This window comes from Lynx canadensis, chromosome C1 (assembly GCF_007474595.2).
Source record: "Lynx canadensis isolate LIC74 chromosome C1, mLynCan4.pri.v2, whole genome shotgun sequence".
Lineage (NCBI taxonomy): Eukaryota > Metazoa > Chordata > Mammalia > Carnivora > Felidae > Lynx > Lynx canadensis.
The window spans coordinates 54,020,736-54,597,451 of record NC_044310.1 but is presented as its reverse complement, the minus strand read 5'-3'; the positions used below and the strand labels follow the sequence as shown (position 1 = coordinate 54,597,451).

The following is a 576,716-nucleotide window of genomic DNA, read 5'->3' as shown; positions in this document are numbered from 1 at the left end:
AACACTGTCACTGAAATTGAGACACAGCTATAAACTAGTACCTTTTAACCCAAATCACCACCAACTCACTTTTATAAACAGAACTTTGGGGTACTACAAGCCATATATTCCTCTCGGCTACCTATAAATACCTAACTGTAGGGTGGGGAAATTACTTATGGTAATTAAAAAATGCAACTCAATAAAACTAACACCTGTACAGAAGACACATACACATTTCCTAGCAGCGGGTTATATATTTTAAAAAAAATTTTTTTTAACATTTATTTACTTTTGAGACAGAGAGAGACAGAGCATGAACGGGGGAGGGTCAGAGAGAGGGAGACACAGAATCCGAAACAGGCTCCAGGCTCTGAGCTATCAGCACAGAGCCCGACGTGGGGCTCAAACTCACGGACCGCGAGATCATGACCTGAGCCGAAGTCGGCCACTTAACTGACTGAGCCACCCAGGCGCCCCTACAGTGGGTTATATTTTTATAGTATAAGCTGGCCCTTGCTATAAAATGAAGGAATTATAGGTGTCATATTAAAATGATATTTTCTCTTAAAGTTTAAAGATATAATGTATATCAGATGAAGGAAATTTCCTTTGTTTCCTAGTTTACAAAGAAGAATTATTATGAACGGGTGCTGAATTTTATTGAATGTACTTCCTATGTCTCTTGAGATTTTCATACCATTTTTACTTCTTTTATAAAGAACATAATGTGTCCAGTTATGTTAACTGGTTTTCTTTTTTTTTTTTTTAAAGGAAGGTTTTCTTTAATGTTTATTTGTTTTTGAGAGACAGAGAGACAGAATGCAAATGGGAGAAGGGCAGAGAGAGGAGACACAGAATTCGAAGCAGGCTCCAGGCTCTGAGCTATCCGTCCAGAGCCTAACCTGGGACTCAAACTCACAAACTGCAAGATCATGACCTGAGACAAGATTGGATGCTTAATCAACTGAGCCACCCAGATGCCCCTATTAATTGGTTTTCTAACATTTTAAACTCTGAATAGCTGGGATAAATATAATACAGATATCACATATTCATTTTGTTATATATTACTGGATGTGGTTTGTTGAATCTGTCTATTGTATCCTCGTTGTTTATTTAATCTGTTGCTCTCTTGCTTTAGAATCTCTTTGATTCTACTTTCTCAGGGCTTATTCTCTTCTAGTAATTCTAATTTCTTAAGTACAATGCTTGGCTTAGGGAATGTTAAGCCTTCCCTCTTTTTCTTTTCTTTTTTTTTTTTTAATTTTCTTTTAATGTTTATTTTTGAGAGAGACAGAGCAGGAATGGTGGGGGGGTTTGGAGGGCAGAGAGAGAGGGAGACACAGAATCCAAAGCAGGCTCCACGCTCTGAGCTGTCAGCACACAGCCTGATCCAGCGCTTGAACTCACCAACTACAAGATCATGACCTAAGCTGTAGTCAGACGCTTAGCCAACTGAGCCACCCAGGGGCCCCTGTCTTTTTATTTTCTAATATTACCATTTATGGTATAAAATTCCTTCAAACACTGCTTTAGCTGGACATCCCAAGTTTCATTATCTCTTATTTTTTACATGCAGTTTAATATATTTTCTATTTTCCATAATAAACTCTCTTTTGATCCATGAGTTATTTACAAACGTTCAAAATCAATAGCAAAAAGATGACTAAAAATGAACTCATCTTCTGTGATGTAATCTATGAAATTTCTTCTAAATCTTCTAAATTTCTTCTAAAATCTCTAAATATCTTTAGTTCTGTCTTAATCTTCTATTCAGCTGATGTATTGAGTTCTCATTTCAATTATTATATTTTTCACTTCTAAAAGTTTTGTTTTCTTTTCCACATCTTTCTGGTCTAACTTTGATACTCTTATTGGTTCTTTAAGTATATTAAGCCTGCTTTTAAAATATCTATTTGTTAATTTTTATATGTAAATCTTACTGGGTCTAGGATGCCTAAGTGGTTCAGGCAGTTAAGTGTCCCACTTTTGGTCTCAGCTCAGGTCTTGATCTCAGAGTTGTGAGTTCAAGCCCTGCATTGGGGTCCACACTGGGCTTTTTTTTTTTTAAAGAATCATTTAATTTTGTATTTTTTTTTTTAAATCTCGGGGGACTCAGTCGGTTAAGCTTCCGACTTCGGCTCAGGTCATGATCTCAGTCTGTGAGTTTGAGCCCTGCGTCGGGTTCTGTGCTGACAGCTTGGAGCCTGGAGCCTGCTTCAGATTCTGTGTCTCCCTCTCTCTGCTCCTCCCCTGTTGCTCTTTCTCTCTCTCTCAAAAATAAATAAACATTTAAAAAAATTTAAAAAATCTTACTGGTTCTAATTCTACCCGTTGTTTCTGTTGCATTTTGCTTCACACGTTTTTGGTTTCTGACTGTGAACTCATGTGACTGAAAATATAATATATATATGTATATGTATTATTTATATATATATATTTTTTAATTTTTTTATGTTTATTTATTTCTGAGACAGAGAGAGACAGAGCACGAGAGGGGGAGGGGCAGAGAGAGAGGGAGACACAGAATCGGAAGCAGGCTCCAGGCTCTGAGCTGACAGCACAGAGCCCGACGCGGGGCTAGAACTCACAAACCATGAGATCATGACCTGAGCCAAAATCTGTCACTCAACCGACTGAGCCATCCAGGTGCCCCTATTTTTTTTTTAAGACTGAATTTAATGTGATCTCCCCTAAAAGAAGATCCACTTATGCTCTGTCAGGTATCTGTCAGACATTACCAACATAGCATTACTTTCAACTAAATTTTAAATCGAGTTTAAATTTTATTTCAAGTTGTCAGGCTTTGTCAAGTTGTCACTTCACAAAGAAGTGTGTTTCGTGCCCAAAGGTACGGCGACTGTGGGCCTGTGTTGAGAATTCTCTGGGGAGATTTATTTTCTTTTTACCTTTTCACTCACAGTCAATGCTGAGAAGGCAAGTATTTTCACTGTCTCCCTTTACAGGGTATTTCACCCTCCTCACCTAATCATCCCGGAAAGATATCAGTTTCTAGGCCCCTGCTTGAAAACATGATTCTGGACCACCTTCCCGTTTACTCAGCTCCCGGGAATGGTCTTTGTGGCCCAGTTGAAGCATTAATGCCCAAACTCTTGGCCACCAGAATCAAATACTTTCAAGACACTGCTACTCCAGAGGTACCTGACCTTGCTGATTTCCCTCTTCCTTATCATTTCTGGGCTGCAGTTTCTAGACCTTATTTTGCTCTAGCGCAACGACACCTATAAAATACTTCCATCAAGTGCTTTTTTGATGTGATATACCAGAAACTTTTCTCCAGACTGCTTAACAATTTGTCAGAAGTGGAAATCTGGGAATCAGCTTTAATAGGGAGGAAACTCTGGCAAGGACACAAACTACTTCATTTATGCATGTACCTTTGTGGTGTTAATAAAGAAACCTCAGTGTAATAATTGGCGAAGGAAACAAAGAGCATTGGTCAGTGAAGTCAACAACTGAGGATAGATTGTCCAGGACAGTCCCTCTTTATACTTCATGGTCCAGGTTTATTATTTCTCCATTTACTTTAATTGAATACGTCTCCATTTCACTGTCAAAAGAGTTCCTGTTTGGATGACAAGCTGTGGTCATCCTTACTAAGGAAAAGTTTTTTTGTGGTCTTTCATGTGAGAGATTTATCTGTTGCATTTTCTTGTCATTCAGTGTAAAGAGAGACAGTCTTTCAGTCAAATTTTTCTACAACATAGTCAACCTTTACCGTTTGAATTGTAAGCGTCTACATTTTTATGGAAGTTGTCCCTCTGAGAAAAAAATAAAAGTAATTATGGGAAATGATATAGCTAGAGAAGGAGATAATTATTGCTAATAAAGTGACTTGTTTTTTTAATAATTTGGATGTAACAGAAATTACAGTGAAATTGCTGTTTTATTTACTGTATTATAAAGTATTTAAGATATATAGAAAGTATAAATTTAAGATATATAAAAGATCTAAATCTAGTACAAAAAGCTTAATTTTATTTATTTATTATTACTCAAAGCGTTGGGATTTCTGTGTTACCTATCCGCCAAGCCATACTCAGAAATACTGTTCCAAATTTCATCTTGATAATTCTGATTTCTTTAAAAAAAATTTTTTTTTAACCTCACATGTGTGTTACCATTAGCAATCGTTTTCATTTTAATTTGATATCAGGGGCATCTCATTACATTTTTTTTTTGCAACCTAATTTTTTAATCTAATTTTTGTGGTTGTAAGAAGAATCATGTTTACTTGTAGTGCTTTAATTCATTTATTGTCACTAGTAAATAGAATCCACTGTGGTTAAATCATGTAATCATTTTCCTGGAGGTGGATATTTGGGCTTTTTTCAATTATTTATTATTACAAAAAAGTGCTTCTCTGAACATTCTTCTACATGTTTCTGTGTGCCCATTAAAATGCATTCAAGGTATATACAACAAAGAGTTGAAATACTGGATTATGGGGTATGCTTCTTTTCTTCTTCTTCTTTTTTTTAACTTTTAAGTTTATGTATTTATTTTGAGAGAGAGAGGGAGAATCCCAGCACAGAGCCTGACGCGGGTTCGATCTCACGAACCGTGAGATCATGACCTGAGCCAAATCAAAAGTCAAATGCCTAACAGACGGAGCCACCCAGGCACCCCGGGGTATGCTTACTTTCAACTTTACCCTAATAACATCAATTTTTACTTAATTACCCTTTAAAAGCCCTGTCTTCACATACAGTCATAATCTGAGGTACTGGGGGTTAAGACTTCACTACATGAATTCTGAGGAGACATGAGCCTGTAACATCAAATTCCGTGGAAAACCTTTTAGGATTTTATGTTTTATTTCTTCATAGAACAATTTGTATATGTGCTGCCGAAGCGAGCAATTCATAGAACAATTTGGAGGAGAATTGACATCTTAAAAGTTTTCCAATTCAGGAGCATTTATTTCTGTCTTTAGAGTCTTTCAATAAAATTTTATAATTTTCTGCATAAAAATCTTACATGTATTTGTTAAATTCATGTAGTGTTCTCATATTTTTACTGGCTATTATGAAATATGCCTTTTAAAAATGTTTATTTCCTGGTTTTTTTCTGGTCTTCAAATTGTGTGTGCATCTGTGTGTGTGTGTGTGTGTGTGTGTGTGTGTGTGTGTGTGTGTTTATATTCTTTCCCCACCTAGATCTAAGCTCCTTCTGAAAGGGCGGGCCTACGCCAGCTGACTCCATCTTGTTCTGTGTCCTTCACCTAGACCACGCCTCCTCCCCTTGAGTAACCTCCCGCTCACCCTTTCAAACTTCCTGATCAAAACACGCCCAGCGACCTGCCAGCGACCTGCCAGCAACCTGCGTAACAGGACTCCGACCCTTCCCCAGCCAATCAGCTGAGGCCACAGCCATTACCTCACCAACTGCCCCTAGACCCCTATAAAACCTTTGTGCTTTTGAAACTCGCTTTCCCCGGTATCTCTCACCGCTGCGTCGGTGCAGGTAGGGGATTGAGCTCGAGCTAGCTCGAATAAAGGCTCTTTTGCTTTTGCATCGGACTCGGCTCCCTGGTGGTCTTTGGGGATCACGAATTCTGGGCATAACATTTGGGGGCTCGGCCCGGGATCCCCAAGACCCCCGAGGGACCCCCGACCTGGAGAGCCTGACTGGCCATGGTTAGTGTCTGTCTGTTCTGTCTTTTCTGTGTGAGCTCATTTCTGGAATTCTGGTAGTGCCCGACGCAGTCTAAGTGGACGCACTGGAGGACCACGGGCCGGGAGTTTCGGAAGACGTTCCGATTCTCCCTTCTGGAGGGACGTGGCATCCCCTCATCTGTTTTGGAGGGACGTGGAATCCCCTCAAAGGTCTGAGACGAGGCGGGTCGCTCCCGCTGGTCAGCGTGAGGCCGTCGTCTAGCTTTCGGTTTTGGAGGGACGTGGAATCCCCTCATCAGTTTTGGAGGGACGTGGAATCCCCTCAAAGGTCTAAGCTAGCTTTCAGTTTTGCTTCCATGGAGTTGGAAGACTTTCTAGGGACCCTCTGTTTGTGTTTTTGTGTTTTTCTGTTTTGTTCTGTGGACTTACTGGACGGACGTTATGGGACAGACTCAGACTACTCCTCTAAGTATTATGATTGATCACTTTAAGGATGTGAGGGGAAGAGCTAACAACCTCAGTGTGGAAGTCCGAAAGGGTCGGTGGCAGTTTTTTTGTTCTAGCGAGTGGCCAACTTTCAATGTCGGATGGCCACCAGAGGGGACCTTCGACCTCCCTACCATCCACCGAGTCAGGAGTATCATCTCTTGGCCTAAGACGGGCCATCTCGATCAGCTCCCTTACATCATCACTTGGCAGGACCTTGTAGAAGACCCACCGTCTTGGCTTAAGTCCTTCCTAGCCCCGCTCCCTCCAGAGCCAAAACCCATCCTTGCTTTGCAGGGGACAAAGAAGAAGAAAAGTCTTACCCAGCCTTCAGCACCCCTCTACCCTGTCTTACAGGGGGGGTACTGAAGAAGAATTAATTTTTCCTCCCCTGTATAACCCCTCTAGGATGCCGGAAGAACACCATCCTCCCCCTCCGCGGGAGGCAGACGCTGTTCCGAGAGCGGGAGGTGGAAACACTCCAGTGGGAAGCCCGCCCTTTACCAGACAAAGGGCTCAGAGGGAGCCTCTGCTGCCGACTCCACTATTCTGCCCCTGCGAGCCACCGGACCCCCAGACGCGGAGGGGAATCAGCCCCATCACTATTGGCCTTTGCCACTAGTGACCTCTACAATTGGAAAGCTCAGAATCCTAAGTTTTCCGAGAAACCGGCAGGGCTTATTGATTTATTAGACTCTGTTCTTTTTATCCATCAGCCCACGTGGGACGATTGCCAGCAGCTTTTGCAGGTCCTGTTCACGACTGAAGAAAGAGAAAGAATCCTCAATGGGGCCCGAAAACTAGTTCCGGGCGCAGATGGGAATCCCACCACCAACCAGGCTCAGATAGATGCCTTCAACATGGCAGAAGGTAAGGAGAGGCTCCAGGTCTACCGCCAGACTCTAATGGGGGGTCTCCGAATGGCTGCTAGGAAGCCAACCAATTTGGCCAAGGTAGGAAATGTACAACAGGGAAAAGATGAATCTCTGGCTGCCTTTTTAGAACGGATCATGGAGGCATTCCGTACCTATACCCCCATGGATCCAGAGGCTCCGGAAAGCAAGGCAGCTGTTATCATGGCCTTTGTAAACCAATCAGCCATAGACATTAGGAGAAAATTACAGAAAATAGATAGACTAGGAGAAAAAAGTCTGCAGGACTTACTGGTGGTAGCCGAAAAGGTATATAATAACGGGGAGCCTCCTGAGGACAAGCAGGCTCGCGCCATGGCGGCTGCCAGCAGTAAGCAGACTCGAGACCTGGCCAGAATACTACTAGCTACCACTGCTGACTTCCCCGAGGAACAAGACCGCCGTCTCCGGCAGCTGGCAGACGACGCAAGAAAAGGTAAAGGAACCACCAAGGGGGAAAGCAGAGGCTGCAGAAGGATCAGTGCGCATACTGCAAGGAGATAGGGCATTGGGCCCGAGATTGTCCAAAAAAGGCCGGCGGGAAGGTAAGCAAGACTGATTGAGTAAAAGTCCTAGAGCTAGATGAACTAAGTGATTAGGGGAGTCGGGGTTCGGACCCTCTCCCCGAACCCAGGGTAACTCTTAAAGTGGAGGGGACCCCTGTTGACTTCCTTGTCGACACCGGAGCACAACATTCGGTCCTCCGCACCCCACAAGGAAAGCTAGCCAGGAAGAAGTCCTGGGTACAAGGGGCAACTGGTATGAGCCAGTATTCATGGACTACCCGAAGAACAGTAGATTTGGGAACCGGCCGGGTATCCCACTCCTTTATGGTAATACCAGAATGCCCCTACCCGCTGTTAGGACGGGACTTACTGACCAAGATTGGAGCTCAGATAACTTTCAGACAAGGGGGGCCTCAGGTCACCGATGGCAAGGGCCACCCCATCCAGGTCCTGACCATGAAACTGGAGGATGAATACCTCCACCACCAGGAGGCGCTCCTGAGAGAGAATAATATAGACAGATGGCTACAAGAATTCCCCTCGGTTTGGGCAGAGATGGGGGGGGGGATGGGACTAGCCGCTCACAGAACCCCAGTCCTGGTAGAGCTCAAGCCAGGAGAGAGTCCGGTAAGGATCAAACAATACCCCATGTCTCAGGAGGCCCGGAAGGGGATCCAGCCACACATCCGGAGACTACGAAGCCTAGGGGTACTAGTTCCTTGCCAGTCTGCCTGGAACACCCCCCTACTGCCGGTCAAAAAGCCTCACACAAATGACTACCGACCGGTACAAGACCTCCGGGAAGTAAATAAGAGGGTCGCGGACATATACCCAACTGTTCCCACCCATATACTCTCTTGAGCTCCTTGGCGCCCTCCAGGGTCTGGTATACTGTACTAGATTTAAAGGATGCCTTCTTCAGTCTGCCGCTGGCACCCCAGAGCCAACCCTTGTTCGCCTTCGAGTGGCATGATCCGGAGGAGGGCTACAGTGGGCAACTCACCTGGACACGGCTACCTCAGGGATTCAAAAATTCACCCACCATCTTCGACGAGGCACTACATGAGGACCTGGGTGAGTAGAGAAGGGAGCACCCTGGCCTCACCCTTCTACAGTACGTAGATGACATCCTGATTGCTGCCGACACGGCCAAAGACTGTGAGCGAGGGACCCAGGACCTGCTGGCTACCGTGGGGGCCTTAGGGTACCGGGCATCCTCGAAGAAGGCTCAGATATGCAGGGAGAGGGTAAGTTACCTGGGATATATCCTGGAGGGCGGACAGTGGCGGTTATCAGATGCCAGAAAAGAAACTGTCCTAAAGATCCCTACTCCCACCTCCCGAAGAGAAGTGAGGGAATTCCTAGGATCAGCCGGCTACTGCCGCCTCTGGGTTCCAGGTTTTGCTGAGATCACCAGGCCCCCATATGAAGCTACCAAAGAGGGGAAAACATTTAAATGGGCTGAAAAAGAAGAAACTGCCTTTAATCAGTTAAAAAAGGCCCTCCTAAGTGCCCCAGCCCTGGGCCTACCAGACATTGCGAAGCCCTTCCACCTCTTTGTAGACGAACATAAGGGAATAGCAAAAGGGGTCCTAACTCAAGCCTTAGGCCCCTGGAACCGCCCAGTGGCTTACCTGTCTAAGAAACTAGACCCAGTGGCTGCTGGCTGGCCGCCATGCCTAAGAATTATTGCAGCGACAGCACTCCTAGTCAAGGATGCAGACAAACTGACCCTGGGACAGGAGATCTGGATCATGACCCCACACGCCATTGAAGGGGTCCTGAAACAGCCTCCGGATAGATGGATGAGCAATACACCTATGACTCATTACCAGAACCTCCTACTCAACCCTCCACGAGTGCGGTTCCACCCCAGTGCAGCCCTCAATCCTACAACCCTGCTGCCCAACCCTGACCTAGGTGCTTCACTACATGACTGTGCAGGAATCCTGGAACAAGTACATGGATTCCGGACGGACCTGACCGACCGGCCCCTCCCCGATGCCGAGGCTACCTGGTTCACTGATGGCAGCAGCTTTGTGTGAGACGGACACAGGTATGCGGGTGCAGTGGTGGTCACTGAAACAGACACCGTATGGGCGGAGGCTCTACCCTCCGGAACGTCAGCCCAGCGAGCAGAGCTCATAGCCCTCACCAAGGTGCTGATGCTGGGAGCTGGAAAACGGCTTAACATCTATACAGACAGCCGTTATGCATTTGCCACAGCTCATATTCATGGGGCAATTTATCAGGAGAGGGGGTTACTGACGGCAGAAGGACGGACTATAAAAAATAAGCAGGAGATACTTAACCTGCCTACGGCCTTATGGCTTCCTGCCAAGCTAGCCATCATCCACTGCCAAGGGCACCAAAAAGCTGATAACCCAGTAGCTAGAGGTAATCTAAAGGCTGACCAGACAGCCAAGGCAGTAGCCCTTACTCCAGTCCCCACCATGACCATACAACTACCAGACCCAGGAGACCCAGTTTTACCAGCCCAGCCCAAGTACTCCCAGGAGGAGTTACAGCGGATCAAGAAACTCCCCATGGCCCAGGAGATAAAGGGATGGTGGTATACACCTAACAAGGAGCTCGTGCTGCCAGACCAGCTCGGAGTCTCTATATTAGAGCACATGCATCGGTCTACTCACATGGGGGCCCGAAAATTAAAAGACTTAATCCAACATGCCGGAATCAAGATTCACCAACAGGACACCAAAATAGAGCAAGTTGTATCTGCCTGCAAGACCTGCCAACTCACCAACGTGAGAGCCACATCAAATAAAAAAGGAACCAGGCTCAGAGGCACCAGACCGGGAGCCCAATGGGAAGTCGACTTCACTGAAGTCAAACCAGGAAAGTATGGTTCTAAATATCTTTTAGTATTTAGACACCTTCTCTGGCTGGGTGGAGGCATACCCAACCAAGCATGAAACGGCTCAGACGGTGGCTAAGAAGCTACTAGAAGACATCTTACCCAGGTATGGTTTTCCTGCCATGGTAGGATCAGACAACGGACCAGCTTTTATCTCGCAGGTAACACAGGCAGTAGCCAAGGCGGTGGGGGCAAATTGCAAATTACATTGTGCTTATACGCCCCAGCTCAGGACAGGTAGAAAGAAGGAATAGAACCCTAAAAGAGACCCTTACCAAATTAACCATGGAGACTGGTGGGGACTGGGTGACTCTCCTACCATACGCCCTTTACCGGGTTAGAAACACTCCTTACACTCTGGGTTTTACTCCCTACGAGATCATATTTGGTAGGCCACCCCCTGTTATTCCCAGCCTTCGAGCTGAACTTATTGCTGAGTTTAAAGATCAAGAACTTTTTCTTTCCTTGAGAGGGCTCCAGAGGGCGCACGAGGACATTTGGCCGCGCCTCCGTGCCATCTACGAGGCTGGCCCGACCCCGACACCTCATCACTACAGGCCGGGAGACTGGGTCTACGTCAAGAGGCACCACCGAGAGACCCTCAAGCCGTGCTGGAAGGGACCCTACATCATGGTGTTGACAACCCCCACCGCTCTCAAAGTAGACGACATCGCGACCTGGGTCCATCACACCCATGTTCGGCCAGCAGACCCCTCCTCGATCCGGAAGGACTTCTTCACGCGATGGGCCATCAGTCGGGACCAACACAACCCGCTCAAGCTCAAGCTACAGCGCATTTGACCCACCTAATATTGGTAACTCTGTTAACTCTGCTTGTCATTGCTCATGCTGCCGGGAGTCCCCACGCCCCCCAAAACATCACCTGGCAGATCATAGACACCAGCTCGGGGACAATACTTAATCAGACCTCCCAGAGCCACCCCAGGGACACTTGCTTCCCAGAACTTTGCGAAACCTCCAAACTCTGTTCCCCTTGTCACTATAAATGCAGCCGGTCCCATGATTGGGTCCCTAAGCTACATGACAAGGGGGGAATGAAAGGGCGGGCCTACGCCGGCCAACTCCATCTTGTTCTGTGTCCATCACCTAGACCACGCCTCCTCCCCTTGAGTAACCTCCCGCTCACCCTTTCAAACTTCCTGATCAAAACACGCCCAGCAACCTGCCAGCGACCTGTGTAACAGGACTCCGACCCTTCCCCAGCCAATCAGCTGAGGCCACAGCCATTACCTCACCAACTACCCCTAGACCCCTATAAAACCTTTGTGCTTTTGAAACTCGCTCTCTCTCCCCGGTATCTCACCGCTGCATCGGTGCAGGTAGGGGATTGAGCTCGAGCTAGCTCAAATAAAGGCTCTTTGCTTTTGCATCGCACTCAGCTCCCTGGTGGTCTTTGGGGATCACAAATTCTGGGCATAACACTTCTGTGAAATTATAAAAATCTCACAGTGATTTCTGGTAGTTGATCCAATGATCAAATGATCTAAGTCATGAATAATCTGTGAGTGCTATGGCACTATTTTGATGGTAAATGTTGACATTTAGTGAGTGTTTAATATATTCTAGATATTGTTTTAAGTATTTGCACACATTATTTCTAATACCCGCAAACAGTCCTATGAAAGAGGTACAATTACTATTTATCCCCATTTTGCAGATGAAGAAACTGAGGCCTACAAATATTTTTTTTTATATATATAAGATATATATATGTATATCTTAGGAAAAAGGTGAAGGTTGCATTAATAAGTTAATTTGTCCTGAATTGCCTAATATTTCCTCTACTCTCACTTTACCCCATTATATAATGGGTGTGATTTTATAAGAAGGAACTGAAATGTGAAGACTGTGTTATTCTGTGCTGTGAACAGGACGTTCGGTAAAATCTGATTAAAAGAATATTTTCCTTGACTAGGCTTGGGCTGCTGTATTGCTCTTTCTTTGGTGATCAACCAGATTAGTCTTTTGCATATTTTTAATTATTCCTGCATCTTAAAAGATTATAAACTCTACAAGAGCAAAGGGCTGTTAATGAAGTACCACACAAAGAGCAATGTTTCTTGCTACAAAGTAGCTACCCCTATAGCTCATAGGCACAGACCCGAATCCAGGCTCTCTCTTCAGGTTTCCTCCTGGGTCCAGGCCTGCTTCCTTCTGGCAGGAGGCACTTTCCTCTGCAAACTTGACTGCTACTGGGCAACCCCTAATTATCCTCAACACTTACATGTCTCAGAGTACACACAGTTACCAACCAGAGATAAGATCTCCACCAGAAAGAGACAGATGTTTTTCAAACAATTTAAAAGGTGACCATTTGAACGCTACTGAAATTGACATCTTTCTAAGATAGTTAACCAGGGGAATAATTGTTCCATCTGTGTGAAACTCTACTCTTCTACATAAATGTGGTTCTGTTCAGAATTCTATCTTAATTACTTTTATTCATGAAAACAGTTCATTGATCACTTCATGTTTCCTTAAAAGAAAAATATTTTAACACTTCAAAAATTTTCCGTAACCATAGATCTTTATTATATTTCTTCTTGATCAAGTTATCATTATACTTGTTAGCATAAGAACAATTTCTTAACCCCTTACCTCAAATCCTGAAATTCAAAAAATAATTTGAAACTTGGAAAAGTGAAAACACTTTTCTAAATTAGTAACAAACTGGGGCACCTGGGTGGCTCAGTCAGTTAAGCGTCCAACTCCGGCTCAGGTCATGATCTCGCGGTTTGTGAGTTCAAGCCCCGCGTCGGGCTCTGTGCTGACAGCTCAGAGCCTAGAGCCTGTTTCAGATTCTGTGTCTCCCTCTCTCTCTCTGACCCTCCCCCGTTCATGCTCTGTCTCTCTCTGTCTCAAAAATAAATAAACGTTAAAAAAATTAAAAAAAATAAATTAGTAACAAACATATTTGGCTAGTAAAACTGTCTAAAATTGATATAGTACAGGTATAGCCTGACAAACATCCAAAAATGTATTATACGTTTTGATAAGTATGAAACATTAGAATTCCATTGGCACTGAATTTCTTAGTAAGAAGGATAGTGACTTTTTAAAAAGTTAGCTTTAAAAATCCATGAGTAAATATTAATTTTTGCTAGAATGAGTCAAGGGTAAGCATCAACTCTATTGCATTTGCGGTTGTTTTTAAACACTCAGGTTCTAAGTCTTTCATATAAATTTAAGTAGGTGGAAGTGGAAGATGTTTTGTTACAGAAATGTTACCAAGTTCATGGAATTTTTTATGTGCCTATGTTAGTAGTCAGCTTACAATTTAAGTTCTCTTTCAATGTCTTTTACTAGCTGTGCAAACAAGGAATATGGGACCCATCAAACTTGCAATAGAGTTTTTCTACCCACTCATGAGAGATATTCACATTCTGCATATTTCAAATTGCACTAATATTTCAAATATTTCACTAATATTTCAAATTGTTCCCTTTTGTGGTACCTTGAAGTTGTTTACAACCTAAGGAATTTCCCATAGCAATTTAGAATGAGTGTGATGTTTGGCTATTTTCTGGAAAGTAGAGAAAGGGATTTTCTAGCCAAAGGTGCTTTTTCAGGGACATCAACTTTAGGAGAGAATATGAATGGAAGTTAGGTATCTGGAAATGGATTCTCTAAAAACTATGCTTGGCATGTTTTGATTATCCACAGGAGTACATAAACCCTGCAGAACATTGCTACAAGCAACAAGGAACCACCGATTACACTGATCAGAGTAGTATTATGTTCAGGTTTGAGTTTTCGAAAGATCACTCTGGCTTTGGAGAAGAGAGATCAATAGGCAGGTGGTGAAATGCAGTGGCTAAAGGAGTAAAGCTGAGGCCACTCAGACCATGCCAGCCACAGAAGGAAATGGGAGTTAGGGAACGTGCTGTCAAATTCTACAAGGGGTGGCTCAGAACTACAGACTGGTATTATTGACTCATGATTTCCTTGATGTGTTATATTTACCCACACCCTGGGAACTGTGTAAGAACTCCAGGGAACAATGGAACAAATTTCATATATATTTGAAATTACCTTGAGAGTTTGGTTTTTTTTAGAGTAGAGTTTTCAGTAATCTCAATTTAAAAACAAAATACCAAGAAATGATGAATCATTTCCTGGAGTTGTGTATGTTTTAGAAACTAGTAAACCAGATCAACTACTACTCCTGTAAAGAAATTATTTTGGATAAACTGGCCTAGGCAATATGCTTTGAACTTATTCTACCGAAATACTTTGCATTCTTTAAAGATGATCTCATATCTGATCTGATTTCTGAAAATTTCTCAAATGGAGCCAACTTAAAGCAATTTCCATTTTGTACTGAATTGTTTACAATTAATTTCTAATACCCTATGTTTGCCCATTTTTCCCCATATTGTCTTGAGACCGCTGTTCGGAGGTTATAATAAATTATTGTTAATTATAGACACTAAGTAGTCAGTTCTACCAAGTTTATATCTTGTACAACCCATGAGATTTTAAGTTAGAAGTAATATGAGCTTCTGGAGATGGGACCTGAGTCTAAAGCTTCTCTGAGCCTTCCAGAGGGTCCAATGCAATGTTATACAGAGCAGCCTCAGTAAATACTTGTCACCTGATGAAATTATTCCTCTTGGGTAGTAGCATCCTTCTCTTCGTGACCATTTAGAGAGGCTATCTTCTTACTCCAAGTTTTTTTTTTTTTTAAATCATTAGTTTCCGTGTTTCAGTAAAATAGTTGAGCGATCAAGTAAACAAGAAGAGAAATGAAGGTGACAGCAAGGTCATCTTTACTTATAAGGCTCATTTTTTAGGCACTTCCCTTCAATCCCATTATTACAGGGTTTCAGTACCATGTCAACTTTACTCTTTGGTTTAAGATTGATCTGAGACTTAAATGTCCAGGGATGAAAAGAGATACAGGAAGAGAGTATGTATTTAACTCCTATTATGCAAGAGATGACTTATATGTGCTGTCCTATCACACCAGTAATCTCTTGGGCAAGGTTGGAGGGACAAAAAGCTAAGAATAAGGTATCCGCTCTCAGCACTCCTTGAAGGTCCTTCCTACTCCTCAGGGATTTTCAAATCCCAGATACCTTCAAGGAACCCAGGCCATGGACACTCATCTAAGCTTCCATATGGAGATGTTTTATAAAAACATCCAGAATCAGATCGAGGGAGTGAACAACTTGCCCTGCTTTCCTGTAGATCACTCAAACTATCAAATTCTTTCCAGTATCAGAGAGAAGGAAACAGCAATAATAGGAGCACTGAAAACATCCAGCTCACATCTTCGGTTAGTTGAGATCTCAGGCCTGCTTCACAGAAAAAAAACTACAGTAACATCCCAGTCTCTGGGGCCAGGGGGAATGGCTTCCCATATAGGTAGACTCCAATAATGAATTGCAAAATAAGTGTGGGCCTGTATCTAGAGAAAGATTGTGTAAGGCCGAGGCAATCTAGCTTTGGGAACTGATGATCTCTGTGCGTCCACTTGAGTCATGGCTTCTTGAAATCTAGGTGAGCATAGTTTTAGACCAAGATCTATACTGCTAGAGAAGCATGAGGAAGGGGGAAGAATACTACTAGACATTTTTGAAAGGTCAAATTTGAATCTTGATTTTGTGACATTCACTTTGATCTAGGCACTTAAGCTCTCTGGAGCTAAACATCCTTTTCTGCAAAAGAAAAAAAAAAGGAATAATGATACCCACCCTGATTACACCACAGAACCATCATGAGGATCAAATTTATTCCATCAATTTTAAGCAAATATTTACCACATACTTTCTATGTGTCAGGCACTCTGCTACATGCTGGGATAAACTGGTGAGCACAGATGTGTTTCGTGGCCTTGTGTAGCTTCAGTCTAACACAAGGTTCTTCAACCTCAACACCATTGATCTTTTGTACTGAATAATGTTTTGTTTTGGGAGGCTATCCTGCACATATCCTGTAGCAGTATCTCTACCCTCTAGATGCTGGTAATGTCGCTGCTCCCTCTCATGACAACCAAAAAATGTTTCCAGACATTGCCAAATCTCCCTGGGGAGGCATAATTATCCTCAGTTGAGGACCACTGATCTGATGGAAAACAGGTGGCTTCTGAGAAAGGGAAAACAGTTTTATTTTCCTTCTCCTACTGGATGTTAATTGGGAAGCATCTCCTGGTGGCAGCCATCTTATGACCAAAAGGAGAACAGACTGATGCTTTAAGCGGCAGAATGGAAGGATGGGAATAGCTTGGCACCCTGGAAACATAGTATAGACTTAATCCCTGGAGTTGGCCCTAGCTCTGATCCTCTGGACTTGCTGTTAAGTGAGACAGCGCATTTCCAAATCATTTAAGCAACGGTTTCTGTTGCTTATAGCTAAAAGAATCCTAGCTCGTATGACCTTACTTCATCTCTTCTCATGTATCATATATAAAATCAGTATCCTTATTCATTCTTTGTTTTGTAATAAGGATAAAAAGCTCATATAATATCTTGCCCATTGTTGGACATACTGAGTGTATTTAATCAAGTCACCAGTATCATTACAATGCTTATCACTGGCCGCCTAAGACACTCAGCGCCATTTATGTATGTTTCTGTTTCATGCTGCTCCTTAATATGTGCTTCAAATGCTAATTTTTATCAGAGATTTCCTTGGAGAATGTTCCTTTAAACATACTTTGCAACTTGCCAGTCACTATTATATGTTAACCCAATAACCATGTGTCTGTATATTTAAACCTATAGCATTTTTGGTAACCTCGCTATTCTCACCTCTCTCCATGTCTCACTTCTCTTCAGATTGCATGCCTCGCCTATAGCGGAAGGGAGGATTATTGTGCTCCTCTCCCTGTGGTGCAAAGAGTTACATGCTAGGAGAGACATGAGATTAAAACTGGATCTCCAGTTAGGAAGGAACATGAACGTTATGACCCTCCCAGTGATGCAGTGTTAAATGTCCTTCTTACCTACACTGTAGTATCCAGTCAGGAGGTTTGTGGTCCCTACACAAACGAACTGGTGCCCACCTCATCCAGCTTTCCTTTCCTTCCTGATCACAAAGGAACACACTCTGTGCCCTTCCAGTCAGGGGGAGCCATGTGACTAATCTGGACAGTTGTCTGAACAAAAGTGACATGGGTTGTTCCTGCACAGCAACATCTGAGAGTGGGCATGAGCTCTGCAAGTTCTCTCTTTTGTAACTTTGGAAGCTATTTTTTCCAGATGGTGTAGCCACAAAATGGAAGGAGTCTGGACCCTGTTTGGAAGGGAACAGCCACAGAGAGCTGTCTGATCTGAAGGAGACTTTGTGAGTGACAACAAACTAGTATGTGTAAGACCACTAGGGTCTGGGCTTATTTGTTACCAAAACATAGCCAATCCTATTCAAATACGAGGTATTCCTAATTGTCTGTTTCTTGTCACATGTCCTGTGGTTATACTAAATCACTTTTTATTTCAGATAAAAATCTCTTTTATCTCGAATCATCTGGGAAGGAGGTGTTCCACATTAGTAAATTTTCCAAATACCCAAGTGGAACCAGTATGTTGACCAAACTACTTGTGATCATCTTCCCCCCTTGCCTGAATGAAAATTGGGAAGGTCTCACACATATTTTTTGTTCAATCTTAGAAAACACACAGTGTTACAGTTATTTTAAGTTTCAAGCACATTTTCAATTCAGTATTTGGGATGCTTTGTGTATGATTTTAATCAAAAATTTAAACCCACATTTTGTTCTATCCCCCAGTTGGGTCTGCTTTGAACTGGAGCTCACAGCAGGAATGGGACATTTGGATTTCTCCTTCTCCTGTCCCTTCCCATCTGGTCTTCACATGCTACCTTCCCATGTGGCAAAGGGTGGTGAGGCGAGATAAAGTGATGAGAAAGTTTTTACTTGGCTATAGAGCTTTATGTGCTAATGACCCTGGAAGACGATTAAATTGGTAGCTCGGGATGGGCCTAAAAGATAATTAAGGGTGACTTTCTCTTAAAGTGTTTTTGTGAGCTCTATGAAGGTGCTATGCTAATTCTACTCTTTTCCACTACTTTTGACCTAGGCAGATGCATCATTATTCTCAAAGGCAAGACTTGTGATTACTTTCTCGGTTCCCAGGTATCTTCTTGCTCATCTGGGTCACTCTACTGAATAGGAACCAAGAAGCCTCCACACTGATATGGTCTGTGTGACTCACACATGGTCCACAGGAAACATGCCTATATTGTTTGCCCTGTCAGACTCTGGAATAAAGGCTGATCTCCCTGTGACCGCGACCCTGGCTCTGGGTCCCTAAACTAATCAGTCAACCTCTTCCTCGCTTTCTACATAGCCTACAGTCTGCTTCTGCTTTCTTAGACACCAGTCTTCTCCCTGGTACCTCCCAACTGCAGACGACACACAGAATCTCTCCAAGTGGTCCTCTTGAAGCTCACTTCACTAGGACAGGAGTTGAGAAGATTTTAACTTCACTTCTCCAAAGCGGGTCAAGTAGACACACACAGCAAAGCAAATGCACTCCTCAAAGGCATCTTCTTTCCCTTTTTTTTTTCTTAATCCAGCCCCACTTTTATTTTTGATCTGACTGAGGAGTTTAAGAGACGTGGACTATTTTCTCAGGGTTATTTTCTTTATAAATCTGATTTGTGAGAATATGAACAAGGGGAGGAGTTATGTCTCTGGCTCATTTTGATATCCCGATGGGTACAGTATGAGCGCCTCAACTGATACTAAGACAACACCTTGTCACGTGAAACTTAACTTTTTAAAACAATGGATTCCTTTTTATTCTAATGATTTCTCAGTGACATATATTTTAAATGTGCTACATACTTTGCCTGTAGGCTTAATTATTTGTAGATAACTGAAGAGTTGTATTATGTATATTAGTTATTATATTCATGCCTAAAAATCCATGCTTTTGGGGTATACTGCTGTATATAAATGTGCTTATTTCTGTATCAAATGGTCCCAAATGACTATGCTTTAATAGTAATGTCATATGAAGAAGTTAAAGGAATTGGAGTATTTAGATTGAAGAAAATAAGACATATGAGATATATGAAATTATTCTTTAAACATGTGAAGGGCTATCTTGTGAATGAGGGATTTTAATTATTTTATATTGTCGGGGGAAGAACTAGAAACAATCTATGTGGAATTTTGGCTCAAGATGAGAATGAACTTTCTGATGAATAAAACTGTGGCTTCCAAGGGCTAGTCATTTACAAAACCCTATTTCTCCTTGTCCTGGGCACAAAGTTAGATGCATTTCCCAAGCTTGTTTGCAGTTAGTATGTCCAGGTGATTGAATTCTGACCAATGGAATATGACATTTGCTGCTTTCAGGCCTGCTCCATAAATAACTTCCTTGCACAACCCTCCATGCTCTTTCTCCTTCCACTGGTTTTATGTGGATGCTACTGGAAGCCTCAGAAGCTACATGCCAGAGATGAAAGGAGATGGTGCCCTGAACCAGTGCCTGGAGGGAGCCTGCTACCAATCAGGTAACCTGTTTTGGACTTGACTTGGCTAGATTTGTTTGACTTGATTATCTGTTACAGATACTAGCCCTGCCCTAACTAGTATAAGAACCATTCTGGAAATGGAAAGGACTCCATTGGGAAGCACCTCATTCTTTGTAACTAAGGTATTTCCTTCTGCAAAGATGCCTTAGAAGGAATTAACATTTGCACAACAGTTGAATTACATATTCTCCGAGTTTCTCTCTAATCCTGAGCTTTTCATTATTTTATTTGCTCAAAGATTTTTCTAACTTACTACACTCTCAGACATTCATTTGAGAGTTGAAAGCATATTTTCCTTTAACAGTCCCTGAATGTCTCTTCTAATTTGCTGTTTTGAAAATGCTCTATTTTAGACAACCAAACTTGGTAGCTCTGGGCTTAAAATAATGATCACTATTAAAAAAACAGGGTATGAATTGTATAGAGAGAATGATTTTCATTTTTCAATATATTCCTGTTCATATGCAAGGAAAAAAAAGATTAGAATGAAATACACAAAATAGCAAAAGTGGTTATTTTGTGTGTTGGCATTGCTGTTGGTGTTTAATTTCTTATTTAAATTTTTCTGTATTCTATTTTATTTAAGCCAGAGAGAGAGAGAGAGAGAGAGAGAGAAGAAAAAAGAGAAAGAAAGACAAAGAGAACAATTTTCCCTTGAGTAATCTAAAAAAACCAAATAACTATTAAGGTTACTTTAAAAATTAAAAATAAGCACATCTTAAACTAGGACCTGTGAGGTTGATGTATGCCATAGGAATGGGACTTTGGTTTGCACATTTTGTCATACCCATGATCTCCAGACAATCAGACTCTGTCATCAGCAGTTCAGGTGACTGACCACATGCCCTCCAGCTAAGTGATGCTGCTTTACTGTGCATACATTTCGATTTTATTTATACCCATCATCCAGCCTCCATTTCTCATTGCTCTATAAAAAGGAAAAGCAAGAAAGAAACTGCATTTATAGTTAATATTAGAGATGTTTACCTCATTCTTTATGGCTCATTTCATTAACTGATTGTTTATACAGTTTATATGCCACTATTGTGACTCCGTGGAAATCTTTGATTGGAGAAATTATTCACAATTGCAGGCCTTAAATGAATGCCTTTTGTGATAAAGAACTGGATAGGGTATTATTTCATATTCCCCACAGAATTATAATTGGATAATTCTCATTATAGCTGTCCTGCGTTTTATTACTCTCTGAGTCCCAGTTTACCTTTCAATTACTCTTCAATTTGTTTTCCCCCTGAAATCTTCAACTATCATTTCGCAAAGTTATAAGAGAAGGATGTTTCTCTGATGTATTTTATTTCTTGCCTTAAGAAATTTTTTCTTGCCTTAAGAAATTTCTTGCCTCACAAACTACCTTGTTTTCTCGTAATTGGAGTTGACCACTATGAGATAATAGAAAATATATATATACTGGTCTCTGCCCCCAGTTCCTGCACAGGGCTCCCAAAACCCTTATAAATTCCTAAGTGATAAGAGCACAAGGAACAACTTTTGTTCTAATGAGGCGGCTCTGGGTGGGCTCCTGGATGGCCCCCAGGTGGGGACTGGTCACCAGAAAGACCAAGCCAGGATTGGAAGCTTAGAACTTTCAGTCCCACATCTCCTCCAGAGAAGGGAGAGGGGTTGGGGATGGAATTAATAATTGATCCTGCCTTCGTAATTGAGCCTCCATAAAATCCCCATAGTATGGGGTTTGGAGAGCTTCCAGGCTGGTGAAAATATCCACACTGGGAGGGTGATGGTCCCCAGTTCCATGGGACAAACATTCCTGTGCTCAGGACACTCCCAGACTTCATGCCATGTATCTCTTCATCTGGCTGTTCATCTGTGTCCTTTATCATGCCCTTTGACAACCGGTTAAAGGTAAGTAAGTGTTGCCCTGAGTTCTGTGAGCCACTCTGGCAAATTAATCAAAAATGAGGACGGGGTTGAAGGAACCTCTGATTCATAGCTAGTGGGTGATAATGTGGGCTTGGGACTGGCATCTGAAGTGTATGTGGAGAGAGGGGCAATCTTAGTCTTATGAGACAGAACCCTTAACTTGTGTGATTTGACATTCTCCCCAGAAGATAGTGTCAGAATTAGGTTACATTGTAAGATACCCAGGTGGTGTCACAGAGAATTGCTTGGTGTGGGGGAAAAGCCTCTACCCATTTCGTGTCAGAAGGGAAGTGTCCTGGGTGAGAAGTAAAGGAGACACAGGGATACAGACCCACAGGAGGATGGGACTGGGTTTTTCCCTCTACAGAAGGTAGAAAAGTGAGGTTTTTCCTTTTCAACCTCTGATCTAGGTGGAGATGATAAGTGACTTGATTGTATGACTCAGATCTTCCAAGCTGCTTTGAGAAATAGTTTTTAAAAATGGCTTTTATGTGAGAGGAAGGGCAGAACTGTACAGCCAGAATCAAGAGGCTAGAAGGGGAACAGAGTAAAACCTAGAAGCTGGTTTTGAAGGGTTGGTGTAAGAATAAAGCAATAGAGAAGCATAGCAGAAGGAAAAGGGTTTAAAAATGTATTCTGCTCTTGAAGTATAAACTTGCATTTTTTGTCCTTTAATAGAAATTATTTTATTGACATTTGGGTTTTAATGTGAATATTAAAACAGTAATGTGAATTTTACATTCTACCACAGGAAACTATTGATAATCTCTGGAAAAATCTTTAACCTTTCATTTCAGATATTAATTTTGGTCACTTCTATTTACCTCTTATCAGAAGCCATTTATGAAATGCTCTAATTATCTCTGTCCCCTTTCATTTCTTTATTGTTTCCTGTCTGGTTGAATTTTAGTTTCTACTCTAACCCTCTGAGTAAGTATCTTAAAAAACCCACATAGTTGTTTCCACTTTAAAATATTTAATTTTTACATAGCATTTCTCTTACTTATATTTTTTAAAATTGTAAGTATTTTCTTATTTGGTCCTCATATTTTCTACAAAATGGAATTGCTATTACCATTCTCATTACAAAAAGAAAAGAACTGAGTTCAGAGAAGTTAAGTTAACTTGACCATGGTCACATAGGTAGTAGGTGGTATACTAGGGTTATGACAAGGTCTGTGGGACCCTAGCTCTCATTGAGAAAGGAATCCCAGAAAAGATTGCGTTCAGGGATAGATACTCATGCAAGACAGATATTGTTTTTTCTCATTCTTTCTAAAGACTTTATAAATGTCAGATTGAAGTGGAGAGAACCAGGGAAGTGGAATGTAATGAATCAGCCCTAGCTTCTGCCTTCAAAGGACTACCCATAGTTTAGTTGAAAGACAATCTACTTTAATAGTTGGGTTTTAGGTTGGATGTGTTATGAGGAGGGAGAAGGTAAGAATGCCCATCTTCTTGGAGGAAGTGATGTCTGATCTCTGTCATGAAAAATGAGCAGAAGTGGTAATGGGACAGCTGGGGAGAGGAAGCCACCAGCCCCAAAGGCACAGAGTCATGGGAAGGCTGGATCTAATAGAAGAAGAGCTGTCCAGGGAGAGAAACTGGGATTGTGAAGGCAATAATTTGGAGCCAGTTCAGGAAGGGTCCTGGAGATAAGGGACGGGGAGTTTGGGTTTTGCCCTGGGGACAATTAGAAGTCCTCAGAAGTTTTAAAGCTGGTGCCTTCAAGTGACTAACTGAGCTACTGCATATCTAGGAAAGACACAGCTTTATCATAATTGACACACTTTGTTAAGAAACAGTTATGATGTGTCTTTATTCATGTCTTTTTTTTGGATTATTCTCTTCTGGTTAGTCTACCAGAAGATAGTTATCAATCCTGGCAGGTGCTTTCAAGTTGATTCATCCATCTGACAGCCAAAGTTGCCCCCAGAGTACCTCCAACTTATCTGAGTTCTGGGTCCTTCTCAGATTTTGGCCCACTTAGAAATTTGGGCATCCTTATCTCTGATCTTGAGCTCTTCTGAGACTGTTGGTCTCTAAATGTGGCAGGGGAATTGGAGAGAAAAGCTGAGCAGCAAGGTCCATAAATGCCACCTGAACCAAAGTCACCAAGTGAGTGAATCCTGGCCTCAGCTCCATTCATGTGGCCATTAGAGTGTCCATGTTTAGAAATCAGAAAAGACTTGAGACGTGATGTTTTTTTATTGCAATTGTTACCTCATTTTGTCTTCATATTATCTGCGAAATATAATTGTTACTATTCTCACAATAAAAATGAAAAAACTGAGATTCAGAGAAGGCCCCTGGTGACCAGCTCAGCTCATATATGGCCAAGTCGGCTCTGTTAGCTTGTTTCCTTGTTGTGCCTGCTCCAGATTCCTGAGAATCCTGAAGAACAAACATAGTCTGAATGACATTTCACTGCTCTGATCTTTCTCTTCCTCTTCTCACTGTGGTGCAGTAGTTAATGGGATTCAGGCCAAAAGGAAGTGGGAGGAAAGGAAGGAGTCACAATGGGATCCACGCCTAAGCGTTAACTGTGGTATTCTGAGAGCAAAACAGAGGGTATGTTGAAAACCTTAGACTATGAGCCTAATTCTTATGGGAATTTTGATGTCTCCAAATATATTAGTGATTCATCACTGAAATATTACAAAAGAGAACAGAAATGTCCCTTGTGACTACGAAGTTTGAGATGCCCTCATCTCTGCTTCCCTAAAGTCAAGTATTTCATAAGCATGATCTAAGTCAATCAGCACAATTTTATTCATTCTACCTTGAAGAGGAAAAAAAAAATCAAAAACTCAAAAAAGCTGCAAAATCAGGTCAAGTTCATATTAGAGCAAGACTAAGGTGGAGGCAGACATAATTTAGTTAAGTTTCAATTCACCTGGGCATAAACTCTTATACAATAGTATTCCCTGTGTTGTTTCCCCCTCCCACCTATCCTTCCTAACTCCCTGCAGCATAAACCTCTATGTCTAAAGAATTTTTAAAAATGCATTTTAGCCAGGTATTCCATGTTTTGCCCCTAATTTAGCTTTTCAACTCTTATTAAATACTTACTTTTATTCCACACTGCACCAGTCAAATTGATTACTTTCTGAGCCCTGGACATCATGGACATCATCTCCACACCTTTCCAAGCAATTTTCCTTCCCCCCTTGAAGCCCTTTCCAGGCTCCTCCAGTTTCCAAAGGCCCTTTGATTCAACAACTCACCTCTATGCCCAGCCACTTGAGAAGCATTCCCCCATCTCTGCTTCTCCCACTCCATAACATTTGTTTTCTGTTTTAGGTCCTTTGCTACCATTGTGGAGGCTATCTTTTGTTTTGTCCGTCCAGGATGCCTATCCTGAGACTGGCTGCACCCACTTCTTGGTTCCTTCTCCAACACCTACTCTGTTTCTTTTTCTGTGGCAATTCCTATGTTCCTGGTCATAGTTGGCTGGTTCTAGATAGAGCTCCTATTTCCAGCTGAAGTTTAAAATTAGAGTTTTGCTTAAGAATTTTTCAACTATAATTGAGAAAAAAAGAAAACTAAGCTTTCTCTTTCAGTGGCCAAAATTGTAAGGTATCACTGTTGGTGGGCTATGGCTTATGTCCATAGAGAACAGGACTACCTAAGTTGATGAGTGAGAAACACAGGTTTGAGAAGAGAGAGTAGGTCCAGACAGCATCCATGTCCTGGTTCCTGTGGTTTCTGAGTTAAACATTCCTTGCATTCCATGACCAATTTGCCAGTTATTTACCTGTTGTCTCTCAGCTCCATCCTGCCTTTCTGTATTCCGCAAACTGCATTTCCCATAACCCTTTCCCAGCTGGCTTCTTTTTCACTTACAGACAACAATAGAGGGAGAGAAGGAGACCCAAAGAGAAGGGCAGGGGGTTCCTTTCTGTTTTCTGGCTGTTATTATCAGTGTCTTCCCAGCAGTGGCAGTTGGCTATCAGTTGCCGACTCATCACCACCGCTCAGAGGAACCAATAATAGCTTGGGTGCAAACAGCTCCTTCCTCAAAAGTCTGAGCATTAGGTTCACAGAGCCACTTCTCTGAGATCCACGGTTCTGGAAGCTTACCCCTTTTGTTTTGTGCCCCAGCCAAGGGAGGTCTCCTTCCTGCAGTTAGCATCTATGTGTTAGCTCAGGGTTCCTTTTTTGTCCTTTCAGCCTTCCAGCATCCATGAAACTATTTCCTATAGATGATTCTCTCTGATAACTCATTGGGATATCTGGTTTTTTTCTGGATGATACATTAAAAAACTCCTTTTTTGTCTAAGGTAGTTTAACTGTTTATTTTGAGACAGAGAGAGAGAAAGAAGGGGGGTGGCAATAAGAGAGGGGTATGGAGGATCTGAAGCAAAAGATCATGACCTGAGCCAAAGTCACACGCTTGACTGACTGAGCCACCCAGGTGCCCCTATCTAAGGTAGTTCAACCTGGGGTTCTGTTTCTTGCTATCAGGTTACTCCTGACCCATGCAAGCATGCTTCATGGTTATTAATTAGAAGAGCAGCCACCATGTACTGAATGTTTACTGTATGCAAGGTGCTGTGTCACTACTTTATATGGATACTTTTATTTAATACATTCATCATTATCAAATAAGCATATTGACAAGAAGCATGTTTCAGTGTTCATCTCTTACCCCTAACTACTCCCTGCACACACACACACACACACACACACACACACACATGCCTACATGCTGTGTCCCCAAGGCCCCCACAGGCGTATAAGCCCTTTTTTCTCTTCCTGTATCAGCACCAGATAGGCAGACTTCATGCCGGTTGTCAAGGAGCTAGTTTATTCCTGATACCGAAGGGAAAAGGGCCTCTGCATGCCTGCCAGAATAAAGTCCATCTGATACATGAGTGATGTTGCCAAAAGTGCAGGACCAGCCATGCAAGTACTCTCTGTGGTCCCTCCAATAGCCTGGGAACTGTGGAAGGCAAATTTGGCACAAGGGGCATTGGACTTTGAATATATTGAGTTCATTGTTTTCCAGAAACTTATTTTTAAAGCCAAGCCTTACAAAGAAACTTAAGTCAGGGACAGCAGCCTTGACCTCATCTAACATGTTAAAGGCCCCACTCTTTCATCTGGAGAACTTCTTAGAGACAGGAGACAACTAGAGTCCAGGAATGACAACAGAATAGGTCCAGCATGGGATCATCCTCTGGGCACCAGAACATTCTGCCTTCATTCCTGATTCTAATAAAGTGAACTCACTGTGTTATTTCCTTATTATTCAATTAAGTGAAGCTTAGCTAGGGGAAGGGTGTGATTTAACGATAAGTTTGGAGATAATATGGCAGGGACCAATAATAATATGATGAAGGGCCAAGTCAATAGGTTTCGTTGCACATCTGGGGAAATTGTAGCAGAGTTAAGATTGGTTAATTTATTTAAGACTACACAATTAAGAACTGAGCTTTGAAATTATTTCACTCAAACCTCATACTTTCAACCATAATATCTTACTGTCTTGTCTCTTTCAGAATATGAACAATACAGAGAGAGAGAGGGAGAGAGATAGAATCCCAAGCAGCCTCCACACTGTCGGTGTAGAGCCTGATGCAGGGTTCAAACCCATGAACCATGATATGACATGAGCTGAAACCACGAGTTGGGCACTTAACTGATTGAGCCACCCAAGTGCCCCTCTATACTCCATTTTTGGCAAGAAACTTTAAAAGAAATTAACTAAATAGATGCATTCAAAGATGGTCCCATTGGAGCACCTGGGTAGCTCAGTAAGTTGAGCATCTGACTCTTGATTTTGGCTTGGGTCATGATCCCAAAGTCATGGGATCAAGCCCTGTGTTGGGGTGCATGCTAAGTGTGGAGCCTGCTTAAGATTCTCTCTCTCTCTCTCTCTCTCTCTCTCTCTCTCTCTCCCTCTCTCTCTCTCTCTCTGTCTCTCTGTCTCTCTCTGTCTGCCTCTCACCCTTGCTCACATGTTTTCTCTCTCTAAAAAATAAAAATAAAATAAAGAAACAAAGATAGACCCCTTGACAGTTGAGATGCAGTTTGCACCTCTGAATTCCTCAGTTTCCTTGACTTGCTCAACTAGATCTCATGCCACCACTGTTAGGCAAGTTTGCCTAGTTCCTGTCAGTCCTGATTAGGGCCACAGGCATGTTAACAATTTTTGCTCCCATCCATAAAAATTAATTAAAATAATATATTGACCATTTGTTGACTACATGCCACATATTGAACTATGAACTAAAATAGTATTTCCTGTAATCTTCTTGATAAGGTCCGCAAGTTAGGCATTATCTCATTATACAAATGGGGAAACTGAGGTTCAAATAGGTGAATTAATTTATGTCCCAAAGCCCCATAGCTGGGCAGCTGCAAAGCCAGGATTTAGAGATAATGCTTTTAATCTCCAAATCACTGTCCTTATCTAGTGCACCAAAGGTAGATGGACTTTGGTGCCACAGACTCAGCCTTGGTGCACTGAATAAACACTGAGTGCCTGATATATTCCAAGTATTTCCCTTCAACACTCCTGCGGCTGCCCCAGTCCATAGAACTCCAAGTTTCGTTGCTTTGCTTCTCTGCGTAGCCCTCTCGTTATATCCAGGGACAGCTTACTAGCTAGGTCCAATATGCAACTCCGATTTGGCATGTTCCCCGATAGCAACTCCCAGGGACATACTCAATCCCTCTGATGAGAATTCTGATTCTCGTACTTGTCAAAATTACATCCAAACTTGCTCAGTCTGTTAACATTGCGCATGATAACCTTCTCCAGGCTCCATAGATGACCTGGTTTTCCCTCGTCCTGTCCTAATGACCATGCCTGCCATCTTTTCTACAAAGGTTTTATCATGTGGTGTGGTCTAATTCCCTTGAAAATTGATAACATTTTTCCAGAGTTTAGCTCAAAAGCTGCTTTGGCAGAAGTTGCCTACATCATTATTTTCACTTCTCTCTTCCAGTGTTATGATTGAACTTTTTTGTTAACAATTGTTCATGTAAGAACTTAGCAAAGTAGCCATTTCTGACTGCAGTGCACTTGGAGATATAGCTTTGTGTGATGGTGCAATATCTGATTCCAGGTGGATAATCTAATAGAGGTCAGTTGGCTACCTGAAAGAATTGGAAAGCTTCTAAGCAGACATTCTAGGTAAATAAACTACCTCACTTCCCTTATCTCCATTTCTTCTGCACATTCTCATGCTCCACTCAGGCAAATTTACTCAACATTCCCTTTGTATCATCATCTTAATCAGCCTTGAAGACTTCTTCCATCACACTCTTGGCCCAGAACAATTCAATTCATTCATTTCTTATGTGATAATCTCCTGAATGTGATTGTCTCCTGAATTATCCACAAAACTCCATCAGACAAATTGAAAGCGAAGTTACAATTATCTCTGAACTCTATCATTTTCTAAACCAGCAACTACCTTTTCTCTCTCCTGTCTTACTACCTTACAAACACTTTTATCAGCAAACAGCAGCTATCAAGATTTCTTTAACACATCGGGTTACATCTTCAGTTACAAACTAATAAGAAGTTAAAAAAGATAATGTGCATTTTAATAAAAATATCACAAGCAGAATTAATTTGATTTATAATCTCTTTTAGATTTCAGTGATTACGGCCCACAGGGACCTTAAGAATTAAGCAGTTGGTAATTAACATTAAGCTGAGTGACCAAAGAACTGGATTGGATATCAAAAGGACTGAGTTTCAGTTCTGTCTCTTCCACTAGTCCTCTATAATGGCTGACAATTCTTTTCATATTTTTGGATTCCCTGAAAATGCAGAAATTTGGACCACATGGTATTCTAGGTTCTGAAATCTTTCATGGTTACAGCATTTACAAACCCACTTTAATATTTTATTAGGAAACAAATGTTAACTTATTTAGGTTAGATGAATCACTGGGACAGATTTGGGCTGATTTACCAGCCACCCTTCACCACTGAAAGATTCTCCTTCTGGTTCCAACCTGGAAGACTATGGGTTTTATTTTTACTAAAAAAGGAAACTTTTCATTTATGTATTTGACCTTCATTCATTTAAATAGAGTACTACATGCTAGGCATCAGGGTAGGAACCAGAGATGCAAGAGGGAGTAGTACAGAGAAGCTCAGAATATAGAAACAAGCATTAGCCAAATAGTCAAACAATAAATACAATTACACAATGCAGTAAGTGCTATCGTAGCTCTGGTGTAACAGGTTCCCTCACCCACCTACTTTATCTGCTGTGATGCTCCTTACTCTACTATGTGGTAGAGGACAAATGTGTCTGTGCGTGCGTGCATGTGTGTGTGTGTGTGTGTGTGTGTGTGTGTGTGTGTGTGTGAAGGGGCCCCAGTCTTTATCTTAGCTAATATCTTTGCCTGGACATGAAAGGGTTTTCGTAGCCCGGGTTTTGATATCTTACATAAAATGGCAAGGTACAAGTTGTCACTCTGTGAGTGAGATGGATTGCATTTTCTGCTTTCAAATTACTCTCTATATCAATACATTACAAATTACCTAAGAGCAAGCACTCCTCATCAAAGTAAATATTTTCTTCTAAGATAACTGATATCCTTATGAGTTATGAGAATAACACATTTATCCCATTAACATAACTTTTTACCTTACTCCTTACAAAATAATAATTCTGTCAGGATACTGTCAAAACGTCTGACCTCTTCCTAAACCAATTTATACAATAAGGCCAATTTTATTAGCTTGGAAAGTCTGTGTCTGGACCAGATGGGCCTGATATAAAATATTCTTTTTGATCATATCATCTCTCCCAAGCTAGAAGAATAAAACCAGATGTGTGGAGAAGTTCAGTTCAGTCATTCATTCAATTAAACTATGAAAGAATATAAAACTGAGGTATCCAACTTTATCCAGAGGCCCTGATTATGGGCATTACTAATAAGGAATGACATCAAAAATCTAAAGGCCATCTCACTGAAAGAGGATCTAAAGGCCCCACCAGGAAACACTCAAACCTAATGATTCAAGTCAATGTAGACCATTAGTTGATTTGATTCTATTGGTTCCTTCAGTTATTCGTGCAAATGTACACAGCTTTATTTACCATGTATACAATACGATGCCAAAGGCAGAAATGCTCTTTATCTAATTTATAATCTAGTTGAGCCTTTTATCTACCACAAGCATACAAACAATATTTATTAGCTACGATAGCCAAAAGGTATATTTTTCTTCTTATAACCTAATGCTTCTGCACTAACAGTGTAAAAGATTTGTGTTATTCGGTGTTGGTTGAACATTTCTTTGACTACCCCTTTTCCTTCTTGATTATTGAGAACATAGAGAAAAATGATTTTCTAGGTTGTTGCTGTCTCTCTCTTGTGTGGGAGAAAAGGATTCAACAGGTACCCTGGGAACCCATTAAAGTAAAAAGCATTCTTGAAAAGTGCAGTCAGAGGAATAAATTAAATATCTTAGCATGTGATGACCCATTCTGGAATTTGTGGTTCTATTATTCTTATGGCCTGGTTTCAATAACTGGGGTGTTCATGGAAATGGCATCAGATGAAGGCCACTGTACATCTCAGCACAGATGCTGGCAAAATTTCTACCAAGCATAACTCAGCTCTATAACTAATTGAACAAAAGTAACACAGGGTTGAGTAGCTTGTAATTTCCTGTAGAAGTCTGTAATGTTGGGACTTGAGATCTAACTCAGTGGCATTTGACTTCGTGTTAATAGTGTTTCCTTTTAATGGGATAAATCTTAAGTGTTGTTTGCTTAGTTTTTGAGGGTTTCTTGAGTGTTCTCAAGCCTTGCAGAGTGGTGCTCAGAAAATCTGTCCTTAGTGTCCTGGGATCCTGATGAAAAGCTAATAAACTTCGACTACATTCATTGAAACTTAATACCTTCTGTATCAAGTTGAAAACAGACTACAAGTGGAGTATTGGGTCCTGTTCTGAGTGCTGCACTACAACAGTGACACTGGCAACTATAAAATATAAGGCGCAAGAAGTGCCACCTGGGAAGTAGCCCAGGAGGAAAGTTTTACAAGGACTAGTTAAAAAGAATACTGGATGTTTTCTCTGAAGAAATGAAGACTCACGGTTGGGGAAGATAGGGAAAAGTTAAGGAATTAGCTTGTTTAGCTTTGTTCCAAAAGACCCCATAAAGACTCGGTGGAAATTTCTGGTAGGCAAATTGGCAGGTCAAAAATTAGGAAGAAAATACAGAGCTATTCACATATAGAAAGAGCTATGTCTCAAAACAGAATCCACCCCAGACGATGGTATTCCAGATGACTATAGGGACCTGACTCCCTGGAGTGTGTAAGGGAGAATCCTGTGATTGAAGGAAGTAAATCTGATTTAGGTACAAAAGGCTAAGGTCTTGGAGTTGGGCACACCTGTGTTTGTAGATCAGCTCCATAATTTCTTGGCTATAAATTTGAGTAAAGAATTACCTTATCTGAACCCAAATCCTGCCATCTTAAAAACAGAGGTTAACACCTTCCTCAACATTATTTGTTTTGTTTTGAATAAATAAGACTCTGTTTGTCAATGGCCTATTGAAATGCTTGACACATAGGAGGCAGTTCTCTGAGTAACTTGTAGGGGTTCCTTCTAGTTTTCAGAATCCCAAATTCTAAGAATGATTCTGGGAGTGTATCACATTTTTTGCTAGTTACCTTGTCCTGTGCTAACTCTATCTTTTCTGACACATTTGTGATCCTGCCTAAATATGTTATTTATTGCCTTGGGGTAAGTACCCTGTGGTCAAACCCGTGACCAGAGGTTCTGAAATGAATGTGAGATTACTCAGGTGATAGTATTTTTATCATAAAATCATGAGTTAGGTGAATTTGAGATGGTATGTTTTACACTGCCTTTAGAACTTGGGGAAAAAATTCACCACACTTTACTGTGTATTGGAATATCAATCAGGGTTTGTGCTTTGGCTTTAGTATACAGTAGCTCTATACACTCTGTTGACCTCAGACTCCTACTCATTGAAAAAAGGATATTGATTAGATAATCTTTAAAGAACCCCCTTATCTATAGAAATCACAGGATTTTACTATCTAGGCAGCTCTGTCAATATTTTTCTAGAATGGGAAGTGAGGATAACACCTTAGAGAATGCAATTTGAATTTCAAACAACTCTATTATGGCAAAGAAGTAGGAAGAAAGCAGTGGGAAAATGTTCATTGCAAACTAATATGGAGGAAAGTAAACGGTACTAATTCAAGGTAAGAAAAATACCAAATTTAGATTATACAAGAGGCCTCAAGTATACATGAGTCAGGAAGTTAATAAAGATTAATGAAAAGAGATACACAAGGTATCATGGAAGATCCAAATCTTGTAAGAGACAGTCAAGAAAGCTTTTCAAGATCTCTTCTTAATAGAGGAGGAGTTTGTCAGGCTGGGAGAGAAGGAGTTAGGGCTCAGGCCCAAGTGAGTGTGGGGGGACACTTGGTACTTGGGGAGCAGCAAGTGGGTCCAGTATACCAAGAGTTCCAGGCATGTATTAAAGAGTAGCAAGCTGGGGCGCCTTGGGTGGCTCAGTGGATTGAACGTCTGACTTCGGGTCAGGTCATGATCTTGCAGTCCATGAGTTCGAGCCCCACATGGTGCTCTGTGCTGACAGCTCAGAGCCTGGAGCCTACTTCAGATTCTGTGTCTCCCTCTCTCTGCCCCTCCCCCACTCATGCTCTGTCTTTCTCTCTCTCTGTCAAAAATAAATAAACTTTAAAAAAAAAAGAGTAGTAAGATATGAAGACATGAAGTCAAAGAAAGTGAGCATTTCTGAGCTAGTGTTGTGAATAGGAGCTTGAGCATATCACCTTTATCGCCCTCATTTTCTCAAAAAAAATGTTCATGGGTGTGTAATTATGTAGGCGGCATACTACAGCACAAGAAGAACTAACTAGATCCCGTATTTGTTTCCTACCATACTTCCACGAACATTTATTGTGCATTTGCATCAGGGTAGCCCTTGCAGGACATGCAACAGATGTTCAGGTCCTCGCTCTAGACAGCAGAACATCTCTTGTCTATGCAACTCCATGATTTGAGAAACCCAAACTTTGTTCCATTTCCCCATTCTCCCAGGCCTCCCCCTGCTCGGGCTCCCTGATTCAGCAGGCAGCCCAGGTTATGTCCAAAAACCTTTGTTGGTGCCATCCACAGGGATCTCGGGTATCTGCAGGGCAGGCTGCTTCACTCTGGTACCTTTCTCAGCCCTGCTATATTCCAGTTCTCCATTCCTCTGTGTTCATGGTGATAAAGGGACAGATTCATAAACTGCCAGCCAAGCAGATTTCTAAATGGGGATTAAATTCAGGTCTCCCCTCATTGCAGGCACCCCTAATCTTTAGGAACTTAGTTTACCAAGGTCTCCTGAGCTCTGAAGCAACTGGCCACGCCTCCTCCACAGGCAACAGTGAGGAAGGAAACAGGCACTCTTTGCAAACTGTACTTTCCAAAAGGTTCACTCCCTCCTCCCCTTCTTGGTTCTTCTTGTAACAACTAGAGTTTGGGTAGTTTTGGTGCCTCCCACTGAGTCCCTCACATAAACTTCTGAAGGCTCATTGTTTTTAAAATGTGTCATACTTTATAGTGTCTTGTCCTAAAGTTTGGACCTTAAGTGCCCACTTCTTACATTGTTTAAAAAATGACCTAGTGCCCAGAACTGTGGTTTACCTTTTAGGCACTGAAGTTTAGAAAATTAGGACACAGGTCAGAGGATTCCCGTCTAAAACCTTAATTGTTTAATGAAAGACCTAAGTACCAAAGACATGAAGGGGTTGGTCCAAGATCACATATTTGCTACTAGATACTAAAACTGTATGAGTTAAGATGCTTCTGGTGACAAGAGGGGCGCCTGGTTGAGCGTCCAGCTTTGGCTCAGGTCATGATCTCGCAGTTTGTGGGTTGGAGCCCCGCGTCGGGCTCTGTGCTGACAGCTCAGAGCCTGGAGCCTGCTTTGGATTCTGTGTCTCCTTCTCTCTGTTCCTCTCCTGCTCATGCTCTGTCTATCTCTCTCTCAAAAATAAATAAAGATTTAAAATAATAATAATAAAAAAAGATGCTTCTGGTTAGAAAAAACTCTGACTCTGAGTTGTGTTAAACAATAACAGGATGCGTTATATTATATATTATATCACAAAAAGTCCAGAAGTGGAACAGCCTGAAAGCAGAGCAGAGTCAAGAGCTCTTGACTCTTACTCTGCTCCTCTCTCTGCTTTGCCCTTGTCCCAGGTGTCAGCCTTGGGTTGGGCTTGCATCCCATGTGCTCCCAACATGTAACTGTGGCAAAAAGAATTCTTTGTTCTTGTCTAACCAGCAAAAGAGATTCTTTCCTCCAAATGTAAAATGGACATTCTTCTCTGTAATCTGACTGAGCCAAATTGATCATATGCTCAATCCTGTACCAATATAGTCACAAAGAAATGCCTGTGCACTGATTTGCTTAAACCTGGGTCCCTGAATAAACCACTGGTTCGGGGTAGAATTACTATGCTTGGTTTAGTTATTAGGATCCATTTATGGAGTGCGGTAAGTTAAGCTATTTCTCTCTCTTTCTCTCTCTCTTTCTCTCGGGGCTGGATCCCACAACCTTGGAATCATGACCTGAACTGAAATCAAGAGTTGGATGCTCAACCCACTGAGCCACCCAGGTGCCCCAAGTTAAACTATTTTAAAGTCACAAATATGACTGTCAGGGAGTGGTGAGGGGTGGTTATCTAAACAAAATTAGGAAGGAGGAAGGAAGGAATGGATACTGCCTAAGCAGCAAACAGTATAAACTGCAGGAACCTAGGGACCCCCTTATGTTCCAGTCCTGCTTTGATTGACTGACATAGAGGAAGAAAGATAAAGAACTCTAGAACAATCTAATACTTAAAAGAGTACCACATTCAGAATAGACATCGTGTAATCCTTCCTATGAATAATGATGCTGAGATAGTCCAAACAGAAAAAAATAGCTAAGGAGAGGGCAACAATTTTATTCTGCCAAGACAAGGCCATCTGCTATGACATCACAGGTAGACATAGCAGCACATTTTATCTTGTGAGGTTGCCAAGGCAACATAGTCTGTGACAGCAGGTTAAGGTGGCAGCACAGAAACTGACATTTTCTAAGATTTATTTTTTATTGTGAAAAACAATTTAGACTAAAACACAACATACTGTTGGAGAATATTTTAGATTCTCGGGGGTACGTTAGCCAGACAAAAGGTAATTAATTGCTGTTGATCGATATATTTTGGATATTCTTTGATGACTTAAAATGATCAATAAATCCCAATGGTTGGAGTCTGAGAAGGCTCATAGATGATGGGTCTCATTGCTTTGTTTAACTGCTTCTTTTTCTAATTCTTTTTGAATGTTTAAGTATTTTTATCAATAAGGTACGTTTGTGCAGATAAGACTTTTTTCCCTCTTAATTTATTTCTCAACCAACTTTTGTTCTATTGCAGCTATCTGATGAGACTCTTTTCAATACTTTTTTGCACCTGCATTCCACAGTGTCTATCACAAAGCTAAACAAATAGATGGCATTGAATCATACCTATTGGTGAACTACTCTTTCTTCATGCTTAGTTTCCTTTAAACTTTGTATTCCGCCACCAATTTTCTAAGTTAATTTCCCTTATTTGCTTCTTTTTGGTTGAGATTTGTCCAAAATGAATAATGGGTTGAAAATGAAGTTTATAGGGGCGCCTGGGTGGCTCAGTCAGTTAAGCATCCGACTTCGGCTCAGGTTATGATCTCACGGTTCACAGGTTCGAACCCTGCACCGAGCTCTGTGCTGACCGCTCAGAGCCTGGAACCTGCTCTGGATTCTGTGTCGCCCTCTCTCTCTGCCCCTCCTCAGCTCGTACTCTGTCTCTCTCTCTCTCAAAAATAAATAAGACATTAAAAAAATAAAATGAAGTTTACAAAACAGCATGAATCTCATTAAAGAAACACAACTACATTATCTGTTGACCAGCCTGAGATATAATTTGTATACCTCTTTTATCTTTTCAATTAATGACTGAAACTCTCAAATACTCTTACAAGTGGCAGAGTCCAGTGTCTCCTTGAGGCTTCAAAATTGATGGTGCAAGAAACACGGACTTTCTCATTAATTAATTAATTAATTAATTCATAGAAAAAAAATGTTATGGAGTGACCATTATATGCCAGGTACAGGTGCTAGAGACACAACAGTGGATGAATTCTATTTTCAGATACTCTTAGAGAGAACTAGGAAATTTACATCCACAAGAATTGATGCTCTGATCATTTCCATATGGTTTACTGCTGAACATTCATTCCATACCATTGGATTGAAACTTGTCCACCATGAAGTGATACTTTCTCATGTCCAGATTCTCAGTGTTGAATTAGCACCTTACCCTGAAGTTCAGAGTTATTATACCTTAGTTCAAATTTATAGCCATTTTCTCCAAAGCTTATAATTGAGGCAGGAGAAAATAAGTCTTGAATGAGTTGTTTTTGTGTGAAATGATTTCTTTCTTTCTTTATTTTTTTTTAATTTTTTTTCAATGTTTTTTATTTATTTTTGGGACAGAGAGAGACAGAGCATGAACGGGGGAGGGGCAGAGAGAGAGGGAGACACAGAATCGGAAACAGGCTCCAGGCTCTGAGCCATCAGCCCAGAGCCTGACGCGGGGCTCGAACTCACGGACCACGAGATCGTGACCTGGCTGAAGTCGTATGCTTAACCGACTGCGCCACCCAGGCGCCCCTCTTTATTTTTTTTAAGTGGTCAAACTTTTTATACGTTGCTCTTACACTGCACAACAGAAGATTCCAGGAAACCCAACAAAATACTAACTTTTCTTGCCTTTTCTTTTTTTTTTAAGTTTATTTTTTATTTTGAGAAGAGAGCACAAGTGGGGTAGGGATGGAGAGAGAGAATCCCAAATGGGCTCTGTGCTGTCACCGCAGAGCCTGATGGGGGGCTAGAACCCACAAACCATGAGCTCATGACCGAAGCTGAGATCAAGAGTTGGACGTTTAACCAACTGAGCCACCCAGGTGCCCCAATCCTAACTTTTCTTGAGAGCCTGAACAGGGGAGAAGGCACTACTATGGAAAAAAGCACAAAATTCCTTCCTGACCCTTCTCCTTTATCCTTAAAGTATTTAAGCTGTCAGCGGAAGTGCAGCAAACCCTCTTGCCTCTCCCCACCCCAGGGCATAGGTTAAGTTTCATTTCAGCTGGGAAAAAGGAAAAAGAAAAAAGAAAAAGCCATATGACTAGACGAGAGTCAGAAAACTGTATGAGACCATTTGAGGTCTCCTACTTTGGTGGAAGGGCAAGATCACCAAGCAAGCTCCAACTGAGACCCTTGGATGTAGGGCCTGCCTAAGAATGAAGCAAAAGAAGGGTAAAAAAGAGTATCCCTATTACCCCGCTACCACTACCATGCCAGCAACCAACAAGGAACAAGTAATGGCAGTCTACTGCTGAGTGAAAGGCACGAGTATTAGAGAGACAACTTCTCTGATATGTAGGTACACAGCGAAGGCCTAAAGCTGAGGGTAGAGCAGCAGCGTTGATAAAACTATCTGGTAAGCCAACTCTTACCATAAGCACAAGGTAATATCAGAAGGATTAAACTGGTGAGGCCCTGAAGCAAGAACAAAATTGAAACCAGCTGGATTTCTGACCTTATTTACTTAAACACCAGCAGAAGATGCAGTATTCCTGTTTGCAGGCATAAAAAATATTGACCTCACTCTCTACTATTCTACATACCACATCGAGCATGCAAAAAAAATACAACTACTGTCAGGAGAGAAAGCAATTAATAGAACCAGACCCAGAGACTGCCCAGTTATTGAAATTATTAGACATCAATTTAACAATCTATGAAAAAAGAAAAGATGGACAACATACACAAACAGTTGAGGAATATCACCAACCCAGAGAATTGAAACTGAAAAGGGATGCCAAATAGAAATGCTTGAAAAAAAAATGGGTAACAGAGATGAAAAACAGCTTTAGTGGACCCATCAAGAGAATCAGGACAGCTGAGGAAAGAATCAGTAAACAAAAGCCAAGAGAATTCTTTTTAGCAGACTTGTACCATAAGAAATGCTAAAGACAACTCTTCAGGCAAAAGGAAGATGCTATCCGGGAGAAACTTTGATGCACACAGGAATGAAGATCTTTGGGAATGGTGAAAATAAACACAAATATAAAAGTTTTCTTTTTATTTCTAATCACTCTAAAAAATAATTGGCTGCCCAAAGTAAAATTAATAGTGATGCCTCACGGCACATGTAAAAGGAAAATGTATGGCAGCAACAGTATCAAATATGGGAGGGAAGAATAGAGCATGTGCCATGAGGTTCTTAAATAATATTGAAGTAGTATAATAATATTCTTTTAGGGAAACATGCCTTATTAATGATAAATATTGTAAATCTTGGAACAACCACCCAAAATAAAATTGTTTAAAAAGATTTGTGAATAATGGGCCACATGTGGAGATAATATTTAGTATTGAAATATACTCAATCCAAAACAAGTGGGAAAAATAGGAGCAAAGAATGCATGGAACAAGTTGAAATCAATAAATAAAATCGTAGGTTTTAACCAAACACATATCAATAGTCTAAACATATCAGCTAAAAGAGATGATCAGATTGGATAAGAGAGCAACTCGACTGTATGCTATCTATAAAAAACTAATTTTAAATACAGGTTAAAAGTAAAAAAATGAAAAATAGATTTACTATAGAAACACTAATCAAAAGAAAGCTAGAGAAGATAAATAGCAGATAAAGTGAACTTTAGAACAAGAAATATTACCAGGGATGATGACAGACATTATTACATAATGATAAAGAGGTCAATTTATCAAGAAGACATAGCAATCCTAAATGCATACGATCGTAACAATGGGGCTTTCAAAATGCCTGAAGCAAAAACTCATAACAAATGAAGAAATTGACAAATCCACAATTGCAGTTGGTGACTTCAATATTTCTATCCCAGTAATTGATGAAACAAATAGACTTTAAATATCAGTGAGGATAGAGAAGATACAAACAACACTATCAACAAGGCTGACCTAACTGACATTAACAGAACTCTCCTTCCAACAAGAGTAGAATGCACATTATTTTCAAGGGCATTTGGAAGTGTACCACAATAGAGCACTTTCTATAAAATTGTGTATCCTTAAAACAAACTTGAATTTTAATGAACTTAAAATAATTGAAATCATGCAAAACATGTTATCATTTAGAAATTGAACTAGTAATGAACAGAAAAATACCTAGAAAATCTTGAAAAATTTGGAAATTAAACAACACAGTTCTAAGTAACCCATGGCTCAAAGATCAAGACCCAGTGGAAATTAGAAAATATTTTTTAGGGGCGCCTGGGTGGCTAAGGTGGTTAAGCATCTGACATATGAGTTGGCTCAGGTCATGATCTCAAGGTTCATGAGTTCGAGCCCCACATCAGGCTCTGCACTAACAGTGTGGAGCCTGCTTGGGATGCTCTCTCTCTTTGCCCCTCCCCTGCTCTCTCTCTCTCTCTCTCAAGATAAATAAATAAGCTTTAAAAAATGTTTTTAAAAAAGAAAATATTTTTAAACAAATGAAAATAAAACACAATGTATACAATGTGTTCAATGTAGCTAAGCAGTACTTGAAAGGAAACTGCTAGAAATAAATGTTTAGTAGACAAGAATTATCTCTAATCAACAAGCTAAGTTCTATCTTAAGAAACTAGAAAAAGAGCATATTAAACCAAAAAGGAAAGAAGGAATTAATCATGACTTGTATAAATGGAATATAAAATAGAATAACAGCAGAGAAAAATTAATAAAATCAAAAGCTGTTTGTCTAAAAATCAGTAAAATTGATGCATATCCAGTAAATCTGATCAGAAAGGGAAGTCATAAGTTACCAGTATTGGAAGTGAGAACAGTGATGTCACTACACATCCTACAGATTGTGTAGATATTGAAAATTATCAATTTTAGATACAGATACTGAAAATTATTAAGGGAATAAGTGAGTAACTTTATGTCAATAAAGTAGTTGCCATGGGCTGAGTATTTTAGGGGAGAGTTTGGCTGGGTGTTTTCAGGGCCTGACTATGAAATGGTGGGATGAAGAAATTCTTGTGATCGATGGAGCCCTTCTATACCTTGGTTGCTGTGGTTGAGCAACTGGATGTGTTTGTCAAAACTCACAGGGCTGTACATTACAAGAGTTCGCTTTTATTCAGTGTAAAGTCATTAGTTTCTTCAGTTTAAATTACTTCATCATCATGAGGCGCCTGGGTGACTCAACTGATTAAGCATCCAACTCTTGATCCCAGTTCAGGTCTTGATCTCAGGGTCATGAGTTCAAGCCCCGCACTGGACTCTATACTGAGCTCTGTGCTGGACATGAAGTCTACTTAAAAAAAAAAAAAAAAAGACAGATTCATCATCATTTTTTCTCAATCATTCTCTACATGTGTAATAGCTGTATCTAACTTTTGGGCTTCTTATCCTCTTGTTTTTAATTCGCATAGATTAGAAAACTTATTAGATGTCGAAACTTTTAGTTATTAAAAATTCTTGCCATGGAGATTGGAGAGGACTATATAGAAATGACAACTATGTGCAGTGTATAACCTTGAATTGGATCTGGAACAGAAAAGGACATCATTGGGAACTGGTAAAAATTACAAAATGGAAAAATAGTCTCAAACATAGGATTTTTCATTTAAATATGTTTCTTAAACTAACAAATATATGTAATCCAAATGAGAACAAGATGAAAAATAAAAAAATAAAAAGGCTTTGCATCGATGCAGCTGAAGAAAATCCCAGCAACACCCACCATTGGCCATCTCCCAAGTGGACTTGTTTATTGAAGCAAAGGACGTAAGACAGGAGCAATGTGCTGCTCGTGAGTGTTTGCAGCTGCCCTTGTCTCTCCCAGCTTTTGACTCTGGGGTGTGTGAAATTTACTGTTCAATAAGAGGGGAAGCTCAGATCTACTCCATGCAATGATAGAAGATGACAGGCCCATGCCTCATCTAAACCTTATCACAGACATCTTTTTTAAAAATGTTTATTGGTTTTGAGAGAGAGAGAGGAAGCATGAGCTGGGCAGAGAGGGAGAGAGAGTATCCTAAGCAGGCTCCACGCTGTCATCACAGAGCCCAACAGGGGACTCAATCCCTGAAATATGACCTGAGCTGAAATCGAGAGTCAGACACCTAACTGACAGAGCCACCCAGGCACCCCCAACTTTGTCACAGACATCTTAATGAAGCCTTTTGTGCGCCAATGGCAAAGAATCCAAAATTAAGAAATCCATGATTTATAACATTTTACTTTTAAGTTTTGTTTATGATAACTCTTTATTGTGAATGAAATGTTTTCTCTCTTTCTTTTATTAATTTATTGTTTAATTTACATCCAAGCTAGTTAGCATATGGTGCAACAATGATTTCAGGTGAAATGTTTTCTCATGACATAACTGTCGGTGACTTCCTGGGCATGTCCAGACTTGCTCATGAATTTCTAGGATTAACTCCCACATTCCATTTGCAATCCTCTTGTGTTCATCACACAATTTGGCATTCACCTCCTTTTTTACATACAACATTTGAGGCTTCTTTTTGGAGATTATCGCACAAAATTTTCTCGAATCTCTTTGTCTCTGTGTTCTTGGTGTCCCTCAATCTTCTGCTGGAATTTCTATATAGTTAGGAGGAGTTCATACTTTTTTGTTGTCGTTGTTTTTAAGGAAAACAAGCTTCCCCGAGTGTTTCTTTAGTATGTCAATTAATCCACGGTGGAAAGAAGTAGCTGGCATCCCCTCCCCTCCTAATGAATACAATAAAAAGTACGTGTATCACTGAATTGCAAAAATTTAATCTAGAATTCTTCATTTGGAAACAAAGTGAACGTTCAAAAGAACCTAATATTGTTCTTTTATGATTTTGATAAATTCTTTGTCTATATTCCTGTAAGAAAGTGACTACAAAATAAAGGAAACTCCTTGGTAGTTGAAGAAATTTTTCTTCACATTGTGGGTTTAGAGGACACTACTCCCCACTCATAATTCGTCCAAATTAATGGCTTTTCTAAGGCTATGTGCATATATCAGGTAAGAATTTTCAAGTCATATCCTTAGAACTGTCCTTTTTCCCCTTAGAACTAAACATGGTTTCTTTCTTCAGAACAACTACTCCATCAGTAATGAAATACAATGTTGCCAATTCAGAGTAAAATTTGACATCTTAGATGTTCTTAGGGGAAATGCTATCCCTTTAAAATTTTTCCTCAATCTTTTTTACTCTAACATGGCATCTAGGTTTCCAGGGGCCCTCAGAGCCTGTTGACCATACATAATAGGGGAATTGTCCTGGTCCCCAGGTACTCCGAGCTTGTCTATCTTCCAGTGACACATCCACAATCCTCTTGGCTATACCAGAAACATCTTTTGCTCTCAGTGCTCCATTGGTGAGTGAAGGAGCTGAGTTCCCCTCTGGGAACTCTGGCCCATCAGCCTGGGTGCCTCACACACCATGACCATGGTGTTGTGACAACTCCACATGTGCTCCCTATCTCCCAGGGCAGAGGGGAAACAGAGCACACACTTCCCCTCGTCAAAAACCTTCTGATTTCTCTGAGTGCACTATCATCCCCTACATCCGTCATCTTGAAGTTAAAGGGAGAAGGGGTATCAGTGCTACTTTTCAAATCTCCTCACCGGTTTGTCTCTTGAATTCCTTAGAACACTCTCTTCTCAACTTGGAGGTATTTGGTATCTCCTCAGGCTCTGTGCTTACTTATTTTGTGTATGTGACAGGAGATGGGGAACACAATAAGGACGAGAAAAATGACTAGAAAAATATTTGCAGAAATCTGTAGTTTCTTCCAGGACCTCAGCTTTTCTTAAAAAAAAAAAAATCTTAATTTTTAGAAGAGTTTTAGGTTCACAGCTGAATTAAGCAAAAGGTACGCGGGTTACCCATAGACAGCATGGGTATGCCTCCCCATTATCATCACCCAACAGAGGGCACATTTTTTATGATTGATGAACCTCCATTGACTATAAGTATTTAAATAAATTGAACTGAAGTCCATACCTCACATTAGGGCTCATTGTTGGTGTACTTTCCATGGGTTGACCTAATGCACATGTACCCAGCATTATAGTACCACACAGAGTGGTTTCACTGTCCTAAAGGTCCTTTGTGCTCCTCCTTTTTATCTCTTTTTTTTTCCCAACCCCTGGCAACCCCTGATCTTTTTACCATCTCCATAGTCTCACCTTGTAGTTGGAATCATACAGCATATAACCTTTTATGACTTTTTTACTTAGTAACAAACACTATTCTAAAAGATTCACCTACATTTCACTGATGCTAAGATGCTTTGTTTATAAAACACATTATTATTTTATGAGCCACTATGAAAAAGTATGCTAATTAAATATGAACATGGCTTTCTTTCACTTTGAGTTTTCATTTTATACTTAGCAAAGATGGCACTTATGTTAATGCATTTAAAAAATCAGAGATCACAAACATTCACATATGAAAAGGAAACTATAAGAAAAAGAAGTTATTTAACATATTTCTAAAACTTATTTACATTTGGAGACTGTCTATTCTCAATAAGTTTTGGGAGTGCTTCACTTTAGGATTCTAGTTCCAAGCTTTTCTTTCAAGCCACTGACACCCATTCTCCAGTTTTGGTACTGGAGTTTCTTGGAATCTGACTATAAAGTGCCACCTGGAACGTTTTCCAATAGGTAGGATTCAGGTTGCATCCTAAAATGGTCCTTAATGGGGGTGCCTGGGTGGCTCGGTCGATTAGGCATCCGACTTCAGCTCTGCTCATGATCCCATCATGGTACTTGTGTTCAAGACCCATGTCAGGCTCTGTGCTGACAGTTCAGAGCCTGGAGCCTGCTTTGGATTCTGTGTATCCCTCTCTTTCTGCCTTCCCCTGCTCACACTTTGTCTCTCTCTCTCAAAAATTAACATTAAAAAAAATTTTTTTAAATCGTCTTTAATGACTTGTGTCCTGAAACATGGAGCAATTGCAAGTATCCTGTTGTGTCACCTGGAACAGTGATAGTCCTAACTGGGGAGCAATTACTTTATCAGGACTGCTGTGTGGACATCGGCAGGGGGAAGCCCCATTCTTCGTAAGAACATCCTGATTCTGAGATGCTAAACTGCGAAAAAGAAGGTCTTAGAATCAGTGACATACAGGTAAACCACTTAATCCTCGTGACACTCTGAGGCAACTACTGTTAGTATCTCTGTTTCACGGATAAAGGAACCTATCTCAGTCAGCTCAGGATGCTATGACAGATTACTAAAGACTGGGTGGCCAATGAACAAGTTGACTCCTTATAGTTCTGGAGGCTGAAAATCTGAGTTTGGGGGTCAGCAGGGTAAGGTTCTTATGAGAACCCTCCTCCAAGTTGCAGACTGCCAACATCTCCTTGTATCATCACATGGTGGTAAAACAGCTAGAAAGCTGCCTGTGATCTCCTTTTTTTTTTTCTTTCTAATGTTTATTTATTTTTGAGAGAGGGAGAGACAGTATGTGAGCGGAGAGGGGCAGAGAGAGAGGGAGACACAGAATCCATAGCAGGCTCCAGGCTCTGAGCTGTCAGCACAGAGCCCAGTGCGGGTGGAACTCACAAACCCTGAGATCACAACCTGAGCTGAAGTCAAAGCTCAACTGACTGAGCCACCCAAGCACCTCCCTGTGGTCTCCTTTATAAGAACACTAATCCCATGTAGGAGGCCTTCACCCTTATGACCTAATTACCTCTCAAAGCTTTTATCTCCTAATACCATCATACTGATGGTAAGGATTCCAACATAGGAATTTTGGATGGACACAAACATTCAGTCCATATGAAAATCCAAGATACAAAAATTTCCAGAAACGTTTTCAAGGTCACACAGTACCAAGCAGTCTGGCTCTGTTGTGCCTCACTACATGGTTCCCCTCCTTACTTCCTCATGTCTGTGATCCAGGGTCTCTGCCCCAGAGAGGTCTTTCCTGACCACCTGAACTAAAGTAAATCAGCCTTCCTCATCATCTTGTGTGTTCTCAGTCTACTTTCTCCCCAGCACATACCGTGACCAGACATTACAGTAGATGGTCCTCAGCTTGTTTATCGCCAACCTTCCTGTCGAGATTGTAAATTCCATCTGAGCAGGAAACCTGATGGTTGTATCCCAAGCATCTATAACAGTGCCTGGCACATAGTAGACATTTAGTAATTATGTGTTGAATAAATTGAAAATGTAGATGCAAAGATGTCAACCATGCATCTTTCTTTTCTATGAGACACAGTGGGACCTTTTCAACGTTGGAATATGTGTCATTGTAAACAGGACTTCGTTTCATGATCGGTGGTGTCCCCTCTGATGACTCATCATGTAGAGGTAGTGTAAATGAAGTGGCAAAGACTAGAGATTGTAACAGCCTCCTGCCTGGACTTGAATCCTGGCTCTAGTCCTTACTAGCTATGTGATCTTGAGCAAGTTCCTGAATGCCTTTATACTTCAATTTCATAGCCTTTAACTTGGCAATAAAAACAGTAAGGATTAAGCGAGTTAACACATTTAAAATACTTTTAACAAAAAAATAAATAAAAATTAAAACACAAATAAAACGCTTTTAACAGTGTCTAGCACATGTTAAATGTGATGTAGATGTTACCTATTATTACTATTACCACTTAGCCACGCAGTGCTCTTATAAGAGAACATTAGACTAGGTTTTTAAAGTTCTTTTAAAATATTTTAGTGTCGGTAATTATTTATTCATATATTTCTTTGGTGAGTGATTTGTCCTCTAAGAGCCAAAGTATCCCATTGTCTATTTCTACATATTTTAGAGGAAGGACAGGACTGGTAACAGTGCCCAGGGCAGATATAGACTCAGATGACCCTCACATGGGGATTTACATTATTTGTTGTTATCATTATGCTAATGATTCACTTTGTAAAAACAAAAAGAAAAACAATAGCCTAGCCCTTCTAGGGAAAATCAGGCCATTCAAAATGCACTTAATTTTACAGTGGATTTGAGACAGAGTTCTTGGATATGACTCCAAAAGCACAGGTCATAAAAAAGAATAGATAAATTGCTCTCTGTTAAAATTCAAAACTATTGTGTGTCAAAAGATACCATTAACAGTGAAGGCAACATACAGAATTGTGAGAAAACACTTGTAAGTCATATATTTGATAAAGGGTTTCTGTCCAGAATATAGAAGGAACTCCTACAGCTCGGTGACAACAAAAACAAACAGCCCGATTAAAAAATGGGCAAAAGACTTGAACAGACATCTCTCCAAAGAAGATATGCAAATAGCCAATAGACACATAAAAAAGATGCCTAGCATCGTTAATCACTAGGGAAATGCAAATTATAACTGCAATGAAACACCACTTCACACCCCTTAGGATGGCTATTCTGAAAACAAAACAATAATAAACAAAAACAGAACATAACCAAGGTTGGAAAGAATGTGGAGAAATTGAATTGAAACCTTCTGCGCATTGGCATTGCTGGTGGGAATGTAAAATGGTGCAGCTGCTACAGAAGATGGTGTGGTGGTTCCTCAAAAAAATCAAACCTAGAATCGTGGTATGATCCAGCAATGCCACTTGTAGGTTTATGCTCAAAAGGACTGAAAGCAGGGCCTCAAGCAGATATTTGCACAGTAATATTCAGAGCAACATGATTCACAGTAGCCAAAACATAGAAATAACCTTTAGAGGAAAACTATTTTTCTTCTCTACTTTAAAAACCTCTGACACCAGATGGATGGGAGGATGGGCAGATTTTCCCACATCAAAGATTTCTCCAATACTCAGAAGACACCGACTGGGTGTCCTACAAATGTGATGAGGGAGCATAAGGCAAGTTTAGGGCAAAGCACCAGCTAACAACAGTCCCCCACCCACAGGTGGGGTATGTGTGACCTTCCTTAGACACTCCTGGCTGCCCAAGAACAAAGGAAAGGGAAAAACAAATGGTTAACTGATAGAGATCACAGCCATGCAGGACCTGAGTCTCCATCAGTTTACAAATGTCTAAGTAAATTACAAGAAAAAGGCAATCTTATCAACAGCTTAATCTCCAGAAACCTATAGACTCAGTTTCCTGGAGCCCCAACATTACCCTCCCCTCCATAGTGATGTGGGAAACAAAGACAAGAAGGAAATGGTAGGTATAGTTAAATTTCTTTATAATCTGCAGCCTATTTATGATAGGAAACGATAGGATTCAGTAGGCAGAGAGGGAAATATTAGGACCCGAGTTCCCTGGGTGGGGAAAAACACATATTTTGGAACAATGCTGGGAGTGTCTGACCACAGCAAACCCCCTCAGGCGTAAGGTCCCTCTTAAGAATGTAATAGACACCACCTACTCCCCTTCAGGTTTCCCTCAGGAATTTGACAAAAGATCTAACTAAAAATAAGTAGTAGACCATAAAACGTATGACCCACAAGGATGATATGGCCATAGATCACCCCTCATATGATGGAATCTAGCCAATCAGGAATGGACAACCCAGCACCCAGAGTATCCAGCCAGTAAGGGTAGAGTCTGAGAAGGAAGGAGGGGGAAAGGAAGGGAGGGCTGACCAGAACCTTATAAAACAAGGACGCTTGCCTATTGTTGCGGTCATTCACTTTTGAATGCTCCCACTCTGTAAAGAGAGCTTTCCTACTATTCTTCCTTTCTAATCTTTAAAAAAAAATTTTTTAAACATTTATTTATTTTTGAGAGACAGAGAGAGATAGAGCACAAGCAGGGGAGGAGCAGAGAGAGAGGGAGACACAGAAGCCAAAGCAGGCTCCAGACTGCGCTGTGAGCACAGAGCTCGACGCGGGGCCCAAACTCATGGACCACGAGAGCATGACCTGAGCCAAAGTCAGCCGCTTAAACAACTGTGCCAGCCAGGCACCCCCCCTTCTAATCTTATACTCTAATAAACTTCTGCCTGCTGCTCATTTTGTGCCCACCTCTTCATTCTTCGAAGCGGTGAGATAATGAATCCCGGTTATTGAGGTAAAAAAAAATCCTGCAACACGTTGACAAATACTTGTGGCAAATACAAAGTATAACAGTTCTCCAGGAACTCCTTCCCTAGAGGGAAGACAACCTTAGCTTGACTACAATAAGGCCTCCAGTGTCTGATGAGTCCTCTATAGCATATGAAAGTCCTTCTGGAGGACTCCCTTTTGCCTTTACCTTCCCCAACTCCAACTCCAACTCTGTGGCATAGAATCAGTCAGTGCAGCTCTTTCTGCCCACAGGTCCTATCCCCCTGCTTTAATAAAATAACTTTTTTGCACCAAAGACGTCTCAAGGATTCTTTCTTGTCAGTTCCGTCCCCTACCCCCCCGCCCCCCACGCCCAAACCCCAGCAAATGCAACTTAGCTCTGACACTATCTACCTGAAGACAGCATCAGATCCCACAGTTTAAGGGCTCAGTCCCATAAGACAACCCTTACTTCAGACATCAGTCACAAGCCTAGGCTGTCATCTGCATATCTGACCTACCAGCTCTAAATTGGGGTTCCCATCACGCCCTCCTTGGGTTCAGTAATTTGGTAGAATGGCTCACGGAACTTAGGGGAACATTTACTTACGTTTGCTGACCTACTAAAAAGGCGTACAACCCAGAAACGGCCAGATGGAGGAGATGCATAGGACGAATATAGAGCGAGGGGTGCAGGGCTTCTATGCCCTCTCTGGGCTCACCCCTCAACCCAGCACCTTGATGTATTCACTAACCTAGCAGCTCTTCAAATCTCAATGTTCAAGAGTTACTCTAGGGTTTTAACCTCCACGCCGCTTTACCTGCGGTGGACAGGTGGGGCTGAAAGTTTCAATCTTCTAATCACCTGTTTTTCTGGTCACCGGGCCCATCCTGATGCTCTCTAGGGTCTCCACCTGAAATCATCTTATTAGCATCAACTTGCTGGGACTTTGGAGTGGTGGTGGTTTGGAGCTGACAGCTTGAGACATCTTTGGTGCAAAAAGCTGATTTTATTAAAGCACGGATGGGGGGGCAGGGACCTGTGGGCTGAAAGAGCTGTGGTGGGGTTGGGAAGACTGATTATATACTATGGAGTTGGGGGAGGTAAAGGAAAAAAGGAGGCCTCCAAAAGGACTTTGAGTCTCTGCTAAAGAGAACTCATAAGATGCCTGGGGCCTTGCTATTGTCAAGCTAAGGTTGTTTTCCTCTAGTAAGGTATTAACATTAAGACAGTGGGGAGTTCCCTGAGAAATGTTATACTTTGTATTTGCCTCAAGTATTTGTCAATGGTCTGCAGGGTATAAAGAAATTTAACTATACCTAACATTTCCTTTTTGTCTTTGTTCCCCACATCACTATGGATGGACGGTGATGTTGGAGCTCCAGGTAACTGAATCTGTAGGTTTCTGGAGATTAAGCTGTTGATAAGATTGCCTTTTTCTTGTAATTTACTAAGACATTTGTAACCTGATGGAGACTCAGGTCCTACATGGCTGTGATCTCTATCAGTTAACCATTTGTTTTCTTTCCTTTCCTTTGTTCTTGGGCAGCTAGGAGTGCCTGAGGAATATCACACTTACCCCACCTGGAGGGGTGGGGGTTGTTAGCTGGTTGGTGCTTTGCCCTAAACTTGCCTTATGCTCCCTCATCAGTATCTTCAGTTCTGTTCCCCTTAGCCACTGAGATGTGTGTGTCTACTTGAAATCTACAAATTTTATTTAGTTCTTTCAAAAACTTGCCTTATTATTTTTTTATATCCTTGTTTTCTTTTCCTATTTTTATTTCCTCTGTTATTTCCTTTAACCTTTACATGTGACTATCGTACATTTCAATCAGCTCTTGCCAATATATGAAGTCTTTGGGTAGGGAGTCTAAGTCTTTCATTATTGTTTCTGCTGTCTGTTGCTTTTTTCTTGTGCGTTTTGTGGACTTTTTAAACTTGTGGACTCTATTTCCTTCAATGACATCTGGGAGAATCCCAGACACCTATGATGGGCACGTTGATTGCAACAACGTGAATATTGACTTCCAGGCAACCTCATTTATAGCTCCTTCCTCTGCTCATTTACTTCCTACTCCTTGCTCAGGCTTTAGTTGTTACTATTACTATTTAATTCTTAGACCCTCAGAAAATTCCTCACTCTAGTAAGTGCAATAATGCATTAAAACTGTGTCTACTGTGTTGGTCTGACTCACCATCTAATTATATTTTATACGGAGGGCCCTTTAGAGTAACTAGTGGGCCCTACTGGCAGAAATTAAAATCCAAGTCTTTCTTTGGTTAGTGAACTTTTTGGGTTTTTAAGAGTTTGGGTTGTCTGAAGCTCTAAAATATTTTTCATACATCCTCCAGCAGGGTAACACAACTGATTACCCACGTCCAATCATTCCAGACTTTATTTTTCTACTGAAAGAAATGGAGGTCAGAGGAAGCAAATGCCTTGTCCAAGCTACTTCTGCAACTGAGAGACAAACAAAAAAAAAGGTTTAATACTGATCACTGGAACCAAAAAACTTTTCAGCTTTACCCAATGGTCTGTGGATGAGACTCAGAAAAAACCGAAACTGGCAAAGTAAGAGCTCAGCTAGCAACAGACTGCTTGGCCTGTATACAAGTAATCCAGGATGTCCAGCAAAGACGCCTTCCCTCATTGGAAGTATAAACCATAGTTACTTCCAACTGGGGTCTGATCAGCACTCACAAGGTGGAGTCATGCGGAACCGGAAGGAAGAAAATTTTGCCGATTGATCAGATCCTTTTTGAGTCCTAGTCATGTTATAGTCTGTGGGGAGGAAGTCATGGAGATTTTTCAAGATTTCATGGGAATGACCCAAATCTAAATGCCTTACTCAAGACTCAAGAAAGTATATACATTTGCATTCCCGGATTAACAACAACTGGGTAGTAGTATTCTAGGGGAGACTTTGCAAAAGTCTTGCTTCCCCCAAAATGCCCACATCAGGAGCTTGGGGTTCAAAAGATCTGTGTTTTCTAGGCTCTGAGCCAGCTGACATCACTTTGGACCCTAGACTAAGAAGTAAGGAAGATCTATCCTAAACTCCTGTCCTAGACGCCTGACTCACCTTTTTGGTGGTGAAGACAGCAAATTAGGGATACCTATAAGAGCAACATGTACAAATCCTTCTGAAATCAGTGTATAGATTTTTGTAAATAACAGTTGCTATGTTCCCAGTGTCTAGTATAAAGCTTGACATATCAGAGGCTCTCAAATTAAAACTTGTTGACTTTTTTTTTTTTAAATGATTGGACCCTGTTTTTGAGTTTTAGTGGCAATATTGCTTTGTGCCACTGGATGGTGCTATTAAACCACTCTCACATGCACACTCTCAAACCGATTTTGATGTTTTCCAGCCTTCACGCAGAAAGTATCTTTCATTTCTCCGCTTTCAAACCATCTCAGTTTGGACATCATGTGGCCTTTTTCCCTCTTGAAAAGAGCTGGAAACATTTCTGACTCATTCTTTTTTTTAAAGACTTTATTTTTTAGAGCAGCTTTAGCTTCACAGCAAAATTAAGAGGAAGATACAGATTTCCCATATACTGCCTGCTGTCATACATGCACATCCTCCCACCCCATTATCAACATCACCCACCAGAATGGCATGTTTGTTAGATGAATCCGCACATCCTTATCATGCAAAGTCCACAGTTTACACGAGGATTCATTCTTGGTATTGTGCATTCTATGGGTTTGGTCAAAGGTACAGTGATATGTATCCATTCTTAGAGTATCATACACAGTATGTTCACTGCCCCCAAATCCTCTGCATTCTGCCTATTCATCTCTCCCTCTGATTCTTTCTTGAAAACAGTGATTGTTCCAGCAGCACTTCTACTAAAATTGGATCCCACAGCTCAGACATCCAGGAGACAGACACATCTGTGGAACATTTTGTTGTTTTTGTCAGGAGTGGCATTGTCGACTAGTTAATAGAAAGAAAGGAAACCAGGAATTCAAGTACCCACTGTCCTCTTGTTTATCAGTGACCTAAGGATTCTTCAGAGATGCCTCCAGCTGCAAAGAAGGGGTGTGTGTGTGTGTGTGTGTGTGTGCGCGCCTATGCGCTTGTGCACATATTTGGTGGTTGGAGGATGTGCAAAAGAGGTATGAGAGCAGGACTATCTCTTCCCACATTATTGACCAGACTAGCTCCATGTCGGGGATAGAGGTAGGAAATATATGCTTTTGTTTTGTTTTGTTTTGTTTTGTTTTGTTTTGTTTGTTTCTAAGAATATTACCCTCTGTTAAAAGAAGACTCAATTATCTCAATGGCCCTTCTAGTCCTAACATGCTATGTTCTAAGTTCTTCAGTTTTCTTGATTGAATATTTCACCTTGGTCTATCCAAGAAGACCAAGAGGATGTGGAGGATTAGCTTGAAGCGGTGCCATGCAGGTCTGAATTTATCCTTAGAGACCTCCTTTCATTGCTACCTCCTTACTGTCACCTGAGCTCTGGCTGCCTGGCTCAAACAAGCCACAACCAGGATGTGTTTGGAAAAGGTGTGGAGAGGCACAGAGCTTTTCCCAACTTCTTATAGTGAGCTTGAGGAAGTACATAGGTAGAAACTGAAGGCCAACGCTCTCAAACAAGAACACATCAACCCATGGCAGACTGAGCAAGAGGTGGGAACAAAGTGTGCAGAAAGAAGAGGGTCACAGAGGTGGGCAGGTGAGATGGCAATGTGAACCAGTTCCACAAGTGAGTTTTGAGTGTCTACTCTGTGCTGGGCTCTAAGGATACAGAAATGAATGCAAGGAGATGTCAGGAGATCGGAGGCAGATACATAAATGTAGAGCTATCAGGCCATATTTAAGTGCTTTGAGAGTGGATGGAACAGGGGACTAGGGCAATTCAGAGAAAGAACAAATCTAGAGGAGTTGATGCCCAAACTGAATCTCCATTGCCCCAGGCATCATTGCTACAATTATTCTTGATTAAAAGGTTTTCATTGGAGGTTGTTTTTTTTAAATCAGACTTCTGTATATCTTTGATGGTTGACTTGATACAAGTATATAGTATTAATAGCTACTCTTCATTAAGTTCTTTTTCTTTTTTTTTTTTTTTTTTTAAATTTTTTTTTTCAACGTTTATTTATTTTTGGGACAGAGAGAGACAGAGCATGAATGGGGGAGGGGCAGAGAGAGAGGGAGACACAGAATCGGAAACAGGCTCCAGGCTCTGAGCCATCAGCCCAGAGCCCGACGCGGGGCTCGAACTCACGGACCGCGAGATCGTGACCTGGCTGAAGTCGGACGCTTAACCGACTGCGCCACCCAGGCGCCCCTTCATTAAGTTCTAAGCATAGTTCTAAAGCCCTTTACGTATAATTCCACATTTAATCTTCACAGCAATCCTGTAAGATAGGCAGGTATTAAGACCCTTATGGTGAAAAGTTTTTGTGGAAAATTTCAAGCCCATAGAAAAGTTTTCTGACATCAGGAGTATACTGAAGCAAATTTCAGATATCATGTCATTTCTGAACATAGTTCAGTATCTTAATCTAGAAGATAAGGATACTTCAAAAAACGTAACCACAAGTCTGCTTCTAGTTAAGATGGAGGAACAGGAACTCGATTTACCCTCCTGCCTGACATAACATGAAGGAAGGAAGGAAGGAAGGAAGGAAGGAAGGAAGGAAGGAAGGAAGGGAGAAAAAGACAAAATATACAAAATGATATTTTTCAAGACATGGACATCAGGCAGTGAAGGACAATCAGATGATTTGCCCCTTCCTCTCCCCTCCTCTCCCCTTCCCTCAGCATATTGCCTCCAGAGAGAGTTCAGGTGAAGCACAGAGAAGGAGGAACACAAAGAAACACTGAGCAGACTTTTTGCAGAAGTAATTTGACTGTAAAGTTCAAATGGAAATGCAAATGACTTAGAACAGTCAAAACAACTTTGAAAAAGAAGAGCTAGTTTGAAGGAGCAGTACCATGTGATTTCAACACTTATGACAAAGTAACAGTAATGAAAAAAGTATCATATTGGCATCAGGATATGCAAATAGATCATTGGATCGGAATGGAGGGTCCAGAAACAGACCACATGTTTATGACAACTGTTTTCTGATGAAGGTACAAATGAAATCAACAGAGACAGGACAAACTTTTCAACAAATAGCACTGGAACAATTAAATATCTATATGCAAAAAAATGAAGTTGTACAATATACAAAAAATAACTCAAAATGGATCGCAGATCTAAATTTAAAATCTAAAACTACACTACTCCTAAACCTCTAAAATGTAGGAAACTTATAAGACCTCGAATTAGCCAAAAATTTCATAGACGTGACATCAAAAACACAATCCACAAAATTAAAAATGGACAATTTGGACTTCATCAAATTTTAAAACGTGCACTCTTTTAAAATTTCTGTTAAGAGTCAATAAATTTCATATATATAAAAAAAAATAAATAAATAAAATTTCTGTTAAGAAAGTGAAAAGACAAACTGCAGCCTAACAGAAAATGCTTGCAGATCATATATCTGATAGATGTGAGTTTATTTATACGTAATGATTGATTATATATATACACACACTTATACGTATTTGAGACACTTGACTGTATGTATGTATGTATGTATGGAAGATAATAACCATTAGGTAATGCAAATTAAAACCACAGTGTGTTTGGGCGGCTGGGTGGCTCAGTTGGCTGAGTGGCCGACTCTTGATCTTGACTCAGGTTATGGTCTCCTGCTTTGTGAGTTTGAATCTTGCATGGGACTTTGCACTGATGGTGTGGAGCCTGCTTGGGATTCTCTCCCTCTCTGCCCCTCCTGCATGTATTATCTCTCTCTCTTTCAAAGTAAATAAACTTAAGAAAGAAATAAAACCACAGTGTGATATCACTTCCAATATTTATGTATTTATTTAGAGAGTGAGAAAGAGAATCTTAAGTAGGCTCCACACCCAGCACAGAGCCTGACATGGGGCTCCATCACTCGACCTGACTATGAGATCATGACCTGAGCCGAAATCAAGAGTTGGAGGCTTATGCTTAACCGACTGAGCCACCCAGGTGCCCCTACCTCTTCCAATCCATTATACTGGCTAAAAGTAGAAAAACTAGACAACGCTAAATGTTGGTGATGATATATAGCTTTAACTAGTGTGAAACCAGGAGGCAGTTCTCTAAACACATTTCCAATTGCCTTGCTTTGCCAGTACTACCCAAGCATTTTGGCTAAAGACACGTACTTAATTAAGGAAACAAAGTCTGAGGCAAATGCAATAAAATGAGGCCTAAGAATGTAGTCATTTGCCTTCTGAGTTGAGGACATTGAACACTTAGGGACCTTAAAAGATTTGAGAGCCTTGAGGATCATAATGCACACTGAGGTCCAGTGGTCTCCAAAATACGGACAACGAATTAGGGGTTTACTAATTAAGTCACCCTGAGATGCCTCATGAAAGAAGGTAGAAAGGGAGGTCTCTAAACTGGAATATGCATCAGTAGGACACATTTTCTTTGCTGGACTGACAGTCTCCCATCTTGAGTTGAAGTATGTTGTTGCAACTCAACTATCTACTGAGAATAGGAGGGAAATTACAGTAGGAGTGTTAGTTGTTGCATTGTGGTGAAATATGTTGTCCATCTAGTGAGCATGACCTAGCAGTGTGAGAAAAAAACTCAAGCAGTTTTTCTAAACAAGCAGGACAATAAGTGAAGTATTAAAAAAAATAACAACCAAAAAACACATTAAATTATGCTCCTGCTTTTGATCGATAACATAACACTACAAACTAGGGTGGTAAACAATGAGTATTTTAAGTTGCAATTTTAAGTCAGAGAAACAAATATTTGAGATTCAAATTATGGCACAGAGAATGGGAAATTTTTAATCATTTTGGACCTAGCCCCTGTGCCCTGGTGCCCTTCCGCTTCCTCCTTGGTCAAAACTGTGGGGTTGTCTTTAACAGTCTCTTTAGCCATCTGGTGCCTTAATTTTCTCATCTGCAAAATAAAGACAAATATTATTGTACTCAAAGAGCATAATAGGGGCCTAATATATGTTCCTTAAGTGAATGAAAGGATTGGTTTCTCCAACTCTTAAGTGCTATCATGGGTCACACCAGTGACCTTAATCTTCCAGGGACTCTAAACCCTAGAGAAGGATGTAAACTATTTCCTGACTCCAACTGTAAAAACCAACTTCCTCATTTCGGTAGAAATGACACCCTTAGCAACAAGCCAATACCATAAAGTGTGCATGTCCTAATACCAATATATTTTTCAAAATTTCAGTGCTTTTTCTTTTGTTTTAAGGTGGAAAGAATCTCAGCAGCCTTTGGGCTGCTACCGCTCTTTTACGTATAAGCTCAGTGAAGCCCCAGAGAACGGAATGACTTACTTACATTTACCTAGCAGAGACAGTGGGCCTGTTGAGCTTTCTTCCAGCCAAGAGCAAGAATTAATACGATTGCCCACATTCAATTAAATCCCAGTATAAATAAAAGAATCTAATGCTACACTAAATCTACTCTTGGTACCAGGTGGCAGATGTGAATGTGTTGTAAAAATTGACTGAACGGGTGGCAGGGGCCGTTTTGATCAAGAAGTATGACTGTCCTGACAGTTTTAATCCTTCATCTCTTGAATCATCCTAAAGTGCTAAAAATTCAACAGGGAGGGTGCATCAAAGAGGGAAGATGTGGAAGGTTTTAGTCCTGGAGGTAGGGCATTCGTAATAAAACACAGGATGACTTCAACTTCCAAAGAAATTATAAGTGGGAGCAATGAGGATTGGGGTGGCGTAAAAAACTGCTCAGTGCAAACCTCTGCCTATCAGAAGACCCATCCCAACAGAGCCAGTCCCAGGGAGGCCTAGAGTAGGGAGGGGAGAGTTGCTGACAAATAAGATAGGTCATAGTCCAGTGGAACAAAAAAGTTGATTTCAGAATATGGAACTTGAAAACAAGTAAAGAGGGAAAGAAAGGAAGATACTCACCTAGGGGTGCTGATGTTGTCATAGAAGTAATACACCTACTGCTTGGAAATATATACCATCTCAAGCAACTATCCGGAGCTTGATTTCCTGTAAGCATACAGGAAGTCTTGCCCCACATTTTACCTGCCTACTGGGTCTACTATTATATTAAACTGATAAGAACAGATACTACACTTGATCTTAGCCAAAAGGCCAAGAAGCGATGGGTCTACTATTATAAATGTGCTTAGGAGGTTAGAGCTGGCCATTCCTAGCCATACCCAATATTGCCACATACTATCCTCAAGAACAGTCATAATTCAGACTCACAGAACTTTAGAGTGAGAGGGACCCTAGAATAGGACTTCTATCCTTGGCACTATTGACATGTTGGGTCCAATAACGCTATGGGGGACTATCCTGTGCGCTAGAGGATGTTTTAGCGGCTTCCTCAGCTGCTATTCGCTAGTTGCCGGTAAGCAGCTCCCCAGTGGCGAGAAACAAACATGTTCGCCAGACATTGTCAGATGTTCCCTGGGTGGCAGAATCACCTCAGCTGAGAATTACTACCCTAGACAACTGTATCCAGCTTTCTCACATCTCACACCCATAGAAAATGAAAATATTTGAGTAGGACAATGAGTAAATGAGATGGAATCTGGAAATAGCTAAATAAACCTTGGTGAAAAAATGTATTATGCTTTATAAATTTACAGGAAACATAAAATACAAAATATTTAGGGAATGTTAAATATTAAATGTATAGAAGATTCTGAATAAAATCCAAAAATTTAAACGAGCAATTTGAACATACTTTTACTGACATAGCTTTTTACCAACAAATTATGCTCAATGTGGCTATTATATGCAGCTCTGTTCAAGCCATTTTAATGATGACCACTTCAAATCCTTGGCAACCTCTATCGGTAAGAAACTTCCTTTGTGCAAGTAGATGATAAAAATGTTAAAACCATTGTTTATCGTCACTTGAAGATTTGTAGTTTCTGGAATTAAAGACACCTACTAGCCTTTTTTCTTTTCTTATGCTGACAAATCAGTGTTTAAATCTCTTTATGATAAAGCAAAAATATTTCAAATTCACACTTCTAGATATCTTGTGTTTCAAAATAGTAATGAGAGGCTAATTAAAGGCATTGCACATGTACTGGAAGAGTGGTTGTCCTGCAACTAACACGGAAACCCCTAAATGGGCTTCTTGTCTGTCAGCAACAGAAGGACAAGAGAATCTGATGAATGTAAAGACAGAGATTCTGGGCTATCATTTATTGCTGGGCAGACCAGAAAGCCCCACCGTATACTCCCCACCAATCCGTCCCCAACTGGCTGCATCTTGGGCTGGGCGGGCTCCAATCCCTGGGCACTTGGCAATAAACTCCTTAGTGGTCCTCAGATTCTATCTAGGATGGTTAGTGGTTTGCTCTGAAGCTGGCTGCTGAGATGCCCAGGCCATCAAACACTTTTTTGGCCGCACACAGGGCATCATAGAACAACACATGGTAAATTTGGCTCACTGTGTCTCCTCTGGGAACCATGGGGGTGGCCTTTGAAGTCTTGCTCAGATTACTCCCCCAAGGAACCTGTGATAGACTTCTCTTGGTTAGAGGCACCTGGTCCCAGAACCTCAGTAACTCCAAATCCCACAGAGCATTCCGAGTGTTGAGAGACTCCATAATTTAGAGCATACTTAGAACCCATTGGTGGCACACTGTTGTAATACGGCACATAGGTTGGAAAACTCTGCCTTAGAGAATTCTTCCTTGTCCTAGTTTGAGGACGTGGTGGCCCAGAGAGCGGTATGACTCGTCCCACATCCCACACTAAGTTAATAACAGAGCTGGAACCGGAACTTAATTCTACTGGCTCCTGGCACCACAACCACGCAGATCCTTCATTGCTTTTCCTTATTTTTTCTCCCCCTCTCTTCCTTCCTCCCACTGACTCATTCACCACAAATTCTTCATGTGCCTAGCCTACCAGTCATAAACATTGGCTTGTACCATAGGGAAGGCAGCATTTCTTAAACTTTGGTCTAAGGATTTAAGAGTTTCTTAAACTTTGCTGTGCATAAGAATAAAATTGTAACAATAAGTGTATTTTGCTACTGTATCTTTGTGAAGAAAGTTGCAGCCAGGAGAGGAAAGGGTGAAGATTTGCAGTAGGAAGCATGAGGCGGTATTTCCACTATACTTCATCTAATTTCTTTGGCCGAGTCTAATGCTGAACACTAGAGCTTGGTGACTTCTAAGAAGACATAGTGACCCAAAGGCTACAAATATTTATGAGTTAAAACTAACAGATTAGTTTATCTGATGAAAGTCCAAATATCTGCTGAGGCTTCCCTTGTTTTGGGCAACCTGATTAGACGTACTTGTGTTAGATCCCCTACCCTCTGTCCCCAGAAAAAATGAGGTGGGTAGTGGACAAACAAGACAGAGAGAATGTGGTAATGGCCGCCTTTCTGAATGTAGGGTGTGGAGGGGTTGGAACACCTCTTAACAGTTATGGCCCTAGGAAGCCTATGAGGGAGTACATAATGCCAGCCCAGAAATGGGCTCATAAACATATTTTCACCCTGAATTAATCCTTTTCTTCTCAAAATCCTTTTACATAATTCTTATGCGTGTATGTGTGTGTCATTTTACATTGTTATACACCTGTTGTATGTACGGTGGATGGGAATGATGGCTACCATTTTACTACATGAAAAGAGTAGATGAAGAATCCCTGGTACCCACAACAAATACTGTGATATAAATATAAATATAAATACTTAATTATTTAATAAATACTTAATTATTTAATTATTTGTAATAATTTATATAAATATAAATACATATATACACACATATATATTTGAGCTTCATAAAAGCATTAATAGAAAGGTACAGTTGATATTTTTTTAATATTTATTTGTTTTTTTGATTTGAGTATAGCTGATACACAATGTTACATTAATTTTAGGTGTGCAATGTAGTGATTTAACAAGTTTATGCTGTATGCTATTTTTGCCACAAATGTAGCTGCCGTCTGTCTTGATACATCATCATTACAATATCATTGACCATATTTCCTATGCTATGCGTTTTATTCTGTGACTTATTCAATCCATAACTGGAAACCTGTATCTCCCACTCCTGTTCATCCATTTTGCCCATCCCTGCAAGCACCCCTCTCCTCTTTGGAAACCATTAGTTTGTTCTCTGTCTTTATAGGTCTAATTCTGCTTTTTGTTTTTTTTTTTTATATTCCACTTCGGAGTGGAATAATACAGTATTTGTCTTTCTCAGTCTTACTTATTTCACTTAGCATAATATTCTCTAAACCCATCCATGTTGTCTCAAATGGTGGGAGCCCATCCTTTTTTATGGCTGCATAATATTCCTGTGTGTGTGTGTGTGTGTGTGCACATACATACCACATCTTCCTTATCCATTCATCTTTAGATGGACATTTTGAGGAAATGAATATGCTGTGTAGCTTTGAACGGATTATTTTTCTCTCTGAGTTTCTGGGTTTAACAATTTTTTTTTAATGTTTATTTATTTACTTTTGAGAGAGAACCAGTTGGGGAGAGACACAGAGAGAGAGGGAGACACAGAATCTGAAGCAGGCTCCAGGCTCTGGGCCGTCAGCACCAAGCCTGGCACAGGGATTGAACTCATCAACCGTGAGATCTAACCTGAGCCGAAGACACATGCCTAACCGACTGAGCCACCCAGGTGACCCTCTGGGTTTTTTTTTAACCTATAAAATAGGGGGATTGGCATAGTCAATCTCATGATAACAATATATCATAATTGGCCCAAATTCTACAGCTAGCAAAGGACTTTAACCCAGATCTTCTTTCTCCAAATTCAGTGTAAGTCTTCCAAATCACATGTCTTATCAAAGAAGCTGACACTCAGAACAGCTAAGTAAAGTCCTCCCAGTCTTGCTCTATCTAGGGTAATAAGTCAAGAAACACTCACTGCACTGCTGTCCCTCCGAGAGCCAGGATCAGCTGTGTGGATGAACATCCCCCATCTGTGTGTTAGGGCTGCTCTGAGAAGGTCATCTGGCCCTGGCTATTCCCATGAACCTGCATGCTCAGAGTCTGAGAGTCAGGCCCTGGTGAGAGCACGGACAGCAGCAGTAGCCTGCCTGCAGGATGGCCCTCTGGGCCACAGCAGGCAAGCATCAGCTTGCTGGAACTTTAAGCCAATCACATCTGCATCCATTAGATTTTAGTTCCAGTTTTTTCTGCCTCGCTGCTTTGAAAGTGAGGAAGCAGTGCCTTCCTTGCAACGCCCAGCCGTCAGATATCAATCTTGGGTGGCATGGCGGAACAAGTCAAGCCTGTGAGTTAGGAGCCCTCATCCTAGTTCCAGATAGCTGTGTAGCCTTAGGGAAGTTATGTGACCTCTTTGAACCCCAGTTTCCCCCTCTTGAAAGCAAATACAGTTGGTCAAATAATCTCTAAGGCAACTTAGAGTTCTCAAACTTGCAACAGGCATGAAGAATCACTTGAGAAGCTTATTGAAATGCATAATGGTAGTGCTCCTGATCCCAGTGATTCTGATTCAGCAAGTTGAAATAGGACCCAGGGATCTGAATTATGTCTTAGAGAGAGAGAGAGAGAAAGAGAGAGAGAGAGAGAGCTTGAGTGGGGGAGAGAGGCAGAGGAAGAGAGAGAGAGAGAGAGAGAGAGAGAATCTTAAGCAGGCTCCGTGCTCAGGGCAGAGCCCAGTGTAGGGCTCCATCCCACAACCTTGGCATCATGACCTGAGCTGAAATCAAGAGTGGGACACTCAACCAACTGAGCCACCCAAGTGCCCCAGGAATCCAAATTTTTAATAACCTAAGTGATTCTGCTAGAGGTAGTCTGTCAGCACTTTCAGAAATAATGCAGGGCTGAGGGAACTTCCAACTCATGCTGTGTGGATTATCCGTCTCCCACCATAGTTAGCGAATAACTAAGTGCTGGTAATTACTCAGGCAAAATGTCTGCTTCATTCACCTCTTCCTTTCAATCCCACCACAATGCCAATTTTATGTCAGGATGATGGCAATGACTTCTGATTTGAATTCTTGCCTCCATTATTCTACCCTTTATTGTCTCCCATTACAATCTGCTTATATGCCTAAAATCTTCTCCTCAGAGCCCTGCAGTAGCTGCTAGGTGTCTATAGAATGAAAAATCCAAAATCCTTGATCTAGCAATGATCTCCAAATTCTTATCTTCTATGCATCCTTCATAAGAACTTCCTGCAGGCAGAGTTTGGCTGTTTGAGGTCTCCTGAATGAGCATGTGTCTTTACCACCATGCCCTTTGTTCGTATCTGGTCTGCTTTATGACACTCTCCCTGTGACATGTCTGTACCCATTGCCTAAATTCTATTCATATTTTGAAGCTGAGCTTTAATTATTTTTTAACATTTATTTATTATTGAGAGACAGAGAGAGACAGAGCATGAGCATGGGAGGGGCAGAGAGAGGGGGAGACACAGAATCCGAAGCAGGCTCCAGGTTCTGAGCCGTCAGCACAGGGCTTGACACAGGGCTTGAACCCACAAACCGCAAGATCATGACCTGCGCGGAAATCAGGCACTCAACCTACTGAGCCACCCAGGTGCCCTGAAGCCGAGCTTTATTTTATTTTTTTTTTAACGTTTATTTATTTTTGAGACAGAGAGAGACAGAGCATGAACGGGGGAGGGTCAGAGAGAGGGAGACACAGAATCTGAAACAGGCTCCAGGCTCTGAGCTGTCAGCACAGAGCCCGACGCGGGGCTCGAACTCACGGACCGTGAGATCATGACCTGAGCCGAAGTCGGCCGCTTAACTGACTGAGCCACCCAGGCGCCCCCTGAAGCCGAGCTTTAAAGTTTACCTTCTTTATGATGTCTTTTCTGACCAGCCCTCTTTGACTGTGAGCTCTTCCTTATTCTTGTAACTCTAGCCCAATACCACAAAATGACCACTCTAACTTTTCTGTCAACACTGTGTGTTTATCTCAGTATCTTCACCTCGAGCACAGTGGCGTCTGTTAGTGGTTATGCATTTCTGTGTTCTCCGAAAGCTTTGCACAGAGAAGTATCAGATTTACTGCACAATCTTTTCTCACAGAAAGCCTTAACTAGTTAAGCAACAAAACTAGTATGTACTTGAATGAGGTAATCAGCTTCTGACATTTTTCTCTGTTTGCAAAATAGAAGAACCAAAACAGGATACTCCTCATCCCAGGATGTTACAAGAAACCGTTTTTAAAAATGAAAAATTGTTGACTAAAAAGCTGAATGAATAGGTGCACCTGCCTGCTTAGATTAAGAATACTTCCTCTAAGTAATAAGCCTTTTTCCCTCTGTGAAGGATTTCCTGACATCCCCAGACATGCTTGCTGTTGTTGATAATAATGGCACGTATTGAAGGTTGCAAAGAATCAGACACTCTTAAGTACTTCTTATGTGATTTTATGTGAATTTCACAACCACTCTATTAGTGATTATTGGCTATTTTATAGGCGAGGCAATTGAAGCATAAGAGATTAAATAATTTAGCAAAATTCACCAGCTAATGTCAGAACCGGAACTTGCACCTAGGTCAGTCTCATCCCCAAGCTTAGGCATGTAGTCATTACATTATCCTGCCAACCTAACATCCCGCTGACCTTGCATCACAAAGCCTGTCAGTTGTTGCTTATAGGCTAGTCAGCTGGGGAGACTGTAAATTCCTTGAAGGGAGCTGCGTCCTTAATATCTGACACATAATAGGTGCTCAGTGAAAGCTGAATGAATGCAGACTTGAAGAGAATTTAAGAATGAGAGCCTACAATATGTCCCAGGCAAGGTGATCATGGCAAGTGTTAGTAAGCAGCATCGACAGTGCGAGAGGCAGAAGAGACCCTCTAGCTGCTGTCGGGAAAGGCTGTGTGGAGAGGGTTACCTTTGAGATAATAATGGTCCCTTACCTGAGGGCCCCTTCCTTGATACCTTTGACCCGGACAAGACCTTGATCAATAATCAATATGGTATACACAACATAGGGTCCTAAGCCACTTAATAATTCAGATGATCTGTGTGTCACTTGGGTCCTTCGTTGCAAACACAGAGCTTACCTTAACCAGTTTAAGCAGAAGAGAAATTTACTAAGGACATTAAGGAACTCAGAGAATCTCCGGGAGAGCCAGAGACTCAGGGTTAGGGGCTATTCAACTAGAAACAGCACCTCAAACCTCTTGTGGACAAAGTGTTCACACCACTGCCACTAATGGAAGCAACTACCTTGGCTTACAGTACCCCAGACTGAGAATGTCTGAATCTCAGCCAGTGCTGTAGCCCAGAGCTGGAGGCTCCAGCCACTCTTTTTGTTAATAAGATGGTGTTCATCGGATGCCTGAATCAGCACATTGGTCTCTTCCCAATCAAAGAGAATGAAGTTGCTGGTGAAGCACAGTTCTAAGGACTGACATCTGGGCTTCGCGAAAGGCTGGGAAAGAAGGCTTCGGGCTTCTAACTTGGCACAGTGGAATTCAAAATGTAAGCCATTCTAAATGTAGTAAGCTAGTTCAAAAGATGCTGAGGGGTTCCATGAAGTAGAACAGGTGTTAATATATTATAACAGCAATGGTAGCGGAAACTTACTGAGCATTTACTAGGTGCCAGACATTTTACGTACATCCTGTTTCTTCCCTGCAAAAGTTGCACAACTGATGATACTCAGACTGAGGATACTTTTCCACACAGGTGGCTACTTGGCCCAGGAGAGGTTACCTTTTAAGGCCATACATGAAAGGTGTTGAATTCTATACCAGATTAGATTAGTGGCACCTGCTACTCCTCTGAACTTCCTCTATCATAAAACTCTTTTTGTTTTATTGTTCTTAAATATTCAATGCCTGCCTTTCTGGCTAAGTGCCACGAGTGTAACAGGACTGCCTGTCTTGTTCACTGTTGTATCCCCCGCACCTGTTATATTTATTCATTTAGTTAGCAGGCATTCAAGGTCCACTGTGTGTCGGGCACGTTCAAATGTTCACTCAACAAAAATGTTTTGAAAAAAAGAATTAATGTTTATTGTTTTTTTGAGAGACAGAGAGACAGAATGAGAGCAGGGGAGGAGAAGAGACAGAGGGAGATGCAGAATCTGAAGCAGGCTCCAGGCTCTGAGCTGTGAGCACAAAGCCTGAGATGGGGCTTGAACCCATGAACCGTGAGATCATGACCTCAGCCAAAGTTGGACGCTTAACCGACTGAACTACCCAGGCAACCCTCAACAACAATGTTTTGAATTTGTCTAATGTGCCAAGCACTGTTCACTAGGTGCTGGGAGTGTTGTGAGAACAAGGCAGGCAAGACCCTGTCTCAGGGAATTTATATTCGGCCTGAGGGAGATAGACAATCAAAAAATAAACAAGTATATAAAACAACTCAACATAATAAATGCTATGAGGGAAAATAAAGCAAAAGAGGGGATAAAGAGTAATGGGACGGGATGATGAGGAAAAGGCATTTGATACTCCAGAGTGAAGGAGAGAATGACCCTCGTGAAGATCTGTAGAACCATGCTCAGGTGGTGGGAATAGAGAGTGCAGAGGCCCTAGGCGGTAATGAACTTGGCCTGTTCTGGGAACAAGGTTCTATATAGTAAGGCTCTACAGAGCACAATGAATAAAGGGGAGAGTCAATGATGAGTTCGGATAGTCAGGGCCAGGTCGCATACAGCCTTGCAGGCACTCCCTGATAGGAAATTTTGGTTTTATTCAATACAAGAGCAGCATTGGAGGGTTACGAGCAAGAAAGTACCGTGATCTGACTTGGTTTTAACTAGATTACTGCAGAGAATGTGTGGGAATCAGCCTGGGAGTGGGGCTAGATTCAAAACAGGGAGCTTGGGAGAAAAACCCAGACTTCATGGTACTTTGGATTTGGACACTGAAAGGCTTATCAGACATCTGAGTGGGAATGGATATTCAGAGGCATTGGATATATAAGTTGGGATTCCGGGGGAGAGGTCAGAAAAAGATGCACAAGCTTGGAAGATGTGAGTCTACTGGCGATGTTTCTTTTCTTTTTTTTTCTTTAATTTTTTTTTAATGTTTATTTATTTTTGAGAGAGAGAGAGAAGGAGAGAGAGAGAATGAGTAGGGCAGGGGCAGAGAGAGAGGGAGACACAGAATCCAAAGCAGGCTCCAGGCTCTGAGCTGTCAGCACACAGCCCGATGCGTTGCTCAAACCTGCAAACTCAAAACCCTCATGACCTGAGCCTAAGTTGGAAGCTTAACCCACTGAGTCACCCAGGAGCCCCACAGATGATGTTTCAAGTCTTGAGACTAGATAGGATTACCTAAATTAAAGCTCAAGAAACACTTGCTAAGTATTAAATCGATATTTAGGGATAGAGATCAGGCAGAAACATAGGTCTAACTCAAAGCCCTTGGGCAATGCTTTTTCTGAAGTTCAGGACAGGGGAGGGGAAACAACTTTACTGAAGGAGAGAGAGAGAGGAGAGGGAGAGGGAGGGAGACGGATAGAGGGATAGAGACACTGAGGGAAAAGGAGTAGAAAGAGCAGTGCCAGATGGAGCAAAACACGTAGAAGGGAGAGGCCGGCAGGGGAGTGGGGAAAAGAGGGCAAGAGCCTACAGTTCTGCCTGGGACTCCTTTAATCTTCCATTTCTGCACTTACAATCACCCTCTCTGCTCATTGAATGCTTTCTTTAGTCTTGTTGACTACATTTTCTAAAATTATTCATGGCACTCACTTTATAAATACTCTTGGGAGCAATTTATTTTTATTTGGTATCAGAAATAGCTATCTTTTCTTGAGAAATTTAAAACAAATCTTGAGAAATCTAGGAACCCCATAACTAACTGGGCTTCTTTTCATGTGTTGATACTGGGAAGCTCAGAGCCTCGTGAGTGGTATTTTTGTATGACCCTCATTCCAGCTCTATTTTGTGCCCCAATCATGTCTGTCTTTCTTATTTATATGTTCTTCTTGTCTAAATTTCTTTGCTGTCTTTAAATATCCCTGACAGCTATACGAACTGCTATATGGAGCAAGGCAAGAAATAACGGACACATTCGGCATCTTAACCTTCGTTTCAAATCGTCTGTTCCATTGCCATGATAGTGAGTTCACCTGTCAGACATGTGGCTCAACTTCTGGTAGAGAAATTATGTCGCTCAGATCCATCAAGAGACTGTGCCCCAAGTTTCTACTTTGTTTTCCTTCTTCCAGAGAAGGGAGAAAATGAACTCGTTTTTCCCTCCAAGCACCCTATGAATGAGGAGTAGTAACTATTTATACCTGAAACAAAAGAAACCCAGATGTTGCCAACACACTTATCACCTCCTCAGCCAGATCTAGGCTAATTCAACTTTATCTGGAAAAAAGCCAATGCAGTTGCTTGCTTTTAGCTTTGCAACAGGGATCCCAGCTTGATAGTTTAAGCTGTACTTGTCCTAGGATACAGTTCCAAACACACATGGAGGGCAGGTGTTTGGGGCCTCCAGTGGTCTGTTCACATGAAGGAATACTGCCTGAGCCAGAGTCGGCTCCAATCTGGAATGGAGAGGTCACCATGCTCCAGAAGCAAAGTGATATCATGGAGTCTTTGGCACCGGTCATGACAGAAGACATCACTGCTACAAGGATGGAAAACAGGACAATGGCGACGCCTGAGTGGCACAGTCGGTTAAGCATCGGACTCTTCATTTCGGCTCAGGTCATGATCTCATGGTTTGTGAGATTGAGCCCTGCTTTGGGCCCTGTGCTGAGTGTGGAGCCTGCTTGGGATTCTCTCTCCCTCTCTCTCTCTCTCTCCCCAACTCACTCTCTTTCTCTCGCTCTCAAAATAAATGTAAAAACATTTTAAAAAATCTTTTTTTTTTTTTTTTTTAAGGAGGACAATGGCAGCCAAGAGTGCTACATAAGATCGCCACTTCCTGGGGTCTCCCAGAATGAGCAGAGAGGAGTATGAGATGGCCAGAATTACTGCAACAGCAGGTAGGAGAAGAGCCCAAGAAATACCGTTTTGATACAGGATTACTGAGACGCAAGCTGATTTGGCCCAGAGAAATTCTAGTTAAAGGCTATTTTTAGAAAGGGTTGAACTATTAATGGCTTAGAGAATGTTTATCTAAATCTACTTGTGTTAGCTTCCATAAACACTAAAGTAAATTTCCTTATAATGCAAAGGAAGACTTTATGAACTCATTGTTGGGAACGATTAAGTGTATATGGGAGAAGGGAGATGTATTTCCAGTCATTGGTCAATCATCTGTGAACACTTATCAAGAACTGATTACCAACTTCCTCTGTGCTTGGGGTAGATTTACTTACAGAGAAAAAGGCCGTTGTCACAGAAACTGCAGGCAGCTACAATCCCCTTTGAACACAAATGAAGAGTGAAAGCCCTGTGACCAAACTGTTGTCCCTAGACAAGAAGCCTAGAGGCTTCAAGACTATTCTAATACTAGGATTTGGTTTTGTGCATGACTCTCCCACTCTAGTTCTGAAATGTGCTGTGAAATCAAGGCCCTTCTGATAAAGGAGAAGATAATGGCTCAGGCAGGTGACACACCCTTCAAGGTCTACTGCCTTTTTGGAGCATACAAATCTGCTCTTGTCTTACATTTGCCTTGGCCTGATGTCTATAATAGAGAGAGCAAAGGCATAAGGGGAGAGGACATCTGATACATCAGAGGGACCAGGGTGAGTTGATTGCATAATACTTCTCTGTTTGGTTTGCACTCATAATATAAGCAGGTCCAGAATCTTAAAGATGGGTGGCAGAGACTAAGGACAACAGGCTTGCCTTTCCCTTAAAGTACCTGCCCTCTCAAATTCCAGGGCCACTATTTACTGATTCTTTGACATTAGACAAATCCCTCAAGACTTCAGAGCCTCAGACGCCTCCTGTGTTAAATGGGGATATCAGTTATTAGATCACACAGTTATTTGAAGAACAAATGAGAAACTACATGTGAAAAGTTTTTGTTTTTGTTTTTCTTTCAAATGTTAGGAATTCATTGTACCTTTATGTAGTTTCATGGCAAGAGGTTAGTGTCCAATTCAGGGCTATACTGCATTTATTGAGCTCCGTGGGCTCAGATTCTGGCATAGCGCCTGGTTTACTGTAGGGTTTAGTAAATGTTTGCTGTTGAAGAAATGAGACAAGGTTGCAATTGCTTTGCCTGGAATCTCTTTGATATTTGATTCCAAGAATTGGAAAGGAAGTCTTGAGGTCACCTGGTCTACGCCTCTGTCTCTGGTCACACAAGAGAGGCAGTTTGGTATAGAATGAAAGCTGTTCCAAGGACATGAGTGTCCGTGCACCATACAGATGTTTAATGGGGTTTGTGGTAGAAGCTCCAATAGGATACAAATTTGGCCCACCTATAGATAAGGCAGGCTTTAAAAAATTTTTTTTAATGTTTATTTAGTTTTGAGAGAGAGAGACAGAGCATGAGTGGGGGAGGGGCAGGGAGCGAGGGAGACACAGAATCCGAAGCAAGTTCCAGGCTCTGAGAGGTCAGCCCACGAACCATGAGATCATGACCTCAATGAAACTGGACGCTTAACCGACTGAGCCACCCAGGCACCCCCAAAGCAGGCTTTTTAAAATTGCACAAACACCGTAATGTCCATCTTGATGGAGTTTGAAGTCGGGTTTGTGAGCAAACGGTTAAGAAATAATTCTTGGCTGTGGTGCAAAAAAGGTGATTTTATGAAAGCACGGGGACAGGACCCCAGGGGCAGAAAGAGCTACACTGGGGTTGTGTGGAGCAACTGATTATATACTTTTAAGTTTGTGGAGGTATAGATGGTGTAGGTCTCCAAGGAATTTCTGGATGCTGAAAGCAGGGTCTCACAGGACCCTGAAGATTTAGCTATTGTCAAGATAAGGTTGCTTTTAGTTTTTAAGGAAGTGTAAACATTAAGGCATTAAGGGAGCCATAAACGTCTTGGGGAGTGTTATACACTGCAGGTCCCTGACATCTGTCATTGGGCTACAGGCTGTAAGGGAATTGAATTTAAATTACATTTTTCTTGCCTTTGTTTCCCTCACCGCATGTCCTCTAAAATAATTCCACTATCCTTATCTTACTGTTGGTTTATGGGACAATGTCTCTAGAAGACTTCTACTGAAAATACAAATATACTTTCAAAGAATGGTAGCTTACAAAATTATGCATAAATTCTTAAACAGACAGCAGAGACTTTCAGGACAAGAGTCTTTCGGGTGGGAGGGAGTGGGATTGAGGGTGGAGTAGATTTGGGGTTATTTCTCTTGGAGCATGAATCAGCTGGCGTGCTTTGGTGAGTCCCACACAAACTGAGGGCAGTGCAAAAGCACTGGGGAGAGGAGGACTCAGAAAGTGAAGGGTGGGGAAAGGGCAAAACAGATAAAGGGAATTAAGAGATCCAAGTTTCCAGTTATAAAATGAATAAAGTCAGGGAGATGAAAAGTACAGCATAAAGAATATGGTCAATGATATTGTAAGAACATTGTATGGTGACAGATGGTGACTATACTTATCATAGTGAGCACTGAATAATGCATAGAATTGTCAAAACTAAACGTTGTAAACCGAAAACTAATATAATATCATATGTTAACTGTACTTCAATTTAAAAAAAAGATCAAAAGGAGGTGTAGGATGGGCACCTGTAAGGCACATGTGGCAAATACCTCCATTCTGATTGATTTTTAAGGTAATTAAAAATTTCAAAGCACGGTTACCCTAAATTTCTTATGTAGCTCTCATGATAACTGAAGTGGTCAGAGAGCATCATCACCATCATTTCACAGTTTCAGGTGAGGACAGTGAGGCCCAGGGAGGTCAGCTGGTCCCTTTAACATCACTCAGATACTGCGTACAAAGAGCAGTGCTGGAGTTTATTTCCTTTCACTCCTGATTGGGTATTCTTTTTTATTATTTATTTATTTATTTATTTTCTATTTTTTTTTCCAACGTTTATTTATTTTTGGGACAGAGAGAGACAGAGCATGAACGGGGGAGGGGCAGAGAGAGAGGGAGACACAGAATCGGAAACAGGCTCCAGGCTCTAAGCCATCAGCTCAGAGCCTGACGCGGGGCTCGAACCCACGGACCGCGAGATCGTGTCCTGGCTGAAGTCGGACGCTCAACCGACTGCACCACCCAGGTGCCCCGGGTATTCTTTTTTAAATTCTGCTGCCTCTGAAATGAAGATAAGACTAGCAGTCCTCTCGCATGACGGTGTCACTGTGTAGTAACAGAATTGTTACAATAACGCCGTGGCATTATGCTAAATAACAGAAATATTTTGTCCTTTATTATTCCTGGTACCTTACAGATGTGGGACCGGGGAGGTGGCGGTGGAGGGCGCAAGTAATGTGCCGGCCCTCCTGCAGCCTCATGGGAGATGGAACATGGACTCCATCGGTCTGGGTGTGCTCAGAACTCTTTCACTAAAGACTCTCTGGGTTGGAAGGATCTTAAAGGTAGTTTGGCATAACCATCCATTTAATCCTTCACTGTCCCCCTAAATGGTTCTCTATGGGTTTGCCTTACAGAAAAATCAGTCTCCGTATCTCTATGGGCAGTCTCCTCCATATTAGGGCAGTTCTCATGGTTGTAGTACCAAAGGGAGAGATTTTATTCTTTCAGCAGCAGCAGATATAAGAACATTTCATAGGAAAACACTTTGCTAGCCTCAACTGAGGCCACTCTAAGCCTCTCAAGTTGTGGGAGTTGGCTGGTGCCACTTTAGTGAAAAGGACCGGGGGATTGCATAAGAGAGGATGAGTTGTTACTCTCTGCTTGGAGAATGAGAATGATAATAGGGGGGAAAGGAGGGAGGAAAATTGAGTAAAATGGTGGCATGCTGTGTGCTTCTTTGAGTATCTCCTCTTTATCCCCTCCCCCCCCCACACACACAAATTCTGCAAAGCCGATAAAACCCTAAAATATGTGTTTGGATTTTTATGGAAATCTTTAAAAAAGGTTGCCCTGGGGATACTCCCAAAGGAATAGAGACAGTTCTCCTATTCAGGGGAGCTGCCCATATGACCCCAATGCCCAGAGAACTGGTAAATGACTCTGGGAGTAAGGCTCTCCTAGATGACCAATGGGAGGTTGTGCAAGCTCTCGTTAGCTCTCAAAATCCAGGAAGGCCTCAGCTGATGCTTGTGTCACAGTTAGAAGGAGACTTTCTCCAAATCCTTGCACCCATGATTTTCCTTTCAGCTGGATTATTCCAAGTAGAGGAGAGGCACATTAGTTCAGTTGACTCCTGACATGCAAAGGAGATACTTGTTGAGACTTTCTCAAGTCCTCACTTTCATGAATATTACCACAGCTCATGATCTCCTATACAATGATCTGTAAAATGAGCATAATAATATCTCAACAGGGCTCTTTATGAGGATTATGTGAAATCATGTATTAAATGGAGATAAAACTCCATAGAGAATCTGATGTCTTGCTTTTCACAGTGTTATCCAAATTTGTGACCAGTGAAATTTAAATATGGTGGCATAACATGGTCTTTGGAGGGTAGCTTCAAAATAACTGAACCGTCACATATAAACATCTCCAGTACCAAGATTCATGTATGTCAAGCAATGTATTCAAAGTATCTTCCATATTCCCTGGGTTTTAAACCCTCAGGTCTTGGCATGTCAGCCATCAGTTTCACACTTAAAAAGATGAATGATCCAGGGGCATCTGCGTGGCTCAGTTGGTTCAGCATCCAACTTCAGCTCAGGTTATGATCTCACGGTTCATGAGTTCGAGCCCCACATCGGGCTATGTGCTGACAGTGTGGAGACTGGAGCCTGCTTCAGATTCTGTGTCTACCTCTCTCTCTGCCCCTCCCCAGTCATGTTCTGTCTCTGTCTCTGTCTCTGTCTCTCTCTCTCTCAAATAAATAAACATTAAAAAAATTTAAAAACAACAGGATGAATGATTCAGAATAATGGTGCCACTTTTTTTTTTTTCTGCCAGCTTTTTCTTCCAGCTAATAATGACCTCATCTCTGAAGTCTAATTCCCCCTTCCTACTAATTACTATTCAGGAGCAGGTGGTAACCACAATTACATCCCCACACCTTGCGTCTGATGTCATCTGCAGAGCTAAAATGGAATGTCTAACGGTAGCTGCAGTCATGTTAAGGAGCAAGGGAAGGGCTGGGATAAGAGATCAGAGCTTGGCTGGATGCCAGGTGTGTGAGCAAAGATCATCTTGTTTTTGTCTTCTGGGAGATTTGTGAGAGGTAAGAACTTCTTTGATTAGAGAACATGAATTTTAACAGTAGAGAGAATGAGTGAGATTGGGATCACAAATAATTTGGGGACTGACAGGATGGTCACAATCACATTGTAAGCATCCATGGGTGAGCCAGAACTTTGTGTCTGCACGTTTATACCATCTACGTGAGCCCCTGACCTCCCAGCAAGGGATGATTGACTCTCCTTGGAAAGTGACCAGCTTGGGACCCCCAGCCTGTGAAGATAAGACAGGGGAAGTGGTGACAAGAGGGGAGAGGCTGACAAATTGCATTCCCAGGATGATCAGAGAGGATTACGGCTCAGGAATGTTATTTCTTGCAGGAAAGACGTGGCATTATCTCAGAACCATCTGGTGGCAGCGGGAACAAGAAGGGGGAAGGAGGCTATGAGCAGTCGTCACGTAGCCATGTCTTACTGTTTGCAGACGCCCACGATCAAGCTACTTCCTGACAGAAGTGGGTCAACTAACAGCCTTGGCTCAGGAAAGAATAGAGCTTCAAGGAATAAGAGAGCGGCCCTGCAGAGGCTGTGGGATTCCTCCAGCAGGACAACTTAGAGACACTACCCAAAGCTTCCTGTAGTGTGGGCAAAGTCTCCAGGCCCAGGGAGAGAGGGCAGGGTGCCCTTGGTCTTCCAGGGTGAGACTGATCTGAACTCAGGTGGGCTGATCCTCTAGGAACCTCAGTGTAAGGTGACATTTGTGGTCACCCAGGTGACCCAGGTTGTGGTCAACCAGGTTTCAGTCCGGCCTGCATATGCCTTTTGTTTGCCCCACGTTCGTGATTACAAAATGGTTGGATTAGTTCCCGACTCTAAAGTAACAAGGTATTTCATATAAAATGCAGGTTTCTGGCTGCTCTTGGAGAATGAGAAATCTGGCAGCCCAGGCCCCAAGTTTTCACATAGCAACATTTGGCTGGAGTTGAGTAGCCGCTGGCCACAGAAGCCAGGGAGTAACTCCCCACTCCGGCATGTTCCCCACCCATTCACTTCATTCCAAACCCCTGCAGGCGTTTGTATTTGTGACTCCTGCTCTAAAATGCAACATCAGTGAAGGCAAGGGATGGGAGCATTCGTCCCTAATGGAGCTTTGTCCCCAGCACGCGTCTGCACAGTGCTGGGCAATGCACAGGTATTTGATGTGTATTTATGTAATAACAGATAGTGAATTAAGACATCCTGTTAAAATAAGCAGATCTGCATTTAAATCCAGGCTATGTGGTCTTGGGTGAGAAACTGAACTTTCTAAGCCTCTGTTTTCCTCATTTATAAATTAGGGACATAAATACCGACCTCCTTGGCCAGTCCAAGAAAAAATGTGAAATGCTTAGCGTGAGGCTATCACATGGTCAGCACCCAATAAATATTTGCTAAATGGCTGAAACAATGTTTAGTCACATGACTTGACCCATGGGCCTCCTTCGTTGGATAACGTAGAAATTCGTTTCATTAAGAATGCATGGGAATTTCAATGGCCAAGAATCTCAAATGATGACCAAAATAGCAGTTCCTGTGAGGGTGAGGGATTGCTGGGCAGGAAAGATAACTTGTCCCTCAATTTCATTGTTGATGATTACATCAGCAACACGATTTGCAGCAAAAGGGGGGAAGCTGCTGGGTGAATTACAGGGGTGGGGTGGGGGTTGCGAACACAGGCTTCGAATATCGACAGGTCTGTCACACACGCCAGGAGCTTTGCTAGGCAACTATATACGTGCGAGACCTTGGTTTCCTCCATTAGAAAACGAAGGCAATAATACCCATTATATAGGGTTTCACCTGATTAGTTCACGTAAGAATCCATGTAACATGCTAAACACATCGGCTGGCACATGGGAGATGCTCAGCAAATGATTTATTTATTGGTATGAAAGAGAGACACTGTGACATTTACAGTCCTGAGCGCTGTATTTATTCCACCACCTTGCTGTGTGACCCAGGGTCATCTACCTCCCTTCCCTTGGACTCTGTTTCCTGTAGTGTGAGAGAGTTAGCTTGTGTGCTGGATGCTGTGGAGTGCCACCCAAACCCCCCTCCAGAACAAAGGCACTCAGTAACCCCAGTGGCAGGGAGTATTGGCCACAGACAGCTCATGGCTGACTTCCTTTTGGAGAATTACTCTCAGCCAAAGGTAACTGCCTTATCCAAGGTTACACACTCTCTCCCGGGGGCGGGCAGGGTTGCTCAAAGGTACAAAATACAGAGAGGCTAATTTAGGACATCTCTGAAAGGCTTTCCAGCTTCAGAGTGCCCACGTGGGATCAGCTGAAGCCTCTGTTCCACTGTGAATCCACCTCTCCCTCTGTCCAGTCCTGTTTCCCTCATTCCCTTAAAGAGGCTGTTCCCAGAACACTCTCCAAGAAACATCTGGGTACAAATCTGCCTCACAGAGCCTGTTTCCAGGTAACCTGACCAATGGCCGTTTGAGTGATTTCACTTAGTTTCTCTGAGCTCAACATTTTTTGGCTTGCTCTGTCTGAATTAGGTTACAAGAGACTGGGATATGTTGCAGAAGATCAAGGTTATATCTGCCTATGAAACCCTCAACATAGAGTCTAGAGAATTCCTTATGAGGTTCTTAAGAATAATGTGGGAGTAAGGCAAATATTTCCCGGAAGGGCATGAGGTTTCAAGTAAGTGGCTGACCTCATCTTGTGCAGCCCATGTGGGGTTTTGGAGCTGAAGGCACACCTAGTGCATCTCTGTCAGAGAGATCAGATAGACCTCTCAAGGGTCCGCAGAGAAACATGAAAGGAAATTCCTGCTTCAAGCCTAGAGGATTGATCATGGTTTCTTCCACAAAATGCCACGTGTAGGTTCTTCTAGGACTGCACCAGACGGGTCTTGCTGGCAGGAGGTACAGATTTTGGTGGATGCCGCCTCCCTTCCAGAGAGAGGAGGTTGTGAAAATCAGCTGGGATGGGAGAGCCAGGACAGTCCAGCAGGACTACCAGTCGCTGTCAGTTGTCTCCCTAACGGCAGGCATTTCTATGCCAGGAGTGGTGAAGGGAGCCTGTTATTTTTTCTGCAGAAGAGCAGGCACCTTGGCCAATGCAGGATGACCCCAGCTGTCCTTTCAGTACCCAAAACAGGAGAGTGTGCTCAGCCCCTCCAAGAAAAGTGTATGCAAAAGGAGCCCCAGCTGCATCTGGTGTTTGCACATAGTGTCCCTAGAGACCCAGTGCTCAGCGTCACATGAGTCCTCTGTGTGCTTCGGAAGCAAAGGTGCGGAGCCAGGATGCTAAATTTGTCCTTCGCAAAGTCTCCCACAAGAAGGAAAACTCCCTGAGTCAAGTCCTGGGAGGCCAGGGGATGGGGATGGTTTTAGGGTCAGAGCAAATGAGTGGAGGAGAAGGAGGCTGTTCCTGTAAGGCCGGATACAGAATATCTGCCAGAGATTCCTGGGGTGTCGAAAGGAGTTAAGGACATGTCATTGCATCAGAAAACGGACTCTTCCTTGGGCATGCTCTGTAACTCCTTGGAACGTTTATTTCCCCTTCTGTAAAACAGGGAAGATAGTAAGAGTTTTGGCTTCACGGGTTGCTGTGTAGTCTCAGCAAGGTCACATATCTAGAGGACTTAGCTCGGGCCCTGACCCTCAGCATGCACTCACTCCCTAAGCAACTGCAGTCTTTAACCCCTATTCTCTAAGGTGGCTAGAGCTCAGAGGGGCAGGTAGAGGAGTCTGGGCTCTGAGTACTTATATGTCAAGTGTCCACCAGGAGTCAGCTAAGGAGACCCTGTAACTCAGACGTGGGATTGCTTTGGCATCCTGACTGGGTCATCCTCTTGCATTTAAAATCTGAATTACTATCATCAATAGAAATGTGTTATCTTTCCCTTTCAATATTCCAATTTCTACTGGCTCCTCTTGATTCCTGTAGGCATCTAGTTTAAGTGGGCAGAAGGAACCAGAAGCATTGCTTTTCTCCATTGTTGATACTATTATTACAAGTAACTTGATTTGTTGAGTGCCTACTACGTATCATCTCATTTTTTGTGTCTTTTTTTTAAAAAAATGTTTTTAGCATTTATCTTTGAGAGAGAGAGACAGAGTGTGAGTGGAGGAGGGGAAGGGAGAGAGGGAGACACACAGTCCAAAGCAGATTCCAGGCTCTGAGCTGTCAGCACAGAGCTCAACGTGGGGCTCGAACCCACACACTGTGAGATCATGACCTGAGCCCAAGTCGGATGCTTAATTGACTGAGCCACCCAGGTGCCCCTGTGTGTCTTTTTAAAAAAGTGAGCTCTATGCCCAATGTGGGGCTTGACTCATGACCCTGAGATCAAGAGTCATGCTCTACTGACCAAGCCAGCCAGATGCTCCTCATCTCACTTTTTAATTACAATCTTGATATATTCCTAAAATGCTGTAACATATACTTCTTATCATAATACACTCATTTTATGGGTAAGAAGTGAAGGGGGAAAAAAGAAACAACACCACAAACTCTTAGGTCATTACTGTGTGAGGTGGTGTTCCATCTCATTTGATCCCCAGGCTCACTAGTGAGTGAGGCAACTTCCTCACACGGATTGAAATTCCCATGGAAAGGGGATGCTGGAACAGAAGAAGAAAAATGGGGTAGAAACATTGGGGGAGCAAATAAAACTTGTTCATGAGTACACGTGGGACCCTATCTGGGGATTCCCAATCACTGGAGCACACTCTCCAGGACCTAGAGGTATTTTATTGACAAGTGGAGGCAAGAGCTAGTCATGACATATATTAGAGAGTCCTTCTGAATTGTCTTCTTGTCAAAGGTTTTGTGTTTTGTTATAAAACACCTTCAATGTCCTTCTCCATATCTCTGGGCCAGGATTTTCCTATGCCAATCCAAACAAACTTCCATTCCTATCACTTAACGATATCCTTGACGTAGGAGCTCACCTCTTTAATTAAATCTTTCAGTCCACGTACAGGGCTGTGAAAGGAAATCTGATCCTTAGTGTGATCTCAGGGATGACTGCAGGTAATCCAGCATTGCCTGTGAGAATCCAGAAGGACCTCTTTGTGAACATTTCTCAGTTGCATCCTTGGGGCTTTCCAGAGCCAGAACTCCCTACTAATGCGTTCCATTTCTGTGGGATAAGCCAGGACCTTCTCAGATTTCTCTTGCTCTGGGGAGGGCCCTACATACAGGAATTACCTGCCTGCCTGTCATTTCCTTTTTTCCTTTCTCCCTCCCTCTCCTCCCCTTCCTCTTCCTCCCCCTCCCCTTCTCCTTCTTTTTCCCCTCCTTCTCTCCCTCCCCCCTCCTCCTCCTCTCCTCCTCCTCCTTCTCCTCTTCCTTCTTCTCCTTCTCCTTCTACTAACAAACTTATCTCCAAGTCCTGCCTTTACCACTTTCTAAGTGCCCTCGGGCAAATTAACCTCTCTTAACCTCAGTTTCTAAAATGCGTGGAGTGATTTCTAGCACCACTTGAAATTTAACACTAATACCTAGGGTAGTAACTAAGAGCTTGAGCACTGGAGTTAGTAAGACTGGGTTTGAATCTCCTTTGCCACTTACTTCATGGCCTTGAGCTAGAAAGGTGCACTTTCCTTGGGGCTCAGTTTTTCCAACATGGAGATAGTATTGAACTCATAGGGGAAGAGGATTGCATGTGCTAACTGCACTGAGCACACATACCTTGTGCTGATTCTGCTCCAAGCTCTTCATGTCTGTGAACTCACTGAACTCACATAATATCTCCGTAACAAGACTTTTTTTTTTGTCTGCTCATTTTTCTGACTTACTGAAGGTTTTGATTTGCTTATTTTAAACTTAATTCTGTCACTTCCTATTTTTGATTTATCAACAACTGCAATGCAGGCAGTTTCTCTATGTTCATTCAATATATGCCTCAAAAATATATTGTAAAGGCTATGATCAAAAACAGAACAGTAAGAAAATAGTGCTAAATCTTTGTACATTAGAACACGAGGAGGCCTCTGAAATATACAAATGACTGATGTCCACAACAGACAAATGAAACCTGAATCTCTGAGGGTAGGGCCAGATACTCATGTGTTTTAAAAGTTCCCCTGTTTATTCTAACAGTTGGCCAACACTGAGAACCACAGCCCTACGTCATGAGTTTAAGGATACTTGTATAGACTGATAAGCCCTGAATGACTGTGGGTAAGGAGGTTATCAACCACGACTCTGTCTTATCATTGTACCCACCCTTCTGCAATTAACCTAGATGTCAAATTTCCCTCTGAATTTGGAAAACATTTTTAGCATGTTCCTGATCAGGCTGCTCCAATAACCCTATCAGACAAGTGCTGGTTGCCATTGAGAACGATTTTCATGCCTAAATGTTTAGAAAAAAGTGCTCTGGGGCTTTCCCCAAATTATCAGCATGGGTTTATCTTTTCTGAAATTCAGCTTTTTGAAAATGAGGAAGTTTTGCCTGCTGTCAGTTTCCTCGAACTTTACTCATCCTTGTCAGAGATTATTTTTAAAAAAGCAGCTCCCTCGTCATACCTGTGAGCTTTCTCAACCCTGTGGGTTATAGTTAACAATGTATTTGGAGACTCGAGGTTCATTAAAAAATCTTTATGCTCCTTTTCTAGTCCTCATCTATTTTAGGTTCTATTCATGTGTCAGAAGTTATTCATCCCATAGATGCTTGTTGAATATCAATTCTGTGCCTGGCACTGTGCCAGAAGCACTATCACATGTACGAACCCCGAGAGGTTCGTGAAGCTGGCACCCGAGAGGTGCTAGAAGCTCGCTCAGACCCTCTCTTCATGTTCAACATCCCAACCCTCTGACCCTCTCAGTGTATTTGAGTCACCCCATGAGTTCCATCCTGCCTTTTTGCAGGCCTCCTGGGGGGACAGTCTCAAAATTCACTGCAGTGTCTAATGTCTGGTCCATCTTGGTGCCTCAGCTTACGTCCTCTTACACTATTGAGGTGAACGGGCTGGGAGCCCATGTATCAAGCCTGGTGAATGAATGCTGAACACAAACCAGCCCACTTGGCCATTTCCATAAACGTCTACTGCACAGTTTTCATTCCGAAAGCCATTGTGTCTTCTCCAGAACCTTGTTCTGTGCCCTGGAAGCATGATTCAACATAGCCTGCATCTGGGCCGCCACGTAGGGCCCACGTGGGGGCCTCCCTGGGCTAAGTTTTAACAGTATACAAAAAACAGGTCACAAATCTGTTGTGAAAAAGTGAAGGAAATTGGCCTATTTTTTCCTTTGTATTCACTCTAAGGTCATTGCAGTTTTTATTATTCCACGACTATACTTCCAAATTCCCTTTACATACAAAGACAGTTTATTATCATGGAGTCCATACTTTACCATTTTAATTCCTAGAATGCTCACAAACCCCTTGAAGGCAGATACTGTTAGGTCTGTTGTACAACCTAGGAAGCTGAGATTCTGAGTTATTAAATAAACTGCCTCAGTTCCAACAGAAAGCAAGTTGTGATCCAAACCCGGGTGAATCTGGTGCCTGAGCCAGTGTGTTTCATGCGGTCTCAGTGAGAACAGCCAGCTCCAGCCCATCCCAGGCCTACATCACTAATGGATAATGGTACTTATTCCCACTGGATCTAGATACACCCACAAAGTCCTCAGCACATTATTCCCATGGCCACTAATTACCCTTCAGAATTGGCAGGCAAGTCGCAGACTATTTGTCATCCCCTCATGATATGATGGATACTGTTGTATTAAGCCATATCTTAATTTTTACAGCATTTATCAAAAATCTTACTTTTTCAACTAAATCCCTTTCCGTTCTCTTAGAACAAAGACAGATTCTCTATACTCACCAGTGTTCTATAGACTCTGGTTCCTTCCTATTTTAAAACTTCAATTTGAATCTCGTTCTCCCCTCTTTTTCTGTCCCCTAGACACAGTGGGAACCTTTTTGTTCCTTAGATAGTTGATGCTCTCTTCTCCCTGAGGGCCTTTGCACATGATGTTTCTTCTCTCTGTAATATTTATCCTCTCCTTCCTTACCTGGGTAACTTCTCTTCTTCCTTTATACCTTTGCATGTTGTGTCTTGAGCTCCAGTTAGATCACATCAGACGCCCATCATTACCTTTTGACATTATAGAACTTTCTTTCATGGAACTTATCATGGTTTGTGAATGTGCATTCTTGTGTCAACATTGAATCAATTCTATCAGTTCTCCCTTTATCTTCATAACCCTAGTGACTGGCACAAAGTGGACAGACAAAAACCAACCAAATAAATACAGACCAATGTCTTGAAATTTCAAACCAGTACAGAAGTCCCCTGAATTGCCAGTTTCCTTTGTGCTTTGTGTATTTAAAATAAGCAATCCTAATAAATGTGCAGAGGACCTATCAGGAAATACTGCGTTTGTAAAATGAGGCAACACCAGTCTGGTGGCAACTCCCATTCCCTGACTGGCCCCAGGTCTCATGCATGCACCCACATGCTCCTCACTGGGTTGCTCTGTCTCCACCCTGAGGCAGTGGGCAGAGTGATCAAGGAGAAAGTGGAAGTGCTGGAGTCAGGCCGGGATTGAGTCCCAGCTCCAATAATCTGTAGCTGTGCAACCTCTGTCATGTGGCTTAACTTCTCTGTTCCTCAATGTTCACATCTGTAAAATCCCTCACTCACAGGATTGCTGTGTAGTTATAAATGGATAAATGAATCAGAAGCACCTACCTAGCAAGGAGACTGGCTTATTGTAGAGGAATTCTTCTTTCCCCCAGGGTACAGTACATACCTGGTAAAAAAAACAACAGTGTATTTCTTCGATTAAATTATGTGATTAGTGTAGCTGGCATTATGTCATGGCACATGGTTCTAAACATCCTGCCCCCTGACTTAACCCATTTAAACTCACAAGAGCCCTTAAAAGCAAGTACTGGTGTTATTAACCTCATTTTTTTTTTTTAATTTTTTTTTCAACATTTTTATTTATTTTTGGGACAGAGAGAGACAGAGCATGAACGGGGGAGGGGCAGAGAGAGAGGGAGACACAGAATCGGAAACAGGCTCCAGGCTCCGAGCCATCCGCCCAGAGCCTGATGCGGGGCTCGAACTCCCGGACCGCGAGATCGTGACCTGGCTGAAGTCGGACGCTTAACCGACTGCGCCACCCAGGCGCCCCAACCTCATTTTTTATATGAGGAAACTGAGGTTCCAAGAGATCAAGTAACTTTCCAAGGTCACACAGCTAATCATTATTAGGCCGGGATTTAAACCCAAACAGTTGGTTCAGGATACCAACTCTTGGCTGGAGAATTAATGAGAAATCATAGGCAGTGGAAAGATCTTTGGCTTTGGAAAGAAAAAAATCGCCCAGTTTCACTATTTGCTGGACAAGTCAGTTCTTTCTTTTCTGAAATGGGGATAACTCCCCCTGCCTCCAGGGTGAGAGCCAAAACAGATAACAAATGTAAAACCCCTGTACATTCTGAGCATAAGACAAATGTTGGCTCTTTCCTCTCATGACAGGCTGGGCAATTTCTCTTTCTTTTATAAAAGTGAAACCTTTGAGTTATCTTGCCAATAACCTGGGCACAGTCAAGAGAACTTTGGCACTGGAGTTCTAGAGTTTCTCGGATAAAACTTGTTGACAATGAACCCACACAAAGCTGGAAACTCCCAGAGGGATAACTGCACAGGTTCTGACCAGGCACAGATTTCCCCTGAATTCTACAGCGTTTCAACACAGCTGAGGCTCTTCTAGAGCAAAGCTCAAGGTTCCGGAAAAGCAGAGCCCAGCATGGGGGAGGAGAACTCTTCCTTTGAATGGGAAGGAGTCTTGGTGATTGAGTTAGCAAATTGGGCTCCAGCCACGCTACCCCTGCCCTTCCAAAGAACCATCATGAATGTCTCTCTAGGAACCTCCTCCATACAGCATCAGCCAGAATGGTGGTTTTCAAAAGAAAAAACAATTTCTGACATTGGTCCTTTGATTGTCAGAGATGCCTTGCTCTGTAAAGGCAAAGGATCTGCCCAAGGTGGCCTCAGGACAGACGCTGAGCACTCTGAGCCCTACTGAAGGGGTTTGAGTCTGCAGAGTGCCTCAGTCTCATCCATGAAAGAAAGAAAATAATGGCTTGATCTCCGGTGGAATGTTGCAGTGGAATAATAAATGTTCAGAGCTCAGGAAGGGACCCAGTCCTTTGTAAGCACTTAGTAAATGTGAGTTGTAGTTGTGATATTACAGCAGTTAAAGCATTTCCCCTAGATCATTCAGCAAAATAAGTAAATAAACTGGAATTGGAACTAAAATCTCAGAGAATCAATCACAAGCCCAGCCCTTTCTATCATATCTGGCTTGTCTGAGCCTCAGTTTCCTACTTTGTATAGGAAAAAGGTTGAGGGGCGCCTGGGTGGCTCAGTCGGTTAAGCATCTGACTTCGGCTCAGGTCATATCTCACGGTTCTGGAGTTCGAGCCCTGCCTCAGGCTCTGTGCTGACAGCTCCGAGCCTGGAGCCTCCTTCAGATTCTGGGTCTCCTTCTTGTTCTGCCCCTCCCCTTCTCATGCTCTCTCTCTCTCTCTCTCTCTCTCGCAGAAATAAACATCAAAACAATTTTAATAATAATAAAAAAAGGTTGAGCCATTTCAGAGTGTTGTAGGATTGTAGTCTGAAAAAGACTCTCCCAACTCCACCCCACCACCCACTCTGTGATCTGACCTCATTAAAATTGTCCCCAGCCCTTCATCCCCTTGGGCTCTTTGTACCCTGACAAGCTTCCTCCAGCCCCAGAAAATCCCCATGGGATAGACACACACACACACACACACACACACACGCGTGCTTTTCTAAAAATCAGTGTTTTCCCCTGAGTTCCCATGTCTTGCCGGGCAGCGGGCAGTGGACTCTGGGAGAGGTGTCTGTCTAAAGGGTGCCCGTGACCCGCAGCAGCCCTGATTCCAGGGATGGCACATCTGGCCGTGTGTGTCCTGGCCTGGGTCAGCACGGCCAGTCAAATGAGGGCCGTGTTCCAGGTCTGCGTGACTGAGGGGAGAAGAGCCCCGTTTCCATGGCAGCAGGTGTGTAGGGGCGGGCCGCAAGAGGCTTGCGCCGATTTGGGTTGGGGAAGACCGCACAGGCTGGTGGGACAGACAGGAATTCTGGAGGTAAACAGAATTCTTTTTCTGCAAGTCAGTTTAGCATCTTACACAAGCGGCATAACTTCTCTGAGTTACAACTTATCTGCCGGTGAGAGATCTTAATGCCCTCCTGGGGGCCCTGGGGAAGACTAAGAGGGTGATTAGAGTAAAGCATGAAGCAGAGACTCAATAAGTAGCTGTTTACTTACCCTTTTCCTCACTCTTTTAATATAAATGCAAATAATGGATTTGGGTTCCAGGTAGATGAAAAGAGGAAGAAAAGTTAACAGTGATACTTCAGTGGTATTTATGCTGTATGCAATATATCAGTTTTTCTTCTTATAATCCTGTGAGGTAGGGACTGCTATTATCCCCATTTTACAGGTGAGAAAACAGAGTCTTGGCAAGGCTAAGGACCTTGCCCATCACCACTAGGAAGTGGTGGAGTGGGATGTGGATGAGTGGGCTCATCTCCTAAACTCAGCTACCGCCACCCACGAACTGAGCTGGTGGTTCTCGGTCCAGCAGCTGGGGACCAGGCCTCCTTTCATCGTTTCTGGGAGCTTTTTGGTCACAACTGAAGTCTCTTCTCAGCAACGTTCTGCCACTTCCTTTCTGGGGTTAGCTTCAGTTCAGCCTCAGCCTCACCCTTTCTTCTGAAACCGTAGATCTCCTGTCAGCAGTCCACTCTCAGTCACATGAGAGGAAATGTGCAGTGAGGGCAGGAAGTGTGGTCCCGGCGATCCAGATGCTCCTACTGAAGTCTGGGCCTGGGCCTGGGGACATCTGAGGAATCTGGCTATCGTTCCATTGAGGGCACACTTCCAATTCTCTGCTGGGCCGGTTTGCCCCCATCTTGTCAGTCATTGCTCATCCTCTGTCAGGGTCTGGGCCTTGCTTTGCTCATTTCCTACTCCTTCTTTTCCATGGCCCACCCTGCTCTTGACTTCCCACAACCCTCCTCCACACAGCCTTCAAGGCTTTTCGCAGTCCAGCCACATTGGATGCCATCGCTTCCGGCCCCCAGGCATCCCATGCTGCTAAACTTCTCGTCATGCACGTCAAAGCTTTAGGCCTTCCTCCATGCACTTCTCTGTTTGTTAAGCCTTCACATTTCTGCCCTCTGTAGGCAAACTCCACGTCCATCAAGACCACAGCCACCACACGGTATGACTCTGCCATGCATATTGTAGTTTACGGAAATGACACCACCACCTCTGCTCACAACATAAACTTTTGTATGAAAGGCACCTATATTAGGGCAGGAGTGGAGGGCTGTGGTATATTTGGATGTGAGATGGGTAGAATTCCCAGGTTCCTTTAGTCCCTTCAATCCTTAAATATGTATGGAGCCTTCCAGGTTCTGGGCAGAGGAATTCAGAATCTGCTCAAGGACCTGGGCAGCTGAGGGTTGCTGACTTGGGCAGCATATCCTCCATTCTCTGGTCTTAAGCAGAAATGGCCAGAGCTTAAGACGAGTGGGAGAGTTGCCACTGGCTCTCCATGTCCCCAAGAGTACCGCGGGCTGGTAGCACCTTTTGCATGACAGCAGAGGGATCCTCTGAAATAGTCCGGGGTTTGGAGACACATCTATTGTGTGTCTAATTTACTACTTACAAATTAACACTTGGCCTTTCTAATCAGCTAGCTTTCCGGGTCCTTGGTTTCTTTTTCTGAAACACAAAGGAATTGGCTCAGTTTCTTGCTAGTGCTCTTTCAAATGTTGACATCCTATGAGCTGGGGATCACATCTCTTAAGCATATTCTTTTTTTTTCTTTTTACTGATTAAAAAATCATGTATTCTAATGGTGGAATACATGGGAAAGTGTAATACAGAAGCCAGTCAAAAGTGTTTATGCCTCAGAAAAACCTCATATTAATGTTTTGGTGTTACTCTTTTTTTTTTTATAGTGTGCGTTTGTGTGTTTATGTGTTTGTTTGTTTTTAGATATTTATTACATAGTTTTCAATAAATATAAATATACAAAATATAGTAGCATACATAATTAAATATTATTCAAAAACATTATTTTAATGGCACCATAAAATCCCACCATTTGTTTTTATGTTATTGGACGTTGAGACTGTTTTAAGCTTTTTTGCCAATCTAAATAGTATTATAATGAATATCCTATCTATAAATCTATGCAAATAGTTAAATCATTTCCTTCCTCAATTTCACTTAACTATAAGGTTACTAAATTAAAGAATTATGGGCACCTGGGTGGCTCAGTTGCTTGAGCGTCTGACTCTTGATTTCTGCTCAGGTCATGATCTCACAGTCTTGGGATGGAGGGTTGCATCAGGCTCTGCACTGAGTGTAGAACCTGCTTAGGATTCTCTCTTCCTCTCTCTCTCTCTCTCTCTCTGCCCCTCCCCTGATCATGCTCTTTTTCTCAAAATAAAAAAAAAATAAAATGAAAAGAATTGGAATTATGGTTAGGCTGTTGCTACATAGTACCCAAATCCCTTTCAGAAGTGCTGTATTCGCTGGTGCTTCTCCCAGAAGGGAGTATGAGACAATGCGACTATGAATTTCACTGGAGACTCAGTATTAGGTCGGATCATTTATTTATTTATTATTTTTTTTAAAGTTTATTTATTTTGAGAGAGAGAGACAGAGAGAGTGAGCAGGGAGGGCAGAGAAAGAGAGGGAGAGAATCTCAAGGAGGCTCCCCACTGCTAGTGGGAACTCAATCCCATGAACCATGAGACCATGACCTGAGCCAAAATCGAGAGTCAGGTGCTTAACCAACTGAGCCACCCAGGAGTCCCTAGGTTTGACCTTTGAAAATAATTTTGTCAACTTAAGAAATGGTGTCTCTATGTTAATTTTATCTGCACATCTTTCATTACTTGTAAGGCTAATATTTTTCACATAATGATTGGCCATTTTGATTTCTTTTCAGAATAAGTTCTCTATTACGAGCTTCACTCATTGTTTTGGAGTATCTGTCTCCTCTTTCTCATACTGATTTTTGAGGATGCTTTATTTATTTGTAGAATCAAAATCAACCCTTATTGATCTTTGGGAAGCCTATCATTATATTCTTTGCTTTTCATATATGTGGCATATATTTTCTACATTTATTGTTTCCTTTACCTTGGTTTATGGTGAGCTTTAACACGTGTTTTAATATTTACAAAGAAAAATGGATCAATCTTTTCTTTGAAGTTTTTCTTTGTTTTATGCTTAGAAAACTTATCTCCACCTAGAGATAAGATAGTCTCCCATAATTTTTTATAATTCATTTCTACCTTTAACTCTATAACCAAGTTACATTTAATTCATATATAATAAAAATGGGAATCTATTTTTGTCTAATAACAAATACCTCTAGGTTTGAACAATATTAGTTAAGACTGCTTTTTAATAACTATTTGATATGATATATATGATACATACATTAAAGATCTTTATATAGGGAGTTCAGTTTCTAGGCTTTCTGTTATATCTGTCCATCTTCCTAACCTGTAACACTGTCCTATGTCTTATAGTTTTACAATAATTTTAATTACCTGGAAGTTCACATTATCCATAATTTGTTCTTTAGCTTTGACTGTTTTTAGATGAATTTTACAATCAGTTTGTTAAATTCCCCCACAAAACTACCATTAATTCATTTTTGAAATTACATTAAGTTCATATGTGAATTCAAGGTTAATTTATATTATTATGATACTGAGTCTTTCCACCCAGGAATACAGCATGTATTGCCACCTCATAAAGTCTACCTCTATGCCCTTGACTCCTTTTTTCTTACAGTTCTTGCCTATTTTTGCTTGTTTGTTTCTATGTAATTAAAATATTTTTGCTACGTATTTTAAATTATTTTGTGATGTGATCATATTTCTCATTACACTTTCTCACCAGTTATTATTTCATGCTATTTAGCGTTAAATAATCAGTTAATACTATTGATTTAGTGTTTGGTGATAGCATACAAATCAAATGTATGTAGCATTTCTTTCTTTAGTGGTGCTAGCAGGAAGGAAATACGCTTTCATTCTTGTTCCGAAGCTCCATCCACCCACCATGCAGGACATCTTCATTCCTACACTTACTGAGTACCTCCATTCGCTCCATGCTGTGCTTGGCAGTGGGGCCCAGCAACTTTCACCTCATACTCACCTTCCAGAGTTTGTCCTTCCCAGTCCTCTGCCCCCCTTCAGCCACAGTGAGAGGTTGGTGCGTGTATTAATAACACTTTCTGGCAGCCTCATGATGCTTACTTGGAGGCTTCCCAGAACTGGCAGCATGGGCTTCCATTTTAATTAGCTTCTCAGGAGGTGTTTGCACAATTCATAAGACAAATAAACCTGCTTTGGAAGCGGGAAGCCTAGTGCATAGAGGGCCTGGTCTCCTGAGTAAAGCTCCCTGGAGCAATGTTTCTGGGAAGGGTGATTGAAATTGTGACAGGGAATATGGTGGTTTGGCTCAATTCATCCTTACTATGGATCAGAGGCTAGGGCTATTGCTGGAAATGAGTGGCATGCTAAGTCATATTGGAGACCTAAAAGGAAACAAAATTAAGAGTACTGATCTTGCTTTTATTTAAAAAGTATTTTTAAAGTATTCGCTTTAAAGTGTTTTTAAAGTATTCGCTTCCTGCATTAATTTTGACTTTTTGAAATATTTCATTAACATATTACTTACTTTTATTATTTATTTAGTATCATCAATTCATTATTTATTTACATGACTGGGTTTTTTTTTGTGTTTTTTTTTTTTTACATCCCCTTAAACTTTGCACCTGAGCCGATTGCCTAATTCTCCTCACCCTAGTCCTGACCCTGTTGCAAATGCCTCTGTCATGAGTTGAATTGTGGCCCCAAAAAGATAGGCCTACCTTCTAGCACTCAGAATCTGTGAGTGTGACCTTACATGAATAAAGCGTTCTTGCAGATATAATTAAGGATCTCGAGATGAGAGTTTATCAGGGTGGGCTCGAAATCAACTGACAGATGTCCTTGGAAAAGGAGACAACACAGACACACAGAAGAGACGGTCGTGTGAAAACGGAGGCAGAGACACAACCAGCAGCCAAGTAATGACCAGAAGCTGGAGGAACCACCAGAAAGCAAGGAGGAATCTTCCTTAGAGCCTTTGGGAGGAGCACAGCCTTGCCCAACACTTGACTTCAGAACTGACATCCAGAAGGTTAAAGAATCAGTTTCTGTTGTTACAAGCCACCTCGTTTGTGATCCTTGCTCTGGCAGCCCTTGGACACTATTAAGCCTCAAAGGCACGTGTGTTGGTAAGAAGTTTGTAAGCCAGACTGAAGACAGACCTCAACCCCCAGGTCCCGGCTGGAGAAGCTGCAGGTGTTCCAAAGTGTGTAGAGAGAAATACAGGCACAACATAAAAAGCTAAAGACAGTTGCTGGTGGGTTAAATGTATACCTGTGTGTGTGTGTGTGTAAATTTTTATTGATTTATCAAATATTTGAGTACTTTCTATTTGCCAACCCCAGTGTGTGGTTCGCAAACACACGGGCCCATGCTTGCCAAGCACAGACGTGATGATTTAAATTAAATCTTACAAGACAGAACTACATTGTGAAGCAACTGTAGAATTCGAATCAGCTTTTCCCAGAATACTTGCCATGTTTCGCCCATCTCTCAAGGAAACCTAGCAAGAGCTCTCTGTGATTTCATAACACCCTCTGTTTTCTGCTAGCGTGGGACTTTCCGCACTGTGCAGTAATGGCGCATTCTTACCTGCCTCCCCCGCCATTAACTGTGGGCTCCATAAAGTCAAAGATTGTCTTTTCAAATCTCTATTTCTCTCTCTCTCTCTCTTTCTATTTACCTGCTTTTTAGAATAGACCATGAATGAGATTTTGAGGAAAACAATCAAGGCACCCATTATTGGATATGTCCAGTAAGACCACAAAAATTTTAACTTAGAAGATTTTTTAAAAAGTTGATACAATATCAACTTAATTTTTTTTTATTTTGGCGAGAAGGGGCAGAGAGAGAGAGAGAGAGAATTTCAAGCAGGTTTGCACGCTCAGCACAGAGCCTGACATGGGGCTAGATCCCACAACCCTGGGATCACGACCTGAGCAGAAATCAAGAGTCAGATGTTCAACCAACTGAGCCACCCAGGCACCCCACTTAGAAGACTGTAACAATCAGAAGTACCCAGAAAACAACAACAACAACGAAGCCAAATAAACAAAAAAGGGAGGGTAGTGTGTGTAGTGGCTACGTTTTCAGACACTAGGTTGAACTCCTGGGTGTGTTTCCCATCTCTATTCTGTATTAGCTTGTCCACTAGTTCTTCTAGAATATCAGACTCATAAAAGTATCTGCCTCAATGGGCTATAGTATGGCTTCATGGATTATTTTATGTAAAGCTTCAATACATTTTAGTTATTATTATTATTATTACTATTAATTGAATATAAAACTTTAAGCAGGGTAGTATCTTTATGCATTCTCCGAAATACATTGGTAACAAAAATGTACTTCTGAAGAAAGGAAGGAGTTGTTGATATAAAAGGAATTGTTACTTTTAAGCTGAATAAGTGTTAAAGGTTTGCTGCCCAAAATGATGACATAGGTTTTATACTGATTCATCTGAAGATGTTCTTTTTTATACACATGTATGACAAAAGGTCTTCTAATAACATGCTTCTATTTCTTCACTTTCAATATTCAACAATTTCTATAGTTGTCATTCATTTTACTTTCTCATGTCCTATAAGCTCCATGCTACATTATTTTCATTTTTGCTTAAAGAGTCAGTTATCTTTTAAAGAGATTTTTTAATAAGAAAAAAGTATACATTTAATGGTATAGTTACCATTTCTTGGGTTCTTTATTTCTTGGAATAGATCCAAGTTTCCTTTTGGTTTCCTTTCTCTTTTGCTGGAGGGTTTCCTTTTACATTTCTTGTAATGGGAGGCCATTGGCCATGCATTCTGTCACTTTTTGTATGTTCAGAAAAACCCTTGTTTCTCCATTTTTGAAAGGTATTTTCATTTGGTATACAATTCTTGGTTAACAGTTTTTTCTTTTAGTATTTTAAAGATGTTGTTCCATTGCCTTCTTGCTTCCATTATTTCTGACAAGAAATCTGTTGCCATATTTAATCTTTATTCTTCTGTACATTACCTGATTCCCTGCTTCACCCTCACCACTCCCTTGGCTGCTTTTAAGATTATTTATTTATTTATTTATTTTATTTGAGAGAGAGTGAGGAGGGAGAGGGGCAGAGGGAGAGAGAGAGAATCTCAAGCAGGCTCCATGCTCAGCACGGAGCCCAACATGGGGCTCAATACCACAACCCTGGTATCATGACCCAAGCTAAAATCAAGAGTCAGCCACTCAACTGGCTGAAGCACCCAGGAGACTCTTAAGATTTTTTTTTTTTTATCACTGGCTTTAAGCAATTTGATTATGATGTCCTTTGTATAGTTTTCTTCAGGTTTCTTGTTCTTGGACTTCATTGAGCTTCTTAAAATTTAGAAGGTTTTTTGGAGAGTTTACGGCTATCATCAAATTTGAGAATTTCCCAGCATTTATCTTTAAAAATATTTTAATAAACCCCTCTCCCTCCCTCAAGGGCTCTAATTACACATTATTAGCTCCCTTGAGTTTGCTCCAAAAGACAACGATGACTGGTTCATTTTTTCTTGTTTTTTTAAATTGTTCGTTTTTTCCTGTGTTTTTTTTTTTTTAATTTTTTTTTTAATTTTTTTTTCAACGTTTATTTATTTTTGGGACAGAGAGAGACAGAGCATGAACGGGGGAGGGGCAGAGAGAGAGAGGGAGACACAGAATCGGAAACAGGCTCCAGGCTCTGAGCCATCAGCCCAGAGCCTGACGCGGGGCTCGAACTCACGGACCGCGAGATCGTGACCTGGCTGAAGTCGGACGTCTAACCGACTGCGCCACCCAGGCGCCCCATTTTCCTGTGTTTTTTTATTCTTCTTTCTTTATGTTTCATTTTGAATACTTTCCATCACTATATCTTTAAGTTCACTAATATTTTCTTTTGTAATGTCTAATCTGTTATTAATCCCACTTACTGTATTTTTATATCTTTCTTATTTTTATTTAACAGTTCAAACATTTAGGATACAGCTCCAACTGTATTCCTACCTCCTAATTCCAACATTTCTATCAGTTTGGAGTCAGTTTTGTTCGACTGATTTTTCTCTTAATTATGGGTCATATTCTCTTATTTCCATGCCTGGTAAATTAGATGTCATACATTTTGAATCTTGCCTTGTTTGGTGCTAAATGAAATGTACTCCTAGAAATATTCCCAAGATTTATTCTGTGATGTACTTGAGTTACTTGGAAACAGTTCAATCCGTTTGGTCTTGCTTTTAAGATTTATTAGGTGAGGCTATAGCAGTGCTTAGTCTGGGCTAATGATTCCTTACCTAAGGCAGTGTTTCCTGAGTTCTCTAATACCCCATGAATCATAAGGGTGGTAGATACAGGCACTTTTTCTAGATCTATAAGAGCACAAGACACTGTTATCTCATCTGTTCTAGTAATTATTACCCTTGTCTTGGGTTGTTTTCTCATAGGTATGGGCTGATCAGTACTCTGCCACATCCTTGAGGGGTGCTTTCTGCACGCTCTGGAGTTTTCTCTCTGTGCTGCTCTCTGTTTTCTGGAGCTCCACCCTGAGGACTTTGGCCACCTTGTTCCCCTCTGACACTCAGGTCTTTCTCTTCAACTCAGGGAGTCAGTCGAGCTCTGCTTGGGTTACTGTTCTCTATGCCATAGCTTGGAAATTCTCTCAAGAAAGTTTGTTGGGCTCACCTTATTTGTTTCCTGTTTCTCAGAGATCACTTTCCTTTGTTGACTAATGTTTAGTGTCTTGAAAACCATCATATCCTATTTTGTCAGGTTTTATTTTTTCTTTTGGTTATTTTAGACAGGATGGTAAACCCAGTTCCTATTACTTCTTATTAACTGGAAGTCTGAGACTGTCTTTTCAATTTTCATATGTCCCAGCCCCTGCTAAAATCTGATTCAGAATCTGTATTTTAGAAAAGCAAGGTATTCTGATGGATACTCCCAGTTATAAATCAGAGGACTACATCTTTGTTACTCAAAGTATAGTCCATATACTAGCAGCATCAACACCAACTGCTTGCTAAAACTGCAGAATTTCAGGTTTCACTTAAGACCTACTAATTCGAAGCTACATTTTAATAAACTCACCTCTTGATTTGCATGTACATTAAAGTTTGAGAAGTGCCCAACTGGCTAATTTTATTTATTTATTTATTTATTTTCATGTTTATTTATTTTTGAGAGAGAGAGAGAGAGGCAGAGAGAGAGGGAGGTAGAGGATCCCAAGTGAATAGAGGATCCTGCTGTGCTGACAGCAGTGAGCCCAATGTGGGGCTTGAACTCATGAACCATGAGATCTGATTATGATCTCTCTATATGGTTTATATATATATATATATATATATATATATATATATATTTTTTTTAACAATCTATACTAAGAGCCTAGACAGTGCTTGGCATATGTCAAGCACTCAGTAAATAGCTTTTGATTGACTAACAGACTGAAAAGTTAGATGCACTGTCAAAGCAGGTATTTATATGTCTCCGAGAAGGACAATTTAGACACAGAGAGCTCAAAAGGGGAAGAATAATTTGACTCAGATGAGATGGCTCAGACTACCTAAGAAACATTAGTATTCACAAGAATTTGATAAAGGGGGGGGGGGGTCTCAGAGAGTTGTCTCAAGTGAACATTATTTATAATTGAGGAAGCCACTAAGGGAACTGCAATTCCATGTAATTACAACCAAAGAGGAAGAACATGTTGAGGAAACAACAGGTGATTTTGGAGAAAGTGATCATGCCAAACCCAAATTTAAAACTGCTGAGGAAACAAGTCTTAGGGCAGAGGCTTTACATATAAAAAGCATTTAACAGGGGTGTGCAGACCTCAGTTTGAGTCTCTGGTTCTCTGCTGTGGAATGACTCAAGGCAATTTTCTAGTCTTCTCTGGACCTCTATATTTAATTTTTTAATGTTTATTTATTTATTTTGAGGAAGAGAGAGAAAGAGAGGAGAGGGAAGAGAGAGAGGGAGAGAGAGAGAGAATCCCAAGCAGGCTCCATGATCAGCATGGAGCCTGACATGGGGCTCAATCTCACGACCACGAGATCATGACCTAAGCTGAAATCCAGAGCTGGATGCCTAACCCACTGAGCCACCCAGGCGCCCCTAGAACTCTATCTTTAACATAGAATTGGTAGAGATGATTATGATGGTGATTATGGGCAATGGTGTTGCTGTTGGAGCTGGTGGCACCTAATTTGCATCCCGAGGAGTCTTTGTGGTAATCAAATGCAGTGATGCCTTTGAATGGATACATAACGTCTATAAAGTCCTACACAAATGACCATTAGTCCTGGATCTTAGGGAGGAAATGAGAAAAACTTGTCTGGCTGCACAAAGATATGCTCTGAAGAGCTCAGGTTGTAAAATAATAGGTGTAAAAACAGTAGGAAGAGGAATGACTTTTCCAGAAAGAATACAAAAGTTTGTGACCATAAGAAAAGAGTCAGGAAGGCCACTTGATGCATGTGAGTATATGCTTAGTAAAAAAAAAAACAATAAAAATAAGCTAGGTGAAAAATTGCTGAGGACAATAGAGGGAGTATTCAAAGCTCTGATGAAAATCAAGCCAAACAAAACACACACACACACACACACACACGAAGAAAAAAAGAAAAAAAAAATCAAGGAAGTACAGGACAGTCTTCTGGCCGATAGTGTAGAGCCAATAGTGTAGAAATAACAATTTACAGGGAAAGTGTAGCCTGATAATTGTCACTTCCTATAATCTCTTTCTTTCCTATCTTCCCATCTTTCTATCTTCTCAGGGAGAATAAATTTCAGGCCAAGGAGAAGAGAGGGAGGACAAATAGCTTTCACATTATAAAAGGGAGAAAAACAGTCAAATAGAAACTCCCAACAGCCAGCCTCCCATCTCATGCTTGAATTTCGCCCTTGGCATCAAGCCCCAACAAGTAAAAGTTTTAAGCAACCAACTCTACTATCTGAGGATTTACTGTATCTTTAATCAGATTATTTAATCTTTGCACAAGAACAGTTAGGAAATCTAGTTTGTCTAAATGTTGAATCCAAGCAAATCTTCCCATACCTTCCATTTCCTTGGGCCCCACCCTTAGTTTAATTAAGAACAAACTAATTTTCTTTTCACATAAAAATCATTTACACATTCAAAGATTGCTACCATTTCCCTTCTCCAAGTTGAGTTCTCACTTCTTCAGGCTTAGCACTCTTATTTTCCTATAACAGTTGAATGGTTGAATTTCTTTAGTATCATCTGAAAGTGTTTTAACTTAATTTTAACCAAATGTTCTTTCTGGTTAAAAGAAATGGTGAGCGAGAAAGGGCCAGTGTTGTTTTGTTAAAAGAAAATCAGAGAGATCAGGAGAAATTCTTTGAACTTCCCTTTACTGAACTCACAAATCCACTTAGACCTGTTCCTCCCCTTTTCTGGTATATTGGAGAATGTGACCTTCCTTAACACTAATTCCCCCTGTCGGTTCTGTGGACCACACCACTTCTGCCTTCCCAGGAAGACATTATCAGTGATCCCCCAATCTTGCTTCCCTCAGTTTCTCTCAACTTTCCTCTTCATAACTGAGCTTCTTTTCTGCTCTTACTGCCTCCATTTTTCACCTCCCCTTTATTCACTGAGAATAGGCTATTGGGCCATCACTTCACTGGAAATGATCTCAGTTCACCAGTAATATCCATATTTCTAACTAAAATAAATATTTTTCACTTTTAATTTTACTTCTCTCAGCAGGATTCAATGTCATGGAACACTTCTTTCTTAAAACATTTTCCACCTTTAGCCCTCTTAGACACCTGATTCTCTTGGTACACTCCTAGTTCCTTCAGTTGTCTTTCTCAATCTCCTTTATAGGCCTATCCTTTCTATATTCTTTCATTAGATAACAGAGACCCTCAAGGGTTAATCCTACCCCCAACCCTCTTTTCTCACTACATAGTGTCTGCTTAGGACATCCCTTGGCTTTAAGTACCGTGCATATGATCTATGGATACCTCCCAGTCCAGGTTTCTTTGCATTCGAGACTGTCATATTCAACCATCTGCTTCACATCTGCTTGAATGTCACAAAGACATCTAAAAATCAATGTACTCCAAATTGGAATCGTGTCCCCCCCCCCCCCCGACCAGATAGTACTTCCCTGGTGTCCCTTTTTTTTTTTCTCCAAAAATTGACTTCACTACTTTCCACTTATATAAGCCAAACACTTGGGATTTATTCTTTAGTCTTTTTTCCTTCTCTAAATCATCCATCACCAAGATCTATAAATGTAACACCTAAATAACTCCACGTTCCATGCATTTCTCTCCATCTTCACAGTCCCATCTTAGTTCTTATCATTTTGGCCGGACTATTGCAACCACCTGCTAACCTGTCTTCCACATTTTTATCATCCTCTCAAGATCTGCCCTCCACACCATAATTAGAATCATCTTTCCAAATTCCAAGTCTGAACATACCACTTTCCTGCTTAAAATGTTTTGTGGATTCTCATTGTGTAAGAGCAAAATCCTTAAAATTCCCGGTGAGATATGGCCTGTGCCTGCCTCAGCAGCTTTGTTTCTTATTACTTCACTATATCCAGCCAAACCGGCCTCCTTTCAGAAGCCCCCTAGACTCTCTGCCCCCTCCTGCTGCAGGACTTGGGCATAAGTTGTTTTTGTAGTCATAAAATGCTTCCCTCTCTCTATCCTCATAAATTGTCGGAAGCAATTTATTCTAATTATTCTCATGTAACTCTATTTACATCCTTTGGAAAACTTCTATCAGTTCCTAAGAAAACATTCGCTTTTTAAAAGCTGAATTAACATCTGTCTCTAGCTGCAATTTTATTTAAAGAGTAGGGCTTTTCTCTGTTTGCCTATCTCTGTATCCCCAATGTCTAGTAGAGTACCTGGCCCACAGTATGTACTCAGTAAATGCTTGTGGAATACATGAATAAATGGATGGGCTTCAATAATGCCCTTTCATAGCTCTATGTGTTCTTTTTGCGTGTTCTTCCTTCCTCCTGGAATATAGCCGTCCCTACTTTTCCTCCCCTGATCCTTTTGGTCTGTTGACTGCTCTTATATCCTTGAAGACTCAACCTTGAATACTCATCCTTGTCTCTCTAAGAGAAATGGCCCCTATTATTCTCCTCCAAAAAAGAGTTGGCTGCTCCCATTTTTGTGTTCTTCATGCATATCTCTACTTTAGCACTTCTTACAATGTTTGAATATTTTATTGCACATCTGTTTTCCTATATCCTCCAGTACATAAGGAGCAAGAACAGTGTCTGAAAAATATTAGGGAATCAATGCGTGTTTGCTGAATTAATCAGTGGTAGGTGCTGATGAACCATTATTTGAAATAGTAGATAATTTCCCCTGTCCTCCTTAACTGTTCTATTGACTTCCTTTCTGAAACTGTAAATTTGGTAGAAGAGGACAGTTTTCTTCAGCTAGAATGAGATGAGCCCTTACCCAAGAGTACACAAGTACCATGTTCTTCTGCCAGACTTGCCAAACAAAGCAAAGAGGTGTTAGGAGAGCATCTCTGTTCTTTAAGTGGCTTCATGTTTCCAGGTGCATTGTATTGAAAGGACATACCAGTGTGTTTTTGACTCATAATTGGTGATCTTTGGGAAATCAGAAAGAACATAAAATATGTTATAAATCTGGGGGTGTGTGATAGACAAATATTATCCCAATCATTAGAAATAATGATAGAATCCAGTAGTACAGATGGTCAAGCATGACATCAATTGCACAAGAAATTCTAGAACAGATTATTAAGGTATGGTTTATAGGTCATTTGAAAGAGAAATTCTCCAAGATCTAGTCATGCTATATAGTTTCTGTCAGTTAGGGTTAGTAGATCCTACCAAAGAAGCAAGTGCTGTATACTTGAAATGTCTCAATTTCAGAAAAGCTTTTGATCACATTTTCTTAATATGTTTGCACATGTAGGTGAATTTATAGTTTGTGAGCAAAGGTGAATTTTTACTTGACTCACTGCCATTGCCCATGGAAAACTGACAATTGGATTAATGCTGATCTGGAAGGCTGCTGGTGACTGAATGCATTTCTATTTCTTATCTTGTCCTATTTAATATTTTGCTGACAATGTAAGTGAAAATATAGAATACATGATAAAGATTTTGATCACAAATCCTGAGAGTGTCAAAGCTAATGAATTATCAGAATCGTAATTTAAAATTGTTTTTCGGCTAAAAACAATGTTAGTTTTAGAATTGAAATGAACAGTATAAAGATTTTTTCTCACACATATATTATCTCATTTTATCATTATATATAGTAGGATGTTAATATTACTCTCTTATTGCATGCCTGAATGTACCAGACTCTTTGCATAAGTTATGTCACTTAGTCTTTCTAAATAATCAGTTGATATGGGTATCATTCCTCCATTTTACAGAAGAGAAAACTAAAAAGCCGACAAGTATCTTCTCTAAGGTCTTAAAGGTAGTGTTGCAGCTGAGATTTACACACAGATCAGTCTGACACCCAAACTAAAAATGTTCTTCCCTATACTCCACTGTTTTTTCAGATGAAATGTATTAGTAAAGTGTAAATGCTGCACTTAGTTGAAGAAACTCAATTCTATAAGCACAGAATGGGGGAGAAGTGGTTTCACAGTGGCTTGTGTGAAAAGGTGTGAAGGGTTTGTTTGCCTGTAAGCACCTTATGAATCATCAGGGTGAGTCACTGACTTCTCCCCAAATGAACACAATCTTGGGCTATGGAACAGTGCTCAGAACAAAGAAAGGCCAGAGTCATACTGTGCTCTACCATGACTGAAATATGGTTCTTGCTTCTGAAACACTCATCCTAAGAAAACACTGTCAATGTGAGTGAGCTCAGAATAATTTGACAAGAATGATTAATTTAAGTCATATGAAATATGGTTGAAGGAACCACAATGTAGAAAGCATGCTACCTCTAGCTGTATAGAGTTAATATCTGTTCATAAGTGCTGCAGGCCAGACACTAATCTGAAAGTTTTCAGCCACAATTCATTTAATCCTCACAAGAAGTGTTGACATAGGTATTGTTATTATCACTTCTGTTGTACAGATAAGGAAATGGAGGCACAGAGGTTATATTATCTTTCCCAGGGTGATGTAGTCACAAACTCTGAGTGTTTGGCTCTTATTTTCAATTGAAACAAGAAATTAGAAGAGGAATTATATACAAAAGTACACCAGAAAGACTGCTCTAGAAGACACAATTGGATACCGTCTCACAAACCTAACAGTTTACAACATCTCAAAAGAATATGCTGAGCTCTCTATCAGTAGAAGCTTTCAGTCACACATATTTTTGAAGAATCTGCTGCATTGAAGGAGGATGGGCTATTATGACTTAACATGTTTCCTTCCATTTCCATGAGCACATCAGTGTCAGCATGACCCCATATTGGGGTGGAGTGAGAGCCTTTATCCCCTGAAATCTTGAGGTGCATGTAAAAAATCTAGATTAATTGGAACTTAATTTACAGAACCCTAAATTAATCAAAAGGCATTGCTGCATTATGCTTTTCAAAGACAGAAGGTGACTTTTAAAATTTATTTATTTATTTATTTATTTTGAGAGAGAGAAAGCTAGGGAGAAAGAGTGTGCATGTGAGTTGGGGAGGGGGAGAGAGAGAGAGAGAGAGAGAGAGAGAGAGAAAAGAATCCCAAGCAGGCTTTGTGCTCTCAGTACAGAGCCCAGTGTGGGACTGGATCTCAAGAACCATGAGATCATGACCTGAACCAACATTAAGATCCAGGTACTGAACTGACTGAGCCACCCAGGCACCCCAGAAGGGACTTTATAGAAGTATTTTAACTTTCAATTATTCTTCCGTCCATAAGAACATACATGCTGACAATAAAGATTTACAGAGTACCTACTATATGTAATGCTATATCTGATTCCAACTTTAGCTGTCTATTGCTCATTCCATCTAATTATGACAAAATTTAGACTCAAAAAATTTAAGCGACTTGCCCAAATTCCCACAATTAGGCAGGGGCAGAACAAGGTCTATAACACAAAATTATCAACTCTTGCTTTCCCCAGCATACTCTGTTCCTTTCCCAAGAGAATGAAGTAGACAGATACAGTTCACAAGTAATTTCAATAACAAGGTTTTCTTTCTTGTTTCTTAGGTCATTTCATCACTGGACACTCCTTTCACCTAGGGCAAGCACAGTGCTGTTGGTGTTGAGGAACACAAAGATTAAAAAAGAAACAAAATGGGGTGCTTGGGTGCCTCAGTCAGTTAAGCTTCCGACTTAGGCTCAGGTCGCGATCTCACAGCTTGTGAGTTTGAGCCCCGCGTTAGGCTCTGTGCTGACAGCTCAGAGCCTGGAGCCTCCTTCAGATTCTGTGTCTCCCTCTTTCTCTGCTCCTTCCCCACTTACACTCTGTCTGTGTCTCTCTTGAAATAAATAAGCATTAAAAAAAAAAAAAGAAGAAGAAGAAGAAAAGAAAAGAAACAAAATGAAAAACATTGTCCTAGCTTGGAGGGGCTCAGTGTTGAGTAGGGAGACAGATCTGGAAACAGTGAGAATGGATCTGGAATCCAGTGAGAGAAACTAAGAGTCAGCTTTCCTGGAATGTACATTTTTCTCATCTTCTTCTTATTAACTGGGGTCTTGGTGTAATCAATATCTAGATTTATTCAACAGATCTTTGAGCGTCAACTCTGTGCCAGGCCTGGTGCTAGGCACTGTGGAAACAGAGAACAAAGCACTGACATGGCCCCTGCCCTCACATCGGTTACAGTTGCTTAGTCTTGGGCACTCTGGCCTGGTTCTTCTTGAGATCTACATGTAAGAAGCTAGAGACATGTGGAACCACATCTTACTTGGGAGTTAGGTTAAAAGTCAATGGAAAAGATAAAAATGGAATATAAACAAAATTACTATTGAAAATAGCTATACCGGACATGACACACTGTATCTCAAAGCACCCAGAAAGGACACTTTTGTTCTTCCCCCTGTGTTGTAATAGACCACTTTTTATTTACTTTTATTTGTGGTTTCCACTCATACTCATTCCAGAGCCTGCATTCAGGACACTGAACTACAAAGACGTGTGAGAGCTGCTTAGGGTAAAGCAGGAGATGCAAAGAGCACTCTGAGGCAACAAAAGGGCCTGGTAGAATTGTCCTACCAAAGACATGAGAGGAGTTCATAAAGAGATGGGGTAAAATTTGAGGGAAGGAAAGAAAGCAGGACTTAAGATCACTACCCAAGAGCCCAAGTCCTAGCCACTCACTTGAGCCAGAGAGCAATGCTCAAGCATCAGTGCAAATCAGGCGCAAGGACAAGGTTGGGGCCATAAAGAAACACCTGAGCTTTGCTTTATCCTCACTTACTCTCAGAAAGTTTGTGAGACCTACCATTTTGGGGGGTGAAGAGATATGAGATGGAGAAAGATTCTTACATCTGAATTTCTCTTGGGAGAGCAATGTATATAATGCACAAAGAACATATTGAGAAGCTCTTTGGTTTTGAAGGGAGATTCCTCCAAATCATGCCCCATCAACAAAAGATGAATGCTAACAGTGGTGCAACAGCCAGGAAAAATAACTGCTTTTGCTCCTGAGAGGGAGTTTCAGTGGGTTAAAGGACAGAGTGGAAGGAGAAGAGGGAATGAGGCAGCTGGACAGTCCAGAAAGCAGTGTGTTGTTGAGCGTGCCCTCCCCAGACCCAACTGCTGTTTCTATAAAATTCTGTAAAATCACAAAATTCTTGGTATGGGCATACTTCTCGAGGAACCTTGTGAAGTGGCCATATTTTGGGTCAGGATTGATTTGGGGTGAAACAGTCCACATGGATAAGTTAAATAGGGAGCCTATTCACTGATAACTTTAGGACTTTAATGACCTCTTCCTTGAACTTCAGACTCATACACCTAATTGCCTCCACAGCATCTCCACATGGATAACCAAAAAGCACCTCCAACCCACCAAAATCTTTTCCCCTTCTAATGTTCCCATTGCAGGAAATGTTCCCACCATTAACTGGATTGCCCAGGCTACACCTTTGGGATCTTTCTCACTCCTTTTCCTGGACTTCCATTTTCAAATCCATCAGCAAGTCCTGTTGGCTCTGCCTTGAAAATATATCCTTCTTCCAAGTCTCAACCACTCCTACCACGGCTAATCTTATCAAGTTCCTGACACTTCAGAGGATGATAGCAGTAGTCCTCTAATGGGTCTCAGTAAGTTTTTAGAAATACAGATCTGATCCTATCAATCCCATGCTCAAAACCTTCGAGGACTTTGAGAGGTCCTTATAAGAGCCTAACACTTCTCTGTGACCTGGCTGCCAATTTTATTTCCTACTCTTCTCCCTTTCCTGGCCTTCTTGCTGTTCTTTGAAGTTGACAGGCACACTTTGTATTTGCTGTACCCTGGTCTGTGCCATTAACAAGGCGTGAGGCTGGGATTCCAACCTGGGCTGTGGAATTCCAGAGCCATTGTTCTCAAACCACTGTCACTTACCCACCCTGTGGCAACATATCACACAACCTGATACTGTAGTATTTCTCTTCTTGTTTCTTTGGGTTTTCCTGCCTCACTAAAAAATACAAACTTTCTAAGGGCAGGGATTTTGTGTATTTTGCTCATCACACAGTATCTGGCACATAATTTTCACTTTATCAATATTTGTGGAAAAAATGAAGCCTTAACTGATATCTGAGTATAATGGCTGACACTGCTTTATGCATCGTTCACTAGTCTTTACAGAAACCTCACAAAAGGGTTATTATTATTTTCCTCATTTTAATGAGGAAGGAACTATGGCTTAAAGAGGTTAAGTGTTTGTCCCAGGTTACACAGCTAGGAAGGGGAAGAGCAGGGATTTGAACTGGGATCTGTTCACCTTCAGAGCCTAAGCTTTTAACCCCTGGGCTACGTTTTTCCTACTACCCCAAGGTCCTGCTTTCTCTTCTCCATGTGGCATCTAGCTACACCAAGGAAATAATTGATAATTAAGTAATTCATATGTTTGAAGAACTCAAAAAGACCTTAAGAAAATAAAAATTCCTTGGTATAAAGCATTAAACAGTTTTTTTAGCATTAAACTTTTTATAGCTAGGTAGTACCTGTTCAGACATGTAGTCTCTTCCTCTGATTTTAGAGAGAAGTTTGAGGTGCAGAGAAGTTGAATGGGTGTCTAAGGCTCCCAAACCCCATGATGTTGCCAAAAGACAACTAACAAATTAGGGAAACTGGTGAGTGACTGTGTGTTATGAGTTGAATTATATCCCCCCTCAGATTTACTTGTTGGAGTCCTAACCCCCAGTACCTCAGAATGTGACTTTATTTGGAAACAGGGTCGTTCTAGATATAATGAGTTAAAATGAAGTCATATCAGAGTAGGGTGGGCCCTTAACCCATTATGACTGGTGTCCTTATAAAAAGGGGGAATTTGGGTGCAGGCACATAAACACAGAGAACGCCATGTAAACATGAAGGCTGAGATTAGGGTGCAGCATCTACAAGCCAAGAATGTCAGATTCCCCCAGTTACTAGAAGTGAGGGGAGAGGCATACACAGATTGTCTTTCATAGCTCTCAGAATGAATTGACCCTGACACCACCATAACCTTGGACTTCTAGCCTGCAGAACTGTGAGACAACAAATTTCCATTGTTTAAGACCCCTGGTTTGCAGTACTTGTTTACTGAGGCTCTACAACATTAATACACTGATCTCAGGTGGGTCACTGGCCATCTCTAAGCCTCAGTTTATTTATAAAAGTAAAAGGGTAGACCAGATGATCTCTGAGGAAATTATATGGCTTTATCATTCCAGGAGTCAGAGACCAACACCTTATTTTCTGGTTTGAAAAGCATGAGGTTGCATTTTACCCTTGCATAAAACCATTTGATTCAGTACAGTTTGACAAAAGCATATTTGTTTCAGATATTGGATTGGACGCTGGAAATTTAACAGGGAATAAGCTCCAGCCTTTGACTTCATTGAGTTACAGTCTTTTGGAAAAGAGAAAATCTTGACTTTAGTAGCGTTAGGTTTTCATAATTATAATATTTCAGATTTTTATGTATATCAACTCATGTAATTCTTGCATAACCCACTATAATCTAGATATTATTCTTATCTTTATTTTATAGATGATAAAGCTAAGGCACGGGAGGGTTAAGTGACTTGCTCAAGGTTACACAGCTAATTACACAGGTAAAGCACAGGATGTTCTAGGAGCTTCTGCATCCCAAGAGTCCTTATTCCAACCTTAGGGATCAAAGAAGCTTCCTGTAGGAGGGTACCTGATGTGAATCTTGAAGAATGTGGGAGATAACCAGCTTGATGAATCCTTTTTAAGGGGTACAGGATGCATTAATGTTGGGTTTAGAAAGGGAATTTGCCAGCCTTCCTGCCTTACCTTGATTTCACAGGTTTTAAGGCTCATGATCATTGATTTGATCAATAACTAAGACATGCACTCAGAGAAGTAGCAATGGAATGGTGGGAAAGTCCTGGAATTATTACCCACCACCTGACAAATGAATAATCCCCATTTTACTGAAACCCAGAGAGTAGGTGACTTGTCTAAGATTGTGTGGCTAGTAAATGGAGGAGTTAGGATTTAAACCCAGGCCACTTGGCTCCAGAATCCATGAAATAAACCACCCTTTTTCACTTGAACTCCATTAGGCTTCCTTCAGTGGACTGAGAATTTCCATGACTTCCAACACATGTCACAATAAGCCTGTGGGAAAATACCAAGGGAAGGCCATGCTGTGGAACTCTGACAGTTCCTGACTCTATAAATTGGCCTACACATTTTGGTAAGTACTAAGGTATCACCCTCAGCCTTGGCAAAGATGCCATAGTAATTTCTGCTTCGCAGTTGCTCCCTGCAATCAGGAACACTGATATGCCATCATAGATAAGAGAATGGTTACATTTATTATCTATGTTCTAGAACCAGATGATTAACTTTCTTTTAGATTTATCTTCATTGTGGTTTTCCTGAGAACATAATTATGATTTTGTGTTCCGCACGGCAGATGGTGAGCAACATAGCCGACTGCAAGCTCCTGGAATGTAGAGCTCTGTGTTACTCATCTCTGATGCCTGGTCTCATCTATGTACCTGACCTGGCATCTGGCCATGGTGGATGCACAGTATCTGAAGATAGTTGCAGTCAAAGAAAGTTGCTATGGCCTGGACGTTTGTGTCTGCCCCTCCCCCCAAATTTATCTGTTGAAATCCTAACTCCCAAAGATGATGGTATTAGGAGGTGAGGACTTTGGGAGGTGCTTAAGTCATGAGGGTGGGACCCATGGATGGGATTAGTGCCCTTATGATAATAAAAGGGTCCAGAGAGATCTGTAGCCCTCTCTATCAAGTGAGGACACAGCAAGAAGGTAACGGCTATGATGCAGGAAGGGGGCCCTTCCCAGAACCTAACTATGCTGGCACCTTAATCTTGGACCAGCCTCCAGAACTGTGAGAAATAAACTTCTGTTGTTCATTCACCCAGTCTGTGGTGCTTTATTATAGCACCTTGAACAGACTCACAAAAAGCTTTAGCCACAAGCATGGCCCTCTCTTCAGGAGCAGTGGCTCTCTACTTAGATTGCATATTATGATTACCTGGGAAAATCAGAAAAATCTGGTGCCCAGGCTGTACTCAAGACCAGTTCAAACAGAATCTGGGAGTGTGGGTGATGTCCAAACATTAATAGTAAAAAAAAAAAAAAAAAAAAAAAAAAGTATTCCCCAAGTGATTCTCATTTACAGCAAGGATTAAAACCCATTTCTCTGTAGAAAACATGCCTGTGCGTATTTATAAATATTTATAGCTATAAACATTATAAAAGTCACACCTGTGACTATGCTAACCGATTCACTTTGTCACTTAATCTGTAAAAGCTCAGAGATGATGGCGATGGAATCAGAAATCAGGGATGGTAGCTAAATGCTATGCACATTAGCTCTGCAACCTGGCAGACTGGTTCTGCAATGTTGGCGTGTCTTGTCTTTGTAAAGAAATTCCCTAATTTCAGGTTATTGAGTGGAATGCTTCTAGACAGATCCATTTACTTGTTCACAAGACAGTTCCCTGTGGTTAAAATATTATGCGTTATCCACTGATTCCTATTTGTGGCCTTCCTTACCACACACACACACACACACACACTTCTTAGGATAAATTTTTTTAATGTTTATTTATTTTTGAAAGACGGGTGGGGGCATGACAAGGGGAGGGGCAGAGAGAGAAGGAGACACAGAATCCGAAGCAGGCTCCAGGCTCTGAGCTGTTAGCACAGAGCTGGACACAGGGCTTAACCCACAAGCCATGAGATCATGACCTAAGCCGAAGTCAGACGCTTAACTAACTGAGCCACCCAGGCATCCCAGGGTAAAATTTTTTTAAAGCTGATTTTAAAATTTCAACAAAGTGTTTATGTATTTTTGCCTATGCTATTTATATAGGTCTTTCCATAAAGAAAAACATAACCATATGATCAATAGGAGACTACATGAATGGTCGAAAAGACCACTGAGAGTCAACCAGTACTCTGTCAATGGTGCTTGAAGATGACTCTTTGGACCTCGGATTCTTCGTCAAATGAATCAGTGGGACCATCTGATGACATGAAGCTAATGTTCTCTGGTTCCATGATTCATTTTTCTGGAGGACCCAGCCAAGCTGGAGAGTCCCTTTATTCATCTAGTGGATTAAACTCTTCAGATTCTTAAAGTGGTTTTGTTTGTTTTCTTTACCACCTCCCTTCCCGAATCATTGAGCTGCATGGATATTTGCTAAGAAAACGTGAAACGTTCCAAGCTAGGGGACTTTTTGGACACAGATTCTGAAACTTCAGTTGCGGGGTTGGCCAGGCAAAGTAGTTGGTTTTCTTCGTGAGGTATGGTAGGAGAGAAGAGAAAAAAAGATCTGTTTTTAATAGGTCAGAACTAACCACAAAATAATTGGGCCTATAGTCTAATCTAATCATGCTTTTGTTTATTCACTTTCATATAAAAGTCTCTTACGAATGCATTTGAGCACAATATATAATAATAATAATACTATTATAACATACATTGTGAGAAACTTTTGAAAACAATAAAATGTCCACCTGAAATAATGCAGTGTTCATAGACATACAAACCCATCGGTCATGCACGTTTGTGCCATTTCTTTAACTAGTGAGTTACAATGCTGAACTGAAAGCATGAAATATATTTTACACACGGAGACTGAAGTCAGTATGAGGCCTAACAAGTGTTATCGGAAGCTTCACATTTGCATAATTTACTACATCAGTTCACATTTTATTATAAAATTCACATTGTTTTATTGTGTTTTTTTGTAATTAATGGGAACATGACATTCCTGCTTAATGGCAGGCAAGAGGCTTTCAAAGTCAGTAGTTTGGGAACACTCAGAAGAACCACCTGCGAGCAAATGTAGTGTTACTGTTTAAACCAAAGCCACAATTATAGTAGAACCCAGTTATAACCCAATTCATGCATACACAGATTTGGATAGAACATGGGTGAAAACTACATCCCATTGCCCCCTACCCCTATCAAACTATACAAAAGTAAAAGCTCAGTATAAACCATTTGGTATCTAATGTGAGAATCCTGTTTCCAAAACTGGTTCACAAAGGGGTTGTGCAGTATTAGCAACTCAGATGGGGAAGAGGGCAGACCTTCTGAATAAAAGCCCACGAATGTCCTCACTGGGGAAGGGGTCGTATGTCTCTCTTAAGCGATGTCCAGGTTATATAATACACAATACAAAAACGTGACAAGAAAAGTCGCAACTCTTAGGCAGAGTTTTCTACACAAATGTAACACCACCATTGGCAGGCAATGTTAGATATATAAATTAATAACTTACAAAACATTACATTATATACATTAAGTAATAAATATACTGTTATAAACAGAAATGGAGGTGTTAGCGCAGAAGGCAGTGCAAGAGAAAGACGGCAGCATCCAATTGAAAACAGGGTAACTGGGTGGAGACTGATGGGGGGAGGGGATAGGATGGGGACCGTGCAGCACCCAGAGGCCCAGGGGTTCAGGACACAACATGGTGCGCTGCCTAATGGAGCTGAATTTTACACAGACTGTTACTGTGAACAACACAATTACCCTTTCCTACCTCTTAGTTTGCTCACTTTATTCTGTTTGCAGCACAAGAAGTGAAGTTCTAAGAGGAGGAAAAAAATACTGCTGTAAGCAGGCAAACAGAGATAAGTTATACGGGCAACCGTCAAGCTGGATGGGACAATGAGGGAAGGAAGTAGAATGTGGTTAGAAGCGTGTCCTTTCTATTTGCAAAAGTAACTGTAGGAAAGTGAAAGATATTGCCCAAGAAAGAAGGAAGACCATTTGCTTTCCTTTTTTTTTTTTTTTTTCCCAGAAAGAGTCAAAAAAGTTTATGTCCACTTTGAACGCTTATCTGTGTAGAAGTTGATACTAAACCCTAGGTATTCAACAGGCATTTTAAAGACGTGAAAATGTTTTACAAAAAAGGCACACAGGTTGGCAGACAAGGGGACAGGTGAGCAGATTTATAAATGAAGTTATTAATCAGTCAGTTCAGTCACTAGAGGGGACAGATTCCCAAAACTTAGTGCAGAAAAATCTCTCAGTTTTGTGTCTTCTATTTTCAAGCCATTTACTCAGGATCTGATCTTGGCCTCCAGTACCAGATAAAGCTTCAGCTCTCCACTAAGCTTGCAGGCAAGGCAAGTCAGCCGTGGAATTTTCTGAACTGCTATCTGCTTCATGGTCTCGCATTCTGGCTCCAAACTCAAGTAACTGGGAAGGCCACATGGCCCTTGTCCCGTGCAGGCCCAGGCCCCCGTGATGGGCTGGCCCTACCATACAGCTGGCATGCTTGTCAAAGGTGGAATGTTCATCTCCACACGGAGAAGGCAATTATGTGTCGATAGGGGACTTGTCTTCTGTCACAATGTCTACATCAGTCCCTCCTAGTGAATCCCTATGTTCAGGATCAATCACGCAAAGTGTCTTTGTGCTGCTGAAATAGTCGTGACCCTCTCCCTCTTTTTCAGGGCCTTCGGAATCCTCCTCTTCAAGGGTCAGTTCAAATTGAAACTTCTCCATCAGACCCTGACAGTCTCTGTTCTGCTCGTCCAGTGGTGGGGAGGGACTCTGCGGTATCATGCTCTGATACCAGTTTCTATTATCTTCTAACGTGTCCAGAATGTCCTGGGCATCAGGCTGCACCAGATCTGCCCAGGTCTCCCAGAGTGGATGGACAATGTAGTCAATGAAACCAACCTGGAAGAAAATAAAGTTACACCCCAGTTATTGGGATGGACTCTTGAAAACCTAACAAACTATCCTGGTTTCTAGGTAAAGAAAGAGCCACAACAACCCAAGGGGGATCAATAATAATGGATTCTGTATTTCAGTATATACTACATGATACACCCTCCCCTGGATCTAATATCCAAGTTATCGCTCTTAAGTCCACAGAGGAAGTACTGTTACCCGCAGTTTACAAAGGAGGAAACTAGCACTCATTGAGATGAAATATCTTGTCAGAGATCACAGAGCCTGGAGGAGCTGGAACTTAGCTTAAGCAGTGGAGCTGGAACTTAGGCCCAGTTTTGTCTGATCCCAGAGCCTGTGTTCGTCTCACTATAACTGACTACTTTTCCTTTCATGTGTGCCAGATAAGAAGTCTGGATGTAACCCTGACTGGGAATGACTTTGTCACTACTTGGATTCTGTGAGTCATTCCACAAAGAAGGAAGCTCCAGGTCTAATGAGTTCTGACTCGACATTCTTTTCCTGATAAATTTAAAATATGCCGTTATTCCAAAAGGAAGGGGAGACAGCCCCTGACTACTCTGAAATTTCTCAGAGTGGAAGGCTCTTGTTTGTAGACGAGTATGGTAAAACATCTGAAGATAGTTCAAGACCCTAAACAAACAAAGATCCCCTCTGTGGACATGTCTGCAATTGTCTTAGATCCCACAGGGTATAGTCACTTCCATCAGGAGAAAGGAGGGAAAATAAAAACAATTAAGCAGTTCCTTTGCTAGTGTTCCTGTGAATAAATATGAGGCTATGGCTCTGTTATGGTTTACACAGGGGCTATGCATCCTGCATGAGCTGGCTCAGTGGCCTTATGCTGACCTCTCCATTGTCGGACAAACAGGAAACACTGGGGGTGGGGGCAGGTTGTGAGAAAGAATAGGCACAAGTTGAATGAGGGAATGGAATTCCCCTGTCCTGGTCTGGGGAACTGGAGAGATGCTGGCTCCAGATTCCGAGGTAAATGAGCAAGAGCAACTTCTACGTGCCCATGGGACATGATATAGCTATCTTTCCACACTACTGGAAACCTTTCCTTTAACAGCATTCTGTTTTTTGGTAAATCATCTCATAGATCAAAGTTCCTATGTGACTCTTTTGTATCTATATGTACCTATTATTTATATCTATCAACTTTTATCTATCTATCTAACTACCTATCTATCATTATCTATCATCTATCTATCGACCTATCTATCTCCTCCTTCTCCCTGGTGCTTCCCTAATCTTAACATAACTCACACCAAAGTTGGGACATCTCTGATCTGCATTAGTTACGTGAACTTGTGTGCAGATGATTCAGTTATTTCTCTTGCTTCCACTCACTCCCTTTTCCTCCCTTTTACTTCATTATTTGTATTTAATGAATTTTAGAGACTATTTTCAAGGTGTTTTCCAGGGACCTGAAAAAATAAGCTCAAGGCAATGGAGAAAATGGAATCAGCTAAATGCAGTGCGGTCATTTCCTTTCTTCATTTGTTTTGCTTCTGCTAAATGATTGGCACTTTTTTTGAAAGCTAGCTTCTAGCCACTTATTTCCTAGGCCCTGGGTCAGAGAGAGCTCTACAAATCCTAAGAGCACCTAGTCGAGGGCTTTATTGCCAGACTACTCAGACAATGCTTGCTAGAGCTCATCTGCGGGAAACACCAGAGTGGGCCTTGATGTCATGGCAACAGGGAGACTTGTCTACAGTGATGGAGAGTAAAGAGCTCTGGGTGGAGGGTAGCTGGGTCACTAAAGAGCTGGTGAAATGAGCCAGGGGATAGCTTCTCCACCTGATACACTGGGAAAATAGCTGCTCTATCTCACAAAGCTGTTTGGAGGTTCAAATAGGACCACGTAGGGGGAAATGTGTAGAAAATCACATAGAACACCATAAAAATATAAAACACCACTGTTGATAATAAACAGGCATTATTCTAGTTAATTAATTCATTATTCTAATTAAGGCTTTAGGGGATTTGAATTGGCCCTGATAAGTTAATATTACCGTGCATTTTTAGAGTATATTAGCCTTTTAGAGCACGTTCACAGATATTAAACTCATTTGACTGGGTTTCTTTAAGAAACAGCAAAATAATAATTACAAGGGAACTCTGCATCGATATTACAAGTATGTGTAAATTGGGGGGTGGCAGATAGTGGAGAAAGAGGATACACACTAACAAAAAGCCCTCCTAATGTTTTTGTGATAAAGACCTTGAATAGCCTATAGACCTATTCTCAATCATGACTACCCTGCTCAGGTCATTGTTGCTCTGAAAAACACAACATTTCAGCAGGTCCTGAAGCCTTTGTGGGGATATCGATACTTCTAGTGCTATATACTCTGCAGCGAGAGGTATCTGAGGCATTTCTGCATCCTCTAGACTCCAGCATATTGTCCCTAGTCCTCAGCACATAGGGAATCTGTAGCTCTAGACATGATCAGAAGATGTCAACATGTTCTCAGATGTGGAGAAGCAACCTTGGAAGGGGACACAGGACAGGGCGTCGACTGTGAGGTGGAAGAGGTGTGTGGAATGAAATCCACACTTGGCAGTGCACTTGATTATGGAGGGCCAGCAGACCCAGGGTGGGGGAAGCAAGGATAAAGGGTAGAGCTCTTGGATAAGGATAGCGGTAAGAGAAATCTGGAGAGATGGGTGTGGGGAGGTAGTAGCTCTGAGTAGCTCTGAGTTCAGGTCATAGACAACTCCCTAAACTGCTTGAGGATACACAGACCACACTTTGACAGGTTTCTGAGGACTGCTTTGTTTCCACCCTGTGAAACTGAGTATAATGGAGAAGGCAAATGAGTCACGAGTAAAATGGAACTAAATGGGTAGTTGCTTCCTTATAGCTTCAGGAATTTGATAGAACCTTCCAGTTCTACAATCTGCAGAGCTCACAGAAACTTCGAAAATTGCATATTAGTTACCTGGGATTTTTCCACAGAAGCTGTGTGCTTATCACACATTGGGCTAATCTCCATTCCCCTCTCCCGCTCTTTGTCTCCCTGCTGGAAGAACTCCTCCATGATGCGGTCTGTCCACTGCCGATATAATTCCAAGGACTTGGTGGGGTTGCTTAGGTCTGCACAGTGTACCATGTTGCGAAGGACCTGAAATCATCAAGTTTTAGAAATCCCGGAAAATCAGGTGTAAATACTACCAGAACATCTCGTTCCTCTTGTACTAGTACACTTGGTACCCAACCCAAGAACACTGTAGTTGCCTTATAATTGTGGTGAGTACACCAAAAAAGCAGTCCTACAATGGTGCTGGCCAGACTTGGTTATTTACCATCACAGGAGTCCCGAAAGGGAAAATGTGTGTCTTCTCAGACTGATAGTCATTGAATGTAAAAACTGGAAGGGACATTAGAGGTCAAATGCTGCCATCATTTCCCTTCCCCAGTTTGGAAAAAATGCGAAGAATTACTCAAAAGTAGATGTCTTCATATTTTCCACTTGTGGAAAGAGACCAGCTGATGGCAGTTTGTATAATCAAAACAGACCTAACAATCTTCAAGTCAATGGGATTTATATCCAAACACGAGCTTTTGGGCCCAGCAGTCACGTATCCCCTATTACAAATGAATTTTGCCATTTATTTTTAGAACTAAGAAATTCAATAAATAGCGTTATGTTTTTCTTCATAATTAGAGGATACGCTTGAATGTCCATTTTCCTTGTTCTTAAAGTAAGTCCAAGTTGCAATAATAACCAGATATGCGACTAACTGAACTAATGTTTGGTTTCATTTTTTAATTGTTTAATTTAGTTTGGTTTGGCTTTGTGTTAAATCAAAGGCTTTCATCAAATACCTGTATACGATCCGTGTAGTTGTCCAGGAGAAGAACACCTGAACTTGTAACTTTCTTTGTTTCCACCATTGTTTTCAGGTCTGCCAGCAGGCTCATATGTTTGGACATATCAGTTGCTAACACCTAGGGTAGAAACAAAATGAAACTCTCAATAAACTCAGTTCATTGAAGAGAATGGAGTTTCTTGTCCTTGGCAGGGAAAAGTAAGTGAGGGATGTAGAAAGGAAGTCTTACCATGTCGATAACCATTTTCCTGAGTGTCTGGCGTTGCTTCTTGGTGAGATTCTGGAAGATATCACAGTGTTCTTCTTGCAGCAGTTTGAAACCCACGGCAAGGTGATGGTTTTCCAACACAGATTCATCATTATACATCAAAGCAAGTTCTGAATCTAATAAACAAGGAAAAAGGATGACTTAAGAACAAAGGGGTATAATTCCAATGTTGGCATTACTTCAGTGTGAAATCAGATTTAGTTCTCTCCAAATGTTAGGAACCAAGATTCACATGTCATTTCTCATCAGAGACACAGTTTCCTCCTCCAAAAGGTAGTAGCCCGTTCCCAAGCAAATCATGCTTGTCATAGATACTGGTGCGTAAGCTTTCTCTTTGACTAAAATTCATGGTATTTTAAAATTCTTTTTCTCCTTCTTCACTCCAGATGAAGAATTCAACATTAGGTAAGGGCATATTTTTATCTCAGTTTGTAGTTTCCTTTATGTCTTCACACACTTTTTTGCTTTGGAAAAGAATAAACTGAAAATGCTACTAAACTTTATCAAATGCATTAGGATTTTCAAACTATCTCACTTTCTTGTAGGTTCCCCAGTTCTGTCAATTGTGAGTTTTTGATTTTCAAAGATGTTAATAGTGTGAGTGTGGAATTTTGTTTTATCCAAATAATTTAGCCTTTTTGGAACTTTCTACAAACATGGTAACAAAACATTAATAATTTTTAAGAACAATTTTGATGTCAGATTTTCTGTCCTCTGGCCCTATATCTCAGAAATGGCAAGATCTGCATACCTAAACTATAGCTTCCAGCCTGCCTTTCATGCAGAAGAGTCATAGACATCTTTCATTAGGCAGAGACCTGGTCTGCACTGGAGAATATGGTGAACAAATTCTGAAAGGAACATTTTCTCTTAATAAAGAATAATAGCCAAGTGATGGCAATAGGTTCCTAATTGCAGATGTGGTCACTCATATACCATTGCTTTAACTGTGTGCTTTGCCTTACAGTCTCAGAATGGACGGTAGGATATATGAGGTCATTTTAGCATTTCTGCCCTGTTCACCCTGTGATCAATCCCAGATCTGCAAACTGGCTTTGTGGGCTCTAGTGTTGTAGGTGGCTGTAACAGAAAGACCACTTTTCTGTGTGAAGCTAACTGGCCTGTATATGGTTTGATTTGTGACACCACATTATGCCAGCTGATACAATCCAGCAGCCAAGTAGTTGCCCAGAGTTTATATTCTTTCAGTAGAAGAACAAGGTTAAATAAGGAATCTACCCTACACCTAGATTATCCAGATATTCTGATAAAGTAGGACAGAGATTCTTACATAGTAAGTAGCTCAAACATTCCTATAAAACCATCAACACTTGATGTTAATTATGACCACAACTAGATAACCAATATTCTCAGAAGAAAAAGTACTTGCATTTTTAGCATTTAGAAACAGTGCACTAGCTGAGAAAATTCATGGATTTTATTTTATTTTTTAGGATTTATTTATTTTGAGAGAGGGTTCAAGCATGAGCAGGGGAGGGGCAGAGAGAGAGGGAGAGAGAATCCCAAGCAGGCACTGCACTGTCAGCACAGAGCCCTACGTGGGGCTCGATCTCATGAACTGTGAGATCATGACCTGAGCTGAAATCAAGAGTTGGACACTTAACCGACCAATCCACCCAAGTGCCCCAAATTCATGGATTTTCACTGCCATGGATACTAAGTATTTTCAGCATGACAAAAGCACTGAGTACAGCTTGAGGTTCTAAGGCTGGACCAGCCTTAAAGGCACTGGGGTCATCTTCACTACTACAAACCAAGCATTCCAGTGCTTCCTTTTAGTTTTATTTCTGTTTAGAGGTTCCCATGCTCAGACACAATATTTGGGCCTGCTTCCTCAGTAGAGAGGGACGCTAGTGGGTCACCATATTCTATGTGAGAGCGCTGCATAACACTGAAAATCATTATCACATTATCCCCAAGCCTTTCCTTGTCCTTACTGAATAATTCCACATCTGTTACTCTTTCCTCACGTATTGTATTTTCCAAATGTTGAGTACTTTTTATGGCTCCCCTCTGACCCTTTCCAAGTTCTCCACGCAGCTCAAAAATTGTGTTGCCGGACTGGACACAGTACCCAGGAAAGGTCTGACTGGCTTGAGTGGAATGGAGGATTACCTCATTATTACCCTTATTGTCATCCATAATGAAAACATTAGGGGGAAAAATGAAGCCATGAATCATACAATCATCTCAAGTGACTGTTCTAGTAGTGAACTCACTTGTGTTGATGAGAAACTGGTTGGAGACTCCAGGGTGATCAACATCATGGATAGCAGCTGCAAAAATGGCGGCCAGAATTTCCAAATCTGTGAAGACAGCCTGCAGAGCGAAACGAGCACATTTAACTCCGTATCCCATTGGCCTGTATCCTGCTTATTCAGCTTCATATTAAAGTATGCATTTCACTCTTGCTGGGAGAAGGACTGTCTGCTGACTTATGTAATGTCTCAATACATTAAATAAACGTAGATTCTATCCATCATCATGTGAAAGGAAAAATGGTTGAAGCCCATACCCACATCAAGCCTGTAGGAAGGCCTTAGCACCATGCTTCAGATGGGGTCTGATGTTTGTTTCTTGGCTAAGTGGTAGGGCAGAATGGTGCTTATGTAACACAAGCACACAGAAGTCAAAGAAGCAAGTCAGACTGGCTCTGCTCTGACATATAACAACCTTCATGTTTTCAGGCTCAGTAACTTACAGAAGAAAGGCTAAATTCTAAACTCATAAGATTGGCAATAAGTTATTTCCCAAAGCTAAATTTGTAGTGAGATCAGAAGCTTTCATATATTCACTCATTCTTCCATCCGTTCCTTCAATTCTTATCCAGTAATTGTTTACTACGGACAAGATCTGAGAACATTTTAAGAAGTAAAACTGAATGCCCCACTGCTCTACTCCTTCATGCCATGTTTTGAAGCCTCCTCCACCCTGACTTGTACACAATAATTTAAACCTACTATTTGTGCAGGTATATGTTCCTTCTGACTAAATGGTCTTGCTCTGGCTGAAATATCTTTCCTCATCCTCTGTGATTACTTAAATCTTCTGATCCTGCAAATGCCAGCTCAGCTTCCACCTCTTCCATGAAGACTAATTGCTCAAAGACCCACTGAGCTCTTCCTTCTCGAAACATGTGTGGTCCCTGTGGTCAATTTCTGGCTACACAATAGGTATCCTATCAATAACAGTGGGTAGTTGATAAACCGTGTTGGCCCACTCTATAATCCTATAATTTATATAGAACATAAAAATAATACTGTTTCTCTCCTTTAGGGGATAAAACAATCTTAGCTCTATGTCACTTCCTCAAGTTTTCTTGGATTTCTTTTCTCAGGAAATATGGAACCCAAGCAATAGACTTGTAGTCAGTTTAATCTTTCTTCACCTTCCAAACCAAATCTGTCAAGGTAGGTAGGGCTGGACAGGGGTTGGCAAGTCCCCTCCTGCATTGAGCCTGCACAGTTTAGAGGTATCTGACTACCACTGCTGTTTGTCAAGGAAGATCATGGCCTGCTGGGCACATTGCTGCTAATGTTGGGGTATGAAAATGCATTGATCTACAAAGAAAGGAGCCACAGCCACTGTCTAGCAAGATGTCTAGCAAAAGGGAACACTGGTACTCTTTGCTTCAGCATTATTAAATCCTTACTTCTAGATATTCAGTTACTTTTTCTTCAAAAAGCTCATAGAATTGCCTTTATGAATTCTTAGGAGGATATGTCTGTGGATGCTTATACCTAACAGGAACAATGTAGGACATTTTATATTATATTTCTGTGTTATCTCTCACGGTGCTTGGGATGGTGTGGGCAATTCAGATCAGTACATGCATATTGGGGATATACTACATACTAGATGATGAACTGGACACTTATCAGATACTGGAGATACAATAAAAAATAAAGCACCCTGTTAATTGCTTAACAATTAAATAATTTTTCAGTTGTGAGAGATGTAAAGAGAGGGTTACGCTGATATTGGGAAGCAGAGTAGAAATGCCTTTCGTTGTTATTAGTAACCCAATTAATAGATGTTATACATAATAAAGAACCAGTTCAAGCAGGTGCAATTATTTCTGTAAATATATTACATGTTGGATAGCTTGTATTTTAAAGAGGATGGGCAGTTATGCAAAACAGATCACAACTACTCACATCTAATGCTGGCGTAGAAAGAAGAACATGGGTTGACTGGGCTACATCAGCAGCATGTAGGCTGTTATGATACGCCACATCAGAATGGTAATGGTCTTCTAAAGTCATCATGTAGGTTACAAATGTATCAGATGAGATTTTGAATGTCTTTAGGAGGTCTCTTTCCTATGTAGTAAAATGGATTAGAAAATAAATAAGTGGATGTCCAAAAATGAAGAAAAGTCAAAGTAAACTGGGATGGAAAAAAAATCATTAAGAGCCATCTAATTGAATAAGCAATACTCTCTCCTTTTTACTTACCTGGAATATGGCATACATGATGCATGTGAGGGGCCTATTGTGTGAATATCCAGCCACATTGAAGATGTTAAGGCCCCATTTGTTCAGATCTTCCAGCTCCTATAATCAAAATTAGAGGAATTTAGGAATAAGTACAGTTTTATCAGCATATGTCATTATTTTTATTTAGTTTTTGGACAATGGTTGGCTAAGTCTTTAGAGTGTCTATTTAGAGTATTCTTGTTGCATGAAGATTTGAAGATGGAATGGCCTAGGAGGTTGGGTGCCCTCTACATTTTAGTTACATGTTTCTGTATATTTTTTCAGAAAAAGGACAGTGTGTGTCTAATTTACAGATTTAGTTGTTGACCTGTATTTGCCACATCAGTCCTCAACCAAGCTGTATTCAGAGGTAGCTGCAAGTGGCTAGAAGTCCCTCTGGCCCCATTTCCCTGTCTCTCCTCTTCACTGATCACTGGCCCATTAGTAACAGCTAAAAAACGATCTCAGGGGAACTGCTTTGCCCTTTGGTTATTATCACAAAGGGCCAGGTACAGGAGAGTCAGCTGCTAGAATGTGCAGAAGTTAACCCGGCTTTAATGTAAAAGGTCACGAAAAACGCCAACCGCGGATTATTCCATTTTAGAGCTCTTGGGCTACACATAGACCTGGGAGAAACATTATTCAGTCCTGTGTTGTGGGATTATTCCAAGATTATGATTAAAGGAGTAATTTATTCCATTCTGAATTCTTGCCCGGAATAAGGGATCCAGGCTCTCCCCAGGGGCTTGCCCCAATGTGAGATCAATAATGGTATCTCTCAGAAAGTCTCACTGAATGTCTGCTCACAGCAAGGTCATCGCCTAGTGTCACAAGGCCAAGATGAGCTTGGGGTCACCTTAGGCGCCCCACTGGGGGACGGGTGAATTCTTTCTGTGCCTTCCTCCACAGTGGGGTTTGGGCTCTGAGTCAGTGCTATCAATCTTTCTCATTTCTTCTCTGGCTCTACCAATCAGTGCAGATACTTCAACTAGTCCTTGGCATATAGTCCTGGATCTGTCCTCTGGGACAATTCAATCCTGTCTGTGGCCTCCCTATGGATTCTCCCTGTGTGTCTTAGGTAGGATTCTCATTCATGAGGAACTTCCATTTACAAATCCAGCTCAGAATTAAAAAAATAAAAGGTCCTTTGTTGTAGAAAAAGGGTCTTGAATTAGGTGCCCAGCAATGGGCAAAGAGGCCACACCAGCCTTCTTATCATCCAATTTAATAACAAAGCCAACATGATCACTGCTATTTTCTAGTAGATAGTTTTGGGCGGCCGCCTGCTGGAGAGCAGAGAACTGCATACACCCCCAGGTCATGCATACCTTGGCCAGATGATCTTCATTTTCTGTGTTGACTCCAAAGCGTGAGATGCTTGTATTGTTTAAGCTTGAACTGTGCATCAGTTTTTTCACTCCGCTTATCTGCGTCATGAGCTGTTGCTTTTTCTTTTTCTCTCTGTCCTTCTGGGTCGGTGATGGAATCTCCACATCATTCTGCTTGTCTGCAACAAAGGGAAACAGTTTTCAGCCCACGTGTGCCAATGAGAACCCACTGCAATATGCAAAATAACTTCTAATGTCCTGTAATGGATTTTACATCTTATAAAGGACTGCCATATATTTATTATCTCACTTGATCTCCAGGACAATCCGTCAGGTGGATGGGGGAAAATAGGAGAATTTTTTGCTCCATTTTATTGCTAAGAAAACTGAGGCCTAGAGGAGCTAAATAAATTGAGCAGTGGCGGAGGCAGGACTCAATCCCATACCTTCTATTTGTAGTGTAATTTAGAATTATACTTCTATATTTTCAAGGGAGGTCATCAATATTTATGTCAATTTTTTAAGTAAATAACTTACATGTTTGTATAATAGAAAAGGTTCATGCAGCCAAACTCAGGTGCATAAAAACTTTATGTTCTGCTCATTTGATTATATTTGTATTAATTTTTTTTAATTTAAAAAACCCACACAACTTGAACTGGATATGACATCATTTCAGCATAGATGAGCAGTATATAAGTGAGGTAAACAAATGGTTTATAATCTTCAAATAAATACGTTAAACATTGGCTTATTACACCACCATTTGAGGTTTAGAGGAAAACTATATCAGTTTTACTTCATGCTTTATTTGTATTCATTCTACTAATTAATAATAAACAATGCCTCTCGTTTATAACAGACATTAGATTTATTAAAATATTTATGCTTGTTAAATATTTATGCTGACCTCATTTAATCATTAAAAAAAATTCTGCTACAACAAGGTAATAGCAGAGGAAGGATTAGCGACGCAAACATCTACCTTCCTATAGAGGTTCTTTCCTCTATTTCATGCTATTAAAAGTATCAGCAACTGAATATTCCATTTCACTTCACAGGGGCCTTTATCCTGAGTACTCCCAAAAAATGCACAAATTCTTTCAGGCCACAGGGATGCTTGTGTGTGCACTGAGGCAGTAATTTATTAAATTGCTTCAACAGCTACTTCATTGAACTAAATGACACCCTGTGGCTGAAAGAGTTAATGCAGCTTTCCCAAGGTCCTGCATCCATCTCTGCTTGTTACAGTAAAAATGAGGACAAAGACAACTTCTCTATTTGAAAATGACATGGTTCCAGATGGCATGCTGGGACCCAGACTATTTGCTTTCAACTCTTGCAAGATGATGGCATAGTCACATGTTTTCCCCAGAGACCTCTGCCTGCTTCCAGGGCCCCGTGGACAACTCATCAAAGCAAAGCAAGCACAGGGAGACAGAAGCAGTGCCATGGACGCATCAACACCAGGAGCAGAGGTATTCTCTGTCCCTAGTGTCCCCTTATTATCTTCAGGTGCCAGAAGCTCCTAGACTCATCTGTCTATGACTTTTGCCTAGGCAAGAATTTTAGTGGTCATTTCAGTTGGTTTAGGGGTTTCCAACCTGGTTCAGCATCAGAAGCACCCAGGGAACTTTAGAAAAATATGAGCCCCACCCAGTCCTACTGAATTAGTATTTTTAAAAAGGCTTCCTAAGTGACACTGACGATCAGAGCCAGGTTTGGGAACCAATAATAATCCCACACCCTCACTTTTCAGATGAAGTCAGCAATCTGCCCAAGCTCAAAGGGCAATTTATTCAACAGATATTTATTTTGCAATTACTCAGTTCCAGACACAGTGACTTAATAGCATACATGGAACCCAGGCCCTGGGGTTCCTGTTACAAATTTCTTTCTGGTCTCACAATCTCTGGCAAAAAACCCACTGTATATCATATTATTCTTGACATTACTTTTCTCTCCGTCACTTCACTCCTAATAGTTACTACTTCTTGCTAGAATGAAAGGCCACAATAGCCCGTGCCTTTCCCGACGACAGTGCTTTGCCATTCCTCATGTCTGATTAAAGAGACTGTTAGATTCCCCTATGCTGCTGCAGATGTAAAAAGCTCTAGTGGGACCAGCAGCTTTCCCCTGTGTTAACTAAAGATTCCTTGCAGCAGCCAGTAATTGAGCTGAACCACTACTGTGTCTGGAACATTACAATAAAGAAGAAAGTCATTATTCACAGATAGCACCAACTTGACACTAATGGGTGTTTCCCTGTACAGGCACTGGGACAACTGACAGGCTTCCCTATTCCTATTCTGAATTCCTCTGTTAAAAGCTTAGCCAGTGTAATGTAGAAATAACCTGAAATACAGACTTAAAGAATCGCCATAAACACAGTGAATTTACACTTACAGAACAGTTAGAATACAGTGGAGAAATAGCGGATAAGCATAAAACAAATAAAAAAAAAACAACATGCAAAAAATGGTCATGTCAAAACTCTGCTAATGGCATAACTGGAGGTGTTTTTCTTATTAGAGCACAGCATTTAATCATGCAAAATTTCTAAATTCTTTTCCTTGCATCGTTGAAATTCCATGTTCTACTCTTTGAGACACAGTAGGGGATTTAAAAGAATGACTTTTCTCTGTTTGTAAAAATATTTACTAAATTATAATATCATATCTAGATATCTTGCTTTACCTATGCTTCCTCCCTGTAGGTCCTGCTTCACTTCCTCTCACTTCTCCAAGCAACCTGGAGCTCATGATTCTATAAGCATCAGTAAGTGCCTGGTTGGTAAATGGACTTTTGCTGCCTTCCAACTCCTCCATCTAGACACCATCCTTTAGATGGAAACAGCACAAGTTTCACAGATCACTGGAGTAAGGGATCCCCTCCTTCCCAGATGATGCATTTTAACATTCAATGACTCTTACTGTAATAATGCTCTTTAATTTTAACTTAAAGCACTAAGGTCTTCTCATATTTTCCTAAGATGGTTGCCGTGCTCTGATAAGACCCTCTTATATTACTGGGAACTGTTAATAAACATATTTTATTTTTTAGGTCCAACAATCTTGATTCCTACAGACTTTTCTCCAAAAGAATATACTTATTATGTAAATGCCCTTAAACGTGATGGTCTGAGTTCCTAACAGCCTTCTTTCCTAGTTAAAGAAGTGACAGGGTATTTAGGTCTGGTAGTCAAGAGGGCAAAGCCTTAGCTCTGGCTCAGGAACAGAATAGCCAGGTAATCTTGACTAGGTTCCTTTGTCCTTCTGAGCCCGCTTTCTCTCTAGTAAAATGGGGGAATTGGACGACAAGGCCATGAGGGTCCTTTGCGGATCTGACAGTTTACAAAGAAAGATGCATTCATGCTTCTTCTCCAGGGACATTCACCCACAAGACAGGATTCAGAGTTCCATGTCTTGCATTTGCAGTTTGGAAGCAAGTCTGGTTTGTTTGTTTGCTTTTCGGGATTGTCAAATTGCAAGCCTACAGTCTATTACAGAGAATCCAGACTGCCAGGTATGTCTTAACAAAACTGAAAGACTCAGTCTGTAGCACAGTCCTGGAATGGTAGAGTTGGAAGGGATCTGGATGCCATCTCTTCCAGTGCTCCCATTGTAAGATGAGGCAAATAATGTATCCTTGTTTATATGACTGATTTTTTTCTCCCTATATTTTCCCAAGAATATTTAAAATTTTAATCTGTCTGGTGTGTTTGATCAGGTCTACTTTGCACACACATACACACACACACACACACACACACACACACACACACACACCTTCCTAAGGCTGAGTCTATAAGAATTGAGATTCTAACACCTTCCCCAACAACTTGTTCTTGAAAATTTAATTTTTTGGACTAATGAGAAGCCAAAAATTGGTTTTCCTCAACAGATGTGCCAAATGGCAAATGAAATATTCAAGAGAGAGTTGACCTTTGCCTGTTCTTGAGACACACAATGTTGATCCTGAGAGCTCATCTTCAATATCTTATCAGCTTTCTCACTTAATAGCCTACGATAAGAAAGATTAGTATGCTAAACAATTCTTGCCTTCCTTGGCAAGCTGATGGTGAAAGGGACTACAAGTGTAAGACAGCTGCTTCTGCACAGTCTCGGATGACAAAGGGCTCATGCCGCCGTATTCCAGTCCTGAGAGTCTCTTCTGAGAAGATAGATAAGCCCTGGCATTCTATTTTTTTTTTAAGTTTTTTAATGTTTATTTATTTTTGAGAGAGAGGGAGACAGAGACAGAGCGTGAGCGGGGGAGGGACAGAGAGAGAGGGAGACACACAGAATCCAAAGCAGGCTGCAGCCTCTGAGCTGTCAGCACAGAGACAGACCGACACAGGGCTCGAACTCACAAATCATGAGATCATGACTTGAGCCGAAGTCGGATGCTTAACCAACAGAGCCACCCAGGCACCCCAGCTTTGGCATTTTAAAATGCAATGTTTATGAGCACAAAAATGAGTTCTTACACTAATCAAGATTTTCTTCTTCTCTCCCATAGTCATTAACCTGGAGAATTGGTTTTCCTCAATGTACAGTCCCTGTACGACTGTAATTGGGTGTTGCACAGAGCAGAGCACATTTGAAATGGACAGTGGAGGATGACTGTCTTCAAAGGAATGAAGGGGGTTAATGCATAAGAAAAGGATCAGTATATAGCACTTTGTGTTCAGTTAGATGCTAGGTCTCCTTGGAGCTAGGATATATGAAAATTCTTCTCCTTTGTTCCTTGACCAAAGTGCTGTAACCGCAGCTGGAGAGAACCAGGTGCCGAAGGCACCCACATACTGGAAACAGTTGGAAAAGCACTTGTTAATTGTGCCTCTGCCCGTCCGCTGCAGAGCACTGCCTTGAGCTCTGCACTGGGCTGATCAGAGATTGATTGGCTGACAGCAGAAACTGCTCTGGCATTAGAGAAACAGGACTGGGTTGGTTTTTTTTTTTTTTTTTTTGGTGTTTTTTTTTTAAATAAAACCAGAAGAGGTGTGTGTTTCCATAAGGCCCCAAAGCAAATGTTCATGGATTTAATGATGTGTAGCTATGCCAAAAAGAAGGGAGGTGTGATGTTCAGCTGTAAGAATGGGTCATTTCCCTGCATAGTGGAGTTCGGTAAAGGAGCATAATTCAGCAGTATTTGAAAGTCAACAGAATCAGAATCTAGATGCTACCCATTTACCTTGAAGGACAGATTCACCTATCCCACATATCTTTATTAAAGAAAAAAATAATCCAAATACGGTCACTGTATCACTATACAATAGAATGGCTTTAAACATGAGCTCAGAAATCCCTAGTATCACACAGGATGCCTGACAGTAGTTGAGGATCTTTGATGCAAATCTTTTCTGTCAGTGTCATGAGTTAAATACCAGCAATGTGACAACAGAGCACAATAGATCAAAACATCAGATTGGGAAGATAAGGATGCAGCTTGCAGAAAGCCAAATCTTTCAGAGATGTGAACATTCTTTTCTTCCCATTTATCTTTATGAAATAACTCAGCAAAGCAACAGTCAAATTATTTCCAAAGCTTATTCCTCTGGGCCAAATCACCACACAGTGATTCTCCAACCACATCTCTTACAAACCACCTAAGAGGAAATCTTTTGCTCAAAGCCCACTTATAGGCAGAATTTAAAGAATACCATGTCAAAAGAGCCAATAGGGTGGCCCCTCAGATTTAGATGACTGAACACCCGCCCCCACCCCACCTTTCAGATGTCTTGGCCATGATGGAAGGGGGTGGGTGGATAAGGGGTGACCTGAGGTTCACAGAAATACAATTAGCCTATAATAACCTTCTGTCTTTGATGGGTATTTTCAATCTTTTCTTCTCTTTGTAACATCTTTCTGCTAGTTTTTTTTAACCTTAAATGTTGTCCTTAGTTCTTACTGAAAATGGCTTTTTCTGTAACTTCACCCCATTCCAGACTCACACAGGGATGTCACTGATGGGTTGCAGAGATTAATACTGAAAAATCTCAATTACGAAACAGGTTTCCCAGTTAATATCTTACCTAAGAAAGTATTTGAAATGTATTCAGAAACCTGGTTCCCTGATCGGCTCATCTCTGAGAGGTGTGTCAGCTCCCGGTTCAGCATTCTCTTGAACTGTGTGTGAAGAAGAAAAATGTGTTAACCACCTAAAAAAATAGCAAATGATCACTTCAGATATTTTCAACTTTACTAAGAACCAAGAGATTGGAGGAGCAGGTATTATTAAATAAATGATACTGTTTCTGCAAAGTACAAAGCCTACTTAATGTGAAATCATTTCAACGTCACCTTAGGGAAAAGAGGTTTTCTTAAGATTTGTTAGAATTAACATCTGATTTCTTTTGAAGACGCAAACGTAGGAAAAGGGATTTTAATAGAAGTCATGATAATTTCACTTGAAAATGTAACAACTTTTAAAATATATTTATTGGAAATTAACTCGAAAATACCATGTGAGAGGAGATATATGTAAAAAGTTTAGGAGAAAACTGAGGAAAAAAAGATGCATCCTTTACAAATAGAGCTGCATAAAGAGAATAGAATTAAAATACAGCACAGTCTATTTACATACAATGTAATATAACATGCTGTTATTTTACACTAAGCAGCCTCAGTGGGCTCAGTGACAACACAAATGAAATCATTACAGATGTTTGCTACTTCACAGAAAGCGTACAGATGTAAATGTTTCACATTCTATCAAAGACACATAACAGAATCAAATTAACCCACCTTGATGTAACCCCAAGATACAGATAACAAATAGTTTGCCTCAGGCATTTTGGAAAGCTCTCCTCGCCACAATCCACAAATCCCTTGGAAAGAATTCACTGTTCTGAGAGAGCAGTCCCGAGAAAGGATGGGGAAAGCCTTGCAGGTTCAGTGGTAAAATAATCAAAGCTTATAAAAGACAAAGTCTCCAAAATTTAGGGCATTTCCTAATCCAAACAAAGCCCATCTTCACACTCCATTCTTACAAGAAGCCTACGCTCGCTGCTTCTTTCCTGGCAGAGAGAGTAATGAAATCAGGAATTGCACGAAGGAGCAAGAGCCTGTCTAAATGTATTCAGCTGGCTGGTTTGCAGCCCTTATGAATTATGAATAGTCCTGGTGGCCGAAGGGGTTTCCACTCTAGATTAGTCCTGCTCAGCTGAACTCTGCAAGGAAGGAGCAATTCTTCTTTCCTGTGGGGTTGCCAGACTGGGAAACACAGCCATCTTTTAAAAAGGAGAAGATTAAAATGGAGGAAGCCCCATGAATATTTAAGTAAATCCGAAGTCCCTACCCTCCCCCATTTCAACTAGGTGTTCTTAACCCTCTCTCCACTGCAGAGACCGCCCTCTGCACTCAGCCACTCTAACGTTTTCAAAGTGGTGGTGCATTGGACTCATTTACTTCCTAAACATTTTTTAAAAACTGAGAACAGGTTAGAACTGTGGCTGTCTTCAGACTAGGCTTTCAGAACACAAGTACTTTTTTAAAAGCTAGCTTTTTGGAGGATTTTTTGCACACTAACAGTGTGTGCAGATGCATTCAGCCTTCTTTCACAATCAAACAGGAATAGAATTAACGCACTTCATTTAAAAAATCATTTGCAGAATGCCATTTTCTCCACTGCATCAGCTCACTAATATGCATATTAGATTGCATTCGACAAATGAATTAAACACATTTCACCTTTTCAATCTAGGATCTGGAATGTGTTAGGAAACGTAAGCTATCATTTGCTGCAGGCATGGTGAATTTTTTTGGGTTATGAATGACTATGCTGTTTTGGTATTTTAGTGTTAAACATCTTCAAATTCATGTTAGAAATATCTAGGAGTTAAATTAATTTTCATTTCATTCTAGCAATCTAGGACATGTTGAGAAAGTCATTCCCTTCCTGTAGACTCTCTCAATCTCTCTCTCTCCCTCCCTCCCTCCCTTCCTCCTCCGCCCCCTTTCCCGTGTCAGCATTAGACAGCACAGGCTAGAGGAAAGTCTAAGACCAGAGCCCTAATGCAGTGAGCTTCCCAGGCCCATCCCACCCCCCTTCTTCTCCCTCCTCTCTGTTACCCCACCCTTGGACTCCCAGAAGTTCAAGTACAGCATGTTAAAGCAATAGCAAAGCACCATGGCAACAGCCCCCACACGCAATTGGCTCTCTTTCCTGTGAGGCATTCTCCTTTCAAATGAGCATCCTGCACCAACAATGGCTTCACTTCAAGCATCCAAGCCCCTGTCATGCCACTGCCTGTGCCCAGGAGACCCAGCCTTTCTAGCTGAAGGCAACGCAGCGTAGCATTGTTGCCTCCCGGCCCACCGCACTCCGCTTTGTCCTCAAAGAAATTCTGGGGAGCCCTGCTTGCGTATGTGTGTTTTCCCACGATACAATATGTTAGTAACAATAACCAGGGATCCCTGGGTCAATGGTCTCAGCCAGTGCATTTTAGCTACTGAACCTCTATGCAGTTTTGAACGACAGGTGAATTGTGTAAGTTCTAAGCTATTTATTTTTTTAAGTAGCTGCTTGGTCATCATGGCCTCTCATTTTTACTTCTCAAAAGTCAGGCACTTACACTAAAGACTTAGAAGCTGGAAAAGGCAGGATTCTATGCTCTGATTAAGCAGCTAAGTTCTGGCAAAGGAGGAAACTTAACTTGAAGCACTGTAAAAATATCTTGAAAAAAAAAGCACATAGACAGATGATTCCTTTAACTATATCTCTGCATAAGACTTAGCCAAATGTAACATTCAAACACCCCATCCCCAGTTTGGTTCCTTTGGCCTGTGAAATACTTAGGAAGATTTTAGAGTCAATCACATTTGTACTAGATCAAACAAAACCATTTTATCATGTATTAGATAAATATTTATTGAACATCTAAAACATACCAGGCAAAGCATTAAAGATAAAGCAGTAAAAAAAAAAAAAAAAAAAAAAAAAAAAAAAAAGGGAGGGGGAAACCCCTTTTAATGCTTTTAATGAACTTCTATCCTAGTAGAAATAGTCAGATGAAGTAAGGCATGTGAGTTAACCACAACAGTTAACAGTCTGGACAGAGAGGGGCTGGTTCTTTATTAGTCATATTGGCTCCTTAGCTCAGAATATAGAAGCAGGTAGAAATTCAATAATAAAAGTCTCAGAAGGGAAAAACTTTTCTCCTTCCTCTCTTTCTTTGACCTTCCATTGCCACAAAATCCTGTTGGGATATACTGTCATTCAGGTTCAGTGTGAGGGCAGGGAAGTGCCTCTCAGCTACAGGGCTGAGAATAAGCCAAACTCCTCACCTTTCCTGTATTGCTTAGGGAAGGAGTAAGCTACAGAAGAAGCGAGGGATGAATATCACCTCCCTCCTTCTCATGCTTACAGATGGCCAATGCCACCAAAAACAAAGTCGTCCTGAGGTAACCATAAAACACATTAACTCGATGAAGTACGCAAATGGAGGTCACACTGGGTCAGAAGCTGACCCAGTCCTAAAATGTTGCTTAGCAACAACCTGCGGTTTTCCTCCTCCATAAGGGAGGGCCCAACCACACTGACTAAGGCGATCATCGCTCTCATCAAAAAGCATTTATGACGAGCCCACTTATGTTGGGCTCTGTATAAACTAAGAAAGGCAGACCTGGCCTTCAAGGAGCAGACAGGGCTATCCTTTACATTCTAATAAGGTAGAGGACAATTATAATGGTTTGTGCTGGCCTGTATGATGAAACACACCGAGGAGTGGAGCGGGATATGAACTGTGCTTGAGATACGCAGGCCGAGGAGACAGTTGGAGAATTTGGCTTAGTTGGGTTTTCAGGGTCAGACTCCCATATGAAGGCTATTTCTGTTGAGCCAGAGACAGCCACAATGTAGTACACAAATCCTTTCATTCTTAGCTCTCTTAACAGTCCTGTGAAGTCACTTCACCTCTCATACATAAAATGAAAATGATGCATGGTTTTCGGCCCTCAACCTTTCAATCTGAACCTGTCATGATTCTACGATAAGTTCTGTGGCAGCCTCCCACAGTCTGGACACGATACTTACCAGCAACTGATATTTCCCAGAAAATAAAACTCTCTCAACACTACTGAGAAAAACAACCCAAATTGGAAATGCTTCAGTCTGTAAGAATAAGTCACCAGCAACAGAAAAGAAGCATTTCTCATGCCTCCAGAGTTTGATACTCTAAGACTCTTGGAATCTCCCTGTCTACTTAGCAAGTTGTGTGTTCCGCCCAGAGAGGAAGGTAAAACAGCTATACTGAGTGAAACTGTGTCCCAAGCAGTTACAGGATTGAAAGGGAATGGACATTATTTACTTTGTCAAATGCAGTAGAGAAATCCACAAACAGGAGTGCACTATGTCAAAGATAAATGTGTCTTTACTACCTAATGTACACAGATCCTATTTTTCTGTTAAGAATCTGCCTTCACAAGAAAACCCTGTTAAAGCCTACCTAGAAATAATGTCCCCAGAGGAAATGGCCAGAGCCCCTTTTGAGCACAGACAAGCAGTTTGTGAATGGACCCTTAGTAACACAAATTCCTCCAAAGCCTCCTAAAGCTTACGCCCAACACTAGATTTGCGAACACCGCTAGAAATTGCAATTATTTTTTGAAAATGGAAAAAGATATTATTCTCTGTAAATGATTTAATCTTGCTTGCCTAGGATATATCTTCTTTATAAAATCATAGGTGAATGTTTTCAAATAGGCTACCTTTCAGAGTGGGAAGTTATTTAAAATACATAATAGCAAAGGCTGAAATTCAATTACACTTGATAGGAACATTTTGTTTTATGAGTTTAATTTTTGATTTCACTTCAATGCTATATACAGAGGTTATTTTCCTCTGAGCCATTTTTTTTTTTTTTTTTTTTTTTTGTGGAATGATGGAACACTTGATCACTTTTCTATATTTTTCACGAGTGTTCTGGTTTGAGCTTTGTGCAGAGATCCACAGGCAACCTAGGAGCTCTCTTGGTAAAGAGTTTTTAGTTACACTAATTGCACAGGAGGCTTAATGTAGAAGGATCTCAGAGATTCACCCCAGTTCTAAAACTTGGTGGTTTTATGTTTGTAAGACTAAAGCAATTCAGAAGAGTAAGAACACCAGGGGTGAGTATCAAGCACATGGAAGAGCTACTTTTAAGACTAATCTGGGCTTGCGAGGGGGGTGGGGGTGACCTGAGTTTCACTGAGGAGTGAATCTTTAGTGATCCAATCAATCTATCTTCAGCCTATCAAAAACTAGGTAAACAGGCACCTTCCTCTTATTGATAACCTCACGCTGAAGTCTGAAGGTGAAAACTGTGTGGATTAAAAAAAAAAAAAGAAAAAAAGAAAAAAAAAAGAGCCAAAGAGAGGAAGACTGCTCCAGCAGTTCCCCTGTGGGTGGCCGTCTACGCAGGAGCCCATCTGTGAGACAGGCGCCTTATTGTGTGGGACCTTCCTGTTTTTGCAGTATGAAACAACTACCAAAGTCATTAAAGTCACAATGACTTTATTAGGGACTAAATTTTGACTCACATTTTACACTCTGTTAGTCACAACTTAATCAGAATTCCCGGGCATCAGGAAAGCAAGGGGGCTGAAAATTCCTCCTCAGAATGCTAGCGGTGGTAGAGGAAGTTGCAACCGCAGCACACAGTTCAGTGAAATGTGCAAGTAAGGAGAGCTCCAGTCTCTGTGCAAGATAAACTGAGTTTTGGGGGGGCTCAGGTTGTTTTCAGTGATGGACACAGTTTCTTTAGTTATAAAATGGCTACCTTCTAGGAGCCATTTTATTTCAACATTGCTTTTTTCATACCCCTAATTTTACATGCAAAGAAGACCCAAAGAAGTGAAGAATTCTAATTTCTAAGCACCTATACTTTCCTTTACCAAATCTCATGTAAACAAAAGGCAGGGATATAGCATACTTTCTGTGGAACCCTTTATCAAACTCACAATTTCCACAGTTCTTAACATTTCAGATTATCTGACAGTAAGCATCTCATCTCCTGTCTCCTTTTTTATCTTTCCCTCTCTATCATCCGTTTGAAACGTGATGTCACAGTTTCTTTAATGACCTGTCTGTCTTATTTGAGAGGCAAATGGAATTGAACTGAATGAATAGGTAATAGGGTTCAGGATGGAAGAACATGCCATTCATTGTCCACTAACATCTACTAAAATAGAAACTACAGTTCCATGGTGGGCCATCCCAGAAGACAAGCGCTGCCGTGCCAATATTCTGGAGCAAACCCTCAGTCCACCAGGGGATAACGTTAGGTCATTCTAACTGTCCCTGTGCCACATCAGAAAGAAATTCATCTAAACATACTAGAATTGAGTGATTCTCTTCTTCACTGCCCAGGGGTGTAGTAAACCATACAAATATGTAATGAAAAACAAGCATGAACACCTCTAGGATATTCTGCAACAAAACATTGGCATTTATCATGAAGCTAAAATTGAATAAATTCTACTTGCTGGTTAAAAATAAATTCTACAAGTATCTGCTCCAGTGACATTTAAAATAAAAAAAAAATTTTTTTAAGTTTCTTTATTTTTGACAGAGACAGAGTGTGAGCATGAGTTGGGGAGGGGCAGAGAGAGAGAGGGAGACAGAGAATCCGAAGCAGGCTCCAGGCTCCAAGCTGTCAGCACAGAGGCCAACGCGGCGGGGCTCAAACTCACGAACTGTGAGATCATGACCTGGGCCGAAGTCGGACGCTTAACCGACTGAGCCACCCAGGCGCCCCTGCTCCAGTGACATTTTAAAAGAAGGACAAACCATTAGTGCTTTCATACATTGAATTGACAAAAACTCAATGAGAATTTAAATACAACACTTTACAACTTGACAGCAGGTCTTGAACGGCCCTCAAAATTATTAAGTGTTTCTTCCTATTTATCCTCTTTGCTGCTGTCCATTTTTCCTGGAATTTCTGAAAACATTTTAAGAGGAGATATGGTATACACTATTGCGACACTAAAAAAATGGACCTCTTCTATACCCAAAGTAATTCCCATAAGAATGTTTAGAGAAATTTCTCATGACTTAACATTCTTTTAATTCTTAAAGCTGCTGCAGTGACACAATTAAATAGACAAAAGACACTATTAAAGACATATTTAAATTTTAGGTAAACTTTTTTTTTTTTTAGTATAAGTGTGTTCTAGATATCGCAGGTCCCAAATATCCCATAAAGAGACTGGATTTCAAAATCATATACCCTGTCAGGTGTAGAGGTATTGTATATGTTTAGATAATTTAAAATGTTCAAACTTGTTCTTTTTGACAGAGGTCTTTCCTTCTGGTAAGAAACACAGCAACACTGCATCTGTTATTGGAGCTTCACAATTGTATTTTATATATTTGACCCTTACCTTTTAATCTGGCTAATAATGGAAATAGACCAAAAAAAAGAGGTACTTTGGCAAATTTGGGCGTTGGCCTGACAAAAGATAGCAAAGGCCTTTCTTTAACAGATGACAAAAATCCTTGCAGCAACTAAGAAAAATCAAGGAATCAAAGTACACTATTTAGTTACCCTTTTGTTTTTGCATTTAAGCTGTCTACAATTTTTTTTCTCTGCCTAATGGCTAATATTTAACCTCAAGCTTCTAAAGCAAGTTCTAAGGCCATGGGAGCGTTAATGTGATTCCAAAGCAGATGACTAAGGTTTCTGTTGAACCATTTCACAGCAAGAAATTCTATAACTTACTATACTTTTAAAATTAGAAAACTTACCATAGGTCACCATCCAGTCTAGTGTCCTCTACTGACTAGCAGAAAACAGGACCTTCATATCTGACTTGAAAGCCAGTGACACAGAACAGGAAAATTGCCCCCCAAACATGTGCTTTCTTTTTATAACTCCATAAGTATTAGTCATGATTCTCTTTAAGAATTGATACCCAATTTTACTGGACCATCTCCTGGCTTGTTTAAAATTCTGCACTATGTATAACCTTATTAGAATTCCCAATATTTTTGCAGCCACAAAAATCTACCCTAGCTGGTTTTTGAGATTACTCCTCTAATCCTTTAAATACATCATGTGGCATATATTGTGTTTTAAATTAATTATATTGATTTCAGCTAACTATGGTCACATACCCTTTGACATAAAAGACAATGTGATGCTTCAAAGCCTGCTGTGGAAATCATTACTTCTGGGTTAACAACTTCCCAGGGCTGGGATAGGCCTCCAGTCTGGAAATTTCCAGGATCACCTCTAGGGACCATCAAATAAATAAAGGAAATCCATGGGCTACACAGACACATCATTTTATTCCCTGAATAAATTATCAGTTTTGGCATTTTGGTAATCCCTACGATAGACTCTGCATTTGCAAACTGAGAAGAATGTGCCACAGGTGGGAGACTTGAACATAGTTTTGAACTATATAAAGGATAAAAACGGTGGTCGTAAACTAATTTTATTCTATAAAAATTTTTATCACACATTTCATTTTCTTATTATTAGCTACCACAATTTAAAAGCGATGGATGAGTGCTTTGCACAACAGTGCACCCCCAAATATATAGTTTGCCGCTTCATGGAAGGCTTATAAAAGTAGTCTCAGAGTTGGATGTGTAGGTCATACACACGATGTAGAGGGGGTTCTGATTACAGCTGGCCTTACCAGGGGGGTCTAACAGCATAAACAGGACTCTAACAGCAAACTCAACATCTTACTAGCATGCCATACAATCAGCTGAGCATCCAGCTGAGTCTGGAAATAAAATCCCAGTCTGAGAAACGTGGCAAGTCACTGAGTCAGAGACTAAGTTTTTCCAACTTAAAAATGGAAGGTTAGAAATTAAACATGTAAAGCGATTGGCAAAGTGTCTGCAGCACTTGTACTTGATTCCACAGGGTTTATACTTGAAGTTGATGTTTTGTTTCTCAGTTTTGTCTCTGAATTTTAAAAGAATCTGAGCTTATGGGACGTTCTTCGCATGGGTTTGCATTTGGGCGGAGCTTTCAGCCGGCTCTGCGGCATCTCAACCCTTCTCTTGTTGTTGACAGAGGCTGGTGTAATTAACTACACAATTCCCACAACACGCTACTGCAGGTGTGATGCAGTGCTATGTCATATTGATTACATGACACACGAGTTACTCATAGAAGTTCTGGCTCTCTGGGTGACACTTCGATTATTCACCAGTCTAAGGAGTGTAAACCAGAATTGCCAGAAAGATAGATGAAGCCTGTCAAATGAAACTATAACTCAAAATGGCCTTGTGTTAAAACTGTAGCTTTAAAAAAATATATATATATATTCTGAGATGTCCTGCTGTGGCCAACTCTATCCATTCATGATTCCATGACGTAGCCAATTTCCTCAAATTAAGTTTGGAACTGTTCAAATACTGACAAAAACCACGAATGGCCACAAGTTGCCTCGCATAATGATAACGGCACCAAATATTCATTTTGCTCAGATTGCCACAGTGGAGGTCAGTCTAGTAACATATCTGAATTAATTGAATATGTGGCTGGGATAGCAGTGAGAGCAGTATCAGCAATATGTCAGAAAACACAACCAGACGATGACAGAATGACTAAGCTGCTATGCTCCAGACACAACAGATATGCGGAGAGGCTGAGTTTCAGACACAACACGTGTTCATAGATATGTTCAGAGCTGCACATGCATTGCCTGTCTCCGAAGGGCTTAGATTCTTGGCCACAGGATGTAGCTTTTTCAAGAGAAAGGTAGACCAAATACCCCAACACCGAGCCAAATAACAGCCAAGGTGTGCGTCATATTTCTGTTCACAAAGAAACAGCATTTGGCCCTGATGACTTTGTTCTCTGTTGTCTGACTTTGAGTATGGGAGAAGGCTTGGGGGCAAGAGTTTGCTGCATCTGAGGGTACTTTGAAGAGTCACTGTAAACCAGATTGGGTGGGGGGGGGTTCTCATTCAGCTGAACAATTAGCAAAATGAATTGGGCATGGCAAGCAACACCGTGTTTGTGCAACAGGAAACAGGATGGCTGGGTTCTAATGGATTTGCCGCTAACAACATACGTGCTTCTGGACAAATTAGATTAAGTTTCTGAGCCTCATACAAACGATATTTGTTTGAATGCCTACCATGTGCCTAGAGCCATTTTAAATCCTGGAACTACAATAGTGAACAAGGTAGACACAATTCATGTCACCAAAAACCTTGTAGTCTAAGGGAGGAGAGGAGTAAAAGCTAAGTTCCACAACAAAAACTAAAAATCATAAACTGTGATAGCAAATTGTAAAACCAACAAGGTACCGAGTTCAGATAATTAGAGAAGTTCTCTCCAAAGAAATTACATCTACATCTATGCTGAGGTCTAAAAAACAAGAAGGGACCTTGACTGAGTTCTAGCTTTAAAAGTCTATGATTACATAGACTTGGTTTTGTTACCAAGCCATATAAGAATATAATAAATTACCCTGTGGATTTCCCTTTAATTTTTATTTTGTAATTTATTTTTTTAATGTTTATTTATTTTTGAAAAAGAGAGAGACAGAGTGTGAGTATGGGAGGAGCAGAGAGAGAGGGAGACACAGAATCTGAAGCAGGCTCCAGGCTCTGAGCTGTCAGCACAGAGCCCAATGAGGGGCTCTAACCCACAATCCATGAGATCATGACCTGACCCGAAGTTGGACGCTTAACTGACGGAGCCACCCAGGCGCCCCTCCTTTAATTTGTATTTTTAAATCATCTGGCTTTGGAGCAAAAAGAAAAAGATTTGATTCTAGGCATCACCGGTTAGTAGCTGAAGGGCTTGGACAAATCAGTGACAAATCAGTCTTGCACCCTGCTTTCACACTGAAGTGAGGATATATGAATGCTTTCCTCCTGGTGAGCATCAGAATACGATAACATGGAGAGCTCTGTGTAAGCGGGAAAGCACTCTTCGGGTATGTCTCCTTACCTTGCTACCTTGGATCTGGCAACACAAAAATAACAAAGAGCTATACACTTGGAGAAAGTGGCCGTTTATTTAATGCTCTATCCTGGTACCATAGGGAACTTTGAGAGCAAATATGCTTTTAAGTGAAGGAATGGACCTAAAAAATCCCCACACAATGCCCCTGAACTAATGTTTCCTCAGGCAGAATCAGAGTTCTCTGGGCAAGCAGTCCTGGATCTCAGGGCTAGATCTGAAAAGCAGTGATCAAAACAGAAACATCTTTCCTGACTTCCTCTTCACTAATATCTCCTCTTCCTTTTTTTTTTTTTTCTTTTTTTTATGAGGAAGGTAGTCAGTCCCCTATCCCCATCGGAAAGATGAGAAAAGGAAGGCTGAGGCAGAATGAGCAGTGGCCCAGGTCACGCATCTAGCTGAGGTTAAATTGGAGCTCTAAGAGTGGGAGGTATGCAAGCAGTAGGGAGCAGGATGGAGATCTTCCAGAGAGGGGCAGGGGCCTGTGCTGCCCTTTTTTTTCTGGGCACTGGAGATCAAACCATTCTCCCAAACCCTGCCTTTCAACAGTCTGCCAGAGTTCAGCATCAGATGACTTTGTTTGCTTGACTTTGGCTAACATTGAAATCAACCTCCATCCTCGTGAGTGGGGTGGGGGGATGGGAGCACCGGGAATATGCCGGGGTGGGGGGCAGGGAGGGAAGAGTTGGCCAGAGAGCCAACAGTGTGCTTGGTACAATCTAGTGCTGTTGAACCTCAAAGGCATCTCCTGCTGTGAGTGTCCCTGGGCAGCCCCTCTTCTCTCTGGCCCTGGTCCTCACCCGCCATCCACAATCTCGTCCAGCACCAGGAAGGCTCTGTCCACATTCTCCAGCATGTATGAGAAAGAGTTCCTATTTTACGTATTTTAACCCAATATATTATCTTACTTTAAAGAAAAAGAACCCATTCCTACCCAGGGGCTCATGTTTTTATTTATTTTTGGCAAGACTCTCTTATTTTAGGATTTACTAAAGGCTCTAAAAGCTCTTTCTTGAAAAGCAATATATGGTTTTCTAAGTTTGAAAATTTTTCTATGCCCCACCAACAATGCAGCATTAGACAATGACCTTATTTTAATACCTTAAACATATAGGAGAGAGAATTAACAAAACAGTGTTTTTAATTATTGTAATCAAAATTAGATAAATTTTTGAAATTAAATCATACTGATTTAGAAATATTTAAAAAGTGTTACAATACAGCAAGGGAAAATTCAACGGCACCTCACCCTGTCGCAAACGTAAATAGTGTACTGGACCTGTCCAAGAAAAACATACCCATCAGTAAATGCAGATATATTTAAGTCATTCTGACTCAATTACAGAAGGTAGCCGGCAGTAGCAGTCAAATGATTAGGGGCTGTGGCAGGAAAGGCACTATGCCCTTTCACCTGGGTACATGGGTAGGTTCTGGCTGATTCAACTGACCTGTCTGGGCGGTGAGTGGGACATCTAGAGTAGGAGCTGGAGGACAATCATTCGTGATCTAGCTGCGTCCCTAGCTTCTCACAATCAAATGGGCTTATAGGAGTATACTGGAAATTCATATTACCAGTAGATAGTCTAAGTATGTTCCATTAATTTAAATTTTTTGAAAATATGAAAAAAAATTTCATTTTGAATATACTGTGCCCACTAGTGACGTCATTACCTGTCCTCATATCTATTTTTTTTAATTTTTTTGACGTTTTTATTTATTTTTGAGACAGAGAGAGACAGAGCATGAAGGGGGGAGGGGCAGAGAGAGAAGGAGACACAGAATCGGAAACAGGCTCCAGGCTCCGAGCCATCAGCCCAGAGCCTGACGCGGGGCTCGAACTCACGGACCGCAAGGTCGTGACCTGAGCTGAAGTCGGACGCTTAACTGACTGCGCCACCCGGGCGCCCCCCTCATATCTATTAAAAGTCCTCATGTCAACAAATTTCTTAAATGACCAAATCAAGAAGAATTTTGGGGAGAGCTTTTTAAAACAAGATAAACCCTAAATCGACTACCACCAATGAACAAAAGTCTTCATTAGTTTTTCCTCTTTTCTCCTAACCATTAAACAGAAATAGAGCTATGTCTCTTTGATACGTTTTAGTCCTACTACCATAAGCATAGATGGAGTCTCAAAAAATTCAAAACATGATTGTAGGCCTCAAGAGCCTGCAATCTGGAGTAAACATAAATAAAGCCTCAGAGAACTAAAATATTAACTACGATATTAACCAATAAGTTAGGTAAGAGAATGATTTAAAAAAATCTGATCAAACCGATTTGAGCCTGGTTTCAAAAAAGAAAGCCACAAAGTGTCGCATGTCAGGAGTAGGCTCTTAGTATAGGCCTGATGATGTATTTGAGCCAAAGGGAAGTCTTCAAAGCAATAGAATACCAAGAGAAGGATAAAGGTGCGTATCTCTTCATTCTCAAGTTCTCATAAAACTCTTATTTGTATTCTTTTTTTTAAATTTTTTTTTAATGTTTATTTATTTTTGAGACAGAGAGAGACAGAGCATGAGCGGGGGAGGGTCAGAGAGAGAGGGAGGCACAGAATCCGAAACAGGCTCCAGGCTCTGAGCGGTCAGCACAGAGCCCGACGTGGGGCTCGAACTCACGGACCGCAAGATCATGGCCTGAGCTGAAGTTGGACGCTTAGCCGACTGAGCCACCCAGGCGCCCCCCCCCCCTTTCTTTTTTTTTAATTTTTTTTAACGTTTATTTTTATTTGTATTCTTAAGCCAGGTTTTCAATAGATGTTCTGATATCAAGTGTAGAGAGGAAGTTGGAAGTCCAGTTTCGATCAATAGGACTTACTTAAAACTTGAGTATCATTTCAATTATGTGAGGATAAAAATGGTAATCCTGCCCGCCTTTGTAAAATGAGATATTTGTCTGATAGTAAATACATACATATACATATATACACACATATATACACACAAACATATATAGGTATATACATTGATAATATATACATACATTTTTTAAAGTTTAGTTATTTATTTTGAGAGAGAAGGAGAGAGAGAACAAAAGGGGGAGGGGCAGAGAGAAAGGCAGAGAGAGAGAGAAAAAATCCCAAGCAGGTTCTTCATTGTCAGCGCAGAGCCTGATGCGGGGCTAGAACTCACAAACTGAGATCATGACCAGAGCCGAAGTCAGACACGTAACCTACACAGCTACCCAGGCACCCCATACATATATATATATATATATATATATATATATATATATATATATTTTTTTTTTTTTAATTCAGAATTTAAAACAGCAAAAAGTGAAAAAAAATGCCAAGGGCACTTAAAGTAACTCATTTCAAATACTTCCTGCTAGACTTTGAGCACACAATTTTCAGGAATACTAATTTAGTTCTCTTTACTTGAAGTGATTAAGACATGTATAGCTTTTACTCAAGAAAGGTAATGAGAAGGGCAATGAGAAGGTTAATGATCAGTGGAAATGATAGAGGGAATGTCCCCCGTCTTAACTGCAATCAGCCTTTTGCTGAAGATGAACAGCAAACTGGATTTGTAATCAGACCTGTATTTTACTACCTTAATCTTCCATTAATTAACCTTACGACTCTGGAGAAGTCATGTCATAATGAAATTACCTTTCATTTAGATTGTGTTTTATATTTGCAAAGATCTGGAGTATATTAGATTATTTAGTCCTCATCTCTAAAATGAAGTCTTCAAAATCAATGATACCTCAGGTTCTCTTTTAGGCTTAAAGTTCTGGGATTTTGTTTAATGCAACCATGTGTGACTATAACTGGAAAGAATATATTTCAATGTTTTTTTGGCTTGATTTATCAACTTTCACCATCCATACTGATCAAAGTCATTACATTGTTGCCAAATTACCACTTCACCTTGCCCTGTCTAATCAGCTTTGGCACACAGCCTATTTGGTTGAGTTGGAAAGATATTTTTATTCGATGATGACTTCTCTTCTACTGTTTTCTTTCCAAAACAACTCATTAAAATTTACCTCTTCAGATAGCAAATGACAAAACTCTCATCCTAAATCTAAATTTTTTAAATTCATTTAATCACTTTTACGACCTGGTATCTGTACTCAAAGTTCATCTTTACAACTGCTGAAGGTTATAGCATTATGCACTATGCTGTTACCAAAGAGTGAAGGAAACTTGGCCATTTAAAGTTTTAAAGGTATACTTTCAAGGTTGCCATACATTGAACCACTAAAAAATATAAAACGGTAAAATTGAGCCATGAAGATGAAATTTATTTTCAATACGTTCACTAAACTTCAGTCTCTGAAGGCTTTAGGTTTCAGAAGTGGTATATTTTTAAGTTGCAAGTAATTAGCAGAAGGAAACACAGGACTGATGAGCAGAAATGCATGATTTATAGACTTTAAACTCTGCTCCATAAAAAGAAAAAGACTATCGGGTATTTCTTAAAGAGAAAAAGATTATCAGGCACTTCCCAAAACAGAAACAAAAGAAACAGAAGTTTTACTGTCTTCTTCATTTCTAAATAACTTAACAGTCCTTTCTTTGTGGAAACACTTGGCTACTTTAAAGTAAATCAAACAAAGGAAGTTACAGTAAAATATCCAGGAGACTAAACAGTTTGGCACCAGTTGAGGGAAACATCACGTACAAATGGGCAAGTCAGAGAGGGGCTGACAGGTTCCTGAAAAATGCTAAGTGGAGAGATGTGCTGGGATGCACATCCACTATTGGCATAGTGCCTTCAAGAGCGTGAAATCTATTGACTGTGGCACAAGTCTGCCCGAGTATCTTTGGTTTGGCAAGTCCTGGCTTCCAGAATGCTGATGGATCTCCATTTGCTGAGCACACTCTTACTTAGACGTAAAGTGTTTTGGAAAAATAGCACAAGAGTAAGCTCCACCCCTGGCTTTTCTTTCATAGATAATAATGGCACTGATTTTGGAAGTTTTTCAGATTGGAACACATTCTATCTAAAAGAAAAAAAAAAGACACGGAAGAAGTATAAAAAGTGTGAAATAGACATTTATTCCGTTCATATATGTAATTCTATTTTTCAAAACTAGTGTTCTGGATTTATATGTGATACTCTAAATATAGTTATCTGATTTGTTTTTCATATAGAATGAAAGGCTCCCGTAAAATGATGTATTTATCAGATATTGATAATATAGTGCTGTCTTATCAGCTAGCCTGAGGTGCAACAGGCAAAGGTAATGTGCCCTCACTTCATTTCTGCTTTATTTTTAAGGATTTGATCATGTGGGGACCTTCAAATGAATTAGCAGAAAGACTGGGGTACATGGATTGGAACTCAATGAAGGAAATGGTTCTGTAAATATCAGTGCAGAAATATTTAAGTGAAGCAAAATAGATTAAAAATCAAACTTATTTCAAAGCACTACACTTTCAAAATCTTTGATTTGTTAAGTTTTCAAAGAGTAAAACTTAGAACACGCAATAGACTCTCAATAATGATATGGTTGATAATGGTGTTTGGAGCTGACAGCCAAGAAAGAATTCTTGAGATGTCTTCAGCGCAGAAAGGTGGTTTTATTAAAGCATGGGGACAGGACCCGTGGGCAGAAAGAACTGCACTGGGGTTGTGAAGAGTGACGGATTGTATACTTTTAGGCTGGGAGGCGGGTAGCGATAGTGTAAGTCTCTTAAGGTATTTTGGAAGCAAGGTTTCCAGGACCTTGAGGGGCTAGCTGCTGTTAGGGAAAGGTCATTTATCACTATTGAGTAAAAACTCAGTCATGAGACCCTTCAGATGTATATCAATGGGCCATAAGCTTGGAGTATGATAGCCAACATATATTCTGGGGGATAGAGATAAAGGAAGTTTCCAAAGAAATTTTCATATGTTTAAGTAGACTTACAGGATACTGGGGATTGGGCTAAGATTGCCTTTGCCCTTAGCAAAGTGTCATCATTGAGGCAGCTGAACTCCTCCTAGAGGATGCCACTCTGCCTGTCTCAAGGACTTGTCAACGGGCTGTAAGTTGTAAGGAAACTTAATTTTTTTTCCTTCTGCCTTAGTTTCACACATCAAATAATACGGCTTAGAAATGTCCCTATATTAATTATTGCTACTGAAGCAATGCTCTTCTGTTTCATGGTCTTAGGGCATATACTAGAAAAGATGTAATATGTGATGAAATTGCCCCAATTAAATTTGAATGATGTTTTTTTAAAAAAAGAATAGCCTCTCTCCATTTTCTCTTTATGTTGTGGGTTGAATAAAAAGAGAATTTGGGGGTAGGTTGTCTTTTAAACAAAATTTCACTGTCTTCTCTTAGGCCATGATGGAGAATTTTGGAAACAAATAGATCCTGAATTTAGTAAACTGGTCCACAATAGGCATCAGATTAGTTTAATACCGTTATTCACATTTTTGATGAGTGCTTTACAACCATTTTCTATAACTATGGTTATTCTCCTCCCTCTTCTATGTTAAAAGACACTATTTCCCAGCCAGGAAGATTGAGTTTAAGATTATTAAGGGCTGGTCTGGAGGCCTAGAGGATGGAATCTGCAGACTAGGATTTTGACCTAGACCTAAACAAGCAATGATGTCCAGAGTTAGAAGAATAAGACATCCCAGAAATGACAAAATTTCCTTGTGAGGGTTATTAAATACTTCTATATGTCTATATTTATCTGTCCCATTGGGATCAATGACGGTGAGTCAGATGGCCCTGAGTGTGAATCCTGCTCTCTTCTTTACCCTAGGCAATTTAATTCAACTCTTTAAATCTCACTTTACTGTAAAATCAAGATAATAATATATCTATTCCAAAGGGCTGCTGAGAGTATTAATGACAGAATGTCAGTAAGGAGCTTAGCACATGTCTGCACACATACACTTGTAAAAGGAGTTTGGTTGTCTATTACTGCCCCAACAACAAACACAAGAGCTGCAGGAGACCATGGAAATAGCCTTCTCCAACTGTTTTGTTTTGTAGATAAAGAAAGGCAAGGTTTCAAAATGATTTGACTGTTTAAGATAATGTCCCTCAATGGAGGCATAGCTAGAACTCAAACTCATGGCTTGTACCTGTAGGCTCTTTTCCCTTTGCTGCCTCCAGTTCTATATACATCTGGGAGGAAAGTGAGAAAAGTTGGATGGAAAATATTCGAGTGCCCCACCTGGCCGTCAGAACTGATTTTCATTCTAGTCTGCCCTCTAATCCGGGTCACCTCTGGCATTCATGAGGCCACATACGTAAGTTTAAATAGATAAAGATACAATTCGAGCTACCTCCAATACTCCCACCTCGACAGACACCCCTTCCTAGCAGCTTGGAAGGCCAGCATGAAATGTGCATTCCTGGTTATAGCAGTGCAGGGGGGACCTAGCTCCTGGACCACGCCCTGTCCTATTTCTTCCCCGAGGAACCCATGTGCAAGCTTTTGTGCACCCTCTGCCACAGCCTGCATGTTCAAGTTCCTCCCACACACCTCTTCCAAGCCGGACTGCTGCCTCTTGGCTACTCCTTGGGCCTAAGGGTGTGAATTCCTGCAACATATCCAGGAAAGAGGCCTGTACAGGCCCTGGAAGTGGGTTCAGAGCCATTGGGTAGAGAACGAACGGGGCCCATTGGATGCAGTGTAGTCTGGAGCAGGAAGCACAGCTGCCCGTTAGCCCGCCTGCCTTCTCACCTCCTGGAGCAGAGCGTAGCGGGAGGAAGACCAGGCTAGGGCCCTCTTAAAGCAAAGGGTCCTGGGAAAGGACCCCTCTTGCCCTAAGCGTGGCAATGCTCTAGTCCTATCATTTAACTTTGGGCAAAAGTGGAATTAATCCCCTTCAGTAATTGGTCACCTGCCTATCACCTTCCTGACCGAGCTCTAAGGTGAACCTGTTGACCAACACAATCTATTTCCTTTATGGTTCTGCTGGATCCAACATGTCTCATATTTATCGATTTTTCAGTTAAATAGAAAAAAGGGCTCACCCAATTACAGGGCAACCAGCCTATCATGATCACATTCCAGTAGCATGCAGCTTGGATCCCAGGTGGCTCCAAGCTGGTGGAATCAGATGAGTTTATTCTCTCCCACCCAAGAGCACAGGCAATTATTTGCCTTTACAAAGGTTCAGTAGTTCAGTACTCTGGTATGGACACACCTGAAGAACCGGAAAAATAAACCTGCATAGCCAGAAGGACTCACTTCCCCTGTGATGCTATCTGCAGCTGTCTCCATGAGGCCTTCAGAGAAAAAAGACCTTCTATCTCCCATTCCTATCTTACAGATTTCCTTAGCAAACACTGACTGAAGTGCTGGGTCCTGCTCCTTCATTCTAAAGAGACTACTAGTATTAAGGAGGACGGCTCTTTTCAGCAATGAAACATCTATTTTCACCTTTGTCCTACACATAAAACAGCCCTGGGGGGCCAAGCTAACCAAGAAAGAAAAGGATAATGGAGATGTTTGTGGGGAAGTTAGGAGAGCAATAAGTTGTTTGAATATAGCTCCTTGCTAAATACCACAGCATGTTCATCTTTTGAAAAACATTCAACATGCTGGGTATAAATGACCCCTCTGAAAACTTTCACCCGAAAAGTTTAGGCGAGAGACTCCACTTCTCAGTCAAAGCTCCCTTTCCTTGTCATTCACAGCTACGCCTGACTGGGATTGTTTTGTGCAGGTCCTTCCTCAGCTACTGTTGTTGCAACTCTGTACTTTTCTGACTGAGTCTGTCAGGAAGGAGACAGGAAATTCTAGTCACCCGCACAGCAGCTGTGCCATTCCTCCTATCCTCCTCCAATGACGTCGGTTGGCTTTGGTGACACGAGGTCAGGAACTGAGCCACAGTGAAGGTCAGGAAGATAGGTCAGTGTTTATGCCGTTGTTGGGCCGGGGATCCTGCTGAGGCTATTTGCTTTCTTCCTTGCTATACTGTTTCTCTTTCCGTTCCTCTTTTTACACGGCACAGCCAAAGCATCCTGTTTTCAAAACATCTGACTGTTTTGCCACTGAGGAACTCATGCTCTGATGCATTTCGCTGAAGTGTATGACAATTCTTCTAATTCAAGAGGTGATAAGAGTTGAAACAAAAATTAATGAACAAGTCTAAGAAGCCAATCTGTTGTTAGAGAAAACAGCTCTAACATGTCTAACTGAACCTGGGCTGCTGGCAGAAGGTTCCCTTGACATTCTTTTCATCTTGAAAAACAATGTCATTGCCTCATAAAACTGCTTCATTTATTTCATCTTGTCATTTTTGGGAAAAATAACCTACCGTATTATCCCACCTGGCTGCATCTTTCTCTGTAATTCTGGAATTCCATTTGGCCTGGGGCCAGTATTAAGGGATGAGGGAAATTGGGGCCAAGGAGAAGTCTATGTTTCTAGAAGTCACAGAAACAGTTCCTTGTCTAACTCTCAGGCTCTGAAGCACACTTGGGAAAGCCAGTTATAATCTTTGATGTCACAATTTTCTTCAAAATATAAAAGGGTGAAGAAAAAACAATAAACACACAACCCTACCCAGAAGACTGCTTCCTTTTTCTCTACTAGACACAGTCAATGCTCAACTATTTGCATGTTCCCAAACACCCCCAACATAAAACACTGGTTTTCCCATCACCACTGTTGAGTCGGTAAAAACTCAGTAATCGCTTAACTGATCAGAACTAAGGACCCATAATTTTTGCAAAGATGTAGTAAATGCTATCAACAAGTTATCGTTTATTAATTATTACTACACATCAGGTGCCTTGCTGAAGGTTTCAGATGCATTATCTCATTAAATCTTTACAGTAACCCAGTAAGGTAGGGTACCACTTTTACACTTTGTACCTGTTTTACAGATGAGAAAATTAAGTCTTAGAACAGTTAAGTAAGTTAGCCAAGGTCAAGTAGCTAGTCAATGATAGAGACAGGATTTGAACTATGATCTTTTGACTCCAAAGCCTATGCTTTTCACATACTTTCCTGTATAGAACATCTTCAGACTCACTTCCAAGTCTATCAACTCAGAGATTTGCCAAGACTGCCAAAAATGACCAGATACAACTACATAGGCGTGATAATGATAATGATGATGATGACTGTATTTTTAAACAGTGACTTGGATGGAATGTTCAAATAATTTCAACCACATTTAAAAATAAATGTGGAATTTTATTTTTACCACAAATAATTCAATTCCCAGAAAATGGATACAGATCAATTTCTTTTTGGTGGCCACAAAATATTATTATTATATTATATTATATTATATTATATTATATTATATGTGCCACAGATTAAGCCTTACCTGAAACAATTATCTGGCTAATCAAGATTCTGGGGGGAAAAAGGTCACTGAGTGAATAGAAAGAGAAGGAGATCTTTTTACAGATGAAATTGACTTTGGCTGTCAGCTGAGCATTATTCATCTACTGGATAATTGCTTTGCCCTACAACCTCTCCGCTGCACATATCAAAAATAGGTGCAACTGCATGCCTTGTCCTTAAGCTAACTGTGTCAGCATTAAGGTTTAGCCCTTTCTTTAGGGTTAGCTCTATTCAGCTTTCATTGCTTCCTGCACAGGATACCATAAAGGAGGAGCGGAAGCCTTAAACGATTGGAATTCTCACCGGGACCTACACAGTCTTTGGTCTTAGAGCCTTATTCACCATTACACTGATTATGAACAATTTGTAAATACATTTGTAAAATAATGTGTCATTTCAGCACTCCAGACACAGACCTGGTTAGAATTTATAAGGCATCAACACTCCAAATGAAAAATAAGGACAATTTGCAGTTTCTCAGTGTATATACTCTTTCTGTTCCCTGGAGTTAGTTGTCTACTTTATCTTAGTAACTCAAGAAGAAAGTTCAGCATGTTTTTTATGGTGAAAGCTGCTAAAAAACTACCCCTAAATATTGGACCTACATCTTGTATGGGCATCAATGCTCACAACATGCAGTGAACAAAGGATCTGTTAATGGTCCGAAGCAGGCTAAAGCATGTGTGAAAATCTTCGTACTTGGAGTCCAGTGTGCTTTAGAGAAGTTACGCAGTTAAGCCCTCCTCGTGGGGAAGCAGTTGGTCAAGTTTACAACAGCCTGGAAAATCCCGGAATTTAGTTTTCAGTTGAGAACTTCAGAAAAAAGTCAGTAAATAGTTAAATCTCAAAAGTTTTCTTTTGTTTTTCCAACTTGAATCTGAACTACAATTTGAGAAAGAGACTTATTTTATTTTTTGCCCTTTCATTAACCAAGAAACAAGATTTAAGAAGAGTCTATCCCCACACTCCCAGGCCCCTTCAAGACCTCCTAAGGACACAGGGCTCCCGGCACTCAGATCCCTCGGGCAGGAGTCAGTAAGCCTTGATAGGAAGGTGATACTTTTAACGTCAGAAAGAGGGAGGAGGGACACACATTCACCAAGGAACCTCAGGGCTGGAAAGGGCATGTTGGCAGGTGTGGAGCAAAATCTGTTCCCAGCACCAGAACCGTAAGATAGTAAGACAATTCTTCAGGCTAAGATGATTGGGGATTCTTAAGATATACACTTATAAAGGTGTAGTGTTAAAGCTTTCCACAAAAACCAACAACAATAAATATATACATACATACACACACATCATATATATTTATAAAGTTAACATTCTCCAAGGGGGGGAAACAAACAAACAAAAAGCAACAACTCTCACTACATAAATTAGCATTCTAAATCCAGGTGTTAATTAAACAAATGATACAATGACAGATAATTAAAACTCTTCAACACTAAGTTTTGTCTGGGGATTGTAAGTAAAACTATTTCTTCGCAGTATGGGTGGAACTTAATCTCAAATAAGTCCACTTTGAAAAGCAGCAAACTTTTAAAAAAAGAACTTTCTTTTTTGGGAGACAGAGTATATTCTTTCTTTCTTTCTTTTTTTCTTTCTTTCTCTCTTCTTTTTAATCTTAGGTCATGCCAGCATCACAAAAGAAATGTTAGAGAATCCCAGAATGTCCTTCTGAGAAGAACTTCAGAATTAATAGAACTTCAGGGAGAACCATTCTCTCCATTGATACATGGAGATCGCATTATTTTCTTGTTCAAAAAAATATGTCTAACACCTGGTTGCAGTGCAGCGTGTTACCATTTTACCCTATGAATTCATTCAGATTTTATCTTCCTGACAGCGGTTTTTCTTTTTTAAAGGATTTTCATTTGTACAGTTAATAAGCACCTCTCCCCTTAAACAAATTCCAAACTACATCACTAACAAAGAAGTTTGGTTTCTGGGCATGAAAGCGGATGGAGGATTTTTAACTTTTGCTGCAGCATCAAGACACCAGCAAAGTGTGGCACTTGGGGACAGAACCCTCCGAGGCAGGCTCAGCAAACCCGTTCTCACGCCGCGTCCTCGGATGCACCCCAAGCTGCAGGCAGAGGCCGGGGGGAGCCCAGGGGACGCCGGGGAGCTTAAGTGAATAAACGGTCACCCCTTACCTTGTTAGAAGCCATCTCACTGACAGAGCGGTAGGTCTGGATGGTCTCTAGCTGGTCTAAGCACCAGTCCAATTCCTCCAGCGTTTCCATTGCTAATTTTTGATAAGATTCTTCTGCAAACAAACACACAGGCATGTAGTTAGGCTGGAGCGGCTGCAGGCTGTCCATAGCCGAGTCCCCGCCGCCGCCGCTGATTCCGGAGCTACTGAAGGTGGCCCCGTGCTCCTTCATTATTTGCGCGCTGACTCCTTCCTTCCAGCTCTCTCCACCAGGAGAACAAATCACCGCGGTGCTCTGCCTGGGGTGGCCGGTGCCAAGTTTTCACCACCATCCCCCCCCTCACCCCCCGCTTGGATGAGGTGTCCCTGATCTACCAAGAAACTTCCTCCGAGGAAGAAGGCGGGGAAACATCTCTTAGAGGCTCATCTGCATACATGTGTCCTAAAACTAAAGGCAGAAGCAGTGAGTTTTCTCAGGCTCTCTCTGCCTTAGTCATCCCGGGGCTCTTCAGGGTGCGTGATGTCATTTCTGAGGGTTTGCAGTCTGGAGGAGAAATGAGGAAAGCATTTTCTCATTTGCTTTTCTTCTAAATGAAACATTTGGGCGCGGGGCTGGGGGAGGGGGTGCCGCTGACAGTGACTTTGGAAGTCTAGGCAGTCATTCATTCAGGGGGATGTGTACATGTTGGAGACTTGTAATTCAGCACACATTGACCCGCACTAGCAAGAGGTGTAGGCTACTCTCCCCTCTTCTGAATCTCTCCTTTAAGATGAGGTTTCCCTGATAAGACTTCTGTCTAAGAGAAACTGGAGTTTTACGGGAACACGTTTATTGGCCTGGAGTCTCAGCTCTTGTTATACTAAACAAAGCTAAAACTTCGCTTCTGCCACTGCCAGGGTCACAGGGAAATTCTGAACCGGACTTTCAGGTGGAGCCAGATGTGAACACTGCAGATTTTCACTTTGATTAAAGCCAGGGGCTGTGCTTTGTGGTGGTGGGACTCTAGACTTTCTGGAAATATTTCTCAGTAGTCCATTAAAAAATGTTGTCTTCAAGATCATACTTTTGCTGGATAATAAAGATCTTTCTGAATGTTCAAAACGCGTCCTTCCATACCCAAGAGTCTAATATTCAACATTATTGACTTAAGCACTCTATGTTAATAAACACGGAATTGACTTTATAAATGCTAGATGAATTAATGATGCAACAGTTATAAAAGTCAGCCAGACTCTCCTGCATACATGACTGGTTTTGAGGGGAACAGCATTCGTTAATTCTATCAAGCTTTCTGGAAAGCAGGCACACAACAGGTGCTAATAAAATTTAAAAATCTTGTGTGGACTTCTATTACAGAAAAGATTACACACATTCCTGTCAAGTTTAGAATATATTTTTCATATGTTCATACAGAAATCCAAGGGAGACCACATAGCCTCTTATTGTTACTTGAATAATTCTGTGTGTGTGAGACATTCATACTAAGTAGGAAGCAGAAAAGAGAATGAGTAAAAGAGTGATTCCAACGGACTAGAATCGCTTGATCGCAGATGCACATTTCAACGTTTATTTATTTATTTTGGGGACAGAGAGAGACAGAGCATGAACGGGGGAGCGGAAGAGAGAGAGGGAGACACAGAATCGGAAACAGGCTCCAGGCTCCGAGCCATCAGCCCAGAGCCCGACGCGGGGCTCGAACTCACGGACCGCGAGATCGTGACCTGGCTGAAGTCGGACGCTTAACCGACTGCGCCACCCAGGCACCCCAACAGACGCACATTTCAAAGAATAGATCTTTCATTTATCCCTCAAATACGCAGACGCTAGGATAACGAGGGGTTAAAATTCAATATCCTGTATGTCATACTTAAAAAGCCACAAAACCATTGGAGGTGACTTCCTCTATTTTTTTCACGCTCCGCAAAAATGTGCAGACAAGAACTGAGGCGTTTTTAGTAAAACTCATTTCAAGCCAGACTTACACATCCCTTCCCTCCTTTCCCCTTCAATTTTGTTATGCTGCTTCAACAGGCAGAAGCTCCTCACTTACTGTCTAGGGTGCCCAACACACCCCCTTGTCTCCTCTATTTCCTTCCAGAGGATCACTTCTTCCAACGAAGCTTTCCCTGAAGTGCCAGAACCACCCCCATCCTCTTTCCCAGCCTCTTATCAGAGACAAGGTCCAACCATTTCCCAGCTACTTGGGCCTTACTACCTTCATGTCTTCCATATCGCAACTTGTGGTTCTCAGTAACTAAGATGCTCAGAGCCTTTTGAATTGGCCGATATGCCACATGACCATGAGATGATCTATCACATTTCTCCTTCATGAAGAGGGAAAAAAGGGATCCAATTTCCACTCTGGGCTGACAAAGGAAATACAATAATCGTAACAGCAGAAGGACTAGGAAGAAGGAGGACTCTTCAAAGATCCAGCAGTAAAGGGTTACCTCCACAGCTCATTCACTATTACCCAGAACAAGCACATCTGAGCTCCTAGACTTAGTACAGTCGTGAGATCCCAGTGACTGGCCAATGGATATGATAGGCCCTTACTCTACTGCCCTTTCTTATTCTGGTCAGCTACAATATTTTTAAGTGAGAACTTTTGTGAAGTTAGTGTTGTAGTTAGTGAGAATTTGTTCCTTTCCAGACTGTTAATCTATAGTTAAAACTCGGTTTGTGTCTCATTCTGGACCCTTCTTATCACAGTAACTAACGCAGGCTGCACAGATGTCAGAGTGGGCTAAGTATATGGGCATCAACCCCCTGCTACTTCTGGGGAAAGCCAAAGGAAAGGACCAGTGATGCTCAGGACTGGCTTCCACACTATAACTTCTGATTCTAGCACTGGATCCAGTGTTTGGTACCTACCGGATACTCAGTAAGTCCTCAGAGGAATGCCCAAGCAGCCTGCAACTGTCTAGAGATTTGGATATCTAGAGACTGAATGGTGCATCTGCAGTCCTGTGGGAAGAGCAACAGCTTTGGAGTGAGACTCACACATTTAGAGTTTCTCTTCTGTTTCCAATGTGATCCTGGACCTCAATTTCCTACATCTTAAAATAAAGATGAGAATATTTACCTCTTAGTTCTTAGCAGATTATCAATGCATCGGAACACAACTATTAATGGTAATCAAAGTAACCCAAAGGCCTGGCATTTGGGAGTAGGGAAGAATAGGAAGGGAGAGAGAGGAAGTGTGAACTCCACAAAGGGTTTTACGGTCAGGATCAGCTACATAATTTTCAGGGTCCAGTGCAAAATGAAATTGCAGAGCCCCTTATTCAAACAGCAGGAAAAGTGCTGTTGAAGGTAATAAAATCATGAAGTTTTTTTTTTTTTTTCTTTCTTCTGGAGTCTCTCTCTCTGAGCTATCATGGTAGTACTTTGTTTTTTTGTCTTCTGTTTAAAAAAACCTTTTATTTTAAAATAACCCTAGATTTAGGGAAAAGTTGCAAAGCTAATGTAGAGAGTTTCCACATACCACACATTTATATTTCTCTATTGTTAGCATCTTACGTTATTATGGCACATTTATCACAATTAATGAATGGCATGGTGTTTTTTATTTACTCTGTAATATTGTGTTTCCTTGGGCAGGAGGATACTATGAGGAGAGTGCAGACCCTCACAGGATTCCAGGCCCTACATCCTGTGACTTAGGGCAAGACAGAGCTCACAAGTCGCTGGGGTACCCCTATCTGCCAGCTGCCAAACTGATGTGCTGTGCCCCAGACAGGGGCAGGCTCTGGGGAAGTCAGACACTTCCTTTCCCCACAGTACCAATGCCCCACTGCACAGCAGACAGGTGGCCCCTAAGGGCATTACAAGGTCTGCACTGGGGCGTACTAGATACCCAGGGCAGGGGTGGGCAAGAGGCTCACCCCACCAAGACATGGCGTCTGTCTACCATGGTATAGCCATGCCAGCCCAGGCCAGGGATGGCTGCTACCATGTCCCATCTGAGATTTTGCAAGGCACGCGTGCCCAACTCAGACCCTCTCTGCACATGCACTTAGGCCCCCTCTGGGAATGGGTGGCAAGGGGAGGGATGCTGGATGAGTCCTGGGGTGCCAGGGATCAGGGAAATAGTGGGCTGAGAATAAGTCTAGGGGAGGCAAACAAGTGACAGAAAGAAGGTGGGACAGCATATGAGCCAAGGCTCTAAGTCACTGGAGTATACTCCATTTCCCCATCAGACTTCATTTACAAAACACAAGATCAAAAATAAAATTATCATGCGTTTCCAGGCAGCAACTATGGGGCCCTGCTGGATGTGGGGCTCTATGCCTCTTGCCCAGGTTGCATGCCCACGAAGTTGGTCGTTTCCTGTCTTGCAAAAATGGCTCGGAGAAGGAACAATGCTTAATACCACAGAAGCAAGTCTCAAGGGGATAAGAGCAGGTGATGGGACCATGTATGATCATGCGGTTGACACTATTTATCAAAAATTTCCAAAGGGAAGAGGAGCAGGGAGAACCAACCTCCTGTTCTTCCCTTCTTTCCCTCTTTCCCTCTAATAAGAGAGGCAAAGGGAGATTCACTTTCTCTTACAGGTCTGGTAGGTATTACATTCGACCCTGAGAAACAGGAAGAGAGAATGAGTAAATAATTATAGCCAATATTAATCTGGTAATAATATGTGGCATTCATAAAGCCCTCTTCTCAAAAGAGTTCCAAGCACACCACTCATTTATCCTTGCAACATGTCCGTGATAGCCACTGGAGAGGTATGATTATCTCTAAATTACCTTAAGGCACAAGCCAAGAAGTCAGAGGTTAAATTACTAGAGCAAGATTCCTGGCAAGACCATTTCTTGGTCTGTGAAATAGATTCAGCTCCACGCCGAAAATGCGTGGATTCCTGGAAATGCTGATTTAAAGTGGAATCTTACCGTTGGATATTTTCTATTTAAAATTGTGTAACTGCCTTCTTAAATGTGGTCACTTCTTGAGTCTCCTCTTCCCTTTTCTGATGTACCTAACACAGTCATTAGCACACAGAGGCTGTGCAATATTTACTCAGGAGACCTGGTACGGTTCTGGTCCTTTATCTTGCTTCAGTGGCTGACATAAGGCAAGTTACGCAAGATTGCTGAGACGAAATTTCCTTATCCGGAGAATGAGGGTAAAGATACTTACCCTATTCTCACAGGACAGGTAGGATAGGAGGATACAGACAAACCAGACTGTAAACCTTTAAGTATGATGCATATTTGATAAATATCACTTTTATTATTACAGATGGGATATAGGTGCGCTAGAGAAAATCAGAAAGTTACGGAGAAACAAAAATTTGAAATGATAAAAATGTCACATTTTTACTAAGCTCACTATTGTTAATCCTTTTGTGCATATATGTTCATGCATGTTTGTGGTGATCACACTACACAAACCGTTAACATTCATTTTTTTCAGTAATGATCTTCCCTTTTTGTTTTAGTAATTTCCCAATTCAGCTAATATCTAGCCTAGACTCTAATTTCCCCAGTTTTTTTTCCACACAAATCTAGTAGAAATGTGTGTGTGTGTGGAGAGAGAGAGAGAGAGAGAGAGATGGGTGTTGGAAAAGACAGACCCAGAAGTCTGAGAAATCTCAGCGTGGCCACAAAGAGCTGGCTCCTCATAGCTGGAAAATATGGAAATAGATTTTAACAGTAATGAAGTAATGAAGTCAGTGGCCCAGCTGGTAACAAACCTCAGGTACGCTAAAGGTTAGCTCCACACTCAGTGCAGTAAAGTATTATTACCTCACTGGTCTCTGGAAAAAGTAGACAGGGGCCATTTACACAACTATATCATTTAAACTTTGAAACCCTAAGTCCTATCACTCTTAACAGAGATGAGAAGTTGGCAAGTGAAAACATCACATTCCAGCCCAAATATAAATTTTCTATAAACAGCATCTCAATGCAATTTTTTATTGAGGTACGAATGACATACAAAAGAGCTGTGCATATGTAATGTGTACATCTTGATGAGTTTGAAGATAAGCATACACCTGTGAAACTGTCACCATAAACAACATCATTAATTTAACCATCACCTCTCAAAGTTTCCTCCCTCTGTGTGTGTGTGTGACGAGAATATTTAACAGAAGACCTACCTTCTTAACAAATGTTTAAGTATATGATACATTATTAACTATACGCACCACGCTATCCAGTCGTCTTTAGGACTTACTTACTTTGCATATCTTAAACTATGTACCTTTTTACGAACATCTTCCCAATCCCCTTTTCCTCAGTCCATGGTAACTACCATTCTACTCTCAGCTTTTACGTTTTTTACTATGTTAGATTCCTGATATAAGGGATCATTCTAAATCAATTTTAAGATAGCTCCGTATGTATCAGAAACATATCCATCAAGGGGCACCTGGGTGGCACAGTGGGTTAAGTGTCCAACTTTGGCTCGGGTCATAATATCACGGTTCGTGAATCTGAACCCTGCATCGGGCTCTCTGCTGTCAGTATAGAGCCCGCTTTGGATCCTCTAGGCCCCTCTCTCTCTCTCTCTGCCCCTCCCCCACTCATTCTCTCTCTCTCTCTCTCTCTCTCTCTCTGTACCTCAAAATAAATAAATAAACTTAAAAAAATGCAACATATCCATCAAGTCATTCCACTTTCTACTCAAAGAAAGCACATAGAAAAGAAATGTAAATAATCTTTTATTTAGCAGTGTCACACAATCAAACTCTTCCCAGTAGAGAAGGTGGTAGTTATTCATAAGGCTATGTAGTGGTTAAACCAATTAGAACAACCGCCACATGTAACAACAGGGATGGACCTAATAAACATACATGTCAAGCAAAAGAAACCAGATATTGCAAAGCACATAAAAATGGGATTCAATCTAAATAATGTTCAAAAGCGGCAAAAGTGAATCTATGATATTAGAAGTCCAGATATTAGTTACTGTGGAGGGCTAGTGACTGGAAGGGACTTAAGGACAGGCTCCTATGGGGCTGGTAATGGTCCATTTCTTGCTTTGACTACTCATTACCTGAGTGTGTTCATTTCATGACAATTCACTGACTCCTATTCTTGTTATTTGTACACTGTTCTCCATCTTTCTGATTTTCTTATGCATGCTTTCTACAGATAATCCCCATCTAGGGAAGCCCATTTACAAAAACAAAGAACAGGATTTCTAAAAAAAACAAAAGCAAAAACAAAAAACAAAAACCCACCACATTTCCTTTCCTTTTGTTCAACATAACTTGAATATATCTGAAAAACAGCCCCCCCAAATAGGTTAGTTTTATATTGCATAGACCAGGATGCTCCTACTACCTCAAAACCCAGTGGAACCCATTGGAGTCTGACTCAGATGTTTATAAATCTTGACTTTGCCACTCATTCACTAGGCGTGTAACCTTAGACAAGGTGAGCAGCCCGTGCCTCTGTTTCTTTACCTGTGAAACAGGAAGACAGCATAAACTAGCTGTGAGAATGAATGGAAGCGACATATGCCAAGTGTTCGGTATAGTGCTTGGCACATGTCAGGAAATTTCTTTTGCCTCCCCACCCCCTCCCAGAGTGTCGCTCCCACCGTATGACCTCAAACAGGAGCTGCCTCTTGGCTAGGTTAGAGTTTAGTGGTGTTCACTTCTAAATGTAGACCTGGCCTGATATATCATTCTGCTTTCACCAAATCTGACACACCAGGTCAGTGGACTTTCAGAAGTAGAGAATTGTACAAGAAAACTGTTTGTTCCTTTATTCATTCCACAAAATTCCACTGAGAGTCTAGTACATGCCCAGCATGATGCTAGGTGCTGGGGTTTACAACAATGAACAAGACATGGTCCACTGCATTGAATAACTGTATAAGAAACGCCTTTCCCATTCTCCAAAATGGTTAGTCTGTGCAACCGGGTGCCTTTGCAGCTTCCTCTCCTCCCCTGCCCCCGCCCCAAATTTATACAGTGCCTTGGTGAAAATTAGAAAAATGTGCCCTCTCTTGGCAGACGTAGCCCTAGGACAGAAAGCTTGGGAAGTGACGCATGGGATGAATTGATGAGCTCTCCTCATCACCTGGCTGAGTACCTTTGACCAGTACCCAAGCTACACAATGACCTTATGCAATGGCCGGGTGGCACATGGATGTGGGGGCAAGCTAGCATGAAGCTTTCCCCCGTATTACTGGGCGTGCTCTGTAAAAGCAGAGCACAGAACTGAGTCACAGCAAAAATCCACACTCTTAACCTCAAAACAAAGCAAACCCTTGACATTGAAAGGAAAGTATCCTCAGACCTTCCCTAGCTCTTAATTTGTGAATACCATAATAACGTAAATAGCATTAAATAGGCCTCTACAAAATAACTTAAAATTTTAACTTGATAGACTAATTATTACCTTTAAATACAGTTTTTGTTTTTGTAGACAAAACTTCTAAAGCAAGGGCTCCACAGGGAAAAAAATATGAAAGAAGTCGTTCATCAGGAAAACTAAGAGACCACTCTTCTGATCCTTGGAAGTGAGAAGTGTGTATTAATTGGATCCTCTGTATTCAGCTTATGACTCCAGCTTTATCCACAAGCTTCTAGCCCTGTAGATGTCCTCTCTAGGTTCTTTGTGCCTTGATGTTAGCAGGCTTATTTCATTCCTCTGTTGCTCCTCACAGTGTAATAAGTGTTTGTTAAAATGCAAAATAGTTTCATACATATGGAAATCAGCCTCTCTTTATTTCAAGGTAGCAGGCTGGGGCTATTGGCCTGTTTATTTAGTGGCCTTGGTTATGATTTTTTTCCTCCTTACATTAGCAATACTTTTCATTGTATGTTTTTATGTCCGAAGGTATTTATTTTCTTTTGATGAATACTTGTAAATGAAATGTACCTGTTAGAGTGCAAGATTTCAAGAAGGCATGTTGCTTTAACCTGGAGTAAAGCATTCTTAGAACAAATCACCAAAACTGGAGGACATTTCTACATTCTGTAACAGAGTGCTTCCAAAGGCAGTTTGTAAGCCCTAGGTGGCCTTTCTCTAGGCAGGATTCTGTTAATGTGTCTTTATAAATATGGAACTTTGCAATTGCACATGACAGGGATTTCACTGTGGGTGGATTCATGGAAGAAGAGGTTCACTGCCCTCAAGAGAAATAACAGTGAAAAGTAGGTCATTTTGATGCTGATTTCTTTAGCAAACTCCTCTAAGACTGCAAGTTAAAAAAAAAAACCTCCAATCACAACTAGATTTTATACATATACCTTGATAGTTTACCAAGTGCTTTCACCCCTTGCAAATCATAGTTTTCCTTGAAAAATAAATCCCATGAGATAGAAATTATTATTCTGTATTATAATTATTAAACTTTTTCCATTATGCATGTGAGGATATAGAGGCTTGGAGGTGTCCAATGATTTGCTTAAAGCCATCCTATGACAGAGAGAGAGAGAGAGATGAGAGATTGAGGGGAAGGAAGGAGGGAGAGGGAAGGGGGGCAGCCAGCAGGCAAGGAGAAAACCTAAGTTCTCTGATTCTAAATTCCATGGTATTCTTTTGCTAAGCTATGGGGCCTGTTATAAACAAATGATCCAACTTTTGCTTTCACCCAGGTGGGCTTAGACAAAACTATGTTTCTGAGATGCCAGCCTCAAGCTCCATTCCCTTCTGCCCTACCTCTCACTCTTCCAATGTCCTTCCCCTCACAGAAACCTGTTCTTCAGAAGAACTCTGAGTTTGGCGTTTACTTACTAATGAGAATCTGTACTCGTGTAGACAATAACACCTACCATCAATGTGAGAGTGCTCAAGGAACTCCATTACCCATCTGTGTTAGTGTTAAAGAACAGTGACACAAGGCAGTGATTAGAGACGGAGGTAAGTTGCTATCCTAATAGCAACACTATTTAGTTGTTATTTAGTTGCTACACTAAATATATGCAAGAGATATTTATGAAGGATATACAGTAGTGGTTAAAAGCTTGGTATCTGGAACCAGACCACCTGGGTTCATACAGTAAAGTTAAAGTCTCTTAGCTTCTCCATGCCTTAGTTTCCTCACCATGTAATGAGAATAATATGTATCTGTATAATGGATTATAGTCTTTAATTAGTAAAATAAATGTAAAATGCTTAGGATAGTATGTGGTGTGTTATAAGTACAGATAAATATTTAATTAGCAGGTTTTTAAAAAATGTCTTATTTGAGTATAGTTGACAAACAGGGTTACATTAGTTTCAGGTGTACAACATAGTGATTCTACTTCTCTATAGGCTATGTTACATTCATCACAAGGATAGCTCCTGGCTATCACCATACCATGCTTTTATAGTATCATTGACAACATTCCCTATGCTGTGCCTTTTATTCTTGTGACTTATTCATTGTATAACTGGAAGCCTGTATCTCTCACTCCCCTTCACCCATTGTGGCCATTCTCCTCCTGCCCCACCCCACCCCCCACCTCCTACAACCATCAGTTTGTTTTCTGTATTTACAGGTCTGATTCTGCTTTTTGTTTGTTTGTGTATTCATTTGGTCTTTTAGATCCCACATATGAGTGACATCATACGGTATTTATCTTTCTCAGTCTGACTTATCTCATTTAGCACAATACCTTCTAGATCCATTTATGTTGTTGCAAATGGCATGACTGCATCCATTTTTATGGCTACATTATATACATATACACACACATACATACACACACACTGATATATATATACACACCATATTAATATGTACACATACACATATACTATATGCATACATTATCATATATGTATACCTATATACATACAAATATATATATATACATACATACATACATATACACACATACCTATACACACACCATATTAATGAATAGATTTTCTGCATGCCTATTCTTTCATAGACTCAGCTTGAAACTCTAAGGATATAGTGGTAAATTTTATAGACACTGCTTTCGCTTATTTGAAGACTATATTCTGGCAGAAATAGACAATTATGCAAGAACTTATTTAATTACAATTGGGAGAGAAGCTAGTAAGAAGTGTAGAGTGTCCTAAGAATTTAGTGCAGGGATAACAGGAGACCAGAAAGTCTGAGAAGCAGAGATGTGACAGAGGGAGTTCAGGGAAGGTGTACCTCAAAAAGTTATGAGATTCAAAGGAATAAGAATTAGGTACAAAGGAAAGAGAACATTCTAGGCAGGAGGAACATCAGGTTGTGCTCAAAGAACCAAGAGCAGTACATGTGGCAGGCACACACAGAGAGAAAAAGACTAGTATGTAGTTTAGATTAGGTCAAACAGAACCAAGGAAGGCCACGGAGGGGACTTTGGACTTTGTTCTGGAAGCAGTGGGAAATCTTTCTGGAGCCTTATCAAAGGAGTGGCTTTGCCAAATCTGCATTTTAAAAAGATCACTGTACCTACAATTTGAAGAATAAACCTAAAGGCAGGAAGGAGGCCAGTTAAATTGTATTTAAAAGCCCAGGATCTGGAGGAAGACAAATACAAGTTTGACTTCTGGCTCTGCCATTTATTTCATTAGCAATGTGAACCTGGACAAGCTACTTCACTTCTCTGTAAGACTTAATTTCCTTATCTTTCCCACAGGGATGTATATTTTCCCCACCAGATTGTATGGGGATTAAACAAAATATCCATATCAAAGCACTTACTGCAGTACTCAGCACCTAGTAAAGTATTCATCTGCCAGCAGCACTTCTATTGATTTTCTTGCAGTAACCTATGCAGGAGGTGGTGGTGGTTAGAATGACACGGCAGTGGAGATGGGGCCAGGTAAATGGGTTTGAGATGCTCATGAGTTGAAATCAGATAGCCTTTAGGAGGGTGGTATTTGGTTGGTGACCAAAACTCCCGGTCACTTTGGCTTTTCAGGTCCAGAATGTGATTTTTTGTCAGTGTGATTTGACTTCATTCTACTTATACTAGTCCAATGCCCAAGAACACGTTGAGAAGTCAGGGGCCAATCAATTTATAGAGAGTAATAACTTATGGGAAGTTTCTCATGTCTTATGGTCATTCCACATTCCTCTACATGGGAGACCAATTTCATAATCATAAGATTCATAATCATAGGAATCATAATCGTAAGATTGCTTGGTAAGCATGAAATCAGAGCAGGGGAGTTAGCTGGATGATTAGGCTGCTTCCTCAAGCCTGATATACTCAGCTCCACTACTATGGGAGACTGTAGTTGTTTCTCAAGTATTTCCATTGGTCGGAAGTGCCCTTCTCAACTTTGTTCACCTGGCTAATTTTTACTTATCTTTTAGGATTCAGCCTAGAGTCATCTCCCCTACACAGCTTTCTAAATATTTTAATATTGGATTAAGTTCCCTTCCCATTATTTCCAACTGACCATATTTCATTTAAATTATTTCTCTTGGTTTATCTCACCCATTGGATAACCTTCTTGAGAGAAGGGAGCCTATCTTCTTGCCTGGTCTCTTATGCAGCACAGCATTTATTATCTAGTAGAAGCCCAAGAAATATTATTTGCACTGCTGACTTGCCCAATATATCAGTAGATGGGATATCAGTTAACCAAAAGGAATGGGGCCTTTGCTACTAGACAGTATTGGAGAAACTATGTCAGGAATTCTTGTTCTTGGTTCTTTTTTTTACTAGTCATCAAACAAACCACCTTATTTTTGCTGATTTATTCAATGTTACCACAATTAATGGGCTCTCCATTTCTTTTGCATTCATATCTTGATTAGATTTCTAGGCTGGCTAGGTTTTTGTTTGTTTTTGTTGTTTGTTTGTTTGTTTTAAGTAGGCCCCAAGCCCAAAATGGTGCTTGAACTCATGACCCTGAGATCAAGAGTCACATGCTGTATGGGCTGAACCAACCAGGTGCCCCTAGATGGCTAGCTTTAATATTGGGGACATTCAATCTGTCAAGGGGACTTCTGCAAAAAAATCACATGTAGAATTTGTTATTCGACTCTCATTCAAGAACTGTATTCAGGCACCTTACTGCAGGCCTCTGTGCACCAAGCAATACTAGAATCCCAAATATTTTGACAACTGTCATAAGAAAGATACAAGTAAAGTTCAGAGACAGTACAGATAGATCTTAAAGACATGGGGGAAAGGGAGATCAAGAGAGATTTGGAGGCCAGGTAAAGAAGAATGGATGGAATTTGGGGAGATGAAGAAAACAAACAAGGTAAGGCAATAAACAGCATGAACAAAGGTATAAAATTAGATGCATGCCACACCATTTAGTTCTATTTGAGGATATCCAATCTACCAGTCCTATTTGGTTAGAATGCTGGGTTTTAGTAAGGGAGTAGAGTGGAATAAATTTGCAAAAGTAGGGTGGTCCGGGCAATCTTGAAGAAGTTTTTATGCTAGACTAAGGTATCTGATTTTACTCGATAGGCAATGAAGAGTTATTGAAAATTGTTCAACAGAAGAATGGCATACACGAAGTGGTTTTTAAATATCTTAACACTGTTTTACAGTTTTGCAATGTTTTGCAGTTATAAATTTCTTTCATATATATAATAAGTTATGAGAGAGGTATTATTGTCTCTGTCTTATAGAGGAAGAGACTGATGTCCAGGAAGTTTTAGTGTCTCACTCCAGATCCCATAAGTGGTAAATGCAGAACCTATAGACTTGATCTAGGCTTTCTGACTCCAAGTTCAGTGTTCTTGCCATGAAAATGATGCTTATAAGAAAATTAATTATTGATCTGATAGCAGTAAATCATAAGAATTATAGGATGAGGTAAAGAATAAGTTCTTGATAAATTATTAGTATTGGGATTATTATTTGCAGGAAAAGTTAGGAGTTAAGAAGAAACGGGGCCCCAAATTCGGGTGTTATCAGAGGGAGTGGAAGGGTTATTTATACCTAAACTTTACCTTTACTTGTAGAATGGAAGTTGTCAAAGGAATTTCAAGAGTCAATGGAGAGTAGAAGTAAAGGGTCTTGCCATTAGGAGTAAACATGGTAGGTGGATTAGAAATTTCCCTGCCTCTCAAAACATTATTAGCCCAAATCTCTTTCAACTAACTGTTGGAAAGCCCCGTTCACCTGGTGTTCTCTTGGGTGATGTTTCAGATCACACAGGACCTTGGGAACTTCACCATGGGAGAATGGCACTGCATTTGACAGTCAAGTTTTACAGAGAGCAGAAAGCTTACTCCATATAGCCTTTTCCAGCTGACAAAGTACTTTCGAGTTTGCTCATTTTCTGCAAACAAAGCCATGAAAGTAATCTCCATATTTACAAATGAAAAAATTGAAGCTCATCAAGGTAAGGGGCCTTGCTTTAGGATCTGGAATTTCTGCATTGTCTAATATGGTAGTTACTAGCCATTAAGTTACTGAGCATTAAGATTGTGGCTAGTCTGATGTGATACGTTGTGGCTAGTTAGTGTGTATGTGTAACATACAAACTGGATTTTACAGACTTGTCTGGAAAAAATGATGTAAATAAATTTTCATATTTGGTTACATGTTGAAATTATAATATTTTAGATATTATGTAAAGTACATTATTAAAACTAATTGCATCTTTCTTTTTGTGTGTTTGGTAGAAAATTTAAAACTACATATGGGGCTTGCATTCTATTTCTATTGGACAGCTCTGTTATAGATCATAACCTATAGACAGGGCTTGAACACCCCAACATTCATAATTCCACAGATGCTTGTCTTAAAAGAGATAGTAATAATGATAATGATTGTAGTCAATATTCATTGAGTACCAGTCACACTTTCTAAGCACTTTACATTCATGAACTAATTTTATCTTCATCAAAATTTCATGACCTGAGAATTATTTTATATACAATAGATCATTTTATTTTACAGATGAGAAACACAGAAATTCAGTAACTTTTCCAGGGTCACAGATTTAGTAGAGCCAGAATTCAGACTTAGGCAGTTTACCTCTGGTGCCATTAGGAATGCCTCAGTGGCTGCCTTTGTTTGCTAAGTCCCAAAGGAGACATTTGGATGGTCTTCATTTTATTTTAATCTACCGTAAATCAGGCAGTGTATGAGAGACTTTGTATATCATCTCACTTAATTTTTGCAACAATCCCATTCAGTAGTTATTATTTCTATTTTACAGGTGGGTAAACTGAGGCTCCAGAGGTTACACAGTTTGCCCAAAGTCACACTAGATACATACTAGAAATCAGTTTCTAATCCAGCCTGAACTTAAAGCTGATACTTGTCACTATGCCAGTTTCCTGAAGGTGATTCCCAGGCTAAACCTTGAAATACTGACATAGTCTGTCTCCAGAGCGGGCTTTGGAAAATTGTGTTCTTTTTAGAATTGGTCCAGATGACTGGCATCCTCAGCCAGGTTTGGTGCTAACCACTCTATCTGAGTCTTCCATTTTCAATATTTTTTTTTTCCCTATAAGTCATTCCAGCTCAGACTCTCCTGGGATCTGATGGGAAAAAATTTTTTTAAATTTTTTATTGTATTTTTTAAAATGTTTTTAAATATTTATTTTTGAGAGAGAGAGAGCATGCACGAGAGAGAGAGCACAAATGGGGGAGGGGCAGAGAGAGAGGGAGACACAGAATCTGAAGCAGGCTCCAGGCTCTGAGCTGTCAGCACAGAGGCTAACATGGGGCTAAAACTCACAGTGAGATCATGACCTGAGCTGAAGTTGGACGCTTAAAAAGTTTTAGAGAGAAAGAAAGAGAAAAAAGAAAAGAAAAGGGAAGGGAAGGGAAGGGAAAAGAAAAGAAAAGAAAAAAGAAAAGAAAAGAAAAAAAGAAAAGAAAAGAAAAGAAAAGAAAAGAAAAGGAGAGGAAAGGAAAGGGGAGAAAGAAAGAGGAGAGGGGAAGGGAGGACAGGAGAGGGGAGGAGACAAGTGAAAACAGTATTTCCCTAAGGCAACCTTCAGTAGGACTGACCATTCATTTCAGCAGGTCCCTGCTTCTTTCAAATCTGATTATCATCTACCCCCAAATTCGGGCTGCAATGATTTAATTAAGCGGAGATAATCATAGATTTCAAAGATAAAACAGCTGGTCCTCCTGAAGACATTCTTAGAAATATCTAAGCAGCCCAGGGCTATGTCTGAAATGAGATGAACAGGAATGTGAGGAGTGCAAGGGTGGGGGGAGGGGCGGTGGGAGGAAGGACCACAGCCTGAGAGGAGCTCTCCAGGTGATTTATGGAGTTCTGGATGTGAATGAAGGCACACAACGAATAACGTCAAGCAGCTCTTTTTGGGGTGGATTTTGTGTGTGTGTGTGTGTGTGTGTGTGTGTGTGTGTGGTAGGAAAGGTTAACAGTATGCTTTTTGCAGGTAGACAAGCTGTTGTTTTATGTGACAGATTCGGAACTTCTAACTAGCATGCATCAAAATATAAAATTAGGTCCCAGGTCTCATGGCTACACAAACTGACACAGTAGTGAACCAGAATTGGATGAGAATATAGAAGAAAGAAGTCAACACTGTATGTCACAGATAGCTTGGCTTCCTTTGGCCAACTTCTCCTGATTTAGCAGTATTTCCGTTCCTCCCCTAATTTCCTCTGGTTTGTGAACTACGTCACTTCACTGAACTCAACTCCAGACTTTAGAAAAACAAAATTTTGTATTTCAGCAATGGTTGTCTTGGCATTTCTACCTCCGAAGAATTTCACTTAATTCTAACTTTTCCTTTCTACCTTTGAAAGATGGGAGCTAAATCCTCTGCTTACTCTTTCTCTGCTTCTCCTTTTCTAATGCAGTATAATGCAGTGTCTGTTTAACTGTGATTAAAGATGTCAGTGTTTGGTTTAAACCAATATTTGCTAGTGAAATCCCGCCAACATAAATGTGCAGGCGAGGTAGAAAATATTGGCTTGAACCAATATCCCCCTGAACACACACACACAGACAAGGACTAGAAATGTTTTGTGTGCTGCTTCTGACATTCTGGCCTTTTCTCTAGCTTCACACGTATATCAACCTAACACTGGTTCAGAGCGATCTTAACACCAGAATAATCTGGGTGACAGATTCCAATTGTGATTTTGTTTAAAGTTGTTTCTTACTAGCCAAGGTTTGTTGTTTGATTTATTTCTTTTTTTGTGTTTGTATGGTAGTTCTTCTGCACTTATCACACAATGCCATGACATCTAGCTTAAAAAGTTTCCTTGAATTTTGAGAATTTGTATTATTTGAAATAGTAGTAGAGCAGAGAATAATGATCTTTTAAAAAGTAGATTACACAACAAAGCTTATTGTAGCATCATACAGTAGGTGCTTTGAGATTAAGTCAGTCTTGTTGAGTGATGGCTTTAATTTAGCAAATATTTACTGAATTGAATTTATTCACTGACTGAATTTATTGAATGAATGAATTACTGCTACACTTTGAATGAATTTCAAATAGTTGTAGTTTGGATTAGAAATTATTTTTCTGAAACTGAATCACCCAGGCAGCCAGCAGACAGAAGGCCCCAGCCGGCACCTGGCAGCCTCAGGAGAACTGGAGAGGGCGGAGAGTGAGTGAGTTTTACATGGCCCAGGCTCAGGACCAAGCCCTCAGTGAAAACTTTGAATTGCAGTTCCCATACCGCATTTCCTCTTACGAAGGGAGGGCTGGGTCTGAGATGAGGAAGGCGGAATGACTCATTTACAAAAAAGGCCACTGAAATTTGCTAATGGCAAGCCCTGAACACTGCCTGGCAAACAGTGGGGTCTTAATAAATACTTGCTTATACTTATATACAGGCAAAATAAATACAATAGCCTACATAATATATGGGGTTGAGGGTGGAATGTTCCAATTAGGAGTTGGAAGCAAGAGCAATTCTATGTCTAATAGTGACAAAATCTCTTTTGCTACTTTCTCTAACTCCAAATGCTCAAGAGCCTGTGCGCCAAAAACTGAAGGACCATGGGAAGGACAGACAAGAAGGATAATGTTAATTACAGCAACAACGAATTGGGAATTACATGAATAAACTGTCTCTAATCTTCAAAGCAACCTTATGAGGTAGATTGCATTATCATTAATGTATAGAAGACAGAACAGGTAGGAAAGGAAATGGGAAATGAGGCTAGAAAGGTGGCCTGGACATCTGGACTTAGTGGTGGGCCTGAGTGGGGAGTACAAAGAAGTAAAAGACACAGTCATTGCCATCCTCAAGGAATGTGTAGTCTGGGAGGGGAGCAGAGAGACACAGATGAAGAATGAAAACAGCAAGGGGACACTGTGGGCTGTGCTTCGGATCATTGGAAAAGAACTAGGAGCCGTAAAGATGTGCTATGCTATGAACGAAACAGGTGCTTTAATAAATGTTTGTGGAAGTGCACTGAACTTAACTGAATTAAGAGCCAGGTAAAGGTAATCATAGAAGGAAAGACATGGAATCCATAACGAAATACAAAGCAGGGGGAGGTAAGTTTTACTGAGCAGACGGTGTTGAAGAAAGACGGTTCGTCAGAGCGGAGAAGCGGAGAAGTCTGAACTGCTGGAGATGCTTGAACAGGGGAGTGGCATGAGAAAAGATGGGATTTAAGACAATTAGGCAAGCAGGAGTATGTCAGATGGTTCTCGATGGAAAGTAGCTAGAGTTAGGGACCCCAGGAAGACCCTAGGGTAGTGATTTAAGTTGAGAACAAAGCAGGCTAGAATAGATGATGACAACAGAATGGAAGAAAAGAGTTAATTCCTGGAAGAAAAAAAGATGTATCTTCATAAGAGATGGTTTTTAGAGGACTAGGGAGAGGAAGGTGTCCAAAATCGTCACCAAGATTTCTAGCCCTACAGGGGTACATAACATTCAACCACCGACAGATGTGAGGGATTTGGAGGAGAGAGAGGGAGAAACATGTTAATTTGGGCCACATTGAGTTTGGTGTGATTCCCATACAGTTACAAGGATTTGGGGTAAACCTCCAGTAAATGGTCAGAGCTCTAGGCATGGAATGTTGCAAGGATTATAGGCTAGGGATTGTGAGCACATACTACTTGGACATGACTCTTGAGGGCATGTGTCTGCCTTCTAATTGGTTCCTGGAGGAAGGTCAATGACAAATTCATAATCCCCCCAGATTATCTCACCAACTCCTTATTGTCCTCCACTCCCTCCACCCCCACTTCCTTAGTCTTCAGTTGCCATACAGTCAAAGCAAAGCTATGAGTGATATATGTCTTGGATGATTTCCAGCTCTGCAGGGCACAAACCTAATGCAGGAGATATCTCTATCTGCAGCATAGCCAAGGAACTAGGCCAAATTCTCTACGGTGGAGAGAACCATTAGGGCTGGAGGGGTCTTAGAGAACCAACTGCTTGGTTCCTAAGCAATGAGACTGAGACCAGAAGAAGAGAAGTGACATCTCCAAGATAATACAGCCTCCATATATAACAGTAAAGGCCAATTCTGAAGTTTTATAGAACCTGTTGTTATTGCCACTGTACCTCATCTCTGGCTGGCATAATTAAAAGTACTATTCAATCAGAGTAATATTTATTGGATACATAATACATGTCAGTCCCTATGCTAGGCACAGGGGATACCAAGAAAGGTAGATATTGCAGTTATTGCCACCAAGGCACTTATAATCCAGAAAGACTGTTTTGAGAATAGGAGTAATTACTTCTCCTTGGGTAGGGGTGTTGGGGAAGGCTTCCTGGAGAAAGTTATGCCTTGGGAGGGTTTTAAAGGATGAATAGGAGCTTGCCTGACAGGAGACATAAAAAGAAGGTAAATGTATTCTAAGCAAAAGGACCTGCACGTATCAAAGTAAGAAGATAACACACCATAGTGCTTGGAGTTACTACAAGGGTTCAGTAGTTTTATGGCATTGAAGGTAGAGGAGAAGCGGGCAGAGCACTGCTAGGAATTTAAAAAGCATGTGTATGGAGGGTAGGGAAGTAGAAAACACGAAGAAAATATCCAGAAGTTCCCCGAGTGATGTTCTGTAGAGGTATAGGCACAATCAGAGATAGATGGAGTGCTACAGAGAAAGGTTGGTAAACTTTTTTTTTAATGTTTATTTATTCTGAGAAAGAAAGAGAGAAAGAGAGCATGAGTGGGGGGGGGGGTGGGAGAGACGAGAGAGAGAGACAGAGAGAGAGAGAGAGAGAGAGACAGAGAGAGAGAGAGAGAGAATACCAACAGGCTCCGAGCTGGCAGCATGTGAGGTTGGGGGTGGGGGGGGGTGTGGTGCTTGATCCCACGAAATGCAAGAACATGACCTGAGCCAAAATCAGGAGTCAGATTCTTAGCCGATTGAGCCCCCAAGGTGTCCCTCAATGAAGTTTCTAAAAAGGCCAGACAGTAACGCTTTTAGGTTTTTCGGCCATATGGTCTCTGTGACAAATAGTCAACTCTGCCGTTTAAGCATGAAAGCAGCCACAGTCAACACATAAACAAATGCATGTGGCTGGGTTCCAATAAAACTTTATTTGCCAAAACAAGTGGCTGGCTGTGGGCCGTATTTGTCAAACATTGCTATAGAGATGTCCTGACATCTTAAGTCACCCTCAATACTTGTGGTAAACAGAGCGATGGCCTCTCAACGATGTGTCCATGCTAATCCTTGCAACCTATGAATATATTATGTCACATGACAAAGGAGAATTAATGTAGCAGATGAGAATAAGGTTGCTTATGAGCTAACCTTAAAATAAACAGTGTTTTGGATTATTTCCATAGACCCAGCGTATAAAGGTCTTTGTGGAAGACATGTGTCCATGTCAGAGTGATGGAATGTAAAAAAGATTCAACCAGCCATTGCTGGCTTTGAGTATGAAATAGGGCCAAGGGCCAAGGAATCCAGGCAGCCTCTAGAAGCTGGAAAAGGCAAGAAAATGGATTTTCCTCTCGAAACTCCAGAAAGGAACTGGCCTTGCCAAAACCTTGATTTGGGTCGTTTTAAGCCACAAAGTTTGTGTCATTTGTTACAACAGCAATAGAAAACTAATACAATACGCACATGAGCTAAACCTTCTAAACGCTGTGGAGACAGTCGAGCCCCCAGAGTTGAGAATGTAGGTTTAATATCCATTTAAACACCTCATTTAGATGAAAAGGGTAGGTTAAGGAAATCTGGGTTTGGATGCGGGGAAATGAGGCAATGCTTTCAGGGAGTGTCTATCATAAGAAGCTGCTTTTATACTGGTTCCCCGATGGAGTATAAGAGGCGTTGAAACAACATTTCTCCTTATTTGTGTGTCTCTAGGGGCTCCCAGACCTCCACACTCGGGGATTTATACCAAAGGAAAGAGAACTCTGTGCGTGAGGGTGAAGATGAAAGTCCCGGAGCGGGTCCCCATCTGAGGTGCTCAGAGTGGGGAAGTGGCCTGCCAGACATCAGCCCCTGACTTTCTATTCCGCTGGCATCGAGCCACCCTCTGCCCTGCTGCTGTGCCACTGTACCATTTACGTCATGGGGAATACAGCTTGCTGCTTTAAAATGTGTGTTATGAGGGAAATGAGAACATGACGCTGGTGACATTTCACAAAGGGGGCAGCATTCCACAGGCGAGCTTGGGCAAGCCTGGCATGCATGCGCTGCCAGGGGTCACTTCAGAGACCACAGCCGCTGGGCACTCACTGAGCTAGGTGGATTGAGGTCAAGGGCCCCTGCCCAAAAGCTCTCTCCAAATGCCTGCCATGGTTGGGGGCGGAAGCCACGGGTCTAACCTCCCTTCCATGCTGTAAACATCTTGAAGGCAGAGACCTCCTCACAGCCGCTGACACAGTGCCTGCTACACCACAGAGAGGCACCCCCGCATGGTGGCTAACTAATTATTAAGTGACACCAAGAAGACAGAGAAGGCAGATCTGTCATAACAAGGATGGGATTCTTATAACACATTCAGAAAGTCCGTTTTAATTTACAAAATATTCTGACATACATTGTCTCCAATTATCCTCCTAAGGATGCTATGAAGTGAGTATTAGGCAACCCATTTTGCTGATAAAGAGAATGTGTTTTACACTCATTAAGTGACTCGTTTAACAGTCCACAGCTAGCAACCGGGAAAGCTGGGCCTGAACCCAGGTCTTTGGTTTCTTCGGTTGGAGCTCAGCCACATCCCACAAGGGTTCCTCCCTCCTTCCTTCCCTTCTCTTTCTCCCTCCCTTCTGGAAACACTGAGTATCTATCATGTAGCAGACAACACCATCCAAGGTCTCACAGAAACAAAACTAACCAAGACAAGGTTCTGTACCTGAAGAGGATTGTAGTTTAGCGGGAGGGGGGGGGGGGCAGACATGTCAATGTGCAAATTGAGATACAATCTAAGACATTTATTGAGGGCTCTATGTGCTAGACACTATCCAAAGGACCTCACACAGCTAATGTTTAACATCCTATGAGGCAGGTATCACCTTCCCCATATTATGCAGACGGACAGTCACTGAGTATCTTGTCAAGTTGCAGCCAGGATCTTCACACTCTGTTGATTCCAGATCTCACTCTTAGCCATTATTCTGTGCTATGCCAACAGAAGCACTGGCACAGAGCTCTGCACTGGGGTAGTGAGAGAGCCTAGGAAAGATGGATTGGCTGCCTGGCAGAATTAGAGAAGGAAGCTTTCCACAGGAAGTGGGCATTCACATATACTGTAGCATACAGAAATGAACCAGGTCATTTAAAGATGATCTCTAAGCTGATCCCCAGTTCCAAAAACTGAATATGAGAAATAAGTCCCCCAGAAATGTGGTTGTATTTAAAAATATTTTTCAGGGGCGCCTGGGTGGCTCAGTTGGTTAAGTGGCCGTCTTCAGCTCAGGTCATGATCTTGCGGTCCACGAGTTCGAGCCCCGCGTCGGGCTCTGTGCTGACAGCTCAGAGCCTGGAGCCTGTTTCGGATTCTGTGTCTCCCTTTCTCTCTCTGCCCCTCACTAGCTCGTGCTGTGTCTATCTCTCAAAAATAAATAAAAACATTAAAAAGAGAGAGAGAGGGGCGCCTGGGTGGCTCAGTCGGTTAAGCGTCCGACTTCGGCTCAGGTCATGAGCTCATGGTCCGTGAGTTCGAGCCCCGCGTAGGGCTCTGTGCTGACAGCTCAGAGCCTGGAGCCTGTTTCGGATTCTGTGTCTCCCTCTCTCTGACCCTCCCCCATTCATGCTCTGTCTCTCTCTGTCTCAAAAATAAATAAACGTTAAAAAAAATTTAAAAAAAAATTAAAATATTTTTCAGGGTGACTCTTAGCTGCAAAGCATTGTCCAGGGGATTCCATATGGAATCAGATTCAAGCTCAACTCTTAAAGAGATAATCCTGCATTTGCACTGAAAGGGTGAGGTGAAGCCACCTCCCAAGGGCAGTGTGGGACAGAAGCAAGTGTTCTGAACCGAGAGTGGGAGATCTGAGTTCTTGCTCCAGGTTTATCTCCCATTCCACCCCCACCCAAGACAAGCCCCTCAGCCTCTCTGAGCTCCATTTCTTCAACTGTGAAATGCAAGTGTTGGAAGAGGTGATGTCTAGGGGTCTCTTTTAGCTCTGATGTACTATTATTTAAAGACTCATCAAGGAAGTACAGGGAAAGGGCTTATCTGGGAGAGTGGACTGGGAAGGGAAAGAATAGTTCACCACATTGGAAGCCCTCCTGCCCAAGGTGCCTTTGACACCTGAATCCCACGGGCGCCCAGCTGTCACATGATTCGAGCTGCCAGGATCCCAGGCCTGCTCTCTGCTCTCAGCCCGGCAAGGGTTCTCCTAAACAAAGAAACCATGAAATAGGTACCCAAGAGGTCAATGTTTGTCAGATCTCTTGCACGTCAACAGCACTAAGTGGCTGCTTGAATTTTTGGGATACTATTGTTATTGTTGTTGTTACAGAATTATAGTAACAAACACGCTTTACTGGGAGCATTCTATACAGAAGGGGCCAAGAGGTGTGCTTTCTTACAATGATCTATTCCTCTTGGCAAATGTAAGGTGTGTTCTTATTGCTACTCTACGAATGAATCTGTGGCTCAAGGAGGTTAAATAATTTGCCTGTACTCTCATCCAGGACTGTCTAACTTCAAAGGCACAGTTCTTCATCCTCCTGCTAAATTTTTACAACCTGTGATGTCTCAAATCTGGGTACTCTACTTCACTTTCACCAGCAACGAGCAACTGAAAAGGATATACACCCACTAAGCATCATATCATACTTACCTTACAATATGCAAAGTACTTTCTCATATGTCACCTCATCTGATTCTCATAGCAGGTGGAGAGTTAGAGCATTATCTCTATTTTATAGAAGAAGAAACTGAGTCTCAAGGGAGACTGAGTAATTTGGAGCTTTCTTAAACCCACTTGCCATACCAATCACATACTTGTCGAAATTTCTGATGACTCTGGTATGTTATTTTTCAGAACATTATGTCTTGTGTTTTCAAGTGTATCTAGTTATTTATATTTGCCTCGCTGAGTGGTTAACATAGGGCCTTCCCAGAGAGATATTATTAAATGGCAGTTAGTATTTCCTTAAATCTTCTTCCAGAACTAGGTGTACATAATTTCCAAATAACTAAGAATAGTTCAGGGAATCCTAAAGTTTCAAACCCTCATAATGATATAATTTCATTCTTTCAAAATACCAGCACATTCATTAAATCTCATCCTCTTCACTGAGTTGACAATGTATACGTAAATTACATAGAACATCTTGAAGTCTCTTTTCTGATTATAAGAATGTATATAGTGGTATAGACTAGCTCATGGGGAACATCCTTAACAAATCTTCTATAAACTAGATCTAAATGCAATTTTAACACCGTTTTGTGTATATCAGAAACAAATCGATCAAGTCTCCCCCATTTCTACCCAAGGAAAGCATATTGAAAAGAAATGTAAATAATCTCTTGTTTATGCGCTTCCCATAATGACACTCTCTTCCCACTAGAGAAGGGGGTAACTATGTATTTGCAAGGTTGCATGCTGGTTAAATCAATCAAAACAATTGCCATAGACAACAACAGGAATGTATCTCATAAATGTAAATATTGAGCAAAAGATACCAGGTATTAAAAAATATATAATAGGATCTAATTTATGTAAAATTCAAAAGAGGCAAAACCAAATCAATATGAGAAATCAAGACAGTGGTTACCTTGGGGGGTGTGGCTGGAAAAGGACTTGAGGGGACCCTCTACCGGGTTGTCAGCGATCTATTTCTTGGTCTCGGTACTGGTTATATGTGTGTGTTCATTTTATGAAAACTCACTGACTGCTACACTTAGGATTTGTGCACTTTCATCTCTGCATGTTGTCCTTCAATAAAACTTTCTGGAAAAATATCAATGAGCTCTAACTTTTCGGGCCTCAATATGTATAACTAGCATCATGATTCTTCTGTCCCTTCTGTTTCACTTTGTTGCTTATCATTGGGCAGTGTTCCACTTCTAATTCTGAAATTCCTCAACTAACTTCAACTGTCCTATTTTCTTCATGGCTCCTGGAGGCAATGGCCAGCATGGTTTGAAGAAGAAAATGTTCGGCCATTTACAATTGTGTGTCTTTGAGCAAGTTGCTTGTCCGGTGTGACTTTGAGAATCTCTTCCTGTAAGACTGTGGTAATAATGGGTACTTCATAAGGTTATGATTACCGCCATGAGAATTTAATGAAATAATGTGTGCAAATGCCAGCGGAAAGCCTGGCATAAAGGTACTCTAGGAAACATGACTTTTGCCCTTAATTCCTCCCCACATTGCCCAGTCTGCTTGGCTCTTTATCTAACATGAATTCCACCAACAGCGATATATAAAACAGGGACTCTCACCACTACCTGGGAACTCCTGGGAAATCCCCATTGTCCGTATTTCCTCTTCTGCTGCCATAGATGAAAGCATCAGGTTAAGTTAATTACATCCACCCTGTACACAGGACTCTAACCCCAGCAAGGCCCTACGTGCAGTTTTATCATCACAATACTGATACCCCACAGTTGTTACACTGAAAACATTCCCACTTCTGTCCTCTCACTTTTACCCTGCCTGACCGAGACGATAAAGGCCAATTTGAACTCCATCACCCCTCATGCCTCTGAAGGCCTTTCTGTCTATCTTTCTGTCTACCGGTCTGCCTCTCCTTGTTTTATGCTCCCCCCATTTCCTCTAGTACTTTTCAGGACCATGCTAACCTCCGTTATACCCGCACTCATTTATACCTTTAACTTCTTGTTCTCCAGGACCTTTACTGCTTCTACCTACATGCATTCATGTTTCACCCAGCCAACAATGTAAAAGATATTCTGTGGGCCCTGTTTCAGCAATATCCCATTTTTCTCATACTATCACCATTCAGAGAAACAGTTTTAAATTGTTTTCACTTTCACCACTCCTGCACTCCTTCAGGGTTTATAATCTTGATTCTGCTCCCTCCATGGCAACTGCTTTTTCTCTCTCTTTCTCTCAAATTCCAAGGGCCTCCTAAACGTAAAATTTAGTGGACACTTCACAGTATCCATTGCCATCTACCACATTTGACTTAGCAACTCTAATTTGGCAATCTTGTTTGTTTTCACATCCTTAAAATCTTTAAGTATTAATTTTCATTTTGATGGCTCCCATATTGTTGGCCTTCATCTCTTACTGAAGTGCCCCATCTATATTTCCAACTGACCACTGTGTCTTATCACATGATTGTTCTGCTTCTATAAACCCAGACGCATCATAAGATAGATCATCTAATGGAAGAAACACTGTTCAGGGAAAATAAGGCATCTGATTTCCGAAACTAGCTCTTCTACTAACTTGCTGAGTGATCATGGGCAAGTCATTTATTTACTGTCAGTACATTTTATTCTATGTGAAGTAAAGGGATTGGGCATAGTCACGACTTTTATAGCTATGAAATTCCATAATGCTGTATTTAAAAAGATAAAGCCACTGTCTTCGTCTTTTCACCTACAATCCACCTTTTTCCCTGACCTCCATATTTTTATTGGTGGTACCACCATTCCCCCAGTCATCTAAACTTCAAATCTCTGGGGCGCCTGGGTGGCGCAGTCGGTTAGGCGTCCGACTTCAGCCAGGTCACGATCTCGCGGTCCGTGAGTTCGAGCCCCGCGTCGGGCTCTGGGCTGATGGCTCAGAGCCTGGAGCCTGTTTCCGATTCTGTGTCTCCCTCTCTCTCTGCCCCTCCCCCGTTCATGCTCTGTCTCTCTCTGTCCCAAAAATAAATAAACGTTGGAAAAAAAAAATTAAACTTCAAATCTCAGCTTTATCTTTATGCCTCTATCTTTTCTCCATTTCTACAACCCACCAGTTAGCAGGCTTGGTGGGTTCTTTCTCAGAAATACCTCTAGCATTCAGTCCATCTTTCTGTCACTATACATTATAGTCCAGCCCTCATTTAACCGACCAGGACGTTTGCAGTCACTTTCTTATGGATCTCCATGTGTTGTACCACCAAAAGACTGATTTTCTTCACATGTGCCTCTTATTACATTGAGTGCCAACTAAAAAATCTTTAATGAGCCCCATGACTTATCAAATACATCTGAATACTTTGATTTAACGTTCAGGGTTCTACATAGCCCAGGTCTAACATCACATACTCTTCTCCTTTACTTATTCTTTGCTGCAAACACAGAGATGGATTTGCTCCCCAAACAAGTCTTGTTATTATCACCACCTTCTCCTCGTGTGTCTGTTATCTCTGCCTGGACGATGATCCTTATCCCCTTTATTGAAGTCTTTACTATCCATCAAAACCCAAGTCAGATGTTAACTTCCACTTGAAGTCTTCCTTGATTCTCCCACTGTAGGCCATCTCTCCCTACTCCAAATACCAGTGCCACTGCATTCCTCTGCAGTGACCCTTTGTATTCTAAGCTGATTTAAAATGACTTAAATATGCTCATTTTCCCTATTATCTGGATGGCAGAGGCCATGTCCTCTTTGTACCCAGAATACTACTTCTATTACAGGCTTGCAATAGTAACGGAATACAAGAATGAATTAAGTATTAATGAACTTAGTGTATAATTACATAAATAAATAGATAAATAAATTAATTAATAAACAAAATTCACATAGAACATACCTTTAATGAGTTGTTGAGGAGACAAAGTGCTACCCACCAAGACAATTAAAAAGCAATAAATATAAGATTTTCTAAAATATCAACACCAAATTAAATTGCTTCTGCTTTAGATTCAGATTTTATTCTAGTTCAGCTCCAAGTAACTGGATGACATTAGACACAAATCACTCTGGGTCACTTTTTCCTATGAGTAAAATATAGAGTTGTCAGATTTAGCAAAAAATAAAGAATCCAGTTAAATTTAAATTTCAGATAAATTATATATATATAGTTAGTTCGTATACTATAATTAGTCCTTATACTATTTGGTTCTTATGCTATATTTAGTTCTTATACTATATTCTTATTGTATAGTCTTATACTATAATTAGTCCTTATATTAAAAAAGTTATTTACCTGAAATTCAAATTTAATTGAGTATCTTATATTTTATCTGGCAATCCTGAATGAGGGAACTGCTCTTAATCATGCCCTAAGTTTTCTACTACAACTTTCTATGTTCAGTGGCATTGTCAGAGAAAAGAAAGATGAATGTGCTGTTCCCTTGGCTCATAATTATTTTCCCCTAGATTTCTACAGATTTTAGATCAACTATAGGTTCCCTAAACCCTTCCTGACTCTCTTAAATAAAGTAGCACCTTTTAATCCTTCCATCTGCCTTCTCCAGTCACTCCTTTTCCCATTAGCTTGTTTCGTTTTCATTATTTGAAAACATCTTCTTCACTCTTGTGGGCATGTGTTCATTGTCTGTCTCTCTTGTCACTAGAACAAAATCTTCAGAGGGAAGGACCTTTACTGTCTTGTTCATTGCTGTATCCCCAGCACCTACAGCAATGCCTGGCACATGAAACACTTAAATAACCAAAAATACCGTAAGTGTTAAAAATGAATTTTTGACCAATAAGGGCTAAGGGAATCCAAAGAAACAGAGCTGGGTATGGGAAGCTTCTTGGAGGAAATGATATGTTAGTAGTGTCATAAAGCAGTAGTTTGGGAGGAGGATGGGAATTGTCTGAATAAGCTTAGGGCCATTTTCAGGTTATACATGTCCCTACTTCCACCTCCCAACCCCCACCATCGGAATTTAGGGGGGGAGATGAATACCGTTAATATCAAATTCTTCCCAGATGATTCTGACATGACCCCTGTATCCACATTTCAGAATATCTGCCATAAAGAATGGGTAGGATTTGGTTAAGCAGAAAGCATTAAGAATGGCGTTATTGGTACAGAAAATGTGAGTTGAGCACAGAGAAGAAAAAGTATCAGGGGGTAGGAAAGCACTGCCCAGATTAGAACAGAATTGAGGAGTCTGTGCTCCAGACTGCAGGCAATAGAGAACAAAGGAGGGATTTTTCAGAAGGAAACGAAATCATAAAAATGAGAATTTGTAGCTAAAATGTACACCTGGGTCAGGAAACTATGGTGTGCCAAACACAACTCACTGCCTATTTTTGTAAATAATGTTTTATTGGGACACAGCCATGCCCATCTGTTTACTATTGCCGATGACCACTTTTGCTAAAAGTTCAGTACAGTACCTGTAATCCTCACCCCTTGTCAAGTTCTGCATGCCCTTTAAGATTTTGCCATTGCAGAAATGGTCTCACTGCCAAGATTCGACTAATTCATTTTTTATGCTGATGGCTTTCATTACATTCATTAATTCCTAAATACTTCAGAGGGTTTTGTATATATAGGCACTATGTTAAGCACTGGGTTTCATATTTAGATGACATGTGAGTCCTAAGCCTTGCTCTTCATCTATCATATTTATCATATTCTACCTATATGCTGTTCTGATAACATATATCAGTGGTATTGTAGGGACTTGTAAGCTGGCACAAAATTGGAAGATTGTTATAAGTGACCACATAGCAACCTCAAGTCTCTTTCCAGAAACTGCTATCTGACAGTTAGAGGGCTGGCACGAAGCTTGGTTCCCAGCAATAGTACGGGACACATACGCAGGCTGGGTGTCATGAGTAAATCTTCCAGTAACTCCAAAAATATCAGCTCTTACCTCTTTGCCCATATAGCTACACAAACACTAATCTCCAACCTTATCACACCGCTTGTCCTCTTTCAACTCTAAGTCTTCTGGGAATGACCTAACATTTTAGGCAAATGGCTAGAGTTTCATTTCCTAAGAGCCTCCTTCTGGGAACAGCACTATATCCTAGATGGTTTTAAAAGAGCTTCCAATCTTCTCCAAATAGTGTTCAGGGTAATGTGGAAGCAAAATTCCTTTTTGGCTACAGTAGATCATGCAACATTTATTCAAGAAATATTTATCCAGACAGTTTATCACGCTAAGAGTTGGGGAAGAAATAGCCGAAACAGCCACTGAATGACTTGTAAATAACTAGTCTCAGTGCCCAGGCAGAATCATATTTCAATATAGGCAATTTAATTACGGTGGTAAGGACTGAGGGGTCATAATTACTGGGAGCCAAGAAAACCTATTGGATGGTCACCTAACAAAGTCTTGGGGACTTCTTGAAGCATGTAGTAAAGCAGTGATAAAAATGGGGGAGGGGAGGCAGAGGCAGAGAAATTTTAAAGGCCCTGAAGGAGAATAATATTGGAGTCCTGTGTTACCAGTATGTTATAATCCGTTGCTGATTATCTGAGTATAGCTAAAACGCTTTAAGGTAGATTCTAATCGCTCTCTGGTGTGTTGCAAAAGGAAGCAAGGGCTTGGATTTTATTCTACTTTTTATATTACCATTAACATTTTTTGTGAATTCTGGCCATCACTTCACCTTTTAGCATATCAATTTTCTGATTTGTCAAATGGGGCTAAAAATACCACCTGCCCTCCTAGGGCTTTGCAGGGATCCAATGACACAATATGTGGGAAAGTGCTCTGCAATCTCTAAAATGCAAGGGATTATTATTCTAATTCCTGCCACCACCCAGGCCACTCCCTGTTTCCACCTTCCACTGCCCATCCAGATTTGCTCAGCAAGTGGAAGCTCATTTTAATGCCATCTTCCTGACAATAAATCAAATAAGATGATCAAGAGCCAGAAGCTAGTTTTTAGATTCTCCTACACTACACAATATGATAGCCCATGTCGTGGTCACAGATCACAGTAGGATGACCATTAGGGAAACTTTCCAAACTGAGCAACCTGTAATGCTTTTTGTTTTCCTTGCTCATTTGATAAATGTGGAAACTGGTGCAGGGAAATGTCTCATGCATGCCACCTGACTAGGGAGTGGTACTGAGAAGGTCTGGTTTGTTTGTTTCACCTCCCTTCTGCAAAGCCATTGGGTCCCTTTTTTCCACCTGGGTCAGGCCTTTCTCAAATCCTCCAGAAACCAGTGCAGAAACAACGCAGTACAATCTGCAAATGGTTTAGCTTTCCCCATTTTCATTCAGTGAGGCTGTGTTCTAATCCCTCTCTGCTTCTAGGCTGACTGTAAGTGACTAGTACAATCCTCTGCAGTTTAGGAAGCTAATGGCCACTTTCCAGCAAAGTTAATCAGCTGGATGAGCAAGTTTCAGAAAGAGCTTTCTCTACAGTTGTAAAAGCCCAGTGAACATGTTACTTGTATTTCTACCATCACAAAGTCATTCCTTAGGAGAAGTTCAGCAGTAATCCCTGCAAGAAAAAGGTCCTAGGAACTTACATGGATAGAAAAACCAAACCTGTCATTTGGGAAAGGAACTTAGGCCAGGGGGAAGAAAGGGTTATAGAATAGATTTGTGACCTAGTTTCAGGTAGTATTTAAAATGAACTTTAATGTTTTTATTTCATGGTTTTATTCTATCAAGAGGTCACACTTCATGAGTTTGCAAAAATTTCTCTAATCTCTGCTTTGTTTTTATAAACTATGGGCAGGCAATCTGTTATAGATAAAAATGAAACAAAATAAAACAAAAACCAAAAGAGCACTGTCCTAATAGCAAGAAGAATGGGATTCAGTCATGGTTTTATCAGTCACTAGTGTTGAGGGTCTTGGCACGTCACTAAACCTCTCTGGGACTGAGGCTCAGCTTCCTCCTCTGTGACACAGAGATAATATTATGAGTTCTTTTACCTCAGGATCAACTGAGGCAAAGAATGACAGCCCCAAGAAGAATGTGAAAGTGACTGACTCAGTCCCCCATAGGCCAAAGGTCTTATGGGGCTGGGAATGCAGCAGGCCCTCAGGAAATACTTGCCAGTCAATAGCAGAAGCTGTAGGATGGGTTCTCAAAACAATGGCAAAAGAGTGTTCTTAAATCATTAAAAATTACCAATTGACAAAACTCTGCTTATTCACTACTGGTATTCTGGAGTGTGGCAGTCATGTGAGGCCTAGAATATATTTGTACCTTCTACTGTGGTCCATTCATGAGCAAACACACACTTTTCTGTGTTTCAGAGAATCACACCCCAAGCACACCTATGCACACATAGACACACAAGCATATGTGTCCATATGGACTTCCTTTCACTGAGGAGAAAATGGTGCCTATTAGTAGTATTACTAGATTGATCTTCAGAGCTCACCCATTAAATACTATTTATCAATAACACCATATTTGGTTGAGGCACCCCTGTCAGAAAGCTAGAAGACCAAAGAATAGGCTGTTTATGAAGAATATATTTGGATACTAGAAATGGAGCTGTACATGACCAATTGTGATTGTCCAATCCATCCAGGGTGGAGAGATTGTCCTGGCATAAAGTCACCTTCCAGACAGAACTCAGACCTTCTGGGAAATCAAAAACACAAAGCAGGGTAAAGTGCAGGGTCTGTGTCCTAATTCACCTTTGTAGTCACAGCTACTCACACACTGTAGGCATCCAGTAAATGTTTGATGAATGTATTAATAAGTGAGTGAGGAATGGAAGGGGTTCTGGACTCAAGTTGGGGGATGTGGATTCCATTCCAGCCCACACGCTATCATCAGCTCTGTGAGCATAAGGAAGTCATTCCAATTCTGCCCCTCACCTGTGAAATGAGAGGGTGAGATAAATATGGCTCATGATCAATAAAGAGCAATGAATTAGCTGATTTATTAACTAAGAGATGGTGCTACATACTATAGGCTCCTGCTGGGCAAGGAGAAGTGAGTCCAACTGGAAGTGATGTTCCAGGCTGCAGCCAGGAACGCAATCTGAGTGCTGACCAGGCCCCAGAACTAAATTGATAATATTCCTTTCTATGGTCAGTATTTCAGGAAGTCTCATGAAGAGAAGGACTCAAATTACCAGAACATAAATTTATCTAAGAAAAATATTGGCTTTAATCAGCCACTTTACTTATTGAAGGATAAACCTATCAACTCTGAGAATGAAACAGGACCCTTGAAAGTCTTCTCACGTGGAGATAGAAGCAAGAACACTGGAGAGAAACAATCTTTCTGGATGCCTGAGTTTGTGCAATAGAACAAATGTCTCCAATATGCATTTAGTTTTAATATTCATGCCTTTATGAGTTTATATCATAGCATGTTATTTTTCTTATAATATTATCATTCTGTAATCAAATTTATTATTATTAAAAATATTATAGGAATGGCTACCATGAACATATTACTTTCTTCTTCACTAAATGTTTTCAGATCCATATAAAAGACATTTCAGGCTTTAGTGATGCCCCCACAGGAACCATTTAGGGTAGAAGATGGAGAAGATGATGTCTCAGATACCACTGTGTGGAACCTCTCCTCAATTTGTCAGGGGATGCTTGGAAGGTGGAAATCTATATGATGTCAAGTGCAACATTCACCTGAACAGCCACATACAGGTTTAACTGGGAGTATTCTTGGACTGTATGGTCAGTGGAGACAGCATGAGTTTTAAAGGCATGGGTTCACATCTAAACTCTGCCTCCTAGAGTTGAGTGACTTTGGACAGGTGACTAAAAAAAAAAAAAAAATTTTTATGGGCAGGAGTTTACTTATGTTTAAAATGTATTTAATAATCTTCCCCAAGGCTTCAGTGTGAGGATGTAAAAGATTGTGAAGGACCTAGCACATAGTGGGTGTTCTATAAATATTCATCCTTGTTTCTCCAGAAAGCTCTGCTATTCTGTGGTCTCCTCTGTCCCTCATCGCTGAATCAACTAAGTGAGACATATTAGTCAGTCAGGCAAGGTTCTCCTTTTAATTCCACTTACCAAAACATCTTCTCTTTCCCCCAAAGTATATTCCTCCTCTTATTTTCCAAACTGTTAGTGAAGAGCCTCACCAGCCTGATATGACTATAGTGACTCAGGGGTAATCCTCAGTTTGAGAACAATAGTCTTTTAATATATTGTTCTGTTGAAGAATTTAATAAGAAATTAAATTAGTATAGGATCATAGGATGTACCATTCTTTTTAATATATGCTCTCTTAGTATATATCTGAGGAATTTATAAGGACTACACTTTGAAATGATACCGTAATTCATTCACAAATGAGTAAGAGCTTCTGGCAGACTTTTACATATAAGAGAGTAGGTAATAATAGGACAACACTGTTCCTACCATGTGAAATATAAAGCGAGCAACCATAATAGCTAATAATCTTGATCATTTAATACTACTATCTAAAAGATTCTGCAGCAAATATTATAATAAAGTGGATTTTGAATAAATGCATAAGGAAGTGAAGGCTAGGTGAGTACGTTCTTAATAAGAATTCTCTTTATTTGGACGAATTATAATAAGGAAGCAATGTCATCGTTTTATGTGTCCCGGTTTGTGGAAAAGTTTGAGAATTGCTTTTTAAAATTTGTTTCTTTGTTCTGCTTCCTGGTAGAAACGAGAGAAGTCTGTAAGCTGATGAAGTTCGGAAAACCTTAAAACAATACCTTTATTATGTGGCACAAGAAGTTGCTTACAAAAGTACTGAAAATGGGAAAGGCCTACGATGAAACCTTGGAATACAAACATCCATTCATGAAATGGGAAGCAGCGAAGGACATTAGGTAATAATGAATTTTCCATCCTTATGGATCTTACACAAGATCTTTGTAGAGGAAGGGAGAGAAACAACTCTAGGAACACTGAGAAATGCAGCCATTTTCCCCAAGCCCTTGAATCAGAATCTGTGTGAGTCTATCTAATGTGTAGTGAGTGATGATATGGCTCACGGATGTATAACAAGAGAACGAGAAAAGGGAAGAAGCAAGAGTCAAATACCCATATGTGACAACTCAAAAACAGAACTGAGGAACCTCCACAAAATCAACTTGGAAATGGTTAAACTTAATTCTAACCTAACAGCATGAAATACAACATTCTTTAGGAAGAACAATGTTTCAACATGCACTTTGAGTCCTTGAATGTCAGGGTCTGGAAGTATCACCTCACAGTATCACCTAACTTCTGATTAAAGATGTTATAAGAAATTATTATGTAGATCATGCATATTCTAAGAAATCTTATATTAAACTTGGTAAGAATTCACATGAAGAAGAGCTGCTATAAATTATTGAGGGCCTATTAGGACAAAATATTCATTGATACAAGTATGTGTCAGCCACTCTTCTAAATCCATGAAAATGAATCAAAGTGATAAATATTCCTGCCCTCCTGGAGCTTATTCCATTATTTAATATCTACACAATCCTAACAACAGCCATAGATGTCATTACTCCTATCTTATAGTTGAAGAAATTGAGATCTTAAAAAATCAAAGAACTTACCTAAAGTCACAGAGCTAGTAACTCATGTGCCAGCATTCAAATCCAGCTCTGTGAAGCTCCAAAGCCCAATTTTTTAACCTACTTTGCTATATTATCTTCTATAAGCAACAGAAAATGGGTTCTAATGAGGATCAACACATCTACTGCAACCCAGATGCGTATTCTCCATAAAGATATACTTTCTTTTTTTTTCAATATATGAAATTTATTGTCAAATTCGTTTCCATACAACACCCAGTGCTCATCCCAAAAGGTGCCCTCCTCAATACCTATCACCCACCCTCCCCTCCCTCCCACCCCCCATCAACCCTCAGTTTGTTCTCAGTTTTTAAGAGTCTCTTATGCTTTGGCTCTCTCCCACTCAAATCTCTTTTTTTTTTCTTCCCCTCCCCCATGGGTTTCTGTTAAGTTTCTCAGGATCCACATAAGAGTGAAACCATATGGTATCTGTCTTTCTCTGTATGGCTTATTTCACTTAGCATCACACTCTCCAGTTCCATCCACGTTGCTACAAAGGGCCATATTTCATTCTTTCTCATTGCCACGTAGTACTCCATTGTGTATATAAACCACAATTTCTTTATCCATTCATCAGTTGATGGACATTTAGGCTCTTTACATAATTTGGTTATTGTTGAGAGTGCTGCTATAAACATTGGGGTACAAGTAAAGATATACTTTCTTATTTTCAGTAACCACACTACAACCTACCAAGGAGGCAGCTACTTGGTACCAAGTGCCTACCAATAGGCAGGCTCTCATTCATCCAAAAAGTATTAATCAGATATGTGTCAAACCTTAGAACACTTCCTATGGATATAAATAAGAGAAAACTTTGCTTTCAAAGAGTCCAGAGGGGAAGAAGAATGTATAAATGGATCCTCATAACATAGCATGAAAAGGCAGAGAAAAAGATAAGCCCAGGATGTTCAGGAGAGTACAGAAAAACAGGTCAACGTAGACTGAGGGGAAGGAATGTTGACCTCTTCAGCTGAGTCTTGGGCAGCAGGAGTGAACTTGATGAAGAAAGGGGAGGTGGAGTGAGAAAATGGTAAAGTGCTTGGAGTAGAGAGGGAGAATGACATGCAGGGATGTGAAAAACAGCATGGTTTTCGAGAAAATGCAAGCATTTCAGCATAAGGTGAAGTGAAAATTGGCTGTACTGTATTTTAGCAATGTATGTGTTTAGGGATGGTTGCACACAGGAACATACCTAGATTTCCAATAGTGAGTTATGAAATCTATTTTATGGATCTTGGCCAGTATTTACTTAAAACAACAACAGAATAGAATAGAATAGAATAGAATAGAATAGAAAATATCAGGTATAACATATGTAGTAAGGTGTTGTTTTATAAAACACACACACATATTGTGGTGTATAATGTATGTCTTACTATGAGTCATGAACCAAAAAGCTTGAAAAGCACTGATCTAGTATGTACCTTCTAATGGGCAGACTGTCCCCTTTGGACTTTCTCAATAGGGCTCCCTTGGGGGACCTACTATCTATCTATTCCTGTCAGGAGACAAAGAGAGGTCGCTTGGAACAAACCTGTCCCAGTTTCTTCAAGATTTTTCCATATTCCAAAGTCCATGATCTAATTCTAAATCTCAAGTGACTATACAGATAAACTCCAATGACCAGGGCTATTTCTGAAAAGCAATTAAGAGTTCCATTTTGCAGAAGTGAGACAAAATATGCACACAAAATGAAGCTTCAAATGACTCCAGGAAAGTTTGGGACCAGTAAAAAGTTCTCTGACCCAGCTATGTTTTCCACCAAATGAATCATACAGGTACAGAGCCAATGCATGTGAGTCACAAAACACACCCTGTGTCGTATCTCTGCCTTCTTTTCCTTGACACAGGGATTTTCCCTAAAAATTCTTTTTGAATTTTTTTTTCTAAGTCAGTCTATTTCTTGCCAATTTCTCTGCTCTTTGATTTTTTCCTTTATGGTGTTTAATCTTGGTTCTCTTCTCTTTTGTCTGATCATTCCAAATTTATAAAAAAGTTTATATACAAAGAAAATCCATATAAAACATGACTTTAAAATAAAAGAACTTAAGTTACTGTGTCTTTTAAATTTATTACTCATCTGATTGCAAAGCACAAGAGTCAAAGAGAAAGTTAACAGAAGTAGTTTAATAAATACCTCTTAACTAAATTATCTGGTTAATTTAGGCTATTAAGATGGTGGAGTTGATACAAACAAGTCAAAAATTCACGTGGGCCTAAGTTAATTAGATTATTGGTCAATATCAGGAGACTTAACCAGAAATTGTGTTTTGTGTGTCAGCATACATATTTGTCTATGAATCAACAATCAGAAGTCAATGTTGGATATGACTGATCACCTCTCAAGCCTAATGATTTATCCTTTTTAAAAAATCTATCTCTCTTCTCTCAGCTATAAAAACACTAATTTTTATTGGGAGGAGTGGTTGTAGAATCATAGACTTCTTGAACTTGAAAACAAGCTTAGAGATGATCTGGTCCAGAGTTTCTCAATCAATTTTGTAAGTTTGAGAACATAAAAATATCACATGCTTGGTCCTCATGCAGATTCAAATGGCCCCTTGGTTTTTATATCTCTACTGGCTAAAAAGAATTTTTCAAGCTTTATTTTCTGTGGTTCCTGAAGATATTTTTCTTATATTTTTAAGTGAAAAATATAATGTTGAATATGCCTTATTAAACTATGTATAAGATTTGGGACTTACTGATATAGTCCAACTCTCCATTTTACAGACCAGGAGAATGAACCCCAAAGATGGTAAATAATTTTACTCCAGGCTCAGTCTTCCATAGACCTGGTGCAGTACATACAAAGCACAAAGCAAGGTCTGGTAAATATCCAATTCAACCATCTTTAAAATGACCATGCAGGAAAAGAGTGAGCAAGGAAGTGAATGACAAGAAATAATTCACTGAGTTATAATCTCATGGCTAACATTTCCTGGGGAGTGTGATTTTTCAGGAGACTTCAGATTTTGTCCTTAATTTCTGTCACATTCTAGTCACTCTGCCAACAGCCTCATAGCAAATAGCTGCTGCACGTGAGGGGACACTTGTCTAAGCAAGTGGTGTAAAAACAAATGCTGCTTTGTTTAGAGCAACTCAATGCTCTTCCCTCCCTCCCTGCTTAACCTCAAGGACCTCAAAAAAGGTCATTTTGTGAAGTTCTGGTGTGTATATGAGTAAACTTGAATCATCATATGTCACAATCAGAACCACTAAGCGAAATGCCATGAACCAGCTTACCATGTCATCCCCAAATAGGTTATTATGGCAGGCGTGCTGGGTCACCAGGATACTCTGGCTGGGCTTGTTTTTCATCTTACCCCCAGGGAGCTCTGGACCATTGCAAACATTTATAGCTAAAGCCATTGGAAAAATATCTTCAATTCATTAGAAAGGACAAAATGACAACTGAAGTATTTATTTCACTTTTTAAATTATGTAGAATTAAAGTATCTGTGAGAGTCTCAGGCACAGATCAGCTCTAAGAAAGCAGAATGAAGGGGGATGTAGAGTTGGTTAGCTGAGTAATTTAGACACTTAATAAGGAGAGAAAAGAGTATTTTATATAGGGCAGATATTTGAATTATAAATGTTCCCTGATTACAGTGATCAAAATGATGGGATACTTGTTAACTTTCCAGCTCATTCCATTTAGTAACCACAGCTACCATTTAATGAGCATCCAATACCTGGCAGGCATGCACTTGGTGCTTAATGTGCATTTTTCTGTCATTCTTGCAATAACCATACAAAGTCAGGTTTATTAACTTCATCTTTCAAACTGGTAAGGAGGGAGGCTATGATTCGTATCCACTGTTATCTGTCTCCAGATGATGATTTGGCTTTCAAAGCTCTAGTGTCACTCTAAATCCCCATTTTGCCTTTTGGTAGCTATGTGACCTTGGGCTAGTTACTTAACCTCTTTCCATCTCATTTTCTTTACTCAAAATAGGGTTCATGATAGTCTCTGCCTAAGAATTTATTATATGTGAAATAGGCACATAACGCACTTAGGTGGCACAGATTAAGCATTCAACCTGCTTCTGGCTTTTGTCATTATTGTACCGATAGCTTATTATCAGTAGATCCACAAATAACCTGGACAGTTGAGATGTCCAGATACTGAGACTAAACTTTTTTTACTGACCTCAATGATCTGAGAATTTGTGTGAATTTGTGAATTGAGAAATCTCAATTCATAATTACATGGTGGGAAAAGACCAGGTCATTGCCAGGGCTTAGGTCCAAGAAGCTCAGCTTATGCTGTGTCACATGTGGTTCCACGTTTGACTTCAGGGTAAATTGCTTTAACATAGGTCAATGGGCTTGCAAAAACTAACAGCCCTAAACTCTTCTCTTTAACAGGCTGGTTGCTCTGAAGAGAGGGAAATATGAATAAAATCCAGAAATTCTGCGGTTACTCCCAGTGGATTCGTCCTTCATTTTGAGAACGTGGGGGAATAGAAACCAGTCTCAATCTAGTTCAAAATTTGTGTTTTCTGAGTAAAACTCTATAGAATGGTAGCAACATACGATAGCATACTGAGATGCACAACAGTTTGATCTGGCATGGATGCTCACTGATTTGTCACTATAATGTACTTGTAAAAAGAGCCTGGATTCCGTGAGTTAGAAATCTGGAATCAACTTTTGGTTTCTCTACTTGTTAGCTTCCTGATCTTAGAAAAATTATTGAATCTCCTTAAAGTTCAGTTTTCCTATCTGTAATATGTACCTTATAAGGCTATCTACCTCACTGTGTTGTTTTAAAGATTAAGGGAGATATTGCATAAGAAAGGCACTTAGCCCAGAGCCTGATCAAAGAATAAGTACTTAACAAATGTTAGCTATTGCTACTTGTCAATCTAAATAAATGTTAGCTACTGCTACTTGTCAACCTAAAGCTTTCTGTGTCAAGTAAAGATTTTGCACCCCCTCTCTATTCATGAGATCTTGGCAATGGGGAGAGCATTGGTGATCTCTCAGACAGAGGAGATGCCCTTGTCTTTGACAGAAACCTGGCAAGCTGTCAGGTATTAGCAAGACAAGAGAATTGAGCTTAGACCTCTTTTAGGTATAAAGCTCAAACTTGGCTAGTCAATTTCTATCATCATCCTTCTTTCATGGAGGCCATGATTTCTCCTTCTGAGCTGGGGCATGAAGAGTAGCAGGGTAGGAGGAGGGCTCCTTGTGGCCACATCTCCAAAGAAGCTTCAAAAACATTTACAGAATGCTAGGATGTTAGTAGGGGATGCTAGTATACTTTATTACTCCTGGCATTGGAAATTACTCCTGCTTCCAAACTAAGTATCAAGTCAGGCTACTAAAGCATGATCACGGAATGCTGTAGAAGACCCATTTGGATTTTGCATTAGATTTACTTTTTATTCGTGGTTTCAAATCTCAAATAAACTCTCAATACTGCCTGGAAGTTGCACTGAGAACTTTCTGTGACACTATGTTCTATATTCTCTCTTTTCAAATATCCCATTTGCTTCCCCCTCCACAATTTAAACTATCAGATGAGAAAGAACTCTCAGTTCTTTTAAATGTTTATTTTGAGAGAGAGAGAGAGAGACAGAGAGAGAAAGAGAGAGCAGGGGTGGGGGTGGGGAGGACAAGTGAGGAAGGGGCAGAGAGAGAGGGAGAGAAAGAATCCAAGCAGGCTCCACAGGCTCAGCACAGAGCCCAATGCAGGGGACGATTTCATGACCATGAGATCATGACCTGAGCCGAATTCATGGGGCATCTGGGTGACTTAGTTGGTTGAGCATCTGATTCTTGATTTTGGCTCAGGTCATGATCTCACAGTTCATGAGTTTGAGCCCCACATCAGGTTCTGTGCTGGTGGATTCTATCTCTCTTCTCTCTCTCTCTCTCTCTCTCTCTGTGCCCCTCCCCTGCTCTCCCTCTCTCTATCAAAACAAATTAATTAATAAAAAAATTTTAAAAAGTCAGATGCTTAACCTACTGAGCCACCCAGGTGCCCCAGAACTTTCTCAGTTTTGATTATGTGTACAAACTGATCTCATGAGATTATTATGAGGATTAAATGAGTGAATAAATGAAAATTACTTAGAGCATTACCTCGTACATAGTAAACTCTCAGTAAATATTAGCTGTCTTGGTAATTATTATTACCTGTGCCTAAAGTCATCCTCTTGTACCTGAAAAGGTGTCTCTGCTCCTGCCAGAGGCCAAGTCCTCAAACTGATTTCTGAATCCCACTGTCCTTTACTACCTCTCGGATTATTTCTTTGATTATTTCCCCTCTCCCTCCCTCAGTAACTTCTCCTTCTGTCTGGATTTTTTTTTCATCAACATAAAAATATGCTTTACTATCCTTCAGTGTTCATCCCACTCTGAATCTGGCTGTTATCCTTAAAAGTCCTATAAATCTGTTCTCAAGATCATGAGTGAATTCTGTTCTCAACTTTTTTTACCCTCAACTCACTTCCACACAGCTGATGGCCATCCTTCTCAAAACAGTGCCCTCTCCAAGGTTTTGTAAGACCACACTCCAGGGTTTCCTCTTACCTCTCTGATCATTCCATCTCAGTCTTTTTCCCAATTCCATCCTTCTCTACTCAGTATTTAAATGCTGTCTCTTTCCATGGACATGGTCCTGGACTTTCATTCTCCCTCTACTTGCTCACTCATACCCATAGATTTATTCACAAAGCATATGCTCAAACTCCAAGTTTAGATCCCTAGCCTAACCTGTTTTATGTTCTATATCATATCTTCTCTAGGATTCAGTGCTTAAAACAATGCTAAACATTAATAGCTCAAACCAAATGCTTGATTTCTTTTCCACCCCACCTTCCAAAATTTCCTCTTTTAATCTTATCCATTTTAATCAGTGGCACCAAGATGCATGCAGTGGCTCAAGTCAGAAGCCTGGGTTTCATTCTTGACTCTTTTCTTTCTCTGAATGTTTCTACCTTCACCCCTCCCCATCTAACCCATTAGCAAGTCCTGTCTATTCCGTATCTGAAATATATATCCAATGCCCACTTCTCTCCATCCCTGCTTCTCTGCCATCTAAACAAAGCAAGCATCACCTCTTACTTGGTCTGCTTCAATGTTCTCCTTGATTCCACTTTCCAATACAATTTATCATCCACATTGATGTCTAAGTGAGCCTTAAAATGTTTCATAACATTTTCCCCTCCATTTTCCCATTTTTCAGAGGCTTCCTAATTTGCTTTAATATAGTCCTAACTCTTCACTAGAGCCTACAAGGCCCTTACTAACCCCATTTTGTACTGTTCTCCCCTAGCTCACTTCACTCTATAGCCACACCGCCTTCCTCAACTACATCAAATTCAATACATTCTCCCTTCTTTAAACATTCTGCTTCTCTGTCTGGAATAGCCCCCCTTTTCCTTCTCAGCTTTCTGGCTTCAGGTGAAATGTCACCTCCCTAGAGGGACATTCTCTCATTTTCCCATGTCAACAACTGCCTTTCTCTCCCATTATGCCTTTCCCTCTGTGCCCTCTAAATATCCTTCGAAGCACTTATCAACATTTGATTATTTTGCTTTTGGTTTTTTTCTCCCTCCTGGTCCAAAAGAGAAGAAAGGTCCATTTTTAGTTTATTCACCACTACCTAACAAAATGCCTGATACATAGTGTAATCTATGTAAAACTTCTCAATAAATGGGTGAATAAATAAGAGGTCATTCAAGTATTAATTGAAGCAGTTGAAACCATAGAACTGAAACAGAACTTTGGCCACCTCCGTTAAAGAGCTGGACCATGACAAATTATTCCCTCAGAGAGTGGTGCCAAGTCCTGTTGATAATGGAGCATCTCGTGACTATAACTGGATCTTTCCTTCCCCCAGCTTATGCAAATTATATGCTTCCTCTGTGAACTCTTTACCCCTATTTAATCCCTAACCAAGACCCAACTTTAACTTTCTATCCTTGATGAAACCTCTCCCTATATATCTAGCCCATAGGTCTTCATGATCTTCAGAAGAACCTATAGTTTTCATTAATATTTATATTCCATGTTGTGCATTTTTTATGAGCCAAGCACTGGCTTAGGAAATGAGGATCAAACATAAAGTTCTTTGAACTGACACGGATTCAGCATCTTTTATAGGGTTATGTTAGGCATTTTATAAGATTAGTTAGCACTCATTATAATTATATAATTATTCTTGGCACTCATTAGTTCTCACTACAGACCCATTTTCTATTTATCCTCTATGTATTTTTATTTAACAGATATTTTTAGAGCACACACTGTGTACCAGGCCTCAGTTTAGGGACTATACAAATAAAAATTCATTTAATCCTCATAACAAACCAAACCTAAAGGATAGGTAGTATTATTATCCTTATATGATACTTTGGGAAACTGAGGCAACGACAAGTTATTTGCCTGAAACCACAGAACAAATAAATGGCAGGCCAGAGTTTGGGCCCTGGCAGGAAGCTCCAGGGTCTGCACTCTCCGTCATCATTTGAGGCCACCTCTCAACTCCTATCAGTAGGTATGATTACTCCTTTTTCCAGGGAGAACTCTGGACTCTCAGGTTAACTTTGCTAGGGTTACATGGGTAATTCATGTATTCAACATGGAATACTTATAGAGATCCTACTAAGCGTTAGGTACTATGCAAAGTCCTGCAATACACCATGTTTATTTTATTTTTTTTTTCAACGTTTATTTATTTTTGGGGCAGAGAGAGACAGAGCATGAACGGGGGAGGGGCAGAGAGAGAGGGAGACACAGAATCGGAAACAGGCTCCAGGCTCCGAGCCATCAGCCCAGAGCCTGACGCGGGGCTCGAACTCACGGACCTCGAGATCGTGACCTGGCTGAAGTCGGACGCTTAACCGACTGCGCCACCCAGGCGCCCCAATACACCATGTTTAAATAGACTTGTTCCTCAGGGAGTTTACAATTCAGTTGATACGCAGCCAACGCGGGATCTAGATTTAAGGGTTTCTGCCTCCAAGACCTGTGACCTTTCCATGATCCTATTCTCCTAGTGTTTGATCAAATTGTTTGGGTTCTGAGAGGAACTCTCAAAGAACACGTGTTGGACTTGGGGCAGTTCTGAAAGGCTTACGTGAGGAGGAAACCACCACTCATCACTTACTGCTATTTAAATGGTGAAATGTTTCATGTTTAAATATCATCCCCATCCTCACTCACTGCAATCTCCTTGATGATCGGTACTCTGACTTAACATTGCTCACAGTGTTTGGGACAGTGCTACACACGTAGTACTCAATCAGGGGATCTTGAATGAGTTGTGACTGGTTGAGTTCTTACAACAATGAACAAAGCTGGCAGTCTTACTTTTGCTATGTGTAAGATTTCTTCAAGTTTATTCAAACTTGAACACTTAATTACCATGGCAGACATACACTCGCTTTTCCTGGCTCTCTGGGGACTGTGACTCAAAGAGTGAATGCCATAAAACCAGGAGGTGTTCTGAATATCCTCCTTCCCACATGCCCTAAGTCCTATGTGCTTCCAGATTCAATATTGTCCTCCCCAGGGAACCTCACAGCCCCATCCGCTGCCACCAGGCCCTCTGGAACGGGGAGTCCTGCCTTTGTGACCACAAATTGTCTCATGTTTATGTTGCCAAAATAGGCGAACTGAATTCCCACATTTCTTTCACTACTGCAATGGGAAGTACCAGGGCCCCGGTCCTAGGAAATGATGAAAAACCAACCCAGATGTATACAGAGCAAACACTGCTGTTTGCCACGCTGTCTTGTTTGTTTTGGAGGAAAGTGGATTTATTAATAATAAAATTTCGCCATGTAGCAGGCACATCTGGGTTACAACGTATCAGTCATTGAAAGTAACTCAGGAAAAACCCCATTAAGTCACCTAGTCCTGCCTCTGCCAAGGCTGTAGGCTATGTTTCTGTCTGTTGAGTCTTCCCAGCTTTTCAAAATAAAGGATGAGAGATGTGAAGAGCGATGTCTCACCTGTGATTCTGAATTACCATTAACAATGGTGCTCATGACGGCAAAATGGAAAATAAAACATACAAAAAAATCTCAACTCCTCAAAGTTTCAATTCATAAACCTGAGTAGGCTGTTGCCCCAAATTTACACAGTAAGAAAACGGACTAGTCAACTTTGATTCGCAGGAGCACGTGGCATCTTCTGTGGAGACTCATGGGCAGAGGGGGAAAAAATAAAACCCTACACTTATTTATTTAACACTTATTTATTTAACCTTCTGGCTGGGCTGGGTTGTTGGATTTGGTTTTACATCCTGAATTACAAAATTTATGATGGGAACGTGTGTCAGCTGTTTACTGAAGGAAAGAAAGACTTTTGTTCTTTGTCTTCTCTCATAATAGAGCCAAGCGTCCCACTTGGTTGTTTAGAAAAGCTAAGATATGTGAAAAGTAAGAGGACATCCCTAGCTGGGCTTCCTTTTCTACATCATCTGGTCTTTCCTCCTGAGAGTACCCTGCCTGGACAAGATGCTGGAGCCTCCTGCCTGGACCACTGGAATAGCCTTTACTCTGTCTCTCAGACCATCAGACCAACAGTTGCCAAAATCAGAATCAATTAAGATTTTCTGAGAGCCAATCACATGCATGCTCTGTTAATGATGTGATCAAATATGTATCCCTTGCTTAATTTATTTGTCACAACCACTTTGTAACATAAGGAAGGGGATGGTATGGACCGTAGCCAATGGCATGGGCTCAAAAGCAGGCAGAAAGGGTTTCCAATCCTAGCTCTACTACATCCCCCTACCCACCTTTATTGGGATATAATTGACATATAACATCATGCAAGTTTAAGGTATACAATGTGACGAGTGATACACGTGTATATTGTGAAAGGCTTACCACAGTAAGGTTAGTTAATACATCCATTGCTCTACTACTCTTCCCTGGAGGCTTTGGGAATGTTTTATCTTTGTCTGCAATGTGCTAATAAGAACAGAACCTCCTTTATACTGTTCTTTCTGTTTTTCAAATAACTTTAGTGAGGCTTATTTTGCATAAATATACTTCACCTTTTCAAGTGTAAAATTCAATGATTTTTTGCAGATTTACTAACTCAGGCAACCGTCACCATAAATCAGCTTAAAAACATTTTCATCACTCCAGTATGATCCTTCATGTACCTTTACTATTAAGCCTGTCTCCAGCCTCTACCCCACTTTTTGTCTTTATATCTCTGCTTTTCCTGGATATTTCATGTAAATAAAATACAACTGATGGTATCATACTCTACATGGTATCTCATGTCTGGCTCCTCTCACTGAGAAGAATAGTTTGACATTCATCCGTATCATACGTAGCATGTCTTCTTAGTTTGTTCCTTTTCACTGTTGAATAATATTGCATTGCATGGATATAGCATCTTTTGTCTATCCATTCACCAGGCGATGGACAGCTAGGTTGTTTCCACTTCTTGGCCATTATATGTTGCCAAGAAGACTTCGGTTCAAGACTTGGTGCCAATATACGTCTTCAGTTTTCTTGTGTTGACACCTAAGAGTGGAGGTGGTGGTAGGCCATATGGTAAACTTATGTTTAATGTCTTAAGAACTCACAGAATTGTCTGAGGCTTAAACGTTACACAGAAATGGCCTTGCCCAATGCCCTAGGGAAGGATGATCAATGAAAATCGCTGTTGTGGTTGTTGCTGCTACTCTCCTGGGGAAGCTTCTATGTGCTTACTGTGTGGATGAAGAGGCTAAAATAAAGCTCAGAAAGGGTTACCAACTCACTCAAGACCACACAGCGAATTGATGGGCAAATTGGAGTTCTCTTTCATGTTTTCTGACTGCGAGCCTGGAACTGTCTCCTGCCACCATAGCTGATACTATACTAAGTGTATCTTGAGGAGCACAGCTCTACTGATGCACTCCCCTGTGGAACAAATACCAGTGAGTCCTCACTGCACATGAAATAAAATCTTGATTTGTGTATTAGGTATACACAGCCTCCTATTTTCCCACTGATCTTTCCTGCCTAATTTCCCACTACACACCCACTATATCCTCCCTTCACGAATCCCCCAGGATGACGTTCAATCCAAAAACTCAGCCCACACGTGTTGGGCCCCTCTACCTTTGTTGGAGCATGATGCAAGTTCCTGAATAGTATTTCTCACTTTTGCCTCATGAACTCTTACCTATCCGTCATGACAGAGTTCAAGCCGTCCCTCCTATACCTTCCTACTTCCTCACCCTACTGACTCTGGTTAAAATTAACCTGTATTTTCCTAGTACACTTAGTTATAATAGGTACTCAACGAACACACTGACTTAAGCTGAAATGACTGAAAAAGAGAGGAAAAAAACCCCCAAAACCTCAGCTGTGTAATGAATGACCTAGCTATGAGAAGTACTAATTTTTTAAGAATTCAACAAAAGCTCATTTGTAAAATTCCCATGTATAGCAACACAGTGTTATTTGTTACCTAGGGTGGAATCCTGTTCCTCACCACCTACCCTCCTCTGTGTATCTAGAGCACTTTATCTGTGCTTTAGCACGAACTTCTTATCACACTGTATTGTATATTCACTTATATCTGTCTACCCCAAGACTGTGAGCTCCTCCAGAGAGGAAACTGTGTCTTATCCATTTCTGTATACCCATTGCCCAGCACAGTGCCTGATTCATGCAATGGTGAGTACGCACTCGGTGCTGAATGAATGAATGAGAGGGTTAGTGAATGAGAGAATAAGCTGCCATCTCTGTCTGACACAGATAACCCATTAAAAGTAGGTAATACTCTTTTGTCTGACATCAGAGTTCTAAAAGAGGCTTCTTCTTTAAAAAAGATTCTAATCGTCCCATTGGCCTACTATTAATTCCACTTCCTCCAGATGGCTCACCTGAATAAGTCAATTAAGTATATATGTAGAACATTTTCTTCCCAGTTCCTTCCTTTAACTCTTTCTAAGCAAAGGCCACCCACAAAAAAAGAGGAATGAAGAGAAATATTTTGTAAATTATCTAAGCTCTAAAACCTGGTGACTTTTCATAAGTACGTTGTCAGACTCTAACAAGGATCCAAAAGAGGGCTTTGCACATAGTACAGGTACTGTAACTAGTTGAATAATTGGATCCAATAAACATTTATCACATGTCAGTAAACAAGACCCTGTTGGAACCTTCTAAGACTCCTGGCATAAAGGAGCTAATAAACCTATACAGTTGTAACAATAACAACAACTATGTATTCAGTTGTTCCTCTATGACTGGCACTATTTCAAGTGTTCCATATGAAACAACTCATTTAATTTTCATAATAACTCTAAGAGCAAGGTATTCAAGATGAGACAATGAGGATGAAGAACCTGAGGTTTAGAGAAGGGTTAAAAAATAATTAGCCTAATAAGTAGTAGAACTGGGACCCAGGCAGTCTGGCCCCAGAAAGTCGCTATGAGAATGCTTCTAAGCTGAGATGAGGGGTTATGTCCCCTTTATTTCTGTTTCCCCAGCACTCATAACCACTCAATGACTATGTGCTACTGCACTGTGCCAACCACAATGCTGACAGGGATTAGGACAAGCATAAAGGTACGCAGTGTTTTGCAAGAATAATATGGCCTAATGTCAGGGCAGGGAGAGGTGGAAGAGGCACAGGTTTGGGTGCCAGACCAGAGAACTGGACTTGAACTCCAGATTCCCCAGTAACTAGCTTAGGGGCTATTTCTTCTCTGACAAAAAATTATCCACCCCAACACCCACACACTACCATTTCTGGGCCAAGGGCCATTTTAGAAATTTGAAGGGTCTGTAAGATTGGACTCTAGACTCAAAGATTCAAAGTAATTCAAAATAAAGATGACTAAGTCTGAGGTTAAAAGATTTACCCCAGGTCACACATCTGGTTGGTACTGGTACTAAAATTTAGTTTCCTGAGTTCCAGCCCAGTGCTCTTTCGTTTAAGTCACAGAGTTTCATTTGAGGTAAGGAAGTTGAACAAAACACCATCAGAAGCAAATTATTCAAAACGGGACTTTCCAGAGCCAGTCTGGAATTGGACAGCTGCCTCCTTGTGTTCAAGAGAGGCACACCCCAGTTTCACCACAGATCTGAAATCTAACTCTCTCTCCTTGTGACGTCAGAGACTAGGGTATCTTTTAAGCAGTGAGTAATGCTCTGGAGATAAGTCTCCCACTGCTCTATGTCCTAAAAATTCTACCTTGCCTTCTTTCGCTGACCGATGTCCTACTCAATACCCAAAAGAAATACCTTTCGGTGAAGAGGACTTATTCCCAGAAGAGAAAAATACACTATATCACCTCCCTGTTGGTTCAGTTATTTCCCTGAAGGGAAATAAGGGCTTGAAGCCCCTTTTCTTCTAAATTCTCTATAGTTCTAGGATCTGGAGAAAAAGTAGATTAAATGTAGCACAGGAAAAGGAAGGCGTCATCCAGAGAACACAGAGTATGATCGGAGAAGCAGGTGTAAACATCATCTCCAGGGGGTATGTACCTTGAAGACAGGTACCTGTGTGGGCCTCCCCTATAGCACTAGGACTCACTTGATCCCACAGAGGACTAGTGCCAAGTCTCTTTGGAACCAAACAAGCCAGGGTTCAAATTCTAGCTCTTTCACTTACCACCTGGTGTCTTTATATTAGTAGCTACCCTCATTGGGGATGGTTTCATTGGTTTAAAAAGTGAGATAATAATGGCTTCGTTAAGGGTTGCTGATGAAGAAAAGATCTCATACTTAGCAGGGGTTTACTATTACATTAACACTTCTCCCCCATGCTTTGGAGATAAAACAAGTGTTTTAGAGTGAATTCTTTGGAAACAAAGAAAAGACTTTGGGGACAGTATAGCGTTGCAACTGATTTGTCAAAGCACTGTTCTATTGTATACACTCATAAAGCAGGGGAAAGCTCAGAATTGGCTGAGTCTGCCCTTCTTCTGAATAAGAGACTCCCATGTTAAACTTTCTACACCTATCTAGATGTGCTCTTCCAGAAGGGCACGCAGAATAAACCAATTCCTAGGGAAACAGATTCCATTTTCTGCCAATTTTCTATTGGGCTAAATGGTTCGCTGAGGCAAAAACTGTCTCTCCTATAAATTCTACCCACTGTAACCTACCTTCGCCCTTTGCCCTAGCAACACAGAATGGTGAAAAGGGAATGTTTCTCCAGCAGTGTTCCCTCTAAAAATTGGAGTGACTCCTCTCCACAGAAACTTGAGGAGTAGGAGGTAATAAGCAATCACACCAACAAAATTAGAAAATGAAATAGGAGAGCACATTCCATCGCTGCAGAGAAAAGAGGAGGGAGAGATAAGTGTTTCTACAACTTGAGTAAACCAGTGACTCAAGACCAGGAGAAAGGCAAGATTTGCGGGAAAAGAACCAGCTGAGGTGCCAGTTCCTTAAATGCCAGAAAGTATCCACAGTCAGTTCAGGTTAGTTATTTGCTGAGAGCAATTCTTTATCAAAAGGTAAATGGGAGTGAAGAGGAAACTGCACCTTGAAGGCAGGATCACAGGTCTGAGATGTTCCAGACCAGAGGTGGTTACAGGAGCTACGTGGCTTACGATTGAAGTACCCGGGGATCCCACCAAGATGCAGAAATACAGAGGTGAGAGCAGAAGCTTGGAACTGTGGCAAACACAGGGCTATGTGGTCTGCACAGGGGCTGGAAGCCTCATGCCTGAAGGTGTGCTTTCTCAGTGACAGGGGCACAAGATGCAGAGACAGCAAGGGCAGAAGGAGGTTTTGGAATTCATGTTTGAGAGAGCAGGAGTCTCAAGGGTGACCTGGAGACTAGGGCTGACATTCCAATTTCTTAATTGTGGAAGAGGCTATGAATGTTTCAGGCCCCCTTCTGTGGAAACAAGTACTCTACACAAAGAGGACTCCCACTTCACTCTGAGATATTTCCGGCCAAATTAACCTCATTTTGAGATATTTCTCCCAATTGGGTTTACCATAACAGGTTGTGGTCTCCAGACATGGGGCACAGAATGACTGGCATTCTTGTGGAGCTGAAGTCCAAGATTTTCTTTTCTCTCACAGCTGCTCAGTAGAGCGAATGGCGAGACATTATGTGGAGCCTCTGCGGTGGCACCAACATTTAGTAGGTGTGTCGTCACTGCTGGGGGCTGTCGGGGTGTTCAAAATACAAACACTGTGCACTTGTGGTCTTTCAAACTGTCACATGGTTTTCGAAACAATTCTGTGAACTGGGAGGAATGGTTACCTTACCGTGTTTTGAAGTGAAGTATCAACTAGTTAGAAGGAATATAAAGATTTTTAGTTTCCTGAATCTTATTTTTTTTTATTTGCATAGAGTTGGGCATGATTCTGGTCTGATACCCAGGATAGGCTTCTTTATTTGCTGGTTGCTCCTTTTTGAGGATTTATGTGTCAATTTGACTAGCCAATAGTACCTGGCATTGAAACAATACTGATCTAGGTGTTGTGAAGATATTTGGTAGATGTGGGTCTGATCTACAATCAGTGGATTTTAAGTAACAGTGGTTACCTTTGGGGCACCTGGGTGGCTTGGTTGGTTAAACGTCCGACTTCGGCTCAGGTCATGATCTCACGGTCCGTGAGTTCGAGCCCCGCGTCAGGCTCTGTGCTGACCGCTCAGAGCCTGGAGCCTGTTTCAGATTCTGTGTCTCCCTCTCTTTCTGCCCCTCCCCTGTTCATGCTCTGTCTCTCTCTGTCTCAAAAATAAACAAACATTAAAAAAAATTAAAAAAAAAAGAGAAAAAAAAAGTGGTTACCTTTGATAATGTTGGTGGGACTCATCCAATCAGTTTAAGTTCTAAGAGCAAAACAGGTTTCTCAGAAAAGAACAGATTCTGCCTCAAGACTGCAGAATTAACTCCTGCTTGGGTTTCCATTCTGCTCTATGGAATTCAAATTAGCCAGCCCCCACAATCACAAGAGCCAAATCCTTGGGTGTGTGTGTGTGTGTGTGTGTGTGTGTGTGTATTCTCATACCAGTTCTGTTTCTTTGGAGAATCGTGAGTGATATGGTCAATATCTTTAGGTAGCTTTTTCTCTATAATCTTATTTCCATATGGTGCAAACTCAGGATCAGATTCTGAGTTTTAGTCAAGTTAGTACTTACCTTCCCCTCCTACTTGGTAACAGGCCACAACACAAATGTTTTCACTTAAGGAATACAAAAAAGCCTAAACAAATGGATGAACATATGCCGATGGCATAAAGAACTATGACGCCTTTAAAAATCAATGCAGGACATGCATATTCCAATACAATACATAGAGAGTGGGCAATTACTACAAAAAGGCAAGACTAATTGTAGGAGGCTTTCCATAAGTAAGTTTTTGAGTCAGATTAAGAGGCCTACAGAGAAGGTGGTTTGGAAGTGTGAGGGGCATGGAGCAAACAGCAAATCAGAGGGAAGCCTAGAAATGATCTGCAGGTAAAGAGAGATAGACTGCTTAAATTTGCAATAAGAGATGAAGAAATAATGGAAAACACTACATAATGGATAATGGCACACTACAGATCTGAAGGATCACTGTTTGTCAGGACAGGTACTCTCCTTGGAGATGTAGAGCGGTTTTCGCCACTGAATGTCCAAGACTTCCCAGCTGTACAAACCCACAAGAAGTCTCTCCCAAAGCTATGCATCACACTGAAGGTGTAGGTTTGCTTCAAGGAACTGAGCCTCTGTTAACAGTGCAGGGATGAAAAGGAAGTCACAGGGTTGTGCTCTTGGTCGGAGGGACTGTCCTCCAAAGCCCACAAATGGAGAACTCTGGAGGTTTCACCTTTGCTTTCCAGAGAGATAGTCATGTAGCCTAAGAGAATGCAACCCAATTTTCTTTGTGTGCAGATGGCAATCCAGATAGGCAGCAGAGATCTTGAAACATAGTTTTGTCCCATGGACGTTGATTCAAGTTCCCCAAAGCTGGACAAACGGGCAGCTGCAGTCATTCAGTTTCTCTAACCCCATAAGCAAATTCCTCCTTATCAGATCTACCCCTGACTCAAGGAAGTCCATTTTTCCATGATTAGGTCAGCAATATTTCTCTTCTTCTTCTTTTTTTTTTTATCCACACATTGCTAATATATATTTTTATTCAGCATTTATTTTGTTTAACAAAGTTATTGAAATGAACATCAACCTGTACATTTCATATACCACAGAGGTGTTTCTTTGGGAAATTGCTATAGATATAGTAGTATGATTACTACATTACTGGAGGTTGAATATTATTTTTTTTCTTCTTTTAAGTTTAATTTAATTTAATTTTTTATTTTTTTTTAATTTACATCCAAATTAGTTAGCATAAAGTGCAACAATGATTTCAGGAGTAGATTCCTTAATGCCCCTTACCCACTTAGCCCATCCCCCCTCCCACAACCCCTCCCATAACCCTCTGTTCTCCATATTTATGAGTCTCTTCTGTTTTGTCCCCCTCCCTGTCCCCATATTATTTTTGTTTCCCTTCCCTTATGTTTATCTGTTTTGTCTCTTAAACTATTCATATAAGTGAAGTCATATGATTTGTGTCTTTCTCTGACTAATTTCACTTAGCATAATACCCTCCAGTTCCATCCACATAGTTGCAAATGGCAAGATTTCATTCTTTTGGATTGCCGAGTAATACTCCGTTGTGTGTATATATATATATACCACATCTTCTTTATCCATTCATCCATTGGTGGACACATTTGGGCTCTTTCCATACTTTGGCTATTGTTGATAGTGCTGCTATAAGCATGGGGGTGCATGTGTCCCTTCAAAACAGCACACCTGTATCCCTTGGATAAATGCCTAGTAGTGCAATTTCTGGGTCATAGGGTAGTTCTATTTCTAGTTTTTTGAGGAACCTCCATACTGTTTTCCAGAGTGGCTGCAGCAGCTTGGATTCCCATCTCTTCTTTTACTTACAGTTCATTGTACTACCTCTGTTTCATTGTTCACTCTTTTCAATGATGTTTTTCAATAAATATTTTTTCAGCACCTGCCCTGTGCCAGGCACTGAGTACACAATCTAAAGGTATAAGTAATCAAGAAAATAGGCAGTTACAATACATTAAAAATATCAATATTTATTTAATACTTTCTGTGTGCCGCATTGTGCTAAATCCTTTACATATGTTAATTTAGCTCCCACAATAATTTTTGCTGAAGGTCCTATTGTTGTCCTCATTGTACATAGGAGGAAATAAAGGCTCAGAGATGTTGAATTACTTGTCTATACTCGTACAGAAAGAAAGGAACAGAACCACAATTAAACTCAGCCAATCTGGATCCGGAGCTTGCCTGCCTAGCCATGAAGGTAGACGGAAGGGGCAGGTGCTGAGGAAGGCACCAGAGAAAGCACACGTACCCGGGGGGGCACACAGGGGGTACCAGCAACCCAGATTTGCGTCTCAGGGAAAAGTGCTGTGTTTGCAATTCAAATCAGATCATGTCAATCTTTTCAAAATTCCTTAACGGCACCCCATGTAATTTAGTATAAGATCTACACGTTTCACCGTGGCCTACAAATGCTCTGCTCGACTGGCCTCTCTCAGCTTCTTTGGTCTTGACCCTCACTGCCACCCTGTCGATCCAGATCTCAGTCTGTGGCACCTTTGAGGTATTAGTTACTGTCTCTGCCCACCCAGCTCCTGCTCAATGTGTAGGTCTCAAGTTCAAGATTATTCACAAAGGCCTTCCCTGTTTCCTAATTTACATTAATCTCAATAACTAGTGATAATAATAATTGGAGCAAACATTAACTAATACTGGATGCCAGACAGTATTCTAAATGCTTTACACATAATAGCTTATTTAGATACTACAACAATCCTAATGGTAGGTAGTAGTATTATTCCCATTTTTACAGGTGAGACAATATTATAGTATTCTGTACTTTTCTTCACTATAGTGATCAAACATGTAATCATGTGTTTATTTAATTAATATTTCCTGGGCTGTAAGGTCCACAAGGTCAGGCTCTAAATTCATTCTCTTCCCCATTATTATATCTCCAGGGTCTAACACGATGTTTCTTATACGGTAGGCATCTGATAAACATTTACAAAATAAATTAATAAATGAATAATGGACATGTATGAGACATTTCTCTCAAGACTTGCACATTTTTTATTACAATAAAACGGATAGATAACAAAGGAATTAAAGGAGATTATTTCATAGTAATTATTAAAGCTGTAGATAGTTCAGTATATTTGTTTGCTCTCTTGTTGTGAAATCCTCACCATCCCCCTTTCCGTCAGTTACAACTTCCGAGGTTGACAATGGGGTGGGGGCAGGGACAGCGTGGTCTAGACTAGAGGAAAGAGCATGTGTTTTCAAGAAATACAGATCTAGGTTTCAGTTCCGATTTTGTCACTGACTAACTATGTGGTCTTGAGTAGACCCCATGTATTCCCTGAGCCTCCTTTTTCTAAACCTGTAAAATCAGACAATAATCTGCAGAACACTTCACTTCTGAGAATTAGGTAAGATAATGTACGCAGAGGGCCTAGCCCAGTGCCTGGCACATAAGAGGAGTTGAATAACTGCTAGCTCCTTTCCTCTCCTGCCATCAGAGGCAGGCAGGTGGGATTTGCAAATTATACAGTTTGCTAGGCAGGTAGTATTAACCAGACTACACTCTGGAAATTTGAAGTCAAAGCATAGCTGAGGGCATAGGGGCAACACTGCATTATCTGACCTGGCTGCCGCCATGGATAATCGTGATGGCCCCAACTCACACCATGGACACAGCCAAAGAGGAGGTAGGAAAAGTATACAAAACTCCGAGGGGTGACTTTTGGTACTTGTCAACAGCTCCGGTTGGGAGCAAGTCAAGACAATAAACTAAGAAAAAAGATCCAGTGAGTTCTCTCGCATGTTCTCTGTTTCAGGGGGACAGTCCCTGCTTTGTTTCTCTTCTCTTGGGTGAAAGACTTCCCTGAAATGCTCCTGGATTCCGAGAATAGCACTAAAGGCAACTCCATAAAGTGCTGGCCAGCGGATGATCAGAAGCAAGCAAGCAGAATTCACCCTGCCCCCAGGATCATGTGGTCTTGAGGATGCAGGCCGGAGAAAACAGAGAAGTTAGAAGATCCTCTTCCTGCCTCCTTTGTTTCCCAACATCTATGTTCATTCTGCTCTAGGCTAACCCTGACCTCCTTCTTACCTACCTCCTCCCACCCCCGGTAAAGAGAAGAGAAAGGGGTATAGGGGGTACGAGGGGTCTTCCCATTCTCAGAAGTAACTGAGACAGGGCAGAAGAGTCTTTCCAAAAAGAGTCAAAGCCCTCCCCTAGCTGGACTCTGCCAGGAGGTTTAGTTTTCTCGCCAAAGGGAAGCTCCTGTTGGTGTTCTCTGCTGAACGCCCTGGGCTGAAAAGCCTGTGCCTGTCCAGGTGTGCACCAAGCCCTGAATATTGTATTTAAACACAACTGTAATGAGTGTACAGCTGCAATTAATCGATCTTACAAAGTGAAGTCCTCCCCGGCTTCATTTTAGCAAAAGAAAAGTCTCAGTCAGCTAAGATCCAGTTTATCAAAATCCCAGCTGACCATTCTCTGCAATCTGTTAAGAGAAAGAGCCACTCTCGTATAGTGGCTACCTTCGGCTCCAAATCTATTTCCAGATTAGCAGGTTTTTATGGTTTTAAGGGAAACAAATCTTAAACTTCAAAGAAAGCTTGCTTCTAGACTGTATTCCTATAGGAAGGAAGTAGATCGGAACCTTTGAGACAGATCTGAACAAGGCTTTCTGTTTTGGTTCCCTACTTAGGCCAGCAGGCCTGGGCTCTTAGCTGTGACATGCTGACGGCCTGCTCTGTGCTCGGTGCTATGGGAAACATGTTGCATAACATGTTTCATAAAATGATACTACTATTGACACTTGTCAGGAGCTATTCTAAGTGCTTTTTGTGTGTTTACACGTTTAATCCTTACAACCAACATACAAGGTATGTAAAATTTCCATCCCAATTTTGGAGACGGGGCGATTGGGACATGGAGAGGTTAAGTAATTGGTCCCAAGGTCACACACTAATGCAGCTGGGATTCGCAAGGGGCAGCTTGGTTCTGGAGTCTTCACTTTTAACCACTACACACATAGCTTTTGTCATTTAGCCCTCATAGCAATCTTACAAGATAGAATATTAATATACCCACTTTCCAGACAAGAATGCTGAGTCTTAGAGAAATAACTTGTCTAAAGTATTGACCCAGGGATTCCCAGCCCAATTCAATTCAATATACTAATTGAATACCTGCTTTGTGCCAGGCACTGTGCTAGGCACCCAGTGTATACAACACAGAGTCACAGGCCAGTCACATTTAGTTGTTTTTTTAAATTGTATTTAACCCTGCCACTTCTTCCTGAAGTAATGGATAATAAAGAGCTTACTTTAAGGGGAGAAAAGTCACACGTAGTCAAGATTAGTCAGGAATGTCAGCATTGTGTAAATGCCCAAGAGCTAGAAGATATTTAGACAAGCCAAATATGAGATTTCTAGTCCTTTCTGATTCAGGCATGAGCATATACTTATTCATATTTGTTTATTACATAAATATTTATTGAGCATGTACTACGCTCTGGGTCACATTTTATAAGTTGGGGATATATAAAAAAAAAGGTTAGTACTTGAACTTGGGACAGTCTTAGTTTAAAAGGGAATCAAATCAAATAAATAAATACAGCAGAATATGACATGAACAGCAAATGAGATTTTGAGATAATAATTAAGATAATAACTGACAGTAATTTTGGACGAGTTGCAGGGAGCACATACAGAAGATGGTACATATGCTGAATCTTGAAGGAAAGAGGATGTACTTTCCAGATGGAAATGGGTGAAAGAATCAGTATTTACTAAGCATGTACTATACATCAGGGTCTGGTTTGAGACTATGTATTTAGTTTAATCCTGACTCCAGAATCCAAGAATCAGCGAGGGGAAAGAAGTTGTTCACCTGACAATGTAAGAGTATCCCTGAGCTGAATATGTGAGTAATATTTTTGGGAAAAGGCAGCCCAGACAGAAGGAGTGTATGTACAAAGGTAGAAAGGCAAGAAGAGCCTGGCATATTTGAGGGATAGTATGTTCAGGGCACCTCAGCCTTCAGCTGTGCATGAGGGCAGGGGTTAAAGTAAAAGATGAGGACAGAGAAGGAATTAGGAGCAAATTATGGAGGAATTGGTAAGAAGTGGGGATCCACTTGAAGGCAAAGCATAGCCAACTAAGGAAATAATTTAAGACTGGTTTTAGAAGAATAGTTCTAGTACCAGAATGGAGGGTGGGTTGTAGCGAGGGGAAAGAGTGAGGGGAAGGACTGAGGACAATAAACTAAGTGGGAGGACTGCCATCGCGGTTTAGGTATGGGAGGATGGAGCACTGAACTAAGGAAGAGGGGGGTGGGGAAGAAAGGAGGGGGCATGATTACAGAAAAGGCTGCAAGCAGTGGCTGTCCGAGGTGAAGACAGAGATAAAGGATAGATGGTGAAGCCACTATTCAAAGCCAGGAATAGAGAATAAGGAGCAATGGTGGAGGGGGGATGGAGCTGGGCCTCCCGATTTACCTCCCAAGTTACCAGGAGTGGTCAGATGTCTGGCATTTAGATGCATACTAACTGATAAGCAAGTAGGGCAGTGCTGGAGTAAGGAAGCATGGGGGGAGGGGGTTGGGTTGTGAGGGAGACAGGTGCTAAAGCCAACACGGTGGATTCAGAGGACCAGACCCGAAGAAAGCTGTCTGCTCTACGTGGCTCCCTGACTCTGAGCCTATGAGGCAGAAGAGTCCAGGTGTGAGGTGAATCTTTGGCTCTGACAACCGGGACTGTCCAGGTAAATAGAGCTGTCAAAAATACCCAGAAGGAGACAGATGTTTCCTGAAGGGCTCTCTCCCACACGCCTGGGAGCTGCATGACCAGGCTTGAGGTAGGCAGCAGCTGGGGTTTGGGAGGACACAGGCACGTGGGCAGCCTCCTGTCTCCTGCGGCGGCTCTGCAGATGAGGCAGCTGAGAGAAGTGAATCTTTCTTCCTAGCCTCCTCCTCCACCCTTTGCTTAGGAGCCCCAGCCCGCAGCACAGTGCAGGCTGCATAAAGGTTGATTCATAAATGGACGGCTGTAGCTCGAGGCCGCAAAGAAGTGGCAGAGAGGACAAAACTGAGCGTGCGTGTATATGTGTGTGTGTTCAGAAGAAACTGTTTATTCAGGGAACTATATATCAGACCCAGCCTTACTGGCGGACAATAGTGGTTTGCCCGGACAATTTATGCCACCAAATAAACACCAAGATGGGCTGTGTACAGCTAAAGGTGAGACATGTTTGCAAAAGTTGCGTGCCACCCTTTATTTACGGTCTCAATTACAGGAGATGCTTTCGCACACAAAACACGGAGGCCGCAATATCTGGGCATCGCCTGAGCCTACTGTAACCAAAGAGAAAGAAAGGCCGGAACTAAAATGGAAAAGAAAAAAATAAACTGTGTTTGGAGATAGGTCTGCTACAGTATAAACTTCTCCCTTTCTCTGGCTTACTGCTATAGCAAAACCTGATGGTTGTCTTTGTAAAAAACGTGTCTGTATCTAGGTCCCTGGCAGTGATTTGCCTCTGGGAGGGCCAGCAATCTATTTAATGACTCCATTGACGTCAATAGCATAACTGAAATACTTACTAACATGCATGATTCCAACTTTCAGGGGTGGGTGGGTGGATGGTGTTTCTCAGCAGTACAAAAACATGAAGTGGAGTCATCCCGGAACGAACTCAAGTCTTTAGGCCGCAAGTGAGATTAGATGTTGCAGGTTTCATTGGTTCCATTTAATACGAAGAAATGGTCACACTAAATTTAGAAATTAATTTTGAACTGGTGAAATAGCCATTAATGGGCAGGGCTTTATTTTTGGCAATGTTTGCTCAAGGGTAACATTTTAACTCTTCACACTTTAGTTGACTTGTCAATGTTTTTGCAACTACCCACACTTAATTTTAGACATATATGAAATAATTGCAGATCAATATAAATAGCTCAATGTTGATGCTCTGGGGGTAAATGTTCAGAAGAGGACTATTTTAGACAAAAGCAGTTCTTATAAAACAACCATCTGGGGAATTATTCCCAGAATTACTAGGGTTTTTCTAGTGCATTTGCCCTATCACTTTGTATGCAGGCTACTTAAACACTCCAGGTGAGTCATTAAGGCAATTATCCCAATAATTCAGGCCACAGGAGAATCAGAACACTAATGAAAAAATTATCTGACATTTCTATTTTTTCTCTTTTTATTTTCCTTTCTTTTTTCCTCTTCTCCTTCTTCTTTTCTCTCTCTCTCTCTCTTTTTTTTTTTTTTTTTGTTATCCGCCCTCCTCCCCCAATCTCTCCTTTATCTTGTGTGGCCACAGCCTTTGGTAACACAATTGATTTTATTCGTATTTGTCCCTAAGTGTTGTAATCCTGTTCCAGAGTTCTTGCTTAATGTAGAAACCAAGCAAATGTCCTGCTTATGCCAGGCTTCATTTCCAGTCATCTGACACAGGCCGGCTCTCAGGCCACTGCTGTGGTTCTCAGAGAGAGAGCCCTTTACTCGAGCACACACAGTTGGTCTCTCATCCTAAGCCCTGGCAGCCCTGGCAAAGAATGAGAACTCAATCAATGTCATGACTTTTTGAAATTCTTAGAATCCAAGACAACTCTCTGAGCCCCTTGTCCACTCCTCAAGCAGACCCTGCATCTGGCACACCCCCATGAACCTTCTGGGGGATATTTACAATCAAGCACAGATATGGGAGGAACTCATACTGAGAAATAGGCTTCTTAGCAGAAATACCCTTCTTCTGTTTTATCAACTAGTAAAGACTCATTTCCTCCCCCAGAATGGCCTGGACACATAATAGAAGAAAGGGATTCCCATGAGCACTGAAAAAAATTAATTAAGTCTGTTTTTCACTTAGGCCAACCTATTTCAGACATACCAGAAAGTCCTGTAATATCACATCTTATTTCTCCACATACAGGCATTTCTTGAAAAACATCTAATTGGCTGGTGTTGAAAACCACCATCAACCAAGGCTATGGAGACCCAGGCTGGGAAAGGCTCTGGGTCTGCAGCAGTCTGGCTTGAAGTCCTCAGGCAATTTTCTAGTCACGCTGTCATTTCCAAAGACCCATGGGTCTGGGGGGGGAGTTGTTCTTCATATCATCCGATCTATTATATTGACAATGCTCTTGCTCAATATGTTTATTGTTAAATTTTAGAAGATTAATATAGAATATCCCACCTTACACATCAATTTGACTGCTAAAATGTTGTATATATGATATATATTAAAGGTCAAGTCACATTTATATGAATCGGAGGTGCTGGCCATTAAAAGGAATACTTGCCTAATCCTTTTATAAAGCAAAGAGTCATTTGGTAAAGGCAGTGAACACTTGATGATTTATCCTTTCAGGGAATTCTTTCCACGACATATCTGTACTCACTATTGAAATGCATGCAAAGCCAAGGGACAGGATGGTTGGAAAAAGTGAGACAATTATCCTACACACACATGCACACACACAGTCACCCACCCACTCATGCACATGCACACACACACACACACACACACACACACACACACATTGATTTTCCTCAATTATCTGATTTTTTCAGTTGAAATAGTTTTGAGGCCTGAAATCCTGAAAATTACTTCCAGTTTCCATGTTGAATGTGTACAGATGATAGAACCCTGCTTTGTTTGGGAGTGCTCTTTCTTCTAATTTTTCTCCCTTTCTGTTCCAATCCTCATGCATCATGTAGAAAAGCCTAGAATTCCTGCTTGTGAAAAAGTAAAACATGATAAAAATTAAGATGTTTGCCTGACTTTATACCATTAGCATTTTCAACACCCCCAGCAGGATTTAGTGCATCTTTCTCCTTAAATTGGGAGTATATCATTTCTATGCTGCTATACTTTCTGGATTTTAAATTCTCAATACTTTACCAAATGCCAACTTTTTGTATTTAACTCTTTTTGTCAAAACCCGTATGACCACACAAATATATATGTACATATATATACTGTTACAAAGTGTGTTTCAAAACCTTTTTAATTCCAGTGGAATAACTGATGTTTTTTAATAGTAAAAAAAAAAAAAAAACACAGTTAAATATTTTTCATACTCATAGAGATAAAAATATTGATTCATAACTAAAATTTAATTTATGAACATTTTTCTTAAAGTAAACCCCACATACTTATGCAATACTGACCACATCAAGATTTACTGTCTTCCTAGTAGGTGAAAATAGTTATGTTAATGAGTTTTGAACAATCAGGGGATGAATAAGGCACAGCGCCTGACTTCAAAGTGCTCCATTGCAGGAGATCCATAAGCCATGAATTAGAACACAATCTAGAGTGGAATTGTTGCCATAGTGCAAAAAAAAAAAAAAAAAAAAAAAAAAAAAAAAAAAAAAAAAAAAAAAAAAAAAGGAGCAATTACGCTGATTTAAAAAAATATATTGGGATGTCTTTGCAGAGGAGGGAAATTCGTGTTGTACCATGAGAACTGAAAAGAATGACCTTGTTTCGACAGTGAAAATAAAGGTACAGAAGACTAAGTGATTTGCTTTTATGTCCCCCATGAATTATTTCAGTCAGTGATCAATTTGTAAGACCCAATGCACCAATTTAGCCACGAGTCCTGACAATTATCTTTTTGAAATGAATTGCATTTCCTTCATTTAGATGCATGGAAAAAAAAGCCTCTTAAAAGTATTTGGCTTTTTCTCTTTCTCTCTCTCTCCCTCTCTCTCTTATACCTTGCTCTTTGTACAAGAATAGTCAGGCTTTCCTAACAAATTAGATTGCTGCTAAATCTGTTTAAATGATCGTGGGTTTCTTGTATCTTTTATCTTAGATCTCAATTGAAATACATGAGCCCAACTTGAGTTGATGATAAATGAAAACCTGATCTTATTATCATGAAAAATCATCTTTGAAAGCACCGCTTCAGCCTTCAATTCGGTTTGCTCGGAGCCACTTACTTTTCATTCCCTTTTAAACTTTCTATTTAAACACACCTCTTTGTCACACGCTGATAAATATTAAAATACCAGGAAAAATCTGCCTGACTTATTTAAGCTGATAATAAGAACAAAACACAGGATGTGTGTATCCTCCTTCCTCTTCTGACTGGGCTTAAGCGTTAAGGAGATTTTGAAACCTATAATTACGTAATAATTGGTATCGCTACATTCTCTTCCCGATGAAAAGCCAGAATTTTTGCAGTTTGCCACAAAGACAGACAAAAACAAATTGCCTAAGTGGTATTGTTATTTCTTTGCTCCATTGTTTTAAAGAATTTAGCCAAAGAATCTCTAGCTGCTGAGCTGTAGTCACTGTGCCAAAAATCACAAAATGATCTTTCCAGCAACATCTCTAGCTAATGAGCTAATTTATAGAGCCATAAATATCACAGATTCTCTGAATGTGTGTCAGTATTTATTACCAAAAAAAAGAAAACAGTTTAAATATTCGAATTGCTGTCAAAGGCTTTGGAGCGAATTTGGCGAACAGAAATATGAGCAAAGGTGTCTCACTGGTAGGCTAATATGATGAAATGATAAAGGAGTTTCAAAACCACCTCCTTTGATCGCTATGTAACACCAGTTATATGGTAAAACCCTCTATGGAGTTTCCTTTTATCAAACTTCTAAAGGAAACGGTACATCAGCACAGCAGGTTTTTGAAGCCCCTGGACAGAGCACTATTTTCTTCTCTCCATTTCATACCATGGGGCTCTAGAGGCAAATTTACCTTTACTTAATATCTTCCTTTCACTTTTATTCTTGTTCTCAGTCTTTTTCTAATAAAAATAGGTTTAAAGGTGTGTACTATAAATACTTCAGAAGCCAAGGAGTCAATGGAACCTATGTTTTTGTTCCTTTCTTTAGAAGGTGGGCTTCTGTATTATGTCCGTTATTCACGTGGCTGTGATGCCAGCCAGAGACACTACATGCAAGGAAGGAAGATGGTTAAGTATAAAGCAAAGGGAATACCGAAGCTGGAAACAGAGAAGTGTACCAGGCAGTGCTGTTTGGTGTCAGGCAATCTCAACAGAGCTTAACTTACTCGTTTCTCCTGTGGTTTTACTCAGGCCTACCGCTACGCTAGTGGGGGTAGATTCAAGGGGGAAACTCCATTTTGGACTTGGAAACAATGCCACATAACTGGTTGCATCTTTTGTCACATACAGTTTATGTTCAATCCATCTCCCTGGTGTTCCTTCAGGGTAGCCCCTCCCCTACATAGCTTTCAACTCTGCATGGAAAGCATATGCACAGCACTGAAAGATGAGAGGTTAGGTTTCTTAAACACACCCACACATACACACACACACACACATCTGAGGAACAAAGTTGGATGACCTCCAAGGGAAATGATTTGTGACCTGGAACAGCCTTTGGTTTCACACCTGGAAAGGATGTAGACTCAAGTGGGACCTATAGTTGACGCTAAGAGGAAAACCACTAATATGCTCTGTGAGGCCAACCAGGGGGCCCCTGACGGTCTTTGAAGTTAGCTCTCCTGAGCACACCGGGGCCAGCAAGCTGAGGTCGCTTTGCAGTGTCAATGCAGCTCTGCCTTCTGTCTCTCTCCTGGGGTGCAGCAATACCACACATCCATCGCACCCTGAAAACCTAGGCCTGCACATGATGGGACAATTGTTTAATACTGCTTTTCATTTGGTTTTACAGGGAAAGAAGTAAAACTCTACTATGTCTTTGAAAAAAGTCACCGAGAGACTTTGGAGGACCCTGATATGCAAGTAAGTGCCATCATTCTAAAACAGCTGCTGAACAAATGACACGTGTTATGATTCTGAAACACGGACTTGGGCCTCATGATGGTGCTTACCTTGCAGGTTTACTCTGGAGACAGGTGGCTGACTAGCAGCAGCTGGGGACCTCCTGTGGAGACAGAAAAGAAGGCCTGAGTCTTTGTGTCACTATCACCCCCATGTTCCCCTCCCCCCCACACCCCCACACCTCACCCCAGCCCATGATCACTGAGGAGTTTCCCAGGTCATAATGAGCTATCAAATGACATCATGCTGTCTCCGGAAGGCAGGCTCCTGTAACACTGGTGGATGACTGCAATCCTCTGACATCCAGATGGCCCGGAATTTCCCCACGCACAGCCTCCTGGATGCTCCAACTCTTCGGGAAGGAAGTCGTTTACTCCAGGTCCCTAACCAGCCCCTCTGTCTTAGGTTTCACAGTTCCAAAAGGCCCTCAGACAATAGGCTTGCTCAGGAATAACACCAAATGTCAGAGTGGATCCCAATTCCTTTGGTAGTGTGGTAGAAAGTTATGCCAGACAAAGGGGTCCTGAGAGACCAATCAGTCTGGGCCTCCCTTTTGCACTTCAGGAAACTGAGACCCAGAGACGTGAAGTCAGTCGCCAAAAGACACAGAACAGGAATCCAGGTTGCTTAACATAAGGAGTGGTCTTTCACAGAGGAACCGGGCATTATTCTACATTGTAACAAGCCTGCTGATGTTAAGAGTCCAATGAAAGGAGCAAACAAAGTTGTGCTCCAGGAGTACTGGGGCTCCTCCTTTTCTTTTTTATTTTTCTTCCTTGTTTATTTCTCAACCCTACCGCCCAATTTTGCTGGTCTTACCAACCTTTTCATGCTTTGCAGAACTTCTACCCAGTGCATTACAGAAGAGCCTGCCCAAATAGTATAGAGCAGTAGCCCTCACACTTTAGGGTCATCAGAAATCACCTAGAGGGCTTACCAAGACCCCCACTGAACCCAACCCCCAGGGTCTTTGAGCAAATTGGCCTGGGATGAGCTGGAGAGTGTGCATTTCTAAAAGATCACTCATGGCACTGATGCTGCCAGTCCGGGGGGCCCATTTTCAGAACTGTTAGAATAGAGGGCTGTCTGGCCCACTAAAGAGCAATAGCATATTAGCAACAAGCAAGGGAGTGGGACTCTAGGCCAGTCAGTGGTTCTCAAGCATAGATGAGCAATGTTCTCACTTGGGGAGCTATTAAAAATATGATTCCCTTTCCCATCCCTGGAGAGTCTATTTCAGCATATCTGGGATGAGGCCTGAGAATCTGTATTTTTTACATAAATCTATGAATTCTGATCTACAACCAAGTTTGGGGAGGAAGCCAAATTATAAATGACAGAGAATAGCCTGCAAAGATGTTGTTAAGAAAGGGTCTCCCCACCGGTATGGCCACAAGTTTTCTTTCTAGGTTCTTAAGAGCACCAGATCCATCCGTGATCTATTAGGGGTCATCTAGCTTCCAGGTAGCATACGTGACGTGACAGCTGCAGAGTCTAATGGGAAGGATTCATGTTTACCAAACATTTACTGGCTAGGTCATCCTAGGCAAGGTACTTTTAAACCCTCTGTGTCATTGCCATCCAATGATTATTTTTTTTCTGCTAGACATCATGCTAGGTACTTCTTAGCTTCCACTGAGAATATAATCATCTCATTTTAAGGATAAGAAAACTGAAGCAGAGTAGTTAAGAGGTTAAGAAACATGCTGGAGCATACATGGTTTGTAATTGACATGGTTGAGATTCAATGCTGTCTTTCTGAATCCAAAGTGCATTCTCTTTCCACTATTTCATCTGCTGATAACACCTGCAGTAATACTGAGGGCTGTTTTTCAGGAAAAGTAAGAGATAAAATTCCAAACTCCTTAGCTGAGCATTCAAAGTCCTCTGCTCTTTGGCCTCAACATACTTTCCCCAGCTTATCTGTCAGAATTCCTCCCTGACATTTCATCTCAAACCATTGACTGGCTGTTGGATCTCACGTATCTTGTACTTCTCCTTAGCAGCACTTTAAAATTGTAATTAAAACAGGCAGTAATTAGTTTTCAGTATAGAGCTCCTTAGTTTAAATATAAAATTTATGCAGGCAGGGAACAACTTGTTTACTACAGGATCCCTGGAACCCAGGATGGCCCTTCATATGCTAAGCCCTCAGCAAATACTTATTGAAACAAAGAATGAAAAAAGGAAGGAAGGAAGGAAGGTAGGAAGGAAGGAAGGAAGAAAAGAAGGAAGGAAGGGAGGGAGGAAGGGAGGCAGGGAGGGAAGAAGGAAGGAAGGGAGGCAGGGGGAGAGGGAGGGAGGGAAGAAGGAAGGAAGGAAGGAAGGAAGGAAGGAAGGAAGGAAGGAAGGAAGGAAGGAAAGAAGGAAGGAAGGAAGGAAGGAAGGAAGGAAGGAAGGAAGGAAGGAAAGAAGGAACTTGTACTTTGACAAGGCCAGACTTGATCGCTTATTTTTCCTTGAACAGGTCCTATTCCTTTCTTGATATTGCTCAGGCTATTCCTCTGAAAAGGAAACTCTCCCACACAAATTCACACATGTAAATATCACCTACCTTTCTATGATATTGTAATTTATGATAAGAAATACATATCTATGCTTGCTTATTTATTTATTTGTTTGTTTATTTATTTATTTATTTATTTTAGAGAGAGAGTGTGCGTGCAAGTGGGAGAGGAGCAGAGGGAGAATGAGAATCTTAATCAGGGTCCACACTGAGGAGAGAGAATCTTTTTTTTTTTTTTTTTTTTTTTTGAGGAGAGAAAATCTTAAGCATCTTAAGCAGGCTCCACACTCAGCATGGAGCATGCCTCAGGGCTCAATCCCAGAACTGTGAGATCATGCCCTGAGCTGAAATCAAGAGTCAACACTCAACCAACTGAGCTACCTAGGCGCTGCTGCAAGAAATCTGTATTTGATCTTTGTCTTCATTCCTATTACAAGATCCTAAAACTCTAAGAATTTTGTAAGTGAAGAGAGATATAAAAAGTGTCCTGTGTTATGTTAATGAGGAGACTTATGGAAAGTCTCTAGGTAACCTAAGGATGGGGGCTAATTGCCAGGGGAACCAACTACATGATTAGAGGGTTGACACTTTCAGCCCTCCTCAGACCTCTGGGGAGACAAGAGGAGCTGGAGACTGAGTTCAGTCACCAGGGGCCAATAATTTAATCAATCGTGGCTATGTAATGAAGCCTCCATAAAAACCCAAAAGGACTAGGTTTGGAGTGTTTCCTTGCATTCCAGGTTGGTGAATGCAAGGAGACTGGGGAAAGGGGCACATTCCAAGAAATGGAAGACTTGTTGCCCTTTCCCACATACCTTGCCCTATGCCTCTCTTCCATTTGGCTCTTACTGAATTATATATCCTTTTATAATAAACCAGTATTCTAGTAAGTAAAATATTTCTCTGAGTTCTGTAAGCCAGTCTAGCAAACTGGCTAGAGGGGTCATGGGAACCTCTGATCCGTAGTTGGTGGGTCAAAGGTACAGGTAGCAAACTGGACTTGCAACCAGTGTCTGAAGTGGCAAGTCGTCTTACAGGACTGAGACCTCAACCTGTGGGATCTGATGCTATCTCCAAGTAGACAGGTCAGAATTGAATTGAACTGTAAGGCACTCAGCTGATGTTAAGGAAAACTTGCTTGGATGTGTGGGGAAAAAAATCCACACATTGGAATCGGTGTCAGAATCAAAACTTCAAAGGTCAAATGCCATTTTCTGCGAAGGATATCATCATGTTAGCTAAAATTGGCCCCTCTTCTAATATCCCATGGTGCCTTGTTTGTACCTTTAAGGTTATTTCCTCATGTTACGACTCATATGGGCACATATTATCCCCACCACAAATCTGTGACCCATTGAGGGGAGGATTCAGTGCCGACTCCTTTCCATATAGCCTCCGTAGGACCCACCAACCTGCCACACAAATAGTGGGAACTCAATAAATATTGGTGAACTGTCAATTGAATGAACCGTTGATGTAAAAATCATCTGAGGAGCCAAATACCATGAGAATGTTTTATCTGGTTTCCTTTTCCTCTACAGTTTTGGTTCTACATACTACCCACAGTTGCACAAACACAGCATACACTTGTGTCACTGGGCCTTTGCATATGTTTTGCTCAGCATTATATGCTTTTCCTTCTTTTTCAGTGGCAAACTCCTTCCCCTGTACTAGGAATCCCCTCAGGTATCACTTCCTCAGCTAAGCCTTCCCCAGTGGGAGTAGTCACTGTCTATGCTACCTACGGTTTGCTACATTTGCCCCATCATGACGCTGTTCAGACTGTATCTCACTTCCTATTTTCTTGTCTATCTCACCTGCAAGAGATTTAAGCAAAGACTGAATCTCATTCATCTTTGTCACCCTGGAATTGGCAAAATATTTGCTATGATATAGGTATTCAATATGTATTCATTGGATTAATAACATGTCTTTAATGATTTCACTTTGCCTGTCTTCCTGAGTTCCAAGGGTGGCTTTTGTGAAAGGAGACATTGAACTAGGAGACCCTAAATGTTTGGGGATCTCTTTCTTTTTTAGTTTTTCTAATGCTTATTCATTTTTGAGAGACAGAGAGAGATAGAGTGTGAGTGGGGGAGAGGCAGAGAGAGGGGGAGACACAGAATCCGAAGCAGGCTCTAGGCTCTGAGCTGTCAGCACAGAGCCCGACGCGGGGCTCAAACCCACAGACCATGAGATCATGACCTGAGCTGAAGTCAGATGCTCAACCAACTGAGCCACCCAGTCACGCCAGGAATCTTTGCTTTCTTAACAGTTAGGCTACTCACGGCACCCAATTCTCCCAATGTATTCTTGAAAATGACATAAATTATATAAATTCCCTTGTCCCAGGAGTTCATTTTGAAAATAAAGCTCTTATTTAGAGTTGTTAATCCAGATAAGCATCTGTGTGTGCAAGCTTTGCAAAGGCAAGAACCACGTTTATTTGGTTTACTACTTATTCCCAAGATCCGGTATAATGAAGAGGCTCAACATAAACTAAACGAGTGAATGACTTCTGGAAGCTGCATTATTACTTACAGGGCATGAGAGTGCCAATTAGAAAACTGTCATGAGTGCCAGAAGAAAATGCCATTGGTCGCCCAGTTTCCAGTGGTTCCTAACTTATAGAAGAATCCTAAGTTATGTGCCTGGATTAAAGATGGTGATATTAATAGGGAGGATAATTTGGCCACAGCAGTTAATAATATTTTACAGCCCTGAATAGTACAGTGGAGAAAGAACTGGACTATGAATCAGAAGACAGGAATCCTAATCCTGGCTCTGGCACCTTCTAAATATATAGCCCTCGGCAACTCACTGAACCTCTCAGTTTCTTCCTCACTTGGGGAAGGCAGGAGGCAAATAACATTTACTGCTAATTTACAGTGTGCCAGCTCCTGTGTGAGGGTTTTACATATATTTCCTCACTTACTCTGAGGAAATTTGGCTGGGTTCTTTCCCCTCTGAATGCTCGAGATTTTATTATTCTCAGCTAATTTAAATCCCATGCCAAAGGACATAAAGCAATGAAAGATATACAATGAAAACAAAATTAAATGGCTATTAATTCTTTCTCAAAGATTACATACATGTTGATTGAATTATGCCTTGGAAGAATGTTGATACAGAGATGTTACATGATTTCCTGATAGCCACTGGTGATTTCTGTGATGTTAGTGACACAGTTGAATGATGGGGAACACCGTTTTGCTTCTAGCTGCTATATTCCCTGGTTATCAGACTGACGAATGGTGGGCGTTCTCATTCATGTGATTTCTCCATCAGTTGAAGCCAGTAAATGCTTTAGGGATGCTTATCTGAATTAACAGCTCTAAATGAAAGCCATATTTGCAAAATTAACTCCTGGGACTAAAGAAATAATAGCTTTTAATTTGAAGCCAAGAAATACAGGCCCAATCAAGCATCTCTCAATGGAACATTTCACGGAAGTGCAAGGAAATCACCTCAACAGAAACTGAGATTTTCACCCTTTGGGTGGTAAAGCTCAGGCAGACAATGAACTATTTTTCAGTAGAGCAAAGAGCCAAAAGATAAAGGAAATCTTGACTTAAGAGAAGTATAGTTCTATGTGGGAGTTCCTTTTTATATAATAAACCACACTATCCAGATGTCTCAAGAAAACCATTCCAAGGACAGAATTCTTGCTTAAATGTTACATTTAAGCCAAGGAGTGGCACCCTGGAACCCAAGGCAAATGTCCCAGAAAGCCACTTATGAGTTCCATGGATCTTGTAGTTTCAGTTGTTAAGATAAGTGACTATGTGGGGGAAATGCTGTCAGTTTGGTGGATCCATTCCTGGCAGGTACTGTTGTCCTCAGTTTTCTTTATTTGAGGGTACTGACTATCTAGGAATACAATGGGTTCATTAAGTGAACCCCCTAAGCGGCTTCATTTGTAGCTAAAACCCATCATTGAGTTCTCAGCCTCCCAGGGAAGCTCTAATAGAACATATGCCCTGCCTTGAACTTCTGTTACGTGGTGTTGGTTTCAAGAAAATGCTTGGGTGGGGGTGCCTGGGTGGCTCAGTCGGTTAAACATCTGACTCTTGATCTCAGCTCAGGTCCTGATCTCAGGGTCGTGAGCTGGAGCCCTGTGTTGGGCTCTGTGCTGGGTGTGGAGCCTACTTAAAAGAGAAAAGGAAAGGAAAGGAAAGGAAAGGAAAGGAAAGGAAAGGAAAGGAAAGGAAAGGAAAGGAAAGGAAAGGAGAGGAGAGGAGAGGAGAGGAGAGGAGAGGGAGGGGAGGGGAGGGGAGGGGAGGGGAGGGGAGGGGAGGGGAGGGGAGGGGAGGGGAGGGGAGAAGAGAAGAGAGGAGAAGAGAAGAGAAGAGAAGAGAAGAGAAAAGAAAATGCTTGGAATCAATGAGGATCAACTCTACAAATGTGGGTGGGGATGGATCTGAGAAAGATAATCAGATACAACTATCCTACTGACGGAGATTTATTCTATTTGGTAAGTGTGGTTTGGTTTGGACCAAAGGTGATGCAAAGGGCCATGATTTGGAGAGTGGTCCTCAGCCACAGTGTGAGAATGGACTCTGGGTCAGCTCTGTATATAGCAGTTATGGTCTTAGGGTCCTTTAGTTCTTGAAGGTTTATGTGGCTCAAAACCCTCAAGGCTGTGGAAAGACCTGATTCCCAAGGAAGTAGCTTCAGCTGACATAGCCTATTAATCAACACAGTTAGGCTGAATGTTCCCATACTTACAGAAAAAGAATATCCAAGTTTCTTGCTAACAAATGGTAACTGAAAACAACCCCCACTCTCGCCCTGGAGCTATGCAGTGCAGTGACCTTGAGTCCCGCTAAACCACAGAAGCCTTTGAAATGTATCCTTATTAATCTTTCCTCTCCAGTTCCCACCTCCATCATCTCTGTCCAGGGCTTCACTCCTAATATCTTAATTCCTGAAAACACTCCTAGCTCATGTCTCTGCCTTCGGGCTCTCTGACCTTCATCTATTCCCTAAGTTCTGCCTAAATGACTGTTAAAAATATTCAGCGATTTCTTCCCATAACCAAGAAAACGTATTTAGTGTAGTGAATGCAAAAATGTGAGGTAACAGAAATAGAATATATTGGTCTCTGCCTCTAATTCCTGGCACAAAGCTGCTAAAACTCATAATTTCTTAAGTGATTAGAGCAACAGGAACATCTTGTGTTCCAATGACGCGACTCTAGGTAAGCTCCTGGGAGGGGATGGTCACCAGAAAGACCAAGCCGGGATTAGGGGCTTGAAATTTTCAGCCCTACCTCTCACCCTCCAGAGAGGGGAAAAGGGCTAAAACCAGAGTTATCATTGACCATGTGTATGTGATGAAGACTGCATAAAATCTCAGTAGCACAGGGTTCAGAGAGCTTCCAGGCTGGCAAACATATTTACCCTGAGAGGGTGATGCCCCCCATTTCCACAGGGACAGAAGCTCCTGTGTTTGGGACCCTCTCAGACCTCATGCTATGTTTTTCTTATCTGGCTGTTCATCTGTGTCCTTTATCATGTCTCTTAATCAACTGGTAAAGGTAAGTATTTCTCTGAGTTCTGTGAGCCACTCTGGCAAATTCTTTGAACCTGAGGAGGGACTCCTTGGAACCTCTGATCTGTAGGAAGTAAGTCAGAAGCACCTGAGCTGTGACTGACATCTGAAGTGGGAAGCAGCCTTGTGGGACTGAGTCTTTAATCTGGGATCTGACGGGATCTCCAGGTAGATAGTGTCAGAATGGAGTTAAATTGTAGGACACCCAGCTGGTGTTGGAGACTTGCTTGTTGTTGGGGTGGGGCGGGGGTGGAACCTCCACATATTTGGTGACGAGAGTATCAGAAATAAAGTGATTTTTCAGTAGTAAAGAAGACTCACAGGGAAGAAAAACACAGGAAGAACTGGGTTTTTCCCTACACAGGAAAGACAACAACTGTTTTTCCTTATAAAGAATGCTGCAGTGAGAGTCAGGATGCCAGGTTTCAAGTCTGACTCTGTTCTTCACCAGAACTGGTGTCTTCTTGTGCAAGTCATTTAATCTCCCTAAGCTTTGCCTCCTTGTCTACAGAGTCAGAGGCAACAATACCTGTCATAAACAGCATTTATGGTGATTATCACTGAGATAATGGATGCGAAAACTCCGAAGTGTTACACTGCCTGGATTCAGCAAGAGAAATGTAGCTATCAATTATAATAGCTCACATTTATGGAGCACCTATGATGTGCTAGGTGCCATTATAAATGTTCTACAAATGTCACCTCATTTAATTCTCAGAGCAACCTTATTTTATAGATTGGGAAACTGAGATATAGAGAAATTGTGCCCAAGTCACATAGTTGTCAAGTGGTAGGATTGGGTATGAGGACAATATGTATGGCCCCAGAGGTCATATTCTGCAAAGAAAAAAAAAATGTGGGGAAAGGGGAGGGATCCCTTCTGAAAATATAATTTTCCAAATAATCTATGGTCTTTTTCCAACAATTATTTATTTGGAAATTTATACGTGGGATGCATATTTATGGAGCAAATACTATGTGTCAGGCATTTTGCTAAATCTTAGAAATTCAAGGAAAAGTAAGTGTAATTCTGGAAGGACCTCAAGGGACACACAATCTAGTGGTGGGCAGAGACCCATGAACAGTGTGATAAGGTTGGGAGAGTGCTCTGGGACCACTGAGGGGCACTCAGCCAGGCTTGGTGGGGTCAGGGGAAGCATACTGGTGACAGTGATAGTAGAGATGAGCTATAAAAGACAAGTAGGATTTAGCTAGGCAATCACTGGCCGGTAGAAAGAGACTTTTGAGGAAGAGAGAACAGTAAATCCACAATTAGGATGGAAAATAGAACATGCGGGGAGCAACCAGACCATAGTCGTTGGAATGTGATTCCATGTGGCCAGGGACTTGGTCTGATTGTTCACCACCAGATGCTCTGGCACTTCCTATTTAAATGGCAGCCCTGAAAGGGCAGAAAACTTGTCTGTTTGGGTCACTATCATATCACTAGTTCCTGGTAAAAGGTAGTGCTCAATAAATATTTGTCAAAAACATACATGTATGCATGGAGGCATAGCACGTGCCAATAAATACTTCTTGGGTGAGTTATTTAATAAGTGAACAAACAGGGATACACCTGCAAAAGAGGCTGGGCAAGTCTCTAGCTTTCATGTCTACTGCATCAAATATAAACCCAATCAACTATCAATCAAACTAACTTGAGTTGGATCATGAGGTACCTTGGGTGTCATTCCACAGTTGTTGATTCTGGGACCTTCTGAGCCCTGTGATGATCTTTTAAAACGCTGGATAGTGACCTGCATAATACTTAGATTCATAGATTGAAATGGTTTTGGAGGAGAAAGTTATGCAGGAATATCAAGTTCAAACCCTTCATTATAAAGATGAGGAGACCAAGGTTCAGCAATAAACTGACCAAGGTTATATAGCTATTTGGGGGCAGAGGAGAAGATAATCCCACTCTTATTCATCAAGTTGCATGAACCTATTTATATATTATCAAAAACAAAAGGCAACTTGGACTTGAATATTTTGGTACCTTTAATCTTGAATCGGAATTTCTGAATTCATTAATAGATATTCCAAAAGAAATTTAATAGAATTTACATCTGTTATGAATAAGTATTCATACTTCCCAAAGCAGTAAGTATAAATGTCAAAAAAATCCTCATCTCCACCTTTCGTTTGTTGAACTCTTACTGTCTACTGAGTGTGAAGGGCACAAAGATTAAGAAGATCCAGACTAATTCTCACATCTCACCAGTTCTAAAATACTATGATGTTCCATCCTATTTTCAAATTTCATCATGTATCCTAACTTAGTTTGGAGGGCTAATTTCCATGCAATGTTTTTTTTTTTCCTTTTTTTTTTTAGTGCTGTTCAATGTTTTTGCCTTTATGGAAGGCATAACTCCACAAAAAGTCCATGCTTACTTGTTGGATGCTCCATGAAGGTTTGTCAGTACAGTAAAATTGTTTCTCACACTTCGCAAGCTGGCAAGGACCTGTAAGGACAATGATCAGGATGGTTAGGAACAAAAGGAGATGAATGGGCAGGTTCAGAGGCCACACATAGAAACTACCCAGAGAGACACGGAGAGCAAGCCAGGGCCAGCACAATACATACCTGGGCAAAAGGTGTTACAATCAAGTCATCGCCGTGTCTGGTGAAAAGAGAGAAAAGAAACATTTAAAAGTGCATTTGAATTATAACACATAAGCTTTAATATTAAACTTGATCAGTGTTAGCAACACAAGTGTTATGTAAGTCCATCTACCTGGATATAAGGCAGGACTTATCTAGGCATAAATGGGGACCTTAGGGACTTGAAAGAAAAAAAAAATACCTAGGTTCATGGCTCCTGGGCTTACAGGGACACATGAAAGCACTTGCAAATAAGTATATATCCTCAGGGTACATTCCCATTTAATAGCAGACCCACAGTACTGTAATTCAAAGCGACTTGGTTGCCAGAGGTAGGAAATTCAAAGGGAAGGCTGCTCACCAGCACACACAGAGTTGGAAAAAATGGCACAACAGTCTGGATAAAGGTTAACTTTGGATTTCCTGGCTTTTGCTGATTTGAGCCACAGCCTTAATGCCATTTAAACACAGATTTCTGTCTGGGAATCCCATTACTTTTTGTTTCTAATATAACTTTTTTTCTTAAAGTACCCAAGGAAAATCTTTTAATGGGAGTGTACAGGATGAACCTACCATTACCATATCATTGTTGCTCACTTTGTCCCAAAGATCTGATTAAACTCTACCTAGTTATGTAAATCTGTACTTAGGAAGAGTCTAAAGCATGTTTTCAGAAATGCACTCTCTCTTTAGCACAAGCTTTGATTAATTTGCTTAAGTCCACATTCAGCAAGTTCTCCATAAAATCATTAGAAGACACATTGTCGTTAGTTGTAGACACAAAATCAGGCCAATCTGTTATCACAGTGTGAATCCTAACAGCTGTGCAGCAGTTGGTTGACAATGAGCTTCCTTCAATGTCTGATCTCTGTCCTCATAATCCTCATACAAACATGGCACCTTATTTGTTAATAACGTGAATGCAACCAATGACTATTAAGCACCAGCCACATATCAGGAATTCTATGAGGCCTAAAGATGCAGAGTTGAACAACACATACATCCACGTGGGCCTCTTCTCCAACACAGGCTTTTACTTTGGGGTCTTATTTAACATAATACTTTGCTTTCTACTGTTGTCTTTAGCTAGAAGTCCCCCTTCAAGTCATTCTAGTCAAGTTCTTATGCATCTACTTTGTACAGTGACTACAAAAAGAATACTGACAACAGAGAACATTCTTTGCATGGTTACCATATGTTACACCCTGTGCTAAGCACTTTATGTACATAATCTCATTTAATTCTTGTAACAAGGCTTGAGGCAGGTACTCTTTGTTTAATTTAATTTTTTATTTTAGAGAGAGAGAGCTAGTGCATGAGCAGGGGAGTGGGGTAGGGGAAGAGAGACAGAGAAAGAGATTGAGAATCTTAAGTAGGCTCCATGATTAGTGCAGAGCTGTCGTGGGACTCAATCCCATGACCCTGGGATCATGATATGAGCCTAAATCAAGGTTCAGATGCTCAACTAACTATGCCACCCAGGTGCCCTGAAGCAGGTACTCTCAATGTTCCCATTTTGAAGATGATATCAAGGCTTGGAGAGGTTAAGCCACTGCTTAACTAACACATAGTAATTGGAGTAGCTAAGAAAGTTTGATTCCAAAAGATCTGTGCTTTTAACTATTATGTTACCTATTTTATGATGATCGTACATAGTTGACAGATTGAATTAAACAGAATCCATGACCTCTTCAAATTAAAACATAGCAGGGGAGACAGAAATAGATAAATACAGAATGAGAACTATAAACATTTAATGGGGAAACTTAATGGGGTGCAAAGGAGAGGTAATAATTACAGTTCAGAGGAAGTAGGACAGGCTTGATCAAATGAGTGGTTTTGAGACACACTTTGAAGGGCAGGCTTCAAAAAGCATGGATGGTAGATGTCACCAAGGAGGGAAATATCAGGAACAACCGTATTAAAATGGGAAAGTACTGAACACATTTACTGAGATTCTTGGTGACTGTTTAAGCAGAGTTGAGCACATTTACTACAGACATATTTGGAGGATAAGGTTAGAAGGTCCCCACCCATCTTATGGATGGTATGGACCATAGTTGTGGAGGCGGTGCTTGACTCAGAAGGAAGAAAGGAGCTAGTGAAGGTTTTTAGTGAGATAGGCAAACAGAAAAGTGCTTTAGAAAGTAAAAATGCTGTAGACACCAAGAGATGGATTGGTGAGAGGACCAAGTCAGGAAGAATATCTAGGGGGATATTGCAGTCATTCAAATGAGAAGAAATGGGTGAGGCAGAAGAAGAAACAGGGAAAGACAATCTGAAGAGACCCTAAGTGTCTTGCCAAGGACTCAGCATTTAATTGGATAAGGGGTCATAAAGAAATACTATTTTCCATTTAAAAAATGGGTACGTGGGAAAATAGTGAAGTCATGAGCAGAAATGGGAAAGTAAGGAGAAGCTGGGGGAAGAGATATGTCACTTTCTCACATGCTGAATAGTAAGATCCTCATTGATATCCCAAGGGAGACATCAAGCAGGAGGATTAAAATATGGGAATTAGAGCTATACATTTCAGAGTTACCTACAACCGTGGGGAAAGTTACAATGGCAGGGCGGCTTCTGGAGTGGGGAAATATAGAAAGAGGGAGCCCAAGGAAGAACTTCAGGGTTCTTGGAGAGAAGCCAAAGGAAACAGAAGAAAGAGTTAAAAGAGGATCAGTTGTGATAAATGCAGGGTGGTGAGCTGTAACAAGAACTGATCCTTCCCAAGCCATTTTCTTGAGATGAACTTTACGTGGGTGAAATATCTTGCTATTTGTTCAGATTTCTGCTGTGAAGTTCACATTGTTCATAAGGCATTGGGGTGAGTTGGGAATAAGGTAATGGAGTTAAGAGTTAAGTAGGTCATCCAAAGCTCCTGGATTTCTGGAGTCTAAATACCCAATACAAGCTAAATATATAAACAAATCTCATACATATGAAGCACCTAAAGCTGATGAATTATTGCATGAATGGGAAGTTACTACAATGGTACAAAGTAATGATTAAAGGGAGGTAAGCATTATGAAACTTTTGTAGTTCAGGAAAGCAGAAAATTCAGAAGCAAGAGATGGACTTCCAGATCCATAGCATTGGTTCTCTGAAAGGATTTGAACAGTAAAAGCTAATGATATACGTCAGATAATAGCTGCTAGAGGAAAGGATCAATTTACAGATCATTTATAGCCAGTATAGGAAAGAAACAAAACAAAATTCCTATCTGAGTACAGCCAGATTATTTATGAAATGATTCCAAAATTTTAAATCATAATCTTACATATTAATAATTAGAATAAGACGGCATGGAGAAAATAAAACACTTGATTAATTATGAAAACTGATGCACTTAGTTTTCCAAACTGCTAGAGAGGGCAATGCCAGATATTCAGAACCATGGCATGAGCAACATCTAGTGACAAACCCAGCACATTACAGTTTTGTAGAATAATCAGTGATGAGAGCTCTGTGGGTCTTTGAATGAGGGTAGGTCTGCATTGAACAATGAAATGGTTTTCTAAAAAGCAAAAATGCTACTTTCTTCTGCTATACCCTCTGGACTCTATTAATTTTGTCTTTCTCAGTTTCATACCTACATATAGTATTTTACTTATACTTTTCTTGTAACACTGGTTTTAGTCTGTCTTATAGACAGACCTATACTATTGTAGTCAAGAGCACAGATTTGGAAGCGAGACAACATTGGTTTGTTTCTGAGTTTCACAATTACTAACTATGAGGCATTAGGCAACCTCTCTAAGCCCCAGTTTCTTTATCTGTAAAGTGGGGTGTTGTAAGAATTAAGTGAGTTATTATTCATGTACAACTCTTACAACAATGCTTGGCACATAAAAGCATTTACTCATTTATAGTTATTCTTATTAGTAGTAGGTATCATTATTATTTTAAGTAAAGAATTGCATGTCTATCCTCCCAGCTGGTGAGAACGTTTCTGGAAGACTCATCTCTACCCCTACTGCAGTCAAGAGAACTAATATCATGCTTTACAGTTTACAAAGCATTTTCACATACATCATTTCATGTGATAAGAGAATGTTCTTGACCGTAAAAAAAATGGTGCAACCACCTATCTTGGTGGTCAAGCCTGAAACCTCCCTCCACAGTCAACCACCAACCCCTGTTGATGCTAACTTACAAATATTTATTATTGCCCACTGGATCCGCTCTAATGTAGATCCTCACCCTCTATTATGTGGATTACCAAAGCAGTCTTCCATTTGGCTCTTGGACACTAGTCTTTAGGTTTGTCTACTGTCCAAACCACTCTTCGCTGTAATCAGAGCTATCTTTCAAAAACATTCATTGGATTATGTATTTTCTTGCTTAAAAGCCTTTATTAGTAGCTCCCCACTGATTGTCTTCAGCTTTATAAAGACCAACTCCTTAACACAGGCCGTTCATGATGAGGTTCCTGCTTACTTTTCTAGCCTTGCCTTTCACCACTTCCTCATCTACTCACATTCTCTGCTTCAGCTGTGCTGAGCTGTGCTTCTCCACAATGTTCCTGACAACTAGACAGTAGTTAGTGCGTGGACCTTCTTCCTGCATACCCTTCTGCCTGGCTAACTCTTCTAGCTTCTCTGTAACCACTCAAAGTGGGCTACTCGCCTGCCCAGCCAGACCTTTCAAAGTTGTGCATACCTTTCTATGATTGCTTTATTCAAAGATATTAAAACTGCTTATACACTTACAAATCTTTCAGTTCCCTTGAAAACATAGAAAATGTCTTATTGGTTAGCAAAGTGCCTAAATTGAAAAGTTTTTGTTAAAAGAAAGATTGAATATGATCCTCGTAACAGCGGGAAAGGTAGGCAGAGTAGAGTCTAATATCATTATTTTAATTTTGCATCCTCATTTTGAGTCTATGTACTAAATATCCATATGGTTTAATCATCTACACTCCCTGTATTTAAACCTTGGTTCCCCATTTATTAGGTAGGTTACTTAACCTCTCTAAGCATCAATGTCTTCATCTTTAAGACAAGAAAATTATAGTTCCCATAAGTTAAGGTTATGGGAATTCAACGAGTTGAAGTATGTAAAGTACTGTAAATAGTGCATAGCACATAGGAAATGCACTTTAATTTCATGTGCACTTTTATTTACAGATAATTTGGACACTGTAAAAGAGATTCAATGCCAAAGCCATGATACTAGTAGGTGTGATGGCGGTATATCTAACTCAAGTCTCAAAGACCACTTACATTGCAACTTTTTTTGGTAGTTCATCAATAAATTGGTCTTAAATTTAAGAGATCTGTTATTAATGCTTTTCTTCTTCAGTCTTAGATCTCATTTCCCTTGAGAGCTCTCTCTAGAGAACACTTAGTTCTCGCACAATGGCGGCTTTAAAAAGCTCTTTGCCAATATAAGGCTTTGCAAATGGGGTAACCAAATGAAGGAAATAAGGATCTTCCTTCCCTGTGAATTTGCAGGTGGATTATCAAAACCCCAGCCTGTCCAGGGTGGTTCCTGCCATAGTTCTGGATAACATAACTGGCCTCACCAGTTTCCAGTACTTTATGTTCCCATTGGGAAATCAGTACCTTGGCGTACAAAGGCATTGCGTTAGAGATGACTACAACACAGGAGCAAAAGAGAAGCCAGTAGATTATTGCCACATCTAGGGAAACATCTGAAATTTCCTCTTGGGACCCAATGATGGTCTTGTTTTCTTTACTAGAAAGGCTTATTTCAATCTCTCTTTTGTTGCTAAAAGTTAAAGCCACTTGTAATTTTCCACTTACATTTTTACTTTTAATCCTTATCTTCTCACTCACTCTCCCTGCCTATATTTCCTCTTACTCTTCCGAAAGCATTCAGAAGAGAAATTAAAAACAAAACAAAAACAAAAACAGTGTTGCCTCTACTATTAGGGTTTAATACAGAGGAATTATCCAAGTTTTCCAACTCTTACATAAATCCATGACTGCTGTGTGCTGAATATGAGGAGCTCCTGAGCAGGGGACATTCCAGAGCCCCCACCTAATGGCCTTCACATTAAGACTCTAGACCTGTCCTTGCCCTTCTTTTCCTCGGCTCTACGGGTAGAAGGCAGGAAAAGCAGCGAGAGGCTTGGGGGTTGCTATTCTCTATTTGTTTCAATTCACTCTGAAGAGTAATAATCAGGTAAAATACCTTTGAAGGCATGACTTCAGTTTATCTCAAGCTACATGTGTGAAACTGGATTTTCCAACATGGTCCCAGTAAACTGAAATCCCAGAAAAACCTGGGCATTATTCAAGCTCCACTTCTTGTAACCAGAAATATAAATTCTTAAACTGACAAATATATAAAAGTGTTACTGTAATGTTGAAATATCTCCAAAAAAAAATTGTGCCATTTTATTCACTCAAGACTTTCCTATATTCTATAATCAGTATCTTCGATAGGGTGATATTATGTTGCCAACAGTGTTTTCTTGGGTAGAGCTGTTCTTTATTATGAAAGTGTGTCCTTCCTCCATTTTTTTCTTTTAATTTTAAGAAGTCCTTTTCTTTAAAAAAATGAGAATGATGGGGCGCCTGGGTGGCTCAGTCGGTTGAGCGACGGACTTCAGCTCAGGTCATGATCTCATGGTTTGTGAGTTCGAGCCCAGCATCCGACTCTGTGCTGACAGCTCAGAGCCTGGAGCCTGCTTCAGATTCTGTGTCTCCCTCTCTCTCTGCCCCTCCCCACTCATGCTCTGTTTCTCTCTGTCTCAGAAATAAATAAACAAAAAAAATTTTTAAAAATGAGAATGATACTAGGTAACTTACACATATAATTCTTATTTTCCTGAATTTAAAGTTGGCAACATTGTGTAGGTTTTGAGTTAGGGGGAAAATTTTGCTGGTTGGTAAAGCTGAAAAGAAGGTATACCATGAATATTAGGGACCCTGAATACAGAATCATTCGAAATTATATCTCTCTTTTTACAGCTGAAGACTGAGTTGGATGGTAATCTTTCAGGTCTCTTCAAGTTCAAAATTTTCATAACCTGTGACTCTTAAAACATCATCAGAGTTTAATCTGAAATTTGGTTGGAACCTTCTGAAAAGCCTCTGAATGACCCTGAGACTCATCATGCTGTTTGGCAAGAGTTTGGGGAACTGTTAGCTGCCTTCCAAAGCTAGTCTTTCACCTGTGAAACATCATGTGAATGAAGCTCTATTTAGTTTCAGCTCCCCCCATTTCCTATGTTCTCCCCCTAGGAAGTCTAGATAGGTGTTTCTCTTGGTAAAAGAGACAATGCCAGGTATATTCACCGTCAAGCTCCCATGCAAATCTTGGTCAGAAACACCCTCGGTTCTACATGACCTGCAACAAAGTGGTTACCTCTCCTCTGGCCTCAGGCACCTTGACTCTGCACTCCTCTGTTTTCTACCTGATAGTTGAGATTCTGCTTTGCAGTTTGAAGAACATAGGCAAATAAGTCTAAGAGGTTTGAATATGGTCAGTCTTAGCTACATTGCAGGATAGAGCATGGCATATGGTTAGTCAAGGGATGGGCACACTTTTCTCAGTCTCTCTGAGTCTCAGTTTCATTATCTATAGAGTGGAGATAATAGTGGTACCTACCCGACAGAATTGTTGTGAAGATTAAAAGGAGTCACACATGCCAATGCAGCTGGTCCCACGCTAAGTGCTCATTAAATGTTTCCTTCCACTCTGTAGCACAGTTATGTGGGTGTTCCTCTTATCTTTCTTATTAACTGTAACCTCTCTGGGAGCATGCAACCTTTCTGAGAATATGTGTTTTTAATTCATCTGTGATTATTCCACTGTTTTGTTAACCTTGTATCCCCAGAGCCTGGCACACTGCATGGCACATAGGAAAAAATTCAGGAAGTATTTGTCAAATGAATGAAGAAATGAATTTTGGCCCGCCCACTGATTAAGACATTTTAGGGAAGGGGTGCTTATATTAGAATTTACCGGCAGAAATGCCCTGGGGAATCCGTTCTTACTGGTAGCTTTAAGATGTCCCCTGCCCCTTTCATAAGAGAGTGACCCTTTTTAGTTTCTTTTTCAAAAGCAGAAGAGAGCCCAGTGGAAATTTCCAGGCTGGAGACTTTAGGGAGCTACCAATATTTTTATAACATACAATGTTAAAAACAATTGTACGTGTGCCCAGAAACCTTTTAAAGCATGAATACCAGCATCCAACCTTATTTGGTTTCAGAAATTTAATAAACGAGTAATACAACCCAGTCATTGTTCCTTAAAAATTAGAGATCTACAATTAATAGCAGCAAAACAAAAACATCAGCTGTGTCTAATAGGGTGGTGGAGTGTGTCATGTCTCACCGAGGAGCCAGGCAACAAGTGGGCATTGAGTTAAGGTTCCAGAGAAGGGACAAAGACATGTGGCTGGATGACAGCTCATTAAATGTCACCAAGCAGAGACTACTGAGAGAGGAGGCATGTCACCAACTACCGTTTTTCTTTTTGCCGTAGCCTCATGCAAACATGTTGCGGAAAGTTCTAGTATGATTTGCAAAAAAAGTGTTAAGGTTCTCAACTCATAAATGATTCAGCGGTTCAGGAAATGAACGCTGAATGACAATTAAAAAAAGTATCAATAACAGATGAAATCTGCACACTGTGTCTGAGATTTTTAATACTCTTGGAGACCCCAGATACATATTTCTCATGCTGTAGAGCACTAATGTCTTTAAGGGTCATTACCGTCACCTCGGCTCACATTCATTTTTCTCCTCCCTCCTTCCCACGGGTTAAAGGGGAACAGTTGTTGTTGCTGCTGTGACAGGTTAGAGATGAGGTAAGTGTGAGATTAGAAGCCACATAGAGCTCGTACTTACTGCTCGCTTGGAAGTGAAGAGTTTCTTGACATCGCCTTTGGTGACAAATCATAGTCGCTATCTGATCGGTAGAGAAAGGACTCTCTCCGCTGGCTGTGCCCGGGAAAAGTGGCATGGAGCACCAACCCAGAGGAAGAGCTGGCCTGGGGGTCCAGTGGGCTCCGACCTGGGGAAGGGCCATTTTCCACATCAAAGCTTAAGAGAAAACAAAAAACTCTGGTCACATAACCATGGAGGAGGGCATCTGACATACACAGACATGAAGAACTAGTGTGTGCCAGGCACTTGACATAAAATTCCACACTTTATGCACAATTTTAATCTTCCAAACAGCTCTGAGTTGCAGTCATTATTATTCTCATTTTGTATGAGGGAAACAGTCCCACAGAAGCCCAGTCATCAGTAAATAATAAAGGCAGGATTTGAAGCCTAATGCAAAGCCCCATGGCCTTTCAGCGGCAAGAACAACTTTGACAAATTCAGAATAGGAGCCAACCATGAAATAACTTGGTGATAATAAGCAACTCCAGAGACCTCATCTAACACAGCTCTAGGTGTCAGACACAAAACTATCACTTAAATGAGTCTTCGTAGCTGGGAGACTTCTTTGTGCCATAAATAAACATCATGGTCTATTAAGGATACAATATGCATATTTCTCAATGTTTCAGGAACAAAGTGCTATCCTGAAAACATTCACTGGCTGATTAGACGGGAGGCCCAGTCTGAGACTTAATAGTCACATGCAAGTTTAACCACAGAAAATGATTTAATTAATCTGATAATGCCAATTACCAGCCGGGGCTGCAGAGCTTTATGTCTTGAGGAGGATATGGCCAGTGGCTCCAGTATAGGAGAGCCCTTAAGGTTTCTGATCAGTCTGCTCCCCCTAGGAAGGTACCCTGAAGCCCAGAATTAGTTGAACAAGCTCTGATCAATGAACATACAGACGGGAGCAGTAGAGATTATGTCTCTTGTTTTCTCTCCCCCTCTCTTGGTATTACCATAGGTACTGTGTCCTTCCCATGCTCTCCATCATCCCTATTCATTTTCCCTGGAAGCACTACCTCCTTTAGCCTCAAAGTGACAGTAATGCTCTCGCCTACCATTTCTCTAGACCACTCACTGGTCTCCAGTTAAAGCTCTGCAGAGAGGTATTGAAGAAGGTGTGAGGCTGAGAATGTTCTTTCTTCCGAGTTAGACTACAATAGTGGGCTTCCTTTATATTCATCCAGCTGCCATAATTTATTTCTACACTCATGGTCCTTTTTTTTTTTTCTTTTTTACTAGTTCTTACAATCTGCTCTCTTGGGGTGAGGTTTATATTTCTTTAGTTTATAAATTGCTTTCTGATCTATTATCCCACTTACCTCTCATAACAACTCTGGGAAGGATATAGTATGACCCCATCCTACATTTGAGGAAAATGAGGCTTAGAGAGATTTTAAATATTTGCTCAAGGTCACATGCTAGTACCTTGTAGAGCAAGTTACCGGAAGACCAAGTCTTCCAACTCTTTGTCTACAACCCCAGACCTCTCTTATCACAGAGTATCAGAATGGCTTGCTGGCTGGCTGAGTGCAATTTTTCTTCTGGATTCAAACAAAATTTGTGTTTGGTATGTAGACAGTCAGATGATGAGCAACCTTAGCTGTTATCTTGAATGGAGACAGGAGAGCAGCAAATTACCCTGAAGCTATAGGTTTCCTTGAAACTGGAAAGAAGAAATAACAGAATGCAGGGTTATAATGCTTCCCTGGAGACCATTCTGAGAAGCTGCTTTTAGCCAACCTACAAACTCCAGGTGTCTGATAAGAAGCAGCAGGTGAGAATCTCTGGTTAAAAGGACAAGAAAGGGCCATAACAACCCAATATGTATTTGGACTTTCAAGGCACCTGTGCGTGGATTTTCACAGCAGGATGATGGTCTGGGATGGGGCTGCCTTTCAAAGACTGCAGGCAAGCAGGCAGGTGGGCAATCACTCACACACGCCAGCTTGTTTCTCTGTCTGCCTAGAAGCAGAGCTATGTTGTAAGCCAACTACATCGCAGCGAGTGAAAATCTAATGAAAGCTGACTTGCAAACTTTCCTTGGGTGAGATCTATACTAGTTGTTGGGCAGAACAACAACAACAACAACAACAAACCCAAAAAAACCAAAACCAAAACCAAAACCAAACCAAAACAAACAAACAAACAAAAAAACACTCCTTTGTGGATAAGGGCTTCTTTGTGCCACCCAGATCCTGTGGAATGGGCAGGTCCTGATGATTCCTCTGAACTGTTCTTAAGGACAAAGAGGGGAGTTATAGACGGGACTACATAAAGCTTAAGAGTGGGCATGAGCTTTGAAGTTTCATGTATATTCACGTTGTTCATTTGGGATGTATCTGTTCAGCCTTGATGGATATGAAAACATTAAAATGCTTTTGAAACACTTGGCAGCCAGCCATTGCCTCAAGCCCTCCAGAATTTGTTGGTCTCCCCGGTGATCCAGTAACTAAAAGGTTGGTGTCTGGAACAGCAGAGGTCTCTAGCTTTTAGCACTATGGCCTGCACCCATTTAATTGGTCAGTGTCCATGCAGTACCAGTCATTAAACATTATGACTGTGTGTTCCTGTGCTAAAACATTAGACAGGCACCATGTACATGTGACTACCAAACTCTTAGAACTTTTTCCATTGAGGGTTTCTGCCAGGGCTCACTCTGCCCTATTTTCTGCTGGAGGCATTCCTAGTGGGCAGAAAGTTTAAGTCAAGGCATTACCCTTACAGTGTATGTCACAAGGCATTCTGTCCCCAGTTAGTATCCAAGAAGACTGGTCTTACTAGGTAAGCAGGGACTAGACGCAGATACCCAAACTCTCTCCATGATGCTCTCTTTTGGTTTTGTTTTGTTTCTGTCTTTATTCTTTACCCTGCCCAAACTCTATAAACTCATAGAAGAGCCTGCTGGAATTCAGAAGAAGCCAGGGAAGAATTCTCTGGTGCAAAGAAGCAGTCTCAGGGAGACAAACGGCCTTTCATATTCCCTGAGGCACTGTTTCAAAGCAACCAACACAGATGTACAACTTAGGAACAAACATGAATCACCAACCAGACACCAGTCCCAGTCACAGCAAAATTAGCGGGCAGACATCACAATACATCCCGCAGATCCAGGGTGGGAGGAGGGGTGTGGGCAAGGAGAAGACTGAGGACAGACTTAACAAGCAAAATGAATAGACCACACAAACTGAAACACAATTAGGGAGAAAATGGAATCTAAAATATCAGAAACAAACACATAAATGGAAGAATTAATTTAGGATAAATTCTTTAGGATAATTTTTTTTTTGTCTTAAGCCTTAAGCAGGACACACATTTCACCTTTAGGCTTCTTAATATTAAAAAATCGTTATAACAGTAGTGTAAGCATATTATATAAAGCATAGACACTAGAGGGAAAAATACGACTTTTATTAGTAGTTCAGTATGTTTCCTTCTGAATATTATTCCTGTAGGCTTGGATGATTTTTTTTACAAGTATTTTTCATGTACTGCACAGTTTCTGGAATTATCATTTTCCATGCCCTGGAACTTGATGGTTCACCCAGAAGCTGTGCCATACTCTCCTATGCATTTTCCCTACTGTTGGCCATCGTACTTAAGATCTCAAATAACATTGTAGTTGATATCTTTGACCTTATAGCTACTTTAGTATTCACACGAGGTCACTCAGAAGTTTCAGACAGATTAAGTGAGTTTCTGAATATTTCACTGAACCTCCCTTGAAGGGGCTGCCCATATCCAGGACACTGACTGAAAGAGTATTGCCTTTTTTCTAGGACCAGAGACAGTCCCAGAACTGCTCTCTCATGTCCAGGATTCTCTGTGTTTCCTCCCTCCTGACCTGCTTGTTTCTCCCTGACTTGGATGATCACCCTGGACTGAATCAATTGCTTGTTGTCTAAGTCTGAATATTTTAACAACTTTCTCCTCCTTGGTAGTTAGACTTCTCGGCTTCTTGAGCCGGACTGATGGTAGCAGATGACACTGTGGGTATAAAGTGGTGCTCCCTGAAACTGGGGGGCCCTTCTCACCACTGTCTCCGATAAGTCGCTATCTCCCAAATTCAGCTCATGGCACCTCCTCCGGCAAGTTTTCTCTGACAGTGAGGCCCCAGTTTGATGTAAACACCTATTCCTCCTCTGTGCTCTCCTAGACCCCTTTACTGCAGTACTTTATCACAGCACTTGTAGATCTCTACTTAATTCTTTCGTTATCTAGCTGATTCCCAATAGATTCTTATTTCCCAGAAAGAAGGGACCCAATATTACTCACTTTTGTATCCCAGGCTCTGCATCAGAGCCTTGTAAATAATAGATCCTCAAAAGATGTCGGCTGAACCAATTAAAGAACACTGCAATTTACTGTGAAATGTTTCTCCCTTCCCTTCCCGCTTCCTGCCTTCTCACTCTCATCTCCATTCCCACCAACATGGGTTTTTGATGTTTCTTTCCAAAGAGTCTATGCAGATGTGTATAGACTTAATTGATAAGTCTTGTAAGGCAATGATCTAAGAATAAAACTAAATAAAAGGAAGTAATAAAATAAAGTAAAATAAAATGAAATAAATAAAATAAAATAAAATAAAATAAAATAAAATAAAATAAAATAAAATAAAACAAAACACACTTCTATGTTCTCCCGGAACAAAACAATCTTATGTGGAAAAATACCTGCCTTAGATATTTGAGATGGTGACATCTTCACACAAACCCTATAATAGGAAAAGCTCTCCCATGCCAGTTTCTGTTTGCCATCTTCTCATCTCCTTCTTTTTAATAAAAGCAAGACTCTTTTCTCTGCCCTGCACTTTCTCTGCTGGCGGTTTCATTCCCTGGGAATGCATGCAAAGCCAGGCCCGAGCTGGTGCAGAAAGGGAGCCAGCAGATGGCAGAAGACAGCTGCAGCTTCCTCAGGCTGCACCTCCCAGCCTCCAACAGCAGCAGGTGGGGCTGCTTGCCAGTCTCCGAGGGAGAATGTGACTGAGGCCTTACTCATAAGCCTGGGAGGAAAAATCAGGGATAAAGAACAGAACCGCAAGGTCTACATGAAACCTTTTATTAAACTAAGAGAAGCTCTACTTCCAAGAATTCAAGCTAAGCCAGGTGATTGCAGAATTGCCTGCAATTGCTCCCAGGGTGGTTGTTTCCTGCCCCCCCAATTACTGCGCATACCCCAATTTCTGTTACAGAAATTCACGAAACAACATCCAACAAATAATTCATTTCAGAATCAGAGGAGACTTTTCTCTTTCCTCTCAGTCCTTCTCGAGTTGAGTCTCTGGCTTACTGTGATACATAGCCCCACTGTAAAGATGGCAAGCTCTCTAAAAAAGGTTTACATTTACAGGTCAGCACAGTAGCTCACCACCATTTGGGGAGAGTGCCCCACTGTCTCAATTTTGTGTTCCTTCCTTCCTTCTTTCCTTCCTTCCCTCCCATCTTCCTTCCTTTCAAGTTTATTTATTTTGAGAGAGAGAGAGGCAGAGAGAGAGAGAGAGAGAGAGAGAGAGAGTATCCCAAGCAGGCTCTGTGCTGTAAGTGAGGACCCCAATGTGGGGCTTGAACTTCCAATACACGAAATCATGACTTGAGCTGAAATCAAGAGCCAGACACTTAACTGACGGAGCCACCCGGGCGGCCCTTTGCATTTCTTTCTTAAAAATTTACTCACTAAATATCTCATACATCACTGAATTTTTATAACTCCAGAAGGCGAATTCTCTTCTTCTCATTTCAAAGAGGAGAAAATAGAGGCTCCAAAACGTGAAACTTCTTTTGAAAAATTCTAAAATGTGATCTCCTTTAATTACACTGTACAGTTTGTGCCCAGGGGTCTCTCTTCCGATGTCCCCATGACCCTTCTTGATCCCAGAATCTACCACACTGGATTGTATTCCTCTGTTTACTTATTTCTTCCACATCACCAGACTGTGACCTTGAAGCAGGGACTAAGCCTCATTTCTTTTGTATTCCTGTTGCCTATAACTGAGTTTCACACCAGAAGGCATATAACCAGTGAATGAATGGGAGGATCTCACCGTTTATGTTTCTCCTCTGACAAAAAGCTTGTTCTATCTGGATTAAAACCTCTGGCAGGTGAAGACTTCTGAGAAATCCCTCAGTGGAGTTAATTGGTTCCTCTTTACCCATACTCGCACCACCCCCCCGCCCCCACCTCCCGACATGATCCCTGGAACTCCATCCCAGGAGTTTTGCCTTTTGAAAACTTTTGTGTCTAGGTTTATGTATGCATAGATGGTGGTAGTTTATCTTTGAGAAAATGCCATGTTTCTTCAAAGTTCTGTTGGAAAATATTTCCATCAATTGTACTCAGAAATTAGCATCTTCAAATGCTTGCTTATAGTTTCAATCAAAATAAACATACTTAGGTTAGCCATCGCCTCAGTGTGATATCTGGTCCCTGTAGATGGGCAAGGTGCATGGGGGCATCCATTCTTACCCACAGTGACAGTGACCCACCTTTATACAATTAATGGTGGCAGGATGCCAGTCCCAGATTTTTAAAAAAATTTTAAAGTTTATTTATTTATTTGGAGAGAGAGAGGCACATGTAGGGGAGAGACAGAGAGAGAGGGAGAGAGAGAGAATCCCAAACAGGTTTCACACTGTCAGTGCAGAGCCCAATATGGGGCTCAAACTCATGAACCGTGAAATTATGACCTGAGCCAAAATTAAGAGTCAGAGGCATAACCAACTGAGTTACCCAGTTGCCCCTGCCATCCTAATTAAAAAAAATTTTTTTAATGTTATTCATTTTTGGAGAGAGAGAGAGAGAGGAGAGAGAGAGAGAGAGAGAGAGAGAGAGAGAACGAGTGCGCAAGTCGGGGAGGGGCAGAGAGAGAAGGAGACACAGAATCTGAAGCAGGTTCTAGGTTCCGAGCTGTCAGCACAGAGCCTGATGTGGGACTCAAACTCACAAACTGTCAGATCATGACCTGAACTGAATTTGGACACTTAACCAACTGAGCCACCCAGGTGCCCCATGCAGTCCTAATTTTTAATGAAGGACTTAACTGTGCAAAATCACAGCCAGCGTGATGCAGAGCCCATGTCCTAGCTGCAGGTAGGCAGACCTCCTCTGGCCATAGTTACAGGAGAATATTGCAGCTCTTCCCCGAGAAGCCAGTGCCAAAGTCTGTGACTTCCCTCCCATAGAGTAGGAAGGAGAACTATGATATTCGGCTCATCTGAATTCTAGAAGCGGCTTCCCACTGCCTTCTTTTCTTCCTAGGGGCTTTGAAAATTACATTCATGGCAATAATCCAAAATTGCTTTCCCCACAGAGAGGTTTAACCAGAGGTAGCAGACTAATGCTGAAGAGCTCTGGGATTCTGGAGATCTGGCTTCCAGTTCCGGCTCTGTGAGGAAACAACTGGAATTAAACGGAGACTCCCCATATCCTGACCTCCACACCGTAGTCTTTCTCCCCTGAGGTGAACGAAGACAAGAATGAGTAGAAGATCTCTGAGGCACGTCTGAGATTAGACATCTTACAGACATTTTGGAGATGGAAGAAAGACTGGTTCTCAAGTGAGGCTTGATGTGATTTTATATTGTTAATGACCACTCATTCATTCATTCATTCATTCAATGCCCACTATAAAATAAGGTACTGTTCTAGGCCTGAGAATGCTGCAATGTACAGGACAGACAAGGTCCTTGTGGGGAGGTAGGGACAATAAATAAATCAAGTAAGGTAATATCAGATAGTGATAACTGCTATGATGAAAATAAAACATAACAGTGTGGGAGACAGAGATATGGAGAAGAGTGTTTCTTTAGTTTGGGTGGTCAGCAGACCCACTCTACAAGCCACAAAGGTGGTCTCCTGCTCTACACCAGGGCACGGCCCCATCTTTCCCACATGGTGTCACTTGAGTTGAGATCTTATGGAGGTATTGGGAAAGTCTATCCTTGGATTCTTTCTGATCTCCATTTCTGTCCCCTTTTTAGCCAGAGAATTCAGTCAGATGATACTTGTGTTTGAATTTGGTGCCATTTGTTAAGCTAGTGAATTAATTTTCTTCATCCCTCCGCCATTTCTGAGCTGAGTTAGTTGCTCCATTATCTCATAGGGCTATACTTGTTTTAATATCTATGTATCTTCACCATAGCACTTGTCTGGCCTAATTGTTAGAGTCTGCCTCCAAACTGCTGTGTTCCTCAAAAACACAGAACATATTTTTCCTACTTTTTCACCTCATTGCTAATGGCCATGTCTGTCAGAGTAGGGGTACTTAATAAATTTCTGATGGATATGCCAATGAAGGAATGAATGATTTGGGACCAAGGAAATTTTACCAGCTCTCCTTGATACCCATCATAGATAGCACAGATATACTTCTCCAACAAGAAGTGATGTGCGTGGTGTGGGGACACCAAACTGTCTTCTGCTCTCTTCTGACCCCTAAAGCTAGCTGACCCCTAAAAAGTCAGCCTAACTGACCCCTAAAAGCTAGCTCCATAAAGAAGAAACGGGTTTGCTACCAAATGTCACCTGTAGAGAGGTGTGGAATACCTTACATAGGGTACTGAGCCCAAGAAGAAGGCAAAGGGTCCTATTTGGTAGCAGTCACCTCTATCACTGGGTGTTGACAGTGTCAGAAATAGAAGTGCCAAGAATATTCCTCTTAATGTTTTTTTTTGTTTGTTTTTTGTTTTTTGTTTTTTGTAGAAAGCTTTAATATTGCTGAGGAAAGTTGCAACTTCTTTCGTTTAGTTGTTGTTTGAGATCCTTTCTTGGGTCATAAATGTTTCGCCAAAGAAATGCATAAACAAAAAAAGTAATACCAATGCTTCATTTTTCTAATGAGATTATAAGATGGGGTCACTTTAAAAAAAAGCCTTTCTTTTCAAAAGCTAGGGAGAGTATTGTAATGTGATCCTTTAATAACTTCACATTGGGTTGTTTCTGTGTTACACGATTCGATGCACAAGGAAAACAAGATCAATCCTATCTCATAATTATAAGAACATGATTTCTAACAAGTTTGCAAAGTGTTCTGTCAATATATTTCCAGGTAAAAAAATGACTTTCAGAAACGTTAATAAGGTAAGTATGTGTTTCTTTCTGTGTCCTAATCATGGCTGAAATTTCACAAACCTACTCTCAGATTTTCATCCACTTAAATCTCATAAGGGTTTGGACAACTCTTAGCAGTAATGGCCACTTTCTATAGGGCAGTGATTCTCAGGAAAGGTAGGGGTCTCCCAAATGAGAACAATTTTGTGCGGGAATGTATTTTGTATGTGGACTGTATAAAGGGGGTTGAGGGGTACCAAGATTGAGAACTTACTACTCTGTATTGCTGCTGCTCTAAGTTGCATTTGGGGTATACAAATTTCCTAATAGCTCAGTATTTTCCAGCCTCCATTTTCCATCTTTTCTAAAAGATTATCCTAAAAGATATTCACATAGTCTCTTAACTGGATATAAATACTCCCATTTATACATTTGGTAGCCCTACCCAAAATAAAATCTGTTAATTAAATTATTTATTTAAAAATATTATGTCAGCTTCCAGTGGCTCAAAGGCAACTGAAATTCCCTTCAAGAGAAATGATCCTGATCTGGAAAAACCAGTTCTTACCCAACCAGTGATGGCTTCCAGAAATTGTTGCTTTCTTTAATAAGTTCTCAGATACCATCTGGAAATCAGTTCTAGAATTCTGCTTGATATCTATAGCTAAGATAGTGTAGATAAATGGTCACTTAGCTCATTGATATATACTCCAGTGATGGGGGACATGTTAATCCCATGAAATAGTGAATTTCACTTTTGGAATGATTCAATCATTTACGGTTTAGGCCAGAAAACTTGAATTAATTTTAATCTTTAGCCCAAACCTCCCCCACCCCCATCCATTTACTCAACCAATCTCCCTCACTGTGCTAAATGGACCTGCCATCTACTCAGTTGAATCATTCACAATTTACCTCCTTCTTCAAATCCCCTTCGTCTTTTTCAGTTGGCCAAGGAGGTCTACCCATCCTATATCAAAACTATACACTTTAGTTTTGCTGGTACCATGGTTTAAGTGCATTAAAATCTCACTTAAACTAGAATAGCCACCCTATGAATCTCTGTGCTTCCACTTTTGCCCAATCCTCCAAATTCTGCTCCATATAACAGGAAGGGCAATCTCTTAACATAAAAATCAAATCATGTCATTGCCTTTAGAATAAAATCCAACCTCCTTACGATGGATTCCAAGTCCCTATATAATCTAGTCCCTGCCACCATGCATGTGTGTGTGTTTTGTTCACTGGCATATTTTCTTTGCTTTGAACACTCCCTGGCTCACAGAAAGTACTGAATAAATATTTGTTAAATTGATAAATAAATGCTGGTCTCTCTGCTTGTTCTCTCCTCTCTTCTTTGCATGGTTGTATTCTCATTCTTTAAGCCTTGGATTAAGTTAGCTACTAAAAAATTTTCCTTCCCCAGCCCATTATTTGTTAGGGCCCCTTTTCTTCATAGCACCTATCACAACTTTTTGTTCTACCTATTTGTATGCTCATTATTTTTAAATTGTCTTCCTCTCTCATAAAACTTTAAGGTCTAGGAGGGCTGTCTGTTGTATTTACCAATGCATTGACTAGTACCTGGCACTGGGCCTGAGACATATTGCTAGTTCAGAACTAATGTCTGTTCCATAGATTAATGAATGAATAACTGAGTGTATAGTATATTAAACACTAAAAATCATCTCAGTGATTCATAGCAGACTCATCATTTTGTTATTTAAAAATATATATTTCTTTATAAGAAGAAGAGCCCATTTGTTGACTTCCTATCATAGGGACAGCTCCCACACTACTCCTAAGGAAGCTCAAATTTTAAATTTCGATAAAGGTAAAAACTTGTCATGGCATTTCTTGCAATTATTACTCTGGGCTTATTTCAGAAAATTAGACTAGTTTTCAGATCAAGTTTGACCTTTCAGGAAGTCATTGACCTTTCAGGAAGAACTACAAGGAGTTGTTGAGGTCTGCATGGAGGCTGCATGCCTGGTTCTAGGCATGTGAAATGCCATTACTTAATTCTTTAAGAACTGCATATTTTTAAAAATAATTTATATTCTCTTGAGAACAAGTAGGCTATATATCTCCTTTCTGGTGGAGGTATGGGGGTGGAAGGAATGGCAGATTGGTTTGCTATAAACTCAAATAATAATCACAAAATTGGAAATCACTGCCTCAGCCTCCAGTCTACTGAGCACTTAATAACATTTACATCAGTTAACATCTGGCCTCTAAATGTTATCAGTCTTAAACACTGCATCTGCAGACAGCCTGGCATTTGAATTTTAAAAATGTTCTTTTAGGAAGGAAGGAGGGGTGAGAGAAGGGGGGATAAGAGAAAGGAAAATCAGAAAAATGTGATCCCAGAATGGTTTCTTTTTGACTCGGGCGGTAAAGCTAAGAAAAGTTACATGTTCTTTCCTCATAGGTATTGAGCACTTACAATGTGCCAGGCCACATATTCAGTGTTGGGTATATACTAACTCATTTCATTGCTAGGGTCACTCTGTGGGGAAGTTGTTCCTCTGATTCTACGGATGTGACAACTGAAGTTCAAAGGGTTTAAATAATTTGCTGAGGATCACTGAGCTATTAAATAGTGGATCTTGGATTTAAACTTGGAAACCCAGTTTGATTGTATCCATTAACAGATCAATCGACTCACCCACATCAGTAAACATCTGCTCGGTCTTTCCTCTTGTTAACATAGATAAATTTTCATGATTGTATCTGAAGCCAAACCTTCTGTTGTGAGCCCTATTCACAGACTGTGCTACTGCATCATCATTTTCCATTTTGCACATCAGCAAACAATGAAAATGTAAAAAATTTCATATAAAACAAACCAATCCACAAACAAAAAATAACTACCAAAAAGACTTCCACCAGACATATGAAAACAGAAAGAATTCATCACCAGCATACCTGAAGGATAAGAAATGTTAAAGGAAATCCTTCGGGCAGAAGGAAAATGATACCAGATAGAAATCAGTATTTCACAAAGGAATAAATTGTGTTTTTTTTTGCTTCCTTTAAAAATCTTTTCCAAATACAATTGACTGAAGATAAGAAATAAGAAATAATAACCATGTATTGTGAGGCTTATAATGTACATAGAAGTAAACCATATGACAATGACAAGAGTACAAAGGCAAAGAAGGAAGAATGAAAGTATATTGTGGGAAGGTTCTTATACTATATGTGAAGTGGTATAATATTGCTTGAAGGTAGACTGGGATAAACTAAAGATTTATACTAGAAACACTAACGTAGCCATTAAAATAAAAAAAAAAAACATGAAGAACTTTACCTAAGGAAATACAAAAGGAAGCATAAAACACTTACTTATCCAAAACAGCAGAAAAAGAGAAAAAAGCATATAATGAACAGATAGGATAAATAGAAAACAAATAGCAACATGGTAAATATAAACCTAACCATGTTAATAATCTCTTTAAATGTAAATAGTCTAAACATTGCAATTAAAAGGCAGATGACCTAACGGTATGCTGCCTGTAACAAACCACTGTAAATATAAAAACACAAGTTAAAGAACAGGGAGTGGAAATATGCATACCATATAACACTAATCAAAAGAAATCTAGAATGGCTATGTTAATATAAGAACAAGTAGATTTCAGAACAAAGATTATTATTAGGAATAGAGGGTAATTTCATAATGATAAAGGAGACAATTATAAAGAAGACATACAATTCTAACAATTTATGAAGGAGAATTTCAAAATACATGAACAAAAAAACAAAAAGAAAAGCAAAAGAGGACAAATAGAATAATCAAGAAGTATAGTCTTGTTAACTGATTGAATGAACCAACAGAAACCCAATAAGGTTATAGAAAACTTGAACAACACTATCAATTTGACATAACTGACATTGATACAACACCACACAGAACAACAGCTGACTACACATTGTTTTCAAGTGTACATAGAACACTTACCAAAACAGATAATATTCTAGGCCATAAAACAAGTATCAGTAAGTTTAAAAAAATCCAAGCCATAAAAAGTATGTTCTCTGATCAGAGTGGAGTTAAATTAGGAATCAATAACAGAGAGATCTCTAGTAAAGCTCTAAGTATTTGAAACTAAACATTCTAAATAAATCATGGGTCAAAGAAAAAATCAAAGGAGAAATTCGAATTTTGACTAACTGAAAATATTACATATCAGAATCTGTGGGATATAAGCTAAAGCAGTACTTAGAGGTAAATCTGTAGCACTAAATGCCTTTATTAGAAAAGAATAAAATAAATAACCTCACTTTCTAGATTCAATTAGAGAAATAAAAGCAAATAAAACCCAAAGTAAGCATAAGGGGAAAAAGGATAAGAATGGAAATATTATAGAGGAAGAGAGAGAGAATCAATGAAGACAAAACAGGTTCTTTGTGTAAATAGGACAAACCTCAAGTCAAATTTACCAGGAAAAAAAAGAGAAGATGCAAGTTAAGAATATCAGGCATGAAAGAGGAGACATCAGTACAGATTCTAAAGATATAATAAAAATAATAAGGAACTATTATGAGCAACTTTATGCCAATAAATTCTACAACTTAGATGAAATGGATAAATTCCTTGAAAAACAAAAACTACTAAAACTCACTGAAGAAGAAAGAAATAACATGAAGAGGCCTATACCTATTACAGAAGTTGAATGTTTTTAAAATTTAAACCATTTCACACACACACACACACAAAAACCCTGCAAGCCCAGATGGCTTTTCTGGTGAATACTGCCAAAAATTTAAAGAAGAAATAATACTAATTCTACACACCCCTTCAGAAAGTTGAAAAGGAAGGAATACTTCCCAACTAATTGTTTCAAGTCAGCATATTTCTGATATCAAAATCAAAGACAACTCAAGAAAAGAAAACATACAGATTACTTCCCCCATAAATACACATGAAAAAGCTCTTAACAGAATTATAGTAAATCTAATCCAATAATACATAAAGTGGTTGACACATGATGATCAAGTGGGGGTTATTCGGGGAATACAAGGCTGTTATAACACTCAAAAGACAATCAAGGTAACTTCCCATATTAATAATAATAATAATAATAATAATAATAACCAAGATCATCTCAGTGGGTGCAGAGAAAAACATTTGACAAAATCCAATATCCATTCCTGGTAAAAAGTTCTAGAAAACTAGCAATAGTGGGGACATCTCTCAACCAGGTAAAAGGCATCTATGAAAAAGCTGACATCTAACATCACACTTAAGAGTGAAACACTGAGTTATTTCCCCTTAAAAGTAGGAAAAAAGTAAGAATGTCTGTTCTCACCACTTCAAGTGAACATTTTACTGGAAGTTCTTAGTGCAGTAGGCAACACATATATCTATATCTATATCTATATCTATATCTATATCTATATCTATATCTACATCTACACTAAAAAGGAAAAAGTAAAATTATCTCTATTCATAGGTGATATGCATGTCTACATAGATTCACTGCAGCTTTGTTATCCTAAAAAATGGAAACAACCCAAATGTAACAGGTGAAGAGGAATACAAGTTGTAGCCCATTCATGCAATGGAATACCACTTAGCAATAAAAAAGAACAAACTAGCAATACCTGCAACAATATGGATTAATCTCAAACTAATTATTCTGGGTAAAAGGAGGTAGATCAAAAGAGTACTTATTGTATGGTTCCATTTATCTAAAATACTAGAAAATAAAACTATAGTGACAGGTCATCAGTGATTTTGCGGGGATGAAGGGCGGTACCAGGAGGGTTGGGAGGAACTGCAAAAAGAAACTTTTGGGTTTGATGGATATGAATTATCTTAGAGGTAGCAATGATTTCATGGGTGTATATGTGTCCAATTTTACACTTTAAAAAGTAAACTTTTTGCATGCTATTTGAACCTAAATAAAGATTTTTTTAAAAATGGACTTGTGATTACTCCATGCTGTCCTCCACTTATTGCTTAATTTTTCTTTTTCTTTTTCTTTTTTTTTTCTTTTGCAGTCTTTTAAAAGCAGAATTCTTCAAGAAGTTGTCTTCACTTGCTGTCTCCACTTCCTTAACATCTATGTTCTTCTCAACACAGTATAATTAGGATTTGGTTTACAGTACTTCATAGGAAATCCCTTTTGTTGAGATCATTAGGATCCTACGTCTTGCCCAAACTAACAATCAATTCTTACTCACCATCTGTCTCAAAATGTCATGAGCATTTGACATGTTTATCCTTCTCTTATTTTGACTTCTTAAAAAATTTTTCATTCATTTTATTTTTTGTATCAGTTCCAGCACATAATTATAAAATAACTGAGGTTAACACAGGCCCATGTGCGAACAAGTGAGAATGTGGCCCCACCATATTTCAGGCACTGAGCATCGCCACGGTTGTCCACTTTGATCAGTGTTTAATATATGTGGGATGTACAGGCATCCAGAAGTTCAGAGTGTGAACTTGGTTTCATGTTAGCAATAGCCATAAGATACTCTGGTCCTAAGTGTTTTCTGTAAGTTGTTTCATCCTGAAGGTTAGCCAAACATGCAGTGTCATCACTGAAAAGCAGATCCTTGTTTGAGGATTCAAACAACTGGAACATCTTGTATTCAAACCCATTTCTTCCAAACAGCTCCTGTTGGTTGAAGAGAATTCTGTGAACAAAATCTGCCTTATGTTTCCTTGAGATCACAGCATGATTTACAGGAGTGCTGATGCATAGGGGCACATGTACCCCAATGTTTGCAGCGGCACTTTCAACAATAGCCAAATTATGGAAAGAGCCTAAATGTCCATCAACTGATGAATGGATAAAGAAGATGTGGTTTATATATACAACAGAATACTACTTGGTAATGAGAAAGATGAAATCTGGCCATTTGCAGCAACATGGATGGAACTGGAGGGTATTATGCTACGTGAAATAAGCCAGGCAGAGAAAGACAGATACCATATGTTTTCACTCATATGTGGATCTTGAGAAGCTCAGCAGAAGATCATGGGGGAGGGGAAGGGGGAAAAAAAGTTACAGAGAGAGAGGGAGGCAAACCATAAGAGACTCTTGAGGACTGAGAACAAACGAAGGATAGATGGGGGCTGGGGGAGAGGGGAAAGTGGGTGATGGGCAGGGAGGAGGGCATTTGTTGGGATGAGCACTGGGTGTTGTATGGAAACCAATTTGACAATAAATTATATTTAAAAAAGAAAGCTGACTAGATCTCTGGATGTGAAAAGACTCCTTCAAAATCATATCTTCCATGCTGACTATTTTGACTTTCAGGATATTACCTTCTCCTGGTTTTCTTCCTATTTCATTGGCCTGCCTAGGTCCTTCATCTGTCCCCAAATTCTACATGTTGGAGAATCCTGGGACTCAGCTCTCAACCTTGTTTTCTTTATATTATTCAGGGGATTCTAGGTGATTTTATCATTGTATTTATCATGGTATAAAATACTATCTCTTCACCAATGACTCCCTTGACTCCCTAATGTGTTTAAAATGATGACAACTACAGGAAGAATATGATGAATGGTTAAGAGCCTCATAATCTAGACAAAACTGGAAATCTCAAGAACAGCAAAGGCAGTTTAAAGGGCAAAGGCCTGAAAATGTGGGAGAGATGCCAGGTGCTGCCGGAGAGGCTCTCAGACTGTGTTTTCCAGTGCATTCAAAACACTGTCTGCACTGCTTTTGTACATCACTGCCCTCAGCTCTGGTGGTAATTTTATGTAAAATGCATCCAATTTCTATAAAACTACTTAGCATTGATTTTGCATCTGAAGAGTTTCAGAAACGTCACCATTCCAAAAATAAATGGTATCATGATTCTATTAGAGCTCAAGGAAAGTCTCCAGGCTTTACTATTCTTTGCCATTATTTTTAGAAATTAAATCTTCCTGTAATCTAAGCCCAATGTCTCTGAGCAGGTCACAGCTTGCTCTTCATCAGAGTAGACAGCCCTCCTTTGCATTCCCTAAAGGTGGGGCCAGTCAATCTTGGGGGATGGACTCACCATTACAGAATCCTTAGGGAACTATGAGGTTCTTTTACCTCACACTTGGCCTTCACATGGAGGATGAAAACCCTAAATCACTATGACAGGCTTTAGCTTTTCTTTCCAGAGCAATCTTTACAGAAGATATATATATATATGGAGTCCTTTTTAACCAATGTGAATTCTTTATCTTCTTCAGATATCAATTCTTATTCATGATCTTGTTATTTTGGAAAGAGCATTGTTCCTTTACAAATTCATCTTTTCAATAACAGAAACAATGACTGCCTCCAAATATCAGTAGTCGAGGAAACCCAATTGCAAAGTAGTGTCTTCCTTTCAATTGCTTTTCCTACAACCCTGTCTTTTGACTGACTCACTCACAGTGAAACAAGTCACTGAAGGGCCGATTTATTTGCTAGAGGTGTCCCGTGAAGATTTCATCTCAGTTCTGTCAATAATCCCATTTCCTCATTTTATCTTTTCACAACCAATTCTTTCAACATGGATTTCCTCTTTAATAATCCAATTATCTTAACTTACTGGTGAATTACCCAGTCTAACCAAAACATCAGATTCAGTAATCAAAAGGACAAGGGCTCTTCAAACGGTGTTTCTGACTCACATATTTCTGACTCACAGATGGATGTACTATGTTCTGTGCCACCTCAATAATATGGCATTACTTGGACAAATAAAAAACACAACCTTATGCAGCCTGTTCTTACATATTTTCCTCTCAATTTTATAAATGACTCACTTAACTTCAATATTCTTCAAATATTTTTCTTTATTTTATTTTGTTCTGAAATGTGACCGTTCTACTCTAAACAAGGAAGCCACAAAACTCATTCCATTTTTCATACAGGTTTTACAATTTTACAAATATACAATTTCCATGCCACTTTGACTATTTTAACGGAAATAACAGATGCTTAAGGTCATTTTTTATTGAATATAAACGGGAGCAACTCTTATTCTATTGGGAAAATTGAGTTTGGGGATAGTTGATATTTTGTTTTGTCTATTTATAGGCTAACAGTTCTGATGTACCACTACAAATCTCATTGCTATTTTGAAAAAATATATATAACAGAAAAGGACACAAAACTCTCAAATCTCCCTGAACAACTCCTGCAGTAGGATTATCGTGTCTTCTTGGAACTCAAGCACTTTTCAAACTTCTCTCTCTCTCTCTTTTTAATTTGCAGCATAAAACACAAAGTGTAATTTTACTCTCGTGTGGCAAAACCTCTAATGCATCACTACTACAGACAGAAAAAAAGTTCATTCTCCTCTGTCTGATAGTCAAGGTCCTAATGGTATGATTTGAGCTTGACTTTCTAAGCATATGCGCTAAGATCTCTGATATATGCTCTAACCAAGCTAAAATATACACTATCCCAGAGCTATACTTCCTTCACTTTTGTTTAGCTCGTCCTATTTCCTATATTATCTTTCCATCTTGAATATCCTTTCTAACATTTCCACCAATCTAAATCCATGTGTGAGCAAGGGATAGGTGGGGGGTGGAAAGCACCAGAATTAGGGAGAACTTGGCAACTTTACTGGGAGAGCGACTGTCCAGATATTGTTAAGCTGCCCTATGTGGTCAGCCCCATTAAGAAATACTTAGAGTGACTCAAGGGTTCCTATAGAGAGAGGGAAAAGATTGCCCTGGAAAACATCTAGTTAGAAGCAGTTTAATGTAATGGATCAGGCAGAGGCTTTGGAATGAGGCAGACCTGGGTCTGAAGAGAAACTCTGTCATTTGCCAACTAAAGGGCCTTGGATTTAACCACCCGAAGCCTTAGTTTCCTCGTGTGTAAAATAGTGATAGAGGAGAAAGGTAAAAGCTTGCTATAAGGTAAAAGCTTGTAAAGATTTAGTGCAGCCCTACAATTCACTAGTCATGTCAGCACAGGACAAGGGCAATAGAACAGAAATGGCCGTATGGTTTATCCAGACAGAGGGCCAGAGATTTTACCTGCCCTCATTCCTTAAATGTAATTCTCCAAGATCTGTAGATCTCATAGCTGACCCAAAAGTTCTTGTGTGGCCTGGGAGGCTGCTCAAGTATGGAGTAGGAATTCCCCTAGGTCTGTGTAGGAGTGGTGGCCAACCTGTAAGAGAGGCTCTGGGCCCTCTCCTAGGCCCAAAGCCAGGAGGCTGAATGGAGTCTTGGAAGAAAAGCAACTCAGGACGAGCCAAATTGTGTGTGGCAGGCACTGAGCTGGCTGCCCCAGAGGCTCACACAACTTTTGCCTCCTACTCTGTTTTGAAGATAAGAGTGTCCAACTGACACAGTTTGGGCCGGCCAATAACATGTAGATGGAAGTCTCTAGAGAAGGTGTTCCTTCCCAAATCTTAGGTCAGACACATGAAATTTCCATTTTTGTAGGTTAAAAATAGTTGAAAGTCAGGTATTTCAACCCATAGAAGACAAGCCTTACTCTCTAAGAGAACTCTTTATCCTTTGCTCCTTTACTGTTTCCTCTTTATTTTTCTGCCTGGAGCAGGGGACTCAATGCACAATGAGTAGCAATCTTATGGCTTTGAGGAGAAGGACCACAGTGGCAGAAGAAGAAGATAAAAGGATCCTGAATGTCAGGACACCAGTGAATGACATGAAGCCCTGGACTACCTGCCCTCGAAATTCTTGTTGTACAAGATAAACACAGCCCTAAGGGTTTAGCCACTGTGGTAGGGTATCTCATTTGCAGCTAGAAAAATGCTAAATCATGCCATGGTGCTGAGTTAGCAAGCAGAGGATGGGTGGACCTTTGCTGAGTGAAAGAACTAACTCCAGAGAAATTGGCTTCAGGCTGTATAGCTCCTTTGAGGATGACCAGCACATCTGGAGTAGAAACAAACCTTATGCTGCCTTGGAGGCAACATAGTAGGAAGCCTTTCCAGGAAAAGACAAGAAGGAAAAAGACAGGGAGGGGAGCACAGGGAAGGAAGGGAAAGTTAAAGGGGAAAAGGAACATAGTACTAGGGAAGCTGCAATTTTACACAGGTGGTCAGGTTAGCAAAGTAACTTTCTGAGGGAATTTCTGAGACATTTGAGTGTCACGCTAAGGAAACAGGAAGCAAAAAGTTCCTATAGCAATAGGCTAGTATGACTGGACCAAAGTGAGTGAGGGACAGAGGAGGAGAGATGAGGCAGGGGGCCATTTGGTAGGAGGCTTCTGTAAAGCATGTGTGAGAAAGACCTGAACCAATGAGGGCTGTGAGGCTTTCTACATGTGCAGTTAGGATGCCTAAGATGCAATCATCTGAGGTGAGGAAGCCAGTGGAAAGATCGGGTTCTGGGTCTGGGGGTGAAGATTAAATCATGCTAAGTTTGAGATGATAGACATCAAAGAAGAGATGCAATGTGGCAGGCTGGATATAAGAATCTGCATTTCTGGAGAGAGAGAGACACATTTCACTTCATATGAATGCTTCCTAGATTGATAAGTCAGAGGTGATCTGTGCAGATGTGCACATTTTTTAAAAAGTGAAAAATAAATTTGTTTTCATCCATCTGTTCTCAGTCTTCTTCCTGTACATTGATACTTAGCCGATAGGGTTGATGTGGGGCGTTTGGTGAAGGTTAGGTGAAATAATGTATACAATGGGCATATCTCAGTACAGATACTCAATAAATAATGCCAAATCTATATTGTGTACTTATATTTTTCTAGAGATTTCATTAAGCACTATGCATAAATCAACTTATTTAATTTTTACAATCAATTGATAGAGTATATAATATTGTAACCTCATTTTGTACCCATGATACTATGGTTTAGACAACTTTAGGAATCTTGCTCAAGGTCACAGAGCTGGTAAGCAGAAAAACCTAGCTTCATACAAAGATCTTTTTGCTCGTGAACCACATTCTTAATCTACATACTATAGCAGAGTTGCAAATTCAGAAGGCCTCAGGGGTAATGTAAATTTATGCAGTGACTCCTATATCCAATACCTACTCATAATTTACACATGGAGTCTAATAAACACCTTAGACTCAATGTGACCAAAACAGAATTTTTATTTTTCTATGTTCCTCCTTTAGCCCTTCAGTTTTCCATATCAATTAATGGCATTGTTCATCTGCCTAGTTGCTTAAGCCAAAAACCCAGAAACTGTCCTTTATTTCTCTCTTCTCCTCATCTGATGCATCCAACGTCAGCAAAGCCTGATGGCTCTATTTCCAAAATTTGTCCCATATTTGTATATTCTGTTTATATTTACAGTTCCCACCATCATTTCAAACTACCATTATCTGTTATCTGTATTTTTTCAGTAGTCACTGGTCTTGTTTCCAAGCTCGGCTCCTACAACTATTTTACCCACAGTAACCAGAATAAACTTAAAAAAAAAAAAAAAAAAACAAAAAACAACATATCATGCTTTAAAATCTTCTATAGCTGTTCATCACATTTAGATAAAATCCAACATCCTTCCTACAGCCTATAAGATTCTCCCCAATCTGCTCTCTGCTACCTCATTTTCAACCAATCTCCCTATTGCTCATTATATTTGATTTTTTTTAATGTTTATTTATTTTGAGGGAGACAGTGCATGCATGCCTGCTGGGGAGGGGCAGAGAGAGAGGGGAACAGAGGATCCAAGGCTCGAACTCACAAACTGTGAGATCATGACCTGAGCCAAAGTCAGATGCTTAACTGACTGCGCCACCCAGGTGCCCCTTGCTCATTATATTTTAGTGGAACTGACCTTCTTTTTCCTTGAACGAAGCAACTCTTCCTGCCACAGGGTCTTGCACTTGGTGCTGACTCTGCTTACCATCCTCTGTCCCTGGTCTTCCTGGTCTATTCAACCTATATTATCACCTCCTACCTCAAATACCACATACAACATCATTTTATTCTATTACTTCATTATTTCCTTATCATTATTTGAAATTTCCTTACTAATTTACTTGTTTGCTCATTTTTACGAGTCTCTCTCCACTAGAAGGCAGGCTTCATGAGGTCTGAGCTCTTGCCATATCTTGTTCCCTGCTGTATCTCCACGGCCTACGACAGTGTCTAGCACACAGACAAATGTCAGCAAAGATTTGTTAAATAAAATTGGTTGAATATAAGGTAATGGGGAGTAATTGTTGAGGTCTTGGTGAACTAGATGCATCCTCAATTTAAAGAAATTTAAATTTAAAATCCTTTAAAATACCTTGATGGCCAAACCAAAAGGTCTGTTAGAACTTACAATCCCTGCTCTCTACCACTTTACCTGCTGACCCACCCCCACTAATTCCATAAGGTTGAAGATCTGAAAACCCACAAAGAGAATGACACTGAATTTCAGTATGCAAATGAGCAACTTCTTCCCAGCAAAATATTTTTTCCCTAGATCTGTAGCAATTTCCCCAACAGAAGAAATCATCCAGCCACATAGTTTTTCTTTAAATACGACAATGAATGAGTTACTTTCCCTTAGTGGGGAATTTATTGATGGGAAATGTTACAAATCTATGAAAAAAAATTGTTTTCAAACAAAAATAAGGGACCGAAACCTCTAATCACCAGGAAAATGAAATAAAACTGGAGACTCTGAGTATGAATTTATGTAAGCTAAACAGAGGGTGATTTTTTAAGAGATTTCCTAGCTAGGTTAAGCATCAAATAGACCTTTTCTAGTTGCCAGACTATTCTAGTTGCCAAATATTCAGGTTTATAGTTTTTAAAACCTGTGTCAAGATGAATCCTGTCTGGAGCTGTACATTTCACTCAAGGTCTCCCATTATTAAAAAAAATTGTTTTTACACTTATTTATTTTTCAGAGACAGAGAGAGACAGAGCATGAGCAGGGGAGGGTCAGAGAGAGGGGGAGACACAGAATCCGAAGCAGACTCCAGGCTCTGAGCTGTCAGCACAGAGCCCCACGTGGGGCTCGAACTCACAGACTGTGAGATCATGACCTGAGCTGAAGTCAGACACCCAACTGACTGAGCCACCCAGGTGCCCCTTTAAATTTTTGTTGTTGTTTTTTAAATCCTTATTTATTTTTGAGAGAGAGACAGAGTGGGAGCAGGGGAGGAGCAGAGAGAGAGGGAGACACAGAATCAGAAGCAGGCTCCAGGCTCCGAGGTGTCAGCACAGAGCCCGATGCGGGGCTCGGACCCACAAACCGCGAGATCATGACCTGACCTGAGCCAAAGTCGGATGCTTATCTGACTGAGCCACCCAGGTGCCCCAAGGTCTGCCATTATTAAATGTGAGAGTGGAAAAATATTTAAACTAACGTTAAGAATGCAGTAGTTCTTATGCTATGTACTGAGTAGAGTAAGATGAGGATTGATGATGCACCATAGGTTTGGAAAAAGGGAGAATACCAATGATGTGGTTTCTGTCTGAGGGCAATTGACAAAGCTTGATTGAAGTGGGGTGAGGTAAGAATGAGAAGTGAGAAAATAAAGGCAAATTCTAAAGAATTTTGCTGTGAAGGGGAGAGCAGATATGAAACAGTAATTGGAGGGGGCATGTGGAGTCCATTTTGCTTCTTTACTATCATTCTTGAGTGCTCGAGAAAGGGAGAAAATGGTGACCAAGGTGAAGAAGGAGTGATACAGGCACAAAGTCCTGGAGGAAGCAAAACAGGATGGGGCTCAGGGTACAGTGGAGAGGCCAGAGTTTGAGAAGTTAGAGGAATTAGTTCTCCTGTGATTTCTTCCATTTTCTCAGTAAGAGTGAGATACGTGAACATGTGTTTGTAGGTTTCAGGAGAGATGACCTGGCATGAAATAGTTGTTTTAAGAGAACAGGAGAGTGAACCGACCTGAAACATGCAGTAAAATTGTGGAGTAATACTGACAACTCATATGAGATTTGCAGTCATTAACTTAGAATGAGCTCAAGGAGCATGGTTGAGTATTTTTCTCCGATCATGTCCAGCTGCTCTTGTGCTGAGGCTGAGCAGATGAAGAGTTGGTCTAACTGGTTCCAAAATACTGCCACTGAGTAGGGCGGACACCTAAGTGTATTTATAAGGGAGTGGTTTGAGTGTAAACCCTGAAATCTAAGTTGGGTAAGGAAAGAAATGGGGAACATGTGGGAAAGGGGTCAAGGTAGGGAAAGGACAGTAAAAAGGTGGTAGAATCAGTGAATTGGAAGACATATGGGGTACAAATGTAAGCAGCAAGAAACAGAAAAAAGAGCTCAAAAGATGGGTAGCAAGAGCCTGACAGTAGGACACTTAACATCAAGATTTCAGAAATGATTCCATTATTGGTAACTGAAAGGTCTAGGATAAACATGGGAGAGAAGATGCTTAGTAGTTGGCATGGAACAAAAGATCATTCAAAGTGATAGCAAGTAACCATGAGATGGAATACTGAATGGATCATCTACATGGATGTGGAAGTGATCCCAAATGATGACACAGTTTTGTAGTGGAGAGAAAGGGTGAGTCAGATGCTGCAGTATTCAGTGAATTAAAGAAAGTGACCCAGAAGTGGGTGGATGACTACACCCAGGGGAGGTAGTGGGTGGTATAGTTTGATTGCACATACTTCAAAGGAGCCAGGTTTTTGCAAGGAAGGGTAATCAAAATGGTCCCTAAGCAGCAATGAAAAGTAAGGATGACATCTCCTCTATCTCGAGGTCCTACAGTGCATAGAATATGAGAGGGGAAAAAAAGGTTGTTCTCTCTTGAGGCCAATGCAAGGGTAGCTCAGTGAGCCAGGGGCCAGCTACAGCAATGAAAGGGAACAATCAGTTGAGAGACTGGGAATGCAGGAAATCTTGACGATACCTAGGCCAGGAGTTCCAGCAGCATCATGAAAAGGTTAGGGGAGATTAGTTTATATTAAGGATATATCGGGCCATTTGGATATAAATGTCAGGGTGATTATAGGAGGCTTGGACTTCTAGGGGTAACTGAGGGAAACAGGAATGTAAGAAAGATGACAGAAATGGGGATGGAGGGTGGAACGGTCAGAGAGAGGAAAGGAGAAAATATTTTGGACCTTAAGTTCCTGAAGGATCTTATCTGTTTGAATATCAAATCACAGAATAGGAGAGACAAGGAGGAAAGACCATAATATATATAATAAGGAGACTTGGTCTTGCATTTGATTCTGTCACTTAATTGCCACATGACTTGAGAAAATTTATATAATACATTTAATCCTAAATTATCTAATCTATAAAATAGTTATATTACTGCATATCTCAGAGTGTTGAGGCAAAGATTAATTGAATAATATGTTTTATATTTTTTAAATTTTTTTTTTTAATGTTTATTTATTTTAGAGACGGAGAGATACAGCACAAGCTGGGGAGGGGCAGAGAGAGCAGGATACAGAATCTGAAGCAGGCTGCAGGCTCTGAGCTGTCAGCACAGGGCCTGACGTGGGGCTCAAATCCATGAACCGTGAGATCATGACCTGGGCCGAAGTCGGACACTTAACTGACTGAGCCACCCAGGCGCCCCTACATTTATACATATATAAATCCACACAATGGATTTATTTTTGTTTGTTTGCCAAATACGCATTTCCCACTTTTAACAATATGTCAGTATGCCCTAACATGATTTTGTCTTCTCCATTAGATAAAGTCAGGTCACATAACAAGCAATAAGAGGCCCTGCATAACCCAAAGAGGAGCCTCATGTAAACCTGGCTGAGCATGCCCCATCCTTGGTTGGAATTTAAATTTCCCTTAGAGGGACAAAGAAGTTAAGAATGGCTAGGGTTCCTTTCCTTCCTAGTGGAGTGGTCTTAATCAGATGGTTCTGGTTGGGAGGCCTTTCCGGAGGAACCGGCTCCTTCTCCAAGGCTGCCTTGATTCTTGCCTATTCCTGGAGTGAGGCTTCCAACAATTTAGGGGCTCCTGATATCCGTTTCAATAAATTCCCATTTGCTTACATTGGTCAAAATCAATATCTGTGGTAAGCAACCAAAGACTCTTAACTGATATATAAATGCAGGTTATATAAATGTCGTTATTGCTACTGCTACTACTAATAGTGGTGAAAACGATATCTGTTTTCCACTTCAGACAGAAATAGCCAAGGCTTAACTGGAAAAATAAATGAAGGTACTGACTTCATGTCATTCCCTGGAGCCCTGGCAACATTTCCAACCTATGTTCCTTCAAGGGACTATCAATTCCAATTGATGTTATTACCCATCTCCAGAAAGCTCACGGCAGAAATTTTAAGACACCTTTCTAAAGCTCTAAATTTGCCAAACCAGTCACAGTAAATCCAAGACTATGCCATTAAATAACTGTAGCACAGGGAAGGGCAGTTTAAGAATGTGAGTGGGGAAAAATAAATCACAGATAAAAAGATAAATTAGCAACCTGAAAGAGCAATGACTCAAAAAAAAAGAGCATGCATTCTAATTTATAATGTAAAAGGCTCTGCTGTCATCATCCATCGTAGCCTGCACTCAGCGTACAAGGCTATTTTGCAATTTCAATAATCAGTTTTGATAACTAATATCCACATTAAAAGCCCCTCAACTTCATATTGCATTAAGGGGATGCTAATGTGTCAGGCTCCTGAATGTCTCCCACTTTATCCCTTGGAATTTACGAAGAGACAATTTGGAAACTTTAAATGTTTTTTTTCTCTCTAATGGAAGTGAGACAAGGCTAAGAGAAAAGTACCTGAACAAAGATGTACTGAATATTAATCTAGAGCTATAATGCTTTGAAGTAGAAGGGGATCAAAGAACATTCTTATTATCTGCTACTCTGCTCTTTTCTTCCTATGGTAAGTAAAACATCCAATCTTGTGAGATTTTTAGCTGCTTAGCCTGAGATCACCTCCAAGTTTCCAGACATTTCCTGATCTACCCACTTTCTTCCTTTTAGTCAAATGGAAATATGACCATTAAGGAGAAGAAACAGCAGTAATCATTGAGTGAGAAGTGTGGCTAGTGAGTTAACTCTGCCTCCTTCCTTTGTGCTTTCCAGACACTTGAGAAAGAGATAGAGACTGCCACAATGGAAGCTCTGGGACAACTCCCAAATTCCATCCATGGAAGCCAGTAAATTCCTGCCCTAATGGCTATGTGGTTGGACTTCGTGAGGATACTTTCTCTCTCATTGCAGTTGAGATCTCAGCTGACCCTGACTGGGAGTACCCTAGTCTCCTCCTTGTCTTCCATCTGGTAGTTAGGAGGTACTGGTTTAGGTGCACACCTACACTTCCCATGCACTAGATACAATATCACTATCTATTTGCACCCAATAGCCTTACAAAGTGTTTGGCAGGTTGTTACCAAGCTAAGGTACTTCCCTTAGTGTTTTCCCTGCCATTAATTTCTCCCCTATCAATCCATCTGATATAATAATGTTGTCAGCTTAATCTTTCTCTAATCTATTTCTTTTTTTTTTATTTTTTTTTAATGTTTATTTATTTTTGAGACAGAGAGAGACAGAGCATGAATGGGGGAGGGTCAGAGAGAGAGGGAGACACAGAATCGGAAGCAGGCTCCAGGCTCTGAGCCATCAGCCCAGAGCCCGACACGGGGCTCAAACTCACAAACCGTGAGATGGTGACCTGAGCTGAAGTCGGACACTCAACCGACTGAGCCACCCAGGCGCCCCTCTATAATCTATTTCTAAGTCACTCCCTTCCTCAACATCCTTCCCATTGCTAATGTCTTCCCATTGCCGATGTCTTCCCATTGCCTATCGGAATCCTCATTATCCAATAAAAGTTCTCAGTGATCTAGTCTCAAACAACTTTTCCAACAGTAGGTTTTTTGTGCGTGTTTTTTCTTTTTCAACCTTAACCAGCAACTACACAGAACTTCTCCAATCCCATGTGTACAATTCAGTTTCCTGCCTCTGCATTTTGCCAGTTATTCCATTGCTTGGAAAGCACTTTTTCTACCATCCCTCAATCCCAGTCATTATGCAAGGTTTTTTTCAGGTGCTGCCTCCAGAAAATTTTCTCAATAACACTCAAATATATTCTGTGATTTATATGCATAATACCCTCTGAATTAGTTTAAGACACATTCAATAAACAACCACTAATGTATACAGTATTATTCATAACACTTAGGGTTTAGATAGTTACCATTAAGAAATCCACTGTATAATTGGAGAAGGGAGTATAAAGAGTTAACAACCTAATTTTACTCAGCAAATATGATTGCTGTTCTTATTTGATTTCAGGCACACACAAAGCTGTATTTTCTAGAAGTTCAAATGCGATTTCTCTCTTAATTTTTTTTCTTATCTGGGTCACAGTAGAAGCAATACAATCCATTTTCTGTCTAGAGTTGGAAACACACTTTCAATTTTATAGCCTCATCATTGGTTGCATTTTGGGAAAAAAATGTTCCACTAAAATTTGAGAATGAGGGTATAATTTAGAAATAGAAGACCAATAAAATAGAATCATACAGAATAGACTCTCATAAAAAATCCAGTGATTTCACAAATTACCTAAAACCCAGTAACTTGAGTAATTATAAACATCCTTTTTTTGTTATCTTCTAGAAATTATACCTAGTATGTTTCCATTAATTGCTATTGAAAACATGGCCAGAACCCCTCATTCTTTTCTTGTGTTTACATTGTGCAAGGAGATCCAATTGGATTGGATCTTAGAAATCAGGAGTGACCCAGTAGTCATCCACCTGTACGCCTTGGAATCTCTGAGGGTGAACCTAGGTGGGGTTGGGATCCAGAAATATACTTAACAGCACTCCAGGGGTCTTCTCTCGAGGCTTCATCCAGAGAATTGCAATTTTACTAACTTTAAGTTTCTAAGTAGAATCTTACTTTTCTAAGGCTGCTATGGTTAAAAACAATAAGTTTGAAACCACTAAACTAACCCATTTCTTTTATTGTCCAATGAAAAAAACTGAAGCTCAGGTATTTAATGGGTCTTGCTCAAGGTCATGCAAAGAGTGAGTCAGAAATGTACTCAACAACTTAATGTCCATTCCCTCATTTCAAAATACTTTTCAAAGATGTTTACAGAAACAATTAATGGATGGATAGGTGGCTGGATGCATGGATACAGGGATGGATGGATAAATGACTGAGTGAACTGTGTAAATGCATGCATGTTATGACCATTTGGTCCAGTTGCATCCATGCTGAAGCACATCTACGGTGCATGGTAAGGAAATAGATTGGTCATCAGAGGCCTTAGGTGCAAATCTCAGCTCTGCCATTTATTGGTTATGAGAACGTGGGAACGTGGGAAAATTTAGCCTCTTTCAGCTGTAGTTTTTTAATCTGCAAAATGGAGTTAATAATATATTTCCATTATGGTTATAGTAAGAAGTCAATGATATAGTGTTCAGAAGATCCCAGGTGCAGTTTCAGTACCAGAAATGTTAGTAGATAATAAGTAATAATTGCATGACAAAACCCAGGCCTTGACAGAGAAACAATTTTTTTTAACTAAATAGTATTTTAATAAGAAATGCAAAACTAATAAAAACAATAAATCAAACCATATAAACACCCCAAATAGCAAATAGATTATTCTCCATTTCCTTCCTCTAGTCCATTTGCTAGCCTGTGATCTCTGAGGCTGACCCCTAGTTTCCTTTTCCTTTTGACTTTGGTTGAATTCAGCCAATAGGAGACACCAAAAGGAGACAGGTAGGCAGGAGGAGAAAGATGTCAGTGCATTTCTTCTCTTGCACCTTCCTGTGTGGTACTGCAGTTCTGCTGGTGGCTGCAGATTACACTGGGCCAATCTTGTTTCTTTCTCTTGCTCCTTCAGGGATCTTAGGTTACTAGCACCAGCAACCACTTCCCCCTGTTGCCTGTCCTTGGGCACCTCAACATCCTGTATGTTGGTTCCGTTAACTCTGCCTACACTTCTGTAAATAAACTTTTATCAAATTTCATTCACAGTCCCAGCTGGACGTGCCTTGTATTCCCTACCAAGACCATGACTGCTACACTGTTGGGGCAAGCATTTAATGATGAAATTAAATAGCCTCACAAGGCTGTCAAAAATGAATAAGGTTGAACTGATACAGTGGATTAAATGTGGGCACCAATGACACTCATGGGCAAGCCCCGGGAGAGGGTAAACTGAGATGTTTGCAAATCGTTGCATTCCTCCTGCTCTATGTAATGACCTACCTTATTTTTCATGTGGAAAGCATAAATTTGGAGCAAATGAAGCAGGTGGGATGGTATGGAAAAAAAAAAAAAACAATTTAAGTTCAAGGCCTTATTCAGTCTCAAAAGCAAAGGAATTTGTAGCTGGGGGTGGATCTAAGGCCATGACTTTTCCTCACTTCATCTTTCTGTACAGAGGTAATGAGGCTGAGGTTAAGAACATGCTGTCCAGAGAGTTATACTCAAATCCAGAAAGAACCAGGCAAATTAATGACTTTGCCACCTCTAAGACTTAACTTCTCCTCCACATAGCCTCCTCTTTCCTGTGGCTGAAATGAATTGTTTCAGTATCCCTTTTCCTTTCTTCTCTTGAACACCAAGAACTAACTAGTTGGGAAATGAGCATGTCCCAACTACATAGTTAGTAGTTGACTATGCTTTGAGACAATTTCACAGATATCTTAAGAAAGTAGGTTCATAGCCAAATTGCATTGCTCTCCTTAATAATCCAATACATGCTCTTGTTAAAAATAACATATTGTATTTAAAGACTAATTTGTGAGATGTATGAGAACCGAATCCATGAAATAATGCTGGAGATTCGGCCATTTAGTTGAATATTCACAGACAAATACTGTGGTACCATTTATAGCACTAGTGTAATGAATTTATTGCAAAATGTCAACTTTATTGGGGATAAACTAAGAATTTTTTTTCTAATTAGTTTCTTCAAATATACTTTTTGAATTTACCTTTGCTGTGACACTTTAATAACATCCTAGGTAAACCTGATAGCTTTGCAGTTTTAGAAGTATAATCCATGCCACTTTAAAACTCTACTCTCATATCAAATGTCATGTTTTCTACTTGCTCATCACTGGCTTAGACATTTGCCATTTGCTCTTTCACCCCTCCTCTCAGCCCACACCTTATGAGATGGGGTGCAGAGCCTGGTTCTGTGTCTTCACCTCTCTTTTCAAGGCCTAGCTCCTCTGGGGTTAAGGGAGATGCCAGAAAGAATAGGAGAAGCAGAGAGATTCTTAGGTAACTGGTCACTTATTGGGTCAGAGGAGCTCTTCCTGGTCTCCCTGTGGCTCATGCTGATAAGCTGGTCCCCATTTGGATGCACTGCCTGGTTTTCCTGGGATATGTTCAGCTGCAATCCAATCCTCTGTCTCTGAAGACTAATGCAGAGAAAAGCCATTATGTTGCTCTTAGGCCTCAAAGGAATCTATGCCGTTGTGCAGCTTTAGGTAGAACATTTTGTCACCAGCAGTAACCTGGCCAGCTTATTGCTCCTACCACTCTTGGAGCTCCCATGTTAGCCTTCTTCATGTGCTGTCACAGAGCTACTGGGGCATTCTTTTTCCTCTTTCTAGTAGAGCTGGATAGAAACAAGGCATTCTAACACTCAGCCCAGGGTTCTTTGCAGTGTGTCATTGCTAGCATTCTCATCTCCTTCTTGGCATTTCCCAGTCTCAGAATTTTGTCCCATGTACCATCCTAGAAAAATCATGTTCGTCACTGACTGTCAAAACTGTTGCCTCTAGAGTGAAACTATTTGCTGCTACTTGCTCAAACTATAACCTTTCCATGGACAAGGTTTCTATGACTGAAATCTGTTGAGAGAGATCTCTGAGGCCTTTTGTCTGCATCTTTATATACTGACTGTGCTGAGCCTTCTACCTCCTGGGCTCTGTCTGCCTATCAAAACACCCCATCATCTCTTACTAAACTTCCTTCACCTGCCATAGCAGGTTTCTGTTGCCTGTCACTGGAGTCTAGACTTCCTGCTTTTATCCTTATCCACTACTGTTCACTTTTTAACCTCTACCCCATGACAGTACTGGTTTTATTCTAGTAGGTGTGCCTATTGTCTCCTCCTGACCTTCCCATAGTTGAGATGATTTTGGATCCTGAATTTGTCATAATGAATCATAGGTATTTATCAAAATTTGAAATAATGTCTTCTAATTTGTTAATGGGTTTTGGAACTATCCAGACCTGAGCTAGAATCTTGGTTCTACTTGTGACTTGGAGTGAATAACCTCTCTGATTATAGATTCTGGATCTGCAAAACTTAATGAACATGATGCTCAGATTAAGCAAGGCATATTTCTTTGGATCTAAAACACTGTTGGTTTTAAGACACATTTACAAACTATTAAAATTTAAGAGAAATGAACAAATTAGAATTGATCCAATAACGTATGTTCAATGCATCAGCCCAATACCTGCACAAGAATAAGTGCCCAGTAGATAGGTATTTATTTCCCCTCCCTTGTCTCTGTGACCTCCCTTCACTCTACTGTCCCTTTTCTCTTCGAAAATCACTCAGAGTTACAAAACAACACCAGAAGGGAAAGTAGGGAATGAATAAAAAGATCTCAGGATTATTTTGATTTTTCTTTTTGCCAAAACAGAGGCTTTTTTTTCCACTTAAAGTCTAAATATAGTAGCGATCCCAGAAGTACAGTTTTCTGGAGAAAATGGTTATTCTGCTTTTGGAGCTAGGGAACATTTCATAGACCAGGAATAAAAGAAAGTTTTTCACTTAAGACAAAAGGGATATTGCTTAACTTTCATCATATTATGCCCAAGATCATAGTATGTCTCTTGCCACAGGTATTTTTAGGGTGACATTTCGATTCTTAATACAGAAATACTATTTTTGAATAGTAGGCATCTGTATGACTGGCAGAAAGGCCTGTGAAAATAATAAGCACTATATGACAGGGAAACCTTTGGTCATGATAATTAGTTCAAACTTTTCTCTTGAAAGTGATGGGGGGGGGCATGGAACAATTTTATGTAGATATGAACGAGATAATCATATTTGCATTTCCAAAGAAATCATTCAAGGTAATGTGATGAAGAACTGAATGAATGAATGAATGAATGAAAGTAGAGGTACTCTAAATCTGCACTGGAGCCAAAACTACAAAGGATCTTGGGTTTCCAAGTCACATGGTGGAGGAGAAATGCAGCAGAAGCAAATTAACACAGGGAAGTCCCGCATACATGTTTGCCCCATCAAGCAGGAAGAAGGAAAAAAATTGGTTTTGCTATGTAAAGTTATTTATTGCTTACAAACTCAAGTTCAAAGAATAGACTCTAAAAGGAAAAAAGCATAATCTATGCTAAGTCAGACTGAGATACTCAGTAAACCATATGATCTTGCAATAATAATGTTTACAGTACTTAGTTAAAATTCCTATTAAAACAGAAATGCCACAGGTATGTAGCAAGGACCTAGGGATTAAGATAGCCCATGGAACACCTGGATTTCAGGCCCAGGTACCAAGAATCTTATTTGCAGACTTAATAGGCATCTTAGGGTAAATATCAAAAGAGATTTTAGGACTAATGATTTCTCTGGAAGAAAATACCTAGGAAGACGTTCCCTGGAAGGGAACTCTCTGAATCACTCTGAATAAGAAAAAAAGTCAGGGTATCTTCATCTTCTCTTGGGTTACTTATGTTTGGTGGATAAGATTGTGCCACTGAATATCATCTAGTTCAGCCTCCAAGAGCTTTCTACAGCTTCCTTAGAAAGGAGATTTCCTTTAGAAAGTTAGTGATGTACACTGAAAGAGTGTCCATTGAATAGAGGCTAATTAATTATGGAGTCTCTAGGGCTGAAATAAAGGGGAAGAGCCAATTAAGAACCTTGCTGATTTAATTAAACATCCATGTCTGGAAACCAAAGCTTGACTGATATATCATTGAGAAAGAAGAACAAAGCTTCAGATCCCTCCATAGACTTTGGAGGCAATATACACCATTGTGTTTGCTCTAGACTCACTGACTAGTTAACTTGAAAGCATCTAGCATTAAGTAGGGTCCAGAACAAGAGAAAGCCTTTCTGCTGTGCTGTGCCATATGCATACCGCTTTGCTAGTTGCTCCTTATTGAGCTTACCCAATCATGCTCTAAGTGTTGGTGTAGGTTAGGAAGCTATATGGAACCTACAGCATCTCTCAGAAAGCATATCATGATGGAGGTCTCCAGGATTTGGGTCAACTCAACAAGCACTGGGAGCCGAATATGGGCCAGGAACTGTTTTAGGTGCTTGCAGTACATCAGTGAACACAAAAGGATTGACATCAAAGGGTTTACATTCCAATGGGGAGAGGAGATAATCAAAATAGAAAATAATAAATAAGTAAATTTTATAGTATGTTACAAAGTGGTAAGTGCTAAATAAAGTACTAGCACTAGGAGTAAATCAAGTACTAGTACTAGGAGTAAATAAAATAGAGCAAGATGATGAGGATTAGGAGGTGGGGTGGGGTTTGCTGAGAATTTGAGATTAATGCAAAGGCTTGAGGGAGGTAAGGTAGTTAGCCATGTGGATATGGAGATGGGGAGATTTCAGACAAAGGCAACAGCCAGAAGAGGTTTTGAGACAGGAGTGCACATAGATGGTATGTTTGAGAACAGCATGAAAACTTATTTGGCTGAGAGAATAGAGTGAGAAGGAAAGTAGAAATTAGAGAAGAAGAATTCAGAGAAGTAATAGAGGGCCAGATCAAATAGGGCTTTTACTTGGGTTATGAGAGAAAGAAGATTCAGTGATGGCTCCGTACAAAGGTTTGGAACCAACTTTAAGCAGATTCTATGACATTAATATTGAGGGAATCCAAGGAATTTTCTGGAATACTTTCTGATACCCATGTCTAGTGGTAGAAGGCAAGAAAATTTCTGTCAGCACTATGCATTCAGTACTTCAAGGATTAGATCAATCAAGAGTAAAGGTTTGAGTCCCCCACTTTGGGTAAAAATACCAACTATCTGAGGTAAAGGCTGAAGGCTTATCAGGTAACTTTGTATGACCTGTGGAACAATACTATCTTTTGCCATGCACTAAGGAACATCATAAAATTGTGATGACATCTTCTGAAGCTGTCTTTTATTTTTTTTTAATTTTTAATGTTTATTTATTTTTGAGACAGAGAGAGACAGAGCATGAACCGGAGGGGGGACGGCGGGGGGTCAGGCGGGCGGGCAGAGAGAGAGGGAGACACAGAATCCGAAGCAGCCTCCAGGCCCTGACCTTTAGCAAAGAGCCTAACGCGGGGCTTGAACTCACTAGCTGTGAGATCATCACCTGCACCAAAGTTGGACGCTCAACCGACTGAGCCACCCAGGTGCCCCTGAAGCTGTCTTTTAAGGATAAACAAACCTGGTCTGCTGCTTTGTACTAATTGTGAAACCCTGGACAAGTTACTTAGCTCTCCTAAACTGTAGTTTATTTCTTTATAAATCAGGGCTCCTTAAAGTACCTACTTGAAAAGGTTGCTGAAAGTATTAACTGAGATGCTGCATGGCATAGCACTTAGTGGAGTCTTATTTTATTATTAATAAACCAGAATCATTTACTCCAAGGTATAGCATTACTATTTCATTGGCCTCAGACAGAAGCATGGATAATTCATCTATGGGCAGGATGGGAGGAGGAATTGAGTACAGATGCTAGTAACAGGGAGTCTTTGGAAGCCTTTTCCTATTGCTTCAGTTCACTCAGTGAATTGAAAGGATCATCAGCTGAGAGCGGGGATGGCTGAAAATGTAATGAGGGTTTGAGGAGAGGTGAAGGTGTGAAATACTCTCCTGCAATTTTTGGAGAGTGAATGGACTTGGAATGTATAGTATGGTTGCCTGGAGAAAAGTTATGCCTTTTATACAAGTAAGAAGTTGCACCTGGCTAGTGTCTGACTATGAGAGGAAACTAAATCTATTAACCATGTAATATCATGTTTACACCACATGGGATTCAGGTGACTATGTGGCCCAGAATGTCCATCATGAATGGTGTATCTCATCTTCCTAGTCTTAACATCAGGGATGCCCTGTCCTGTTGTGCTCTGCCATGAGAAGAAAGTGCTCAAGCAAGTCGTGATGTCTCAATTAGAAGGCAAGAGCTTTTGGCCCAACACTTGTAGGATGCCTGCTTCTACTTTCTACTTCTCCGGAACCCATATCAAGGGCCTCACTGAACATTTCTTAGGAGCAGCCTTCTGATAGCCACCAGGAAATGGAATAACTAAATACAGTCATATATCAGGAATGGAAACAAAGGGTCTAGGTCAGGAGCTGTGACCTATAGACTGGTTTTGTATGCGACCTTGGTTGTGGTCCTGGCAACTGCCTAGCTTTCCCTGGTCTGCCTATTTGCCAAACTTTGTTCTGTAGGTTCCTGGCGATTGCATGAATTGCCTTATATCCTTTCCATAAATTCATCTACCTTTTAAGGGATCTTTTTAAGGGTTTCAGAAGCTTGGAATTAAGAAGCCTGATTAATAGATACAGTGATGAATATTGTGTGAAGTGAAATGATCACTGACCCTAAAAGCAACATAATCAATCAGAAAGACGTACTGCAATACAAATGGGAGTTGGTGTAAATGCATCATCAAATACCTCAGAGAAAAATGCTTACACTAAGCATGAGTTTCAGAACTTGGCTGGAGTCCATGTTATGCTCATGAGATCAGGTTTGTATGAAGAACAATTAGAATATCCTTTAGGACAAATGCAAAGTTCAGGAAACGTTTGGGGATAATGTTGCCCCTGAGCCAAAAAAAACAAAAACAAAAAAACTGGATGTGAATGTTCTTAGCAGCCTGATTCATAATAGCCTCAAACTAGAAACAACCACATATCCATCAGCAGACAAATGGAAAAACAAACACATATAACAATATAATAGAGTACTATTCAGTAATACAAAAGAATGAACTACTGATATTAGCAACCACGTGTGAATCTCAAAAATCATTATGCCAAGTGAAAAAAGCAGATTCAAAAGAGTATATATACCACACAATTCCTTTTACATGAGGTTTTATTTTTTTATTTTTTTCAATATATGAAATTTATTGTCCAATTGGTTTCCATACAACACCCAGTGCTCATCCCAAAAGGTGCCCTCCTCATTGCCCATCACCCACCCTCCCCTCCCTCCCACCCCCCATCAACCCTCAGTTTGTTCTCAGTTTTTAAGAGTCTCTTATGCTTTGGCTCTCTTCCACTCTAACCTCTTTTTTTTTTCTTCCCCTCCCCCATGGGTTTCTGTTAAGTTTCTCAGGATCCACATAAGAGTGAAACCATATGGTATCTGTCTTTCTCTGTATGGCTTATTTCACTTATCATAACACTCCCCAGTTCCATCCACGTTGCTACAAAGGGCCATATTTCATTCTTTCTCGTTGCCACATGGTATACATGAGGTTTTAGACTTGGCAAAACTAATCTGTACTGACAGCAATCACATCAATGGTAGCCTAGGCAAAGGTGGTGGGGAAGACTACAAAAGGGCACAAAGCAATTTACTAGATGGAAATGTTGTACAGCTTGAGACTGGTGGTGGTCATTTCAAATACCATCCAAAACGTCACACTTAAGTGTGCATATCATTGTATGTAAATTATATCTCAATAAAGTTGATTTTAAAGTTACATGTGGCCAGATACAAATGTATGGTAACATGAGCTCTGACTTAATAATCAGTGTAATTAGGAATCAAACACGTTGGAATCAAACAGCTGAATCTGAATCTAAGACATCCCATTCATCTATTACCTATGTTATCTTGAATAAATGACTACAGATTTTAGAAAATTTGTACCCTCATGTATTTTATAGTGAGGACTAAAGGAGAAACTGCCTAATGTATAGTCAAAACTCAAGAAATAATGGCCTCAATAAGCAACTGATAAGGATTCATGGTGCTTGGAGTAATCTTACACAAAAATTTCTGAGCAGAACAGATGTTAGCAACTCTTTTCATGTAGATTAGTATGGGACATCATAGATTGCATTTCCATGCCCATAAAACATACATGAAAAGAGGTCTAAAGCTTATGAGATGGTCTGACCTAAGACTAAGGATTCATATCTGACATACCTATTGAGTATAATTCTAATAGTAGACTCTGAAGGTATATAGGGTTGGGGCATTTCGTTTGGAATCAATACAGTCCTGGTCTGCTGTTATTTACTAGTTAAGGACTTTGGGCATGCAAGTTCCTTTCCAAAGCTTCAGATTTTCATCTGTAAATGGGAGTATATAAAATACCCCAGGGGTCCCTGGGTAGCTCAGTTTGTTAAGCGTCCAACTTCAGCTCAGGTCATGATCTCACGATCTGTGAGTTTGAGTCCTGCATCAGGCTCTGTGCTCACAGATGAGTCTGGATCCTGCTTCAGATTCCGTGTCTCCCTCTCTCTCTGTTCCTCCCCAAATCATGCTCTGTCTCTCGCTTTCAAAAACAAAATAAACATAAACAATTTAAAAAAATACCTCAAAGCATTGCTATGAGAATTAAATGAAACAATACAAAGAATTTACACAGTATTATTTCTTAATTACTATATCAATATGTTTCCTACATTTATTTAACTGACTCATCCATTATGGTACATTACTTACTTGTAATAGCTTTCCTCTAAACAAAATATAGAGTAAGTCTTGCTTTGTAATGTTTTAATGACTTTGGAGGCACCAGAAAGTATGTTGTAGGAAATTAATAGTTTCATTGTATGGCTCCAGTTATAACAATAAGCTTACTATGTTAAAGCATGTTGTGGGTTCACCATACCTACAACCACAAAGAAATGGGAATCCTCTGAAGAGGAAGATTATCAGAGTTTCTCTTTTTAAAAATCTCCTTTAATGTTTATTTATTTTTGAGACACACACACACACACACACACACACACACACAAACACACACACAGAGGACAAGCAGGGGAGGGGCAGAGAGAGAGGGAGACACAGAATCCAAAGCAGGCTCCAGGCTCTGAGCTGTCAGCACAGAGTCCAATGTGGGGCTCAAACTCATGAACTGTGAGATCATGACCTGAGCCAAAGTCAGACACTTACTGACTGAGCCACCCAGGTGCCCCTATCAGAGCTCCTCCTTACAATTATCTTAGGAATCATCCTAGAAGAATCTTTAAGAGGTTAAGCACTTATTAACAACTTGCATAGATACCTCTATCTCTGGAACTGGCAGGTGCTAGCTAGAATAGCTTGCTAGAAGTAGGTGCTACCTAACCATAAATTCTTTCAGGATTAATTCATCTTTCTATCCCTAGCACCTGGCACATGTATACACCCAACAGTTGTTAGTTGGGTGGGATGGGGAGGGGAGAGTAAAAGCAAGCAGTATCAACAACAGCTTATATAAGAGAACGTGTGCTTGTCCTCAAGGCTCCTTTCAGAGAAAATTATGGAAATGATTAGTAACCATTTATGAACAATGGCCCAAAAATGACAGGAAATATTGAAAAAGGCACACCTAGAGAGCAAGGAACCTTAGCAACATAGGCTACTTCATTTATAGAGGAAGCAGTTATAAACAGTGGAAAAACACACCATGTGATTGTGAAAATAAGAGGTTTCCCTTAGGATATAGTTAAAATTAGTCTAGGTAATTGAACCATACAAAAGGTAAAGAAGTCACATTTTAACACCCAAGAAGCTACACTACTAATTGGTAAAATCAAATATGAAGAGGATAAATAAACTGAGATCAAACTTTATCATTCTTTATGCAATTCTGAAGACTTAATTTCAGGATACAAAAGTACTCAAAGAGTATTTTGTAATTACAAACCAATAAGAAAATCCATCCAGGAGGAATAATTATATAATTTCTGCATGGCTTCATTGTGCTAGGCCTAGAGAACGGGAATAAATAGATTCCTCTATCATTATGACTGCTGTAGGCAGTGACTCACCATTACAAGTGGGACCGCATCCTAGAATAGTTTTTTGTCCCTTTGTGTATCATATAAGAAATTAAGCAGACTATCTTTCCCAGTAACTTAAAAAAAATTTAGAAACCTCAAAATCTGATTTAGTTTTGGAGACTTTTGCCAGTTAACAAGATCAGCAATAGAGTTAAGCCATTATTAAAAATATAAGAATTTTCTGTTTTGAAATGCTTTTTTGTTTGCCTTAAATTGTTTATCTTCACTGGTGGAAATTAATTTATATCTTCAGTGACCTGTAGTTTCATAAATATTTATAGTATCAAAATGCCATCTGTGTAAATAATTGGGATTCAGTTTCTAAATTCTTGAGACTAACACTATAAATCGCATTAAGAAACATTTCACTTTCTCTAATCCTGCTGCGTTTTAACCAATGAATATTATAACAACCTCATTATCATCTGCATATTATTAGCAATAAGTGATGGCACTCAAAGGCAAAAAATTTAACAGATAACAAGGAAGCAACATGACTATAAACAAGTTACTCTAAAAACAAAAATAAAAATCTTTGATCTTTTAACCCTCCATCTATCTTAATGTGAACTGAGAATTGGTAAATTTTTGCCTGATAAGTTATGTTTATTTACTCAGTTCCATTACATTTTCTGCCCAGGTTTGTAGCTGGAAAAAGAAAAATGTAGGATTTCCTTTCAGCACAAACCTTGGTAACCTTTCACCAAAGAACAGGCTCAGTCTTGAATGTTTTGCCTGAGGAAGACAAATAAGAAATAAGAAAAGAGTGAAGGGCAGCGGGAAAGGGGTGAGTGGCAATATAACCAGTCCATCTTAAGATGCAGAATCTTGCTTGTGTTTTTACCCTACAACCCACCTTCAGCTTAACTGACATGTTCTAAACTCATATGCTAGGCATTCAAAGACAAATGTAACCAGACCCTAGGTTGGAGGACCACATTGTCTCTGCAATTCCACACGTGATTATATAAGGTCCATACTCTGCCATGTGGGAAAATGGTGACCTGGGTAGACTCTAGCTATACTTGGGTCTACCTGGGTCAGATCTCACTTCTGTCCCTTTACGAGTGTCTTTATCTGCGGTAGACTCCTAACAAGCATATTCCTGAATCAAGATAACTCCTGGCAAAATGAATGAGGGCCGTTATAATAAGTGATCCACATCTCCTAGTATCATTCATTATTACCCCACCTAAAGGACTTTTTTTAATAGAAAGGATTATAGAATGCTTGGTACACTTACAATGCCAATGCCTATCTCCTCCTTCCTGCTGCTCCCTCCGTCTTCCTTTTCAGGGTTACCAGATCACCTCCATTCTTTCGTTACTGGATTCTATCTGGGATGGGATGCTGGAGGGTGGAGCTGGGCTGCATCGTCTCCAGAGGTTCTGCCTGTGCTGCAGGCCAAACTGCCTCCTGGCATTGACCACTCAGGGACATGGAAATAGAAGTCCTCTGAGAAATCAATGGAACCTACCCCATACTTGGATTTCTTGCCTATAGGCATACTTGCCTATAGAATCTATTACAAGTTTTCTTGAAGGAAACTGGATTGGAAAGAGAAAGAAAAAGAGGCCACTGACAGAACATACCCATGTGTGAGGATGCCTGGTAGTACAGGCCATGGTGAGGAGCAGGAGAGGTTCTAGGGGGAAAATGTGCCTAACCATTTGGAAGCCATACTACTGTCCCCACCCCTGACCCCACTAGTGTCCTGGATGAGTTTACAAACTCCTGATTCCTGCCATGTTGCTTCCACTCTCTTCCTCACCTTCTCCCTTTATCCCTATAATCACTGTAAGTGTCTAGAAGGGCCTGGAGCAGGAGGACAGATATTACTGTGTAAAGGACTGCCTTGATGAACAATTGAACAGAATCTGAATGCAGAAAAATACCAGCAAAGGCAGCGGGGTATGGACTCAAAGGAATACGGTAAGCAATCTGACGAGAAAGGACCATTTACTAGTCTTATGACTTTTCTGTTTCTTTTTTTTATATGTAAAATAGGGAAATTCATAATAATACCATGTTTCAAAGCAGCTGTGATGATCAAATGGAATTTCTATCAAAGTATATTGTAACCAGTGGCACTCTGTAAACAGATTACTAAATATTATTCCACAGCAAGAGTGAACAAGATTATATAAAGATCTTAACAATAACATAGCAGGGGCACCTGGGTGGCTTGTCGGCTAAGCATCTGACTCTTGATTTCGGCTCAAGTCACGATCTCAATGGTTTATAAGTTCAAGCCCCGCATGGGGATCTGCACTGATAGCGTGGAGCCTGCTTGGGATTCTCCCTCTCTCTACCCTTCTCCCTCCTGCGCTCTCTCTGTCTCTAAGTAAATAAATTAAACACACACACAAAAGCCCACAATAATATAGAAGTTGATACACGCTACCTATTGTATTTGTTATTTTGTGGTTATTATTGATAAAATCAAACCATGAGTGAGTGCTAATGATGAAATATTAATTGGAAAAACCAAGATTAAAAATCTAATAAACAGAACGATCTTAACGTTAAAACAGTATATAAGCTTAAGGGGGAAACCACAAGAAAGTATATCAAGATGTTATCAGTAATTACCTCTAAGTGGAGGAATTATAGGTTTAAAAGGGAGATTTATTGGAATGTTTGCTCAGTATCCTTTATTTGAGGGTTCGCCCCTGCTGCCCAGTCCATTTAGGTGCAGTGAAAGCAGCTGTGTTCTGTCATCAGACTACCTAAACCTCACCTGGGCTGTATGTGATTGGGCCAAGGATGGGCTATGTAAGTTGGGCCCATGAGTCTCCTTCTAAAGAGTCTGAGTATGAAAGGGAGAGGGAGTATGATGAGGAGTTCTATGAACTGAAGCATTAAATTCTAAAACTTGGGAGCTTTGTGCCCATGTTTTCTGTCAGATGGGCTGGAAAAGACTGGATTACCAAAGACTGTTAAGAACACAGCAGAAGTTCAGAGAGGAGCAGAGAGAGGACACAGTAAATCCCAATGATCTTTGAAATTTTGGAAACACCTACATTCCTATCACAGTTTTTCTAAGATACCTGCCTCATTATCTCTCCAATACATGCCCCTTTTGGCTTTACCTAGCTTGACTATAGTTTCTGAGTGTTTTACCAAATACAAAGAGATTTTTAAAATGCTTTATTATCAGAAAAAACATATTTAAAAAATAGCTGTGGGTGTGCCTAGGTGGCTCAGTTGGTTAAGCAACTGACTTGATTTTGGCTCAGGTCATGATCTCACCGTTTGTGGGTTTGAGCCCCCGTCAGGCTCTGTGCTGACGGTGAAGGACCTGCTTGGGATTCTCTCTCTCCTTCTCTCTTTGCCTCTAAATAAATAAATAAATAAATAAATAAATAAAGATTAAAAAAAATAGCTGTGTACAGGGGGCACCTGGGTGGCTCAGTCGGTTGAGTGTCTGACTTAGGCTCAGGTCATGATTTCATGGCTCGTGAGTTCGAGCCCCACATTGGGCTCTATGTTGACAGCTCAGAGCCTGAAGTCTGCTTCGGATTCTGTGTGTGTGTCTCTCTCTGCCCCTCCCTCGCTCATGCTCTCTCTCTCTCTCTCTCTCAAGAATAAATAAAATAAAAAAAATTAAAAAAAATAGCTGTGTACATGATGAATAAACATAAAGGTGAGATGTAGAACTATAACACCAGGTATTTTGCAATCACTCAGAAGAATGGATTTTTATTTGAAAAAAAAAAATTTTTTTAATGTTTATTTATTTTTGACAGAGAGAGAGAGAGACAGAGCATGAGCAGGGGAGGGGCAGAGAGGGAGGGAAACAGAATCAGAAGTAGGCTCCAGGCTCCGAGCTTCTAGCACAGAGCCCGACGCGGGGCTTGAACTCACAGACCGCGGGATCATGACCTGAGCCGAAGTTGGACGCTCAACCGACTGGGCCGCCCAGGGGCCCCAGAAGAATGGATTTGTAAATCAGGCTTAATAAATGATCTCCACATCCAGGACTCAAAAGGAAGGGGATGTGGAACTCACTGGAGAGTATTAGTCACTTGGTTTGCTCTTAACTCTCCAGATTCAAATTAACATTAGTAACATTAATAGCATATTAATACAAAGCCTCAGCCTACTTGGTCTCCACTGGCATTCTTCTTGCAACTGAGTACTTACTTGTAGCAGTCATGAACTCTGTCCAAAAAAGCTCTTTGCAAAGAAAGTACTAAAAGCAGTGTGATTTCTTTGGCCTGATCTCTTTATTCCATTCAGGCATTCTAACTTGCCAACTCAACAGAAATCTGTTCCTTCCTATTGCAGTGAAACAGCTGTAAATTTTGAACAGAAATATATAGCAGTAGGGTCTTCCTTTTCTTTCTCAAATTATAACAAATGCACTTTAAAAGCTCTCAGAATAAATCCCATGTTGCTAGGGACTCTACATTTTATAATGTACTTCTTGTTCACCTGACCCTTAGGTTTAAAATTAATTTATTTTTTATTTTGATCTTTTGAGAGAAAAAAATGAACTTATACAAAATATAGATTCTGAGTCCAAGATAGGGGATTTTGAAGAAACCACTGCTCTTTGGGTTTTGTATTTGCCCTCATCAGAAGAGGAAAACATCAAAGGTGGTTCTTTGTTGTAGTTTCAATGGCATATCTGTAGACTATCTCATTTCAGCTTTAACTGAGAAATACCATTCCTGAATATTCTGCTTAATAAAGCAATAACGATGATGTGTGTCTCTGGATGATTTTTTTCTTACTTTCTCTAACAATAGAAAAGACTGCCGCTAGCTATGAGATATTAACATCTATAAGTTATTTTGGTTTTTTTTGGTTGGGAGAGTTACTTGATTTATCATCTGTTATGGCCAAGATTACAGCTCTAGGCCAGGCACACAATCAGACACAGTCCCTTTCCAAGTGCAGAGCATGCAGAAAAAAATAAAAATACAAGCTTCTCTAATATATTTATTCCAAATAAAGAGATCTAATTTAGGCCATAAGTGGGAGAATCACAAATATCTATGCTTTTCCAGCTCCATAATAATTAGATTACTAAGAGTGATATTCCTATTTGGTAAATTCAACAGATGCTGCAGTGCCACAAAGAGGTCCAGATGTCACCCTCTGAAATCTGACTTAGCAAAGTAAATTATGCGTATGATTTCAGATTTCTATGGTTTGTATTCTCTTTTTGTTGTTCTCTTTATCTTGAACTCTTCCTTAGTGTTCTTTTGTTGTTGTTCTTTCTACTTTTCCATTTAGTGATGAACTTTGTCACCAATCAAGACAACATGATTTTCATCTAAAAAAGGAATGTAGATGGGGCACCTGGGTGGCTCCGTTGATTAAGCGTCCAACTCTTGATTTTGGCTCAGGTCATGATCTAAGTCTGTGAGTTCAAGCCCTGTGTCAGGCTCTTTGCTGGAAGCATGGAGCCTGCTTGGGATTCTGTCTCCCTCTCCCTCTGCCCCTCCCCTGCTTGCTCTCTACCTGTCTCTCAAAATAAATAAAAATAAACTTTTACAAAATAAAAAAGAAATGTATAGATAAAAACTTAAGAAAAAAATTTAAAAATTAAGCACCTGGGTGGCTCAGGTGGTTAAGCGTCCAACTCTTGGGTTTGGCTCAGGTCATGATCTCATGGTTTGTGAGTTCGAGCCCAAAGTCAGGCTCTGTGCTGACAGTGCAGAGCCTGCTTGGGATTCTTTCCCTCTGTCTCTCTCTCTCTCTCTTTCTGTCTCTCTCTCTCACACACACACATACATACAAAATAAATAAACATTTAAAGAAAACCATTGCCTGTATTATTTAGAATTAGTCCATGTCATATGTTACAAAATTAATTATTTCTTTAAAATATTCTACAGAGTCAAGGCACCTGGGTGGCTTAGTCGGTTGAGTGTCCAACTCTTGATTTCAGCTCAGGTCATAATCTCACGGTTTATAAATTCAAGCCCCGTGTGGGGCTCTGCGCTGACAGCACAAAGCCTGCTTTGGATTCTCTCTCTCCCTCTCTCTCTGCCATTCCTGCTCTCTCTCTTTCACTCTCTCAAAAACAAATAAATAAACTTAAAAAAAATTAAAAAGGAATGTGAGGGGGCAAAGTGTCTCCAGAATCTTCTTGTGTTCATAATGGGGCAGTGGACATTCTCCCTTCAGAGATATGCTGTCCTAAGGTCCATAGCACCATGCAGAAATCCTTCACATCTGAAGTTCTGAGGGCAAAACAAAACAGGGCCCTCAACTCTTTAAGACTCTAGGCAGTATCTCTTTGAGTAACAATGTAACAATGCCTGAATCTCAATGCTGTAGACTTGTTGATGCAGGAAGGCTTTGGATATCATTCTCTCATTTTAAACATGGAGCAATTAAGGTCCAGAAAAGAAAACTTACCTGAGGTCACCTAATTTGTAAAAGAGTTGGCTCCAAACCTAGGACTCCTGATTCTTGTTCCAGATTTTTTCCCCATGCTATTTGGCCTTGGCAGGCTGTCATCAGTTTTCACTTTTAAAGATACAATTTTTTTTTAATGTAGTTCCTCAAAGAGAAACACATTCTCAGAGTTTTACAGTTTTGTGTCATTATCAAGTGGTCAATATCACTCTTGGAAAGAAATTCAACAAAATGTTTTATCAAAGAGTTTTGATCACTTCTTGTAAGGGTCTCTTAAGTCCATTGGACATACTAGTTTTGTAAATCATTTTAACTAGCCTATTCTTACTGAAGGTGGAGAAGGTAAGAAGCCAACAGTGCCAGGAGTCTTAGGAGCTGGGTAACATATTTTTCATTTTACAGAAAAGAAAATTAAAGTTAGAGGGGCTGAATGACTTGCCCAAGTATCTACTTGTATGGCAAACCTAAGATCTTTGAATCACTTTGATTTCAAAGCTCATGTTCCTTGAGTCAAATATTTGTAAATCAAGTACAAAGCCAGGGAAGGGTGCTCTTTGGAAAGATCAACTATTACTTACAAACACTCCTTTTTACGTTTCTGACATAAAAATTTTCCCTGTATTACTCCTCTGGCCCTTTGACAATGTTCCCCATGGAAGAAGGTCAAGTACTTAAAAAGACTCCTTTTAGTCATGTTGTTAATAAATAAAGCAATGTTATCTAAACCTTTGGGTGCTTTTATCAGTCAAGGTATCACTGATTTTCTCTCCCACACGGGGAAATGCACACAAGGTCATGGAAGCTCCGGAAAAATGTAAATTTTTCAGAGTAGATCTGCTCTCCTGGTGCCAGGGTGACTTTTGATGGGCTCTGGGAGGTCACCTTAGTCACATTTGAGTTCATTTCTCTTTCTCAGATTGCTCATCAGAAAAGATTAAGCATTAACTCCAAGCAGTTAAGCTCTGTGTTATTGATTATTCATTTTAGGAACCTCAAACTTCCAGAAAAATTTTTTACGATATATTCAACAAAAGGATAACAAAAATGTTGCTGTAAAGATGACTGCAAATCAAAATTTGGTTTATTTTTTTAATCCAGTATTAATACTGACTCTTTAAAAATTAACAGTAGTGACTCATAGTTACATAGAGTTCAGTAGTTGACCAAATATTTCATATATATAATATCATTTAATTCTTACAAGTAACCCTTCAGTAAAATTCAAACATTAAGTGACTATTAATCTCTGTTATTAATTGGGCTTGACTCTAGAGATACAAAAATAAACAAAAATGGTTCTTTCTTATCCTCAAGGAATCTGTCATTTTTACTATTATCATACGTAACATAGTAGGTAAGTAAAGCTCATATATTAGAATATAGTTGTTCATTGAGTCCAGTTATATCCAGAGTTGAAACTGAAATTGTTTTGATACCAAAACTTATTCTTGTCTTACTACACGGAGCTTCTGTTCAGCCTGAAAGTAGAAATTTAAAGGAAAGTGATCGCTTTTTAAAAATTATCTCCCCTAATTTATTAGCTTTTAGTTTATGATTTTTGTTCATTTACGATTTTAAAGGCAATGTGCACCCTTATAATCACTCATGCTGTTAATATAATGCTTTCCATTTATACTGTTCAAAAGAAAAATTTTCACCACGTTTGCTTAAAGAGAAACAGAATCCAAGTTGTCATGTTCATGTAAGACATTCAACTTTGCGATTCACAAGGTACAATAGCTAACTAACTACGTATGCTATATTTATGAACCTGGGACTCATAACTGAGAAGATGAAGACTTGAGGAGAGTTCTGATGTGCAAAAGCAAGGTGATTAAAGGGTTAAGCAAAAAGAAATTATGAAGAAAGATTCGAAGAATTTGGCTTTAGGATGCGAGCTGAATCACGTCTTGATAACAATCTTCATGTACATGAGGGGTTATTATACCAGCTGTTTTTTACCTCTGAGGATGGAAGAAAAGGAATTGAAACTGCAGCCCTAGGGATTTAGGATAGGTATGAAAAATGATTTGCCGACAGGTGAGATTGTCAGTTACTAGAATAAGATGCCAAGGGAAGTTGTGGAATCTCCCTTAAAAAACAAACAAACAAAAAATATTTCTAATCTCTAGAGTTCAAATATGACATGGCTCCAGGCAGAAAGATGGACTAGATAACTTCCTAAGGTTCCCTTCAGCTCAACAATTCTATCACTGTGATGATCTCAGCTACCAAAAGTATCTTGTCATGGTGAAAGCCAGATTGATGCTAAAATTCATAGTTGTCTTTTAGAAATCATAACCTCAATTTATGGTTTTCCTCCAAATGTCAGCTAGAATCAACTTAAAGGTGACCTGATCAATATCCCTAAAGGTTAAAAGGCCAAATGTAGGATATTGCTAATATTTCAAAAACTGTTGTCCCTCTTACTCATTAAGTTTCATTTTAAAAGTTTATTTATTTATTTTGAGAGAAAGAGTGTGAGAGAGAGAGAGAGAGAGAGAAGGCAGGGGAGGGGCAGAGAGAGGGAAAGACAGAATCATGAACTGTGAGATCATGACCTGAGCTGAGATTAAGAGTCATACATTTAACTGAGCCACTCAGGCACTCCTCATTAAGTTTCGTTTTAATCAGAACCCAGTAAAGATTGTCAATATAAAGCTCTGAGATGGTAATATCTCCCTACAATTACCCTGACAAGCTTTCTCTCACCAAATTAAGTTGCTTTAGGATTTCAGAGGTTGATCAGAAGCAAATCAAGATAGCAGAGGGATAGGAAGGTATGTGATACAATGAACTCAAGATATCATTCCATCCAGCTCATTTACTTGACAACCAAGAAATATGTTCATGATACTTAAGGAATTATGCAAGATCATACAGCTTAGTAAAATACAAAGCTGAGATAAAAATTTGGCTCCCTACACAATAGTGACTATTTTTCATGTCAAAGAACCAAACCAAAGGCAAGTTAAAAAAATGTTTCAAAATATATCCAGATGCTTAAAAGACTAGACAAACAACCTGAAATTCCTTGCTTGTGGCAATATCTGACTCTTCTGTCCATAGTATAATAAAATCAAGTATTTTATTACATGGACAGACATATAGTCATTTCATTAATATTTGGTTACCATATTCTAATGCTGTAAACAAATAAAATGCGTATCTTTTCTAATGGGTTTGTTACATACTAATTGCCAATTTCCTATAATAGTTAAAAGAAGGTTTTAGAGGCAAAATATTTGTTAACTTGATTTTACCCACTTTTAATATCTATGTGACTTTGGGAAAGTTACTTAACCTTTTCATTTCCCCACCTGCAAAATGAAAGTAATATTATTTACCTAGATTGACTGAGATATTATTATATGTTAAATACTTCACACAGGCCTGCCAAACATAAGTGCTCAGTAAACTATAAATGCTGCTATTATTATTATTGTTATTATTTATTATTCCCATAAAGTTACCCTAAAAGATGATGAGAAGTAAAGCCTTTCTATTGGGCCTAAAGAATAAAAAAAGCTCTTTCTTAGGAAAATAAAACTTTCTCTCCAAAGCCATGAAATCCTCATTTCCATTGTCAAAAGAAAGTTCAGTTGAACTGACACTTTCTGCATTTCCTGGGGACCTAATATATGCCAGAAGCTCTACTAAGTGTTGTGGGTACAAAGATGGAAGAAAGATTCATGGCTTCAAGGATTTCAGGGTCCAGAGTTGAAAGAAACATATAAACACATAAATGTGATGTGACACAAAAAGCAGTTAAGACAGTACAATGAGAGGAGGGAGGAGAATGAGAAGGGGTGGCAGGTGGAATTTAGAATTGCCATCAGGAAATCCGATCAGATAAACGGAAGGGGTTTGAAGACGGCAGTGTAGGAAGACAATGAGCTCACCTTCTTCCATGAGCACAACAGATTTACAGCTATACACGGGACAATTTTCTTCTGAAAAGGCCCTAGAACTAGATAAATTACACAACAAAAGACAAAAGAGATGCAGTGAGAAGGGATAGGAGAAGCAGAGATGTGGCCTTGCCCAGAACCCCGCCCCAAATGTAGTGACTGTATAATTGGGAGGGATCCCCCCAAATGTGGAATTCCCCTTAAGAAGTAAAGGCATTGTGTCCCACATCAGGCACCCCAACCATTCAGGCAGGCACTGGAAAGAGGAGCCACCTAAATGTCTTGTTTTGGAAACCAATGGGGATTAAGAGAAGAACAATCATAGAACTACAAGGAAAGGAGGCCCTACTCTTAAAAAACTCATGTGCGAACCCAATTACCCTGAGATCCAGTATAGAAGGAACAGATTGAAAGCATCTAGACCCTAAGTGAGGGAGACACACTAATTTTAAAGCAGCTACCAGAAAGACAGGAACTTGAGGAACTTTATCTGAAAACAGAAGTGCTGGCAGACACCATCTTTGCAATCTCATCAAACTTACTGGTAATGAAATTGATGGATACTGTTTTTGGCACCCTCCCTCTATCTTGCTAGCACCAGAGGTTGCTCTGCCTACTCCCCTTAGTGACTCCCCAAACTGGGCTAGGCAAGTGCCCTACACCCTGCCTACCCCACATAGCACTCACACTGCGAAGGGCCAGATGAGTGCCCTGAGCCTTGCCCAACCTGTGCAATGACTGAACTGCAACTGGCCAGACATGTGCCTTAAATCCCACCCATGGCACTCAGAGACAAAGCTGCAACTGGGAGGGACACACAGCTTGAACTCTGCTCTCCCTGTGCAAGCCAGCCAGGGGATTGCCCCAAGCTACCCCTCTCCAGTAGTATGCTCAGCCCTATTACACCCTGCAGGCACATGCAGCCCACACAAGGGATGCCTAGAGAGTGCCTGGCCCTGGTACCAGAGGAGATTGTACTTCTGGGCCACACAAAACAGTTCCTACATAAGACTACTCTTTCAAGACTGAGGGGGATAGCGTTTTGCGTATTACAATAGACAAAATGAGAAGATAGAGGAATATGTTCCAAGCCATGGACAAGGGAAATCCTCAGAAAGAGACCTTAATGAAATGGAACTAAGCAACCTACCTGATACAGAGTTACAAGTAATGGTCCTAAAGATGCTCACCAATCTTGGGAAAAAATGGATGAACACAGCAAGAACTTCAACAAAGAGGCAGAAAATAAAAAGTACCAAACAGAAGTCATAACTGAAGTGAAAAATACAGTAGAGGGGTTCAACAGCAGAATGGATGAAATAGAAGCACAAATCAGTGAGTTGGAAGACAAAGCAATGGAAAACACCCAAACATAAAGCAAAATGAAAAAAAAAAAACAATTAAAAGAAGTGAAGATACCTTGAGTGACCTCTGAGACAGTATCAAGTGGAATAACCTTTTCATGATAGGGGTCCCAGAAGGAGGAGAAAGAGAGAGAAAGGGCCAGAAAAATTATTTGAAGAAATAATAGCTGACAACTTCCCTAATTTGGAAAAGGAAACAGGCATCCAGGCCCAGGAAGCACAGTGACAATAAAGTGAACTCAAAGAGAAACACACCTAGACACATTATAATTTAAAGTATAAATATTAAGGTTAAAGAAATAATCTTAAAAGGTACCATGAGAAGAACCTCATATTATGTATAAGGGAAATCCCAAGAGGCTATAATCAGACTTGTTAGCAGATAGGCCAGAAGGGAGTGGCGTGACACACGCAAAGTGCTGAAGGGGAAAAAGTGCCAACCAAGAATCCTCTACCCAGCAAGGTTATCATTCAGAATTGAAGGAGAGATTAAGAATTTTTCAGGTAAACAGGAGCTAAAGGAATTTATCACCACAAACCAGCATTACAAGAAATGTTAAAGGGACTTTTCTAAGCTAAAAAGAAAAGGTACCAATTAATGATAGGAAAATATACATACGTAAATATCTCACCAGAAAAGGTAGATAAATAATAAAGGTAGCAGATAAACCACTTACAAAGTAAGTACAAAGAACAAAAGACCAAAGGAGTAAAATCAATTTAAAATACTATAATTAGTTAAGGGATACATAAAGTAAAAAGATTTAAAATGTGTCATAAAAATACAAAATATGTATGGGGGTTGAATATAAAGCTTTGGAATGTGTTCAAAATTAAGTGGCTATCAAATTAGGGAGGCTGTTATATACATAAGATGTTATATGTGAACCTCATAGTAATCACAAAGTAAAAAACTTATAGCAAATACACAAAACAAAAAGAGAAAGAAATCTAAATATAACAATAAAGAAAACAATCAAACCACAAGAGAAGAGCAAAACAGAATAAAGGAGCAAAGAGGAACTACAAAAAAAGCTAGAAAAGAATAAACAAAATGGCAATAGGTACATACCTATCAAAAATTACTTTAAATGTAAACAGACTACATGCTCCAATCAAAAGATATAGGGTGGCTGAATGGATTAAAAAATAACAAGACCCTTCTATATGCTGCCCACAAACTTCAAACTTAAATACACCCACAGAATGAAAGTGAAAGGATGAAAAAAGACGTACCATACAAATGGAAATGAAAAGACAGCTGGGTTGGCAATACTTAGACAAAATAGACTTTAAAACAAAGACTGAAACAAAAAACAAAGAAAGGCATTATATAATAATAAAGGGGTCAATCCAACAGATGTCACAAATAACATTTGTAAACATCAATACATTCAGCATAGAAGCACCTAAATATAAAAGGAAATATTATCACAAATAAAGGGGAAAATAGACAGCAATACAATGATAGTAGGGAACTTCAATACCCCACTAACTTGAATCTACCTATCTATCTATCTATCCATCTATATTTCTATATCTTAATAGAAATATTCTATTTCTATATCTATATTAATAGATATATTCTATCCCAAGACAGCAGAATAAACATTCTTTCCAAGTGCACATAGAACACTCTTCAGGATAGATCACGTGTTAGGCCACAAAACAAGTCTCCATAAATTTAAAGAAGCCTGAAATCACATGAAACATCCTTTCTGACCACAATGGTATGAAAGTAGAAATTAATTATAAATGGAAAAAAATAAAAAACACAAACATGTGGAGACTAAACAATACGTTATTAAATAACCAATGAGTTGATAAAGAAATCAAAGAGGAAATAAAGAAATACCTTTAGACAAATGAAAATGTAAACACAATGAACCAAAATCTCTGAATACAGCAAAAGCAATTTTAAGAGGGTAGTTCACAGCTGTACAGGTTTACTTCAAAAAATAAGAAAAATCTCAAATACAATCTAACTTTACATTTGAAGGACCTAGAAAAGAAGAACAAATTCCAAAGTTAGCAGAAGGAAGGAAACAGAGATCACAGAGGAAATAAATGAAATAAAAACTAAAAAAAAAAGAATGTAATCCTCAATGTGAAAAAAGAGCAGGGTAAATCATGGATTTTGTTCACATTTGCAAAGACTATATATAAAATTATATATTATAGATTTATTATACAAATATTATATATGTTATAAGTAATAATTGCCTTGGAACATCTGCTCTAACTGAAGGAGAACTAGAAATAGAAGAATTGTTTCAAGATATTTCATACATGGATGAAATTACAGTACAAAAGAAAAAAAAATAAAAGAAAATAATCAATGAAACTAAAAGCTGGCTCCTTGAAAATATAAACAAAATCAGCAAAATCTTTAACTAGACTCATCTGAAAGAAGAGAGAGACCAAATAAATAAAATCAGAAATGAAAGAGGAGAAATTCCAACTGATACCACAGAAATACAAAGGATCATACAATACATGAACAATTATATGCCATAAAATTAGACAACCTAGAAAAAAAGGATAAATTCCTTGAAACACAATCTTTCAGGATTGAATAAAGAAGACGTAGAGGATCTGAATAGACTGACTACTAATAATTAAAATGAATTAAGAAACAAACAAACAAACACTAACAAACAAAAGTCCAGGTCCAGATGGCTTCACAGGTGAATTCTACCTAACATTTGAAAAGAATGGTTATCCTTCTCCAATTATTCTAAAAACTTGAGGAAGAAGAAATATTTCCAAACTCATTTTATGAGGCCAACATTACTCTGATACCAAAACCAGATGACACTACAAACAATAAAATTATATACCAATATCCCAGATGAACACAGATGCAAAAACCCTCAACAAAATATTAGGAAACCAAGTTCAACAATACATTAAAAGTATCAAATGGACTTGATAGATATACAAAACATAACCAAGTGTGATTCATTCCAGGGATGCAAGGATATTTTATCATCCACAAATCAATCAATGTGATATGCCATTAACAAAATGAAAGATAAAAATCATATGATGATCTCAATACATGCAGAAAAAGCATTTAACAAAATTCAACATATACTAATGATAAAAACTGGGGCGCCTGGGTGGCTCGGTTGGTTGGGTGTCCGACTTTGGCTCAGGTCATGATCTACGGCTTGTGAGTTTGAGCCCCACGTCGGGCTCTGTGCTGACAGTTCAGAGCCCGGAGCCTGCTTCAGATTCTGTGTCTCCCTCTCTGTCTCTGACCCTCCCCTGCTCGTGCTGTGTCTCTCTCTGTCTCAAAAATAAATAAACATTTAAAAAGAAAAAAACTTTAAACAAAAGGGTATGGAGGGAATATACCTCAATATAATAAAAGCCACCTATGACAAATCCACAACTGACATCATACTCAATGGTAAAAAGCTGAAAAATGTTTCTCTAAGATCAGAAACCAGATGAGGATGCCCACTCTCACTACTTTACAAATGAAATAGTATCGGAAGTACTAGCCATATAGCAGGCAAGAAAGAATAAAAGATATCCAGCTTGGAAAGGAAGAAGTAAAACTGTCACTATTGGGGATGACATAATACTGTATATAGAAAAACTCCACCAAAAAACTACTAAGTTAATAAAAAAATTCAGGAAAGTTACAGGATACAAAATTACTATACAAAAATCTGTTGCACTTCTGAACACTAATAACAAACTATCAGAAAGAAAAATTAAGAAAACAATCACATAAAAAAGTATGATATACCTAGGAATAAATTTCACGAAGCAGGTGAAAGATGTGTACTCTGTAAACTATACAACATTTATTAAGAAACAGAAGAAGACACAATTGAATGAAAAGATATACAGTGCTCATGGATTGGAAGAATTAATATGGTTTTTTTTTTTTTGAGAGAAAGAGGGAGTGAGAGAAACTAAATGAGCACGAGTGGGGGAGGGGCAGAGAGAGAGGGAGAGAGAGAATCCAAAGCAGGCTCTGCACTGTCAGCACAGAGCCTGATATAGGACTCAATCTCATCATGAACCATGAGATCATGACGTAGGCTGAAACTAAGAGTCAGACACTTAACCAACTGGGCCACCCAGGTGCCGTGGAAGAATTAATATTATTAAAATGCCCATACTACCCAAAGCAATCTACAGATTGAAGGCAACCCCTATCAAAATACCAATGGCATTTTTCACATAAATAAAACAAATAATCCTAAAGTTTGTATAGAAGACAAAAGACTCTGCCCAGCCAAAGCAATTTTGAGAAAGCAGAATAGTGCTGAATATATCACTCTCCCTGATTTCAAACTATACTACAAAGCCACAGTAATTAAAACAGTATGGCATTGGCACAAAAATGGACACATAGATCAATGGAACAGAACAGAGAACCCCAAAATAAACTCACATTTATATGGTCAATTAATCTATGACAAAGAAAGCAAGAACACAAAATGGAGAGAAGATAGTCTCTTCAATAAATGTCTCTGGGACAATTGGACAGCTACATGCAAAAGAATGAAACTGGATCACTTTCTTATACCATACACAAAAATAAGTTCAAAAAAGGACTTAAATTTGAGACCTGAAACCATAAAACTCCTAGAAGAAAATAGGCAGTAAGCTCTTTCACATAAGTCTTTGCAATACTGTTTTAGGTATGTTTCCTCAGGCAAGGACAACAAAAGCAAAATATACAAATGAAACTGCATAGAACTATAAAACTTTTCTACCATGAAGGAAAGTATCAACAAAACAAAAAGGCAACCCATTGAATGGAAAAAGATACTTGCAAATGACATATCCAATAAGGAGTTGATTTCCAAGATATACAAAAACCTGTACAACTCAATAACGAACAAAATAAAAAACTTTAAACAAATAAACAACCGGAGTAAAAAACAGGCAGAAAACATGAATAGACATTTTTCCCAAGAAGACATACAGATGGCCAACAGACACATGAAAAGATGCTCAACATCACTCATCATTAGGGAAATGCAAATCAAAACCACAATAAGATACCATTTCACAAATGTTAGAATGACTTATTAGAAAAGGTAAGAAATAACAAGCGTTAGTGACCATGTGGAGCAAAGGGAATCTTCATGCACTGTTGGTGAGAGGGTAAATTGGTGCAGCCACTATGGAAAACAGTATGGAGGTTCCTCAAAAAATTAAAAATAGAACCACTATATGATACAGCAATTCCACTTCTGAATATTTATTCAAAGAAGACAAAAACACTAATTTAAAAAGATGTATGTACCACTATGTTCACTGTAACATTACTTACAGTAGCCAAGATGTAGAAGCAGCCTAAGTGTCCATCAATAGATGAATGGATAAAGAAGATGAGGGGTGTGTGTGTGTGTGTGTGTGTGTGTGTGTGTGTGTAATATCACTCAGCCATAAAAAAAAAAAATGAAGTCTTGACATTTGTGACAACATAGATGGACCTAGGGGCTATTGGATTAAGTGACATAAGTCAGACAGAGAAAGACAAATAGTGTATGATTTCATTTATATGTAGAATCCAAAAAATAAAACAAATGATCAAACAAAACAAAATAGAAACAGACTCATAGTTCCAGAGAATAAATTGGTTGTTGCCAAAAGGGAGGGGTTTAGAGGGATGGAAAAAGTAGGTAAAGGGGATTAAGAGGTACAAACTTCCAGTTATAAAATAAATAAGTCACAGGGATGTAATGTACAGCATAGGGAATATAGTCAATAATATTGTAATAACTTCATATGGTGACAGATAGTAATTAGACCTATTGTGGTGAACATTTTTGTAATGTACAAAATATTGATCACTATGTTGTATACCTGAAACTAAGATAACATTGTGTTCAAATGTAATTCAATAAAAATTTAAAAACATAAAACACTTGATAAACTAAATTAATAAAAAGAAGGAAAATTTGATTACCTCAGCTGAGTCTAAATTCTAAGGAACTAGATGATGGAGGTTCATGATCACTAAACAGTTTTTTTTAACTGAAATTTTATAGGTAAAAAGAGGTTACTGATCAAATTCGTCACTTAACTATCTAACCCTCATTCAGTTACACAGAAAGGATCACAAAAGAAAAGAAATAGTCTTTGATAGAGAGAGAACCATTTTAGCCACCATACCTGGCACACGCACACACACATCGATAACCATTTGCTGAATAAGCCTTTTTCACTAAATCTGTATTTTGTTGGGGGTAATTATCAAGGTAAGAAGGAAATTTTAGTACCATCTTATTTTTTTTTCAACGTTTATTTATTTTTGGGACAGAGAGAGACAGAGCATGAACGGGGGAGGGGCAGAGAGAGAGGGAGACACAGAATTGGAAACAGGCTCCAGGCTCTGAGCCATCAGCCCAGAGCCTGACGCGGGGCTCGAACTCACGGACCGCGAGATTGTGACCTGGCTGAAGTCGGACGCTTAACCGACTGTGCCACCCAGGCGCCCCAGTACCATCTTATTTTTATTAACACAACTCCTCAAAGGTAAATTATCCAGGTGGACGTTCTCAGTTCTCCACTTCAGCTTTCACATGGATTCTCATTCTTAACTTGACAAAAGGCAGACCATTAAAGGGTCATTATCGTTATCAATATCCTCAGGGTTTCTAATGACTTGATAATAATCTATGTGGCTAACACTGTTTGAATGGGTCATAAGATTCTTAACGTCTGCTAATTTTTAAATATACACGGGAACTTATAATGCTCATTAGCATTATAAATAAGTTCTGAGACTTTTGGAGATATAGGAAAACCTACCTATACTCTGTGTAATAAATCACATATAAATAACCTCAGGGAAGATGATTCGATGTTTAAACTGTTAAATACTTAAGATGACATATGTTCCAAAATGTATTGATACATAAGCCTGCGTTGAATCCTTCCCCAGGAAGAACTTGCACCCTAGACATTAGTTTTAGTAGCTCCTCACGCAATACCTAATATCATTTTTCGTAATGTGTACTACATTTGAATACTGGCAGAAATCACAGAAGCAAGAAGATGAAAAGATTACATGGTAAAGTAAGTTCCAAACAACATTCTTTTGAAGTAACTTTCCTGAGATTATTTGAAAACACATAATGAATACAAACATATTTTGACTCTTTGCTTTAAAATAAAATAAGGGGCGCCTGGGTGGCTCAGTGGTTAAGGCGTCCGACTTCGGCTCAGGTCACCATCTCGCGTTTCCTGGGTTTGGGCCCCATGTCGGGCTCTTGCTGACAACTCAGAGCCTGGAGCCTGTTTTGGATTCTGTCTGCCCCTCCCCTGCACACACTCTCTCTCTCTCTCTCTCTCTCTCTCTCTCAAAAAAAAAAAAAAAACATTAAAACATTTTTTTTAAATAAAATAAAAATACACTAAAAAAACCATTCACAACCACAAATGGTAATACATATGTAGCACTTGATGCTTTGCCAAACATATTTCCATACCTCATTGTATCTGAGCTAGATGGTATCCCTGTGAAGTGTTATCATAATGCCTGAAGAAGTCTAACTTTGCAGACTAAGTGCACTTTTAGCTGTCAAGCGGAGAAATTTCCAAGTCAGCACCAGCTCTTCTTCCATTCATTCAGCACGACCTGTTACTAAGTGCTGTTAGTTCTGACCCCATAGTATTTGGTGAATTTGTCCCCTCCTTTCCGTTTCCTCCTCTACAGAACGAAAGACCAAGGAAGCAGGGAGTTTATCAATCTGCTATTGGTATATTCGAATACCTAGAATAGTGCCTGACAAGGTAGAGTGTGCTCAGCAAATACTTTGAAACAAATGAATGAATTCCCATAGTCCCACATTATCCTATTTCCTCAAATCTCCTTCCCCCTCGATTTTTAGGGAACCTCCTACTTGGCATTATGAGCCAGATTTTCTATTCTCTCGTGTACCCTACACGTGGCTGCTTAACTGATTACACACTAAAGCACAGATTTAAAGGTTTTACTCCCTAGATTAAAGCATTTACACTTCTTTTTATTATTACAAACTCCTCACCCTGGCATTTAAAGTCTTCCATGGTGGCCCTCACTGACCTGTCACCAGATCCCAGCCTTCAGTTTCAAAATAAGATTTTTGTATCATTCCTGCCACCCCTCAGACGATTCTTGGCTATTTGGCTCTGTTCGTGCAGGTCCCTTGGCCCACAATGGCCCTAGCCACCATAGTTACCTATTGAAATACCACCTGTCCTTTAGTGTTTATGCTAAATGCTACTTCATTCAAGATGCACTAGTCAGATGCCATCACTTTGTCTGATGCAACTTTCTTACTCTGTTTTGTAATACAGTTACATGGAGACCCACGTCTTCTCAGTACTGCAAGCTCCCTAAGGCCAACAACTGTGTTTTACATAGCTTTTACTCTAAAGCACCTACCACATGTAATAAATGGTCAATACAAATCTGCTAAGTTGAAATTATTCCAAAAGGTAAGTCATAGGATCAAAAAGTCCTTGAGCATATGGTGAAGAAAACAGAGGATGGCTGCAGAGTTCCAGAATTGGGGTTCGAATCTGACTGAGCTCTGCTTTTGACAAGATGAGTAACTCAGGCAAGATTTTTATTTTTCCTTTCAGCCTGCCTGAAGCTTGATTTCTTCCTTTATAAAATGATGACACTTGTATTATCTACTGTCCAGGGTTACCGGTCAGTCTGAAATGGAACAATGGAAGCGATGATGTTTGTAAACTTTAAAGTGTTATTCTGTTATTTTCTAATTGTATGCCATGGAACTTGCTGGTTAAATAAGAAATGAAAGCCATCTGGTAACCGTGAGTCCTTTCCTGCCATAACTAAGTTGGAGAATGAGGAAGGGGTATGATTAAGAAGGGAAAAGGAGAGCATTCTCCTTCTGCCAGCGGTCCAGTTGCCTAGTATGTGGAAAACCAGCACTTGAACATCTTTTAACATTAATACTCAGCCAAGTCACTAAACTTCTCTGACAGCATTTAGAAAAAAATTCCTTATGATAAATTATGTTGAGGTTTACAGTTTATCGTATATTTAATGTATTAAGCTGACAAAGCAGCTTTTAAAAAATCGCAAAGGTTTGGTTTTCCTCCTCTGCTTCCTCCTGGGTATTTTCTCTTTGCTAAATTCATTAAAAAACAAAAAACAGAAAACATGAGAAATTACTTCCTTGGAAAAGACTGTAATTCTACTCTGTGATCATATCATTGTCTATGGATGCCTCTCATTTGAAACTCAACACAAAAGGCTGTCTATGAAGAGAGAAGAGGAGGAAATGGTGTCTGGAACTGGCTGGGGTGGTTAGAGTAGTCCTGCCTCCAGAGAAAGCCGTTCCCCACACCACTTTCTGCTTCAGACATCCCTGATCTTAACGACAAGCTGGATGCAGGTTACGCTATGCGAGAACCCTGGACAAATGTGGTTCATTGTGATATAATCTGATTTTAGAAGGGCTTGCGCAATTCACATTCCTTGTCAGAGGCTTTCCCACATTTCTGGATAGCTGATTCCATTTAAAAAAAAAATTTTAAGTGCAGGGAAGGAGAAAACATCTGCCCATTATCAGGGAAAATATAACAGCTACCTCTTCGGAGTGAGGGCTGGGTTATGAATCAGTGTTTTTCTGTTTCTTCATTTCATTTATGTGCAGGTTTACTAGACACTCTGGACTGGTTTGAAACCTCCCAATGACGTCAATGGGGCAGAGAAATCCGAGCAGCGGAGACAGCTGCATTGCACCATGTCTACTGAGGTTTTATTCTTTTCTCCCAGGGTGACATCGGAGACAGATATTATCAATCAAGCCCTCCTGGCTCAGCACCAAATCAAAAGCACTTTATCATTCAAAGCAGTAAAAGCTGCAATTAGACGATCTGCTCAGCTTTTTTCCCTAGGAATATCTTGTTCATGGCAATTAATAATGCAATTAAAACTTAACTAAAATACTGCTTACTAAAATATTTAATTTAAATATGGGTGTTATATCCTTTATTGTTGCAATTGCCAAATTATTAAAGTTCACTTTCTATATATATTTTATATTAAAAATTCAAAACAATCAAATTACTGAAACACTAATAAAAACCAAGTGATAAAATTCAACCAGTTTCCAAGAAATGTCCAAATGTCCAGGAAAAAATATATAGGTACATATATAGCAAAGCTGTACTATCATTTAGAAAACAACAAACAACAACAACAATAACAAAACTCCTGTGACAACTGACAGGCAGGAAAACAGTTCTCTGTGAATTAACATTTCTTCTAACAACACTGAAAATAAAACCAAAAAGAAGAAAGCAGAGCCAACTGCTTTTTTTGTTTGTTAAGCACAACATATTATTTACTGACTTTTCAAGCGTCTCTTCTTAGGAATAGTCTTACTTGCCTGAGTATATAATAGCATATTGAAATCTGAAAAAAATACAGCACTTAATCTAATTATACAGTTTTAAAGAAAAGGTCTCTGCTCTATCTCTTCTCTTCTCTCTTTCTCTCTCTCTCTTAAGGGGGAGACTTTAAACTTCTAAAAATTCCCAGGGCTAATCATAACAAATCTAATAAACATTCTTGAAACAGGTTTTGTTTTCAAAGTTACCTAGGAGAGCTAGGCTATCTTCCCTCTCCTTGCCTTCTAGAGTGTTTGTTGGCAAACAATCCCAGTGATGAAATAAGCGTAAAGTGGCATAGAGAGAAACAGGGGGTAAAAATAAAGGAGAAAATACCAACATCAATCGCAAGGTTATGTAGCCAAACTGGACAGGATCCAAAGCCATTTAGTCTAGAAAATCAAACTGGCCAAGAACAAGACATGGAGAAAACAATACTCTTTAGCAATTGTCTATTATACATAAAGTGTCACTGTCCACTCTATGTTATTACATCAGGTAATATTATATATGATGCATATTGCTGTAACTTGATAACAGACACCAAAAATAGGAAAAGCCATGATGCAGGAGACTTACTGTTTCAATGAGGAATAAACAAAAGAACCAGAAGTTTAGGTTAGCTAGAATAACAAACATCTTGCCAATCAGCCATGTTTACCCAAGCTTGGGTATTGAACATGCTCTTTATTATTTGAATTTAAACAATAAGCTTTTCTTTTTCCTACCCTCTTCCATTCATTTAGCTGTGAAACAGACAATAAATCATAGCTAAAGCTACCAAATACCTTATACCATTATATGCAAAGCTGCACTTCCTAACTGATCCAGCCCTAAAGTTTCTCCAACCACTGGATCCTTCTTCCCTTTATCCATTCCCTTTGTTCAGCATAATGGTAATAATATGCTGATTTGTATCCCAGCTCCCAGCAAAAACAGGTACATGTCCTTGCATGACTCCAAATCTGCAGAATGATAATGAAATAAAATGACACATGAACAAACACCTTATAGACTTATAGATACTCTAAATGTGATAGGTATTATTTTAGATACTTGCTTAAAAATACTTTGGTGCCAAGTACTATGCTAGGCAGTGGGAACACACATACATATACACACACACATAAATAATATGAAACCCACAGAGTAAACCAAGCCAGCAACTTGAGAATCATTCCTCCCTCCCACATCTAATCATCACTACCAGTACCAGCAAAGTAAGGCCCTTTCAAAGCTGTGGGAAATCTGTCTTACCCTGCCACTCATCTGCCAAACCTTGCCATAAATGTCATAAGCAAGAAAATAACAGCTCAGATAGTTACCCAGCCCAGAGGATGCTACCTCTTTTACTTTTCTTGAGTTGTTTTCCTCTTTATCTGATCAGAGATGACCTAATTCATGTCATCATCACTTCTTTCCTAGATTATTCCAAAAACCTAACCAGTTCCCTTGCTTTGAGCTTTACCTATAAGATCACACTTTTAAATGATAAGTCTGGCCATGCCATTCTCTACTTAAAAGCCTTCATGACTCCTGAAAGCTTTTATGAAAAAAGTCTGTTCCTCAGCAATGTCACAACAGATCCTATACGATAGGTGGTTTGACCACCTTTCTAACTTTATCTTCTTGATGTGACCATAAGTACCCACTCAAATCACTCATTTTCCCAAACTTTCTGTACTGTCTACATTTTCATAGGTTTTCTGCCCTTTTCCCCCACCTTTACCTTACAATTCCCACTAACCCACGCTTTTATTATTGGCAATTGTAGTATATGTATCACACTCATGTCTGTCTGCTTCATCCCTACTTGAGTGTGACCTCCTGAAGAGTAATGGCTACGTGTGGTTCACTTCTATTTCAAAATGGCATGCTGTTTTAGAAAATGACAAAGGAATCAGTGAACTGAGTATCTATGATTTCAGTTGATCTACCAAAGAGATTTTAGAATCCTTTTTGTGGGACAAGGATAGATCTTCAGAGGCCCTCTTAGGCAGTTAGGCCCCATTTTCTTCTCCCCTAGACTTGTTTCAATGAGGAAATAGGCGCTGGATTCTGGAGACATGAGAAAGGATACTACAAGTTCCAGAATCGGGGTTAAATAGAGATATTTAAAATCCACCTATTATGAGGGTTCTCAGTTCTTCTAAGGAGTGTACAGCAGACCATTTCAATCCAAAAACTGTAGTGAAGCCAGAGGTAAGAGCCTACATCAACCCATGCGGGAAGTTAATTAATCATTTATTGACAACTACACTTGTCCAAATGACCTGAGCATCCTGGACTGTGTATTCATTCATTCAACAAATATCGATTGACAACTGTGTCATCCTAGACATTGCAAATGTAATGGTGAACAAACAGGTTAGCTTGTACTTAGATTTTTTTTTTTTCTCTTCTAATACATTTTTGGTAGGTGAGCAGCCCTTTTTGCCAAAGGGTAGATCTCATTCTCCATGTCATACCACTGGATCTTTTTCATGGAATTCCTGTTCCTGTGTGTCATCAATTGTATTCTGTGTTCCAACTCATCTCATGTAGTCCCATTATCTGATGTAACACAGAGGATCAAAGAATCACTGCTCTCTAAGCATGCACAGCATCTAGATAGTGTAGCATTGGCCATTCACAATTTGATGGTGCCGTGATGGTAACAAAGAAGTATCTGAGTGAGTTTCCTGGTAACATTGGCAAACACTAATGAATCAGTGGCTCTGAATTAATCAAGGCAGTGAAAGGTGAAGGTGGATTTTTTCTGACAGATGATTGATATGCAGAGACCAGATATTCAGCATATATGCTTCATTATCCAAATGTGATTTTAAGGTCTTTAGGAGGTCTTTCCCTTATTTACATCAGTTAAAGCACACAGTACACCTTACATGGTGTCTTCTTGTTCACAGTATGAGTGCCATAAACAATTTGTGGACTATTGCTATTGTAAGCAATCAAAATACTTTTAGTCAAGAGCACCAAATATTTCTAAGTAAGCTAAAAAATTAGTATCATTTTTCCATTTATAAGGCCACAAAAGAATTTCAACATATTCATAAAATAAAATTTAAATATTTTAAAACTTTATTAGTCGTAGCAGTCAAGAAATCAGTATTTACACAATTGGCTTTGTCATGTGGTATGAAGAGCAAGAGTTTTAGAATCCTGAAGACCCCAATTTGTATGCAGAAATCTGCTCTGTATTTGTTCCATAAAAATGGGGAAAATGATACCACTTAAGCCTCAGTTTCTAGTCCATAATATAGGGATTGTAGTACTTATCTGATAGGTTGTTATGAAGAATAAATTAGTGTGTACAAAGTACTTAAACTGGCACAGAGTAGATATTTAATATTTTTACATGATATATTTTTATCTATTTTGAGTTTTTTTGATGGGAAGAGGAAAATTGTTACATGGTAATTTCAGAATATGTCACCAGTCATGAGCTTTTTCAAGTAATATATAAGGGAATAAGAGGTACGTATATAATCTCTTCCTTTTCACTGTGTTTTTCTATTATATATTATATATTATATTATCTATATATATCTATTTTATATATATATATATATATATATATATATATATATATATATTTAGCAATAGTAGGCATTGTGATGAGACTTCACAGAATTTTTAAGTGTAAACTATAGTTCCAATTCCAGGACTTGTCCTTTTTTTCTTAGAAAGTGATTTTTCACTATGTGACTGAATGTTTTGTATTTTGCAGCAACCTATTACCTTACCAAAGCCTGTGATAAATCTTCCAAATCTTTGTTTATTGAGCCATTATGCACTCCACCTTTAAGAGCACCCTTAGGGTATTCCTGTTGCTTACTTGAAATCAACCCCCCCCTCCCCCGAGGGTCTATACTAAATGTCCTTGAATGGAATTTCTTAAAACATCATAACCTAAATATTTATTATCTTGTTTCAACATGCAATGAACACAAGCCTAACTTTGATTTATTCCTGCCTGCAGCTTATGACATTTATGCCATTTCTCGATGGCAAAAGACCTTTCAAGGCTTTGAAACTTTGCTGCTGTCAGTATAAAGGCTACAGATAGACTCTTAGTTTTAAAATAAAATTTCTCCTTTAGGTCAGGTATTCTCAAGGGGGTAAGAGGATCAAAGGCCAATGCTTGTTCAATGTCATTTTTCCAAAATCACTTGAACTAGTGGAGATGCTTAAGTCCCAAGTTACACAACACAAGATTTCAGGCACGCATGTGTGCTTGCACACACATACACACAGACAAACACACATATTCTTTTAATAAATATTTATTGAACTTTTACTATGTGCCAAACACTCTTCTAACCATTTTGAATTTAACCATTAACCAAACAGACAAAATGTCCAGCCCTCATGAAGTTCACATTCCAGCTTGGGGTAGGGGATGATATGGAAGGAGTGGGGTCAGCAAATAAACAATACACACAAGTCATAGGATAGAGTTTATCTTTCCCTCGACCAGCGATGGCCATTTCTGTCTCTATTCCTTTGCATTTGCTTTTGTCTCTATCTGGAATGTTTCCTTTGTTATCCTGACAGATCAAAGTCAAATGTCACCTTCCTCTGTGAAGCCTATGCTAGCTCTTCTTGGGGACTTAAGGAGTTTTTTGCATAGCTCTTTCATGGTATTTCTCAAATTGTCTTCCAATTGACATGTGTCTGTCTCTCTCACTGGAGGACAAGTTCCTCTTAGGTAGGAACATAGTAAGGACTAATTCTTAGTAAGTATTGTATCACCAGGGCCATCAAATACAGAGCATACTAGAGTAGTACCCTCAATGAATATTCAGTTAAAAATGAAAACAGTTTTTGTCTTTCTCAGTATGACTTATTTCATTTAATGTAATACCCTCAAGATAGATTCATGTACCTCAAATGGCACAGTCGTATCCTTTTTACGGTTGTATAATATTCTATTATATATATCTCTATATAGATATAGATATAGATATAGATATAGATATATATACCACTTCTTGTTTATCCATTCATCTGTTGATAGACACATAGGTTGCTTTTATATCTTGGCTATTATAAATAAATGCTGCAATAAACATAGGGATGTATACATCTTTACAAATTCATGTTTTTGTTTTCTTTGGGTAAATAATCAATAGTGGAATTATTGGATCATATAGTATTTTTACTTTTTTTTTTTTTAAGAAACTTCCATACTATTTTCCACAATGGCTACACCAATTTACATCCCCATTAACAGTGCATGAGGGTTCTTTATTCTCCATATCCCCACCAAAACTTGTTATTTTTTATCCTTTTGATTTTAACAGGTATAAGGTGATATCTCACTGTGGTTTTGATTTGCATTTCCCTGATAATGAGTGATGTTAAGCATCTTTTCATGTATCTATTTGGCCACCTGTATGTCTTATTTGGAAAACATGTCTATTTGGGTGTCCACTATATTCAAAAAGAAGAATGAATGCAGTTTATTTTATCAGAAAGAAAAGAAAGATTAATTGTGAGGTTAGCTATGATTAGGATGTTTCTTTGCATACCATCCATACCAAAGTTTGGAGAATATATAAATTTAAGAAAAATGTTCCTAGAAATAGAACTATTTTATGTAAAATACAATAATAGCATTGTTTTAGTAAAAGCTAATTTAGTAGGCCTGGTAACTCAAAAGCTAACTTTTAATTAATTGATGCAAATATTCTCAGTAAAAATATTAATTTATGACTTGATTATCTTTTAAAATGCTTAAATTAATCTGTGCTATAATCATTTCGATAATTTGATGAGTATAGTTAAGATGTTTATTTTCTTCAATCTTCTAATTAATAGAAGAAAATTAAATTGCTGTGTTACTCTAAGAAGGAAGCCTTAGCCATCAGACTAACTTACTGTGATTGGTACAATAAAGCTTATTTACTACAGGGAGCTGACATTTAAAGGAAGTAATATTCCAAGAATGGAAGTTCCTGCAGCTTTTAGACAGTGTCTACACCGCATTGCAGGATGACACCCGTGGTTCTGCGTCTGGGGCACTGTCAGGTCATTATCCATCAGATTAGCTGTCTGCTTCTTTGCCAGTGACCTCCAATCTTCAAATTTTTCTTCCGTCTTCAGATTGGTAAACCTTGCCTTTGTTCATTCAACTATGCAAGGAAAGATAAAGCTGCCTTTTTACAGAGAGGAAAGTCTTAGGAGCAAGCTAACATCCCTCCCTGTGATCAACTCTCGGTAATTTTAGGTCTTCTACTGATCTGATAACTGCACCTGCGTTTAAGAAACTTATACTACTAAGTACTACGTAGCTTTTAATATTGAATAAGAATATGTGTTCCTTCTTGGTCTTTTCTTTCCTGGAAACAAAAAACACAAACAAACTAACTGCCTGATTTTTCAAGAAAATAATTTCATGAGAAAAGTTTTATTTTTCTGCTCTAAATTTGGGGCAAGTGCAATCAGACTTTTTTTGCACACCCCAGACACCTAGCTTCATGCTGAGCACCGCAAATACGTGATGATTGATAGATTACTCTGACTTAGAAGTGTGTGTTGTGCTTGAACAGGCTGTATGCAGTTTCTTCAAATAACATAGGAAGGAAGAAGTAATACAATTTTTCAAATATTACATACAATTTTCTTCATCAATTTAGGCTCACAGGCATTCACTCATACTGCTTGTTCCACAGCTAAAGTCTCAAGGGAAGGATAATGTTTACAGCACAGAAAAAACACAAATGCATTTTTGAAAGTTTGAGAGTTTATATTCCAGCTAAATAAAATAGTCATTAAACGAAATGAGGGTGTTTTTTGGTTTTTTTTGTTTTGTTTTGTTTTCTGTACCTATCAGTAACTATCAACAAAAGATGATGTATTTGAATTTTTGTGATATTCAAATTTTACTGGTTTTTATCTTCATCACAGGGACCTGATCTGGGGCATACTTTTTTCTCATGTTGGCTTTGGCAATTAATACAAAAGACCTTCTTTGAGCTAAAAAATTATCCTTTACAACATAATTACACACAGGATTGGAACTTAATGGTTGTCAAAATTAGCTCCTGAACAGTTTGAACATTAGCTTCTATGCAGTGTTTAACAGTGACAAATACTCTCTACAAGTCTCTGTAGATTGTAAATTATTATTTCGAAGAACAAGCAAGTATTTGCTGATTTCTGGAAATATTTACAAATCTGTAACTTAGCTTCTAATATGATTGCCATGGAGGCCAACATGGTTTTAGGTTAAGCCCATAATCCCACCTACTAAACACACTAACTATAGGTATGTCCTGCTTTAGGGAATCGTGTTGCATAAATATATATAAAACAAATAACACTGGGAAGTAATTTTAAAAATAATTCTTCTCGGGATGTCTGGGTGGCTCAGTCAGTTAAGCGTCAGACTTCAGCTCAGGCCATGATCTTGCGGTTCATGAGTTTGAGCCCTGCGTCAGGATCTGTGCTGACAGCTCAGAGCCTAGAGCCTGCTTCAGATTCTGTCTCCCTCTCTCTCTGCCCCTTCGCTACTCTTGCTCTGTGTATCTCTCTCTCTTTCTCTCAAAAATAAATAATCATTAAAAAAAATTTTTTAAGTAAAAATAACAATTCTTCTTATGGCTAAAGATTTCTCCCAGGGTTCCTTAAAAGTTAGTTTCCCTAGTGCACTTAAGGGATTGTTTACATATAATTAATTGACATTGATGTAATTGAAAATGTAGAGCACAATTTTATTTTCTCACCTGAATTTACTGTTAGCTGTAGTTCAATAAGAAAAAAAGATATAGATAAGGTAATTTAAAAAAATGTGTAACTCAGGGGTGCCTCTGTGGCTCAGTTGGTTAAACATTGGACTGCTGATATTGGCTCAGGTCATTATCTTGAAGTTGTGGGATTGAACCCCATGTCTAGCTTGGAGCTCAGTGTGGAGCCTGCTTGGGGTTTCTCTCTCTCTCTCTCTGCCCCTTCCCCACTCATTCTCTCTTTCTCTCTCTGTCTCTCTCTCTCTCTCTCTCTCTCAAAATAAATAAATAAACTTAAAGTATGTAAGTCAAGAGGTCAATTGGAAAAAAGATAAGTTTGCACTTAACTCTTAAGAAGTTATATAAAAAGAGATAAATTTTTATCATGTAGAGGGCTTATAAGGATACTCTAGGCATGTTTCTAAGATTTTAGCCTGTTGAACATTGAAAACATTTTACCACTTAAAATTCAACAGTCTAGTTATAAAGTTCCATCTTAATCATTGCAAATTCCCATTGAAGAGTTGACTGAGCCACAGGAACACCTCAAAGATTAGAGATAAACACAAATAGACTCTTCTAGGTTTAGTAGCACTTGCCTGAATTTTTCCCTCTAAAAATAGTATACAACTCTACCTCTTGGGAAGCCCCCAGTTTCTGCCTCCAGACTGGCCCAACCACACAATGGCTTTTATCTTCCCTATTTTTCAGACTCTTAATGGTCTGTCAATAGTTTTCAGGATAAAGTTATTGCTACTATGAGGCCTTATCCAGCCCTGTCTGTCTTCACTGCTGGTCTCAAGCAATCACTTCCCTTATGATTTGAAACAGCCACAGTTTTCCCCAAAGTGAGTCATGTTAAGCTGTGTCATGCCTGGAAGGTCTTTCTTCTGATTCTCTATCTAGTTATGGCCTACTAATCCATCAGAATTATAGCTATGGGTCTCCTCATTTATGCCCCAGTCTGGTAAAGATGTATCCAAAGCAGGCTGTGTACACATACATTATTGTTTTAACACGGTGATTTTTATAATCCTTGATTTATTTGTGGGTTTACTCTGATGGTTACACAACTTTGGATCCCAGAAGTCTAGCACAGTACCTAGTACTAGTAAGTGCTGAATAAATGTATGCTGAATTTCAACAGTTCAGTGGGATTTTTTTAAAGAGTTGATTTCAACAGCATATCATTATTTTAAAAAAAAATCTGGATTTTCAACAAAATAGTAACTGATGTATAAATAACCTAAAGGTGATGAGATGAGGAGTTAAAGAGGCTAATTTTGTTAATTCTTTGGACCAGACATTGTGCTAAGTACTTTTACATCTCATTTAAATATCACCATCAGACACCTCACATCTATTACTTTTAATATTTCATACTTAATATGAACTTAGTATTTATGGAGTGATTCATATGGGCTAGAAACTATGTAGGGTGATTCACATCACATTAATTTTCATAGTATTTCAAGGGAGGCATTATAACTCCATTTACAAACAAGAAAATTAGCACTCAGACCTGATAAGGTCAGATAGTTGGTAAACAATGAAGCTGGGGTTTTCACCCACACTGATCTGGTCCTCTAGGCAGTGTTTGCTTTATTGAAACATCACATCGCCCAAACTGTTTTCTAGAGGTCCATGAAGATATTAATAGGTATTTCACTCCCCCAAAGGTTTAATGGTTAGATAAGTTTAAATTATTTTTTCCCTTTTAAAATACATCCTCTTTGTAGAAATTCACAATGACATCAGTTGTACATCACAGCTCTGAAACAATCAGGAAATCTGCTAAACTAACCAAGTGTTTTCCAGCTTTAAGAAACCGTCTCCTTTTTATTTCTTCACGAGCCACTAAAGTTCTACCCCATGACTGCCTTCAATTAAAGTTACATTAAAATGCGATAAAAAGGGGTTCTTTTTTTGACCCAATTCTCTCTTGAATTTCATTTTTGACGGAAGAATAAAAATTCTAAGTTCCTTTTCCTTTCATGTCCTTCATATTGTCAACTAATCCTAGAAAAAATGTAATCAGGAAAGTAGTCTGATTATTGAGAACTGATTATGCTCAAAATTAAGAGTAAGAGTACTTTGCTTTTCTGATTTTACTCATCAACACTAGAAGTGTTTGTTGAATGAACTGTCAGAAGCTTGTGTTAGGCAAAAACAATTATGCCAGCCATAATTTCTGCCTTCTAAAAGCACTGGCATTCAGAGCAATTATAAAGTTAATTAATCCTCAAACAAGCAATGCCTATGTTTAAAATGTATGCTCATATTTCTGTTTTGATGCATATATAAATCTGGGACTATGAGGTGACACAAGGGGAATCAGTGTAAAATCATACAAATCATTGTTTGGCTTTAGTTTATGTCACCCACTGTCTCTCACCTACCCATAATTCCATGTTCCTTACTGTCCTAACTCTCAAAATGAAGACACAGTTCATAGACAATAGAAATATATAAAAAAGTATTTACATGTCTCTCAGAGATCTGAAAAACAAGATTTGAAAAGATACTCAACTATTCACTAAGCACATAAAATATATATTCAAGGGTGGTTAAAAAAATCTTTACAATTTATAGTAACAGCTCATTACCTTATATTCCTTTTTTGTAAGCGTCTAATAATAGAAAAACTTTTCAAAAATAGTCTTATATGAGTTGAAGAAAAACTTCAAATCAAGGAAAATAGATATTATTCATAAATTTTATCCTGGCCTGAGGAAACAATTTATTCTTACAGAAAGCTCCACTCAATTTATTATTTACTCTTATAATTTAAAAAAAGATAATATAAAGAACTTTTAATATATGGATATATTCAAGTATTTTTCCTAAAATTATATAATTTTACAAAGCATAACATTTTCCCCTTGTCTTTTTACATATTTTTAATTTCTCATTCTTCAGTAATTTAAAATACAAAACCATGTCCCAGCCTTATCCCTGAACCATTAGGTAAAGTTTGTTTTTCAAGGTATTAACAAGACCTACCATATCCACGAATGTCGCCGGGGAAGAAGCAAATCACTAACATGCAACATCCTGGAGAGCTGGTGCACTATCAATATCCCACCACTCGGGAACTTAGTTTATTTTCATTAATTTCCCTGTGTTCTTGCTGCCACATAGTTATTGCTTAGCTCTTTGTCCTTTTATTTTTCTTTCCAAAGGCATGCCACTTCCCATTGCAGAGTAGATATCATTTTCAGTACGAATACAAATGACTTAGCAATCAACATGTAAGCATCCAACTGGAACATCATCAGTAGCTTCCTTTAGCTATCAAATGAGAAAATCGATTTGCAGTCAAATCTGAATGATAACTCCCATGAGGTGTGTAGCATTTCTTCCAATTTACCTCAGAAAAGGAAAGAATTTGAGTTTCCAAAATTATTGAAAAACCTCCCTTTAAACAGTATCCTCTGTTTTCTCTCTCATTTTGCATTTTCTTCTCCATGCCTGGTGATATGACAACATGTTTTCAGGTTTTCTTGTAACTGAAATACTGATAAGATTAATCAAATAAAATTCTCTCTCTTTCTACCTTTTGCATTGCATTTGGAGCTATCAAGCCTCCGGTCTGACTTGTTCTGCATTGTTTAGTCCATTCAGAGCATGATGAAAGAATACCTAACACTCAGGGTCAGATTTCCTGAATGACATATGTTAGACCACAACAAAGGAGAAAACCCTGGAGAGATTATAAGTCCTTTTCATCGCATGAGATTACAGAGTACAGAAAATGTCTATGTTACACAAAGAAATAACAGTGTGACTGGAATAATGAATTCAACTTTGCCCAGGTTTGGGACCAACACCCTTGTCTGCTCTAAGCTTGCTGGTTGTGTATTAAACTTCTACCTCTGGCCCAGGAAGACTGGCCTCTAAGCAGATACAATAGCCCCTGAAGGCCACTGGGATCATCATTAACACAGCACAGCAGTAACAGGTTCAAAGATCCTCAGATCCCTGAAGAACTAAAGGCATCTCCCAGCGTGACAAATTATACTCCAAAGACATTCAACAGCGAGGACAAGGGTCTCAGCGTTCTGAATCTCTGAGTAGAATGTGATCATTGCTACAGCTCTCACTGACAAACACTGGTTTGCATCAAATGAGAAGACATGTCTGAATGGCTTCCCTTTATCTCTTGTTTGAGAACTTAGTCTTATTTATCACCCTTTTATAATGATGTATTTTAATTGAATCTGTGCTCCTAGAAGGGATACCTGGTTTCTTTATTTCAGATTTGCCTTTACATTTCAACCTCCAAAACCTCACCATGTTTCAGAGAAGCTGACCTTAGGACAGGACTCATTTTATGCAATGGTAGCAACAGGTATAAACAAATATACAGGTACATAGACAATCAAAACTTAGATATGAAAACCAGTTTTTTAATTGGAATTCCTCTTGTATCTTTGTCCTTCCACAGTCTATTTTCAAAACAGCAGCCAGAATAATTCTTTAAAAACCTAACTCAAGCTACATCATTCATTGGGTGAACATCTAATTGGTCCCCATTTCATTCATAGTAAGAGCCAAAGTCCTTACAATACCGTATGAGGCCTTAGATATAATCTCCATCATCTCCCTGACCCCACTGCTCATTAGGCACCCCCTTCCTCACTATTTAAGTTGTACTGGCCCTTTGCTCTTTCTAGAACATTCCAGGCACGCTTTTGCCCCTAGTTTGCTCCATGGCTTGCTCCCACATGTAAGTCACTACTCAAATGTCACCTTGTTATTGAGGCCTGCCCAGTTCACCCAGACCCTACCCTAGCCCTCACTTTTCCTTGCTTTATTATTTTTCTGTTCAGCATTTATCTCCTTTTAGCATATATAATTTATTTATTGTGTGTATGAACTATATCCTCCCACTAGCATGTGACTCCAGGGGAAAAAAGATTCCTGTATTTTTCCCACTGCTTAATTATGGCTGTCTACTCTAATGCCAAGCATGAAATAGGTGTTCAATAAATCTTTATTGAAAAATTAATTAATTGGAGGCGCAGGAAGATGGCGGCGTAGGAGGACGCTGGGCTCACCGCTCGTCCTGCTGATCACTTAGATTCCACCTACACCTGCCTAAATAACCCAGAAAACCACCAGAGGATTAGCAGAACGGAGTCACCAGACCCAAGTGCAGACGAGAGGCCCACGGAAGAGGGTAGGAAGGGCGGCGAGGCGGTGCGCGCTCCACGGACTGGCGGGAGGGAGCCGGGGCGGAGGGGCGGCTCCCCAGCCAAGCAGAGCCCCCGAGTCCGGCTTGCAAAAGCGGAGGGGCCTGACGGACTGTGTTCCAACAGCAAGCGCGACTTAGCGTCTGGGAGGTCATAAGTTAACAGCTCTGCTCGGAAAGCGGGAAGGCTGGAGGACAAAGGGAGGGTGAGCTGCGGAGCCCCCGGACGACAGAGCTCAGTTTGGCGGGGAACAAAGGCGCTCGCCAGCGCCATCTCCCCCGCCCATCCCCCAGCCAAAATCCCAAAGGGAACCGGTTCCGGCCAGGGAAATTGCTCGCTCCGCGCAAACACCCAACTCTGTGCTTCTGCGGAGCCAAACCTCCGGCAGCGGATCTGACTCCCTCCGGCTGCCACAGGGCCCCTCCTGAAGTGGATCACCTAAGGAGAAGCGAGCTAAGCCCCCCCCCCCCCCCCCCCCCGCCGTGCACCTTGCCTTCCCACCCCAGCTAATACGCCAGATCCCCAGCATCACAAGCCTGGCAGTGTGCAAGTAGCCCAGACGGGCCACGCCACCCCACAGTGAATCCCGCCCCTAGGAGAGGGGAAGAGAAGGCACACACCAGTCTGACTGTGGCCCCAGCGGTGGGCTGGGGGCAGACATCAGGACTGACTGCGGCCCCGCCCACCAACTCCAGTTATACACCACAGCACAGGGGAAGTGCCCTGCAGGTCCTCACCACACCAGGGACTATCCAAAATGACCAAGCGGAAGAATTCCCCTCAGAAGAATCTCCAGGAAATAACAACAGCTAATGAGCTGATCAAAAAGGATTTAAATAATATAACAGAAAGTGAATTTAGAATAATAGTCATAAAATTAATCGCTGGGCTGGAAAACAGTATACAGGACAGCAGAGAATCTCTTGCTACAGAGATCAAGGGACTAAGGAACAGTCACGAGGAGCTGAAAAACGCTTTAAAGGAAATGCAAAACAAAATGCAAACCACCACAGCTCGGATGGAAGAGGCAGAGGAGAGAATAGGTGAACTAGAAGATAAAGTTATGGAAAAAGAGGAAGCTGAGAAAAAGAGAGATAAAAAAATCCAGGAGTATGAGGGGAAAATTAGAGAACTAAGTGATACACTAAAAAGAAATAATATACGCATAATTGGTATTCCAGAGGAGGAAGAGAGAGGGAAAGGTGCTGAAGGGGTACTTGAAGAAATAATAGCTGAGAACTTCCCTGAACTGGGGAAGGAAAAAGGCATTGAAATCCAAGAGGCACAGAGAACTCCCTTCAGACGTAACTTGAATCGATCTTCTGCACGACATATCATAGCGAAACTGGCAAAATACAAGGATAAAGAGAAAATTCTGAAAGCAGCAAGGGGTAAACGTGCCCTCACATATAAAGGGAGACCTATAAGACTCGTGACTGATCTCTCTTTTGAAACTTGGCAGGCCAGAAAGAATTGGCACGAGATTTTCAGGGTGCTAGACAGCAAAAATATGCAGCCGAGAATCCTTTATCCAGCAAGTCTGTCATTTAGAATAGAAGGAGAGATAAAGGTCTTCCCAAACAAACAAAAACTGAAGGAATTTGTCACCACTAAACCAGCCCTACAAGAGATCCTAAGGGGGACCCTGTGAGACAAAGTACCAGAGACATCGCTACAAGCATAAAACATACAGACATCACAATGACTCTAAACCCGTATCTTTCTATAATAACACTGAATGTAAACAGATTAAATGCGCCAACCAAAAGACACAGGGTATCAGAATGGATAAAAAAACAAGACCCATCTATTTGCTGTCTACAAGAGACTCATTTTAGACCTGAGGACACCTTTAGATTCAGAGTGAGGGGATGGAGAACTATTTATCATGCTACTGGAAGCCAAAAGAAAGCTGGAGTAGCCATACTTATATCAGACAAACTAGACTTTAAATTAAAGGCTGTAACAAGAGATGAAGAAGGACATTATATAATAGTTACAGGGTCTATCCATCAGGAAGAGCTAACAATTATAAATGTCTATGCGCCGAATACCGGAGCCCCCAAATATATAAAACAATTACTCATAAACAGAAGCAACCTTATTGATAAGAATGTGGTAATTGCAGGGGACTTTAACACCCCACTTACAGAAATGGATAGATCATCTAGACACACAGTCAATAAAGAAACAAGGGCCCTGAATGAGACATTGGATCAGATGGACTTGACAGATATATTTAGAACTCTGCATCCCAAAGCAACAGAATATACTTTCTTCTCGAGTGCACATGGAACATTCTCCAAGATAGATCATATACTGGGTCACAAAACAGCCCTTCATAAGTTTACAAGAATTGGAATTATACCATGCATACTTTCAGACCACAATGCTATGAAGCTTGAAATCAACCACAGGAAAAAGTCTGGAAAACCTCCAAAAGCGTGGAGGTTAAAGAACACCCTACTAACGAATGAGTGGGTCAACCAGGCAATTAGAGAAGAAATCAAAAAATATATGGAAACAAACGAAAATGAAAATACAACAATCCAAACGCTTTGGGACGCAGCGAAGGCAGTCCTGAGAGGAAAATACATTGCAATCCAGGCCTATCTCAAGAAGCAAGAAAAATCCCAAATACAAAATCTAACAGCACACCTAAAGGAAATAGAAGCAGAACAGCAAAGGCAGCCTAAACCCAGCAGACGAAGAGAAATAATAAAGATCAGAGCAGAAATAAACAATATAGAATCTAAAAAAACTGTAGAGCAGATCAACGAAACCAAGAGTTGGTTTTTTGAAAAAATAAACAAAATTGACAAACCTCTAGCCAGGCTTCTCAAAAAGAAAAGGGAGATGACGCAAATAGATAAAATCATGAATGAAAATGGAATTATTACAACCAATCCCTCAGAGATACAAACAATTATCAGGGAATACTATGAAAAATTATATGCCAACAAATTGGACAACCTGGAAGAAATGGACACATTCCTGAACACCCACACTCTTCCAAAACTCAATCAGGAGGAAATAGAAAGCTTGAACAGACCCATAACCAGCGAAGAAATTGAATCGGTTATCAAAAATCTCCCAACAAATAAGAGTCCAGGACCAGATGGCTTCCCAGGGGAGTTCTACCAGACGTTTAAAGCAGAGATAATACCTATCCTTCTCAAGCTATTCCAAGAAATAGAAAGGGAAGGAAAACTTCCAGACTCATTCTATGAAGCCAGTATTACTTTGATTCCTAAACCAGACAGAGACCCAGTAAAAAAAGAGAACTACAGGCCAATATCCCTGATGAATATGGATGCAAAAATTCTCAATAAGATACTAGCAAATCGAATTCAACAGCATATAAAAAGAATTATTCACCATGATCAAGTGGGATTCATTCCTGGGATGCAGGGCTGGTTCAACATTCGCAAATCAATCAACGTGATACATCACATTAACAAAAAAAAAGAGAAGAACCATATGATCCTGTCAATCGATGCAGAAAAGGCCTTTGACAAAATCCAGCACCCTTTCTTAATAAAAACCCTTGAGAAAGTCGGGATAGAAGGAACATACTTAAAGATCATAAAAGCCATTTATGAAAAGCCCACAGCTAACATCATCCTCAACGGGGAAAAACTGAGAGCTTTTTCCCTGAGATCAGGAACACGACAGGGATGCCCACTCTCACCGCTGTTGTTTAACATAGCGCTGGAAGTTCTAGCATCAGCAATCAGACAACAAAAGGAAATCAAAGGCATCCAAATTGGCAAAGATGAAGTCAAGCTTTCGCTTTTTGCAGATGACATGATATTATACATGGAAAATCCGATAGACTCCACCAAAAGTCTGCTAGAACTGATACATGAATTCAGCAAAGTTGCAGGATACAAAATCAATGTCCAGAAATCAGTTGCATTCTTATACACTAACAATGAAGCAACAGAAAGACAAATAAAGAAAATGATCCCATTCACAATTGCACCAAGAAGCATAAAATACCTAGGAATAAATCTAACCAAAGATGTAAAGGATCTGTATGCTGAAAACTATAGAAAGCTTATGAAGGTAATTGAAGAAGACTTAAAGAAATGGAAAGACATTCCCTGCTCATGGATTGGAAAAATAAATATTGTCAAAATGTCAATACTACCCAAAGCTATCTACACATTCAATGCAATCCCAATCAAAATTGCACCAGCATTCTTCTTGAAATTAGAACAAGCAATCCTAAAATTCATATGGAACCACAAAAGGCCCCGAATAGCCAAAGGAATTTTGAAGAAGAAGACCAAAGCAGGAGGCATCACAATCCCAGACTTTAGCCTCTACTACAAAGCTGTCATCATCAAGACAGCATGGTATTGGCACAAAAACAGACACACAGACCAATGGAATAGAATAGAAACCCCAGAACTAGACCCACAAACGTATGGCCAACTCATCTTTGACAAAGCAGGAAAGAACATCCAATGGAAAAAAGACAGCCTCTTTAACAAGTGGTGCTGGGAGAACTGGACAGCAACATGCAGAAGGTTGAAACTAGACCACTTTCTCACACCATTTACAAAAATAAACTCAAAATGGATAAAGGACCTAAATGTGAGACAGGAAACCATCAAAACCTTAGAGGAGAAAGCAGGAAAAGACCTCTCTGACCTCAGCCGTAGCAATCTCTTACTCGACACATCCCCAAAGGCAAGGGAATTAAAAGCAAAAGTGAATTACTGGGACCTTATGAAGATAAAAAGCTTCTGCACAGCAAAGGAAACAACCAACAAAACTAAAAGGCAACCAACGGAATGGGAAAAGATATTTGCAAATGACATATCGGACAAAGGGCTAGTATCTAAAATCTATAAAGAGCTCACCAAACTCCACACCCGAAAAACAAATAACCCAGTGAAGAAATGGGCAGAAAACATGAATAGACACTTCTCTAAAGAAGACATCCAGATGGCCAACAGGCACATGAAAAGATGTTCAGCGTCGCTCCTTATCAGGGAAATACAAATCAAAACCACACTCAGGTATCACCTCACGCCAGTCAGAGTGGCCAAAATGAACAAATCAGGAGACTATAGATGCTGGAGAGGATGTGGAGAAACGGGAACCCTCTTGCACTGTTGGTGGGAATGCAAATTGGTGCAGCCGCTCTGGAAAGCAGTGTGGAGGTTCCTCAGAAAATTAAAAATAGACCTACCCTATGACCCAGCAATAGCACTGCTAGGAATTTATCCAAGGGATACAGGAGTACTGATGCATAGGGCACTTGTACCCCAATGTTCATAGCAGCACTCTCAACAATAGCCAAATTATGGAAAGAGCCTAAATGTCCATCAACTGATGAATGGATAAAGAAATTGTGGTTTATATACACAATGGAATACTATGTGGCAATGAGAAAAAATGAAATATGGCCCTTTGTAGCAACGTGGATGGAACTGGAGAGTGTAATGTTAAGTGAAATAAGCCATACAGAGAAAGACAGATACCATATGGTTTCACTCTTATGTGGATCCTGAGAAACTTAACAGGAACCCATGGGGGAGGGGAAGGAAAAAAAAAAAAGAGGTTAGAGTGGGAGAGAGCCAAAGCATAAGAGACTGTTAAAAACTGAGAACAAACTGAGGGTTGATGGGGGGTGGGAGGGAGGGGAGGGTGGGTGATGGGTATTGAGGAGGGCACCTTTTGGGATGAGCACTGGGTGTTGTATGGAAACCAATTTGTCAATAAATTTAAAAAAAAAAATAAATAATAAAAAATAAAAATAAAAAATAAAAAAAAAAAAAAAATAAAATAGCAATAAGCCAGTGATTCACCTGACCATATGGAGGGAATATGACACTGATACTTCGAAAATATCTATTTGGCCAGCTGATCTGATATTTAAAAACTATACCGCATGTCATACTGAAATATACTGGACAGCCATCCCTCTGAAGAATAGCATGATTGGAATAAAAAGGCCAATACAAAAAAAAAAAAAAAAAAAGAAAAATTAATTAATTAATAAAAACACATGCCAGTCCATATGCTTATAGCTAACAAGAAAGAAGATAGTTGGCCTGGTTTATAATTTGATAAGAGTACTTTTCATAAGAATAATATTTTGTGCCAGGGGGAATGTTTAAGTAAGTCTCCCGTAGGAAAAGGCTTTATTTCCTCTTGTGGTTTATAGAGCAATATAATTACTGAGAAGGACTAAACTTCTCAGAGAAGAGAGAGGCATTAGTGAATGTGGTTCATTTAATCCAAGCAGGCAACATGATGACTTTTGGGAATGCTAATAAAGAATCTAAAAGATTATGAAGGAAATATAAAATTAGCAAAGACTATCTGGGAAGACTCGATAAGGAGAATTTCTAAAGATGGCATGTGAGTAACTCACCCACTATGCTTTTAGTCTTGGAAACTGAAAAGGAGGCAGGCACCTTATGTTATTTTTCAATTCCATAGGATTATCAAAAAGTTTAAGTTTATTTTTTGTTATATAACTGCTTTATTGAGATCTAATTCATATGTTGTAAAATTCAGCTTTACAAAGTATCTAATTCAATAGTTTTCACTATACTCCCACTTGTGCAAACTTCACCACTACTTAATTTTTTTTAACATTTTCATCACCCCCAAAAGAAACTCCATCTTCATTTACCCCTCCACTAGTCCATGAAAACCACGAATATACCTTTGTTTCTGTGGATTTGCCTATTCTGAACATTTCATAGAAATGGAATCATATGATATGTGACTTCTTTCATCTGACATTAAGTTTTCAAGGTTCATTCATGTTGCAGCATGTATCAGTACTCCATTCCTTTCTATTGCCAAATTATATTCCATTTCATGGATCTGTCACATTTTGTTTATGTTGATTGTCATTTGATTTGTTTCCACTTTTTGGCTATTAATATATGAATAATGTTCTTATACAAGTTTTTGTGTGGATGTATGTTTTCAATACACCTAGGAGTGAACTTTCTGGGTTATATGGTAACCCCATGTGTTACCTTTCGAGCATTTGTCAAACTGTTTCCAAAGGGGTTGCACTATTTTACAAAATTATCAACAATGAATGAGCAGGTTCCAATTTGTCTATATCCTATCCAACATTTGTTATTGTCTGCCTTTTACATTATAGTCATCTTAGTGTGTATGAAGTGGTATCTCATTGTGGTTTTGATTTGCATTTCCCAAATGACTAATGATGGGGAGCATATTTTCATGTGGTTATTGGCCATCTGTGTGTTTTCTTTGGAGAAATCTCCAGTCAAAATCTTTCCCCATTTTTAATTGGATTCTTTGGCTTTTTATTGTTGTAAGAGTTCTTTACATATACTGAATATAAAGTCCTTTTTCAGATATACGCTTTGCAAATACTTTCTCCCATTCCAATAGCTGCCTTGTCACTTTTTACTGGTGTCTATGGAAGCACAAATTTTTTTGCTCTCAATGAAACCCCAAAATATAGTTAATAAAATATAGTGGTAGTGAAGGGATTCAAATGTAAGTTAAAGAAACTAAGGCTGAGACACAGCTTGCTCAACATCACTAATCTAAAAAATCCCAGAATCAGAGCCCAAACCTATGTCCTCGGACTCTATATTTCATGTGTAGTGTGCCTTACTACCTATAACAGATACTGTGGGTCTTTTCATGAGAACTGAACTACTGCTAAGAGAAATTCCTCCAGATAGGAAAAAAAGATTATACATACAACATACATTACCTGTAAGATAATGTCTGCAAAATGGTTCTTGTTTGGATTTCTATTAAGGTATGCATGGCTGATGGAGTGAATCCTGGCTTTCAGCTGAGAAGGCTGGGCAACATCAGGAAATAAACGGAAGGAAAACGATGCCAGGGACTTACATACTTATGGACAAATACATCTCAGGATTTGTGCCTAAAGCTCATGAAGAGGAAAAACAACAGGGAATAAATGATACCTGAGAGCACAAAGACGCATGAGCTGTCTATCAACAGCTAACAGCATGAAAGACACCAAACAACTTCCCGTGAGCAGTGTGTTTCATTTAGTAATAAGTCACGCACCAGTGCCAAGTAGAAACCTTCCACAGGCTGGTGCTTAAAATCTGGTGTGATGGGCAGCTAGACAGCCTTAAGTACTTAAACAATGCGGCCCTTATTTTATTTCACTACATTTTAACCTTGCTAGTCTTAAATGACATTTTAAAAATTATTTTGCTCAAACACTAATTCAAAAAGATATATGTACCTCTATGTTAATTTCAGCATTATTTACAATTGCCAAATTATGAAAACAGCCCAAGTGTCTGTTCATCTATTCATCGACAAATGAATAGATAAAGAAGATGAGGTATATATATGTACACACACACACACACACACACACACACACACTGCACCGGAATATTATTCAGCTATAAAAAATGAAGTCTTGTCATTTGCAACAACATAGATGGAGCTAGAGAGTCAGTCAGAGAAAGACAAATACTATATGATTTCATTCATATGTGGAATTTAAGAAGCAAAACAAATGATCAAAGGAAAAATAAAAGGAAGAGACAAACCAAGAAACATACTCTTAATTATGGAGAACAAATTGATGGTTACCAGAGGGGAAGTGGGTGGGGAGATGGGTGAAACAGGTGAAGGGGATTAAGGAGTGGCACTTATCAGGATGAGCACTGAGTTAATGTATAGAATTGTTGAAGCAATATATTGTATATGTGAAACCAATATAACACTATATGTTAACTATATTGGAATTAAAATTTTAAAAAACAATACAAAAAATAAAGTAAAAATTATTTTGCTCAAGAAAATTTTTACATGCTAAAATGTGAACTAAGTGGCTAAAGTACTTTATAATACATGTACCTCTGAATAAAATCTTATGGGCTTAAGAATTTGAAAAGTTATTTCCAAATCATGTCCCTACATAAATATTTCTTATATATAAAAAAATCAGAATCTGTACTTTCTGGCTTAGAAATAATAGAAGCAGTAATAATAATTAATAGTAGTATAAAGCAATAATTACTATTACTTATTACTGTTATTATTGACAATGATAATAATAGTATTATTATTAAAATAACAGTGATAAGAGATTAACAATAGTACTAATAATTACCTTTATAGTACTGTGGAGTTTCCAAAGTGCTTTCACATATATCATTGCATTTAATCCCCATCACAATCTTCTGGGAAAAGTATCCCTATACCCATTTTATAAATAAAGGAACTGAAGCCCAGATATAGTCTCAACAATTGATTATATATCAGATACTATGCCAGATATTGCTACCCATGCGTTATTATCCAACATTCCCAACACTATTTGAGGAAGGTATTGTTAATTCCATGCTGCAGATGAGTTTCTAGGAGAATTGCCCAATCCTATAGCTAGTAGGAAGCAGTGAAGGAATTTGAGCATAGTTCTTTGCAGTCTAAGATAATGCTCTTCTAGTAAGAAACCATAGTTCCTCAGATAAAGTTTATAAATAAAACTGTGTTTGACAAAAAGTCTTCATAGTGTTTACACAAGTGGGAAGTTGTATTTTGCTTCTGAGCCTCAGAAGGAAAAACAATAATGACAATAGAAATAGTTCTATTGAATACTATTGAATAGTTCTATTGAATACATTCATTGAATACTCACTGTATCTCAAACATTGAGTTAAGTAAGCACTTTTTTTTAATGTTTATTTATTTTTGACAGAGAGAGAGAGAGAGAGAGAGAGAGAGAGAGAGAGAGAGAGCATGAGCAGGGGAGGGGCAGAGAGAGAGGGAGACACAGAATCCGAAGCAGGCTCCAGGCTCTGAGCTGTCAGCACAGAGCCTGATGCGGGGCTCAAACTCACAGACTGCGAGATCATGACCTGAGCCAAAGTCAGACGCTCAACCGACTGAGCCACCCAGGTGCCCTGAACTAAGTAAGCACTTTGAATGTATTGTCATTTAATCCTATGACAACCCTATATTATTATCTCAATTCAGGATATTGAAAACTAAAACTAAGAGAAGTTCAGTAAACTACCCATGACCATAATATGGCTAATTAAGTTCAAGTCACACTGAATTGGGTCTTCTGTTTTTTGTAGACAGAAACAAAATAGACAATCCATTAATTTGTTATCCTAATGACTGATAATCTTTAATTCATTCTTTCAGTTTATCTAAGGTTTGATACCACTTCATCCACATACTTAACCAGAAACCAGCATAGATTGGGCAACAAGCTGAGTCTGCAATCATGGGACAGAGAGAAGCTAGCTGGTTTACCCAAGATCTGATGCATACTTTAACAAAGTTTACCAGCTCTTTTAGATACTTGTCCCAGATATTAACAGAGTATAAAACAGCCTCTATCCCTTTCCTGGAAACCATAGACCACTAGATTCTATGGGGGATTAAAGGGTCATGAGAATGGCAGAGCAAAATAGGCAAGCCTGTGAACCTTACTGCCAAAGAACCTTGCAAAACCACAGCTTGTCCTGTGTATTAGTTTTCAATTAGGCATTAAGTAAGGAGGCAGAAAATCCCTGGAGCCTCAAGGCACCTCAGAACTGACCCACTTTGTACTATAAAAGTTTGGAACTTCTAAAGACCCTCATACATAAATACTGAATAGAGTACTTTTTTTTTTTCAATAGTCAAAAGCTTTTGGGTTAAAACTAGAGCCATTTCTGCACCACAGGCACCCCAAGCCAGCTGGGTGAGCACTCTGCCTAACCCCTACCCTATGCTGCAGCAGCAGCCCTGCCACAACTGGCAGCCACACACAGCCCACACAAGGGACACCCCTTACATGCCTGGATCTGGTAGCCAGTGGGAATTAAACTTCTGGGCCCCATGGATCATCTCCTACACAAGTCCGCTCCTTCAAGACTGAAAGAGGTAGTAGTTTCATCTTCATAAAAACACAGAGAATCAAGAAGAATGAGGAGAAGAGGAATATGTTCTAAACAAAAGAACAAGATAAAACCTCAGGGGGAAATAAAAAACTTAATGAAATAGTCTACCTGATAGAGTTCAAAGTAATGGTCATAGAGATGCTTACCAAACGTGGGAGAAGTATGGATAAACACAGAGAAAACTTCAACAAAGAGACAAGAAAGTATCAAACAGAAGTCACAGAGCTAAAGAATACAATAAGTAAACAAACAAACAAACAAGATACACTAGAGGGCTTCAACAGTAGAATGGATGAAGTAGGAGAATGGATCAGTGAGCTGGAAGACAAAGCATTGGAGCTCACCTACAGAAAGAAGCAAAACAAAATGAGAATTTTAAAAAATAAATACACCTCAAGTGATATATAGGACAGCATCAAATAGAATAACATCTGCATTATAGGATTTCCAGAAAGAGAAGAGAGAGAGAAATTTATTTGAAGAAATAATGGTTGATAAATGTAGCATAATCTGGTAAAGAAAATGGACATCCAGGTCCAATAAGGCCAGAAAGTTCTAAAATAGATGAATTCAAAGAGATCCATATCAATAAACATTATAATTAAAACAACAAAAGTTAAAGATAAAGAGAGAATCTTAAAAGCAGCAAGAGAAAAGCAACGTGTTGTGTACAGAGAAAATGCCATAAGACCATCAAATTTTAAAGAAATTTGGGGCACCTGGCTTAGTCAGTTAAGCATCCAACTCTTAATTTCCGCTCAGGCCATGATCTCCCAGTTCATGAGATTGAGCCCTGCATCCAGCTCTGCACTGATGGCACAGAGCCTGCTTGGGTTTCTCTCTCTTCCTCTCCCTCTGCCCCTCCTCCACTCTCTCTCTGTCTCTCTCATAATAAATAAACCTAAAAAAAGCAGAAACTTTGTAGGCCAGAAGAAAGTGGCATAACATATTCAAAGTCACTCTGAAAGGCAAAAATTTCCAATGAATAATGTTGTGCCCAGCCATGTCATCATTCAGAATGGAAGGAGAGAAAAAGAGTTTCCCAGATAAGTAAAAGCTAAAAGAGTTCACCAGTACTAAACCAGCATTATAGCAAATATTAGGGGAATTCTTGAAGCTGAAAAGAAATGACAAAAATTAAAAACAAACAAAAAAAATGTATGACAGTTAAGATCTTACTAGAAAAGATAATATACAGTAAAGGTAGTGGGTTAATCACTTACAAAGCTAACAAAGACTAAAAGACAAAAGCAGTAAAGTTAACTACTTAACTAAAAGTATAATAATTATTTAATGGATACACAGAATTTTTAAAAAATGTAGAATGTGGCATCAAAACATAAAACATAGGAAGGAGATAAAAATTTAGAGTTTGGGAATGGGTTCAAACTAAAGCTGTTACTGGGGCGCCTGGGTGGCGCAGCCGGTTAAGCGTCTGACTTCAGCCAGGTCACGATCTCGTGGTCCGGGAGTTCGAGCCCCGCGTCAGGCTCTGGGCTGATGGCTCAGAGCCTGGAGCCTGTTTCCGATTCTGTGTCTCCCTCTCTCTCTACCCCTCCCCCGTTCATGCTCTGTCTCTCTCTGTCCCAAAATAAATAAACGTTGGAAAAAAAAATTAAAAAAAAAAAAATAAAGCTGTTACCAACTTATATACATTGGAAAATACATGTGAACATCACAGTAATCACAAAGCAAAAGCTTATAGCAAATACACAGAAGAAAATGAGAAAAAAATCTAAACATAACATTAAAGAAATTATTAAACCAAAAAGAAAGTGAGAAAAAGATGAAAGAAACAGAATAACCACAAAACAGCCAGAAAACAGTAAAAAAAGATGGCAATACATACATACCTATCAATAATTACTTTAAATGTAAATGGACTAAATTCCACAATCAACAGACAGAATGGCTAAAAGGATTTAAAAAACAACAACAGTGACAACAACAACAATAACAACAAGACTCATCTGTATGCTGCCTACAAGAGAGTCACTTCAGAAATAAGGACACACAGACTGAAAGTGAAGAGGCAGAAAAAAATATTCCATGCAAATGGAAACAAAAAGAAAGCTGGTTAGCTATACTCATATCAAACAAAATAGACCTTAAAACAAAAACTGTAATAAAAGACAAAGAAAGGCATTATATATTGATAAAAGAATCAAGCCAGCAAAAAGACATAATATTTGTAAATATCTATGTACCCAATACAGAAACACCTAAATATACAAAGCAAATATTAACATACCTAAAGGGATAAATTGACAGCAATACAACAATAGTAGGGGACTGTATTATCTCACTTACTTCAATGGATAGATCATCCATACAGAAAATCAATAAGGAAATCTTTACTTTAAATGACACATTATACCAGATGGACTTCACAGATATATACAGCACCTTCCATCCAAAAGCAGAAGAATATACATTTTTCTCAGGTACACATAGAACATTCTCCAGGATAAATTACACAGTTGGCCATAAAACAAGTCTCAATAAATTCAAGAAGAATGGAATGATATTAAGTATCTTTTCCAACCACAATGGTATGAAACTAGAAATCAATAACAAGAAAACTGGAAAAAACTAAAAAATGTGAAATTAAACAACATGCTACTGAACAACCAATGGTGATCAATTAAATGAGAAATCACAAAAAAATCAAATGATAAATTAAAAAGTACCTAGAGACAAATAAAAACAAAAATATGACATACCAAAATCTATGGAATTACAGCAAAAGCAGTTTTAAGAGTGAAGTTTATAGCAATACAGGCCTACCCCAAGAAATAAGAAAAATCCCAAAAACAATCTAACTTTATACCTAGAGGAACTAGAAAAAGAAAGCTAATGTTAGTAGAAGGAAGAGAATAATAAAGATCAGAGCATAAATACATTAAATACAGACTAAAAAGACAATAGAAAAGATCAATGAAACTAAAAGCTGGTTCCTTGAAGATAAAAATTAGAGTATCACACTGATATCAAAACCAGATAACGATACCATACACACAGAGAAAACTAAAACTAGAGTCATTTGATGAATACCTGCTTGACACTGGTAAGTACCCACACTAGAAGTGATGAGTGTCAAGGGATTTATATAGCTTCTTATTTAATACTCATAGGAAGCTTGTAATTTTGAAACCCTTAACTCTATTGTAAAGATAATGGAACCAAAGATCCAAGAGATTAAGTTACCTGCTCAAGGTCACAAAACTAGTGGGTGAACTTGGATTCTAGCCCAGATATGTTTGGCTCTGAAGCCCTTGCTCTTTGCACTATCCAAAGCCTGAGTAGACTATCAGTCCCACCACTTATTAGTATTTTCATCTTTACATGCAAACTATAATAGAGCTGCTATAATCATGAAAGATAAATAGGTAAAATATAAACAACAAAACTACTGATTTCATGTGTTGGTTTGGTAGATAACTTACATAGGTCATTTGCATAAAAACACCAGGCAAACAATAAAACACGATTTAATTTTTTTTTTTAAATAATTGAAGCTTCTGGGGAAAGGAGATTCTAAAAATACGAATTGGAAAAAAATAAAAAGATGAATTGATTATCTTGTTCAAATAATTGAGTGTTAAAACAGAAATGCATTCAAAGTAAGATTATCTTGGTACTTTACACTTGGGCAAGTACCAAAAGGCTTCCATAAGGGACAATTTCCCAGCACTCAGTCTAAGAACACATTCCAAAGGAAACAAAGGCCAGTCTGTGTGTATGTGTGTGTGTGTGTGTTTCTGTTCAGGTTTGCATGCCTGTGCCTGTTTGTACATGTCAGTGTTGAAATGAGCTTCATTGTACTGAGTTTATCTCTCATTGTGATCATCTGTAGAGCTCCAGATGTTCTGTAGGAGTTGTTGAGCACCTAATTTGAATGCCAAAGGAAAGGTGCTTATAGCATATTTCCAAAATAATGTGTTTCCAAAATTTGGAAGTGTACACTATAATTTTCAAGGAGAAAAATAAGATTTTTTTTCATCTCTCAGGAGATTGCTTGTTTCTGGATATTTTTTAATTCCTTCCTGACAGTGCACACATGTCCTTCAGGATAGAACCCTGATTTGTAAATAATAACATATTGATGTTCTGATAGAGCCACTCTGGAGTTATTTTCGTGGGGCTGGAAACCAACTTGGCTCTTGATCATGAAATCTGATGGAGGTGCCTCCTCTTGATGGCTCTTTGTTTTTGTATTTAAATAAATCTTAGAGGCACAGACATATAATTAGATCTTCAGAGGCACTAAGAATCAATTTGACTTCAGAAAAATTTCAATGAAAAAAAATATATCTTGGAGGTCATTGAGTCCAACTTGGTCATTTTACAAAGAAACTTAACCAGATGCTTGTGTAGAGTCACTTGAGTAGCTAGAATTTTTTTTTCTATAACTACATTAGATACTTGTCTCCATTAAAACACAAACAAATACAACAAGAATAACAACAAAAAGTCTGAGCAGGCTGTGTCACATGTTTAACTACTTGCTGAGTGCTAAGTCCTTTAGAGGGGTGGAAGGAAGTGGTAGACAGAGCAGGGGGTGGTAGAAACCCACAGACCTGAATTCAAGTTTCATTTAGCCACCTAACAGGTAACAAGTAATTTAATTTCTCCATACTTTGCAGTTTATATCTATAAAATAGAGATAATAAATATACTGTGCTATTTAAGGTTCCTGTAATTGCAAGGCCCAAATATCCAATTAAAATAGACATAAGTAAGAAAGAGTAAAATACTGGCTCATACAATGAAGCCTTTGAAATGACTGAAAAAGTAGAGATAGTGCCAACTTCAAGGAAGCCTAAACAGACTCAAATGCCTCTGTTTCTGGTGTCACTCTATTCTTTTTTGTATGTCAAGTAACTTCTCTAAGTTCAGCTCCTCCTAGTGGAATATGGTCATAGGCCACAACATACAGGCTTATGATTAGAAGGAAGAACACTTTCCTCTTTAGCATTCACTGTAAAAATCCTGGGTACTGTAAAAATCCTGTGTAAGAACTTTAATGGAGTCTTTTTTGGCCACATCGTAACACCTCTGGCCAGCAGGTGGGGAACTATATGCAAGGATCTTATTAAAATATCCAGTGTTTGATGAGAAGAGGTATTTTCCAGAAGAAGGAGGCCACTCTAGATAGACAAAACTACAAATGTCTATTAAAAATGCCTACCTCAGGAATGTAAAAATCACATAACAAAACAGACTTAAAATGTTGCGTGCATAGCGAGTACACAACAAATGGCAGCTGCCCTATCCTACTGTAAATCTTCTTGAACTAATTTTAAAAGTCTGCCTGGCAAGTGTGGGTGAAACAATGAACTCCTGGGTGACAAAGACAGGGAAAGTGAATGTTTTTAAAGTAATCTCTCCAGGAGAAAAGAGAACATAATCCCAATGTGCCAGGGCCTGAGACAACCAGGAAGGACCTTCAAGACAATTCAAATCTGTTTCCAAGATTATTTTTTATGTTTATTTATTTATTTTTGAGAAAGAGAGAGAGGGAGAAAGCAGGGGAGGGCATAGAGAGAGAGAGACAGGGAACTGAAGCAGGCTCCAGGCTCCTACCTGTCAGTGCAGAGCCTGATGCGGGGCTCTAACTCAAAAACTGTGAGATCATGACCTGAGCTGAAGTTGAACACCTAACAGATTGAGCCACCCAGGTGCCCCTGAGTCCAAGATTCTATTATCCATGACACTTTATATGGGGAATAATTGTTTTTCCTCTGCTGCTCTTTTAGTTTCACTGGGTTGAAATGTAAAAACTTATTAGTTCTGATTTTTTAGAGTGGTGTTCCTTTGCCAATCTTGGCTCTGTGCCTAAATCTACACAATGTAGTATTAGTGTGAGATGAGTCTGAGCCAATGGAATGGTGTTCATGTCTGTAGCACAAGCCCATACCCCACCAACCCAAACTGCAATTACCCAACGGCTCTAATATGATGTATCTCCATTTATCTAGAAGAATCTGAAATCAAGATTCTCAAAATGTTTCTTCAGCATATTATGGAGATATCAAAAATATGGAAAGATGATCACTTTTACTTTGCCTTTGGATCATGGAAAAGACCATTCACCCTCTGGTCAAAAGACATATTACATCTCATTCTTTCATTCAACAAATATTTGTTGGGCAATAATAATACAACACTCCTGAACTTATATTCTAGTGAGGAAAAGAGGAACCAAAAAGAAAGAAGCAAATATAATATATGGACAGGTGAAGTGAGTAAAGAAAAAAAAAGTGGGTTAAGGTACAAAAAGATATAGGATGGGTGGGAGAGGTTTTGCCTTTGAGTAGAATCAGAAGGAATTGAGGGAGTGAATCATGGGAAAATGTGGTACAAGAATAACTGAGACAGGACCAGTAAATGCAAATATCCTAAGGTAGAAATAAACTTGGACACATGATCTAGGTCATGTAGACCTTATAGGTTCCAGAAGAGACTTTAAGTTTTAATTAGAATGAGAAAGGAATCCCACTGGACAGTATTACACTTAAGAGAACTACTTCCGTTGCTCCATGGAAGACAACTACAAAAGGGGAAAGAAAGAAGAGCCCAGATAAAAAGGTATTCCAGAAGTTGAGGCTGGTGATAATGGTGGCTTTGCCTAGATTGGTAAAGGTAAAGGTAGTAATAAGTAGTCATAGTCCAGGTATATTTGGAAGATAGAACTTCCAGATAGAACAGGACTTAATGATGATGAAATGCTGAGCCTGAGGAAAGAGAGGCAGTAAGGATGACATCTAGGTTTCTGGTGAGGGCACCTCCTTGAGTCTAGCACAATTTCCCAGAAAGGGGAATGCTGGCAATAGAGCAGGATTTCCCAGCATTCTGCTTTAGGAATGTAAGCCTGAGATGCCTATCTGAAGAGAGTTAAGAAGATTCTTGGATATCCTAGTTTGGAGCTGAAGGGTGAGAATTGGATTGAAGATACAAATGTGGGAGTCATCGATTTGCAGATAATATTGAAAAAAGCAGGGTCTGGTTGGGAATGAGTACAGAGAAAGATGAGAGGCAAAAACTGAGCAGTGGGACACTTAGAAGTCTGGAGGAGGAGGAGCCAGACTGGAGTGAAGTAGTTGAAAAACTAGTGGAAAGAACTGTGTCTGAAGCCAAATGAAGAAAAATGTTTCAAGGAGAAGGGACTGAATAGACAAGGTTCCTAATTACATTCATAAAAGCAATTTTCAGTGGAGCTGTGGGGATGAAAACCAGATCTGAGTTAAGTGAGGGAAGGATGTCTGATGAAAAAGTAGAGACAGTGAACATAGTTTTGGGGCTTTGTTGTAAAAGAAAAAAAACAAGGTTTGTTTCTGATGGGGAACATGATGTCTAGCGAGAGAATTTTAAGGATGGAGAATTATAGAATGTTTGCACACTGAAGACAATGGTCCAATGGGGATTGATAATTAAAGTTTAAATAGTATAATGAATGTGTGTTTTGTAAATTAGAAAATGCTATACAAGTTTCAGGTGTTTAATAATTTGATCTAAATGAACATTTACAGTCTAACCTTTCATAACCCATATCTCATGAAACATTGCACTATGTCCCTTTTATAAATATTTATGATGACATCATAAACACTCTCCTGACTACTTCTTGTTTGTGTTCAACTCATAAGAGTTGCTTTGTTTGTAACAATAATAGCTATTGAGTTTGAAAAAGGATGAAATTGTTCATGTACCAATGAACTCACCCTTTTAGTTTCCTTTCACTCACTCATTCCTATTGGATCTAAAGCCAGATTAAAACACAAACGCCATGTTTTAATCTACTCTAACAAGAACATATCAAATGCTTACTACAAAGAGGGCCATCATAGGTTTTGTGAGATTCACATTTTAGTAGATTAATATCATTTAGATATTAAATCTTATCAACTTGTCTCTTAAGTTCATCTTCACTTCTTCCCATACTTTGCATTTCTACTGATTCTGCCATGTACAAAGACAAGGACACGAAATAGTATAACGTATTTCATGAATGATATTGGCTTTATCAAAGCTTAAAGTATAAGAAATTGAGCAGGGGCAGGAAATAAAGCTAAAGTAGGCAATAAATATCCTCATAATAATTTTGAAGATAAATGTTATTAATGATTTTAAGCAGGAAGTATCATGGTTTGATTTGTGTCTCAAAAAGATTATTTTTTTGAATTGGATTAAGATTATTTGTAATTGGTGGATTAAGAGTGAGTAAGAAGTCGGGCGCCTGGGTGGCTCAGTCGGTTAAGTGACCTGACTTTGGCTCAGGTCATGATCTCACAGTTCATGGGTTCAAGCCCTGCATTGGGCTCTGTGCAGGGAGCCTGGAGCCTGCCTCAGATTCTGTGTCTCCCTCTCTCTGCCCTCCCCCATTCATGTTTGTACGCTCTCTTTCTCTCTCTCAAAAATTAAAAAAAAAAAAAACATTAAAAAGAAAAGAGTGATAAGAAGTAAAGATATCAGGAGCTTTATTTATCCACTTATTCAACATCTTGAGTCCCTACAGGATGCCAGGAATTGTGCCAGATTCTAGGGATACCATTAGGAGAAGACATAACTTTGCCCTAGTGGTGATAACTGTATTACATATGCATTATAATATAAGTGTATAAATATGATATGATATAAATGCATATTATAATATAAATAAATAATAAATAACCTAGTGGTAATAACTGACAGACAGATACCTACAATGTATGACCAACTCTTGGCTATATTAGGAAAAATTAACCAATCTGTGGATCAACCCTGCTAAAAATTAATTTGAAAAATACATTTGTAGAAAATTTAAATTACTGGGGCGCCTGGGTGGCGCAGTCGGTTAAGCGTCCGACTTCAGCCAGGTCACGATCTCGCGGTCCGTGAGTTCGAGCCCCGCGTCGGGCTCTGGGCTGATGGCTCAGAGCCTGGAGCCTGTTTCCGATTCTGTGTCTCCCTCTCTCTCTGCCCCTCCCCCGTTCACGCTCTGTCTCTCTCTGTCCCAAAAATAAATAAACGTTGAAAAAAAAAAAAAAAGAAAATTTAAATTACTATGAACCAGAGGATATAATATTTGGAGCCATATATTTTGAATCTGAACAGTTATGAGGTAGTGGGGGTCTGGGGCAGCCATGATGGGTCATGTGAAATTGTGAGAGAGTAGAAATTATAAGTAAGCAGAAGACATGAGAAAAGAAAAGAGACATGTAGGGCAGGAGAAGCAAGAGGAAAATGGAGCAACTGTACAGAAAGGGACATCATCAGAAAGAGAGAGTTAATGAGAAAGAAACAGGTAGTAGGGGACTCAAAGGGCATCTTGTTTTCAGCTCCATCTGAATAAATGATTTCAGCTCCATCTAGATGCATCTTGAAAACTCCAGCACTAGACGAATCTAGAAAACTTGTCTCAGTCTGTATTCATGCAGCCACCGGGACTTGGGAAAACCACTTTTTTGGCTATCTCTACTAGCTTATTCTTTGAGCAAATGCAAAGGAAGAGTGGATGAGCCAGACATGAGAAAATGTTTGTGTTCTCAGTTCATGCAGAAATAAAAGATAGTGTGAAAGCATTTTTGCTTTTATAAATTAAGCATGTGTAGCCACCTCTATATCACAGATGCTTCCAGAAAAACTCCTTCCAGCTAACAGTACTTCAGGTTATGTATTGTAGAACAAAAGAAAAGAGTGTGTTTAATTCACAAGGTATTTTACCCATGATTGAAATCAAAAAGTGGACAAGAACAAAGAACAGGATCAAGGATGGCTCCAGGGGCGAATTGGTTTCCCAAAGGCCCCTTTTCTTCCACCTCCCCACTCTCTACCCTTCAATTCTCTTTCATCAAGCCTGCCCCCTAGGTGTGTGCCAGGCTCATTCTATCAAAGAACCACCTAGTCATTCCAGGAACCCTATAGGGTATCCCACTATTAGTTTGGCATTGTGCTAGATGTTGGGGCCACAGAAATTAAAAAAAAAATCTTTATTCCCTTAAAAGTTCAGTCTAGTAGGAACTCAGGCAAATAAAATAGACAAGTAAACAATAGGGAACAAAAAATTTTATGCTGTAACAGGAACAGAGTGCAGTGGGGACCCAAAGAAAAAAACTCTAACTCCTCTGTGTGGAGCAAGTCTTATAAGGAGGGCAATTTAGTTGTCTTGAGGAGGAGATGATACAGAAGAAGAAAGGGAAAGGCATTGCATATCTCTTTAGCAATTACTCCTAGGTACATTTGCAGATAAGATAATTCTAGACCCAAATGAATGGATTCCCAATGGTGGCATATCAGACACTATGGCATCTTAGTAACAGAGATAATTTTGGATCAGTTGAACTCTCTGATGCCCCTCAAAACTCACCACATACAGCACTCCTTTACAGGTTTTATGAAGACAGAGCTTTCTAGCCCACTACAAGCTGGCTGTCCAATGCCTGTAAGTAGAATTATTAAGGTGAGGACATGCAGAGGGGAAAGTTCTACTTCTATGGCAGAAATTAATTTAGTTCAACAAATACTTATGGACATCAAACGTTTACTTATTTGCCTTCCTCACTAGACTATGAACTCTCAGAGTACAGACACTTGTGTAACTAATCTTTATATGCCTAGGCAGCTAGCATAGGACCTGGCACAGAGTAGGTAGAAAGATTGGTGCATGAATGAAAGTTCTACACCCTGTGGAACATAGAAATTAAAACAAAAACAAAACAGAAAACAAAAAGCATAAAGTTCTTGACTCCCTCAAGCACAGAGAAGGGGAGATGGTCACCATGAATACATTTTAGAATAATGCAAAGCACAGCAAGGTGACTATGCTGCCAGGAAATCTGCTGGGGGTTCAAGAGAGGAAGAGATGATATCTAAATAGGAAGGCAGCCAAGATTTAGGAAGGCAAATGGCATTTGCATAGGGTTCAAGGGAGAAGACAAGGAATCTGACAGCTGGGAAAAGGAAGGGGAAAGACTCTAGAGTGGGGATAGGGGAAACAGCAAAAGCACAAAAGGCAAGAATGTGCAGGACACTTCCAGAACATGATTAGCAGACTGTGTGGGGCATGAGTAGGTATGGCAAGTTGAAAAGTGGTAGAGAGGGGCAGGTGCTATGTGACAAAGGACCTTGTGATTATTCGTTTTATGTATCAAACTGATTAGGCTATAGTATTTGATATTTAGTCAAATACCAATCTATGTGTCCCCGGGAAGGCATTCTGTTGACTAAAGTCAACAATAAGTTGACTTTAAGTAAGGATTACCCTCAGTAATGTGGTTTGGGCCTCATCCATTCAGTTGAAGGCCTTAAGAAATAGGTTTCCCAGAAAAGATGACACCTGCTTGATTTTCCAGTCTGCTGTTTAAGACTTATGACTGCAACATCAATTCTAGCCTTAGTTTCTAGTCTGTCAGCCTGCCCTACAAATTTTAGACTTGCTAACCCCCAAAGTCATGTGAGCCAATTCCTTAAAATCAATCTTGTGTGTGTGTGTGTGTGTGTGTGTGTGTGTGTGTGTGTGTGTGTGTGTATTGTTTCTCTGGAGAACCCTGACTGTTGAAAGTCAACATCAAAAAGCACAGATCTTGCTTGGGTGGTGGTGACATATTGCTGTTACAGACAGTGCTGCCACTCTACCTGCTTACCTTTGTCTTGTGACAGAAGGACAGTATAGAAGAACAATATAGAAAATGTGCTCCTCCCTTTGAGGACCCCACAGTGCTACTGACTTTCCCATATGCCAAGGCATTTAAATAAACAGCTCTGGGGATGGCTTCCAGATACAGAAAACAACGTGTCATTGAAAAGCTTCTAAAATGGATTTCCCCTCCCTAGTATCAAGCAGTGCTGTTATGATCACCAGAATCCCCAAACACAGCTCTGTTACACCAGAAATATTCAAGTGTAATTATGTTTCAAAACACAGCAGAATTGTTTTGTATTTTCAAAAAGAAATGTCATCCAAATAGGTTTTTATCTTTTCTATTTTTTACAGTTACTTTGAGGCTTTTATGGTGCCTTTTACTGAAGGGTTCAAAATGTGCTGCTGATATTATAATATTAATTTGTCATTCAGCTGAGTTAACTTCAATGAGCATTTATCAGTGTCACACCAGGTGTTGTGAGAAGCACAGAGAACTATAAAAACATCTCAATGATACAAAATGCTGGGGGGGGGAACTCAATGAGGATAGCTGGGCTTATCTATTAAGTCAAAAATATTTATTGAGTGTCTACTATGTGACAGGCACTTTGCTAGACTTGGGATAAAGAGATGAATCAAATATGGTTTCTGCCATGAAAGCATTTATAGCACACAAGAGAAGCAAATCTTTAAAAAAGTATCCATATTTGTTAGATGTTTTTCACTGATATTTTATTTAGGGACATATAAAAGTCTTTATTGTGAAGGTGACATTGAATTGAGTTTTTAACAAATAGATGTTTGTCAGTTACACAAAACTGAGGCAGGGAAGGAACAGGGATGAATCAAGACATAGTTAATTCTTGGGAATGGGAGCCTCATGAACAGTTATGAAGTGAGATGGGCTTTGTTTCTGGGAAATTGAACATAATGGTTAATTGAGATTATGGTATACACTTAACATAGCACTTGGGAGAGAATAACTATTATCATTAGTTCATCATAAATGAGGCTTATAGTGTGACAGAAGTTATGTCAAGAGATGAATGAAGCTGGAGAGGTTAATCAAGTTCCATACTAGGAAGAGTCATGAACTAAGCTAAGATTATTTATTTACTTATTTTTATTTGAGTATAGTTGACACACAATGTTTCATTAATTTCAGATGTACAACATAGCGATTAGAGAAGTTTGTATATTGTGCTATGTTCACCACAGTGTAGCTTACCATCTATCCTTACACATCACTATTCATACAACATCATTGACTGTATTCCCTATGCTGTGTCTTTTGCTGTGACTTATTGTTTTCTTTAAGTTTTTATTTATTTTGAGAGAGAGGGGGAGACACAGTGAGCGAGTATGGGGACGAGCAGAGAGAGAGGGAGAGAGAGAATTCCATGTAGGCTCTGTGCTGTCAGCACAAAGCCCAATGTAGGTCTCAATCTCACAAACCATGAGATCATGACCGAAGCCAAAACCAAGCATCAGATGCTTAACCAATTGAGCCACCCAGGTGCCCCCCCCCACCTTATTCGATTCATTTCATATTCTATTCATTCATTCCATAACTGGAATCCTGTATCTCCCTCTCCCCTTCACCCATTTTTCCTATTCCCCAACCCTCCTCCTCTCTGGTAACCATCAATTTGTACTCTGTATACATAGTTCTGATTCTGCTCTGTTTATTCATTTGTTTTTTGTTTCTTAGATTCTATGTATAAGTATATGGTATTTGTCTTTCTCCATCTGACTTATTTTACTTAGCATAATACCCTCTAGGTCCACCCATATTGTCTCAAATGGCACAATATGACCCTTTTTATGGCTGTGTAACATTCCATTGTGTGCATGTTTGTGTATATATAACATCTTCCATATCCATCCATCTACTGAAGGATACTTAGGTTGCTCCCATCTGGGCTATTGTAAATAATGCTGCAATAAGCATAGGGATGCATACATCTTCTTTAATTAATGTTACTGTTTTCTTTGGGTAAATACCCAATAGTGGAATTATTGGATCATACAGTACTTCTATTTTTTATTTTTTGAGGAAACGTAATACTGTTTTCTACAGTGGCTGTTCCAATAACATTCTCACCAACAGTGGGATTTTCTCTCTCTCTCTCTCTCTTGCTCTCTGCCCCTCCCCTATGCTTGCTCAGTCTCTGTCCCCGTCTCTCTCTCAAAATAAATAAAAACTTAAAAAAAAAGGAATAAGTCACCGGAATAAAAGACAGCATAGGGAATATAGTCAATGATGTTATAATAGTGATGTGTGGGGACAGATAGTAGCTACACTTGTGGTGAACATAGCATAATGTATAAACTTCTCTAATCACTATGTTGATACTAATGCAACATTGTGTGTCAACTATAGTAAACTAATGTAACATTGTGTGTCAACTATACTCAAATAAAATAAGTAAATAAATAATTTTAGCTTAGTTCATGACTCTTCCTAGTGTGCAACTCCACATCCTCATCAACACTTGTTATTTCTTATTATTTTGACTTTAGCCATTCTAACAGGTGTAAGATAATATCTCATTGTAGTTTTGATTTGCATTTCCCCAATGAGCGATGTTGAGCATGTTTTCAGGTGTCTGTTGGCCATCTATATATCTTCTTTGGAAAAAATGTCTATTTAGGTTCTCTGCCCATTTTTAAATTAGAGTATTTGTGGCTTTTTGGTGTTGAGTTGTAGAAGTTCTTTATATATTTGGGATATTAACCCTTTATCAGATACATCATTTGTGAATATCTTTTCCAATTCAGTATGTTGCCTTTTTGTTTTATAAATGTTTTCCTTTGCTTTGCAAAAGGTTTTTATTTTGATGTACTTCCAAAAGTTTATTTTTGCTTTAGTTTTCCTTGCCTTAGGAGACATATATAGAAAAATGTTGCTATGGTCGATGTCAGAGAAATTACTGCCTGTGTGTTCTCTTCTAGGATTTTTGTGGTTTCAGGTCTCACATTTAGGTCTTTAATCCATTTTGACCTTATTTTTATGTATGATGTTAAAAAGTGGTCCAGTTTCATTCTTATACATGTAGTCATCCAGTTTTTCCAGCACCATTTATTTAAGGAGATTAAATTTTAACATGAAGGCAATGGGGAGTCACTTCAGCTCCAGCTTGCTTGGTTTTCTAACTGCATTTGAAAAACCAGTCAAATCCCATTACATCTTACACTTCTGTCTGCCTATAAATCCCTTGATCCCCAAAGCAAAGTCCAAGGACAGTTGGCTTCATTGGTAAATTCCACCAGACATTTAAAGAATTAACACAAATCTTTATCAAACCCTTCCAGAAGAAGGAGGAGGAGGAGGAAGGGGAAAAGGAGGAAGAGGAAAAGAAAGGAGAAGGAGAAGAAGGAGAAGGAGAAGAACGAGAAGAAGAAACTGTTTCCAACTCATTCTATGAAGCCAGTACTACCCTGATTCTAAAACCACCCAAAGACATCACAAGAAAAAAAAAATAAATGCCAATGTCTCTTATGGATATAGATGTAAAAATCCTCAACAAAATACTAGAAAATTGAATCCAGCAACATATAAAAAGCATTAGACATCATGACCAAGTGGAATTTAACCCAGGAATCCAAGATAGGCTTAACATCCAAAAATCCACTAATATAATATGTGTTACTCATAAAACGAAGGTTGAAATCCAAGTGATCACCTCAGTAGACACAGTAAAAGCGTATGACAAATTCTAACACCCTTTCATGATACAAATACTCAGTGAATTAGGAAGAGAAGGAAACTTTATCAATCTTTGAAAAACCCACAGCTATCATCATATTTAACAAATGCTTTCCCATTTATGACCAGGAAAACACAAGGATGTCTACTCTTGCCAACTCTGTTCAACATTATACTGGAGGTTCTAGCCAGTATACTTACGAAAGAAAAAGAAATAAAAGGCATTTTGATTGGAAAGGAAGAACTATTTCTATTTAGTGATGACATAATCTTGTAAATAGAATGTTTTTTTTTAAGTATGACACTATTTTTTTTAATGTTCTTATTATTTGTTTGAGAGAGAGACAGAGAGAGAGAGAATGAGTGGGGGAGGAGCAGAGAGAGAGAGAGACAGAGAAATGAAAGCAGGCTCCATGCTCTGAGCTGTCAACATAGAGCCGGACGTGGGGTTTGAATCCACGAACTGCGAGATCATGACCTGAGTCACAGATGGACACTAAACTGACTGTGCTACCCAGGTGCCCCTGTAAATAGAAGTTCTTAAGGAATCCACTAGAAAACTATTAGAGCTAATAAATGAATTCAGCAAGATTGCATGATACAAGATCAATATATAAAAATCAATTGTAATTCTATGCCTTAGCAATGACATTAAGTAAACAATTACATTTACAATAGCATCAAAAAGAATAGAACATTTAGGAATAAATTTGATCAAGTGCTATGGTCTGAATGTTTGTGTCCTCCCCAAAGTCATATGTTGATAACTCTAATCCCCAAATGTAATGCCTTTTAGTAAATAAACCTTTGGGAGATACGTGATTCATGAGGGTAGATTCCTCATGAATGAAATTAGTGCCTTATGAAAGAAGCTGCAGAGAGACCTGTAGACTTTCCACCACGGGAGGACACAGTGAGCAGGTACATGCTATGAACCAGAAAGTGGGCCTTCACCAGAAGGTGACCATGCTGATGCTTTGAACTTGGACTTCTAAGTCGCCAGAACTGTGAGCAACAAATTCTGTTGTTTATACACTACCCAGTTGGTGGGATTTTGTTATAGCAGCCCAAATTGTCTAAGTTACCAAGGAAGCATAAGATATCTACACCAAAAATTACAGAGTATTGCTGAAATGAAAAATAACTAATTAAATAAATGGAGATACATCTCATGTTTATTGGTTGGAAGAGTTAATATTGTTAAGATAATGATACTCCCTAACGTGCTCTACAGATCCAATGCAATCCCTTTATAAAAACACCAATGTCCTTTCTCCCCCAACCTGCTGAACAGAAATAGAAAAGCTGATCTTAAAATTCATACAGCATTACAAGGGATTCCATGGGGAGGGTGATGTAAATTCTTACATGTGTGTGAATATATTCATTTAATGATACAGATATGATATCCATCCCCCAAAGAGGAGAAAACATGTTTATTCTCATTTCTATTGTCTTTTTGCAAGACTTGGTAGGGTTATGTTGGTACAATGCAAATAATTATAGCCTCAAATGATAGAGTAATACCGAATCATTAGACACCTGTCAGGACAGAGTTCCTACTACAAGTCAGGCTTTCTCATTCTAGTTTCTCTTCCTGAGAGATTTAAAGCATTTCCACATGGAACTTAAGAACCAGAATAAAGTAGGTAAGAAATGCCCTCCTGGAAGCACTCTATTACTGCCATCTATAATTTGCTCATTCATCCTGAAGTCTGACTGTATCCAAACTGACAGAAGATTTACCAGATTTAGAAAATAGTTTTTACTCTGAACAAGGCATTTGAACCAGAAAAGACAATGTTATATCTGTGGATTGTTTTTCCTTTTCCTTGAAACTATTTGGTTATCGAGAGTAAAGTGCCAAAGTGGGACTGTGGACAATATCTTGTGTCATGGATGGTGCATAAGTTCCCTCACCAAATTCTGCCTAAGTGTTATCTTAGGCAAGTCAACACGCAACCTCAGTTCCATCTTCCACAAAATGGCTGGATTTCCCAACTTACAGGACTGTTGGCAGGGCCAAAAATGATAGTTATGGTTGATTAATAACAAATATTTAATGAAGATCTACTTTGGACTGCGACAATGGGAACATGAAGAATATAAAGATGCTCTAACTCAAAGAGGCTCACAGTCTAGTGTGCAAGCAAGCACTTTCTAAAGTATGATATATTGATCAAATATAGATGTTATTTTTATTTCCCTTCTACATGTATTGTTCCTTCCCACACAAATTGGCTCATTTGTGCTTCTTAGGCTGTCCACCTATTTTGAGGCCGTTGGCGAGTTCATTAGTGTAGCCATACACACTAATATGGACTCACAAATCAAAACAGGTTGAATTTCCAGGTCCTGAAGTTGCACACAGCTCCTCACCAAAGAAGTCACTTTTTGTGTATATCTATCTATTTTAGTGTATACTGGGTGCAAAAAAGTACAGGATTTTAAACACAGTGAATTTTTCAGGAGTATTAATTTTCTGCATTGAAAGCATTTTATTTATTGTGGGGTGTGTTTTTTTGGGTATAAAATCATTCATTTTAAAGTTGCTGGTCCAATAAATAAGCTGAATCAACATGGATGTTGTAAGCAATTGAAAACATGATTTCCATATTAGACTTATGCTAGAATAGAGGCAAAATTTACATGAAATTTTAATACATAACCTTGAGTCTCTAGGGAGAGCAAGCAGATTCCCAAAGTGTATAATGCTAAGGTAGGCACATTTCAGGTATGGATTGTGTGTTGGGGGGGGCAGGGGTGTTGTTTATTGCACAATGTCAGGGCCACCATTCACATAGACTGATTTGAACAGTGTCCTGGGAGTTGCACACAGTGGTAATTCTGTTTAGCTGCTCATCCAAGGAAAAAGTCTTGGTACACTAAGTCCATAAAAATCATGCTGCCCAGGATATGGCCCTTTCCTAAATCTCTTTCAGGCTGAGTAGTTTGGGGTTTTTTGTTTTGTTTTGCTTTTTGTTTTTGTTTGTGTGTGTGTGTGTGGCCTAACATATGACCTATCCTAAAGACTGTCCCAGATGCCCTTGGAAATAATGTGTATTCTGCTATTTTTCGATGGAATGTTCTGTATATATCTCTTAGGTGGATCTGGTCTAAGAAGTCATTCCAAGATATTGTTGATTTTCTGTCTGGATGATCTTTCCACTAATTTAAGTGGAGTCTTACCTTCCCCTATTACTATTGTATCACTGTCAATTTCTTCCTTTATATCTGCTAATATTTGTTTTGTGTATTTAGGTGTGTCTGTGTTAGATTCCTAGATATTTACAACTGTTATAATCTCTTATTTGACTGAGCCTTTTATCATTATGTAACGCCCTTTATCTCTTGCTATGGTCTTTGTCTTAATATCTATTTTGTCTGAGAGAAGTATTGCTACCCTGGCTTTTTTTTTTTTTTTTTTTTTGGTGTTTCCATTTGCATGGAATACCTTTTTGCACTCTTTCACCTTTAGTTTGTATGTGTCTGTAGGTCTGAAGTGAGTCTCTACAGACAGCATACAGATAGGTCTTATTTATTTATCTAGTTAGTCACCCCATGTCTTTTGATTGGAACAGTTGGTCCATTTACATTTTTTTATTCTCATTTTTTTAATTTGAGTATAGTTGACAAACAATGTTATGTTAATTTCATTTGTACAACATAGTGAATCAACAGTTTATACATTATGCTATGTTCACTACAAGTGTAGTTACCATCTGTCACCATACAACACTATTATAATATCACTGACTATATTCCTTACGCTATACCTTTATTCCCATGATGTATTCATTGTATAATTGGAAGCACTGCCCTTTACTCATTTTGCCTATCCCCCTACCTCCTCTCTGGCAACCATCAATTTGTTCTCTATATTTAAAAGTCTGATTCTGCTTTTTGTTTGACTTTTTGTTTCTATCTTTTTTTTTTTTTGCTATTGTTGTTTTTTAGATTCTCCATATGAGTAAAAGCATATGGTATCTGTCTTTCTCCGTCTGACTTATTTCATTTAGCATAGCACCCTCTAGGTCCATCCATGTTGTCATAAATGGCATGATCTCATTCAGAATGAGTAGTTTTAATATATCTGTGTTATTTTGCTGTGAGCAAAAAAGAAGGATAAGAATATCTGATAGCAGGTGTTAGAACTACTTCCAGAATTGGGGGCGGGGTGGGGGGCGCAGACTGGTTGACCTGTCAAATGTTTATCTACCCTTGGTGACTTTTGTGAAACAAAACAAATTTTATAGTCACATAGCAGTCACGATTTTCAAAGCATACACACAAAATCTTAATAATAGCAGGGATCATTACTCAACGTCACAGAACTGATACTATCACTCTGTGGAAATAATTAGGAGAAAAACAATTTTCTGTATCTGTCTACAAAAGCACAACAATCCACTGTGGGAAGCAAAGTAGCAATGAAACAGCTAGAAAGACACCATCTACATTTTATCTCAGCCCACATTTATTAAAGGGCAAGCAATAATAAGGCATAAAAGCTTTTGTGGAAATCATTTGCCATCATCTGAAGACCACAGGACTGCTACTTAAATAAAAGACTTAGAAACAACTTCCAAAGTTCCCTGAGACTAAAGACCTCAAAAGACACTGCATTCATCCTACAAAGATGATGATGAGGTGCACTTTTTCCCATGAAAGGCCCAACTTTTAACTTTTGTAGTTTATGAGAGCTAACAGCACCTCAGGGTATGGTTATACACCTGGGCTCTCTTATCCTATTGTACTAGCCTTGCTCATTGTACTCCTCCAGTTATACTCTCTACAAGATTCTCATGGAGTCTGATACTGTCAAAACTATTTGGCTTCCTAGTAATTAACCTTCCATGTACTTTCTACAGCTCTCTTAGGTACTAGTTCTGGAAACTGCTACCTGCCTATTTTCCTTTTGTATGCACAGGCTCTGAGGACTTTGAGGGCAAGCAATGTGCTACTCTACTTTGTTTCGTATCACCTGCGGTGTCTGACACATAGTAGGTGATCAAAATGTTTGCTGAATATTTGGAAAGGAATGTATCAATGCTCAAATTAAATGTTTATTTTAGGATCTAGCAGTCAAATTGTAGAGCATTATCAAGGGCTTAAAGAGGTTATATTTCAAATACTGGTCCATTCTACTACCTTAAAAGTTAGATATTTGTTGGAGTGCAGTGGTTTTGAAAAGTAGAGATGGGAGCCTCTGGAACTCCACCAAAGCAGAGTAGCCATCCATAACTATCCTGGAATAACTAGTGGCATTTATATGTTTTCCAAGAAGGTCTATCTTCAGCTTCCTAACTTATTTTCCTTTAGAAAGACACTGTGTGTTACCTTAACTCAAAATCACCAGTGATAAAGCAACATGGCCCCTCTTCTTATACCGCTAATATATCGGTAGCCAATTCAAACTCCAAATTGTAGGTGTAACTGAAAGATAGTAATTTATTCTATATTTGAATTTCAGAAATTTTTAAAACAATCACATTTTCGAATTCAGACTATTTATGACTAACTTCGACACCATCATTTTCATTATAAGGTGCTTCCTGAGAGGCCATATCATATGCTTCTTTTTGTATTCCTGGAACCAACACAATGCCAGACTCATAGCAGATACACAATAAGTATTTATTTGATTGAAGTATGGATGGATGTTCTAAGAAAGCACAATGGTTCAACAGAAAAAAAGGGGAGAGACAGAGAGGGAGGGAGGAAGGAGGGGAGAGAAAACCAGAACCCTTTGCAAAGTATTGACTTAAAAAGATCAGAGAAGTTTCCTTGTCTCCATCCTCAGGATTCTTAGGGCTTCTAAGTCCTGTCAGAATCACTCTTGCTTATTTGGTCAACTATTTCCGCTTTTCCCCACAAGCCATCTTTGCCAGTTAGGACTGAATTTAGCTGCATTAGCAGAAGCCTGGCCGTAGTGGCTTACACAAATAAGTTTATTTTTCTCCAATAACGGTAGCCCAGAGCTACCGTTTGAGAACCAGGCTCTTCTTCCTGCTCTATCATCTTCAGTGCAAGACTTCTGTCATCCTGATGATGAGATGGTTTTGCATCAATATGAGTTGAGTAAAAGAAGGGCACAAAGAAATATGAAAAAGACAGATTTCTGGTGTGTCTATCCCTGTCTAAGGAGCCTTCTAGAATACCATCTGAGCTGCTTAGGCTTATATCTCAATGGCCCAAACCAAGTTACGTTGATATCCCCGGCTACAAAGGAATTCTAGGAAGGTCATGATTTTATGTAGACATTTTGCCTTCCAAATTAGGATTAGGGCCCTGTTCCTAGGGAGAAAGAGGAGCATGGATACCAGTTGGACACCTAGCAGTGTCTGGTATACTACCACCCATCCTAAAAGTACCCTGGCTAGCAATGTTGAGGGTCTTCTGATTGCACTCCCCCACTCCATTCTACCAGTCCCATTAGTCTCACCTCCCTTCTTTGCTCCTCAATGCCTTGATCATAGTCAGATTGTTGCCCTGGATTCCAATCTAATAATGTCTGATCTTAACCTACTATTCTCATTTCCCCCTTCTCTGCCTGCTGATATCTTTCCTATTTGTTGAAGCTCCCCTCAAAAGTTAGCTACTCGGTGAAACCTCTCTAATTTGCCTGATCAAAATAAATCAGCATTTTGGTGTACTAACAGCTTAAGATATATTAGGATATAGTTAATTATCAATAGATATGTTGCCCTCTTTAGAAGGCAAACTCTTGAGGATAAGGGCTATGTCTCATCTTTTACTGTACCTCAGTGTCTAGCAAAAAGGATAGGACCTCAGTAAATATCTTTTGTACTGATGAGATGTTCTTGATTTTTCAAGCATTCTCTATGCTATTTATTCTAATCCACTATATGATTTCTGTATTCATATTCTCACACTATATCTTCTGCCTTTTATCAATGCCTATTGTAGCACAGACTCAAAGCAGGACGTGAACTGAACTGTTCTCTGCCCAAGCTTATTCTCCAACTAATCTACCCATTCCTTGAGGCTGGGAAGAGAGATTTCTTTAGAGATCCTTCCCAGTGGCCAGTGTATTGAAGGCAGTCTTCAAATGTTCTTTCCTTCTAGCCCCTCTCTAGACTGAAGGCTATATACGTATGTGTGTGTGCGCGTGTATATACACGCGCACACACACACACACACACACACATACACACACACACACACACACACATTACCAGATGTGGACAGATGTCAACAGGGGACTGAAACACAGACATTACAATGTCATTAAATCAGAATATGATACTGGCACTTCAGATGGAATATAAAGCTTGGCCTACAATGCAAATATTGTGTGTATAAAACCAGCAGTAACTACAGTAACTTCATTATATTTCCTATTTGTTTGTGGAGTTTTCCACTCACACATACAAAAATTAGTCCAGAGATTGTTTTCCTCCTAACAGTAGGGTTATTTTTAAAGCAGGTGTTCTTGTAAATGAACTCTATTGTGCTTGCTTTCTAAGCCTATTTCCTGTTTAAAAAAAAAAAAACTGCATGCGCGCACATGTGCGTGCGTGCACACACACACACACACACACACACACACACTGTCAGCGTGTTGGCATACTGCAATGAAATTCTAGTTCTCCTATGGTTTTCTTTATTAGAAAACATTTTCATAGTGAACTCTTGGCAAAGGACTGTAGCTTTTCTAATTTTGGAGAGAGCCCAGTGAAGCACCTGTAAACTGGCTGAGGCACCACCCTTTACAGACTTTCTTAGAGGTTACATAGAATTGTTTCCACTCCCCTGCTGTTTTCATGATGCCTCAGGTACAGAATACATGGTGCTGCTTTCCTAGTTCAAGCAAGAACTGACCAGGGAGGAAAGTCCACTGGCCACATGTGGCACTAGTACCTAAGATTGGTTGGGGAAGTGTTGCCCTAAACACAAGTGCTCTAAGAGTTCTTCAAGCCCTGCCTCTCAGAGGCCAGAAAGGATTATACACCCTACCATGACTTCTCCCAGAAGAAGGGAGATGATCCCCACTCCTTGCTCCTAAGAGACCCAGAGCTGGAAAACAGAAACCAGTGGTGAAAAGTTATATATCCCAGGGCAAATCACAGAGACATTCTGAGATGCTTCCTCAATCTCTCTTCTTTTTTTTTTTTTGTTTTGTTTTTTGTTTTTGTTTTTGGGTTTTGTTTTGTTTTTTTTTTGCTAACTTACTCTCCTTTCCTTTACAACCTATCCTTCACCAAAGTGGAGGATTCATCTAATCTGAAAAGACACCAAAAATACCAAAACCTGAATAAACAAATTACTTCTAAAGATTCGTTCACTAAAATAAAGTCATCTCCAGGAATCCTTGCTCAATTCTTTCTGCCCTAGTTTAGAGTAGGTTTCTTTCCTATGTATTCCCAAAGTTTCTTCACATGCTGGCTGCTAGCATAGCACTGACCACAATATGCTGTTCCACGTTTCTCTCAACCAGAATTCTGAGAGCTCTTGAGACCAGATCCTGTGTCTTAAGAACCTTAGCATTCTCAGTGTTCAGGTCACTGCAGGAAACACAGTAGGAGCTCAATAAACATTTAATGAATAAGTGAAGAGTAAATTTCCTAAGCTACAGCTCATACATACACACATATATTTACATAGATACACATAAATGCATATGTATATACATACTTACATACATACTTACATATATATTTAGCTCCGATTAGACTGACATACTAGACAACCAAACACTAGTAAAATTCTGCATCTGCCAAAGAACAGCATATGTGAAACCACTGTATCCAGACAGAGACCTAAATCGTTAATACGATGTTTTTAAATATATCTCACAAGCTTCAAAACAGAGCTCTGAAATGTAAGTGGGTGGAAGAAGTGGGGAAACCAACTGCCACCAAGCTAATTTTCAAGAGAGCAAAATGTATGTGGAATTATATTTGAAATAGTAGAGCAAGAGCAATCTGTGATCCGCCTACTCCTCCCAAAGAAAATGTATCCTTCATATATAGCAGACTTAACTACAACTTTAACAAGCACACATATCACAGCTAAGCACTGCCATAAATTAAATACCCTCTTGTACTCAAATATATCCACAGTCCCTGAAAGTCATGAGAACTTTTCAAGATGGATATTTTTAAAGTTGGACAAAATAAACATAAGGATTCCTATAAACACAACAAAAACATGACTGATTTCTGCATTTCTGTATGATAAAACAATGCCATTTTTACTTTCTACTTCTTTGTATAGTACAACTTGAGATGTTTGAAAGTTTTTGCAATTTTTTTCTTATATGATTAAAGAATCTTCAGCTCTTTTGACATTTAAATTATATCTGATGCTGCTTATGCAATGATGTGTCATTCTTTGCATTTAATTTGTAGTTGTAAAAGTTGCATTGAGTCTTGTGTTTCTTAGTTCTCTATTTTTAAATCTGAGAATCTCTGCTGACCTTTCCCCCCCATCTCTGGCCCTCTTTGAGGCAATTTCATCAAGTGGATGGATGGCCTTTCTGGGTTTGCAAGATAGGTACTGCATAGGAGGTGATGCCAGTTGGGGCAAATTACATGTTAACAAACTGCTTTTCACCTTTCACATCATTTTTGTCTGATTGAGGACAGTTTAAAATGAGTATTAAGAACAGATATAAAGAGGAAAAAGAAGTACCTCTTTTCAAGGTGTTTACCACTCCATCTGTTCCATATATTTATCTGTGCACCTATAAATTTTCCTAGGAGAGGCTATGTTTTATTTGCTTTGATCTGCTTCAGTCACTAGCTTGGTGTCTTCTGTCAAATGTAGTAAGATCGCTGCTGTGATCACTATCACGACAGCTATACTTTACTAAGCACCTTATACCAGCCAAGACTGGTCCTGTGCTTAGTATATATACAATGGGATGCCTGATGAAAAGTTTCTTCCACAGATCATATATACCTCTTCTCTAACTAGAACTGGACAGACAGCAGCTAGCTAGCCCTATAGCAGATATGTATTCTTGCAGAAAGAGTCACTTCAGTGACTGTTCTGGATAAAGCCCCATTATCCCGGGAGGGAAAGAATAGTAGGCATAAGGACCTCCAAAGATGTCCACATCCTAATCCTCCAAAATCCATGAATATGTTACATTAAAGGGTAAAAGGGACTTTGTAGATATAGTTAAGATTTTAGGACTTAAGATAGGAAGATGATCTTGGATTATCCTAGTGGACCCAATCTAATCATGAGTCATTAAAAGTAGAGAACATTTCTTCTATTGGAGGCAGAAAAGAGATGAAGCAGAAGTCAGGAAGATCTGCAGTGTGAAAAAGATGAGCCTTTTCTGGTTTAAGGATGACGGGGAACAATGTGACAAGCATTCAGGCAGCCTCAAGTGGCTGAGAGGGACTCCTAGCTGGCTTCCAGCAAAAAAACAAGGACCATGGTCCCGCAGTCACAAGGAACTGAATTATGTCAAGAATGTGAATGAACTTGGAAGCCATTTGATCCCCAGAGCCCTCGGGAAGGAAGACGGCCATGCTGACACACTGACTTTGACTTGTGAAGTTCTGAGTGGCAGACCCACCAGGGCCATGCTGCCCACAGACTTCTGATTTACAGAACTCAGCAATAACAAATAGTTGTTGTTCTAAGCCACTTTCAGTAATCTGTTATGCTAGCAATAAAAAACTAATACAGATGTTGTACTCAGATCTTTGGGATCCAATACAAGCTGTCCCTCCCAATACACCTTTCATATTTGGATAAATTAGGGATAAAGCCAGTAAATTTTTAAAGAGCTTCCTTAGAAGTAAAAAGAAGCAAGGCCCTCATCCACTTACTTTTTTGCAGTGCAATGCTATTATAATTTATCACAGTGGGTTGAGAAGGTAAGTTAGAACACCTAAGCTAGGTTTGTTAACAATAAAGTTCCCAAAGGGAAATTCACCTGAAAGAAGAGAGGCTAGCCTGATGATTTGGGTTTAATATAAGAATCTAAAGGTTTATATAAATGTGCATTAAAAATAGTCTACTTGGATTGACTATTCCTCTTTGATCAATTAAATTCAACAAACACCTGTTAATTCCTAAATTTTAGTAAAATGTGTGCCAATGTAGATATAGAGGTGAGTAAGCTATGGTCTGTGATTCAAGAATTCTGGCAACACCAGCATGGAACATAATGAGCAAAGATACAATGAATATTTGCTGGCTGGCTGGCTGGCTGGGTGTGAATCCTCTGCTTTGTCTAAAACCCAGCTCTTGCTTTCTTCATTTCTTTATGAAATATAGTATGGATATAATTTTGATGGAACCTCAGAGAGTTGCTGCCTGTTCTGAAGCTTTGTCTATTCTTCTCTTTTTTTTCAAGATTTTATGTTTTAAGTAATCTCTACACCCAGTGTGGGGCTTGAACTCACAACCCTAAGATCAAGAGTTGCTTGTCCTACCAAACTTACTTCTGTCTGATTTGTGAGTCAAACCATTCTAATCCTACCTGCCAAGTAACTGAGTTCATGCTGAGCTCTTAGATTTCTGATTGCCTAGGCCAGTCATTTTGCAAGTCATCATACCCTGTATTGTTGCTTGTTTTATTACATCTTCCTGTTATTGATTGCTTTATTCGCTAAAGCCAACTTTGTTTTCCTTTTGTTTTCCCAAAAGAAAATAAGTCCCTCAAGAGCAGTATCTATGTACACTGTAATGGATAAAACTGGGTGCTGGATCTAGACTAGTCTGGCTTTGTCACTTAATATCTGTGTGACCCAATGTAAGTTAGTTAACCTCACTGGTTTCATTGGCTGTAATATGGAAATAATAAGAGTTCTCCACTTTCACTGGGTTTTTCTGAGGACTATAGTCATTTACACATGTAAAGTACTTAGAATAGTTCCTGGAACTTAGTAAGTACTCTTAAATATTAGCTGGATACTTGGTTTCCTAGCATAGCACCTATCACAAGTTATGATAGAAGATATAAGATACTCAGTAAATAATTGTTAAAGTTTAGCCATCAAAAGGAGACAGAAAAGGTGGTAAAAGGTGAAAAAGTTTACCCCTTGTACTTTGGTAAACATAAAATATACAAATCTCTTAAGACTCTCAAGTGCCTAACAACCTGGAGACTCCTGACAGAGTCCGCACTCTGACATTAGCCACCTGGGTGACCTCAAGACAAGTCACTGAAGTGTTCTGAATCACTGTTTCCACTTCTCTATGTTAGGCATAATAATACCCTCCATTCAACTGAATCTTTCTAATTTCTAAATGAGTGGATTAGAATAAGTGACTCAGATCCTGATTCATCACATTCAGCAAAATAGCCTAACCCCCTACCATCAGTGAGAATACTAAAGCCATCATGTATGATCTCCTTCAACTTTCTGCCACCATGAACAAAAAACATCCAAATGTAAGCTTATGTAACTCCCCTCCTTTCTCAGAGAATTAGATACTCCTCCTTCTAATCAGCCTTAACGTCTTAGCTATGATCTTGAGCTCCTTCTTTCCCATACCCCATGAGGTTATGAAAATGCCTACAAGAGGAATAATCAGCTTTAAACATCTGCCATCAGTTATCCTCTCTCTTTCCTGTGTCTTCAAATCATCCCTCACTAATGCCTGCATTCCCTCAGCCTGTGACTGTGTGTATGTGTTTCCCATTCCAAAATCTCTACCTTGACCCTGTATCTAACATCCGCACTGTCCTCTTTCATCTGGACTTCTCAAAGCCTCCAATGTTTGCTTTCTTTAACTGCATTTACTTGCTGAGGTAATGATTGATCTTCTAATTACTAAATCTGATATTTTCTTATGCTAGTCCTTATCTAATTGCATGTATCCAATATGGTGATTGTGCCCTCCCTTCTTATAACTCCCTACTCTGTAATTTCTGTGACTCCTACTCTTGTAGTTCTTTTTTGACTTCGTACCCTTGCTTTTGTCTCTCTACTTCTCTGACTCTGTTCACTTTCTGAATGATTTTTTCCCTCAGAAATCTGTCCCGATTCCATTTATCTTCTCTTGTGACCATTCTGGCTTGGGGGGAGAGGTCTCATCATTTCCATTAAAACTTCTAATGAAATGATTCATACATTTTTGAAGCAGGATCTAAAAATGGGGTTCATTCTATCTTGGTTTTCATTGAGACCCCAAGATAACAGATATCAAGTAGTCCATGCACCAGAATAAGGTGCTATAGTACCAGAGCAGATCTGAAAGTGCAAAGCATATGTTAGATTAGAGTTATACTAATATATTTCCATAAAGAGGTGCTATAGAGGTAAGGGTGGGGAGAGGCCAGAAGCAATCAACCAAAGGAGACACATTATTAACATGGAGGGAGCTGTGGTTAATATAGCTCAGTATATAATTCTTCAATGAGCCCACAAAACTGCCCAAAGGAGAAAGAACCACCTTGAAACATCTGAAACAACCAGAACTCGATACCATATTACATTGGTACCAGAAGAGAGACCTTTCCTGACCCTTACTTTTCTCCCTCATCCCGTGTTGCATGCCCAAAGTATGGGAGGGCAGAAACTTTAACTTAAAATGGCAATTTGAAATTTCAACTGCTATATCTTAATTACTAAAATGAGACTCTTTGGGGAACTAAAAGAGACCAAAAGGCTCTATTATTGCTGTATTTCAAGTTGTATTTATTAAGTATAATGAATACATCTATATTTCTTGCTCAGATTCTTCTTTGAGCTTCATGTTCTTGATCCTAATATCCAACCTATACATCTTCACCTGGAAGATGCCTTAAATTATACCTGTTCCAAACTAAACTCATCCTTGCCTAAACTTGCTTCTATCTTTGCATTTTTCTTAATCATTGGCATCAACTATCATTGATTTCCATATTTAAGTCAATATCCCCCAGAGCAAAATCAATCTCCAAGTATTGGTCTTTTCTTTACACTCTATTCTTAATGCCATTGAGTTAATTCAGGTCTTTGTCATTTCTCCCCCTGGACTACTGGACTACCTTGTCTCTCTGACTGTTGTCTTTTTTTTTCTTTGAGAGAGAGAGAGAAAGAAGGAGCAGAGGGAAAGGGAGAGAGAATCTTAAGCAGTCTTCACACCAAGTGCAGCCCAATATGGGGCTTGATCCCATGATTGTGAGATCATGACCTGAGCTAAACCAAGAGTCAGACACTTAACTGATTGAGCCACCCAGGTACCCCGTGACTGCGGTCTTGCTATCTCAAATCTACTACTGATCCAGTAAAAACCCTTCATTGGGGTTATTTAAAATTAAAATCTGGTGGCAAGAGATCCTTCAGTGATTTCCCCCCAACCAAAGAATTAAGCCTGAACCCCTTATCAGAGTAATCTGGGCTTTAACTCCATCCCCATTTTCATCTCTAGCTATAAGTTGCTTCAAATTGTATTAATAATTGTAATTGTATTAATACTGTTTCAGCACTATTAATATGTATGGATCCTCTGCTTCCGTCACCATACACCAATGTCTGGGTGTTTGCTGCTTTATTGTCAATTATAATTCTATTATGGGTACCTTGGAATGTCTTTCTTACCTCTCTCCTCCTCATACCATCAAATTCTTCTTGATCCTATATGAAGTTCAGTTAAGATATCAACTCATTCATTAGGACAATTCTAGCACTACTCCCCTATGTACACACTATATAGTTATGCATGAGATGACATAGTTCTAACTCTACAGAGAGTACTTTCCACTGTGCCTTTATGTCTCTCTTTCTTCTTGATTAGTCTATATTGCTGAATGGAAGTGATTATATTTTACTTATCTATATAGCTCCAAAGCAAAGTTTTTGGCACATGGCAAACATGTAACAAACATTTTTGGAAGAAAGCATGAGCTTGTATAAGGCTGGTATTTTACAAACCTCTTTTCATCATATTATTTCATTTGAACCTCAGAAGAAAATTATGAAATAGCTTTTTTAATTTCTATTTTGCAAATAGGAAAACTGAGCCTTAGATGGCATAAGCAACCTGCTGACCACCACCGAGTGAATTGTGTGTAGCAAGGGATATGCATCTGTTGTCTCCTGGGTCCAGGATCCATGTTTAGCCTACTGAACCACACAGTCACCTTTAATTGCTGAAACCTAAATGTGTATGTGAAATAAGGCAAGCGGTTCTGATAATGTTAACAGGAGTTTCCTCTAGCCCTGAAGCACCAAACAGAGAAGAATCAAACTGCAGTAAAAACTAAAAAGGGCCAGCGCTGTTTGAGTATGGAAAGAAGAGGTAAAGGGCCATGGTACCTTTAAGAGCTATGCTATTTTATATACCACTTGCATCTTAGTGCATCCTATTATTAAATAGAGAAGTTTTTAAACTACCACATATTTGCATTGGCTTATCCAAACCAACTCCACAGTGCCAACTCTGTAACTCTGCATAAAACACAATGTTTCTCAGGCTGAATCAGATTATATTTTCTCAGGAAGCCAGCATGGTTCTGGCAGGACAAGAAACTGTTCTTTTGGTTTCGACATATTCATTTGGATCTCTATCTCAACTTTGAAAAGATTTCCACTCTCTAGTGGCAGATTAGATTTAGGAGTCTTTTCTCCCCCCCAGTTTTGTTTATATGATATTTGAGATAACCTAAGCTTTTCTCTCCCTGCCTTTTCCCATTCCCTTATCTCCATTAATGTAAGAGGTAGGCTTGAGCTCATTGCCCAATGAAGAAACGGGAAAAAGCAGAAAGCTTTTAGTACAGTAGATAATGGGAACATAGAGAGAGGCCTCAATACCAGCTCCCAACTTGCTTCAACACTTCCTCCCCCTGAGCTAGGTTCCGGAGAATAGAGAGGTCCTGGGCTCTGATCACCAATAACCACCATCAGGAAGGTGGCAAAGCCCCAGGAGAGATAGGGCTCCTCAGAGCTTCTAGGCAGACAGAATCAGAGGAAGCCTTGGTTAAGATTCCTGAGTCCCAAGTATGGCAAGGAAGCACTAGAATGCTGCCATACCTAAGTAAGCTATGAGAATAGGACCAGCAGGCTTCTTCTCATGGTTGTCAGCCTACAGGTCCAATAACCAGCAACAAGGTTGCCCCATAGTCATACTTGGCAGTATGGCCAGGAGTTGTGACTCATCCTTGAGGGTGAGAACCTCAGGAAGACCTGAGCTTGAACTTTCAACCAGGTAAGTAGAGTAGGTCTCAGAGACAGAAGTTAAGATGTGTAAAAAGTAAAAGTTAAGAGTGAGTAAAAGTGAAGGAAGTAGTATTTATTGCATTTCCAAGCTTATGAACTGAGATTCATAAATAAACAATAATAAGAATATACAGTGGGATTTCTTCAGATACCTGATAGTGAAATCCAAAGCTGCCTCTATTGTATGGGAGGTTGGTAGGATCATCCGGGCTTTACACTGTTGTGGGGCATTGCATTGTGAAGAAAATGTGAACAGCACCACAGGAGAACAGAGGAAACCTCCCCACTTCTGTGTCTGAGTCCTTATTGCCAAGTTTCCTCCTGCTCCCACCAAGTTCTTCTTATTCACATTAAACAAAATCACAAGACTGCAATATCAGACGAGATTGTTGGGACCCCTTGCCTTTAATGCCTACACTCTAAGCAAGTAACTTGGAGGCTAGCTGTATCAACTCTGGTATCCAGCGGCCACCTCAGTGGAACAGATTTTCTGAACAAAGTATTTTCCATGATATGCTGCTGTTGCCTCTGAGCTGTATCTGAATCTCACTAGTCCTCAAAAAGCCTGTTAAATGAGTTGGATAACATTGGTCTTCTCCAGTGCTTTGGTCCTGAATCATTGCTAAAGCAAAGAAGAGCATGAAATGCAAATACATACACTCCATAAATATACCGTATCATCCAAGGCTGCTATCTAAGGTTGCCCTATGTAATCTGGAGACAACACAGTCTGCCTGTGGTATGGGATTTCAAGGCAATGGGAAAAATAGGGAAGAAATAAGAATGAACATTCTAGTCTTACAGACTCAGCAGCTTTTCACTTCCAACTCCCTTTGAAGCTAAATGGACAATAAAACAATTCTTTTTCTTGTTAAGAAAGGTTAGAGTTTATTTCTAGGCCTTTCTAGCACCAAAAAAAGCAACATCAGAGAAACGCCAGTATATTTGCGTCCCTTTTTCATTCAGCCCTATACTCTACATCTGTCTCTATCACAAATATGGAGCACCCACCCTGTGTCAGGCACTGCACGTGAGCCAACCAATCCTAAATATAGCCGTTCAACTAAATCATATCTCTTTACAAAGAGGGTAACTGGGACTCAGAGGATAACCTTGGATAGAAAGAAACAGCTAGAATTTGAACTGAGACCTGTCTGAAACATGGTACCTTTAGCACATGATACTAACACATGGGGGCTATTGCACATACTCACATTTTTCAGGGACATGCTGAGTCAGAACAATCTTACAAAAATACAGGTAAGGTCAGCCATTCCATTGCTTAAGACCTGCTAATGAATTCTCATCATACTCAGAATAAAATGGAATTCTTTCATGATTTACAAGTGATCTGGCCCTTGGCCAACTTTAAAGCCACTTTCTACACTCTCCCCGTCATTTCCTCTACTCCAGCCATCCTGTCCTCTTTTCTTGTTTTTCAAAGTTCTCCTCCTTCCCCCTCATAGGGTTCTGTGTTGGTTTGTTGCCTGAATGTTTTTTTCACAGATTCTGAATTGGGCTAATGCCTCACTGTTCAGCTGTCAGCTCACAGGAGTGGTGTTTACATACCTGTTTACTTACGTGTTGACTGTTTGCATACCTCTGGTGTAAGGTAAGGGAATGTGACAGGTACCATATCTTTCATTCATTGTTCTAGCTCCATTGCGTAGAACAATGTCTGGTACACAGTAGGTGCTTAAATAGTTATTATTAACTGAATTAAATTTGTTATTACTAGAAAAGTTAGCAATGTTAAATCACCATCCTTTCACTGCTTATCTATATATATTTGGCATTCACAAAATATCGAAGGTTAACATTGGCATGAAGTGACTTTGTCATTTTCATTGGCAACAAAAATATTGTTTAATATGAACGCTAACTTTCTCTCCTATCCACAGCTATTCTAGATTCAGACTCTGTTTTCCATTACTAATAGGCATTTTTCTTTTAACATGATTTCCCATAAATATGTTAGGCTGTTTATATATAGTTCTTTATTTTGATTATTTAATTTTTTATTACATACTGAAAATAATAAGGTTAAATAAGTATCTGCTAAGTGGAATTGACTTCTTAACAAGATCCCAATAAAACAAATGGTGTAAATGTACGTTTCCAGTCGGCAATACTTGTATCAAGTTTCATCCATCCACTAGCTCCTACTTGTTCGTGCTAATGGTGACATTTTGACATATCTATCCCGCCCTTAGAATTAGCTATGTACAACCCTTTTGATCAATTCTGAGAGCATCGGACCACCCAATTTGGGGGCTGAGAAATTAAAGTGACCTGGCAAGCGCTTATTTCCAACCTTAAGTCCCATTTTTTTTTTTAATTTTGTTTTCAACGTTTATTTATTTTTGGGACAGAGAGAGACAGAGCATGAACGGGGGAGGGGCAGAGAGAGAGGGAGACACAGAATCAGAAACAGGCTCCAGGCTCTGAGCCATCAGCCCAGAGCCTGACGCGGGGCTCGAACTCACGGACCGCGAGATCGTGACCTGGCTGAAGTCGGACGCTTAACCGACTGCACCACCCAGGCGCCCCTTAAGTCCCATTTCTAATTGCTGCCTTTTATGACACCATGACATTTGGACATGGCATCCTGACTCCACCACATATTGGCTGTGTGGCCTTCTGTGATGTAATAAAACAACAACAACAACAACAAAGTTTCCATGACCCCAGGCCCCTTATTTATAAAATGGATATCCAGGAAATAGATTCTGAGTCTTCAAGACTTGGTTCAGGAGGTTTGTCAGCCAATGTTTTTGCAAACATCACATCTCTGAGGGATGAGGGAAATGGGAACGGGCAGAGCAGGTGAACTGTGATGCTGTCCTAACAGAGGTCTCAGCCAAACCTACTGATGCTCTGGAGCTATGGTGGTCCTTCAGTGATGTCCCCAATCTCCACTGAGCCTTTATAACCCATGTATATCAGTTACTGGATGCAAGGGGGTGTAGGACCCTAGGCTAGGTGGCTGTCTTTTGTTGAGAGTGATTCTTGATAGGGAGTTGGGCAAGAGTCTTCCATTGCTAACATTTGCGGGCAGCTTAAGAATGAATGCTCAGTCCTTAAGAGGCGTCTGGGTGGTGCCCCTCAGCATCCATCACATGGACTTAATCATATTTCTTTGCCAAATGTCACGTGTTATCAAATGAGATCAAGAAAGCATCTAGCCTAGTCCCTGGCACTTAGCACTCCATAAAAATTTTCTTCACATGAACGAATGAAAGAAAAAAGAACAAATGTTTTATTGATGCCACATTTTGGTGTTGGTATCTGCTATTTCCTGTATGTCACTGTCTGTCACATGAGTCTCTCTTTCACAAAATATATGACTATACTGACTAAACTTTTTAGAGAGACTCTACTGGGTCTACATTTCACAAACTAATCAATTTTCCCATCTTCTTTGATTGACCAGCTATACTTTAGAGTTATGGAAAGGACCAGACTAAATGGGTTGACTTAGAAGTCACATGTTGGACCTCTGAAGACAAATGTTGGGAGATTAGACTGACTGGAATCTGATCTTTCACTGAATTAAAAAAAAATCACTTCCAATTTTTAGACTCTAGGGTTACCCTAGAAAGGTGATATTTTCTAATTATGTCATATTAGCTGGCCTATGCATGAGATTCACTGGAAACAAGGCAAATGTAATACATCTCCCAAATCAAGAGAAAGACATATGATATGGTTACTGCTTTTTGCAATGTGAGAATTCATACTCTTTATGGAATAGTTTCATACTTTAAAGAAATTCTTTCAACAAATATACTTTTTACATATATTAATTAACAACCTTATTAGATAAACATTTCCTTCCCCATTTATAGAGAGGTTTAAGTGACCTGTTTAGTTGCAGATTTGGTAAGGGATAGAGCTACGCCTTCTCATTTTGATTGTTATGCCATTGGCACCCACTGTATTACCACAATGATTTTGTTTTCCACTTCAAAATTTTATCTTCTTACTGTACAATTATTTCATTCCATTATCACAAATTTTATGTTTATTATATACCAGGTCCACACAGTGGACCCAAAGGCAAGCACTCACATGGGTAAAGACCAACTATTAAAAGAGATGCAAGAGATACATCAGAACAAAAAAAGCCTCAGACTTTTGTGAGCTGAGTCTACTTCCTGCGGTTTCCTTATTTGTTAGTTATTCAATCACTAGAATATGCAAAGCCAGGCTATTTATATGGTTTTCAGATTTCTTAAAAAGAAGCAGTCACTTCCAACTTCAAATAAATGCCAATAAAGAGTGAAGTTCTTTTTCAGCCCTCAGGGTGACAAATATCATCCTTAGAACAGGCTGTTTCTTCTCAAGTGAACATCCTGAATACATGCTACTTAGACTCCAATATAAACATAATCTAATGGCCAGGGGAAAATCACGTTCTCCTGGAATTGTACATTTTATGACCCTAATAAGGTGATGACAATGGTTCTGTTGTTAATTTTTTTTGAAATCCAATCCAATCACAATTAGACTAATGCAGGACAATTTTAGAGGGAACAAAAATAAAATAATGTGCTCCTTTGGAAAAAAATCTCCAATGAGAGCTATCTCATGACACAGTATCTCCCTGGAGACTGGTTATGGAATTTTCTTGCAGAAAACATTTTATATGATGAAAATGGAGTACATTTGTTTCCTTGGAAACAAACCCTTTCACCTTTGTTGCACTGAATTTTGAGCAAAGAAAATTTAGTAATTAGACCCAGAATCTACCCATTTTAAGCTAGTGGAATTTTCAAACACATGATATTATTAGAAATAATGTGCAGTAAAACCCACTTAGCTCAGTTGTGGTCAAACAAATAAACCTTTATATTACTTAGAAGTACAGACATCTGGCATTCTAAACACTGAAGTAGAATTACCTAAGAATTCTTACACTTGAATGGCTTAGAAAATCCCCCAATTAAAATCACCATCTGACTAAAATAATCTCAGTCACAAAAAAGCAAGAAAGGCATAAACTGAGTAATAACAATATTAGTTATTAGAAAGTTTCATGATGTGAAAGTCAATACTGTGACTATTGGCCAGTAGTTTCAAATCAGTAACATCTGGGATAGAAAATATTTTCTTTTCTCTTCTTTTCTTTTCCTTTTTATTAAACAAGCCAATATTTACTTTTAATGATCGTGTTGAGTGTTATAGGAGTCAGGGGGTCAGGGGGCAAGGTGAAGTTGGCTCCCTCCTGTACTGTTGATGGACATGTTAAGCCGCACGCCATTCCAAAAGTCATGTGGGAAATAAGACAACTATCTCTACAGGAAAACAAATTCTTTCCCCAAAGAGGAGTCTTATAGCCCTATGTTTTTTACATCCCAGAATCAAACCTCTAGAATATTCTTGAGAAGTCACATGCCTTCTTCTTTTGTATTATGCATGGTAGCCCCTTTTATCCCTGCTTTCTCTTTCCACACTCAGCTTCAGTTACCCAAGATCAACTGTCCTCCAGAAATGATGTCAGAAGGTCAATAGTAGCCTTGAATAGCTATGTCACCATGCCTATGTCATAACCTCATTTAATCTCATCATGTAGGCATTTTATCGTCTCACATCATCACAAGAGAAAGGTCAGTACAGTACAAGATAGTTTGACAGGAGAGAGAGACTGCATTCGTATAACTTTTATTACAGTATATTGTTATAAGTGTCCCATTCTATTATTAGTTATTAATGTTAATTTCTTACTGGGCCTAATCTGTACATTAAACTTCATCATAGGTGTGTGGGTAGAGGAAAAAATAGTATAGGGTTTGGTATTATCTGTGGTTTCACGCATCCACTGGGGTTTTTGGTACTATCTTCAATGGATAAAGCGGGGGCTACTGTGCTCTTTGCAGAGTAACGATCAAAACATTGGTGAAGCAGGCTAAGACAGGTGAGGGCTAATTCTGACATTCTACAGGCTCAAAATTACTTTGGTAAAAACAATCATATACTTCAATTAAATTCTATATTTTAACTCCTATACTTCCTTCAAATGCTAGAATAAAATGTTACAGAAATACATCCATTTTTTTCTGTTTCATAGTTTTCCTTAATAAATATTGTGGATAAGCTTTGAATATTTCATTCTGTCTTTGAAGTTCAAATCACTTGTAAGTGTCCCTAATGCATAAAGATAATTGCCTTTTTAAGCTTTTATTTTGAAATAAGTTTAAACTTAACAGCAAAATGGAAGAAGTAGTAGTAGAGTATACCCTTCATTCCTCACCTAGTTTCCCTAAAGTTAATGTCTTGCATAGCCATACTACACTTACCTAAACAAGACATGAACATGAGATAATATTATTAATTAAACTGGAGTCTTTACTTAAGCTTTACCAGTTTTTCCACCGATGCTCATTTTTCTATTCCACGATGCAGCCCAGTATTTCACATTACCTTTAGTTTTAAAATGTCTTTACGTATCTTCAACCTATGATAGTTCCTCCTTCTTTCTTTATCTTCCACAACCTTGATACATTGAAAGAGTACTAATTAGCTATGTTGTAAAATGTCCCTCAGAAATGATGTACCTTTTGAGCATATAAGAGGGTTCATGATTTCCATGCAACTTATTACCAATCATATTCAACTTAGTCATTGGTTGACATTGAATTTGCTGGGTTTCTCCACTATAAAATTACTATTTTTGTCTGTGTAATAAGGATCTTGGCGGTAGGCACTTTAGCACTATAGAAATACCTGTTCTTTTTCAAACCCAGTAGTTTTATCATTCAATGGTGGATCTTGCCTGCAATTCTTACTGCTACATTCTAAAGGTAACTTTCTGTTTATCTCACTGCTTCTACAGTTATTAATTGGAATTCCTCTGTAAGAAGGAGTTGTAAGGACATTTTTGTTTTTGTTTCCTCAGTTTGAAAATAATGATCATTTCACTGTTTTGTCCTAGATCTTCTGAAACATTTGTAACTTTTAGAAAATCAAAGCTGTTATATTAATAAGGCAGGGTAGGGATAGAGAATGTCCTCATAGGCCAAGAAAGTTAAAATTTAACCAGAAAAAAGAGAAAAAAAAAGAAAGAAAAGAAGCAAGAAAGAAAAGAAAGAAAAAAAAAAGAAGAAAAAGAAAAAAAAAAAGAAAAGAAGAAAGAAAGAAGAAAGAGAAGAAAAGAAAAGAAAAGAAAAGAAAAGAAAAGAAAAAAGAAAAGAAAAGAAAAGAAAAGAAAAGAAATTCCATAAAGCAAATACTATAGGGAAAACTACCACTGAAACAATTTATTTGTATTTGTTATTAGTAAGAACACAGGCATATTAGAAATGTACCAAGTCTTGATTATTCAATTATGTATTCAATGAATGGCTGACATTTTGCTAGGTGAGGAAGTGACCTTTATTCATGATCCAACTCAAATATCTCATGTCAAAACACTTTCTGACTTACTCTCTAGAGTTATTATTCACCCCTTTTTATTGTCTGTTAATGGGTACCTCTGATATTTGCTACTCTGTTACTTTTAGACATCCTCTCCCTCTCCCTCTCCTTCTCCCTCTCCTCTTCCCCCTCCCCTCCAAGATTGCAAGCTCCATGAAATCAGCCATCTCATCCCATTTACCCTCGCATCTCCATCACTTAACACAGTATTAACACACTACATATGAGTCTTTAAATTAATGTTTAATAAATTATTAACAGAGGAATGGATGGATGAATAGAGAGGTGGATAGATGGATGGGTAAGTCAAAGTACCTACCTTCAGGGAGCACAATCCAGTAAAGATTGGAATTCTTATAGTCAAAATATGGGGGACAAGATATAGAAAGAGTTTGGCTCAGTTATTAAAAAGTCACGCAGCTATAGCAAAATCATTTGCCTTTCTGGGTTTCGGTTTCTCCATCAAATTATTTCTGAAGTCACTTTCAACAATTATATATTCTATCACTTTAACATCTATTTGGATATTGCTAAATATGAGCACTCCTTTCAAAGTGTCCAACTGAATAAAATTTGATAAGCAAGTACATGTATTCTAACACCAGAACTTTTCTATTTTACCCAAATTGCATCAGTGCAAAATGAGATCCTTTTTCATATTACTGTCAATCTGCTAGCTCTTCAGAACTAACCAAAGAGAATGATCATTTTCCATTTCAAGCTATGGCAAAAGCAAGCACATATTTTGGTGTCTTCCCAGCACCCCTGGAATTACATTTATGCATTATGCTAGTCTTGCTTCACACATGCTGATGTTGTTAAGTACATCACCTCTCATGGGACAAATCCATAATCTGAAAAATAAAATTAAATGCTTAATGGCACCACACAGATTTCTTTCTGTGTACAACAGTTTTCTTTAAACTTGCTAATGAAAACAATACCTTGCATTTGCTTTGTATTTTATATTTCAAAGGGCTTTCACATTCCTCACCTTGTATAAGGGAACATTTTTAAACTTTCATGAGCTGAATAGAAGTTATATGTTATCATTATTGTGATATCATTGTCATTATTTACATGTTTTAATGGATGAATAGGCTCAAGAACCCCATCAGGTGAGGTAAACAAGAAGGGCAAGAATCATTATCCAAGCGTACCAGTTACGTAACAAAGCCACAGACAGGACAAAGGATCTCTCATAATCATAAGCACCGTGACTTCTGGGTATTTTAAAAGGTATTTTGCTCTTGGCCTAAAGGCATTCACAATTTAAGAGACTGTACATAAAGACAACTAATTATTTTCATTTGATAAATTAACAGTGAGAGGAGGGCGCAAATGTCTGTGGTGATTACTTAATTGCAACATTTACCAGTTAAAAGAATGAGAATGACATAAAGACTTTGAAAAAAAGAAGAAGGGGTAGGGAGAGAAGAAAGGAGTAAGAGGTAGGGAGCGAGGAAGGGAGGGAGGGTCCCTTCCCATTCATATCCCATCTCTAGAGACACTTGAAAAGTCAAATTGAGAAATTATAATTCTAATATCCTAAAATGCTGACGAACATAAATGTTACATAGCAAGTTACACAGATATACAAAGGTGCTGTGGAGGAAGAGCCTTCAAAATGGTGTCGAGAATATTACATTTGTACACTTTCTGATCAAACATATTAGGATCTCAGTTATCATACATGTTGAAATCATGGTTATCTGAGGCTTAAATTGTATTATTTTCTCTTGTTAAAGTCATTATCCTAACAAAAATTATCAGAGATCCATTGTTTGACCTATCAAGGAGAATGTGCTTACTTGTATGTGGAAATATAATGACCTTTTCAAATGTCAAGGTATGATAGGCTGGATGTTCCCAGTAAAGGGAAAAAGGAAAAGAAAAATAGGTAAATGGTCAAACCATGGAAAAATCTCTTGATTTAAAAAAATCCCCCCAAAAGAAGCCCTTCAGCTCTTACATAAAACAAGTCATATCCCAGATAACTTTCTCTATTTCAATAAAAGAATATAAGAATGTATCTATAATATGCCTACTTTCTTCTAAAAGTGATTTAAGGGCTATGTTTGTAAAATTAACCCACTTATCAGTTCGCTTCCCAAGTGTCTTCATTATATGGAACGAGGTTGTAGATTCTACATGTTATTTCATAATAGCATTTGATTTTAATGAAAGAAAATCTTAGGTCTGAAATGAAACAAGAAACAGTAAGATTTATTTCTCTCCATATTTTTTTTGAGAGAGAGAGAGAGTAGGGGAGGGATAGAGAGGGACAGAGAGAGAGAGAGAGAGAGAGAGAGAGAGAGAGAGAGAATCTTAAGCAGCCTCCATGCCCAGCACAGAGCCCTATACAGGGTTTCATCTCATGATTGTGAGATCATGACCTGAGCCATAGTTAAGAGTCATATGCTTAATCAACTGAGCCACTCAGGTGTCCCTTCTCCATATTTTTAAAAGAACCCATCTTCAATGAGGACAATAACAGTAGTGATAATAGCTAATATTTCCTGAGTACTTAACATGTTCCAGCCACTGTTCTAAGTGTTTTGTATGTATTACCAAAACCCTATCAAGTGAATATTATTATTACTACCTCATTTTGTAGATGAGAACACTGAGGATCAAAGAAGTTAGATAGATATCTCAAGGTTTCACAACCAGTCAGTAGTACTACTAAGATTATAATACAGGTCATGTGACTCCAAAGGCATTGCTCTTCACCTCTACATTACCTTACAAAGGTAGGAAGAAAGCAGGGAGGGAGAAAGGAGGAAGAAGGGAGGGAAAGAAGAAAGGAGAAAAAAAAGGAGGGCTGGGAGCATGAAAGGGAAATAGAAAAGGAATGTGAAAGGAAATAATTATCTAACTCACGTTTCAAAATGGCAGATTAGCTCTCTCAATGGACAGCTGTGACACCCAGCTTATAGGACACTGAGAATACTTTTGTGAAAGTGAAGAATGCTAACTAATATGCTCATGTTAGAAAGTTGGGGGAGGGGAAGCGGTAGCAGAAATAAGAATGCTGGATTGCTTCTTTAGAACTGCCTACCAAGAACTGGCTTGGACTACTTTCCCTGAAAACTGCTACTAATTAGGGAATGAAAAACATAAATGGGAATTTTCCACTATGAAACTTAATTAGATGCAAACGTTAAGTGGACGGTTTTTCCCTTTTGAGCAACAAAAGTTAAGGCACAGCCTTCTTGTCTAATTCTTAGTTATAGTCAAAGAATCAATGTAGCTCCTTTAAGAGACTCACTGCTGCCTAATCTCCATAGGCCTGCTGTTGATGTTACATTACATGGTTTCAAATTCTCCTCTCTAGTTTATTCCTCGTAACTTCCCTTAGTTCCATCAAACTGAACTACTTGGTATTTCTTAAATGACCAGATATTTACCTACCCAAATGCCCAGTTTTCTTCATGTTTGACCAAATCCTACATTCTTCCAAGTCCCAGCTAAAATGCCTCCCCTCACAACAAAATTTCCCTCCTGTGGTCCCAGTTAGAAGTGCTCTTTCCGGGGCGCCTGGGTGGCACAGTCGGTTAAGCGTCCGACTTCAGCCAGGTCACGATCTCGCGGTCCGGGAGTTCGAGCCCCGCGTCAGGCTCTGGGCTGATGGCTCGGAGCCTGGAGCCTGTTTCCGATGCTGTGTCTCCCTCTCTCTCTGCCCCTCCCCCGTTCATGCTCTGTCTCTCTCTGTCCCAAAAATAAATTTAAAAACGTTGAAAAAAAAAAATTAAAAAAAAAAAAAAAGAAGTGCTCTTTCCTTCCTCTGAATTCTTGTCTAACTGTGCATTTGTCTTTACACTTTTCAGTTTATTTTTTAATGTCTTACATGCACGATGCAATATCTTACTTCCTCGGGGTAGACCGTAACTCCCCTGAGGCAGCACCACTATCTGGTCTATCTATTGACCTCATAGTACTTAAAAGACTATTTTTAGATAATGAACAAAGAGATTATTAAATGAATATTTGTTTAATTGCCACAATACACATAGCACCATCAGGGCATATACAAAATAATTACAGAGCATATACACATGTAGATACATAATGTATAACATATGGGGCATCTACAATGACTTAAACTAAACTCTATACTTCCAGAGAAAATAGAAAGAAAATGGAGTTCTCGTAATAATGTCCACAGAAGCCCCAAAGTCAAATACCTGTAGGGGCCATGGAGGCAGCATTTAGGACAGAAGCCAGAACTGGGCCTGGTTTAGGAACAGTAGGAAGGATGGAGAAAGGCAAATGGAAAGTGCATACCCCTTCCCTTGCACTGGAAGTGAGATGGAAATACCTTATTACTGTATGGGAATGCTGGCCTACTGTGCCAGAAATTCTGATTTTGATGTGAAATCCGACAGTGTTTATATCCTCGTAACGAGTCATTATGATTATTTTGTGTTTTTAATTTTAATAAAACATTGTGCAGTCAATAAAACCATTTGTGGGCTGAATCCAGGCTGTGATCACCAGCTTAGGGTATTAGACCTGAAATTTTCAGGCAGGTGTGATGGAAATAATGGAGGTCAGAGATCTACGACTTCTTTCTGAGACACACTTTTCTCTAATTCTTGTCATCACTACTAGGGTTAAGGGAAGAAGTACTTAAAGTTAACTTCCCCAAGAGATTGAAGAAGAGTGAGATGCCCCCCAGCCATGGCATTCTGGGTGATTTAAACTGAAAAATTTATTGTCTCAGGTCTGGAGACTAGAAATCCAAAATCAAGGGGGGTTCTTTCTGAGGGCTATGTGAGAGCATCTGTTCTATGCCCTTCTCCTAGCTTCTGGTAGCCTCAGATGTTCCTTGGTTTATAGATGGCATCCTCAATGGGTCTTCATGTTGTCTCCCTTCTATGCATCTGTCTCCGCGCTCAAATTTCTCTTTTTGCAGACATACAGTTATACGCGATTAGGAGCCACTCTAATGACTGTATCTTAACTTAATCATTTGCAAAGACCCTATTTCCAAATTCATAGGTTCTGGGATGTTAGAACATCAACATCTTCTGGGGGAACACAGTTCAACCCGTAACGGCGATACTGTGCACAACCCAGGGCTTCCTGCAGAGCTTTATCCGCTCCTTGGAAATTCCCGCAGAAAATTATGCCAGGAAGAGAGAAATGAGAGTTGTGGCAGTAGCATCAGTTAAAGAGCAGCACCCAGGAACACAGAACAGCTTTTCTATGCTGGTTGATGGGGAATGCCAGAAACAATATTATTTCTCCTGAGAAATAAGTAAATCTATTTCCTTCCTCTCTATAATCTAAGGACACAGTCAGCTAACTTTACATGCTGCCACATGCACAAGCAGCTGATCTATGTGTCCTGCTCCAGACTAATGGTTTTAAGGGCAAGATCCTCCCTGCTGTTATAGGACTAAATGCACCAATGCCCTCTGTGTACAGTGGCACACTAGCCAAAACCACACTGAGTTTCCGCAAATACATGAGCTACATGGTGAAAAGATCTTGTACAATCATCTCTTACAATGAACTCCTGATCTTTCCACTCCTCTATTTTCTTCTCAAACACCTTTAGAATGAGACCAAAATAGAAATTGTCCAGAACCAGCTAGGCTGCCCAGCTGAGCACACCGAGACAACATGAATCTTAAATGAGACTCCACTGTTTCTCTGAGGCCCTTAAGGATGTGAACCCTCGAAAAGCCCAATTCATCTCTCTGGATGAACCATGCTACTTGTAAAATGATGGAAGTGAAGAAGTTATGTATATAAAGATGAAGAAGGTGGGGCTTCTGGGTGGCTCAATTGGTTAAGCATCTGAATTTTGATTTCAGCTCAGGTTATGATCCGCTCATGTTATGATCTCACAGTTCTGGGTCTGAGCCCTGAGTCAGCTCTGGGATATCAGCTTGGGACTCTCTCTCTCTCCCTCTCTCTCTGCCCTTCCCAGCTCACATCTCTCTCTGACTGTCTAAAAATAAATAAATAAACATTTAAAAAAAGATGAAGAAGGTTATACACGAAAAGGAAACAGCATTAGCTGTTCTTATGAGAATCCAGGAAGGCTTTACCAAAAAGGTGACATTTGCACAGGTTTAGAAAAAATTGGTGAGGAATTCGCCAAGAAACAAAGAGAGAATGAACATCCCAGGCACACACAAAAAAAGTGTGCAGAAGTAGAAAGAAAAAATACGGCACATTAGAAACAAGTGAGGAATGTATCCACTCAATTCTTAAATGCCACAAACTCTAAGACAATTCATCAGTGTAATAGATGTAACAACAGTTTTGTTGCATTTTGTTAGAGCACTAACACATCATCTGCACATATAAATTTTCATACATATCCTCTTTTCAGTGATGATTGTATATGAAGAAGAAAAATGTCCCAGAATCATGGAAAAACTAGATGATGTGACAATTCCTTCCAGTTCTCACATTTTATAAACCACTGGGCTGCCAGGGTCCCAGAAACTAACTCAGTTTATCAGATGAAAATGGAACACATACTCACAAATGGATTAAGCTCTATGCTGAGGACTATGGGGGAACAGAGCAATAATTTAGAAGTAGTTGCAGCCTTGGAAACTTTTTTAAAAGCTTGGTAAATTTCACATGCGTTAATATCACACATCTTCAAATATGTATACTTAATCTGCTAATTTTTCTTCATTCAAGTACAATCTTATATCTGCCAGTATTAAATGCTGCCTTGCCAGATATTCCATAATTATAGTCTGTGCAGATCTTCTGTGCTCTTGAGTTTTCTAATGAAATTGCTTTAAATCAGCATTACAATAGAGTCATTATTCATAAACAGTTGTAAAAAGGGTCAGGAGGAATTTCTCATTAACACTCAAGTACTGGGGTCCATGAATTTGATTTCAGAAGTTAAGAAAATCTCTACACTATCATCAGTTTTTGTTTGTTTTTAATTAATAAGAGCTTTCTTGTGAAGACAAAGAGATTGAATGCAGCTATGTGCATAATTACATCTACTTATCTAAGCTGCAGCTTGCATTTAAACAATTTTACTGAATGTCTGTTTTACTTTATCCACAAGTGTTTATCTTCTTTTCCTCCTTATACAGTTTTAAAATAAAAATCGAATTTTTAAAATTCTGGTAAGTACACAATGATGAAGGGGGAGGGGTCTGTAATCAGCACCTGAGAAAGACTAAAGCTGGATTAAAAGGGGTAAATGATGAGGTAGGGCAGAGAAGGACAGACTTAGGCTAGTGACATCCTGGAGGCTTCAGCTGAAAAGGGAATCAGAATGAGCCCTCAGTTGGAAATCTGGAAAAATAGTCTAAAGTCTTTATATAGACTTCCAGATATTTACACCCCCATCCCAGTCCTCAGGCAAAAAAAAAAAAAAAAAAAAAAAGAGGAAGAGGAAGAGCTCCTCTAAAGAACCTACTAAATTGTATGGTAAAACTTCCAAGATATGCATGTAGTGGGGGGACTGAAAACAAGTCCAGCACAAAATGCCCGGTTCAGTGTCCTGTCTGCTTACAATGTCTGAATATCCTAAAACTAGACCTACCCTCGCAGACAGAGCTCCAAACCAACTTTTTCATGGACTCATCGTTGAATCTGAATGGACAATCAGGAATCATTAGACATTTGAGGTAAGCCTAAAATATGAGAAAGATCCAGAAAAAGAAACAAAATAGAGATAATTTGACAAAGCTTTCAATATCTGAGTATGCCCATGTAAGTGAACATAAACCTTAATGAATTCCTTCAGTGGAAAAGGAGGTATAAAGGAACTGCTCTTCTAATGTTTGTTCTCTCTCTCCAAATTTCCTATCTTTTGTACAATTGATGAGCATTCTATAGGCTATGCTTCAGGAGCCCTAGAACTCTTGTCTAATGCAAACAAGGAAATGTAACAGACACAGAATGTTGCCAATGCTAGCGACTATAAAGTAAGGCATTATATCTAAAGAAAGGAGAGTTTGGCATAAAATCATAGAAACACAGGAGTCAGAGAAGTAGTTTGGCATCCTTAATTTAGGATATCCAGGGGACATTTTCAAGAAGTGCTAAAATACAACCTTGAATCTGTAAGACCCCACAATTTGAGCAAAAGAGTGTTGTCATTAGTTGTCATGCCTGGGACATTTCAGCAGGATTCTCTACACCTTAAGCAAAATATGCCAACATTCAACTCTGCTCAGATCAGCCTTCTAGAGCAATGATTTGATAAATAAGTCTGCCCAGCTAATTAAAAAGGAGGAAGAGATATTCATCTAGTGGATTTGCCCAATGGAAACTCCCCATAGTTCCAGCATGCTATGTTCTATAATCAGAAAATTTTATGTTTGCCTAAGGTGTTATCAATTTCCTAGGGTCTGATTAACTCCTAGGCAGGGTTAGAATCAAATTTTTGACCTCAACGCTTGATGAATTCATAAGAACAATGTCATTCTGCATTAGTCTAGCTGGGTAGCTCCTTGCCTGGCAATAATACTCTAGATTTAATATACATTTCTCTAAATCAGTGTTTTCCAATTTTGACTTCACATCATTAGGATTATCTGGGGAGCTATTAAAAAAATTGTGATGTCTGGGCCAATTCCAGATATTCAGATTTGTCTGATCTGTAGTGGGACCTGGGCATTCATATGTTTTAAGCATTTCCCACATGATCCAAAAGTAGGCAAGGGAAGGAAGGGAACTACTGCTCTGAACTAAATTACTGTAGGTCAGGAGTTCAAAACAATACTGGGCACCAACAACTCGGTATGAATCACATCATCTTTTCCGAGTGTCAATACTATCTTACTGATGTTTCTATATACCCATTTTTGCTCCATGATCAGATGATTTCAACAAGGGGAGATTATGGGAGAAAGACTGTTACTTAACAGATAAAATACTTTCTCGATTCCTGAAACATCTCAAGAATAAATGCAACCACAAACTCCCTAACCTTGGAAGGCTTTGAGATTAAACAAGATTCAGTATTTTCTGTGGGCTATTGTATGCAAGGACATTAAAAAATGAGTTAGACGTAGTCTCTGTTGGCAGGGATTTTTTAATCTAAACTTCTCATTCTCTAATCTAAGAATCTAAGCTTCTCATTCTCATCTATACATCATCTATACATCCCATTTATACATCAATTATTTTATTTTTATTGGACTAATAATAAAATTCAGAACCAGGTATTAGTAGTTCTGCCTTTTCCTGGCTTTCATTTTTATTAACAAATCTATCTTATTATCTTATTTTATATCTACATTTTATTGGCTTTAAAACCTTAGGCAACTTAAATACTATAAACCTTAGTTTTCTCATCTTTAAGAAACGTTTTTGAGAGTAGAAGTGCTTACCCTCGAAAGATTCTTGTAAGCATTAAATAAAGTTGCCATATGATGCACTTAGCACAGCGCCTGACACAAAGTGCCCAATAAATGTTTATTATGTATCGACTCTCAAAACAATGTATTCAATGCATAATTTACTCTTTTCTTCCCACTATTATTAGAGTTTAAAGAAACTAAGGTATTTATAAGAATTGCTCTAATGCACTGACAAGAATTCTATTGATAGTGCATGAAGTGAATACATTTTTGTACTTTTAAAAAGAGATATGAAGAAGAAACACTTAACAAATGGAATTTAAACTCACTGTTAATTTAGTTACAAGTGCTGCCTAGATAGACATCCAACATACATTTCACAATCAGCTGTTTCATTTTCTTCTTCACATGTGGGCTCTTCATTCTCTTAGAGCAGCTGTGTAATTCAATGATTAGAATTATCTTATTATGGACTAGCACAGTGAATATAAAACACATATATGAAAATAACAGGATCTTGTATTAGGAAATGATTATAACATAGAGCAGCAATAGCAATTTTGTATTCCCTTGTCCTGATGAAACCCATTTTTGTTTTATAAATCATTAGATATTTTCCAACTCTGCAAAATAATGTAAATTGATGTTTTCCCTCACAAAATGCTAGTTAAAGTAAAATTTTGATGGCAATTATAATTGTAAATTGATCACAAGCTTTGAAATATCATATGCAAATAAAGCAGCTCAAAGCATAGGACATCTGGAACACCACGGCAATGCAACTCCAAGGTTTTTTCTCCAGTGCAAAATGTTCTAGTTGGGTAAACAGATTAACCTTTTTGCATGCTATTCGCACATCTGATTCAAATCCATGGGGGAAAGCACCTTTCAGTGCTTGAGAATTCTAAATGAGAATCCCAATTTTGTCTCAAAAACAAACAAAAAAGAAACCTGACCACTTCAGAAGCTAACACCAATCACTGAAGACAAACCCCAATACCGCTTGGGGCAGCACCAGATTTGGAAGACCCAGTTTTCAGCTCTGTTCTGCTATGTACTTGCTGTGTTATGTTGGGAAACTCACCACATTTCTCTGAGTCTCTGTTTGCTCCTTTCTAAAGTGAGGAGGACACCACCTCCCTCATGGGGTACTAGGGAGGTACTATTCACCGTCATGAAGCTCTTGGTAAGCTAAAAAAAACCACTCCAGAATGATTGAATATGAAAAAGTATGGATGCATTGATGATAGAAGTATGGGAGGAAAACACACACAACAGCAGAGACAAAGGGAAACTGAATCTGTACAATCATCAGGCAGTATACATGGCAGGGGGATGGCCCAGTTAGGGGTTGTCCTCTCCTCTTCATTTACAACTGTCATCTTGGCCATGGTGATCATGAGACACGTATGAGAATGTATGTAAACCATCTGGCTCATGGTAGACATCCAGTAGGTCTTTGCTTATCCACTTGCAAGTACTAACCCATGACTCATTTTTTTTTGCTATCTGTACTTATATGGTTATTTAATTAGCTCAATATACATTCACCAAATGCTCCATTTTCAGGAAAAGATATAATTCTGCCCTCCTTAAGGTTTGGGGTGAGACAGATAGACACTCAATAAATAATGTCTCCAAATATATCATTATTAATTGTAATAAATGCTCTGAATAAAAAGTACTAAAAGAAAACAACACAAGAACATACAACTTTGAGAAGTTTGGGATGATTTCTACCTCTTTATTACTACTTTGATTTTTCAATTATGTCTCCCTTTTCTCTACAAGTAAACTTAAGGTCCTAAGTATGTATATGTATATGTGAGTCATACACACACACACACACACACACACACACACACACACACACAGTAAGTATGGATCTTAATGACCACATGGCTTGTGGATCCACTGCTGGTGAGAAAACTGAAATCAAGCAGGGGACAGTGCCCTTCGTCTCTAAGCCTCATTCTGCATGCAATCATACCTGCAAACATTTCTGTGACATAAACAAGGCCCCAGACTATAATGAGTGTGACTAATCAACATCTGTCAGACACCAACAATTATACTCACTTGGGACTGAAAAGGCAAAGAAACATGATTTAAGATCATGTTTTGAAAACCCTTCATGGCAATAGAAAAAAAATAGCTATAATTAAAAAGAAAAAAGCAGCTCACTAGGATAGATGTTCCAGCAGCTGCTTATATTTGCTGGTTCCAGGGTGCTGGCCCTCCTCTGCTTGCTCCCTCCACAGGCACTCTCCACCTTCCTCCACCTTCCTCCCCCTCCCCCCCCCCCTGTTCTCCTTCATGCTGCAAAAGGCTGCCCTGATGAATTAAGTCACTTGGCTCTGTTGCTCCAACTTCTCTTTGTGTTCAGCCAATGGAGAGTAGAAGCAGGTCAGGAGAGGCATTTATTCCCTAGGCCTCCATCCTGAGAGGTCACCATGGACCAACTGAGAGGTTCATCTCTTTAGGTGGCTGTCTCTGCTCATCCTCACATGTAACTGGCTCCCTCGCCTCTCTCTCAAGGCTTAGGGACATTAAAAGTACCACTGTCTCTAACATGGGCAAGTGAACTATCCTTGGTGGCTTCCTTTATATATGTTTATAAATAAATCTTTTTATAAATCCTCTCAAATTATCTTAATTTGAGAGCACTATCTCTTTCCTACATTCCTATATTTCTATGAATATCTATATCTATCTATCTATATACCGATATAGATATAGATATAGAAATATATCTCCATGGAATTTTACATTAGAGAATAATTCACACATATTAATGTACCACTTCAGTTTTTAGATGAGGACAGGGGAAGTTGTTTGCTGAGAGTGAAAAAACTGGTGGCAAAACCAGTATCTGAGGGTGTTTTTATCAACTTAGACTATGCTCGAAGGCAAGTGGTTCTCAGAGTGTATTCCCTAGACCAGCTGCTACAGCATCACGAGGCACTCAGGCAATGTATTAGAAAGCAAACCTACCGAATCAGAAACTCTAGGGTAGGACCCAGCAATCTGTATTTAATAACCCCTCTAGGTAGGTGATTCTGATGCATATTAAAGTTTGAAAATCACTGTTTTATGGTGCCACTTTAATATCAAACATATGAGATAAGGGAAATCTCATTCATTTAGACTACTATGGAAGAAATTTCATTTGAATGCAAAGCCTAAGCTAAATAATAGTCTTTTTAAAAACCCAGATACACCAATGTACATAGCAGCATGATTTATAATAGCCAAAAGGGAGAAAGAACTTGAGTGTCCATCAACAGATGGATGGATAAACAATATGTGATATATACATACAACAAAATATTATGCCTTAAAAAAGAGTAAAATTCTAACACATACTACACTGTGGATGAAACCTAAAGACATTATGCTAAGTGAACTAAACCAGGCACAAAAGGATAAATATTGCATGATTCCATTTTTTTTAATTTTTATTTATTTATTTTTTAAATATGAAATTTATTGTCAAATTGGTTTCCATACAACACCCAGTGCTCATCCCAAAAGGTGCCCTCCTCAATACCCATCACCCACACTCCCCTCCCTCCCACCCCCCATCAACCCTCAGTTTGTTCTCAGTTTTTAAGAGTCTCTTATGCTTTGGCTCCCTCCCTCTCTAACCTTTTTTTTTCCTGCCCCTCCCCCATGGACTTCTGTTAAGTTTCTCAGGATCCACATAAGAGTGAAACCATATGGTATCTGTCTTTCTCTGTATGACTTATTTCACTTAGCATAACACTCTCCAGTTCCATACACGTTGCTACAAAAGGCCAGATTTCATTCTTTCTCATTGCCATGTAGTATTCTATTGTATATATAAACCACAATTTCTTTATCCATTCGTCAGCTGATGGACATTTAGGCTCTTTCCATAATTTGAATATTGTTGAAAGTGCTGCTATAAACATTGGGGTACAACATTGGGAAATGCATGATTCCATTTATAAGACATACCTAGAGTAGTCATATGCATAGAGACAGAAAGAAGGATGGTGGTTGCCAGGAGATGGAGGGAGGGGAGAAGGTGTGCCGAGTTTCAGTTTGTGAAGATGAAAATGTTCTAGAGAATGATGGGGGTGGTTGCACCACAGTGTAAATATACTGAATGCCACTGAATTAACTGTACACTTAAAAATGGTTAAAATGGTAACTTTTATGTTACGTATATTTTGCCATAATAAAAACAGAAACAATTCTTTTAAAACACACAAAATAAGTGCTGGAAAACTATTTCAAACTTTATATCATCACCATATATGGTTTTTCTTAGTGAATGTTGGTGCTCTGGTTTTCTCATGTTGATGAGAATGTGAAATGCCTTAAATCTGAGCAAAGAAGTATTATTTCATCATTTACTTATAAATACTTTGCTGAAGTTGATAAAAGCGCTTTATCAGATAGGTTAATCCTCATGATAACTTGTGTTTTTTTTTTTTTTTCTCTTTTTCCATAGGTGTTATAAGTTAAGCTTCAGCCCTGCCCAACTTGGTCATATTAACTAGCTCATAACCTATCTAACTCCGCTTATCCCAAACCTCCAAATTTCCCAGCTAGTTACTAACAAGATAGGATAACAGTAGGTGCAAGTGTTAGTGGTAGTAGTAGTAGTTATCATCACAGTGGTAGTTGTAGTAAAAATAGCTGATATTTAAACTGAGTGCTTCAGACCAGAACGGGCGCATTCAGGGTGGTATGGCCAGAGACTAAACTGAGTGCTTACTACATATTAGAACATTGTTTTGATTGCTTTGTGGTATTCACTTACTTATTTCTCCAACAACTAACTATATGAGGTAGATACTATTATTACCTTATAAGCCGCTGAGAGGTTAAGTAATATTCCCACGTTTATCCAACTGGTTATTGTGGAAGCAAGATAAGAATACAGATGGTTTGACTTCAGAGTCTACACTTTTAGCCATTAGGCATTACTACTCACCCAAGCCCCTTATTAATTTCTGCCATATGTTTGGCACTCATTATATGCCATAAGGTATGCTGCGTGTTTAATCAAACTTTATATCAGAAAGTCATACTGAAGAGTTGGAGACACAATTTGTGAAATCTGTTCATGCACTGCCCTTGCTCACTTTTTCTCAGGGTGGGTGCTGCAGTCAGGTATACACACTGGAAGTGTGTTTTAGTTTAGTTAAAGCTGCTTAAGTTAGGGGCAGGGAGGCTCCCCAAGGTCCTCCAAACACCTTCCTTCACACTTTTCCATACTTAAAATTTGACAGAAGTTACTCTTTTGACTGTGTCCATTGGTTACTATTATCTCACACTCTCATCAATTTCTGCTCTTTATTGAAAATGTAGGTTTAATTTGAAAAATCAGAATTGTCTTCATCAGCATTGATCTGCATTTATGAACACTTTCAAACGTTTTGCTAGAACAGTCAAGTTTTTAAGTGACCCAGACCCAGCAGTAGTCCTGAAAACTTAGAGTAAGGATAACTTTGCAGTTGAAAAGTGTTGACAATGAGTGACTTGATCTTTCTGCCATCAGACAATCAGAAAATCTCTTGTCTAAGAGTACTCTACAGAAATTAACTAAGTCACTTGTGCATCCTTTTAGAAAGAGTCCCACAGACTTGATCCTTGATATACTAATACAAATACCTATTGCAAAGATCAATATAGCCATCTAACTTCACTTACAGAACTATTGTTATGCCTAAGGAATCATCCCATCATCACCAATTACCTGTGTATTCTTACATACAATTTGCAAAGAAATTATGAAACAAAAAGAATTTCAAGAAGTTGGTCTATTTTAGATATATCTCCACCAGGATTGTCTAAAACAGAGTTTCACTAACTCTATGTCCTAATTACAATGCATTAATTACCTTATCTGTTAATGCCAGGTACAATGAACTAGTGAGGGATATTGAAATAAGCTGATTATTTTAGTCAACACAGATTTCATTTCTCCATCCACCATCTGCACATCAGACAAAACACTGGTGGGAGGGGGGATAACTGATGAGAAGATTAATGGAATGGAACCAATGGTGTGGGAAGAGTCTTTCTATATGACCAATGGTTTGACTTAAATTCGGTCAAATTCAGACAAGCTATGTTCATTGGAAGATGATATGAAACCATTTGTTTGTTTTGTCTATTGAATCAAATAATTTAAAACAACTCCATGAGTAGAACTGAATATTTTGGATACTATGCTCAATAAATACAAACATATATCAACACCATAATATCATTAATAGAAGGCATTAAAATGAATGTGTATATTTTTTAAAAAATTCAAATGAAAGGTCTGAACTTTATTTTCACCATAAGGGTTGAGATTTGTTGCTGCTGTTGTTGTTTTATTGACATTTATTTCATAGGAACAAGAGCTGCAAAACAGCTTTTATTGTCTTGGGTTGACGCTTTTACAACTGAGATTGATCATATTCACCTGGAAGCTTAGAATGGATTTTGTATTCTACAGTATCCAATTTGTCTTCAGAAAGACTTGCTTTACCTATCTCATTAAAGGTTTAGAATCATGAAAGCTCCTAAAGGGAAAAACACTAGCAAATAACTTGGTGTTCTGCCTGGAAATGAATACATGTGCATGATAGTATACCATCTTCGGAGACAAAGACTATAACAAATAAAAAGTCTTTTTGGTATCACTCTGGACTTACCAGGAAAAGTCTCATGGGAAGGCAGGTATTTTTTGCTGTTTTCCAAATGATTGAAACAGCTGAAAACTTTAAGTGCTATATGTGTGTGTGTGTGTATGAACTTAAATCCAACTTGGTTAACATATAGTGTAATAATGATTTCAGGAGTAGAATTTAGTGAAACATCACTTACATGTAACACCCAGTGCTCATCCCAACAAGTGTCCTCCTTAATTCCCATCACCCATTTAGCCCATCCCCCTACCCAGCAGGCCTCCAGCAACCCTCATTTTGTTCTCTGTATTTAACAGTTTCTTATGGTTTGCCTTTCTCTCTGTTTTTATCTTATTTTTCCTTCCCTTCCCCTATGTTCATCTGTTTTCTTTCTTAAATTCCACATATGAATGAAATCATATTTGTCTTCCTCTGACTTATTTTCCTTAGCATAATACATTCTAGTTCTATCCACGTTGTTGCAAATGGCAATATTTCATTGCTTTTTGATTGCTGTATCTATATATAAATATATAGATATACACCACATCTTTTGTATCCATTTATCAGTTGATGGACAGTATTTCCATAATTTGACTATAAATTTGGCTATAGTTGATAATACTGCTATAAACATTGGGGTGCATATGCCCCTTCAAATTTTAATATCACTGTAAACCATAATCTCAAATAGAGGGAAATGGGTGTTAATAACCCAAGTTTATTACTGTGATGTTCTCATTTCAAGTATACATTAAAAGTAATGAATGACAGCTATTGGTCTTAATTTAAGATCAGTGTTGGTATGTAATGTGTTGGTATGTTTTTATGCATTCAGAGTGAGATAGGACTTCCCATTTCCTGGAAAGTAATGGAACATATGCTTTAGTACACGCAGATTTTATAATGAAAAGTGAATTTCACTCAGAGGCCACATGGAAACCTAAAATGTTCTCATAGATTGCACAGGAGAAAAATATCTATATAGCTGATTCATTGTGTTTAATGGCAACAATACCAACTCAATGTTAGGGAATTATATTGTTTATTTATGTGTATTTATAGGCTTTTCAACTTTAGTTTTAACGTCATAATGAAAACTACAAGTATAGAGTAGAACCTTAACTAGATTTTACCATGATCTTCACTAGAAAAGCCAAGCCTCCTTCCACAGCTTAATTAGCCTAAATTGATGTCTATAGTCTATCACTATCAATATGTATGGAAAAATACTTCACCAACAGAGGAACTTTAAGGACATTTTCCCAGACACATGCTGGCCTCATTTCAGGAGCTTAAGACACAAAATAGGAATCAGGACAAGACCAGGAAATCTAATGAAAGAAGAAAAAAACCAAAATCTTTTATTAAAGCTCCAGCCTTTTGGAGAAATACATCCAGCATCAGCTCTGTCTCGGGTCCTTGAGCTTCCTGAGGGTCTCAAGAAGGAGGAAGAGACACGAAGGAGCCTGCCTAAGGCAGGATCTCTCTTACTCCATGACGCTCAGTGGTATCAACAACTCACTTTAACCTTTCTATGAAGAGTCATGGTGATGCTTTAGCGGCAGGTGCCAATTTTTAACAAAATCAACAACTTGCAAATATGTGTACAATGCACTCCAACAACGAAACTGAATAACCTGAGGGAAGCAAAGTGATTTTATTCTATTGCTAATAATAAACCTACATGTATCAGCTTTAGAAAATATTTTCATAAAGAACCATAAAGATCCTTCCTTTTATATAATTAATTTCCTGAAAGGTAAACTGTGGTGTATTTTCTGGCAAATATACCTCTAAAAGTATTGAAACAATACTTAAGGCATGATCTCTAAAGAATGTGGATCCAGTAAATTTGGTGTGCTGTCAACTGGACAGAGGTTTCTGATTTCCACTCCTGGCCACATTAACTCTGTGACTTGCAGAAAGTCATTTTCTGACTCAGGAAAGTAAAGGGAAGACGTGATCTAAATGATCTTACAGATCCCTTCTGTTTTTGTTTTGTTTTGATTATAAAAGATATCTGTTTGCTTTATTTTATTGAACCATATTAAATAAATATGCAAGCCAAATCAAATTTTAGAAAAGAGATCTACTTTGCAGGCATTCTAGCAGAAGTCCTTTATAAGGATGTGACAATAACCTTAGGTATTTTTCTCGTAAGTTGAAAATGTCTGATTAAAAGGCCCTAATGTAAGCTTCTAAAACATCAAAGACTTAATACAACAATACTGCTCACTTCACCAGCAATACTCACAGCAAAATTAATCCCATTATTTCCCATGTGCTGCTAGGATGATAATTTCTAATATACAGAATTTAGTCTCTTTGGGAGTAGTTACATTTTCATAAAATTCAAAATAAATAACAGTTAGACCATTTATTCTCCCTGAAAGTATGACATAATTCCATATTCAAAACAGAGTAATAGCACAATGCAGAAAACTTTCTAATAAACAAAAAACCTTAAAAGATCTTAGTATGTAACACTACTGGGGTCTATCTCAATTAACTATTAGAATCAAAGTATTAAAAATTCAAAAGCTTAGAGTTTAGCCACAGAAAGGTGACAGCAAAGGTTTCTGGCATCTTGTTTCAGCAATAATGCCTATTTGGGATGTACAATTAAAACCTATACCTATAATATCCTTTATACAAACAACAGGAAGTTTGGAAACTGTATTCTGAATGAGTTCTAATACAGCTGACCAGCAGTGGGAAATTCTAGCTACAAATAGTTCAGGCTAAACTTAAAATAGCCATAATCAGATTAATAGAGAATTCATTTTTTATTCATTTACTGGTTGATTAAACAAATATCCATTTAACAAATTGATTAAGCAAATATTTATTAAACTTGTACTAAGCACAGTTTTAGGACCTATAAATACTGTGGTGAATACACCAAAGTTCTCATAGAACTTACTTTGAAGTGAGGAAGAGAGGGAAATAAACGTATAAATACATAACATCAGGTGGTAACAAGAGCAAAGAAGAATCAGAAAGCCAGGTAAGAAAATAAAGAGTAAAGAGGTAGTTCCGTTTTTGAAATATGAGCAGCAAAGACTTCATCTTTGATGAAGTGACATTTAATCAAGGACTTAAATGAAACAAAGGGCAAGACAGGAGATTATCTGGGTGAGGTGTGTTGCAAGCAGAAGGAACACTCCAAGTGCAGAAAGCACTCTGTTCCGATAACATCAACACAGAACAGAGTTCTAGAGTGATTGTTTCATAAAAACAGAGACCACATCCCTTAATTTATTTTCCATAACCCACCACCTTTTGTGCATTGTAGGTACCAATATGTGCTTGGCACTGAGATAAGTTGACTTTAATAAATCCCTGCCTCCTCGTTTACCTATTCAAGAAAGGAGGAAAATATATGTTTCACTAGCTTTAGTCTATCAGCAATGGACTTCTATTTTATCAGGGTTTACTGAATGTTGTGTCCAGCATCATAAAGGTAGAAAAATATTTTATTCTTTATTTTAAAATGTATATTATGCTATTAAAATTGTAATAACATAAAGGAACAACAAATTTGAAATGAGTTAAAACTACAAAAGTACATTAAATTACATACTTTAATTTATTCTTTCATCTTGTTCAAGACTTTCACCAGGCCAAATACAAAAGATCTGAAAATCAGATTTAGTTCAGAGCTTTTGGGCAACCAAGGAGGTAAAAAAGTAATGGAAGGTGTACTACGGTACTTCAAGTTTCACTGTGTGTGTGTGTGTGTGTGTGTGTGTGTGTGTGTTTCAAATGAAGGTACAACATGTTTTTATACAACCTTAATGAAAACTAGAAGCACAATATCAAAATACAGCCGAGTGAAGCCATTTATGGGAGAGTTCAAGGAAAATACTTTTAATGCTCTAACTTGATATAAAAATGGAGCCTTAAAATTTAGAAACAAGCATGTTCATTATAATCTGTAGACTGCCTTTCTTGACTGTTCATACGTTACTATCCATAATTGTGTTTTTCTTGGAACCTAGAGAGCAAAAATTCAAATAACCTCTTGAAGAATCACTAGGAGGGCTGACATTTTGAACTGGTGATGGAAAGGAAAAACTCAGGCGACATATGCAACATGCGCAGGTTTAAAAGCTATTTGATTTCAAGCCTAAAGTGTTTGGACTTCTGCTTCTAGCCATGACAGAATAATGAAAGAATCCTTCCACCTCAAACCACTAGAAAACTGGACAAAATATGAAACAATGGACTGTGGTTCTTAGAGAAGATAAAATAAATGGAGCAAGTCCAACGAAAGTGAAGCGTACAGCCTGACAATAGCTGCCAGGCTGCAGTTCAGAGAGGGGAACCCAGATAAAGCCCAAGACTCCCAATGAGTTGAGAAGAAAGAGAACAGAGTTTAGGGAGGCCAAAGGGGTAAAAAATACAAAATAGAGCACCAGAGATAAGTGAGCTGCACAGAGAGAGTACTCCTGGGCTCTGCTGAGGGATCCCCTTGAGTCTGGCTGAATATAAATACACAATTGTATGAGAAGAAACTACCCAAGCCTGAAAAGAAGTCTCAATCTGAACAATTCCCAGAGCTTACAAAGAACTAACCACAGTGCATGTTTCCACCAGCCAGCGTGATTATATGGATAATCAATAAGAGGTATCATACAGTTATCACAATAGCAATGAAGACTGCGAGACTAAGGGCTACTCTGAACTCACCGTAGCAAAGTTTAAAAGCAAGCTTCAAAAAACTCAAACTGATTCCACGAAGCCTGTGCCAGAACAAAGTGCATCACTACTTAAGGTATATGAAAATCCAGCAGTAGAGGAGCTTGGGTGGCTCAGTCGGTTGAGCATCTGACTCTTTATTTCAGCTTATATCATGATTCCAAGGTTGTGGGATCAAGCCCCACAGGGCCTTGTGCTAAGCATGGAGGCTGCTTAAGATTCTCTCTCTCTCTCTCTCTCTCTGTCTCTCTCTCTCTCTCTCTCTCTCTCTCCCCCCCTCTGCCTCTCTCCCCTGCTCACGCACTCTCTCTCTCTCAAAATAAATAGATAAATGTATAAAATTGAAAATAAATAACAATAAAAATAAATAAATAATCAATCCAGCAGTAAACAACATAAAATCCAAAATGTCCAGCATCAATAAAAAAATAAACAAATAAAAGAAAATAAAATCAATAAATGGGAAAAATCAATCAATAAAAACAGACCCAGAAATGACAGGGATAATGGCATTTGCAGAGAAGGATCCTTTTTTAAAAACTACTATAAAAATGCTCCATTTTTTCAAGAATATAAGGAAAACATGAATATAAAGAAGAAAATATGTCAGCTAAATCCAAGAGCCAATTAAAAATTTAAAGACAGGGGCGCCTGGGTGGCGCAGTCGGTTAAGCGTCCGACTTCAGCCAGGTCACGATCTCGCGGTCCGGGAGTTCGAGCCCCGCGTCAGGCTCTGGGCTGATGGCTCAGAGCCTGGAGCCTGTTTCTGATTCTGTGTCTCCCTCTCTCTCTGCCCCTCCCCCGTTCATGCTCTGTCTCTCTCTGTCCCAAAAATAAACGTTGAAAAAAAAAAAATAAAAATTAAAAAAAAAATAAAATAAAATAAAAATTTAAAGACAGAAACTACAGTACCTGAAATGAAAGAAATATAATGCATCATACTGTCAGCAGATTAAACACTGCAAAAGAAAAATATAACTGAGCTTGAAGGCATAAAAGTAGAAACTACCATATCCAATATATTTAAATGACTCTTTACTCTTTCAACCCAATTAGAAGACAGAGAACATTCAAAAATGGGCAAAACGGGCCACCTAAGAGGCTCAGTAAGTTAAGGGTCCTACTTCAGCTCAGGTCATGATCTTGTGGTTCATGAATTCAAGCCCCACATGAGACACTCTGCTGTCAGCACGGAACCAGCTTTGGATCCTCTCTCCTCCTCTCTCTCTGTCCCTACCCTTATCACATGCTTACTCTCTCTCTCTCTCTCTCTCTCTCTCAATAAAATAAATAAACTTTTTAAAAATGGTCAAAATATTTAAATGATACATTTCATCAAAGAAGAAATGTGAATGGTCAATAAGCACATGAAAAGATCCTCAACATCATTAGTCATAAGGAAAATATAAATTAAAATCACAATGAGATACCACAGACATTTACTTGAATGGCTAAAATTTAAAGAGTGACACTATCAAGTTGATGAAAATGTGGAATATCTGGTACTATCACAGTGCTAGCAGGAATATAAAGTGTTACCACCACTTTGCCAAACAGCTTAGCAGTTTCTTCTATAGTCGAATGTATACTTATCATACACTATGCAGTAATCTCATCCTACAGTATTTACCCAATAGAAAGAAAAACGTGTATATGTAAAGACTTGTACTCATATGTTCATAGCAGCTTTATTACAATAGTAAAACCACAGAAACAACCAAAATGTCCATCAGCTGAGAAGTAGATAAAAACTTGTGGAATACCCACTCATAAATACAATCCTACAATTAAAAAGAAAACCACTGATTCATAACCAACATGGATATATTTCAAAAGCATTATGTTCAATAAAAGAAACCAGATACAAAAGACTATCCACTGCACAATTTCATTTATTTGATGTTCTAGAAAAGGCAAAACTACAGTGACAGAAAGAATATGAGTGATTGCCAATGGAAGGGCAGGGGAAGGAGATTAACTGTAAGGGGCAGGAGGAAAGATTTTAGGGGTGATGGTAATGTTCTGTGTAAGCAATGTCCAACAGAAGTATGGTGCCAGGTACATGTGCAATTTAAATATTTTACTACCCAAATTCAAAAAGTAAAAGGAAATGAGTAAAATTAATTTTAATAATGTGTTCTCTTTAATACGATAAATCTAAACATTTCACAATATGTAATAAACACATATTGTTTTTGAGATACTTAAGTTTTTTTCATACAAAACCTTTGAAATCCAGTGTGTATTTTACTTAAACCATGACTTAATTAGGACTAGTCACATTCCAAGTGATCAGTCACCACAGGTGGCTTGTGGCTACCATTTTGGACAAAGTAGTTCCATATCATGATTGTGGTGATTACACAACTCTGTTCACTTGTCAGAACTCATTGAATCATACACTTAAATTTGGTACAGCTTATTGTATGTAAAACAAAAGTTGAAGTGGTTGATTTGTGGGTTTGCTCACATCAGAGATCTTTCTTCCCACACTGGAAGGTGAAGCTCCAAAATACAGAATACAGAAACAACCAACAAGAAACAGATCTCTGCATGAGGATTTTATAATCTAATTGGGAGAGCAAGAGTAATATATATTATATTACACAGATTTCCATGACATTATATATAATGTACAAGTAGCATGGTTCAAACTTCATGTTCAGTAAATTAGTTTGAGGAAGTAATACCACAGATTCTGAAGTGGCATAACAAGAAATATAAAGGTTATTTTTTATGAATCTTGTCACTACTGATCCTTTGTGTGATTCAGTGCCAGAAATACAGTAATCAGGAAACCTAATTTGTATCTTGGATATTCCATTACTAGTGCTGTAATATAATTTCTCTGACCTTAGTCGCCTCTTTGGAATAATAATAATTGCTCCATTTTTAATTACTTCACATATACTCGGTACTGTGTCAGGCACTTTACATCATTCCTTTCTCTGTACAACATAATTTAGCAAGTATGATTAACTACGTTTTATAGATAAGCAAACTAAGACTTAGAGAAGTTAATTAACTTGCTCAAGATTTCAAGCTAGTAAGTACAAAACTGAATTTAAATAAAGGTTCTTCTACCTAAAAAGGACTATGTGCATTCTACTGGACAGCATTCTCTCCCAAGGTGAAGTTTAAATGGAGATAGTCACGTAATATTCTTCAAGGATTGATAATGCTCTGTAACAGGATAATGATTAAGAACTCAAATGCTAGGGTTATAGGTGATAAGGCTGAGATTCTACCTGTGTTTCCTGAGGGTGTTATCTCAGAAAACTTACTAAAACACCAGTCTCCATTTCTTCATACTGTCTAGTATTCAATGGTTAAGTGCAGATTCTGGAGTCAGACTGCCTAGGTTGAATGCTTAGTAGCTGTGTAATCTTGGTGATATTCCTGAACTCCTATGTTCCCCCGTATTCCCCATCTTAAAACAGAGATGGTAGTAACTTTGGCAAAAGTTGTTAAGACAAAATATGTTCACATAATTAAAGCATTCAGAACTGTGGTTCTACAAGTATTGTTAGCTATTCTCATTGTGTTTTCAGCAGACTTTAGAGATCACTTTTTTTTTTTCAACGTTTATTTATTTTTGGGACAGAGAGAGACAGAGCATGAACGGGGGAGGGGCAGAGAGAGAGGGAGACACAGAATCGGAAACAGGCTCCAGGCTCTGAGCCATCAGCCCAGAGCCTGACGCGGGGCTCGAACTCCCGGACCGCGAGATCGTGACCTGGCTGAAGTCGGACGCTTAACCGACTGTGCCACCCAGGCGCCCCCTAGAGATCACTTTCAATCACAACATTCTGGAGTTTTCACAATTTATAAAATATTGTATGCCAATAGAGAGCCATCTTCCCTCTGAGTCCATTCTTTGCCTTAATAATTCTAAAATGATTCTCAAAGTTTATAAGCTAAGTTTTAGTTTTTAGAAGATTAAACCCTAATGCTGAAAATAAATTGCTTTCAATACAATTGTCAAAACTAAAAGAAGCCAGATTTGGATTTAGATGGTTTCTGGGTAGAGACTCCGTAGTCACTGGGTAAGTGATAAATCTCTGAAAGTCTCTTCTGTTACATAAGGACTATAAACTCAGTTTATTAGCTTAAAAAGTCATTAACCATTAAGTTCTTAAATAATCTTATTTGCAGCCCTTCTTCCAACCTGTCAAGCATGCTGTTTCTCTCAGAGTCTTTGTGTTTTCTGTTCTCTTTGCCTTGAATTGTCTTCCTCCATAAAGCACTCCTTAGCTTTCCGTCGGTTTCTATCAGAGGTCACTTCCTCAGAAACTCCTTCCTTGACCACCTTTTACTGCTCTCATACATTTGTTTTACTTCATGTCATTTCCTACTCTCTATGAATTATAATTCATTAGATTAGGGGTTTCCCATGATGTCAAGGATGTTATTCAATGGAGTATTCACAATACCTGGAACCACACCTAGCATATAGTACAAATTCAATTTAAAAAATCATTGAATGTATGAATGAGGGTCAGGGGTTCAGATGACCTTGGTCCCTTCTAGTTCTGAATGTTTGACTCTATGATATGAAGGGCATAAAGGTAAACTGCGTTGTTACTCTTCCTCTTAGTATCAAACTAAATACAACAAATTACAAATACATCAATTTCAAAATGATTGCTCAACATGCAATTTTAAGGATAATTCAGTAAAGTTGCTTGAAAAATAAATATAGAAATAAATGGTTGTATTAAAAAATAGTTAAAGAAGGAATTGAGTTCTGCTAAATTAGGCTTAGTGTTGCCTGTTTTCTAGAGGCCTCAGTTAAGCAAGATTGGGGTATGTCTTTGCTTCCCTAATTGTTGTCAGCCACTATATACAGGGCATCTTGATATCAAGACTCTGACCCAAACGACAGCCAGAAGAGTGGAAAAATGAATTATTATACTGGAAAAAAAAAAAGCACAGCTTTTAGAACCCAAGAAAGTTCTCAATTCTAATCCCTGCCTCACTATTATCATGTTGTCCAGGGTATGTTATTTATAGTCCCTACTCCTTGATTTCTTATTAATATAAAAAAGAGGGAAAATAATACCCACTTTGATATGCAGTTATTAGAACTAAATGAAATTATGTACATAAAGCATCTGCTATAAAAATCATCTTCAGTACATGTTGTTTTCTATCCCCTCCTCTATTGCTCTATTCTTTGACTGGCTCTGAGCCTCTGGCCTCCAGTCTTCCTGCCTGGATTATTGAAGCTGCTGTTTTCAATTTTCTCTAAATTGGACCCCTAGTCCACTAGCACAGTCTGTCCAAATGCCATCACACCACTAGCCATATCTTGTAGCTACTCAACTGTCTTATAACCTCAAAATTCACCTTCAAACCAAGGTCTTAAATGAGTTTTAAAATACATTTATTGGGGCACCTGAGTAGCTGAGTCAGTTGAGTGTCCAACTTTGGCTCAGGTCATGATCTCGCAGTTCAGGGGTTCGAGGCCCGCATTGGGCTCTGCGCTGACAGCTCAGGGCCTGGAGTCTGCTTCGGATTCTGTGTCTCCCTCTCTCTCTTTGCCAGTCCCCTGCTTGTGCTCTCCATCTCTCTCTCAAAAATAAATAAACATTAAAAAATAAAATAAAATACATTTATTAGTATAAATATTAAAGTGCAACTATGTGCAATGGTTCCAAACTTCTAGATTGCTGCTCCTACCTGCTGAACATGCAAGGGACCCTTCTGAACCCTCTGATACATCTTCTGGTTCTGTGCTCACTTCTGCTTCCTGAAATTCAGTCTCACTGGACTCCCTCGGGCTTCTCTTGTCACAGGTCCTATGCACATGCTCTTTTGTCTATGCTATTCCCCACCCACACTTATCTTTTCTTTTGTCATGCCTACTCCACCCCTACCTCAAATGTAACTTCCTCTAAGAAACTGTCCCTGATCACCCCATCCCCACATCAGAACAGGTTTCCTTGTTAAACTCATGGCATTATGCACCTTGTCTTTACAACAGTTACAATTATATTACAGTTATAATTCTACTTTTGTTTGGACTATCAGTTAATTTATAATTCCCAATAATTTTATTTGTCTAGTTCTTTGGGGCAGAAATCATGTTTAATTTTATTCACCATTTTACTCTGAGCATTTAGCACATGGCCTGGGATATAGTAGGTCCATAATGAATATTTGAAGATATAAATGAATAGCATGAAAAGAAATATACTCTGACTCAAATTTTAAAATTCTTACGCACAGAATTCATTATATTTTTCTTTTTTTTAATTTTTTTAAATGTTTATTTATTTTTGAGAGAGAGAGAGACAGAATGCCAGTGGGGGAGGGTCAGAGAGAAGGAGACACAGAATCTGAAGCAGGCTCCAGGCTCTGAGCTGTCAGCACGAGCCCAACGCAGGGCTCAAACCCACGAACTGTGAGATCATGACCTGAGCGAAGTTGGGTGCTAACCAACTGAGCCACCCAGGTGCCCATTCTTTTTCAATGTTCATTATTCTAGCCTGGTGATCCACACACAAAATCTTGATTTCCACCAGAAAAATGACTCTCCTCACATATCTGCATTGACTCTGGTCATTCATTAATTCAAGTTTTCCTATTTACTACAAGTTGTGTTCTAGAATAGGCATTGAAGATGCACAGATGAATAATCTATGTGACACAAATTCGAATCGTGCATGCTTCTATTTCCTTCTTCTCTTGACATATTATGGATTTTAATTTTTTTCAATGGTTATTTATTTTTGAGACAGAGAGTGTGAGCAGAGGAGGGGCAGAGGGAGACGGACACACAGAATCCAAAGCAGGCTCCAGGCCCTGAACTGTCAGCACAGAGCCCAAGATGGGGCTTGAACTCACAAACCATGAGATCATAACCTGAGCCAAGTCAGATGCTTAACCAACTGAGCCACCCAGGTGCCTCAGCATATTATGGATTTTAGATATATCACCAGAGAATATAGCTACTCAGTGGAGTTCTTCTTTGGAAATGAATATAGAAGGGAAAAAAAACAATTCAATAGGTAAAAGTAGTGAATGCTAATCATGTTGCACTGGAAATTTACTGGTCAGTATAAGTTTCCAGATTTTAAATGGACTCCCACCAGCATCCCTTCATATTGCCATCCATCTAAGCCTCTAAAATACACTGAATTAGTAAAAACAAGATCGTATTTTTGGGTCTTACTCCTGAGCAACCACAACTCTACTGATTCCATAAATGACCCCTCATGCAATTATAAAAACATGACTAAGTTTCATGTGCTCCATATGTCTACAGACAATAGTCAGAAGAGATACGAAGAGTACCCCAATTTTAAGGAAAAAAAATAGGATCAGGCATAGTACAAAAACAATGAAAAAGAATATGTAACCTAACATGTGATTTTACTTTGCAATCTCCACATAATTATCTATTAGAGTTATTAATGCCCACAGAGAGAGAGTTCTTCATTATAAACAGAGACATTCAGCAAGCAGTAACCTGAATTTTTTGGAAACTCATTCTTTAGAAGGAGGGTTTTCTTCTGCGCTTTTGAAGTTGCCCACAAGAGTTATGTCGTTGCTTATAACCAAGGAAACCACAGGAAACTTGGTTGCTAGGAAACCACTGAATTGTCTCCATGAAGATCACCACAGTAGGCTTGGCTTGAATAGAACAGATGCTAGGAAAATAAAATTAGGAAGTTACAGTTACTTTTTTTTAAACCTAGGATGCCTCTTTAATTGCCAGTTAAATCCTTCCACCTAAGAGAAACTATTTGTCATTTCTGAAAGGCCATTACACAGGTAGAACAGGGGGCCACGACAGGGTGCTGCCTGAGGCAGCAGGAAAGGGGCACTGGAGAGTGTATAAGTCTGAGCCTCCAATGCACACATTCTTCTTTTTCCCAATTAACTTAGCTACCTAGGGAAGGGGTGTGGTGACAGCTACTGAGAGATAGATTATTTTTAAAAACATATACTTGTAATTATTTTCAGGCCTATGACTTCCAACATTCTCTAATATGCTTTATGCTGAATAGAAGTCTGTGCCTCCTTCCTGAATTTTAACTTTTTTTCAATTATTAATTCATCATATCAGTGTATGTAAATTTCATAATGTCAGTCAGACTTTGTCCTCAAAGGCATTGGTAAACTTGTGGCAATATGTTCCTTTGGTAATTGAACTGTGATGATACCGAATACGAGAACAAAGAAATGTCTAAACTTGGTCTACCTTCTGAATCATCCAACGTAAGTTCCTTCTTTTAAAATAGGATGATCCAAAGTTCTCTTCAAATATCATACTTATTTTCTTATGACCTGTCCTGCTCTCCATAGTACATTACGTATTTATGAATCTATCTAAACCTGTTTAGACACTAAGTGCATTTCCAGCCTCTACCATTCCTGGAAGAAAAAGGCTTTATAGCCTGATCACACCATCATAGGAAATGATAACTTCCTTTTATAGGTCTCAAATCTAATTCTCAGGGTAATTCTTCTCTCTTTTATTCTAGAACTACATTTCCCTTATTTACATTCTTGTCTTTCTCCAGTTCTGCTATGTCTGTTTGTCAAGGTCACTTTGTCTCAAAGTTCCCATCTCTTCCACAATACCTATTTTTGTTTTCCAAAAGGAAGTTATGAGATAATTCCTATCATCCCTTATTCCATTTTCTAAGAGCTAAATTTATTAGCCACATAAATCAAGGGTGTATTATATGCTTCTCCAAACAGATTTAGAATTTTCAGTTGATACTCAAATGGATAAAAATCGTCTATAAACTTTATAGTGTGAGCAATAGACTTGTGGGACCAATGGAGAGTTTTAAATAAATGGTACAGTATAAGCTGATAATCAGATCATGATAGATAACTCTATGATGTCAGAGTGATATAAGTTTTGGTGTATGATTACACAGGAAGTAAACAGAATAGTTAAGAAACTATTTGTGTGTTTCAGAACACACACAACAATAATCTTGTCAGAGTTGGGGTGGAATCCTAAATTACAAAATAGTTTACAAATATTCAAGAATCCTAAGTGATTATCGCAGATGCAGTCTTAGCCAGGTGACTGGCATAGTGCAACCCCGTTTATAATGGCACTTGTGAGAAGAGCTCTGTATCTTCATGGACAAGATGAAAAATTGGGGGCTACTGCAAGGTGAATCGTTGGTTCAACACTATCTAAAGACAGTCCATTAATAAATAGCGTATCTGTGAGAAGATCTATTTTGGCATGACTACCTAGTTATGTGCTTGGCCTTATCCTATTTCCCTTTTGTAGCAACTGCTCAGATAAACATATAGATAACATGTTCAAGAAACCCGAGTACAACACAAATCTGAAAGGGTATTATAAAATCAATATACTAAAAATGAGTAACTGTCCGCAAATATAATCATAGCTGCAAATTTGTGAACGGCTACTACTTATAAGGTACTCTGTACCCTTTGTCTCTAATCCTCACAGAGCTCTAGCAAACCAGTATCATTATTCCTATTCCAAACAAGAAGAAGTTGGTACTCAGAGATGTTGTGCAACTTGCCTAGAATTAGTTACTTTGTGACAGAGCCCAGGCTTGAGCCCATGTCTGGTTAGCTCTTTGCCAGTCAGACTGGCTGGTTTATGCTTTGAGAATAACAAGCTCAGTGGCTTACTGCAGGAAATTTTATTACTCACTCACACTCCATAAGTGGGTCATATGGGGGACTCTACTTATTACAGTCACTCAGGAACCTTGGCTCATGAGGGCTTCTGTCTCCTATCTGCAGAGGCAGAAGGGGGGTGGGGTGTGGTGATTCGCAAACTCACTCTTAAAGCTTCTGCATAGGAATGATATTGTCTGTCTATCTACTTACATTTCAACAGCTAGAAACTAGTGACATAGCTAAATCTCCAGGGAGCCAAAGGACACAATTCCACTGCTCCAGGCAGAAGAGGGGACCAGAAGCATCTGTGAAAAGCCCCAAGTGATTACCAGGCCCCCTCAGTCCAAGTTGTTTCCACTTCACCTTGTTGAATACTCAATAGGATGACACTGAAAAATGATAAATGGATGGGCCTCTACTTCATTTGGTAGGAAAGAATGCCAGAATACAAGTACAACATAGAGTAGATCTCGCACAGCAACAGAAAATGTAAAAATACTCAATTAGAGTGGAACCTCTAAAGGATCCATCTATGTAATGAAGCAGCATGAATAGGTTTATTACTAGCATTAAGAGTCATGATTCAGACACACCAATAAGTCCCCGCACTTCCAGATCCATGTCTCCTTTCAAAATTTCCTTCCCGGGCTCCAGACCTCTTCATCTAACTAAACACTAGACATCTCCACTTGGGTATCCAGAGGTACACAGAACTCCTCATGCCAAAACTGAACTTCTTGTCCTTAAAATATAGCTAAGGAACCTTCTCCTCACATATCTGCATTGACACAGCACCAGCCACAGTACCTCAAGTTAGAAACCTTAGACTTACATTCTCTCCCTCTCCTCTGCTTCAAACAGCCATCTACCAAGTTCATCTGATCTCTGGGCAGCAAAGTCTCTCCATCCCAAGGGCCTCAGCCCAAGTCCTAGATCCCTTCAGCTACCTTCGAACTGTTGCCACAACCTCTTAACTGATCTCCCTGCTTCCAGTCTAGCCCACTCCATACCCTTCTGCATCTTTTCCTCAGATGAATGTTTCTAAGATGCTGCTTAAAATACACTCTCCCTACTGAAAAGCCATTGACTGCCCTTCCAGTACTAGAAAGGGAAAGTTCAAGCCCAACTGTGTGGAACATAAGACCCTTTGCAATTTGCATTCTACATCTCTGGCTTCATCTCTTGCCCTCTTACTCCCACTGTCATGGGCACAGATCAACCAGCTCTTCCCTTACCACACCAAACACTGCTCTTCACAGCTCTTTGCCCTTGAACGTGCATGTCTCTTTCCCTGGCATGAGCACCTTTCTTCACAGTCTGGTGAATTTCCATTCAAGTTTTTATGATCCAACTCAAATATCACTTTTCCCAATTACACTTCTCTCTTCAAATACCTCTATTATTATCCTTATCACACTGTGTTGAATTTATTTTTTTTACAAGTCTATCTCCTCTATAGACTACATGCTGTGGTAGGAATTAATTGTCCTAGAACTTATCATGGGCCCTCAAGTTTTGGAAGAATTAGGATGGAGATAAGCTGGAGAATAAAATGCTAATTGGATGGAACTAACGGTACAGTTTGCAAACAGCAAACTTGGGTTTAAATGTGCAGAAACTAAGTAAATTTGTGAAAATTCACTGACAAAATAAAAAATTAAGACATAAAAACTAAAGTGTGATTATTAGCAGTATTAATAAGTAGAATGTTATTGGCTTGTTCACTCATTAGAATTCTCTAATGATTAATAATATAATAAAATAAACGAGAGTTTGGGATTATCAGGAAGGACAAGAATGGTTCTGAAGGCAGATCAGAATGAACTACTAACCTTGGTTAGGTGACTCCAAAACTGTGGACAGTTTGCTATACTGCACCTACCAAATCCTTTATGAAAATCTCAGCAAAGAGACAAAATATTAACATCACACCTGACTGCATGCTCTTTGAAGAATTTTAAATTAGCACAAAGGAAAGTGTTTCCCTTGAGAGCTATTTTGGCATTTTTTACCTACTCACAGCAACTGGTATATGAGACCAAAGCAACATGCTTTTAATAAAACACTCCATAAATGCGGGAGGGGTGTGTTTCATTACCCTGGTGATAATTCTGCTTCCCCACCCCCATCAGAGAAGAGAGGCATTGAACCCCACTGAGCTGTGAAAATAGGCTCAATGAATCCCTATAGTGAGAATAGCATTAGCTGTGGGATTGCATAGATTCCCTATTGCCAAAGTCTGGGTAGCATTTCATTATGGAAGTTGCCTGATTGCTTTGGTTCAAGTCTTTTCCCGAATTCCTTTCATCCTCTATTTAAAATCACTACAACAAGCAAATGAAACAATAACACAACAAGCAGCAGTGTGGGTTGAGCTCCATTACCAATGACAGCTGCACAAAATTGTAGTCAAAACACCTTTTTTTTAGGCTAACACAAACAAAGCTTGTCATGATTCCCCATAACCTATGAAGACTGTGGGGAAAGTGCACGGCATGCCCTGAATCTTTGTGCTCATGCCATCCAGAATCCAGGAGAAGTCTCCAGAATCAGAGTGCCCAGCCATTCCGCTAATTATGGCAACCTATCGTTCTATTTTCATCTGCTGCCAAGTTATTATTTCCCTAGCTGCATTTAGAGCCACTCTAGATTTCCCTTCTCCCAAAATAAAACTTCTTAGATGCTCTTAGAGCTGCTTCATATGAAGGTAAATGGCAGGATATGCTGCTAGCTCATATTAAAATTTCCCCATTCATTAAATCTGTACCTTCTCCTGTTATTAACAGGGCTTCTAAATTTCCCTGTCTGTACTTCTCTCATAAAAATCTTTTTAAATTCAGTGACTTGCTCCAAACCAGTTAATCATTCTATGTTTCATAAAAAATTTAATGGTATCTAATCCTCTAAGTCCTACTCAAATTCTTCCGGCTAATGTCACCTCCAAATCAGCCTAAGAGCAGATACTTATACCTGAAACCCACAGGTTCTGACCCACTTTGTCCCTAATTCAGTGGTCCCCAAATTTTAGTCTACATGACAATCACTTGAGTTTATAAAACATGCAGGTGCCCAAGATCTATCCCAAATAAATGACTCAGTAGGTCCTGGATGGATCTGGATGGGTCACAGGAATGTGCATGCTCACAAGCACCTCCAGCTGACTATGTTCCACATACTGAGAATGACTGATGATGCCATGAGAACAAAGCCTCGGCACACGTATACTGTCAGCCTCATCCTCACATTTGGTGTGTCCTGCCTAAACAAATCAGCACAACCTTAAATCCATCCAGATAATCCCACATCCTCCACCATTCCTGCCCTAACTCTCTGCACATGGTGGTGTTAGCCCTGGTTTCTTGATTTGTACATCTGCTTCCAGCCAAAACAAAAACTGTACCTAGAATCTCAGCCCAATTTGCTGGGACTTTGACACTCCACCAAGGGAGCGTCAGGGAGAATCCCCTCCACTCAATTCCCAATCACAACCTGAGTTTCTACCAAAACCCAGACAAAGCCCCCGGAATAACAAAGAGACTGGCACCTATGTAAAAGAAAACGACTAAAAGCTGATGAAGTCTATCATATCTCATCCCTCTGGATGCATGCTATCCCTCAACTTCTGTATCTGAGCCTCCAGACATCTGGAATACTCATCTGGACCAGTGCCTTCTCTGAGTACTCATCTGGTCCAATAATTCATCTGAGGAATCAAGGTCCTCAGCCCCTCTACTAGATGAGTTTGTGAAGTCAAAACCACAACATTTGCTCTGCTCCCTACCTGAGAAATTGTTCTTATTGTATCTCACTTTGTTGCTATGATGTCATTAGATAGACTCAGGGTCATTATAAAGAAAGATTCCTATGAAACCCTATTGTAACTATCATAATGATGCTGGAAAGGATGTTGTTCACTAATTTACCCGATTTCCTCTTAAGAACCCTTGGGGGGAAATTCCTGTCTGGTCTTGATACCAAAAATAGATTTACTGCTCATGAGCAATTGATTTGTTCCTTAACTCATGGACACTGAATTTTACAAGAGGGAAGGCTTCTATTCTTGCTTTTGACTGCTAATAAGCAGAGTCTACCTCTAGTATTATGTTTCAAGTCACATTCCCAGCAACAACATCCCCCATGTTTATTTTTCTATTTCCTTTAATCCCAATCCTCTCTTGTTATATTTCTCATATCTCTCATAAACTATCTTAACTTTTTTAAAGAGCTGAATCAAGGTTTACTTGTGACTCCATCCTATCTTGCCTATCTGTACGTAAGATAATAAGATAACTCCAAAGCTGAGGATGGGAAGTGATCCTATCAAATAGCAAGTATTACACACCCACTGGTGCTTAGAAAAACTGAAACTCTTCTTATGAAGTAATACAGAATGCTTGCCCATGAGATGCCTACAATATCACTGGGGAAAAAAGACTCATACAAAGAGAAAAATAAAACACACTACAAGGGTAAAGGTTAAAAACAAAGTGGCAGAGATTGTTAATACTGCAAGAGTTCAAAGATGAAGGGAATCAATGAAGGCAAGAAGAATTAGATGTTTTCCAAAAGAGATAAAACTTGAACTAGCACGTAGATCACAGAGAGAATTTAAGGTTTTAGATTGACAAAATGAGGATAAAGATACTCTGGACCAAATCATATATGGAATATGGCATACAGCATGCACAGTGTGGCACACAGTACTGTGTGGTGTAGAGGCTCAGTGAAAAGAGAAGAAAGTTGAGGTGAGAGAGACAGGAGTTCGAATCCTATCTTGACACAGGCAAATTCTTTAAGTTGATTCCTTAACCTCCCAGAATCCTTTTCCTCATTGGTAAATCAGAAGAATGATGTCTACAGAGTCTCACTTGTATAAAAATTAGAGATAAACTGTGTAAAACAGCTATACAAAACCTTTTACGTCTTCAGCACTCAAAAGTTAGCCATCCTTATGGCAATGGTGACAAGTCTGGAGGCGGGGGGCGGGGGTGGGAAGGAGGGGTTAATGCCTCCAGGATGCAGAGTCCATCATTCTACAGCAGCTGCTACATCCTGAGAAGTGGAAGCATGATTACAGAGAGTTGGGGACAAATGGTGGGTGGTCCTGTAAGTTAGCAAATAACTTTGGACTTTATAGAGGAACGAATGAGCTATTTAGAGTTACTGAACAGGGCAGTGACATGATGAAAGCAGTGTTTAAAGAAGATTAATGTGGTCATGGAGGAAGAGAATGAACAAGAAAATACTACAGGCGTGGACACTAACTAGAAGGCTGTTGTGGTGATAGGCACAAAGTGACAAAGTACAGGATGCAGAGGACTGCAAAAGGGAGGCTTGGAAACACTTTAAAGAAAATGTTTTGTTGCTTTCTTTGGAGAGGATTTTGTGACTGACTGTACAGGGGAAACGAATGAGTCAAAGGTCAGGTCTAATCACAGTAATTCTTCTACTAATCGCCTGTTGTTTGTCTTTATTTCCCACTAGATTTTGAACTCCATAAGGGAAAACAACATTTCTATCTTGCTCACCCATGCCTAGCATAGTATTTCAAACATAGAAGATATTCATAATATTTTAAAATGTTTTTCATTAATGAATAATGAATTCATGAGTGAAATTTATTCATGGAAAATAAATGGAATGAATGAATAAATAAATAACATTACTGACTGCCACCAATAAAAAGTAGTGAAGATTCACTGAGCCCCTTTTTTTTTCCTTTAACTAGGCTCTATGACCAGAGTGGAGCCTAACATGGGGCTTGAACTCATGACATTGAGATAAAGACCTGACTGAGTCACCCAGGAGCCCCCATTGAGCACTTTCTACTGAGCATTTTGTAAGGCTTTACATGAATTCTCTTATTTCAATTCTAATAAAATCCCTATACAGCAGGTACTGTTGTTATCTCCATTTAAAATGAGACACAGCAAGTTTAGGCAATTTACCCAAGGTTACTTAACTAGAAAATGACAGAGCCAGGATTCAAAGTTATGTCTTCCAGGGGTGCCTGGGTGGCTCAGTCAGTTAAGCTCACGATTCTTGATTTCAGCTCAGCATCTCATGGTTTGTGGAATCAAGCCCCACATCAGGCTCTCGGGCTCCAGCATGGAGCCAGCAGGGAGCCAGCAGAAAAGACAGTGCAGATCCTGCTTGGGATCCTCTGTCTCCCTCCCCCACCCCAACCCCCCATACATGTGTATGTGCAGTCTCTCAAAATAAGTAAACATAAAAATAAATAACATACACAAACTTATGCCTTCTGATGCCAAAGCTTGTGCACCTTCTCCAGAAGGTGGGAATGGGCCTTGGAAAAAGAGAAAGTCCTATCAAAAGAAAAACAGAAGTAATGGAAGCCAGTTCACTTTTATCTACATTGCACTTCATAAACATCTACTCTTCATATCAGTTCCACAAGGAGATATTTACTCGGGTTTAAATTGACCACCTACAGTGCATAAGCAAGGTCCCTAAAAAGAAAAAAGGAGGCACTTTGTTCTCAAGGACAGGAACATTGAGTAGGGGAGAATAGATGTGAAGTAAAATAAGCCAGAAGATAACAAAGTCAGACTGCAAGGCTGCACTGCAGTGTGCAAGGAAGATAAGACACACGTTACTAAGTGGTAGGACTTGGGGAGTGGGAGTGGATGCCATCGTGTTCCTCTGCTCCAATGCTTCTCTAATTTTATTTTCTCACTTCTTTCTGCATAGACACTTTCACTCCTACTTCTGTTATAAGTCTGTATCAAATACGTTAACCCATTGCAAGATTTTTTGACAAAAATCCCCCTTTCCAGGCATCTGATGACACTTGCGAATAAACGACTTATGAAGTGAGCACATTTTAGCAGGCAACTCCAGAGTATTTGCAGACACACACACACACACACACACACACACACACACACACACACACTGCCTATTTCAATCCCATGTACAATGTTTCTGTAGTAAACAATTTCAACTGAATTAAGAATTTCTCAGTTACTACATTAGAACTAGTTCTATGAAGTATTTTAGGTATCTCTACACTGTAAGAAGAACCATCATAGACCAAATGTACACAGAGGCAACATTTATAGAGATGAATCTAAGGCAATAAACATTACCCAGTTTCTCAGAAAGATAGAGCAAAGTCCTCAATCCCCCAAATAAAGACATTTACAATGGGAATATTTAAAAATATGTACTATATGGTTTTCTGTCACCTTAATGACAGTATGCTAAATATGTAATTTATCTTTAGAGTACAGATTTAGTTGCACATTAGAATCAACTGGAGAGCTTTTAAAAATACCAATTCCCTGGGCCCCACCCTACCTGAATTAAATTAGAATCTCTGAAGGTTGGGCCAAGAACATCAGACTCTTTGCTAAATGACTCAGATGATTATAATGTATAACCAGGATTGAGAACCACTACTTTAGATTATGACTCAGAGACACCTTTATGAATCTCAGTTATTTCTGCATTCACTGCCCAGAGCTGTAGGAACTGATAGAGAAGAAGAATCAATGGCATTCTAGGCTGATTTAGCTTGCCCAAACTCTTGTTCTCTGACAGTGAACAGGTCGATATCCCAGTATTACAGAGTCCTCACTGTGTGACAGGTGCATTCCCCCTGTGTATACTTCTCCATACACAGTGCTTGGTTTCTGCTGAAAAGAACAGACTTTTTATCCAACGCTAATCACCGAGGGCAAACTTTTGCAACATCGACCGACCAGTGGCAGTATATTTAACCCTCAAGTCTTCTGTTCACCATCTCAGTGTTCATTCTGGTTACTCAGCAGCTGACTCCACATTGTTAAAGTATGAAGGGTTATAGCTCACACTGTTTACAGGGCCTGAGCCAATCTACAAACAGGAAAGTTCCAGAAGCTGGTCCCTAGATAATGCCAGAGACTATTATTTTTTAAACGCTTGCTAAATGCTAGGCTAGAGAAAGGGCTTTTCACAACATTATTGAATAGGATGGTCACCAGAACCCTAGGAGTATTTTCTTCAGGGTCCTGTCATTAAACCAAAACCAAGCTAGATATGTCAAATCAAGGGGGTTTACTTACAGGGAATTTGTTACACAGATATTAGATGATTAAAAGAGAAATAAGGATGCTGAGGTAACCCAGGTCTTAATAACTGAAAGAAGCAGCTAACAGTCCTCAGGCTGGAAGAAAAGGGAAGATACAGGGGTTAACAGAACTTATAAACTCAGAGGAAGAGCCCTCACGCAGTTGGTGCTCAGTGAGCTGAAGGGGGATGACTGGTACCAGTATAATAGGAGCAAAAATCTGGAGACACCCCTGAGATGCGCTGTTGAAAAGATGCTGACAGGATCTGAAAACAGAAAAGTGGTCTTTTCTTCCCACCTCCCACCTTTCAGTCTCCTACCAGCGTCTCCCATTGGCAGAGCTAAGTGGGAGCCAGCTAATAAATAAGTTTGAGAAGTGTGGTCCACAGAGTTCTATCTCAGCATTGCAGAATGGTATAAAAGGGGAAAGACTTTGAGATGAAGGATTTTGAGATTCCCTGATTTATAGAGGCATGGGAAAAGACTAAGTAACTTGCCCAAGGTTACACACCTAGCAAGTAAATATCAGACTCCAACCTATTACCACATCTATGCTTCTAACTCCTGAGCAACTTCCATTGGGTACAGACTTAAGACTTTCAAACCATAAAATAACCCCATTCCTTAATGAGAGTTAACATTCACTGAGCATTTTCCATACATGGACTAAACCTTTTACATGGATTACTTTATGCAATTATCACAATAGTATTATGAGGTGGGTACTATATTATTATTATCGTCGATGGCATTATAACATGGTGATCGGTATCATGGGCTGTGGGCTCTGGAATTTCAAGTACCTGGATTCAAATCCCATAATTACCCCTATTAGTCTAATATACCCTGGGTAGTGACTTAACTTTTTTTTTAATGCTTCCGTTCTCTCACATATAAAATGAGTTTATCAATAATACTTAGCTAAAACAGTTGTAGAAATCATTAAATCACAGAATTATATAAATGAGATATTATATTACATACTGAGCAAGCATTCAGTATATACCAGCTACAGTTGTTATCCTCATTTTGCAGGTGAGAAAGGTTAAGCTTTAAAAGGTAAAATAATTCTAAAAGTGAGACAGCAAGTTTATAAGTGACACAAGCACCATATTTGGACCCTAGATCCCATTTCCTTAGTTGCTATAGTTTAATCTATCCTGTAAAATCCACAGGGATAATTTCTAATCCTCATACAAGGATGCAGTAATAATTATAAACACTTTCATAACATTTGGTTTGTGCTGGACATTATTTAAGCACTTTACATATCTTAGCTCATTCAATCCTCACAGCTCCACAAGGTAGGTATATTGTTATTGCCAGTTTACAGATTAGGAGATGAAGACAGTATGATGTTAAGTAATTTACTGGAGGATGTATTGATAGTAAATGGTAGGACTAAACTTCTAATACTCTACAGAAAGATAGGTGCCATTAACCCCCATCTATCAATGAGGAAACTGATGCTCCAAGAGCTGACCAGTTCAAGATCAAGCAGCCAGTGAACTGAACAGAAATGCAACAAATCCTTGGAAGGCTACCACCATGGCCCCACACTTTCCACTAGTTCATGTTGCTACCAAGTCCTCTACCAAAAACTGACGTTTCCTTTAGAGTCATCAATGAGATTTAATGAGTCTAATGTTTACCAAACTGAGTGTTGTTGCAATTTTATGAGGAAAGTGTAGCTTACAGCATATAGTTGGGATATAGAATATTAGCTTTGTATGATTCTCAGGCCAACGCTGGTGGGACTTAACATCCAAGTGAAGGGCATCTAATCCTGAAGTTTTGCAATGAAATTGAGAATGTTGATAATAAAAGAGACGTATTGTATACAAATTAATCTCAATCTATGCCAGTATTGGAAGTTTTCCCCCTTAAAGACTAAACGGTGACTGTCATGAAGAAAAACAAGAAATAACAGATTGAAACTGAGTTTCCTCACATGGAAGGGAAAGACCATGGAAGAAACCCTTCAGGACATTCAAAAGCAATGAGTCAGAAAGACTCAGATGAAAAAGGGAAGGAAGATTCAGAAGGTCTGCTCTAAGACTAAAGGTAATATAGGAGACCTCTTTCTCCTGATACATTCTGATAAGGAGTAAGAAATCCCAAAGAACGTGCCTGTAACACACACAGTGACTTCCTCAATGCTACCTGTAAGATAGGGCTTCTCTGTTAGCTCCTAGGGGTACTTAGGTAAAGACATGCCCCCCACCCCCGCCCGTGCACGTGCGCGCGCGCGCACACACACACACACACACACACACACACACACTTTGTTTTATGTATTTCCCATTATAGGTTAGATTTCCTATAATTTTTATTACAAATTCAGGCTATCTCAACAATATCTACACACCAAAACTTTTGTCAATGTTTTTAAGGATTACACAGGTTTCTCCACTATCTGAAACAAGAGCATTCCCATGAAACCTTTCATAAGCAGAAATGGCATGAAGTGAAGCAGCAAATTAATTCATATGGAAAAATTTTTTGGCATTCCCAGAACCATAAAATAAGTTCTCTTAGGCTTTCCTGATACCTGCAGACACACCTTGCTAATGGACTCACAAAATAAATTAAGATAAAGCACAGATACAAAGCTGTGGTGGCTTGATGCTGAGATGCTGAGGGTAGTTCCAGGGACGGAAGTTGGTGGGGCCACTTTGGCTGCTCTGAGTACGCATTGCCTCTATACCAGCTTGCTGCAAAACATACCCAGAATGCTATGACTCTGAGGATTTGGTTAGTAACACTGACACAATTTTCCTGTGTGAGCTGGAATAACTTTCTCACTTGGGAAAGGAAAACACAATGGCAAAGAAACATGCAAATGTCACAGGCTGGGCAACAGCTCCCATTACTCTCAGAGATGTGCCAATGAAACAAAATCCTAAAGAGCAATTTGTTTAATATTGCCACCTGGGCCTCTCTTACACAGTTGCAGACCTAGGATTTTGCAGGACTACATATTATAGGAGCATCTGGGGACAGAATGGGCCCTTGCTGAAACAAAAAGCATTGCTCAAATTGGAGATTAATAAACACAAAAAAAATAGCACATCATTTAAACTGTCCAACAGGTATTAAAATTATTTTCTTTAAAAACTTGGTAGTCCCTTTTTCTATGCTTATTTCTTCGAAAAAGGGCTTCCACCTTATAATTGGAAAGACTTCTTCATAATATAATAAATTTTGTTTTTAATAGTGTTCACACATACTTCACTTAATATTCTCATTCTCAATTCTGTCTCATTGCTCATAACAGCACTTCATTATATTATACAAAATATTGTTTCCTCCTCACCATTTAGCATCTTCAAATAATATCAAAGAACCATTAACTCTCCCTTTAGTTTCTGCTCAGTCAAGCTGTGTGTAATTAGCTCCTTTAATCTTTTCTCTAAATAACTCTAACTTTCTCCACTCTCTTAAACAGTTTGTGGTACATTCTCTGAAGTTTCTTTAATTTGCTGGCTTTTGATGAGCTGCATTACATGTGGCTTTGCAGGTACACCACACAAACTATGTGCAATACACTTGATTACTCACCCTGCAGAAATCCATGGGAATTTAGAGCACCATGGGTCTAGAAGATATATATCACATGTAACCTGCAGGCCACCAGGTATATAAAGCAACAGAGATAAAAGGTCATAATCCCCAAGCTCCCTCAAGTCACCAACAAGGGCAACTGTATAACTGTGACTCAATCAGCAGGAGTTTTTACCCAAAACGGTTATATTTTAACCATGCCCCAGAGTCCTCTAGGAAAGCTTCATATGGTATTGAGAGTGAGCAAGGGAAAAGGTAAGGAGACAGATACAGAAAGGTACAGACAATTCTGAGACAATGAGAGAGACTGCTCCAAGAACACGTTTTAATTTTTAATTCCGTTTAAAGCAAATCAACACGCACTAAATGAGAAAGATGTATAGGCTATCTAATTGCAAAATTCATCATATTTTTTTAATCACCAGATCTATCTGATCTAAATGTATCTGAGGCCAAGCTCCTAGGAGACAGAAATGGTAAGTACCTAGTAGAGGCTCTAAAACTGAAACACTTCTGGAATGAACAGGTGAACTCATGGGTGGGTGAGTTGATTCTTTTTCCTTCCCTTACTGCCCACTCCCCTCCCCAAAGCTACAAATGACCCGCACTTTAAGAGAATATAAATGGTTTTTTTTAATCAAAGTTATAAAATGATTCTACGCCTGACAGAACCCCCATTACATGGTTTTCGTAAGAGCTCTTATGTGCGGCTGGGGTACAAAAAATAAGGACTAAAATCTAAGACAAAATCTAAAGTACACTTTAATGATGGGGGGGATGCCACAATTTTGTACAAAATAAATAACAAAGTAGGTTAGAAAAGGAAGAAAGAACTGATTTTGAGTGGATTCTAGGGAAGAAGTCGATGCTGCCTCGGCGGAGAGGGGTAAGGGGAAGGAACATACAGGGGATGGGAGCACCGGCTGGTGGTTAAGGAAACAAATTGGCAGCAGTCTGAATCCCAATTCTGCAGCTTGCTAGCCAGGTAACCTTACACAATTTACTAATCTGCTACTCAGTTTCCTCTTTGCCAAAATGGGCTTAATAATAATAGTCAACTGTGCTGAAAGCTCATTGTGTGTCAAACAAAACATAAATGCTTTAAATGAATTAATTCATTTAGTCCTCACAAAATCCAGGAGCTAGATATCACGAGGAGAGAGAATTCGTATAAATTGCTTAGCACAGTACAGAGCACATGGTGAAATTAGCACAAGTCAGTCATGACTATCATTTCATCAGTATCACCATTTTGAAGGTAATTAAAATAGGGACATGGAGGTATGTTATTTGACTATGATAACACAAATCGTAACGGGCAGAGGCAGGATTTGAATCAGAAAGTCTATCTCTAGAGAGCAAGCAACTAACTTCTTCATAGTGTGGCCCTTATTAATAAACTAATAGCTATGGCATGTGCCTGATACTGTCCCAAGCACATTGAAAGCCTTAAGTATTCGTGATTGTTCTTACTATTACAGAGTATATCCAAGGATTATATCCAAGTATATAATACATCCAAGCATATCCAAGAATTACAGTCTGAGACAGGTACAACTCATTCATTCACTTAACTGAAATTTAGAGAATATCTACATATGCTTGACACTGGACACAGTCCTGGGGTCATAAATGTAAACAAAACACAGTTCCTTCCCATAAGTTGTTTGTAATATATATAAAAGAGGTCAAATTCATAAATAAATAACTGACGTACTCTGAGAAAGGCTCTAGGGAAATGAGGATAAGGAAATCGCACCTATCTCATTGAATTATCCAGAGAATTAAGCTGACATATGTTAAGTGTTTCGACTAGTTTCTGGAACACAGTATAAATGCACTAGTTACTGTTGACTTTATTGTTATTATGCTGTAAGGGGTGGCAGACTCATAAAGAGAAAAAAAGAGCAGAAGTAGTAAATTGACAGCCTATGAGCCAAATCCAACTGCCAGTTTTGTTTTGCTTGGCCCACACAGTGTGTATTTTTGTTATTTCTGGTTGCTTTTTCTTTAATGTGAATGAATTGGCAACATTTACAAATTAGAAAATCAGATAAAAGTCTAGATTTCTGGTGTCTCTTGAAAAATCAAACTCTGGAAGCACATTTCTGCCTGGCAAACGTTAGCAAAAGCCAGGGTTTAACCAGTTCAAAATCCTGGATGTCCCCATTCCTTTGTAGAGCGTAGAGACCAACTTGGAAGCAGCAGACACAGGGCCCCCATTGCACAACATTCTTGTAAAAAGGGAATGATATGGGCTGCTGGCCTGAGGACATGTAGAAATTCTCCTCTAGGTCAATACATTTCCTACTAATTTATTTACAGAATTTTGGTCACGATTATGAATGGATATTTTCTCATTTTTGTGTCTAAGTGGATATTGCTAAATCTCTAAAGAGATGAAAATAAAGGCATTAACAACCTTTCCTGATTCCACAAACTCTAGGCAAGCCAGAGAATGTAAAACCCGAAGTTTCACGTAAAAAAGAAAAAGTGGCTCCCAAATCAGTTAAGGAATTGTCAAACGATCCAGAAATTCCACTCCTAGGTAAATACACAAACAATTGTAAACAGCTTTTTAAACAAAAAACTTGTACAAAAATGTTCATAGCATCACTATTCACAATAACCCAAAGGTGGACACAACCCAAATGTCCATCAGCCAATGGATAGACAAAATGTGGTATATCCATGTAATGCAATATTCAGCCATAAAAAGAAATAAAGTACTGATACATACTACAAAATAGATGAACCTTCAAAAATTATGCAGAGTAAAGAAGCCAGACAGAAAAGGCCACTTACTGGGATTCCATTTAAATGAAAAACCCTGAATAGTCACATTCATACAGAAGACAGAAATAGAAAGCAGGTTAGTGCACATAGGGGCTAGAGGAGGTGGGACATAAGGAGTGACTACTTTAATGAATATAGTTTCCTCTTAGGGTGATGAAAAGGTTCTGGAACCAGATGACATGATAGTTGCAAAACACTGGGAATGTACTAAATGCCTCTTGCATTTTACACTTTAAAGTGGTTAAAATGGTAAATATTACATGTATTTTACCACAATTTTTAAGAAGGCATCGTTCACAGGACTTAGGTTCTCAAAGTGCAGGGGATTTGTTCTCTTTTGTCAACATACCTTTGTTTAGTAAGCTTCTTTTAAGTAAGTGGATGGCTTAATCAACGCTATACGAATAAATATCAGATGATTATCAAGTGAAAGAAAGCATGCCCTGATTGCTCCTCACTAAAGACAGGTGCCGTTGACACTAACAATATTTTCTGACAAAGAAAACATGTGGGTATGTTTGCCATTATAAATGTACAAATTAATTCATTAAACCAAGGAACTTTCAACTCCTCTTCAGAGAACATAAAATTGAGCAATCGCACCTCCAGAACCTTTCCTGACACAGGCAGTGAGTCTGAAATAGGCACTTATGTCTGCCTAAAAACCAGGTACTGTTGGTCTAGCCTCACACTTACAGGGCCCACCACATAAAAGCAATGCTGAGAGGCTCTGCTCCCAGCCTTGACTTTTCCCAAAGGCCACTGCACTCAGCATTAAAGCCCTCTCTGTATTTCAAGATAGCTCTCCTATACCTTGTGTCTACTTTTTCCCATACTAATGATCTCTATGTCTTTCGATTCTTTCCTTCTATGCTATGGTTTCTATATGATTGAGCAACCTCTACACCCTTCCTGGAATGCTCTCTGGTTTGTTAACATCCTCACAGACAACATCAAAAACAAGGCTCAATGTTCCAAATGTGGTCCACAAGGGTGCCCAGAGAAGGATTTCCAGAGTTCTGAACCTATATGTCTATTAATAATATTGATTATTAATATTTAATTTGGGGAAATGCATGTTATTCGGTCTCCTATCGGGTTTGTTGCCAACTAAAACATAGAGTTGGCTATAATTTTTTTTTTCTCAAACAGCATGAAGGAGACACAGTCACATCATTACATGCCACAGAAAGGACAGGAGGTAAGAATGGCGAGAGTGGGTCTGGAGAGGCCGGAGAAGGAGAGTGTTATGAGCTGGTTATATGGACCAGGTTTCCTAAGTCTCCTACCACTGGGCTTTCCATCTCTTCAATAATCATGCGTGTCAACATAAAGCATTGGATATAGTATTGAGGCTTTACTGTCCAGGCACTGTTCTAAAACCCTAGCCAGCACCACCTCATTGAATTTTCGCCATAATGCCATGAAATAGGTTTCGAGAAATAAAGTCATTGCCCAAGATGGTGTGGACAGTTTGTGGCAAAGCCCTTATTCAAACACCCTGACTCCACAGGCCTTGCTCTAACTATTGTAAATAAAGACACAAAGAGATGCCATAAATGAGTTCAATGTGCTGGACATACTAATTCTTCCTGTCAGGGTTGGTCCTGTCATACCTGACACAGACAATCATTAGATGTGGAGGACCCACCCATCAAACCACAGCAGGACTAGCCTCAAATCATTGGATAGCGGCAAATATTTTCTTACAAGGAAATGGCTATGTTGTCTGAAAAAGTCTAAGCAGTAGGAATCATTTATGTCAGAGAAGTAGGATTTTGTTTATTTGTTTGACAATCCATTTTATTTCACCTTCATCTCTATCAGTCCTACCCTGGTTCTACAAATGTACATTAAATGTCCTTGCTCTGCGCTCTCATTTTATGATATCAATTTGTTATATTCCATTTGTTTGTCTTTCTTCTCTGCAAAATTGCAGAATTTCAAGTAGAGGGACCATATATGATGTGTCTTGGCTTTCCTAGAACCTACCAGGGTACCTAGACTAGAACAGATACTCAGGAGATACATATTCTGTGTAGTTCATCTATTGAACTTCAGCCTGTTCTTTTCTTTCTAAGTAGAAGAACAAAACATTCTAGTGAGTTGACCGTTTGGGGGCCATTTTGAAAGGTGACATTACATAAGCATAACATCCTCAAAACTGCCATGTTCCCTCTCTAAAAAGGAAAGCTTCAGTATCTAGCCACTTAACAGTCTGGAGAGTTACTTGGTTGTTCTCTCCAAAGAAATGTTAAATCTATAATGAAAATTAGTAAAACCATTTCAGTGGTAATTTTTTTTTTAAAGAAATCCCAATGAAGTGTCCATGCAATGAAATTAAAAAAGTGTTAGCATTGAGTAGAGATAATAAAAGTCTTAATAAAGTAAGTAGAGAAGAAGCCATGTCTGGCCCCTTCACTTGGCAGTGGTGTGGATATATATAACTTTTTGGAGGAAGGTTAATCCTATTTAGATATATATACACCACTCTCATATTTCATTGTTCTCTCATTGATTCTTAAGCATTCTCCACAATATTCATCAACCTCCAGAATTTTTATTATAGGAGAAGCACCCAGTGACGGATTTGTCTTGAAGCTTCATTTACATGAGCAGTCTATTTGTGTATGTTTTTTTGTGGTGGCTTTGGGGTAGCTTAATAGAGATGAGGGTATAGACTAAAGTCTACACAAGCCATGTCTTGAAGATGTACTGGTGCTAGGGAGGGAACACTAACTGACAAAGAGGAGACACAGCCTTGTATACATCAGTGTTCTTTCTTTATCCCTCAGTGTTTTCCCTTTTAAAATGAAAGAGATGGATAAGTTCACCTCTAAGTCCCTCCTAACTATAAAGTTGTATGATCTTAAGAAAAGAATAGGGCTTTTTAAATGCTCATGGTGTCTGAAAAATCAGCATGCCATCTTTTCCTAAGGCTACAGATAACACATAACCTTATAGTATCTAAAGATGATTTTCTGTAATGTATTTTTTGAGATACAAAACATCAGTAATGATAGAGGGCCATCCATAAGAGGTCTAACTGCTCTCCTTTTGGCATACTAAACTCTGAATGCCAAAGAAGATGACAAGAGGTGGCAGTCAGGAAACAGCAATTCTCAAAAAGCAAATTTAATCTAAGTGTGACATTTAAGATATATCAGTATCTGTTAGGAAATCATGTATTCTCTGGAAGCTCTTTACGTTTCAGTTTTATAGGACTGAAAAGGTGAGGGATCACCTTAGAATATATTATCTAAAGTGCTCAGCAAAGGAACCTTAAAATTGAATCCTACAACTATACAGGTAACAGTGAAGTTTAATATCCTGCTTTATTAATCCAAATCTCTACAAGTTGCACTTTTACAAACATGCACATTTTTCAATCATCTCATTTCTATCTATTCCTCAACCACAAATATATTGTCCAAAATAGAAACTTCCTCATGTTTTCATAGCAATTTGACAGCTAAAATAACCAAAGTAAACTAAACCTAAAATGGATCTCAAAACTCAGGTTGTAAAAATTTGTTTTGAGAAAAAGTAAGCCTGTTTTAATTGCATCACAATATTTGAAATAGTCTTCTCTTGATATTCGCAGGGTATTTTATGCTACTATTCAATGCAAATTAAAAGCAACAATTTAAATTTCATTGACTAAATTGTCATTATTAACATCACTTTATAGCTTAAAGAAAATAGTAAATTGGGGCGCCTGGGTGGCTCAGTGGGTTAAGCATCTGACTTCACCTCAGGTTATGATCTTGCCCTGAGTTCAAGCCCCACGTCGGGCTCTGTGCTGACAGCTCAGAGCCTGAAGCTTGTTTCTGATTCTGTGTCTCCCTTTCTCTGACCCTCCCCCGTTCATGCTCTGTCTCTCTGTCTCAAAAATAAATAAACGTTAAAAATAAATAAATAAATAAATAAATAAAATAGTAAATTAAAAAGACATGTTCATAAAATGCTTCTAAAGCTTTAACATAAAAAATATGTCATATTTTTAAGTTCATTTATTATTTTGAGAGAGAGAGAGAGAGAGAGAGAGAGAAACAGAAGGGGAGGGGCAGAGGGGGGAGGGGGACAGAGGATCCCAAACAGGCTCTGTACTGACAGCAGAGTCAGATGTGAACTTGAACTCATGAACCGTGGTATCATGACCTGAGCCAAAGTCAGACACTTAACTGCCTGAGCCACCCAGGCACCCCAATATGTCATATTTTTAAAAGGAATTTATAATCACTAAAGAAATTATGTCTTATAGAATTAAAATGTAAGAATATTCCTTATATTTCTGTGACTATAACTTACTAAGATAGAAAAAAAATGTTGTTAAATCTTAAGGAATATTAAAAATAAATTAGAAACCAAGATGTAGCAATTTTAAATTAATCAAATATTTAGTTAAAAGAAATAAGGAACTCTTCAAGTGCATTTCTCTGAATGTACATGTTTCCATGGCAACTATCTCTTTCCTTCTCTGCTTCCAAATATCCTCATCAATCAATATTTTATGATAATTGTTTCCATGGAAATTCGAACTTGTCTACTTTTTCCCTAGCCTAAATCGCTACCTTCCCAAAAGGTGAGCCAAAAATACCTAATTTTTCAGCAAAGATAAATTTAGAACAGCCAGCACTTTGGGGACAAATTATTTTTAAACGGTTTATTGTCATTTTGTGTTTTTCTTTACCACCTTTCATTGCCCCCAGCCTCCTACTCCATCTACTCTCACTGTCACCTTTCCATATATTGACACATTCTTTTTCTCCAGCTTGTAAATCTGCTCCTTCCACCCTCAAAGCCTTTCTTCCCTGAAGTTATAGACTATTTATAGTAACAAGAATACTCATCTATTCCAACTACAAACTACAACAAACCTCTTCCTCCTAAAAAATGTATATAGACATACTAATAAATCTAGTTAACACATTTATTGAGTGCTTGCCCTGTTATGGTATAGGCATTGAACAGTTCAATTCATCTGTCCCCAAAGAGCTCGCAATCTTGTTAAGATATATGGACATGAAATGGATACCTTCAGATAACAAGTGTACAGAAACACTGTATACCCTAATCAAGATTTTGCAGTTTGGCTAAATAAACACAGAAATATCACACACACACACACACACACACACACACACACACACACACACAAATACAAGCATAAAGAAGGATGGGATAAATACTATAACATAGATTTGAACAAAGAATTAAAGAGAAAGTAACACTAATTTTTAATAATGATAAATACACAGACAGAATTCTACCCAAAATGGTTTAAATGAGAGAATATAATGAAGAGGCTATTTACAAAGTTAATATTTAGCTTTCTCCTGGAAGTTTTTTCTGGTTTGTCTGCTAAAATGAGTATTAACTTAGGTGTTACTCTTTATAACCCATGACACTCTGTTATATATCTATGATGGTATTTATCATACTCAATTTTAGAGATTTTTTTTTCTGGGTCCTTACTAAACTTGTGATCAGGGAGACCAGGGAGTATGGCCATCTCATCTCCATATCGCTAGTATCCAAATGTAGTATGTATTCAATAAATGCACGGCCTCTACTAAAATGACAGAATCATAAATTATTAGGGATATAATGTTTAGGAATTAGTATAATGCAAAGCTAACTGTAGCAAATGTTAAAAGTAGAAGTACAAAAATGTGCCATGGGAGAGCTGAGAGTAGGAATTAATCCTATGATAATCAAGAAAATTGTCTTAGTGGATGATGACAATTTGAGTGGTCCTTTGAAGTTTGGTTAGGATTTCATCATACAAAGGATGATATTTCAGATCATCCTGGATACCCAGAAGGATATTTCAGACTGGAGGGAACATAATGAGTAAAGCAGCATGGAAGCAGGAAAAAAATAGAGCATGCTTGGAAAAAGATATGCTTTGACTAGATGTCAAAGACATAATAATAGGAATAAGGTTGGAAAAGTCGATTGGAACTATGGCTCAGAGTTTGTTGATAAACTTCAATACCCAAATTAAAATAGACAAAAGGGAACCTTATAAGGACAGAGCAGGGAGTTACCAAAGCCACCAAACAGAAAGAGCCCTTCTCCTGAAATCATTCTTAGAAAGCCTCCTGTACGATCTACCCACTGTTTGTCAAACAATTCTTACTTCATTTGTCAGTTAGATATCCATTTGGTCCTGGCACCCATCTATACAATCAAAAGCTTTATTTGTTACATATGTCATATAAAATAATGGAATTCTTCCAATCCAAGACTTTATGAAGATAACACAAAATTTAATTCAAAGTGATTTAGTCCCACTGTGAGATGAAATCTATCCACAGTTAACCTGACAGTGCATTGGGTGTATACCTACCTACTACAAACAGTAAGTAATGTACTTGTAATTCTGGTATTAAAAAATTGGTCAAACAATGGGAAATAGTTATGTCATGATGTCATCATTCTGGATTTTCCTTTTCTGTGATCCTGTATTGGTCTTCTTGAGTGTCCCCTCATATTCTACATCCTATTTCAGTCTATATTACAATGGTTTTATATAAAAGTATGGGTGGTATTAAGGATTATGTTTAAATAGGAATTTTTTCCATATTTCCATCTGCAATTTTTTACTGTATTAATTAAAGAGCAAAGCACATATTATATTATTACTTCAATCCAGAGATGTAACTTATTATAAGACACAGAATTAATTTAATAACCACCCCCCCCACCACGGGGGGGGAATAGGACATTAATCTCAATTGTAAGATCAATTGCAAATTCAGAAATGTTAAAACATAAATTTTGAAAGGGTGAGTTGAATGTGCTTTGAATTTAAAAAATATGATAAGTCATTGCTTTCAAAATCTTCACCAACTCTGCTTTAATAGTTCTAACGTTAGTCAAATCTAATAGCTGGTACACAAATCTTCAAAGAGGTCTCTTCTCTCTAAATGCTTTCTCTGCAAAATGCTTGCTGATTCTTACCCTGTTTCTCTGGGAATAGCTTCACTGGTTTTGAGTTGTATTTCTGCTCTGTGCTATTCTTTCAGTGAGAATTCTCTGAGGTGTGTTGTACTCCTGACTTTTTAGAGGGACAAGAACAATTATAGGACAACCAAAAGGCACTAACTTTTGGTTGTTGACTCTTATATGTTCCCTAGCTTTAGCAATTTAATTTTTTTTGTATAAATATTACAAAATAAAAACAACAGCTAAAATGTATCAAACTTTATACACTGAAAAAAAACTATATATATATTTATTTTCCTGCTAAATCTCTACAATAATCTTATAAAGTTCTATTATATTCTGTAAGAGTATACTTGATACTTAGATCAAGTAGCATGCCTAAAATCATTCATCTAGTTAAGTCTGAACCAGAATTCATGGGCGCCTGGGTGGCTCAGTCAGTTAAGTGTCCATCTCTTGATTTCAGCTCATGTCATAATCTCACAGTTTCATGAGTTCAAGTCCTGCATCGGGCTCAGAGCTGGCAGTGTGGTACCTGCTTGGGATTCTATATCTCCCTCTCCCTCTGCCCCTCCCCTACTTGCACTGTCTCTGTCTCTCTCAAAATAAATAAATAAACTTAAAAAAAAGTCTGAGCCAAAATTCATATTTAAGCCCACAGAACTCCAAAACCAACATTCTTAAATACTGGGCTTCAAGCGCTATGTCCTAAGAAGATTAGTTGGCTAGGGGAGTGAATAAGATGTAAGATATAGGCATTGAAAAGCAGAAATGGAAATGAAGCTATAACTTTGTAGTCAGAATGAAGAAAGGCAAATGGTATTTATGTACATAATTATATTCTGCAGCTTTTAAGGAATGTATATACCCACCTGGAGTTTTCTAATTTTATTTACATTTTTCTGAGTGTTGACACATCACATCTACATTAACATTTCAACAAAGTTAGTGCCAAAACCTGTGGTAGTTAAATTTAAAGGCAAAATCAGTTTTGTTTACTGAACAGAAATACTACCTACCAATCATTCCCTACTTAATCTGGAAATAATTTATCTTTGAACACTGAGGAACTTTGTATAAAAATATTACTCACCATTCTACAAGGCTTGAAGGCAAGCTTTTTCTTTTCATGTAATTAATGATACAAAAGTAAATATAGATGATACATGCTTGAAAACAGTAGATTAAAAGCATGTTACAGCAGAATAGTTCTTATGACAAAAGTTAATTCAATGTGTTCAGTACATATCTCTTTCTAATTTCCGCTATATCTACATGACTCCAAGGTGGATAGTTAACTTAGGAAATGAAAGAGGGGTGATCTCATTACTATGTTCAACAAAATTAATTAAGAATATGGGAACAACCATCACAGAAATTGAAAATTAAGTTTTTGATAAGGATTATATGAGTAAATAAATGATCAAATTACTTATGCATATTCTATTTTTTGTACACGAATTACTTACACATTTTGATTTCTTTCATTCTCATTTTGTTGCTAGAAGGAAGAACAAGGGCACCCATAAGAAGACAGGATGAGCCATTCAGTATAATAATAACTAGATGAAATGTTCCCAAGGTAAAAGCTATTATTAACATGGATATACACCTGAAGGTGACACAAAAAAATCACTAAAGTTTTTTGTACTAAGGTTAAATGATAGTAAAACTCTAACACCAAAGTAGAATATTAGTACTGGGGTTAGTTCTCATTAATCCCCCAAACTAATTAATTATCAACCTGATAAACATATATAAGGCACATGTGTTATCATTCACAGAGAATGTACCTCTTAAAAACTATATTGTACAATATACATAACCCTGGGCCAGGACTGTGAGAATTGGATTTTAGTCTCCACTCTGCTTCTGACTAGCTGAGTGACCAGGGAAAGTTCATACTTCTGATTCTTTCTTCTGTACAGGAGGAGGTTGGACTAGATCACTCGATGACCTCTAAAGTCTCCTCCATCACTAACATTCTGTATTATATTGTGTAATCACACCACAGAGAAGGTTGAAGAAATATAACACAGCTCCTACATTCAAATCTCAAAATAGACTTCCTGAAAAAAGAAGAGCCACATCAAAAATGACACCCAGTACTCAGATAATGTTTTTTTAATTGTTTTATTTTGCTTTCCTTTGATTACAAATCCTAGATCATAAGCTATTTCCCAACCCAAGTTACTCTAAATTGAAATTACACCCATCATGTAGATTATTCACCAACTCTAAAGCATACATTATTTTTTTCACATTTTAATACTTCTGAAATCAGATGTTACTTAAAATTGATGACAGCTTGTATTCAATGTCATATGGTAATAGTCACTCAATAAATATTTTGCTCCATGAATGAATGAATGAATGAATGAAATAATAAGATTCATGTAAACTAAGAAATTGATTTTAGTCTTTAATTTCAAGAAATCATTAAGACATAAGGCAACTATAGAGTTTCATGCAGGCAGTAGCAAAAACAGACTTCAGAGTCTGAAAAAAATGACCATGAGAACAGAATCAATGAGATCACTATTGGTAAGTGGTCTAGGGAGGAAGCTCTACTTGACTTCCATTTGGATTTAACCAGTGGTAACACCAGCAAGAAATTGGAGGTCAGAAGAGACACACGTCATGGACATTTCTTTTGTGCTGCTCTGCTCTTTTCTCTTCTCTTCTCTTCTCTTCTCTTCTCTTCTCTTCTCTTCTCTTCCTCTTCTCTCTCTCTCTTCTTTTTTTTTTCCATGACCTTCCATTCACAGCACTAATGAGTGGCTGTTCCCTTCAGCTTCAACTCATAGCCCCATTAACAGTATTTTACATCTCGCCCCTTCAGACCTAGGCTTCTCACTATTGTTAATCTCTTGGTGAGACACCAAGAGCACACTAGTGGGCACCTGGACGACAACCCCTTATCCTCCTTATGTTGTAGGCTTAGCAGCTGATTGGATCTATTACCAAGGGAGTGAATTTTTCTCAGGACTCAAGGTTTTCAGAGTTGGGAAAGCAACCACAAGAATAAGGGGCATGAAGACAGCTTGGTGTCTCAGGGGGTGCAACGTCATAGCCAGTGTATAGGAACCAGGCTCCAGATACTCCTAGATTCATACATCTAAGAAACCAGCCAGATGGTTGTAGGTCAGATGCTCCTGGCTCCCAGACTTTTATAATTCAACGTACATCACTGGGACACCTCAAAAAAATAAGATCTTTTTCTCCCAGTCATCAGAATGCAAAACTGCTAGAAAACTGGCTGGCATCACCAGTTCCTGAAGGTCCACCACCTTGCTTTCCTAGGGGCTTTGTTATTAGAACCTAAGATATTAGATGTTGGTACTCCACTCAACGCAAGATTCCTGTGACGTTCTTTGCATACTTAACATTTAAATGTTGAAGGCAGAAACCCATGGTCTTAATATTTGTTTAATTTGTTGCAATTTCTGTGTGAGAACAAGACCCTTTTCTTCATTCACACTCATTCAGACAACTACCCAATTGTTTCTTTTATTTTAATAAACATTTCTTGAGTATGTAATACGCACTGAAACTATACTAGAAGGTACATCAGTAGATTCGGTGTAGGTTGGGTGCCTAGCTTTAAGGAATTCAGGTTTTTGTGTGAAGGTACACAAACTGTACAACTGAGGATATGTCACATAGGAGAGATGTGAATTGGATATGCAGATGATGGGAGTAGCTAATACCTCCTGGAAGATATTAAGGACAACTTCAAGAAGCTCAGTTAGATTTAAAATATGAATAGGCTCTCTCTGGTGTGAAGTGGAGAAGAGCATGTCACTCTGTTGGCACAGCAGTTGCAAAGGCTTAAAGGCAGAAAAGAATATCTTTTGCTTGTATCTTCAGTCTCTAACTCCTTACTTCAAGACAACACTCATCACCTCTGAGAATCATGTTAGTTCAGAGAGATGGGTGGCAGCACTCTTCAGGGAAGGCTGTCTCCCTTTCTCTACTAAAAAAACATAACTGAAGATTTCTCTATACAAATGAATACCAGCTGCATGACCCAATTGTTAGAATAAAGAATCTCTCCTCAATATTTCTAAGATGATTGAATTTAATTTAAAAAAATTAGGGGCGCCTGGGTGGCTCAGTCAGTTAAGCGGCCGACTTTGGCTCAGGTCATGATCTCGTAGTTTGTGAGTTCGAGCCCCGCATCGGGCTCTGTGCTGACAGCTCAGAGCCTGGAGCCTGCTTCAGGTTCTGTGTCTCCCTCTCTCTCTGACCCTCCCCCATTCATGCTCTGTCTCTGTCTCAAAAATAAATAAACATTAAAAAAATTAAATAAAATAAAATAGTTCCTTAATTTTTAAAAATAGAGGATTGAAATGGATAAATGGTGAGCTATGATCAGTTATGAAATGTATCAAACATAAGTACAGAAGTTTGAAACATAGGTGCCTATTTTAATTCAAGCTTCAAGAATACTTCTATAATACTCTTCTCACTTATATGCATTCTTACACTTTTTTCATGAGTGGAAGAAGCAGAGGTGGACAAAAAACTACTGGAGCAAGAACCTGTACCCAGAGAACTATGTCATCCATTATGTGGTCTCAGTAGAAAAGCCTAAAATTGTTAATTCATCTATTATTCTCAGCCCTCCCTTAAAGTTATTGGAGAGCTTGGCATATTGTCTAAGGACATTTTAGCAGGTCTATATTCTTATAAATAATTTTAAGCACATTGGGAGAAACTGAGTTTTTCTATTTGAGATATTAGAGAGGAATAAGAGAACATGCGAGGGACTTGATCTGGGGAAAAGAAAACATGTATTTTTAAAATCATCTTTAGCACCACACTTTGTAACTCCATAGCAAGTCAGGTTAACTTTTTTAACTGCTCCTATCAAAAATTCTAGAAGCCATTTATATAAATAGAGCTATTAATGAATATTATATCATCCCCAATTCCAAGACCATTTATAAAAACACCATCCTTAACCATTTGTGCAGGTTAAAGGGTTTAACAATATCAATAACCAATTTTCACTGACCTAATCATTTCCAAGTTTTGCAAGGGGTTACTTCAACTCATTATATTTGTTAGATTACAAATTTAAATCCTTTGTGCACAAACTGTTATTGTATATTCAGCTGAATTTTGATCACTCTATAAAATTATATTTTGTTACAACTGTGTGGCAAATTTTTATACTAAAATATTTCGTATCTTCCATCAGGAATGATCTTCCCTTTCACTCTTTGCTTGGTTAGGTCTTATTCATCATCCTCATGATCAGGGAAGCCTTGCCCAGATTTCTCTGATTTGGTCTGATCCCCAGTTTACACGTTCTCACAGCACTGCACATCTTCTTGGTACTTGCCATAGATGCAATTTTACATCAGTTTAAAATATGATTTGATTGATGTCTGTCAGCTCCGGTAAGATAAAGACTATTTTTTCTCACTACCACATATCCAGTGATGAATGCATAAATGAAACATCTGTTAGATAAAATGTTAAGCAGGGTAGATCATGCAATTGGGTTTCAAGGGGGATACAGGGTTTTGCTATTAGGAGTTAGTAATAAGCTGGAAACAACAACATAAATCACAAATTTGGAGAACCTGCCAGAGTTTTGATTGCTCATATATAACAGAACATGGTCAGGACAGTACAGGGTTGTTCACAAAGTTGACCAGGGCACTGTAACTGGGGATATTCTTGCAGACACTGTAAGCTATCATCCTACTATGATGCTCAGTGGTTTAGAGTGGTTTTTAGTTTTCTGGTGTCCCAATTGTGTTGCCCAAACTTATAGCTCTGGAGAGTATACTAGAAACATTAAAAAAGACTTGACAACTACTTCTCTAAGTCCTTATATCCCCACTAAGAAAAATGAAGAGATTAGAAAAGACTACTGCTTCCCAGTGTTGGCAACATATTGCAATTACCTGGGGAGTTGTCAAAAAATAACTAGAGCCTAGGAACCACTTCAGTCTAATTTTAAAAATCCTTGAGTATGGGGCTTAGATCCTGATTTTTAAAAAAATTTCCAGCAGTTCCAAAGGATAACCAGAGTTGAGAACCACTGAGATCAATAATTTTCACCTTCTCTTGTTACTCTAACATTCTCCATCTTTACAGTTTTGTGAGGGTTTTAAGCTTGATGTCTTTCAAATCCTCACTGTGCAAAACCACTAGGACACAAAATAAATGCTGTATACTATGAGGCAGCTGTGTGCAAATACACTTCATGAGGTCTTAGCTGATCAACGTTTTAATAAGGTCAGAGTACAGACTAGCTGTGCATACAAAACTACCATCCACCAGGCTATGCTATACGTGGGACGGCTGCAGAAAACACCTACACTCTTCCGTCATCTCTTATCGAAAGGGCTCCTGCCTGGAATATGAAGATCCATACTAATAAACATATTCTTTATTGCACCGAAGTGGGTAATACAAATAGTCAACAGCTTTAAGTACACAAGTGAATTTCATTTGGATTTGCAATGAATGATGGCAGTCCGGATACTGATTTTTTTTTTTCCCAGAAATCTATTAACATAAACCAATCACTGCTTTCCATAGAATCTTAATATTGAAAGGTCTTTGAGAGTTAGCTTATCTACTACCCTACCTAATTGCTAGCTAAGGTTGAAATTCCATTCTAGCATACCGCACAGACAGTTTTCTATACTCTACTTAAATATGTCATCATGGTGAACCTGACCTCCAAGTGCCACCAATTTGACTGTTATCTCTATTTGTTAGGAGGCTCCTTTGTAAACTTAAAAGAAATCCCCCTCATCTTTAACATCATCTGTTTTTCCTAGTGCACCTGAAGTCACACAAAACAAGTCTAATTTCCTACAGTGTCTGAAAACACTTTAAATTCTTGGAGAGCTATACAGAATCTCTAAGTTGTCTCCCCCAGTGAGTCTCCCAAAGCTGCCTTCTGTAAACTCTCCATGATACTGATACATAGGATGCCTTCATTATTTCAGTGCTGTAGTTATCACAGTTCCCATGATTAGCACCCAATAGTTTGTCTATAGAGTAGAAAATTGCATTTTGTAAAGAAACCCAGAGCATCTCCTGCTTCTCATTTTTTACCAAGATATTATAGTGTTTGCGTTTGCATGCTTGGACAAAATTATCCCCTTTGCATGGCTCAGAAACTAGAACATAAGCAATTTTTAAGTGCTAAAATGGCTAAAGTATTCAACATTTTGCAAACAATATGAATAAGCAACCCCCTACCCACTACCACCATCTCTGCTCCTAAAAAAAGCAAAGACCCATTTGGAGAACTAAGTGTGACCATTTTTAAATTGCTTCTGTATAAACATCACGGTTATGTCCCTCTCCCTGGAGATAATTAAGAATCCCTAAAACAGATGTTCATAAGCAGTAAGAGGATATTGAAAATCTCTCCCCCTCTTGCTAATACAGAACTCATGGTTTCCTCTTGTGTAATAGCTTAAATAAAATAATAAGATTCAGATTACATGGTAATAATGTTATCTTTTATCAATTCCCCACAATGAGTATAGCTTACAGCACTGCAACAAAACCTTGAAAAAAAAAGAAAAATCTTAGAGGCTTAGAGGCTTAGAAACTTTATGATTCAACCTCCTCTCACTGCACCCACTTTATAGATGATTCTGCTATCTCCATCCTTTTATTCGTGAAACTAAGTCTTTACACTTAGTGGGAGTAAGTCTGAACTCAATCCAGGAGACATCAGGTTTGTCCTTTAGAAAGCATAAGCCTTGGATAACCACTTTCCAAAGCTCTAATAACAGAATTTCAATGCAATATTGCAAATCAATTTCAGTCACTATCATCTCTAAAATGATGTGAAATCAGAGTATTTACTCCAGCCCACCCAGTTCTCTCCTCTCCACTTAAATACGGTTAAAATCTGTCACTCTCACATTTTCCTAGGTTCACATTTCTGACTATAAATCCCACCTAATTTTTATCTGGTGAATAAATTTGTTCATTCTCATTTTCAAGGTATGGGTTCCAGAATTTCCTGAAAAAAGACAAAGAATCTAGTATAGCTGTTAGAATATGCTACCTACTTCTCTATCTCCCACTTTGTTCACCATTTTGATGGCACATCAATTATGTTCTAATCTTTCTCTGATGTCTATTGTATCTATTAATCTCTCCCTTAATAAGAAAGCTACCCCTCTTACAAGCCAAAAGAAGGAAAAGGTCAAGCAGAAGCAGCTTCACAATGCAAAAGACACTGACCTCACACTTGGTATTTAAGAATCCAAACATGGCTTCCTATATTCTCCTACAACTGGAAAAATGGATTTAATCATCTAAAGCAGCATTGTCCAATACAACACATTGTTGTATTGTGAGGCACAAAAGCAAAACACATATGTACTTGTAAATTTTCTAGCAGCCACATTTAAACAAGTTTTAAAAAAGGTAAAATTAACTTCAATATTTTACTTAGCCGAATATATCCAAAACAATATCATTTCAATATATCAATATAAAATTTACTATGAGATTTTTTACATTCTATTTTCTTTTGAACTAAGTCTTCAAAATCTAGTATATATTTTATATTTATATCACATCTCAATTTAGAATAGCCATATTCTGGGGTGCCTGGGTGGCTCAGTCAGTTGAGCATCTGACTTTGGCTCAGGTAATGATCTCATGGTTCATGGATTTGAGCCCGGCGTCGGGCTCTGTGCTGACAGCTCAGAGCCTGGAGTTTGCTTCACTTTCTGTGTGTGTGTGTGTGTGTCTCTCTCTCTGCCCCTCCCCCACTTGCGCGCGCGCGCGTGCGTGTGTGTGTGTGTGTGTGTGTGTGCGTGCGCGCTCTCTCTCTCTCAAAAATAAATTAACAGTAAAAATTTTTTTTGTAATTTAGAAGAGCCATATCCTAAGTATTCACTAGTCACATAGATGGTTAGTGACTACCATATTGGAAAGCACAGAGAGAGTGCCACATCATTTTGAATGTTCGTTCAGGGGGAAAAAGGTTACTATATCATATATTTTAAAAATAGGGAGAATTTTTATAGCATATGGAAATATTTGGAATATTTTTAGGTCCTATGTATTTTTTTTCTAATATTTTTGCATAACACCTAAAAAGTTAGAAATAGTAGGCAAGAACATTGGAAAAAGTCTTATGTCCAGGAGTCCTACAAAATTTAGTCCTGAAGCTTCAGAATACAGTGATAAATGAAGCTATATTGAGAACCACAAGACATAATTTATTGGATACAGTCTCTCCTGAACTGTTGGCATTCATGAAGCATGCTATGCCATGGTAGTAAAGAGTTAATTTTGGCAGATCTGTCATTCATAATTTAGTTTTCACAGACCAACTTACTTAAAAACTGTTTCTAAAGCCTGAGTTGGATTCCAAATGTGTGTCTAGACTTGGAATTCTCTTTGGGCTTTTTCCTTGCCCATTGCCACTTTGGCAAAAAAATATTTCAGATTCTCAGGGGTTCCACTGTAAGAAAAACAATGTGATTAAGCCAAAGAAAATGAGCTGTCTCCTAATTCCACCTTATATTGAGAAACCTTAAAATACATGAGTATATAGACATTAGCTTCCAAAAGGCTTCTGTCCTGCTTATGTCATCATAGTGCCAAGACAATCCTGAGCAGAAACCAAGGAAAAAAGGGTCCTCATCCTCAAGAAAAGTGCAATCTAAAAGGGCGAACTATCTGGCAGAATCTGTCATGACTAATGTGATAATGCAGGAAGAATAGGGAACGTGGCTATTATTCTTACAGCATCTCCAGCACTTAGCAAAGTTCCCACTATATATCAAGTATCCTGTAAATATTTGTCGCATGGGAGAAATAGCCCCTCTATGTATGTTCATGGTGCAGCAAACTGAAGACTCCTATAATCAAATTTGCCTTGGGTAGGGGATGGTAGTTTAAGCACATATACTAAAAGATCATGGTAGAGGTGAATACATATAAATTTAAAACTACAAAAACATATTTATTTCCCTCAATGTAATATGAAATTGGTACACAGTTGTATTTACCTTTCATTGCTGCCATAACAAATTGACACAAATTTACCGGCTTAAACTAACACAAATTTATGATCTTAAAGTTCTGGAGATCAGAAGCCTGACACAGGTCTCATCGGGTTAAAATCAGAGGTGTTGGCAGGGATGTGTTCCTTTCTGGGGGCTCTAAGTTAGAACCCATTTGCTAATCTTTTCCATCTTCTAGATGCTTCCTGTATTCCTCAATTCAAGATCACCTTCTTCCTGTGGTAGAGCTCCTCCCTAAGGAATGTGGTGGAGGCCTCTTCAGAACAAAGGAAGGCAACTTGGCCCAATCAACTCCTATACATGTATGAGTAGCTCTGACATGACTCTGTAACTTGGACTGTGTCCAATTAGACTATATGTCACCATATATGAGAGACGAAGCAGAAATTGCATAAAAGGCCATACCCCGCTATGCTCAGGGCTCAGTTTTTTTGGGTAGAAACCCACTGAACCCATGCCAGCATGACAAATAAAGTTGCTTCCTAGACAGAAAAGCCTCAGTGTCCCATCTCCCTGTGCGAGAATCCTGCTACACTCCATCTTCAAAGCTAACACTATTGTTTCATTCCGACTATTCTTCTGTAGTCACATCTCTGACCACAACCAGGAAAGGCAGGAAAGGTTCTCTAATTTTAAAGGTCATGTGATTAGATCAGGCCCACTTGGATGGATAATCCAGGATAAGCTCTCCATCTCAAGATCCATATCCTCAATCATTTCTACAAAGTCCCTCTAACCATGTGAAGTAACACAGTCACAGGTTCCACAGAATACAGCATAGACATCCATGGACATCTTTGTAGAGGTCATTACTTCACCTACCACAATGACAAAGGTGAATGGCAAAACTATATATATAGTCAATCCCCTTGCTTTTCCTGTGTCTAGATGTTTCCTGAACTCTTTGGCTTGAGGTCATCTTCCTCTATCTTCAAAGCCATCAACACTGCATCTCTCTGACCTTTGATCTATGGCCACATGCCTTTCTGACCACAGCCACAGAGGCTATATTTACACCTCTCTCACATTCATTCTCTCTCTCTCTAATAGATCAAGGATCTAAAAAGAAAAAAAAGAAAGAAATTGCACTCAAATAGCAATTTAAATTAAAATGGAAAGTTCCACTTAATTCCCCCTCGCTGCTTCTTACTGCCTTCAGAGGTCCCATCACCTGAAACATACAATATTACAGAAGATCCCAGGGGGCTCCTGGGACTTCAACTCAGGTCATGATCTCCCAGTCCATGAATTGGAGCCCTGCCTTGGGCTCTGTGCTGACAGCTTCCAGCCCAGAGCCTGCTTCAGATTTTGTGTCTCCCTCTCTCTCTGCCCCTCCCCTGCTCACTCTCTTCCTCTTTCTCTCTCTCTCTGTCTCTCTCTCTCAAAAGTAAATAAACATTAAAAAATAATTTAAAAAAAAGACGTTCCCAGAAAAAAATATTCAATAGCAGAGATAAAGTATCATATACACACTTGATTATAAGATACACCTAAATAATCAACTTGTAACCATCCTGTGCAAAATATAGTTAGAATCATTTTTGCCCTTATTATTGTATCCTAGAGGAAGTATAGACAAAAAAAGATACATATATTTGTTTACAAAAAGCAGTAGCTAGCTCTGTTGAAATATAAATGAGCTATATTGAACAATTAAACATTTTTGATATTTACCTTTTTGTGAACAAAATATTCAACCACAAATTCCCTGTCAACCTGCCAATAATCTAACATATTTAAATGGAAATTCTTTCAGAGTTTGCTGTAACCATTTATTTTATATCTCAAAATTTCATCTACTGCCCATGTTCAGATTTCTAACACGTCATTTTACATAAAAAGTATGCTTTAAAAAATAAAAATACCTGTTTTTCTCAAATATTTACTACAGAGGCTTAGGGGAGAGCAATTACTAATGTGGGAAACAAAGGCAGAAGGAAATGGCAGATAGAACAAAATTTCCTTCTAACCTGCAGCCCATTGACAAATACTTGAGGCCGGGAGAGTAAAATATTTCTCCAGGAACTTCTTACAGTCTTAATGCTAATGCTTTGCTAGAGGGTAAAACAACCTTAGCTTGACAAGAGCTAGGCCTCCACTCTCCTGGGAGTCTTCTTTAACATATGAAAGTCTCTTTGGAAATTTCACTTGACTTTACCTCCCCCAACTCCCAAGTATATAATCAGTCTCTCTTCAAGGATCCAGGACAGCTCTTTCTGCCAGGGGTCCTGTCCTGTGCTTTAATAAAATCACCTTTTTGTACCAAAGATGTCTTCAAGAATTCTTTCTTGGCCGTCAGTTCCGTATCCCCATCACTCCAAAACCTCATCACCTACTTAAACCTCAATCTGGAAAAAAAAAAAAAAAAAAAAAAAAAAATGCAATGTGTTTAAAAATAGTTTCTTATCACTAACCTAGAGTACTAACCGCAGCCATCCCTTCTATCGACTTGTTTTCTCATCAGGGTATTAAAAGAAGAATAAAATCAGTTGTTTCTAATGCACTTTTATCCATGAACAGAATGATAATTCTTTAAAGCTAATAACAGCTATTATGTGCCAGGTACCAAACCGGCTACATTATTAATAAATACGTCATCTATTTTTATCCTCACAATGACTCTATGAAATAGATACTGAAAGCCCAAAGAGACCTGAAACTCAAGGAAGGTAAGTGCTAGCCCTAAGTTACTCTTTGGTAAGTGTTTACAATGTGTGCTCTTTACAGTACTAAACCAACCTCCAAGATAATTAATCACTGTGAGCCTCCAGGCATTTATGAAACCCTACCTTCCAACACAGAGACTATAAAAATCGGTTAATTAAGACAGTTAGTGGTTAAGCTACTTATGGTTAAGGTCATGCAATTAGAAAAACTAATTTAATATTCCTTAGTTTCTAGACAGTAACCTCGCCTCAAAATTAAAATTGTTCTAAGCAAAATCAAAAATCACGTCCATCTAAATTGTCTGCACTACTCAAAACTCAGCTCAATTAATATCTTTCCTACAAAGGTGTCCATGACAACACCAGTCTAAATCGATTTCTCTCTTCTGTCAAATTCTAAGGTAGTTTTATTGGTACTATATTATAGAGAGATGCCACAAAACTGACTAAGGAGGTAGAGGGGTGGAAGAGGAGGAACAGGGAAATAATAACACTTAAAGAAGAAGGAACCTGAGGAGGAAGCATGACCGAAGAGAAAGCTGAGAGGCACCTGTAGCTATTGAACATACACATTACACATTCCAGAACTGTGCGGGAAAGTAGAGTAGAAGTAGGGTACATATGAAAAAAGTGTCATTCAGCAGTGACCCATGAGGGAGGGGCAAATAAGGCATAAATTTATATTACAAGTCCTAGTGACGTATGGGAAATAAGGAATAGGCTTGGGAGAAGCCAAAGTATAAGAAAAATAAATGGCCAGCTGTCACACGACATGAAGCCAATTAAGAATCAGAACATAAGATCTACTCTCTTGACAACTTTTTTATTGTATAATACAATACTGTTAACTATAGATACTATGTTGTACAGCAGATATCTGATACTTCTTATAAAATGAAGATACAAGGAAACTTTAGGAGGTGGTGGACTGCCTTGACTGTAGTGATGGTTTCACAAGTGTACGCGTATGTCCAGACTCATCAAAATATGTACATTAAATATGTGCTGTTTTTATATATTAATTATATCTCAATAAAGCTGTTAAAATAAAAGAATAATAACAAGTATGAGGCCTTAGCATATAATTACCTTTCCAAACATATTACAAGTTAGCAAATCATGATCACCTTGGTGATTTACCTTGTACCAAAACACAAACCATGGCCATGTGATGGAAACACAAAAGTCAGGCTTCAGAGTCACAAAGAGGAGGGTTCAAATGCTGAATTCACCATGTTCTACCTGAGGGACCGTAGAGTTAAGTGCTTAAGAGTGCAGGCAATTGAGTAGACAGCCTGGATCTAGTGGGACCAATTGTTCCAGTTTGCCTGGAACTATTGTGCTTTTAACACTGAAAGTCTCCTGTCCTGGGAAACCCCCCAGTCCTGGGGAGCTCACCCTACCTAGGTTGAATCCGTTCCCACCCTTCACCCACCAGGGGACACTGGCCATGTTACCTCATCTCTTCTGTGTCTTAACTTTTCTCACACATAAAATGCCAGTGATAATAATGGGGCTTACTTTAAGGGAGTCATTCTAAGAAATAAGTAATTAGTATACATAAAGCTCTTAGAGCATGTCTGAGACATAATAAACAGCAAGTACAAATAGTCATCATAATTTAAATTTGATGAACCTTAGATTTCTTACCCAAAAATAAAGATGATAATATCTATTTCATAGTGTTACTGTGAGGTTTTAAATGAGATTATTATATAATTCCCTTCTCTAGTGTCTGAATATAATAATATGCATATGCTATTTATTCAACAAACATCTAACTATATAAGTGAAAGCATTCCATAGAATGCTAAATAGTTATGAAAATATTATGAAAGCCTTAGAGGAAAGATAAACTGATCTCAACTAGTTAGATATAAATAGATATAAATACAGAACAAATCCAGGTCATACCTTCTGGAACATATTTAGCAGTAAGTGCAATGTCTTTCCATATTGCAAAGCCTAAAATGGTCTCTGAAATAATACATTTTTCTAGATTGCAATAACCTGAATGGTATTTTGTTGATCCTAATTCCTAAGAAATACTGACTGCAATTCTCATGGGTTCATTGGAGGAAGGTATAAATGTACAGTCCTGGGGGCGCCTGGGTGGCTCAGTCGGTTAAGAGTCTGACTTCGGCTCAGGTCATGATCTCGCGGTTCGTGAGTTTGAGCCCCGCGTCAGGCTCTGTGCTGACAGCTCGGAGGCTGGAGCCTGCTTCGGATTCTGTGTCTCCCTCTCTCTCTGCCCCTCCCCTGCTCATGCTCTGTCTCTCTCTGGCTCAAAAATAAATAAAACATTAAATGTGCAGTCCTGATGTGAAATAAACTAGCTGTCCCTCAGCCTGCCTCCAGCATTCTCAGAGGAAGAAGGACTGGCTAATATCCATTTCATCTTGGAGAACTGCTTAGTGCCATGGGGTTCATAAAGCACCCACCATATTGATCAATTTTAAGCACGATCACAAGTTGACAGAATTACAAGAGCTATATGTGCCCTTTGTATACTTCCCTACACACACCACAGTCCTAATTACTACTCTAAAAGGATTTACAGTTCTGGAAAACAGCTGTGGCTTAGGGATATGAAGAAAGAAACTGGGTTGAAGAAACAAAAGAGAAAAGAAAGATGAAAAAGTTGTCTCTGAACATGAGGAGCTAAGGAATTAGTAAACCTGACTTGCGTTCTAACCTCTAGTATGACAGCATGACTTCAAGTAAGTCCTTTCACCCCTGGACTCCAGCTTTCTCATCTATGTGAGTGGGCTTAATGAGATCTGTAGGTCTCCTTAAACCCTATAAATATAATTAGGCATTTCCTCAAAATTCTTAGATTCTGCATATAAAACCAGAGCAAATTGAAATTTTGCAAGTATTTCTTCTTTGTAAATTGTTAAAGAATATAAAATAGATAACTTGATGGTATTTATGCATTTGAAAACTCACTTTTTAACTTTATGCACATAAATTTATCCATGTGGGAATTTGCATGCAATGGAGAGAAATTTTTGATGCCAGTTGGGTTCTCCAGAAATCAGGCTCTAAAATGGAGTTCGGTACGTATGATGTTGAGTTTGGGGTTGAACACCTGTGGAGGGAGGGGAAAGAAGGAGAACTGGCAGAAGAAGAATCTGAGCTATAATGCAGGGCACCTCCACTGCTTTGGCCAACCCCCCAGGACATCAGAGTTATTCCACATTGGGCCCAAATGGCAGGACCTTTATATCTCCAGCCTCCATCAGCCATGAAAGTGGGCTGCTGTGGGAATGGCATGATTTTGGATGAGGAGGAAGGAGCCGAGACAGGTCTTTCTTGGAAGGGTATCTGGATGACATATCACCATGTCCACCGCCGTACATGAATGATATTAATCTATAGGTGAACACATCTAGAAAACATATCAAATTTTATAAAAATATCAACTTTGTATTCTATTCATGACATGAAGAGATAAGTAAAATACTATTGTACTTTGGCAATTTGTCTGAATTAACAAATGAATGAAACTATTAAAGCTAATAAGATCTTTCTGAAGGTCAAAAGTAACATGTTAATAGCATTTTTTCATACTCTTGGCTAATTAACATCCAGTTACATATTTTCTATGTGTATAATAAATGTTTTCTATCTCTACCCACAGACTTCAAACATGAACAAGTCATTTGTCTTTTGTAGAGAGAGGGATGAGGGAAAAAAAGATCTTTTACTCTTCATTCTCAAATGCTCAAATGAATGATTTATATCCCAAGTTGCATTTCCTCATCTTTTCACTAATTAGAAATGTTCAGAACATGGACTGGAATTTGAATTTGGTTCTTTCATGTACTAACCCAGTGTACGTTTTCTTGGCCCTATTAAGTCCATATGCTATATAATTTAAGGATATGGCTTTTCAAGTAGTAAGGCTTTACAATACAAGAACAACACTATTCCCAGGGTCTATAGAATGTTGTGAATCTCACGCATTCACAAGGAAAGAAGGAAAAGTTAAATAAAATATCATTATGTATATATGGATGCACTTACATAAAATTGCTACATATATGTAGAAAAATCAATTTTATTGATTTTATCAATTTATTGATTTTACATTACCCATTGCATTCTCTTAGTATTCATTAAATTCTCAGAGTCAAGTAAAGAAGCCACTGCTTTGTTTCCCAAACGTTCCAAATTCTATTTTCACTAAATGATGTCATTAATGTCATGGTTACAACAATACTGCCCAGAGCCTCGTTCCTGCTGGCCACTGACACAATAGATTATTTGAGCAGCTGAGTCGTTAGTAACAAACAATACACCTTCTACTGATCTTGAATTAAATGTATATTTCCAATTAAGCATAAGATTTATGCAAACAAATCTTGAAGTTGCTCGGTGTTCTATTAAGTGACAATGAATATCCTGTGTTTTTTAATTTGTTGAGGACACATCTGTCTCCACAAGGCTGTATGACAAAGCAGTGAATAAAAATAAAAAATAAAAATAAATTTAAAAAAATCATAGGCAAATGTCTTTTGTTGCCTGTTCTTGAAAACTGCCTCCTTTTCAAGTTCTACTACTAGGAGTATTTTAAATTATAGTTTTATTTGTTTATGCATATTTTTCACATTGCTTTTCTGTAACTCTCAGCATCAGAATGGAAACCTTAAATATGTTTTTCCCTCCGTAAGGCAGAAAGTAACTCAGGGTTCAATTTGTATTTCCGCAAAAGAGACATGAAGGGAATGTCAAGGAGACACACGACAATGAAATAGGAAGAGCTAAGAAACGCTCAAGTTAAACTCTTGACATCACTGGTATCCAGACCCACCCCAATGCCTTCCTTGTTTTATACTTACAGGGAGACCCATACCACATCGCAAATGAGCATGAGTCAAGTCCTGTAACTCTAATTTCCTTCAATATGCCCTTGGAGGATTATTTAGAAACTCCATGCTTATGTGATCCAGTTTTAGAACACAGGCGAACACACTAATGTTAATACAAATCAGCTACATTTTAATTACATGCATTTTTATTTTTTTAAATATGAAATGGAGGACTCCTTGGAAAAACCTCCAAAAATATTTCAGTGTTCTTACTCAGAAATTCTCTTCAGCATCTTCTCATTATTTAGTGAGAAATCCCGAGATGGTCTTTTTGCTACTCAAACATAGTACTCCTATTTTAAAGCCTGTCAGCTGACAATACAAACACAGATGCCAAACTCCCACCCTTGTCCCTCTTCCAACAACCAGGCACTGGAAATGTATAAAACTCATGAGGTTGACTAACATGACAGTTGTAAATTCTGGGACTTGTAGATTTTCCCATTCATATTAACTGCAAAGGATTTCAGACATCCTTTAGAGAAAAGCCCCAATTTTACATTTGAGGAAACTGAGGCAAAGAGTGGTTAAGTGACTTGTTCATGATCAGGCTTCAGGTTCACAGCAAAACTCGGAATAGAACCTAATCTCCTTATCCTAAGTTTATGCTCTTTCCTCTCTCAGAATAACAAGTAACTGATTTTTGAAAAAATTAATTTGAACAAGAAATGAATCTAGTAAAAGCTCCACTGTTCAGGAGGCAAATCAATTATTGTGGCAACTATAGTGGACAGATTGAAGAAGGATCTAGAGCTAATTAGGTGGGACATTTTCTCCCTTCCCCCCAAACACAGTAACTTAAAAATTAAGGAGTCTACACTTACTCCATCACTGATTTACTGGTATGTGAAAAGTGGATTTCCTGAGGGTCTTCTCACATATCAAGTGAAGAGGAAGCTACCTCAAACAACCTCAGCCAAAAAATGTTTAGACATTTTCAAACATGTTATCAGGTTTAAAATGTTTGAGAATGAAGAGCCCTGGGCTGTGAATCAGAAAACTACCCCAGTGTCACTGCAGCTCTTTGACTCCTTGTGCTCTTGAGCCAGTTAACTCTACTTGGCTTTACCTTCCGCAACTACAAACTAAAGGAGCCAGACTAGACAATCATACCATTCCTTTTATCACCAAACATTCATGAATCATGATTTATTTCTCCCTGACTCTTTTATTTGATAAGTCATACTGAACATGATGGTTACACCCTCCAGGTAATTATTAAAAAACATACTGAATACCATATTCATATTGTTCTACTCTCCCAAATTGGATAATGTCTGGTCAAGATTGTTCACCACCATCCCCAAATCATTAAGAGGGTACACTCATGGGAACTTGCACTATTGACTACAGAAAAGATTGTTCTTTGTTATGTGGGAGGATGGAGGTGCTGATTATTCCTGAGCTGTCAGGAAACAGCTCGTCTAGAAAGAAGCCTTGGAGTCTGGGGGTGGCTCAAAAGGAAAAGTTTACTCATAAATACAAATGATGCCTGGGTAAGGAATTTTAGTGATCAAAAGCCAAGGAAAGTGATAATGGAAGTCACCTAAACTTTTTGTCCAGAAAATGGTGCTAGAGGAACAGTAATGAGGGAACCATGAGCTGCCTGTGTTAATGGGCAAGTTGCGGGGATGCAATGAATAAAAGAAGAAACTGGAAGCAAGTCTGAAAATGGCAATGGTCTGCCAAGGACATCTCCAGTCACGATCCAAAGAACAGAACTGATGTGTAGATCTTATGGAAATGATTCATCTGTCACTTAGCCAGTTAGTCCTACTTATACCCAAAGGTGGCCATCGCCAGTATTAACAAGATCACAAATGCTAAATAAACAAGTAACACTTCCCTTGGCAGGGCAGGGCAACTGATGTTGGGAGTGGAATTTATTTAATTGGCATTTACAATCTGCCTCTTCAAAGGACCTGAACTTATACCACCCAAACTAAGTGAGGCCAAAGTCTTAGTATAGTAGATTACAGCCCTAGTCAATGAAAGCCCACAGTAATAACAGCATTTCCCTGATCTCAAACAGAAAAGTTATTGTTCAATCATCTTCAGAATCCATCCCTATACCACTTGAGGTTATAGGTTTAGGGCATGAAAATCTACTTGGAAATTTCTGCTACCTCTAAAATATTTAATTCAGTACAACATTTATTGGGTACCACAAATTTTCTCAAAACACCCACATGGAACAGTTTAGGAAAATGCTGGGCTGGAGTTCAGCTTACCTGGCACAGTGGCTAGAAATAAAGTTTGGAAATCAATCTACTCAGTTGTACAGGGACGTCTAGGCCATTCTAAGGAAAACTATGTTTCCTTCCCTTTGGAAAACAAAAATAGCAAATACCTATATAATGCCTTTTCATTATGTGCCAGGCATTGCTTCTAAAATCTTTACATCTATTGACATCTATAATCTACTCAACAGTAAGGTAGGTATTGTTATCCCCATTTAACAGATGATGAAACCAAGACATGGAGAGGTTAAGTACAACCAATAAGCAATGAAGCTAGTGGTCCAACGAATTCAGTCTGGCTCCAGGGCCCTTACATTTAATCTGTCTCAAAGTAGAGACAGAAAGCTTCATAAATTCCACATTTCACCAAATCTTGCCACATTTATCACTGGAATGATCAATTGTCTCATAAATATAAACAAGGAGTTAATGCTGTAAGGTTAAAAAACTGCTATTCGCCAAATAAAGCAACTGACAAAATTCTCTTCTTACTTTTGCCATCTTGTTTCTGCTTATAGATCTCAAGTTGGCTTTAAAAAAAGAACCCTAAAATTCAGATAAATTTATCTGCATTGACTCATTATAGGTTTCAAGCTTTTTGGTTCTTAAAGACCCACCCCAGTCCACTCTATGCGAATATTGTAGGTTGTTTTATTCAGCAAGGTACAAAAAGAATAAAGACTGGGATTGTATTCCTTTCTGAAGCAATGTTACAAAATATTTTCTTATTGCCTATCCTTCCTCACCCCTCACTATTAATAATTATAAACATTATTATATTCTTAAGACCCAAAACATAATTCCTCAGAATTCAGAATCTTGATTTAGAAATTGAAAATATTTTGTGAAGATAAGAAAAAAAAAGAATGGTTTATATCTATGCTGATTATTCACCAGTCATGATTTCTCTGCCACCAAGAACAAAAGGTTCTGGGATGTATCCTACCTCTATTGATTCTCTTAACATGCTGGTTTCACCTGTCATTTCTTTGTGTAGGGAGATATTTAAAATGGGTACAGACAGTTTGGGGACATGGCTAAAGGGAAGTTTAGGTGGTGATACATTTTGTTTGTGCTTCATGAGATATATTTCTCTGAGAATTTGGTGAGGTTTTTGCCATTTTCTTAAAATGTGTTACTATGGGCTTTCTTTTCTAATTTTAAGTAAATATTTACTTTCATACCTCATTTTGCATTCATAATATTGCATATTAATTTCAAAAATTGTGTAAGTTTCAGACCCCACAAAACTTGGATTTGTCCTGGCTTCTCCATGTAAACATTTAGAACTTATCAGACTTGATCAGATATTTCTCTAAGTTGTCCCCTTCCCCACTGCTATCATCATAGACTTAGTCCCAGTCTTCATTATATCTAGGTTTGATTATATGTTATCACTTCATAATCATTTTTCTGGCCTCCAGTTTTGCCCATTTCAAGTGTCTCTTCACACTGCTGCTAGTGAATAATTTAGCTAAAATTAAAACATGCCAGAAGCACCCCTATCGTGTACAAAATCAAGTCTGGTTCTGCAACATGGCTCTCAGCAGTAGTGACCTGTTCTCACTCTAACCCTGCCCTCCTTCTACTCACCATTTCTCTCACCTCTATGCTCACCTCAATGCTCTCTCACTTCTATGCTCAATTTCATGGCATGGACTTCCTTCAGCACAGTATCTATCTCCATGTCTCTTGTCCCACTGTCTGTCATGCCCATTCCTGTTTTCTTAGACTCCCATCCATTCACTTTTCAAGACTCATTTTACAAGAACATCTTTTCTTTGAGTCTTGTATCTCCCTACAATAGTCCACACATATTACATCTTTCTGCCTCTGGCCTTACCTTAACATGAGCATCTTGGGTGTTGAGCCTGTGTCTTAGCTCCTTTGTGTGTGCAGCACCTAAAAGAGTACCTCCCACGTGGTAGGACCTTTATCCATGCTTACTGGAATTCTGGCTACATACTTGAATACAATTAGGAGGCATGTGTTAGGAAAATATTTTGGTGGGAAAAATCTGTGATAGGAATCATTTCAGTAAAACATGCTAGGAGGAGTTATTTGAGGGATCTTAGGAATTTGATCACACCTCTATCTTTGAGTTAACAGTGCCTTCTTTTTGGGAAACAGTGTCATCTCTGGGAAACTGGAAGAGTTAGATTAGGCTTCAAAACAGAAGAAACAAAAATTTAGCAACCAAGTACTATTTTGAAATTCTGAATTGAAGGGAGCAAATTAAAGGAGATGAAATATTGGTCTGGAAAGAGTCTTAAGTCCTTCGTTAAAAGTCTACCTTCCGACATACATCATACACTGGGCAGGATGCTTCACGCATACCATGTGGTTGGAATCAGAATGCAAATACACATATGCAAATACACAATATGTCAAATACACATATTGGTTGATTATTCCAGGTGTAGGGCACTTAAAAATACATCCTTATTACAAGGAAATGGGTAACTTAGCGTTTTTGTGTTTGTTTGTTTTTTTTTTTTTTTTTTTTTTATGGATTTAGAGTGTGAGTAGGGGAGAGAGGCAGAGGGAAAGAGAATTTTAAGCAGGATCCACCCTCAGCGAGGAGCCATATACGGGGCTCAATCCCACGACCCTAAAATCATGACCTGAGCCAAAATCAAAAGTCAAACATTTAACCAACCAAGCTACCCAAGCACCCCCATGTTTTTATTTTCTAAAGTGAAGAAAGTTGCCCAAGTTTATATTTCATAAAATTTACATGAGTGGCAGTTAACAGAATAATTCAATAGCTGATATATATAATGATGACTAAGATTCAAAGAAAGGTAAAATTTCACTCAGAACATAATAAGGCAGGGTAATTTGGAATTTTTTAAATAGAGGTCTTTATTCAAAAATCTAAAAATAATGTCTTTCCCTCCTAGAGTTAATATTCAATTTCAGTTATATGGTATATTTCATATACATCTCACAACTATAAAAGAAACAATGCAATTTTGCTGAATGTGAGTTTTGACTTCAATAAAATACTATAAATTATAAAATATAGTCAAATATAATTGGTATAACACACCAATTTTCTTCAGATTCCTTTCTTTGCACACTGTGAGTCCACATATTTTTATCTAATTGAAAATACAGCCAACCTTTCAAACGTGTACTGAAAAAATATTGAACTTATAATCTCTCTTAGGCAATCCAAACAATCTATAGGATCCCTAAAGGAGAAGACAGAAACACTGCTGAGTCATCACGTAGGTCCTTATTTTTTTATCTTTTAAAACAAGTCTTTTCATTTCACAACAGATATTCATCTTTGTGAAAACTTGCTCAAAGGAGTAATCAAAATTTTTTAGTCGTGCAAGACTTTTACAATATTTTCTTAAAAGTTTTATTGTCAATATTTTAAGAATAGATCAACCTACTTTAACCATTTTAAAATCCATACTAACAAGAGATAAATTATAAACTTCTCAAAATGAGGTATGGTATGTTGGAAAGAGGTTGAAATGCACCTAAGAATCAACCCTGGATCCGCCCCCCTTTTCAGCTGTGTTATGTTTGAAAACACACTACATCTCTGCCAGTTTCTTCAGAAGCTAAAATGGGGTTAAAACGATTCCTAACCCACAGAGTTGGTGAGAAAATTGGATGAGAAAACACAAGTAAGAAGCTTAGCATGATGTTTAGCTGACCCTCAATGATTCTCAATGCCTTCCTAGAACCCAGTGAAAGAGAGATTTTTTCAATTTTGAGACTACATCCTTAGTCCCTGCCAATTATCATCCCTAACTGCCTGTAATTTACAAGGCTCAACCACATTTTCTCATTTGCCTCTAGACTATTGCAAAACTATTGGCGTGATCCATGTTTCACTATAGAACACAATTTTGTTCCCTGTTTGGTTTGGGTTCTATTTGGCCTCTTTCCTGATTTTTTCGTGAACCAGTTCCAATTGCTCCTGAACTTTGAAAAGGAGATTAAGCTGGATTTCCTCCTTTTACTGACATTAGAAATCAGTTTTCATAAGTCTGATTGGTCCTGTTGGTCTTTAGGAAAGAAATCTAGTTACTCAGGGGAAAAGAAATCCTCAGGGTCCAAGGCTACTGGAACAGAGACCCCTGAAATAGAAGCTGCTCACAGGTGATACAATAGGACAGTTTAGTTCCTATGTTTCCCTTAAGCTTCCATATGGAAGTTATATAAGTTGAAACCACTAAACGAGTTCAATGAAACCCAAACTGCTGAGTTTTGCACTGTTTGAAAGAGGCCTTCTGTTTCCTAACCAGCATGAGCTTGGGAAATTTTCCATTTACTTGGAGGGCTGTCATGTAAGCCGTTCAACCAGTTTTGCTCAAAGATCAACACAGGCTAACTGAAAAATAGTGGAACAGATCCAATTAGTTGACTTCTCCTTTTCAACTTATTTTACAACTGCTTTCTATGGTCAAATTCAAAGGAATTTTCTTTAGTTTCCTTCCTTTATTCTAAAAGTTCTAAAGAGCTATTGTAAAAGACTGTGGGCTCAGAATTATTTTGATTCTAGAAGCACTAACACATGTAGATACTCCGTAGGCATTAAAACACACAGTAGGCACACAGACCCATCTGCCCCCCTCTTCCTTTGTGAGGCCTCTTCAAGCTCAATGCATAGCCCTAAACTCAAAAGTACATCAGACTTTTTGCAATCCCATGTTCATGAAAAGCACACATGAATTTCTCACACTAAGAAAATAGTTGACATAAAAGATTACACCGTAAAGAACTGTATCACTGGTAGAGTACAGTTTCGATTTGATCCACTATTTACTGGGCTCACACTACTGATGCTGCTTGGAAATTTCATTGGCATAGGACAGTCCAATATTAAAAAAAATTTTTTAATGTTTACTTACTTTTTAGGAGAGAGACAGAGTGCTTGGCTATTGTAAATAATGCTGCAATAAACATAGGGGTGCATATACCACTTCAATTTAGTGTTTTCGTATTCTTTGGGTAAATACCCAGTAGTGTGATTACTGGATAGTAGGGAAGTTCTATTTTTAATTTTTTGAAGAAACTCTATACTATCTTCCACAGTGGCCCCACCAGTCTGCATTCCCAGCAGTGCATGAGAGTTCCTTTTTCTCCATATCCTCTTCAACACTTATTTCTTGAGGTTTTGATTTTAGCCCTTCTGTTAGGTATGAGGTGATATCTCACTGTGGATTTGACTTGCATTTCTCTGATGAGTGAGGTTGAACATTTTTTCATATGTCTGTTGGCCATCTGTATGTCTTCTTTAGAGAAATGTCTGTCTTTGTCTTCTGCCCATTGTTAATTGGATTATTTTTGTAAGACACTATTAATAACTATAATCACCATCCAAGCTATTTTTATATTAACAATTATATCTACTTTTGATAATACAAATAAGTCTTTTCAATAAAAATAATCTTTCTTTAACAGATCAAAAATTGTTCAATGCCAGTGAAGTATCTTATTAAATATGCATTGACTCAAAAACCCCTGCAACATACTGCCTGAACAACACTGAGGAAATAAAGAAAAGAGAAATGGTACTTTACTGAGCACTTGCTATGTCCTGGGTACTGGGCTGATTGCTTTCCTTTCATTACCTCTTTCAAATCTATTAACAACAATTCAGACTACCTGACATTACCAGCCTGTTCCAAATGAGGAAAAGGGGGCTCAAGAAGATTAAGTGACTTCACAAGCTCTCAGGGCTATTAAGTGAAGGATTTAGAATTTGAATTCAAGTTTGTTGTATTATACAATTTTGTTTAGTTTTCTTTTGTTTTTCAGCTCTGGTTGTGCCTTCTACTCCATTCTAACTTATTCTGGTCCTCAAATTCAGTAAGTAAATCTCTCATTCAAAATGTATTTCAGGGGTACCTGGGTGGCTCAGTGGGTTAAGCATTAGACTTGACTCAAGTCATGATCTCACAGTTCGTGGGTTCGAACCCCACATCTGGCTCTCTGCTCTCAGCATGGAGCCTGCTTTAGATCCTCTGCCCCACCCCATCTCTGCCCCTCCCCTGCTCACACTCTCTCTCTCTCAAAAATAAACATTAAAAAAATGTATTTGAGACACAGGAGAAGAATTACTGCCATTATATATATAGTAATGAACTGGCATACTAAGATATACTCAATATACACTTTCTTCAGATAAACAAACATTTTTATCTATTAATGTTAAAATATATTATGACAAGTACCAGTGGTCTTCCTTTCTTTGGAAAATGTGAAGAAAACACACCTTATGTAGTTTTTGGAATTTTAGCTATTTAAATTTAGAGTTAGGGGCACCTGGATGGTTCAGTCGGCTAAGCATCCAACTTGGGCTCAAGTCATGATCTCACAGTCCCTGAGTTCAAGCCCCGCATCTGGCTCTGTGCTGACAGCTCAGAGCCTGGAGCCTGCTTCAGATTCTGTGTTTCCCTCTCTCTCTGCCCCTCCCCCACTCATGCTCTGTCTCTCTCTCTCTGTCTCTCAAAAATAGACAAACATCAAAAAAATTTTTTTTTAATTTAGAGTTATATGACTCACTCTAATATCTACACAAATAATTTTAATATTTATTTGAGTTGCAGGTTATCTGGGGAAAAAATCACCAGAAGTTGGTTGAAAAGGAATTAGTACATGAGTAGTGACTTCCATGTATGACATTTCCTTTGAAAATGGCTAATCACGGGCACCTGGGCAGGTTGGTTGAGCATCTGACTTCAGCTCAGGTCATGATCTTGTGGTTTGTGAGTTCAAACCCCAGGTCAGGCTCTGTGCTGACAGCTCAGAGCCTGCATCCTGCTTCAGATTCTGTGTCCCCCTTTCTCTCTGCTGCTCCCCCGCTCACATTGTCTCCGTCTCTGTCTCTCTCTCAAAAATAAAAATAAACATTAAAAAAAAGGAAAATGGCTAATCAAACTTATACATCTTTCTAAACTTTTGTACTAAAAATAAAATTGATGACTTTGTTTTCTTCAAGGTAAGTAACTCCTTTAAAAACATTTATTTAACATTTACATATTATATATCCATTATGCAAAACTCTTGAAATTCATATATTCATTTATTCTTTCAACCTACTGGTTACCTACTGAGTCAGACACTATGTTGAATCATATGTTAGGTGCTATATATATATACAAAAACATGATTTCTCCCCTCAAGTTACTCATGACCCAGGAAGAGGAGGGCAGGAAAAAGACATGTTTTATGTTGTGATAAATGCTATTATAAAGTACAGAAATCTAGCTGAAGTGCATAAGAGAGACAGCTAACTAACTTCACCTTGCAGTTAGTCATGGTTCTTATAGGATACTGAGCCCTGGGTCTTGAGATTTCCATAGGATAAAACAAATGTAGAAGTATCTTAAAATGTTCAAAACTTTGGGTACAGCATAGGCGAAGACAATATACTGTAGAAGCTGTAAGTAGTTGTATATAGCTGGGTCTCAAGATTTGAAAAAAAGAAAGAAGGAAAGAAAGACTGGTAAGGTGTAAAGACAAAAATGCACCTTTATGTTTATTGTAGCATTATTTATAATAGCCAAAACATAGAAGCAAACTAAGTCCATCAATAGATGAGTGAATAAAGAAAAAATATATAAATGTGATGGAATATTACACAGCCACAAAAAAGATGAGGCCATGCCATTTGAGGCAACATGGAAGGACCTAGTGGGTATTATGCTATTATTAAGTCAGATTGAGAAAAATAAATACCATATAACTATATTCATAAATAGAATCTTTAAAAAAATGTATACACAAACAAAAAGCAAAATCAGAACTATAAATACAGAAAACAAACTGAGGGTTGTCAGAAGGGAGTAGAGCATGGGGTGGGCAAAATGGATGAAGGGGAGACAGAGACACAGGCCTCCAGTTACGGAATGAGTAAGTCACAGGAATAAAAAGCAGAGTGTAAAGAATATAGTCAATGGTATTGTAATAGGGATGTAATGGAACCAGATGGTAGGTATACTTAATGGTGGGCATAGCATTATGTATAAACTTGTCAAATCACCAAGTTGTACACTTGAAGCTAATGTAACATTGTGTGTCAACTACACACAAATAAAAGAAAAAAGAGAAAAAAAGAAAGACAAAAAGCTCCAGACGCTACACTAACAATTGTTGGTTTTGCATGATGATGTGCAACAAACCAATATTAAGGGGCAGTGTCAATGCAAAGATAGTACTCATTTGATTACCAGGGACATGTGGGAACACTTTTGTACATCTGTAAGTACTGGGTGGTAAAAAATTTGAGAAGGCCAACTACTAAAATTGCATCATTTTAAACAATATTCACTAAATCAGAGGTAAGCCAGCTGGTTATCTTTGGGACATCATGCTCTCTAAGTTACTTTGCTTAGCACATTTGTCCAAGAAATAAGTAGCTACCACCACCCCCAGTCCTTCTGTTTACAACACAGTGTTAATATGGGTCAGTTTTAGAGAAGGAATTATTCTATTCAACGAAAAATCATTTGAGGATACTCTCAGCTCTCACCCACTTCCAATCTTACCAATTCCAGAAAAGATGGGCTGAAAGATTTCAAAGAAGATGGAGCCATTACATCAAGAAGATCAGGCACATAAGATTTTAAGCAAAATTATCCAGTAGATGAGGTATGGTTTTGTCTTCCCTACTTCCTTTTATAGTCTTCTTCTCCTTCCTCTTTCCCAATGCTCTCATCTCAGGGTTGACTCCCAAATGGCTCCTACATGACAACACCCAAGATTCTCCCTAAAAATGGGCCCAAACTGCAAATCCCTTCTTAACCTTTATTCTGTGTCATCGAAAATTTTATTTCCTGAATAAAGGTACTGATTTAAAACTGCATCCATAAGGGGCACCTGGGTGGTTCAGTCAGTTAAGCAACTGACCTTGGCTCAGGCCATGATCTCATGGTTCCTGGGTTTGAGCCCCATGCATCAGGCTCTGTACTGACAGCTCAGAGCCTGGAGTCTGCTCCAGATTCTGTGTCTCCCTCTCTCTCTGTTCCTCCCCTGCTTGTTCTCTGTCTGTCTCTGTCTCTCAAAAATAAATAAACATTAAAAATTTTTTTTTAAATGCATCCATAAAAGTCTCAGACATTACAGAATTACATTTCTGTGCTATACTAGAAAATCCACCTGTTTTTATTCACAGCCGTTCATCAAACCCTTACTTACACGTTCTTTCTTTTCCAACACCCTGTACCTGATCACATTCTTCTTATTAAAAATACAACCCAAAACAAAAAACTTTTTCCCTCTCGGTGCCTGGTTTATCAAGAGAAGTGTCACCTGTCATTTTAATCTCCTAATGCAGCAAAGAATTGTAACATCCAGCCTACTCCCTCTACATAGTCTTTCTCCCTGGGAGTGGGAAGAAACATGCCTTTGTGTCTCCAGCTCCCTTCATCCTGCTGGCTAAGGAAGGGGAGAGAATTAGGCATCACTTCAGAAACTCTGAAGTTCCTCTACAGAGAACAGAGTTTTTGTTTCTCCATTCCATGACAGTGAGGGCCTGGGTGTTCTGGGTAACTTCTGCTAAAAGGTTTGTGTGTTAGGAGTTAGGTATAGACAAAACCAATGCCAAAGAGTACCCTTCCTGACAATACAAAAGTCATCCTGACTGAAAATTCAGGCTGAAAGGTAGACAGAGTCCTAGGAACAGCCAGTATTCAAAGGGTGCAACTATCTTTCCTAATAGGAGGACCCACCCCATCCTCCATCCCAAAAGGCTCCTTTGTTTACTGACAAAAGGAGGGGAATGCAGAATCCCAGCTTCATCCTGCTAACCCCCATTCTTAAAGGGGCAGCATCTAAAATCAGTCTTTCCTCTCAAACGCTCACCAAAATTAACTGAAAAGCATGAATTAAATCATTTATGGAAAGCAATAGCTATTTATGCCTATTTAAAACTGTAGAACTATAATATCATTAAAAATATATCAAAACAGTAGCCACTATGTATTATGTACCAATTATGAAATGCTTCATAGATATAATTTCTTTTTTAAAAAAAAATTTTTTTTTCAACGTTTATTTATTTTTGGGACAGAGAGAGACAGAGCATGAACGGGGGAGGGGCAGAGAGAGAGGGAGACACAGAATCGGAAGCAGGCTCCAGGCTCTGAGCCATCAGCCCAGAGCCCGACGCGGGGCTCGAACTCACGGACCGCGAGATCGTGACCTGGCTGAAGTCGGACGCTTAACCGACTGCGCCACCCAGGCGCCCCCATAGATATAATTTCTAATCCTGCTATAAACTCCTTAGGACATGAGAAATTATTCACCATTTTCAGATTCAGAGGCTGAGACCCAGTAACTAAATGACTTCTTGGGGTTATACCTAGGTGAAGCCAACAAGATTAAAATCCATATTTATTTGGCTTCAGAGTATATTTTGTGATGATAGATAGATAGAGGGAAAGGGAGAGGGGGAAAAGAAGAGGAAGGGGAGAGAGTGAGAGAAAGAGAGACAAAGAGAGGCAGAGAAACAGAGACAGAGAGAAAAGAGTGAACAATGTTTTTGGGGACCTATGAAACCAGCCACTAAAAGTGGAAAAACAAAACATGTTTTGATGTATGTCACACAGAAAATAAATATACTGTTAGATAATTCAATTACCACTCATCCTCTGTGAGTAACAAATCTTTCTGCTTTGGACATGAAACTGATTTCAACAAGAAAAGTATTGGCTCTTTCCAAATTACAAAGTATTCTACTTAAAGACATACTAGGAAGATAGGTAGTAAGACAGGCTACACGTGGAAAATATAGAAAATGCTTCATTATTTAGTCACTGAGCTAATCAATACCAGTATCCACTGTGTGTCCACCATGCTCCAAACTCGGCCATAGATGCCCATGTAAAATAAGTAACAACACCCCCAGCCCATGGGAAGTTAACAGTCTTATTCAGGGAACAAAACATAAATAATTAATTGTTTCATAGAGTGTATGCTAACAGAGGTAGAAATAGAATTCTGTGGGGTTCTGGGGGAGTAGCTATAACTCTTCCTGAGGGAAGAGGGGGAGATTTCACTGAATATATGATTTTAGAGATACACACACTCAACTTCATTTTTTAAAAACACAGGAGTGAAAAAGTTGTCACAAAACTGAAAATACATACAGGATATTTTTCACATGGACATTAAGCTATCTTGACTCATGACCTTATTACTCCATGCTTGCTTATATAAGCTATCTTCCATGTGGCCTTATTTATATTTAGTTCGTTCCTACTCCAATCATTCAACATTCTGTCACCATCAGATTGTTAAAGCAATGCGTTCACCAGTTTACCCCTGTTCAAGAGTTGCTAAACAATCTCAACTATTTCCTGTCTCCAAAACACCAATAAAATATGAGATTCCACCTAAAATTCCACGACTTCACTTCCTATTTCCAATGCTTATGACCACCTCAGATGTCTTGAAGACATCTTCCTTTCTTCCATATTTTCAACCACTCCTTATGTACTGAGTTAACAATCTTAAAGCAAAATGAAAAGAATTTTCCCTTCACTCTGCTTTTGATTTTAGGGTCAACATCACTTCATTCTGGAAATTTCTGATCCCATACTCTATATTTCAATACCCCCAGCTATACACTTTTATGACTTCAGGTTAGTTCCCTATAAAAACATATGACATGGCTTCTTACTAAATTCTTGTGTAAGTGTTCAGTCAATGCCTGTATGAGAATATGCTTTATGTTGTATGTTTTTATTTCCCACTGAAATTGTGACACTTTGTACAATAACTGGCACAGGGAAGAGCAACAAGATGATTTTTTTAAAGATGCAACTGACTGAGTAAATGAATCCTGCCCACTGCACACATCTTGCTCTAGCTGTGTATCATACCAACATGTACCAATTTTATTCCACCACCTAAAGCTCCCTCACTCCTGCACATCTGAGCTCCTGGAAGAATCTCCCCAATTCTTCTGTAACCAAACTGTGCAAATCCTTCAAAGTTCTGGAAAAGTTGTATAAAGTCCCTTATTTCATTAATCTCTTCTTTCTGATTTACCATATAATTGGCACTTAATTTGAATAACAATAAAAGAGGAGCTTCTGTATGTTTTATTTACTTTTCAGCAACATTTTTCTAATTCATAATTATTTACCCAATGATGAAAATATCCCCTATAAACAATGTTTACTGCAACCCAAAGTTTAAAAATACTTTTTAACAATCTTTAATTAAACTAAAATTTCTGGGACGCCTGGGTGGCTCAGTCAGTTGAGTGTCCAACTTCAGCTCAGGTCATGATCTCATGGTCTGTGAGTTCGAGCTCCTCATTGGGCTCTGTCCTGACAGCTCAGAGCCTGGAGCCTGCTTCGGATTCTGTCTCCTCTGTCTCTGCCCCTCCCTCATTCACCCTCTGTCTCCCTCTGTCTCTCAAAAATGAATAAAGGTTAAAAAAAATTTACAAACTAAAATTTCTATTTTAGTTTAGCACACTTTTCAATTGACACCAGGCATGATCCAAACTACATATATTAAAAGTATAGTGGAAGGAAGTAGGAAGACTAAGAGGCAAAGAGGGCCCCAAAAGACTCTGATAGACTGATAAGCTCCTCTCTACCGGAGATAAGATACCAGAGAGGAAGAGGGAGATAGGATGGTGACCTGAAAGTTGAAAGGTTTAAGTAATCTCCCCTCCTCAATTCTATCAAGTGGAGGGGGAGTGGATGCTGTATAGCAGATGGAAATGACAACACCAGTCCAGATGAGGGGCTTCCTGAGACACAGTGAATGGTAACATGAAAACTTTAGGATGAGACAGGAAAAGCTAGAGTAGACCATGCTGACCAGAGGTAGACATGAAAAGGAAATATGGTCACTTCCAAGACTCAGAACTTGCAACATGAATTCCTAGAAAGACTAAGGATCTGGGCAGAAAAGCAAGGGTCTTCCAAAGCATAGAGGGACAAAGAACAAAGGTTGTGAATTCAATGTGTTTACAGGCTGAGGTTTGTACAGAATTGTTCTGTTGTCCAATTGTCCAGACACAATTCTCCCCTTTGCTACCGTTTTTCATGTTTGGTATATGTTACAGAGAATAGTTTCTGTAGTTAAGCCAATTTATGAAATTTTGTGGCATAAAACCAGAGGAACAGGCAACCCAGGAATAACACCCATGACACCGTGTATAAATTATATTTATTGTCTAATAAATTAAAATAACAGCTTAAATTAAAGTAGATTATTCTTTTTCTACTGAAAAACTTTGACCTAGAATCCAAAGGAGGAGTTGATTACACAGCAAAAAAAAAAAGTCCTTCTCTCTCATTTGACACACGAAATTTAAAGTTTTCAACCAACTTACTATTTAAGGGAAAACTAGAGGTTGTAAGTCTTTATGGAGTAACTACAGTTAATATTTTCAACATATAATTCCACATCCATGGGATGTACAGATCAGATTTACATGCATGCAAAATACTTTGAGAAAAAAAGGAGAAGAGAGAAAAGGCTCACTCATAAAGCAGTAGGAAGAAATACAGTAACAGTAAAAGAGATAGAGGGAAAGATCAGGAAAACAGAGGACTCAGTGGGACATGAAAAAGAAAGTCATAAAATGGGATGACAGAGGAGCACAGAAAGATGAAGATTAGGAGAGAATTCTGAGAAGCTGAGGGCAGGGTGGGGATAGTACTGGGACCTGTGTCACTGGATTAGTCAGGCTGACATTCATTGGAGCAGGTGATATACAAAATCATCACCAATTGTTTCTATCTCTTTGAAATGTTAATTAGGCAAAAGTCTAATACAAATAGCTAGTTCAAAAAGCACAAGATGATTTGAATGGAAAGCTTAAGGCAAAATTTAAAAAAAACTACCTTCAGCCTCTTTCTTGTTCCTCTTACTTTTTCAGCTTTGGTGCTTTTGTCTTCTCTTGTTTGGCACAACCACCTGCTCTCTGGCATCTTTCCTAAGCTACCCTTGCTTTCAGCTAGCTGGTAACATATCCCAGCTAAGGGTCTGACTAAAAGTATACTCTCCAAAATACTACTTTCCAGAGGTGTGTATATTTTTATGAAGAGACCTCTAGGGCACCTGGGTGGCTCAGTCAGTTAAGCGTCCAACTCAGGTTCAGGTCATGATTTCATGGTTCGTGGGTTCGAGCCCCACATCAGGCTCTGTGCTGACAGCTCAGAGCCTAGAGCCTGCTTTGGATTCCATCTTCCTCTTTCTCTGCCCCTCCCCTGCTCACGCTCTCTCTCTCTCTCTCTCTCAAAAATAAATAAACATTAAAAAATCTCATTAAAAAAAAGAAAAGACCTCTAATACATTCAATAAATTGAAGAATAGTGTGTAGTATGCCTGGGAGTTAGTGGTGAATAGGCACTACCCTTCTGAAGCTCAGCACAGCTCTCAAAGAAGCCAGTTAGTAGCATGGCAGGATGAACAAGGAGAGCCTGAGTCAGGTACCAGGTGTGAGGGACCATGAGAAGCAAGATGTTTTGGAGCATGCAAAAAGAGTGGGGATAAGGTGCTCACTGCTCCACACTATCCATGTTGTCTTATAGGATGCCTTCTCCCAGACAGTTCTCATCCGATGCTTCTGCTGAAAAGTTTAGTTGCATAGTAGTGAGATTAAAGTGACATCTAGGGATAGAATGCACAGTACCTTGCGGATAGCCACCACCTCTTAGGCTGTGGTACCCATTTTATGTTTTACTTTATAGGGAAAACAACAGTGTTTGACAGAGAGCAGAATCAAGGGAAGAAGAGAAGGAAGGGAAGGAGGGAAAGCAGAAAGGAAAATGAAAGTTTTATTAAGAATTAAATAAATGATACTATGGCATATAAACCTCTACTTTAGGGACTCTACCCCAAATGGGATAGTCTATTTGCACATGGAAAAATTAAGTTTGCCATCTTGCCCTCATGCAATTATGTTAACTTTGTATATACCATCCAAGAAAATTAGATAGTATCCTAAGAATTTTCACCAGTTCAGTACCTTAAAGGATACTTTACAATTTATTATTCCAGGTGGGATATATGTCTTTACCCAAATCTTAGAGTTGAAAAAAAAGCATAAACTATAGTGTCTCAGGATTATAATTTGAAACATTCAAGCCTCTCATCAAGAAAGCCGTAATTACTGTGAGTAGCATTATCTCCACCACTTCATTATACTGCCAACACGGTATCACTGTCTTAGAAGAGATTATTAAACATCGACACCAGTAATATGTGCCTAACACTTTATAGGTATTACTTTAATTCTCAGAACACTTTTATGAGGTGGGCACCATTTTATTCCCATTTTTACTGGGAAGGAAATGTCTTTAGAGAAATTGTACTACTTGCTCAGGGTAACAAGGCTGATATGGTCATGGTTTAAATCCAGATCTGGTTTGTCTAAGCCCTGGGGCAGAGCTACATTCTGAGTATTTTAGCATCTATGTCAATATATTTCAAATTCTGTTCAATGAAAGCCCCAGGTGTTTCAGGAGCTACCTCTGGGGCCAACACAGAGGGATGAATGGTTTAAGGGAACCATGGAGTAAAAGTCCTTCTTAAATGCAAACCAAGCAGCTCTGCTTAAATGTATTTTACAAGTTTAAGTCCAGATTATAATGTACCTTGAAGAAGTAGTTCTATGGCTAACAGAAAGAAACAAAAAACTTTAAGAACTACTGATCCAGATTTTCAAAACTTGCCTTTTTTCCATGATACACTTGAATTATTAAAGAGCTGTGAGCACCAGAACCATATGGGGTTCATCAAGAACTAAAGAGGAAGGAAAAACACCATTCCACCTCCACATTAATAGAAAATGAACCTTACAGGCAGCTGATCAATAATTAAAAATGAAAACAAGTGCTCTCTAACTTACTTGCAGGCTACAGCCCAATTCTGAAATAATACATGCACACACATACACACACATAAATATATGGGTCACTGAAGTATTTCATTTTTATTTTATATTATTAATTCCAAAAATTTATAAATTTAAAAAATAAATTTGATTTTATATTTTGGATGAACTCCACCAAATTTTCACCAATGGCAAAGAGCTTTACTACTGGCTAAATCATGTTTATTGACTATGTATCAATTTCCATCCTTGACCATGTCTCTCTTTGCCCCCTCTTGCTCTCAGGGAACGTCAGGGAAGAGTAAAGAAGAAGGGATATTGACTCTTATTTCATTACTCCCTGGGGAAAAAGTGTTACACCATCACCTACAGCCCTCTAATCAACTATGTTAATCTATTTATTTTAAATACCTGGAAATGCAATATTTGACATCAGAGGCTGAGATTTAAATACCAATTTTGTCACTACACTTGACTACGTCACTTAACCCCTTTGAGTTCCCTGAAATTAGGGTTAATAACTTCTATGGGGCAACAAAAAGGATGTTAGTTGAAAGTACTTTTGTATATCAAGCAAATATCATTTATCCTTGTGATCACAGATGAGAAATTAGAAACTAGTTGTTTCAAAGTTAACATCATAAAATCAAAATATCCTAAATTTAACACTTAAAATATTCCATGATTTTATGTCTAGGTGCTGGAGAACTGATTTCATTACGTTGTGATGATTATAATTAAGAAGAAATTTTGTCCATAGTGATGATTATAGTAACATGACTTGTAATCAGTGTTATAAAAAGTAAAAGTATCATTCATAAATACTTTTTATGGATCAATACTGGGGTTGTCTTAGGTTAAGAAAGAAGAGTCAATACATTCTTCATCTTTTATCTTCAACTCTAAAATATTTTTAACAACAATAGGCTGAAGAAATGTTTGCTCTAAAATATTTGTAATATGGGGCACTTGGGCCGTTCAGTTGGCTCAGCATCTGACTCGACTTTGGCTCCAGTCATGAACTCATGGTCATGAGATCAAGCCCTGCATTAGGCTCTGCACTGAGCATGAAGCCTGATTACGATTCTCTCTCTCCCTCTCTCTCTCTGCCCCTCTCCTCTGCTTGCACGTGCATTCTCTCTGTCTCAAAAAAAATTTTTAAGAAATAAAATACTTGTAATATAAGTGATATTTATCTCAAAATGTTTCTACTCAAACTCTATTGTATTAAATTACATTCTACCAGCCTAGAGCAATCTTCTTATCTAATCATGTATTGTTAAACTCTACTGGGTTAAAAAAATTTTTTTTTCAACGTTTATTTATTTTTGGGACAGAGAGAGACAGAGCATGAACGGGGGAGGGGCAGAGAGAGAGGGAGACACAGAATCAGAAACAGGCTCCAGGCTCCGAGCCATCAGCCCAGAGCCTGACGCGGGACTCGAACTCACGGACCGCGAGATCGTGACCTGGCTGAAGTCGGACGCTTAACCGACTGCGCCACCCAGGCGCCCCTCTACTGGGTTATAACACTAAAAAGGAAAGTGCATAAAGCTTGCAGGGAAAATAAAGACCACAAATTTGAATGTAGATTTTCACAGTGACACTAATGCACAAACTGATAGTATAACTCAAAGCAAATCTTGGTTTGCAGTTGGGAAAAGGAAAAAGCAATTTACTCGCCATATATCGTGTAATAGTCCTTTACAGGCATATGTCATGACATTATAGGGTGAAGTGTACATCCATCTTCAGAAGCCCATTTGCCCAACCCACTTAGCTGTTTTCCTTGTTGAAGTGAAGAACATGGATTTATGTTAAGAGGATATACTCTCATCTGTTTTTCTTTGTGGCCTAAGTCTGAAATGCTGCTTATGGAAATTGGAATGGAGTTTCTGGCAATAAAAGTAACAGCTAATATTTTATTGAGTACATACTATATGCCCAGGCACTATGCTGAGTGCTTTATGTGGGTATCAATAATAGCAAACAAGGAGTAGTTATTAAGTGCGGGTCAGGGTTCTAAGCACTTTTTTTATATATTAATTGTAAAATTCTACAACAACCTTATGAATTAAGTGCTATTATTAATCCCATTTTACAGATCAGGAAATACTTCTTCCCTGGTATCACAGCTAGCACAACCAGGATGTGTACCCAAACTGCCTGATTCCAAAGCCTGAGAGCTTAATCTCAAAGGCTATGCTGCCATTCTATGGACCCCTCCTAAGTAGGGGTACATGGGGATAATAGAGGACATGAAACACAATGTTAGCGAGATCTAGAAAGGAACCATCAACAGTATCAAGTCTAAGCTCTATTCTGAGTGAGACTGATGTTTATTCAGAGTCCAAAGCCAGATTGGGCCAAAGCAGAAAGTATAGAGGGATGGCCATGAGTCCTAATCATATGCATGGCATGTATATGTTAAACTCTTGAGAAAAAAATTGTCTGATATTTCAAAGGCATTTCCTAGGTTTATTAAAAACCAAACTTGCATTTACAATTTCATCCATCAGGCAATATTTACCAAGTGTCATTGATACTCAAAATTATTTTTCAGAGTTTTAACCTTAACTAAGAAGGACAGTCAAAACACACGTTTCATTGACCAGAAAGAAAATGTATATTATTAAATGTTTATATTCTGAGACATATATATGCCTCAAAAATGCTTCTTCAAAATTGAAGCCAAAAGTAAAATTACTAAAATCCATTTACCATCCTAAGGTTGACACTTAATACTATAAAACTTTCCAGAATTCATGGTGAAACTAAAAGCATCAAACCTCTGTGGTTGGTAGAAGACCTAAGTGTTTACGGTACCCAAGTAGATAGGACAATTTGCTTGGTGGATATTGCAAACAGAGAATCAATAAGAGTGTGGTAGCCAATTCATTGTAAAATGGGGAAGAGAGGTCAAGTTTAAAGTTTGCAGCCTGGGAGATTTATAGGATACGGAATCAATGAACAGAATTAGGAAACTCATGGGAGCAAGCATCTATCTGGGGAGAAATGAGTACAGTTTCAAGCTTGTTAAATTTGTAGTGTGGTAAACCAAACTGGCATATCAGATAGTAGGGAAAAAAGAGTAGAAAGGTATTATTTTCTTTTTTCTTCATTCTACTTAAATTTGTCTCTATACAATTGTGTTCTTCTAAAATATCTATCTTTAATAAGGTCCCAGATTTCTACTATATGTGGTACACCAAATGGGTTATTAGCCCTCTAAGAAATCCAGATTTTAGCTTATTTGGCAATGTCAAATACCTATTCCTCTTTATGTACTGCTATAATGGTTTTTCACCCCCCCTCCCATGGTACTTCTATATGAAAAGTAAAGCTTTCTCATAAATTATTTGTTTTTCAGACATTACTTCTTTCATAATCCTCCTTGAAGTACCCTACTTCCCTTAATATTATCTCAAAGCCTATTTTTTTTTTAATTTAGTGAGCTCTAATATGTTTTTGAGCCAAATTCTAAATGTTGCCATATTGCAATCACTTGAGTCCAATTAAAAAGAATAAAGATGTAATAGACCATTAAAATGCTGGTTTTCTCCGGAGGCTATATATTTGAATAGGTAATAAAGCTATAAATCTTTACCCTCTATCACGTGGTCTTCAAAGTGGGGTGTATATGGCACTTTTTTGAGATATAAGGATAAACATGCATGTTTGCATAAAATATTCTAAAATATGCCTGCATGATATTTAGTATACATGCATGATACTTTAGTTCAGTATTTCATATTTGTAATTTTAATATGTATTTAAAATAAATATGTACCTGTTAGATTTGCCTGAATGTTTTATACTGATAGGGTATACAATAAAAAATATTACATCACCACTCTAGAGGATATTAGGATATCAGTATGCTATTCTCTTATAAAGGAATACACCAAATTTATTATACAGTTAACACTTGAACAACACAGGTTTGAACTGTGCCAGTCAAGTTATACGTGGATGTTTTACAGTACAGTACTATAAATGTATTTTCTTTTCCTTACAATTTTCTTAACAATATTTTCTTTTCTCTGGATTACTCTATCGTAAGAATACAGTATATAATGCATATAGCATGCAAAATATGTGTAATCCATTGTTTATGTTATCAGTAAGGTTGTTGTTCAACAGTAGGTTATTAGTATTTAAGTTTGGGGGGAGTCAAAAGTTATATGTGGGTTTTCAACCACATGAGGTGTTGGCACCCCTAAATCCCACATTGTTCAAGGGTCAACTATACACCCAAGAGTTTATCCACTATTTAACAGTGAAAGAGAGAAAACGTTAGCATTTATTCATCTACCCATCCATCTACTGATACAAGAAACATTTCTTAAAAATCTGTCTTCTTACTGAGGGTAAACATCATATCCTTATTCGTAACTTTATCATTTGTAAGTCAAAAAACATTCCTTGCACGTATTATGTGCCTAGTTAATTTTGTTGAATAAATGTAGGAACTGACCTCATTGGTATAGCTTCCCTAGCAAGAAATTGGAACAATAGATTTAAAGCCATGTAATCAGATGCTAGCTTAAATGCAAGACCTTTTTAAGTGTTAAAGCTAGTCAACAGTGGAATGAATAAGTGCCTTGGGTAGGAAGCTTCTCATCTTTTAAACTGTTCACACAGAGCCTGATGACCAGGTGCCAGAGATGTGACACAGTGCAAGTGGCTACCTGATTGGGTAAGGAGTAAATGAGTCAGCCTCTGAAGTATTTCCAAGTCCAATATATTGTGACACTGGATTTATATTTTTTAGAGACATTTTGAAAATGCTGGAGAAAGACCTGGTTGAATACTATTAACAATGATATATTATTTGTACCCATTATTGATTATTTTTATACCTTCTAAAGCTCTGTAAATACAAGCAATTTTACTCCACATTAATGGAGAATACTTGTATGGAGAGTCTCTCAGAGTAAAGAATCCAAAAGTCAAGAGGCTGGCAAAAGTATGAGCAGTAGTGAGTAGGCAGCACAAGAGCAAAAATAAATAAATAAATAAATAATAAACTCAGGCTGAAATAATCTACAGAAGTAATGATCAAAATATGTATAAGTGAGATCTTTCTGCATACAGAGGTTTTTTTTTCCTTTACTTTAAAGGTATTTCTTCCTGAGGTCAATTTTCCAGTTAAGCAAACGCAAAATATACACTTAGGAAGCACTAATATAAGAAACAGAAAATAGGAACTCAGATCAGGAGACAAATCTCTACAATACTGCCCTCATTAGCCCTACCCAACACTGTTCCTTTATTCCAAAGACTTTATCTCCAAAGCGTCATTATTAAATTTATACTCTACCTCTTTGTTCTTTCACTACATAACTGGTAATTATTCCAATGTTGGTTCATGCTTGCAGGTTTCTTTTCTCCCTCAGGTGGATTATAGGCTATTTAAAGAAAGACTTTGTCTTCTAATTAACTTCCCCCAAAATCAATGGAATGTTAAAAATGGTTAACATTTTCTCCACTTGAAATTCCGTCTCCCTTCTCCCAAATTGTCTGAACCCTTTCATTACTACAGAGCCAGCTATTGTGTGGAGTCTTTCATAGGTTGTATAGTCCTTAGTAACAACTTCTTTTCTGCACTCTTCTAGTGTTTATTGTGCCTACCACTAATGGGAGCAAAACACATGCCACCATGCTCTTAGCGACACTTCTTCAGTTTGAGCCAAAAAGATGATCCTTCTCCTGGAGAGAAAGCGTGATAACACTTTGAACCCCTGATAAGTTTATTTGTCTTACACAGTACATAAGTAACTTTGAGGAACCAAAATGTATTGCCCATGATCTAGTGTGAGGGCCAAAAGGTTTTAGTCAGAAAATGATATCCTGACCACTCTGTTTAATCATATCAAATTGGAGTAAAGCTGCATTAGCTATATTTTAGTCTTACCATAATGACAGAACTAATCAGGTAGGCCTTCGGCTAGAAAGACAAAAGGCCTCAGTAAAATCTTACACAAAATCAAAGCTAGAGGTTATTGAGAGCTCTCCAAGGTACCGAAGGAATATAACCACTTGGCATACCCACTCAATGGCAAGAATTGTTTCTCAGTGTTCTTCAAGAGATACTTATTTACTTATTTCTATACTTTTTTATTTACTTGTTTATTTATGACTTCCACAATTATCATTTCAGACACCTACTTTAATTTGAATCCTACTGTACCTAACTAACTGCATCTATTATTCTGACCTAATTATGACATGTCCTTGAAACTAGCCTAGCTAGCTACACTGTTGACCAGCAACAAAATTTCTGGGCCAAATTTAAAATAGGAATTCTTTTAGAAGTTGAATTTCTCCAACATTAATGAAAACTCTTAAAAGAGATATTGTGCCACTGTGTATCAATAAATGCTTATTGATAATGACCAATTTTTCTTTGACTTCTATGTACACAGTTTAGTGCAGGCCTCGTCATGAGTGACCACTCAGGGAAGTCTTGTTGGCTGACTGACCTAAACTGAAGAATACAAACCTGGAGCTTGAGTGATGCCTGCAAATGAACCAGAGAAGCACACTTAGATCCTATATCTCTCTGTGTATATTGTCTATTTAACTAGCCCTCCAAACCAGATCTGGACAGACTTCCAGCTTAGATTTAGGTTAGTGCTATACAGTAGAATAAAATTTAAAAAAAAGAGTATGGCTATATGTGTAAATATCTAATTGTCTGTGTTTCTGGATACAAAAGAACTCCCATAGAAAACTGGTTTGCAAAGGACTGAACAAAGGTTGTGATATATTAAACATAATTTTCTAAAAAGTATTTGCTGGACCATCCCATAAATTTATGAGACATTTAAATAACTCTAGGTGAACTATAAACTTATTCTAAAATTTTCTTTTTAAATAAATTGCTTCAGTTCCTTAATTATTTCTAGGCTAAGAAAAGCACTAATACATTAACTTGTTATTGCAACAATATCAAAATAAAATATTCAGCAGACTACTAGCCCCAGGCAATGCCACTGAAAGCTTGCATCAGTATAACCAGGTCATCAAAACTATATGTCATTGTATCAGAATGCATTTGAATATAAAAATAGCCAGAACTCCTACCATTAATTTAAGAATTACTCCAAAAAACAGCAAAAAGATTTTAAATGGTGTTTTAATTTATAGATATTTTCATTGTTATAAAATATGAAATTATCTAATTGTTACATCCTATAACATTTTATTCTTAGATCATAGTCTATGTCACAAAACCTTTTAATTATTACTATATAAATTTGTATTTTCCTTAGCATATAGTTATATATATATGTATATATATATATATGCATATAATTTTCCACCTATTTAAAATTATGTTCCACTGACATTTTTATAAAACAGTATCATTTGAGTCTGATAATGTTACTTATTTCCAAATCCTACCCTTAAGTTGAATTATTTGGAAGACTCTCTAAGATGTTGATTGTTACTATAAAACAGTTTCTAGGTGCTCAAATATTTTTGATAAGGGGTATTAGAATATTAACCTCATTTTGGAAATGTCTTCTGAGATTTCTGTGTCTGTATAAGCAAAGTAAAGCACAAAACTGACATATTAAATCTTAAAACCTATTCAGTCAGAGTCTACTGTATTATAAAAGTCAAAACCACATACTCTTTAGGCAAAAATCTTTGTCTTACTTTCACTAAAACAGCTAAATATATCCTGTTACAAGAGTATCAGTAAAACAAGAAGCAACTTTCACCTTGAAGATTCTATGATCTGTGGAGAAATATATAAAAAATAGCCAGCTACCCAGATGCCAATCTGAAGTGGTTTTAATATACAACTGGAATAAATCGGTTAACTCTGATTTCCACATGCAACTTGATATATAACTGGTGAAATATAAATGGCTCTTAGAAAGCACTCTTGGATAGAAATTTTCTTAAATAGCACTAATAGTGGGTTATCTCCATTAAGCATTTCTGAACTTCACAAGCAGTAAGAGGGAATAATCAGTATTTGCTCTTCTCTGAGCTTCTAAACTCAAGAAATGGATAGTATAGACAGAACTTTACCAGGAAAAAATGACTTCTTTTATAATTTCCTAAAGGGTTCTCTGGTTCTTAAAGTCATAAGTGAAACTTTAAATTAAACAAGAAAATCTACAGAAATACTGGAGACATTTTGCTATTTCCACAATACTGACTATGCGTGAAGAGATTAATTGAATTAGCAAGACCATATGATCCCATATGTAATTTTTGGCCACAGAAAATCAGTTGTCTATTACCAACACTGAATATATGTAGAATAAATTCAAATACTATTAGTTTACAGAAATGCTAAATTACTATCCTGATTATGGTAATCACATATTACATGTTGACCTTTTTTTAGGTAGTTTTTATTCTTAGACACATCAATATTGAACAAATTGTAGGCTAAGTGTAGTGAATATGATCCTTTTTTCTAGACTTATTTTAATACTTCATTAATTGATATGTAAATTGATAAATTAATTCAGTATATAAAGCCTTTTATATAGCCAGCACAATGAAAGATGTTGATTCTCCAAAGACGATACATTTCCTGCTCTCAAATCTTTGCTCTCATATTCAACAGTCTGAGAGAAGATGCCAAGTCTCTAAACCCCCAAATAGCAAAGCAGTGTTTGTATAGGTACAATCTAAATTCCTGAGAACCACCCTCCAGCCTTCTTACTTGAAGCCAATGCTCCCTACTCTAGCTAGTCCTGTTCCCCATCCCATCCTCACCCCATTTGCATTTTTTTTTCTTGCCAGAACACCCAACAGAGTTTACACTCCTCTCCTTCAATAGCTGTCCTATGTATTTTGCCCCTTGGAATATCTCAACACCTCCTTCTGCTCAAGCTTGGCTTGGCATTGAAAGCAAGCTGCATTACTGTGCTCCTTAGCCATTTATTTCTGACCCAAAAGCAATCACCAAAGTCCTTTTGGTTGTGTTTTACCACTAGAAAATTAGAAGAAATATGAAAATATGAAATATGGGAAGTTTAGAGAATACACAAAATTATTATTTCATTACTTCTTATGATACTCTGTGTTTCCAATTTCTCATGTATGGCATCTCTTGGCTAAAACATTTCATCATGTTTCTTTTTAGATGCTCTTTGCCTTTTTCCTCTCAGTGACTGGATTATACTTCACAATTGTGCCTAAAAAATTATTTGTGCAATTTAATCTCTAATATCTGTACTTTTCCCTCCTCTAAAGGAAGTTACATTGGAGAGGCATTACAGTGTGAATGTACTGAACACTACTGAACTGTATACTTAGAAATACTTAACATGGTAAATTTTATGTTATGCGTATCTTACTACAATCAAATGAAAAAAAAAACTGTATCAGTATAGAGCAATGAATGAGATGAAGACAATTCTCTTAGATTTGAAAATCCAAAACCCTGAGCATCATCTTAGGAGGAGCAGGGTCTTCCATATGTGTTATCCTTAAACACTAGGACCTACTGGCATTTCTGAATGAAGAGCACCCTCTCCACTGGCTATCACTGTGATTTGCCTTTGCTTCGACCTATTTCAAGTATTTCATTATTAATTAAACAGTTAGGTAAACAAACACTTATTGACTGTCAACTGTAAGTCAAGCATAGTGCTGGGGAAGTTACAGAGAGTGTGCAATTCAATTTTGGCAAAGTAATAATAGATTTTTGGAAATTGGCAGCTGAACATAACCAATCATAACATAGTTTAGTAGTTGAAGAACATGGACTTGGGCCTGACCACCAAAGTTTCAATTCTGGTTCTGTCACTTGCTAGCTGTGATCCTTTTGCTTTTTTTTTTTCTTTTTTTTTTTTGCCTCACTTTCCTCATCCTTAAAGTAGGGATACCAACAGTACTTTATTCATAAAGTTGCTTTGAGGATTAATTGATTTAATATTTAAGAAGATGTTAGAGCATTACATGGCATATAGTATTGGGTAAACATGTACTGAGCACCTAACTAAATGGAAAAGACTCTGCTAGAAGTTATGGACATTTGCTTGAATTGTGTCCTAGAACCTACTATTTAACATGGCTTGTTTGGCTATTTCAAGAAAACATTCAAGTCCTTGAAAATATCCCCTCCATCTGTGATGACTGAGAACAGATTGTTTAATGAAGAGGAAATATGATGACTGAGAAGTTTCCTTGTACCGGACTCACAGTGTGGTAACTTCTCCTACCCTAGCAGCTTCAAACTGTGCAGAAGGAAGTGAGGAGCATGCTTGTTGTCATGATACACACACTACAATTGTTTCCAGAGAGAAATGCACCATTAAAATCAAGTGTTATTCTTAGGTTTTAAAAAAGGAAAAAAAAAGCTCAAAAAAAATCCAAAGTTAAAAAAGTATCTGCTCTATCAAACTGGAGTCATGGATAGAATTATAATGATGCTCTCTGAGCAGGAACCTGAGCTGCATTACAAATGTGAAATCTTTTATGAGGACCAGATGGAAACATTAAATGTCTAAAGAATTTGAGAACATGTTAAAAATGAAAATCCCAATCCAAACACAATAACTATGTCTGCTGTGTGCTACTGCAAAACCAGAAAATATTTAGGACATAAACTCCTTAAAAGATTGTCTTTCATTGAAAGCTAAACAACACTTAAGAGATCCCAAATGGTGAAAACTGTGATAAAAAATCTTGCATGGAAGTTCAAAACACAGGACTTGGACCAGAGCAAACAGTGATGATAGAACCGCTGATATTTGTCATTATTACAATACGAAAAAGAAAACAATTATAAATTCTAGATCTCAATCAACAATGAGTTCCTTAACTGAGTCCCTAGAAGGAAGAGGTTGTAATTATTATAACCTAGAAAACCATATATAAATTCTGTGTTTATATCAAAAACCAAGATTTGGGTTGTCTTTCATTTCACTAATTTCTGTTGTATATCTTTTCACATTTTAGAAATATCCTAATTGTTTGACAAATGGTATGTGTGCAGATTTCCTCATACACTGTAATTTCAGATGCAGTATTATTATATCACCTCCTGACTGTATATATCCCAATGGTAAACAGGGACACAAATAAGTTTGTCTCATGTGCAATAAAAATACAGATACCTTAGAGAAAAAAATTAAGAAATTCAGTTCAATAGCCACTTATCAGTTACCATGCAATGCGAGTAAGATTAAACTTACTGTGGTGATTATTTCACAGTATATACACATATAAAATCATTATGTTGTACACCTTAAACTTATACAATGTTACATGTCAATTACATAACAATAAAACTGGAAATAAAATCATTTCCCAAAAAAATAAAAGAAATAGCACTTGGCTTCAAAGAGATTAGTCTAATATAATGACTCCAAATATTTTTCCTTCCACATAATGCCCTATCAGTAACATTAATAATTGCGATACTCTCTCCTGAAAATACTCATGTTGCTGTTGCTAATTGCCTGGTTATAGCAAAGGGGGAAATATAGTCATGGTTTATACTCCTGTAAAATTCCCATTGCACTTACTCTATGAACATCATTCCCACTCCCATTCATGATATATTTGTGACATAGTAAGAACCACTGTTGTAGTGTGAGTCAAATAAACTTACTTCCAATTAAAAAATAAAATTTCACTTATTACTATCCTATAATGCTGAAGATTGATCCAGCTTTCTGCTCTTAGAAATATAGCTAAAGCACTCAGCAGTTTATACATATAATTTTATATATGTATATAATCTTTCATGGAATGGTGAGGCTGATTATAGCATTACATGATGTCAAAGTCTTGTAGGAAGAAAACAGAAGAAAGTCAAAGAGGTGGAAATTTAGGAAGTCATTGAGATATGATGGAGGGTTAAGGTACATTATAGAGGGTTAACATGAAGATGTAAAATGAAGTATTAAATGTGAAAGGAAAGAAAAATAATATCTACTTAACACCTATTTTGTATCATATTATCTGACAACCTTCAGAAAAATAAAATAAAATTGATGGCATAGTGGGTATAATGGGAAGAACAGACTTGATTTAGTTCTTTCCCTAAGATCACACAACTAGTTAACAATGCAATCAGATTTTATATTAATCTATTGTTAAATTTTAAAAATATTTGGGGGGGTTTTGTTATGTTTATGTTTTTATTTGAGAGAGAGAGAGAGAGAGTGGAAGAGGGGGCAGAGGGAGAAAGAGACAGAATCCCAAGCAGGGTCCATGTTCTCAGCGCGGAGCCTGACATAGGACTCGAACCCACAACCCCAGGATGATGACCTGAGCTGAAATCAAGAGTCCAACGTTCAACTGACTGAGCTACTAGGGGCTCCAAATTTTAATAGTATTTTTAAAATTTACTTTTGCAGATAAAATTGCTTCTTTGGTGGGATATATCGACTTTTACTATTTTATCTATCACCTCATATTTTAAATTATCTGTCCACATTTCTCACATTCAACTTTGAGGCACAATGCTTAAAACTGAAATACTCAGAGTCTGCTCCATTCGTTCATTCATTCATTCATTTATTCATTCAACAAATACATATTAATTGTTTATCATGTGCTCATTTGGTTTATAGGTTTAGGAGATTTAGCAAGATAGATGGATAGATAGATAGATAGATAGATAGATACGACATGGGCATGAACATAGATATGGATGTGTACATCAGGTGTGGATAAGAACCACACAGATATCAAAGCAGAAAAAAGCCAAAATATGGAGTGTTATTTTATATAAATGGTCAGTGAATTCCTCTCCAATTAGATGAATTTAAGCAATGACCTGAAAGAAGGAAGAAAGTGGGCCATACAGATATCTTGGGGGAAATTCTATTTTGATAATATAAAAAGGCACAGACCTTGATGGGGATATTGCTTATATTTTTGTTTGAGGCCCAGAAAATAGACAAGTGTGGCTGGAATGGTGTGAGGGGAAGGAACAGAGTTTTAGAAACAATAGTTTGAAAACAATAGGGCCTTACAGATACGGTACAAACAAGTCAACCCATACTCTGGAGGACTCTGAATAGATACATGGCACAAATGCTCACTTGTTATAAAGAATCACAATGGCAACTGTGTGGGGAATACACTGCAAAGATGGGAGGGTGAAGATCAGGTAAGAGGTTAATTTAACAACCCAATGAGATCATCAGAACAGTGGCAGTGGTGGTAAAGAGAAGGGGTCAGATTCTGGATACATTGCGAAAGCAGAGCTGATAGAATTTGCTGAAGCAGTGGAATATGAAATGACCAAAAAAAGCAGGAGTCATGGAAGACTTCAAGGTTTCTGACCTGAGCAATTAGACTAATGGAATTGAATTTTACCAAGATAGAGAATAAATTACAACAAAGTGAGAAGGGGGTGACGAAAATCATGTCAGTTTTAGATGTGCCAAGATATAGCAGTCAAGATGGCTGTTGGATAGGTATATAGATCTGGACTTCAGAGAAGTCTGGCTAGAGATATAAATTTGGGAATCATCAGAATAGAGATATTATGAATAGAGCTATGGCATGTTCATAGACAGGTAGATATAATCTAATAGGATGGAAAATTGGTGACAGAGCAGGGGCAGGTGCAAGAACAAAGCCATTGATGGTAAGGGAGATACAGTGCACAGTGGAGGGGTTGGCTTCAACCAAGTACACAGAGAATGGATCCATAGAAACAGGAAGAAGGCAGGAAACATGGGCACATAACAGATGGGAGCTAAATGTGGTGAATAAACGAAAGGTTTGCAAATACAACTACATGCCTGGGACATTCAGCTCATCATCTATGTCTCATGACTTGTGGGGGGGATTAGAAATGCCCTTTTGTCCCCCAAAATACTTCCCTTTGCTTCTGCTCTCTAATGTGTAAAATTCTCCAAGCAGAAATTAATTCTTCTGGTTTATTTCCATAACATGAAATAACACAAAAACCCCGTGAGTCAATCATGCTTAAATGAGAATGGATGTGTCAAGTCCTCACTGTAAGAAAGCTTTTAATGAGGAGACATGAGGGTATAAGAACTCTGAGTGTTTTCCCATAGGTGTTTGCAGTTGGAAGTTGAGAAGGAGGTGGAATGGAGGAATGCCACCGAATCTATGGAACTTGTCCATATAAACACTGTGTAACTCCAAATCAGAACAAAAGGGGTACTTGGCTCACTCCTTTATAGCCAGGTTACCTAGCAGTGGTCAGTTGATCTCTGAGTCTGTTTTCTCATCGGCAAATGGAGATAAGGATTAGATGATATAATATGTATGTTGTATAATTTTTTATGTAAAATTTTTTTTTAAATCCTGCTACCTTATTTCCTTCTCTCTTGGAGCATATTTCCTGCTTGTTCACACTAGCAGACTACTTGCTGGTATACCACTTCCCAAGTATAGCTCACTACTGATTAATGGCTGAAAAAAAAATAAGTCATCATAACAGGGGAAAATTCAAGGCTCACAGACATTTGGAAAGAAGACAGCACCATTGCTCTGTCAACCTTGAGTTTCAAAATCAGATTGGTAACACTTGGTAGCAGTGAGAGAGCATTATTATTTTATTCTTATATCCTTTCAACATTTATATCTATCAGATAAAGTTATTGTACATGCCAATTGATTATGTACTCTCCTTGGGTAGATTAAAGCTCCTTAATGGTAAAGTGTTATCATGTTTACTTTATCCAACAATAAACATTTGTTGATAAGAATGGATACAAAAATGAAATGCAAGGCACACATCAGAATTAATTCCGTAAGTGATGTCTATTTGGTTTTTAGCCATTGAAAAAGCACTGACCTATATAAATACAACAATGCTTTAAGAAACTCTAAATACAAACATCTAAATTATCAGAGTACCAAGTACTTGGCAAAAACATTTTTAGGGTTCACCTAAAATACACAATTCATTAATGCATCTTAAAGCTGAGTCACATTTTAAAAAAATCTTTTATGCATAGAACTTCTTAGAAGCTTTTTTTTTTTCTTCTGGATGTCTCTGCCAAGTCACTTTGCAGAAAACCAAAGCACTCTGTAGCCACCTGTATTCAATACTGATACTGGAATGCATAGGTAAGGATGGTAGAGCAGGTAATTATTAATTCCATTTGACAAAAAAGCTACCAGCAGCAAATATACAGTGTATGTGCTCATAGGTCATCTGGAATACAGCTGGCATTAAAACTCAAATCCTCTGAATCCCAAGCAAGTACTGTGTTGATAAAGATAGCTCTTTCATAATATTAGGCTCTGCAAACCTTCATTCAGATGAAGCAGTTGCTTAATTTAGTCTACAATTGCCAGATAGGGTCCCAAAAATCTTATTTTATCAATTTAGACACAACCAGAACCTTGGCATGATTCTTGTGAAGCCCCAAATTATTTTACTTTATTTTGCATTATCACAAAGCTTTGAGTTTATTTGGGTAGCTGATTTTTCAACTACATACAAATTCACTTGAATAGAAACACGTGTCTTAAAGATATAACCTTTTACTGCCTTTCAATTGCTAGGAGACAGAACCAACCCGATCAATGATCATGTGAGAAGGAAGTCTGTGTCAAAGGGAAAACAGTAACCTTTATTTCTGTTTTCAGCCCTAAATATTCTTAGAAATGACCAAGATATAATGAGCAATTTGATTTAAATGCTGCATAGCCATCTGGATAAAGACTAAATACAACTTTCACTGAATATTGGTTATAAGAGCTTTCTACTATCTTTCTGCAGGAAGCATGAAGGTGATGTAACGACCCATGGGGGCAGATAAGATCCAAAGTTACCATTTAGTCTGGCCCCTGTCTCCATTACAGTCTTTCACATAAGTGGTCCCACTGAGCAGAAACTCCTCTCCTTTTCATGAAATAAAATGTCTGTGGAACAATGTTTGTGGTATTTAATAATGTTTACTAACAGTATGCTCTTTACATACAACCCAAATGCAACTGCAGCATGTGAGCCACTCACTTTATTTTGCACTCAGAAATAGTTTATCATTACTTTCTGTCCTATAATCTTATCTTTGATCTTCTTCCAGCAAATAGGTTCCAGTTTGTTGCATTTTTCAACAATTCTAGTTAATTTTATAAATATCATACATGAATAGGGAAAGAATTGTTTTATTTCTACTTTACTGATGAGGAATTTGAGGTTCCAAAGGTTAAATGGCTACCTCTGCCCCACTCACAAAACAAAACAAAACAAAACAAAAAAAAACAGTTTGTAAGTGGTGGCGCCAGGATGCATGTCTAGATTCTTTGACTCTAGATCCTAAACTCTTTTCCCAATGCTTCTCATGAATAAACTTTCTTATATAAACAAATAACTAGGAGGTTAGATTCTACTGACAGGGGAAAACAACTTCACTGACATTCTGGTCCTTTGAAAAGAACATGTTTTCTATTTAGTAGAAATATATTTAAATTAACTTAGAGAAATAGTATTTCACTGGCAGCCAGTTTCACTAATGGAGACAAGCATGGAATTCAAGAAGGTAACTGAAATCCTAAAGAATGCAGATCATTTTATGGACAAAGCCCTTTGCAGTTGTCTTTGTGAAGAATGAAAGCAATTAGACCCCATAACACATGGTGATTTCTTTTTCATTTTAAATTTTACCTTACTATGGAAAGAATAGTTAATATGAGCTTTAAGATAAGGAACAATCCTAGGAAACGAAGTATCCCATGAAACTAAATGGTGTGAAAAGAATGAATATGCACAGCAGTTGCTTAATAAAAACTTATTTAATTAAACCATGTCATATAAAATATGTAAGTAATTTACATTATTATCTATAGGGTATAAGTTTTTATATGGAATCTTAAGCTATGGATGCATTAGTGAATTGATGTCTGCTGATTACCTGTCATTGGCTAGGGATTGTGCTAAGCACTGTACACACATTAATTTAATTTTCATAGGGGCCTCATGAGATGCAAGTAGCATTTTTCTAATTTTGCAGATGCAGAAAGAGGAACCAAGCTAAGTTCAATGGTTTGTCCAAAACCTAGTGTCTGGTAGAAGTTGGGAGTTGGGATTCAAATGCTGTGCTCTGCACCAGACCACCCAGCTTCCTATAGTCCCTGTGTTGCTTTGGTAAACATTAGCATGTTAGAGACACAACTCTAACTCCTGAGCGAGTGCAGATCTGGCAGAGCAAGCTGATAGGTGAAGAGAAAGGCCATAGTTATCCCCATGAAATTAAAATTTGCATCTGGATTTCAAGGGTAAAATCTCCGGAGGAAGTCATGAGCAGCTGAGATACCAACAAGAGAGATTGGATCCCTTATCTTTTTTTTTTTTTTTTTTTTTGTCAACCTCTCATTGGGAAACAAATAGTCCTGATGGTGAGAGAGAGGTTTCCTGTATAAACTGCAGAGGTAATTGCGGCCCAAATAAGCCACAGAAGCACTCTCAGGCCTTCTGTACCGTAAGAAACAGACTGAGCTTATTAATTTGTAGAGGAATAGAAAGGGTAGCAGGGAACATTTTGAGATAAGTGAGTTTTTGATGACACTGGAATTTTTCCAAGACATTTGTTCACTGAATCCTATATTGGCTTTTTATATGTGGGATCTTGAAATAAACAAAGCATCTTCTTATGCTTGTTTTTTTGTTTTGTTTTGTTTTGCCTTTGCTTTTGAGCTAATTGGTGCAAGTAGATGGAATTACTTCAATATGGTTCTCTTCCTCTCTCCTTCACACAGTGGACGGTAACAAATAGCTTTTCAAAATATACTGGTGATAGCAGCCAAACAAGGCCATAAAGTTTCTTAGAGGGTGTAAGCTGTTCACACTGGGTCTTCTGATATGCATATCGGTATAATTACGCACGGTTCACTAGAATGTGATTATCACATGATAATAAATAAATGATATTTTGTTTCTTCAGTATATGGAATGGTCACACTGTGGATATTGTAAAATTATTTCTTTATAAATTCACATTCATTTTGATTCTCAAATTGGCACAGTCCATACCCAGTGATGCTTTTCAAATAATGAAAAATAATTTCTGCCTTACCAACCAAGGCTGACAATAATGTGAATGTTGGTGTATGCTTAGAGATTTAAAAAGATATTTAATTAAACAGTAGTATCTATTATGTCATTTATAATGCAAGAAATACTGTGTTAAGTATTTTAATACATTATCTTAGAAGATAAATAGCTAGTGGACCAGATAGATATGTTTTGTTTTTGTTTTTATTTTGTTTTGAGAGAGAGACAGAGACAGAGAGACAGAGAGACACAGAGAGAGCTTAAGCAGGAAAGGGGCAGAGAGAGAGGGGGAGAGAGAGACAGAGAGAGAGAGACACAGAGAAAGAGAGACAGAGAGAGAGAGAATCCCAAGCAGGCTCCTCACTGTCAGCACAGAGCCCAACACGGGGCTGAATCCCATGAAACATGAGATCATTACCTAAGCCAAGATCAAGAGTTGGATGCTTAACCAACTGAGCCACCCAGTCACTCCCAGATAGATATCTTTTTAAATTAAATTAACATTTGATGGGGCGCCTGGGTGGCGCAGTCGGTTAAGCATCCGACTTCAGCCAGGTCACGATCTCGCGGTCCGTGAGTTCGAGCCCCGCGTCGGGCTCTGGGCTGATGGCTCAGAGCCTGGAACCTGTTTCCGATTCTGTGTCTCCCTCTCTCTCTGCCCCTCCCCCGTTCATGCTCTGTCTCTCTCTGTCCCAAAAAATAAATAAATAAATAAATAAATAAATAAATAAATAAATAAACGTTGAAAAAAAAATAAATTAAATTAACATTTGAAAATATTTAAACATAAGGCTATTTTCTCCATTTTGCAAATGAAGGAACTGGAGTCCAAGACAATTAATGATCTAAAATTTCAATAGCCAGTCAAGAAAAAATACTGAAACCAACTGGCTTTCTCAACTCCAGACAATGTAATATAAAGTGAGGATTATTAGTAAAAAATAAAATTCAATATAACATCAAGACTATACAATGACAGAACCTCTGGTGCAGTATATAATGACATTATATACCATTCTAATATTACAAGTTTTATAGTTTTATAAAAGAAATAACATCTCTTCTTAGGGAAAGAAGATTTAAATGTTATAGACATCCATTCTCTTAGAAACTGTTTTAAGCACCTACAACCAACAATTTATCATTAGGAAAAGTCATAACTATTACAGATGCCTCTAACCCTCCACCATAACTGTTTTAATAGTTTAGTTTTAAAAATGCGGACACAAATTTATTTACAACTTGTCAATATGCTAGTACACTATTAAGAATTAAACTCAGGGGCACCTGGGTGGCTCAGTTGGTTGAGCGTCTGACTTCGGCTCAGGTTACGATCTCACAGTTTGTGAGTTCAAGCCCCATGTCGGGCTCTGTACTGACAGCTCAGGGCCTGGAGCCTGCTTTGGATTCTGTGTCTCCCTCTCTCTCTGTTCCTCCCCTGCTCACACTCTGTCTCTCTCCCAAAAATAAATAAAGATTAAAAAAAATAAAAAGAATTAAACTCAAATTGTGATATGGGAACATGCTCATGGAATAGAAATATAATCCCATACTTTAAAAATAAATATGAGTCTCTTTTTGATCCCCAAACTACTGTTCTCCATGTAAATGTGCTCTCTTCAAACTAAAGGAAACACACACATTGTGTTAGATATGAAGAAAGAAACAGAGACAGAGTAAATGTAGACAAACATTACTAATTAGTAAGTCCAGGTAAAGGATGTTCATTGTGCTACTTTTTCAACTTTTTGAAATTTTAAGTCTTCACTCTCACTGAACTCTCCTTGTCCCAGATACTTCCAACCTCTTCATTTGTCCTGCTGCCATTCCTGCACATTTTAGATGAATATAATTTTAATGTTATAAATTGTCTGCAGAGGGGCGACTGAATGGCTCAGTCAGCTGAGCATCCAACTTTGGCTCAGGTCATGATCTCGTGATTTGTGAGTTCAAGCCCCACATCAGTCTTTGTGCTGACAGCTCAGAACCTAGAGCCTGTGTCTCCTTCTCTCTCTGTCCCTCCCCCGTTTGCACTCTGTCTGTCTCTCCCTCAAAAATAAACATTAAAAAAATTTAGGGGTTCCTGGGTGTCTCAGTTGGTTGAGCATCTGACTCTTGATTTCAGCTCAGGTCATGAACTCATGATTCATAAGTTCAAGCCTCACATCGGGCTCTGCACTGACAATGCAGAGCCTGCTTGGGATTCTCTTCTCCCCTCTCTCTCTGCCTCTCTGTCTCTCTCTCAAAAGTAAGTAAATAAACATTAAAATTTTTTTTAATAAATAAATAATAAATTGCAGAATTCTACAACTTTATCAAGCACAGATACATAGAAACTTTTTCTCTCTCCACTCGTTTATCTCTTAAACTGGGGGTTTTCAAGTACTTGGATATTATGGAATCTATGCGAGACTCCTCCAAAGTTCTCTAAGCTTACAGTCATCCATATTGTTTTGTTCACCCGGGACTAAGAAAAAGATCATCAGTGCCCTATTTTTCAAGGAATACCCAAAATGGTGCCTAGAACACTGATGTTCCAGAATGTGCAGTTTGAAAACAGTTTTCTTGAAGCCATACTACCCCTCACCCTTTATTTCTAATTTGTGTAACTCTCAGTAAGCCTGAGCTGTGCAGGGTAAAGGTAAGGAAGAGGAGGACAAGTGGGTCTGTCAGGGGTGCACGTCATGTTACAGATGTTCTGTTCCGCAAAAGGTCTAGAGCCGCAGTCATTTTAATTTTTTTAATGTTTATTTATTTTTGAGAGAGAGAGAGATACAGATCATGAGCGGGGGACAGGCAGAGAGAGAGGGAGACACAGAATCCAAAACAGGCTCCAGGCTCTGAGCTATCAGCACAAAGCCTGACATGTGGCTCGAACTCACAAGCCATGAGATCATGACCTCAGCTGAAGTCAGAAGCTCAACTGACTAAGCCACCCAGACACCAAGGCAGTCATTCTTCTCCCTCACAGAAAAAATGCGTAAGTTCTAGCAAGAAGCAATCTGAGATGGTCAACAAATTACTTTCTTTTTTTAAGCTTAAAGTACACAATGAGATTGAAACATATCTGTGTCAGACAAATTACTAGGAGAGACAGAGGTCTCAACCTCGAAGTACAGAAACATTGAGACAGCACCAAGTGAAAATTTTCACTCCTGCTGATGTCTTTTCTAAAGTACAAGGGTTGTTAATTCACAATTTCCTCACTCTGCAAGTCATGGACTCTTACTTCCAAATTTCCTGTGGGGAAATCCTATAAAGAACTCAAATTGCCGTAGCTCTCGCTGGTGTCAATATTTTAAATGTTGCATCAGTGGAAAGACATAGATAATTAAATATTCTAAGATATAACATGCAAACCTTTTAAAGACCAAATAACAAGTAGATTCCTCTGTGTGACACTTCTACCCAGTTAACAAGAGATATGTAGAGCTTTCCTGAGCTGGAGCACCAACTGTGCTAGTTGATGCATGAAGAATAACCAAATAAATAATTGTACAGTGCTGCGGACAAATATTGACTTTACAGCACTACAGGCTAGGTGGTATGATTTGTACAAAGTGGTTTAATTAAATAGGCTACGATGTAAAACACTTAGCCTCTAGTGAGATGTTGTAATTAAACCAGTATCTGCAATATTATAGAGAAAAGAAAGAAAGAAAGAAAGAAAGAAAGAAAGAAAGAAAGAAAAGAAAAGAAAGGAAAAGAAAAGAAAAGAAAAAAAAAGAAAAGAGCCAGTTAAAATAGCTGTACTGGCAGAAAAGAAACACAACTATTTAGAGATGGATGGAGTAGGAATAAGGGTGCTTGTAGAATAAGTATGAACTAAGCTTCCTTTTCTCTTCCCTCATATCAGGCCGGAAGGAAAGATCCTCTAAGAATAAAGAGCAAGAAACAGGAACCATAGTCATTCTTTCTTTTATTTTTCCAACAAATATTAAGTGCCGGCCTTTCTTGTAGGTGCCTGGGTTGTAGTAAACAAGACAAAATCCCTGCCCTCATGTAATTTAGAAAGGTTGGCAGATAACAGAAGGAAAAAAAAAACGAATGTAACAAACAAGCATGTCTTTTCAGTTGAGTATTTTCAGGTAATGATAACTACACCAAGAAGAAAAATAAAGCAGAGTAAGGGACTAGAATGTAAAGGGTGCTGTTTTTTAGATAGAGGGGTCAGAGAAGCCTTCTTTAGCAAGTGATAAGAAGCCTGCATGGAAGTAAGAGAGTGGCTCAAGTCAACATCTAAGGTACTAGTCTTGCAGGCAGAAAGAACACCAAGTGCAAAGGCCCAGGAGTGCAAACATGCGAGGTTTGTTGAAGAACAAACAGGAGACTAGCATGGTGGGAGAGAATAGGAGATGAGGTCACAGGTAGCCTGGAGCCAGATAAGGCAGGGCCTTGTAAACTATGGTAAACATGTTGGATTCTTTCCTGAGAATCATTTAAATGCCTCAATCATAATGTTACTGGTGTCTTCACAGTGATGTTAGAGAAGAAAGCATCTATAAACAACAGCCAAGGAGAAAAACTGGGAGACCACAAAGAGGGAAGAACGGGAAAAGAAAGTAAATGGGATTTCACAAAGGGGGATAAACTTTAGCAGTTGGGCAGCAGACATGCTTGCCAAACCACCTTCCAGCATGTGTCTTAGGGGCCGTCATCATTACTTTACAAAGCCTGTTTACAGGAAGTATTTTAAAAATCCAATATATTGAAGACTGGCGGACACTAAAAGGCCAGGAAAACACCATTTATAGACTTGCATTACCAAGAAAATGCTTGCTCTGATTAAAGCAATAGACTCAGGCTATGAGGCATAGATTTCCACTGGCGTTCAGTTCAGTCTGTAAACTAAGATAATTTCTGTCAAAAAAAAAAAAAAATCCTCCAGGACTATACACAAAACACAACACAAAGCACCTCTAGCAAATGAGGAATGAGCACTAGGGTTTTCCCCAGAGGCACCCCAAGCACGTTTGAGGTGATTGTTTGATGAATTTGGGGACAGTGCACATCAGCTAATACTATGCATAGCATCATGGTATAGGTGATAAATGTAAGGGGAGACCAAATTTACATATGTTCCCCCCATGTTCCATAAACAGTAATTTGTTAAGCCATAAAGAATGTCATAAGCACAGTTGTCAATGTTATGGGATATATACAATAATTAGAAGTCATTAGTCTCAAATGTACATTCTCCTTTTTCCCTTTGCTTCTAATCTCCTCATCTGCCAAGCCATTCTCCACAATGCCTGCCAATCTCTTACCAAAGTAAAAAGCTATTTATGGCAATCCCCTCCTCACCACCTTGCAGTGGCTCCCCACTGATGCTGCAATAAAGTCCCAAGTCTTGTTCATGATACTGGAATCTCTAAAGTATGCCTCCAATCTACAGGCACAGTCTTACTTCCGATCTTTGCCATCTTACATCTTATGCTTTGACTTCAGTGAACTTTGCTCACTTTCCCCCATGCTCTGCGTCAAATCTCAGCTCAGCTCCTTATTTGCTGTGTAACCCTTGGAAAATTGCTTATCCTTCCTGTGCATCACTTCTTTTCCTATAAAATGGAAACAATAATACTGTATAATTCATAACTAATGGGCTCTTCATGGGACTATATATATATATATATATATATATAGAATAATGTCAGATACAGTGCAGGTGCTTAATAAATGTGAGCTTTTATTACTGTTAAGGGTTAATGGAATTTCCTTATTATTACTATTTCTCTGACCAACAGAATGGCCTTCCTGGCCACTCTTCTGCTGGAAAACCGCTACTCACTTTTCAAGACCCCATGCAAATGTCATCTCTTCTCTAAACCTTTCCTAACACACTGATTCACTTTCTAGAGGTCTTTATTTCTTCTGGGCTCTCATGACGAATTGGGGCATCGTTGTTCAATAGCATTATTTACACACCACTGATTAATTAATAATGCGTAAGTTTGTTTTCCAGACAGTATACGAGTTCTTTGAAGGCAAGGGCTATCTTTCTCATTTTGTGTCTCCTAAACCCAGAGTAGGGCCTGGAGCACAGTAGTCTCTCAACAAATGTTTTGTTCAATCAGTAAATATATAAAGACATAGATATTTATCAAAATTTATCCAATATAGCTAGCAAATAGTTCAAGTAAATTGAAGAATAATATAAGACTATATCTTTGTCTTATATCTTTCTTGGTTTAGCTAAGAAACTAGGCCTAAATTGCATAAATTGTGTCTACAATTTAGAGGAAGGTCAACCATATACTATATTCATTGTTCTATTTTTACTCTTCCCCAGTCATTTCAGCTTTGTCTTATCAGGTATAAGCTCCTTTAGAGCATGAGCTATGTTTTTTAGTACATTTGCACAACTATTAGGCACAAAAGTATATATTTCGTGAACCTTTGTTAAAATGAGGAAAGATTTCCAAGTTATAGGTAGAACTAAATGGGGGAAAGGGAGAAAAACACAAGTCTTTTTTTCTGATACTAACTCTAATGGAAAGACTATTGCTCCCTGGGCAGGCACATTCCACAGGCAAGCAAGGATAGATGGACAGAATGCAGTGCTCACCAATACACTTGTTCTTCAAGAAGAGAGTGTAGGGATAGGTGTGTGGTGAGCACAGGGTGTAGTGAAGGCCATCACCAGTAACCTTATTTAGAGGATCACTCTGCTGATGTTGATGGAGGAGAACCAGTGACTGAGGTTAGAACATCAGCAAAGGAATGAAGGTTGAAGAAGCTGGATACTATGGCAAGGGCCAGTCAGGAAAAAGCACTGCAGGAGCCAAATAGAAGAAGATTATGCCTCAGAAGCTGTCACTCTTTGTGGTTAGGGATAAATAATACGCTTACCGGGGCGCCTGGGTGGCTCAGTCACTTAAGCGTCTGACTTTGGCTCAGCTCAGGTCATGATCTCACAGCTTGTGACTCCCAGCCTCACACTGGGCTCTGTGCTGACAGCTCGGAGCCTGGAGCCTGCTTCGGATTCTGTCTCTTCTCTCTCTCTCTCTCTCTCTCTCTCTCTCTCTCTCTGCCCCTCCCCCACTCACATTCTGTCTCTCTCTCTCAAAAAATAAATCAACATTTTAAAAAATTAAAAAAAAATAATATGCTGACCTAAGGACTCTGGCATTAATTTTCCAACTCCATACACATTTTGTTGACACTCTGCAATGTAAGATATGTTTTTTATCCATATTTTCTCATATCATCTAACAGTGAGTATAGTATCTATTACTGGGTTTCAAAATTCTAAGGAGAATTTGGAAATTTGGGATGGTGATTCAGAGTTAAATTAATGGCTGATGGAGTAAAAATACATGGAATAAGCTAAAGCAATTCAGAACATTTTTAAAAAATATTTGCAACATGTAATCTTGAAAAGAACATGAATTTAGAGTATTCTTATACTCCAAATGAAATTTAAGTGAGATACTATATATGAACATTCTAGTAAAGAATTTAAAATATAGCAGGTGTTGGAATCCACATAGACTGAACCAAAAGTTTTTCTCACTCACAGCAGTACTCAATTCCATATGTTGAGAGTATAAAAAAAAAAAAAAAAGAAAAACTTGGGACCAGTTAATAATGACTTTTGGATTCATGTGGTTCTTATAAGCCTTTTCTTAGTATTCACTGAGGACCAAAAACCAGATTACAAATATTATATGTTATATACAGATTGATCATCCAGAAGAATTTTCTAGTACCTGGACTATGAAACAGTGAGATTGTGTACTAAATGAGATTATAGAACTATCTCCAAAGTCATAAAAAATAGGCAGATTTCCAAATGTCAAAGATGGAGTAATTGTGGTCTCCCCAAGGGTAAAAGGAAGCAATGAGATAATCACTCAAATTCCTTCCAGATGTAGGATTGTTTAAATATTCTGATTAGTGACAACACACTGAATATCTACTTTTGTCTTCAGATATTTTAAAAATAATCCCAGAGTCAGTATTTCACAAGTGCTTCTTAAATCTTCTGCCATTAGCCCATACTTCAGAATTTGGGTTTTCAAAACCAGAGCTACATGTTCATCTGAGTGAAATATGAAATCTACAAATAACTAAAGATAAAAAAAAATTGTTCAGTGAGTTTAGACATAAACTGTATCTTCTGCATTGTTTAGCTTCATCATGAAAATTACTTTAATTTCAATGCTGGAATCAAAACAATCCAGTCTTCTTAAAAGAAGCCTACTGTCTACTGTAAAGTAATAACATGTTTTTAGAGACTTCTAAGTGCATATCTTGGAATTTCTAACTTAAATGCATGGCTTGGAAAATACCAATTGTTGATCGTGAAAGGATAGTTACATTTCATCATGACAAAGGGGCAAAAATAAAGTACTTGTGCTCTAATTTACTCATGTTCCTATTATATATGATGCTAGAAAAACACATAATTTTTAAGATGAGTGAAAAAGTCATTCAAATACATATGTGTATATTTTATAAAAAGACATTTTCATGGAATGTTTCATGCAAATAAATTTGAAAAATATTAAACATACACTCAAATTAAACAATAGAAATAAATGCATTTATGGCTTAATCAGGACCTGAAAACAAACTGATATAACTTTACTAAGAATGGTAAGAAGGGGAGTATGTGAGTTGAGGGAGAAAAAGGGTGAAAATGAATCACGGTCATAACTCAAGTCATTTTATAAGTTTGGTGACTAATGGATTCTTTAAACCTATATTATGGTACATTATAACCAATTCATGTGTTTTGTGGGGTTTTTTTTTTGACAATCTGTAGAAATTTTTGCTTTACCTCAGCTAGAAGAAGATCACTCTAATAGCATGTTACCTTAGATATCATTTAATTATTCTTTTTGTAGCTCATTGCAAGAAAATTTGTATAATGCATGAGTGAAACTGGCTTTTTAATCACTTTAAAATTTGGATTCTTTTGAAAAGAAAAAAATCCAATATTTATAGCTCATGTTCCTAGCACATCAAAAATCTATTCTAAGTAAAAAGAAAGGTCACATTATTATATTCAGAAACTCTACAGTAAGGAAAATATTACCAAAGTCTTATGAAGATTTACCATTATCTGAAAATTAGCTTACTAAAATTAAATGTCCTTCTTCTCAAAATACTGGTTTAATATTAACACAAGTAGTAAAACACATAAGCCTATTGGTTAATTGTACATTTTCCATCTCTGTTCTTTTTATGAGAACTAATTATACCCACATCCCTTCTCCTATCCAGTTATACTACTTAGCAAACTATATGAAAATACATACACATTAGGAGTGGAGTAAACCACGAGAGAAAGGCGTTCTTCAGTATACACTTATATATAAATCTTCTCTTTATACAAATGTTACCATTGGTAGGTTTTTAAAAACTAATCACGTGCATTCTACGTATGAGACTATAATTAAGATTTAATTCATCAAAAAGATGACCAGGAAAATTCTTCAATAGAGCAATTATATGAACAACAGTCCATTCTCAGAAAACAAAAACAACCATACCATTTTAACTAGGTAAAGTATCTTTTGGCTCACCATGTGGTACCTATCAAAGGCAAGCTACATATTTCTAGGGGTAAGTTGAATTTGCCAATGCACTGTGCAGTAGATGAGACAAACATTTCAGATGAGTGGAAACCAGAATTTAAGTAAATATTAATGTGCAAACCCAGATATCCAGATATCCTCAGTTTATAATGTTGGTTGGCAACCTAATATGCAGTCACACAATCACTGTGTTAGAATTGCCTTTAAGAGGTACCAGCTCCCTTTATTGCTATGGTCCCTATTAAATTGCTATGGTCCCTATCCAGATACCCAATTTTGAAGGGTCTCTTAATCTGAAAGAAAATACGTCCTCTAGAGAAATCAGAAATGCCCCAGTTTTGATGCTTAAAGTTTATTTAATTTCTATTGTGCCTTTTTAACATTTCATTATCATACTGGTTTAAGGAAGCTACCCCATTGTATGCAACACATACATTAAAGGTGGCAGACTCAGTGCAATTTTTACAGAAAGTTCTTGAATGTAGTTACTTGGCATTCCTAAGTAAACTGGGGATTTATTTATTATTGCCTATAATTCTGAAGTTACTACTTTTTTTACAAGAGGCTCTTCAAGATAATAGCAATTTGAATCTAAATAAGACTAATTAACCATGTAATTTCAGAAGTGGGAATTTAGTTCTCCTTTTCTTTAAGCCAATAAATCAAAATCGCACTAGTTTCTACACAACATACATGGCAATGCAATAATTAAGTTTGACTTTATATTACACATTGCTGTAAGAAATAAATCAGAACTAAAATTCAACCATTTGTCTCGTACCAAAAATACGCAATTAAAACATATCAACAACAGCCACCAAACACACCGAAAGAAGTCAGCTATCGCCTCAACAGAGATTAAACAAAACACTGAATGTTAAAAACTCCTTCAGTATTTAATTTACCTAGAATCGGCTAGGTATACTTTGGTGAGCAGTAACTTTAAAGACTCCCTACAGTTAAAGGCTTATTTTATCTGGAAACAGCTTGGCAGCACAATGATAATTTAATATACAGTGCACTATGTATTCTTCAGCAGACCCGCTCTCCATTCGTTTCACACTTGTGGTATGCATTATGAACAAAATTCAAATGTTCGTTTTCTACATTTCTGAATCACTGCCGCTACTGAAAAGCACCACAGACACCTCCAAGTCCCGTCTTACCAGGTATGAGCCACAGTAAAACGCCGACGTTGCCGGATGCTTTTATTCACCAGCAACTTTCTGAAAAAGCATGGTGAGTTCCTTGGTGAACTGCGTGGAGAAATTTTAGGAGATGTAGGTCTGTTTCCCGGTAATCTTGGAAGCTCCAGTTCTAAGTGCATTTGCTCCTTGAAAGTCTTTATGCAAACCTCAGATTCGGAAGCAGTAAGTTCTTTTGAAGACTCTCTTGCTGTCATGTCTTATATGGAGTGCTGGCTTTCACCACCCAAAACAAAAACCTCAAACATAGCAGAGACACAGCTGCAGGTTAGGAGGCTGATGAGTCTGCAAACTGTTTTCCAGTTTAATTTCGGAAGCTGCGGCTCCAGTGTTTGAGCTGCTTAGAGCAAGAGCAGCATACTCGAAGAATGGTAACTCAGGCTGTCACAAGGAGCTTTATCAGCCTGGCTTCGCCTCTGAAAATGCGCCAAAGTGCTTCCTATGTCAGTAGCCTCCTTGTGGATGAGGCTTGTCTGCCAGCGACACACTGACACTCACTGAATTCATTCAGCTGAATATATCAACTCATGAAATATTCATAAGGGCTTCTGATAAATCCTTTACATGTATTTTTTAATCTTATCAAAGGAGCTGCACTCACTAATGGATAGTCGGCAAAACCTTGTCACTTGTTTTGTTTGCACAAAAAGCAGAACTAGAGCCTGTCCAGCACATGTGATGTTTCAAGTCTTCATTCAGAATTATCTTGCCCTATAATGCACACAACACTAACTCCACCTACCAGATGCTTATTGGCCTAGGATTATTTAAATAATCGCACTCTGTTTCCCCCTCAACAACACCCTCCATCGCTCAGATTTTCATCAGATTTGTACAGCTACTGTTCTCATCACAGTGAAAACATTAAATCAGGGACTGTCAAAAGCCTTGCTAAAACAGCCCCCCAAATTCCATTTCTGAATGAAAAAGCTGATTTGCTGAAGTTTTTTTCCCCCTTCCCTTCTCCAGAAGATCCAAAACAGCATCTATATAAAAAATGTCAGCTCACAGGAAAACATTGGATTTGGTTCATTCCCCTGAGGAATTTAAAGGCTAATCTTTATTCCAATAAACATTACCCTCATTCTTCTGTTTAAGCTCTTTGTTCAAGGGCTAGCCACAGCAGCCACTCTGTTAGTTAGATGCAAAGTCACTTCTGAAAGCCAAAACTTCACAGAACAGAAAGGGAGGTAACAACAGGGAAGAATGAAAGCTGCTGGGAAAAGTGCAGAGTCCAAAGTCAAGCATTGCATGTGTGTGTGTGTGTGTGTGTGTGTGTGTGTGTGCGCTTTGTTCACAAGGGCATACAAATGAGATATATGGACAGGGGAATCCAAACAAGTGTCTCAAGTACCAAAGCAGATCATTGTAACCTGAAATTTCATTTAGAAATACACTGGAAAGCAGGTTTGATACTTTAAAAGGCACATGGAAGGGAAAAGAATATGGTGGTGCTTGAAGTGTACAGATGTTATGAAAAGTCTGTACCAGCCATGACTGCCACCAGGGCCAGCCTGAGCTCATAAAAATTTGACAAAGCAAAACTAAGGCTAGTCAGTGAGAGTGACAGTTAAGGAATGATTCACAGGAAGACTTCAGTGAATAAAGGAGAATAGTTTTCCTCTAAGGTGTGAGGACTTCCACCTTTAAAAAACCATTCATATACGTCATATACTCTGACTGAATACCTAAAGGACTGAAAAAGAGCAGATGATGACCTAGGGAAAAATAAACCCCATGCCAGCCTTCGGGGGAAGTGGGTCAAACCTAATAGAAAGGACTTAAACTCCTAGTTTACAGGTACTATCTTGGAAAGATATTGATATTGCAGTAACACCCTAAAAATACATCATGAACAAAAGCAAAGTTAGGGAATTTCAGAGTTGGAAAAAATCTCAGTGATCACCTTATTCAGAGTCTCATTTCAAAGACAGAGAAACAGTCCCAGAAAACTTCAGTAACTTGTCCCAAGTCACACTGATAGTTGACATTAGAGCTAAAAATAAAACCCAAGCTTTCTGATTCCCAGTTGACACTCTTTAACTGTATGAAACTAAGAAGTCAAAAGAGTCATTTTGTCCAGCCAGGTCCTCATACATCTTCTTTATATATTTGAGTATGTCTTAATATCATGTGAGGAAATATGCTCACTGGTACCTATTATTTACCACATTATGAAAACAAAGCTAGGACTTTCCTCCAACAATAATGTGATTTAAAACTGAAACATGAGAATATGTGATCCTGCCAATATTCAGAGTGTTTCATTTGCAAAAAAAAAAAAAAAAAAAAAGCACTTTGAAGTTACCAAGGTCTTTCTCATAATCACTTTTTAAGGTTGCCAAAATATAGTAAGCATTTCAGGGAATTTTTTTTCTCCTAAATTATGGTAAATTTCTTAACTTAGATTTAGCTGTAGGTAAACTGGGGTTCAGATAAGGAAATGTTGACATATGCTTACCTAAAGCAACATAATGATGCAACTGTAATTATTTTCCAATTCTTATCGGCAATTTATGTGACATTATGTGACATTTCACATTACTCTTCATTTTGCCTACTATGACAAGCCAATGTCCCAGTTAAAGAAATTTTGAGAATCATCCTAAGAAATAAAATTCTCAAAGATAAAGTCTGTTAACTCTACCTACTCTAGATAACATTTAGTAATACTAAAGACAGTTAATTGAGATACAAAACTTAAAAGATAACGAGACTATTTTAAAGTCTGAATTAGTTACCCTAGAGGAAAGGAAATGTATATCTACAGGTAAATTCATGAAAGTTTGTTTCTAGAGTCAAAATGCCAAAGAAAATCTCAACACCGTGTTAAACATTGAAGTCAAAGATGAATCTAGAAAGTAGGAAACGGGAGGTGTTATCTAAGAAAAAGTACACAAAAGCATAGTAAAAGCAGATAACACCTTGCTATATTTTAGCAAAGAATATACTGTTCTGAGAGAGACAGTCAAAAGAACTGGAGGAAAAAAACAAGAATAAAGCAAACAGTTATGTGCCCTTCTAAGAGGCTAGGAAGGAGCCAAAGTCAAAACCTTCCTATCTACATGCCATGCTTAGCTAACCCTTGGCACTCCAAAAAGAGAGATGAGTAATTCTGAGTCAATTTATTAGCGTACAGATAGTTGCCCTTGGGAATTACTTGAGAATTCCAATTAGAGCTATGCCTCAATTTGAAATAATGAAATTCCTAGTATCCACATACTGTTACAGTGATATGAATCAAGAATCTATCATAATAAAATATCATTAAAGGATCTGAATAGAGTTATACAGTCAAAAATAATAATGTATTATATGTATTATTTATAAATATTATGGACAAATAAACAATACTTTGAGTTTTTATCAAATTAAAATGGAAAGCAAATTAATTACAACCAAACAAAATTATAAACTTGTAGTACAAGTATTATAACATTGTTAAAATGTATTTTAAAAGTTATACTTGGTAATCAAATTATTTTAAATGAAAATAACTACCTTCTTTTCGTATCCAACACCTTTCAGACTTTAAAAGTTTACCTGGAATAAATTTTCTCTGACCTGAGTGACCAATTTTTAACTAACTGCTATTATAAAACTAAAGTATTTTAAAGGCATAAAACCAGGTTCTATGCAGTAACATTATGTATAACAATGTTGAAAACAAAACAAAACAAATATGGCTAAACATTTACCATGAATACAAAGCTGGATATTTGAGAAGACAGAACGTATCTGGAAGTTTCTTTATGAAGAGGAATAGATTTAAGACCATCAATATTAACAGAGTTAAATTGCTGTTGATTATATCTCTAGATTATTACCCAGTGCTCTTTTTCTAAAACAACATACAATTGAGCACAGCCATGAGGCTCTACTCAATTAAATATGGACAAGCTCTTCTTTCAGCCAGACAAGGTAAGACGTGAATACAGAACACCAAGAAACACCAGGAGCCTCTTTCAACAGAATGCCCTACTCACCACAGATGGTAATTTCTCCCAATTTCTCCATTTCAGAAATTTCTCTATTTGAAGAAATAGAACTAGGCTTATTCCAACATGGCTGAGGAAAATATGCCATTCAGTTGAATGGAAATACTTGTCTGGCCATCTAAAAGAGGAACAGTTAACTGACCATTCTTTAAGAATTAAGGGATGATAGGGAAGTAGCTTACATTTATTGCGCACCTGTGGTATCAGACATTGTTGTAAGCATTTCAATAAATTATTTCAATGTTTCCTCATTATAAATTTATCAAACAGGTAGTATTGAGATCTCTGTTGGACTTCCTGATGGTATTAACCTCTGAGGTACTTAAGGGCTGAGCTGAGCCTTGTTCATTTCTAGAATATGGAAGAGTCTGGTACAGAATTGATACCCAATAAACATTTCTAGACTGAATGCACATTATTTTGCTCATTTTCAGATGAGATCATCAAGACACAAAATTGCATACTTTTTAAGGAGTTGACCCTACACCACACTTTTTATAACAGAGGAACCTAATGAGACAGAAGAGGGAATGCAAGCTCCCACAGTAGTCTCGTCTTGTCACTAAAGTACTAAATGTCCTTGAGTCTGAAATCATCTAGCATGTTATCTTTTTAATTTTTTTTCAACATTTTATTTATTTTTGGGACAGAGAGAGACAGAGCATGAACGGGGGAGGGGCAGAGAGAGAGGGAGACACAGAATCGGAAACAGGCTCCAGGCTCTGAGCCATCAGCCCAGAGCCTGACGCGGGGCTCGAACTCACGGACCGTGAGATCGTGACCTGGCTGAAGTCGGACGCTTAACCGACTGTGCCACCCAGGCGCCCCTAGCATGTTATCTTTATAAGATGATATGAATGCTTCACTTTTATCCATATGACACTATTTACTTCCTCAACATTACTGAAATAGTGCTCCCAAAAGATCAGCTTTAACCTGTACCACCTCCAATGTCACCTAAATCCTAGAGAGGGAAGCTTATACCCTCGTTACTTGAGCATGGTATCACATGGTTCATATAGATGGTCCCATTCAAGAAAGAAAAGCCCTCCAATGACTCCTCATTACACTCAGTCAAAGCGAAGGTCCACACAATGGCCTAGAAGACCCTAAGTGTCCCCATGCTCATCTCAGTACCTCTCTGATTTCATGTTCTTATGCATTCCCGCTGGCTCTCTCTGCTCCAGCTTCACTGGCCTCATTTCCATTCACTGAACCTGTTGTGGAAGTTTCCTCTTCCCCAGGATATCTGCATGATTTGTTCCCTTATCTCCTTCTAGGGTTTGCCCAAATAACACTTTCTTGATGAAGTAAGTCTTCCCTCATCATCCTGTTTAAAACTGCAATCTCTCCCATTCTGCATCACTTTCCTTCATCTATCTGTCAGCATATAATATAGTATATATTTCTTATTTACTTGTTCATCATTATTTGCTCCCCCTAGAATTTATGTTTCACGAAAGCAAGAGCTTTGTTTTGTTCACTAGTGTAACCCTGGAACAGTACTGGCTATGTAGTAGATATTTAAATAAATATCTGTTTGATGAATAGATGAATGATCTCCTCGGTGCAGAAGAAGACAAGGGAGGGGGGTAGCAGGCAAAACTGGGATAAATGACCTCTCTCAAAGGAGAGCAAGAGCTATAGTGGTATTAAGCCATAACCCTTCCACAATTTTGTGTATTATTTTATGTCATTTTCCCAGCCTAAACGTGTTCAATGTCTCTACTTTCTTTGCCAAGAATACTGTCTCATCCATTAAGGGTAAATTCACATGAAAACTCTTCACTGAAATCCTTCTCAGCTTCCACAGGCAGAGTCCGCCATTTCATCCCATCTGCCTGCCACCAGCACTGGGTTCATCTTCAGAATGTCTCAGAGGATACGGTAGTACATATTATTGTCTGTCTCCTGGAGTAACCTATGAGCACTCCAAGGACATAAACCATTTTGCTCATTTCTTTATGTCCACAGTCTGACATTGCTCTGATTAATATTTGTTGATCGAAACTATGAATAGAAAATGAATATGGTGCCCCAAATCATGCCCTCCTGTCATGATCAGATTATTCTTACTGTTTTGACAGCTAGTACAGGCAATATCCTAACTTCTTGAGCTTACGAAGGTTTCCAGAATGAGCTGCTTAAATCATAGCAGTTTGGCTGTGTTTCCCACTTTAAGTAGCATTTCTTCATTCTTTAAAAAAATTATTACAATTATCATTATTACTATTATTAGCGTTCACATTCTTACTGCAGTGCAAAAGCAGAACAGCCGTGTGTTACACTGCCTTTTCATTAGGTGGTATACAGGCAGGACAGACTTGTAGGCCCTCTCCTCATGGTGCTTTCTGGGTTGGGCAGAGTAATTAGGTGCTTCTTTCACAAAGCACATCCTGTGAAGGCAGACTGCATAGGCAAAAACACTAAGGAAGCTCCTCGCTTTGTTTCGTAGGTCATTGTTAACATCAAGATATATTAGCAAAGATGAGTCAGATACCTAAATGCAAGGAGAGAAACTATTCCCATGGTAGGTGTTTTAAAATCTGCATTAAATGAAGGTATTCCAGTTCCCAAAGATAATACTAACCTGTCAGCAAATTACCTAAAAGGGTGATTTCAAATGAATAGGATATTAGGGACATATATGTTTAAAACAAAGGCATGTTTAGGAAAACCTCTTTCTCTAAATGATCTTGTATATTTTTATTATTTCTACTCTGTCAGCAGTCTTCTGTAAAATATGCTTTAAAACGGTATGGTATTAATCTACAGCTAAAAATTTTAAATGTAAAGAATTATCTGTGTAAGACCAATTAACTATGATACCACAGAGATCATAGAAAGTGTATAGCAGACATGAAAACTAAGTCAAATTCACTCCATTGCTCTTAAAAAGAGACTAATATTCAGGGATCCATTTCATGCTTACATATATATTTGCAAGGATTTAACAGAAACAATATTTTCCTAAATTAGTGATATAACAGGATGAGTCTAAAAAGGGTACTGAGTACATATGAACATGGAAAATTCTTTCAAAATAGTGAATTAGATCATCATGATTGGCTCATTTAATTTCAAGTTTGTTTATTCACAACATATTCTGTTAATTCAAAATCTGTTCATATTAGAAATTTTTTAAAATTCAGTAACATTAATAATGATAATGATTTTGATTTATAATGAAGAAAATGGAATTTTATCTATCAAGACTGCATGTGAAGTTCTATTATTAAGAGGTAACTCAAATTTAATTTCCTATAAATATTTCATAGCATTGAAGCACTGCAATATTAGCATATGTAAAATCCAAGAGTGGAGACATTTTTTATGCATGCATGCCAAACTCTGTAGCAAAGACTTTTAAATAGAATGTATATTTTTATAAAGCTCCCTTGGTTACTTTTTGTCTCTCTTGTTTTCTTTTTAAATTTATCATACAATAAGATTGACCTTTTTGGAGATGGTGTTCTATGAAATATAATGCATGTCTGGATTCATGTAACTCTACCATAATCAGGATAGAGAACAGTTCTATCAACCCAAAAACTCTCTTGTGCTGTGCCTTTATAGTCACATCTTCTTTCCACTCCTGATTCGTGGTGATCCCTAATCTATCCTCCATCACTGTAATTTTGTGTTTTCAGTAATCTTATAGATATGGGATCACAAAGTACTTCACATCTTGAGACTAGCTTCTTTCACTCAGTGCAATGTCTTTGACATTTAGACAATGTTACATTTATTAACAGTTCATTCCATTTTATTGCCATATAGTTTTCTGTTGTATGGATGTACAACAGTTTCTTTTTTATCCATTCACCCCTGAAGGAACATCTGGGCCACTTCTAGTTCAAGACAATTATGAATAGAAATGTAATAAACATCATGCACAGGTTTCTCTGTAAATATATATAGGTCATTCCTCTAAGGTAAGTACCAAGGATTGGCATTGCTGGGCCATATGCTAAGTGTATGTTCATCTTTATAACAAAAGGTCAAATTGTTTTCCAGAATGGTCGAAATCATTTTGCATTTCTATCAGCACTATGTGAGAGTTCCCTGTTGCTCCACAGACTTGTCATCACTTTGTCTTTTGTGTATTTCAGCCCTCCTAATAAATGTGTAGTATGTATCTCATACTGCTTGGTCTACAGTTCCCTATTGGCTAATGTTGATCGTGTTTCCATGTGCTTATCTGCCATCAGTAGCTTCTTACGTACAGTGTCTGTTCAGGATTCTCACCCATTTTCAATTTAGATTCTTTCTTTTCTAACAATTGAGACTTCTTCCCCAATCTTTCCACTAATGTTTACTTTTCAGAGTTCTCAAACAGCTGATCTATGCATTCTGTCCAGGACTTAAAGCTATATTTAGAGGTAGAAACAGAATGGAGCATGATGACTCCCATCTTACCTGGAAACAGAACCTTTAATAGAATAGTATCAGTTACAAAATCTGAAAGTTTCAAATTGGTTTTACAGTTTATAACACTTTTACATTATTAACACTCTTCTTGAAGCCTTTAATGTTTCCATTCTTGCCTTAGCCATTCCTTTACATCTGTGGAACTTACATATGGGCCATCAGAGTGACTTCCTAAAACTCACTCTTGTTGTAATTAGTCCTCAATCCCACTACTGAGGGCAGGCGTGCTATCACTGAGGAACAGCAGAAGATTTGATGCATTTTGTGGCTAGTTAAAAAGAAGCCCTTCTAGAAATGGATTCTAGGTGACTTTCAATCTCTCTTATCCTGACCATTTTCCCAAACAAGTTTCCTTTTTCCACTGTGGCATCATGAATACTTCTGAAAGAAATCTCATCTTTTCACTCCTTCTTCCTTATTTCTTTCTATACTAATTCACACATGCCTCAAAGATATACTTACTGGGGTGCCTGGGTGGCTCAATTGGTTAAGCGTCTGACTTTGGTTCAGGTCATGATCTCACGGTTTGTGAGTTTGAGCCTCACACTGGGCTCTGTTCTGTCACCGAGATCCTCTTTCTCCCTCTCTCTGCCCCTCTCCTGTTTATTCTCTCTTTCTCTCAAAATAAATAAATAAACTTAAATTTTTTTTTTAAAGATATACTTATTGAGTAGGTACTATGTGCCAAAAATTTGATTTCCTATTATCTTTGGTAAGCCTGTATTATTGCTTGAAGTTTTGATATTTGTTATTCAACACAAAATCATAATTCTAAAAGCTTTATGTAATGTTTATTTTATCTGTGACTTGACAAATTTTTCAATCACTTTCAATTAACTTATGTTTATTTTGCATTTAGCAAATCTTTATTCTGTACATACATAATAAGTCTTCATTGGTATGATGATGTATTATCTGAAAAAGTTTCAGCATCAGTCTTATAACTGCTTTCTTACATGTACACACCTTACAAAAAACTCTATGCTCTTAGAGAGTAAAAATCATAATATATTTTCTTTATTGAGTGGTTAATATTTTTATTTCAAAAAATCAGGATATTGTATATAACACTTTCTGAAAAGTAAGACATTATAATTGAATGAACTACTCTATGGGTGTTTTTTAAATTAAAATGTATTTATTTGACACTAAATTTTGTGTGAAGTCAAAACTAAAAAATTCATAAATATTCAAATTGTTTATGTATTAACTACTTTATCCCAAACTCTTGCACACAATATGCAAAATGCTTTGTGCATAATAAGTGAATGTGTAAAAACCCAAGAATATGAATCAACAGTATGCACTTAATTACTGGTATTAGTTCAGTGTCAACTATGAGTCAGGCACTGTGCTAGTCTAAGGAAAACTGCAATGAGTAAGTGAGATTCCCATCCATCCTCATGGTAATTATATGCTACTTATAGTCTAATGGTACAATTATCACAAGTCAATTCTAATCATAATTCTAAACTTATCTGCCTCCTTATTCACTTGCTCTCCTTTGAAAGGAGATCAAAACCAGGTTTTCTTCTATTTTCCTCAGTATTTGGGTTCCTCTCCATTTCATAGATTATCCTCATCCAGGCTGTCATACAAGATAAATATGGAGACATTCTTTGTCCAGAGTTTCCATAGTTTTTTTTCCATAGTATATCCTGTTAGTCCCTATTCCTTGCTCATAGTTCAACTTATGATTTTTTTAAATACCAAAGGAATGTAGATGCCCATCCAGTGACACATACCAACCAATGCAAACAAACAAACAACAAACAGAACCTCTTGCTTCATTTCTCTGAATTCTAACTGGGACATAGGGGATTTCTGTCATTTTTTTTAAATTGATTTTTTAATGCTTTTTATTTTTGAGAGAGAGAGCATGAGTAGGGGAGGGGCAGAGAGAGAGGGAGACACAGAATCTGAAGCAGATTCCAGGTTCTGAGCTGTCAGCACAGAGCCCGATGCAGGGCTTGAACTCATGAACCATGAGATCATGACCTGAGCCAAAGTTGGCCACTTAACCAACTGAGCTACCCAGGCACCCTTGTCCAGTTTTTAAAGTAAATGGTAAGTGGTTTTTCTTCCTTTGGTTCACCAAAGTCTGACTCCCAATAATGTCCTCCAATTGGTTCTAGTTCTGGGACCTGGGATTACAATGAGTAAGTCACATGATAGACTTTCAAAGATCTATCCTCTAATACTTTTATATCTTAAATAACTACAGCTCTTTCAAGTACCCTTTATCAAACACAGATTAGATAGTTTTTTGTAATAATTAGGCTGAACCACTGACATACATACTAGTAATGGGAGAGAGTGTACTGGTTTGCTGTAACTGCCATAACAAATACCACAGATCAGGGGGATTAAACAACAGATACTTATTATATCACAGTACGGGCAATCAGAAGTCCCAAGCAAGCTGTCAGCAGAGCTGACTCCTTCTGAGGGTTGTGAAAGAAGGATCTGTTCTAGGCCATTCTCCTTGGCTCATAGATGGCCATCTTCTCCCTATATCTCATCACATCATCTTCCCTCTATGCCTGACTGTGTCCACTTTTCTTCCCCTTTTATAAGAACACCAATCCTATTGGATTAGGTCCATTTTAATGACCTCATTTTAACTTGATTACTTCTGTAAAGACCCTATCTCCAAATAAGGTCATATTCTAAAGTTATGGGGGTTAGGACTTCAACATATTAATATAGGAGGGCCCCAATTCAACCATAACATTCTACCTTCTAACTGCTCAAAATTTATGTCCTTTTCACATGCAAAATACATTTTAATTGTACCCAAAATTTCTTATCATTCAAACATCAACTCTGAGTCCAAACCTCATTTAAATCATCCAAGTCAGTTATGGGTGAAACTGAGGGCAAGATTCATCATGGGACAAAGTTCCTCTCCATCTGTGAAACTATGAAACCAGAAAACAACAGAGGTAGAACAGGTACAAGATAGACATTTCCATTCCAAAAGGGATAAATTGAATGGAAGAAAGGGTCATGGGTCTCAAGTTAGTCTGAAACTTACTAGGACAAATTCCATTAGAATTTGAAACTTGAAAATGATCTTCTTTGGCTCAGTGCCTGGTCCTCTGGGCCCTCAGCCCTGAGCAATAGGGGCCCTGCCCTCCAGGACTGAGGAAGTGGTTCACCTTCTGAAACTAAAGAAGAGGCCTCCTTCTGACACCAACATGGAAATGGTCCCACTTTCCTGGGCTTATGCCTTCTGGGCTTATAGTGCCAGTAGTAGCCACTGGCCTCTGAATTGCGTTTAAGGTTGTTCTTCACTTTTCTTGAAGGATTACACATGTTTGCAACTGGATACATCTATCAGCCCATTTCCTACCTGTGGAATCTCAGAAGTCTGATAGCCTTCCTTCATCTTATTCACTCCACCTTTGTCTCCCTTCAATTCCAACTGGCAGTGTTTCTGTTATTACAGATTTTTTCAAAAAGCTGGGGGGGGGGGCGGTCTCCCATGCAATTCACAGGGGTCTCAGCCATCAGACAAGAGAGTCCACCCCAGTTCTTTCCCAGATAACCACATCTCTATTCCTGACTTTTGCTAAGTGATTCATTGGATCCATGAGTAACATGGTTGGTTGTCCAGCAAGCCCTTGATGTTCTCTCTAGAACACATTTTTTTTCCTTTCTTGTTTTTTTTTTTTTTTTTGTTTTTGTTTGTTTGGTTGTTTCAATATGAATAGGCTGAGAATTGTCCAAGTCTTCAAGTCCTGGTTCCTTTTTACTTAACAATTCCTCCTTTAATTTATCTTTCTCCTCTTGTATTTTACTATAAGCAGAAAGGAGAAACCAAGCCGTGCCTTCAACACTTTGTTTAGAAATCTAAGTCCAGGGGCACCTGGGTGGCGCAGTCGGTTAAGCGTCCGACTTCAGCCAGGTCACGATCTCGCGGTCCGTGAGTTCGAGCCCCGCGTCGGGCTCTGGGCTGATGGCTCGGAGCCTGGAGCCTGTTTCCGATTCTGTGTCTCCCTCTCTCTCTGGCCCTCCCCCGTTCATGCTCTGTCTCTCTCTGTCCCAAAAATAAATAAACGTTGAAAAAAAAAAAAAAAAAAAAAAAAAAAAGAAATCTAAGTCCAAGTGTGTCATTTACAATTTCTACTTTCTACCCACAAAAAACTAGAACACAATTCAGCCAAGTTCTTTGTCACTTTATAACAAGGATCACCTTTCCTCCAGGGTCCACTAATGTGTTCTTCATTTCCACCTGAGACCTCAACAGAGGCTCCATTAACATTCACATTTTTACCAAGTATCCTCAAAGCAATCTAATCCCTACCTACAACTCTTCCAGTCCTCACCCACAACTCAATTCCAAAGCCACTTCCACATTTTTAAGTGTTTGTTACAATAGCACCCCATTTCCTGGTACCAAAACCTGTATTAATCTGATAGGGCTGCTGTAAGGAAGGACCACAGACTGGATGGTTAAACATAAATTCACTGCCTCACAGTTTTGGAGGCTAGAAGTACAAAACCAAGGTGTTGGCAAACTTGGTTCCTTCTGAGGGTTGTTAAGGAAGGATGTTTTACAGGCATCTCTTGAGGGAGTGAAAGGCAGAAGGAGAAAGAAAGAGCAACTTGGGGGGTAAGATAAAACAACTGATATTTATTGAGAATTTACTATGTACTAAACATCTTTGCACATATTATCATTACTTATAAAACTCATAATAGCCCTTTGAAGTATATTCTACCCTTTACAGATACACAAACTGAATTACAAAAAGGTGAGATGAATTACCCAACATCATCCAGTTAGTAAGGATTTGAACCCAAAGTCACTGACTTCAGAACTCCTGCTCTTATCTGTTATACTGCATTGCAAAAGGAAAATGAGAAGGAAACACATGGATATTCCCTAAATATAAAAAAATCCACTGTATAAAAACCTATTAACTTTAATTATGTTGTATCCTGAAACTAGAACTGCTTCTCTAAAAACGTCGTATTTCAAGACAATAGAAAATCATTTGAATATGCAATAAAAATTATTAGTTTCCCCTAGGCTAACTTCACTAATGAGCTATTTTTAAAATAGTTTTGTCTGAATGTGTTCTTATTAGTTTTAAGTCAATTTTGAAAGGAAAAATATTGGCTGGATGGGCCTTGGCTTGTTCATTCATTTGCCACTCAAAATTAGAATTTATTTGACTTTCACATGCTGTTAAAAACTAGAATTTTTCTTATTTACCTCCTTTTGTTTCTGATAAGTATTAAAGACAGAAATATTCTCCTATGATTCTATTTATAACCTGTTTCAGCTTCTAGTAGACAATCCTGAAACTTAACCTTTTGGGACTCCAGGGTTAACAGCTTCATTCTCTTGGATTTCATGACTATGAACAATGTTTTACTATGAAATCCATACTGAGTTTCAAGTTCTGGGTTTGGATTTTAAGCTATTTCATTTGTGCTACATTAGCTACAACCAATATTTTAATTTTATTTTGGCAATTTAGAAATTTTAGAAGTGAGAGATCAAATTCTTAATGATACCACTTTTGTTTAATCTCTTTAAATTTTTCTCTTCTTTGGAATGCAGGTCCACTTTTAACAGATACTCTAAGATGCCACTTCACACCAGCCCCCAAAGTAAAATGTAGGGACTCTTTCATTCCATTTTCCAATCTGTGCTAACAGCACTTCTTGGTTCAGTTTTCTGGATTTCCGGACACAGTTTGGGTTACAGTAGCCACTAAAATTCATGGACACTGCTTGCCGTACATAGAAGCCAAAGAAAATTTCATCTTCAGAAAAATATAAATTCAAAGTGAAGCATATTGAGACCATAAATGAGATTCAAATAAAAAGAAAAGGAACACCCTTCCCCCTTTGTAGCAGGTGACTTATACTCTAAAATCACAGCCTATGGTTATGGCTGTAGATTCCATTGGATTATTTTTTACAGCTAAGGCAATGTGCCTCTTAAGGCAGAGATCCAAATTTCTGAATCGTGACGGCAACAGCTGAAGACTAAAGATAGACGGTCAAAATAGCATTTTCTGTACATTTTCAGTTGTTAAAAAACCAGTTACAGTACATTATGTATGAAGTACATTGTTTTAATCCTGTGATGGCTCCACTGGAGCCATAAATCTGTCAAGATTTATGACAGAAAATATTATTTCCTGCCTTCATTATATATACATCTTTAAAATGGTGATGGCTCCTTTTCTTAATATAATATTTTCAAATGTATTTTATATAGGTGCCTACAATCCTTATGAACAAACCATTCCTGTTTCAAATAAATGGCCCATTACATGGCTAAGCACACTCACCTCAGGAGCTATTTGCTTCTACCTCTGCCTGAAAAGCCTCTGCTCTAGATCTTTCTATGGTTCCCTCCATATCTCCTCAGACATACGCTCATACATCTTCTCCTCAGAGAGGCTTTTCCTACTCAGCCTCCATAACACAGTACCCTCATCCTCCCTCTCCCTGGCTGCTTTGTTCTGACATCTTCCATTGCTCTCTGACGTTGTTGGTTGTCTGTCCCTACCACTAGAACGAAAGTCCCATGAGGACAGAGACCTTCAGTTTTATTTACCACATGACACCAACACCTAAAACAGTGTCTTGTATGTCGTAGGTGTTTAATACATGTCTGCTTAATAAATAAAGGCCACTTAATTAAACAGTAAGAGCATTTATCGGTGCTGTCATCAATTTCCATCTGTCCCCTTGTCAGTCACCTCATCCAGGTCCTTAAGCCAATTCAGTCTTACAGCCCTGAAAAGAGATGCTGAAAGACATGTGCAGAATGACCGACCAAAGGCAAGGATGAGACTTGTCTTGAATTCTCCACTATTAACGGCCTTTGAGTCCTACCACTGCTGGGGCACCAATGAAAGTCTAACCTTCCATATTCAGAGAAATATCTCAATTATCTATTGCTTAGCCCAAACACTTCTTGCTAGACAGAAGGCAAAGCAGAAGTGAACTTGCGACCTTCCCAGTGGAGTTACTGCACCACCGCCCAGCAGGATTCGTTCTTTCAGACAGCACAATGGTAACACTGTGTACAGAGGCACCATTCACAGGAGACACAGGAGCTCGGCCAAAGGCAGGAAGGCAATCTGTATTGAATACTATATGCCGAGAGGGCTTTCTTTTCACTTCAAAATGAGAAGCAAGCAATTTGGGGGATGGTAACTGTCCAAGTAGCTTTACATGTCCGCTAGGTAGAAAGACCCAGGATGTGAATCACTTCTTTTCTGGAGCATGGTTCCAATAAGGAGTTTTATTTTGGTAAAGTAATAGAAATGTTCTTTGAACTTGATATTCAAGTTTGTCACAGCTCAATAAACATTGGAGGAAGATGATGATGATGATGATGATGATGATAAAAAGTAGCAAAATGTTTCAAATTCAACTGAGTTAGACGACCAAAATATTTACTAAAGGCATAATGGTTAATGGGACTTTGATGGATACCTATTAAAAATCCAGATGTTGGGCACATGGGTGGCTCAGTCAGTTAAGCATCCAACTCTAGATCTTGGCTCAGGTCACGATCACATTGTTTGTGAGACTGGGATTCACTTTCTCCTTCTCTTTGCCTCTCTCTGCCTCTCTCTGTCTCTCAAAATAAACAAACTTTAAAAAAATCCAGAAGTATGGGGCGCCTGGGTGGCGCAGTCGGTTAAGCGTCCGACTTCAGCCAGGTCACGATCTCGCGGTCCGTGAGTTCGAGCCCCGCGTCGGGCTCTGGGCTGATGGCTCAGAGCCTGGAGCCTGGTTTCCGATTCTGTGTCTCCCTCTCTCTCTGCCCCTCCCCCGTCCATGCTCTGTCTCTCTCTGTCCCAAAAATAAATAAACGTTGAAAAAAAAAAAATAAAAAAAAATAAAAATAAATAAAAAAATCCAGAAGTTTATAAAGGAATGAGATGCCAAGGTGAGAGACCCTTAAATCTGTATAAAATTCTAAATAACTCAGTATTCAAAACACTGAGCTTTTTTCCAAGGAGATTTTTGGTAAGCATAGTAATTCTCCTTTCAATTCTAAGCTATCATTTATATTGTCCAGAAATGCTGCATTATAATTAAGAACTATTTTGCCATAGATAACATTACATTTCCTAAACAGTACTCTTGGTGTTTTTTCATTAAGATTACTAAGCACAAAAATACAGCAATCCATAAAAAAATCTGTATATGAAAATACTTATGTGGAAACAAATTAAACTTCTGGTAAATTGAAGAGCAATCAAGTAGGAGAATGACCTAAGAGAATGAATTATTTATCAGGAGTCTGTGTCTTGAGATCTAACATAAGTCAGCTTCTTCATCATCATAGGGCAATTCATTTAAGCCTTCTGTTTCCCAGTTCCTCGCCTATAAGATGCTAATGTTCATACCTAGTATTTTGCAAGGTAATTCATGTAAATTAGCAAAGTACAATTTAAAATTTAAACAGCATTGCATGTGCAATGCAATCTGGTAGGTACATACATTTGGATAGTATACTCCCTGGTAGGATTTAAAAAGTGTTATAGACATTATCATATTCATCTTTAAGTATTCCCTGTAAGGAGGGAAATTCCAACCTCAGTGTGGCTCCTCAGCTTTTGTGCACAGTTCCCTGCTAGGTTACCTTTTGTCCACTTTCCCAAATTTAAATAAAGTAAAACTTCCTCCTGAAGGCCTACGGCAAGATTTTCAAAGCAAAGCGCAAACATAGTAAGAATAACACGAACTTAGTTTCTGTTGATTAGTATATGTAACATTTCTTGGAAGAAAGACCAAGAACAATATATCACTGTCTCTATTTCCCTCTAGTAACCAGAATAAGGCTAGATCTAATTGGTTGGTTGGGTTTTTTTTTCCATTACAAAGTACAAAAACACACATAAAGGGAATAAACATTTGTTGAGGGATTATTTGTACTAAATGCTTGAGATATTATCTCATGTAATGCTTAAAATAATTCCATGATGTAGGTTTTTATATACAGAAAATTTCATAGAGAAAAATTTGAATCTTGGATAGCTTAAGAAATTTACTCAGGGGCACCTGGGTGGCTCAGTCGGTTAAGCGCCCAACTTTGGCTCAGGTCATGATCTCACAGTTCATGAGTTTGAGCCCTGTGTCGGGCTCTGTGCTGACAGCTCAGAGCTTGAAGCCTGCTCCGGATTCTGTGCCTCCCTCTCTCTGCCCCTTTCCAGCTCATGCTGTCTATCCGTCTCTCTCTCTGTGTCAAAAATAAATAAACATTTAAAAAACCTTTTTTTTAAAAAAAAAAAAAAGAAATTTACTCAAAGTCAGAGCACTAACAATGATGCCCCTGAGGCTTTTCTGTCAATTATTCTTTGTTCTTTTCATTATACTACTCTTCTCCAAGTGTGTCATTCCATAATTGGCACCACCAGCATCACTTGGGGTTATTTCCCAAAGTGTATTCTGGACCTGTTTTTAAAGACTGCTACCTACTGAATCAGAAATCCTTAGGGTGGGACCCAGCAATGTGCCTTCATAAGTTTTCAACTGCTTGTGATGCACACTGAAGTTTGTAAACCATTGCATTCCACCATGTTTTTAGAGTTGATCTCATGGAATTCTAGCATATAATGAAACCAAAAGTAAAAAAGGGGCAGAATTATATAGTTAGTAGGTCAAATTTCCTAAATATACATTTACTGAGTTAGGTAAATCTGCCTTCAGCTAAGATAGTGAGTGTGGCATTCTTAAATCCAGAAATGCTTAGGTCAGAATGACAAACAGGTGTCATTATCTCAGGTGTCAAGTCAAATCGATTTGGTTGTAACTGCTTGAAACACCAAGATGAGATAAGGAGGTTTATGAGGCTGCATTCAGTGAGAAAGAAGGCCACAATCAATTAGTAATATCTGCCATGGGTCGGGGAAATGGGAATGGCAGCACTCAACCAGTGTAGAGTGATCAACTGTGAGCTCCTCTAATTATGCTAATGACTGAATACAGTACTTCCTGTAGAAGGAGCCAGCTTAAAGATAGAATTTTAGAGATTGGGGGCCCACTGGAAATAATAGTGAGAACTTAATATAGAATTGAAGCAATTAATGATAATTACAAGCACAGTCTTGTTTTTTTAATTTTTTTTCATTTTATTTATTTTTAGAGACAGCACAGCGGGAGAGAGGTGCAGAGAGAGAGAAAAAGAGAGAATCTCAAGCAGGCTACATGCTTAGCACAGAGCCCAATACAGGGCTCAACCCCACGACACCAGGATCATGACCTGAGCCAAAATCAAGAGTCAGATGCTTAACCGACTGAGCCACCCAGGTGCCCCAAGCACAGTCTTATTTTTTGTAGTTGGACACACTACTCACTGATAATGGTTCTCAAGAACATCTTTGAGCTTATTAAAAGTATTCTATTGGAACATTAAATGCATATTGCTGAATGAAAGAAGCCAGTCTGAAAAAGCCACATACGATACGATTCCAACTTTAGAAAAGGCAAAACTATGGAGAAAATAAAAAGATCAGTGTGGGGAGAGATGGACAGGCAGAAGATCAAAGATATTTAGGGCAGTGAAAATACTCTAATAGTATAATTATGGATATATGGCACATTACATTTGTCCAAACCCACAGAATGTACCAAGACTACAGACTTTTGGAGGGCAATTAGTATACATCAATGCAAGTTTGTCCTTGGTAAAAATGTACTTCTCTGGTAAGTAATATTAATGATGGGGAAGGCTATGCATGTGTGAGGGCAGGGGCATATGGGAAATCTCTCTACTTCCCTTTCAATTTTATTGTAAACCTAAAATTATTCTTTAAAACTTAAGTCTTTGAATAACATAAAAGTATTCTCTTGCATCTATCTCTAAGTAGAGATGGGGAGGGAGGGCAATGATGATATAGACTTTCCATCTTTGTGACATAAAGATTATTCCAGCACTACATTTCTGCCCCATCCAGGTTTTGCATTGTTCTGTGTGTTCTATGGATTGTTTCAGATTTGTCTGATGTGTGAATGTATCTGCCTCCCCATCTAAATGACATCTAAACTGTGACAAGCTACTTCAGACAGAGATCTTATTTTGTTTCTTTGTGTCCCTCCCACAATATCTTCCTGCAATCTTCTGTTCATAATAGAACTTCAATATTCATTACAAAATAAGCCAACAATAAAAAGAAAACAGCTACTAATTTCTAAGTGTCTACTGTATTCTAGTAGCTTTGCAGATATTACAGTAATTTTACAATATATATTTTTATCTCCTGTTGTACGCTAACAGAAACTCATGTTCTAAGAAATAAGACTCAAAACTGGAAAACCAGTAATTCTTGAAGGCTTTATTCAGACCCAGTGCTGTCTCACACCAAAATTTTTTCTCTAACTACAATATCTTCACTAAAATCCAATTATTCTATAAAATAGAGTATGTATTTATTATTTGATACATAAATATACATATATAAATATAAAAATAGTCACTGCATTTGAAGACCTACTTTAGTAAACATAGATTCATTCATAATTACCTACGAATTGAAGCATTTCTCTGTCACCCATACACTTTCAGCTTACTTCTGTGGAAATGGACTATATTAAGGAATAATTCTGTGTGGCTTTCCAGTTAATGACAAAAGGGGCTTGGCTCTGGAGATGACATTTTTTCCAATATTGTCATTAGCTAATACTCAACGTTAGCTAGCCCTGGGTTTTCCTGGAAAAATAAGAGGGATAGATTTTTCAGCCAAAGGGACACTTTGCTCCTAGAACTTTCCCTAAATGCAATCAAAATAACGTACAAGACAAAATATTCGCTAGAGTAGAAATTCTCTAGGGCAACAATCTGTCACATTCAACTTGATGCATGACACAACGTAGGCATTCAATAAATGTTTGATCCTAAAGAAGTTAAAAAGAAGAGAGTGTGTTATTTTCTCCTCTCTTTACTTAAAAGGTAAGAGGACTAATAAGTTATGATTCATATAAATAAGGGGGGGAAAGTGAAAATACTGTCCAGAAATGGCTGTGTAAATAACAGATAGTAAATCAGAGCTTATCAGATAGGATGTGATCCCTTATGCCTTTCCCTTTACTTCTACTACTTTTGGTAAATAAAAGACCTTCAGGTGATTCTGTCTCATCCAATTCCACAGAATACCAGTGGAAGAATATCCTCATTCTTTGGCCAGAGCCAGTTTTGATCCCAGACAGACTGATCTCGAAAATGACCATTCGTCCCTTCTTCAGGGAAATATTTAGGCTTGCCACAGCTCTTCTTAAGTACATTCTAGATCTATAAAACATTGTAGAAAAAAATAACCCTAAGGCCCAAAAAGCAGATATACGTGGATTTCGTGAGAACTCAAGATCTGTAATAACCGCATAATCACAATGACAAAAAAACTCTGTGTGTAACTTAGCAAGATATGGTACTGTGGAGAACAATACAAACGTACCCAGCAGGCCATTTGAAGGAATCATCTGTGGCCTTTGGCGAGACTGACCATCTAAACAGCAAAATGATTTGTAAGACAACTGGAATCTGACTTACAATGTATGTGTCAAAACAGACCTGTATGTGAACGTGCAAGTGCGTAAGTGCTTGGAAACTTAAAAATCAAACAAATCAGGTTAAAGGCAACAGAAAATCCAACAAATGTGTACTAATAACATTTTTTAAAGTTTTATTGTTTGTTTTGTTTTGTTTTGTTTTGTTTTGTTCTGTTTTGTTTTGTGTATCAGAGTCTCTCCCTAGCCTGGCTAGAAAGAATAGCGTGATTTTGTAACAGGAGAAGCAACGTGGTGGATATTTCTTAGTAACACAGATAATGGCTTTTATATTCACAAGATATGAGACAAGGCATTTAAAAGTCCAGAGGAAGAAGGGATTGTAATCTACTTTGTTTCATTATTGATTGTGATGCTCATTTCCAAAATCTCTCAAATTATGTGTTGTTATAGCTACAGGAATTTAGCAAAACACCTGCTCAGGCATTTCTGGAGACGATTATTTAGAGTTAGTCAATTCTGGCACTAATCATTCTCCCTCGTTTTTCTCTTGGTTTGCCAAAAACAGCTGCTAACCTCATCCTCTCTGAACACTGTCAGGGCCTATCATATTCCACTTTTAAAATAATTGGAATAAATGTCATTCCCAACACTTTCATTTCACTTCAACTACATATCATTCTCCCAACTCTGCCAATGGCTACATGTGTGCCATCAACTCTCTCCTTTATTTGCTGATGGGTTCTTCCATGTAAGTCAGTCACATAAGGGTCTGCATGAAATGACTCCCTTAGAAATCTCCCCAGGATACCTACTACTATCTATTAATAGAAATGCCTAAATAAGTACCCAGCACCACATAGATTTTCATAGCTGAGGAAGGCAATAGCTGCTATTAACATGTCCGCTGCTTTCTAACAAATGCATTGGTACTTGAAAGAAAATTTAATGGAGATGTTTTATGTAAAAAAAGCACTCAAATTATTAAAGGACCAGCTGCCATTTCCTATGCACATAGTCATAATATTATAAATTAAAGTACAAGAATTAGTCACCTATCTCAATTGCCAAGAATCTCATCACTGGAGAATTAAGCAGATGAAGCCAAGATTTAGGTTCTGTGTGCCTATAGGTCTCACTATTTCTAGTTTCTCCCCCTCCATCTCCCACTACAATACCTTATCTTCCTGAACATATCGACCTGGCCATGACATACTCTTGCTTTATCAGTCTCAAGATCCCAGGCACATGAGAGATAAATTCCAATCCCTTTAGCTAATGCTTCCTTTTTCTTATCCTAAAAAAGTAATATATTCTTCTGTGGCAAACCCAAGCCAAGACCCTGTTCTGCCTGGCCCAGGGCTTTCTTTCAGCCTCATTTCCTGCCAACGCTCCTCAAACACTCCTCGTAGCCATGTACTCAGTCCTCCAGCTGCACGTTTTCACACTTCCATGCATTTAATCACTCCTGCTGCTTGTTATGCTTGTAATGTTCTTCTCCCTCCTCTCCCCCAAAAAAATTCCACTCAGAACCCCAGTAATCACTTGATTACCCTACTCTTGTAAGATTTCACTGACACCTCCGGGTTGATTTCCCACAACCTCTGGGTATTTCCATTGTCCTCAATAGGTAACTTTACCATAACACTTATTATGTTATGTACTTGTTAATTATATATTAACATATCTATTTTTCTTAGTTGGCTTTGAATTCCATGAGAATATGGTCAGTGTCTCAACGATCTTTATACTCGAAATCTCTACCAAGGCGTAAGGCCCACATTCGACAGATAGTAACTTTGGGCTGGTTAAATGAATAAAGTATGGATCCCAGAATATTTAACAGCAACATATCATACCAGTATCTCCAGTCAATAATCCTCTAAATGCATGTATCGCTCTTCTGCAAAGCCTCACAGGAAACAGCAGAGTCCAGCCCCTACCACTGAACATATATTCCAAAGTGCATGTCCCATTGTTAAATTTGTATTGCCAGCTTCATATAAAAGAACAGAACCTTTATGACCCTTAGAGCACAGCTAACTTACATAAAAGTTATTTGTTACTCCTCACAAATTTTTAGTGATATCCATACAGTTAAATCAGTTTGAATGCCTGCTACAGTGAAGAGTACAATAAAGATTTGTTGAATAAGTAAATAAATAAATAAACAAAATTGTTAATGCATATAAAAATAATGCCTTAGGGGCACCTTGGTACCTCAGTCAGTTGAGCATCTGACTCTTGATTTCAGCTCAGGTCATGATCCCAGGGTCATGGGATCAAGCCTGCATGCATCAGGCTCCATGCTGACCATGTTTAAGATTCTCTTTCTCACCCTGTCCCCCTCTCCCCTACTGATGCTCTGTGTCTCTTAGAAAAAAAAAAAAAAGGATGCTTTAGTTTGAAGATGTAAAGTAAAAGGCATCCATACACTGTTTACTTTACCTAAGAAAGTTAAATAATGAAATGAACCTTCAAGATTAATATTTCAAAGTCTTGTGAGTCTAAAATGGTTTCTGACAAAGTCCTATCTGTTCTGGCTCAGACGTGCATTAAGATGAAAAATTAGTATGCACTAGAAGAGTACTATCAAACAATAATACTGAAATAGCAATTCAAAGCAAACTATAAAAGGATCTAATGAAAACAAAGGAGAAAAGGAGAATTAAAGAAAAAATCTCTACTATAACCTAAACTTATTTCTTTTTTAATGTTTTTGAAAATCACAGTAATAAAGTGATTGATACTTATGGGCAAAAGTGTAGAAATATATCTATCACTGCAAATGTCATAAATCTAAATTTTGGAGATGTTGATAAAATTTCAGTAATGTATAATATAATGCAGTAGATCTTTTCAAGAAAGATGGTGTTTATATATATATTATATATATTTACAATATAATATATATATATATATATATATATATATATATATATATATATATATTTTACAGAGAGAGAGAATAGGGGAGGGGAAGAGAGAGATTCCCAAGCAGGCTCTGCACTGTTGGGGCTCTGATGTGGGGCTCGAACTCACGAACTATAAGATCATGACCTCAGCAGAAGTTGGACACTTAACCGACTGAGCCACCCAGGCACCCCTTGATATACTTTAAAAATGGTTTCTCAACTAAACAAGTGGCTAGGATAGCCAACAGTTAATTGATTCCCTAGCAAATTAAGAGAGCTAATGCCTGAAAACAGGCCTTTCATGCTGTGTATGGCAGCAATTAGTGTTACTCATCAAGTATCCCAGGTGTCTTCCTCTTAGGCAGATGGTAAGATAGCAATTTCCGGCCCACTTGTGAGACTATGCAGCATGTGATTAATTATGACCAATGGGTTTGTAACTGGATGTAACTAAAGTAGTTATTGCCAGGGTGGGACCTTCCAGAGCTCTCTTAGTCCTCCTGCACTTCTCATGAAGGTGTCTGAGATGGTGGCTGCTCTCAGCCTTCTGAGTCCCAGAAGGATTACAATCTAATTACATCTAGTTCATCAGTTTCCAAGATGAATGTGTAGTGTGAGCAAGAAAAAAATCTATAGTGTTTTAGCCTCTGAGAGTTTGGAGTTTCCTGTTATAACAGCATAACCAGCCTATCCTGACTTACTCTGAGAAAGTGAGGTATTTCCTGGGTAAAACCAGGTGGAATATTTTAGTACATCCACAATTAGGTCAAAGTAATAAAGATGTGTATGCTGTGCCCAAATGTGACTATGATTATTTTAGTATACTTGCTCCCATTTTATTCAAGTGTCTGCATCAAGAAAAATTTTACAGTAAAAGAAAAATGTAGGTTGGGTCATAATTACATGACAATATGCCTTCACTGTAAGTCACTAAAACATTCCTTCTAATCGTTAGTGTACTCTAATACACTGAAAATATGACCACTTATAAAATACAATTTATAAACTGCATTTTAAACATACGTCTACATTGTAACATGAAGTATATTCTTTATGTCACTAAAAAGCTAAAAACACTAAATTTGTCACTGTTCTGGTCTGTTCAAAAAATTAACAAGGCAATCTTTCTGAATTTGTCTCATCAAAGAGAGCCCTCTGATAATAAACAATTTCCCAATAAGAATAACTTATTACTGGGGCGCCTGGGTGGCGCAGTCGGTTAAGCGTCTGACTTCAGCCAGGTCACGATCTTGCGGTCCGTGAGTTCGAGCCCCGCGTCGGGCTCTGGGCTGATGGCTCAGAGCCGGGAGCCTGTTTCCGATTCTGTGTCTCCCTCTCTCTCTGCCCCTCCCCTGTTCATGCTCTGTCTCTCTCTGTCCCAAAAATAAATAAACGTTGAAAAAAAAAATTTTTTTTTAAAAAAGAATAACTTATTACTACAAGATCATATTTTAAACAATGAGGAAAAATTTTTAAATGTACTCGGTCACGTAGGAGGACACACAGCTCGCTCACTGGAAGGAAGGACCCCAAGGCCAGGGACTGTGTGTGTGTGCTGTTTGCAGACCTACCCTGTATATCATAGCACAATGCCTGACACACAGAGAAGACATTCAATAAGCATCTGTGGAAAACATTAATAAATACATGAGCTTTAGCAATGGGGAGAGAAAGGGGGGAAAAAGTGTTAAAATTTTAGGAACTTAAATGTTAAAGAAGCTCCCTTTCAAGTTAATCGAGTCCAATCCCCTTCAATAAACAGGTACATGGAGCCACAAAGAGAAGTCATACATTGACCTAATAAAAGAGCTGGGATTATAAGCCAAGTGACTGGTCTCTGACAAATATGTTGTCCTTCACACCATTCTATTCAACAGTACAGATTGGAGACTTCTAGATAAGCACATTTTCAAGCTTTATCAAGTATGCATACTTTGGGGGAGTGCCTATTATGTGTCAGGCAGTATGCTGACTACTTGAATAAGATATGATGTTTGCTTTATAGAAATGTATGCATGGTTACCTTGATCCAATAATTGGGAACTGTCATGGTTGACAATGTTTATATTCCAACTGAATTTTTCCCCCGTCAGATAAACTGTTAAAGAATGTTGTCTTGGATTTATGGGAAATAAAGATAGCCATTTCTAAGTAAAAAAAGCTGACAAGATTCCTGGAAATGATCCTCACTGTTTAACATTTAAATCTATAAAAGTATCTAATGTGGTTTGCTCCATATAAAATATATTTAATTTTTATTTCAAGGATGCCATCTTTCTGTACTGGATTTACTTTGACAACAATATGTGCTTTGTAACCCTTTGAGAATAGGATCCTGCACCAATTTCACTGAAGTTTGTAACCACAGACTAGGCAAAGCTGAATTCTAATTAATAGTACAGTAAAAGCTTTGTTCTCCTTGCTCAGTGGGGGAATGAGATGCCTTAACTCTTTAAGTAGGAATCATTTCATGTTATCCAAGGTGTTCTCATTCTTCTAGATTACTTTTGCTCCCTTTTCTAAAACCTAACCCTAAACAAAAGGGCAGGAATTTAGTGAATTATTCAGATGTCTCTGCTCCATAAGTTCAGCACATACGGATGCCTCCTTTTATAGTTAATTGTGTATTACTATCCCCATCAAAATCCAGAAAACTTACTGAGAATAACTTCTCTTTTAACTAACATAGTCAAGTATGTTCAAGGGAGTAAAACAGAACACAATGAACACTGTAAATAGGAAATGAAGCGATATTACTTGAATCATTCAATCCAGGTATAAGCACCTGCTAATAGGTCATGTTGATATATATATTTTTCTAATCACACAACACACAACACACACACACACACACACCACTCACACACACACATATGTAAATGTTACAAAGTTTTGTAGCTGTTTTTCACTACTTACTAATATATTCTGAAAATCTTTCCACAGCAGCAAATATTGTCTAAAACATGGTTTTAAACGGTCTGATAGCAATCAGAAATTAAATCAAGATCATTGATTAGATATGTAGAATTTTTACTCCTTTTTAGAATTTTAAGCAATGCTTTCACAAACACCTTTATATATACTACTCTATGAATATCTATTTAGACTCGTGTCATTTTGCGTCAGCAAGGACATTAATGGACACATTGTGGGCACATAGAATTTTGTGGTGAATTGGTTGTCACACTATGATTTATAAGGGTTAATTTCTCTTGTCATAACTAAAAGTACCAAGAGTGGTCAATCTTGATCGTCTTGATTCTAATGCATGTCTACTGAAAGCTGACACTTAGCGTCTTTAGTTACAAGTGTGACTTCGTACCTTAATTTTTATACTACTTTGGAATAATTTCCCTTGGAAAAACTGTTATTATTTAACCATTTTATTGGTCAGCACATAAACTGGGAAGCCTTTTTAAAATAAAAAACTATTGGGGCGCCTGGGTGGCACAGTCGGTTAGGTGTCCGACTTCAGCCAGGTCACGATCTCACGGTCCGTGAGTTCAAGCCCTGCGTCAGGCTCTGGGCTGATGGCTCAGAGCCGGGAGCCTGTTTCCGATTCTGTGTCTCCCTCTCTCTCTGCCCCTCCCCCGTTCATGCTCTGTCTCTCTCTGTCCCAAAAATAAATAAACGTTGAAAAAGAAAATAAAAAAATAAAAAAAAATAAAATAAAAAACTATTTAAGCAATTCACTTAAAAAGGACACTGGTCGTACAAGGTATAGGCATTTTGCTTGATTCACTTTAGCTGGGAACTGCTGGAAAAGACTGTGTATGTGTGTGTTTATGAGCACACATGTGTGGAAGAAATTCTGGCCCAGTAAATGTGCAATATCAATCACTTAACATTAATACATTTAGGATTTTCAGAAGAAATGTCTTCCAGTCTTATCTCTGTTCAAAAACAAGGAAATGTGCTTATAGAAAACTGGTAGAAATTGAATTCTTCTATTTCACCAATCTCTAAGAATGTATAAAAGACCTTTACATGTAAGTAAAAATAGGGCTAAAAGGAAGGAAAAAAGAAAAGAAAAATCTAGATTCCAGGTGAGAATGTATTTTGCGCAATTCAGGCTTAACTAATAGGTTCAGGTGATCAGTTTATTTCTACGACAGGTTGGAAAATTCCGGTTTGGAGGAAGGTAAAGATTGTGTTATTTGAAGAATAAGAATCAGTATGGTGGCACTTGCCTCAGGGCAATGTGAACAAGCCAAGGAGAAGCATTGATCAGGCAGTACCCATGTGGCCACAGGGTAAGACCATCCCATAACTGAATTCATAAACTTCATTTTCTGCTTATGGCTACAGTTTGACAGGGAATGGTGTGTTCACAACAATCAGATCTCTGTGAGAATGTCAGCACCCGGGTCTCAAAATCCCCTGAGAGGCTGTGTCTGCTGTCACAAAGGTGCGTTCCCACTGCTGGCAGGCAAACTGTAAACCACAGCTGGGTAACCTTCCTGCGGGGGAGCCAATGAGTGACACCTGAAGCACTAATTAAGCAGTTGTTTACTGACTATGGTACATCCTTCACTGTGCTGGGCACACGGGAAAGGAACAAGGAAGCTTCAGACAAGGAGCTCCAATGGACGGCAGAGTTCCACTGCCTACAGTTGGGAGTCCAAATGCACTACTGTTCTAATCAGCACTTTGGGGGTTGCAAAGATCACCTATGCTCAAAACCCTAAGTACAAATAAAAGGGTGGGGACCTGGGGGCAAGAGTATTTTAGGGAGGGCAGAATGCATCGAGGGTGTGCTGGAGTTGGAGAAAGTGGACTGCTAGACATTCAGGAGTTTTTCAAACTGGTTGATAACACATTGGGAGTTTAGAGTCAGCCATGGTGGGAGTATTTACACCACAGATACTGGAAAACTTCACAAATCAAATCTTGGTCTATTATTGTTGTTGTCATTGTTATCTTCTGGAGAGCAAGTTGTCAAACATGTCCTACCACAACTGCATACATCCTAGTTTATGCCTGTAATTTTCCTTTCTATGCCTGCAATTATTTACAGAGCCCACTTTTACTCTCTAAAGTATGCCAGTTTGAATAATAAACTATATGATCCCAGGGCGCCTGGGTGGCTCAGTCAGTTAAGCGTCTGACTTCGGCCCAGGTCATGAATCTCACGGTTCGTGGGTTCGAGCCCCATGTTGGGCTCTGTGCTGACTGATCGGAGCCTGGAGCCTGCTTCAGATTCTGTGTCTCCCTCTCTCTCTGCTCCTCCCCTGCTCACACTTGCTCTCTCTCTGTCAAAAATAAATATAAAAAATAAAACTTAAAAAAACTTATGATCCCCCTAATTTTAGGATACAGAGATCTCTGGGATTCAGGACAGGAAACAGACCTACCACGGGAGGCCTAAAGAGCTGGGGACTGTAAATGCAGCTGAAACGGAGGGGCAATGGTCTCTGGTTCTTTTTCTCAGAGACCACATGATGTTCCATCTTTGCTCATCTCTACACTTCATTTTTCTCCTTCCAAAGACACTCGCTACGCAGTTTTGACATGGCCTCAAATAACTTCCCGAGCCTTTCAGTTTGGATAACCTCCCTATTTCAGGGCCATCTATGGAGTAGCAATAGTCTTGGTATCCTTGCCTCAAAGTCTTAAAGGAGAGAATCAGATTCAGCCAACTCATCTGTTTGGGGCAAGTCACACAACTCTTATGTCCCTAGTAAGAGAGATCCTGCTGCATTGAGTTGGGGCTCCCTCTAATTAATTCTAATTAATAGTACAGTAAACCAGCCATACTAACCAGCCATGGCTAAGAGGTGTCCTATGTCACAGCAGCAGACCCTCTCTAGCACTTGTGGGCACAAGAACATATCTATTACACTTAGTGTTACAGATTCTGCAGCCTCATTCAACTGTTTGCCATTTCCTGCAGAGACCATGCCCTTCCAACCCTTCATACCTTTGTTTCTGCCAGAAGATTCTCCACTCCCCCCCCCCCACTCCTGCTCCCTTAAGGAACTCATCCTCATCCTCCACTGCACATGTCACATGGCATCCCCTCTTGTTTTGTAGCTTTCCACAACCCCTCCTACATCATTATGTATTTTCCTCTCATTCATTTTCCCATTGAATTACCCTGCAGCCTGCACTTTCAAACACAACAAAGTCTCACCAACTTACTAGATATGTTACCTCAGGAACGCTATTTATAATCTTTGACTAGTAGGAGATGATTATATTTATTCGGTGGGGTTGTAAGGTCTAAGGCACAGCAAATGGAAAGAATTAATTGTTACCATTATCCTTAGTATGGACACCTTTACGAGAGGAGTCATAAGGCCCTAATATTATAATAGATATTATCTCCCAAAAAGATAATGAATTATGGAGGAAAACCATTGGTTTGCATGGTTTGCCTGGTCTCCTTGCTGTGTCTCAAACATAATAAGCATACTTCCACCTTTCAAGGCATTTCACTTTCTGTCTTCTCTGCCAAGAACTCACTTTTCCTAGATGGATTTATTGCTCATTCCTTTATTTAATTCCGGTTTTTGCTCAGTTTTCACCCTCTCAAAGAATGCTTTTAAGCCAATTCCACCTAAAATGGCAACCACCATTATCCTCTAAGCCTTTACCAAGCTTTATTTTTCTTCTTTATCCTTCTTCTCTTTATTGTATTATTAGCAAACATTCCGTGTGTGTGTGTTTACTGTCACCCTTACAAATATAAACTCCAGGGGTAAATGAGTTCATTTTGTTCACTGCTGAATATCTAGTGCCTAGAACACAGTGTACATTTTAAAATGAATGAATGTTTTCCTAGTATGTATTAGGTGCTCAATAAATGTTTATTGATCTGAACTAAGATAAATACAAAAGTATAGGCATGCATCAAGTGGAAGCTGAGTTCAGAGAAGGGAGCCATTATGAGCACATATTTTTACAGAGCTTCATGGTTTATACAGCATGATCACACGCATCTTTTTTCTTACTCTTAAACTTCAAGCTTTCTAGAGACACCCAGTGGCCTCAATGGGCACTGCTTAGAATTGCAGATGGCTCAGAGTCAGAGCCTGGTCGCCTTGCCACAAAGCAGTGTGAATTTTAAAAATATGGCCATTATTTATTGAGTGTGTGTGTGTGTGTGTGTGTGTGTGTGTGTGTGTGTGTGTTTTCAGAAGGAGGAGAAGGGGAAGGAGAGGAAGAAGAAAATATATATTTCCAATTGTGTACGTCTCAGTCTGAGTCCAAAGGCACAAAACCAGCAGCACTGATATCCAAGGGCAGGAAGAGATGTCACAGCTCAGAGAAGAAATTCACCCTTCTTCCGCCTTTTGTTCTATTCAGGCCTTCAAAAAATTGAATGATGGACGCTACACTGGGGACGGTGATCTTCTTTCCTCAGTCTACTGGTCCAAATGATAATCTCTCCCAGAAATACCTTACAGACTCACAAAAAATAGTATGTTACCAGCTATCTGAACATCCCTTAGCCCAGTCAAGTTGACACATGAAATTAACCATCACAGTAGATGAGACTAAATCAAACATATGAAGTGGATGGGAAAGGGAATAAAGAAGTTTGAATATCAAGTCAAATTCCTTTTTTTTTTTTTTTTTTTTTTTGGTTGCATCACTGAATTCACTCTCTTTCACTGTTGACAGCAGGGCAATGTGAAGTAGCGGGAAAAGCCTGCGTTCAGCAGTCAGCACTGCCATGTATGACCTTCATGAGCTCAGGGGTGAATCACTTAACTCAATAAAGCTTCTACTTCCCGTTAGAACAATGAGAGTTAAAAAAACTCTACTTTATTTAAGTAGATTAAGTATTAAGAATAATAAGCTAAGCAAATAAAGAATCTAAGCAATAATAGGCAACCAAAAATGGTACTTTTTCTTATTATTACTGCTACTACCACTACTATTAATATTGCCCTCCCACTCCCCAACTTCAAGGGCACTCATTTGTATGGACTTGCCTAGAGAACTTGGCATCAATTCTACTCTCTTGCAGACATGTTGTGTCAAATCGGACAGGAAGTTCACCTGCTCTGTGGGTTACTCATTCTTTATGTCAAACAGGCCTATCTCCTGGTATATTCTATCTACCTTCCAGAAAGATGATTGAAAATTCCATTTAAGTGAATTCAGATTTCTAGAAAATTACCACAGGTAAGCACTACAAAACACAATAGTACCTAACCTTCTTTTCAGAAATGGGTGATTGGGGTTTTTTTTGTTGATTTTTTTAAACTTTATTTATTTTGAGAGGGAGAGAGAGTACGTGAGTGCAAGCAGAGGAGGGGCAGAGAGTGAGGGAGAAACAGAATCCCAAGCAGGCTCCGTGCTGTCAGCATGGAGCCCGATATGAGTCTCAATCTAACCAACCAAGAGATCATGACCTGAGCACATATCAAGAGTCAGGTGCTTAACCCTGGCAGCCCCCGAATTGGGTGATTGTTATGGAATCAGAAACAATGAAGCAAATATAAAGTGTATAAAATTTACATCAATGCCCATCAAAGGGGATTGATTTCAAAACTAGCATTAAAATGAATGTGATGTGATGATAAATAGCCCGGGTCTACCTTTATGCAATTCTCAAATGATTCTCTATTTGAAAGAGGTGCACTGTGTATTCAGACCTACATAAAGTGTAGCAGTATTAGGCCTACTGGAAATGAACGGTGCAGCAATGCTGCCCCCTTGTGTTGGAAAATAAAACATATGAAAATATTTTACCTCTGCTTGCCTGGGAGGGACAGAATGGACTCAAATTTTAGGGGATTATTTACATATACTCCATAATTCTTCGCTCATACATAGTTATAAAATTAAATATTTCAATAGAAATTTATAGAAGAGCATTGTTGCAACTGAGGGTGAGACTCCATAAATAAAAGGCATTTGGTATATAAATTGCCACTTGAGTTTACCTTCCTCTTCAGTTTATACATCTTCCTCTACACCTGAGACAAACATACTGTGGCCTTTTATCAGTCACACATTTGGCAAGAAAGAGACTGAAACCACCTCCCATACACCATCAAATATACAGGTACATTTTGTTCCTTAGTGGTTGGTTGGGATAACTCAACAAGGGATAGAATGTGTGGGGCCTGGGGCACTAGGTGGCATTGTGGCACGAATTCCAACCCCATCACAACTCTTTTCTCCAGGTGATCTTTTATTCCACAAAACTAAATGCCTAGAATTTAACAAGTTCACGCCTATGTATCTTATTCATTTGCTTTGAAAAAATAATTTTTTTGAGAGAGAGTAAGTGTGCATGCATGTGAACAGAGGAGGGACAGAGGGAGAGGGAGAGAATCTTAACCAGGTTCCACACTCACCACAGAGCCCAACACAGGGCTCGATCTCACAACCATGAGATCACGACTTGAGCCCAGACCAAGAGTCAGACACTTAACCAACTGAGCCACCCAGGCGCCCTTCATTTGTTTTGAAGGCAATTCTACTGATGACAGTTACAGAGAAGAGGCTAAAAGCAAGAATTAAAAGCTGCTTGAGTGAGAGAAGGCAAGTGTAGTCATTTCCTAGTGATGCCATAACAAAGTACCACAAGCCAGGTAACCCAAATCAGGGATGTATTCTCCACAGTTCTGGAAGCTACAAGTCTGAATCAAGATATCTTCAGGGCCATCTCCCTCTCAGATTCTGTGTGAATTACTTCTTTGCTTCTTCCTAGCTTCTGACGGTGGCCATAGATCCGCAGCATTCCTTGGCTTGCAGCTCCTTCATTCCCATATCTGTCTGTCATCACAAGGCATTCCTCCCCTTGTTTGTGTCTTCACGTGGCATTTTCTTCTTCTAAGGACCCAAGTCACCCTACTCCAGTAGGGCAGCATCTTGATTACATCTGCAAAGACCCTATTTCCAAATATAGTCACATTCATGGATACGGGGAGTTGGGATTTCAACATATCTTTTGTGACACACAATTCAACCCACAACAGCAAGGAAAACACTCCCTTGATACTCTTATGAGGGAGGATTCATTCCATTTTTTTCCTGACTCTTTCTGGTAATTAATCTTAGTGTTCACAGAGCAGAAATCCAAATGATGATAGGGAAATAAAAACACATGATGGAAGAAAACTGTCAAAGGGGACACCCTAGTTAACTCAGGCTGCCATAACAAAATACCACAGACTGTGTGGCTTAAACACATTTTTTTTTCTCACAGTACTGGAGATTGGAAGCCCAAGATGAGAGTGCCAGCACAGCTGGGTTCTGGTGATGGTTCTCTTCTTGGCTTAGAGAAGGTCACCTTCTTACTGTGTCCTCACGTAGCCTTACCTCAGTGTGGGCATCTGGACAGAAAAATCTCTCTCTCTTCCTCTTCTTCTAAGGTTACTAATCCCATCATGAGGGCCTCACCCTCATAATCTAATCTAACCCTGATTACCTCCGAGAGGCCCTTTCTCTAAATACAGCCACACTGGGCATTGGGGCTTCAACACTTGGATTTTAGGGTGTACAGCTCAGTCCACAGCAAGAAAAGAGTAATCTAGAGGAAGGACAAGTCTGCTTTAAAATAAAACAAACAAAACAAAACAAAGAGTCTTATTTTCCTTCCGTCTGGTTATTCACTACACTATACCTTAGGACAATCCTGAAAATTTTTGCAAGAATTTGGACTTCCTTGTCAGAGTTTATCCTGGACCCTTGCTCACTTTGAGATGACTAATGAGGTAAATTATGACTGAAGGAATCTGGGTCCTCCACCAAGGTGCCAAGAAAATAAAACTGAAGACGATGAGCATACAAGCATCACTGGGAAGCTGAATTCCCGGGTTTTCTATTTCAAAGGCAAAACTATGTAAAACCAGAATTAAGTATTCAGAACATATTGACAAGAGATCATCCGATCTCCTCAAGGACACATTGACCAGCCCAGAGATGGATGCTATGTAAAATTGATACTGACAAGACCACACATTCTACTCCATGGTTTAGAGCTCTCATGTCCTTCACTATGCTGTTGTTCACATGTGCTCCTAACCTTTTCTCTGCAAAAGATATTTTTGATGACTTTCTTCCATAGCATGCATGTTTTAAGAGAGTTTGGGTATCATTCTTAAAAATAGTAACAGTTAACATCTGAATGAATACTATATACCAAGTATGAAGCTGAGAAATCATAATTCACTCATTTAGCATTCACAGAGCTCCTATGATTTTCAGATGGGACACAAAGGATGTTTAAGGAACTTATCCAAGGCATCACCATTGGTAAATCACAGAGCTCAGATACGAACCCAGCAAATCTGATTCCAGAACCCACTGGCTTAACCTCACTAATTCTATTTTTTCACATTGTAGCTACTGTAGTGATATTTATTAATTACTTTTTAAAGCAAATTTCCAGTATACATAACCCCTGTCATCAATATTTTCTCAATGAGGAAAGAAGTCCAGATGATTTAAGAATCCTGCCTAAGGCCATACAACATAGGAAACAAAGGCTGGATTCCATCCCACATCTTACAGATTTCTAAGGGCCATGTTCATCTTTTTATACCAAACTTTGTACCCAGGGCCAGCTACATTATTTTTTTTAATTTTTTAAATTTTTTAAATCTTTTTTTATTAACATTTATTTATTTTTTGAGAGTCAGAGAGACAGAGCACGAGCAGGGGAGGTACAAAGAGAGGGAGACACAGAATCAGAAGCAGGCTCCAGGCTCTGAGCTGTCAGCACAGAGCCCGATGCGGGGCTCGAACCCACAAACCGTGAGATTATGACCCAAGCCGAAGTTGGTTGCTTAACCAACTGAGCCACCCAGGTGCCCCCAGCTACATTATTTTTGAGGCCCATTGAAAAATGAAAATATGGGATTCCTTGTTCAAAAATGATTATGGGTTTCAAGGCAGCACAGCATTAAAGCAAGAGTTGGGCCCTTCCAAATGTGGGACTCTATACCAATCCCATGCTCATGAAGCTGGCTCTGAATGTACCTCCATGTCAACTAGTAATGAGGGTGTTACAGAAAACAAACAAGCAGAATATACTAAATTTCTTTGTTATAACGCATTTGGCTATCTTCTCCATACTCTTCATTTTATGGGCACAGCTCCCAACTATCTGAAGAAACTTGCTTGGAGTATTCAAAGAAAGAACAACAACAACAAATACAGCAAAGAGGCAAAAAGGGAACAAAGAACTAAAGGCTGGTAAGCGCATTAGTCTTGAAGGCACAGAACCATAGATTACTTGAGTAACAGAACTTACAGAAGCATTAAAGATCAGAGTTCAATTCCCTTCAGTTGGAGGTAAGAAGAGGCCACAAAGTGAGTTGCTGATGTGTGGTAAGTTATTTCAACCCCAGGGTCTTGATTTTTCATTGTACAAAGATATAAATTTAGATTATTTCTAAATGGCTCCCAGGACATAAATTCATGACATGTTTAAGTATGTACTCTTTGGAGGGGAAAAAAGCCATCTAAATTCTTTTTTTTTTAAACAAGACTGTTTTGCATCAATTTTCCCCAAGAAAACATGTAACAAATGATGCTGATACAACTGAACATCTATATACAAAAAAAAATGAATCTTAGACTTTACACCCTTCACAAAAATTAACTCAAAATGGATTAAAGACCTAGATGTCAAATGCAAAACTATGTAACTCTTAGAAGATAACATAGGAGAATATGTGCATGACTGAGTGAGGTGATGGCTTTTTAGATAGAACACCAAAGACAAAATCCATGAAAAAAAATTGTTGAGCCGAACCTCATTAAAATTAAAATTTCCTGCTCTGAAAAAGACGATGTCAAGAGAACTAGACAAGAAGCCATGACTGGTAGAAAATATATGCAACAGATACCTGGTAAAGGACTATTATCCAAAATATACAAAGAATTCTTAATACTCAACAATAAGAAAATAACCCAATTTAAAAATGGGCCCGGACTTCAAGCTGTATTACAAAGCTTATAATCATCAAGACAGAATGGTACTGGCACAAAACACAGACACTCAGATCAATGGAACAGAATAGAGAACCCAGAAATTGACCCACTAATGTACGGCTGACTAATATTTGACAAAGCAGGAAAAAATATCCAATGGAATAGAGAGTCTCTTCAGCAAATGGTGCTGGGAAAACTGGACAGCGACATGCAGAACAATGAACCTGGACCTCGTACACCATACACAAAAACTCAAAATGGATGAAAGACCTAAATGTAAGACAGGAAGCCGTCAAAATCCTTGAGGAGAAAGCAGGCAAAAACCTCTTTGATTTTGGCCACAGCAACTTCTTACTCAACACATCTCCAGAGGCAATCGAAACAAAAGAGGCAGAAATTAACTATTGGGACCTCATCAAAATAAAAAGCTTCTGCACAGTGAAGGAAACAATCAGCAAAACTAAAAGGCAACCGACAGATTGGGAGAAGATATTTGCAAATGACATATCAAATAAAGGGTTAGTATCCAAAATCTATAAAGAACTTATCAAACTCAACAACCCCCCCCAAAAAATAATCCAGTGAGGAAATGCACAAAAGACAGGAATAAACACTTCTCCAAAGAAGACATCCAGATGGCTAACTGACACATGAAAAAATGCTCAACTTCACTCATCATCAGGGAAATACAATTCAAAACCACAATGAGATTCTGACTCATACCTGTCAGAATGGCTAACATTAACAACTCAGGCAACAACAGATGTTGGTGAGGATGTGGAGAAAGAGGATCTTTTTTGCATTGTTGGTGGGAATGCAAGCTGGTGCAGCCACTCTGGAAAAGTATGGAGGTTCATCAAAAAACTAAAAATAGGGGCGCCTGGGTGGCGCAGTCGGTTGAGCGTCCGACTTCAGCCAGGTCACGATCTCGCGGTCCGTGAGTTCGAGCCCCGCGTCAGGCTCTGGGCTGATGGCTCAGAGCCTGGAGCCTGTTTCCGATTCTGTGTCTCCCTCTCTCTCTGCCCCTCCCCCGTTCATGCCCTGTCTCTCTCTGTCCCAAGAATAAATAAACGTTGAAAAAAAAAAATTAAAAAAAAAAAAAAACCTAAAAATAGAACTACCCTACGACCCAGCAATTGCACTACTAGGCATTTATCCACGGGATATAGGTGTGCTGTTTCAAAGGCACACATGCACCCCCATGTTTATAGCAGCACTATCAACAATAGCCAAAGTATGGAAAGAGCCCAAATGTCCATCGATGGATGAATGGATAAAGAAGATGTGGTATATATATGCAGTGGAGTATTACTCGGCAATCAAAAAGAATGAAGCTTTGCCATTTGCAACTATGTGGATGGAACTGGAGGGTATTATGCTAAGAGAAATTAGTCAGCCAGAGAAAGACAAATATCATATAATTTCATTCATATGTGGAATTTAAGAAACACAACAGATGAACATAGGGAAGGGAAGGAAAAATAAGATAAAAACAGGGAAGCAAACTGTAAGAGACTCTTAATTCAGAGAACAAACTGAGGGTTGCTAGACGGGAGGTGGTGGAGAGAGGGGAAAATTGGTGATGGGCATTAAGAAGGGCACTTGTTGGGGTGAGCACTGGGTGTTATATGTAAGTGATGAATCACTGGGTTCTACTCCTGAAACCAATACTACACTGCATGTTAATTAACTTGAATTTAAATAAATAAATTTTAAATTTTAAAAAGGTGCCATTCTGATGAGTGACATTGATAATGGGCAGGCTATGCATGTGGGGGGCACAGGGTATATGGGAAATCCCTACACCTCCACCTCAATTCGGTTATAAACCTAAAACTGCCCTGAAAATAGCCCTAAATAGAGGATTCAGGAAGATGGCGGCGTAGGAGGACGCTGGGCTCACCGCACATCCTGCTGATCACTTACATTCTACCTACACCTGCTTAACTAACCCAGAAAACCGGCAGAAGAATAGCAGAACGGAGTCTCCAGAGCCAAGCGCAGATGAGAGGCCCACGGAAGAGGGTAGGAAGGGCGGCGAGGCGGTGCGCACTGCACGGACTGGCGGGAGGGAGCCAGGGCGGAGGGGTGGGCCGCCGGCAGCAGAGCCCCCGAGTCTGGCTTGCAAAAGCGGAGGGGCCAGATGGAGTGTGTTCCGACAGCAAGCGCGACTTAGCATCTTGGAGGTCATAAGTTAACAGCTCTGCTCGGAAAGTGGGAAGGCTGGAGGACAAAGGGAGGGAGAGTTGCTGAGCCCCCGGACGACAGAGCTCAGTTTGGTGGGGAACAAAGGCACTCGCCAGCACCATCTCCCTCGCCCATCCCCCAGCCAAAATCCCAAAGGGAACCAGTTCCTGCCAGGGAACTTGCTTGCTCCTCGCAAACACCCAACGCTGTGCTTCTACGGAGCCACCCCTCTGGCAGCAGATCTGACTCCCTCCCGCTGCCACAGGGCCCCTCCTGAAGTGGATCACCTAAGGAGAAGCGAGCTAAGCCTGCCCCTCCTGCCCCCGTGCACCTTGCCTACCCACCGCAGCTAATACGCCAGATCCCCAGCACCATAAGCCTGGTAGTGTGCAAGTAAGCCAGACGGGCCACGCCACCCCACAGTGAATCCTAGGAGAGGATCCCCTAGGAGAGGGGAAGAGAAGGCACACACCAGTCTGACTGTGGCCCCAGCGGTGGGCTGGGGGCAGACATCAGGTCTGACTGCGACTCCGCCCACCAACTCCAGTTATACACCACAGCACAGGGGAAGTGCCCTGCGGGTCTGCACCACTCCAGGAACTATTCAAAATGACCAAACAGAAGAATTCCCCTCAGAAGAATCTCCAGGAAATAACAACAGCCAATGAACTGATCAAAAAGGATTTAAATAATATAACAGAAAGTGAATTTAGAATAATAGTCATAAAATTAATCGCTGGGCTTGAAAACAGTATAGAGGACAGCAGAGAATCTCTTGCTACAGAGATCAAGGGACTAAGGAACAGTCACGAGGAGCTGAAAAACGCTTTAAACGAAATGCAAAATAAAATGGAAACGACGATGGCTCGGATTGAAGAGGCAGAGGAGAGAATAGGTGAACTAGAAGATAAAGTTATGGAAAAAGAGGAAGCTGAGAAAAAGAGAGATAAAAAAATCCGGGAGTATGAGGGGAAAATTAGAGAACTAAGTGATACACTAAAAAGAAATAATATATGCATAATTGGTATCCCAGAGGAGGAAGAGAGAGGGAAAGGTGCTGAAGGGGTACTTGAAGAAATCATAGCTGAGAACTTCCCTGAACTGGGGAAGGAAAAAGGCATTGAAATCCAAGAGGCACAGAGAACTCCCTTCAGACGTAACTTGAATCGATCTTCTGCAGGACATATCATAGTCAAACTGGCAAAATACAAGGATAAAGAGAAAATTCTGAAAGCAGCAAGGGATAAACGTGCCCTAACTTATAAAGGGAGACCTATAAGACTCGTGACTGATCTCTCTTTTGAAACTTGGCAGGCCAGAAAGGATTGGCACGAGATCTTCAATGCATTGAACAGAAAAAATATGCAGCCGAGAATCCTTTATCCATCAAGTCTGTCATTTAGAATAGAAGGAAAGACAAAGGTCTTCCCAAACAAACAAAAACTGAAGGAATTTGTCACCACTAAACCAGCCCTACAAGAGATCCTAAGGGGGATCCTGTGAGACAAAGTACCAGAGACATCGCTACAAGCATAAAACATACAGACATCACAATGACTCTAAACCCGTATCTTCCTATAATAACACTGAATGTAAATGGACTAAATGCGCCAACCAAAAGACATAGGGTATCAGAATGGATAAAAAAATAAGACCCATCTATTTGCTGTCTACAAGAGACTCATTTTAGATCTGAGGACACCTTTAGATTGAGAGTGAGGGAATGGAGAACTATTTATCATGCTACTGGAAGCCAAAAGAAAGCTGGAGTAGCCATACTTATATCAGACAAACTAGACTTTAAATTAAAGGCTGTAACAAGAGATGAAGAAGGGCATTATATAATAATTACAGGGTCTATCCATCAGGAAGAGGTAACAATTATAAATGTCTATGCGCCGAATACCAGAGCCCCCAAATATATAAAACAATTACTCATAAACATAAGCAACCTTATTGATAAGAATGTGGTAATTGCAGGGGACTTTAACATTCCACTTACAGAAATGGATAGATCATCTAGACACACGGTCAATAAAGAAACAAGGGCCCTGAATGACACATTGGATCAGATGGACTTGACAGATATATTTAGAACTCTGCATCCCAAAGCAACAGAATATACTTTCTTCTCGAGTGCACATGGAACATTCTCCAAGATAGATCATATTCTGGGTCACAAAACAGTCCTTCATAAGTATACAAGAATTGAAATTATACCATGCATACTTTCAGACCACAATGCTATGAAGCTTGAAATCAACCAAAGGAAAAAGTCTGGAAAACCTCCAAAAGCATGGAGGTTAAAGAATACCCTACTAAAGAATGAGTGGGTCAACCAGGCAATTAGAGAAGAAATTAAAAAAAATATGGAAACAAACGAAAATGAAAATACAGCAATCCAAACGCTTTGGGATGCAGCGAAGGCAGTCCTCAGAGGAAAATACAGTGCAATCCAGGCCTATCTCAAGAAACAAGAAAAATCCCAAATACAAAATCTAACAGCACACCTAAAGGAAATAGAAGCAGAACAGCAAAGGCAGCCTAAATCCAGCAGCAGAAGAAAATAATAAAGATCAGAGCAGAAATAAACAATATAGAATCTAAAAAAACTGTAGAGCAGATCAACGAAACCAAGAGTTGGTTTTTTGAAAAAATAAACAGAATTGACAAACCTCTGGCCAGGCTTCTCAAAAAGAAAAGGGAGATGACCCAAATAGATAAAATCATGAATGAAAATGGAATTATTACAACCAATCCCTCAGAGATACAAACAATTATCAGGGAATACTATGAAAAATTATATGCCAACAAATTGGACAACCTGGAAGAAATGGACAAATTCCTAAACACCTACACTCTTCCAAAACTCAATCAGGAGGAAATAGAAAGCTTGAACAGACCCATAACCAGCGAAGAAATTGAATCGGTTATCAAAAATCTCCCAACAAATAAGAGTCCAGGACCAGATGGCTTCCCAGGGGAGTTCTACCAGACGTTTAAAGCAGAGATAATACCTATCCTTCTCAAGCTATTCCAAGAAATAGAAAGGGAAGGAAAACTTCCAGACTCATTCTATGAAGCCAGTATTACTTTGATTCCTAAACCAGACAGAGACCCAGTAAAAAAAGAGAACTACAGGCCAATATCCCTGATGAATATGGATGCAAAAATTCTCAATAAGATACTAGCAAATCGAATTCAACAGCATATAAAAAGAATTATTCACCATGATCAAATGGGATTCATTCCTGGGATGCAGGGCTGGTTCAACATTCGCAAATCAATCAACATGATACATCACATTAATAAAAGAAAAGAGAAGAACCATATGATCCTGTCAATCGATGCAGAAAAGGCCTTTGACAAAATCCAGCACCCTTTCTTAATAAAAACCTTGAGAAAGTCAGGATAGAAGGAACATACTTAAACATCATAAAAGCCATTTATGAAAAGCCCACAGCTAACATCATCCTCAATGGGGAAAAACTGAGAGCTTTTTCCCTGAGATCAGGAACACGACAGGGATGCCCACTCTCACCGCTGTTGTTTAACATAGTGTTGGAAGTTCTAGCATCAGCAATCAGACAACAAAAGGAAATCAAAGGCATCCAAATTGGCAAAGATGAAGTCAAGCTTTCGCTTTTTGCAGATGACATGATATTATACATGGAAAATCCGATAGACTCCACCAAAAGTCTGCTAGAACTGACACATGAATTCAGCAAAGTTGCAGGATACAAAATCAATGTACAGAAATCAGTTGCATTCTTATACACTAACAATGAAGCAACAGAAAGACAAACAAAGAAACTGATCCCATTCACAATTGCACCAAGAAGCATAAAATACCTACGAATAAATCTAACCAAAGATGTAAAAGATCTGTATGCTGAAAACTATAGAAAGCTTATGAAGGTAATTGAAGAAGATATAAAGAAATGGAAAGACATTCCCTGCTCATGGATTGGAAGAATAAATATTGTCAAAATGTCAATACTACCCAAAGCTATCTACACATTCACTGCAATCCCAATCAAAATTGCACCAGCATTCTTCTCGAAACTAGAACAAGCAATTCTAAAATTCATATGGAAACACAAAAGGCCCTGAATAGCCAAAGTAATTTTGAAGAAGAAGACCAAAGCAGGAGGCATCACAATCCCAGACTGTAGCCTCTACTACAAAGCTGTAATCATCAAGACAGCATGGTATTGGCACAAAAACAGACACATAGACCAATGGAATAGAATAGAAACCCCAGAACTAGACCCACAAACGTATGGCCAACTAATCTTTGACAAAGCAGGAAAGAACATCCAATGGAAAAAAGACAGTCTCTTTAAAAAATGGTGCTGGGGCGCCTGGGTGGCTCAGTTGGTTAAGCGGCTGACTTCGGCTCAGGTCATGATCTCACGGTCTGTGAGTTCGAGCCCCGTGTCGGGCTCTGTGCTGACAGCTCAGAGCCTGGAGCCTGTTTCAGATTCTGCGTCTCCCTCTCTCTGACCCTCCCCTGTTCATGCTCTGTCTCTCCCTGTCTCAAAAATAAATAAAACATTAAAAAAAATTAAAAAATGGTGCTGGGAGAACTGGACAGCAACATGCAGAAGATTGAAACTAGACCACTTTCTCACATCATTCAGAAAAATAAACTCAAAATGGATAAAGGACCTGAATGTGAGACAGGAAACTATCAAAACCCTAGAGGAGAAAGCAGGAAAAGACCTCTCTGACCTCAGCCATAGCAATCTCTTACTCGACACATCCCCAAAGGCAAGGGAATTAAAAGCAAAAATGAATTACTGGGACCTTATGAAGATAAAAAGCTTCTGCACAGCAAAGGAAACAACCAACAAAACTAAAAGGCAACCAACAGAATGGGAAAAGATATTTGCAAATGACATATCGGACAAAGGGCTAGTATCTAAAATCTATAAAGAGCTCACCAAACTCCACACCCGAAAAACAAATAACCCAGTGAAGAAATGGGCAGAAAACATGAATAGACACTTCTCTAAAGAAGACATCCGGATGGCCAACAGGCACATGAAAAGATGCTCAACGTCGCTCCTTATCAGGGAAATACAAATCAAAACCACACTCAGATATCACCTCACGCCAGTCAGAGTGGCCAAAATGAACAAATCAGGAGACTATAGATGCTGGAGAGGATGTGGAGAAACGGGAACCCTCTTGCACTGTGATGGGAATGCAAACTGGTGCAGCCACTCTGGAAAACAGTGTAGAGGTTCCTCAGAAAATTAAAAATAGACCTACCCTATGACCCAGCAATAGCACTGCTAGGAATTTACCCAAGGGATACAGGAGTACTGATGCATAGGGGCACGTGTACCCCAATGTTTATAGCAGCACTCTCAACAATAGCCAAATTATGGAAAGAGCCTAAATGTCCATCAATTGATGAATGGATAAAGAAATTGTGGTTTATATACACAATGGAGTACTACATGGAAATGAGAAAGAACGAAATATGGCCCTTTGTAGCAACGTGGATGGAACTGGAGAGTGTGATGCTAAGTGAAATAAGCCATACAGAGAAAGACAGATACCATATGGTTTCACTCGTATGTGGATCCTGAGAAACTTAACAGAAGACCATGGGGGAGGGGAAGGAAAAAAAAAAAAGAGGTTAGAGTGGGAGAGAGCCAAAGCATAAGAGACTCTTAAAAACTGAGAACAAACTGAGGGGTGATGGGGGGTGGGAGGGACGGGGGGGTGGGTGATGGGTATTGAGGAGGGCACCTTTTGGGATGAGCACTGGGTGTTGTATGGAAACCAATTTGACAATAAATTTCATATATTGAAAAAAAAATTAAAAATAAAAAAAAAGAAAATAGTCCTAAATGGCAAATTTCAAAAATTTTGAAAAATTGCTCAAAATTAGTAGTTATGTAAATTCATTTGTAGTTATGTAAACGCAAATTAAACCCACAATGTGATACCATTACATACCAACTAGATGGGCAAAGATAAAGAAGTCTGACACTATCAAGGGTCAGATAGTGTACAAATAGGAACTTCTTTACACCGCTGGTAGGTGTGTACCTTTTCAGCCACTTTGAAAAATTATTTGGTGTTTCCTATTCCTAGTAAGTTGGATGTGTGCATACCCTCTAAGCCAGTACTGTCACCAATGCATTTCTCCTAGAGAAAATCTTCCACAAATGCACCAGGGAGACATTACCATAGCATTCACAGCAACAGAAACAAAAGTAGCAAGTTTAATTCAAGCTCCATTCATTTTATCTAATTTATTGTTCAGGTAATCACAAACATTTTACTGAAGTCTCTATGTCACTGTTAAGTCACCAGAGAATCACACAGGAGGAAATCTGCAGAAACTCAAGAACTACAACCTGTATCTCTTTCTACATCTACATCTAAAGGAGCATTTCTATGTGATGTGATACTCTGTGTGTATATGTGTGTCTCTGCAGACATATATGTGTGTGTTTTAAGTAAAATGGCTCTGAGAATATGGAGGAAGGAAGGACGGAGTGAACAGTGAACGATTCTGCTTGAAAAGGAGGAGGGTTGGTGGAAAATCTTGAGAGAGAAAACAAACAGTAAGGTGCTATCGTTGCTAGTTAAACCTACACCTTTTGTTTCCTGAATTAAAACCATTTGCCCAAGAAACTAAAAATACTGCTCTTTAAAATGTGCTGACTTAAATATTCTCAGGCCTTAAAATATACCCTGGTAGTCAGAATGAAACTTTGGCAATTACAGCTGCTCTCTGAGACCCGCTACACATCGTTTAGAAGTACTGCTTCAGGTTAAATATCAGGAAGAAATTGCTGACAGTACAGAACAGCCCATATCTGAATCAACTGTTGAAGAAAACTGTGGAATCATCTCAGGATTCCTCTTAAAATATCCCAGCAGCTAATCAGTCTGGAACCTAAAGACATATGAGTGACTTCTGAATGTCATGCCCATAACTTATGATTCTATATTTGCTGAATTCAAATGGTGGTAGATTTCTTTTTTAAAATCAATAACTTTCTTATTGTTCTATTTAATTTAGTTAAAAATTATTTGTTTTTTAACTAAAAATTATTAACTAAATAATTTAACTAAAATTATTTGTTTTTTAACAGGAGTAAGATACTCCCTGTCCTCAAAGGCCAATAGGAAACTAGCATATAATCCAATGGATGACTAAACCATTGCTATTTGTAACAGGACAATTACGTTTTTAAAGTTCAAAGGATATGGAGAGGCCTCCCCTAAAGAAGCAAAATATGAACTGGTTTTGAGTGACAAAAGGTATGTTAGTTAAGATACTACACAATTAAATAAGAGAAGGAAGTACAAATACTACTCTTAAGGAAACAGCCTGGAGTACCAGAATGAGCTTTGTGAGAAGCCCACCTGGACTTGAATCCTCAGTCTCACTGTTATTAATACAAGCTTGAGCAACTTACTTAATTTCTTCAATACGTGTGTGCGTGTGTGCGTGCATGTGTGTGTGTGTGTGTGTGTGTGTGTGTGTGTGTGTGTGTGTTTGCGTCAGCCTGCATAGAAGCACCATGTGGCTCATTACGTCATTCTGAAGTAATGGATTCTGAGTTGTTGCTATCATCAATTTTTGCAGGCAATAGGAAGAAGGCTCATTTTTGTGGGTAGAGAATAGAATATCCCCTAAAAGGGTGGATGTTCCCCCACCAAGTACCATGCTTCATTTTAAAGGGTATTTCATAAACACTATGGCCCAGAGACGCACTTCCCTACATTTCTTGTCCTAGTCCTCAAGATAAAAGGTCATCGTGTCTTTGGGCAACTGGGTGGCTCAGTCGGTTAAGCATCCGACTTCAGCTCAGGTCATGTTCTTGCAGCTCGTGAGGTCGAGCCCTGCGTTGGGCTCTGTGCTGTCAGCTCAGAGCCTGGAACCTGCTTTGGATTCTGTGCCTCCTTCTCTCTCTACCCCTTGTCCTCTCTCTCTCTCTCTCTCTCTCTCTCTCTCTCTCTCTCTCTCACACACACACACACACACACACACTCTCTCTCTCTCTCTCTCTCAAAAATAAATAAACATTAAAAAAAAGTCATTGTGTCTTAATACTTAAAGGTTTACAGGCTGTGACTGACATTGAGACAGACATAGCTTCAGAGTATGGGGAAGGATTTAGGTTAAAAATAAAAAAGACAAATCACTTAAATATATCCTCTCATACAGAATGAATGCATAGAGTCTCTTATAATAGATCATTTTCCAGCCCCGCCAAACATCCATTTTCTTATATCCCTCTGTGTTGCGGCTCACGATTCTCAGGGTACCCACAACTGGTACAATATTTTCAATAGCTGCACATGGAAACTATGGAATATTTTGCAATATTAAACAATCTGTATTAACAATAAGTGTGTATATATGGAAACCTAGATATAAAAGCATTAAGTGTGATACAGATTTTTTTTTACATGGCAACTAGATAGACACTGAACTCAAGATTTTTAACTTTTGTTTCCATAAAATACTTAATAAAATTCTCAAAAATATTAAATATATTTTCACTTTATTTAAGTAATTTGAAATATTACTGAAGATAGGTCTATGCTACCAGTACTAAATAATTGACAAGACAAAAGTTTTCAAATCAGAATTTTGGTCAGAATTCCAGAAGCATTCTTTGTGCCCCAGACAGCTAGCACATGGTTTGAATCTGTTACTAGAAGACAGAGTCACACTGGGGTGTTAATGACGACTGTCTATAAACAATTCAAATATTCAAATAACACACAAAACTGTACAGGTTGGCTCAAAATAAAATATCTTAATAAGACATATCAAATTTATCCTGAAAACCACTCTTGGCACATGTTGGGAATTCCAATTAAATGCTATTTTAAAAAGAAAACTTTATTTAAACATGATAAAGGATGCACACGAAGAAATCAGCAAAACAACAGAATACCCTCAAATAGGAACACATCATGATATTTGGTGAAATTGTAATTAACTTTAAGTTTAGAATAATCCATCTTTATTTAGTATGAATTGTTGCTTGCTAGCAACAATCTAGCAAGAGCTGTAACCAGAACACAAACACAGATATAGGTTTGGCCATTTCGTCTTTAAAAGAATAAAAAGCATTTTTAAATTTCTTAAAAAATTTTTTTCCAAATTAAAATAAACTGTATGTGAAACATCCAACAAAGTAGTATGCCAATAAAATACTAAAATATTAGAAAAAGAAAATAAAAATACAACAAATATATAACATATGTAACATATAACAATGAAGGAGAAGACTTGTGTACAAATAAGCCTAAGATTATATTCTGGCCACACTAGGTATTCCTATCATTTTAATTGGAGTGAAAGGTTTGAACAAGTTATGCATCATACTTCTGTTTTTTACAATTTCTTTTAATATCCCAGGATTGAAAAGATTAGAAAGAAAAGAATTTAAGTAAAACTCTATGCATCTAGAAATTGCTTTATCAATGTCAGAAACCACATCCATATAAGAAAGCACATCCATTAAATTAAATATTTGGATTTTTTTCACAAGATGATAATAGTTTATCATATGTTATCTCCTTAAAAATGTATAAACATAATACATAGTTAATAGGTTTTTTTTCTAAATCTAAGTATTCTTTAAGAGTTTTAATGACAATTCAGTTGCTATTGCCCCATAGAGACAAATTCCTCCAAACTGTAAGATAACTTACAAGAACTCAAGAAAGGTGGCCTAAGTTAGCAATCCTGTCTATGAAAAACAAGTTCTCTGAACAATGTTATATATAATTATACTGAAACAAGAAAAATAAATGAAATGGAATAAAAATAATTAAGGAAGGATATCTCCATTTTATCATTCATTTAAATATTACTGGATCATTCACAGAACATTCACTGTGAAAATAATCATTAAATTCAATCATCATTGATATTTTGCCAATCTGCAGTCTTATAAATGCATACGTGCATATTTTTTTTTATTTCACAGTTACAAAGGCAGAAGGGTTATTGTTTCCTTAATGCTGTTATAAAAATTATCACAAACTTATGGGCTTAAAACAACACAAATGTATTACCTGAAAAATTCAGAAGTTCAGAAGTCCAAAATGGGTCAGCCAGGCTGCATTCTATCTGAAGATTCCAGAAGAGAATCTATGTCCTTGCTTTTTCTCTCATCTACTGGCTGCCTGCATGCCTCGCTCCTGGTACTGAACCACTCCAACTTCTTCTGCTTGTTGTCACATCTCCTCGGACTCTACTGCCTCCCTCTCACAAGGACCCTAGGACCCTTGTGATTACATTTGACCAGATTATCCAGGATAATCTCCCTATCTCAAAGTCTTTAACTTAATCACATCTGCAAAGTCCCTTTACCATGTAAGGTAACATATTCACAGGTTCCAGGGATTGTGGGGGCTGTTATCCTGCCTATACAGAGGATAAAACATTTTTTAGCTTGCTCTGTAAATTATAACTATAAATATATGTTGTGTGGGCCTTTTAATTTGTACTCTTGCTCCAAGCCCTGTAAATGGTGGGGATGGGCCTGATGTTTCCCAAAAGCAATAGCCTGGATAATAGGAGGGTGCTGAGACCGTGAAATCGAATTTGGACTATAGGACTCAGACCAGGAAGATAGAATCTCTGCATTTCTTTTGGCCTAGACTCCAAGGACCCTAGACAGGCTTAGGGGTGCTTCTGAATTCCAAGGGTAAAAACGTTCCATGCCCTGTGGAAGTGGGCTGAGAGCTCATTGCTGAGATCCATTGCAAATGGGGCCGGGGTACTGATGATGAGTAAGCAAAATATAATTTATTACCATTTATTGAATGCCTTGTATGGGTCTTTGGGTTAGCAAAGCAGGTGCTTTGCTAACTGCTTTCCCTTCATCATCTCACTTAATTTTTACAACAGCTTTAAAAGGTAGGTATTATTATTATCATTTAACAGATGTAGAGCCTTAATACCAACATGATTAAGTAACAAGCTGGATTCAAAGTCTAGTTTGACTATAAAACTAGTGCTTTTAACCACTATAACACATTTCCATATTTTATGAATCATTGTATCTAATTATATTTTACTCTAGAAATTCATTTTCCTTTTATTATGGACAAACCATTCGGAAAGTTAGTTTAAGTGTTCCAAATGTGCTATGGCAATTAAGGATTTATTAGGCTTGAGTGTTAAATGGGGGACCACTCTCTGAGGCCAGAAAAAGGGTATCAAAGGTGATTAGTAAGAGACTCCCTCAGAGAGTGAGACTCTCCAACTTCAGCAGGCCTCAGAATTACCAGAAAGGTTTATTAAAACATAGATTGTGGGCCTCATACCCAGAGTTGCTAATTTAACAGGACTGAGTTGGAGCCAATAATTTTCATTTTAACAAACTCTTTAGGGACACTAATACCCTAGCTTGGCAACCACACTTTGAGGATGGTGTCCTAAGGAAAGGAGTTCCCTTGAGGAAGGAGAATCCCAGTAGACAAGAGGGGAGCCCACAGGTTTCTGTCATATTTTTCCCCACAGGGAGATGCACCCTCTGTTGCCAAATCTTGGAATATCAGAATTTGTTTCCTACAGAGGGGATTCAAAGAATTATGGGTAAGATTTTGATACCTAAGGAGGAGAAAATAAAAAGGGAATTGCAACAAGTGGGAGGAAGGATCTCAGACTAGAACTCGGGATTTACGTATGGGGTGAAATATGATACAACATGAAGGAAACTTTAGTGTAGACTTTGGAGGGGCTAATTTAAAGCAACCATAATACCTGATTTTTAGGTGGATTTTCAGTGTTCAAAGGACTATAGACTGCATCACCATTTTTCTGGTGTTTATGAAGCACAGGCTACTTATTCCAGTGTTCTCAGAGCTTTGGGGGAATAAAGAAGAACAGGATGGTCCTAATCATATCTTGCTTTTTGTCAACTGGGAAGACAATGACTTATTTCCAGACCCTTCAAGAACACTGAAGCCCTGAGCTCAAATTATACTTTTCTTTTCTTTTTTCTTTTCTTTTATATTTTCTTTTCTCTTTTCTTTCTTTTCTTTCTTTTCTTTTCTTTTCTTTTCTTTTCTTTTCTTTCTTTCTTTCTTTCTTTCTTTCTTTCTTTCTTTCTTTCTTTCTTTCTTTCTTTCTTTCTTTCTTTTCCTGGAAAAAAACATAAATTCCCAAACTCATACTAAAAAAATAGGAAATTAAAATATCATTCTCAGTCATTGGTACCCGACTTTTGGATTATCCTTTTCCTCTTTTCCTTCTTAACTTTTTGTCCCCTTTTCAGAAATAGTGTATACTAGTATAGGCACATTTTCACTCGCACATGGAAAGCAAAAAGGCCATTCCAAATGGGAAAATGTATCTGAAAGAACTTATTCTCATAATCTCTCACTCCAATCATTATATAGTAAAAATAAAGGTAAAAAGGGGAGAGAAAAATTGATGAAATAAACCAAGGTCACAGTGGGAAATAATATTCCCAATTTCAGTTCTGTTTCTAAGAGTTGACAGCAGACCAGGAAGGGAGATCTCATTTGCAAGAGGGTCCCTAGTCAAAGCTGGTGAATTAAAACACTTCGGTTTTATAATCAGTGGGGGTTGAGTATAATTACACTTAAAATAAGGGAAAATAAATACAACCTTCCTACCCAAGCCTACAGCAGATTTCCAGACAGTTTAAAGAAATACATTTTTGACCTTGGATGTAGAATAACTCAACAAATTTGCTGATCATTGCAGTTTATGATAGCTCTACATTGTTGTGGTGGATGCTCTTGATGTCTGCCCATATCCTCTCCTTTGGCTGGTATATCCCTGTCCCATTTGTCATGATTGTTGGAGATTACAATACAGAGTATTGCCCTGGATCAAGTGCAAGCACCTTGCTTGAGAGGCTACACCTCTTCCCACCCCCAACTGGGGTTTAGTTGGCTAATGATCTGCTGGCATGGAATACAAAGGGCCACCTGCTTGACCCAATGTGAGACTAGCTTTGTCACATCATTTGTGCCCTAGAGTATCTTGTGGGATCAGACTGCAGCTAGTCTCTACTGAGATTACATTCATGCTTGCCATTTTCTCCCTGTCCTATTCTGTTTCCCTCACTTCCCTTCTCCTGAGAGCACATTCCCAATAAGTCACTTAAACAAGAATCCTTATCTCAGACTTGTTCCAAGGAACCCAATCTAAGACAGTTGACACAAGAAGTGTTCCCAGGGACAGGACTTAATTGTTAGCAGAGCCTCAGGAAAGGTTGAATCCCAGCCTAGGTAAGTCTCTTGCACAAACTCAGAGCCTTAAAAGGAAAGGAATGGGACCCTAACACTTGGAAGGAGTTATCTGTATAGACACAGTTAAACTTCTCAAATATTGAGTCCTCAAATTCTGAGTTCTATGGGTCTGACGAAATGGCCAGCCCCCCTCCCCCTTATCAGAAGACAGAACTAGATACACACACACATGCTTGAAATTCTACAAAGGCCTCGCAAGTGCCCTAGAAGGTATTCCTTGTACTTTTCATGATTTATACTACCACCTCTCTTGGCTCATAATTAGAGTCAAATCTCAGCATAACCTGATTCAGAAAGTGCTGAGCCAGCTGAAGCAAAAGAAACAGACTATGCCTAAAAAGGTCCCAAGCTGGATATGCTACCATCAGGAAACAGGAATAGTTCCTGGTTGCTAGGTCAAGAGGAAACAGGATATAAAGCTGGATTAGGGAGAGTTGTCAATATGGTGGTGATACAAGATTTCATACCCTAGAAAACGTCCTGGTGCCAGTTGTAATAGGCTGTTGGAATGGCCCTGAATACTTGAAAAAAGCGAAGGCCTATATTAAACAAAATAGAGAAGCCACAATTGCTGTATCAAGGTATGGAGGAAGGGTTTCAAAGCTCAGAGAAGCATGCATAAGGTCCACTCTAGAAGATAAAGAACCCTGTGGCTGACCATGTTCCTTGGGGAGGAACAGAAGACACTCCCTATATCAAGGCAGAGAGGTTTGAGACACATCACATCATTCAATAGACTGGAAATAGCGACAGGAGATACAAGTTAGTACTGCATTCCCTAATAGCACTGGGGATGACAGAATCCTAGAATAGCAGAGGTCAGGTGGCAGCATATACCCCTTAGAAAGAAGGTGGACAGAATTACTAGAAACCTTTACAAGTTCAGAATGAGTCAGCAACACCTGACCCACAGAAATTTATGGAAATGGCTCATAAAACATTTCATCCCTAGCAGCAAGACAGGTAGGCAGCCAAAAAAGGTGTATACATATACATACACATATACATACATATACACACACATACTGCAATGGGGATCAAGAATGCATGAGCAAAAGTTTGAGGTCAGCCACCCCCAATGAAGAGCTATGTTCATATGCCCAGTTCTCTGACCCAGAACATACCAGCTAAAGAAAAAAAAATCCCGTAACACCACAGATAGCTCTGTGGATTACTCAGGTCTTTCAAAACTATTGAATACAGATCGAACTGAGAGCCAAAGACCCCCAAATACCATCATGATCTTCCCATTAAGAGTAGAGGTATGTGGAAGTCAGCAAAGAAAATGAGTCCCAACCATGTCTTACAGTGGGTACTGATGGTCATTTCCCTGGTTTCCAAACATGGAATTGGAATGAATATACTTAGCAATTGGCAGAAATCTAACTTAATTCCCTGAATGTTGTAGGAAGGCCATGAGGAAGATCCTAAAAGTATTCCTACCCTCCCTCCAGGATGATAATATTTTTAAAAAAATATTTGTATCTGTATAATAATCTGTATTAGTTTCCTATGTCTGCTATAATAAAGTACCACAAACTGAGTGGTTTTAAACAGCAGAAATTTATTCTCTCAGATTTCTGAAGGCTAGAAGTCTGAAACCAAGATGTCAGTAGGGCTATTCTCTCTCCAAAGCCTCTAAGGGCTTCCAGGTACCCCAGCTCTGGCAGCCCCCAGGCATTCCTTGGCTTGTGGCAAAATAACTCCAATCTCTGCCTTCTTCCATCTTCTCTCTACGTATCTTCCCTGTGTATCTGTATCTGTGTCTAAATTTCCCTCTTCCTATAAAGATACCTGTCATATTAAATTAAGGGCCCACCCTCCTCAACTATGACCTCATCTTAACTAATTACATGTGCAATGACCCTATTTCAAAATAAGGTCACATTCACAGGTGCAAGAGATTAGGATTCAATACATCTTTTGGAGGATACAATTCAATCAATAACACCATCTCAAAGGCATGGCAAAAACCAGTGCCACCCTCAAAATCTTAAAGGATATAGGAGTGGTGGTGGTCCCAAATAGGGCCCTATTAAGATACTAGTCTTGTCCCTGTGGAAACTAAATAATCTACAGAAGATTATAATAGACTACCACAAGTTAACCAAGCGTCCACCTCAATTGCAGCTGCTTTACCAGATGTGGTATATTTACCAGAGCAGATTAATAATCTTGACTACTCGATATGTCACTATTGAACTGACAGATGTTTTCTTTTTCATTCTTATTAAGGAAGAAGAATGAGAAGAAGCTCACATTCACATGGACAGACAACAGTGCATTTACAGTCTTGTCCCAGGGCTATGTCAATTCTCTTGCTCTCTGTTATCATATTGTCAGAAGAACCTTCAGTCATCTGAACATTCTACAGATCATCACACTGGCCAACTATATTGATGATGTCATGTCAGTCATACCCAATGAGCAGGAAGTAGCAAGTGTGCTGGACATTCATGTTCCAGATGGAGACAAAACCCAGAAAGATTTAGGACCCTGCCACACAGGTAAAGTTTATAGGGGTCCAGTGTTCTAAGCATCCTAGAATATTCAAAAGTAAGACATAAGTTATTATTTTGCAACTCCTAACACTAAACAAGAATCAGAACGCTTGACAGTCTTCTTTAGGTCTGAGAGGCAGCATATAACAAACACACTTGAAAATACTGCTATAACCATTTGTCAGATGATTTAGAAAACTGTTAGCCTTGAGTGGAGCCCAGAGCAAGGAAAGGTTCTGCATAAGGTCCAGGATTATTGCTTGGTCCACATCATTCATAGTACTAGACTTACTTGTGTTGGCAAAATATATTATGTGTAGTACATATTTGTAGGATTCTAGAGAAAGGCTATGACATCTGTGGTGGAAAAGTAAAAACTACTGACAAACAATTCCTAGCATGACATTTGGCCTCAGTAAAAACAGGATCAAAACATTGGACCCCAGTAGTACTCTTAATGTGTTTCCTCGTAGGAGTGTCCCCCATTTTGGAACCTTGACCACTATACTCCTAGAGCCGAAAGTAGAGTAATGGGAAATCATCAATTCAAAACTCAGTTCACACTCCTTGCCCTTATTTTATTTGACTTATCTGCAGCATGAAAACCTTAACTGGTCAACTTTTCCTAACTCAGGTCTCCTTATTCCTGTATTGTGAGGGCTGCTCATGTTCCATTGTCTTCATTCATTCTTTGTCTTCCCCCTCCTTTCAGATGTGGTCCTTTTCTCATTCTAGAAACTCCTTTGGGGATTACATTTCCCTATCTATAAAAAATTCAACTATCATTTTATCTCTCAAGACTTACAAATCTATATTTCTACACCTAATCTTGCTCTTGAGCTAGACTAGTATTTTCCATTGCTTGACAATGCCCCAAAGGCATCATTTTTAAAAATAAATATATTCCTCCTATACTCTCAATCTTGGAAAATAATATGGAAACAAATATTTCAGAAATGAGTGATCCAATGAATGACTGGAAGAGCATCAATAAAGGTAATAAAAAGTATCCTAGAACCATAATTCTTGACATCTGAAAAATCTTAGAACTTATTGGACCTTCACCTAAAAATGCACATACTCAAACAAAATGTATCTGGAGGTTACTACTACCTAAATGGAGAACTCAAATTCCCCACATATTTTGGTTCCAAAATATATATTCAACCTGTAGTTAAGCAATACACATTCCATGATAATAACATGTTTGTTAAAGGAACTAGTCCTGGCCAAAATGCTCTAAATAAATACTGGGAAAGCTGACACACATCTAGAAACTACAGGACAAGCCAAATTTGACCCTAATAGAGTCATACTAAGGAAAAAGATGTATTGGCCTGTACTTGCTGCTTAAAAGGAATGCTGTTTCAGGATCAAGGAAAAAAGTGGCAAGTGGCCTGGACAAATAGCACAGCTTTATAAAAATGGATAAAAATTTAATAGATAGTTAACCTACTAGAGTACAAACATGGGAAACAGCATGCATTCTGACCAAAGAGAGACTGTTAAGTATGTTCCTCTAAATGGAATCAGAAGTATCTAAAGGACTATGGCCTAGGGTATTGGTAGCAAAAGTACAAGGAATACAATTCTTAAATGGAGAACATAGTTTGCTTAGGTGCTTACTAACTGCCAACTCCCTATGCATAACAAAAAGCAAACATATCCAAATAGTACAATTAGTCAGAATTGGAAATGTGTAACAATTAACTAGAATTTTACAGATTAAGGGAAATAGGTATCACTTAAACATAAGGTCTACTGGCAACCTTAATCAGTGTAATTTTATAGTATGAATATATGAATTCATGAATACATGAATACATGAATACATGAATATATGATTATGCTGATAAGAGACTTGAAATCAGAACTTACTGAGATCTGACCCTTAAATTAATACTCCAATCCATGACAATTTGTTATGTAGGCAAGGGATACTTCTGCTGGGAAGTTAATTCTAACTGACATTCTGTAATGATCTTAGCTTAATTCATAATGTAAATACTATTTGGTATAATAACGAAGTCATTAGTAAAAATAATTTGAGTTTTTTAAAAGTATCATAACAAAAGATAGTCTCTTCAGCAAATGGTGTTGGGAAAACTGGACAGTGACATAGAAAAAAAAATGTACCTGGACCACTTTCTTACACCATACACAAAAATAAACTCAAAATGGATGAAAGACCTAAACGTAAGACAGGAAGACATCAAAACTGTTGAGGAGAAAGCAGGCTAAAACCTCTTTGACCTCAGCTGTAGCAACTTCTTACTCAACATGTTTCTGGAGGCAAGGGAAACAAAACCAAAAATGAACTATTGGGACCTCATCAAGATTAAAAAAAACCTTCTTCACAGTGAAGGAAACAATCAGCAAAACTAAAAGGCAACTGACAGATTGGAAGAAGATATTTGCAAATAACATATCAGATAAAGGGTTAGTATCCAAAATCTATAAAGAACTTATCAAACTCAACAACCCCCCCAAAAAATAATCCAGCGAGGAAATGGGCAAAAGACAGAATAGACACTTCTCCAAAGAAGACACCCAGATGGCTAACAAACACATGAAAAAATGCTCAACTTCACTCATCATCAGGGAAATACAAATTAAAACCACAATGAGATACCACCTCAAACCAGTCAAAATGGCTAAAATTAACAACTCAGGCAACAACAGATGTTGGTGAGGATGCAGAGAAAGAGGATCTCTTTTGCACTTCTGCTGGGAATGCAAACTGGTACAGCTACTCTGGAAAACAGTATGGAGGTTCCTCAAAAAATTAAAAATATAACTACCTGCAGCCCAGCAATTACTAGGTATATACCCAAGGGATACAGGTGTGCTGTTTTGAAGGGGCACACACACCTTAATGTTTATAGCAGCACTATCAACAATAGTCAAAATATGGAAAGAGCTCAAATGTCCATCAACAGATGAATGGATAAAGATGTGGTATATATATAAATGGAGTATTACTCAGCAACCAAGAAGAATGACATCTTGCCATTTGCAACAACGTGGATGGAACTAGAGGGTATTATGCTAAGCGAAATTAGTCAGAGAAAGACAAATATCATATGACTTCATTCATATGTGGAATTTAAGATACAAAACAGATGAACATAAGGAAAGGGAAACAAAAATAATACAAAAACAGGGAGGGGGACTAAGTAGAAGAGACTCTTAAATACAGACAACAAACTGAGGGTTGCTGTAGGGGCTGTTGTGGGGGGGATAGGCTAAATGGGTAAGGAGCATTAAGGAAGATGCTTGTTGAGGTGAGCACTGGGTTATATATAGGGGATGAATCACTGGAAACCACTGAAATCATTATTGCACTATATACTAACTTGGATATAAATTAAAAATAAACAAATAAGGAAAGAAAGAAAGAAAGAAAGAAAGAAAGAAAGAAAGAGAGAGAGAGAGAGAGAGAGAAAGAAAGAAAGAAAGAAAGAAAGAAAGAAAGAAAGAAAGAAAGAAAGAAAAACTATCATAACATTGATATCAATGATCAAGTATATTGGGAAATTAAATTAAAACTCCCAAATGTTGTTCTTCCAATGGAAACTGGTTGGCCAGAGGAGGAACTAGATTTACCTGACAACAAATTAATCTTTATATTAAATTAACCTATTGACACCTTACATGAAATTCATATTTTGGTGATGAAAAAAAGGAAAAGGGTTGATGACATGCGCATGATTCCAAACATATCTGTGCTGGATATTTGGAAAACTGAACTATTTAAAGCAATATCTAGACCCTGTTGGATGAAACAAATAATTAATATCCTGGTATTTGTATTTTTTTAATGTTTATTTATTTTTGAGAGACAGCATGTGAGCACGGGAGAGGCGGAGGGGGGTGGACAGAGGATCTGAAGCAGGCTCGGTCCTGTCAGCACAGAGCCTGATGAGGAGCTTGAACTCTGAACTGTGAGATCATGACCTGAGCTGAAGTGGGATACTTAACCAACTGAGCCACCCAGGAGCCCCTAGTATTTGTATTTTTGCTTTTGTTGTTGTTCTGTAAATGGTGCAAAAGATTCAGGAAAAGGAATGATGATGAGCAGTGTATAATTAAGAAGGGGTATGTGTGTAACACAAAGTTATATTACAGCTGAGCTGGAAGAGTTCCTTGCTCATCCCAGGGACAACTGGAAGCCAGGTACTGATTCTCGGTCAAAATAACAATGACTAGGTTAATGATATATAATGTACTATTTAGAGTGTAACACTCCCCTGATGGCACCCAGGGCCAGCCTCTTTGATGGCTCACCATTGCTGTAATCAATTAAAGAGCCTGGTTCGGCTATGGGACCAATGGCCCATAAGAGATCCCTTGGAAATTTTTGCCAGAATTCTCCTGAAATAAAACAGGTCATTTGATTTACCCCCTAAAAATCATTCCCCAGGTGTTTCCAGTTTCAACAAATGGGGCACCACTGTTGACCCAGCTGCTCAAGCAAAAAGGACAGCATTGGGGCTTGACTCCTCCCTTTCCCAGACTTCGACATGCATTCCATAGCAAGCCCTCTCAGTCTCCTAAACAACACAAATTCTTTCACTTCTCTCCATCTACTCTGGCATCACCCTGTTCTGGATCACCTTTCTGCAATAGTCTCTGCTTCCACTACAATTCATTATTGTACCCATTACCTATATACCCATTTCCAAAACACCACATTTGGAAAGTCAGTTCATGTCACATTTTTGTTTAAAACATTGTAATAGCTTCCCATTGCTCTCAAAATACGATAAAGTTCCTTACTATTGCCCATAAATGTCCAGGCGATCTAGCTGCTCCCTGTCTCCCAAATCCCAGTCTTACTCTTCTTCCCCCTTGCCTTTTGTGCTCTAGCCACACTGGCCTCCTTTCTCCTATTCAAACACACTGGGCCCTTTCCCACCTCAGGGCATTTATATTTTTAGTCCTTCTGCCTATAAAGCACACACACACCCCCACACACACACCCACATACTTTTCGCAAATCGCCTGGTTTTTATCATTTGGGTATCAATCAAACATTGTCTCTTCTTAGTGGTCTTCCTAACTACCTCATCTAAAGTACCATTCCTTTGCTCAGTAGCTCACAGTTACTCTATCACATCACCCTGTTTGCTTCCTTCATCACGTGTTTTCAGTCTATAGTTTTCTGTTATTACAATCACTACTGTAATCAGCTTGTACTTCGACAGACTCATGTCTTTATTAATTAACCAATTTATTTGAGATAGGATTAATAAGTACAACAGATAGTAAGATGACATAATGAAGTACGTCAGATGAGAAGAAGACATAGTGAAGAGATATTCAGCTGCCAGTCTCCCGTTCATCACACTGGCTGGCACACCCAAGTGTAAATTCCTTGCACAGGTGGGTCTCTCTTGTCTGAGGAGCAAGCGAATGACTAGCTTGGGCATTCTGTAAACCTCTTCCTTACATGCAAAGTATTTTGAATAATACTATTATTCAAATAATAGTATTTGGATAATAATATTATTAGAATAATAGTAGATACAATAGAATAATAATATTTTGAATAATAATACAGTATGTTAAGCTTAACAGATTCAGCTATATATAACTTACTTATCTATTTTATTTATATTTTTATTATTTTTTTATTTTTTTATATATATATTTTTTAACGTTTATTTATTTTTGAGACAGAGAGAGACAGAGCATGAACAGGGGAGGGTCAGAGAGAGGGAGGCACAGAATCCGAAACAGGCTCCGGGCTCCAAGCTGTCAGCACAGAGCCCGATGCGGGGCTCGAACTCATGGACAGCGAGATCATGACCTGAGCCGAAGTCGGCCGCTCAACCGCCTGAGCCACCCAGGCGCCCCTCTATTTTATTTATATTTTTAGATGACTGCTTTGTGGGATTCATGATCTGGGCATCCCCTTTATGCTTAACCTCAACTATAATCATCTGTCTCTCCCAGTATTACTTACAAAACAGGTTCAGCTACTATAGCAGACAGAAACCCAAAACCACAACAGAATTTTATTCTGCTTCACATTAGTCTGGTGTGGAAGCTTCCAGGAAGTTGTCACATGCTCAGGGCCCTTTTGTTTTGCTGCTCCATCAGCCCTGTGGTTTTACCTGGGCCACGCAGTACAAGAAATCCCACCACTGCATACCCATTCTGACCTAGTAGCAAAGGGGACAGTGGAAGGAGAAGGATGCCTCTTTATTTTAAGGGCATGTTCTGGCCAGAACCTAGGTTCTACCTAGACTAAGAGAAACCTGCAAGAAAGTCTGAAAGGTACAGTCTATTTCCTGGGTAGCCATGTGCTCGGTTATAACTCTGGACTTTTCTTACAGTTGGAGAGAAGGAAAAATGGATATTAGGAAGTTCTCTCTCACACACCCATTAGAATGCAAACTTCATAAAAATAGAATTTCTCTGCCCTTTTTCACCTTACATCCCACCTCCTAGAACAGTACCTAGTACATTTTGTCCTCCTCTTGTGGTAAGGTCCCTTCCCTAAGAAATGAAAAACAAAAACAAAAACAAAAACAAAAACAAAAACAAACCCTCAAGGCAACCAGGCTATATGCATGCATGACAACGTCCCTCATGACCTTGTAACATGAGACCACTTAATCAGACTGCATGTTTGTGTGTTACCATATACGGGACACAAAGAAATAGGAAATGTAAAAAAAACTATGCCATGTGGCATTTGGGGCTCAGTTTGGTATGAACCCAACTGAGCTGTGCCGGCATGAATAAAGTTGCTTCCTGGAAAGAAAAGTCTCGATGTCATGATTCTCTGTGCGAGCATCCTGCTACACTCTGACCATTTTCCTTGCCTTTGTTCTGACTCAGCCATCATCACCATTCACTTGGACATAAGCAGTGTCCTTCTAAATTACTTTTCTGTCTCCATTCCAATCTATCTTCCACACCGCCATTGAAGTTAACTGTTGAAAATAGAAACATTCTTTTATTTCATTTCTGAAAGCCATTCAATAGCTTGCCAATATCCTCAGGATAATGGACCAGCAGAGCCTTCAAGGGCCTTGACAACCGCATCTCAGCACACTCACCCTGTTCTCCAGCCAAATAAAGCTTAATATAGTTCCTTCAACATCCCATCCTCTTTTGCACTTTTATGTCTCTACACACATACTGTTCAAACCAGAAAAAACAGCCATTCACTCTTCTCCATTCCCACAGTAAGTTGTACATACTACCTCTGACATTATTTTGTGATTTTTAAATTTACATCTTCCTCTATTATGAGGCTATAACCACTAAAGGGAAGGGCAGAGACCATGTCTTGTTTCTCTTTCAGTTCTTGGCCATGAGTTAATCACAATACTTTTTTGTTTCTGTCTGAAATGACAACAAGTTTGAAGGAATAAAACACCATTACCTTGTATAAAACTAAGTAACCTGTTTTATCTGGGTACCTAGTATCCCCTGCTGGAAGCTGGGCTCCTTATGCCCAGGAGTTTATGGATATCAGGCTGAATAACACATAGGAATAACATCTAAGAAATAAAGTTTACTATTCACATAGTAAACAGCGAAAGAATTCCCCAAGGAGAAGATCTCAGGTTCTATCTAAAGAGAAACAAAGTTTAGAAGGAGGTGGAAAGTGATATAGCATTTTATTATGGTTAAGGGGGTGGTTCCATATTTTCTTCTCTTTCCTAGATGTGAGGCAAAGGGGAGAGGTAGGGAATTGAAAGCTGTCAGCCATCAAACTTCAAAATCAATTCTTTCTGTATTATGAAACCTTTTATTCCAACGATTATACTTTATTTGAAATCATTTTTGTTTTTGCTTTACCTTAAGAAATAATGTCCACCTCACAGGGTTGTTGTGGAATTAAATTTAAATAAAAGAGGAGATGGAAAGGACATTGTATACTATGGTGTATCATAGTGAGCATACTATCTATTCTGTAAAGCCATACACCAATTATCATAATCTTGGAAACTAGATCCTAAGTACTTTCTACATAAAGCCTGCACTTCCTATATTCCAATATAATTTTGACCTGACTGATAAAATACATATGCAATGAAGTGTGGAGGGATGATGCTTGAGTTTGTATACCATTGTCCATTATCTCACATACCTGCCATGGGGACCCAAGGGAAGGGGGCTTTGTGTATTGCTGACATGTAGATTGCAGTGCTCAATGCACAAGTCACGAACACAGTTTCTGTAGTCAAAGTATTTGAGTGGGTGGTAAAACCTAGTGGGAGCTAAACAGATGTGTGTGTCGTCAATTTCCCATCCTCATACCACCTTTTGTTGAATCTATGGCATTTGCATGCAGCATCTGTGGGCATTTTGATCTCTAAAATGGGGCTTTAGGATCTATACTGGAGAAGCAGCTCAAAAATATAAAATATTTTTATTGAAAACCTCATCAGACTGTAAACTTGTGGCACAGAGTAGGAACAATAAAGCACATCCTGTGTTTCTGAGTCACCACCTCAGCAGACTGACCACTTTCCCCCTCTGTGATAACGAGAACACTTGAAATGGCTTCCAGCCCTCCACACAGCAACAGGGAAATGGCACCACTCTCCCCAGTGGAGGTAAAAGTTGGGACAGTGAACATTAAGGATATTACACCTAAGTTAATAGATTCCCAATAGAATCATCCTGTTCACAACTGAAACATTTAGAGAAGCAAAGCACAGCCCTCAGGCAGACAGAGATGGGAGACAAGCAAACTGATATTTATAATCTTCTTTGAGAGCATGACAAAGGAGAAGCCAGGCCTTCTTAAGAAAAAGTGCGCCATGAGGAAAACCCTCAAACAAGAATCCTTGACTTTTTCATCTCGCAGCTTCTTCCTATCCAACTGAAAATTCACTTGACAATATTTCCATTGCATCATTAAGATATGAGCATTCTTTTTTCTTTTCTTTCTTTTTTTTTTTGAGAGAGAGAGAGAGAGAGAGAGAACACAAACAAACACATGCTAGCAAGGGGAGGGGCAGACGAAGAGAAAGAGAGAGAGAATCTTAACCAGTCTCCATGCCCAAGGTGGGGCTCAACACAGCGCTTGATGTAGGGCTTGATCTCACAACTGTGAGATCATGACCTGAGCCAAAATCAAGAGTCAGACACTTAACTGACTGAGCCACCCAGGCACTCCAAGATGTGAGCATTCTTAAAGCAGTACTATTATCTAATACCTGGGAATTCAATTGCTCCACAGGTCAGTTGGCGTGGCACAAAAAAAGAAATACCACCAAATAAAAATTCATGCTTGGTGATCTGGAACTATGTATACCTTTGGTTGAAAGGAAAGTGGAAGGACCACTGCCCTTATATTCAGCAAATGACCTAACCTCCTACTTCATTGAGAAAATCTAGGCCAGAATTCTCAAAATGTGGACCCCAGGTCAGTTCCAGAAGTTTCATCTGGGAACTTGTTAGAACTATGTATTCTAAGCCCTATCCCAGACTCTCAGCTCTAGGTTGGGGTCCAGCAATCTGTTTTTCAATAAGCCTTCAAGGGGTTTCTGATGCACTCTAATATTTGATAAACATTGATGGTAGAGATCTTTGGAAAAGAAGTTCTCCTAATTCTCTTCTTGTAATTTCCAATATATTCATTCTTTTCTGCCTTGGATTTACACATTTAAAAAGAAGAGATTTCTAATCTTGTCTGAAACTCATCTTTCCCCCTGTACCTTCCTTAGTATATTCAATACCAACTTTGCCCATCTCTCTTATCTTCAATGTCTCCCCATCTACTGGTTCCTTCCATTCAGCATAGGTAAGTCTCCACATTACAGCACTTCTCCTTCATTGAATCTTCTCCAATCAGCTTCCATTCTCTCTTTCCTCACTAATGAAAATATTGAGAGTAATATTTTATTGCTATCCTTTCTTCCTCGGCTCTAATTTATGATTTTTTAAAGTGTAAATCACACAAGTTATCTTTAATTTTCATCACAACTCTGAAAACTAGGTATTATCTTTCCATTGTGTGTCCATTTGGGTTTCTGTGGGATGAAGAACCTTATCCAAAAGGTAATAGGATGCAAGTTCACTCAGTCGGACACAGGTCATTTATAATTTGTTCTTTCTCTATGGTAAATCAAACCACTGTCTTTATATTCCAGGCCTTTTGCCTGCAATGACGGCCAAGTTCTGTCATCGATGTGCTCTCTCCAAACAACAGCTAAATTTATATCAGGGTTTTTCTTTTTAACCTTATATACACTTGGCACTACCTTTCATTTGCATCACTCAAATTCCTTCACTGGCTTTAAAAATAAAATCTCTAACACGTGGCCCCTTATCTATGGCACATTTAGCACAACAACCAGGAGCTCAAGAGAAGTTTCACCCAGTTGTAATTGTCAAAGCAATACCAGAGTAGGAGTCATGTCCTAGAGATCTTTTTTAAGTCTAGGTCAGGAGTCATCAAACTGACTCGCAAGCCAAATCTAGCCTGCTACCTGTTTGTATAAATTAAGTGTTACTGGAACACGGCTACATTTATTCATCATGCATTATCTATGGCTACTTTCACACTATAACAGTAGTGTTGAATAGTCATGAAAAAGACTGCAAGGCCCACAAAGCCAAAAATATTAGCTGACCTTTCACTGAAAGTTTTCTCACCCCTGGTTTAGACATGAGATTGATTGCATATTCTCAGTGCTCTAAGTGGTAAGTATAATTCTTTCCCACACATGGTCAGAGGCTGCATCCCTGACATCTGTGAACTTGCATCAAGTTGATGACAGTGATAGTTGGAGCTCGACTTCCTCACTTCTAATCAAATGTCTTTCAATCAGATTCCTCAGCCAGCAATTCTACCAGTGTGCAACTATGCATGTTCCAGTGAAAGCATTTTTAAGGAATATATAGCAATGCTTTTATACCCACAGTTAAAAATAAATGTAGAGTCAATCACTGATACTCTCTCATATATTAAAAAGTATCCAGGTAATTGAAATGAAAGACATGTTAGGAATGAATTACTTAATATGTAGTGTTACTGATTGCACAACACAAACTCCCTGGATAATGGCTAAATCTTCCACTTCACTTTAAATTACTGGTACCCTGCATGAGGCTGCTGATAACTTAAGACATGGTTTCTAGCTTTCAGAAGGGTTTACTGGATAATATTCAAGGGGACAGAAACTAACATTTGTTGATAACCTAACATGTGCTTTTTACTAAGGTAGGTATCTTACAGAGGTTACTATATTTAATCCTCACAATAGCCTATGAGGTGAGTATTATTACTGTCGCTGTACAAACTAATACACTCAACTGACAGAGATAGACAATCATGTCCCAAATGTCAGGCAGGATTTGATACTTCTATGGGAAGGACAATTCCACAACTTTCAAGGTGTCCTTGAGTTAGATAAACTCAAAATTTACAAGGTACCTTTTATCCAGATTGTTATCCTATAAAGTATGTCATCAACACCTGCCAAAACCAGATCCGTGCTGTGCCAGTCATCACCCCCTTAGGTGCTGGATTGTGAGGAATTTACTTCTGGGAAAGAGTCTGGGATGCTAGAAGGGGCAATCAGAGAACTCAGGAAAGCATACATTTACCAACTGGTATGAAAGCATTTCAAAATTGTAACAACTGGTACAACTGTACCAGTGCCAACTTGCTGAAAAATAAATCTGTGGAATTCTTTACAACTCCAAATCTGCAATTCTGCAGAAGCATAACCAAGACTAATTACATGAGCTATGCGATTGAGTAAGCGATCCGGGAGTGATATGCCCATTTTAGTTCTCAATGATTGGCTATGACAATTCTAATGTTAATTCAGCTCAACAGAAGATGGTAAGTCAGTGCTTCACAAATTTTTAACCCGTTTTCCCTATGGTATGTTACCATGTTTCTCTATCTATCACATACAGACTGTCTGACGAACCATTTCATGCCAGTAACTATAATGGCTGGAGTCCCAGTGATCTAATTCTTAGTGTATTTGAGAACCAGCAACTAAAAAATGCCCTGCATTAGTCAATGGGTACATACTGGGCTACGCATCAGCACTATGGAAGCTCACCAAGTAGCAAGGGTATATGGCACAGCATAAAAACCAGATTTTAATGATGCAATATTAGTCCTTCTCCTTGATAAATGATTTAAACACAAAGTACACCATATTTTTAAAATTTAAAATTACATAAAATATAGAGAAAACACTTTTCATTGTAATGATAAAACCCCATGTTATGTAAGCAGGCCATTCTTGGAAAATATTTGAAAATTATGTAGAGGAAAAAATGAAAAAAAACAAAATGCTAATTATTAAATGTATGATGAAACACACATCTGAAGCAGCATCACCATGCAATTTTAACCACAATTATAAGATTATATGTACTTGATTAACTTTTCAGCCCTAGATTCAGATAGCCTCATTTACAAATAGAGACTCTGCAAAATAGCCCAAGCATCTCTCAGAGTATAATTTTCATTCCTCTTTTGATTTATAATGAAGTGTTCTATTTCATACATAATCACAAACTGAGGTTAGTAAAACGGTATAAGAATAAAAAGAAACTAGGAATAATTATATGTAGAGCAGAGCATAAAAATATCTCCTGTCATATATACATACATAATTCCCTTAGGTACTCTGATATGATTTTGCTTTTCTAAATGGAAACATATTGATGCACACTGAATAGTTATTTAAAAAAACTGATCATAGGCAGTAGTTTTGTTTTCCCTTGACATTAATAAAAATGTTATCTCATTCCTCCCTCGATAGGCTCCTTCCAATCTTAACAGGTTGAAAATCTCTCCACTGTGTAAAGGGCCTCATCTTGCTACCCAAAGGAAAACAAATTCTCAAAACGTCAACAGCCTCAGTTACTTCACAAATACCCAACATTTTAATAGCAGGAGATTATGTTGGAATAATCAGAAAATAAAACTTAGAACTGACATTTAATTTTGAGACTACTCACCCCTCCTGGCTTACGGTTGTAATAGCGATGCTTGGGAGGGTCGTCAAAGGTAGCGTGGTAGGTCTGGAAATGCCATCTCCCTCGGGAGTCCTTGCCCTCTCACTCTGTCTTTGGGACAGGGGCGGTAACTGTAAGTTTCCTGAGCAACACCTTCTCCCTCTCCAGAGGTCGATCCCAAGTGTGTTACTAGAAGAACTGTAGGATTTACTCAAGCTACATTCAAGATAATCTTTCACATTCTGAAGGAACCACAGGGAGAGAAAAAAGAAGAAAAAGAGAATGAAATTCAAATGTCTAAAATGATGCACAGTGGAGTGAAATAAGAACCTAAATGATCCAGCTGTCACTCATAAAGTCCTGGTTCATGATCTCACAATCAGAATCTAACACTCACATTAAAAGCTTAAGAGAAAACAAGAAGTGGGCAGGCTGGCTAACTTTCAACTTTTGGAATAAACTATCAGTTGCACATTCTTGGTGATTTTTAGGACAGTAGGTAATATTTACCAGTTATAGCATGTGGATCAGAGGGCTTTCTATCTTCTTTCTCTCTCTTAAATTTTTATTTCTTTTTTCCTTTCTTTCTCATTTTAACTTGCTAAAATGAAAACCTATCATTGAATATATATTGGAAATCAATGTTATCATTCTGCAACACAGGAGAAAACCACATTAGCTAAGGCATACCCTTTCTTGCTTAGAGTTTTAAAGTAAAAATATTTTCTATCTCAGGACAGAAAGATCTTGATAATTATGGAGAACTGACTTATTCCTGTTCCCATAAAAGATTTTCTCAGAGTTGACATTTCTTTTTCTTTCTTTCCTTTTGTCTTTCTTTCCTTTCTTTCTTTCTTTTTTTTTTTGTAAAATTATGTAAGAGCTCAGAGAAAGAAGAGTATACTTTATCCAGCCCTGAACTGAACTGCATGTGTTCAGTACGTGCCCTAATGCTGACATAAATGAAGTACTTGTGAGAAGATAAAGACATTGTGCTGTAACCACTGATAAGAGTTATTCGTCCTCCCTACATCTCTTGGTGACCGTAGGTCCTGGCACTGTTGGAAGTAGGAGCCCCAAATGAGCTACTCCCTGATGTATCATTCATACCAGCTCAAAGACAGAAAATGTCATAGCAATGTAAATACCCATTGATAGCAACTTGGAGCTCAAAAGCTGCAACCATCACTCTCTTATCTTAACATGGAATAATGGAGTCCTATTATGGTGTCTCACCTGAACATCATTCTGTGGCCCTAAAAAGACAGGTTCTTCCCTGCTAGCCTTTCAGAATAGAGTTAGGAAAACCCGGGAATATATCTCCAAAGGCTTAAACAAACAAAAGTTATTTATCTCCCATTCCACTCATCCCTATCCTAGTTCATACAAGAACAACTAACTTGAGTTTCAAGGTCTATCTTGATTGGTGCAACAAATATTTGTTGCATACCCATCATAGTTTTACACTGAGCTACTTAAGAAGGATACAACAGCAAATGGAAGCATAGTATCTATGCTCACAGAAACCTATATTCTAGTGATTTATGCTTATCTGATCCACACAAAACCACCTTTTGATGAAGGAAATTTGGGTATGAATAGGTCTGACAGTTTTCAGGGGCCCCACCCTCTACTTGAAATGGGATACCACCCCCATTTTCTTGTGCTTGACAGGAATACCATTTATTTAAAATTTAGGAGGACCCCAATTCAACAAGAAGACAAAATATAATTTTCCAGAGTTTAAAATATTCTGGGATGTGGTCAGCGTTTCACTATTTACTAACCAGTTATGTTAAATTCATTGTAGGCCTAGCACTTAGTGTAGTTACTGTGTGTGTGAGTGTGTGTGTGTGTGTGTGTGTGTGTGTGTGTGTGTGTGTATGTTTTACAAATTAGAGGCTGAGGGGAAAGCTTGGTATATATAAGGTTTTGTTTGGTTGTTTTTTTTTTTCCTGAAAAGGCATAAAGATAAGTTCCTGAAACAGAATACACAAAGTCTTCCTGAAAAGACTCAAGAACAAACTAAAAGCCAGAACTCCTGACTATAAATCAGTCTTATTCCAAATATTCATGTAAAGAAAGTACTGGTTATCTGGAAGCAAGTCATAAGTATATACATTACCTGCTATCAAGGGCATTTGTACCAGAGAACAGAAATAAGGACATTGTTTAGTTAAACCACCAACCACTAGAGTCTCCTAATAAAGTTATTGGATAGTTTTCCCTTTGAGAAAAGGAAAAGTATTTTCAACTAGGTTTAATTGTAGTAAATGAACTAAATGGGTGCTTGTTTTGTACTTGTTATTTGAAAGGTAACAAAGTCATACCTACCACAAAATGTATCCCACACTGACTTGCTAACAGGCTCAAATTTATGAATTTGAAGTCATTCCTTGAGTTAAAATAATTTGTTTTAAAAGACCCCAGTTAATGTGAAAATGCATTGCCACAAAAGAACATAATGGAGTGGCTTTTTAGAAATAACTTAAAATTGTGGGAACATTAATTAATATTGTTTTATATAAGTGATGAATCATGGGACTGTACCCCCAAAACCAAGAACACACTGTATATACACTGTATATTAACTAACTTGACAATAAATCATATATATATATATATAAATTTTTAATTAAAAAAATTTAAAAAATTAATATTGTTTTATAAACACTCATTAACCCATGTAGAGTTACTCCAACTCTACATTTACACTCATAATCTATATAGTAATCCCCCCAAATTGCCAACGTCCTCAAGGGAAAAATCTAATTCAGTCAGTTCTCAATTACTGAATTTGAGATCTTAGATTTATATTCCTATTTTAACTAGCATGATTCTGGCTGACTACACCACTCCTCAGATCAAAGATTTGGGGGAAAGAAACATTAATTTGAATGTTACTTCTGGAAATTACACATTTTTAAATGCATCATACTACCCTAAATTCACCCTATATCTCTACAACTCCAAGGGGAATAACCCAGTTTGGGATTATCCTCATGCTCCTGGATAATCACAATTTAAGGAGTTCCAGTCCCATGTAGGGCTCTTAGGATTCCCTGTCTCCCTCTCTTTCTCTGCCCCCTCCCCCACTCACGCTGTCTCTCTCAAAATAAATAATGTGTAAAAGAAAGAAAAAACTAACCAAGTTAGCAACACTGAAATGTCCAATTGAGGAATATCAGTTCCTAGGTAGTTACAACTTTGTTGCTGCTGCTGTTGTTTTATTTTGGCTTTGCTAGTCTATCCCAAGACATTTTTGGAGCTTGCTCCAATTTTGGAATTCTTCTGATTAAACTCCTGGTGAGGAAATGGGATTAGGTACCTCCAAGGACTTCTAGTGAGCTTGGGTACAATTCACTTTGGACCATAGGCCAGAGTTTTTCAAACCTTATGAAACGAGAAATGGAAAGAAAGTATGGGAAGTAACAAGTGACACTCAGTGACCCTATGAAAACTAAATGTCATGATGCTCCATGACACGATAACAAAAGTATTTTTTCTTTGAAAAATGTATTTTAATCGCAGGCAATCACCATCACTTATGAGTAGTTTGCCCAGAGGTAAATAATATATTTTATATGTAAAATCAGCCCCTCTCTCTTTCTGCGTATGTGTGTGTGTGTGTGTGTGTGTGTGTGTGTGTGTGTCACATATTTCCTGGTTCTTCTTTCCTACCTCTTATCCATTTTCCCCTTTTCCCCTCTTCCCTAAACCAGCAACTCCCACCTATGTGAGCTATTCTTAATCCCTTTATTAATAATTAATTGCTCATGTTTAGTACCTGAACAGCATTAATTTATTCCTCACTTCTGATACTTAGTTCCCAAACACAAAGTACTTAATGCATACTGTTCCTGTGTCATTCATCATATAAAGTCTCCTATTAAAGTTATTTGTGTACTGTAATTATACAAACACAATAGTCATGGTTATGCATTTGCTTATTCTGACAGAGACAAACATAGTATTTTACATGCAGTAAAGACCTTTGCACATGTTGTTCCCTTTACCAGAAATGTTCTTCCCTCTGATCTTCAGAGGGCTCACACCTTCACAGCCTACATGGCCTCTCTGTCCGTACATCATCTTCTCCCGTTATTCCTCCATAAACATTCTATTCTCACCATCCAAGCATTCTTTGCCTGCTGACCAACTTCACTTTTCTGTATAGCTCTTATCAGAGCTGAGATTATTTTATAATCTATCCATTGATTTCTCCACACCTCTCTGGAATATAAGCTTCAAAGGGACATTAACACTATGCTCTTGAACCTAACAAGTGTTTGGCAGATAACAGGTGCTAAATTAAATGACTATTTAAATCACTAAATAAATGTTTGCTGAATTAAAATAAATAAAAATATGATAAAATATTTTTGACTTAAGGGTGAAAACTTATTTCAAGAGTGTGGTATATAAAATGTAAACTGCGAAGTTGCTCTTGTTGTGAGGGAAGAAATAGTGTGTGTTAACATTCAGGATAAGCTTTGTACTCGAAGAGTCGAGGCACATAGTGAAAAGTGCCAGGTCATCACTGTCCACTAGAAATAAGGTGCAAGCCACAAATGGGAGCCAAGTGTATAATTTTAAATTTTCTAGTAGCCACATTAAAAAAGTAAAAAAGAAGCAGGTGCAATCACTTTTTTTTAGTATAGTTGACATACAATGTTACATTATTTTCAGATGCAGGTGAAATTACTTTTAATAGTATACTTTACTTAAACTAGTATACCCTGAATATCATCATTTCAAAATGTAATCTATATAAAAAATTATTAATGAATTTTTTTACATTCTTTTATATTTATACTATTATATATTCAAAATCCAAGATCTATTGTTACACTTACAGCACATTGCCATTCAGACTGGTGCTTAAGAGTCATATGTGGCTAGTGCATGTTGGACACTGCAAATTAGGTAATAATTATCCACTCTGGTAGGTTTAATATTCTTTGAATGTGCTTTTCTTTTTTGCACGTTCTTGTATGCAACAATCTCCATCTTTTATCTTTTGACTGTGGCAACCGACTGCCTCAAGGGAGGATTGGGATTATTACTGTAAGGAAAGAATCACTGTCCATCTTTTATAGACAGAATGCATTGCTTTGTTTTATTCTTCCAAAAAATAGAATCTTGGAGCACACAGTATACAAATAGTATTAAAAGACAATCCCAAGGTGGGTTTTTTTGTGTGTTTTTATTTGTTTTTACGAAAAATGATTTCTGAACTCCCAAAGTGTCCGTTTAGATGTCCAGAGTAGAGCATGGAAGTCTGAACATCACTTTTTACCATGGGTACTGAGAACTTAGAATATGAGTTAAGGGAAGTTCCCTTGTAGTCAAGGAGCAGAGAAGGGGGAAATAAAGAAAGGAAATATTATCACAGGTGATGAAACTAGAACACTAACCAAGAGTAGAAATTGCAATGGCGAAAAGGTATGTTTTGGTGGGCAAGAGCCTCACAGCACAGCTAAGTCTCCGTCTGCACCTGTGGGTCCAAGAAGCTCCCACAAGCACCTACAGGGACACAGAAAGAAGCTGAGAATTAGCTTCTGCTTGCCTGCTATGGGATTTGCTTCAACATGTGGCAAAGGGACCAGAAGTCTATGGGGTAAGCAGCCCCAACGTAAGTGTAGGACAGAAAGCAAAGCTTTTAAACAGAGTCCCCGCTGAGAGGAGTTCAGGCAGTGGGGGAGAAGGTCAAACTCACAGTGCACTAAGAAGGTATACTGCTCACGCTGAAAGCAGTCATCACTTCATACACCTGTCACATGCTTAATCAGCAATGGACCAAGGACAGAGACTTGACACCCAAGACCTGGGAAAATGAGCTGTTCCTCAACTGAACAATAGTGGATGTTAGTGGAAAGGGGACCATACAAGACAAGGACAATACCGCACATCTTTTACCATAATGTTAATTAATGCTAAGTCCCTTTGCCCAATGCCATGGGCAAGGGAAGAAGTAAGAACAGGGAAAAATCCTGAAAGACAGGGCATTTAACCAAAAGACAGACTTTTACAGTAATTGGCAGATTCAAGTTCCTTCCAGCCCGTCCCCCATCTGTTGAAACAGGAGCTTAACCACAAGACAAGGTATTACAGAAAGCAAGGAAAAATACTTTTTTTCCTACCCCCCTCTTTTCCTTCTGCACATCATATCAGTCGGCATATGATTTTTAACTCAATTACAATCAGAAACTGAGTAAAACCTGGACAATTAAAGTCACACTAACAGGAGACTGGGCAATTGAAAGCAAAGGAGATAATTAATCTCAGCCGCCCATGATGCAAAGTTATGAAATGGTAAGTTTACAGACTTCTTCAGATAACCTGGAGCAGGGTTTCTGAAAGAATGAATGTATCTAGTCACCCTGGGATCTTGTTAAAATACAGTCTGTGATTTGTTGGTCTAAGATGTGGCTTAAGACTCTGCATTTCTAATAAACACCCAGGCAATGCTAATGCCACTGCTCTGAGGATCACATTTGAGTAGCCAAGATCTACAGGATGCATACATCACAGGCTTCTTACAAGCAGTTGTCAAAGACCCCACCATAGGAGGTGACTCTCAAAGATTAGCTGTGCCTGAGTAATGATGGGTAAGAAAGTCATCAGGAAACTGATCATGCAAGCAGTGTAGAAAGAGGAGTTTGCAAGAGTTGGAATGTAGGCATCCATCAGAGATTGGGGGTTTTGTGAATTCAACCATGAAGCTGAGCCCATCTCCAAGCTGCAGAGAGGGCAGTGTTCCTGTTGTCTACTTTGCAGAATTCTGGGACCAGGTGCTGGCAATGCCTGGGTCACAGGAATAATTAGTGACAAAGTGGTGCTGTTAAACAGCCTAGCCTGCCCTTTGAATAAAATTATAGACTGACTTCATTGAGCAGACAAAAAGTGGATAGAATCGAGCAACTCTGACTTTTAGAACTTACATCATCAGCCGTCACTGCCATCACACTCCTGCTTTTCTTCATTATAGAGGTGAAAAATATCCCCTCTTAGAAAGTCTCTTATCCGGCACAGTTTTGCTGACAACTTTTAAGACCTACAGGGAAAAAAAAAGAGATACACACACACAAAAAGAGCTCAGTACCCTTAGTTGAATACAAATACGTGGCTTATTTGTATTCTCCAAACTAACTTTTGAGTGTATATAATGTATGTGTATAAGTAAATATCATAATTTTCCAAGCCAATTAATCTGAAATGTGGAAAAAGAGGTTCACAAAATACAAAAATCCAAGAAATCAGTGCAAAGCTTCTCAGAAGGAGAGAAAAGAATAGAGGGTAACACTTAGGCCACCAAATAATCCATGGTCATTAAGAATATAGAAATAATATGTGTTTGTGAAGGGCTTTATACTTTCTCATACAATGTTTCATTTAACCTCCATAACAATCTGTGGGATTATTTTCATTTTTTTCCTAATGAGGGAACAAATGATCAGAAAAATAATTGAGCCCAGGTAACATAGCTTAAAACATGGCAGATTTAGAATTTAAGGAACATAAGGCTTTGATATTACGGTCAAAAAAAGAAAAGGAAAGAAAAACAAACCAATACAGAAAATATACATGACAAAAAAATATCTTAATTTCAATTTTACCATCAGTTTAAACCTCTCATATGTATAAACACATAAGCAAGTATTTACCACAGAAAATTTTAGCAATGGATAGTTAGAGCTACAATTCCCTGGTTTAAATCACACAAGCCTGGCCATTTGGAAGAAGAAACACTGTAGTTTATGATATCTGTTTTGTGTAGATCATTAAGCCACTTCAGAAACAAAGAACCTCAATAACATTATCAAAATTTAAGGGTACACCCTGGTTTTGCAACTCCAAAGAAAAACTAACTTCTCATTTTGAAAACCCAGGCTTTCAAAAAAGGCCCCAATTTAAAGTTCAGGCATTCAATAGTCTATAAGAGAATATAAAGAATTCTGTTTGCAGAATTGAACTGGAAAAGATACACTATAGAAATCATTGAATCCAAGAAGCGTTAGTCCATATGGTGGTCTTTCAAAATCTTGGTAAAAAAAAAAATGTCCCGCATCATTGCTGACTTCAAGAAGCTCCTACATTTTTTCACTCTGTACGTTTAAACTCTTAATACATGCCTGATTGAAAAGTCTGCTTCTCGAACATGAAGATATATATAGATTAAGAGCGTGATGGAATTGTAGCTATGTGACTAGGAATACTAAGTAGTGGCATTGTACCATCACCCAGGAAACCAGGGTTGAATTTCTAACACATAATTTGACTATATTATGCAGAAGTCGGCAGCAGAAGTGACAGAGTGGATAAGAGAGTGGGGAAGGAGAAACTTTGCCTTTGTAAGTGTTCTGGGAGAGAATCCCATAGGTTTTTCAGGGGGTTGATTCAATATGCCAAGAAAAAGAATTTCCTCACATACACCAAGGAATTATTGTAGTTATTGAACTTTTAGAATGCTGGCCAAACAGGAGTAGCCAGAATTTAGAGCTTTTACTCAAAGGTTCCTTGACACATAACAAAAGTAGACAAATAACAAACATATTTTATCACAGAGTGATCCTTAATCTCAAGTGCTTCTATAAGGTAGAATCCGGAAAAAAATAAAAGCTTATACTCCTAAGTTTAAAAAAAAAGCAAGATTCAAGACTTAAGTTTTATATTCAGGATACAGAATTAGATGTACCCAATTATTATAATTCTGTAAAAATAAAAGCATAGAAAAATACTAAAGTAAAGCTGTGTAAAATGGTAACAGTAGACATCATATAAGGGTTATAAGGTTTTGCTTTCCTTTCCATATTTCCCAAATTTTTTGTGATGTATTATTTTATGATCCAAAAATTGATTTTATACATATTTTATATATTATATATAGTATATATTATAATATGCACTATATAATAATATATGTCATATATTAATATATGTATTTTATATATACACATAAAATAAGAACCCACAAAATACATAAGAATATTAACTTATTTTTAAAGTTATTTTATTTCTACAAAACTTACTGTGCCATATATTTGGGGGGACATCTTTTGGGGAGGTAAAGGATTTCTACTTATCTGGGATGAAGAAACTAAGAAACAGTGATAGGCTAGGATCTGTTAAGTCTTAGGTTGTAGGTAGTTGATAAATTACGTGGTCTCTTAAATATCTATTTGGAAAGTGTCAACTGAATTTTCACAGTTAACAAAATACATGCAGTATCATGTCATATCATGGTGCAAAATGAAACACAAATGACTGTAAGTTTAGCATCTGGACTGTCAAGATGCAAATGTTATTTGCAGTCAATTTCAAAACAAAATCATAATTAGTAGAGTGTGGGTCTGGAAAGAAAATAAGAATACCAAAGTGATCTCTAACAAATTGCTTCACATACTAAATCAGTAGGAAAAATCTATGAAGCAAAATTTACTTTCTATCCTACATCCATTTTGCTTGGTAGGAATTGCACTTAAAAATAGGTGCAACTGGAGTAGAAATCTCCAGGCTATCTTCAGCAGGCAGGGACAATGATCAAGTTTCCCCAGCAGAAATGAAGACCTTAACTATACCTTCTCAGACTTGTGCAAAGTATGACAGAATCCAAATGAAGCTAAATGTGTACTTAGGTTGCTTCCATATCTTGGCTATTGTAAATAAAGCTGCAATAGGGGCACCTGGGTGACTCAGTTGGTTAAGTGTCTAACTCGATTTCATCTCAGCTCAAGATTTTGTGGTTCGTTGAGTTTGAGCCCCACATTGGGCTCTATGCCTGCTTGGGATTCTCTCTCTCCCACTCTCTTTGCCCCTTCCCTGCTTGCTCTCTCTCTCTCTCTCAAAATAAATAAACAAACATTTAAAAAAATAATAATGCTGTAATAAACATAGGGTCCACTGATAGACAAATGAATAAGGAAGATGTGGTGTATATAGATGATAGAATATTATGCAGCCATTTAAAAAAGGGTTAGATCTTGCCATTCGCAACAACATGGACGGACCTGGAGGGTATTACGCTAAGTGAGATAAGTCACACTGAGAAAGACAAAGCTATATGATTTCACTCTTGTGTGGAATCTAAAAAACAAAACAAATGAATAAAAAAACAAGTAGAATTAGATCTATAAGTACAGAGAACAAACCAACAGTTGCCCAAGAGAAGGAGGGTGCAGGAATGGGTAAAACGGGTGAAGGGGAGTGGGAGATATAGGATTTCAGGTATGAAATGAATAAGTCATGGGAACAAAGACACAGCATAGAATATATAGTCAATGATATTATAATAGCATTGTATGTGTGACAGCTACACTTATAGTGAGATAGCATAACATATAGAGAAGTTGAATCACTATGTTGTACACATGAAGCTAATGTAACATCGTGTATCAACTATACTCAAATAAAATAATGATTTTTAGAAAATGAAGTTCAGGGGGCGCCTGGGTGGCGCAGTCGGTTAGGCGTCCGACTTCAGCCAGGTCACGATCTCGCGGTCCGTGAGTTCAAGCCCCGCGTCGGGCTCTGGGCTGATGATGGCCCAGAGCCTGGAGCCTGCTTCCGATTCTGTGTCTCCCTCTCTCTTTGCCCCTCCCCCGTTCATGCTCTGTCTCTCTCTGTCCCAAAAATAAATAAACGTTGAAAAAAAAAATTTTTTTTAAAAAAATGAAGTTCAGGGATACCTGGGTGGTTCAGTCAGTTGAGCATCCAACTCTTGATTTTGGCTCAGGTCATGATCCCAGCGTCATGGGATCAAACCCACTCTGGGCTCTGCACTGAGGATGGAGCCTGCTTAAGATTCTCTCTCTCTCCCTCTGCTCCTCTCCCCCACTGGCTCTCTCTCTCTAAAATAAATCTAATAAAGAAATGGAAAGGAAAGAAGGAAGGAAGCTCAAAGCAAATATGGCCCTCAAAACTTCTACTTTGAAAGGAAAAATTTACACATATTAAATGTGTACTTAGTACACAGTAGTTGTTCAAAAATATTTGTAAAGCTAATAAATCAAAGAATATAATTGAACGCTAAAGTCATACGTGTAAATAAAACTCTTCTTTGAAATAAAGAAATAGTTGGTGTTGGGTTTCAGGGAAGGCTTTGGGAAGGAAATGAGGATTCTTTTTAGCCTTAAATAACAAGTAGAATTTGTTAATTCTGGGGATAATTAAGAACAACATGGTGTGCAAAAATATGGAAAGGAATTTAGTATACTAAGGGTGTGAAAGATGCCATGCTAAGGAAATTTATGACAGGAAGAAAAACAAAATGTTCCAGGGTAACATCAGTAGATCATCTGGCAAGAAAGAGTACTTTTAAGAGGTCTAAGCCACGGAAATAAATTTATATTTTATGACACTTTGAGTGTGAGAGCTTATTGGATACATTTCTGTGCCTCTAACTGAGAGGATGACCTGGTTAGGAAAAAGCAGGATCTCAAGTTACAAGGCAGTTTTCCAAATGTTATATATTAAAAATATTTTACTTTTATATTCAGAAATAAAACACAATATCTGTTATATAAAACAAGAAAAACTAGAAGAGAGATGTTTTCTGGATACTCTTCATTTTCCAATCGAGATTCACCCCTCCACCTTTTCCATCCTGTGCTCTTGGAGGCTGGTGCTCTGGGACTATTGTCCATGGGCTCTCTAGCCCTCTGGCTCCCGGGTGTGTTCAGCCAATGGGAAGCAGAGGCAGTAGATGGGAGGCAAGAAGAAAGAGGGATTTCTCCTGCTGGCTATGGCGTAGCAGTGGCTACAGTCTTCTACCCTACGTCACAGCTCTGTAGGCACCTGTCTTCTAAGTTCCCTTGGTTCCATTAACTACTATTTCCACTTGACCTTCAGATGTAGGACTGTGGCTAGACTCGTGTGGTGCTTCATCCTTGCCTGTCTGCTTATTCTCAGCCCTGACCACATAGTAAATAGTATGTAAATAGTACCTCCATTAAATAGATCTCTCTTTCATCCCATTGAAAGTGCAATCTATTTCCTGCTAGGACCCTGACAACAGATTTGATCCAAAAACTTTACAAAGCTAGAGGGCAATTTTAAAATATGCCTCCTCAGTGCCTTTATGGGGGCGCCTGGGTGGCTCGGTCGGTTAAGCGGCCGACTTCAGCTCAGGTCATGATCTCGCGGTCCGTGAGTTTGAGCCCTGCGTCGGGCTCTGTGCTGACAGCTCAGAGCCTGGAGCCTGTTTCAGATTCTGTGTCTCCCTCTCTCTGACCCTCCCCTATTCATGCTCTGTCTCTCCCTGTCTCAAAAATAAATAAAACGTTAAAAAAATTTTAAAAAAATAATAAAATGGCTTTATGGCTTTTAGAAAGGTCAGCAGGCATTATCTCAAGTGGCTTTTGTGGGGCAGAAATACTTTTATGTCATTACTCTTTTTTTTTAAGTTTATGTTTATTTATTTTGAGAGAGAGAGAGAACAAGCAGGGGAGGGGCAGAGAGAGAGGGAAACAGAATCCAAGCAGGCTCCACACTGTCAGCACAGAGCCCGATGTGGGGCTTGAACACATAAACTGTGAAATCATGACCTGAGCCGAAACCAAGAGTCAGATGTTTAACAGACTGAGTCACCCAGGCACTCCTGGCATCACTCTTTGATGGTAATAGTGATTCTATTTGGGAGATCTGAGAAATGTTGTAATATGTTAATATTATATTATTTTATAGTATTATAGTATTATTATATAATAGCACATAATATAATTTAACACATTATATATAATATATATTTTATACCCGGGCACCTGGGTGGCTCAGGTCATGATCTCACAGCTCCTGGGTTCAAGCCCCATGTCAGGCTCTGTGCTGACAGCTCGGAGCCTGGATCCTGCTTCGGATCTGTGTCTCCCTCTCTCTCTGCCCCTAACCCACTTGCATTCTGTCTCTGTCTTTCTCAAATGTAAATAAACATTTTTTCTAATTTTAAAAATAATATTTATTTTATACAATTATATGTAATATATATAATAAATTTTATACATTATATATTATATAATACAAATTACATATTATATATACACACACACACACACAATACATATACATAGGAGAATAGGGGTTGTACAAACCATTTTATTGCTGATTGTTAGTGTCAGTTGCCTTTCATTTAGGCTCACATAGATTGAGAAGCTATGCCAGTTTAAGCAAATACATGATTTCAAATATGTCTCATAAGAGCAGCCAACCAAATGAGATGGGCACAAGAATAATGACAGGTGAGGAAATCAAGTCTTGGAACAGCAATGAAGTATGCCCAAAGTCACACTCATGTTGGTTCAGACCAGAAAATTTTGCTTCTAAAACCAAGCCTTAACCTATCCCTATGCAGCTGATTGGGTCTTATTCACATCTTTTCAAGGTAGACGTGAATGAAATGATTTTTATTTCATTTCTGATGATGGAAATACAAGTTAAGTTGATCAGTTTTCTGGAACCATGCTCCCTGATCATGTAAGGACAAAAAGAAATACTTTTTAAAAGATACTGAAGTTTTTAACTGCCTCCAATTTAAGGCAAATGTAGATAAGAAGTCAAGTTCTCTTAATTTGAGATTATTCTTCCATTACCCATTATTCTTCCTACCAATGAGTAGGAAAGGTCCTACTCATTGAGTTTGTTCTCAATACATAGAATACCATATGTTTTATTAAAACAAAATATTTCTAAGAATTTCTAAGGTGATGAGTAAGTATGATGACTATAAATTCCACTTCTGGCACATTTTAATAGATTTCCTATGGTTTTTGTATTTTACCACCTAAAAGATGCTTTTAAACATATACTATTCTTTCATAACATTCTCTTATGTTCAAGATTACAGTGTTCATATAATTTCACCTTTCCTTCTTTCTCCTTTCTCCACAGAGATTTGAAAGCTAAAATGAGGAGAATGACGCTGGCCGCTATAGCACTAGTGTGAATTTCTCTTTTCATAGGTTATAGCTATTGATACTAGTAATCCCTTGCTGATAAAAATTTCAATGAATAATGGTAATCACTCTAAAAGCCTACATCATGGATACATGCTAGGCCAAACCATGAAGAAATGAGAAAAATAAGAGTAATATTTAGAGTTTTTAAGCAAGCTTTTTTTTCCAATTTAAAGATTGCCCTTTATGCTGAGATGTTGTTCAAAAAGTTTGGCTTTGATTTCTGTGTAACTGATTCATTGAACATTCTGAACTCAGTAGAGCCCAGATACATCATGGTTTTAATTTTTCTGTAACCACTGCTTTCCATCTGCAATGTCACATCCATTTCCTCTTCCTTAACATCAGTTCAGACTGAGTCCATTACTGCAACTCATAACTGCTTTAAATCACATCTCCTTCTCCTTTCCTTGCTCAATGGCCAGGCCCTGTGGAGCCACTTCAGTGGCCAGTGTTTAGGAATTGGAGTGTGAAGATGGAATGGTCTACTCTTTTATTCCTCTTCCCTCCCCGCTCTTTAGATTCCAATTTCTTTCACATTGCAGCAGAGAAGAATTAATTAAAAGGAGCAAAAGTCTTTTTACTTAGCAGAGCATTTAGTTATAGTCTGTCATTGCACTCAAGTGCTGAATGAAGTACTGACAAGATGGCTAAGGCCACAGTGCACTTGATCCAGAATAAGCTCCAGCATCCTTGTGGCACCAAATGGTGAGGGCATAGGGTGCTCTGCTGCGATCTCTTCCTCCTGCCCAGCTGTCTCTCCCCATTTCTCTTTCTCTCTTGCTCAAGAAGTCACATAGAGCAGATCAGAATGTATTCTGCATAAGTGACCAATGGAGAAATGAGATACTACATCAGTCACTTATTAATGTCTTTCAGCCCCAAGCCAATCATTCTAAACTCTGTTCTGTAATGCTGGGGCTGAGACTTTGCAAACTACATTTATACATTCTCTTCACAGCTGGCTTCCTTTAAGTGCTGACAATGGGAGTCACTAGTAGGAGGATGGAAGAAAATTGGAGAAAAGAGACTTTATTCCTCATTCTAAGAGTAGAGACTACTTTGGCACTCCCTTCTGGCAGACCCAGAACCACTGGCACAATACCCCCCATCAAATATCTACTCACTCTTCAGAGTGACCCCTTGGTGGTTCTAGCTCCTATGGGAGTGAACCCTCTTTTGCATGCCTAGATCTCATAACACCATTTCCCCCCTTGGCTAGGAATGGAGGCTGCTTCACTATTCTTTGGGTTACCTGGCTGACCCCTTTTGTTCATCATCCAATACTTGTGTAATCAGTTTCTTGTATTAAATCCCTTTTGTTTTGTTTTCCTAATTAGAATCTAAGGGATACAGAAGCTAAGCTTCCTTTTATGGAAGATATCCCTGATTTCTACAAGTAGTTTTTCATCTTCAGTAGGCCAATAACACTTATCCAAAACTTCTCCACATCCATCCTTTCCCCACCCAGACTGGTTATATGAGCACTGGGAGGTTGTTGGAGTAATGGCAGGTATCAGAACCCATCTGCTACCTGTCTCAAGGAGTTGACTGACCACTTTTGTATATAGCTCTCCATAGAGAATGTCAAATATTTTGATGGCTTTAGTCCTCTATTTTGGATTATAGTTGCCATTTGTAGATTAACAGTAAAAGCACTACTCATCATTCTTTCAGATGTTAAAATTTCTTTCCATGAAATGATGATAATGTAATAGGGCAAAAGCATTTCTTTCTTTTGTTTCTCAATGGCCTCACCTAAGAAAAATTAAACTTTGGCAACTTTATCAGTCTCCTAATTCTTTGAAATTTTTACTGACTCATAAAGTACAAATATCTAAGATCTTTGTACTAAACCAATTAGTGTTTGAATTTTTAAAAATAACCAGCATAAAGTCTAGCATCTAATGTAGTATGCATTTGGGGAAGAAATGCTGGACAAAGAGGAGTCTGAATTGTTATCTCCTTCCAGACAGCTATAACCACCTCACTATAGTAATCCACTGTGAAAATTAATAAAAGGAAACCTCAGTAAAAAGGAGCTAGGAGGCCAAAGTGGGAACATATCACTCAAATGTCAATTATAGGAAGATTGTCAATTATAGACTCCAACAGAAGAATTATTACCAAGAAAGAATCATTAATTACAAGTTCCCATAGGGAAAGATGTGCATTTCATCTCCTATAAGAAATTGGCTACCCCTGCAACTCATCCAGTGAGAAACAGCCTTAACTCCTGCTTTTCTCCAATGGACTTGCATTTAAAACAACCCCTCCCAACTTCCTCCTTTGTCTCCATAAAATAACATTCCTCTCCCTTGTTTGACTTGCTTATGGTTTTGCCATAGCTTGCATGTCCTGAATTGCAGTTCTCTGCTGTTCCCAAATTTTTGCAGATAAAATAGCTTTTAATTTTAAGGTTAACACTGCCTAGCTCTGGGCCTTTGATGTCTTCAATCATCAAGAGGTTGCATTATAATTATCCATAAACTTTATGAATCTAATGAAATTCTAGAAAACTAGTGGAAGAAAACAAAACCTATAAAAATAAATTCTCTAGAGTCAACAAATAGATTAAAATTTCCAGAATTCATACATAAAGAATAAAGTATACATACATACATACATAAAGTATAAAACTAATCTCTTGAGTCTGCATCTACTGGTCTCATCACACTTTCAGAAACTTAGGACTACTGCACTCAATTACAATTGCTTTTGGATTTGACTATAGGGAAGATAAACAGAGGGGACAATGTGCCTTCTCTTAAAAATTGTTGTAGTGGGATGAAAATAATGGAGAGCAGACAAATTTGAGAAAAAAAAAATGTGTATGTAATAAGAAAAGACATTTTCCATGTAAAACTTCTTAAGACATAAGCACCCAACAGTTAGACATAAGCATTTCTGGGAGAGAAAATCAGTTTGTTTAAATAGGCAGAAAGCATCAAGGACTTTTGAGATAAAAATTAGAAAGTATTAAGAATTAATATGAACTTAAATCATTAGCTTAACCTGAGAGAATAATAAGTAACAAAGAGATAATGGAATTCTTTTAATAGTCATCAGACTGCAAAGTAGCTAGGCTAAATGCTGCCCTGAGTAAAATGTGTCTCCTGAACAACCATTTAAAATCAACTTCTACTATAAAATGTGTTCTCGGTAAATTACTAATAGGATACAAACTTGAAATCAGTACACATGTTGACAGAAAAGAAAAAATTCTTAGTGTACAGTTTGTTTGGATGAATGTTATTAATTTCCCACACTAACAGAACAGAGAGAAAGTGACAAACTATTCCCATGTTTCTACTTATATAAATAATGCCTTAATGGTCTTCCACAAGATGACGGCGTAGGAAGATCCTGAACTCCTCCTCGCCCAGGCACACATAAATCAACAACTACATATGGATCATAGGCTTCTGAAAAATACCTAAAATCTAGATGCACCGTTTCTTCACAACAAAGGATAAAAAGACCATCCCCACAGCGTGAGGGTCTAGCTTCCAAACAGCCTGAAACTAGGAGCTAAATGATTTCCTTGACTTTAAAGGGCCCACGGTCTTGTCTTCAGAAGGATGAATAAATGATTCTTCATTCTACAATACTTACGGTGTCCTTGGTATGTGTTAGGTTCACAGCACAGTGGGTTCATTAGGTGAACAAATGAGTGAAGGTCACCTCTACAGGCAAAAATTATAAGGAGAGCTTCACAGAGGAGGTAACAGTTCTTTTATAAGTACTATAACTAAAGAACAAAGAAAGGAGCCTTACTCCTCTCCCTCTATCTATTCTCCAAACTGATCTTCTAAAAATCCAGAATTCCTTATATTACTTTCCTGATCTACATTCTTCATGGCTTCTTGTTACATTTAGGATAATCCAAAACCCTAATATTACATACAAGTCCCTACAGATCTGGTCTTTTCTTTGCCTTTTCAGCCTCACCTTCTTATGTTGGCTTCCACTGGCTTCCCTACCTAATCCTGTATCACTGTGCCCTTGATCTCATTTTTCTTTAGCCAAATTGCTTTTGGGGTTTATCCAACACGCCTCCCTTGCCTCAGGACTTTTTCTGCACTGTAACACTTCTTCAGTTTTGCCTGGCTAACTCATTCCTCAGACTTCAGCTTAAATATCTTTTTCCCAGAAAAGCTTTTACTGACTTACCCCGCTTGTCACAAGGTCTTGCCATGTCATTACTTTTTTCTTATTCACGGTATTTATCGTAATTATATATTTATTTTTAAGGATGCACAGTTTTGTACCACTCAGAAGCTCACAGTGAATATTGTTAGTCATTACATTCCCTGTGTCGAACAATACTTACTAAAAAATGTTTGAATAAAATATATATGCCCTATGCTTCTCCCTAAAACACTAGAAGTATGACAATCCAAAAGCAGAAGATAGGAGGCAGCAAGAGAGAACCAGAATGCCTGGCAAACTACCAATATCACCTAACAAATAACCAATATTGATAGAATATATATTCTTACTCAGAGATCAGGGATCCAGATCTCGGTGGGCATATGTGTAAGAATACTAATCGCTTTGTGGTAAGCACTATTCTATAGTCCCTGAATATATTACCGCATATAATCCTCACAACTAGTTTTGTCTCCATTGCACAGGTTAAGAATTCTGAAGCATTGAAAGGGTAAATGACTCGTCCAAGCACATTCATGTAGGAAAGGACAGAGACAAGATTCACACGCAGCACTGTGCCTGCAGAGTTCATGCAATTAACCATTATCCTCCACTGTCTCTTGAAAGAGGCAAACAAGCATTGTTTCTCAAAGAACAAGAGCAAATGAAGATGAGTCAGGACCATGATACAGAGGATAAGTAGGAATAAAAGTAGAATTTCAGGACAAGAAAGGAACCAGATAATTTTTTAAATAATGAAGCAAAAAAAAAAAAAAGATTCTATTGTTTTCAGAACATATGGAGCCTATGAAAAGCTACTCTTTTATGTAATCTCATACAGATTTAAAATAAATTGGAAAACTTAGACTATGTGTATAAAACATAACTAAAAAGGCATACTAATTTGCGTCTGTTTTCTCTTACACTTGAACAAGAATTCACAAGTATTTTCTTTTTCTGAGTTGTCTTTGCTTCAATATCTAAAATTATTTTAAGTTAATACAGAAGACTCTTGATTTTCATTCACAAGGGCTACATCCCCAGGCTTTTAAAAATTGTCCAGCAATATAATGCTTTTCAAACATGTCTCATGGGACATGTGGGAGATAGACAGGATTTTGATCAATGTCTTCTTTTTAGGCCCAAAGATCCCAGACACCAATCATCAATTTACTTGTTTTCTTTACTTGGGGAGAAGACTGAAATCATAAAGTGCAACAGTTCATTATTATTTTGAGCAAAAAAGCACACAGAACTTCTGTGTGCTCCTTTCTCAGAAATATAAATACTACATCATTATAGACTTCCTATGAGGAAAGTCCAAAAAATGAGGAATCTTACCAGTACCTCAAATGAATTAATGATATTACACTTGCTGATTTTACTGAATTAATTGGGTATTAATTCTGCCAACGATTACTGCCCACTTAGAAGCAGACACCCAATTCAGAGCCAATCTGTCCTGAACCCCCTAAGAGGTCAGGGATCCAGATCTCGGTGGGCATATGAAAAAAAATCTCACAAGCAGAAGGCTGAAACTAATTTGGTGACACCAGAGTGCTGTGTAATATTGTTTTGATATAGCAGAAAAGAACATAAGGAAACATGTGTTATTGGTCTCCAAGTATCTTTATATTCAGAAACTGTAATTTCCTTGTTTATATTTAAATTCTTTTTTTAATTTTTATTTATTTATTTTGGGAGAGAAAGAGAGAGCATGAGCAGGGAAGGGGCAGAGAGAGGGAGAGAGAGAGAATCCCAAGCAGGCTCCGTGCTGTTAGCACAGAGCCTGACATGGGGCTCAATCCCACCAACCCTGAGATCATGACCTGAGCCAAATCAAGAGTTGGACACTCAACCAACTGAGCCACCCAGATGCCCATCTTGTTTATTTTTAAAGATGTAGAATTAGGCCTCACCCTAAGAATGGACTCAATCATGAATTTGAAAAACATTTGGCACATCTGACATATAAGAGGTCAGAGAACAGAAGAAGCAGGAATTAGAGGACAAAGACGCTTTACAGCCACAAAATCTCAATTTTTATCTATTTCACATTCTGAGGCTCTTTGAAGATTTTATTTGATAAGATGTTCTACCCCTTAAAAAGAAAAGCTTGAAAACCACTACAGTATTCCCTATGATACTCCCATAAAATGCCTTAGAACAGTGTTTTCCAAACTTTATTCAAGTACCATCTTTGTAACTTTTGCCATGTGTGATTCTCTAAACTTGCAGATGAAATAAAGAGCCCTATAAATACTGACTTGGCATTCACTTAGTGAGTAGCATAACTCATATTAAAATTCCAGTAATCTAGATTTGGTCCACAGTCTGTTCCACTATGATGCCTTCTTGTGTTGCCTCTAAATTGAAGGCTTTTGTTTTGTTTTGTTTTGTTTTTGTACTGTTTTTGGCAAAAACTTATTCATACATTAGAGAGCATGCTAACACACACACACACACACACACACAATGCTTCAGCACCAAGCAATTTATTTATGAATTCATATATTCATGTACTCAGGCATTCATATGTGCATTCATTAATACAACAGTCATTCACTGAGCACTACTAAGGGTACTGAGAATACACAGATGAAAAGGCAAGACCTCTTCCTCAAAGATTGCAGAGCCTAAGTAGAGTAGAGTGAGAATGGACAGTTCATATAACTAATTATATTACAGAGGTACTTACAATGCACAGCAGCAGCACACAGGAAGGTTACAGAATTCTGTCTAGAAAGACAAGAAAAGACTTCACAGAGAAGGTAAACTTGAACCACACTCTAACACAGTAAGTAAAATTTTACCATAAGGGTAAAGGAAAACATAATTCCAAACAAAACAAGATGTTCTCTCACTGATCTTTAGCCACCAATAAGATTAGCCACCAATAAGAGCCCTATTAGTGGCTATGAGATCCTTAATAAGTCATTTGGTCCTTCCAATCTTACGCTTCTATTGATGAAAAACAATTATTTGCTATATATATTCCTGACATGGCTGCAATCATATATGATCAATATTTAAATTTTTTTAACGTTTATCCATTTTTGAGAGACAGAGAGAGACAGAGCGTGAGTGGGAGATGGGCAAAGAGAAGGAGACACAGGATTTGAAGCAGATTCCAGGCTCCGAGCTATCAGCACAGAGTCCGACACGGGGCTCAAACTCACGAACCACGAGATCATAACCTGAGCTGAAGTCAAACACTTAACCAACTGAGCCACTCAGGTGCCCCTCAATCTTTTAAAAGGTTAAAATGTTGCATCCTTTTGGATGACATAAGCAGTATATTTCTGGTATTAGTGACAGGCATTTGCAGATTCTCCAGTATAAACTATATCTAATGCATCCCAGTTGTTATATAAAGGAAAGCTCTCTGAAAGTGAATTAAAAAAACTCTAGGTTGAGATTCCAACTTTGTGGTACATTTATAAAAACAGGCACAATACTTCCCATCTCACAGGGCTATTGTGAGGACTAAATGAAATAGTGAGTGGTGCCTGGAAGGGTCTTGTACATAGCAGGTCTTCATTAAATGATTTGTTGAATCACAATCCCATCAAAATACTTCCATTAAGTCTCTCTCCACCTTACCACAAAGATGCCCACTTTTAACCTCCTTCCTTTAAAAAAAAACATAACTAAAATAACACGACCTTATATAATTCTGCTTTAGAGCTATTTATGTCTGAATTTTCTTATTACCAAGAGAACATAACAACTGCTTCACTGGGCAAAGACAGTCTCCAGGGATCTGAGCATGGGGTCAAGATGATTCTGACAAGGTAAACATAATCATCACAAAACGATAATCTTAACATGAGGAAACAATATAATGTCTGAAATCCCATTAATCCCAAATCCTCTATAATCCATTTATGTATGATTATAATAACAAATTCTGATTAATTATTATCTAACTGTTAATATAATATAGAACGCTTTCCCTCTATAATTAGTGAAAAAGAAGCAATATTTATTTCTCTCTTTTATCTTAAAGCTAAATAACATCTGGGTCACAAAAAGTCTTTTGGCCTTATCTGTACTTTACAGATTGTCACTATAAATGTGTCATTGTCCTAACAACAGCCAATCCAGATTAAAAAGTTTCATGGTTGTTCTATTAACTGTGTTGTAGAAATTATCCATATACAAGGGGCGCCTGGGTGGCTCAGTCAGTCGGGCGTCTGACTTCGGCTGAGGTCATGATCTCACAGCTCGTGAGTTCAAGCCCTGCATCAGGCTCTGTGCTGACAGCTCAGAGCCTGGAGCCTGCCTTGGATTCTGTGTCTCCCTCTCTCTCTCTACCCCTCCTCTGCTGATGCTCTGTCTCAAAAATAAATAAACATTTAAAAAAAATAGAAATGATACGTATATAAAACACACACATATCATGGGAATGTAGATCCAATTTTTATAAAAACGTGAACAGACTTCAAACACAATGCAAAGTTTACACAGGTCTTCCCATTTACTTCTTAGCGAAATATTATTGATGATTTGAGGTAGTATTATTTTATTTTTTATCCTTGCCTGGATGATAATAAAACAAAAACCATTATCATTGTTAAGCTTATTAAATCTAAGACTATACTAAGTAAGACTGAATAGGGAGAAAAGTAGAGAAAAGTACCTCAGAGTCCATAATTTCTATCTGCAAGTTTTCCTGTTCCAGTAGTTTTTAAGTGTCTTATAGGAAATGAGACAATGGTCTCAAGCCTAGATCTTATGAGACAACCATTCATTTATTTAGAGAAAAGAAAATTTTTTAAAGAAAAGAAGAGGTATAAATCTAGTATTTGACAGGCACTGCTAACAACAGAAGGCACCCAATATGGCTGCCAAAGAGCTCACCTTCTAGGGCACTGCACTGTTGAGTGGGCAGTTAATGAGCATTATGCATTATGTACAGAAGAAACTCCTGGAAGGAACTGAATAGCACAAATAAGAGGGCCTTGGTTTTATACCAGTGCATGGTTTGGAAGAATGAATAGACTTCACCAAAGAAAAACAGTTGGAAAATTAATCCAGCTAGAAGAAACATCACAGAGACATTCGGCATTACGGTATATTTGGTGAACTATATCTAGTCGGTATGGCTCCAAAGAATAGGATCTATAGGATGAAGAGTAGTAGAAAATACAACTGGGAAGATGTGTAAGATGCAGAACACGTTGGCATTTTAATGTAATGCTAAATGGTATGGACTTTATTCCACATAGAATGAAAGTAGATGTTTTTGAAGAATTATAAGCAGGGGATCAAAATGTTCAACTCTGCACTCTAGAAAATGTCTTCTTGACCCAATAAGAAAGTAATTTGAAGGGAAAAGGATCTTGAAAGAAGGAGAGTAAGAAGACCAAAGGATTTCTCAAAAATATTAGGAAGAAACTAAGGAGATAACAGCGACAGAAACCAAGGGTGTAAGAAGCTTTAAAGAGGAGGCACAATAGACATGGTCTTATGATACAGAGAGGTCAAGAAAAATAAGGACTGAGCAGTGATTATTAAGCAGAAAAATTAGGTGGTCATTAGTGAGCTTTGAAAAGAAGAGTCTCCAGAAAGTCACAGAGGTACAAGCTTGGTTTGAGGAGGCTACAGGATGAAATTAATATCTTTAGAGACCCTAAGTACTAAAAAGATTAGAGTATATTCCCATGTACAATTCAAAATAAAAACAGCAATGCAGAGATTGCTCAGCTAGATTAGCTGAGAAGAAATAAAGTCTAAAAGAAATCATTCAAATACCAAACCCTATGACAAAAGGAAAATTTCTTTTATTCCTAAAACAAAGTCCTGACTCCACCCTCATATAAACCTCCAACAAATAACCAGCCAGGAAGAATTCACTTCACTCAGAGATGAATATGAATCACAAAAGAAAGAACACAAGATCTATGCAAGGAAGGAAGGAAGGAAGCAAGGAAGCGAGGCAGGGAGGGAGGAGAGAGGGAGGATGGAAGAAAGGAAGGTCAAGGAACACCACTAGAGAAATACTATCATGAGACTAGATAAAAATTGTAATCAAGTACATTGCTATTAAATTGTGTGTGTGTGTGTGTGTGTGTGTGTGTGTTTAGAGAGAGAGAAAGATGACTTCTATAAAATAAGATCATCTAGAAAAGACACAATTGAGAGAACAGTACTTAATACATGGCAGTAGAGACTCAATAAATATCTGTCAAATTAATGACTATTATAAAACGACAAAAGAAGATAAAGCATGAATGTGTCAATTGGCCAAGTTTAGTAAAGAAATGGAATCACAAAGTAAAAACATAGAAATAAAAGCCAAACTGCAAGCAGCAAAAGGGAAAACTGATGATGCTAAAAACATATTAGGATACAGACTTACATAGAGCAAGCATTTGGAAATGAACAGTTTAAAGGGATTATAGAAACGATAAATAAGGAAAATGGGCAACACATAATTACTATCTTCGAAAAAGAAAGGAAAAATGGAAAAGCATTAATATAAAGGGCAAATATCTAAAGGTATAATTTAAGACAATTTTCCAGAAATAAAAGAATACTGATGAGGAATGAAAACACATAGTCTGGTCCAGCAAAGAGTAATCCATAATGACCATATCTTAGTGAAGTCAATAGATTCAAAAATGAAAAAAATATAGGGCACCTGGGTGGCTCAGTTGGTTGGGTATCTAACTCTTGATTTCGACTCAAGTCATGATCCCAGCGTCATGAGATCAAGCCCTGCATCAGGCTCCACACTGAGCATGGAATCTGCTTAAGATTCTCTCTCTCCCTCCCCCCAGATTCCAGGAAAGAAATTAAGTCACCAATAAAATTTTTAAACAATAATTTCTATCACTAAATGTATTTATGAGTTTCAAATATGTGCAATTACATAGTATGTTCTCTTGCGTCTAGCTTCTTTTGTGCAGCTTAATGTCACTGAGTTCCATCTGTTTTGTCACATCTATCAACAGTTTTTTCTTTTTAGTGTGAGAAATATCCCATTTATAAATATATCAAAACTCATTTATCCTTTCTCCTACTGATAGACAATTGAGTTAACATTTGGGGGCATTATAAATATCATTGCTAGAAATATTTTGTACAAGTTTTTGTGACTTCAAATGTGTTTACTTCTTGGGGCACCTGGGTGGCTCAGTCAGTTAAGCATCCAATTTCAGCTCAGGTCATGATCTCACAGTTAATGAGTTCAAACCCCAAGTAAGGCTAATAAGCACACAGCCTGCTTCGGACCCTCTGTCTCCCTCTCTCTCTCTCTCTCTTCCCCTCCCCTGCCTTCTCTCTCTCTCTGTCTCTCTCTCTCTCTCTCTCTCTTTCTCTCTCTCCCTCAAAAGTAAACTTAATATATATATATGCTTATTTATATATAAATTTATAAATATATATATTTATAATGACTATTTATATATATAAATTTACATTTATATATATATATGTGTGTGTGCGTGTGTGTGTGTTTCTTTCTCTGAGGAATTACTTAAGAGTGAAATTTCTGAATATAATCACAGTACATTTAAATTTAAAAGAAACCGCCAAGCAGTTTTCCATAGTCATTTTACTATGTTATATGCCAACCAGCAATATATGAGAATTCCAGTAGCAAATTCTCACCAGCATTTGGTATTGTCAGGTTTTTTTTTTAACTTTTGACATTTTATAAAGTATAAAATGGTATCAAATTGTGGTTTCAGTTTACATTTCCCTGACAATAGTAATGTTGAGAACCTTGTCATGTATTATTTTGTCTTTGATGTTTTATGAACTGTCTCATCAAGCATATTAAACATTTTTAATCAAGGTGTTTGTATTTTCATTACTAATTTTTGTAAGCATTTCCTAATATTGATACAAGTTCTTTGCTAGATACAGTTCCTCCAGTTTGTGACTTGCCTATTCAGTTTATTCAAAGTGTTTTTGTGAGAAGTTTTTAATACTGATAAAGTCAAATTATCAATTTTCCCCATTTACATTCAATCTTTACCTACCTAAAAAGCACAAAGGGCTTTCTCTATTCTATTGTACTATTTTCCTGTTCTTCTAGAAGTTTTATAATCTTATCCTTTTGTTGAGTACTATGGTCTATATGAAATTAATGCTTGTGTTCTAGCGCCATTGTAAAAATCAGCATACCTGAAGTAAAAAAGAGCATATTAAAAGTCACAAACTTTAAGCTGACTAGTGTAAAGTTCTATAACATCACCACAATCAAGATATATTTCCATCACCCCAAAGAGTTCTCTCTTGTCTTTCTGCAATAAATCCTTTCTCCCTCAACTAGTTCCTGGCCACCACTGACCTGCTTCTTGTCATTATAATTTTGTCTTTTCTAAAACTTACTATGAATAAAATAATATAGCATGCAGTCTTTCACATATGGAGTCTTTTACTCAGCATAATGCTTTTGAGAATAATGCCATGTTACCATGTGTATGAACAGTTTTATTGTTATCTCCGAGTGGTGTTCCATGGAATGAATCCACCACAATTTATCCATTAACTAACTGATAAACATTTGGGTTGTTTGGGGGTTTGGTGACTATGAATGAAACTAAAACAAACATCCAAGTATAAAACAATATTTGTAAGAACACATGTTTTCCTTTGTCTTGGGGTTAATACCTAGGACTGGGATAACTGAGTCATTTGGTAAGTGTATAACTACATAAGAAATTCCCAAGTTGTTTACCAAAATGGCTGACATATTTTGTATTCTCCATAGCAGTGTATAAGAGTTCCAGATGCTCTGTATTCTTGCCAAAACTTCCTATTGTCAGGATTTTGTTTTTGGTTTTCTTATTCTAGCCATTTTAGTGGGAGTGTCATGGTATCTTATTACAGTTTTGACTTACATTTCCCTAATAACTGATAAAGTGGAGCATCTTTTCATGTGTTTATTTTCCATTCATATAACTTTTTTTGTGATTTGGTCAAATCTTATAACTTTATCTGGTTGTTTTCCCCCTTACTGGTGTGTAGGAGTTATTTATATATTCTAAAAACAAATTCTACACATGATATATGCTTTGCAAATATTTCCTCCAAGGCTGAGGCACGTAGTTGTATTTTCTGAATAGTGTCTTTTAAAGAGCAAAGCTTTTTAAGTTTGATGCTCTCCAATTTATTTATTTTATGTTGTGGGTTTTTGTGTGTGTTCTAAGAAATCTTTGCTTATCCTCTGGTCACACAGATTATTCTCTTATCATTTCTCCTAAAAACTGTATATATTTAAATTTTATATGTAGCTCCAAGTTCCAGTATGAGGTTTTTTAAATATATGGCAGGAGTTAGGGTCCAGATTATTTTTCCCACATGTATGTTAAAATATTCAGCATTAATTGTTAAAAATATTATATTTTCCCTCACTGAGTTAATAAGGCACTGTAATCTAAAAATTGCTTGAGCATATATATATTGCATGGAATATTTCTGGACTATTACATTCCATTGGTCTTTAGTATTTATCCCTATACCACGCTGTCTTAAAATCACTTAGTTTAAATTCTCTATTTTTCTTTATCAAAATTTTTTAGCTCTTCAAAGAACTTTCTCAATATAAATTTCAATATATATCAGGAAATACCTATAGCTCTATTTTTAAGTGAAAATTTTGAATGAAAGATAGCCATGAATTTCTAAAAGTTCCAAAGACTGATGAAAAGAATGGTGCAGAAAGGAGATTCCTTCCAAAGAATGATTCCCACACACCTTCCTTCCACAACCATTGTCCACCATTAATTCATCCCTTCCTCCTTGAGGAATCATAGTAAACCTTCATTACATTGCATTGTACATACAAACTATTTTTATCATGTTATTATTGTGAGCTTGTTTTCAATGGATACTTTCTTAATTTAGGAAAATTGTTGAATACCATGGGATAGGATGAAACTAATCATATTCTCTCCATGAAAATTAATGAAAATATTTTCTCACTAAGGCCTTTTAACTAATCAGAAGGACTTTAAGGAGCAAATTAATTAAGCAAGGGAGTAGTGTATTATTCTGTATCGTGCCATAATGATATTGAGTAGCTTATTCACAACATGGTTCCCCTGTAAGAGTCTATTTTAAATACAATATTTAATTATTGTATGATACTTAACTCCTAGTCTATGCTACTAACTTTATTCATATATTTATTATAGGGAGTTGTTTTTAATTCATTGTTTTTTATTAGAGTAAATAGTTTACTTTTCAACACTATATTATTCATTCCACTAACTACAATTTTACCCCTCAGTACTGTCTGAGGGATGCATCTGAACTACTGAAATGGAGGTAGCATATGGAGGCAATGTCTTCGTGAAATTTAGTTCTACAGAAAAAGAGGCAAGAGAATAAAATCTATAGAGAGAAAAAGCAACAGATGATGAATAAAGATATCTGTTGTTGTTCCAAATAGGAATAGACTTGAATAAGTCTGTGAAAAGGGGAGAGCAGGTACAAAGGGAGAGGTTGAAGGCAAAAGGATAATGATGAAGTAGAAAGGCACTGAGATCTATGGCACAGGTAGACGATTAGCCGTAGACAGAGGCGTGGGCCAGGGTTAGGATGGGTGCAGGTGCAGACACTTTTCTAACTGGTGACAAGGTTAAGCAAAGAGGGTTTATATATAATATTGGCAATTTTCTTTTAAAAATTCCTGTCTGAGGGTACCTGGGTGGCTCAGTCAGTTAAGTGTCCAACTTTGGCTCAGATCATGATCTCATGGCTTGTGAGTTCGAGCCCCGTGTAGGGCTCTGTGCTGAAAGCTCAAGAGTCTGGAGCATGCTTCAGATTCTGTGTCTCCCTCTCTCTCTGCCCCTCCCCTGCTTGGGTGCGTTCTCTCTCTCTCTCTCTCTCTCTCTCAAATAAAAAATAAACATTAAAAAATATTTTTAACTACTGTCTGATATTACGGAGCTGGAGGCATCATGACTTGCCAGAGTCAAGTAAATATTGAGTGAAAGGCATAAATAGGCTTTGAGGCATGTTTTATTTGGTGTTTCCCTTTAATAGTAAAACAAGATCCTAGCCTATTTAAATAAGGTCACTCAACCTAAAATAGTTACTTATTTATGGTGGTCTCTGTCAAGATGTTTAAGTCACGTGCTCTTAGTTTATATACTATCACTATTACAAGCATCTCTAATTTGTAGAAAGTTGTGAAACAGAAAACCTCAGTTCCAGTCTGTTTTAATTATGATGGTCTTAAGCAAGTAAGATATTTCCACAGGCTTCAGTCTCTTCACAAACAAAATGAAGGGATTATGGAAGATAATTGCTGCCCTTCCAGCTCTAGAAGTCTATGATTTTATGGCTTTGTTAGGTTTTAAAAGGGAATTGCTGTTATAAGAGTTTCCCTTATATCAAAGCACAAGTAGATAAATGGATATTAAATATAAAGCACCTGCAGACAAGATTTAACAATGGGCTTTTACTTCTGAAAAGGGCAGTTATAAGGAAGATTATCAGACCACAGATGATATCATGGGCCATCTGAAGCTGTATCCAATCCATTAATAACTCCTAGAACAACAGTTTGACCTCTAAAATACACTTATTTCATTTTCTATAGTGAGAAGTAAAAATAATATGTTCTTCTTTTTTTAAGTTTATTTATTTATTTTGGGGGAGAGGAGCAGACAAAGATGGGGACAGAGAGAATCCCAAGCAGGTTCCACAATGTCAGTGCAGAGTTCAATGCAGGGCTAGAACTCACAAACTGTGAGATCATGACCTGAGCCAAAATCAAAAGTCAGAGGCTTAACCAACTGAGCCACCCAGGTGCCCCCCAAAATAATATGTTCTTTTTTTAATATTTATCATGCAATCCATCAAAACAATTTAGACAGATGCCAACTATTTGTACATGCCACTCTAGAAATTCTGCCATGACCTTCACTAAATGAAAAAGTATTTCAAAAAGAAAAAACATCTCAGCCTTAAATCCACTAAAATACCAAAATATTAAACAAATGAAATAACTAAGATTAATTGCATTGATGCACACCCACTCAACATTGCTTATGTAATTCAGACTTTTGTTACTGAACCAAGAAAGGGGTGTTTTCTAAAATGAGCTCAACCAGATAGGATTGGCCAGTTCCTTTACTGGGACACACAGAAGATGATACACCAAAGAAGCATAATTATACTATATCCTTATGACAGCTGTAATAACTACTAAGGAAAGAAAAGTGACTAACCGTTACTGTATTTCAATCAGCTGATCATTATTTACTTTAATATAATAAATAAACAAATCAACAAATAAATGACATAGGTTCTCTTCTCAGGGAACATTTAGCAATACTCAACAGTAACAAACTTAAGAACATCTTTCACACAAAGCACTTACTGATGTCTTATTATATGCCAGATACCATTCTAAGTACTTGATCTCCTTTAATTTACTTGAAAAACAGATGCATATACTCCATGCTATGTTCCTTCAAGATGTTTGCATACACTTCTTTCTTTTGCTTGTCCATTCTCCTCCATAAATCCAAAGTCTTTAAAATCAGTTTAAACTCTTTCTCTCTCTATGCCTCTCTCATCTCTGATTATAGCATATTCCAATTATTCTTTAACTGGTCAACATTACTTTGTCTCCAAAACTAGAGTACACTGAGACTGAAAATATTTCATTTCAATCTGTCGTAATGTCTAGTTTGTTAACTGATTAAGTTGGCTTGGATGCTCAAGTGACCCCAGTAAGAAAAGTAGTACTAAGTATATTTGCATCTGCCATGGTGTCTAATTTACCAACTGATTTAATTTGAGAATTCTCAAGTTTCCAGGGTAAGAAAAGTTTAGGTTTTAACTATATTAAAATAAACATACAACTTGATGTACTCAAACACATATATTCACACATTCAATCATATATGAATAGACATAGAAATAGTCTTTCCATGCATATGCAAAGCAAGATAAGGTAAATGAATTATCTTTACATTTTTGGGTTTCATTTAAGTAGAGAAGTTGAACCTAAATTTGAAAAATAAGCAAAAATGATGTTGGATTTTGCCAGTCAGGAGGAAAATAAATTCATGAAGATTTAAATTACAGAATTCCCCAAGTCATTATAAGACTTACAGTTCCAGCAATTCTAAATTCCTCATATTCTTAATGGCACAAGTAGGATTTTTTAAGGTTATAGATTAGTTGTTTAAGTTGGAGAAAGCTGAACTTTAAAACTGTTGGGTTTGCCAAATGAATAACTATTCAACTTTGGCATGATTCAGTTTAGGGATATGTTTGCACTTTGGGAGGATTATAAATCCACTGGAGGCTCTGTGATAGGAAGGAATATGCTCATAGCAGTAGTCATGTACTCCACTCTGTAGCACAGAATTGTAGGTTTTTCATGAAGATGTCTGCTAAACACAATGACTCCAAATGAAATGGAACTTCTGAGTAAAGGCACATTGTAGCCCATATGCTAATGCAACCTGTCTGTTCTCAAGTGCCCCCACTAAATCAGCAACCACACAATAGGAGGCTGCTGGAGTGTTCTAGGAAGACTGTCCCCGTCTCTCCCCCCAGCCAACTCTCAGTCAGATGCTGAGTTATCTGGCACCTCATTAAAAGGACAAATATTTTCCAGCAGCAGCATGTGCCTTCCTTGGCTTCAATTCCAAACATGCTTGGTATTATGGAGCATTTTATTTTTCAAAAAAGATTTATGATTTTATTCATATTTTTTCATAGCACTTGGCTTTGAGTTACCCACAGTATAGACACTGAAGCGTGAAAAGCAGAGAATTAATAATATAGTTTGCATAACATTTTACAGTTTACAAAGCACATTCACACAGAAGTCTCAGCTAACTCTCTTAACCCCGTAAAGTAAATAATTTCTAGTTCCATTTTACCCATGAGCAAATGAGGCTCAGAAAGGACAAATGGTTTGTCCAAGGTCAGAAAATTAACAATGTGAGGCAAAACAAGGTTTCAAGTTAAGACCTTAATTACAAGTTCAGTGCTCTTTCCACTCTTATGGTCTAAATTAGTCCATTTGTATCTTAGAGGAATTTTGATCTTCAATGTTCTCTTTTAAAATTCAAACACTCCTGGGGCGCCTGGGTGGCGCAGTCGGTTGGGCGTCCGACTTCAGCCAGGTCACGATCTCGCAGTCCGGGAGTTCGAGCCCCGCATCAGGCTCTGGGCTGATGGCTCGGAGCCTGGAGCCTGTTTCCGATTCTGTGTCTCTCTCTCTCTCTGCCCCTCCCCCGTTCATGCTCTGTCTCTCTCTGTCCCAAAAATAAATAAACGTTGAAAAAAAAAAAAATTTAAATAAAAAAAAAAAAAAAAAAAAATTCAAACACTCCTATAATCTGTTGCATTATTGGATTACTTTTCTTGTACAACTTTTTTGAAAAACATTGCATGTATGTATGTATATACCATAGAGCATATAGAAACATTAAAAATGTCATCATTCATCCATGAGGTGATCCTTTCATATATTCATTTTTTCAAATAATTATCAATCAACAAGAAAATATAATTTAATATCCCTTGTTTAACCTACCTTATGTTATAAACCCTTCACTATGTGGCTATTCAATTTTAATAGTGGTTATTGACAGCATAACATGCCTTTATATCTTCATCATAATTTATTTAATATTTACATATTATTAAACATTGAGATTATATCCAAGTTTCTGTTAGAGACTATGCTATTGACAAAAAAATCCTACCCTTCTAGGGAAAGACTGATCATTCAGTAGCCATGGTAATAAGTAGTTACCCAGATAAATTTAAACTTATTTAATTGGTCAATGACAACTCACCTCAATAACCAAGTTTCTGAAAGTCAGCCAATTAAAGACACCTCGGGATTCTGAAATTCACCCAAGTGGAAACGGCTTCACTTCAGTGATCACACTTTTGAAAGTCAGCCCATCAGCTGACTGATTGGTAACCATGCTTCTATAACAAAGGGTCAACCAATCATTAAACAGTGTTTTAGGCACCCAAATCCTTAAACTCCATGCTTCCCCAAATCTTACAAAATCAGATTCATGCTTTGCTCAGGAAGGTCTATGCCTAAAAAGCAAAACTCTCCCTTGCTTAAAAAAGTAAGAAATTCACAGCACCTGGGAGGCTCAGTCGGTTCAACATTGGACTCTTGGTTTCAGCTCAGGGTTCATGAGGTCGACCCCTACATCTGGCTCTGCCCTGGTGGTGTGGAGCCTGCTCGGGATTCTCTCTCTCTGCCCCTCCCACTCTCCCTCCCTCTCTCTCTCAAAAATAAATAAACTTTTAAAAAAAGTAAGAAGTTCAATATTTTGTTTCAGATATTGAGTGATAGTCTCTTCTGTAAACAAAGATGATAATTTGTGCATATGGCTTTGTTCTTCTTTTTAATTGTGTAAGAATCTGTTCTCGGGAAAGTGATTGTTAGGCCAAGTAGCATAATGCTGTATAATGTCATGCTATTTTTCTCAAGAGTTATTTTTATTAACAATGCCGTCAGCAGTGTATAAATATATCTGTGCCATAACTTCAACAATGCTGGATGATAT

The 576,716-nt window shown here is 38.9% G+C and overlaps 2 protein-coding genes and 1 pseudogene across 4 annotated transcripts; 1 reads left to right on the top strand and 2 right to left on the bottom strand.

The window, feature by feature from the left end:
- Nucleotides 1–7,629: 7,629 nt before the first annotated feature.
- On the top strand, nt 7,630–11,278 carry LOC115519730 (the record flags this gene model as incomplete). The annotated part of the gene is given in 5 exon segments (XM_032594139.1): nt 7,630–8,365; nt 8,368–10,010; nt 10,083–10,411; nt 10,413–10,625; nt 10,627–11,278. Coding segments are annotated over 5 exon segments (3,495 nt in total), but the record flags the coding sequence as incomplete, so codon positions are not given.
- A 46,575-nt stretch (nt 11,279–57,853) lies between these two features.
- LOC115522700 lies at nt 57,854–58,056 on the bottom strand (annotated as a pseudogene).
- Nucleotides 58,057–108,238: 50,182 nt separating this feature from the next.
- On the bottom strand, nt 108,239–550,095 carry PDE4B (phosphodiesterase 4B). Of its 3 annotated transcripts, XM_030327256.1 has the most exons (16): nt 550,039–550,095; nt 543,098–543,336; nt 234,738–234,932; nt 225,898–225,934; nt 225,705–225,775; nt 215,302–215,354; nt 149,855–149,967; nt 126,548–126,641; nt 120,511–120,689; nt 119,162–119,260; nt 118,862–119,026; nt 116,924–117,023; nt 114,645–114,799; nt 114,411–114,533; nt 113,524–113,706; nt 108,239–110,560 (listed from the first exon to the last, which is right to left on the bottom strand). In XM_030327256.1, exons 1-16 carry the CDS (start codon nt 550,078–550,080, stop codon nt 110,195–110,197), a joined length of 2,214 nt encoding a protein of 737 aa, XP_030183116.1. In that variant the 5' UTR covers nt 550,081–550,095; the 3' UTR covers nt 108,239–110,194. The 3 variants fall into 3 exon arrangements, with proteins under 3 accessions (XP_030183116.1, XP_030183117.1, XP_030183118.1); XM_030327257.1 differs by lacking the exons at nt 543,098–543,336; nt 550,039–550,095 and adding an exon at nt 475,394–475,644; XM_030327258.1 differs by lacking the exons at nt 215,302–215,354; nt 225,705–225,775; nt 225,898–225,934; ... (1 more) ...; nt 543,098–543,336; nt 550,039–550,095 and adding an exon at nt 150,229–150,307.
- Nucleotides 550,096–576,716: the final 26,621 nt, after the last annotated feature.

Coding starts and splice junctions, on each gene's coding strand:
- PDE4B (XM_030327256.1), bottom strand. CDS start 550,080: ATGAAGAAAAGCAGGAGTGTGATGGCAGTGACGGCTGATGAT. Junction 234,933..543,097: donor ACAACCGTAAGCCAGGAGGG/GTGAGTAGTCTC, acceptor TTTTCTCTTAAG/CTTTGATGTGGAAAATGGCC. Junction 114,800..116,923: donor CCAGTTTCTCATCAACACAA/GTGAGTTCACTA, acceptor CTTGTTTATTAG/ATTCAGAACTTGCTTTGATG.